General features: G+C 41.4%; 1 protein-coding gene, 1 long non-coding RNA gene and 1 pseudogene across 4 annotated transcripts; 1 reads left to right on the plus strand and 2 right to left on the minus strand.

Annotated features, from left to right (window-relative positions):
• Positions 1–600: 600 nt before the first annotated feature.
• On the minus strand, positions 601–57,011 carry LOC132491298 (uncharacterized). The gene is made up of 5 exons (XR_009532652.1): positions 56,833–57,011; positions 49,868–50,007; positions 30,268–30,362; positions 28,418–28,487; positions 601–1,074 (listed from the first exon to the last, which is right to left on the minus strand). It is a non-coding gene; the product is annotated as an uncharacterized LOC132491298 (long non-coding RNA).
• A 46,089-nt stretch (positions 57,012–103,100) lies between these two features.
• Positions 103,101–453,890, plus strand: LOC132490817 (ubiquitin-conjugating enzyme E2 E2). 3 transcript variants are annotated; one of them, XM_060099484.1, is made up of 6 exons: positions 103,101–103,184; positions 109,247–109,430; positions 117,247–117,297; positions 369,770–369,902; positions 402,447–402,594; positions 453,112–453,890. In XM_060099484.1, exons 2-6 carry the CDS (start codon positions 109,255–109,257, stop codon positions 453,207–453,209), a joined length of 606 nt encoding a protein of 201 aa, XP_059955467.1. In that variant the 5' UTR covers positions 103,101–103,184; positions 109,247–109,254; the 3' UTR covers positions 453,210–453,890. The 3 variants fall into 3 exon arrangements, with proteins under 3 accessions (XP_059955467.1, XP_059955468.1, XP_059955469.1); XM_060099485.1 differs by lacking the exon at positions 453,112–453,890 and adding an exon at positions 316,850–316,977 and having other exon boundaries at positions 402,447–402,588; XM_060099486.1 differs by lacking the exons at positions 103,101–103,184; positions 109,247–109,430; positions 117,247–117,297 and adding an exon at positions 316,850–316,977.
• On the minus strand, positions 223,625–224,891 carry LOC132491299 (elongation factor 1-alpha 1-like; annotated as a pseudogene).
• Positions 453,891–576,716: the final 122,826 nt, after the last annotated feature.

The raw sequence follows: 576,716 nt of genomic DNA on the forward strand, positions 1-576,716 counted from the left end.
GGCTGGCTTCCAAAGCTCCCTGGTGAAAGTACGTTAAATCCGGAAGCAGCTGGTGACACTACATCAAAGGTTCCAAAAATAAAAAATAAAAACCTCTGAGGATCAAAACACTAAGGCTCTTTTAGTCTGCCAAACAATCTGATTGATTCTGCAGATCAGCCCCGACACTAAGTGATTTTCTTTAAGTTTTATTTTTTATAGTTTTTTGTGTTTTGTTTTGAGAGGGTAGAATCATGATTTTTTTTTTTTTTTTTTTTTTTTTTTTTGCGGTATGCGGGCCTCTCACTGTTGTGGCCTCCCCCGTTGCGGAGCACAGGCTCCGGACGCGCAGGCTCAGCGGCCATGGCTCACGGGCCCAGCCGCTCCGCGGCATATGGGATCCTCCCAGACCGGGGCACGAACCCGTATCCCCTGCATCGGCAGGCGGACTCTCAACCACTGCGCCACCAGGGAGGCCCGAATCATGATTCTTTAGGCCAGCACTAATACGAAAATATATTTAGCATTAAAAACTAGCAGAGTTGAATATTATCCTTAGTCTAAAGACAGGTGATGATTTTAAGTAAACTGCAAATGCTCTGTTTTCTGAATTACCTTTATTTTTTTTTACTTGAAGTATTGACCTACCATACTATGTTAGTTACAGGTGCACAGCATAGTGATTTGATGTTTCTAAACATTCCAAGTGATCACCGCAAGCCTAGTTAGCTTCTGTCACCACACAAAGTTATTACAATATTACTGACTACATTCCCCGTGCTGTTCCGTTCACCCTTGTGACTCATTTATTCTGTAACTGGAAGTGTGTTGCTCTTAATCTCTCTCACCTCTCATCCCTCAACCCCCTGCCCTCCTACAACGACCTGTTTGTTTTCTGTAACTACAAGTCTGTTTCATTTTTGTTATGTTTGTTCATTTGTTATATATTTTATATTCCAAATACAAGGCTGCAAGTTTTCCGGGTTTTCTCATCAGTAGTTTCTCTGTAAACAGTTGTAATGTTGGTGCCTGTGAGAGACAAGTTCTTCATACTCTGTCATCTTGGCCACACCTCTCCTCCTCGAGCTTGGATGCCTGAATGGACAAAGAAGAGCTTGAGCATAACAGCCTACAAGTACTCTGCATGTACCTCTTCCATAAAACATTGAAAAGTGTATATTATCTACCGTGCCTCCTCTAAGCATAATTTAGAGATGAATAAGGAAATTATGGGAGACTTATATAGTTAGTAATGGAATTTACATGGCTTGAAGGGACAAGTTCTGTCAGGAAGAAAAAAAAGTTTGCAGTGGAAGTCTCATCTTCACAAATAAAACACATAAGGTTGGACGGGCTTCCCCGATGGCGCAGTGGTTGAGAGTCCGCCTGCCGATGCAGGGGACATGGGTTCGTGCCCCAGTCCGGGAAGATCCCACATGCTGAGGAGCGGATGGGCCCGTGAGCCATGGCCGCTGAGCCTGCGCGTCCGGAACCTGCGCTCCGCAATGGGAGAGGCCACAACAGTGAGAGGCCCGTGTACCGCAAAAAAAAAAAAAAAAAAAAAAAACACATAAGGTTGAAATGGGTGATTTATTGGGAGTTTGAGATTGACATGTACACACTACTATATATAAAATAGATAACCAACAAGGCCCTACTGTAGAGCACAGGGAACTCTGCTCAATATTCTGTAATAACCTAAATGGGAAAAGAATTTCTAAATGAATAGATATATGTATATGTATTACTGAACCACTTGCTGTACCCCTGAAACTCATACAACATTGGAAATCAACTATAATATAAAATAAAAATTAAAAAAAAAATTTTTTAAAGACACATTTGGCATGGCTTTCTGGCATGTCGTATAAAATTATCAATCAAAACAAAAGCTGCAGTGACTGTTTAGAACAACTATTGCTGAAAAGCGCAAGAGGAAGGAGAAAAAGCAGGAGAAGAGGAATCAGCTTCACCCTTAGGAAAATAGTCCCTATATGTGGCGCAGGGACAATGTTGATTGACAATTCTAAAATGAATGTTGAGCAGAAAAAATGGAAGGAAAGCTGTCAGTGAATCATTCCAGAGAAGAGAGCACTGAGCTGGGTTTTGAGCAATCTGAGTTGTAGCTTCATTTCCATCATTGATTGACTGATTGGCTTTGGGTAGATCAAGAGCCACTTGCTTTCACTGGAGCTCTACTGTTCACTAAGTGCTGTTACCAGAATCACTGTGATGAACTGCATTCTTCTTCAAACTACTTACTGTCCCTCCCTGCAGGCAAGCCCTTCCCTGGAGAGAAATCCTACTTTCTGCTCCTCTGAGGTTAGACTAAGTCTATGACTTCCAAGCAGATGTTTTAAGAGCCAGTATTTACTTCCTCATGATCTCTTTACCCATCTGTCAACCAGCAATGTCTCACATAGAGGCTGCTCTGTGAGCCTGGTCCCAGAATGACAAGCATCACCAAGGGAAGCCACACCTGACCTAGCTTGGACCTGTAGCATCAGCAAGAAATAAGCCTTGGTCACTGAATTTGGGGGTGATTTGTTACTAGGGCATAACAGCTTAAGCTGATTGATAAAATCAGACTGACATATTTAAGATTTAACTGAAACCCGTAGAACTTATGTTTTCCAGGCTTAAGAGGACCTAGCTGAATAAGGCAGTATTCTTTCCCCTTCCTGAACTCCCTGTGATTATAAATTTGGGGCCTTCAGTTCTTCAGCCACATATTGAAAAAGTTAGAATAAATAATCTCTAAAGTTCCTCCCCTTCTAACCTTCTATATTCTTCTGACTCCCTCCTTTCATAGACTTTTTTGAGTCTATGTGTTTCGTAAGGGTTGCTTAGGTGATATTTGCTGCTATGAGTAATTATCTTAGATATATTCACTTAGATGAGATCTAAAATATTTGCATATTATAAAAATCCCACAACTATTATGGCAGAGTTCTAGGGCATATTGATTTACACTCCTTGATACTTTACTGTGTAAATATGTTACTCAGGTTTTTGTATATTTGCCTACAACCTTTCTGATTAAATTGCAAACTTCTTTGTAAGAAAAGTTTTTCTTTCTCTTTTACTTTGCTCCTTATCATGTCTCACCATGTTTTAATAGGTGCTAATGAACGTGCCTTTTTTTTTTTCTTGCCACACCACGAGGCTTGTGGGATTTTAGTTCCCTGACCAGGGATCAAACCCAGGCCCTTGGCAGTGAGAGTGCTGAGTCCTCACCACTGGACTGCCAGGGAATTCCCTTAACCAATAAATCCTTCTTTTTTTAATTCAAAATGATGGAAACCAGATCTGACAATTAGATAAAGCATTCATAGTAAAGATTTTAAAGATGGCAACAAGTTCTTTGATACTCCTCCCATCAAGAGATAAGAGTCTAACTTCCCTCCCACTGAATCTGGGCTAGCTTTAGTGGCTCACTTGTAACCACGACAATGCAGCAGAAGTAACACGTGTGACTTCTGAGGCTAAGTCAGAGAAAGTCATGCAGCGTCCATCTTGTTCCCTGGAGCATTTATTCATGGAGCCCTGGAGAGTAAGAAGTGCAAGTACTCTAGACCACCAGGCTATGAGGAAGCCCAAGCCACATGAAGAGGCCACATGGCACACACTCCAGGAGACAGACCCAGCAGAATCTGGTTTTCAGGTCATCTTAGCCCATGAGCTAGACATGTGATGGAAGAAGCCTCTGGATAATTTCAGCACCCAGCTATTAATGTCACCCCCAGTCATTTGAGTCTTCCTAGCAGAAGCCCCACACTTCATGGAGCAGAGACAAGCAATTTTTGCTCTGCCCTATGTAAGTCCCTGAAACACCTTTAAAAATCCACACACATAATAAAATGGCTGTGGTTTTATGTTACTAAAATGCTGGCTGGTTTGTTACGCAGCAAGAGAGAACTGGAACATAGAGGGCCTGCAAAAGTCAGCCCGAGCCACCGTGTCAGCCCAGACAAGTGTCACACAAAGAAATGTGTGCAACCACACACTTTCCTGCTTTGTTTGTTTTTATTAAGGTGTAGCAACACACTGGGGTAAGCACCTCTCCAGTAAGAGCAATCTGGAAGACAGGAGTATTAAAACATCAGGCAGAGATACAATCGACTTATTACCAAGCAATTGCAACCTGAAAAGAGTAGGCACTGACAGCGTCTCAGAACCTATTACTTTACTGTGCAATTGCAACACAACAACAGCACCAGTCAGAGATGTCATCACAAAGACAAGTGAAATCAATACTGACTCCAAAATACATTACAGCCCACTTTTAAATAAATATGTAAAAATCTGCTCATGTTGATTCTAGCTCAGCAGGAGCTAACTGCTGTAACGATTTTTACATACAAAGCCCAGAGAAAAGAACATGGAGGAAGCACCCGACACATGCACAGCTTGGGGAGGAGAGATGGAAGATCCACTTAAATTCATTCCGCAACACATCCTCCTTTACAGGCAACAGCAGATTTCACCTTACGGATCTCGAAGGCTCTACTCTGGGAGAGAAAAACCCACATGTTCAAACTATAACAGCTAGAAAGTTATTTTAAAAAAAAAAAGCCAGTGTTCTTTAATGTCCGTTCAGTTGCCTAAGAAGTCTGCTGTTAGGGAGCAATAAAAAGTGTTAAGTTCTTTTGGGTTGTTTTGTTTGGGTTTGTTTGTGTGTTTGGTTGGTTGGTTGGTTTTAGAGCCAGGTACCATATAAGTTTATATGCACTTAACATAGGCTTCATGACATTTCTGTACAGGGTACTATTCTAAGCACTGAAAGATATGAAAGGCATAATCCTTGCCCTCCAAGGGCTTACATGTCAGTAAGGAAGTTATAGGTGTACCTAAAAGTTAACTATTGTGCAATAGCCAAGACATGGAAACAATCTAAATGTCCATGGACAGATGAATGGATAAAGAAGATATGGTACATATATATAGTGTAAAACTACTAAGCCATAAAAAAGAATATATGCCATTTGCAGCAACATGGATGCAACTAGATATTATCATATTAAGTGAAGTAAGTCAGAAAGAGAAAGATAAATACCATATGATATCATTTATATATGCAATCTGAAATATAACACAAATGAACCTACCTACAAAGCAGAAACAGACTCACAGACATAGAGAAGAGACTGGTGGTTGCCAAGGGGGAGGGGGTGGGGGAGGGCTGGAGTGGGAGTCTGGGATTAGCAGATGCAAACTATTATATACAGGATGGATACACAACAAGGGCCTACTGTATAGCACAGGGAACTGTATTCAATATCCTATGATAAACAACAATGGAAAAAATATTTTTTTAAAGTATATATATATATATATATATATATATATATATATGAAACTGAATCACTTTGCTGTATAGCAGAATTAACACAACATTGTAAATCAATTGTGCTTCAAAAAAATATTACAACTGAAAAAAAAGCTAACTATTGTGCAAAGTAGAAGGTTCTAAGAACAGCAAACAAAAACAGTTTGGTACAGGCCTGTATCAGAAAGTTATAATTTAATTTGGACATTAAATAGTCCAAATCATATTTTAAATCCATGAATATAAATTCAACCCCACCTCCAATCCTTCTTTCCAAGATGGCAGACTCCTAGAAAAAGTAACCTTATATTACACGTTTTTAAAATCCCTCACCAAGTCCCTTCAGGTATGCTGCTACACAGCAGTGCTCAGCAAATATGTATGGATTTAGTGAGTGCAGTGGATTAGGTGTAAGACCTACCACTGCAGGACAACCGGCTTAGTGTTCCGGGCTCTCTTTACCTCCTTCTGTGGTGTCCATGGCTCTCGTTCTCATCTTCCCACTTTTAAAAGCTGTCAGTGTGATTTTAATAAGACTTGAAGTGTTACCTTCAGAATTTTGTATTTTGAGCTTATCGTGAATTGTGCAATAAAAGATTTGGTTCCCTGGACAAGAAAATAGCCCTGCTCCATGTACTTGAAATGGATAGGTGAGCATGTATTTCACCTATGAATGACACAAGTCCTGGCTTCTTTATCCAACTTCCAGCTATAAAGTGGTCCCACAGTCATGCAGTCCACAGTCTACCAGCTCTGCAAGGGCCTCTAAAATGTTTGAGACCTGATGAAAGATTTATTGACTCTAAAATATGAAAAGAAGCCTGCAAAATTGAAGTGGAAACTGCTTAATTAAATACCTTCAAAGCGTAAAGTTATATTACCTAGATGATTGCACCTCAGCTTTTACATAATTGTACAGAACTTATATTTAGAGTGGGCTATGGGCACATTTTTACATATATTAGGAAAGGAGTGAACTGTCAGGATACAGAGGTGACTGTTCTTGGTCTCTAGCCTTCATTCCGCCCACCCCCTGCTATTTTTCCTACAAGGCTCTGGTTTTGTTCAGATACCGAGTCTTTCCGCAAGCAGCTGTGTGCCTCGGGGAAAACTGACCCCAGTTCTAGAAATAAACCTTATGGTCTGATGGTGATATCACTCCCTTTGGCAGTGGTTGGTTCAGAAACTGGCATAGAGCTCAATTCTGACCAGTGAGATATGAAAAGAATTCTACTGAGGGAGGAGCGTTCTGGAGAAAGTTTCTTCTCTTCTAGAAGAAAGGCAGTCCCTTATGCCTGAAATTTCTCTGTCTGAACATGATGTCTGGAACTCCTCCAGCCATTCTGCTCAAACTTGAGGAAAAACCAACGCTGAGGAGGGCAGGATGAAGAGATAGAAAGGCCCTGGTCCTTGACAACAGGGTCAAGCTGTTGAATTCACTTATCCTACTAGACCTTCCTACCATGTGAGATAAAAATGCCTCCTCTGTTTAATCGAGCTTCACTCAGTGTTTCCTCACTGACTTCTAGGTACCCTGTCAGCCTAAGAGCCAATAGAAGACATCCCACCTCCCGCTTCTCTGTTATCATCTGCTTCAGGCATATTCAGAGGATGACAAAACACCTTTCTATCACTGGCAGTAAGTCACCCAGCACAAGGGTCACACTGCACCAGTTCCAAGTCAGTTAGTTTGAATAGAAGATATCCTTTCTCATATCAATGCAACACATTCACTCCTTTTTTTTTTTTTGGCTTAAGTACACTATCTTTTTTTTTTAGTTTCATTATATTCTTTTTTTATTGAAGTATAGATGGTTTACAATGTTGTGTTAGTTTCAGGTGTACAGCAAAGTGATTCAGTTATACATATATGTATGTATATATATATATATCACAGTTACATATATCTAGATAGATAGGTAGATAGATAGATAGGTTCATTTTCAGAATCTTTTCCCTTATAGATTATTACAAGACATTGAGTATAGTTCCCTGAGCTATAAATTAGGTCTTTGTTGGTTACCTGTTTTATATTTAGTAGTGTGTATCTGTTAATTCCAACCTCCTAATTTATCCCTCCCCCACCGCTTTCCCCTTCGGTAACCAGAAGTTTGTTTTCTCTGTCTGGCCACACATTCACTCTTGACAATGGCTAAATTCAGCCTTGTGTCTGGATTCAGTAAACTGTTGCCCAATGGCTATAATCTGGGACCTTTGGCAAGTCCCATGGACAAAAATCTCTCTACTAGATTTCCACCATTAAAACCAAGACAGTGGAAAAAACTAACCAAGCTATCGATTGCTCCTACTTAAGTAATCATTTGTGAGCCTACCTGGAATTGACCTACAGAACTATGTGATAGTAAATTGGGTGTTCTTGTAAGCCATTAAGTTTGTGATCATTTGTTACACAGCATTAGAAAAGAAATAGGGTGTCATATAAACCACGCAAAAATTTTTTAAAACACACAAAACGTATAATATATGCTAGGGGTCAGCAAACCACAGCGCATGGACTCAGTCAAGCCCGTGATCTATTTTTATACAGCCCACAAGTTAAGGATGGTTTTTTATATTTTTACAGCTTTGTAAAAATTAAAAAAGAAGAATATAGGACATAGACTATACGTGGACCACAAAATCGAAAATGTTTACTGTCTGGCCCTTTACAGAGAAAAAGGGCTCCTGCAATACACTATTTATTATACCTTTCTGTATAGGGACAAGTAGAGGTAATAGTTCAGGATCCACCCTGTGCTGTGTCTTTGCTGCATTCACCCTCTCTGATCCATTTCCCAATAGCCTCTTTGCCCTGGGAGGCTGGTCTGTATGGACCACAAGGTGCCTCTGGTTCCCGGCTGGGTGTGCAGACAAGCAGTTTGAGGGCAGGAGGAAGGTGAAACTGGGGTGTCCATTCACTCCTTCATCCAGAGCACTGTCTCAGGCAGGTACATCCTTCAACCAAAGGGCACAGTTCCTTTCAAGGCTGCTGCCCTGCACAGGTCTTTCCTCCAGAGTCCAAGACCTGCTCCCCCTTCTCCCCTTAGGTCTAGGGTGTCAGCACCCTAATATCCACGGTGATTTCCTACATTCTGCCCACACCTGTGTAAGCGTCTTTTCACTGCCTGCTCCACACCTCACCCACCTCGAGTGTGGCCCCTGACTGGTACACCCACTAACTTCAATGTCGTGGTTACCTCTGGGGTGAGCAAGGGAAAGGAATGAGAGATAAGAAGCAGAAGCCTTCCATGTGATCTGTAGTGCTAGCTCTTTCATTCATAAAAGGACTTGAAGCAAATATAACAAACTCTTCATCATGCTGATTCTGGGTGCAAAACAGACACAAATGTGTTTTTTTTTTCTGGTATTTACTTATCTTTTAATATCTTTACAGACATGGAAAACAAACTCATGGTTACCAAAGGGGAAAGTGGGGGGAGGGATAAATTAGGAGTTTGGGATTAACAGATACACATTACTATATATAAAATAGATAAACAAGGTCCTACTGTATAGCACAGGGAACTATATTCAATATCTTATAATAACCTACAATGGAAAAGAATCAAAAAAAGAATATATATATTGTATATCACTTTGCTGTACACTTGAAACTAACACAATATTGTAAATCAACTATACTTCAATAAAAAAAAATTAAGCCACTTTACCAGCCACACTACTATTTTGGATTAAGACTATCAAAATCACCTATCTGAATTCAAATCACAGAGACTCCCTGATGGGCCCCAGTCTTGCCTGATGGACGGGTGTATCTCTTAACTAGTAACTTCTTCCTGACTCACTGCACCAAGATGCCCACTGCTCATGCTGCTCATCACCACCCAAGGCATGAAGCCATAGAGGCACCTCAGCCTGGGACTGACTCAGCACCACGACCATCAGCACTTCTCCCAGAAGAGCAGTTCCAGCGGCTCTCCTCCCCGGACCTCCCCAGCAGCTCTCTGTGCTGTCTGGGGAATGAAGTAATAAACCTTCCCTGCCAGTACTTATAAAATGTTCTGGCTTTATGGGACAGCATCTCCTGCTGCTTTGGGCACAAGTCCAGTTTAATCAAAGAATCTGGAAGGACAGCAAAGAGATAATTCGATAACCATCACACTAAGAACAGTGGAAAAGAAAAATTAGGTTTGTGGTGAAAAAAGATCATACTAAGTGAAGTCAGACAGAGAAAGACAAATATCATATGATATCACTTATATGTGGAATCTAATAAAAAATTATACAAATGAACTTACTTACAAAACAGAAACAGACTCACAGACCTAGAAAACAAACTTATGGTTACCAAAGGGGAAAGGGGAGGGGAAGTGATAAATCGGGATACCGGGATTAACATACACACACTACTATATATAAAATAGATAATCAACAAGGACCTACTGTATAGCACAGAGAACTGGACTCAATACTCTGTAATGACCCATATGGGAAAAGATTCTGAAAAAGAATGGATATGTGTATATGTATTACTGATTCACTTTGCTGTACACCTGAAACTAACACAACATTGCAGTTAGTTCAATAAATTATCAACTATAGTTCAATAAAAAAATTTTTTTAAAAAGAAAATTCAAAAAAAAAAAAGAAAAAAGCTCATCTTCAGAGCAAATGCAAAAAATAGGACTACTAGCTTGGATCTATCTAGATGAGGTTATAAACGTGAAATTCTTGAGTTACTCATAAAAGAAAGCTTTAAGCATATTAGAAGACACTCCCCTCCACACAAACACCCACAGAAGGATTTCCCATCCCTCCCCCAGTGCTATGAAATAGGTGATCATCACTACCAAGTCATATCTTACCTTGGATAATCTATCCCCCTCATCGGGATTCTGACTTTTAGGGAAGTGCCTTTTGTGAGTTGTGTATGCTCGGTGGTTCTACGTGTGCTTCGTTTTTTACCAGCTGTGGCAAGATTTTTTAATCTTTATACAAGAGAAAGCAAACCTGTGTAGGAACAATCTGTCAGGAATACTTACAGCCTGGCAGTTAACACTTCGCTCTCTCTCTCTCTCTGTCTCTCTCTCTGTCTCTCTCTCTCTCTCTCTCTCTCTGTCTGTCTCTGTCTCTCTCGCACGCGATTTAATCAGCAAGGTGCTGCTGACAATGTGTAATAGAACACTGTAAAAGCTACATGGTTTAACACCTCTGAGGGTGACAAATGAGACTCCGTAAAGGAAAGGGTACGGCAGTGAAATGAAAAACGATTATTATTTAGCATTTATTAATCCTAAGCAGAATGCTAGGCTCTAAAGAACACAGCACTGACAGAAGAGGATTGCCTCTAAAGTTCCATGCTTTCCTAAAACAAACATGGAGGGGACTTTTACAACACTATCCCTATATAAGAATATGAAATAGAAATACCTTGACTCCATGGACAAAGGCAGAAAAGTACCAAAATAAAAGCCATAAGGACTTTTGAGACTTGTGTCCTTCGTCTATAATCTGCTTCTGTTTACAGCACAATCTTGGGCAGCTGGATCAGGGTCAGCCAGCTACAGCCTGTCGGGGTGCCACCTGTTTCTGTAAATAGAGTTTCGCTGGAACGCAGCCATACCCATTTGTTTACATATTGTCTGTGGCTGCTTTTGCACAACAGAGATGAGTACTTGTGACAGAGACCATATGGCCAGCAGAGCCAGAAATATTTACTATCTGGTCCTTTCCAGAAAAGGTTTCCTCACCCCTGATCTAGAGTGACCTGGAGAAAACCTGAACCAAATTTGTGATGGTCTCAATAGGTTTACTTACTAATGTACTTATTCATAGTTACTTATGCAAGGTAAAATTCAGTTTAAGTTATTGGTTTGTTAAGCATGGGGGAAATGTCTATGATTTGCATTGAAGAGGAATATACATACCATGGTGAAAGCTAACACATCACCCCTTGGGAGCAAAGGCACCCTGCCCTGATGGAACTATGGGAGATTCCCACAGGGAAAGCTACTTTCCCTCACTACGTGTTTTGAAAAGGCCAAAGATCCAGACGCTGAATGGAGTTGAAGATGAATGGATAATTAATAAAAGGAAGATTACACAAGAGTTCATTCTATGTAGGATAATAGTTCATGGCTTAATTTCTAGAACTGTTTTAGATAAGATTTGAAAACTATTTGCAGCATTAAGGTATTTATTGGTTTTATTTCAAAGCCTATGAGCTGTTGAAAAAAATCACTTGCAATCCTCTTCCTAATTCTGTGGTTATAGTGCATTGAACCACACACTCAACAGTGTGATAAAATCAAATGGCATTTGTTTATTCAGAGACCACAAATGGCTTTCTTGATATGAAAGTAAACATTGCTTGACAAGTTCTAGCCTGAAGGATTGATTTTTTATGTCTTCTTGGAAGAACCACTTTTAGGGCTGCAAAAAAATGTGGACATTGGCAAACGACTCTTTCATCTGAATAGACCAATAAACGTGTCTAAATTTCCCAGATGCATGGAAAGAATGGAAATAACAGTATTCCAGCACATAGATGATGCTTCACATGGATGTTATATTTTGTTCAACAAGAATTGAATGCTCTGACTTAATCTTACCTGCTTAACACCCAAGATCTGTTTTAGATTTTTGGCAACTAACATGCTCTCCCATGGCAACTGCATAAAGACATCATACAGTTTGAAGAAGGAAAAAAATTCAAAACCTTTCAGACCCAATTACTTTATGAAACTCTTTTACAAGTGTCTTTTTATTTTACAACAGTTTTAAAGAATCTATTTGAACAATTTATATCTTTCACCACCTGTACCTCTAAACAAAAACACTTTTTTTCACAAAGAACTATGAAGAAAACAACCAGGCTTATTCAGAGAACTGATAATGGATCTTCTTAAGCAGAATCAAAACTAGCACTGAGCAGATGAGTCAGGATTTGAGTTTTACCCTTGGCTGGGTTAACTAAGGAAATGAATGACCTTGACAAGTTACTTTCTGCTCTGGGTTTTGCTTTCCTCATCTGTAAAATCAGGTGATTTAAATCAACCTTCCAGAGTACTTTCAGCCCTAAATACAATGATGACTAAAGCTTGGCACTGATTATAATTCTAAATAGTATTACTTCTAACCTTCTTCCAGCCTCATTCCTATGCATGAATGCCAGAGGGAAAAAATCACAGTAAAACCGAACATGAATTTGATTCTTCCCTTCTACCCTAGAAGGAGTCATCAACACATTGCTGGGCCACAGAGAAAGTACAATTCTTTGCTCCTCTTCCAACACATCATACACGATTAGACACAAGTTCCTTCTCAGGTTATTGTAACTGTATTATTTAAAAGAGTGGACTTGAAGAATGATTTTTAAAAAGAAGAATTTAGGACCACTTAGAGTCTTATGCGTCAACACACTGGCATAATGTAGAAATAATCTTTCCGAAAGCTTGCTGCCCAGACAGCTCTATAACCTGTCCTAGAAATAGGGTGTGGTGTCACTAGAACTTTCAGATTTTGCTGATGGAAGGAAAATATGGTCCTGCTTTGGAGAGCTGTTTGGCTGTTCCTTTTAAACAAACACATAACCATCCTATGACTCAGAGAGAATATGGCTATTAGAATCATGATATTTTACAAAAACGTAGTACAGTAGTAAGCCCTTCAAGTAAAAAGCCTATCATAAGGGTTCTGAAATTTTGGGGGAATTAATATGAAGTATCAAATGATGATGGCATCACAAACTTAAATATGTTCTTTGAAAAAGAATGCAGTAAGCAGACAATCTTTTAGAACAATAATTAGAAAGAATTAAGAGTGTGAGAAAATGGACTTATAGACTACAGTTTTTGAATGACCAGGTTGGGAAGTTTAGTGAGGGTGGCTTAAAACATTCAACATTTCCTCATATCAGTGAGGACTAGCCAAGCAAAGAGAAAACAATTAAGCAGACTATCTTTTATATTATGAAAGACCCTCCAGGAGGTAAGGGGTCCCAGAGAGGAGCTGATGGTATAAGAAATAATTAAAAGCAACCAAGCACAAACTGCATAATTGCTAGTTTCTAGGAGTTTTTTTTTTTTTTACTTTACCTCAAAGCATTAAAGGAAACAAAGAAAATAGTGATATCCCCAAGGAATAATTCCCTACTTTTCAGTCATCTTATGCACAATAATAAATCCAGAGAGAGAGAAGCTTCAGTAAAGAATAGGGTGTTGTTTGACAATTTCTCAGACCCACCAACGACAGCAATAGCACGTGAAAAAATCAGATGACATTCAAATATTCCAAGCCCAAGGTCACAATGTTACATGAAACAAACTCCAAACTCTTTACCCAGCCTACAAAGCCCATCACAACCTGGCTTCACTTCTTGGCCTCACCCTTGTGCTAGGGTGAGACCAAGAAGTGGCCTCCTCACCCACTGTGTTCCACCATGTCCCTAGGACTCCTTCCCCTTGGTGCAGCCTCCAGCTGGTTGCGCCAGCCTTGCCCTATGCCTTGCAGTGCCCTTTCGCCCATCCGGCGCGATGGTTTTGTCTTCCAGCTCTCAGCTGAAAGGTTTTCTCCTTGGATTGTTCCTCTGTGATCACCCAGCCTAAGGAAGCCCTCGATCCACATAAGGGGAAGTCTTAACATATTTGTTATTTTTTAAATTGTTTGTTTGTTTTTATGCTGTTTTTCTGAGTTTGGAGTTTTTTGCATATTTTTTCTCTATAACAACTAGAATTTAAGCTCCATGAAAACTAGGAACTTATCTGTTTTGTGCCTGACACTGTTAAAGAAAACCTTATTCTGACATTTGTTAGAACAGTAAGGAAGACTTGTTTTTCGAGACTACCGCAATATGGGTCTTGCAATAGAGAGAGACGGAGCTCAAATCCAAATATAGCAAAGACTGCTGGGGATTTACAGCCAGTGAGCATGTAGAAGGTCAGGGATAGAAGATGAAAAATTACCAAGAGGAGACATCAAGGTTGGGGGATCTTGCTAAACTGACTTAATAGGATTCTTACTGAAGGCAGGCCAGGGTGGTCAGCTATCAAGGGTATGGGGGTTGACTTGGCAGGAGTCTTTGCTAAGATTTGGTCGAGCAGACCACAGACAGAATGGGGACCAAGGTTGAGGCCTAGTCAAGGAGAGGGTTGGAAGAGACTAATTAAAGTTTGGTCAAGGAGAGAGTTGTTGCCAACACATAGTAGGCTCTCAAAAATTATCAGCTGGTGACAAAGCAAGAGAGTGGCATGGACATATATACACTACCAAACGTAAAATAGATAGCTAGTGGGAAGCAGCCACATAGCACAGGGAGATCAGCTCAGTGCTTTGTGACCACCTAGAGGGGTGGGATAGGGAGGGTGGGAGGGAGGGAGATGCAAGAGGGAGGAGATATGGAGACATATGTATATGTATAACTGATTCACTTTGTTATACAGCAGAAACTAAGACACCATTGTAAAGCAATTATACTCCAATAAAGATGTAAAAAAAAAAATTATCAGCTGAAGGAATGAACAAATTCTCTTCCTCAAAAAGATTTAATGGCTTTACTTTTCCATTTCACCTTACTACCCTAAACACTGGTAATAATAGGGGAAAAAAGGAAAGAAAACCAAAGAAGAAACTCTCTTCTCCCTTGCAAAGTGAAAAGAATAAATCTTCACAATTAAGGGTACATTTTGTTCATTTATTTGTCCCTCAGATATTTATTGAGAGCTCACTGTAATGCACTGGTTACTCTTCCAGACCTGGACAGACGAATCCAAAGGACACATCCTGACTTCGAGTTCATTTTCACTGTCTGCTGAGTGATAAATACATGAATAGAGTCAGGTAAAGGAGTAGCTGAGATGGGTGAAGGACAGCAAGGACCCCTCTTGGCAATGAGGCTGACAGAAGATAGAGTCCGGAGGAGAAAAGTGTGATGAGAACTTCACAAATGAAATACCTTGTAATATGCCTTCTGCCAGAAACCCTGCCTATCTTCCACAAAATTCCAAACCCCAGGATAGGCCTGGCATGATTCTATTTCCTGTGGAAGTCAGCAAAAAGGCCAGGTGGGGCCAAAAGTTTGTGCAGGGCTTAGACTCAGCCAGGCAGACGAAAGGACAGCTGTCCTTCCAGGTTATGTTAATAAACTGGAAATGCATGACTCTAAGAAAAGCATCTAGTTCATCTGCACCAGGACTGATGTCAAAGGGAAAAAAATGGCATAGATGCTCAAGAGGACGTCATTATTATTTCCCTGAACTCAGAGGGGTAAGGAAGGAATGTGGCCCCATATGAGCTCGCTGCTGCTCCCAAAGGTGGATGTGCATTTCAATCTCAGTGGCTCTCACGAAAGGACAGGCCAACAGAGGAGAGAGCAGCTGATATGCGGCTCTTCTGAGCATGCTCCCAGCATCACCTGCACCCTCAGCGGTATGGAAGGTTAACTACCAAGCTGAAAATAATGTCTGATAATACCTGGGTATTTTAAATTTTTAATCTAACCAAGATCTGAGGCTATAATTATATTTCCCAATGAATAGGAAAAATTGATTTTCCCATCTTAAAATTTTAATCTCAGGAGTATCATAAGCTAAAGCTAACTAGGTGATCCCAAACAGTAAAAGCAAATATGTTGGTAAAGAGAAGACTAGACCAATGTAAGAGACATGATATATGGTGGCAATGATTTCCAACACGTTTATTAAAAAATTGTGCTAATTGGAAGCTTTGCTTCTTCCATGTGAAAGCAACTAATAAAAAGCTGATGACAACAGAATCAGGCACCAGAACCCCACAAGGAAATTACAGATGGAATAGATAGCTCTGGGTGCATGCAAGACTTTTAAATCTAAATTGAATCTTTATTTTAGAAATCAATTTATGTGGGTAGACTCTTTGCCCAAGGGTATTTGTTTGTTATTTTATGAATGTTTCAAGCTAGCAGATTTTTCCTAGGGTTATAAATGCCTCTGACTAAATAAAATATGAGGATAGATTTTTGTAATAAATATGTCTCTGACATTATCTATTTATTTGTCCATGGAAGTGTGTAGAGTTTATCTAAAACAATTATTTAACTATCATACTCTTTATTTTATGAAATAAAGTTGTCTCTAAATGACCTATTTCCCCCTATGCCCTCCAAAGGAGCTAAAATAGTAAGACTTTATCCCAGACACTATGAGGTCAGTCTGACCACCCCCCTTTCCAAATAAGATAAAGGCTACTCAGATTTATTTAATCTCTATTACTCATAGCAAAATATTACATAATTTATTTTAAAGAGCAAGATAGACATTTCTCTCTAAAGCTTTACCAATTGCTCCTTTTTAAACCACACTTCCATATCCTGGAGGGAAAATGGGGCCATAATTCAGGCAGAATCAGCTCTAGATAAAGGCTGATGGGAGTGGGGTGGGGGGCAGTTATGGGGGAGTGAGGACTGGGGAACGAGGAAGTTGCTCCCGGAGTCAGACAGAACCAGAGCAGGGGAACGGCCCAGCCTGGCTTGGGCACTGAAGCTGATGGTCAGCAGTCCACACTGAGGATTGCTTAAGAAGAGTGTGAATTTTTTTTAACAACTTTATTGGAGTATAACTGCTTTACAATGTTGTGTTAGTTTCTGCTTTATAACAAAGTGAATCAGCTATACATATACATATATCCCCGTATCCCCCTCCCTCTTGCGTCTCCCTCCCTCCCACCCTCCCTATCCCACTCCTCTAGGGGGTCACAAAGCACGAAGCTGATCTCCCTGTGCTATGCGGCTGCTTCCCACTAGCTTTCTATTTTACGTTTGGTAGTGTATATATGTCCATGCCACTCTCTCACTTCGTCCAAAGAGCGTGAATTTGATGCAGTTGATGTGGATACCCAAAGAGCCTACTTAACACTTTCACATCTCAGTGGCTCAGGAATGTCAACAGATGACAGTCTTATGAAACTCTGTGGTCCATCTTGTTTGGAAACAGATTCCAGCTAACAGCAGGGAGTATGGAGGTCCACCACTCAGCAAAAATAGATTTGTCAATGAGATTTAGGGCAAGATTAAGTCCCAATAAGTTTCTGTTAGGAACCAAGGAAGAAGCACATTCCTATTGGCTAGACAAGGTTAAAGTAGAGAAACTTGGGAATATGGGAATTTGAGCGAACATAAGCTACACAACCTTTCAACTGTATGTAGCCACTAGTGAGGACGGGTTCCTAACTCTAGTCCTGCCTTTGATCAAATTAACCCCCCCAAATTGTACAGGATTATTCAATTGTGCTGCCTTTTGGATTCCCTGAGATGGTGCAACAGGTAGACTTCGCAAGATAACATGAGACAAACTCAAGTATCTGAAGGACAAATAATATGGAAATCTCCAGTGCAATAGCTACACTAAACAATAAGGTAATGATAAGAAGATGATTTTTTTTTAATGTACAGATTTTTTTACTATACAAATCAGAGATTGGGAGTGATGCAGTGTATTAGTCCCTCTCCTCTCATATGTCAAGGATTAGAAATAGCCTTCAAGGCCCTGTTTCTCTTGATCATTGAGTTTCATATTGAAGGTTCTCTTTTCCAGTAAAAACTTCTGCTGTGCTTGAGAATTTCTTAATTACCTTTTTAAGTTTTCTGCTATCATGGCAGAATAATCCAGAAACTAATTATGGAGCTAATAAAAAGAATGGAATACTTTGTTTTCACAAAAACATGCAAAATGCAAAGTTGTAAACACAGATGTAAATGATTTGCTCCACATTTGTCTCAACAAATTAAAATGCCATCTTCCCTCTATGAAGAAAATGTAGGACTTTCCTGGTGGTGCAGTAGTTAAGAATCCTCCGGCAAATGCAGGGGACATAGGTTCGATCCCTTGTCTGGGAAGATCCCACATGCCACGGGGCAACGAAGCCCGTGTGCCACAACTACTGAGCCTGCGCTCTAGAGCCCTCGAGCCACAACTACTGAGCCCGCATGCCACAACTACTGAAGCCCACAAGCCTAGAGCCCATGCTCCACAACAAGAGAAGCCACCACAATGAGAAGCCCACGCACCACAGCCAAAAGCAGCCCCGGCTCGCCACAACTAGAGAAAGCCCGTGCACAGCAACAAAAACCCAACGCAGCCAAAAATAAATAAATAAATAAATAAATAAATAAAATTTAAAAAGGAAAGGAAATGTAGATAGTAAAAATAGAGCACAACAAAGTAAAGAAATAAGACCAGAGATGGAATTTCAATCCAAAATCACTATGGGATTAATTAGATGCTAAAATCTGACAAATCTAAGTAATTGCCAAAAATTGTTTTATGATTAACACTATAGCAAATGTTTCTGGTAGAAATTCTGGAAAACATAGAAAATCCCAAAAAGAATAAAAAGAAACACCCCAAACCTCAACATTCAAAATTAGACAAAATTAACATCTGAGTAGACATTCTTTCAATCTTTTTTCAAGTCACATGTAAGTATTTTTTAAATTGGGAAATCTTAGTATACTTTTATAAACTGCTTTTTCCCTAAACACAGGTTGTATATTTTGCATGTGATTAAATAGTTTTTTACAGCACTATTTTTACTGATTATGCAGTATTTCATTATAAGAATATATTATGATATGTTTTACTAATCCTCTACTATTGGCTGTATAGTTTGTTTCCAATTTTTCCTTATTGTGCACAATACTTCAATAGATTTCCTTTCACATATATCTATGTACACAACCACGACTATTTCCTTAAGTTATAGTCTTGAAAGTAACATTGCTATATTAAAGGATATACAAATTTAAAACTTTTGCTACATGTTGACAGATTGCTTTCCAAAATATTTGCACCACCTTATACTTGCCCTTCCTCCTTTAACATAAATGAGAGTTTATTTCCTTTAACATAATATAAATGTCACTGATAACACTGGTTTTATTACTTCTAATAATTGCTAAATTGATAAAACAAAAATAGTACCCATTGGTATTCATTTTTCCAACTACCAGTCATGCTATTTCTTCATAGTTATCAGTCTTATGAATCTCTTGTTTTGCAAATAACCTGTCCATTTTTTTTAGTGGGCTGTTCAATTTTTCCTTACACAAGGATATTCTATCTAGATTATTAATCCTTTTAAAGTAATATAAGTGTTCTTATCCAGTTTATAACTTGAGTTTTAATTATCTTTCTGATACTTTTTGACTTACAGATTTTTTTTCATTTTTAAATAGTTAAACCTATGAACATTTTCTAATCTTTTACTTTGTTTATATGCTTAGAATAGCTTTTCCCACCCCCAAGATCCTATAAATACTTACTTGCGTTATCTTCTTTCATTCTTTAGTGAGTTTAATTTTTTACATTTAGTCCATAATCCACCGGGAATTTATGCTGGCAATATAAGTTTTAAATTTAATCCTTCCCATATAACTAACACTTGACCAAGTATCTTATATAATTGTGATTTTTTTATAGTTTTTTTTTTTAGATGTTGGGGGTAGGAGTTTATTAATTAATTTATTTATTTTTGCTGTGTTGGGTCTTCGTTTCTGTGTGAGGGCTTTCTCTAGTTGTGGTAAGCAGGGGCCACTCTTCATCGTGGTGCGCGGGCCTCTCACTATCGCGGCCTCTCTTGTTGCGGAGCACAGGCTCCAGACACGCAGGCTCAGTAGTTGTGGCTCACGGGCCTAGTTGTTCCACGGCATATGGGATCTTCCCAGACCAGGGCTCGAACCCGTGTCCCCTGCATTAGCAGGCAGATTCTCAACCACTGCGCCACCAGGGAAGCCCTAACTGTGATTTTTAAAATTCCTTTTTGAAACAGTGGAATGCTTTCTCCAAACAAAATCTTACATGAAAAGCTACTGTGTGTATTACAGATAAAAAGTGGTGCTGTGTCCATTGAACCAGAGGTGGGGAGAAAGGAACAGCCTTCAGGACCTCACAGGGCACTATCTGCGAATCATTTTTCCCCCACAGATTTGAAATGTCACTATTATGTTATACGATCCACCTGAATTGGGTCTGTTGGAATCTTTCCATTTTATTCTCGTCATCTGTCCCTCTATGCTTCATCAGTGTCCTGTTATTTTAAGTATTGCAACTCTGAAAGATACTTACATATCCACACTTAGCTACTCTCTCTCTCCCAATCACACACACACACACACACACACACACACACACACACACAAACATTCTTTCTCAATAATTTCTTGGATACTTGTATCCATTTATTTTTCCATGTAAACTTTCTAATTAATTCATTTTCCCCCAAAGTTACCAATAATATTTCAGGAGGATTACATCAAATTTGTAAATTAATTTAGGGCTAATTAACATTCTAATATTGAGTCTTTTGATCAAAACCCATAATATACTTTTTCATATTTCAACTCAACTTTTCCTGTAACAAAGTTACATGAATTTTATACACTCATTATGTTTTAAACTAAGCATTATATATCTGTTTTATTACTGTGATTGGAATTATTACATTTTCTATCTGGTTATTATCTATTTATAGAAAACTATTGATTTTTTTGTGAATCTCTTTCTGATTTTTAAAATGTTTTGTTGATTCTTTGGGTTCAATAATCAACTCACCATCAAAGAATAATCTGGCCTATGCTTCTTGTTTCTTTTTCAAATCTAATGGCATTGGCTGAATATTCCAGAAGAATGTTGAATAGGAGACATGCCAGTGAGTATCCTTCTTTTGACTCTGACTTTGACAGGGGTTCCTTGGGTGGTAGCCATTGAATATCATACACACTGTGTGTTTGAAATAGGCATTCCAAGATGTTGATAAAAATGTAGCTCTTATCCCAAGTTTAGTAGGAGTCTTCAAAAAAATAGATGTTGATTTTCATCAAATCCTTTGCAGCATCTGATTTTTTTCTCCTTTCAACTATTAATGTGATTAATTACATTGATATGCTTTCTCCTATCAGGTCCTCTCTGAATTTCTGGAAGTTATTGATTAATTATATATGGCTATTTTAATATGATGCTGTATTTTATTTGCTAGAATTTTATTTAATAATTCTGCATTTGTTTCTATAAAAGAAATTAATTGATGGTGTTTGAGTTTTGATTCTTTGTTAGGTTTTGGTATTAATGTTCAATTAGCTTCATAAAATGATTTAGGAAGTTAAATCTAACTTCATGATTTTAATAAATTGTGTGCTTCTAGGGTAAAAAACACACTGTTCATTATCAGTAAATGATGAAATATTCCATTTATATCAATGAAACAGAGTTTCCCCAGCATGGTTAGACAAAAAGTTGTCTTAGAGTCAATGGTAAAGACTTTGAGTAAAGCCAACATAGAAACCTACAGGTGAAGTCTACCATAAAAAATGAGCATTAAATCTCAATGCTCAGTGCTCATGTTGATACAATTTGCAGGGCTAGCATGCTTGAAAGGGTCACGGTGGTATAAGGTTCATTGAAAATATGAAAGCACACGTCATTTGTAAAGCAAAGTTAGCATGATGGAAATAAGCAAATTAAATTCCATTCAGCAAAGATTTATTGAGGACAGTTGTTTTGCCAGACACTGTCCTAAATGCTATAAGACAGTCTCAAAATTCCACTTGGGATAAGTGTTAGAAGCAAGATTCCTGAGCCCTGCCCGCAGACTTCCTGAACCCAAATTATGGGAGAGGCATCAAACTTGATTGTTTTTTATTAGGGATCCAGATCATTCTTATCATCAGGAAAGTTTAGGAAATGCTTGCTGTAGAAGACTCAGAAATCAGCGGGATGTTTCCAGCAGCTCATCAATTGTATTGCAGAGCCTTGGTCCCTACAACGTGCACCGGCCATCCGAGATCTAGAGACTGGAATGTCCATATGGGCCTGAGGGGATAGGTCAATAGCAGTTCCCTAGAAGGGCTTAGGGATGCAATCCTGTTATAGGTAACGGCAATGGAATTTGTCTTACAGCGTTATTGCATAGCAAACTCACTCTTTGTACTTAATTGTCTAAGTGGAGTGGCTTTGGAGGCTGAGGGAAATTACAGAGAGGCTAAAGCCATCCTAAGCCATCATTTGGCATCCTCACTGCTGGAGGAGTTAGGCCTGTCTCCCAAAAATAGATTTCAGCAAAAACAGCCAGATTCTTTGCTCTCCTGAAAAAAAAAAAAAAGAAAAGAAATGGTTCTGAAGAACCTAGGGGCAGGACAGGAATAAAGACGCAGACGTAGAGAACTGAGGACACGGGGAGGGGGAAGGGTAAACTGGGATGAAGTGAGAGAGTGGCATGGACTTATATACACTACCAAATGTAAAATAGATAGCTAGTGGGAAGCAGCCCCATAGCACAGGGAGATCAGCTCGGTGCTTTGTGTCTACCTAGAGGGGTGGGATAGGGAGGGTGGGAGGGAGACATAAGAGGGAGGGGATACGGGGATATATGTATACACATAACTGATTCACTTTGTTATACAGCAGAAACTAACACACCATTTTAAAGCAATTATACTCCAATAAAGATGTTAAAATTTTTTTTTAATGAAATAATAATTTAAAAAAATAGATTTAAGCCAAAACAGCCAGATTGTCTGCTCTCCTGGGAAAAAAAAAAAAAAAAAAGGAAAATGGCAAGCCTTCCCCATGGGACAATTCTGAATGGAAACAGGAAGAGGCGAGTGAAAGCAGTAGCTTGAGAAGTTCACGGGGAATTTGAGTGTTTGGGATGGGAGAACCAAACAGCGGATGCGCGGAGGAATAGGGCCAGGGAGAACAAAAGTGTGAAGCTGTGAAAGTTAGAGCAGGAATATAGGGTCGAGTAGAGGAACCAGGGAAAGAATCTAGAGGTAGCTGTGTCGGGGGACAGGGGAGGACCAGCAAAAGAGAGGAAAGTTGAGGTCTGGGTGTGGTCCAGCTGCTCTGAACATTCTCAGCAGGGGAGGCTGGCTCACTATTTTCTGTGCACCACTTGAGTTAATTCAGCTAAGAGAGGATGAGTATTAGCAACCTTACACCCAAAGAGAGATGCCCCGGGCTATCCTCTGGGCATAGGCCTGCTCTGCAGTGTGCCCAGGGGGAATCCTAAGATATCCAAATGACCACCAAGCTGTAACCCTCCCCTAACCAGACCGAGTAACCCCTCTCATACTCATACCAGCTCCTCCAAATGAGTAAGCAGCTGTCTATATTTTCTCTGCCTCTGCTAGGAAACAATAGATCTAGCCAGGCAAGGGGCTAGAGCTGCAGCTCCCTTAGAGTAAGGCTGGCTATAGCTTTCAGGTGCTCTGCCCTTGAGGGCCGTGAACTTGATTGGGGGAAGAGATCATCAGCCACCTCTTCTGGAGGTTTCAGCTGCCCCTATCATAGGGCAGCCTTCTTAAGAACACCCTTAGGGCTGAGCCACGATTCCGGGAAGTTTCTAATGGGATCGGAAGCATCAACATCAACATCACCTGCAGAGTTGTTAGAAACACACATTCTTGACCCTAGCCCAGACCCACTGAATTGAGAATTCTGCAGATAGGGCCTAGCAACGTGGAATTAACAAGGGCACCAGGCGATTCTGATGAGGGCTGAAGTCTGAGAATCAGTGTCCTATAGGAAGGCTAGATTGATGCTGAGTCCTCCTCTCTCTGGCCCTTCTGGGTATCATCTTGAGGTAATCATCCCTGTGTCCCACTGCTCACCCGTCCATTCTCACTGACGCTGTTCCCACCTCTGAAGGAGAGAGTGGTCTAGCCCCACAAACTTGAGTAAGAGTGTCCTCCACTGGCCCCTTCCTTTCATCAGCAGGGTCAGATGGGAGCTTCTGAACCCTAGGTATTCCTGGCAAGCCTCCCCCTCCATATCCCCCCTCTAAATTCACAGCCTGAAATTACAGTATTATCTTCACTGTGACTATCGATGCTAATTTTATCACACCATTATTCCTTCATCCTTGGACTCTAGTCCCCATACAGACCTGTGCACCCCATTTTCTGATGCTGTCTTCCCCCACTCCCTAAGTTCTAACAACAGGTCTACAAGGCCCTCTAGAATTCGAGATTCAGCAGCAGCAAAATTCTAAAACCTGTCTCCTCTCTCAGTGTTTGATTGACCAGGTTGTCACCACCAAAGTCTCTAGCTTCAGGAGGATTAGGGGGCGACCCTCATGCCACTGACCTGAGGTCGGAGCAGGTGTCCTCACTGCCACTCCCAGCCCATCCTCCCCGCTTCCTCTTGAGAACTCCAAGTCTTAGGTCTCATCACACTGTAATAGCCATTTCCCCTCCCTATAATAGTCACCTACACCTCTCCAAGGGACTCCACCCGCTCCTTGAAGATCTTAGCTCTGTTTCACAGCACTGCAGTTACGATGCTTCAGGAGTTCCATACACATGTCATCTTTTCAATACCCTCATCTCTCAGTTCCTTCAATGATCTTACTGTGCTTGATCACTCACTTCCATGGTCCTATGCTAGATCTTACAAGATTGCCAATAACTCATCTCCAACGTGATCCCGGTTCCACACCCCACGCTGGTCACCTCTTCCTATCTTTCCAGCTCACTTTTAGTCCAGTTTCAGTGGTACATTGACCTCACCAGGACCTCATCTACCTCATGGAATCCCTTCCCTTGTTAACGAGCCTAAGATTCCTGGTCTGTCCTCTTAGTCACTTGCACACACCCTCAACTCTCTTGTCCTTCCCTCAACTCGGGCTCTCAGTGGGGGAAACCACCACACCGTTTGCATCCAGCTCGGCAGCCATGGCAACTCATCTTCCGGGAAACACATGGGCTCTTCATACTGCCCATAGATTGTATTGTATTTCCCCCATCCATTCCACCTTGCACCCTCCCAAGCAACTATTTCCTGCTTTATTGTCACTCTTAAAATCTCTGACGTTTCTCCGTCATCCTCCCTCTCAGTCGATGACTTGGCTTCCTATTTCATAGAGAAACGGAACATTCAGAAGAGAACTTCTAAAGCCCCGCACCCACCACCGTATCTGGTTGCCCTCCTGCATCTGTGCCTCCATGTTCCACGTTCTCTCCCATTATTGTAGAGGAACTACTGGTGCTCTGGCGAAGGTGAGCCGCCATATGCTTCTCACCTCCTCAAGTTCACCGCTCCAACATGTTATTCTCTCTATCTTCTGGATTTCCCGCAGCACTCCAGACACTCCCATTTTTTAAAACCATGTCTTAAGTCTACTTATCCTTCTAGCCACTGCTCTATTTCTTTCCTTCTCTTTACAGCTCGGCTCCTTACAGGGTGATCCATACACACTCTGTCCAATTCTTCTCCTTCCATTCTCTCTTTAACCTGCTTCAGCCAAGCTTTTACCCTAACCTGTCTACTAAAACTGCTCTGCTCAAGGTCCACAGCGATCTAGCCTCAATCCCCACCTTACCTGCACCCAGTGGATTAGTCTTTCCTCATCACAACACTTTCTTCACTTGGCTCTAGAACATGCTCCCTCTTGGTTTTCATTCTTCTTCACTGGTCACTTCATTTTTTGTCTCTGTTACTAGTTGCACCCAGGACTCAATCCGTTGTCTAGTCTACAGATTTATCCCTAGCCATGCATCAAATTCAAATGCCTCGCCGAGGCAGGTCTCCACTTCCCACACCAATTGTTTCCCTTGATTATTCGAGTGAAAGCAACTCACATAGGTAGGTTCTGCATCCAGATGATTCCTACAGACTCAGTTCTGCCTGACAGGTTAGTCTTCCCCTGGTTGTCTACTGGCCTAACCTGCTGAGGTCCCAGAATGCCTGGGGGCTCCCTTACCCACCGTATGACTGGATGAGAGAAGAAATAACTGAGAAGTCTAAAGTGAGGATGGTAGCTAACTGTCAAAATGTCCAGGAAGAGAAGAAATGGCTGCTGACTTTGGCTTTAGTAATTCTACTGATAAGCTGGCATGGTTTTGGTTCTCCCCACACCTAGAGGTGAGGCAAAGCCACCCTCAAGCAGTATGCCTAGCTCTACCTATCAGGGCCCCAGGGGTGAGACTCTGCCAGAACACACTTGTTCCTCTTCCTCACATCCAGTCACATACCCTAGAAGAGTTTTTCTGCCATCTGCTTACTCCCCACCAGATTTGACGATCGTTTCCCTCTCTGTGACGCCACCTTTGCTCCAGACCTCGGGTTTGGGTTCCCTGCTCCCCGCCCTGTAGAAATGAGCCTGATCCCTTCTGTCCCCCAGACCCGGGTCCTGAACCACATGGTCAGAATGTATGTGGTATGTCATCTTGAGGAAAAACACCTTGCAAGATATTTGAAAGAGGAAGTGCATAAGAAGGTGAGCAAATATAGAAGTCAGCTCAAGGTCAAGGAGACACAAAAGAATTTTTAAGCTAGGATTGGTGGTGCTTGTTTAAAGCTGGAAGATAACCAACAAGGACCTACTGTATAGAACCGGGGACTCTACTCAATACTCTGTAATACCTATATGGGAAAAGAATCTAAAAAAGAGTGGATATATGTGTATGTATAACTGAATCACTTTTCTGTACACCTGAAACCAACACAATATTGTAAATCAACTATACTCCAATATAAAATAAAAATTAAATTAAAAAAATAAAGCTGGAAGAGGAGAAAGAGAGAGAAAATGAAGACGGTAGAAGGGAACATAAATATGACACTCAAATCCCCTATGAGGTGGAGGGTGAAAGGCTGTCTTCCTCTGAAACTTTGAGGAAGAATAAAGTAGCTGATGTCAATTCAGTATTTTCTTTGAGCCACACACAGTCCCAAGTGCTTCATACATTGACTCAATTTATCTTCATACTAATCATATGAAGTACTTCCTGTTAATACTCTACTTAACAGATGAGGAAACTGAGGCACAGAAAGATATAGTAACTCACCCTAAATCAGACAGTTAACAAGCGACAGAGCCAGAGTTTGAGGCCGAGCAATCTGGTTCCACACTGTGCTCTTAACCGCTACACAATGCTGTCTACGAAAGGACAGAGATAGACTGATGGCAGGTCCCCATCAGACAAGGGGAAGCCATCTGGAAACTCACTCTGGACAGTGCCAATTTTTTTCATAAAGGAAGAGGTAAGAAGTCCTAAAGAAGTGCTGTTTAGTAGAACTATAATGTGAGCCATAAATGCAAGCCACATATATGACTTTCAACTGTCTAGTTGCCACAGTTAAAAAATAAAAAGGATAAACAGCAAGGTCCTACTGGATAGCATGGGGAACTATATTCAATATCTTATGATAAACCATAATGGAAAAGAATATGAAAAAGAATATATACATATGTATATGTATAACTGAATCACTTTATGGTACAGTAGAAATTAACACAACACTGTAAATCGACTATACTTCAATAAACTTTTAAAAGATAAAAAAGAAAAATAGGTAAAACTGTTTTAATTAAACTCAGTTTATCCAAGATATTATAATTTCAATACTATAATCAATGTTACTGTATGTTTTTAACAATATTATATCAATTGCTGAGATATTTTACATTCCTTTTTTTAATAAATTTATTTACTTTTGGCTGCATTGGGTCTTTATTGCTGTGCACGGGCTTTCTCTGGTTGCGGCCAGCCGGGACCACTCTTTGTTGTGGTGCACGGGCTTCTCATTGCAGTGGCTTCTCTTCGTTGCAGAGCATGGGCTCTAGGCGTGCCGGCTTCAGTAGTTGCAGCATGTGGGCTCAGTAGTTGTGGCTCGCAGGCTCTAGAGTGCAGGCTCAGTAGTTGTGGCACACGGGCTTAATTGCTTGGCGGTACGTGGGATCTTCCTGGACCAGGGCTCAAACCCGTGTCCCCTTTATTGGCAGACGAGTTCTCAACCACTGAGCTACCAGGGAAGCCCCACATTCCTTTTTGCATACTAAGTCTTTGAGATTTTTTTTTAATTTAGCCAAGCCAAGTGGTTTGCTGGATCTTAGTTCCCTGACCGGGGGTTGAACCTGCGCCCTCGGCAGTGAAAGCATGGAGTCCCAACCACTGGACTGCCAGGGGATTCCCAAGTCTTTGAAATTTACCATGTATTTTAAACTCATAGCACATGTTAATTTGGACCAGCCACATTTCAAGTGCTCAATAGCCACACATGGCTAGTAGCCACCAACCTGGACAGTGCAGGACTAAAAAGCCATTGGTAGGAGGAGTGACAAAGAATTGAGGATACGGATGGAGCTAAGTATTTAAGAAGAGGGAAAAATCTAGAATACCTGTGGTATGGGATCTATCTTGAGTAGTTGTTGAGAAACACATCATAGAAGTGACCATCAGAAGCCAGGTCTATATGGAAATAAGACAACAAAAACCTATAAGAGTGTATACCTTTGTGTGTGTGTACACACACTGCGTACAAACAGAGTCAGCATTCATGATCAGTTGACTGGCAACCAATACAATCTGACATCAACAAGGACTTCACGTCTCCTCTGCAAAATGCTTTAGTCTGGCTATGATAGAGTATAGACTTTGCTCTAATTAATCGAATTAATTAAGTTCAATTTTTGGACCTAATTTTGAATTCACCCCAGGTTGTCTCCCTTCTGTCCACCTTTTGCCTAATTTCCAGTCATGCTGTCCCCAGTTCTCAGTTAGGTGCCATCTCCTCTCCAGCCTACCGCCTATGGCCCCTTTCTCCTCATTCCGGACACCCCTGGCAAACTCACTGACCTTGGACACTGGGGAACTGCCTTTGCCCTTTCCACTCCTACACCCCTCCCTCAGCTAGTTTTATTGAAAACATGAAACCATGTCCTGTGGAATGACACCAGAAATCATTCCACTCAATATGCACTGTTCAATGTGGCATCCTTCTTGCTAGTTAATGCCTTTCCTTTATCTAAAGTTTGCCATCTCTTTAGTAGTGAATGAATGTTCACCAAGGACCAAGGAAGGACCCAGAGAATTGTTTCAATGTCATGTAGATAAGAATCACAGGGCAGTTTGCCTAGAGGCCAGATTGAAAGATAGGAGCTGGGAAAAGAAAGCAAAATGACTGAGGAAATGTATCTCTATAAATATATTTTAAAACTATAGAGCAATATAATAGCTATGATATTGAATCTTCTTCCCTGGGGTAAGTAGGTAACACAGTATCAGAGGCCTTGGCAGGCAGAATAGTCCCCTTTTCCAAGTTGGAAGATATCATCCTTTGATCAAAAATCGTAAGATCCTTTCATTTTCCCCACTACAGTCAGTGTTTCAATTTCAAAGGCCACTTGCTGTTTCTGGTCTGTTATCAGTCAGGCAGACTCAACACACAGAGAGAAAGCCACTTTAGTATAAGCTGCGGTCTCCTTTATCACAAATGCAGACTTAAGGATCCGATCCTGCTAAAACTGCACAGCTCAAGACCAAAAGGTGGAAATGAGGGCAGGGGAAAGCCAGCCTCACGAGGGGAAGTTGCAAATCTATTGAGAAGTAGTGATGTCAAATGCAGGTGAAATATGGCAAGTTGTCTATGTGACTCAAACATCCCTTTGTTCTGAGCTACATTCACTCCTAAGATCAGAATTGCCAAAAGAAAAATATCAGGATGTTGCTGGGCATGGATAAATATGACATCATGACTAGAAAGGAAATTCATGAATATGCTCAAGAACCTAATACATGCCAGGCTTTGTGCTGTTTTTTTAAATACAACAAACCTCACAATCCTCTCTGATGAGGAAAGGGAAGCTCAGAGAAGTTACATCCATGCCCATAGTTTCGCTCTTAAGTGGAGAAGCCATTATTCAAACCCCTGGCTCTCCAGCCCTAAAGCCTGAGCTTTTTCTTATCCTTTTCTTTTTAATTCTCTTTCTCCTATAGCACATTGCCTCCAGAGAAACAGAGAGAGGCTTGGGTGTGATGGCCTGTGGACTGGTTTAGCCAGAAGGGCAAGCCTGACCACAAGCAAATTTGTTTTCATTTTGTCCATTCTGTGTACATGCTAATTGTGCCTCCCTCAGAAAAAAAGGTTTGGTCAAATAAATACAAGACACATGAAAACATCTCTGATTCACTTCCACAACAGAAATCATATTTGCCAAAAGTTCTCACATTTGCTAAATTGGTGGCTCACCAGTATTAAGCTGCTGATTCATCCATGTGCTTTGCTTCCATGGGACCACAATGTAATGTTCTCCATCTGTTTTTTTTTCAGCAGCTCTTGATATCCTTTATTCATATTATTCATACAACAGTGTTAGTCAACAAAAGACAATTAGACAAAGGACAAAAAAGGCAAAGGACAGCTGGGATGGAATGACCATTGGAATTGAACCAAATATGAACTAAGTCTTCAGTCCAATAATAACTGTAATTTCCCAACTAGTTCTGTTTCAGATTTATTTACTTGTTTCCTTGCTAGAATGTTTGTCACTGAATCATTTTAGTGTTTTTTCAAATTATAGCAGTAAAACAAGCGGTAGAAATATGTACTCACTAGATTCTCTGTGTTAAGTTTGGTGTGGATTCTTTCACACCTCTATCCATATGCTATACAAACATTTATAATTATAAGAAACAATTTCCCTACTTTTTATAAAAATAATATTTACACACTCTGTTCGACAATTTGTATTTAGTCACTTAAAAAATATCTCATGCACATCCCTCCAGATCAATACCTTAGACTGGACTTTATTCTTTTAAGTAGTTACATCATCTTCTATGATACATCTATCAAAATATCTTTAACTAATTCTCTAGAGATGAACATTTAGGATGTTTCCAAGCTTGGTGTTCTTTTTGCTGTTTTACTGTAGTAAATACTATTACGACAAACTTCCCTGTGTGCATATCCTTATGTACAGGAACATTTTTCACAATAAGATATAGCCCCCAAAACAGAGCAGTTAGCTCCAGGCCTATGCATATTTCCTTCTTATTAATGATATTATTAAGACATAGGCCTTAAGTGTACAGTTCAATCCGTTTTGACATGATCATTTACCACCCATGGAACTAACCTCCCAACCAAGATACAGAACATGTCCTTGTGCCCCTTCCTAGTCAAACCTTTCTTAATCCAACCCCATCCCGATCAACCATCGGTCTGCATTTGCCTGTTTCACAATTTCCTACCAACAAGGCAGAAAGTTTGACCCTTTTCGCGTTTGGCTCCTTTGGTTCAGAATAATTGCTCTGCCTTCATTCCATTTTATTATACGGATGTGCCACAATATTCATTTCTTTTTAATGATATGAATATTCCATTGTGCATTCAACTATTCTTCCACTGATGAACATTTCAACTGTTTCCGGTATTATTTTCATGACAATAGATGACACTTCAATAAACTTCCTTGAACTCATGTCTTTTTGTCCTGGGACTTCTTTCATCCCAGGATGTACCCCCAAAAACCAGATGAAGAACGTTAAAGTTCTTTAAATTTTTAATTGTGTTAGATACTGCCAGATTACCTTCCCAGTTGGTGAAAGCAATACACACTCTTACCAGACCATTTCCTCACACCTGTATCATCTGAGAAGCTCTTTGGCTCTCAGGGGTACTGACCCTAAATGTTAAAAACTCATTCATGGAGTAGCACCTACTAAAATATTAAAAATACACATACAGAGCACAAACTTTGTGTTGAATACTTTGCTGGGTACTGGTGATAAAAAGGGAAACAAAGCCTGATCCTCACCCTTTAGTGGCTTACAAATCAAATAAGAAAAGCCGTATGATTCATGCAAGAAGGAAAGTTTTTACATGGCACAGCAGGAGAGGCGATTTGGGAACATCAGATTGGGAAGTTTGATTAAAATGTGTGTGGCCAAATGCTTGTAAGCGCTAGTTCTGAAGAAGTCAGAATTAGTTGGATGAAGTAGAGGGAAAGAATATTCTAGGCAGATAGAAGAGAGTAGGAGAAGCCACGATGGCATAAAAAACTGACCGTCCACATTAGAGATCCAGGCACATGGCAATTACATGCAAGGAGGGATCACAGAGAACAACAAATATGTGCTATAAAAATTGGCGAAATTTGAATAAGCGCTGTAGATTAGGTAACACTATTTTTTTAATTTTTAAAATTTTTATTTATTTATTTTTGGCTGTGCTGGGTCTTCATTGCTGCATGCGGGCTTTCTCTAGTTGTGGTGAGCGGGGGCTACTCTTTGTTGAGGTGTGCAGGCTTCTCACTGTGGTGGCTTCTCTTGTTGCAGAGAACAGGCTCTAGGCACGCGGGCTTCAGTAGTTGTGGCACACGGGTTCGGTAGTTGTGGCTCACGGGCTCTAGAGCACAGGTTTAGTAGTTGTGGCACACAGGTTTTGTTACTTCGTGGCATGTAGGATCTTCCTGGACCAAGGCTCAAATCCGTGTCCCCTGCATTGGCAGACGGATTCTTAATCATTGCACCACAAGGGAAGCCCGGGTAATACTATTTTATTGATGTTAAATTTTTTGAGTTTGATAACTGCCCTGTGTTTGTGTAAGTGAATGCCTTTGTTCTTAGGAAATACATACTTGATAAAAAGGGCATAATGTCTATGATTTACTCTCACATGGTTCAGAAAACACATAACACTATGTAGATAGGTAGATAAGATAAATTGTTAAAACTGAAAATATAGAACAAAAAAGATACTGAGTCAGAGATCTTTTTTCTTCAATTAAATAAAGTCTTTTATGATAACCTGTATATAATATTTTTAATCATACTACCTGGGGGTTTATGAACCATTTGATCTTTCTTATTAATGATATTAGTGCAAGAAATACATGTCTATGTGGGCTTAATGATAGTTTAGGGTGGAGGTTTGAGTTGTTTTTTTTTTTTTTTTGTCTTATGAAAATTCCACAGATACATTACTTGGAATAACCTGTGTATCTGTGTATCACTTCATTTATTTTGTCCCGGAAAGATGTTGATTTATAAGTGGTGGCTTACAAATACATTGACTGAAATTCATAAGAGAAACAAACTCAATAGTATTTTATTCAATAATGGTATCCTGATTGAAGCATTAAAAAAAAGATAGGGGCTTCCCTGGTGGCACAATGGTTGAGAGTCCGCCTGCCGATGCAGGGGACATGGGTTCGTGCCCCGGTCCGGGAAGATCCTACATGCCGCGGAGCGGCTGGGCCCGTGGGCCGTGGCCGCTGAGCCTGCGCGTCCGGAGCCTGTGCTCCACAACGGGAGAGGCTGCGACAGTGAGAGGCCCGCGTACAGCAAAAACAAACAAACAAACAAACAACAACAACAAAAAAAACAAAAAAGATAGATAGATAGGTAGATGATAGGTAGATAGATAGATGATGGATGATAGGAAGAATGATGAAACAAATGTTAAAAATGTTAACAAATGGGAAATCTTGGTGAGGAATATATAGGATTTTTTTGTACTGGTTTTGCAATTTTTCTCTAAGTTTGAAATTATTTCAAAATAAAAGTTTTTTGTATTAAGATTCAAAATACAAGAATGCCTTCACTGACCATCAGTTGGTTCTCTATGACAAGCATAAATGACATGAAATGGAAAGCAGTGAGCTCCAAGGGAGAGAGTCAAACCAAGGCAAATTCTTGAAGGGCCTGTTCCTGCTGAGAAATTTTAATTTCATCCTGAAAGCCATGTGGAGGAAAGGAGTGCTGAAATCCAATGGGATTTTTAAGAATCCTTTAACACCTTTGTGGAGATGAACTTACCCTGGGATGAAACAAGGGGCAGGAGACCAGATGGGAGGTCACCATGATGCATCAGACAAGTGAAGGCCTGGCAGAGGCAACAGCTGAGAGATGGAAAAAAGAAACAGCAACCAAATGTGTTAAGATTCTGCATGACCTAGAAAGTGGAGGATGTGGGAGGATTCTGGCTTGGTAAGCTGGTTAGATGGTGATGTAAGTCACCAAAATAGAAAGTAGAGGTAGAGCAGGAAGCTTGGGAAGAGAGAGGGTGAGTTCTGGGCAGACCATGATGAGTTTGAAGCGCATGTGGAAAATTCAAAGGGAAACCTGTAGAACTCAGAGCAATCTGGGCATGAGATTCCGACCTTAACGTCGTCTGCATGTAAATGGTTTGGCCTCTAATAAAGGACTGGTCCTTAAAGTTTTTGCCTATTTCACCACTGTCAAATTAACGTCTGCTGAGGGCATTTTATTTTCAAAAGGAGGCTAAAAGTGGTAAGTTGTTACCCTACAGTACCTGGAATGTCTTCTTCCAAGTACCTGTGGAAACAGGCCCATCCAAAAAAATGTATTAACAACTGCTTTAGATTGAAAGAAGATGATGATGTGTCACACGCTAGAGACATTGCCATTAAATGCAGCTGTGGTGAGCTCTCATGCAAAATACAGTCATGGCTCTTTGCACCATTGAAGCCAGAAAAGCATGGTAGTTCTGAACAAGGGGACAGATCTGACTCATCTCCACTGTTCCCCCTTAGCTCAGTCAGGGGCTTCACAGACACAAGAACCATTCAGACGTGCTCCCAACACGCTTCACCATCACCACCCAGCAACACAGTTTCCGGAAGCTGCCTGTGTTGTGCCATATTGTCTGATGACAGTTGAGGGGGAAAGTGGGAACCTGGGAACTTGCTAGAAATGCAAATGCTTGGGCCCCACACCAGACCTACTGAAACAGAAATTGGAGGTGGGCCCAGTAATCTGTGTTTTAACAAGCCCTCCAGGTAATTTCTGATGTACAGCAAAGGCTAAGAATCACTGTCAGACTTAAGTGAGAAATTATAATCTCTATCCAAGGAGTGGCCCCATCCCAAAATTTGAAAATGATGAGCTTCTCAAGATGCAAGCCCTATCTTTTAATTTTTTAAGTTCCTGTAAACCCAAAGTTGAATGTCTTAATTCAACAAACGTTTACTGAGTCCTAAATGAGTCTGGTTCTTAATTAATGTGAACGAAGAAAGGAAGGAAGGAAGGGAGGGAGGGAGGGAGGGAGGGAGAGGAGTTTGGTTACACAAAATCTGTGATTTCAAAGCTATCCCAGACTTTTAAAGTCCATATTTTTCTCTCATCCTCCCAACAATGGCCAAGAAGCAATAAGCACATGGGGGTGCATAAAAATGAGCCGAGATCCTGTGGGTGGTAAAGGAAACGAGAGAGCTGGGGAACAAAAAATATCTCTCCCATTGCCAATACAGCCTGGCTCTAGGTATGCTATAGGCCAGATAAAATCTCATGATTTATTCTCTAATTTGGGATACACTCCCCTTCCTTCAAAAATCAGCATTTCAAGGAGAAACCAGATAGTCAGAGAGAACATAATAGCTGACATTTATGAGCACTAACTATGAGCATGCCTATGTGTTAAGTGCTTTAATAATTTATCATATATTTTCTTTACAAAAACTCTATGAAGTAATTGTGCCCATCAGCTCTATGAAGTTATGTGCCACATACCTGTGCCTATTTCATAGATAAGGAAATTACAGATTAAAGAGATTGAGTAATTTACCTAAGATCCAACTATTGTAAGGGAAAAGCAGCTAATTCCAGAGTTTGTGCTCTTAACTACTACAGAACAAGAAATCTTGGCCATTGAATAAAGCTTGTGCCGTTCCAGTCTAAGCATCAGTTTTGTTATTGGCTGTGTGAATCCAATCGGAAAAAAAAAAAAACCTCCCTGGCCAAGACAAGGGGTCTCAGGCTGGGCTAGGACCCCAGCTCAGGTCCAGTCAACCAATTGGTAACAATACCCTGGACCAATTAAATAATCATCTCTGGGGGGACGACCCAGATATCTGTATTTTTGAAGCTTCATGATGATTCCAGTGGATAGAAAAGGTTGAGATCCACTGATTCAAGTCCAGTTCTCATATTTTGTTGGTAAGACAGCTAGTGACAATAGAAACAGAAATAAAAGTGACAGGGGAAGTGCCTGCTACCCACCAACCCACAATGGGCAAAGGAAGGCTTCCACCCACCGTGGGGCAAATGTGGAGTGCTATTGCTATTCTACCTCAAAGAATTTATGTGTAAATCTTCCATGTCTAAGGTTGGTAGGAAGAGGTATCATTGGTTTGCTTTGAATTTTTAGGCTGGGTGTGGTATCCTAGAAAGAACAAGGTTAGTGGTCATACACTCTAGAATCAACTCTGACACTTACTAACCATAATCTAGAGACACTTAACCTCCTTCGAACCTCAATTTCTTTATCTGCACAATTACTGGAATAATAGTCCAAGCCTTACTGATTTCACAGGTACTTCAAAAATCAAATAAGACAATGTATACAATGTATACCTTGATGCAATAATCATGATGCAATGCTGGTTTTTAACAGGTAGAGAACTTAAGGTAATATGCATTGATGGCACACAGAATAGGATCTGAGTCTCACGCTTGCTATTCATTAACTCTTCTTAGGGAAGTAAGACAAGATCTTTGAAAGAGTACTCCCCACAACCCCAATGGGTAGAAAGCAAAATCAATAACGTCATGATTGTATTGAGAATTAAATAACACTTTGCACAGCATTGTGGCACCTCGAAGTTATTCAAAAGTATTATTTTCCCTTTCCCACCGTCATTTATATGTCTTCTTCAGTCCCTCATATATTTTAAATTGAAGTATACCAGAAAAAAATTAAAGGGTACTTAACAGCCTTATTCACTTTGAATAAGAATGGGCTGTCCAACCCTCAGAATGGGAGAAAATATTTGCAAATGAAGCAACTGACAAAGGATTAATCTCCAAAATTTACAAGCAGCTCAATATCAAAAAAATAAGCAACCCAATCCAAAAATGGGCAGAAGACCTAAATAGACATTTCTCCAAAGAAGACATACAGATTGCCAACAAACACATGAAATGATGCTCAACATCACTAATCATTAGAGAAATGCAAATCAAAACTACAATGAGGTATCACCTCACACCAGTCAGAATGGCCATCATCAGAAAATCTACAAACAACAAATGCTGGAGAGGGTGTGGAGAAAAGGGAACCCTCTTGCACTGTTGGTGGGAATGTAAATTGATACAGCCACTATGGAGAACAGTATGGAGGTTCCTTAAAACTCTAAAAATAGAACTACAATATGACCCAGCAATCCCGCTACTGGGCATATACCTTGAGAAAACCATAATTCAAAAAGAGTCATGTACCACAATGTTCATTACAGCTCTATTTACAGTAGCCAGGACATGGAAGCAACCTAAGTGTCCATCGACAGATGAATGGATAAAGAAGATGTGGCACATATATACAATGGAATATTACTCAGCCATAAAAAGAAACAAAATTGAGTTATTTGTAGTGAGGTGGATGGACCTAGAGTCTGTCATACAGAGTGAAGTAAGTCAGAAAGGGAAAACAAATACCATATGCTAACACATATATATGGAATCCAAAAAAAAATGGTTCTGAAGAAACTAGGGGCAGGGAAGGAATAAAGACGCAGACGTAGAGAATGGACTTGAGGACACGGGGCAGGGGAAGGGTAAAATGAGACGAAGTGAGAGAGTGGCCTGGACATATATACACTACCAAATGTGAAATAGATAGCTAGTGGGCAGCAGCCACATAGCACAGGGAGATCAGCTGGGTACTTTGTGACCACCTAGAGGGGTGGGAATGGGAGGGTGGGAGGGAGATGGGAGAGGGACGAGATATGGGGATATATATATACACATAGCTGATTCACTTTGATATAAAGCAGAAACTAACACACCATTGTAAAGCAATTATACTTCAATAAAGATGTTAAAAAAAAAAAAAAAGAATCGGCTGTCCAAAAGGAGACTTGAGCAAATACAAAAACATCCCTTGTTCTTGGTTAGGACATTTCAACATCATCAATATACCAGTTGAAAGTTAATTTATCAGTGTAATGGGGTCCCAATAAAAATATCAACAAGGTCTCACATATTTCAGAAACAAACTTATGGTGACCAAAGGGGAAACATGGGGGCAGGGGAGGGATAAATTAGGAACTTGGGATTAACATACACACACTGTTATATATAAGATAGATAACCAACAAGGACCTATTGTATACCACAGGGAGCTCCAGGGAAGTCCAGAAATATGCCCAACAAAATGCAGAAATCTGGATATGATCAAAGTGACATCTCAGGTCACTGGGGCAAAGTTAGGGGTTTTAAAAATATATTTATTTATTTAATTTATTTATTTTCCTTATTTTTTTGGCTGCATCAGGTCTTAGTTGCTGCACATGGGACCTTTGCTGAGGCATGCAGGATCTTTCGTTACTGCATGTGGTCTCTTTGTTGCAGCATTCGGGCTTCTCTCCAGTTGTGGCCTGGGGGTTTTCTCTCTCTAGTTGTGGCGCGCACGGGTTTAGTTGCCCAGCGGCATGTTGGATCTTAGTTCCCCGACCAGGGATCGAACCCTCAAACCAAAAACAAACATATACTCCAAATGAATCTGAGATCTTAATATAAAAAAGTAAAAATATACAAATACTAAACAAAAACAAGTGAATTCCTCTGTAAGCTGAGTGTAGGGAAAGGCTTCTATGACTAAAAATCTAGACGCAGTAAAAGAGAAGCTTGATAAATCTGACTATAAAAATAAAGAATGTTTGCATGGCCAATTTAAAATAAAGTCAAAAGGTAAATGGTAAACTGGGAAAAAACAACTGCAAAATATTACCAGATAAGGAGTTAATAAACCTACTACACAAATAATGCTTTAAAATTGAGAGGGAAAAGGCCAAAAATCCTAAATAAAAATAAAGGCATAAACAGACAAAAGTTTTTAGGATATAAAAATAACCCTTATACATATGAAAGATGTACATGACTACTCACAGTAAAGGAAATGCAAATTAAAACTAGGCGAGATACCATTTCTCATCTATTAGACTGGTAAACATTAAAAACCTTGACAACACATTCTGTTGGTTGGTGACGCTTTGGGGATACAGGCATGTTCCTACATTGCTGGTGGGAATGCAAAATGAAGGGAAATTCCCTTATAGAGGCAACTTCGACAATAGTTAACAAAACTACATAGGCAATTCCACTTGTAGGACTCTACCCTGAAGATTAAACTTTCAATAATATGAAAAGAACCTGCACATGGTTAATCATTGCAACAGTATTTGCAGTTGCAAAATATCAGAAGCTATATAAATGCCCAAGCACAGAAGATGGGTTTATTATCACAATTGAGTACTATGAAGCTGTGAAAAGGAGAATGATCTCTGTCAGCTGATACAAATTTATCTCCAGGAGATATTGTTAAGCAAAAAAAAAAAAAAAAGATTTAAAAAGTAAAATGCAACAAAGTAGATAGGGAGAAAGAGAGAAAGAATGTTCCCTTTAAGGAAAGAAGAAGGAGAATTAAAATAACATACGTTTATCTGTTACCTTTACCAAAAGAAACGCAGGAAGAATAAGAGAACAAAACAAGGGTAGGGGGCTTCCCTGGTGGCGCAGTGGTTGAGAGTCCGCCAGCTGATGCAGGGGACACGGGTTCATGCCCCGGTCCGGGAAGATCCTACACGCCGCGGAGCGGCTGGGCCCGTGAGCCATGGCCGCTGAGCCTGTGCGTCTGGAGCCTGTGCTCCACAACGGGAGAGGCTACAGCGGTGAGAGGCCCGCATACCGCAAAAAAAAAAAAAAAAAAAACAAGGGTAGGAGGGGGCAAGGTGGGTAGAAAGGATACAGGAGAGAGTGATGCTTCTGAATATATCTTTCTGTATAGTTTTGAATTTTGGAACCATGTTAGTCTTCTAGATATTCAAAAATTAAACCAACGAAGATGGGAAGGGTAAATAATTTTAAAACCTAAAATTGAAAGCATACCAACATAATGAATCCAATTATATTCCAGGTAAATACCATGTTCATAGTGACGAGGGCATAAAAAAGGAAAAACCTAATCTGAGAAACATATAAGCAGAGTATTTGACTACAAATATATACCTTCAGTCTTGGGCAAGGTAATGGAGTGGGGGGAAACTCCACACAAAAACTCAACTCTTTTTTTGTTCACTGTAATGGTATGGGCGAAGTAATTCTGAAAGCATCTTGGATAAATTATAGCACTAAAGGAATAAGCGTGTCGCCATTGTTGGGACCCAGGATTCTCACTATGAAAGAAACAACATCCAAATTACAAAATGGCAGAGGGTGAGAAAGAAACCTTTGGAGATGGATTGGGTTTCAAGACACTGGTGAACCCATAATTTTAAAACTATGCATGTGTCTATGCCTACTTATGCCCATATGTATACACATGCATGTGTGTATGTATATCTGTAAGTATGTGTTTGTATATGTGTACATACATGCATAAATTTATTAGCTTTGTCTGCTGAGGGGTCTTTTTTTTTTTTTTTTTTTTTTTTTTTTTTTTTTGCGGTACGCGGGCCTCTCACTGTCGTGGTCCCTCCCGCTGCGGAGCACAGGCTCCAGACACACAGGCCCAGCGGCCATGGCTCACAGGCCCAGCCGCTCCGCGGCATGTGGGATCCTCCTGGACCGGGGCACGAACCCGTGTCCCCTGCATCGGCAGGCGGACTCTCAACCACTGCGCCACCAGGGAAGCCCTGCTGAGGGGTCTTGAAACAAAGATACCTCAGTAGCAATGAACACACCTGGCACACAGATCTTCGTTTTTAATACCATTCTTCACTAAAAGGAAACAGGGCTCCTGAGAAAATGGCCAGTTCTGCGGCTGGGGAAGGATAGATTCAAGGTGAACTTGGAATATCTTATAAGGAAGTGCTCACAAAAATGGTGAAGCCGGGGGCTTCCCTGGTGGCGCAGTGGTTGGGAGTCTGCCTGCCAATGCAGGGGACACGGGTTCGGGCCCTGGTCTGGGAGGATCCCACATGCCGCGGAGCGACTAAGCCCGTGCGCCACAACTACTGAGCCTGTGCATGAGAGGCCCGCGCACCGCGATGAGGAGTGGCCCCCGCTCGCCGCAACTAGAGAAAGCCCTCGCGCGGAAACGAAGACCCAACACAGCCATAAATAAATAAATAAATAAATAAATAATTTATTTTTTTAAAAAAAATGGTGAAACCAAGTCATAAAGACATGGGAGTCAGCTTGAAGAGTTTCCACTGGGCAAATCGGGGATAATTGAGCACCAAATGTTTAAAGACAGTAATAAATTATAAACTATTGAGAGAAAAAAGGAATCGATAAGTTATTCCTGTTAATAAATACATAAAGAAATGAGGGAGAAAGGGGAGATACTATTTACAGCAGAATGTCAAGTGCCAACTGGTAATTGTGGAATACTAGAGTCCTGCATGTTTTGCAACGATCGTAGAGAAAATTAGTTCAAGCAGGAATCATCAACAGATGCTCAGTCTAGGAGACAGTTTGATGAGGAACAGAACACTTGCATGATCTTAAAGTGTTTCCCACAGATTGCTTATTAGTTGTAAGGAAAAAAATAGTAACTCTACAGTGGACACATAGGACAACACTTGACTGAGTGATGAAAATTAACACCACTAACGTGAGCAGATCAACACCATGAGCCTGCGAGGACCCCTACGGTATCCAAAGTCATTTCTGTGATATTCCAGCCAGGAATGCATCACCTGAATCTAATCACTAGAAAACACTAGGCAAACCCCAAATGAGACACGTTTGTCATAAAAGGCCAAAAAAAAGGCTAGGAAAATGTCCCAGATGAAAGGAGATTAAAGACACATGACAACAAGATGCAAAACCCTCTCCTAGACAGGATTCCGGACTGGGAGCCCAGCTGAGAAATGACAAGGGGTCAAAACTGAGTCCATAGACAAGATGGGAATACAGATGAAATACACACTCACTGTGTATTGGGGCTTTACCCAGTAAAGGGGCCATGGCATATGCAACTGACTCTCAAATGAATCACAAAATATATGTACTTGTGTCTATACATACATGCACACACACATTATACACATACACACAGAGAGAAAGGGTGCACAAGTAACAAAGCAAATGGGGTAAAATGTTAACAATAGGTGAACCTGGGTAAAGGAAAGCTCTTCTTTGTACTATTCTTATTCTTGAAACTTTTCAGTGCACTTAAAATTATTTCCAAATGAAAGTTATTTTTTAAAAAAAGGAGTAGAATGAACTTATGGTTACCAGGGTTGGGGGGAGGGTGGAGCGGAGGGATAGTTAGGGAGTTTGGGATTGACATGTACACACTCCTATATTTAAAACAGTTACCCACCAAGGACCTACTGTATAGCACAGGGAACTCTGCTCAATATTATGTGGCAGCCTGGATGGGAGTGGAGTTTGGGGGAGAATGGATACATGGATATGTTTGGCTGAGTCGCTTTGCTGTGCACTTGAAGCTACCACAACATTGTTAATTGGCTATACTCCAATATAGAATTAAAAGGTTTTTTTTTAAAAAGGAGTATGCTATAAACTTGATTTAGGAAAGACAAAAAATAAATGGTGCCTTTCCGGGTAAGATGGCGGAAGAGTAACACGCGGAGATCACCTTCCTCCCCACAGATACACCAGAAATACAGCTACACGTGCAACAACTCCTACAGAACAACTACTGAACGCTGGCAGAAGACCCCAGACCTCCCAAAAGGCTCGCCCCGCACTCCGTGCCCCTCCCTCCCGCCCGGCCTGAGTGAGCCAGAGTCCCCGAAGAGGCTGCTCCTTTAACCCTGTCCTGTCTGAGCGAAGAACAGACGCCCTCCGGCGACCTACACGCAGAGGCGGGGCCAAATCCAAAGCTGAGACCCAGGAGCTGTGAGAACAAAGAAGAGAAAGGGAAACCTCTCCCAGCAGCCTCAGAAGCAGCGGATTAAAGCTCCACAATCAACTTCATGTACCCTGCATCTGTGGAATACATGAATAGACAACAAATCATCCCAAATTGAGGAGCCAGGAGTCAGTGCTGTGCCTCTGAGGTGGGAGAGCGAACTTCAGGACACTGGTCCACAAGAGACCTCCCAGCTCCACATAATATCAAACAGCGAAAATCTTCCAGAGATCTCCATCTCAACACCAGCACCCAGCTTCACTCAACGACCAGCAAGCTACAGTGCTGGACACCCTATGCCAAACAACTAGCAAGACAGGAACACAACACCACCCATTAGCAGAGAGGCTGCCTCAAATCATAAAAAGTCCGCAAACACCCCAAAACACACCACCAGACGTGGACCTGCCCACCAGAAAGACAAGATCCAGCCTCATCCACCAGAACACAGGCAGTAGTCCCCTCCACCAAGAAGCCTACACAACCCACTAAACCAACCTTAGCCACTGGGGACAGACACCAAAAACAACGGGAACTACGAACCTGCAGCCTGCAAAGAGGAGACCCCAAACACAGTAACATAAGCAAAATGAGAAGACAGAAAAACACACAGCAGGAGAAGGAGCAAGATAAAAACCCACCAGACCTAACAAATGAAGAGGTAATAGGCAGTCTATCTGAAAAAGAATTCAGAATAATGATGGTAAAGATGATCCAAAATCTTGGAAATAGAATAGACAAAATGCAAGAAACAGTTAACAAGGACCTAGAAGAACTAAAGACGAATCAAGCATCGATTAAAAACACAATAAATGAAATAAAAAATACTCTAGATGGGATCAATAGCAGAATAACTGAGGCAGAAGAACGGATAAGTGAGGTGGAAGATAAAATAGTGGAAATAACTGCTGCACAGCAAAATAAAGAAAAAAGAATGAAAAGAACAGAGGACAGTCTCAGAGACCTCTGGGACAACATTAAACGCACCAACATTCGAATTATAGGGGTTCCAGAAGAAGAAGAGAAAAAGAAAGGGACTGAGAAAATATTTGAAGAGATTATAGTTGAAAACTTCCCTAATATGGGAAAGGAAATAGTTAATCAAGTCCAGGAGGCACAGAGAGTCCCATACAGAATAAATCCAAGGAGAAATACACCAAGACACATATTAATCAAACTGTCAAAAATTAAACACAAAGAAATCATATTAAAAGCAGCAAGGCAAAAACAACAAATAACACACAAGGGAATCCCCATCAGGATAACAGCTGATCTCTCAGCAGAAACTCTACAAGCCAGAAGGGAGTGGCAGGACATACTTAAAGTGATGAAGGAGAAAAACCTGCAACCAAGATTACTCTACCCAGCAAGGATCTCATTCAGATTTGATGGAGAAATTAAAACCTTTACAGACAAGCAAAAGCTGAGAGAGTTCAGCACCACCAAACCAGCTTTACAACAAATGCTAAAGGAACTTCTCTAGGCAAGAAACACAACAGAAGGAAAAGAACTACAATAACGAACCCAAAACAATTAAGAAAATGGGAATAGGAACATACATATCAATAATTACCTTAAATGTAAATGGACTAAATGCTCCCACCAAAAGACACAGACTGGCTGAATGGATACAAAAACAAGACCCATATATATGCTGTCTACAAGAGACCCACTTCAGACCTAGAGATACATACAGACTGAAAGTAAGGGGATGGAAAAAGATATTCCATGCAAATGGAAACCAAAAGAAAGCTGGAGTAGCAATTCTCATATCAGACAAAATAGACTTTAAAATAAAGACTACTAGAAGAGACAAAGAAGGACACTACATAATGATCAAGGGATCAATCCAAGAAGAAGATATAACAATTGTAAATATTTATGCACCCAACATAGGAGCACCTCAATACATAAGGGAAATATTAACAGCCATAAAAGGAGAAATCGACAGTAACACAATCATAGTAGGGGACTTTAACACCCCACTTTCACCAATGGACAGGTCATCCAAAATGAAAATAAATAAGGAAACACAAGCTTTAAATGATACATTAAACAAGATGGACTTAATTGATATTTATAGGACATTCCATCCAAAAACAACAGAATACACATTTTTCTCAAGTGCTCATGGAACATTCTCCAGGATAGATCATATCTTGGGTCACAAATCAAGCCTTGGTAAATTTAAGAAAATTGAAATTGTATCAAGTATCTTTTCCGACCACAATGCTATGAGACTAGATATCAATTACAGGAAAAAAGCTGTAAAACATACAAACACATGGAGGCTAAACAATACACTACTTAATAACGAAGTGATCACTGAAGAAATCAAAGAGGAAATTAAAAAATACCTAGAAACAAATGACAATGGAGACACGACGACCCAAAACCTATGGGATGCAGCAAAAGCAGTTCTAAGAGGGAAGTTTATGGCAATACAATCCCACCTTAAGAAACAGGAAATATCTCGAATAAACAACCTAACCTTGCACCTAAAGCAATTAGAGAAAGAAGAACAAAAACATCCCAAAGTTAGCAGAAGGAAAGAAATCATAAAAATCAGATCAGAAATAAATGAAAAAGAAATGAAGGAAAGGATAGCAAAGATCAATAAAACTAAAAGCTGGTTCTTTGAGAAGATAAACAAAATTGATAAACCATTAGCCAGACTCATCAAGAAAAAAAGGGAGAAGACTCAAATCAATAGAATTAGAAATGAAAAAGGAGAAGTAACAACTGACACTGCAGAAATACAAAAGATCATGAGAGATTACTATAAGCAACTCTATGCCAATAAAATGGACAACCTGGAAGAAATGGACAAATTCTTAGAAATGCACAACCTGCCAAGACTGACTCAGGAAGAAATAGAAAATATGAATAGACCAATCACAAGCACTGAAATTGAAACTGTGATTAAAAATCTTCCAACAAACAAAAGCCCAGGACCAGATGGCTTCACAGGCGAATTCTATCAAGCATTTAGAGAAGAGCTAACACCTATCCTTCTCAAACTCTTCCAAAATATAGCAGAGGGAGGAACACTCCCAAACTCATTCTACGAGGCCACCATCACCTTGATACCAAAACCAGACAAGGATGTCACAAAGAAAGAAAACTACAGGCCAATATCACTGATGAACATAGATGCAAAAATCCTCAACAAAATACTAGCAAACAGAATCCAACAGCACATTAAAAGGATCATACACCATGATCAAGTGGGGTTTATTCCAGGAATGCAAGGATTCTTCAATATACGCAAATCAATCAATGTGATACACCATATTAACAAGTTGAAGGAGAAAAACCATATGATCATCTCAATAGATGCAGAGAAAGCTTTTGACAAAATTCAACACCCATTTATGATAAAAACCCTGCAGAAAGTAGGCATAGAGGGAACTTTCCTCAACATAATAAAGGCCATATATGACAAACCCACAGCCAGCATCGTCCTCAATGGTGAAAAACTGAAACCATTTCCACTAAGATCAGGAACAAGACAAGGTTGCCCACTCTCACCACTCTTATTCAACATAGTTTTGGAAGTTTTAGCCACAGCAATCAGAGAAGAAAAGGAAATAAAAGGAATCCAAATGGGAAAAGAAGAAGTAAAGCTGTCACTGTTTGCAGATGACATGATACTATACATAGAGAATCCTAAAGATGCTACCAGAAAACTACTAGAGCTAATCAATGAATTTGGTAAAGTTGCAGGATACAAAATTAATGCACAGAAATCTCTGGCATTCCTATATACTAATGATGAAAAATCTGAAAGTGAAATCAAGGAAACACTCCCATTTACCATTGCAACAAAAAGAATAAAATATCTAGGAATAAACCTACCTAAGGAGACAAAAGACCTGTATGCAGAAAATTATAAGACACTGATGAAAGAAATTAAAGATGATACAAATAGATGGAGAGATGTACCATGTTCTTGGATTGGAAGAATCAACATTGTGAAAATGACTCTACTACCCAAAGCAATCTACAGATTCAATGCAATCCCTATCAAACTACCAATGGCATTTTTCACAGAACTAGAACAAAAAATTTCACAATTTGTATGGAAACACAAAAGACCCCGAATAGCCAAAGCAATCTTGAGAACGAAAAATGGAGCTGGAGGAATCAGGCTCCCTGACTTCAGACTATACTACAAAGCTACAGTAATCAAGACAGTATGGTACTGGCACAAAAACAGAAAGATAGATCAATGGAACAGGATAGAAAGCCCAGAGATAAACCCACGGACATATGGTCACCTTATCTTTGATAAAGGAGGCAGGAATGTACAGTGGAGAAAGGACAGTCTCTTCAATAAGTGGTGCTGGGAAAACTGGACAGGGACATGTAAAAGTATGAGATTAGATCATTCCCTAACACCATACACAAAAATTAGCTCAAAATGGATTAAAGACCTAAATGTAAGGCCAGACACTATCAAACTCCTAGAGGAAAACATAGGCAGAACACTCTATGACATAAATCACAGCAAGATCCTTTCTGACCCATCTCCTAGAGAAATGGAAATAAAGACAAAAATAAACACATGGGACCTAATGAAACTTCAAAGCTTTTGCACAGCAAAGGAAACCATAAACAAGACCAAAAGACAACCCTCAGAATGGGAGAAAATATTTGCAAATGAAGCAACTGACAAAGGATTAATCTCCAAAATTTATAAGCAGCTCATGCAGCTCAATAGCAAAAAAACAAACAACCCAATCCAAAAATGGGCAGAAGACCTAAATAGACATTTCTCCACAGAAGATATACAGACAGCCAACAAACACATGAAAGGATGCTCAACATCTTTACTCATTAGAGAAATGCAAATCAAAACTACAATGAGATATCATCTCACACCAGTCAGAATGGCCATCATCAAAAAATCTAGAAACAATAAATGCTGGAGAGGGTGTGGAAAAAAGGGAACACTCTTGCACTGCTGGTGGGAATGTGAATTGGTACAGCCACTATGGAGAACAGTATGGAGGTTCCTTAAAAAACTACAAATAGAACTACCATATGACCCAGCAATCCCACTACTGGGCATATACCCTGAGAAAACCATAATTCAAAAAGAGACATGTACCAAAATGTTCATAGCAGCCCTATTTACAATAGCCCGGAGATGGAAACAACCTAAGTGTCCATCATCGGATGAATGGATAAAGAAGATGTGCCACATATATACAATGGAATATTACTCAGCCATAAAAAGAAATGAAATTGAGCTATTTGTAATGAGGTGGATGGACCTAGAGTCTGTCATACAGAGTGAAGTAAGTCAGAAAGAGAAAGACAAATACTGTATGCTGACACATATATATGGAATTTAAGAAAAAAATGTCATCAAGAACATAGGGGTAAGACAGGAATAAAGACACAGACCTACTAGAGCATGGACTTGAGGATATGGGGAGGGGGAAGGGTAAGCTGTGACAAAGTGAAAGAGCGGCATGGACATATATACACTACCAAATGTAAGGTAGAGAGCTAGTGGGAAGCAGCCGCATAGCACAGGGAGATCAGCTCGGTTCTTTGTGACCGCCTGGAGGGGTGGGATAGGGAGGGTGGGAGGGAGACGCAAAAGGGAGGGGATATGGGAACATATGTATATGTATAACTGATTAAATTTGTAAAATAAAAAAAATAAAAAAATGTAGTGAAAATAAATAAATAAATAAATAAATGGTTTAGGTTAGCCCCAAATAGTGTAGGTTAACATCAAAATAAGCCAGAAATTCATTTTAATCTAGGTCTAAAACATGTTTGCAAGCTAATCTTAATTAAACAACTTCACTATTTAATATTTATGAGGCTACTTGCTGAAGTACTTTTAATACAATGGCTTACAAATTATAGTACAGCAAATAGCGTATATTTAATAAATAGCGATGACTTAGCAATGTGCCACTGATAGGCTGGTCTGTTGCTGAGAGCCTTGACAGGAAGATCTGCTTAGTGATCCAAAAAATATTAGGGTGTCTAATCAGCAGGCTTCATAGGTTTGAAATAAATGTTTCAGTTACATTAGTCTTAAAATTATATCACATTTCTTTTTCATATTTTAAAATGATGTCTTGAGACCTAACAGGAGTATCTTTTTTTTTTTTTTTTTGTGGTACGCGGGCCTCTCACTGCTGTGGCGTCTCCCGCTGCAGAGCACAGGCTCTGGACAGGCAGGCTTAGAGGCCATGGCTCACGGGCCTAGCCGCTCCGTGGCGTGTGGGATCTTCCCGAACCGGGGCGCGAACCCGTGTCCCCTGCATTGGCAGGTGGACTCTCAACCACTGCGCCACCAGGGAAGCCCAGGAGTATCTTTTTAATTTCACATTTTTAGTGCTTACATTTATCTAGATATTAATGTTGATATTCTTATGGCAAAGAAGACAGAATTAAATATTTCATGACTTGTAAAAACTTAGATGCCTTTAATTCACAGGGAGATAGAGAGGTTGACATCAGAACATCTTCATTTCAATATTTGCTTCCTAAGGACAAATGTAAACAGAATATAACCTATTGCTTTCTCTGTATTCAGACAGCTTACGTCCACCAGCCAGCTATGACTCTTCTCAAGGAGATGAGGTTGGATCCCAACTGGATGGCAGGGGTTGACTTGCATAACATGACTCCAGGCCTTGTTTTTCTGCATTTGTTTTATTTTAAAGGAACCAAATTTGTTCTAGATCTGAGATATTGTAACTTCAAAAGCTTCCTGTTACTATACCAGAACAAGAAAGTATGATTTCCTTATTCATGAATTACCTACTACTTACAGTTGAATCAGATGAGCTAATTCTTTGTTTGTTTACTTAATGGACTAAGTCTAAATAGTCATTAGTGGCTATTAGTGAATGAAATAGTATTTGTTTAAAAAATGTTTTTTAAGTCCACTCTGCATTTCATGTGTATTGATGTTATATAAGTACACTTCTGATTAAAGCATGACTTTAAAAAGTCAATATTTAGGGCTTACCTGGTGGCACAGTGGTTGAAAGTCCACCTGCCGATGCAGGGGACAGGGGTTCGTGCCCCGTCTGGGAAGATCCCACATGCTGCGGAGCGGCTGGGCCCGTGAGCCATGGCTGCTGAGCCTGCACGTCTGGAGCCTGTGCTCTGCAACGGGAGAGGCCACAGCAGTGAGAGGCCCACGTACCGTAAAAATAATAATAATAATAATAATAAATAAAAAGTCAACATTTAGTTTCTCATAATTGCCTGTAGAAACAAAAGGAAAGTTCATAATTCATAGTTCTGTGGTAGACATCAAATTACGTCTTACAGTTGCATTGTACTTGTACTAATAAGCCTATAGTGATTTCAAAACTGGAAGGGAGACATGAAGCAGAATTGAAAGTATAGAGGTAAGAAGTAAATGCAAGGAGGGAGGAAAAGAATAAAGAGGAAAAAAGAGAAGAGGAAACAGCAGAGGAAGGAGAAATAGAATGCCAGTGGGAAAGAAGACAGAACAGATGTTAAGAAAAGGGAAGAAGACAAAACTAATTCAAAAAGGTACATGCACTCCAATGTTCACAGCAGCACTATTCACAATAGCCAAGACATGGAAACAACCTAATTGTCCATGGACAGATGAACAGATAAAGAAGATGTAATACATATATACAATGGAATATTACTCAGCCATAAAAAAAGAATGAAATAATGCCATTTACAGCAACATGGATGGACCTAGAGATTATCATACTAAATGAAGTAAATCAGAAAGATGACTACCATATGAGATCATTTATATGTGGAATCTAAAATATGACACAAATGAACATATCTGTGAAGCAAAAACAGACTCACAGACATCGAGGACAGACTTGTGGTTGCCAGGGGTGCCAGGAAAGAAGGATGGGGAGTTTGGGATTAGCAGATGCAAACTATTATGCATAGAATGGATAAACAGCAAAGTCCTATTGTATAGCACAGGGAACTATATTCAATATCCTGTGATAAACCATAATGGAAAAGAATATGAAAAAGAATATATATATGTGTAACTGAATCACTTTGCTGTATAGCAGAAATTAACACAACCTTGTAATCAAGTATACTTCAGTAAAATTTTTAAAAGAAAAAGAAAAAGGAAGAAAGAGAAAATGAGAATGCGGCAGAGAAGGAAAAGTGGGAGATGAAAAGTTCTCTCTCAGCCAGAGGGTTATTGAAAAGACCCCAAACTGGAGCCACCTTATTTACATTTTGGTAAAAGGGAGTACGAGATCTATAAGAAGAGAGGGTGATTTCCTATATGGCCCATTGCTTCTGTTTGTTTAATACATATTTATTTTATGCAAGCTAGAACTTAGCTTGCATGAAAGTATTCCCTTGGACTTGTTCAAAATGTAAGCAGTTGTTTTAAAGGTGGATGTTAATGAGAATAGGTGACTAGGCTGAACAGAGACAATGCAACATGCTTGGAATTGGTAAGAATTGCCAACTATTAATAAAGCAGCTTTCTTCCAGTTGTCACTGTGTGCCATTCTTTGAAGCATCTCCTGTGGGATGTTTTTAAACAAGCTTAGACAGACTTGTCATGATAGCATATAACTGCTGTTGAACTGTTCTGAGCTTTAAATCAGCCATGTATCCTTTGTATGAAAAAGAAAAACAATCTGTCATAGAAGTGCATGAAAGTTGACAAGACCTTCTCTAATAGCTATATCCTGGGAATACATATTTATGAAGGTTTTTTTGTTTTTTTGTTTTTTTTTTTCTTTTTGCGGTATGCGGGCCTCTCACTGTTGTGGCCTCTCCCGTTGCGGAGCACAGGCTCCGGACGCGCAGGCCCAGCGGCCATGGCTCACGGGCCCAGCCGCTCCGCGGCATATGGGATCCTCCCAGACCGGGGCACGAACCCGTATCCCCTGCATCGGCAGGCGGACTCTTAACCACTGCGCCACCAGGGAGGCCCCTATGAAGGTTTTTAAACACTAGCTTGGAAAACACATACAACCATTCTCAGATTGTTTAAAATATGAACCACTGACCTTCACACAACTTACTTTGCAGCTAAACCTGTGGTTTTTCTGACCGTCAAGCAGCCTATAGTGTCCTACATTAAAGAAAGAGCCTATGTTTGTATTTTCTTTCAATGTTTTAAGTCATGATTAAGTATAGACATTATTCAAAATAACTGTCTCAACTTTTCTTAATGTTTATATAATTTCCTTTCAGTATATTAATTTATGGGTAGATATAGACATTAGTCAAAATAACTGTCTCAATGTGTCTTCATGTTTATAAAAATTTCCGAACTATATCAATTATTCTCTAATATTCTATCATTATACAAGGAAATCAATGGGGTTATTTAAAGGCAATAATAGAGCAAAATGTCAAGTGAAGAGATCATTTTCCCTCTCATCTAAAAATTTGTTTTTCTCTTTCAAATCTTACAATTAACCCATATAATTTTTAAAATGGAAATCTTCTCTAGTTTTAAAAGTATTGAAGCTGCCACAGAGTGATCTATGAATATTCTGAGGACACATAAAAAATTTTACATGAGAACAAGTGATGACTATAGCTGGGTTTACAGAAGCCCCTAGAATAAATGATGTCTTTACTTTTAAGTTATGTCGGAGTTTATTTCAGGATTCCCAGTATGAGCACACACAGACTTCTAGAAAAACACCTCACTATATTAAACCATTAACAAGAGGCAATACAATTCCAAGAGTGGTTTTCACATAATAGTCAACCATAAATGTTACAACTGTCCTTGCTAATTTGCATAGCATTCAAAGTTCCATCTCCCAGTCTTCTTTCTTTGACCTCCAAATACTATTATCTGCCTTTTAAACAGATAGACAAAATGATCTAAAGGTAACTTTGCCACCAATTAATTTAAGGTTCATTGTAATTCATGAGCTTCTAGTTCTTGTACTTAAGACACCAAGATACTATTTCCTCCCATCTCTGCTTGTGACATTTATGTCAAATGAGACCTAAATACCAAGATTAGCTTACAAATTAAGACCAGAGTGAAATGCACTAGCATATAAAAGCATAGATAAGGAACTAGAAAATGTTTGAGCTGATGAAGATGTTAAAGATAATGCACCCAACATTTTAAAAGAAACTGACGTCCAAGGATGTGAAAAGGCTTTCCAAATCTTGCATAGCTAGTTGGGGGCGTGAAGCTGATGTGAGAATAAGTAGAAAGGAGGCTAAGTACATTTGATAAGTACATGAGAAAGGGTAAGAGAATAAACAAAGTCGTGGCAGGTAACAAGACAGCATTCCATAGTATTCCCAGGGGGGTCACATGGTCCATGGAACACTGCCCAGGAGAGACCCTCTAACACGCTTGTGAGTTGTAACGCCAATTCATCTGCCACGTGGTCATCCTTCACCACAAACCAGAGCTGACAGGCTTTTCACTATCACTTTGAACATATGATCTGTTCATATGATGAACAGATTATATGAATATATGATCTGTCCCCAAACTCCATAAGCAGCATCTACACTGAACTACTAGTGTTCTAAATTTTTTATCAACAGAAAATACCAGGCTTTCATCAAATGCATGAAGGAAATGTTTTAAATCATGAAGTCCATCCTCTAGTGTTTTTTTAATGAGTCAGGAAGCAGAATGGGGAGGAAGGGTGTGTCAATGACAGCACAACCTCTATGACTAAGAAGAAGGAAAAACCTCCTGGCCTTTAAAGTGAAAATCCCCTTCTATTTTAAGGAACACTCTCTCACTTGAACCAATCTCTCAAATGAGTAATTAGGGTTGGATCATATCCTCCTGGGACAGCTACTTTCCAAAGAATAAGCCTTTAATGCATTGATTTAAAAAAGGGAAAATATACTCTGATGCCTGAGAAGAAGAACCATCCTTTTCCAAATGCCCTGTGGGTTCTGTTCGCAACAGTGTAGAGTCCAGATGACATTCGGGCAGCCAACTCTCAACGTGGTGGAAGGAAAAAGTCTCCAACATAAGTTCTCAGGTCCCAGGGCTTTCCATGGCTGCTTTTCTGGTGCTATTGGCTTCCCAAAGCCTCTACTTGGCCTTGACATGATGTGTCCCAGGGGCAGAGAAGCACATCTGTTGGTGCTTTGAAACCTTTGTCAGCTTTCAGGGTGAAATCATAACGGTGTATTTTAAGTCAGACTGGATAGAGACATTTATGAGTAGCTGTTATTTTATTGCTCACACATTTAAAATGCAAATGATAATACCCCAAATTACCAAAGTCTACATTGCAGATGTTCTTATTATTCACTAAGCTGCTTTTTTTTTTTTTTGGCTACACTTATTCTCTCCTACATGTCTCTGAATTTAATCTACCACATAACCCTCCTTATGAAAACTCCTACTTGTTTCTCGAATAATTTTGTTGTATATACTTAAGGAGTTGGACTAAAAAATAAACTCATTTTCTCAAGGAATGAAGAAAACAGATCTTCATTTCCATATCCCAAAAGTCAGTTATAGAGAAACAAACTAACAATAACATAAAGTGACAGACAACCTATTTAGGAAGCTCCACTGATCACTCCGTGGTAAGAAAGTGGCCCAGCTTTTGTCAAGAGCAAGTGAGATATCACTTATATGTGGAATCTAAAAAAAGGATACAACTGAACTTCTTTACAAAACCGACTCATAGACTTAGAAAACAAATTTATGGTTACCAAAGGGGAAACGTGGGGTGAGGGATAAATTAGGGGCTTTGGATTAACATATACACACTACTATATATAAAATAGGTAATCAACAAGGACCTATTGTATAGCTCAGGGAACTCTACCCAATACACTGTAATAACCTATATGGGAAAAGAATCTGAAAAAGAATTTATATATATGTATAACTGAATCACTTTGCTCTACACCTGAAACTAACACAACATTGTAAATCAACTGTATTCCAATATTAAATAAAAATTATATGTAAAAGAAATTAAATTTAAAAAGAATGAAGTAATGCCATTTGCAGCTTCATGGATGGACCTAGAGATTATCATACTAAGTGAAGTAAGTCAGACAGAGAAAGACAAATATCATATGATATCACTTACATGTGGAGTCTAATAAAATATGACACAAACGAACTTATCTACAAAATAGAAACAGACTCAGACATTGAGAACAGACTTGTGGTTACCAAGGGGGAGGGGGTTGGGGAGGGATGGACTGGGAGTTTGGGATTAGCAGATGCAAACTATAATATATAGAATGGATACACAACAAGATCCTACTGTATAGCACAGGGAACTATATTCAATATCCCGTGACAAACCATAATTGAAAAGAATATGAAAAAAATACATATATAAGTATGTATAACTGATTCACTTTGCCATACAGAAGAAATTAACACAACACTGTAAATCAATTATACTTCAATAAAATAAATTTTTAAAAAAACAGAGCAAGTGAGGGGAGGTCGAGAGGAGGACCTTAAAGAGAGGAATTAAAGTTCCTTGATTAGCTCCCAACTCCCCACCATGAGATTGCTTAATTCAGTCTTCTTGCATCTGGAGGAACACTCACATACACACACACACACACACACACACACACACACACACACAAGCCCCCCTATTTCTGCATGAAGGGAGAACCCTGTTGCTGGCCATAAACTCCAAGCAGAATGAGAGAGAGCAGGTCCCTTCCTCCCCCTCCAGCGGAGGTCTCCCTCTGGTGCCCTTGACCAGCACAACCTGTGTCCCCATGAGTTACCTGTTTAATTTTCTTAATCCTCAATTTCCTTATCTGTTACGTGGGTGCCCACATTAGTCCTACCTTCTGGACTTACAGGGAGAAGGAAAAAGCAACAAGACATGCCATGTGCACATGTAGTGAATGTTCAGCAAATAACTTTCTCTATTATTAAAATACTGAACCTGGGAGGAGAGGGGGAAGTCAGCATTGTTTGTCTTACAGTCAGTTTTTATTTTTTGAAGAGCATGGGGGACAGGGAAGAGTGGGTTGTTGTAACCCTGTTGAGTTTGAGCATCTTCTAGAACAGTTTTATTTCACATGGAGAGAACTGGAAGTGTAAGTCTGGACTCCACTGAGAGGTCAGGGCTAAAGGATAAATAGAATGAATCTGGAGTAAAACCATATACTTGGGGAATATAAATTTTTCTGGCAACTGCCAGCTATATGCTGAGAAAGACAGGTGTGCTCAGGGATCAGGTGGGAGCTTATGAATAAAAGCTTATGAAGCTTCTGAACTAAAGCTGAGGTTCTCAAATTCTAGTGTCTATCAGAATCATCTGGAGGGATAGTTCAAACAGGTTGCTGGGTCCCACCCTGGAATTTCTGAAGTAGGTCCTGGATGGTAAGGCTTGAGAATTTGCATTTTCTAACAAGCTCCCAGGTGATGTTGATGCTACAAATTCAAGGAGCACACTCTGAGCAGCACTGGTCCAGAGACTCAACAACGGAGCTGCTATTCTTGGTAAGCATCCAGAGTAGCTTTAAAAGGGTGAAGGGAAGATATGGAACCAAGATGGCAGAGTAGAAGGACGTGGTCTCACTCCCTCTTGCAAGAGCACCAGAACCACAACTAACTGCTGAACAATCATTGACAGGAAGACACTGGAACTCACCAAAAAAGATACCCCACATCCAAAGACAAAGGAGAAACCACAATCAGATGGTAGAGGGGAGTCATCACAATAAAATCAAATCCAATAACTGCTGGGTAGGTAATTCACAAACTGGAGAACACTTAATACCACATAAGTCCACCCACTGGAGTGAAGGTTCTGAGCCTCACGTCAGGCTTCCCAACCCCGGGGGTCCGGCAACAGGAGGAGGAATTCCGAGAGAATCAGACTTTGAAGGCTAGCGGGATTTGATTGCAGGACTCTGACAGGACTGGGGGAAACAGAGACTCCACTCTTGGAGGGCACACACAAAGTCGGGGCCCAGGGGAAGGAGCAGTGACCCCAGGGGAGACTGAACCAGACCTACCTGCTAGTGCTGGAGGGTCTCCTGCAGAGGTGGGGGGTGGCTGTGGCTCACCGTGAGTACCAGGACATCGGAAGCAGAAGTTCTGGGAAGGACTCCTTGGCGTGAGCCCTCCCAGAGTCCGCCATTAGCCCCAGCAAAGAGCTCAGGTAGGCTCCAGTGTTGGGTTGCCTCCGGCCAACCCTGAGGGAGGGAACCAACAGGGAGGAAACCCAGCCCCACCCATCAGCAGACAAGCAGATTAAAGTTTTACTGAGCTCTGACCAACAGAGCAACACCCAGATCTACCCACCACCAGTCCCTCCCATCAGGAAACTTGCTCAAGCCTCTTAGATAGCATCATCCACCAGAGGGCAGACAGCAGAAGCAAGAAGAACTACAATCCTGAAGCCTGTGGAACAAAAACCACATTCACAGAAAGATAGACAAGATAAAAAGGCAGAGGGCTATGTACCAGATGAAGGAACAAGATAAAACCCCAGAAAAAAGACTAAATGAAGTAGAGATAGGCAACTTTCCAGTAAAAGAATTCAGAAGAATGATAGTGCAGATGATCCAGGACCTCAGAAATAGAATGGAGGCAAAGATCGAGAAGATGCAAAAAGTGTTTAACAAACACCTAGAAGAATTAAAGAACAGGGCCTCCCTGGTGGCGCAAGTGGTTGAGAGTCCGCCTGCCGATGCAGGGGATACGGGTTCGTGCCCCGGTCTGGGAGGATCCCATATGCCGCGGAGCGGCTGGGCCCGTGAGCCATGGCCGCTGAGCCTGCGCGTCCGGAGCCTGTGCTCCGCGACGGGGGAGGCCACAACAGTGAGAGGCCTGCATACCGCAAAAGGAAAAAAAAAAAAAAAAAAAAAAAAGAATTAAAGAACAAACAAACAGAGATGAACAATACAATAACTGAAATGAAAACTACACTAGAAGGAATCAATAGCAGAATAACTGAGGCAGAAAAAGGGATAAGTCACCTGGAAGACAGAATGGTGGAATTCGCTGCTGCAGAACAGAATAAAGAAAACAGAATGAAAAGAAATGAAGACAGCCTAAGAGACCTCTGGGACAACATTAAATGCAACAACATTCATATTATAGGGGTCCCAGAGGAAAAGAGAGAGGGAAAGGACCAGAGAAAATATTTGAAGACATTATAGTCAAAAATTTCCCTAACATGGGAAAGGAAACAGACACCCAAGTCCAGGAAGCACAGAGAGTCCCATACAAGATAAACCCAAGGAGAAACACGCCAAGACACATAGTAATAAAATTGGTAAAAATTAAAGACAAAGAAAAATAATTGAAAGCAGCAAGGGAAAAATGACAAATAACATACAAGGGAACTCCCATAAGGTTAATGCTGATTTCTCATCAGAAACTCTACAAGCCAGAAGGGAGTGGCATGATATACTTAAAGTGATGAAAGGGAAGAACCTACAACCAAGATTACTCTACCCAGCAAGGATCTCATTCAGATTCAATGGAGAAATCAAAAGCTTTACAGACAAGCAAAAGCTAAGAGAATTCAGCACCACCAAAGCAGCTCTACAACAAATGCTAAAGGAACTTAGCTAAGTGGAAAACACAAGAGAATAAAAGGACCTATAAAAACAAACCCCAAACAATTCAGAAAATGGTAATAGGAATGTACATATCAATAATTACCTTAAACGTGAGGGGAATAAATGCTCCCACCAAAAGACACAGGCTTGCTGAATGGATACACAAACAAGACCCATATATATGCTGTCTACAAGAGACCTACTTCAGACATAAGGACACATACAGACTCAAAGTGAGGGGATGGAAAAAGAAATTTCATGCAAATGGAAATCATAAGAAAGCTGGAGGGCTTCCCTGGTGGCGCAGTGGTTGAGAGTCCGCCTGCCGATGCAGGGGACGCAGGTTTGTGCCCCGGTCCGGGAGGATCTCACATGCCGTGGAGCGGCTGGGCCCGTGAGCCATGGCCGCTGAGCCTGCACATCCGGAGCCTGTGCTCCACAGCGGGAGAGGCCACAACAGTGAGAGGCCCACGTACTGCAAAAAAATAAAATAAAAGAAAAAGAAAGCTGAAGTAGCAATACTCATATCTGATAAAATAGACTTTAAAATAAAGAATGTTACAAGAGACAAGAAAGGACACTACATAATGATCAAGGGATCAATACAACAAGAAGATTTAACAATTATAAATATATATGTACCCAACATAGGAGCACCTCAATACATAAGGCAACTGCTAATAGCTATAAAAGAGAAAATTGACAGTAACACAATAATAATAGGGGACAATAATAGTGGGAACAACACAATCAAAAAAAATAAGCAAAAGACCTAAATAGACATTTCTCCAAAGAAGACATACAGATGGCCAAGAAGCACATGAAAAGCTGCTCAACATCACTAATTATTAGAGAAATGCAAATCAAAACTACGATGAGGCATCAACTCACACCAGTTAGAATGGGTATCATCAGAAAATCTACAAAGAACAAATGCTGGAGAGGGTGTGGAGAAAAGGGAACCCTCTTGCACTGTTGGTGGGAATGTAAATTGATGCAGCCACTATGGAGAACAGTATGGAGTTTCCTTAAAAAACTAAAAATAGAATTACTATATGATCCAGGAATCCCACTACTTGCCATATACCCAGAGAAAACCATAATTCAAAGAGACACATGCACCCCAGTGTTCATTGCAGCACTATTTACAATAGCCAGGTCATGGAAGCAACATAAATGCCCATCGACAGATGAATGGATAAAGAAGATGTGGTACATATATACAATGACATGTTACTCAGACATAAAAAGGAACGAAATTGGATCATTTGTTGAGACGTAGTTGGATCTAGAGACTGTCATACAGAGTGAAGTAAGTCAGAAAAAGAAAAACAAATACCATATATTAATGCATATATGTGGAACCTAGAAAAATGGTACTGATGAACTGGTTTGTAGGGCAGAAATTGAGACATAGATGTAGAGAACAAACGTATGCACACCAAGGGGGGGAAAGCAGCAGCGGGGTGGGCATGGTGGTGTGATGAATTGGGCGATTAGGATTGACATGTATACACTGATGTGTATAAAATGGATGACTAATAAGAACCTGCTGTATAAAAAATAATAAGCATGATTATAAAAAACAGAAGGGTGAAGGAAATTAATTGTTGTGTACTTACTATGTGCCAGAAGGTTCACAGGCATTATTTAATTTCATGAGTTGAACACCCCTAAAAAGCAGGTGTTATCATCCAATTTGTCACACAAGGAAATTGCAACTCAGAGAGGTAAGGAACTTGCCCAAAGCCTCACAAGCAGGAAAGCAGTAGCACTGATGGTCTGATTCAGATCTGCCCTGCTCCAAAGCCCATTTCTTTTCCAAATGTGTTGTGCTCTCAGCTTCTCTTTGCAAGTTAAGTCAGAAGGGTCATAGGAGGCTTGTTTGATAAGGAAGACCTTACCAAACGTAAGGAAGTTTCCAGCGAGTTTGTAAATACCATCTAGATGATAACTGCAGAATTTACCTTCCAGGCCAGCATTCAGCTCCCCACCCATCCTCTCCAATTTCCTCCTCAGCTTGTCCTAAACTGAACTGTTACTATTCCCCTCAAAGATGCGTTCCCCCCAGTTTTCCCTTCTCAAGCTGACAGCAACTCTATCCTTGCAAACGCTCAACCGTACATCTTTCTCGCCTCCTTCTCACACACTCCACATCTAATCTGTCAGCAAACCCTGACGGTTCAGTCTTTTTAAAAAAAAAATTTTTTTTTTTACTTTGCTTTATTGCACTTCACAGGCATTGTGTTTTTTTACAAATTGAAGGTTTCTGGCAACCCTGCGTCAGGCAAGTCTATTGGCACCATTTTCCAATAGCATTTGTCTCTGTGTCACATTTTGTTAATTCCGGCAATATTTCTTTTTTTTAATCTAATTCTTATTTTATAGTAGAGGATCATTGATTTACAATGTTGTGTTAGTTTCAGGTGTACAGCAAAGTGATTCAGTTATACATATACATATAGCCATCTTTTCCAGATTCTTTTCTCATATAGGTTATTAGGGAGTATTGAGTAGAGTTCCCTGTGCTGTACAGTAGGTCCTTGTTGGTTATCTATTTTATGCATAGTAGTGTGTGTATGTTTATACCAAACGCAGCCACTTTTCCCCACCTCTACTGCCCCCACCCTGGTCTGGGCCACCAGCATCTCTGTACCCACCCTTGCTTCCCTGGACCTTATTTTCAGCTCTGCAGCCAGACTAATCGTTTTCAAATCTGAGTCAGATCACATCCCTTTCTGCTTGAAATTCTTCCATAATTCCTCAATGACCCACAGTAAAACCCCATTTTGACATGATGCGCATCCCATTATCTCTCCCCTCTGCTGCATCTTCAACTCTCTCCCCGCTCCCCTCTGCTTTCCTCTCTTCCTCCTGCTCAATGCTCTCTTCTTCAGGCACGTTGTTTCCCTGGGGACTTTGCACTGGCCCTTCCCTCTCCTGGGAAACTCTTCCCCAGATCTCCTGGCTGATTCCTCCCTCCCTCAAGCCTTTGGTCAAATTTCACTTTCTCAGTATGCCCATTTCATTGCAACCACTCTTACTCCCAAGAATCCTAATCCCTCTTACTCTATTTTTTCCCCGTTCTTTTTTTTTTTTTTTTTTTTTTTTTTTGCTGTACGCGGGCCTCTCACTGTTGTGGCCTCTCCCGTTGCGGAGCACAGGCTCCGGACACACAGGCTCCGCGGCCATGGCTCGCGGGCCCAGCCGCTCCGCGGCATGTGGGATCCTCCGGGATCGGGGCACGAACCCGTGTCCCCTGCATCGGCAGGCGGACTCTCAACCACTGCGCCACCAGGGAGGCCCCCGTTCTTTTTTTTTTTTTTTTTACTTTTTTCCTTATAACCCTTCTAAAATACTAATTTACCTATGTTCTATATTTATTATTTTTTCTGTGTTTATCCCCTCACACACTAGAATTCTAGGAGAATAGGAATCTTTGAGTTTTGTTCACTGATGTATCTGACGTGGCTGACACTGGGCTGGTCACATAGTAGGTGCTCAGTAAATATCTGTGGAATGAATGAGGCCAGAGCTGAGTTCAAGGGAAATAAGAAAGTGGAAAAGATGCAAAGTTAGAACAATGATGTCAGCAAGAACTGTCTCGGAATTGGAGCTCTCAGTGATGGTGTGGATCCTGGTGATGAGGCCACCATGTGAGGTCTGTGCAAGGGGGAGGGAGAGGGCAGATGGGCCGGGAGGGAGGGCAGATAGTGAGAAATCTCAAGAACTGAAGTAGAAGAGCTTTTCTTACCACCCTCCCCAGGAAAGAAATAAAGGGAAAATTAGAAAATCATTTTCTTTTTTGAAATTGTTCAAAGTTTCATAGTAAGCTTAACAACATTTATCACTTTTCAAGTCAATGTTTCATTACCTTAAAGAAGGATAAATAGACCCAGGTTCTCTCCTAAGAACTACTGTCATTTTCCATAATTGGGCTCCTGCACTGTTTCTGTTTGAACCAGAAGGGCATCAATGAGAAGTACTTCCCAGGCAGAAACAGAAGAAAAGGCTCCATCTACTCTAAGCAGAATTCCAGGGTCTGGGAGTACAGAATTCTTTGGGTAGGCAGTAATAGAAGAACCAACTAAGATTGCCTTAAACAAGGGAAGGAAAGGAAATGTATTGCCTTTTGGAACACAAAAGCCCAGAGTTGTCCTGGTTTCAGGTCTGGTTTGATCTAGGGCCACACACTATGTGATTAGGAATCTGATGTTCTCTAGCAATAGGCTCTGCTTTCCTCTGACTTGGCATGATTTCCAGGCAGGCTTTGCTAAGATAGGGCCTGCAGCATTTCTACATTTACACTTTCTCATATTGGCCACCTCATCAGAAAGAGCCTCTTTGGCAATCATTCCAAGACATGTTCCAAGCTTGTCTCTCTTTGGCCTAACTTGTGTTCTCCCCTAAACAAAAGACCATGCCCAGGGGATGCAGTCCTCTTATTGTCTAGTCCCAGGTCTTACAGATGTCCACTCATGGAGCCAAAAGATGGATCAGACCCCACATGAATTGATTGCAGAGAAGAATGATTCTCCAAAAGAAAAATTGGGGCTCTTTTATCAGAAAATGGGAAAAGGATGCTGAGTAGACTGCAAAAGTCTATTGGTATCTCTTTGGGCTTTTACAGGAGAGAATCTTACTGCTTATATAACAGTGATCTCGGGAATGTGCACGAAGCAAAGGCCAAAAACCATTTCTCTTAATTTAGAAAGTCCATATTTTTATAAGAGTAAGTTATTTTCAGTGACTGCCATGGTTGAGGACAAGTTTCTTTCTTTCTTTTTCTTTCTTTCTTTCTTTCTTTCTTTCTTTCTTTCTTTCTTTCTTTCTTTCTTTCTTTCTTTCTTTCTTTCTTTCTTTTTCTCTCTTTCTTTTTTAATAATCCTAGGCACTGCTGAGACCTGTGTCACCCTCTCCCTAGCTGATGTCTGATATTTCCCAGATTCAATGCTAGACGCCAGGTAAATACAGACAGAGCCAAAATGGGCTGTCAGGGACACCATGTTCCTACCTTTCTCCCCCTCCCTGAGCCTTCTCTTTTGATCCCATGAAATGGCATCATCTTGAACCACCTATCCTTGTCCCAGGCACTCATGACTGCCTGTTGTCCTGCCCAGCCCTACTTTCCAGTAACCTCATTCCTTTCTATTGGCAACTGCAGTCATGAAAATCTGTGAAAATGCTTTGGAAGAATTGGGACCTTAAAACCTCAGAAATCTAGAAATCTCAGAAATGCCACTCCCAAGGCTTACCCTGCCCACATGTCTGGAATCCAACAAGAAAATCCACAAGCACCAGCTCAGTATTTTTTTTTTCCTAGAATTGGGCAAACCATCCTGATCCCCCGGGCAAGGAATCTTAGTGCTACAAGGACAAGTGGTGCTCGTCTACTCTGGCATTGTATGTTGTTAAGTAGGAAGAAAAGAGTTGCAGACAAGTGGGGAGAGCACAGATGGCTCCCCCAGCGCCGCTGAGGAAGTCCACTTAGGGGTGACTCAGAAGAGCAGCAGGAAGTGTGGAGGAACGAGAAGGGAAGAAATCACCTCTCCCAACCTGGTCTCCTGCCTTCTGTTATCCTAAAGCCTCATCTTATTCTTTCATTTCTCCATTATTTTTTTCAGCAAGTATTTCTTTAGTGCTTATCATGTGCCAGGCACAAGGCAGGTATCAAAGGAAAAAGACTCTGACTTCCTCCCAAACACTCAGTCAACAGTAGACACATGCCTTTTGGGTGTGCACAGTACGTGCAATGATGGATCTGACAGTGATCCAGAGGCTAACGGGGGATGGAGAGGGACCCTTACCCCAGCTCAAGGCAGTGGGAGGCCAGTGGGGGTGAGGTCACAGGGAAAACTCCCGGAAGGAGATTAAAGTGGTCTGAGTTTTGGGCTTCTCTGGTGGCGCAGTGGTTGAGAGTCTGCTTGCCAATGCAAGCAGGTTTATGCCCCGGTCCGGGAAGATCCCACATGCCGCGGAGCGGCTGGGCCCGTGAGCCATGGCCGCTGAGCCTGTGCGTCCGGAGCCTGTGCTCTGCAACGGGAGAGGCCACAACAGTGAGAGGCCCGCGTACCGCAAAAAAAAAAAAAAAAAAAAAAGTGGTCTGAGTTTTAATGAATGAGTCAGTTGGGAGGAGGACAGCATGGTGGGTAGAAAACATATCCAACAGAAGAAGGACAGCAACGATCAAGGCTGCCAGGATATAGCTCGGCAGGTACAAGTGATAACTGGAGAGACAAACAGGAGCCAGATCAAGTCAAAGTTTTTAAGCCAAGTTAAGAAACTTGGAATTTATCCTGTAGGCAATGCCCCTGAAGAGCTAACAGTGCATTTTATTCAGGCTAGTAATGTGATCCAGTTTCCATTTTGGATCAAATATTCTGGCAGCTGTATAGAGGGTAGTTTTGTTTTGCTTTTAACATCTTTATTGGAGTATAATTGCTTTACAATGTTCTGTTAATTTCTGCTGTATAACAAAGTAAATCAGCTATATGTACACATATGTCTCCATATCCCCTCCCTCTTGCGTCTCCCTCCCACTCTCCCTATCCCACCCCTCTAGGTGGTCACAAAGCACAAAGCTGATCTCCCTGTGCTATGTGGCTGCTTCCCACTAGCTATCTATTTTACATTTGGTAGTGTATATATGTTCATGCCACTCTCTCACTTTGTCCCAGCTTACCCTTCCCCCTCCCTATGTCCTCAAGTCCATTCTCTACGTCTGCGTCTTTATTCCTGTCCTGCCCTAAGTTCATCAGAACCATTTTTTTTTCTTTTCAGACTCCATATATATGTGTTAGCATACAGTATTTGTTTTTCTCTTTCTGACTTACTTCACTCTTTATGACAGACTCTAGGTCCATCTACCTCACTACAAAAAACTCAATATCATTTCTTTTTAAGGCTGAGTAATATTCCATCGTATATATGGACCACATCTTCTTTATCCATTCACCTGTTGATGGACACCTAGGTTGTTTCCAGGTCCTGGTTATTGTAAATAGTGCTGCAATGAACATTATGGTACATGATTCTTTTTGAATTATGGTTTTCTCAAGGTATATGCCCAGTAGTGGGATTGCTGGGTCATATGGTAGTTCTATTTTTAGATTTTTAAGGAACCTCCATACTGTTCTCCATAGTGGCTGTATCAATTTACATTCCCACCAACAGTGCAAGAGTGTTTCCTTTCTCCACACCCTCTCCAGAATTTATTGTTTGTCGATTTTCTGATGATGGGCATTCTGACCAGTGTGAGGTGATACCTCATTTTAGTTTTGATTTGCATTTCTCTAATGATTAGTGATGTTGGGCATCATTTCATGTGTTTGTTGGAAAACTGTATATCTCCTTTGCAGAAATGTCTATTTAGGTCTTCTGCCCATTTTTGGATGGGGTTCTTTGTTTTTGATATTGAGCTTCATGGGCTGCTTGTACAATTTGGAAATTAATCCTCTGTCAGTTGCTTCATTTGTAAATATTTTCTCCCATTCTGAGGGTGGACTTTCCGTCTGCTTTATGATTTCTTTTGCCGTACAAAAGCTTTTAAGTTTCATTAGGTTCCATTTGTTTATTTCTGTTTTTATTTCCATTTCTCTAGGAGATGGATCAAAAAGGATCTTGCTGTGGTTTATGTCAAAGAGTGTTCTTCCTATGTTTTCCTCTAAGAGTTTTATAGTGTCTGGCCTTGCATTTAGTTCTTTAGTCCATTTTAAGTTTATTTTTGTGTACAGTGATAGGGAGTGATCTAATTTCTTTCTTTCACATGTAGCTGTCCAGTTTTCCCAGCACCACTTATTGAAGAGGCTGTCTTTTCTCCATTGTATATTCTTGCCTCCTTTATCAAAGATAAAGTGACCATATGTGCGTGGGTTTATCTCTGTGCTTTCTATCCTGTTCCATTGAGGTATATTTCTGTTTTTGTGCCAGTACATACTGCCTTGATTACTGCAGCTTTGTAGTATAGTCTGAAGTCAGGGAGCCTGATTCCTCCAGCTCCGTTTTTCTTTCTCAAGGTTGCTTTGGCTATTCGGGGTCTTTTGTGTTTCCATACAAATTGTGAAATTTTTTGTTCTAATTCTGTGACAAATGCCATTGGTAGTTTGATGGGGATTGCACTGAATCTGTAGATTGCTTTGGGTAGTAGAGTCATTTTCACATTGTTGCTTCTTCCAATGCAAGAACATGGTATATCTCTCCATTTGTTTGTATCATATTTAATTTCATCAGTGTCTTATAGTTTTCTTCATACAGGTCTTTTGTCTCCTTAGTTAGGTTTATTCTTGGTATTTTATTCTTTTTGTTGCAATGGTAAATGGGAGTGTTTCCTTAATTTCTCTTTCAGATTTTTCATCATAAGTGTATAGGAATGCAAGAGATTTCTGTGCATTAATTTTGTATCCTGCTACTTTACCAAATTCATTGATTAGCTCTAGTAGTTTTCTGGTAGCATCTTTAGGAGTCTGTATGTATAGTATCATGTCATCTGCAAACAGTGACAGTTTTACTTCTTCTTTTCCAATTTGGATTACTTTTATTTCTTTTTCTTCTCTGATTGCTGTGGCTAAAACTTCCAAAACTATGTTGAATAATGTGGTGAGAGTGGGCAACCTTGTCTTGTCCCTGATCTTAGTGGAAATGGTTTCAGTATTTCACCATTGAGAATGGTTTTTTCAGGGGGTTTCTCATATCTGGCCTTTATTATGTTGAGGAAAGTTCCCTCTATGCCTACTTTCTGGAGGGTTTTTATCATAGATGGGTGTTGGATTTTGTCAAAAGCTTTTTCTGCATCTATTGAGATGATCATATGGTTTTTCTCCTTCAGTTTGTTAATATGGTGTATCACATTGATTTATTTGCGTATATTGAAGAATTATTGCATTCTTGGCATAAACCCCTCTTGATCATGGTGTATGATCCTTTTAATGTGCTGTTGGATTCTGTTTGCTAGTATTTTCTTGAGGGTTTTTGTATCTATGTTCATCAGTGATATTGACCTGTAGTTTTCTTTTTTTGTGACATCTTTGTCTGGTTTTGGTATCAGGGTGATGGTGGCCTCATAGAATGAGTTTGGGAGTGTTCCTCCCTCTGCTATATTTTGGAAGAATTTTAGAAGGATAGGTGTTAGCTCTTCCCTAAATGTTTGATAGAATTTGCCTGTGAGGCCTTCTGATCCTGGGCTGTTTTTTGTTGGAAGATGTTTAATCACAGTTTCAATTTCAATGCTTGTAATTGGTCTGTTTATATTTTCTATTTCTTCCTGGTTCAGTCTCAGAAACTTATGCTCTTCTAAGATTTTGTTCATTTCTCCCAGGTTGTCCATTTTATTGGCATAGAGTTGCTTGTAGTAATCTCTCATGATTCTTTGCATTTCTGCAGTGTCAGTTGTTACTTCTTATTTTTTACTTCTAATTCTGTGGATTTGAGTCTTCTCCCTTTTTTTTTTTTGACCCTCGCTAATGGTATATCAATTTTGTTTATCTTCTCAAAGAACCAGCTTTTAGTTTTATTGATCTTTGCTATTGTTTCCTTCATTTCTTTTTCATTTATTTCTGATCTGATCTTTATGATTTCTTTCCTTCTGCTAACTTTAGGAGGTATTTTGTTCTTTTTTAAATAATTACTTTAGGTGTAAGGTTGGGTTTTTTATTTGAGATTTTTCTTGTTTCTTGAGGTAGGAGTGTATTGTTATAATCTTCCCTCTTAGAACGGCTTTTGCTGCATCCCATAGGTTTTGGGTTGTCATGTTTTCATTGTCATTTGTTTCCAGGTGTTTTTTGATTTCCTCTTTGATTTAATTATTTAGTAGTGTATTGTTATTTCTTGGTTATTTAAGAGTGTATTGTTTAACCTCCATTTGTTTATATTTTTACAGGTTTTTTCCTGCAGTTGATATCTAGTCTCATTGCGTTGTGGTCGGAAAAGATACTTGATACGATTTCAATTTTCTTAAACTTACCAAGGCTTGATTTGTGACCCAGGATATGATCTATTCTGGAGAACGTTTCATGAGCACTCGAGAAGAAAGTGTATTCTGTTGGTTTTGGATGGAATGTCTTACAAATATCAATTAAATCCATCTTGTTTAATGTGTCACTTAAAGCTTGTGTTTCCTTATTTATTTTCGTTTTGGATGATCTGTCCATTAGTGAAAGTGGGGTGTTAAAGTCCCCTACTACGATTGTGTTACTGTCGATTTCCCCTTATATGGCTGTTAGCATTTGCCTTATATGAAGTCCTCCTATGTTGGGTACATAAATATTTACAATTGTTATATCTTCTTCTTGGATTGATCCCTTGATCATTACGTAGTGTCCTTCTTTGTCTCTTGTAATAGTCTTTACTTTAAAGTCTATTTTGTGTGATATGAGTATTGCTACTCCAAGTTTCTTTTGATTCCCATTTGCATGGTATATCTTTTTCCATCCCCTCACTTTCAGTCTGTGTGTGTTCCTAGGTCTGAAGTGGGTCTCTTGTAGACAGCGTATATACAGGTCTTGTTTTAATATCAACTCAGCCAGTCTATGTCTTTTGGTTGGAATATTTAATCCATTTGCATTTAAGGTAATTATCAATATGTATGTTCCTATTACCATTTTCATAATTGTTTGGGGTTTGTTATTGTAGGTCTTTTCCTTCTCTTGTGTTTCCTGTCTAGAAAAGTTCCTTTAGCATTTGTTGTAAAGCTGGTTTGGTGGTGCTGAATTCTCCTAGCTTTTGCTTATCTGTAAAGATTTTAATTTCTCCATCAAATCTGAATGAGATCCTTGCTGGGTAGAGTAATCTTGGTTCCAGGGTTTTCCCTTTCATGACTTTAAATATTTCCTGCCACTCCCTTCTAGCTTGCAGAGTTTCTGCTGAAAAATCAGCTGTTAACCTTATGGGTATTCCCTTGTATGTTATTTGTTGCTTTTCCCTTGCTGCTCTTAATATATTTTCTTTGTATTTAATTTTTGATAGTTTGCTTAATATGTGTCTTGGTGTGTTTCTCCTTGGATTTATCCTGTATGGGACTCTCTGTGCTTCCTGGGTTTGATTGACTATTTCTTTTCCCATATTATGGAAGTTTTAAGTATAATCTCTTCAAATATTTTCTCAGGCCCTTTTTCTTTCTCTTCTTCATCTGTGACCTCTATAATTCAAACGTTGGTGAGCTTAATGTTGTCCCAGAGGTCTCTGAGACTGTCCTCAATTCTTTTCATTCTTTTTTCTTTATTCTGCACTGTGGTAGTTATTTCCACTATTTTATCTTCCAGCTCACTTATCTGTTCTTCAGCCTCCATTATTCTGCTATTGATTCCTTTTAGAGAATTTTTAATTTCATTTATTGTGTAGTTCATCATTGTTTGTTTGCCCTTTAGTTCTTCTAGGTCCTTGTTAAACATTTCTTGTATTTTCTCCATATTATTTCCAAGAATTTGGTTATCTTTACTATCATTACTCTGAATTCGTTTTCAGGTAGACTGCCTATTTCCTCTTCATTTGTTTGGTCTGGTGCATTTTTACCTTGCTCCTTTATGTGCTGCATATTTCTCTGTCTTCCCATTTTGCTTAATGTACTGTGTTTGGGGTCTCCCTTTTGCAGGTTGCAGGTTTGTAGTTCCCGTTGTTTTTGGTGACTGCCCACAGTGGGTAATGTTGGTTCAGTGGCTTGTGTAGGCTTCCTGGTGGAGGGGATTGGTGCCTGTGCTCTGGTGGGTGGGGCTGTATCTTGTCTTTCTGGTGGGCAGGGCTGCATCTGGTGGAGTGTTTTGGGGTGTCTGTGAACTTAGTATGATATTAGGCAGCCTCTCTGCTAATGGATGGGTTTGTATTCCTGTCTTGCTAGTTGTTTGGCATGGGGTGTCCAGCACTGTAGCTTGCTGGCCATTGGGTGGAGCTCATTCTTAGCATTGAGGTGGAGATCTGTGGGAGAGCTTTCACTGATTGATATTATGTGGGGCCGGGAGGTCTCTGGTGGACCAATGTCCTGAACTCTGCTCTCTCACCTCAGAGGGTCAGGTCTGACATCAGGCCAGAGCACCAAGACCCTGTCAGCCACACAGCTCAGAAGAAAAGGGGGAGAAAAAGAAAAAAATATTTAAAAAATAAAGTAAAATAATTTTAAAAATTAAAAAACTATTAAAATTAAAAAAAAATTAAAAAGTAATAAAAAAAGAAGAGAGCAACCAAACCAATAAATAAATTCACCAATGATAACAAGCACTAAAAACTATACTAAGATAAACATAAACATCAGAAACAAATCAGTTGCAGACACCAAACCCCAAGTCTACAGTTGCTCCCAGAGTCCACTGCTTCAATTTTAGGATGATTTGTTGTCTATTCAGGTACTCCACAGATGCAGGGTACATCAAGTTGATTGTGGAGATTTAATGCACTGCTCTTGAGGCTGCTGGGAGAGATTTCCCTTTCTCTTCTTTATTCTCACAGCTCCTGGGGTTCAGCTTTGGTTTTGGCCCTGCCTCTGAGTGTAGGTCACCCTCAGGCTTTTGTTCCCGCCCAGAGAGGATGGGATTAAATGAGCAGCTGATTAGGAGGCTCTGGCTCACTCAGGCCGGGGGGGAGGGAGGGGCACGGAGTGAGGGGTGAGCCTGCGGCAGCAGAGGCCAGCATGAAATTTCAACAGCCTGAGGCGTGCCGTGTGTTCTCCCGGGGAAGTTGTCCCTGGGTCATGGGACCCTGGCAGTGGCGGGCTGCACAGGCTCCCGGGAGGGGAGGTGTGGATAGTGACCTGTGCTTGCACACAGGCTTCTTGGTGGTGGCAGCAGCAGCCTTAGTGTTTCATGTCCATCTCTTGTGTCTACACTGATAGCCGTAGCTTGCGTCCGTCTCTGGAGCTCGTTTAGGCAGTGCTCCGAATCCCCTCTCCTCCTGCACCCCGAAACAATTGTCCCTTGACTCTTAGGCAGGTCCAGATCTTCTCGCAGACTCCCTCCCAGCTAGCTGTGGTGCACTAGCCCCCTTCAGGCTGTGTTCACACAGCCAACCCCAATCCTCTCCCGGGGGTCTGACCTCCGAAGCCCGAGCCTCAGCTCCCAATCCCTGCCCGCCCCGGGCAGACAAGCTTCTCGGGCTGGTAAGTGCTGGTCGGCACTGATCCTCTGTGCGGGAATCTCTCCGCTTTGCCCTCGGCACCCCTGCTGCTGTGCTCTCCTCTGTGGCTCCGAAGCTTCCCCCTCACCACCCCCCATCTCCGCCAGTGAAGGGACTTCCTAGTGTGTGGAAACTTTTCCCCCTTCACAGCTCCCTCCCCGAGGTCCCATCCCTATTCTTTTGTCTCTGTTTTTTCTTTTGCCCTACACAGGTACATGGGGATTTTCTTGCTTTTTGGGAAGTCTGAGGTCTTCTTCCAGCGTTCAGTAGGTGTTCTGTAGGAGTTGTTCCACATGTAGATGTATTTTTGATGTATTTGTGGGGAGGAAGGTGATCTCCACGTGTTACCCCTCCTCCATCTTGAAGGTCTCCTAGAGGGTAGTTTTTAAGAGGACAAGATAAGTCAGAGGGAAATTAGGTGAAAGGTTGAACTAGAAGGATTGAGAATGGTGGCAAGGAAAGGAAGGAATAAATACATTTGAGAAATGTTTAGGAGGTAAGTCAGAATAACTTGGGGATTAATTGGATGTACAGGATGAGGGAAAGGGTGAACACAGAGACTAGAATCTGCTTACCAGCTGGTGACTACAGGAAGTGGGAGGCTAGGGGTGCCATTTGCCATGGAAGGCAAGGAGAGAGCAGATTTGGAGCAATCTACACTCTGTGGTTGGCTAAAACTCAAGTGCTTTCCACAGACTCATGGATGCAATGAAAGTAAGCATGTTCAAGCCATCTTGACAGGACCTGTGGTCCATGGGGAAAGGGAACCTCGGGCGTTGGAGACTATGGCATAGGCTAGTGGCAAGAGCAGAGGGGGCTGGACACACAGGTCAGTAGTGAAAGGCATCACCCACATTGCTCCCTACAGGAGTGAATTCCAAAGAACACACGCAGGTCCCATGGAAGAGCCAGGCAGTGTTAACTGAGATAGGACAATAGCACCAGTGACAAAAAACTTTTGCTCTTCTGAGAAAGGCTGAGAAAGATGGAGAGACCCTTCTGACACTATAAGTTCCCTGAAAGTAAGGTTGTTGTTTGGCTATTAGGTTGAACTGAATCTTCTAACACCCCAACATGAGTTATAATTACCTAAATGAGTTGTTTTACATAGCTGAAAGTGACTAGATCTTGTCCAACAATGAGAGGGTAGTGGTGTGTCCCTGTTGTGGTCTGACGTTTGTGTCTCTCCCAGATTCCTCTATTGCAATCCGAATGCTCAATGTGATGGTATGAGGAGGTGGGGCCTTTGGGAGGGGCTTAGGTCATGAGGGTGGAGCCCTCATAAAAGAGACCACACAGAGCTCCCTAGCCCCTTCCACAAGGGAGAACTCAGCGAGAAGTCACCAGCTGTGAATCAGGAAGACAGCCCTCACCAAAAAACACAGCCATGCTGGCACTATGATCTTGGACTTCCCAGCCAACTGTAAGGAAAACATGTTTGTTGTTTCTAAGCCACCCATCGTGGTATTTTGTTATAGTTGCTCAAATGGACTAAGACAGTCATCGTTGAGAATAATGTTTAGAAAAACATAAAACCAATTCTTCATAGTCCTGTTCCACCTGAGTTTGTTCCACCAAGTTCATCCCATTCTTTTTTTTTTTTTTTTTTTTTTTTTTTTTTTGCTGTACGCGGGCCTCTCACTGCTGTGGCCTCTCCCGTTGCGGAGCACAGGCTCCGGACACACAGGCCCCGCGGCCATGGCTCGCGGGCCCAGCCGCTCCGCGGCATGTGGGATCCTCCGGGATCGGGGCACGAACCCGTGTCCCCTGCATCGGCAGGCGGACTCTCAACCACTGCGCCACCAGGGAGGCCCCATCCCATTCTTAAAAACAGTTGCACTAATATCTCAGGGCTCCGTATTCACACAAGGTAAGGACCATCATTAATGTTAACAGATGTTTATCTATGTTGTATAGTCATCTCAAGGACACAGTTTATTTGGCTGACCTTGTCAGTTCTAGTTAGGTCAACATTGTTTGTTTGTACCTCCTAAGTTTGTCTGGGGGCAGGAGAAGTGGATTGAGCTCTGTTCCTTTGTGGTTGCTTGCTTGTGCTTACACTGAGTTTAGTCCTCAGTTTCTTGGTAGGACTCTGCCTGATCCACTCGTTCATCTTATAAAGATACAATAATTTATAAATACAATTGACAGGGCAAAATTAGCTACAACACATCAATCACAATGCTCTGAAACATTCAAATAAGAGGCCAAGGCCAACCCTTCCCCCCAAAACATACATAGTGGAGCCGCTGCTCTTGCCTTAAGACCCCCCCACAAAGACTATAGGTAACACGTAACCATGGATATGCACTAAAGGCACAGGTGTCACTGTGTAGTCATCAGTAGTAAAGCTTAATTGTAGGTGAAAGAAAATGGGAAGCTCTAACATTTTCTACCCACCTCCTGGGAAGCCATCTCTCCCTCTGCCCTGGGGGTGTGCCCGCAGCTGGAGACCCCTGGTGTTGCATGCCCTCCGCTCTGCAGACCTGTCCTGGCGTCAGCCAGGCTACTGGCTGCTTTCTCTTCTCTCCCCTCTGCCCCTCCCAGGTCCCGCTGCCCCTCCTTCATCTTCAGAAACCTCTGGATGTTCTCAAGAAGCCCACGCTGCATGGCGATTCTCCCTTTCTCACCTCAAAACACCAAATTCTGATGACTTTTTCCAGGCAGTGGGAGTGAAGAGCAGGAGAGGAAAGACTGTGACTCAACTGTGAGTCATCCTTTCCAAGGGTCTCTCAACAAAGGCACAACTGGAGAGCAAGGATCTCCTGGGAGGGGACGTCCCTGACAGCAGAAGCAGAGCCTTGCAGGACTGAGCCTGGTGAGGCCAGGAGAGGAGCTGAGTCCCGCTCCACTTCTAGGAAGGGATGATTATTTCTTTTCTATTTTTTTTTACTAAGCAAGCATCAAGGATTTGGGTTAGGTTGTAAACTACAGGAGGTTGTGCAATGGCCGCAGGACCTTCTCTCAACCTGACTTCAACTCTGTTCCCTTAAAAGTTTCTGGACTCTTTTCTACCTCCTGGGGTTCCTTGATGCCCTCAGCCCTCATCTTCCTTACTGATAGTCTCCCTTCTGATCCTGGCACTTTGCCAATTCCCTGAGGTTATCTCCCGTAATTCTGCTTACCTTTGGAAAAAACCCATCATCTTTCTAATTATTTCTAAGCTACCTTTATGCTGGGACTCTTGGTCATCTTTTGTGTACTCCAGCTTGCCGTCAAGGGCCACAAACTCTCCTCACCCTCCCTGTCTTTGAGGATATTTTTGTAGTTCTCATGAGGAAATGTATCTTTTATTCTGGGTCCAGATATATGCCTGCCTGTCTTTTTCCATGGATATGCAGTATTTTGGATTGTATTATACATACTTAAGATTTTTTGTTTGTTTGTTTCATAGTGCTTTCATACCTTTGTGTGCACTCATGTAAAAAAGAAGAACTATGGAATAATAAAAAAAATCAGTGGAAGAATAAAAAATAAAAATCCAAGAAATAACACCTTCAGAGATGGAATAAATTATTGAGTTATTTTTACAAGTTAAAAAGGGGTAAGAAGAGAAGACATAATGTGTCATTTTGGCAAATTTTATCACATGCAAAATGTTGCATGAATCCTAATCTATTTTTCCCTTAACCAAATTTAGGTAACAAATGCTATTTCCAAATGCTAGTACCAAAATGGATATGAAATGACACTGCATGAAGATATATATATGTATATATTCTCTATTTAGCTATACATTTAATATATATATTCTCTATTTAGCTGTGCATTTACTATATATATATAGAGAGAATTTATATAGAGTAAGTATACAGAGAGACTATATAGTCTATATTTAACTGTGTAGAAAATATATATATTCTCTATTTAGCTGTAGAAAAATCTACCAATCTACCCCATCATTCTTACAACCCTATCCCATGCTTGCCAACATGCCTCTCCACACACACATACTGAAATAATTGTTACCAACTGTATTCAAGTAATGTTTCATACAACATTCAGTTCACTCAGGATGGTAGAATTTCCTAGTGAGACACTTATAATATTTGTGCTATTGATGTTCATAAAAATTTTCTCTATATGCGTCTGCTGAGCTGCTATTTAACTGTCATCCTTTATGTAACAACTAAACCATGAATTATTTTTAAATGTGAAAATTTGTCTTTTAATGTCAAATAAAAAATTGAATATGTAAACTCAAGTTGCCAGGTCAATCTATGCATCATGATTTCTTTGCAGAATAGTAATTTAAGCACTATTGTTTACTGTAGTCAATTCTCCACATTCATCCATTTCTTTTTTTAAAAACAATTTAAAGAATGAGAGGTTAAAAATACTATTTCTGTGCAAATGAAAACTACAGTGGGGTACCACCTCACACCGGTCAGAATGGCCATCATTAAAAAGTCTACAAACAATAAATGCTGGAGAGGGTGTAGCGAATGGGGAACCCTCCTTCACTATTGGTGAGAATGTAAATTGGTGCAGCCACTATGAAAACAGTGTGGAGGTGACTCAAAAAATGAAAAATAGAGTTGCCATATGATCCAGCAATCCCACTTCTGGGCATATATCTAGACAAAACTATAATTCGAAAAGCTACATGCACCCCAACGTTCATAGCAGCACTATTTACAATAGCCAAGGACATGGAAGCAACATAAATGTCCATTGACAAATGGATGGTTAAAGAAGATGTGGTGTATATATATATATACATATATATATATACACACACACACACACACACACACACACACAACGGGATATTACTCAGCCATAAAAAAGAATGAAATAATGCCATTTACAGCAACATGGATGCAGCTAGAGATTATCATACTAAGTGAAGTGAGTCAGAAAGAAAAAGGCAAATACCACACAATATCACTTATATATGGAATCTAAAACATGGCACAAATGAACGTATCTACAAAACAGAAACAGACTCGGGACTTACTTGGTGGCGCAGTGGTTAAGAATCCGTCTACCAATGCAGGGGACATGGGTTTGAGCCCTGGTCCAGGAAGATTCCATAAGTCGTGGAGCAACTAAGCCCGTGTGCCACATCTACTGAGCCTGCGTGCCTAGAGCCCATGCTCTGCAACAAGAGAAACCACCGTAATGAGAAGCCCAAGCACCACAACGAACAGTAGCCCCAACTTGCCACAACTAGAGAAAGCCCACGCACAGCAGTGGAGACCCAACGCAGCCAAATAAATAAATAAAAGAAAAGAAAAGAAATTTATTAAAAAAAAAAAAACGAGACAGACTCAAAGACATAGAGAGCAGACTTGTGATTGCTAAGGGGGAGGGGGTTGGAGGAGGGATGAATTGGGAGATTGGGATTAGCAGATGCAAACTATTATATACAGGATGGATAAACAACAAGGTCTTATTGTATAGTACAGGGAACTATATTCAATATCCTGTGATAAACCATAATGGAAAAGAAAAATAATACATTATTTCTAGACTATTTTAACCAAAGAAAATGCATGAAGAACAAAAACTCTTCCAGAGTCAGGAATCGCTATATTACCTGAGCTTCCAGATTTCTTTTCTTCTTCATGTGATTTTTCATCAGTCAAGTAAAATGACTGCAAAACTCACTGAGCTTTTTTTTTTTTTTTTTTTTTTGCGGTACTTGGGCCTCTCGCTGTTGTGGCCTCTCCCGTTGCGGAGCACAGGCTCCAGACACGCAGGCTCAGTGGCCATGGCTCACGGGCCCAGCTGCTCTGCGGCATGTGGGATCTTCCCGGACCGGGGCACGAACCCGTGTCCCCTGCATCGGCAGGCGGACTCTCAACCACTGCGCCACCAGGGAAGCCCTCACTGAGCTTTTAAACTCCTTGTACCATTTAAAAGGAGCCATGTAGTGTGTGCTGTTGGTGCCCCACGAGGTCAGCCTGAAACCAGTCTCCAGCTGAGACCACATCCCTGTTACCTCCTTTCCTTACCCCATCCTGTTTACGTACTCCCATTCTTCTGGAAACACTCCTCCAATAAGCCATCCAAACCAGAATCCCATCCCAGGCTCTACTGATTTAAGACAAGTCCTAAGCAAGAAATTTCTCAAAAAGAACCGTTACTGCCTGGGTGACCTGTGTTAAACCTCAGAAACGGATGCTATCCTACTCATTATCTTTTTTTGCATATTTAATTTACAACCCTGTCAAATCATTTTTTTCTAATCAAAACATAATTGACATATAACATTATATGAGCTTCAGGTGCAAACATAATGATTGATATTTGTGTATTTTGTGAAATGATCACCACAATAAGTCTAGCTGATATCATCACCATACATAGTTACACGATTTTTTTTCTTGTGTTGAAAACTTTTATGATCTACTCTTTTAGCAACTTTCGAATATGCGACATGGTATTATTAACTATAGTCACCATTACATCCCCATAACTTGCTCAGTATTTTATATATAACATATAAAATTTACTCAGTAGCTATAATATTATTTAACATCTATGGTATTTAATATCTAAGACCTCAGAGAATCTTAATGCAGCAGCGACCTTCTGGAGAAACCTATTACTGCCATTAACTACCATTTGAAGCAATGTGGGTGGACCTAGAGAATATTATGCTAACTGAATTAAGTCAGACAGAGAAAGACAAATACTGTATGTCACTTATATGTGGAATCTGAAAAATAAAGGAATGTATACAACAAAACAGAAACAGACTCACAGATATAGAGAACAAACTAGTGGTTACCAGTGGGCAGAGGGATAGGGGAGGGGCAAGTTAAGGGCATGGGATTAAGAGATACAAACTACTATGTAGGAAATAGATGAGCAACAAGGGTATATTGTACAGCACAGGGAATTATAGCTATTACCTTGTAATAACTTTTAATGGAGTATAATCTGTAAAAATACTGAATCACTATGCTGTACACCTGAAACGAATATAATATTGTAAATCAACTCTACTTCAATAAAAAAGACAAAGTAGCAAAGCTTTCACTCATATATTCAGAAGTGGGCAAGGTAGAAAGAATGGGCCAATTAAAAATATTTTGCTTTGAGTAGCAATTAGATTGTATACAAGAGCAAGAATTCAGCTGCCAGAGAGGATCAAAAACACATCTTTGCAAAATTTTTAGACAACAGTCAGTTATGGTTTTCTAGGCTGTTCTTTCAGTCTGTCAGTAGCTTCTAGCTGTATGCTAGCTGTACAGAACATTGAAAGTAGTTATGGTGTCTGGCCAAGCCAGAGAAAACAGGATGATAATTAATCACCTCAACCTGGACTGAATTCTCCATGTTGTTTTAATGGCACAGCCTTCTTCTGAGGTACAAATCCTTTTCCAGAAGGAAAGAAATATGTGTAGCCAACTCTCAGTTTTCAGCTTTAATGGAGGCACTATTCATTCCCTAAATATTTATTGAATTCTTGCTATGCTGTGTTCACAGCGCTTTTTTAGGCGCCAGGTACAACCCGGAGGAGTAAACAGGCCGGGAGGACCCCAACCCACCTGCAAACACATCTGCCTTCTCTGAATCCCCCCCTCCTCCCTTCTCAGTTCTATTTTCTCTCACACATTACATTTATGTTTTTTGGTTCCCCCTCTCTCTGCCAAATTATAGAGAAATATTGCTTCTTAAAAGGGCAGCCTGAGCTCCTGCTTTCCTTCTATAATTCCTCTCCCTGAAATCTCATCCAGTTCCCTTCTTTTTATGCTTCCTGGGGACAAGAGGATAAACAGGAAGTAAGCTATTCAGTCGAAAAAGACATCATGAATTGTCTAGACAGGGTAAAATGTGCTGCAGCCTAGATTCAGTGAAAATCACCCATCTTCAAGAAAGCCAAATGCTTCTTTTTTTAAATTTTATTTTATTAAAGTATAGTTGATTTACAATGTTGTGTTCATTTCTGCTCTACAGCAAAGTGATTCAGTTAGACATATATGTATATATATGTATATATATATATATACATTCTTTTTCATATTCTTTTCCATTATGGTTTATCACAGGATATTGAATATAGTTCCCTGTGCTATACAGTAGGATAGCAACAAGGATATATTGTACAGCCCAGGGAATTATAGCCATTACCTTGTAATAACTTTTAATGGAGTATAATCTGTAAAAATACTGAATCACTATGCTGTACACCTGAAACTAATATAATATTGTAAATCAACTCTATTTCAATGAAAAAGACAAAGTAGCAAAGCTTTCACTCATATATTCAGAAGTGGACAATTCTAATTCTAATATTCCTTCTAATAGTATTCAAAAAACTGAAAAATTTTAAAACACACACATAAAAGCAGTATGTATGATAAGAACCAAACACAAAGAAATTAGGATGTAATTCTTTTTACAATTTACAACTTCATCTAAGCAAAGGGTGGCAAAACATTTTCTGTGAAGAGCCAGATGGCAAATGTTTTAAGCTTTACAGGCCACACAGCAGTCTCTGTTGCAACTACTCAACAGTTCCATTGTAGCATGAAAGCAGCCACAGACAATACGTAAGTGAATAGGTGTCGTTTAGTGTGTTCTAAAAAAATTGTATTCACAAAAACAAGCAGCAAGCTGGCTTTCACCTGAAGGCCACAGTTTGCTGACCCCTGAGATAAGCCAAAGCCTTTGCATTTTTGGACACAATTTTTCATTTTTGACTTTTTCTAATGGGCAATTTCAATCATATGCAAAAGTTAAAGAATTAGTATGGTGACTTGCTGGTAACCATCACTTAGCTTCCTCAGTTATCAACTTTGGACCAATCTTGTTTCATCTAACTCCTTACCCACCTCCTTTTCTCTGAATTATTATTTTTTCTTGGTTGTGCCACGCAGTTTACAAGATCTTAGTTCCCCAACCAGAGATCGAACCCATGCCCCTGCAGTGAAAGCACAGGGTCCTAACCACTGGACCACCAGGGAATTACCTCTCTGAATTATTTTAAAGCAAATCTTTCTATCTTATTCAGAAATATTTATATTCATTTCATCCATGAATATTTCAGTAAGCAGCTCTTAAAACATATCTGTAACATAATTGTCACACCTAAGAAAATTTATTTTTAAATGTCTGTAACCGAATCAGAAACCTAACAAGATCCATCTTCAATTGACTGATTTGTTTCTTAAGTCTCTTTTACTCTATGGGTTCTCCCTCCATCTTTTTTTCCCTCATTCAATGTATATAATGAAGAAACTGGATTATCTGACCTATAGGTGTTCTCACAGTCTGGATTTTGATGATCGAATCCTCATGGTGTTATTTAGCATGTTTCTCTGTCTTCCATACCTCCTATGAATTGAAAATGAGCTATAGAGACTTGATGAGATTCTAGTTTAAGTTTTTGGTAAGAACACTTTACATATGGCATCGTGTACTTCCATCAGGAAGTCCCTTTTGGGTTGGTCACAACCATTGATTCATTAGGAGTGACAGAATGTGGTATTCTAACATTCTTCCTTTACTTACTACAGGCAATACTTCTGTAAACAAAAACTCTTCCTAAATAGCGATTTAACTTTCCTGATAATGTTGGCAAATGAAAAGCAGGATGAATACGTGATTTCCCCCTTTATTTGGATGATTTTAAAATAATGATTTGTTTCTCTAACATCCTCCAAAGGTGGCCAATGAATTTTTTTTTTTAATGGGCATCTCTTTAAATGCAGGATTTACAGTCAGTAAAATATTCTGTCTTGCAACATCATTACCTGCCAAGTGGAGAGAGAAAAGAAGGTCGTTAATGTCATTACTGCCCCAGTTTGGGCGGTTCATATATTATCCATCTAATTTCTGTAACACTAGGTCTCCTCCCACAGACCTATTGAGCCAGAGTCTCCAGGGGTAGGACCTGGCCTCCGCATGCTTAAAACTCTTCCTGAATGATTCTGAAACGTGGTCTAGAGCCCAACCATTGAGAATGTCTGCCCCAGGTGACCACTGAAGTTCATCCCAGCACTACAATTCTACAAGTTTATAATGTACAATTAATTATAGATTCCTCATATTGCTACTCCTTGTTCTCATCTGGTGCCAACCAGATGTTCAGAGAACATCCAGATACTCTCAGTAGCTTGGCAGCCAGTTCTTTTAGAAGCTGCACAGTTGGTCAGGGATACTTCTATTTTCCACCCAAAGGGTAGAGGTTGTACCTTCAGAGTTACAAAAAGTTCAGGATGTCACTGAAGTTCTTCAGTTCTGCAATTCCACTCCCAGAGGTCACAGGCACATGGATTAATATCTTAAAGTCACCCCCAGAGCTGGCTCTTCTTGCCATGAAGTACCCATAAAGATAACACATAGCGTGAGATTCAGGGGCCAAGACAACAAAGCAGAAGGCACTCTGGTTATCTGCCTATTGAAACATGCGAAAGACCCTTATTGGCATCTACGGACAGATTTATTCAAATCCTGCCTATCTTACTTAATATGTGACTCATGGCAAGTTACCTTGCCTAATCTCTTGTGCCTTAGGTCATTGCATCTAAAATGGGGATAACAGTAACTATCTCACTGAGTTTATCTGAGAATTCAATAAATTTAATACATATAAGATGCTTGAAACAGTGTTTTGCCCTTAGATTGCTAACCACCATTACTCTTTTGAGCCAGGAATATCACCTGTGTCGTGACTTAAAATCAATAATGGGATGGATAGATACAAACTGACCACAAATTGTGGCTTTCAGAAAAACTCAACTAATGTTTTAAAGACTCCAAGATTAAGAACAGAGTAGAATGTAATTCTCTTCTTCACACTATGTGTGATCATATGAATACTGTCAGCTGAAGGAAGGAAGGCCACAGTATCCACAAATCTTAGTAAAAGTTGGTTCAAACCACCAGCACTCTCCTAACTCCACAGTTCATGGGAGTTCAAGCCCCCTTCTCACCCCAACAATACTTTTTGCAACTTTACGTCACCATCTTAGACTCCAACCTCTTACTTTTGAAATACAACCCATATACCATGTCATATAGATCTAGGCAAGAAATGTAGCCCTTCCCTAATTTACACTTACTCCTACAGAGCATTCATGAAATCAATAGTCTTTGCTGGTAATTTGGGGAAAGATGAAAGAGATGTTTCTCTTACATCAGTGTTTTCACCACCTCCATGGTCAGGAGATACTGCCATGCTGAACTGTCCTTTGACTCAGTTCTGTCCAATAGAACATTCTATGGTGATAGAGATGCCCACTTCTTCACTGTCTAATACAGTCATCACTACCACGGGTGGATTTTGAGCACTTGCAATGTGGCCACTGTGACTGAGAAACTGATTTTGACATTGATTTAATGTTAATGTATTTAAACTTAAATAGCCACATGGGGCTAGTGGCTTCCATGTTTATAGCACAGCTCTAGTCCCTTCCCTGTGGCACCATAGGTGTTCTACCCAAGTCCCAGACTCTCTCCATCTTCCTACTCTGCTTACGTCTTTTCGGACCTTTCCTTAATTCATGCCGAGCACTTTGTCCATCTACCATGACACTTCAGCACCTGCCAAAGGCCATATCTTTGGATCTCTACTTATTATGTGACTCGACAAATTCCTCAATCTCTATGTTCCTCAGACTTCTTGCCTCTAACATGGGGTTAATAATAGTAACTATCTCATTGAGTGAAACTGGGAATTAAATAAGCTAATACATATAAAGTGGAAAACATATCCCAATGGGCTTAGCATAGGTCATCCCAAAGAAAGACATTTTCATACCTAAAAGGAATTCTGACCATAAATGTTAAGAAACAAAAATTTCACTTGTCACTTAATTGTAGGCTGCACTGTCCAGGGCATAGTCACTGGCCACATGTAGCTATTTAAATTAAATTTAAATTAATTAAAATAAACGTTTAGTTCATCAGTAACTAAACTAGCGTTTAGCTCGCTAGTAATATTTCAAGTGCTCAATTGCCACATGTGGCTAGAGACATTGGATATGGCAGATGTAGGAAAGTTCTACTGGACAATGGCCGACCTTTGTCATCTCTATGTCCATAAACTCAAGATAGAAGAATTGCCACAGTAGGTCAGAAAATCAATTAAATTGGTGAAAACCAATCAACATCATGTATGTCGCCTTGGTCAGTCTCACTCTCTCATTCTTGCTATCCAATCTGTATTCCCTCATTTCATTTTTCCCTTTTACTACTTCCTCTCCCATCTCGACAGTACTAATGAAATACATTTAATACACATCAATAAAACATTGTAGACCTAATTTTCAATGTTATCAAGAACACTTTCTTTGGAATTTATTTTCTTCTAAGGCTTCACAGCAGAGGAGATTATGTTTTTCTTTTTATTAATACTATGTCATATCTGGCAAAACACCAGGCATAATCCTATTTATTTTCTGCAGCCATAGCACAGCTAGTCACAATAGATAACTTAATGAACATTTTTTATTTAGTCCTATTTGTTCCTAGGTTGACAGAGCCCAACATGAGGTGGTGAAGGGAAGAGAGGATCCATTGTGTGAGTGTGTGTGAGTGTGTGTGTGTGTTCACTCACAGTGTTCAGCTCCATGTATATCTTCTGTCATTAATTGTAGTTGACCGGAACTTGACTGGCCAGCTAATAAGCATTCTCCCGTTAAGCTGCTATTCTCTTGGTGTCGTTCCCTTGGGCATTTGTTCCCAAGGGAAGGGAAATGTTATCATTAGTACGTGATGGAAACTTTCTTCCAACTTATAGAAGCTTATCCTAAGAGCACACTGTATTGCTCTGCATGTTGTTCTGAGTCTTGACCACCAGAAGACGCCTGTTTTAATCTTGGTGAGAGCACAAGTAAAGAGAAGTGTACTTGGTAGAGAAGAGGTTCATGTGCTCCATCATCCTGAAGAGTATTTAGTTAGTACTGGGTTTCATTAGAAGAAAATAAAAACAAGTAAATAAAGTATTTTAACATACTATTAAATAATGAAAATAAAAACAAATCATGACTGATCTTCGAAACAACAATTTAGCCACATATTCTGGGTGTTTTATGTGCAAATGGAAAAGGGTCCAGATTCAAACCCAGATGGTTTGAGTCAGGCTCTGTCACTCCTTACCAGCTCCGTGACCTTGGGCAAGCCACTTCTCTGAGCCTCTGCTTTCAGACATCTCTAAACCTTGGAGTTCAGGACTTTCTTCCCTCTCTGGGTTGAAGAATGTCTTAGGTCAGTTTCCCCAAGAAACAAACTCTGAGATAGAGATTTACTAGCAAAAGTTTTATGGAAGAATGCCGTTGAGAAGAAAAGCAGGGTGGGGCAGAGGGAGAAATTGGGTTACAATGAATCGCAACAGGGTCATCAGCCGATTTCCCAGGAGCTCTGAAATTGGGATGGCTCTTCAAAGTGGTTCCACCTAGAGACAAGGGGGCCTGGTCTTTGAACTGCCACATCTAACAGCCGTGCCGTGAGGGTGGTCCTTTGGCTAATGGCAATTCACAGAGAAAGATGTGAGCTGCTGAGTTTCCCAATAGCTGGGGAAATGAGTGTGTAGGTCCTGAAGGAGAGAGCTGGGCAGCATCCACTATAAAAGGAAAGCTCATCTCATTTCCTGCTCCAGGGGTGGTACCCATTTTATTCAGATGTGTGGGCTGACCTCCAATGACCCAGACAAGGCAATCACAACGGTCTGCCATGAACCACTTGTCTTAGGAAGGGTTCCCTAGAAACAGACCCTGACATGAAGATTTGTGTTAAAGTGATTTATTAGGAAATGTTCCCAGAACAAGCCAGTAGAGAACAGAGATCAGGAAAGGAGCGAGGGCAATAAGGCTATCGAACAACGTCCTACCGCTGGTCACTTTGGCTCAATTCTACAGGGGAGCTTTGGTGACAGCATAGGTAGTTCGTCAAAGTTGTCCCCATCAGGGGGCAAGGAAGCTGCCATATTTATACTGCCGTACCCATCAGGGAGAACTCAATTCCCAGGCATCCCGACTCCCCAAGTGTAGACAAATTGGATTCCAGTCACTGGGGCAACCCTTCAACAAAGACATGGATGCTGGTTTTACTGGGGATGAAAGCACGTGGGCAGCCTGTGTGCATTAACACAGTAAAGGGACGGGGGAGGCTGTGGGTGGAGAACTCACAGCCCAAAGTCCAGGCTCATCAGGCTTTAATAACCTCACAGGTGGAATTACTCAGGCAGCAGCTGAGCCCGACTGCTCCACTTCCTTGTCCCAGTCTGTACTCCAAAGTAAGAGGAGTAGGTAATCAAATTGGCCAGTCACTCCTTTCTCAGCCTGATGATACATTCTCCCACAAGCCAATGCTTACAAAAAACACACATATCCCCCCTTCTCCCCAGGAAAAGCAATGATTTTTAGATCAGGACAATCCTAATGTAGATGAACAAAACACAGCATCATTGCTGTGACTAGAAGCAATCTTGGATTCATCCAACGGTTTTTTAGAGGACATCATCTTCGCATCCAAGTCAGTTTTTGAAATACAGCCCTTTTACAATCCATGTATGATGCTATTAGAGAACTTATCCTAAATCCCATACTCTTATTGGCATAACATTAGAAAGTTGAGTTCATCTTGTAAGTGTATGCACTATAAGTGCATCTCCTCAACGCAATAACTTTCTGAATTGCTTTTCAAAGTAATTTTAAAGAGCTTTTTACGCTGTCCAATGCAAGTATTGGTGGAGTCATACTCCCAGTAAGAGTCATTTTACCCGTGTTAAAATTCTTTGCCTCCTTTTAAAATTTTTAACTTAGTTCATCAGGGGACTTCTATCAGCATCTAAGACTCACGTGAAGGAGAGTCTTTTCATGCTAGCAGCTCATTCCCAAACAGTACTTTTTTGTTCAAAATTTAAAAATTGGGAGAGACCCTCCTAGTACGAGAAACACCTTAAGGACTTGGGTATTAGGCAATTCCTTCTTCTATGGGTACAACCCTTACTTTATAATGATAAACAAAATGAAAGGAAGCCAAGATTTACCACCCTTCAGTGTTGGTACCCATGTGCAGGTATGAAAAAGGAGCTATTAGGCAGACTAACAGCTTTATTAGACCCACCGTAAAGAGGCATTCTTCACCTTTTTTCTTAGGGTCTCCTATAACTTTATTGATCCTATCTACAAGTACAAGACTGAACACATTTCTATACAAAGGCTAAGGAAAAGGGTTTATTCTCTTTTGCCATGTGATCATTTTGAAGAAAGGACTTCGGTATGATACCAAGTAGCAACTTTGATGTCATACTGAAAATGAAATGCTCTGTTGATTATTTTGCTTAATCCTTATTATAATTTACTTGGAAAAGTGTGGTATCTATGTAATAAGCGTGCAATTTTCTTTTTAAAAATTTATTTATTTATTTATTTATTTATTTTATTAGGCTGTACCAGGTCTTAGTTGCGGGATGTGGGATCTTTTAGTTATGGCATGTGGGATCTAGTTCCCTGACCAGGGACCAAACCCAGACCCCCTGCATTGGGAGCATTAGCCGCTGCACCACGAGGGAAGTCCCAAGTGTGCAATTTTCTAAATGTCTAGATAAGAGATATATATACTTTTTAAAAATATGATTTATTAAAAAATCATAGACCATTTAAAGTAAAGGCAATTTATAAAACATTTTGCAAACACTGTTTTATGAGGCCATCAGGTTACAAATTACTGATGAACTAACTTTTTGTTTATGTTGCCCAATAGGAAACATAAATATATTGATATTTGGTCAGGTACTTACAGTTTAACAGTATTCAGGTATTTTAAAAGAAAGTTACAATCTAAATTGGAAAGTATGTAGGATTACCTGTAATCTGTAGATAACTTTTTTTTTTTTTTTTTTGCTTAATTTGCTAACATTCTACCGTTGGAATATTTGCTGTGTTTCTGAATAGCTTATAATTAAGTTTATAAATTGCTATGAAGCACAAAAAGCCTCTAATCGCTAAAAAACTTCACTGGGCTCAGACACTTTGGCCCTGTTATAACTCAAATTTCTTATCTGCAGAAAGGAGAGACATGGTGTCTTATCGCCTGTGTTTTATCTGATTTTGATTGGGAATTCGAGCTCTGTTTTTTATTCTGTTGAAGACATCCTAAAAACAGACAAAGGATCTCAAGGTAAAGAACAGGAAACAGGTATTGATTTCCTTTATCCACCCAGTCTTTTTGCATCTCTTTGTATTGTACTATGATGGATTAGGGGGACAGGCCAGCAAATGCTTCACATTTGCTACCGATTGGATGGGCTTTGGGGAAAAGGATTTGAGGCATATGCTAGTAAAGAGAAGAAACCTTAAAACCAGGTCTGGATCAGTGTGATAAGTAACGAGGCATATGTTCCCTACATCAGAAGGCCCCCAACCTCCTAATATTTCTCTTAGCCACCCCCCCGCCCCAGCTCTCTCTTAAAGCACACGCTCAAACACACACCCTACTGAAATAGATAACTGATGCTTTTCTGAAAGTTCCTTTTGGTCATTTCTGTCTTCCCTTTCTCAGGAGTGAATAGAGTCATCAAAATGACGCTTTCTCACAAACTTATGGTTACCAGGGGGAAGGGTTGGGGGGAGGGATAAAACCAGAGTTTGGAATTGACATATACACACTACTATATATAAAATTGATAACCAACAGAGACCTACCGTATAGCACAGGGAACTCTGCTCAATATTCTGTAATAACCTAAATGGGAAAAGAATTTGAAAAAGAATAGATACATGTATATGTATAACTGAATCACTTTGCTGTACACCTGAAACTAACACAACATTGTAAACCAGCTATAGTCAACAAAAAAATAAAAGTTAAAAAAAAAAACTTGCAGATCACTAAAAAAAAAAAAGTGATGCTTTCTCATTCTCACCTATAATCTGCCAGATCAGTATTTTTCAAAGTGTAATTTGCGGAGAAAGTGTACCCAAACCATACAGGGTAGAATGCAGATCCTAAACTCATGGAAGCAGAGTCTTAGGGAGAGGGCCCAGGAATCTGTATTTCATCATACGAGTCTTGTGCACATTTAAGTTCGAAAGCCGTTGCTATGATTTGTTATATAGGATATAAATGGTAAATTAAATAAACCGAGGTACAGCCCTTCCAAGAGCTATCTGACACTCGGAAAAATAAAAATACAAAGATTAAGTCAAGGTGGCACACCAGGTCTCCTGGCCTCTGAAGCATCCCAGCCCCCTCTTCCCTACTGCTTGCAGTGCTTTGCCATTCTTCTTTCTCAGCAGTAAATTATTTACAACATAATTAAACAGTCATTGCCTGAATGTTTCTGGGCCTCTCACCCTATCCCACTCTGCCTTTCTAGTTTTTCCTGACCTTCTCTTTCTCACTCCTTTCAAGAGAGTAAGTTCAACAAATCGAAAAATGAAAGACAAAATAATTACTGTAGAAACGTAACACTAGAATGAATGGCTCTCCCCCAGATACCAGCAGGGGCAACTGTACAGCAGGCAGTCTGTTTTATTTACTTATTTTTTTGGCTGCGCTACTTGGGGGACTTGAGGGATCTTAGTTCCCAGACCAGGGATCAAACCCGGGCCCCCTGCAGTGGAAGCGTGGAGTCCTTTCCACTGGACTGCCAGGGAAGTCTGGGCAGTCTGAGTTAGCCCCCCCTCCATCTCTGTCTCCCCGTGTCAACCTTGATCCTCCCTCCAGCCACCTGGTAACCCGAATGATGTCCCCAAGAGAGCAGGTCTCCCAAACCCATCCTGCTGGAGCGATGCATCTCAGGAACCCTATCTCGAGGTTTTCCCTTCTTCCTATAAAACCTTTTCTGTTCTGCCTTCTGGGTGAGCAAAACAAACAACAAGTTAATCAAGAAAAATGTCTATTTTGGTATTTTTCATTGTGCATATAGTTTTGCTTTTTTTTAATATTGTTTTTTTCTTTTTTTAATTGATGTAGTTTTTTGATTGAAGTAGAGTTGATTTACAACGTTTCAGGAGTAGTGATTCAGTTTGGCATTATGGCTTTTACAAAAATGCTAATGTATAGTCCTGGCATTCAAAGGAATTTTTTTAAAATTAAAGTATAGTTGATTTACAATGTTGTGTTAGTTTCTGGTGTACTAAGCAAAGTGATTCAGTTCCATAAATATATATACATATATAATATATATATTCTTTTTCAGATTCTTTTCCATTATAGGTTATTACAAGATGTTGAATATAGTTCCCTGTGTTATACAGTAGGTCCTTGTTGTTTATCTCTTTTATATATAGTAGTGTGTATCTGCTAATCCCAAATTCCTCTTTTATCCCTCCCCCTTCCTTTCGTCTTTGGTAACCATAAGTCTGTTGTCTATATCTGCAAGTCTCTTTCTGTTTAGTTTTTCTTTTTAAATCAACTTTTTTGAACTATACTTTGATAGAATAAAATTCATCCATCTTGAGTGTGCAGTGAAAAGGGTTTTGACAATATACACCTCTGCAAATATCTCCACAATCAAGATACATAACATTACTCATCACCCCCCAAATTTTCTTCCTGCCCATTTGCAGTTAATCTTACCCACACAGGACCTCCCAGCCCCAGGCAACCACTGATCTGCTTTTGGTCATTATAAATAAATTTTACCTGCCTTAGAGTTTCATAGAAATGGACTCATACCATGGATACGTTTTGTGTCTGATTCTTTTCTCTCAACAGAATGCTTTTGATATTCATTCATGTTATTGCGTGTAAGGATATAACACAGTTTTTTAATCCATTCTCCTATGGGGGGACAGTTGGGTTGTTTTCACTTTGGAACTATTAGGAACAAAGCTGTTATCATTATTGTGCATGATTCTTTCTTGGGCATATAGTTTCATTTTTCTTGGATAAAAACCTTGGAGTGGAGTTACTGTGTTATATGGTAAATTTGTATTTAACTTTACAAGGAGCTGCTGAACAGTTGTCCTACGTGATTGTATCACTGACATTCCCATCAGCAATGGTTGAGAGTTCCAGTTGTTCCACATCCTTGTAAACACTTACTATTGTCAACCTTTTTAATTTTAGCCATTTGGATAGGTGTGTAGTGGTATCTCACGGTGATTTTATTTTGCATTTCTCAGATGACTAATGATAATGAGCATTTTTCATGTGCTTTTTATTCCCATTCATATAGTTTCTTTTCTGAAGTACCTGCTAAAACCTTTTGCCCATTTTAAATAGGTTATTTGTCTTATTACACATACACACACACAGTACTTTTGATACTGAACTCAAGGGATCAATTCTGATGGTAAGCATCAGACTGTGTGGTAAAGGATGGAGTCTTTTTGTATATGGGAGATGGAATTTTACCCCATATAAGCTGCCAAGTACTGGAACCTAGTATTAACCTTGCCCTTGCTATGTTTTGGAATAACACAGAGATCAGGAGGACAGGCTTAAGTCAAGCAGCCTGGATTCACACATGGGCTCCACCACTTACTAAATGCATAACATTGGAAAAAGTGCCCAGTTAAATCGTGGCTCAGTTTTCTCTGCTGTAAAATGGGGCAATGCTCACCTCATAGTGTGCTGTGATATTTAAGTGAGGTCATTTAAAGCACTTTGAACTGTCCCAATACAGAGTGACCCCTCAATAAATGTTGGCTGTTATCAGGATGAAGAATCTGAGTTTCATTCATTAAAGTGCTCACCCAACCACATTCTTTCCAGAATCTTTATCTATACAGCATCATAGCTGTCCTCCAGTCCTCAACTCTATTTCTACATCTGTTTTCTAGACAAGCAGTCTCTGAAACCTTATTTTCCTTTTGCCTGCAGGTGATTTGCAAAAGCATCCGTAGAGACGGAAGTGGTGTGAAGGTAGCTTTTACATGACTGGGTTTAAATTTTATATTAATTTATACCCATTTGTTCCTTGGAAGTCTGATTTTTTTTTTTTTAGAATATTTCAACAAAGACCTAACATAACTTAAAGTTCAAGAGAGGGAAGAGAAACTAGACTTATTCCAGCAGGAGGCTGGCAGTCACATTTGATAATTACATTCTTTTATTTCAGGGCAGAAAGTTAGTGGCCTTCAAGACAAACAGAGGAAGTGAAACTTTAACAGCTTTTGGCTTTGAACTTCAGGAAGCCCTAAACATTCCTGAAGGCACATATTAAATGAAAAAAAGAAAGAAAGAGAGAATTAAAATGTATTAGATTAAGAGAATAAAAGATAAAAACCACACGATCACCTCAACAGACACAGAAAAGTCATTTGAAAAACGAAAAACATCCAACATTCATTCATAATAAAAACTCTGAAACTAAGAATAGAAGAGAACTTCCTCAACCTGATAAGGGCATCTATAAAAAACCCACAGTTAACATCACACTTAATGCTAAAATACTGAATGTTTTCCTTCTCAGACCACAAACAAGGCAAGAATTTCTGCTTTGGGCAATTGTATTTAACCTTGTGCTGAAGTTTCTCTAGCTCATGCAATAAAAAAATAAATAAATAAATTCTTTTAAAATTAGGGGCATCCAGATTGGGAAAAAGAGAAGTAAAATTATCTTTATTCACAGATGGTATGATCCTATATGAGAATCCAAAGGAATACACCCAAAGTTTACCAGAACTCATAAAGGACTTTAACAACATTACAAGAGCAGTAAACAAAAGTTAATATCTCTATACGCTAGCAATGAACAATCAGAAACTGAAATTAAGAAAATAATTCCGGGGCTTCCCTGGTGGCGCAGTGGTTGAGAATCTGCCTGCCAATGCAGGGGACACGGGTTCAAGCCCTGGTCTGGGAAGATCCCACATGCCGCGGAGCAACCGGGCCCGTGAGCCACAACTACTGAGCCTGCGTGTCTGGAACCTGTGCTCTGCAACAAGAGAGGCCGCGACAGTGAGAGGCCCGCGCACCGCGATGAAGAGTGGCCCCCGCTCGCCACAACTAGAGAAAGCCCTGGCACAGAAACGAAGACCCAACAAAGCCAAAAATAAATTAATTAATTAATAAACTCCTACCCCCAACATCTTAAAAATAATAATAATAATAATAAAAAAAAAGAAAATAATTCCTTCACAGTCAGAACAAAAAGAGGTAAATATTTAGGAACAAATTTAATAGAAGAAATGCAAGACTTGGACACTGAAAACTATAAAAAAATCACTGAAAGAAATTAAAGAAGGACTAAATAAATAGAAAGACAGTTCATGTTCATGGATTGGAAGGCTAAATACTGTCTAGTCTAGATAACTCTTCTCCTCACACTGATCTGTAAATTCAGCATAATCCCTGTCAAAATTCCACCAGAGAGGTTGGAAAATTGAGTATCCCTATTAGCTTGGACAAGGGTACAGATGGAAGTCCACAGCCTGCTCTCTTCTCCTTCCATGAACTGGCTCTGTCTTACACCATGAGGGGCTTTGCACGTGCACACGTGTGTGTGTGTGTGTGCATGTCCCAGCCCATGGGTATAACTTCCAACTTCTTCTCCCCTCACCCCGTCACAACTAGCTTCCCTTTGGCCACACCTTCAACCTCATGCTGTGCACACAAAAAACAACGTCCTCGGGCTTCCCTGGTGGCGCAGTGGTTGAGAGTCCGCCTGCCGATGCAGGGGACACGGATTCGTGCCCCAGTCCGGGAAGATCCCACATGCCGCGGAGAGGCTGGGCCCGTGAGCCATGGCCACTTAGCCTGGGCGTCCGGAGCCTGTGCTCCGCAACAGGAGAGGCCAGAACAGTGAGAGGCCCGCGTACCGCAAACAGCAGCAACAACAACAAAAAACAAAAAAAACAACGTCCTCTTTTAGGAGCACAGACCCAGGGCAGAGGACCAAAGAGTTGCTGGGAAAAAGCTCTCTCTGAGCCATTTGGATGGGGAATCGCACAGCTCTTGTTTCCTAGAGACACGGTCTAGAAGCAGAAACGTGGGCTCCAAATGGGCACATCCCTTTGGCCTCACTGACGACTCTGAAGGGAGCCCAAAGTGTCCTCTAAAACAATGCTTCTCAAACTTTAATATGCACACAAATCACCGTGGATCTTGTTAAAATGTAGATTTAGTAGGTCTAAGCATGATGGTCTGCCTTTCTCATGAGCTTCCAGGTGATGGATGCTCTGCTGCTGGTCTGTGGACCACACTTTGAGTAGCAAGGCTGTGTGTGCAGCAGTGGCCCAGATAGGAGCCCACTGAGCTGACTCTAAGGGCAGAACTCATCGTGTAATAGTAGTGACAGCTAGAGGAGTGAGAGGTTGTCTAGACCCCTCAAGCTTTCATCACCTGCAGCTGGGCATGCTGTTGATGGCTGACCGGACAGTGCTTGCCGTACTGGTGCTTGAGAAGTTGATCGTCTACCAGGCAAGTCAGATACAAATAAATAATTGTATAATGGGGAACAGTAGACGAATCTATGAGGCACATCGGTGACACAGTATACGTGAGCAATGTCTGAGCAGAGCCGTGAGGGATGCACTGGGCTTCACAGAGAACAAAGAGGGAAAGGTCATTCAACACAAAGGGAATGATGTATCTGAGGTAGGTTGTGTGTTCCAAAGAAGGCTGCAGTAATATCTCTAGTCTCATAAAACCTTCTAGAAATTTCCACTCCCCTATCAAGAGGTGATGTTTAGTTCCCTTCTCCTTGAACGTGGGTGGATTTATGATGGCTTCTTCGAATGCAATGTGGAGAAATGACACTCTGTGACTTACAAGGTTAGATTAGAAACGAGTGTGTAGTTTTTGTCAGGTTTTCTTGGGTTGCTTGGTTTTGGAACCAAGCCACCATGCTGTGAGGGAGCCAAGAAGCCCATGCAGTCTCGGTCGGGAGGAACTGAGGTCCCCACCCAGGAGTCTTGTTGAGCTCCAAGCCAACAGCCAACAGCAACTTGCCAGCTATGTGAACGAACCATCAGGAAAGCAGGTCTTCTAGCCTTTAGTCAAACTGCTCCAGGTGACACTGCATGGAGCAGAGATAAGCCATCCCACCAAGCTCTGGCCAAATTTCAGATCCGCGAGCAAAAGAAATGATTGTTGTTGCTTACCAACTTTTGGAGTGGTTTATTTCACAGCAATACATTTCAGGAACATGTAAAGGTAAAGAAGTGTGTTTTAAAACATGATCCAAATAAGGGCATGTTTATATATAACTCAGCTATTAGAAATAAAAACATAAAAATATAGGAGATGTTGGGAATGTTGAATTTGTGATGTGGAGGGAAAAAAGTTTCATCATCAAAGTGCTAGTAGTGTGAGTGTAATGCAGTTGTTCTAGATGTAAATATAAATGCATTTATCCAACAAATTTTTCTTTCTGGAAGAAAAACAAATTGTTATTGAAAATAATAATGATCTGCAATTGTGTGTGCTCTGGAGATGAAGCCCAGGTTGACAATTTCAAAAGAAATCAATTTATAGTTTTTACTACCAAAATGGAAACATGATATAATTTCAAAAACAAATAAAAAACCCCACCTGAAATCTTCTATGAGGGATACGTCCCCACATTCTTGGAATAGAAGTACACAACTCTGACCTGCCAACAGTCCCTTTATTTTTCCTCCTAAATACACATTTCTTTTTTTAAAAAATATTTTATTTATTTAAAAATTTTTTTATTGGAGTATAGTTGATTTACAATGTTGTGTTAGTTTCTGCTGTACAGTGAAGTGAATCAGTTATGCATATACATCGATCCACTCTTTTTTCGATTCTTTTCCCATATAGGTTATTACAGAGTATTGAGTAGAGTTCTCTGTGCTATACAGTAGGTCCTTATTAGTTATCTATTTTATATATAGTAGTGTGTATATGTCAATCCCAATCTCTTAATTTACTCCTCCCCTAAATACACATTTCTAAGAGAACCAACCAAGAGTTTCTGAAAGAGGTAAAATTTATCACTATTCTTTAAGGCTGACAACCTTATTTTCTATAGGCCTGAGGAGTGGTGGGTGCATGCTGATTGGAGAGAGAAAGATTTAGAATGTACTGAACTGATATGTCAACATTGGGTCTCCCAAAAATTTTTTAAAAATTCTTTTGACCCTACTCTAGTGTTTAGTTGAAAAAGCAATATCCTCAAACATCATAAGAATTTACGTTACATGTAGGAGTTTGGAATCAGAGATTCCTGGGATGGAAATAGCAGATGACAAATATCTTCCTTCTGCTCTCAGCTAAGCTGACTACTCCTCCTGGAATACTGGGCTCAGTTCCTGACCACATGTTTTTATAGAAACATAGGCAATTTAGAGTGTGTTCGGAAGAGAGTGACTTAAATGGTCCAGGAACACAAACCTGTGTCACATGATGAACAAATGGAGAAAAGGTGGATGTTTCCTTGAGGAGAAGACAACTCATGGGGCACGTTAGCCAGTTTTAAATAATGAAAGAGCTTTCTTGCAGAAGAGCCGTTAACATAACTCTGTAGTCCCAACGGCATAATGAGAAAGGGATTGGGAAGCAACTGAGGGGTGAAGAGAGTCAAAACTGTCCAAGGATGGGATTGGCTATCAGGGGAGGTAGGAGGTCCCATCCTTGAAGGCATTCAAGCAAATTATTTTGAAGGAATTCTACATAAGGTAGTGGTTGGATTAGACATCCTGCAAAATCCTTTCCACCACTGAAACCAAGCAGGACCCTGTGGGGCTCCTGGGTACAAGAGCCTCTCTGTTCCCCATTTCTTGTTTTTAGGGAACAGACTCTAGCCTCCATGACATTCCCTGAGTCCCAAAGGGCAAATTCAAACAGTTGGTAATCAGGGAAGGGAGGGGATGCAGAGACAATGGAGGAGCAGTCAAGAGGGACAGAGAGGACCAAGATGGAAGCCCTAATGTCTTTTATAATCTTAGAGTATGTTTGATTTACAACGTTGTGTTAGTTTCGGGTGTACAGCAAAGTGAATCGGTTACACATATACATGTATCTATTCTTTTTCAGATTCTTTTCCCATATAGGTTATTACAGAGTACTGAGTAGAATTCCCTGTGTTATACAGTAGGTCCTTGTTGATTATCTATTTGATATATAGTAGTGTGTGTATGTTAATCCCAAACTCCTAATTTATCCCTTCCCCTCACCTTTTTAAGTGGACTTAAAATTTTTCAGTATGATATTTATACTACGAAATAGTGGGACTTAAAGAAGTACTCATGTAATCTAGCAGTTTCAATGTGATTGGTCATCCTCCATAAGATTTCACTGCTGAAATTCTAGTCTATATATCAGGAAAAAGATATATTCAGTGGCTTGCTGATAGTATTTGCAAAGCAATTTTTATTACTCATTCAATGCTAATTATAAATTTTGAGAGTCCAATTAAGAATAAATTGTATATGTACTTTACATATAAAGGTATTTATGCACACACCTGTTTGAACTTGTGGGTTAAGATGCAGCATGTTTTGAGCTTCCCTGGAAAAGCTATAGATGGTGGAGAGAGTGGATGTCTGCCCTTCCCTTTGAAAAAAGCAGAGAGAACTCTATTTATCTCTTCCAACTGAACCTTCCTTACAAGTGCATAACTCCTTAGTGTTGGAATATGTCAGAGGGGGAAAAGAAGCCAACTTTTAAAATTCTTATATAGTCTTCAGAGTGTCCTTCATTGGGCCCCTTTCTCTTACCTTTAAAAGGGAGAGAAATGAAAGGAATTAATGAGAAAGCTAATACTCTATTCGCTCTGTCTTTAGACCACCAAAGAACTTGGGCATTTGTTCTGATTTGCTGAGGCCAGTCTAAGGAAAGTTGAGCACAGCATGGGATTGAACAAATCAACTATTAAGCAAATGCAAATGGAAGAATTGGGGGTAAGATATCAGCTATGATCAAAGGAACAGAGTTTATAACCTAGGTGGAGATGGTGAGCAATAGCATGAGTGAAGGAGGCCATGCAAGTTAGCAAGTCCAAGGCAGATGGACACATAGAAGTCTAGTGTCAAATGATACTCACGAATGTGGAGTTCTCATGACCAAGAGGCAAGGGGAGTACACATCTATGGAGATGCATGGTTTGGGTCACTCTTCAAGCAAGAACTTGCTTATCTGATGCGGGGAGTTCAGTTAGCTGACAGCTTACAGCTGTGCCTTCAGGACCCATCTTACCTTTTGAACTGAGGACATGCTCTTCCTGGGCAGTCTCTGCAAAGGACTAAGTGTGATGGAAGCACTAGGACCTGGTAATTTCTGCCAAAGGTGGGACCGCTTTATGGACGATCTTTGCACTGGAGCTTTTTGTTAGGCTAGGTGAGACTTCCTCAGAGTCAGTCCAAGGCTCTTCCTACCCCAAACCTCCTTCCTTCCCCTCTCCTTTCGCAGGTGTCAACCCTGCATTGTAGCCTGAAGGATTTCCCTGCCTATTTCTGCTCCCTTTTCCCTTTTTTTTCCCATAGGTAAATAAATAAATTACTTGCACTTCTAACTTCATCCGGAGGTCTGCTTCCTTGAAAACTCAACTGATACAGGGGATTGGATGGGTGGTGGTGCCATTGTTCTAGGACACAGCCTGAACAGAGCCAGGCTGGTAAGATAAATCATCAACTGGGGGCTTTGGCTTTTCTGATGATGGTAACTTTTTGTTTGACCCTGGTTTGAATGTTAATCCCAGAGAGTCCAAAGACATAGTTTACCTATGGGGTCCTCATAGTAAGCCCTGGTCAATAGAAAACTAGAATAGACAACAAGTGAAAGAGAGCAGGAGAATCTTTATTCTTCTCCATTCATAAAACTTGTGCCCTCCTGTGAATATACTGAAAACCATGGAATTATGCATTTTAAATTGGTGACTTGTGTACTCGGTGAATTATACCTTGATAAAGCTGTTATTAAAAAATTGTGCACTTCCAAACATAGAAGTAGTACTAAGGTGACTGTACAGGGAAAAAAGCAATAAGATAAAGAGAGCAAATAGCATCTTCTTCATTTTGGTCACATATAAGGATATTTCATAATTTTTCTTAATGGAATCTGCAGAGAGGGCCAGAAAGTTCATAAAGCTCTGGAAAATATTCGTTAATATACTTCTGAACTTCTAAGACATAGTAAAGAGCTCGTGTATTCTTTGAAATGATTGTTGAAATGAAAGACATAGCACACTAAGAAACCTACCTCCCAAAGTTCCATAATTTGAGGAAATGGCAATTGAATAGCAGGTATATTCCTTGATTTGACCAGCCCCTATGGGGTGCCTACTCTATCCTAAAGTGTAGACACAGAGATAAATAAGTCTGATCTCTGCCCTTGAGTTGCTCACAGCAAAGTAGGGGCTTTTAAACAGTGTAGGATATTGGGAGGCACACTGCTGTGACTGACAGGGAGAATGTTTGCAAGAAAAAGTAGCAGACTCAAGTGAGTCTCAACTACCTATTGATGTACAGCAAATTAGCCTCAAAACTTAGTGCCTGAAACCGTTGATTATCTCAAGGTTCAAGAGTGGCTTAGCTGGGTGTTTCCAGCTCAGGGTCTTTCATGAGGTTGCACTGCAGGTGTCCAGTGGGGTGGAATCATCTGAAGGCTCAGCTAAGGTGGAAGGACTCGAGGTCACTCATGTGGGTATCAGGGGGAGACCTCCGTTTGTAGTCAGATGGGTGTCTCCATAGGGCCACTCACCACATGGCAGCCAGCTTCTCCCAAAGTGAGTGACGAGAGAGAGAGAGACAGAGGGACAGAGAGGACCAAGATGGAAGTCCTAATGTCTTTTATAATCTCAGTAGTGACGTGCTATCCCATCTCAGTGTAATACCAACCAACCCTAGTAGGATGTGGGAAGTGACTACACCAGGGTGTGAATACCGGGAGGCAGGCATCATTGGGGCCGTCTTTGAGATTGACTACCATTCTTGGTCAGGGGCTGGGGTGGGAGGAACAGCCAGACTTCTGTGTGTGCGTCTTCATTTATGTGAATGGTGCCATCTGATGTTTTGCAGTGTGCAACATACACAACGGTACATGGTGGCCCAAGTGGGAAAGTCAGGGGGATCTGTCCTCAACCCCTTCCATTCTCCATTAAGAATTAATTCACTTATTCATTTGTGCAACAAGCATTTGTTAAACACCTGGTGCATGCCTCTGTGTTGGTGCTATACTAGGTAGTGGGGTCTTCGGGTTTCAGCTCTAATGGGGCTTCAATTTTCCCACAGGGTTCTTAAATATCTAAGACATTCAGAGGGACCACAGGGTGCCTATAGCCCCTTTCAAACGAGGCTGTAAGCAAAAGATTATTGTCTTTTATCCCATTCTCTCAGGGTCCATTATTAGTTTGGTAAACAGACTAATAATGATATTTTGATATTTCCTCTGAGGGGTACAATCCAAATGTTTAACAACCCCTGATCATTGGGTGCCTAATGAGAATAGAAGTTGCGTAAACAAGCAGCAGCTCTACCAGGATGACGCGTTTTGCTGAACTCCAGCCCAGTTATCCCCAGAGAGGTCTTCTTCATCACCCCTCTAGTCAAACTAGGAAACTAATGCTACTCACAAAGCTGGCAGTAACAAAAGTTATAAGAAGAGACCTACAAAAACATTCCCATTTGCCAATTCTAGGGGGTAAAATGTAGGCTCTATATTAAAGCCTAGAAATAAGAAGTGTAGGAGAGGAGGGAGTGAGTTCACGTTGATGCATGGATGGACCAGAGCAGGAAATCGAAGGAAGGTGAGCTATTTGTTTTGGAGACCAAGTTTAAGTCTCAGGGGAGAGGAACTGAGAAAATCAAGTAAAATCTTTTTTTTTTTTTTTTTTAACACTGGACTCATGCTGAAGTGTCCTGACGTTCACAGACTCTAGAGCCAAACTGCTGATCCCAAATCCCAGATGTGCTGTGTGATTGTGGGCAAGTGATTTCATTCCCCTGCTCTTCAGTGTTCTCATCTGTCCAGTGGGAGTGACTGTATGAAACCAACCTTATGGGGTGTTTGTGAGCTAGTATATGCAAAGTGCTAGCATTTTGCCTGTACAATTTAAGAACACGCGAAATGCTAATGTTATTATTGAAGAAATTAGAATAATGTCTACCATGCCAGCAACTGAAAGAGGGCAATTTCATTCACTCAACTAATATTTATTGAATATATATCTAGCAATGAACCCCAGCCGACGAACTCCTTCTTTCCAAAGTACTTATATGTAGAGGGGAGAGGGACAGAGGAGAAGGGGAGGACTAAAATAAATAAGTAAAAAGTGTGTTATTTCCGATTTCTTATGATGCTCATGAGGAAAAATAAAGCAGAGAAGGGAGATAGAAGGCGCTGGGGGAGGGAAGCACGTTACAGAGATAGGAAACCGTTGGTTGAGAAATGTTTGGTGCGTTCCATACTAGCAAGGAGACCAGTGCAGCTGGAGGGAGAAAAGAGGGGGAAGTCATACAACGTGAGGTCAGAGGGGTCCTGCCTGGGGTGGCAGTCAAATCGTGTAGTGGCATGTAGCCATTGTAAGGTCTCTGGCTGTGGGTCTAGAATAAGAAGCCACCTGAGGTTTTGAAAAGAGGAGAGACCTATTCTAACCTATGTTGTAAAGGATCACATATTCAACCTATGCTGTGTGTAGGATGGGGGCTGGGGTGTGTGGGGAAGTGGATAGGGGAATTAGAAAGATCAGGTAAGAGGCTGCTACTGAGAGATGATGGTGGCTTGGACCAGGGAATTAGCTGTGGGGAGGGAGATGGGAAGAAATGGATACTTTCAGGATATATTTTCGAAGGCAGGGTTAACAGAATTTGCTGAGGAATTGGATGTAGTGTGTAAAACAGAGTCAACGATAGAAAGGCTCTGAGAGGAGATGTCATATCCCAACCACCTAGACAGTGCCTGGTACTTGACAAATATTCCTTGAATCAGTGAAAAGCGTAACTGTGATTTGTATTATGATGCCCTTCTTAAACTCAGTGAATAGTATATAGCAGTTAAAACATCTACAGATAAATGAAGTCCTGTAGCAACTACAGTTTCAGCATTTGAACAGTGAAGCCTTTTCCAATCCTTTCATAAAGTTAGAAGTTGCCATTTCTGCATCCCTGGCCCCCAGCTGCCAATGACCAGGACTGAAAAAGTCAACCTGGGTAACTTTCTGTAATAGAAGAGTACTTTATTACAAAATAGTCATTGTGAACAATCAGAAACCAACAAGATATACACCTAAGAGTATACAAAAGAGTAGTTTATTTGGAGAAAAGCACAGAGACCTAGGAAATGGGGATTCTGTCATCTATTCTCACCAGACAGTTGCAAAACATACTGAAACACAGTCAATACAATGAGAATATTAATACACATGGATTTCATGAGGTAAAATAAGTTATGTAGACATTTAAGGCAGTCTATGAAATATTTTAATTTGGTAATATTCTAAGTATTAAAAAAATACAATGCATTTTATGTCATCTTTACCTACTAATATATTGCACCATGTGTGAGAGAGAGGTGGCTATATAATCAACGATAAGCCCAGGATATGGTAATTTCTAATCCTCCAGTACATATTTTAGAGCTTAAGGGTAACAGGGCTTGTTGATGTCCTTGACTGATACATAGAACACACCCACGTTTTGCTCAGTGGTGATTCATGGAGCCTAGAAGCAATTTTCAGGGATGTTATAAAGTAATAGTCAATTCTTGAAGAAGGCATTTGATAAAAGATGTTCAGTTCTAGACATATGTACAGATCTCGACTTTCTCCTGTCCTCTGGGGTCGCATGGCTGCTTGAGTTGTGGAGGTGGGGGAAATTTTGTGGAAGCCGAGTTTGCATAGCAGAAATAGGTTTTTCTTTTTTAATGGTTATCTGGGGTGAAGATGATAGGGGGACCTAATGTTTCCTCGGGTCGCCCACAGCACTGCTGCTGTTCTCATACCCTTCAAGTGGACCTTAGGGCAGCATCCCACTCGCTCTGGGAGTGCTGCTCCCCCCCGCCCACGCCCCCCCCCCCGCACTCTCTCCCCAGTATCCCAGGGATGAATGGCTGGAAGCTCTTGGCTCCCACATTTTGGGCCCCGAAGGCAGAAGGACCCTCGTGCTGCAATGCCGGGTTTAGAGGCTGGTTTAGCCTGGGCGAACTTTCCAGGCCATCGCGAAGTTTTCCATCCTGGGTGCACGTGGACACCACGCGTCCGAGTTGCGGTTAGTGTGTCAACAGGGTCAGTCCAGTAGCCACTTCGAGAAAGCTTCGAGGCCAGTGTGAAGCCAGGGCCGCGGTGGCCGGGGGTAACACGCCGCCCCTGCTTCGCCTTAGGGCAACTCCCCTCTCCCCCCCCACCCCCGGCCAGTGTTTGCCTTTAACGCGCGTGCCCGTCAAGGTCCCCACGTCCCCTCCCTCCGGCCCGCCCGGCAGCCTCTGTTTTCCACCCCCGCCCCCTCCCGCTCCCTGTCCCGGACGCTCCTTCTCCATGGGACGCCCCTCGCCCACCCCCGCCGCTGCCCGCTGCCGGGACCCGGCTGTCACTTCACTTTTCCGCGCCGCCTTCAGCCTTCTCGCCCGGCCGCGGGGCCCCGCCGTGCGCGCGGCCGCCGCCGCCCCCTCGCGGCCGCGCGCCCGCGGAGGAGGGGCGGAGCGGGGAGGGGGCAGGGAGGCGCGCGGCGCGGCGGGCCGACGTGGGACTCGCGCTCTCGCGGTCTCTCCCGGGCGGGCACGCGGGCACGCGCAGTCGCGGGCGCGCGCGCGGACGGCCGGGCGGCGGCGGCGGCTCACGGAGGCGGTGGCTCTACTTTCCAGGACTCAGGGGCGGCCACAGCGACAGCCGCGGGCAGCAGCCTCGGGAGCCGGAGCTGGAACGGCCGGGGGCGGCGGCGGCGGCGCCGGGGGTGAGTCCGGGCGGGCGCGGGCGCGGCGGGGACACAGGCGTGGCCGGGCGGTCCGGTGCGCGGTGCGCAGGTCCGGGTTCGGTGACCGGACGGTCCGCGGGGACATCCCGTCACCGGGGCCTCCTCTGCGCCCCTTTCCCCCGCGCCTCCGCAGACTCCTCTCCCCGGGCTGGGGCTCGAGCCCGCGACCTGCGCGGACGCCCCTCCCTCAGGTACCCGCTGGGCCCCCGCCCCGATCCCCCGCTCCCCTCGGTGCCGCTCGGGCCCCGGTTCCCTCCCCGCGCCCCGCGTGCCCCCGTCCCCGCGCCCCCTCCCGCGAGCCTCCTGCCCCGGTTTCTCGCCCTTTCCACCCCTCCCCCTCCTCCCCATCCACCCCTCCTCCTGCCTCTTCCCTCCCTGCCCATCCTCTACCCCCTTCCGTTCTCGGTTCCCCATCCCTCTCCAGCCGCATCATGGAACTAAGTCTTTGCAAAAGTACAGGATAAATGTCACGGTGGAAAGTGCCCGGCTCGGTCTTCTGCTATTTTCACTAATTGCATAATTGCAGCACATGGTGTCTCTCCGGGCGAGTGCAGGGTCTGGCCCCCCCGGGGCCCGCCTGGAGACCCGGTGGGGTGTGTTTGTGTTTGCCCTGGTGTGGAGTGTGTGTTGTCCTGATCTTTTGTGAAGCCCAGCGCTTGTCACAGTTTGGAGCCCAAGCCCATTTTTCTCCAACCTCTTCTCCGCAGCTCCCACTGGCCTGGTTCGAAACTGGATTCTCCCCCCGCCCTCCCCCTCTTCTCCCCCCTCCCTCTCTCTTCTCTCTTAGTGTTTTGATCCTTTTGCCCTTTACCATTTCTAATGAAGATAAAGCGTAGCTTCTTGTGGTTTTTTTCCCACGACCGACCAGAAATGTCCAATCCATCTTCCCTTAAGGAAATTAAGGCCGCTTTAGAAAGACCTCATCCTGTGCTCGGTGGCTGTTAGACCTATTTGCATGTCTTCAAGATTCATCGTCTTGCCTTGTGTATTCTTGAGCGTCTACTCAAATATTTCTATTTAAGAGTAAAAAAGGAAATGCTAGGGTTTACCTTAAGAGTATCTCGCCGTTCAGAAAGATTTTAAGTTCTTCTTAGGTTTTTGTTGTTGTTTTTTTTAAAATCCCTGATTCCTAAAAATGTATGTTTCTGAATAGGTGATAATTCAGTCTGGACCTTGGGAATCTAAATATTTGTGTTTACTCAGTTTGGATGCTCCTTGGCTGTTTAGAGTTTTGTATGTGGGCTGATGCCAATGACGGAGGGTTTCATATAATGTCGTACCCCATTATAGAAAGGTGCTCCCCTCCAGGACATAGCACCTTTTCCTCAAAACTTGGGTGTTCCACGATTATTTCGTGCATAAATATCTCTGCAGGTAAGTGCAAAGCTGGCTATTGCTAGATATTCTGCATTTAATATAAATTATTTTACATTTTAGAAAAGTTTGGAAACGTGAGTGGGAAGACAAATAGCAAGAAATCAGATGACAGAATTATGCGTTTTCCTGTTGTAAAAGCTCAAAGGCACACTTGCTTTTGCAGTTTTATACCGTGAGGTACACTTATAAGGCTTATCTGGACAGTAATCCGGATTTATGGAGTGACTATGGTTGTTTTTATGTTATCAGTAATATTTATAACCAAATCATTTCATTTTTATGGAACATGTGAGTTTCATTTTGGATGTTGCTAATTTCCAAGACTGTAATTTACAATATTGAGTACATAGCTAATACAGGTTTAGGTAATTTGTGTGTTGAAGAAAGAACGATATCTAAACTCTTAATATAACTCGTATTTGAGGAAAGTTCTACTTTACTATTTTATATTTAGAAGCCAGGTTTTACTTTGAGTACAAAGCAAAAATATAAATTTAAGTATCTTAATATCTTTGAAACTATCATGGAAGAGTAGCTCTATGTTTATAATGGTGGGATTCAAGTTTACCTTCACTCTAGATAATTGGATCAAATTAGCTATTTAGGAATTAATGTTAAAAGATGATTTTAAAGCACTGATTTAGAAGATAACATTTAGAGAGTTTTAATTCAGGAAGTTACATTCATTTGTACTTCAGAGAGACAAAACACCAGTCTTGTAACTAATTAAAATGCTTATAGACAGTTTTTTCTCAATAAAGATTAGTTGTCACTTAATTTTTCCCCGTACTTTTTCTGTAAGCAGGCATTCAAAAACCAACAGCCACAGAATTTCCCCTTACTCTTGATATTTGAAAAAGATATGAAAACTTTGTTTCTACAAGTTTCTATAGTGGTTATTCGTGGCCTTGAGCGAATTTATCATCTGTAGGTTAAGATTTGGACAAAATAAGGTATCTTAGGTCAAAAGTGGAAATAATCTTTTTTCCTTATTGTGAAACTGTAGAAATTATACATCTATTTGGGTATTTTAGTAGTTCTCTAGTGAGACTAATTTTAGTCTTCTGATATTCTGGAGCAGTTTCTGAAATTTGGGTTTCAGATTATGGCTCAGATTATATCATGAAGTAGTCTTTTAACTAATTATATATACTTGTGGCATTATTAGATATTATGTAGTTACACATAAATAAAAATATTAAGACGAACGTGTAGCTTGATAACTAATGTAATATACAACTGAATTTCTAGGCATAGTTTATTAAACTGAAGCTGGAGGTTCAATAAAAAGAATTTTATTTAGGTTTCCAAATGTTTGTCATATAATGGATTGCTTCTGGTTTAAGACGTATAAAATAATTTCTCACTCATTTCACATATCTCAAAATATTGCCAGCAGCATTTTGCTGTATCTGAGGGCCTTTCTCTGAGAATTATTCTCTTTCTTACTCCCATGCACATCTGCTCTATCTAACATGCTCTTATATACATACTTATAAGGTTTTAAACTTCTGATATATTTCTTTTACTGAAAGAAGTAAGCTGAAAAAAAAGTCAGTGTTAAATCCAAGGGTGAGAATTTAAGTGAAATAGCAATGAAAGGAAAAAAAAAGCAAGAAATACGTTAGGACTGTTAGAGCTAGATGTGAAACATACTGATATAAAATTTCAGGATTCTATTAAGTGACTTTAGTGCTCATAAAAGATGTCACGGCAGTGGAGACTCATGCTCTCCATTTACAGGGTAGAGAGAAAAGCAGTCAGGGTTCCCTGTGTGTTTCAGGATTCTATTAAGTGACTTTAGTGCTCATAAAAGATGTCACGGCTGTGGAGACTCATGCTCTCCATTTACAGGGTAGAGAGAAAAGCGGTCAGGGTTCCCTGTGTGTTTCAGAGCTGCATGGAGGAGGGGGCCGTTGAGGGTGAGAGGGTGGTGGTGCAGTGTTTGCATGTTGTCTTATTGAAGACGTTCAGGAATTTCTGTTGACTCTTCACCCCCTGTACTTCCTGATTCCTCCTTTCTCTTGCAGTGCTTTTTGGTTTGTGTTACCATACAAATTTCAACCACTAAAGGTCTGTATTAGGAAATCACTTTGATTTAGAGCAAGCTACAAGTTAAATCTTTGGTGATGATGAATTTTAATCATTGTCAGCTAGCTATACATTTGGACCGATTATAGTAATAAAAAACAGTGCTTTATTTGAGATGTTTCTCTTTTACGTATTGATTCTTAATTCTCAATCTGTCAAACACAGTTTTATTTCAAGTCCTGATTTGACTGAGAGTAACATAGTATCTTTTTCAAAAGGAATTTGTCCCATTTATCTGTGATTCTTAAAGGTATATTTTGTGTTGTTAATGTCACTTCTTTTGTTTTTAATTAAATTAATTAATTAATTAATTAATTTGGCTGTGTTGGGTCTTTGTTTCTGTGCCAGGGCTTTCTCTAGTTGCGGCGAGTGGGGGCCACTCTTCATCGCGGTGCGCGGGGCTCTCACTGTCGCGGCCTCTCTTGTTGTGGAGCACAAGCTCCAGACACACAGGCTCAGTAGTTGTGGCTCACGGGCTCTAGAGCGCAGGCTCAGTAGTTGTGGTGCATGGGCTTAGTTGCTCCGCGGCATGTGGGATCTTCCCGGACCGGGGCTCGAACCCGTGTCCCCTGCATCGGCAGGCGGACTCTCAACCACTGCGCCACCAGCGAAGCCCCTAATGTCACTTCTTAAAGGTAGTTTTGTTTATTAAAGAAGAGGTACGGGCTTCCCTGGTGGTGCAGTGGTTGAGAGTCCGCCTGCCGATGCAGGGGACACGGGTTCGAGCCCCGGTCCGGGAAGATCCCACATGCCGCGGAGTGGCCGGGCCTGTGAGCCATGGCCGCTGAGCCTGCGCGTCCGGAGCCTGTGCTCCGCAACGGGAGAGGCCACAGCAGTGAGAGGCCCGCGTACCGCAAAAAAAAAAAAAAGAAGAAGAAGAAGAAGAGGTACCTCAGAAGGTAGCTGCACCATCTCAAGTGGTTATGAGGTGACAGTAACATCGTGAGAGTCTGGGTGTGGGTTTTGTCAGTTTGGGTTTGATTTGTCAGTAAACTCTAAGCTAGCCGGGCCACAAGGGATGTACTCATGGCACTCAAACTCAGAAACTGATTATGATAGAACGACAGTTGCGAAGAGAGGACTGGCACTTTTTTTGTGTTATCTAGGTTATAACAACTTACAATACCTGTGTACCAAGGTATTGAGGAAATTGAGTTGGTAATCAGAGTTGCTTGTGGAGCATTGAGCTCAGGGCACAGGGAATTTGAAAGCCTTGAGGGATATTTCATCAGACTGGGGGGGAAGAAAAAAAGAACCCTTAAGTGTTTCCATAAAGCCTTCATCTCCTGTGAAACATGGTTGCTTGGTATATTGTTGGATCGGCGCTGGCACTGTGATACAGCTCAGTTTTTATCTAGAGTCATGGAGGCCTCTGTGTTCTTCTGTTATCACAAAGGTTACTTTAGACAATTGACTGGTTTAGAGGATTTTGACCTTAGCCCAGCCCGGAGGATGTATTCATGTGATATTGGTGTGAAAGTGTGCCCCATTCCTCTGTTCTTGTGGCTGTTTTTACTAACCTCTGTTACAGCACTTAGCAAGTTGGCTTACCCACTGGGTCAGATTTGTCATGCTTGTGGGACCAAAGGGCCTAGCACAGTGCCTGGTGGGCAGTGGGCCCTCAGGTTTTTTTGCTAACAGATTTATTGCCGTGTAATTCACGTACTGTAAAATTCACTCTTTGAAAATGTGTAACTCTGTGGTTTTTAGAATATTTAGAGTTGTACAACATCAGCATTATCTAATTTAAGAACATTTCATCACCCCAAAGGGAAACTTTGTACCTATTAGCAGCCCTTTCCCATTCTTTCCTCACTCCCAGCCCCTGGCAGTTGCTTATTGACTTTTCTGTCTTTGTGGATTTACCTATTCTGGATGTTTCATATAAATGGAATCATGCAGTTTGTGGTCCTTTGTGACTGGCTTCTTTCACTTAGCATAATGTTTTCAAAGTTCATCCATGTTGTAGCATGTAGATACTATACTTCATTCCTTTATGTGGCTGAGTAATAGTCCATCGTTTGGATATACCAAACTTGGTTTATCCGTTCATCAGTTAGTGGACATTTGAGTTGTTTCCTCTTTTTGGTTCTATGAATAATGTTGCTATGAGCATTTTGTGTACATATTTTGTATCTTTTCATTTCTCTCCTCAGTACACTTTGAATGGATGAAAGAAAAGTTTTGGCAGCTCCCAAAACTGTTTTGTAAAGTGACCAAGTCATTCATTTTATAGTGAGCTTTCCTTGGTTTGTCTAAGATTCATTGTCTCTCTCTTCCTTTTTTTTTTTTTTTTTTTTTTTTTTGCGGTACGCGGGCCTCTCACTGCTGTGGCCTCTCCCATTGTGGAGCACAGTCTCTGGATGCGCAGGCTTAGCGGCCATGGCTCACGGGCCCAGCAGCTCCGCGGCACGTGGGATCTTCCTGGACCGGGGCACGAACCCGTGTCCTCTGCATCGGCAGGCAGACTCTCTACCACTGCGCCACCAGGGAAGCCCTGTCGCTGTCTTCTTGAGGTGCCTTACTGCAGTCCTCCCACAACTGAATAAATGATTTTTAACTCTCTGATCCAGGATCTAACATGTCCACTGAGGCCCAAAGAGTGGATGACAGTCCGAGCACTAGTGGAGGAAGTTCTGATGGAGACCAGCGTGAAAGTGTCCAGCAAGAGCCAGAGAGAGAACAAGTTCAGCCCAAGAAAAAGGAGGGGAAAATATCCAGCAAAACAGCTGCTAAGTTGTCCACTAGTGCTAAAAGGTACCGCAACTATTGTGACCTCTTCGGTTTCAGTATCAATTTATCATCTTAAGTTTTGTCTTTCTCTTGCATTTAGTCATTTATCTGGGATGTGGACCATGAAGTTCATGGACTTTTCTTTCTTCTTCAAGATTACTTCTTTTTCATGGTTTTAACTGTATTCAATATGAACTTTTTGGTATTTAAAGTCAGTTAAACAGCGTGGCAAATTTATAAAGTACATATCCATAGCATGTGTGTGTGCGGGTGTGTGCGTGTGTGTGCGCGTGTGTGTGTGTTTATGTATTGTTAGGTGAGTATGTATAGGAAAATGCATGTAAAAGTGTGATGGTTTGATTTATGGTTCCTTGACCATTAATATTGTATTCTGTTCAGTAGCAGAGAATAAAGAGTGTGAGTCCATTGAAATAGTTACTGGATGGATGGTACTGTATTTCCTACTACTCCTGTTAGTAAAGTGAGAAATGCAGGAGTTTAGTAACAAATGCATCTTGGTTTCAGCATATTAGGCAGTGGTTCAGTCTTGATACAGATTTTCTTTTTCTGCAGAGAATAGCTAGATCTGGAAGGAAGATATTTGAGTGATTCCCTATTGCCACATCAGTTGCTTATGATGATTGGCATGTCATTGGACTCAGCAGACAAATCTGCTCTAATATTGTTACATTACAGAATATCTCTTGGTAAATAATTTAAAGGTGAATTGAATTTAGTAGAATCTTGCCTGGTCCTGTGATGGACTGTTCTTGTTTTAATACCTTTTTTATATCAAATAGGAAGTATAAAGAAAAGCAGTCTAAATTTTAGGCATAGTGGAATGTCTGAATGTTGAATGATAGCTTTATACTTTACTCGGTAGTGTGAATTAGGGGGAACCCATCCCAAAGATTATAAACCATGTGGGCTAGTGGACCTTGTTTCTCTCTGGCCTAGTCAGTCCACAGGATTGGGAAGAAGCTTCTCAGGCCCCTGGCAGGACGTGACTTTCTAGGGAGAGGTGTTAGGGTGACGGTGCGCGGTGAGCAGCCCGCTCCAAGGGACTAGGGTTCTCAGTTTCCCTTTTCCAGACGTGTGCTGCTGACCCCTGACCTCTGTTGAAAGAGCTGTGGGACAGTCAGGTAGCCTTGAACTTTAAACCTTCGAGCCTCTGTACGCGAATATGCCAGCGTGGGGAAAGGGTTCAGTTTGTTTCTGCTGTCACACCGCAAATCCAGGAGGCCTCAGCTGGTGGACCTGGTGGCAACACAAAATGCCCTGCTGCGGGGAAGTGGGGGTGGAGTTAGAGCGGATAAGGAAGGTGGGGTGGAGAAAATAGGGCATTTAGATGAAGGAAAGGAGGTGGGTGTGGGTGGGTAGGAGGTACTCAAGTACAGATTGTGGCCCATGTAAATGGAGAAACTCTAATCAGTCAGTGTCTGATTGGCTCATAATAGCAACTGGTATTACTGCACTGCTGAGAGTAAGAAGGGTCTTTTGAGTTGCTTCCTGGCTGAAAAAAATCCCTCCACTGACAGATATATTCCTGTGAATCTGTGGTTTTCAAACTGTGATTGATGACCTTCCTCTAGATGGTCTCTGGGTGGTTTACGGGACAGTGTCTGAAGTGACTTAGTCACTTACTATTTGTTTTAAATATAAAAATGCTGCTTCACTGCTAATTTTTTAAGTAAAAAACCGCCCCCCCCCAAAACCCAATACAAAAAACTTAATTCTTCCCTTTTCCTTTTCCCCAATTTAGTTGATAGTGAAGGTTAATTTTGTTTCCCCCACCGTCTCTGCTTAAGTTCTAACAACTGAGGAGAACATTGGGACTCACGAGCGAGCGCAGGGACTTAACATCTTTTTAATTCACCACAGTGCCTAACATAATAGGGTCACGATAGTTTTTTACTGGCTGCCTTAGATCTTGAGTGTGTTGTAGGAGTTGGATCTTCTGTGGAGATTAGAGTCCCAGTACTAACGTGTTCAGAAGATCCAAGTTAGAGGCAGTTTCAAAATAAAATTCTAACTTGTTACTATTGATAAATGATTTCTATTCAGATGAGACGTCTTTTCCAAATAGTGTCATTTTGTGAGCCAGAGTTAATCGTCTGGATCCGGGTTTGATTCTAGGTTCTGGCATTTAGTCTCTCTGTGATATTAGATGCATAATTTAACATTTCTACGCCTCAGCTTTATCTTCTGTAAAATGGGGATAATAACGGTCCCGTCCTCACAGCCAGTTAAAGTCTACAGTGATATTTCTCCAAGTCCATTTGATAAACTTTAGGAAAATGAGGTATATGTTAAACTCTGAGGACTTAACGCTATTTGTTAAACTAGAAAAACTCAGATTTTTATAGTAACTCAAGAAAAGTACTTTGCACATAGATGTTCAATTGCATAAAATGTGCTATAATTGTAGAATTAATAATTAGGTGTAGAAACATGTTTTCTTGAAAAAAAATTTCAGTTTTCATGTATTACAGAGAAGTAATGTTGGATACAGAAAATATTAAATGGGAAATTTATTTATTTACTTATCTGGCCGTGCTCCACGGCTTGTGGGATCTTAGTTCCCTGACCAGCGATAGAACCTGGGCCCCAGCAGTGAAAGTGCAGAATCCTAACCACTGGACTGCCAGGGAATTCCTGGGAATTTTATTTAAACTATGGTAAAAATTAATTTCTGTCTTCTTCAGAGTTAAGAGGGAGATTTTAGTTATTTCTTTGATGCATTTTTGCTCTTCTTTGGCTTGAATTTGTTTCTTAAAAAATTGGCATGCTCTTATCACGTTCTGTTCTCTCGATAATGTCTGTATCACTCTTGGTATATTTGCTATACCTCTAGTTATATTTGTTTTGTATATATATATTTGTCTTATTTGTAGTTGGACTATGCCTGAAGTAACAAATTTTGATGATTTCATTAAATGGACTAGTCAATTCAATAAAACATCTATTTTGAGCTCTTCATTGAATTGACTGTACTGTCTGTCAATATGAATTTTTAAAAATATTTATTTAATTTATTTATCTACTTACTTATTTGGTGGCACCAGGTCTTAGTTTCGGCAGGTAGGCTCCTTGGTTGCGGCTCACGGGCTCCTTAGTTGTGGCATGCGAACTCTTAGTTGCGGTATGCATGTGGGATCTAGTTCCCTGACCAGGGATGGAACCCGGGCCCCCTGCATTGGGAGCTCCGAATCTTAACCACTGTGCCACCAGGGAAGTCCCTGTAAATGTGAATTTTAAATCACATTTATTGCATACTACCTTTGTTCAGAGTGGACATTGTGATTTTACTGGATAAAATATAATACTGTCCTAGGGATGATACTTGGCTTTAGACTCTAAATTTTTGTTAGGTTGAAAGGTTGATTTCAGTGTACATGTATTCCAGTGTGAACTTTTATTATATAGGCTCATCTAAGTTTGTTTTCCACATAAGAATGAAGTAATACTCTTTATAGATAATCTTTCATAATTATTGTATTTTCTTGATTCTGAATGTGCATTTAAAAACTTTTTAATGTTCCTGAAATCAGGATGCATCTTACAGTTGATGCGCACAATCATTAATTTAGGGTGTCTTAAAAATCAGTGGTCTTTTAGATTCACAGGTACGTGGTACGTATCACCATTCAGAATTAAACTCTAGGTTTATTACTTGCAATGGCTCTGTGTTTTCTGGGTTAATTCAGAGACTACTTTGAGATTTAAAAAATTTTAGTAATTAGTTGCATGATGTTTTCTTCTTGAGAATGAATTCATTTTGGAAGGTTTTGAGGAATGCGGACGGTAGGAGAATACAGAAAGTCATCTAAGTGGATGAAGGTTTTTCAAAATAATAACTGTTAAGCAAACACCTTTGTGAATTCCCATGTCATATGTTCATGTCCTGTTTGGCCCTGAGTAAGTTACTGAATTTTCTTTAGCCTAAAATAGGTTTGTGTTTTAAACATGTCAATACCTATACACCGCTTCATTTTTCTGAACCATAAGTCCAATATGTTGGTGTTAAAATGAATGTTTCATATTGCCTCCATTTTTGTGTCATTTTGGTGCCGTTTTCTTCAGTCAAAGCTGAATGAATCATGATTGTGGCCCCCGTCCTCCACTCCCCTTTCTTTTTAGCAGATGACAGTCAACGTGCTATACTCTTACCATTCCTGGAACATTTAAGGTATTGGGTGAAGTCTTACAAAGTGAAATTTAGTCTGTATTTTGCTTCTGACTTGACTCCGTAACCATGTGCAGTCACTGACTTCTGTATCATAACGACTAAGGAAGTGGTACTGCTGGACAGAAATTCGAGTTAGGCTATTGTCTAGTTGATTTATGTCTCAAGAAAGAATTTCGTCTTAAAAGTTCTGATGAGAGAGAGGAGAGGTCTTTTTGTTTATTTGACTTAGCAAGATAATTGCTTGTCTTTTCACCTTAGCAGTGTACAGTTACTAACCTTGGTTTCCTAAACGGGGACTGATAAAACGGTAATACTTAGAAAATTCTGTGAGATTCATTTAATTCACTTTTAGTAGCCTAAGATCATCATGTAAAAGGTACACAGTAAGTGTGAATTATTGATACTTTTTCATTTTTCGTCACCCCAAGGGACAGTGCCTGAAATAGCTGCCTTCCTTACCCGTGTGTCAAGACTGAGAAACTTAATACATACCATGATTACAACTTTCGAGATAGAATTGAATTGCTGTTATTGAAAACAGCAGGACATCTTGCAACCGTTTAAATAGCAATTCTTAGTATAATCTTTTCTGTCAAGAGAAATACAGCCATTCTTCGGTAGCAGTGGCTCAAAATATATTATAGTATATTGACTCACTGCTCAGAATTGTCAAGTTTATCAATTGCAAGTTTATAGATTGCTTTTTGTATTGAATAATTAGATTTAGAATTATAGATATCTGGAGGGGTTTCAAGTTCCATTATAGAATTATGTGACAAAATTATGACATCAATTTTTTAAACCAAACGGGACAGTGTAAGTATAAAGCAAGATGAGTTATTTGAAGATCCCAAAGAAGTTCTTTTATGTTAAAAATAGTTTTCTTTGACAGTTTAAGCGTGCTCTTTTGAATGCCTGTTCTTTTGGTCCTCTTATTTTAAAAACACAAGTATATATATGTGTATACACACACACTTATATAGGTATGTGTGTATATATATATATGTATATATCAGAATCACTTTACTGTACACTTGAAACTAACACAATATTGTAAATCAACTGTACTTAAATAGAAAAATTTTACGAAAGTTATTCATGTTTCTGGTAACAGATTAAACAGCACAGAGACATTTTTAATGAAAAGCAACAGTTTTCTGTTGACACACTCTCCCTGTCCCAGTTGCATTCCTTTGGCTGTCTCTGGTTTGTCCTGCTGCTGGTTTTCTGCACAACCCTAAATCATATGCACATACCTACTTGTTGAATTGTTAACTTAAATAATATCTTTTGTCTCCTTGCTATGACATTTGAGGATGTAGCTTGTTCACCTGCTTTCTTTTTTTTCCCTCCTCCCAGTTAATGATAGTTATATTTAAAAGAAAGAGTATTGGTTGTCTTTCTAAACTAAATAATATAGTTAAGCCACTATTTCTTATTCCCTCACATTTCAGCAGTATTCCTTGGTTCCCTCGTTTGTAAAATGGGGATATTAGTACCTTTGTTCTTCTTTCCATCTGCTCACACCACCCCATCCACTTTTTGTTGGCTTCTATTAGCTACACCCAATTTCACATCTTCAAAGTTAGTAACGTTTTCATTGTGTAGTGCAACTACAACCTGTCTTCTGCGCTTTATCTGTAAGTAAAAGGCCAATAAACTGTACGTTTACGTAAATATTTAGTGCCAGACCAAACACGGTGTTAGGATTAGATTTCCTCTAAGTCCAGTGTTATGATCTCAGGGCTCCCCAGTGAGTCATAGCATTTAGGTGAAATAGGTCAAATCTTTCTGTTTTATCCCTTAATATCTGTTACATGATTAAAATTATTTTACGTATTAGTTTCCTTCCTGTTCGATCTATGATTTTCTTAGGCAGAAAATGTAATCTCGTCTGGGATTTCTGACTGTCTTTCTCCCCACTCCCCAAATAGTAGGTCTTTTTTAATCTTTATGTACTCCGCAATCCCCTCTTGACCATCTCAACCTGTTTGATCTACACCCATCTGCTTTGTCTTCCAGAAATACACTGAAATTTCTCCTCCTTTGGTGACCACCCCCTTCTCTTTGCAGTTTATTCCTTTTTGCACTTTCGGTATCTCCACCTGCTCCCCCCGCCCCCCATTACCATGGGGTCCTGAAGGAGTGGGAGGTGAATGTGTGTGTTCTCAGTTTGCCGTCTTTAACCTGGACTTACCCATTTTGTTTTCAAGTGCCTGTTTTATTTATATTTTTGTGTGAAATCCACAAAGGGTGGTCTCCTATATCAGATCTTTGATATTTCTCTTATTTAATTCTGGGCCATATGTACTTTAAATGCATATAAACACATCACAGAGTCCATATTAAAAGGAAATCATATGTTCTAATGATAAGAGGTCATGGAATTTGTCCTAGTTAGAACCTCTTCATTTTATAGGAGAGAAAATTGAGGCCTAAAGAGAGGGAGCAGGTGTGAGCAGTCTTTTTGCCCAAGAATCCTCAGTTAATGGGATAGCAGAATTAATAGGTTTTTGGGCTTTAAATTTGTTAGTCTTACTCTACTTCATAATGCCTCCCCAACCCTGAGTCACATTGCTTAGAGAAGTGACCATTATATCTGGACCATGCGCTTCATTTGGGAGGTTGGTGGCAGTCCTTCTGGGGGATTTGCACCAGTTCTGAGCTTCCGTTTGTTGTCTTGAAAAAGGCATAGAATGAAACTGTTTGAGAATAAATGTCTTTGTTAAAATTCTTATTTTTCTATGGTACTTTTAGTCACCTGTCATTGCCAAAAGAACAGGCATCCAGCAGTTAGTGAATCTCATATTTTAAAACCCAGGCAGAGGAGAAGAAATGGTTTTGAGAATTTAAAAAAATTAGGCTTAACAAAGCCTGCTTTTAATAATACATGGATGATAGAAGGTTGCTAAGTATACTCTTACAAAACAGTGTAGCACTGTTAGCCTTTGTATATGTATAGGGGGTTAGGTGCAGTTAAAAATAAAAGATGAAAATAACTCATGAGGGCAAAAACACGTTTTTAAAATAAAAGTTCTTTTTTCCCCCCCCTTTGCACAAAGCTCATGCAGTTACTTTAAAATGAAGGAATTCTAGTAAGCCTTATTGAAACTTGAAAGCCTCAACTCGCTCCAACCTAGAGGCTTCAGGGAATAATGCCATTTATACTTTGATAGCGGTTTTGGGTTTTAGAATGAGATCCTGATAATCCTTTCTTCACCAGTTGATTGGCTCAGTCTGGATGCTTGGATTCAACTTAATATGATCATTTTTCCATCCTATATGGAATGTTCTAGTACAGATCAGAAGTTGGAATGATCCATAAATAGTGTGGCAAACATTTCCAATTTAAACTAGAAATTTTGGTTAGTGTTAGCAGTGGCTTAACGAAGTTTTCATTGAAGTCATAATGTTGCTAACACAGGCTGCAAGCACCGATGGTGGCCAGTCTCGTTACTCTTTGTAGGCGCATTGTCAAAACTGTGGCAGAAATGACTACTTTGTTGGTATTGTATATGATGATTTATACAGTATTAGTATTTCAAATTAAAAGCATACAAACAGGAAATACTAGTGTAAAAGTATAATTTTAATGAAATATTAAAAGAGTGAAGACATTTTAATGTAACTTTCTTTGTCTTTATTTTGAAGAATTCAGAAGGAACTTGCAGAAATTACATTGGACCCGCCTCCCAACTGTAGGTAAGTACTTACGGATTTTTATTTATTTGTATCTTTTGAAGAAGAGGTAACTGAACTGTTGGTCTGATGCGCAACTATTGTTGTTGTAGCCTGATTAGTTAGTAAAAACATCATTGTGGTTTGGACTTTAATGACTGTGGAAGACAGTGGTGGTGGTTGTCTCTGCAGAAATGGGATATTCCGCAAGTATGTTTGCAGTGGTAGAGTGGCGTCACCAAAAAAACAGTAACGCAATAACAGTAAGGTAGTGAAATTATAGGGTAACAAATACAGTCACCTTTTAGTGGAAGAGGCGTGAGGGTTTTAAATGATTTCTTCAATGGTGCAGTAACAGCGTGGCTAAAATATTTGCTATTTGATAATTATTCAATTGTTATCCTGTTGGAAATTGATTTTTAAAAGTGCTGGAACATTAAACAGTGTTCTTCATGGTTTACATTACTTCTTGTCGTCATGGCTTGTGACTAAGTCAGAACGGGTGATTGGAGGCAGGTTGAATTTAAAACGCTCTCTCCTTTATGACCACACACCCTCAACTTTCTGGTCTGAGTTTACTTGTAGGAAGTTAAAGTGCTTGCCCAGAAATGATTAATGATGTGCAGGTACATAGTGGAAAGAGGAGAGAAACTATCTCCCACCTTAAACAGTATCTTGCATCTGGTGCAGTAGTTGCAAGATGGCTGTTTGGCTGTTTTAAGACATTTCTTTCTGTTTTGATGTGAGCTCAGTGTTGAAACCAGGCCAGCGTGGAGTTTTTGTCGTTTAAATTGGTGGTGGTGTGCATCAGAGGTGAGAGGGCAGGTTTCCAATATTGAGTGCATTGTTGGGTGTGATTTCTGATTCCACTGATTTTGTTTTTATATGAAAGCAAAGATAGCAACTATGGTTGTTAGTGAAAGTGAAAGTTTTGCAGATGGATCTGTGGCTAGTTGACAGCTATTTTGTGTAGGAAAAATTCTAATAAGACTTAATGTTTGTGGTGAATTTAATTTGGTTCTTTACATGAGAGTCATACATAGTATATAAACTTGCAATAATAACATTCGAAGAAAGTTTCACTCAGCTAGAACAAATGATTCTTTGTTAGGAAAAACTGTTTAATAGTAAGACTTTTTTTGTCACACTTAAGACTATGTTACATCAAAGCTGTTTCAGATGACAGATCATTGTTTAGGCTTTGGTGGCCAATTTGTGTAAGTGGATTGATTTGTGGAAAAACTTCAGTTTGAATTAAACTAAAATCCCTTGTTTCTTAGGATAATATTTGTTTTATTGGTTTGAATCTTTTTTTTTTAATAAACTGTGTTTTACCTCATATATTATTTTTGTTACCTTTTTACAAACAACTGAACTGGTAAATATGTGAACTTAGTTTATACACTTCCTTGCTTAAATTTTGACAACAGATTCTTTGCAAAATAAACTAATTGCTTTGTTTTGATGAGCTTGTTTAAGGCTCACTTTTGATAAATGAAATCCACATATAATATCATGTGATGATTAGACTGCAACTTTACTATCATATTATTTTCTAATGCATTAGTCTAATTTAGCCTTGACTTACTACAAATAATAATTTAACTTAGATTAAACCAATATATTGTAAACATGCATGGAAACTGAAGAGTCTGTGAAAGGAATTACATAATGGTTATTATTTAAATAAATAATTGAACCATAGTTCTATTTAATGTAAAAAAGAAAAGCTTAACTATGGTATCATCTGAAATTTGGGGATTTACTTTTTCATTGAGCCTTAGTTAAAGTATCATTACTGGTTATGTAAGCAAAATATATGTAATAGTTTTACATTTAAAAATGTAGATGTCACACATAATAAGCCCGTCCCTCAGACAATTTCAGGAAAGACACCTACTTAGTTTTATTTCCCCCCCATTTTTATTGAGATATTGACATAGAACACTGTAGGAAAGATACCTTGTTTGGTTGATTTGCTGGCTTTCGGAAATTTGCAATGAAATCCTTTTAACCGTGTGAAGATTGGGTAACTAAGTTTGCTTTAGAAGCAAGGACTATTGCTAAAGTGTCTTTAGATCCTTTTATTGATCCCCAAATAGTTGATTGGACTGATCACGCAGACGTGAAGATCATGCCCACCTTCATGTTTGTGGTGCTCCCCCGTGGCAAAGGATCCGCTGTGCTGGGGCTGGCTGGGAAGTGGTGATCACCCCCAGGTTCCCTGCGTGCTTGCCTACTTCACTTAGACGTTCATGTGCTTGTATTAAGTGGATTGCTGTGGCCTTTGGAGTTTGGGTGTCAAATATTTGATTGTGGTTTATAGTAAATCTGCCCATCTATATTTCAATGAGAATGTGGTCACTATCTTCAGAAAGAGAAGGTAGAACAATTTTGGTTGGACATGTTTTTGGCACAAGGTTAACAGTGCTTTTGTGGTTGATTTTCTAAAAGTGCTGTGCCGTCTTCATGTGTGTCCTACTGACTGTAATGAATTAGTTTATAGAAGTGTAGTAATTAGAGCCATCTGCCTGATAGAGTCAGAATCCCCGGTCGCCTAAGTATTCCCTTTGTGTGTTACACTTCCTGGGACACGTGCCTCTCACAGCCCTGCTTTTTGGTGGCTTGGGTACTTGTTAACTCACTGTCGCAGGTAAAGATCATGTGTGGGGAAGCATCGGTGCTTTCAGGCAATCCGAGTGGAGAAGGATTTTATCTGTTAGCTGTCTCGGTGAGGGTGGGTGTGTGTCACCTTCCACTTGGAGTGTGGTTTATTCTTATTTTCTGTAACTTAAGAGGCTAGTACAGCCCAGTTCTGTGTGTATGTCAGGTTAGAGATGGGACTTGTGGGTCTCAGTGCATCTCTTATGTGATGTCCGGGTAAGCAGTTCTTGGATTTGTATTGCGGGAACTAGCATGTGTTTATCCTCTACTGCAGTATTGTTTAAGTTTTTTTTTTCTTTCTGGTTTTGAACAAACTTAATCTTTTAAAAGAGCATGCACAAAACACTTTGACAATAAGTTACATTATTTCTTCTTATAGGAAACACCTGTCTATACATTTTTTGGTTTTCTTTTCACTTTTTTTTAATCATCTTTGAGGTAAAAATGCAATAATACTGTCTTTTTTTTGGCTGCGTAAAATTAATTCTTTTTTTATATTATAACATTAGAATTAATGTTTAAAAACAAAACTTTATGATATATCTAAGAAAACAGTTTGTGTTCATAAAATTTTAAGATCTGTAGGGCTGTGGGCATAGAAAATTGTACATAATTTGTGTGAAATTCGGTTATATACTTCGAGTAGTCTCTGTAAATAGAATGTATTTTGCTTAGTCTTATTTTTTTTTTAAATAAATTTATTTATTTTTTGGCTGCGTTGGGTCTTTGTTCCTGCACGTGGGCTTTCTCTAGCTGCGGCGAGCGGGGGCTACTCTTCATTGCGGTGCGCAGGCTTCTCATTAAGGTGGCTTCTCTTGTTGCGGAGCATGGGCTCTAGGCGCACAGGCTTCAGTAGTTGTGGCACGCAGGCTCAGTAGTTGTGGCGCATGGCCTTAGTTACTCTGTGGTATGTGGGATCTTTCCAGACCAGGGCTTGAACCTGTGTCTCCTGCATTGGCAGGCGGATTCTTAACCACTGCACCACCAGGGAAGTCCTTAGTCTCAGTTATCATGATTGATATCATAATTGACCCATGACATTTGCAGGGGCTCTCTCCTGAGACCGCTGCAGATCCATGAATGTTTTGGTACCGCCAGCTGAGTTGGAGGTGCTGGGCTGTTGGCTAGAGTTGCTCACGACCTCAGTGCCCTGCACACCAGCTTAGCTTGTAGATGACTAAGTTGTGACTTTCAGGACTCTTCACAGTTGTCAAAAACACAGATTTTAAATCTGTAAATGTGTTAGTGTTTTCACTTATATTTCCCTGAAGTTAGTGGAAAACTGGCAGCTAGCTAGAAAAATTTCTGCATTAAAATAAAAATTTCTGTCATCCTAAGGATAACCTGTTTCTCTATATTACAGAGAAAAGCTAAGTTAAAATTCTGTTATGATCTGATACTGCCCAAGTTTATATTAGCTTTATGAGCATGGAGCTGACAGAGATCCTTATTACTTCTTGGAAGTAGAGACTGTGGTAAAATGATCCATTTGGATTTGACTTTTGATGTACTAATTGAGCAAATAAAAGGAGGAGATACTAAAAAAGAGGATGTAATTCAGTTATATTAGCAGTTTTTACTCTTATTGTTATGTTTCAATTATCTACTCACTGAACACAGGCTCTGCTTTATTTTTTAATTGTAACAGCTTTATTGAGATGTGTAATTTACAGTATAAAATTCAGTGGCTCTTAGTGTCTTCACAGTCTTACATCCATCACAATCGGCTTCACATTTTGGCCGCCCCAGAAAGATAACACCACATCTTTTAGCAATCACCCCTTTCCCATTCCCTCTCAATTTTGCCACCGCCCAGCCCTAGGCAACCATCAGTCTACTCTCTGTCACCATAGATTTGCTGTCTGGACATTTCATATAAACGGAATCATACAGTACGTGGCCTTTTGTGACTGGCGTCTTTCACGAAGCATCATGTTTTCAAGGTTCATCCATGCTGTAGTGCCATCAGTACTTTATTTATTTTTGTCTCTGAATAATATTCCATTGTGAGGAGGTACTACATTTTATCTGTCTGTTCATCAGTTGATGGATGTTTGGATTGTTTCCACTCTTTGGTTATTGTGACTAATGCTGCTCTGAACATTTGTGTACAGGGTTTTGTGTGGACATTTGTTTTCATTTCTCTTGGATATATACCCAGGAATAGAATTGCTGGGTCATATAGTGACTGTGTTTAACCCTTTGGGGAACTGCCAGACTGTATTCCAGAGTGGCTGCACCATTTTACCTTCCTCCCAGCAGTGTATCAAAGTTCCAGTTTCTCCATAGCCTCAGCAATTGTTATTTTCTGTCTTTGAATGATAGCCATCCTGGCAGGTGTGAAGTAGTATGTCATTGTGGTTTTGATTTGCATTACCCTGTTGAATAATGATGATGATGACCATATTTTCATATGCTTAAAGGACATTTTTATATCTTCTTTGGAGAAATGTCTATTCAAATTCTTTGACCATTTTTAAGTTGAGTTTTGTCTTTTTGTTGTTGAGTTGTGTTATTTATTTTGAATACAAGTCTCGTATCAGATGTATGGTTTACAAATATTTTCTTTCATTCTGTGGCTAGTGTTTTCACTTCCTTGATAGTTACTTTTGAAGCATAAAAGTTTTAAGTTTTGGGCCTCCCTGGTGGCGCAGTGGTTGAGAGTCCGCCCGCCGATGCAGGGGATACGGGTTCGTGCCCCGGTCTGGGAGGATCCCATATGCCGCGGAGCGGCTGGGCCCGTGAGCCATGGCCGCTGGGCCTGCGCATCCGGAGCCTGTGCTCCGCAACGGGAGAGGCCACAGCAGTGAGAGGCCCGCATACCGCAAAAAGAAAAAAAAAAAAAAAAGTTTTAAGTTTTGATGAAGTCCAGTTTATCTACTTCTTCTTTTGTTACTTTGCGCGTTTGGCGTTATTTCTATGAAATCATTGCCTAATCCAAGACTAAGAAGATTTACGCCTACAGTTTTCTAGTAAGAATTTTTTTAGTTTTAGCTTTTATATTTTGATCTCTGATCTGTTTCGTATATGGTGTGAGGTAGAGGTCCAGCGTCCTTGTTTTCCTTGTGGATACCCAGTTATCCCCGCACCATTGCTACAAAGACCCTTTTCCCCATTGAATTGGCTTCATATCCTTGTTGAAACATCAATGGATCGTGTATGTGAACATTTATTTCTGAACTCTCAGTTTTATTCCATTGATCTATGTCTATCCTTCTGCCAGTACCACAGTCTTGATGACTGTATCTCTGTAGTAGTTTTGAATCAGAAACTGTAAGTCGTCTCATTTACGTTTCATTGTTTTAACTCATTAGTTAAGGCATTGCTAGAATAGAGGAGGCCATGACTGGACATACACCTTACTAATGTCTCACCTTCCTGTTGATGAGAGCCACTTAACAGAGGAAAATATATTTTCCAGATCCTAGTAACTGAAGCAGTATGTAGGAAAACTGTGTGTGGGGGTTAACATTTTCCAAAACTATATTACAGAACGGGAAAGCATTGAGGTAGAAATTGGGGTTAGTGTCTGTATAGGTGTGATCTCTACAAAGAGCCAGCAATGTGAAAATCTAATTATTGTCACTAATTATTTTTCTCTTTTTGGTTACTATAGTAATATTTATGTAGCATTTTGTAGCTTTTAAAGGATTTTCCTATATGATGCAGTTTAGTCTTTCCTGTGAGGCTCCTGGGATTAAATAATTTGCCCAACTAGAAATGATTGATTTGGATTTGAACCCAGGTTTTCTGATCTTTCATCCTTTATATTCCAACATGTGTGAGTAGATAGAGAAATACATTAAAAATTAAATTTGTGGCTAGCTATTTGTGCTTTAGTTAAGGGGAAAAAAAAGAAAAAAATCAACATGCGAGGCAATCCAAAGTATCATTTGTACTGTGCTTGATTTATATTTCTGAATTCCATGAAACAACATTTAATTGGAACATTTTGAAAAGTAATTCTGTGAGTGTAGTGATTTCTATAACATTCCCTTGTGTGTGTGTTTGTATGGGTGTATATGTTCGTGTTATGTTATTATTACCGGCACTGGTCCAGGTAAAGGATTTCTTTACATTTGACAGTTCCTAATTCGGGGTCTGCACTTTTAATGCCAAATTGTTTTTCCCTGTTACTCAGGCTGATTCTAGGTCATGTTCCCCTACGCTTCAGTATTTACTGAGGGCTTAATATTAGATCTGTGGTAGGACAAGTATAGCCTGCAAGAAGATATGCAGATGCAGTTCCTAATCCTACAGAGCTGGTTACAACTAATTGAGAGATAAGACATAAAATGCTTAAAGAACCAAGACCAGGAAAATGATGGTACTGTTGGCAGGAACTGCCAATATCTATGGGCTCTGCAAATCTTAAAATTGATCATGCTTCCCCTCTTTACTTTGGTAGCCCTGAAACTGTGAGCCTTATTTATTCTTCGATTTTAGTATTTAACTGCATTTTGTGTAGAAACCTCAACTCTGGTTGTATTTTATTTTCTTACTCTTTTTTTCCACCTTATATCTTCTCTTCATTTTGTCCTTTTCTACCACATACATTTTTTTAAAGCCATCTCAGACTCTTTCTGGAGCAAGGAAAATTATTAGTAAATAAATAGTACGAATAACTGAAAAGTGATGTAAATGTGTATTGGTTAGCAGAATGCTGTAGTGCGTCTTTTTTTTTTTTTTTTGCGGTACACGGGCCTCTCACTGCTGTGGCCTCTCCCGTTGCGGAGCACAGGCTCCGGATGCGCAGGCTCAGCAGCCATGGCTCACGGGCCCAGCCGCTCCGCAGCATGTGGGATCTTCCCAGACCGGGTCATGAACCCGTGTCCCCTGCATCGGCAGGCGGACTCTCAACCACTGCGCCATCAGGGAAGCCCCAAAATGTTATTTTTTAACCTATGCCTTTAACTGTAGATTTTTAAAATGTTTACTTCATAATAAAAGAAAATGTTGAGTGGTAAAGTGAGTGTTGTGCCCGTTACTTGTGGTCTCTTATTTTTTTTATTTTTTCTAATCTTTCTTGCCTTAAAAATGGTATAAGAATGTGTCTGAAGAATCATGCATTAAATGATTACACAGGGATTATATTTTATAATAGCAACAGAACATTTTGTCACTTATTTTAGGTTGCCCAGTTTTATAACTGGTTATTATTTCAGATTTATTACTTAAGCACTTTAGATAGAAAGTGTTATATTACTCTCTAGCATGTAATATTTTAATTCCCATAGCTGTTGTACCTTTTAAGATGTCCTGAAAACTATTCTTTAGTGCACCCAAAGCATTTCTTTACAGTGATTATTACATTCATTGGCTTAAATATCTTTTATCAGCTAAGCATTATTGCAAATAACAAGTAAAACTTTATTAGTATTTTTTATATTAAGAACAATGTAAATTTTGATTTTTAAACTTAACGTTACCAAAGTTTGCTTTCTGACTGTGCTTTTTGTAAATGTTCATTTAGAACTGTTTATTTAGAATGTCTGTATACTTTAGGTTAGGGACTTAATGGGATGCCTTTAAAGGTATAACAAATTCCATATTTGTGTGGAAGCAGCATATTATTCTAAAATGTGTCATGCAGTCAGGTAAAGCCAGAGCTAAAATTGACTTTCTAGTCAAGTACATAACAGGTAGACTCTCTCCCTCCACTCTTCCCCTTTAGAATAGGAAGCCTAGCAATAATTTCAGACCACTGAAAGGAGAGGTAGCGCCCTCCTGCCATAGCCGAGGTTTCTGCTTTGATTCCTGCTATTCCAGCCACGTGGGATCCACCACTTCCCGCTCTTGTACCCCGTTGCTGTCAGGCCTCCTGATACTACGGCTCTTTTACCTAACTTACCCACTTGGGTGAGAGCTCTTTCTTTAATCTCTATATTTCAAATCTTAGCATTCATTTGAGGTTCAGTGTACCTATGAGTGAATAAATACAGTTGCTTATACTAGAAAGCTGACGTCTGTTGAACGCTGCCAGTGTTTGAGGCCCTGTACTGCCTGTTGTAATTAACCAGCATTATCTCACTTAATTGTCATAACTCTCCATGAGGTAGATACTAGTTTTAGACAGTATTTTATAGGTGGGAAGATGGGCTGAGACAGGTTAAATGACCTGTTCAAGGTCACACAGCAAGTAAGTGGCACAACTAGGATTTCAGCCTTGGTGTTTCTGACGTTAGAGACCAAGGGTTTTGGGTCTTTGCTGTGCTGTCTTCTGTTTGCAAAATAGATATAGGTGAAACAATCTAGAACAGCACTGCCCCATAGAACTTTCTCTTATGATGGAAGTATTCTGTATCTGTCATCCAGTGCAGTGGCTATTTAGCACTTGAAAGGTGGCTAATCCAACTGAGTAAATTAATTTCTGATTTTACTTAATTTTACTTAATTTAAATTTAGGTAATCATATATGACCAGTGACTACTGTTGTCACATAGTTACAGTCCTAGAAAAATAAACACTTCTCAAGCTTAAATTTATGCTTAACTTTAATTTCAGGTAATATTAAACTAGAAGGTCGTTTTGACCTTTTTAAGGTGCTTATAGCTATGTATTCATTTGTCTTCCCCCTCCCTTCCTACCGACCACCATTATAGTCTAACAGCCAGGGACCCCTAACTAACTTATTTTTTAGAGCATTACACGTGGTGCCCTTAATTAAGTAAAAGACCCTTGTAAATATTAATATTATAGAGTATTGGTTAAATATTTAATTTTTACTTTTTAACAAAATGAAAGCGGTATTGAAAGCATTGTTTTTATTTATTTTTAGTAAGTATTTATTTATTTATGGCTGCGCTGGGTCTTAGTTGTGGCATGCAGCCTTCTTAGTTGCGGCATGCAGCCTTCTTAGTTGCGGCATGCACGTGGTATCTAGTTCCCCGACCAGGGATTGAACCTGGGCCCCATGTATTGGGAGCACAGAGTCTTACCCACTGGACCACCAGGGAAGTTCCTGAAAGTATTTCATTTAGATAAACTCATAGGATATTCAAGCAGGAAAGCTTATGGTCTGGCACTTTCTCCAGCCCAGAGAGAAAACAGCACTTCTCCAAGGAAGTACAGTTTCATGACAAAGCCGGGTCCAGCATTCAGCTCTGATAGGTCAGTATGTTGCTTATTGCATTGACAGAATGGGTATGTTTTATACACTTAGAAAATCTAGATACAATTAACTTTGTGTCCACCTAGAGGGGTGGGATAGGGAGGGTGGGAGGGAGACGCAAGAGGGAGGAGATATGGGGATATATGTATACGTATAGCTGATTCACTTTGTTATACAGCAGAAACTAACATACCATTGTAAAGCAATTATACTCCAATAAAGATGTTAAAAAAATATGAACCTCAAAAAACAAAACAAAACATAAACAAGGAGACTTGGGAATTCCTATCCATGATCACAGAGTACATTTGAAAGGAGTTGGAGTTACCTTGTCTAGTGGAGTGGGAAGTCAGTCGTCATAGCTGTGTTTAACTGTTTTCAGAGCCATCAAATGGAAGAGAGATTCATCTGATTCTGTGTGGTTTCAGGGTGTAGAACTAGCAGTGTTGTGTTAAATTAGAAGGAAACTATTTTCTTCTTGATAAAAAGGCTTCGTCTTCATTCAGAGCTGTCCAGAGAAATAATGGACCGCTTCAGGAGGTAGTTAGTGTGTGCCCCATCTCTGGAGGGATTGAAAATGACCCTGTTTGCTCATTTCAGAGGGATTTTCAGGTGTCACATGCAAGGTAGTACTAGGATGGTATTTCCCAGCTGCTGGACTCCAGACAGATGAAGTATAATTTATGAGCTTTGTCTTCCTCATCATGGATTGTGACTCATTTTTTCTCTCTCCTTTGCCTTCTTGGAGCCTGTGGCATGTAATCTGTATAGTTTATTGGCCTGGCTATTTTATTTAAAACAGCCAGTTTATTTGTTATCAGTTCCATATATGAATTAGTAAGTGAGGCTTTTATTTCCTTTTCTATTTATAACTTTCAAATTTATAAGAAAAGGATGATACATGAAGAACATGTGGAAATAAGAGCCTGGTGTGGAGTTTAGAGACATTAACGAATATGCAGTAATTTCATCGGCCCCAGATTATGACATGTTATTTCATAAACTCCACTTATATGACATAGTGAAGAAATAAAAATTTTAGTGTTAGTCAAATACCAGTATAAATTGACAATCATCTAATGCAAATCTTTTGAATATTCATTTGGCCAGTAAACATACCTTCAAGTCTATCAAACTATGTGACACACTGTTTGAATTCTCATGGTTTCCCCCTCCTCCCTTTGGTCCTGGAAAAAATATTTGCCTCCTTAGAAATTGAATAAACGTTAATGAAGAAAATTTATATTTTGTTTGGTATGTGTTTTTTCTGACATAATTTTTCCATGAGCTAAGCATCTTAGAATTAAAAGAAAATTCAGGCTTTCAAAGATTTCAAATGACAGACTATACTAAAGAAACGACCGCTGCTCTTTATACGTTCATGTGGACTGCTGTTTTATTTATGATCTTATTAAGTGATATTTATTTTAAAACTTTTGTCCAATCTTGTGGAAAGATGGCTGTCATGTCTGTAGGCTGGGGTCAAATTCTGTGGCCTAATGTGTCGGAGCAGAGTGACCTGAGACCTGCATACAAGTGATGAACTGGAAGAAGGTGGCAGATTCAGCGCGGGTGCTGGAGGGAAACCCTTTGCCGCCGCCAGGGCAGAGCTTCTGAAGAGTGGCAGCACTGCTTATTGCTTTAGGCAGTGGACATTCTGGTGTTGGGCTCAAGTTAGCAGGCAGTGCAGCCCAACACGTGCAGTCTTTGGATTCCAGGTGTCCGGTGGGTGAGGAAGGGGGTCTGCAGGAGGGGGACTAGGGCTAGCCTGACCCTGCTGGGGCAGGGACCGTGGTCTAGAATCTGAGAAAGTAGAATAAGGGTTTGGGAGTCAGGCCTTCTTAACTAAGGTAGGGTGGGATTGGCTAGGAGGACTCTCTCAGTTCTTTCTGTGTTGCCCGTCATATTCTCCAGTGTAAGAGAAAGGATTTGTCTTCTTAGCCAAGCCCTCGTGTATCACAGCTTGGTTCATAAATGATATGGAACAGTGTTATGATACTCCTTTCAAACAACTGGGATTTGAGGTGGGGGAAAGGAAGGACACATTTTAAGAGGGGGCAAAGAAATTAAATTTACAGTCCTGTTGCACTGGTATCAAATCCTTTAGAAATTTTCAGAGTTCATAGAATAGATACATTGAAACAAAACCTTGTGCATTTTGCTTTAAATTTGAGTTAGGTATAAGGCACTTTTTGCACTACTTAAATGGCCTGGACTATCTCTAAGTGGCTTTAGTTATTGCAGTACCAAAAGAACCTCATTATAAGATAGCTTTGCCTAAAAGGTAAAGTGGACCCCAAAGATAACATTAGAAGACGTCTCCAGTATTTGTGTAGCAGACCTAGTGCGTTCTTAATTATATGCATTAATGGGAAATTAATAACTTCCTATGTTATATAAGGTGAAACGTATTTAAAAACCACGGAATATGAATTATAGATAGTATTCTGAATAATATAACGGACAAAGTGTTTTAAGTAATACATGTAGGGTAGTCTCCCCAAATATGTAAATGTAGGTGATAAAACGTTTAGTAGGTATTTATCAAGATGATCCTATGGTAGCTATCTAAAATTGATTCTTTCTCCGTCTCCAAATTATGTATGGGCCAGATGTGTCCAACTTTCAAGCAGGGAAAAACTGTTAACAGTTCTTCCAGTTTTTGAGCTCAGCAGAGGTGTGAGGTAGTGGGTTGGCTGCTGACAGAGAAATAGAGTTGTGCATGGTTTCTGACGTCCTCATTCTCCATACTTGAAACATTTGGTTATTCCCCTGCTTGCCATCATTTTAGGAAGTTAGGGGTTTGGACTGGGACATGACCAAATTGAGTGTAGCTTTGTAATCAGCCAGCAGGGGACTCCTGACTGTGGATTTTGGAGCTGGTAAATTTTGGTTGAGCAGATTTTCCCTCTTCTGTGTGGAAGGTAGTCAGAGATGGATGTTCAGTTGGACACATAGATGTGAATGCACCCAGTGACCTTCAGCTCCTCCGTGGTCAGGCCCATCAGCTAAGGATCCAGCTGGGGAGTTTTGACTGATCTACGAAGTGGAGAGTATATTTGAGTAAGCACATGTGTCTAGGTAGGAGATCGGGCAGGCTTACATGGATATTTATGTGCTTACAACATTACATTTATAACACAGGCGCAGTCAAGGACTGTTGGGATTGATGCCTTGTGGTCTGCTGGAGGCTTGGGAAGGAGGGGCCTACCGACATACTGATCCCTGCGGCTTAGGATAAGTGTCTCAGTTTCTAAGTGCTTATTGGAATCTGGGTAGGAGAGAGCAGAAATGCATTTTGCCACATTGTTAAGGAGTAAGAATTTGTCAGAGGGATAAGAATAACCATCATGTTTGATAAAGCAGCTGGTCAGAGATTACTAGGGAAGCCTTTGAATAGGCTCAGGATGGTAATTGGGGTCTGAGAAACAGCAAAATAAAATTACATTTTTGAGTAAGAATGTGTAAGGTGCTGTTGTATTCAGAAAATAACTATTACTAGGCTAAGTGAATAATAAGCTGAGTAGGGTGTATTTTGAGATTAATATTGGTAGTCGTTTAACACTAAACAAATGTTTTCTAGGAGCCTGTTGTGTGGCCAGCACTGCGCTGGGTCTCCGGATGCAATTACAAAGGAGACAGTGGGTCTCTAACCCCTGCGGCGCTTATGCTTCAGCTGTGAGGTCAGACTGGGACTTAGATTTAAGAATCCGAAACTACCTCACGGGGAGGGGGCAGTGAGCAGATAAAACAATTGCAATGAAGACGACAAACGGGATGAATTTTAGAGTGGGGACCTACTTGTACTTTGGGTTTGGAAGGCTTTTCTAAGGAGGTGACCTCGAAACTGAGCGCCCAGTGGAGCAGAGGCGGGGAGGCCCCCCGGCTGTCGAAAGTCACCTGTGCCGAGAGTCTAAAGCGCGTGGAGGCTTGGTGTTTGAGCTGGGAGGGGTCCGGTGTGGCTGGGTTCAGGGGACTGTGGAGCTTGCTTGGGGCTGCTGTGCCACAAGGTCAAGTGCAGAGTGAGGCCGGGCCAGGTCGAGCAGGGTTCGGCTTTCATGCAGATTGATCTGGCTGCGGGCTGGAGGGGCGTGTAGGCTGCGAGAGGATGGTATTCTGGATGAGGGTGGCGGCAGCGGAGAGGGAAGGAGGGTAAAGTGAGGTGTGTATCTTGAAGGAGAATTGACAGGGCTGGCTGCTGCATCGATGGCAGAGCTGGGGGGATGTTACAGGAAAGGGAGCAGTCAGGTTGGGTTTGGGTCTGTTGGGGAAAGGGTGCTGCTTATTCTTGGATGGGGAAGATTTACGGAGGGAAGCGGATCAGGAGTCCTGTTGGGCTGTGTTAACTGGGAAATGTCTGCGAGACATCCAAACGGAGATTTGAGACAGGCAGCTGAACATGAGTTGGAGTCATGGAGAGCTGGAAATATCAAGAGAGGTGTCGTAATAAAGATATTTAAGCCTACAGGAATTGATGCATTTATGTATGCAAAGGGTATGGGAAAGGAAGCGGACCCAAGACTAGGCCCTCTGAAAGCATAGCATCTGGAGATGGGTAAAGGAGAAGGGGCCGTGAAGGAGGCCTCAGGAGCTGGCCCTCCAGGGGGCAGGAGGAAAGCCAGCAGAGAGGGTTCTCCGAAGCCAAGAAGGAAGGGGAGAGTACTCAGTTCTCGGTGAGCGGGTCTGAAATTGATCATGAATGAAATGTTTAAGTGAATGAAAAGTGGAGTAAGGTCATAATTCCTCTCCCCACCAGGAAAGTAATAAGTAAATAAAGACTATCAAGTTACACTGAGATTTCAAGAGTAATTTAGTTTGTAATTTTTCAAGATTATTCATATTACCTATTCAACCAGACTCCATAGCTGGGCTCAAGAGGGAAGGCTTTCCCCATGGGAAGCACAATACTGCCCATGTGAATGTTGGCCGGTCAGGCTCAGGGGCCAGCTGAATTAGGAACACTTTTGAGAACTCGCAGCCCAACTGTGACCATGGACTGACCACAGCCGGTTGTGCGTGTGTCGTTACTTATTGCCTTTCTCTTAATCTAGTCATTGCTGACTGCATGTCAGTTTGTGTACGTCTGCTTCCCGTTGTCTTGGAACACGCAGCCAAGCGCTCTTCACTTTTGTCACTGAGAAAGAGCTGTCAGGGATGGAGTATTTGGAGAACAGCAAAGGCTGCTTTTAGAGCCGGGGTTGGCTTAGGTGTACTTGCGGACATTTCCTGCGGGTGTGTGGCTTGCCTGTCTCTCTGTCACCGTTCCTGCCTGTGTCCGTGTGTGAAGAGGCCAGATAGCAATAGCAGAGCCCAAAAGCCTTTCCCTACACGGTGCACAAGCATAGCCTTCTCTCCATGTCTTCCATCTAGGCTTCAAGGCCTCGCTCAGGTGTCTCCTTTGTTCTGTGATTTTCTCTGCTCTCAGCGTGCCCACAGCACATGTTCCTTTGGGTTAGAGAGGTGGTATTGCACAGTTGTTTTCTTGCACAGAGACTGCCTAGGTTTTCTATATTTAACCTCTTGGTCTAGTTATACAACTTCTCTGTGCCTCAGTTCCCTTACCTGTAAAGTCCCATGAGTTTGTGTGACGATTATGTGACTTAGTGTATGTGAAGGACTGAAGGGTAGTGCCTGCCACATAGGGCTCAATAACTGTTAGTCGTTGGTGCAGTTAGTGTTATTTATAAGGGTTACATGCATTTACTGTCTTCCTTTGTTTTGAGGATGGTGAAGGCATATGATGTATGTAATTCACTAACTTCTCAGTATGGTATAAGAGGCACGCAGCTATTTTTGGCATTATTAAGTTATTAAGGCAGAGAACTTATGAATGTTTTATTTTTCTCTAAAAAGCTAAGCGTACTGCTTGGTGGTCAATATCTCTTGATAACGATTTTCCATTTTCGTTTGTATGTGGACATCTCAGCTGGGCTGAGGTCAGTAAAAAGAAGATGATTAGAAAATTCATTAGGAGGTTGTAGCGAACATTTTATCACTAGATAAATTAACTCATTACTTTTTCATGTTTACAGAGCTCATTAATTGGGGTTGTATTTACTGTCAGCTAAAATGTCTTTTTTCCTTAAATTGTAATCTTTAGTTCTTTATGTCAGTTACTCTCCATGAGGGGTACTTTGCTTCATTCTCACAGTTATGTAAGTTGTCTTAGTTCTTGTGTCTTGTAGCAGGGCCTACCACCATCAGTAGTTTTGGAGAGTAATAGTTGTTGAAAGGTATAAGCTCCTACTTAAGCTAAAAAATATTCTGTATAATGCAATTAATAAATAGAATCTTAGTGTATTTGTCAAATATTTCTTCATAACACGAGCTGAAGTTTGGTTTTAAGCTCTCATACAAGTTTCTGGGAGGGGAGGGGAAATCTTTTTTTAAGATAAAAATGTTTTTCAGTGTTTTCCAGTTTGAAAAACTTTTCTGATGATACAGTTCAACAGCCATGAGTGTATTCAGTGTACGTGGGTAGTAGCTCTTGGCATTTTTAATCAGCTTACCTCCAAGTCCTTAGTGCTTTAGGGATGTAGGATAACTGTAAGATATGGCTTCTTGACTTTAGGAGCTTATAATCATAATTGTTGTAATAAGGCTGACTCACTCGAAATAGAGAAAATTATCAGACGGTATACAAAGGAAGTGTGGTGTATTGAAGTAGTAAGATAGTTCATCTAGCAGTCTTGTTCATTTATTCACCAAAACCCTTTTGAGCACCTCTTTCTCATTGGAGTCAGAACCTCTGAATTTTAGTCCAGGATCTGCCACTGAGAAGTGGACCAAGCCCCTTGTCTTTCCTTACTCTGCCTACCTCGTAGAGTGAAAGAAAGAGCAGACACAGCAACGTGTATGGAAGCTCCCACGACACCAAAGCACCCTGCAAATATAGAGGGTTGTATAATGCTAAGCCATCAGAGGCAGGCCACACGTCTGGTAGCAGTTAAAAGAAACAAACCAGTGGCAGCTGGGACAGCCAGGGGTCCCAGAGTGAACCTTGAAGGCTGGGTGGGATTGTCCCCTGGAAGACAGTGGGGGAGAGGCTGTTTTTAAAAGCCAGTGCACAGGATTGATGCAATAGTTGGAGAAAGAAGAGTAAGATGGAAAAATTGTCAAACTGTGTGTTTTTGGAAGATGAAGCGTTCTGCATGACTGAATTCGTTGAACAACTGAAATGTATCCTTTCAAGTTTATAAATTTCTATATTTCTAAAATGAGTTTTGCATTTCCCTCCCCTCTAAAACAGAGTATAGTGAGTTTTAACATTTTCTTGTTCATTTAGGACCTTACTCTGTAATGCAGTGATAGATCATGGAACTGCTGAGTTATTGAGGTGTGTAAGGATTTTACCTAATGCCCTATAAAGGATCTTGGGGTACTCTCTTTTTTTAAATTGAGATATAATTTATATATCATAAAATGCACCCTTTAAGAGTGTGTCATCCAGTGGTTTTAATGTATTCATGAAGTTGTGCAGCCTCACCACTACTATTTCCAGGACACTTTCATCACCGCACAAGAAACCCCAAACCTAAGAGCAGTCATTTCCCATCCTCGCCTGCTGCCAGTCCTGGGCAGCCACTGGTTGACCCTCTCTATCTCTGTGGACTTGTCTGTTCCGGACATTTCACATAAATGGAGTCATACAAGGTGTGGCCTTTTGTGTCTAGCTTCTTTCACTTAGCATAATGAAAACATTCAGTTTTATAATAAAAAATGCTAGTCAAATAAATTGAATGGGGGTGGGAGGTTTAAGAGAGCCCATGAAAGGAGGAAGGTGAAATAGAGGGAAAAGGATGAGATCAGAATAAATTCAGATTTAGGGAACATTGAGTATCTGTAAGCTTGGTGCTGTGTAAATTATTGGGTGATAAAGCAGAGGAGGTTCTAAAGGGTATACTGGTATTTCATCCTTGAGTTGATGATAATTGGACTTTGAGTAGAAAGAAGTTATGCCCTCTTAATATAAGGAATTGCAAAATGAGCCCTTTGGAAAGGAGTTGGAATGATTTCAACATTTATTCCTCTTTTGAAGTATAATTCCCACTTCTTCCCAGTTTCCATTATTTGAGATATATAGGGTCTTGCTCCATGGCGCCAGCCTTGTCCTTGTTTTTTTAATATATATATACGCATACATACATACATACACACACACACATATATATGTATATATATATATGTGTGTGTGTGTGTATATATATATATACATATATATATATATACATATATATATATATTTTTAAATTGCAGAGCAGCCAGTTGAATTTTGGAAATACTGACTGGGAGAGTAGGCGTCTCAGTAATTTCCCTTTATTCCTTATTGCTTAATATTTAAGGTTCGGATAATTGGCTAAACATTCACATTTTATTAACTGGTAATTCCCTTTTTTCATTTATTTCATTGACAATCTTGCCTCCCCCCATTTCACTTAAATTATGATTCTTTAGCTTCATAATTCTTACAGGGTTAATTAATTTTTGTTTTGTTTTAAAGTGCTAATGCGCTAACCTTTAAAATTAAGAAAAATCTTATTAGGTAAACAGCTAACTTGGGTAACGCTTGAAATACGGCAGTGTGTGTAGCTGCAGAGCAGTGTTCTTATATTAACCATCAATACTCAATTCTGGTTGTACCATGTTGTCATTAGTAAGCAGTCATGATCCAGTTATTTTGTTTAGGGAGAAAAGCTGTCACGAAATAGTTTTGTTTCTTTGGTGCACAGTAGTACCATTTATGATGCCATTATGCTCCTGCAGGGCTTACTGTGTCTGCAGTGAAAGATACAGATGAAATCTGACAGAGTCTTTGGGCATTTTCACCTCTAAGCATTATACATCTACTATAGGGGCAAATCAAGCCTTCTGTATTGTTGCGCTGTGATTATTTAAGCTGACTGGATAGCCTAAGTATTTTCTCTGTTTGCCCATATTCACTTTTTTTGTGACCTTTAATGATAGAGCATTACATAGATGTACTAAATAAAGATAAATAATATTGAAAAAATTTATTATATTGATTAGCTAGTCAAGTTGATGTTAACAGTTAAGATTTAATCTTACTGTTTAAAATTTATTTTTGTTTAGCTGTCTATAAAATAAACCCTATCATTTAATATTTAACCTCTATGTCTAGCTTCCTACTCAACACTCCATTTGAATATTTAATAGACACCTCAAAAGTAACAAGTCCAAAACTGAACTCCTGTTTTCCCTTCCAAGTCGGCTTCATCCAGTCTTTGCATCTCAGTTAATAGCAACTCATCTTTCCAGTTAGCAAAACACCCTGGAGCTATTCTTGATCTCTCTCTCTGTCTCTGTCTGCATCCATCCTGTCACCACATCTTTTTAGCCTGACCTTCAGAACATACCTTGAGTCCAACCACTGCTGCCTTCCTTGTTGTTACTGTTTTGGTCCAAGCCATCTTCATTTCTTGCTTGAATTCCTACCAGGTCATCCCACTCCTATCTTTCCTTCTCTGTAGTCTGTTCTTAACATGAGAGAATGGTCCTTTAAAAATGGAAGTCAGATCGCTTTACTCCTTGGATTCCCGTTACAGTGACCTGTGAAATGGTAAGTGATCAGGTCCCTGTCCGCCTCCCTGTCCTCACCGCGCATTCTCCTGATTCCTCTGCGCCTGCTGCATCAGCCTCTTTGCTGTTCTTCAGACGTGCCAGACGTGCTTCCCCTTCGTGGTCTCTGCCCTGGCTCGGTCCTCTGCCTGGATGGCTCTTCTCTTAAAAGCTGCGGGACTTGCTCCCTGACCTTCATTCTTTCCTCAGACGCCACCTCGGTGAGCCTGCTCTGAGCGCCCTGCCTCAGCACGCCCAGTCTTCTTTATTCTGCTCTGTGAATTCTTTGCATGGGACTAGACAGCCGACACTTCCTCTGCGACTTACTTGTGATCGTGTGTATTCTCTTCTCGCCCGTTAGCCCGTGAGTATGCTGAAGGCACTGATAATTTACTTGTTCAGTGAAGCCCACTTTGTTGGCACAAGGACGTGTCTAGCACCTGAGAAGCCTCCCTTGTTTTCCTTTCCATCACACTTCTCCCTAGTCCGATGGTTTTTAACATTGTTTTTAATATATTGGATATCATTCTCACACAAATAAAGGTCTGTTGCCAAGTGAGTGGTCTGCGCATAGAGCTTTGTTCTTCAGGTGAGGTTATAGAGTAACAGCATCCTTTTACCCTGTATTTTCCGGCACAGTCATGAGCAGTCCACAAAGCTGGAATGCACTTTGGAGCAGAAAGACTGTTTTTTTGAGTGTATGGGAGTATGTTTTAAATTGTTTTTACAATCTTCTTTGCTTCTTAGGAATACAGTGTCGCAGGGACGACAGCCTTCACCATTTTTACTAAATCTTTATGATTTAGACGATGATAATTTTATTCTGTTGAGAGTGTGGAGTACTTTGCAGGTGGATGTTAAGGTTAATTATCATATTGAAAAGTGAAGCAGTACATTCTACTAAATCACAAGTCTTTCTGCTGATAAAAATGGAATGATTACCATTTAAGCGGTATTAGGTTAATAAATTGATTAATAAAAGCAATTAAAACCCCTGATTTTCTTATAACTTGCCATAACTGCTTTGCTTGAAAATAGTTATCATTGAATAGATCTATAAAAAGATCAAATAACTATTGAAGTTTAAAAAAAGGGGACTGCAAAGAAAACCTTCAACACTATTCTGGTTTGGGTTTTTGGTGAACAAAATTATTCTTCATGTGCTGCACAAGATCCAGTAATATGAACAAACAGGTTTCATAACAAATAATAATATTTGCATTTGTTGAGCACTTATTGTGTATCAGTTCTCATGCTTTATCTTTTATGCTCCCAACAGTTTTATAATGGCAGATACTACAGTTTCACTTTTCTAAATATGTTTTATTCAATTCACAAGCCTCAGTTTTCCTATCAGACCTCAAATATTGGGCTCTTTACCCTATATCCTGTCTCCTCTCCCCCACCTTGTACCTGATTTTTTATTTTGTATTTGATATTCTGAATTTCCTTGAAAGAGCGGCATATACTCATTTTGAAGTTAATGGCTTTATTTAAGGAAATAGTTTATTTAATGTTTAAAATAATTCCGTACTCTGGCTTAGCAAAAAAATTATTCTGCCATTAGTTCAGGCATAATTATTTTGGCAAGTTTACAGCCTTTTTTCAAGCATTGGTTAGGCTAATTGAATGTCTGAATACCTTTATGGTATTAAAAATTTTTTTAATCAGTTGTCTGTAACTAGTATTTCTTTTTCTTGGCCTTAAGGCTTTCTTACCAAATAGTGTTCTTCAGAATACTTAAATATAATAAGATGTAGCAGATTTTGTTCCCCCTAATAACAATTTAGAGAATGTTTACCTTTTTGTGAGAATTATGATGCTTCAGGATTTTTCTTTAGACTGCATACTTATTCATTTTCACTTGATATTTTAGCTGCCACTGTGTATCAGTGGTGCAGCCTTGATGATGTTTCCCTCCTCCAGCCACAGAGATTTTTTTCTTTCAAACCTGTACAACTTTATCTCATCATTATTATACTTATTAAGGGTGATTTTATAGAAAAACAGATACCCTGAGTTTTATATGGAAAAAAAGAGTAAATTGTTAAGTGGGAAAAATTTTAAATATGCTTAAGTTTTTGTTTTTTGATTTTTTCTTTTAAACATACTTAGGAGAAACTTTTAAGATGAATATACCTTGTGCAGAAATCTTAACCAAGAAAGACTAAATGATCTTTAGTAATATATTCTCACTGTAGGTTGACAGATTCATATTTGCATACATTATTTATATCCAAAGATAGTGCCTAGCTTTGTGGGAATTTTATTTTCTAAAATACATTCTACCTTTTAACAAGTCACATGACTGTGCAGTCTGCTTTTCAAAATTAGTGTTCATTAGCCTCCTTAATGAAGATTTTTACAGTCAAAGTGGAAGAGGGCCAACTTTTTATTGTTAGTGCAGCAGCATAATTAACTATACAAGGCAACATAATTAACTATACAAGGTTTGTTTATTGTAGCTGAGTACTAGAACAGTGCTTCAAAGAGGAAAACATAGAGAAGATTACTGAATAACAGCAGTGTGTGAGGCTGGCCAATTGTAATAATGCCTTCGTTGGGTGGTTCGTGAATTTGTAAGCACATGCTTACATTTTTCAGTTAATAGGAACTAAAATGTCTAATTTTAATTGCCATTTCTATTGCACTGCTATAAGGAAATAATGGGAACTTTGCTTGGAGAAATGATTGTATTGGGGATTGTATTCACTACTTGTTAAGTGAATAGTCTCCACCACAGTGGAGACTTCCTAGACTTTTTATTCTTTTTTTCCGTTTTTCAAAAAGCCCCTTCTCCAATACAATCGTTTATGTATACTTTGGTTCTGAAAGACTGAGCTCTTTTATACAAATGGATAATGTTAGAAAGTTAATGAAAATTCACTCTAAGGCACATTATTTTTTGGTTTCTGATTTTGTTGAATTAGAGCTAAAGAAAAATGATGCATTCCAATAACGAATTTAGTAATAATAAATTTGCAGTGGTGTGCAGGGAATTTAGGGCTTTGCTCATCCTACATTTTCTGGGAGACTCCTGATTTCTGATACTCCTCCATGTTTTCTTTTTATTAAATACATTTATAAATGGAAATACCCTTTGGGCCTACTTATATATTATGGCGTAGTAAATGTGCTTAGCCAGTGTTTTAGGCACTGTGGGGATATACAAGAAAAAAAAAGAGAAGATGAGATAGTGAAAGATACTGAGATTACAGTTCCATTTACATAAGAGTACAGGGTCATAAATGAAAAAAACCTGCAAAGATTTTATTGTCTGGTAAGAGGGTCTGTAACTGATAATGATAAATAGGGTATACGTTGTTCTAAGGAAAGTAAAAGGGAAACATTGAGTTCTCTTACGTGAGAGACATTATGCTGAGTATTGTCAGGTCCTCATTTATTTAATCTTCATGACATCTGTCTCAGGTAGGTGTCTTCGTCCTCCTGGTGCAGTTGTGGAGACCGAATCCCAGAGAGGTTACACTGTTGAAGGTCACACAAAGCCAAGATTCAAATCCTAACTTTATTTTTATTTTATTTTTGTGGTACGCGGGCCTCTCACCGTTGTGGCCCCCCCCTTTGCGGAGCACAGGCTCCAGACGCGCAGGCTCAGCGGCCATGGCTCACGGGCCCAGCCACTCCGCGGCACGTGGGATCTTCCCGGACCGGGGCACGAACCTGCGTCCCCTGAATCAGCAGGCAGACTCCCAACCACTGCGCCACCAGGGAAGCCCTCTTTCAGTTCTTGATTGTGTTTCATAGTGCGAACAGCTCCCTCTCCTGAGTGTGCCTTCAGTCTCTCTGGAACATGTCAGCCCCTTCATCTGGTATTCAGCTGAATGGCCAGTGATCAGAGCAGCGCTAGAGGAAAACTGGCTGTGCTGGCCTAACTGAGGGATGGCACTTTACTGGCTGGTTTAAGGAGGTGTTCAAAGGAGATTTGACTGTGCAGTTTTTGCCATTTACGATGACTTCAGAATCTAATTCTGGAGTAAGGTGTGACTTTGCTGTAATTTTACATGAATTAAAGATTAACTAGACCAACAGAGCTGAAGCCAAATGGAGGCATTCAAGAACAAATGGCTGAAAAATCCTGAACATTCAATAAGATGTGCTTAGAGAAATAACTCTTTAATCAATCAATTTTCTTTAAGGCCACTTAGTATATTTTCCAACTTCTTAAAACTTTGGGCAAAGAGAAAAAGTGGGAAGCAAGGGATTGAGTCAGGATAGATGTAGTTAAATTAGCCAAGATTAGGGCTTCTAGTGACCTTGATAGTAAATGTCTATATTAAGTAAAAATCAGGTCATTTAAGTTAAATCTGATAGTTAAAAAGGCTTCTATATTAACCTAAAGTTTTAAATATATATATTCTTGAAGGATTGCATAATAGTTGATAAGGTACATATGTCAGACCCTGTCCAACCCTGTTTAATCTTCACAGTTCTAGGTGGGTCAGTAGACCCTGTCTGGGAGCTTATCTGTATCAATATTAACTTACTTAATTCTCAACAACTCTACTGAGAGTGGAGACTGTTGTTATTACAACCTTGCAGATCAGAAACTGCAATATAGGATTCACATTGAGACTGGCTCTGTTTTCTGTACTCTTAACACGTCTTCTGTGCTGATTCCTGTTTCTCTATTACCTTACTGTGTCCTGTGTAAAGATTTCAAATGCCCACTCCAGTGTACAGAGAGTGACTGCTTTGAGGATTCTGAGACTAGGTCTGCACTCAGGGAAAATTTTCTCATTTTGTTATCAGAGGCTGTAATGAGCATGAGACTGGAGATGGTGGCATAACCTCATTTCTAACCTTATATCAAACTAGATCATCAGAAAGATGGCTAGTCCTATATTTTAATATCATTCCCTCGTATTTTATCACGTTGTAAGATGAAGTTATATGGTAAATGTTTCTGCATCTCCTATGAAGCTGTCTCTTAAAATGTTCACTGTTCCTTTTATAAGCATTCACATGACAAATTCTTCAAGGATTTAGTTTCAGAGAAAAGTTCTCTTATGATCTGGCACGCTTCCTTCTATCAGGCACTGAGAATTATTTAGCCCATTGTGTTTTCTATTTGCTTTGGCTGCAAGGAAGCTTGGAGTTATATTTCATTTTAATTACAGTAACTTTATTAGCCTAGGCTTTTGATAGGGATAATTTCTCCTCTAGTTCTCTCTGGCAGGAGTTTTTAAGCCATCCTCTTTGTATCAGCTTCAGGGAGTTTGTGAGCCCCTCTGAAATGGTAGGTAAAATTGTGTGCACGTGGGAATCTAGGGGAGTGTCCTTGGCGTTTATCAAAATTTCAGTGACTTCCACCTCGCCCCCCCAGAGATAAGGAACCATTGTTCTCTGGGTTTGCTGTTCATTTTATATTTTAATGGTCTAACGGTATAAACTCTCTTGTTATAATCTGCTTATAACCTTTTTGGCAGTAGGTGGGCTATAAATGATACCTTCACATTGAAATCATTATCCTGTTTCTCAATTTTGTAAGAAAGTTATCAAGCAGTTCTCTGTAATGTTAAAAACCACTCAGTCTTAGAAACTTAAAGAATAGTTGATGTGCTTCAGTAGCATTAGAAATGTTCACAACCTTTAATTTAGTAGTTTAGCATAAGGGGCTCTAGCTTATGGAGAACAATTAAAAATAAAGACTATTACTTGTAACAGTGAAATGTGAAAATAAACAATGTTATGTGAAGAGAAATGGCTAAAGTTAATTCTTAGTTTGGATGGTTATATATCCAATAAAAACAAATGGGCAAAATATATAACAATATGAAAAGATGCATATAACAGGAGTAGGCCATGTTATATGCCATATATGATTATAGGTTTATAAAGTATATTTTAAAAACTTGAAAAGTAAAGAAGAACATTTAGTTTATAATACCTTGTGTTAGGTTACAGATGATCTCCTTTCCTCTCTTCTGGCCTATCTGGAATAGTGTTATACTAATTTTAATATTTAAATGTAGATTTATATTTTTAAAAAGATCTAGCTCTTGTTCTCAAGGAACTGCTAGTCTAGTGGGATAGAACTACAATAAAAAGAAATATGTTATTGGCATGAGAGAGACATAAATGCTCTGGGAAGACTCTTGAAAATCAGTTTTGTACATACTGGGTTCTTATAAAGTCAGGTGAACCTTAAAAAGTTAACATTTCTTTTTTTAAAAAAATAAATTTGTTGGGCTTCCCTGGTGGCGCAATGGTTGAGAGTCCGCCTGCCGATGCAGGGGACACGGGTTTGTGCCCTGGTCCGGGAAGATCCCACGTGCCGCGGAGCAGCTGGGCCCGTGAGCCATGGCCGCTGAGCCTGTGTGTCCAGAGCCTGTGCTCCGCAATGGGAGAGGCCACAACAGTGAGAGTCCCTCATACTGCAAAATAAATAAATAAATAAATAAATAAAACAAAATATATTTGTTTATTTATTTATTTTTGGCTGCATTAGGTCTTCGTTGCTGTGTGCAGGCTTTCTCTGGTTGTGGCGAGCGGGGCTGCTCTTCGTTGCAGTGCTCGGGCTTCTCATTGCGGTGGCTTTTCTTGTTGTGGAGCACAGGTTCTAGGCACGCGGGCTTCAGTAGTTGTGGCACGTGGGCTCAGTAGTTGTGGTGCGCGGGCTCTAGAGCGCAGGCTCAGTAGTTGTGGTGCACGGGCTTAGTTGCTCCGCGGCGTGTGGGATCTTCCCGGATCAGGACTCGAACCCGTGTCCCCTGCATTGGCGGGTGGATTCTTAACCACTGCACCACCAGGGAAGTCTGAAAAGTTAATATTTTTTAATGAAATACATAAACTAGATTCTTAAAGGCACTGAAAGTGTCTCAGAATTTAAAACTGTCATGAGATGCTGTTTCTTATTCATATTTTGATGGTAGAACCATTAATTTACATTCTATATATACTATTGTGTCACAGAATGGTCAGCTAGGTATTTATTTAAATAGATTTGAGGAATGCTTGTAAAATCTCCTAGGCATGTGTCTGGGGGTGAGAATGAATGAAGAACTTGGCCCCAGCTCCATGGGAGCCTCGCTTTGCTGAGGAGAATTGTCTCTGCATCCGATTAGATCCTGCTCTCAGTCGCACTTTATTAAATACTTCCACCACTGTTTATATCAAGAATGACTCGAAACTGTGGGGAAGAGGGAATTTTGACAGAGGGATGCAGAGAAGACTTTACAGGGGTTGTGACGGGCTGCTGAACCTTGAAGGATGATAAAAGGTCAAGAAATAAGCAGTGTTTTTTTCATGGATCCTCTGAAGGCAGCAAAGGATCCATGAAGTAAATGAAAGGAAGATACTGGGAATAGCATGAGTGAAGGCACAGACGTCCCCCTGGGTTAGGGGACGTTCTGGTTGCCGTGTGTTTCTGGAGTTGTAAATAAGAAGGTGTTTGTGCGGCAGCGAGAAGAGAGTTGCTAGCCGGTATTTGAGAAGCTGGTCCCTGCTCGTCTGTGCACGTTACTAGGTGTACAGAGGTGAAGGAAGTTCTGTTCTCAAGGAACATGTAGTCCAGTGTGGGGACTGAGAATTAACTAAGATCCAGTATATTGGCTTAAATTTGTATGTTAAGGGCTTTTTGGCCGTATTAAAATTCCTTTTCACGAAATTCTGATTTCAGACATTGTGCTGTTCTAAAGGAAACCATGAGATGTTACGGGATTACATGGGAGTAGGGGGGCTCTTTGATTCTGGCTGGGAAGGAGTGACCAAAGAGGACTCGCTGTAGGAGGCTGTGTGTGAGCTGAGCTTTGAAGGATAAATGGAAGTCAGGGGAGAGGGGGAGGGTGAAGAGAAGAGCAGCCCGGAAAGGCAGGTGCAGCCAGATGGTTCTCCAGGTCGCTAGACAGTCTTAAAGGGATCTGGGGGTTCTGTTAGTTTCTTTAAGGCATTTTTTCTTGTGCCTCATGATATGTCAGGAAACATATGACCACGTTTAAAAGAAATTTGCTAATGAGAAGGATAAGCCAGTGCTGCCTAGGTGGTTTATGATTTCACACAACCTGGCCATTTTCAACACCTCTTTTTTAAGAACACTTTGTCGGGCAATAGTGAACGGCAGTTTAAGCAGTAGCTTTCATTTGATTTTAAAACAGCACAGTTTAAAAGAGGTAAAAGGTATAGGTTTATTTATTAATGATATACTATATGAACAGAAAGCAAAAATTCAGGAATTTAGTGAGGCAGCTAAAGGGAACTGAGAAATACAGATATAGAAAGACTTAAAATAGGGAGAAAGGACATTCTCAAATAATGGATACTGGTCTAGGTGGGAAGTGGTTGATAGGTCTGGGTGCTCTCCTGTTTTCTGCTTTACAGAAGTGTGAGCTTCTCAACCCTTCGCTTTTTATCACATGCAGGTCTTTATCTTGATTTTTCAGCAGATTTAACTTCTTTTATTAATCGAAACTGATTTACTGTTGGGTACATTTCCTGGTAGCTGGGGATGAAGTACTCCATCATAGCAACGTTTGAGAGTACTTAACTAGCAAACTTACTTTCCCAAACCAGCCTTTGACGTTAATTCAGGAAAAGCCAGTGACGCTGCCCGTCTTAATCCCATGAGGCAGCTGTGGGGGTCATTCCGTTGACCTGCTCTTAGAAATAAAACTGGCATGAGTCATGGCCGCCTAGTTTTTCTCTTGTTCTTAGAAGTTTTGGATTACGAAGTTTTTAGCATGTACATACTTCCAGTGTATATGGGAAGGACTTCACTGAAATTCATAGGATTGTACTTACAATCATGATATTTCTAATTAAAGTGACAATTGTTTATGTTAGCTATTTGAACACCTTGTCATATTGAATGCTTGGCGATTTAGATTACTGTTCTTATTAGTCTTTTATTTTAAAGGATGTTGCATAACAAGATGTACCTGTGCCTGTGTGCATTTTTATTAGTAATATGAACTAAAGTAACTTCTTTGACAAAAAAAAGTTAGTTCAAACTGTATTCCTGAAGGATATGTTATTTAATCAAGAGCATTTTAGTTCTTAGTTATAAACTTAAGAAAGTGAGAAAAGTGTTGATTTGTTGAGGTTAATGTCAATTTCTTTGAAAGCAATTAATAAAGTCCTTTTGAAATTAGTGGGATATGTAAATTCTTTATAATAATACTCAATTAGGTCAGTGCACGGCTGCGTGTTTTGGTCTGAGTTCTTTCTACATTTTAATGCAGTGCGTTAGATATTGTTTTGATATTTAGTTGTTTACTTAGAAGCTTTACTGGGTTCTAAGGCTCACACGTGTACACACACACACACACACGCACACGCTCTCACGCCACACACAAAATCACTTTCTCATCATTGTCCATTTTCATTTTATTCCCCCAGAGGTTGCTAGCATGGCATCTCATCTAGCTTGAGTAATATGCAGTTTATTTCAATTCTTCCTAACCCACCTGCATGTTTTGACAGAACATCAGGCACTTAAAAAAGAATAGAACTCTATTTATTTGGGTGTTGTGAACCAAGAAGGATGTGACACCAACTTAGTTGTCTCTCCATTTCCCCACCTCGGGTCTTGGGGATAGGTGTTTTTGTGGACCTTTCCTCTAGGTGGATGGGGCTTAGGGGAGAAACTGTTAGTAACTCCTGAGCCTCGGCTCTTCTGTGTGGGTCTCTGCCTTTCAGGAGAGGCCAAGCCAGAACTCTCCTAGCCTCAGCTTGTTGTCTCAGTGGGATGGATGCAGTGACAGCCACAGCACATGGCACAGGCCAAGACCTTCCTTGGGGATCTTTTCCCATCCAGCGGGACGCCCTTCACGGCTCCCACGCCCCAAGCTTGTTAAATCAGACCATGAGCTGAGCTTTCATTCTTCCGTCGCTGTCTAAGGGCCAGGCTGTGAGGGAAGGTCTGCAACAACACAGCTCTCTCCTGGTTAGCTCACGGCCTTACCCTGCTGAAGGGAAGAAAAGTATAATATATTAGGACTTCCTTCTGGCTTCTTACTTTTTTAGATTCATGGTACATTTGAATCCAAAAAATACTCAATATCTAGTACTAAACATGTCAGTATCACTTTCATCTCTTTTTTTAATTTGCAGAAAATATTAGTATTTATGGAAAATTTATAGTATACAGGTTGTCATTCACTTCCTCTTTCTTCATCCTCCAGGATTGTAAAATTAATAATCAGAAAGAAATCTACCCTTGATATAATTCCTTATGTTCTGTATTTTTGCTTTTCTTCATTTAGATCTGTGTCTTTCATCTGTTCAGCCACTGCCATTAAAAAAATAAATTCTCTTCCTAGGAGAAATGAGTGTTAGAAATGAATTTAAAAAGAAAAGGTTAATGCGAAGAGATGACAGTACATATATAACCATGTGATGGCTCTGTAAAGTCTGAGTTAATTATGCTGATAAAGGAGGCTAAGCCTAGCACAGGGATGGGATCCGAGTGCTAGCAGGACGGAATGGCAACTGCATGTGCAAGATTAGAACATGTAATTGAACACACTGAAGATAAGACTAAGAACTTATATTTGATTAGGAAGGCAAGAGGCAGAACAGGAGATGCCTCATAAGGGGAGCAAAGATGATGAATAGTAGATGTTTCTAGTAGGACAAAAAGGGAGAGATGTCACCAACAGTTTAGAGTAGAATATGAGAGAGGTGAGTCATAGCATTGGAAATGATCTTGATGTAAGTGGGGTTAGTAGTGATTGTAAACAGTAGAAAAACCACCTAAGCTGATTCATGGCCTGTTGAAAAAAGTCACCTTAATATACTGCTTTTGAACGGCTATTTTTAAGTACTTTGCCTTTCTATCCTAGTTTTATTAATAACAACAGTAAAAGGATGTACCAAAATATATGTTATAATTATGTTGATTATAACAAACACATTTCTTTTGGTGGTGATCTTCTAGAAGTGGATCTAACCTCAAGAAGGGAAAGGAATTGGTCATAATGTTTTGACTTGTATACAGTAAAAGTTTTATTCTGAAACACAGAAAGTCTTTGGCAGCTTTCAGGTGACCATTTTTATCCAAGTAAAATCTCGGGCGTTTTTTTGTATCTGTAAATTTTTTTAAATACACCTTATTTTCTAGAGCAGTTTTAGGTTCCCAGAAAAACTGAGATTTCCGTGTGCGTGCTGCCCTCACACGTGCCTGCTCTCCCACATTATTGGCACCCCGCCTAGTGGCACATTTGTCTTGGGTGATGAACTTGCACCGACACACCGTTCCACCCAGAGTCCATAGCCATGGTTTTCTACCAGATGGTCACGCCATCCGAAATCTTTGTTTTTGAGGGAGCAAGTGAGTTTTATCGAGGACGGCATTGGGGAGGCATGGGAAGGCCGTCGCACATTCCATGACAGTCCGTGCGGCGTCATCTCTTCCCAGGAGCGTGGCCCTGTCCCCTGCCCTGTCCCCTACAAAGTGTCTTGGGCCCACAGATGACCCGGAGCCGCCCTGCTCACTGTCCACCTGTGCAGGACCCAGGCTCCCGGTGCCACTTCTCCTTTGTCTGCGATCTTCCCATCACACGTACCTGTACTTTAAAACTCCCCTCTCCCTCCCCACCATTCATTTATTTATATTCAGGTATAATTGACCTACAGCGTTATATTAGTTTCAGGTGTACCACATAATGATTCGGTAATGAAATCTGTTTTTCGTCGTTTTTTAGTTTCATTAGAAAATGAATGTATTAAATGTAATGCCAGAGGTTGAAGCCGCAGATGGATAAATACGCAGCATCCCTGTGGGGAAAGGGCTTCTTTACTGCAAAGACCGCTGCCACCACTGGTGCTCAGAACCGGATGCCAGAAATTCCATCGCTGCCCCTCCGAGGAGTGCGGGGATGGGGGTGGGCGTGCGGGGAGGAAAGAGCTCTCTCTGCAGGCTCTGCTGAGGAGGGTGCGTTTGAGAAGCGAGCAGGCGAGGAGGTCCAGGTCCTTCAGAAGCGGCCACAGCCCAGCCCTGTGTGGGGCCTCCCAGGACTCGGGCCTCTCGGGGGCACAGCTGCCGGCTCCCCCGGGCCCTGCGGCCGCCCCCCCTTCCGGAGGGTGCTTTGCTCCCTCTGCGCCCGCCGCAAGCAGCGGCCTCGCGGAGCCCGGAGCTGGCACCCTGGACGCGCCTGATGAGCAGGGCCCTGTGCAGGCCTGCGTTGGGAGGCTCCGGGCAGAGGGCAGTGCCCGGGAGGACGAGAAGGGCTGCAGAGAGGCCGGGACGGCTCGTCTTCATGGCCTTGCAGGAGGGTTTCTGAAATCTCTTTCTTGAGATGAACATTGCAGTGGGAAAAAAGTCACAAAAAGTCACTTCAGATTATGGAAAATGGATGCAACAGGAACACGAATGTTACCGACCGGTACCTCTGTAGGATTTCCTGAGTGACGGCCCACTGAAGGGCCCTCTCCACTCGGCCAGAACACACAGATCGGCTCCCCTAAATCACTGTCTGTGTCCGCAGTGATCTTCGTGAGAATGTGCGTGTGTGTAGGCGTGCACGCATGTCTGCTTCCTTGATGATCCTTGTAAATGCGTGTGTGTATACACATGCATGTGATCACAGATGATCCCAAGGGTAGCTCTGTTCATTTGTGTACAGTAATATTTAAGTTATTTGGGGTGCATGGTTTTATAAGATATTAGGTTGTTCTCCTTTTCTCTAAATATTTAATGAAAATGTTGCATTGTTACTATATTATTTCTTCTCATGAAAAAACAGTATTGTAAAAAAAAAAACCACCCAAATGCTGCAGTTTTTCTTAGAGTAGAATTTAGTGACCAAAGCTTACTGCATGTGTATGTTTACATGTAGAAAAATTACCTTACGTCATATCTACCCTGTGGAAATTGTCTGGATGATTTAGCATATTTGAAGAGATTTATAGTGATCCAGTTCCTTAAAGGAAAGAGATTCCTGTGGAAGATTTCAGGGTAAAAAAGGCCTAGAGAACTTTCCCAATTCAGAAATAAAAGTAAAATTCACCAATTTTGTTTACCTTTTTCTGCTTTATAATGTCAGCAAGAGTTATGGGTAGAAAATGTATGGAACTAGAGGGACAGACTGCAAAACCCAACTTAAGTTCATTAAAGATAATGCTTGCTTGGAATTCTCCTTTCTTACAAAAGCACTCTGTGTAGAAGACATTTTGTAGAAGCAAGATGTCAAAGCAGGAGAGAACCAGGACCTAGAGGACTCAGGGTCGAAGGAGGATTTCAATTTCTTTATCAAAAGCAATTTACTTTCTCACCAAAGTAAATATCTTTTTTAAAACATTAAAATGTTACCCTTTCCTTGTTGTCGTTTAAAAGAGTATCTTAGTATCACAGTGGAGTCCCAGATATGGGTATAACATTGCTGGGTTAAAAATTACTGATCTTTGTGTCTTTGAAAGCATCTGATTTACGAAGGAGATTTCTGGGATGTTAGTCCTGTTTTGTTTAATGAGTCATTATACATACGGTAAACACAGTGGGTATATTATAAAATTTATGGTAAAGACAGTGGGTATATTATAAAATTTAAAGACTCTATTATCTAATCCATATATTACATATGTTTAAGAATTGAAAAACAGTTGTAAATTATCCTGTACCAAATTATTTTCAGTGCCAGGAATATTTCATAGTGTAGTTTTAATTTGAAAAACAGTATCCCCAGGACTTCCCTGGTGGTCCAGTGGTAAAGAATCCACCTTCCAATGCAGGGGACACAGGTTCGATCCCTGGTTGGGGAACTAGGATGCCGCATGCCCGCAGGGCAACTAAGCCCACGCGCCACAACTAGAGAGCCCGCCTGCCGCAAACCAGGGAACCTACGCGCCCTGGAGCCTGCACGCCACAGCTAGAGAGAAGCCCGCACACCGCAGCTAAGAGCCCACGTGCCGCAACTAAGACCCAACACAACCAAAAATATAAATAAAGAAAGAAAGAAGATAAAGTAAAATAAAATAAAAAACAATATACCCATCTCAGTGGTTAGCCTTCTGCGTAGACAGAAGCCTTTTCTAGCACCAGTGTGTTCCAAACAATCTCTAACACAGAATATCATACTTTAAAAGGGACTTGCAAATAATTTCTAAGGTTTTAAAGGATTCTACCATACCCTTACACTGCTTACGAGATACCAGGTATTGAGTTCCATTAAGTTTAGGAATTTATCCCATATGAGATACCATCTTTTTTTAAAAAAGTAAATTTCTATACATAATTGGATGCAAGAACTCTATCATTTTCACATCCTTATTATAAAACCGCCAGGATGGGCATACTGTTGAAACCTTAGCATAGTCTTAACTTGCAGTTGACAAAGTCTTTAGCTTCGGAAGAAACGCAACTCTTCGAATTGTGCTAGCTTGTTTTCTAAGTGTAGAAAAGACCTCCCTTCTGATGAAGAAAAGCAGGTGGGGCATTGGTGTTGTGACAGAGAGCTGTACCTCTTGGATCAGGGTCTCCCCTCCTGTGATGAGGATGAGGGGAGGGACAGTGGGCGTGCAGGTGAGAGAGCACGTGTGGTTGGGATACAGCCGTCTGTTAGCTCCACACGTACTGAGCCATTTGGGACAGCGGGGTGGAGGGGCGCGTTTTGACGTCCAGTTGAGTTAGGTGAGCAAACAACCATGGCTTTCTATCTTTTATTTATTTAAAGATTTTCCTCAGGTATTAATTTGTAAAGTCTGATGTTTATGAGAGCCATATAGAAAGATACCATTTACACAAAGATCTTTTGCATGTTTAGGTTGAGCTTCTTAAGTAGGTAAATGAGTTAAGTTGAATAGAATTTCTGAGGAGCGTCTGCCAGTAACAGTGGTTTCGGCTTTGGCATAATTGATATTTAGCTGTTCTGACAGTAATAGGCTAACAGATTCAGCTGCTCCTTGAGTCCCTTTTTGGAACGTGCTAATAGGATCATGTCAGCATAGTGGAGGATGCCTATCTTTTAAAAAAATTATAGTTGGGGAGGGGTCTTTTTTTTTTTTTTTTTTTTTTTTGCGGTACGCGGGCCTCTCACTCTTGTGGCCTCTCTCGTTGCGGAGCACAGGCTCCGGACCTGCAGTCTCAGCGGCCATGGCTCACGGGCCCAGCCGCTTCGTGGCATGTGGGATCTTCCTGGACCGGGGCACGAACCTGCGTCCCCTGCATCGGCAGGCGGACTCTCAACCACTGCGCCACCAGGGAAGCCCGGGCAGGGGTCTTTTATTTAAGAGCTGTAATGATTTGTGAGGTACGTGTTTTAAAAAAAAGGTGCTTGGAACACAGCCTTGTTAAATTTTTAGGAGTCTAATTGCTTTAGCAAAAGATCATTTTCAGTCATTTTGATTTTTATAGTATTTTGGTAAAGACTGAAAAGGAACACTATAAAAGACTTGACTTTATACTAATCATAAAGCTTCGTCCATAGATAGGTTTAGGACTCACGGTAAGATTTTAAAAGATAGATATATCTCAAAATAATACCAAAGTCGTAGTGTTTTTAACCCTTTTTATTAAAGTTTTGGCGAAACAGCATAAGTTGGTGCTACTTCCGAATAGATAGGCCTAGGCTTCCCTGTCGTCGTCGTTGTTGTTTTTAATAACAAGCTTCAAGACTGGGGGAGCCAGACTGCAGTTTATTTGTACATTTGTATTCCCATCTCTCCCCAGAGGATTTGCGGGGAATAATCACAATGGTAATAATGACAGCAGTAGTTAACATTTGTTGAGTGCTTGCTATGAGCTCGGTGCATGATCCTTACACCGACCGTATGATGTAGGGGCCGCTATCATTTGTGTTTTGCAGTTGAGAAAGTAATGCTTAGAGGAGTTGAGTAACTTGCCAGAGTTCAGCGTTCTGGGAGACGGAGGCAGGGTGCAGACCTGGGAAGCCTAACCTTTGCTCCTAGTCTGTACAGAGGGGAGATGCAAATCAGAAGCAGTGGCCAAACCAGGAAGAAAAAGGAAAGGAAACCTTCATGTCTTTAGGTCCCACAGCTGTTACGACTGAACCATGAATTTGACTCTGAATTTCCTATAGCAAAAGAAAAAAGGTGGGGCAGGTGAATGGGGTATGGGAGAACACCATATAAAACCCTTGTCTTAGGACTTAATCCTCAAATAGAGCCCCGCTGTGGGAGCCTCCAGAGGAGACTCACTGGGAGATGTTGGAAATGATTTCTTCAGTAACATTTCCTATGTTATATGTGGTGATGGGTTTAATAGGACTGCTTTTTTTTTGATCCCACAACAAAAGTTGAGGCCAGAATGCCCAAGCATGATTTGGTAAGAAGAGTTCAGTGAGATACCATGTTGACGGACCATGCAAGTAGCTCGGAGTAGCTTGATCCACGTATAAACTCCAGAATACTCCCTCAGAATGGGAGAAAATATTTGCAAATGAAGCAGCTGACAAGGGATTAATCTCCAGAATACACAGACAGCTCATGCAGCTCAATACCAAAAAAACCACCCAATCAAAAACTGGGCAGAAGATCTAAATAGACATTTCTCCAGAGAAGACATGCACATGGCCAAAAAACACATGAAAAGATGCTCCATATCACTAATCATTAGAGAAATGCAAATCAAAAGTATAATGAGGTATCACCTCACACCGGTCAGAATGGCCATCATCAAAAAATCTACAAACAATAAATGCTGGAGAGGGTGTGGAGAAAAGGGAACCCTCCTACACTGTTGGTGGGAATGTAAATTGATACAGCCACTATGGAGAACAGTGTGGAGGTTCCTTAAAAAACTAAAAATAGAGCTACCATATGACCCAGCAATCCCACTACTGGGCATATACCCTGAGAAAACCATAATTCAAAAAGAGTCATGTACCAAAATGTTCATTACAGCTCTATTTACAATAGCCAGGACATGGAAGCAACCTAAGTGTCCATCGACAGATGAATGGATAAAGAAGACGTGGCACATATATACAGTGGAATATTAATCAGCCATAAAAAGGAACAAAATAATGCCATTTGCAGCAACATGGATGGACCTAGAGATTGTCATACTAAGTGAAGTAAGTCAGAAGGAGAAAAACAAATATCGTGTAATATCGCATATATGTGGAATCTAGACAAATGGTACAGATGAACTTATTTGCAAAGCAGAAATAGAGTCACAGACTTAGAAAACAAACTTACGGTTACAAAGGGGGGAAGCGGGGGATGGGATGAATTGGGAGATTGGGATTGACATATACACACTACTATGTATGAAATAGGTAACTGATAAGGACCTACTGTATAGCACAGGGAACTCTACTCAGTGCTCTGTGGTGACCTAGATGGGAAGGGAATCTAAAAAAGAGTGGATACATGTACATGTATAACTGATTCACTTTGCTGTACAGCAGAAACTAACAACATTGTAAATCAGCTATACTCCAATAAAATTTTTTTTTTAAAATCCAGAATACTCAGAGGAATGGAATAGATGCTGCACATTTGCCAGTTAATCCTGGACTTGGTGTATACTTTGGAAGTCAAATGAGGAGATAGAAGTTAACATCTCTGTTTTGAAAATTGCGACATATAAACAAGGCACATAGTGACAGTTGTTCATTTTTTTAAGCTTACAATTGAGTGTGTAATTATCCCAGGCTAGGGGACTACCATGGAAGCCAAGAAGGTAAATTTCCAGTAAGAAGGAGTTTTTCAGTCCTGTGAAATGCAGCAGAGAGATGACATGTCAGATAAGGACTGAAATGTCCACTGTGTTCAAAGACAGGTCTTGTGTGTCTTAGCAGGAACAGCATCAGTGGAGTGTTGCACAGTAGAAACCTCAATGTATTGGGTTCCGGAGGGAGCGCAAGGTGAGGAATTGGCCCCGTGTGTAGACTGCTCTTGTAGCTGCACGTTGTGTTGGGTGGGAGAGAACCGGGAGCTGGAGACCCCAGGGTTGAAGGAAGATTTTTGTAGAAGGCCTTGAAGAGGCTTGAGACTGTTGGTATGCTAAGGAGAAGGAAAAAGTGACGATAAAAAGCAGAGTGATGATGGGTGTTGCAGGGCCCCCATGACGGGGCCTGGAGGGGTTGGAGCTCAGATCGCAGGGGGCAGCGAATGGATCAGGTCTCCTGAGACGTGCGAGTGGCCCCCACGCCACCGCCCCACCCTCCCCAGCTCACACAGAGGGGGGCAGACGCGGATAAGGGGTCGAGCCTAGAGAAGGTGGATGAAGTCCAGAGGTGAGTCACGCGCGTGACCCAGCTGGAGAGGTGGCTGCGCGCAGGGCCGCTCTCTCCTAGCCCTGCAAATGGGGCTGCTGTGGGAGTTGGAAATGAGGGACCTGGCGTGGAAGACGGTATAGGCTGGAGAGTGACAGAGAGGCCGAGAATCCTGGTGGAAGTACAGGTGTCTTCCTCTCTGCCGCTTCTTCCAGTGGCCGAGGGCGCCTTTGTACCTAGCAGCTCCCTCTGCCCCGGGGCTTCCTGGTTCGGGAGTGCGTGTGTGCAGGTGGCAGGGAGCTGCTGCGGACGAAGCTGGATTTGCCCCCGTCTCTTATAGGAGGTTTGTGTTGAGTGGGCTGTGCATTTGAAACCTGATTAGAGTTGGCACGTGGAGTTACAAGTGAAAGACCAGAGGCCTTAGGTGTCCGTGTTGCTCTTGGGGACGCATGGAAATAAAGACATGTCGATGATGCTCAGAGACCGAACTGGAGAGAGGCCCAGCCCAGATCAGGGGCTCACCCTCCAAAGGGAAGGACTTCAGGGTGTGTCGGGGGCGGAGGAGAGAGGGGAAGACGCCTCGTCAGCGTGCAAAAGGCTGATCAGGAGAGTGTCGTCTGTTCTGGGCACCAGAGAACAGCTTTCAGCCGTTATTCACGCAGGAGCAGCGGCGGCTGAGGTATGTTGTTCCGGGCGCTGGTGTTGTCCGTGGGCAGAAAGCAGGGAGCCCGTGTCAGCGGCGGCGGCTGTAGGGAGGCGTCAGAGAGGAAGCAGAGTGGCGTGTAGCTTATGTGGCAACGGCTGAGTAGAAAAGGGGGGGCGGAATTTTTTCAGCCAGTTTTTAAATGAACAGCATGTTTTCTCAGGCCCTGGTAGCCTGATGGAGCCAAGAATCACGCCACAGGGGCCACAGTGAACGCCAGGAACCGGGAATTCCTTGCAAGTCTTGGTTTGGAGTCCCTTCTGTGTAACTGGGGGCTCCAGAAACGCCTTGTCCAGGTGCAGGCCCTGCACTCCTCTGGTTACTCCCCCGGCAGCAGCAGGGGGCCACAGCGCTGTGTCTAGTGGGCTCCCTCTGCCGCGAGGTCTTCCTCATCCAGGGTGAGGGCCAGAAGTCTCCGTCTCCTGACGCCACCCCCAGTCCGCTGTGGAGGACCCCTCTGCGTGCAAGGTGTGCGCTGGGATGGTGGATTTGTGCAGCCGACGTGGCCCGGCTTGTGCGCGGCTCTCCCTGCCCTCCTCTCTATGAGACCCCTGCCCAGGTTATGCTGCGCCTCGGGGAGGGGGCTGGAACCAGGCCTTGGGGGCCGTGGGACCCTCAGTCTGACTGGCAAACGCTGGGGCTGAGGCTTAGCCCACATCTCTGCAGGTATGCTCCCACTCTTCTCTCAGCCAAGATCTTGTGGGGTTCAGGTGTTCTAGCCCTCTGCAGTGGTAGGGCACACACAGAGAGGTGGGCAGAGAGGCTGGGCTGAGACAAAAACCCGGTATTTGTCTCTGAGTTTTCTGTCTCCATGACTGGGCAAAAGAAATAAGGAGGAGCTGGTTTGAGTGAAGGAATCATTACTGGCTTCTGGTATTTCCAGCTCCCTGTCCACCCTCATTTTGTGGATATTTGCTTCTAGTTATAATGCTTAATAACAGTTTCAGGAATTCATTTAATCATTTCTCCTAGGTATGCAATTGTTTTTCTTTTTCTTTTTTTTGGGGGGGCCGTGCTGCATGGCTTGTGGGATCTTAGTTCCCTGACCAGGGATCAAACCCCGGCCCTCAACAGTGAAAGTGCTGAGTCCTAACCACTGGAACGCCAGGGAATTCCCTGCAATTGTTTTTCTCAAGCAAATTTGGTTTTCAGTCACAAGTCCTGGATTAAGAACTGTTAGGAAAACCACAGGCCCCAAAATGGCACCACTTGTGCTAAAGCCCACGATACCAAACCTTGACGTAATACCTGACTTAATTGCAGTTTTGACCTTCCTCAGAAGTGTAACTTAATCAGCCAGTCTGGAATTTTCTGGTCAGCAGCAGTGAGGTAATCTGTCATGTGGGCCCCCTCCATTCCCCCCAAGGGAAAGGAAGAAGCAGTCTACCTGATAAAACTCCTGTCTTCCCTCCCTGCCCGAAAAGGTGTCCTGGACTGAGAATAAATTTTTATTTTCTTTTGCTAATAGCTCCCTTGCCCAACCCTTCTTCCCACAAAAACCTTCCATTTCCTATAAAAACCTCCCACCTCCCACCCCCGGAGTCCTCTACTTTCTAGATGGGCTGCTGCCCGATTCATGAATCACCTCATAAATCCAATTAGATCTTCAGATTACTTGGTTAACTTCTGTTTTGTTGGGTTTTTTTTAACAGAGCGATAATTGTCTAACATTTATGAAATCATCCTGACACCTGAACCTTATACCCCGTTTGTTAACAGCCTGTCCCTGATTGGATCCACTTGCATCTTCTCTAACCTGTGGGCAGCTGGAGGGAACAGATTTTATCTTATCCATTCCTCTATTACCTATGCTTAGCGCGCAGTAGCACCCAAAAATGAGATGAGAGCAGGGATGCCGAGAACCGTGGACCTTGAGTTTCTGTACTTGTATTCTGATGGGCCTTCAGAGGTTGCTGAGTGTAAGTGTGTGAGAGGGGAGAGCTTCAAAGTGGGTGGCGATGTGCGATATATGGTGTATTTGTCAGGGTTCTCCAGAGAAACAGAACCGGCAGGATGCGTATATATATATATAGAGAGAAGGATTTATCATAAGGAATTGGCTCACCTGATAACAGAGGCTGAGAAGTCCCAGATGTGCAGTCGGCAGGCTGGAGTCCCAGGAGAGCCCAGTGGTGCAGTTCCAGCCTGAGTCTGAAGAACCAGGAGAGCTGAGGGCATGAGTTTTAGTCCAAAAAGCTGGCAGGCTCCAGAACCAAAAAGAGCTGATGTTTCAGTTGGAGTTGAAGGCAGGAAAAGACTAATGTCTTAGCTCATGCAGTCAGGCAGGAGGGGTTCCCTTTTACTCCAGGAAGGGTCAGCCTTTTTGTTCTACTCAGGTCAAACAGATTGAATGAGGGCCACCCACATTAGGGAGGGCCATCTGCTTTACTCAGCTGATGCTGCAAACGTTAATCTCATCCAAAAACACCCTTACAGGCACACTCAGAATAGCACTTGACCAAATGTCTGCCCCCAACCCCAGTGAAGGTGACATATAAGATTGACGTCAGTGATGGTTTGCACTGCTAGAACAATTATAAAGTATAAAATGCAATATGATAATTCTAAAGCATCATGAAATCGGTGAATGAACTTCTACAGTTGCTGAATTAAAGATCATTCTCCCACTTTGCAGGATTATTTTCATCTGAAGTTGACATAGTACATGCTGTTAAAAATGATTCAGATATTCACAAACTTGACAGCCCTTAGTGATTGAATCATTCTTGTGTAGAAACCCTTTGATATAATGGGGAAAAAAGTGCTGTTGATAAAAGAAGGGAGGTCAAATATTATAGGACAGGGGTTTTGATTTAAAAACTATTTTTTTTAAAGCACAGCAGCAGTGAACTGCTAGGCTGCTGTATTTTGTCTCCCTGTGTGCGATGCTGATTTCTGATCTTGGATCATATTTAAAATCAATGGTAGTTTGTGAATGTGAAAAATTTGTATATTGTGATAGCCTTTTAAGTTATGAAAAATCATATTGTTGAGGAAATGCCTGGATTCATTAAGAAAATGCTTTTCAGTGTCTAGATATTCCTTTATTGGTATATTTCATAATTTATCCTTTATCACTGGAATTCTTAAAAAAATGCTGCATTGTTAAAACAAATGAAATAATGACATTTGCAGCAATGTGGATGGACCTGGAGATTATCATACTAAGTGAACTAAGTGAGACAGAGAAAGACAAATATTGTATGATGTTCGCTTATATGCAGAATCTAAAAAAAGTGATACAAACTTATTTACAAAACAGAAACAGACTCATAGACTTAGCGAACGAACTTATGGTTACCAGCAGGAGAGGGTGCGGGAGGGATAGATTGGGAGTATGGGACTGACATATACACACTCCTATATTTAAAATGGATAACCAACAAGGACCTACTGTATAGCACAGGGAACTCTGCTCAATACTCTGTAATAACCTAAACAGGAAAAGAATTTGAAAAAGAATAGATACGTGCGTGTGCGTGTGTGTGTGTGTATGTATATGTATATATATAACTGAATCACTCTGCTGTACACCTGAAACTAACACATTCTTAATCAACTGTACTCCAATATGAAATTTAAAAAGATGCATCGAATATTCTTGTTTATAAGTATTCCGCATAGCTCTCATAATTCTTTACAGTAAGTGCTGTGGAGTTAGTAAATAAATAAATGGAGTGGAGGTGCATCAGTGTCCACTTTTTGAACAGTTTTAATAAGTATTCCTAATTGCCTTTATTTACTCACTCTCATAAAAAGTAAATATTGATGATAACAGCTAACTCGGATTGAGTGCTGGTCTGAACCGGGCTTTCTATGGCTTGTTTAATTTCACCCTCGCGGTAGCCTAGGAGGCGGGCATTAATGCTGCCAGTCAGGAGGCGGACCTGAGTGCCTCCTGTGTGCTGGACGGGGGAGTGTAGTAACGAACAAAACAACCATCGCTGGTGCCACACCCAGAGAAAAGACCGAGGGTCAGCAGCTGCTCTCCATTTGTTAATGACCACTGTGAGAAGGCTCTGGAAGAGACATCTGGGCTGCCTTGACACAGGGCATGGGAAGGGGTGTCAAGGAAGAAATTAGCTTTGAAAAAACACCTTTGCAGCCTAAGCTGAGTAGGCAGAGGGGAAGCAGGAGTGTTTTAGGCTGAGGAGGCGGCATGTGGACGGCAGGTGGGCAAGTTCTAGGAGCAGAAATAGACCAAGTGTGGTTGGAGTTCCGAGGTGCCTGGAGTGGGGTGGCTCAAGTTGAGGCTGGGGCTAGATCACACCAGGTCTTTCTGGCTGTGCTAAAGATTTTGTTCTTTTTCCTAAGAGTAGTGGGCAGCCTTTGAAGTGTTTAATGTGGAGGAGTCCCAAGAGGATTTACTGTTTAAAAAGAACACTTTGGCTGCTATGATATGGACAGTGGGTTTGTGATGTATGACATTTTCTATTGCCATATAATTTTTATCAACCGTATTATCATCGGTTTGATAGAGGTGCTTAAATTTCTTAAACAGAAACCAAAAACTTAAAGAAATCCAGTCATAGGATTGGGGACGGGCGTTGAAAGGGTGGCTTTGGGGAGAAGGAAGGGATGATTCAAGGCTTAGAAGTCAGAGCTAACTCCCACTTCCTTTTTGTCACAGTGTCCAGAAGACTGAGTTTGCATTTGAAGCAGTATATGTTGACCAGCTGACCCAGATTCATTAAAAATCTGAATCTGAGCTTCTTTCAATTCATAATAATGCTTGCCTCCATCCCCTCTGACCCCCGCGGACCACATAAGACAGGATGTCACGTAAGGGACTTACTGAAAGATACTGAAGGCTTGGTAGATGGATAAGACGTGGTATGGGGAAGACAAGTAGAGATAAGCCTATTTTTATTTTATTTTACAATTTCTTTCCCTTTTATCTACCTCATGATGCCAGTGAAAGTAAGACAGCTACCTGGCATGTGCGTAGGTTGGTTCTTATAGCTACTCCATTATTTTCAGTTATTCATTTCTTTCTGACAATCCTTCAATAGGTTACCTACCTCCTACATTTTTACCCTAAAATACAGAATTTTACACCCCATGTGTAGAATTGTAGTTCTATAAAAGGTACACTTTTCCTAATTTTTTCTTTTAAATTTGTTTTAGTTTCAAGAAACAAACCTTTAAAACCAAATACTCGAAAACCGTTCTGCTCTTGCATAAGTTAAAAATAATTAACTGAAAAATTTTAATATAAAGTTAAGGAGAGGTTGATTTCCATTAGCACAGAACTTCCTTTCATTTAACCTTCTTTGAATCTTTTCATGACCTCAGAAGGAAAAAGAAAGGTAGGACGTTTATAAAAACATTAATATATTTCATAATGCTTTCTGTCTTCTAAAGTGTATAAAAATTCTCTTACAGTGGGATCGTGACCCAGACTTGTGTGTTCAAATGATCATGCCCCTTTTTCCTTTGCTTAGTTAATCCTGAGTGCAGCAAAGCTATAAAAATCACAAGCAGAGAAAAGTGGGTTGTGTTTTGAAGTCTTTAATCATTATGAACAAAAATAAAATAGAAAAATTTCTCGTGATTTATCATGGGATACTATTTTACATTGTGAGCATTTATACTTTTGTTTTTATTTCTAATCATGATTGTGATTTTGAGATTATTTCTTTATATAAACATTGATAAAGAAAAAGTTAATCATAGTAGTAATATTTTAACAGAATAATTTTTTTTGTATTTGCCTAAGGAAGAAATAAATAATTTTTAAAAAAATTCTTTTTCAAACAAAGCAAAATAAAGCTGAGCTACTTTAAGCAGTTGCAGCGTCGTGGGAAAACAAAAGCTCGGGCACGCATGCTTTTGATAGTAGACATTGTGACGTGTATGCTTTCTTAATAAAGTCTGACATTATCAAATTGATTAACTTAACATGGGGCCTAATCAGATTTAACTATGGTTGGCAGCTGTACACTAGAAGAATAGTAATACAGAGGGGGAATGAAATTAGCTTTTTAATCAGCTGTATTAAATACAGAACTAAAAAATATATCAAAAGTGTTCATTATTTCACAGCAACATGTAAAATTGTTGTATTTCACATAGTAGCCTTCCCAAATCTATGCTGACTTATATTTTCAAAGATTGACTACTGCCAAAAGCTAGGCGTGCTAATTAGACTTTCATCTGATAATTGATGGTATGGGTTTCAAGCATTTATGATTTCCTGCAGGCTTCAAAAGTCAACATTTGTATCCATATATTGTATTTACTGTGTAAACCTCAGACTATCCCAACCCATCTAAGAACTAGAACCCAAACCACTGATGACTTTTCCTAGGATCAGCATAAATATTTCTCTAAGAAATTTGTCATTGCAAAAATAATTGTTTTCCTTTTTGCTTTTAAAAAATATAATCATGAAAAGTTAATAAATGATACATAAGAAAGAGTCCCAAATTAAGGGGTTGTAATTGAGTCTGATTCTGCTAGGAACTGTAGCTTGAGCCTTAGAGGTTATTTAGACAGTAAGTGCCTGCTGTGTGCAGGCCATTCAGGGCTCTACAGTTTTGACCAAAACAGCAAAGATGCCAACTCCTTTCAAAACACTATTTTGATGTGCTGAGAATCCCTGTTGAGGATAGCAGGCATTAATTAACCTGTGAGGACTAATTTTCACCCATTGAGAAATAGGCATGACAAAAATAGTCTGAATTTCTAAATTGTGTTGCATAAAGTGTATGCACAGAATTTTCTACTCCACTAGGTGTAGCATCCAGCTTTTAGTCAGTGTTCTAAAGCTATTGAGCTAATAAAACTTTGAGTATTCAAATATTACCCAGTCAAATGTTATCATTTGGAATTAAGGTAACAAAACAACTGATAAGTGAGTGGAAAGGTACGCAAATTATGTGGAGCAATTTTCACCCTCTGGGAAAAGAATAACTGCATTTCAGAGAGCAATTTTCAAATAAATGTGCATTAAAGTGTACTTAGATGCCATGTATGTTAACACATAATCATGTTAAATGCATGTATGAGAAAGTGTATATTACATTTCTCATGTTGCTTAAGATTTCTAACTTAATTAGTACAGTGTCATGACTAGTTTTAATTCAGAAAGTTAAATATATTTAATTTAGGAAAAAGAAGCCATAGCTGTCGTTTTAAGAAGGTACAGTAGTCCCCAACAGGTTCTCATTGTAAGATAGTATAATTTTTAAAGGTTTGGTAAGTCCCTGAATACATTCAATTAGATAACTTACTCAAACTTAACCTTAAGTATGATTTTGCAGACGAGAATGAGAGTAAAAATATTCCGGGTCCAAGAGGGATTATCTTGAGGAGTTTTAAGTGCCTGTAAACAGCAGCTTATAATAAACGTGTATTTAGCTGTCACTATAGCCTTGTTTTAACGTATAGTATGTCTGGGACATGTTGTAGGTACGCAGAAGCATTTGTTGAATTATATGTATGCTTCCTAGGTGTAGCTTCCAGAAGATATTGAGCAGTTTAACTGCACTAAATTATAAATAGTAATCAAATGATCAATAATTTATGAAATCTGAAACTAATTTGGAATAAATGGAATTGATTTGTGGTAGAATTCAGCAATAAATTTTGCATAAATATTCTATTATAACCGGAATTGCCAAAATCCTAGCAGTATAAATCCAGGCATAGCAATATTAGATGTGATTTATGACTTTTGATAGTTTAAACAGATATTCACCCATTCATTTTGTGATTTTTTTTTTTGGATCATGTAGTGATAAATCATTCAGTGTACTAAATTGTTACTTTTTAACATTATTGGAATTTACATACACTCTACTGATCAAATCTTGAGTCACCGGGTAAGTTTTTAAAGGTAGGAGGTTGGGAAGAAACAAATTCACCGTTTAATTTATTCTCTATTATAAACGTGGTTTTAAAACAACTGTCATTTTAAAAAATTGTATTATTCTTTACAGGTAATAAATCAACACATTCTGTTCAGTAGTTGAAGTGTCATCTCGGGAAATGCTTACCCTTCTCTCTTCAGTACCTCTGTCACCACTCGCTCACTGATGCTTAAAATGTATTAGTAATCAGCAGTGCCTTTCATTCACCTATTAGGAGGCCATAAATGCAGATAAGCCTGGGAGAGAACACATGTTCGACTTACCGCCATATTAAGATTCAAATCATTGATACCAAATTCCTTTTCGTAGGAGGCTTTGGTAGAGAAGAGAACACAGTGGGACAGGGTGGAGCTTGTAGCAAAGGTAGGCCAGGGGTACCAAAGATAAATAACTTGCCACAGCGTATTCTAAAACCTTGCCAAGGGCAATCCCTGTGATTAAGTTCCTTTATAAAACAGTTTTGGGAGGTTTTTTTTTCTGTTTTTTTTTCTTTTTTTTTTTTTAACTTTCATCTGCAACTCTTTCTGGTATTCAGTATTGCACCCCTAAGTGTAGTTTGTTAACGGTGGGAATTTTGTTGGTGCTTATTTTCTTTGGGAAATGTAAATGTTGTGCATATACTGTAGTCCCCCGTAACTGTTACAGGGAAGAGCTGATATGGATCAGGATCCCTTTGGTGCCACTTGAACTGGGGAGCTTTGAGGAATCATGAGTGAGACTAGACATGGGCGCCCAGTCTCTTTGGCCCTGCTTTGTTTCATATTTTGCACTCTTTTTTTCCATCTGTAGTTGGCAGCTGACAAGTGTTGAGGCTGCCGTTTTCTTGAGAAACCTCTTGGCCTGACAGCAGCCCCGATGGCCCAGTTGTCTTATGTGCTCAGAAGTGCTGCCTTCTTTTAGTGGCGCTGGCCACAGTTGTCCTAACACGCTGCTTGGCATATAACTCTGCTTGGGTTCAGTTCGTATCTGTTGCATAAAGGAGTTAATACCGGAGACCCAGCTTCTTTGTTTCTGCTTCGTAGTCTCCTTTTCCATTTTTACTGATTATGTTTTTCTTCGTTCATGTTACCGTCTCTCTTATTTTACGTTCAGAATTCCCATAGAGGGTCAGATGGGTCAGTTACCATCAAACCTGGGGTGACCAGAGTTCTCACACCAGCTATCCCCAAGCGCTCTGGTTTCTATTCTGTTCAACCCTTGGTGGGTTGCTTTTGACTAGGGTGTGGAGTCCTATTCTAATTGGCTGTGTTTTGGGTGAATGGCTGGCCTGACCCAGAGCTTACGCAGTCAGTCGCTCGTGTGTGGGCAGGGATTACTGTGGTTGGCTGTTAGTAGAGTTTGAATGGAAAAATGTATTTTATCTCCTAAACGTGCTATTTATTTATACATTAACTAAGAAATGTTAGTCTTTATGGGAGATATATTACATGGAGAACATGTATTCTTGTATTATGAAGGTTAAAAGTAAAACTTTTAATGAAAAAGTTGTATTTTTGTCTAGAGGAAGAATTTTTGAAGATTTCATTTTTATTTTAGGTATACCTACTTATATCCACTTATAGCTGCTTACATCCACTTATATTGTAGGTATATCTATATATACACTTTTAGGTATATCTATTTATATACATTATGAGATGTCTTCATGATACTTAAAAATACAGTTGTAGTCTAACATTAATAAAGCTAAATGCTTTACAAACAATTTTCTATAATTTATTTTTATTTTTTAAAATTAATTTTATTTTTGGCTGCGTTGGGTCTTCATTGCTGCACACGGGCTTTTTCTAGTTGCGGCGAGCGGGGGCTACTCTTTGTTGTGGTGCGCGGGCTTCTCATTGCGGTGGCTTCTCTTGTTGCAGAGCACGGGCTCTAGGTGCGTGGGCTTCAGTAGTTGTGTCACGTGGGCTTCAGTAGTTGTGGCACGTGGGCTTAGTTGCTCCGTGGCATGTGGGATCTTCCCCGACCAGTGCTCGAACCCGTGTCCCCTGCATTGGCAGGCAGATTCTTAACTGCTGAGCCACCAGCGAAGTCCCTAATTTGTTTGTTGTTGTTTTTTTTGCGGTTCACAGGCCTCTCACTGTTGTGGCCTCTCCCGTTGCGGGGCACAGGCTCCGGACGCGCAGGCTCAGCAGCCATGGCTCACGGGCCCGGCTGCTCCGCGGCATGTGGGATCTTCCCAGACCGGGGCATGAACCCGAGTCACCTGTATCGACAGGTGGACTCTTAACCACTGCGCCACCAGGGAAGCCCCCCTAATTTGTTTTTAATGTTAAGAATAAATAACCAGAAAATCTTGTGAATAGAAAACTTTTTTTCAACTATACTTCAATAAAATAAATAAATTTATAGAAACTTCCTGAAAATTTCATTAACAGTGTCATAATCTGTTAAATCCCTTAGAAATCTAAGAAATACAGAATAATTTGAATTATTTTTATTGAAGAAGTAGATACAGGCCAGATTTTCAAAAGTAGGTTTATTGTTTATTAATAAAGTACTCAATTTATTGAGTACCTCCTTTGTGTCACAGATACTTTGGATGTAGCTTTAATTCAGTCTTCAAAATGATCCTGGAAGCTTGAGGGAATTATCTAAATTTTGCAGATGAAACTCAGATTTTGAGATGTGATCGCTTGCTCTCAAAGCTTTGTAACCAGCAAGGAAGAAACAGCAGATCTCCATCTTTTTCCAAAGCCCAGCCCTCTCCTCCATGCTGTGTGTAATTTCTACTGTCCTGTGCAAATGACTACTTTGCAATGAATAAATTTTTAAAATTGTATCACTGTTGGAGACTCTGAGAAATTTCTCATTACATTGTGTTTTACAAGCTTTCATCTAGGTCCTCCTGTCATCCCGGTATAGTTGGCGGTGGATCAGTGTTCATTGTAATGAATTAAGTATAACCATTGCTCTAATGACACAGCCTTAACTTTTAATGTAATTATGTATCAGCTTCTATCCTATTGTAAACAGTTTTCTCTGCTCTTCTCCCACCAGACTGATGAACAAGCAAAAGCACACACATATAAAATTCTCTTGTTGATAGCTGATAAATTTATAGGGGTTTTTATAGGAGATGATACCCCACCAAGTTTGAGTTCACTTTATCTGAGTTGTGAATAAAATTTGCTTTGTATTCTTAACAGTAATACTGTATTTGATTAACCCAAGCATTGTATTCTACAGTGTGAAATTTAGAGTTTTATCCTCTTTCAGGATAAAAATTCTGGTTTTATATGCCAACAAAAAAAACTAAAGTGAACTTAAAAAGTAGAGTCTGTGTATTGTCAAAGCAGTGAATATGAAAATAACTGTGTCAGCTTGTTATTCTAAACATATATTACATAATCATTTATAGAAGCCTTGATAAAAAAAAATGCAACAGTGAATCAGTTTAGTAATGAACTAGGTTAGTTTGTAGGCAAAAGGTTCTGGTCAGGATGAGATTCAGAGCTGTAAGATATACATTAGTATATCAGAATTGGCAGAAACTTAGGGCTAAAGTTCATGTTTTGTCAGATTGAATGGTAGCCAAATGATTCCAGAGGTGGGTCTAAATTGTCAGGATAGTTTAAAAAGGCTGATTTTTTTGTTGGTAAAATTCTTATCTAAAGAGAAGTTAATAATGCCACCCTCCTATGTCCACTCTTGAGAATGCAGATTAATAGGTGATGGATCCACAGTGCCTCTGAGGCAACTAGTACAAATTTTTTTCTTTCTAGGAAGTTGAAACTTAGTTGTTTCACAGATAAAACTCAGGCTTTAAAAAGTGGTCACTTGCTCCCCAAATTTGTAACTAGCAAGGGGTGGGGGGGAGCTGAGACTTGAACCCACCTTCATCTTATTCCAAAACACATGCTCTTTCCTCTGTATTGTGTGGGGCTTAAAGCAAGTGCCAAATCTGCCAATTTGCAAGATTTCAGACCCGAGATCAGTGGTCCTCGCAGTGTGATCTCCAGGCCAACAGCTTGAAATGTCACGTGGAAACTTGTCAGCAGCACAGATGATCAGGCTCCACCCCACACCACTGAAACAGAAACTCTGGGGGTGGGGCCAGCAGTCTATTTTAACTGGCCCTCCTGGTATTTCTGATGCACACCAGAAGTTCGGGAATCACTGCCCTAGGTATCTTTGCGACTTGAAACCTTAAGAATGCAGATAAGAGGGGTTCTGTACAATGTAGGGCTGTTCCTACTTAGAGTGGTGTTAGGAATAAACCCATTTTGTGACTAGTTGATTATAATTCAGGTACAGTCTGAATTAATAACACTCCAACTCCAATTCTCTGTAGGGAAAATTTAAAAAAAATAATCCAAATAGTAAATAAGATCAAAATTTGGTTTATCTGGTTTCCTATTTTTTTTAATAGCCATCAGTCATAATGTTTCTATTTTAGACTTAGCCATGTTGAGGGAATTAGAATTTGGGTAAGAACTATATAATATTTATGTGTTATGAAACATAAATATAAAAAACAAACAACTTTTTTTTTTACACTGAAGAGAAGTTACAATATTTAATTTTAATGAAGTGTATGTGATTTTAAAATAACCTCTTATTGGCCTTACCTGTGCTAATAAAATATTTGGACATTTTATCAAGAGATTTTGTTAAAATAGTGTAAGATCATTTTATTCTTTCCCAATGCTTCAGTGAAGAATATTTGTTTGAACTGACTGGATATTTGCTGATATTAAGAAATTATTATTTGTGTAAGTATGTGTAAGAGAGGGGGTGATACTTTGCCTATGTTTAACAGGGGGAGTATTTGTCTTTTAAAGTTAAGGCATAATTTCATCTGTAAATATTTCAATATGTATCAGGGATTTGCTTTAAAATAATTGGAGTGGAGGTAATGAGAATTAATACATGGGGGTAGAATGGAGACGTGGTCAATCATGAATTGATACTTGTTGAAGCTGAATAAAGGGGGCTGTGGTCTGAATGTTTGTGTGTGTCCCCCCACTTATTCCCCCTTCCCCCCAGTATGTTGAAATCCTAGTGCCTGACGTGAGGAATTAGGAGATGGGACCTTTGGGAGGTGCTTAGGTCCTGAGCGTGGAGCCCACATGAATGGGGTTAATGGTCATAAAAGAGACCCCACAGAGCTCCCTAGGCCCTTCCACCCTGTAGGATGCAGCCGCTACCCTGTGAGGCGCTGGCTCTCACCAGAATGCCACCATCCTGGTGCCTTGATCTTGGACGTCCCAGCATCCAGAACTGGAAAGAATTAACTTCTGTTGTTCATAAGCCACCCCGTCTTCCCAGTCTAGGTACTTGTTACAGCAGCCTAAAGGGACTAAGATAGTAGTGTATCAGGGCATACTCTTCTCTCTGAAAGTATGCTGGTACTCTTTTATTTTTATATTTTATTTATATTTAAAATAAAATATCTTTAAAGTTAGAGAGAAAAAACCCAACGTTGATAACTAGCTCAGCAGCCGCTTCACACAATGAAAGTTTGTTACTTGACTTTCCTGGATTGTAACTCATCTCTTAAACAATTTCCAAGCTCTCTAAGTGTCTAGATGGGAAGCAATAATGAAAAATAAAAAAAGAAATAATCAGGCAAACATACCATCAGGATAACTCTGTAATTTATCGCTGACGTGGGGAGATGCTGGCATTTACTTGTGTGTAAAACAAGTGTTCAAGAAATATCTTAAATATTGATAGATGCATTCTCATCTCCATGAAAATTAATGTGTTGTCAAAGCTACAATAAGCAGAAAAGAAATAAATATTGGAAAGAATGTAGGTCAGCTTTTTTGTTATGATATTCTTAGTGTTGTAAAAGTCTACTTATTAAAAAGTAAAAGAAGCCCTATTTCTCAAGAAAAAAAATAATGTTAACCGAAAACTTTTCTGAGCAAGAAGCAGTTTGACACATTGCCACTACCTGGTATAATTTTTCAGATGTGACGTATGAATAGAAATTAACAAACAAAAGCAATCAGGAGGAAAAACTGTTAAAACCATCACTTTAAAATACCATATGATGCTGCCATAACCGTAAAACATAGGGTCCATTTCCAGACTCTGTGTTTAAAACATCTTTTTGATTGTGTTTACAGTTCTCTCTTTTATGTTTAAATATACACATTAGCTGAAGACTGTGGTAGTTTAAATGCTTCTTATTTAGTTTTAAAATGTCCAGGTATTTCTTAATATATAGTTAAACTTAAGTTATGAAACTGTAAAGAAATGGCAGGTGCCAATGACATTACAATAAAGCCTTTTATGATCAAATTGTAATAAATTGTTTTATTTAAAATTTCTACTTTAGGAACATAATAGTTCTGTAAAAGTGATTTTCCTTACTGTGATAAAAATTTTTTCTTTAAAATACAATTACACTTTTGCATAAAGATGATTGATAGACTCTCTAATTTCTCTTGTGATGTGTGTGTGTATGTGTGTATTCAAAATTGACTAAAGAGGACTCGTTGAAATATTTCGAAAGGAAAATCTGAGCTCACAAAAAGGTGGACATAAAAGACATTTCAAGTCAAACCACCCAATGAAAGGTGGTTTTAGAAAATATGCATAAGAATTATTTGCCAGAACAAAATCCAAATATGTGTTTACTCTGCTGAGCAACTACAAGGTACTAGCTGCTGTATCTAGTTAGGTCAGTACAATAAATGAGGGAGCACTTAATCTAGATTGTGGGATGGTTCTTGAAGCTGTTCAGGCCACATAGCGCCCAAGGTTTGCGGTCTCTACTGGTCTAGATCACTGTTCCTCAAACTTGAATGTAAGTGAGAATCATCAGGAGATCTTGATAAAAATGAAGATTTTGTTTTTAGGAGGTCTGGAATGGAACCTAAGATAATGCATTCCCAGGTGATTCCAGTGTAGGTCTGAAGACCACTCTTTGAATAGGAAAGGATAGGATTATCATAGTTGTGATTTAGTATTGAAAATCTCAGGTAACATATGATTATAGATAATATATTTCCACCGACTTTAAAATATGTACTTAAAAATGATTTATTATTTATATAGCAGGTTCTTATTTGTTATCTATTTTATACACATCAGTGTATACATGTCAATCCCAATCTCCCTATTCATCCCACCCCCGCCCCCCCACTCCGCTTTCCCCCCTTGGTGTCCATACGTTTGTTCTCTACATCTGTGTCTCTATTTCTGCAATTGCAAACCAGTTCATCCGTACCATTTTTCTAGGTTCCACATATATGCTTTAATATACGATATTTGTTTTTCTCTTTCTGACTTCACTCTGTATGACAGTCTCTAGGTCCATCCTCGTCTCTAGGAATGACCTGGTTTTGTTCCTTTTTATGGCTGAGTAATATTCCATTGTATATATGTACCACATCTTCTTTATCCATTTGTCTGTTGATGGGCATTTAGGTTGCTTCCATGACCTTGCTATTGTAAATAGTGCTGCAATGAACATTGGGGTGCATGTGTCTTTTTTGAATTATGGTTTTCTCTGGGTATATACCCAGTAGTGGGATTGCTGAGTCATATGGTAATTTCTATTTTTAGTTTTAAAGGAACCTGCATACTGTTCTCCATATGGCTGTATCAATTTACATTCCCACCAACAGTGCAAGAGGGTTCCCTTTTCTCCACACCCTCTCCAGCATTTGTTGTTTGTAGATTTTCTGATGATGCCCATTCTAACTGGTGTGAGATGACACCTCATTGTAGTTTTGACTTGCATTTCTCTAATAATTAGTGATGTTGATCAGCTTTACATGTACTTCTTGGCCATCTGTATGTCTTCTTTGGAGAAATGTCTATTTAGGTCTTCTGCCCATTTTTTAATTGGATTGTTTGTTTTTTAAATATTGAGCTGCATGAGCTGTTTATATATTTTGGAGATTAATCCTTTGTTGACTTGTTTGCAAATATTTTCTCCCATTCTGAGGGTTGTCTTTTTGTCTTGTTTATGGTTTCCTTTGCTGTGCAAAAGCTTTTAAGTTTCATTAGGTTCCATTTGTTTATTTTTGTTTTTATTTCCATTTCTCTAGGAGGTGTGTCAAAAAGGGTCTTGCTGTGATTTATGTCATAGAGTGTTCTGCCTATGTTTTCCTCTAAGAGTTTTATAGTGTCCAGTCTTACATTTAGGTCTTTAATCCATTTTGATTTTATTTTTGTGTATGGTGTTAGGGAGTTTTCTAATTTCATTGTTTTACATGTAGCTGTCCAGTTTTCCAAGCAGCACTTATTGAAAAGATTGTCTTTTCTCCATTGTTTATCCTTGCCTCCTTTGTCATAGATTAGTTGACCATAGGTGTGTGGGTTTATCTCTGGGCTTTCTATCCTGTTCCATTGATCTGTATTTCTGTTTTTGTGCCAGTACCATATTGTCTTGATTACTGTAGCTTTGTAGTATAGTCTGAAGTCAGGAAGTCTCATTCCTCCAGCTCTTTTTTTCCCTCAAGATTGCTTTGGCTATTCGGGGTCTTTTGTGTCTCCATACCGATTTTAAGATTTTTTGTTCTAGTTCTGTAAAAAAAAAATGCCATTGATAATTTGATAGGGATTGCATTGAATCTGTAGATTGCTTTGGGTAGTATAGTCCTTTTCACAATATTGATTCTTCCAATCCAAGAACATGGTATATCTCTCCATCTGTTTGTGTCATCTTTGATTTCTTTCATCAGTGTTGTATAGTTTTCTGAGTACAGGTCTTTTACCTCCTTAGGTAGGTTTATGCCTAAGTATTTTATTCTTTTTGTTGCAATGGTGAGTGGGATTGTTTCCTTAATTTCTTTTTCTGATCTTTCATTGTTAGTGTATAGAAATGCAAGAGATTTCTGTTTATTTATTTTGTTAAAATATGTACATTAAAAAAAATGTTTTCTTGGGCTTACAAAGTACGTTGGCTTACGGCTGCTGCTAGCCTCTGCAGTATCTTTGCTGATTGGGTACATATGCTCCTTGAGGTAGATACATAGCTTGGCTGGCTGCGAGGCCTTCATGAGTTAGAAAAAGATGCCTGCACTCAGTATATGGAACCCTGTACAGTCAGGCTTGAACCTAAGCCCTCACTCACTCCCTGGGCCAAGAGGCTTTGTGCAGTATACAGACTTGCAAGTTACTAGACGATTATGCCTTGTTTGACCTCTGAGTACAAAGTTACAAAACAGTGTGAAAAGACATTTCAAATAATCATAATACTATGTAATAATTAATATGTATAATTACATATTATATATGTGATAACAAAATCAACTGCTCAAAAAGTGTATAAGCTAAGCAAGAAATCTTACCTTTTCATGTGTTGTAATAGTATGATTTTCCTCTACCATTTTAATATACTTGCTATAAAAATGAATACTGTTGCTACCCAGGCTAACTAAATTGCAGAGCACATATACATATATAAGCAACATACTGTTGACCTTGGTAACTTAGACAATAGCCACATCCACAGATTTGTAATCTAGGGAAGTGGTTCTCAAATTTATGGTATCAGGCAAAATGAGAAAAATAAGGTAATGTTGTGAGGTTTTCATATTTATAAATTTATTTAAGGGACTTTTCATTATTTATTACTATTTTTTGGTGTTAATGTGTCTTCTTTGTGAAACAATGTTGGGAATATATTAGAGGTATATTTTTGTGTGTGTGCGCTTGTGTGAAGGCATGCATACCCATGCTACTTCTTTTCCTGGCTTTATTTTTTCCCAAAGTGAGAAACAGCTTCTCTTCCTGGCCTTTAAGAAAGAAGAGGAATACCAAGGCTGAGCCTAGTAAAATTTGGAAGTAGATAAAATGATAGCATTCTTTTACCTTTCTTACCTCTCAGAGATCCTCTCACCTGTCTCCTAGGTGCCTCATAAATAGTTGCCAACTCTCTTTGTTGCAGTATGTCATGAAAATTCACCTAGTCCTGGGAGTGGTCCAGGGCTTCAGAATAACCTCCTGCTACCTGGAAGTAGCATGGTAGCTAAGTTCCTGCCTTGCCACTTAATAGCTGTGTAGCCATTACGTAACCTTGACAAAGCTATGTGACCTATTTGTGCGTCTTTTTATTCATATTTAAAATCAGGATAATACTACATCCCTCCTGTGGTGCTTGTGATTATTAAACGCCTGGCACAGTGCCAGTCACATAATAAGCACTCAGCTGCTTTATTGTCCTCACCCTAATTTCAGCTGTTGCGTGGAAAGCAACAGAACAGATTAAATAAAAATTCACATCCTTCCCCCAATTCTGTTTCAGTCCCTCTCTGTGTGATCCACTTTCCAGGTAATTCTTATATTTAAGACATTACCCTGTGTTATACTTAAGACATTATTCTAAAGATCCTCTCAGAGTAAACTTCATCTTGGACCTGGCTTAGCCACTAAGGATTGATTATATGTTCTCGTACACATGAGCAGGCAGAGATATTGACTTGTTCACTTTGTTTAACACTGTATCTACAATGCCTAACAGTGCCTTCAATGTGTGGTCAAACCTCATGTTTTATGAGATAACATAGTCTTTAAAAAAAATTGAGAGCAAACATTGGTTCTAGGTATGTTACAGAGACCTTAATGGTGAATTCACCAAAGTGTAAGAAATTAATCATCTGTGAGTATTCTTCCCATAGCTTGTTAAAAAAGATCAAATGAGCTACATCTAAATCATAATCTTATTCTCTGGTATAAAATTTTTTGATTCAACTTTAGCAGTCATATAATAATGTTTCTTTTGAACTAAGAAACATAGTTCTTAGGCAGCAAGGATGCTCATAAGTATAATCTATAAAGTAGAAACATGTTTTATTTACCTTGAATAATTTACTAGGGCACTGAATAAAAATGCTAAGAAACTAATAGTTCCACAGTAATTGTGCAGTGATCTTATTTTTGAGTGAGGCATTTTCAACTACATGTTAGTAGAAGAAAAAACTTAAATGTCCTTGGTAAAACATTATTCACAGCATCACGATAGGTATAAAGCGGTTCTTACTGAGTCGTAATGATAAATCAGTGTCTGGTTAAACTAGGAAAAACACTGGTGTTTAGCATATGCTTTTTCCTGATGTAAGTTGTATATGTGGTCAACAGATTTTGTAATAGTAGATTATTTGACATGGATTTATTGATGAGAAACCTTGATTTTCCAGTTGGTGTGATGTTATCCTCTACCTTCCTTGATTATGATCTTAGATTACTCTACCAGAAAAGAAAAGATAATCCAGAAATGACTTATCTGATTTCCATTGCTCTTTATCATCTGTGTTCAGTTCAGAGTATAGGGGGTTTGGTGTATCTTTCAATTTCATCATTATTTGCTCTAAAGATATTCTGTTCAAATATGTTATGACCATAACTATAGCCAGGAAGGTAATTATTGTCTCAGTCTACAAAATTACTCTCTAAAGCCAGTCACTCTACTGAACACAGAAACTTCATTGTTTCCATCTGCCTGAGACTGAGTCTAAAACCACTTCTCACAACTGCCCCCCTCACTCTTCCGTTCAAATGTATATAAATATCTGCAGTTAAAAATAATCATCTTATAAACCTGTTTCCATGTAATATCCGTCTCTCTTTTGTTGTTATTGCCATCTTCCCTTTCTCTAGCCCTTTTAAAATTTGTCCACTGCGGGATGGATTCTGCAGATCAGCCGAGTCTCCTCTCAGAGGCTGTCAGTAACCTCCTCCTCGCTAAATTCTAGTGTCTACTTTTGCTCACTGAAGTCATGTCCTGCCTTGCTTTCTGCAGTACTGTGCTTATCTCTGATACTTCTTTCTTGGTCCCTCTGCTGGTTTCCTTTCATGCCTCCAAGTCTTTTCTAAGGCAGAGGTCCTAATCCTCTGCTTCTGTCTGTTTTAGGGTTGCACAGTCCACCAAAGAGGTCTTTGTCGGTGATGTGAAGGAATGAATGGGCCAAGGTAGGGACACAAGTAGTAAGAAAGCAGATCCCTGTCCAGAAGGAACACCACTATTTGGCTTACTTTCCTGTGGGAAAGGAAGGTTTACTGTAATCAGATCTTCTAATTAAGAAAAGTATGAGAAGTCTAAATATTTATATGAAATATTCCAGATTTTGAATGTTGGCAGTCAGTTGAAGTTTGGGAATACCCAGATGAGAGGGTATTGTTGGCAGAGTACGCTGATTGGAAAGGGGTTATGTCGCCGGTACACTGCACAGCCAGGTAGTCTACGTTATAATATGCACCACTTGTACTACCATAAGAAGTGGTCTTAGAGAGTGCCTTGAGGCTGTATTTTCACAGCAAGTGCATATTTTGGAATTTGAATATATGTATATTGTTTGGGGGTGACAGAGAGGAAAGGTTGATGGAGACGGTAGGGGTAGATGTCCCCCAAGCCACTCTTCCTGCCACAACTATTAGAAGCTGATTTTTTTTTCTTTTTTTAAACCACAGTCCAAGCAATATGACTATGGACCTCTAAGTTGTAACCTCAGCTCTGAATCTTGGAGAGCTCATATATTCTCCTAGCTTCCAACATTTAAATAGAAGGTAGAAAACTGAAATTCTGGTTCCTGTTCCAGAAAGTTTTAGCTGGTGACCTGGGAGTCACAGTTCTTTGGCCGTTGGTTGGCTCCACTTTGAATTGGAGGCAAGTACTTACCTCAGAATGATAGGGCAGCTCAGCTCAAGGACCTTTCCAGTTCGAGAATTTATGATTCTCGTATTCTCAGTCTCTTTCTTGTCTGACCTCTCACACTAGGTCTCATGTTATGTTTCTGACCACTTTTGGAACATTTTGCTACTTCAGTGTTTCTTTTCTTAGCCAGTTTAAAATTAGCATGTCTCAAACTGAGCTCAGTTTTTTTTCCCAGTCTAGTTCCTTTCTGTTTCTTTGTCTTAATCATTTTCCTGATAAATCAGATTGTGAGAAGTTGCTGATTCAAGTCCCTCCATACTCCTGTCCTTTGCCCCAGGACTTCCCGAGACCTGGCAGCCGCAAGTTGCTCTGTAGCTTATCTCCATGACTCTGGTCTCTCTGTGTCCATGATGCCCTTTCCAGCCATGTCCAGTCTACTGTCAACAAAGCTCTGACCGTTCTACTTCTCTTTTCAAAAACGCCAGTGGTTCTGATTAGGTAGGAACCTACTAGATATATTTCTCTTTCAGATTTTCAGAGACCCTGTAATCTTATCCTTACCCTATCCAACTGTATTTCCCACTATGAAATAGTTATTACTCCGAGTTAGGAAGATGCTTTATTACCGGTTATGTCTCCTGTTTCATGTCATTGTTTGCTACTCTTCTAGCAAAATCCCCCTCATCCTTAACAGCCTAATTTCATGCTTTCTGGGAATCTCCTCTGGTGACCCTAGCTCATACTGACTTCCTTCTTTGAATTTCTGTTACATCTAATGAGTGCTATATGGCTTATCACTTAAAATCTTAGATACTTTTGGAGCTGGTATCTTAAAGATCAGCTCATCTGTGCATTTTATAAATGTTAGAAAATTTGCAACTTACCCTCACTCATATTAGTTAATAGCAAAGCGCAAACTTCCTATGTGGTTTGGCCAAGGTAGTATGAAAGCGGCTGTAGACAATACTTAAAACTAATAAATGTGGTTGTATTCCAATAAAACTTTACCAGAATTATGGCTTATGGGCTGTAGTTTGCTAACCTGTTCTAGAATATTACTAACAACTGTCCTAGCAAATTTTTTTCCTTTTATGTTGGTTTTAGAACCAACACATTGAACACACAGACACACACACACACGTTTTTAAAAACTCTTAACTTTTCTTTGAATTGTCATCAGATAAAGAAGGAAGGGCAATTTACTTTCTATTATCAGGTACAAATTGTCATGTTTAATTCAACTTCAGAAGTCATACAGTAATGTTTCTCTTCAGTTGAGAAACATCGCCCTTAGGTAATAAGGAAGCTTTTAAGTATACTCTGTATAATCCATGATCTGCATAAATGTGGGGTGATGCCATTCCAGTGACTAGTGTAGGATTTTAAATCACAGAATTATTGTTTTTCCTCATCCTCCAGATACTTGGAATAAAACAAAAGTAAGTTACTGAGCCAGGGGTCACAACAGCTTATTACTTGAGCTGGAAGCAGAACTGTGTAACTCAGCCTATCTTCTAAAGCCTGTTGAGGTACAGAAGTCAGATTCTGACCACTCTTGGCCATGAAGATCCCATGGCTCTCCTGACGGGAGTGAGACTGCTAACCCGTTCATTCTTGCCGCGGCCCAGCCACCAGGGGGTTATGCTTTCGGTCTTGCCTGAACTCCCGCTGTAGAATGCAGTCGTCTGAGCCGGATTCTAGCCAGGGCACTGACTGGGCTTACTAGCACCCCTACTCGAAAGGGGTCTCCTCATCTTGATTCCTTGACTGTTGAGCAATTTCATTTCTGCTGTTCAGCAGCTAAGTACTGTCCTCCATGGAAGAATTGGCACTTTATGTTCAGTGTAGCGTATGTTTGGTCTCACTGTTTACTTTGTGTAAGAACAAAACTGACCTTGGGCATGTCAAAGATGTAAACATGATGACATTGTAGCAAAAGGGTTAAATATTTTCAAATAAAGACATTGGAATCAACGTTAGAAACATAGAGATCTTTTAAATTTTTGACAGTCAAAACCCACTGTTTTATGCCACATTATTTTTTTAATAGTGATAATGTAATCTTTTTTAAATTAATTAATTAATTATTTTTATTTTTGGCTGCGTTGGGTCTTCGTTGCTGCGCACGGGCTTTCTCTAGTTGCGGCGAGCAGGGGCTACTCCTCATTTTAGTGTGTGGGCTTCTCATTGCGGTGCCTTCTCTTGTTGCGGAGCACGGGCTCCAGGTGCGCGGGCTTCAGTAGCTGGGGCTCGCGGGCTCTAGAGCGCAGGCTCAATAGTTGTGGCGCACGGGCTTAGTTGCTCCGCGGCATGTGGGATCTTCCCAGACCAGGGCTTGAACCCGTGTCCCCTGCATTGACAGGCGGATTCTTAACCACTGCGCCACCAGGGAAGTTACTATGTCACATTATTAAATCAGCAGTTCTCAAGCTTTTTTGTCTCAGGACTTTACACTCTTAAAAATTATTGGATTATATCTATCAATATTTGCCGTATTAGGAATTAAAGCACAGTTAAAATACACTTACTTTTAAATACACTTATTTTTTAATTTTTTAGAAATAGCAACAGTAAACCCACTCTGTGTTAGCATAGATTTTATGAAAAATATACATTAGTTTAAATATATTCTGAAAAATCTCTGGAAGAGTGGCATTGTTTTACATTTTTGCACGTCTCTTTAATGTCTGATTTACTAGACCACAGCTGAATTGTACTTTTGTAGAATGTTGTTATATGTTTTTTTTTTTTTTTTTTTTTTTTTGCGGTACGCGGGCCTCTCACTGTTGTGGCCTCTCCCATTGTGGAACACAGGCTCCGGACGCGCAGGCTCAGTGGCCATGGCTCACGGGCCTAGCCGCTCCATGGCATGTGGGATCTTCCCGGACCAGGGCACGAACCCATGTCCCCTGCATCAGCAGGCGGACTCTCAACCACTGCGCCACCAGGGAAGCCCTATATGTTGTTTACTTAAAGTATATGAAGAAAATCCTCACACACACATATATAGTAGGAAAGAGGAAGAACGTTTTAACAACGTTTTTAGATGATTGTGGATTTTTTTTGATAATACACCAAAAGTTGACAAACAGTAATTTTTATACATTAATTGCCATGTGGAATCTAAAACTGTATCAGTGAACTTTTCCTGCTATGTTACATTAAAATCCACTGGTCTGTCTTAAACTTTCCACACATGCATTCATTCACTTCTTCACTGGGTATGTGTTTGTGTGTATGTGCACGTGCATTTACATGCGTGTTTAATTTCTATTTTTTTCTTGTATTTTCAATGAATCCTTTACCCATGCATGATTTTGTAACTTCAACTATTGGTCACTTGGGAATTATTGACTCTCTGAGTTTCGCTAACCTTCCAACTGTTGATACATTTCATTATACAATATCAAAAAATATCAATTCTCTAATATCAACACTGATTGCATCAAAATCTTTTAAGTATTGACAGCAGATGTGTTTTCCAAAATTCTGATTTTTTGCTCTAAAGGTCAAATTTTATCACTGGCAACAAATAACTTTAAGTTGATTTTCTTGATATGACAAGCTCATTTAGTTATTATTTTTAGAAAGTACCTGCTATATGCCCAAGTCTGGATTAGCATACTTTATCTGTCATTCTTTCAAGGAAAAATGGTGTTCCATGAAAAAAACAGCTAATTCACCTTGCAGTTCTAACAGATACACAAGTGCTTTGCTTCAACACAGCCATCACATTTAGGTATGCAGTAGAAATGCTTTATGCATGCTCAAGGGTCAATATTTAATGCTTGTAATAGTTTTTACTGCTTTTATCAAGAGCAAAGGAAGCCGATTTTTCTTTTTTAACTGCATGTAGTACAGTTTGGTACCATTGTATTGATTTTGAGATAAGACACCAGCAGTTTACCTACTGTTGTGTTTGCATAGTCATGGCAAATGTCAACACATTGAAAAAGGCAATGAGGTTTAGTATTATTATGAGGTAGTTTTGACTTCATTGACTCTCTGAAAGTGTCTCTGGGATGTTCAGAAGTCTGTGGGCCACACTTTGAGAACTGTATTTATATCCCTTGTAGGAGACAGTATTTAATGTTTCCTTTTCTTTTTTTTTTTTTTGCGTTACACGGGCCTCTCACTGTTGTGGCCTCTCCCGTTGCGGAGCACAGGCTCCGGACGCGCAGGCCCAGCGGCCATGGCTCACGGGCCCAGCCGCTCCGCGGCATGTGGGATCCTCCCAGACCGGGGCACGAACCCGCGTCCCCTGCATCGGCAGGCGGACTCTCAACCACTGCGCCACCAGGGAGGCCCCTCCTTTTCTTTTGACAGTATAAAATACAACCATTCTTTTCTCTTGCTCATTTCATTTACTTCGCTGTTCTCTAAAAACATTACTATGAAAGCTTTGTTCATTTTCTAACACTAGGCCTTTATTTGTTTTATTATTTGGTTCAAGCAGTGATACTGTCACATTAATAATTATGCTTGGATGAACCCTCAGAAATTAATGGTAGATAAAAAAGGAAGCGACTGAAAACAGTGTTCAGAAGAACTTGTGCTAGAAACCTACGTAGTCACTGAAGGAGTTAAAAAAAAAAACTAAGGTTTGAAGTATTTTTTCACTTTATAATAATGATTGAGCATTAGCTGCTTTGTGTGCCCAAATCTAATTCCAAAGCTGTCTGTTCTGTTATCCTGAGCAAGTCATTTGACCTGTCTGTACCTCTGTTCCCTTAACAGCTATAATTCTGGGCTGTATGTCCAGGAACTGAAGTAGACCTCCATGGAAGGAAACACAGTCCTTTACGTAAACCCACTAACAATATTTTAGCTGTGGATTGGATCTAAAGAGCAGTACTGTATTAGCTCCCCCGGCCCAGGACATGTATTCATTGTATTTTCAGAAATGAATGGTGTATGTCTGAATGCTAAACAACTATCAAAGAAGATAAAAATGTTCTGGTTCAGATTATAGATATCAGTAAGATTCCAATCAAAACACATCAAAGAGGTGAATAAATCATCTAGTTAACAGTCCTTTCTTTTTTACTGCAAATGTCACTGTGGCTTAGTGGCACTGATTTGTGATTTACAGCCAGACACGTACACACTTTCTCCACTTCGCTGCTCTTGGTTGGCTTTCTTACAGCACCGCCGTTCCATCTGGAATGACAAGCAAATGAGCCGGTGGGTACCTGCAGGGCAGGGAGCACCACTGAACCATGGACCCTGAGTTCAGAACCCAGCTCAACTGATAAGGGCACAACGTAGAAGAGTTTTATTTTGACTATTTTCCCACCAATCCAGACAGATATTCTTTAGATATTAGTTATTAAACTTCAGATATTGGATTTTAGATATTCTTTAAACTAGATTCTATGATTAAACATGAATTCTTCAGGAAAATTAAGCAAGTCTTAACGGTTTGACTTAACTAAGGAAAATTGACACACTCTTCCAGTATGTTTGTAGGAATCCTTTTGTTTAATAAAGACATGATAGGCTTTGGAATGCAGGAAAAGCAGCAGAGAAGCTGACCTTTAGAATACCATTTTCTTTATAATTCAGAGAAATTTAAAGGGAGTACACTAATTAGGAGATATTTTGGGTAGAAGTGGTGCTCATATTTGATTAAAATTTGTTCTGTAGGTAAGACATATAACTTTCTATGCCCTTTCCATTTTGTGAATTTAAAAAAATAGCATACTTACAGTTTTATGCTGTGAATATCTTCTCTGAGTAAATTAGTAATAGATTTTTCTCTGTATAGGCTTTCTCCAAGTTGCTCTGTTTTTTTGACTCTTTTATGTCCAGTAGTCCTTGGTCACTTGTGTGTATTATGGGCCAGGTTTCTCAAGTCTGCTAAATCATTATTACTTGTTTATGTGCTTTCCAGCTTCCAAAATTTATTGCTTTTACCTCTTTTCCCCTTACCTCTAGACCGATGTATTTATGCTTTTTTACAAGTTTTACTCTGTCATTTTAATAGGGCTTTGAAGGGGAACAAAGGTGTTTGTTCTGTTTCCATCTTTACTTTGATGGAAATTTGCTTATTTAAGTTTGCTTATTTAAATGAAAGCATCTATACTGTTTTTATTTCAAACCAGAAGTTGAATTCAGCAAACAAGTACTAAAGCAACACAGTGGTTTAAAAAATTGTTTTAGCAATCATGTTTTTATATTTTATAGATCCTGTAAAATAATCTTATGGCTTCAGTAATGTTGCTTATGAGCTATCATCAATTGTTTTTGTTAGAAGATTACAGAATTTTAAAATTAAGTTATGAATTATTTTTTAAAATGACATTTTTATTTACTTAATGAATTAAGTCATTCTCAGTAGGTGAATTAAATAGAAATGGACATCTTAATGCTCCACACCTTAAGCAGTAATTCACAATTGGGAAAGATTTGCAGGAGCACAGAAATAGTTTGGTTTTGAATATGCTTAATTTTGCATTTGTGTACACTTCTCCTGACCTACTAATCAAGTGGCTCCTTCTAGGAAGGTGAGTTTCAAGAATATTAGCCGTGAGAGTTTTACAAATCCCCCCAAATAATTTAACAGATGGCCTTGGGATGAATAGTGGAATGGCCACAGATGTTGGAATCAGAACCTGGAATCGGAACTGGATTTAGATCCTAGCTCCATTACCTGTTAGCTGTGTCTGCTTAAGGAGGATAAAACAGAAAATGGTGATAATATGTTTGCTTCAGATTTGCCCTCAGAATTAAATGCGGTGAAATGTGTATAGTAGTACCTAGAGCAATGCAGGCATTCAGATATTCGTTTCTTTCCCTTGTAAGCCTGCTTTCCAATTTTTCTTTCTTCAGGATGACAGATGTCAATTCTCCCATCATTTTCCCATTGCGCATGGTTTATTCATATCGCTGTGATCATCCCTCAGTGTGAAGAATCCATCACACACTATATTGTATTCAGTTAAACTAACAATAACATTAGAAGATGACTGTACACAAAGTGGCTATTGTTTTTACACCAATAAACGTTAAGGTAATGACAGTGGTTTTGATGTCACTGACAGTCATTATAAAAAATGTTTATCATGCCTTGTATTAAAAAAAAGTTGAATTTTTTTCACTTGAAGATGGTTATTCCTGTTAGACCCATGACATCAATTGGTCTCTCAGAATTTACTGTGATTTGGATAGATCATGGGAGTATCTCAGAAAAGGGAACACAGTTATAATAGCTTAGGTACTAGGTGTTATTTCAGATACCTCATTCATTCCTTCTCTGGCAACTGTGTCTTCAGTACGAGGTGCTAGTGCTATAATGGAGAAGAAATTTATCAGTTATTTATTGCTGCATAACAAATTACCCCCAAATGTAGCGAGTTAAGCATTTATTATCTCACAGTTTCTGGGTGCTAGGTCTGGCTTGGGGGTCTCTCATGGGGTTGCTGAATAGCAGTCATCTGAAGGCTTGACTGGGCTCGAGGGTCTACTTTCAAGGTGGCTCAGCCACATGCCTGCCAAGGTGGTACTGGTTGTTGACAAGAGGCCTCACTTTTCCACATGTGGGTGCCTCCACGGGTTGCTTGAGTTTTGAGCGCCCCTAAGACATGGTGGTTGGCTTCCCCCAGAGCAGGCTTTCAGGAGGGAGGGGAGGGCAGGGAGAGAGGAAGAGGTAAGGAAAGGGGAAGGGGAGGTGGGGAAGCAATCCAAAAAGAACCCTTCACAAGTCACATAGCATCAATTCTATCGCATCCTTTTCATCGGAAGCAAATCACCAAGTCTGTTCCACATTCAACAGGAGGGGAAGTATTACCTTTTGCAGGGAGAGGTATGAAAGAATTCATGGACATACTTTAAAATCATTGCAGTAGAACATCTTTCTCTTCCAGATATTCAATTTCATAGATAACTTGAGACAGTTGTTACATGGGTAACCATAATTTAGTGTCATCTCACACCGAAGTACAGTGACACATTGCTGTAAGAGCAATATGGACCAACGGCATGCCCTTTGATAACTGTTAACTTGGCGTTTCTGACTTGGGTTTCCTACCATTTTCTCAAATTCAAAAGATCTATAATCTGACTCACCAATGATATCCCCAAACCAGCTCTCTTCACTTCCTGTTGTCATTGTTAACAGGTTTTCTCCCTGTCACTTTGATTTGAGGTTGAGCCACCTTTTAAACACCACACGACAAGCAGCCCCCTAGAACGGCTCCTCCTCACCTTTTCAGTTTGCGCGTCTTGTGTCCTAATCACATCCCTCCTCCTCACTGCCCTGTTACTCAAAGAATGCACTCTTAGTTCCTCAACTATTGAAGGTTCTGAGATCTCCCAGCTTCTCCTTCTGGTTATTTTTTCTTTTCTTTTTTTTTTTTTTTTTAAAAAAGACCTACTTCGTTAGTCCTTCCCACCAAAATTGGAGAGATTCCACCACAGGGAGACATTAGTAAATGTTCTCAATATGTTTCTAAAGTTGTTTTCTATGGGATAAAAATGCAATACTACAGCTAAAGAATCCTCTTAAACTTAAATGTCGAGAGGGAAAAGATGTTACCAAGTTGACTCCATTGTGGAGAAGCTTTTGGAGGGAAGGTAAGGGATGGAGAGGAACGAGACAGGATCTCTTCAGGTGTTGGAGAGGGGCTAAGTAGAAGGATTCGGACGGAAAGGGAATCTCGACTGACAGGAGTGCAGAAGCACTTACCACAGTCTGGGGAAGAGAATGGTGAGGTCATTACTCACTAGCCTGGGTAGCATGCTTCTCGGGAGGAGAGGGAAGAGCTGTCCACTGCGCATGGATAGGACAGGGAGCGATGGTGGACCACGAGTATCCAGAGGCTGGCTGTGCTGCCGCAGTCAAATTGCTTACGTTCCCTGGACTATAGTTTCTTAATCTGGGAAAATAAATGGGTTGGACGAGATCATTTCCAGTGCTAACATATTATGCCTTTGGAAAGGAACTTAGACATACTTGAAACAATTGAATTTCTCTATTTTTTTAAACAAGTTTCCCCCACTTATTTTTTTAATTCCATAAAAACAACTTCAGAAACATATTTAGAACATTTACTAACATCTCCCTTTGACTGAATCTCTCTAATTTCCATTTATTAAATGGCAACCCATATGAAATCAGATTATGCTATTATAACTGAAGTTGCTATTTAATTAATATATATTGATATTTAAAAATACATTCTCAATGGGTTATAATTTGAAAATGTTTATTAGAGAACCACTTTCCAAACTTACAGGCAAGAAAGAGTTAAAATGGCCAATATATCTGTGTAAACAACAATCTGCTTATACATTGTCTTATAAATGAATATTTCCTTATATAGTTTTGAGTATTATTTTAAGATTGCATTCTTCCCAGTGTTCCAGCTGTTAAAAATATTTTCATAACAAAAAGGAGTGTGTTAATTCTAAGAAGTCAGTGAACATTAAATGGAGAGAAATGGATAGTCTGTTACTTTATAGAGAATAAAGGATTTTCAGACCATGACTTCTTATTTTAAACTGTAAACCAGATTTATGTTATAATTAATCTATGTTGACCATGTTAACCAAAATTGATTAAAGCCTGGTTTTATGAACTTGTTAATCTTCCAAAGTAAACAGGAAGGGGTTGGGTCTATTGGGTTTTGCTCTTTCCCTGCCTTAGCCCTGATGATCTCTTCGGCCAGAAATGGGCCTGGCTGTTCTGCCAGAACTTAAGCTCTTGGTGAGAAGAGTTACAGGTGAGCACGACCTCCTTAAATGCTGTGCTCTTCACCCTCCTTGAAATGCCTGTGTGTTGACCTTGGTAATACACTGTACTTCTCTTCATTTTATAGCTAACACCTATATAGTGCTGACCATGTGACAGACACATCCTGAGCTCTTTTATGTTTTAACACATTTGATTCTCAGAACAACCCTATGACAAAAAGCTGTCCTTCCCTTTTTTACAGATTGTCCTTCTCCTTTGGTGTCAGGGTAGCTGGGTCATAGACATAGCTGAGATCCCCACGTCTGGCCAGCATTCATGGTTTGTACCCAGTGGTGGGCTCAGAGAAAGCACCCTTCTAGGGGAAAACCAAGAGTTACTCGGATTGTCACAGTGTCTAATACACAGACACCCAGAGCTGAGATCTGAGAATTGTCCCAGCCATCCTTCTCCCCTTATCTCCTCCCGTCCAATCTGAAGGACTGTTAGTTCTTCCAGCACGTTTCCCCTGATTGGTCCCCTCTTTCTTCTCTGTGCCCACTGGCTGAGTTAATCATTGTCTCCCTTCGGACCTGTTTTAAGTGATAGCCCCACACTGCTTCATGCCTCTGTAGGTATTACTTTTCTCTAATTCTTCGCAAGTTGTAGGCTGTAATAGCTTTTCTTTTCTGGTAACAGTTTTTATGAAGCTGTTCACCCATTGAACGTGTACCGATCAGTCAGTAGTATATTTTGGTTGCTCCAGAAAGAAACCCTGTACTCACTAGCACTCACTCCCATCTCCCCATACCTCACTCATCTACTTCCCAACTCTGGAGATTTGTCTGTTCAGGACATTTCGTGACTGACGTCTTTTATTTAACATAATGTCCTCAAGGTTCACTGCTCAGAGAGGTTACGTATTTACTCTGCGTTCAGCCAGAGACTCAGAACACGGAACTTGGGCTTCCCTGGGTGGCGTAGTGGTTAAGAATCCGCCTGCCAATGCAAGGGACACAGGTTCGAGCCCTGGTCCGGGAAGATCCCACATGCCGTTAATGGCGTTATTTCATTCTTTTTTATGGCTGAGTAATATTCCATTGTATAATGTAGTACATCTTCTTTATCCATTCCTCTGTCAATGGACACTTAGGTTTACTTAGCATTGCTTTTAACTATAAGAGTAGATACCATTTCCTGAGCATTTAGAATGTTCCAGATATTGGGCTTCCCTGGTGGCACAGTGGTTAAGAATCCACCTGCCAATGCAGGGAACACACTGAGCCCTGATCCAGGAAGATCCCACATGCCACGGAGCAACTAAGCCCGTGCGCCACAACTACTGAGCCTGCGCTCTAGAGCCTGGGAGCCACAACTACTGAGCCCATGTTCCACAACTACTGAGCCCGTGTGCCACAACTACTGAGCCTGTGCTCTTGAGCCTGCGTGCCACAGCTACTGAAGCCCGTGCGCCCAGAGCCCGTGCTCTGCAACAAGAGAAACCACCGTAATGAGAAGCCCACGCGCAGCAAAGAAGAGCAGCCCCCACTCACTACAACTAGAGAAAGCCCGCGCGCAGCAACGAAGACCCAACACAGCCAAAAATAAATAAATAATAAACTAAAAGAAAATTTAAAACAAAAAAACAAAAACACAGAATGTCCTCCAGTTTCTTTTCAGAAATCACGGCTGTGATCATGTGTATGGTATTCAGGACCACCGGGGATTATTGCGGGTTAGTGGGTTCTCTTTGACTGCCCTCTTTATCCCCTAGTCTCCTGCCTATTCTGTATCTGTCATCATCACACTCAGCTGTTAGCTTCTTAATTCCTAGCTGTATTAGTTTTCTAGGGCTGCTGTAACCAGTTACCACAAACTGGGTGACTTAACAGAAATATATTGTCTCACAGTTCTGAAGTCCAGAAGTCCAAAATCAGGGTGTCCCCAGGACCATCACGCCTCTGAAACCTGTAGGGGAGAATCCTTCCTTGCCTCTTCTAGCTTCTGGTGTTTGCCAGCCATCCTTGGCATTCATTTGTCTTGCGGTTGGGTCACACTGGTCTCTGCCTCTGTCTTCACATGGTGTCCTGTCTTCACATGGTCTTCTCCTCTGTGTGTGTATATGTGTCCAAATTTCTCTTCTTATGAGGACACCAGTCATATTGGATTAGGGTCCACTCCAGTGACCTTATCTTTAACTTGATTACATTCTGTAAAGACGCTGTTCCCAAATGAGGTCACATTCACAGATGGTTAGGACCTCAGCCTTTTGGAGGAAGAGGCCATTCAACCCGTAACAGTAGCTGGTTGCTCTTTTGTTCTCAGTGATGCTGTGGGTCATAGGTTGCTGCGCGTTCTGACCCAGTGTCTGGCTCCTTGGCCAGGATTCGGGTGTTGCCAGTCTTTGAGGCTTGCCTGGACGCTCCCCTAGGCTTAGAACTGTGGATCTGTAGCTAGCTGGTGATGAGGGCTCTGCTCTTTACCATCTTTCCACCTGGATCTTCCCTGTGAAGCAGGAGCTGTGGATATGTTGGTGTGTGAAGGGGGTAGAAACTGAGCCTGCCGTCCAGCATGGATCGTCCACAGCCTGGATCTAGTAGTGGGAATCCAGAGTGGCAAAGTGGGTGCTGCCTGGGCGCTGCCACCTCCTCGGTGGGGGTCTTCTTCACGTAGAGCCAAGGGACATGATGTCTGTAGATGTTCACTAGCCGTCAGACCCACCAGGCAGAGCTCTGCCACTCCAGGGGTCTGTGGGGGACAAGCCTACTAGGTCAGGTCCTTATAGCACAGAGTTGGGGGCCGGGGGTTGGGGGCAGACTCTGGCTGGAAAGCCATTGCACTCTTGTTACTGAGCGTTGGTGGATTTTATTAAATAAATGCTTTGCAGTTTGTGGCAAGCCCTTTGATTGATCTCCAGGGACTCTGAATCACTGTCTTTGTTAATTTTTGCCAGATTAATAAATAGTGCGTAGGGGGAGGGGGAGGTTCTCCCAGCTCTTCATACAGCCATTCTAGAAAATCTTGCCCCTTTGAAGAGTTTTAAAGCAGCATCTTTGAGGGTGGGGTAGTGAGACAGACATAGGGTTGGAGTGGCACATAGCTCCTCAGGGAATTCAGGCCATAGAAGAATCATTTCCATTAGTGTTGATGTTATTTTTCAACATATTCAACATTTTCAACATTTTACAAAAGTTGTAAAACTTTTACAACCCTTTGTTAACATGACTGAAATCATCTCTTACTTGATTTAAATAGCCTTTTTTTCCTACCTACACAGAAAACATTTAAAAATAAATGGTTAGAGAAGAATGTTCTTAATAAAGTTTCATTTTAGCAAGTAAAGGTTTGCTTAGAATATTTAACAGGCTAATTATATAAGCTAAGTCTTCATTTCATTGAAAGCTGGAATTTTTCATGATGAACTTATAGCACATCTCTTTCGTGGGTGTTTATTTGATGTAAATGTCACCATCTGGGCTGCATTTTTTTTTTTATCTTATTCAGTTAGTTGAAAGGGCCAGCAAGACATCGTGAAAGCTTTTTAAGAGACTCTGAATGTATTTATGTTGGGTTAGCATTCTTGTAGTGATTAGTTTTAACTAAGCTGAGTTCTACACTTAGAGATTTCTGAAACTAGAAGCTGTTATAAATCTCTGTTATTTCTCCCAGACCGAAGTCCTGGGGAGTCACTCTGACACTGCAATAATGAGGAATTATCACAAGGTATTTTTTTAACGTTTTCTGTAAAGCTTTGTAGGCTTTTTGTATATTATTTTATAGGACTATAAATGCTGCCTCTGTGTGTGTGTTCATTTATTACCAACGCTTTTCATTAGAATTTTAGAAGCTTGAAACTTAGATTTTGCTTAGTCCCACCCCATCGTTTTGATGAAGTAATTGAAGTACTTAGAGATTATGTAACTTTGTAAGCTTTAGCATTTAAGATTGCATATATAACTGTAAGGGCTAGAACAAAACGGTAATACTTCCCAGAAGGCATGAAGCAACGTGTAGTCTTCTTTTTTCAGAAAGCTTTAGGAAATACCATGTATTTTTCCTTATAATATAGTACTTTACTCATTATTTTGTCAAGCATTAATTTGGCATCTATATACCAAATAATTTGATTTTAGGCTTACCTAAGCCACAGAGACCTGAAAATTTTGTATTTTCTTTCCTAGTAGAAAGCATTTCCTTGTCGCCTTTCTCAACATTTACGTTTCAGTAAATCATAAATAGCTGTCAATAGTTAGTATTAACATAAACATAAAATCTGATATGTGCACCTCACTTAAAATTTTTTGGAATTCATGAATCAGGAATTAGCATCAAAATTTCTTAGGTCTTAACAAATTATGATTTGCTGTGTTTATCGCTGTATATTGATAAAGAGACTGTCTGTATATTATTATATTTGATCCTCACAGCCACCTGATGAAGACAGGCTGGACAACCTTTATTATTTCCATTTTATAGATGGAGAAACTGAGGTTTGGAGTTTACATAACTTGCCTAAATCTTATGACCTTAATAATTTACTCCTGTAGTTACCCATTTCTTTGCATGTCACTGGTCAGTCATGGTAGCATTATCTTATTTCTTCCAACGACTGCAAAAGTCTTTGTTGACTTTTACTTTAGAGAATTTAAGAGGAATAATTTGTGTTACTCAGGTTGACCCCACAGCTGGCCCAGGAGGGAGGGGTTATAAGTTAAACTCCTCTGAAAGCCAGGATTCCTTTCCTCTTCCTTTCAGCAAACTCCTGTCCTCTCAGTTTTAACTCAAATGCCACCTTCTCTGTGAAGCCTGCCTTTTTTTTCAAAGGAGGCAAACATTTTTTATTCGTCTCTGCTCTCTCTAGCACTTGGTACCTGCATCGCTTGGTACAAGTATTATTTGTCGATACCATGATTGAGCTCCTTGAAGGCAAAAGCTGTGATGAGCTTCTTCACTTCTCCAGGGCCTTGCATGAACCATAGTGGAGCTCAGTCCATGTTTTCCAAATAAATGGATGAATAAATATGGCCCATAAGCTGTGCAAGCTCAACAAGGTGGACTCTCTGCTTTTGGATTAACTGTGCAGTGTTAAATGTTTGACTGCTTTTACTGCATGATGTTTCGCTGTGGTTTGCTGCATCAGTGCTCTGGAGTCCCCCGTTGGCGCTGGGCCAGTTTATTCCTGCTCCGCTTCATCACTTAGGGTTATTTGGGACCTGAATCCGTTTCATTGTAACATTGCATTAGTTGAGCCTGTGATTTTATTAAAAACAGAAAGTACTGTTCAGGACATTTAATTTCTTACGCAAGTGAAGTTTTGTTGCTTGAGGTCTGTCGTATTTGTCTAACTGTGTGTAAAAATGAAAACCTTAGCTAAAGGCTGACTACCACACAAGTGAACTTAAGAAAGAGCAGAGTTCCTTGTGAATTATGAAGGGAGTTTAAAGGTGGGTATGTGCAGAAAGGCCTGGTTAGGGTCTGATTTCCTGTGTTTTCTGTGCTTTTCTCCTCTGCCTTCTGGCAGCCACCTTCTGACCAATTCTGCTGTTTAGGAGCTGCAGTACCAGACGGTGGTATAGGAAATGGAGTTCCCATCCTTCAGTCTAGTTACTTCTTAGCAGATTCTGTAAATTTTAGGTGTGAAGAAGAGTGAAAATAGTTAGGTTATTTGTGCCTCTTCCCTATTATCCCTACCTCCCATGATCACAGGTAATAATGACTTACCTGTAATTGGCTAAAATTGTAAGAAAAAAAAGTAGTCAAGAAATGCTTCCTCAAGATTTTTTTCACAGTTTTGTTTGGGGAAAAAAATTAAAAAGAAAAAAAGATCTGAGTGGATTCTGATTATTTTCTTCATGGTATTTTGTTTTGTTAAATTGTGTTTTATATCATGAATAGTAGAATTGGCTCCGTTGTGAATTACAGGAAGTGACACACATGATAAACTGCGGTTTTATGTCTGTTCAGCATTTCAAGGTGGAACTGAAATGAAACTATAAATATTTTAACAACACCAATTGCTTCTGCCACCAACCAGGGCTAGTCCTGATGAAAACTGGATCTGCTGATACAAAGTTAATGGGCAGCAGGGTCCTCATTTAATATCAGGCCAACTTTAGCAACTTTGAGTCTGCTAGGCACACATTCATTTTGTTCACTAAAAATACAAATATTAGAATATGGAAATGTTTACATTTAATAATAAAATGTGTTTTATATTTCGTAAATGTGCATGAAACAGTAATATATTGAAAAGCAAATAAAAACATTCAGTTTGTGTAATCTTTCCACAATTTACATACCAATCTGATACTGGGCTGGAGGAGGGAGACAGATTCTTCAGATTATTAGGCTGCCAGGAGTGTACCATACTTTGCAGAAGCTTTTTCTTGAATAGTGGTAGCTATTAAGATTTTACTGTTAGGATCTGAACACATTTAGGTCCTTTAGGTAGCCTATAGAGAACACTAAAATATATTTAATAGGATAGCCTAAATAATTTCCACTTTCATTCTTTTCTTGGATTTTTAAATCCGGAGCAATAGGTTTACAAATTTAGACTTTGTCCAGAGGAGTCAGAATGTTACACTTGTGCTTTCCTGAGCAGCTGTGAAAGTCCTCTTGAGTTTATTTGTTCATTTTCTAGCTTAGTTCATGCAAGATAGTGTACTGCTGTAGGAAATACAATAATGAATTTACAACTCCCCTGTACCATTGCTCTTCAAATCTAGTAGAGGAAGGAGAAGGGATGAGGATAACCAGGGAGCCCAAGTGTCCTGCTTTACGTCTCTTGTCCTGGTGTAATTTTTTTTTAAATATTTTTTTGATGTGGACCGTTTTTAAAGTCTTTATTGACTTTGTTTACATTATTGCTTCTGTTTTTATGTTTTTGGTTTTTTGGCCACGAAGCATGTATGATCTTAGCTCCCCGACCAGGGATTGAACCCATACTCCCTGCCTGCATTGGAAGGCGAAGTCTTAACCACTGGACCGCCAGGGAAGTGCCTGGTATAATTGTTAATCGTACCGCCTTTTACTTTCAGATGTCCTGGTTTGGATGACAAGTTATATGGTCATACTCTGAATAACTATGTAAACGTCAGGCTGAGTTCAAACCTGCTTCAAATAAAGCATTATGAAAATTTAGAAGGGGGGAGATAGCACGGGATTGCCCTTTGGTTCTTGGAAACTTCCCAATGTAAAACTAAGAATTTCCTCTCTCATCTTCACTTCTTATAGATGTATGTCTTGTAAACTGTAATCTAAAAAAAGAAGAGAAGGGCACCAACTTCTGTGTTTTTTACGTTTTTATTTTTGATACTGTTTTTTTTAAGCAGCTGCTGAGATTTTTATGTTTTTAACTCAGATAAAAGAGAAACATTTAAGATGTTTCCATCACTTGGTTTTTCTAAATCACTTAATCTTACTAGAAATATTGATTATTAAGTGAGAGAAAGGTTATAATTAATGTCAGGTATCCTTTAAAAAATTTGAGATTGTGTTCAATTTTGGCTTCAGAAATTTTCTAGAAGTCTTATAATGACACAAAGTTTAATCTGCAATACAGAATAAGCTACTGCTACTGTATTCCTTTCCTCCCACCATTGTTCACATCGTTTCACTAATGAGAAACTCTTTAGCCTTATAACCAGGAGAAATGCTTGTGTAAGCCAATACAGATAAGACTGCTTATTGTACTTACAGCGTCAGAAGGTAATTCTGGAATTGCTTTTTCTGTTCTTTCAGACAATGAAGGTATATGACTTCATTCTCTATCTTTTCTTCCTGTTGGCAAGGCAAACACATATATTTAGTAAAATGCTCATTGTCTCTTCTCGGCCATATGTACCAGAAAAACAATACTGAATACTTGGGCAAGCAAGGTTTTATAGAATGGTTAGGCAGGCATCAGGTTGGGGACAGTGCTGCAAATACAGTCAGTCTTGCTGAAATGAAAAACGAACGATGACCCAAAATAGGAGGATGTGTTCTGGTGAAATAAGCCAAAACTCTAGCTTTATTTCATCTCATCAACCCTGGGAATGCTGGACAAAATTTCATAGACTAGTGAAACCATGTACAGGTCTGAAAAATGCATTGTAAGGTTCAGATAAAACTTTTGTGTGCAGATTAGGAGTTGGTGTGGTTTGGCAGCTTGTGAAGATGAAGTTTTCCAGGATCTGATTTCATGAAATGTCATTTCATATTTCTTTTCATCTTAGTTGTATGATGATAGGAATATGCTGATTTCTTGTTGAACAGTGATTATTGTGTGTAATAATTAACTCATCTCATATTTATTATTGTAAACATAGAATGGTGGTCATAGTATAAATATTGAGGATGTCAGGTATTTTCTTTTTTTGTGATCTAATGTGAAAAGTAACGCAACATTTCAGAGTAATTTGGTACAGTGAAAAAGAAAGGAAAAATGAAGCATGCCAGTAATCTTGACAGGCAAGTTTCCTGATTTGCAAAACGAAAGATCAGATTAGATAATCTCTAGAAGTGCCTTCTACCTTTCTCAGTGTCTTTGAGTCTATAAAGCAGACTCCTGTTTATTTTGGCTAAAATATCTTGGTCTCAGTGATGTTTTTGCACGTGTGCTATTTAAATTGAATCAGACGTTCATACTTAGGCTCCTGCCCTCTCACCCCAGGATTTTAGATGTTGGTTTCTCTTGAGACTGTAACAAAATAATAATTTTGATAAATAATTTTTGATAAACATTTTAGTGTTTAATGATATGAAAATTAAGGTAGGAATACATAGATGTAAGATTTTTTTTTTTTTTTTTTTTTTTTTTTTTTTGCGGTACGCGGGCCTCTCACTGCTGTGGCCTCTCCCGTTGCGGAGCACAGGCTCCGGACGCGCAGGCTCAGCGGCCACGGCTCATGGGCCCAGCCGCTCTGCGGCATGTGGGATCTTCCCGGACGGGGGCACGAACCCGTGTCCCCTGCATCGGCAGGCGGACTCCCAACCACTGCGCCACCAGGGAAGCCCCAAGAATTTTTATATTAGATAATAGGGCATTCTAGTTATAGCTAGAAGTCAAAATTTCAGTATTATATTGAGAAGTCAAATCAAGTTGACAGAATACCTGTGGAGCTTCTGAAAGTGAGCATGACTCCTCTCAGAATGGGCATCAAAAATTTTGCTTTGAATAAACAGTGGATGCATTTTTTACTAGGTACTTCGGGGGATGAAATTGCATATTTTCTCTTTGTGTTGCCTTGAATTTGACAGTTAAAGGCAAATGCAGTGCTTATATTTTGCCAAAGTACAAGGCAGAATAGTAATAAAAAATTGTTATGTAGGCGGGCAAAAGGGCAGATTCTCTGCCAAATGGCTCTAAATGAGTTGATACAAGGAATTTAAATATTAGGTTTTGATGAGAGATTGTTGAATTTAGTCAGTGTTGGTGTTTCCTTTGGTATGCAAGCTAATTAGACAACAACAGCTAATTGGGGCCAGTGGCTCCGACAGCTTGCCTCTGTTAGCACAAATGCCAGAGGGTGGCACGGTTGGCTTTTTATGCTGGCTAGGAAGACTTCCATCAAGGCTTAGCTGTTAATGTTTTCAGACCCCTCCTGGCCCTCTCTTGGAGAGCCTTGCCTTCAATAACCATTGGTAACTAGGGGTGTCCCAGGTGATCCCTACTACTTTCACCTTCTGTAATATTGATGCAATTTGTACTCACCCCCTTAATGTGTATCAGCAATTGCAAAGTTCTACCACTGTAGGAAAATAGAGAGAGCCCCTATTTGGGAAGGATAAAATTATTACAAAGCATCCTGCTTCGTATTGAATGGTAACTTGCAACAGAACAGATGATCTTAATTGTGCATGAAAACACCCAGGAACCTTGTTAAAAATTTAGATTCCTGTGGCACTACACCATAAATTCTAATGCAGTGAGTGTGGGATAAAACTCTGTAGAAGCCAGCCTTTCCCCAGCTTACCCAGAATGGAGACTGCCTCCTGAAATATTCAGAAGTCAGAAATGATTTTAAAACCAAAGTGTTTATAAACAATTTAAAGCAAATTTGGTTTGTACATACGTACTTCAGAGCCGAACCCAGTACTCTCCTGTCACAGCTCTAAGTATACTTTCAGTGGCATGACATGAGGTCAGGTCTCTATAACACTTCCAGACTTTAGCAATGGGACTTTGAAAGCACTCTTATTTTATTGTGTAGAAGTACATATTGGAAATAATGTATCCTCAAAAGTAAATTTACTGTACATTGCTGGCTAGGATACATTATCCTGTAGAGGTAAATGATTATAACTGTCTTTAAAACTTTGACACATAGTAAGTACAAGAGAGGTTATTTAGATAGAGTTCTGTATTCCACATTATATGTTGAATAGGTGCAGATTACCAGGAATTGGGATTTGGGTGTCTCCTGATTGAGCTGTTTGAATTTGGATAAGACAGGGTGCCTTCCCTGAGGTGCAGGGAGAGAATCCAGATGACCCTTTCATTGTCCAGCAGCTTCATGCATCAGGGTTGGACTTGATAAAGTCTCGGGTAAATGATTCAGGATTCTAAAATGCTCTGAAATGTTTAGCTGTGCTTATTTACATAGTTACTTCTGAGATCAAACCAAATTAGTATCCTAGGCTCAGAAAACAGATGAGAGGTTACGTCTTTGGTCTAAAGAGCTTATTTATTATTCCTCAAGAAGAATGCATAAGATTTACCATTACCGAAAAAGGTTAGGACATTGTTATACCACTTGATTATTTCTAATTATCCTTTTGCGATGCTATAACACTCAGTTAGTTTATTCATATAATTGATATGTTAGTTGGCCACCATGTAATGGAGTTGTGATTTTCAAAGTAGAACGTGTTGACTTAAGGAAATGTTTGGCAAATATGTTTAGACAGTTAGTGACTTCTTTTAGATTTTCCAAGTCCAATCTATCCTTCGATGCTTTGGTATCATACACAAGCTTAAATATCTTAATGTTTTGTTTAAAAAAAACCCAATGCAATTAAAAAATTTCAAAACCTGTTTAAATGATGCTTGTTTAAAGGAGAACTGTTATCCTTTAGTCCTTTTCAAATAATAGTGATAGGACTTGCCAACATTTGATGACTTTGTGCCAGTCACTCTCTTAAACTCTCATTTAATCCTTAACGTTGATTTATTGTGAAAGAAGTTAATGATCCCTTCAATATGTACCTTTCCATTTTCATTACGTTGGCTTTTGAAGTTAAACTTTTTAGGTTCAGATGACTGTAGACTCAAACACAGCCATAAGACAAAAGACATAGATTCCTTGAACTCTTTCCTGGTCTTTTTATCCTCTTGACAAGGTCTTTCACAGAGCAAAAGTTTTAATTTTTGACGAGGATCAGCTTATCACATTTTACTTTAATGGACGATGCTTTTGGTGTCACGTCTAAGAATTCCTTGCCTGGCCTGAGGTCACCAGGATGTGGTGGGGCAGAAGATGAGTGAAATTTTAAATTTAATTTCTGATTTTACTATGATACATGTGTCACAACCAGTAAACAAGTATTGCTGCATTATTAGGAAGTAGGGTTCATATTTTATTCATATTTTCTTAGTTTTTAATCTAATGTTCTTTTTCTGTCCCAGGAGCCCATCCTGGATATCATATATTACATTCACTCATCATGTGTCCTTAGGCTCTTCTAGACAGTGACAGTTTTTCAGGCTTTCTTTGTTTAGATGACCTTGACAGTTTTCAGGAATGCTCTTCAGATATTTTGTTGAATGTCCCACAGTTGGAATTTGTCTGATGTTTTACTCTCACGATTAGACTGGGGTTTATGGGTTCTTGGCAGGAAGAACACAGAGGTAAGGTGCCATTTCTCATCGTATCGAGGGCACACGTGATCAACGTGACTTGTCACTGATGGTGTTCAGTTGGATCACATGGCATAGGTCGTGTTTGCCAGGTTTCTCCACTGTAAAGTTAGCCTCTCCTTCTTCCTGTCCTGTAATCGTTGGAAGGAAGTCACCGTGCAGCTCACATGTAAGGGGTGGGGAGTTATGCCCCACTCACGCATTTTGGTATGGTATGTTTTCATTTGCGTTCAGTTCTATGTATTTGTCTTTATTTTCTTCAAGACTTCCTGTTTGGCACACGGATCATTCTATACGTATGTTTGTTATCTAAATGTTTGGGGATTTTCCTGTTGTCTGTCTGTTGTTCATTTCTAGTTTAACTCCATTATAGTGAAAATAGACTCTGATTTCAGTTCTTTTAAATAAATTTGTTTTATGTAATCTACTGTTGTTGGGTGGAGTGTTCTGTGTATGTTAGTTGTATCCTGATGGTTGATTATTTGTTCTATTTTTCAGTACCCTTCCTGATTTTCTCTCTAGTACTATCACTTGTTGACAGTGGGGTATTGAAGTTCCCAACTATAGTTGTGGCTTTGTCTTTTTCTCCTCTCAGTCTTTACTTGATGTATTTTAAGATTTCCTGTTCGGTGCAGACACATTTAGGATTATGCTTCCTGACGGAGTGATCCTTTTATTGTTATGTAGTGTCTCTGCTTACCTCTAGTAACTTTTTGATTTGAAGTCCCCTTTATCTGATGTTAATATAAGTATCCTTGCTTTTGAAAAAATTATTTCAAAGTCAAGCTGGGAAGGGGGTACCACTAGTGGGTGGTGGCGGGGTGTGGTTCAGTTCCCATAGGTTGATCGGAGAAGACCTCTCTGATAAGTTGACATTTGAGCAAGGACCTTAAGATGATGAGGGAACAAGCTGTGTTAATTTAATTTCTCTGGGAGGAAAGTACCTCAGGCAGAAAAGGGAATGCTGGCACATTACAGGAGCCCAAGGGAGGCTTTTGTGACTGGAGCAGAGTGAGCCCTGCGGGGAGGGCGGGTCAGAGAGGGAGCAGGGAGGTCAAGTTGAACCCTGAAGGCATCCTAAGGACATTAGCTGTGCAAGATGGGAAGTCACTGGAGGGTTTTGAACAGGGTGGTGGCATGATTTAGCTTTCATTTCAAAAGGAGCATTTGATAAATTGTGTATACTTACCTGATCTGTTTAATAAAAGACAGTAGGGATGTGGGCCTTAAATGCTTTTGATTTAAAACATTGTTTTTTAAAAAGAGGAAGGCAGGCTAGATAATTTCAGAGTTTTTTCACTTCCCAGACCCCTTCTTTGCCTTTCATGGATCTAAAGTAATCGATTTTTAATTCAAAAAGTATGAGGGGTGCTGTGGAATACTTCTAAATGTGACCCCAGTAGTAGCTTTAGGAAAAAACCTCTCATTCCTGTTGAGCTTTTTGACAGGACATTTTAGAGGTCTGAAGGAATTCACCAGAGGCACAGATGGTATCACGTCAAGAATAGCAAAGACTGGAACCTCGGCCACAACTGTAATCTATCTTGGTTTATTTTCAGTGGACTGTCAGGCACTTCATACCCACTACAGCAGCCAAGTGCTTACAACAATTACCCGCAGCAAGAGCAAACACAGTAATTGCAGACGGTAAAGAAAGAAGAAACATAAGCCGCTGATAACAGAGACTAACTTTACACACTTTTCAAATTGCCAGGGCCTTGTCACATTTCTTTTTCTGATAGGTCATTTCACTTAAAAAATTTCAGTGAAGGTGAGGACAAGAAAAGACAAACATGAGAAAATCGTGTCTTATGGATAAAGAAGGAAATCACGGTCACAGTGTTTAAAGGATACAGGAAATGCACAAAGATCTTTTTTTTACAGACACCATAAAAAGTAGATTTTGCGGAGGTTGAAAGCAGAGGGTTTATCTGAGATATGATCAAAATCCAATCCAGTTCACCTTTTGAAAGGAATTAAAGGATAAGTACAAAAAAAGAAATAGTACCTTGGACCTTATGTGAAGATGCTCTCACAGCCTCTGTTACAATTTCTAACCTGTACCCAGGGTAATCTATAACTACAGTCTCCTTAAACCATCATGAATACTATGTCTGAATATCTCCAGAATTAAAAATCCTTCTAGGGGCATCTGCATATGCGTGTCTTAAACTTTGCTTCAGTTTGAACCCTGCCTCTACTCCTAAACCAAAAAGTCTTTGTAGGGGCTTCCCTGGTAGTGCAGTCGTTAAGAATCCGCCTGCCAGTGGAGGGGGCATGGGTTTGAGCCCTGGTCCGGGAAGATCCACATGCCACGGAGCAGCTAAGCCCGTGAGCCACAACTGCTGAAGCCCACGCGCCTAGAGCCCGTGCTCTGTAACAAGAGAAGCCACCGCAGTGAGAAGCCCGCGCACCGCGACAAAGAGCAGCCCCTGCTTGCCACAACTAGAGAAAGCCCGCGTGCAGCAACAAAGACCCAACACAGCCAAAAATAAATAAGTTTAAAAAAAAGAAAAAAAAGTCTTTGTAGGGCTTCCCTGGTGGCGCAGTGGTTGAGAGTCCGCCTGCCGATGCAGGGGACACGGGTTCGTGCCCCAGTCCGGGAGGATCCCACATGCCGCGGGGCGGCTGGGCCTGTGAGCCATGGCCGCTGAGCCTGCGCGTCCGGAGCCTGTGCTCCGCGACGGGAGAGGCCACAACAGTGAGAGGCCCGCGTACCGCAAAAAAAAAAAAGTCTTTGTAGGTAGTAGTCTCAAATATTACCTTCTCATAATCCTCCATAGATGCTTTTCATATAGCAAGGACTCTACAAATGCTTTCTGATTCAACAACTTAGGTAAGTTGTAACTGATCAGAAGGTCAGGCAGCAGGACCATTAATAATAGGAATTATAATTATATTTTCTGATCCAAGTATCAAAATAATGGGGTCTGACAGCATGTCAGAATCTATGAAAACTTGGTGACCAGAAAATTCAAGGTATAAGCTCTTTGTATCTACAGAGGAGAGGACTTTTGTCTCAAATTTGAAGTCCTGTTTCCTAATTTAGTGTATAAAATACTTGACCAAAATGCACTGATTAGCCAGAAGTAATGTCTGTATCAAAACTACATTTGACAGTGGCTCTTAATGTGTGAAAACTCACTTACATATGCCTGACTCATATTAAAAATTTATGACACATTTAAATAAATCTATGAAAATAAATGCAGTAGCTGAATAGATCTGGTCTGTTAATTCCAATTAGACAAAATTTTTTTTACTATTTATCTATAGAATAAACTCATGCTTTTAAAGAATCAGTCTATGTATAATCATTTTTATTTCTTTGTGGCTACTCTACAATTAATATTAAAGACAATGCCAAGCAATAACAGAGAGGAAGTAGCCCAGACATTCAGCCCTGACCCAGAGAAGTAAGTGTGTTAGTAATTCTGTGTGATTCCAGTGACCTAGCTTTGCACCAAACAAGTTGAGAAGATTTCAGTTTATTTTAAAAAGTCATATTGCAACACACAAACTGACTTCCCAATTTCTCCAGTTCTGACAGTCATACTAATAAAAATAAAGTAATGATAACGACGCTATGGATAGACGTACCACTTTGTTGGGCCAGGTTGAACGCTGTTACTTGGAATACCTGCCCTTTTGTCAGAACACTTCCTCTTCCTGCATGCAGGTATTAGCGTGCTGAAGCGCCATCATCTTCAGGAGGCCCCTTTGACAACATAAGCCCACGCTGATGATTTCTCTGAATTACAATGGTCAATTTGTCTCTACCACACTATCTAGCATTTCATGATGCAGGACTCGTGAAGTTCTCTGACTGTTTTTCTGAATGTACTGTAATTCTATTTGCCCCTAAAAATAAGCTCTGGTGGGTCAGTGCCATCTTCTCTTTCCCATGCCTTCACTCATATAGCCTAGTTCTGGAAATACATACACTTAAAAAGACCCCTCCATTTTGCTTTTAATGTTAATTAGGATTCTTGTTACTTTAATTTGCACAAAAATTACTAAATGATTATCCTCCTGTTCTTGACCCCAACGCTTTATCAGTAGGTTCCCCGCAAAAAGGCCTAGTTCACAGACACAAAGTTGCGGCTGACCTTGAAGAAAGAACAGAATATCTTTAAGTGCTAATAATGCACAGGAATAAAATTCCCGACCCAGTTCAACCAGGTTTTTTGAGTATAATTGTAACAAACTTATGTGACTTTTTAGGTAGTGAGCTCTCCTATTAGCTCCAGTATCACCATTATTTTGAAGGTCATGCTGACCAGAGTAACACTTCTCTGAATTCAGCCAGAGCTCCCAAGATATTTTAAGAAATCGTCCTTTTACAATCAGGAAAGGTCTGGAGGGAGGGGGTCATTTAATCCATTTTACAAATATGGGATCTAAAGTGCAGAAAGGTTAAGTGGCACATAATAGACTCTCAGCACATGTTCACCAAAGTGAAACTGCTAGGTAAATTGATGAAAAGAGTGAAGATTAAAGGTGGATCATCCTGAACCTTAGTTTAGAAGCACCCTCGTTTAAGGAAGGCTCAAATCAAACTACGAGGCGTACATCTCCACAACAAATCAAGGAAAGATGTGCTGTCTTGCAAACTTTGGCACAAAAGATAATCTTTTCCTTTTAAAATTGTTTGGCTCCCCATTCAGGCCATCTCTTCCACCGCAAAATTGAAATGTTTTGTGACTTCAGTAAATGAAAATATTGATACATACTAAAACCTCATTAATATAAAACCTAAACTTTTGGGGAAAGTTGGTTTGAATTATCTGCTGTTTATTAAAGAATCTCTGGAGAGGCAGAAGTTTGTTTTGTTTTTCTTAAAGTAACAATTTTAGCTTGTGATCCTTAATCCAAATTTCTGTGAGTAATTAATGAAACAACTGTGGCAGCATCCTTTAAAGGACTCTTCTCATGTGTTAGAAAGTTACTGACAAGAAACACTTAGAAACTGAATGGACCACTTCGCAGCAGTGGTGCTATTGACCTAAAGGTGGGAATCATTTAAGCATAGAGTCTCGACTATTCAGAGCCAGCAGCTTCAGTTTGTAGGTTGTCCGTTCCCTTGGTTTTCTTCTTCCTTGCTGATACCTTGTGCTAGAAAATAATTTATTCTGTCTCAACAAACTACAGATAAGATGTAATAAAATTCAAATTGGATGATTTTGCTTTAGGTAAGGAGCACTTTCAAAAAGTATTTTGGATTTCATTAAATAAAACAGAAGGCAAGACTTTTTCTTGTTCAACTGTTTATAATGCTATCCCTAATATTATGGACAAGTACTGGCTAAGTAGTAACCAAAATCAAGCCACACTTCTACAACCATTAAAACTATGATTGTGGCATCTTAGCTGGGTTGTAGTTTGTAGATTGAAGAAATGTATTGATTGACCTAATTTCTTTCTTTTTAATTCTTTGAGATGTTTGTACTGGTTCCCTGTAAGCAGGTCTTAATTAGCAAAGATTTTAAAGTCCCTGTTCCTATCAAGACAGGCAGAAACCAGTCTTGGCAGATAAACTGACTCTAATCTTGGGAACAATTTAAAAAAAAGCTTTAGAAGGTCAGATCTATACATTTTGATATATAATGACAGTATATGCTGTTGGAGCAGAGTTTGTGGGTTAAGTCACCTACCAGTTAAATTCAGTTTGTTTTGAGGGTACAGCTATCACCCCAAATACAGATCAGTAAATATATCTCAGGAATCAAAAGTATGGGGCTTCCCTAGTGGCACAGTGGTTAAGAATCCACCTGCCAATGCAGGGGACACGGGTTCGAGCCCTGGTCCGGGACGATCCCACATGCCTTGGAGCAACTAAGCCCGTGTGCCACAACTACTGAACCTGCGCTCTAGAGTCCACGTGCTACAACTACTGAGCCCGCATGCCTGGAGCCCGTGCTCCGCAACAAGAGAAGCCACCGCAATGAGAAGCCCGTGCACCGCAACGAAGAGTAGCCCCCACCCTCAGCAACTAGAGAAAGCCCGCGCGCAGCAATGAAGACCCAACGCAGCCAAAAATAAAATAAATTAATAAAAAAAAAAACTAAAAAAAAAGTATGAGAGAATGGACTGTTGAATGGAAAAGATGTTAGGCATTTAAAAAATGATGCAGCTTTCTGAAATAGTGTTAGTATTTGCCCTGAAGTTGATCAAAACAGAACTTAACCCTGCATATGAAAGTGAGGTTTGGCTCTGCTGAAGATCCTATCTGATTTCTTAAGCAGTTTCATCAGTGTAAGCTGTGAGATACACTTAACATTAAGTGACAAGGCAGGATTACAGTGCAAGCCCTGGAGTCCAGCCAATTTATCATCCTTGAAGCTATGTGGAATGCTGTGTAACACGATTGAAAATAGATGACAGAAGGCTGTCCAAACAGCTGCTGCATGGTGATATAAAATGGGGGATCGCAGACCAGGCTGACAGAAGAAATGCTTTAAGGGCACACTGAATCACAGCATGAAATGCTGAAACACAGCTCAGGGCAGCCAGGAAAGAATTGTTTCTGTGAATGCCATAATCAGAAATGAAGTGATTTCTTTATAGCAAAGCCACTGAAAAGAACATGGTCCTAAAGCAGTTGCTTGCAAACAGGGACAGAATGTACAAGTAATAGTTGCAATTCAAATCAAAGGACAAGTTAATACAGACATAAGGAAAAGAATTAATTAGATCCTTTCCTTAAAGCAGTTCACAAATCATTAGAAATATCTTTCATTATCAAGGCATCAACAACCTTAACCACTTACCTAAGACAGAATTTTAAATTATGTTAGTTTGGTTTAAAAAATAATAAATGTGCAAAGGGCTAATTTTCCAGTGTAGAGATGTTCCTCCCTCCTCTAGTGTAAGACGTCATTTTGAACATGTTCAGGTCTTAGATAAATTGTGGACTGACTTTATTAATAGTTTTTTATGACATGAAACTGAAATCTTTTTTTTCATTAGAAATAATGCATTTCACTGATGGGGATATAGACTGTTTGCCTGTTCATGTGCCTATGAGTAAATCTTATCGGTATAATAATATAGAATAATTTAGTTTAAAAGTTCTATAGCATAAGAGTATATCATCATACTTAAAGAAATGAGGTAAAACTGAGCCAAATAAGGATCCAGCAGAAAGCGTATTTTCAGATGTAGCCAGGCTTCTAACTTAAAGCCAGTTATATCCCCAAATTTCTTCAAAATAAGTAACAGAAACTCAGAATGCACCTTTCCGAAGAATAATAACGTTAGGTTCACAGACTGGCCCACAGATGCCAATTTAACACATAAGGTACCTAAAATACACATTTGCATTTAAAAATGAAGATAACCACTGCAAATACATACCAGTAATTAAACAAAATGAAAAAAAAATGGAAGAAATAAGTGGATAAAATAGTCAAATATAAAATGATCCCTTTGCAGCAAAGCTGTTGAAAGGAAAGTGATTCTAAAACAGTAGCTTGCGAAAAGGGACAGAGGGTACAAATAATGGCTGCGACTCAAATCAAAGGACACGTGATATAAACGGCAAGAAGAAGATCAGTTCTAATTAGAGCACATGCGGCGTTATTTGAAAACTTTGGAGTCTCTTTTGAAATCTGTATTGGAACAGGGCAGGTATTTTTGAAGTTACGATTCAGGGAAAATTAGAAGCTGACTTCTTCCTCTGCTCAATTCTTAAAAGCCAGTTGACTTCTTTCTCATTCTATATACTTGTTGGTGATTTCATCTACTTCCCCTTATTTCATGACCATCTATTGGCTGGACTTCCAAATCTATACTCCTAATTTAGCGCTTTTTTCTTAAGTTTGCTACTGTATGTTCAACTGCCTACTGAACATTTCCACATGGATGTTCCACAGATACCTTAAATTCACTATGTCCAAACCCCAAAATGTTACTGTACTTAAAACTCTTCAATTGCTCTTTTTTGCCTTCAGGTAAAATATAAACTCTTTCAGTTGAATTACAACACCCTTTATAATTTACACCTGTTTATCCCAGTTACCTTTTACCTCCTGGCAGGATGAAGGGCTGACCTAGCAATTCAGTGAAAAAACACATGCCATTCTTTCTCCTGTCTGGTCCTTTGCACATGCTTTTAAATGCATAAAGAAACTGTAGAAAAACGACACAATAAACTTATAACAGTTACTTGTTTTGAGGGGTATAATTTCCTTGTATTCATAAACCTAAATGCTGCTCAGAGCATGGATTTTAATTATCTACATACAGTGAAGCCCAGGTTGACCTGAGACACGCTGACTGCCAGATACTTTTCCAAAAAAGATGAGTTCACTTGGGATTAGCAGAGAATTGCAATTCACAGTCTGCAACCATAGCAAGCCACGAGCCACGTGCAAAAGTTCCTGTCAAGGAAAGGAAAATACTTTTATAGAGAGGAAAAGGAAGTTGGGAGGGCTGTAATAAACAAAGGATCTGTGGCTTTTCATTGGCTGAGTCCTTCTCCTTCCTGTTGGGCTTTGCTATACTTGCAGGGTGTGAGAGCTCCCCCTTCTGGTCTCCTAACTCTAGTTAAGTGGGCTTTCTGTTTGTTTATTTTTTAATTTGTTTATTGTTTAATTAATTAATTTCTGCATTGGGTCTTCGCTGCTGCGTGCGGGCTTTCTTTAGTTGCGGCGAGCAGGGGCTACTCTTTGTTGAGATGCATGGGCTTCTCATTGCGCTGGCTTCCCTTGTTGTGGAGCATGGGATCTAGGCTTGCGGGTTCAGTAGTTGTGGTGCACGGGCTTAGATGCTCCACAGCATATGGGATCTTCCGGATCAGGGCTCGAACCCGTGTGCCCTGCATTGACAGGTGGATTCTTAACCACTGCACCACCAGGGAAGTCCTGTTTATTTATTTTTTATACCCGCAAGCAATGCTGTGATTTAAAAAAAAAATTATTTTTTAGGTGCTTAATTTGGGTAGGAGTAGTAAATGTAAAATAATGAATTATGTGTAGTGAATACTGTTTCTTCCAAAAGAAAAATTTGGGTTCATTTAAAAATATGAGTATAGGGCCTCCCTGGTGGCGCAGTGGTTGAGAGTCCGCCTGCCGATGCAGGGGATACGGGTTCGTGCCCCGGTCTGGGAGGATCCCATGTGCCGCGGAGCGGCTGGGCCCGTGAGCCATGGCCGCTGAGCCTGCGCATCCGGAGCCTGTGCTCCGCAACGGGAGAGGCCACAACAGTGAGAGGCCCGCATACCGCAAAAAAAAAAAAAAAAAAAAATATGAGTATAAACTTTCCCCAAAATGCCATTGATATGCTCACAGTAAAATCAGTTGTTTAGTTTTTTTTTATCAGTACTTATAAAGAGTAATGTAATTTAAATTATCTTATTTTGTTACATTTTGTAAACTACAGATAATAAAATTGTTAATGCTGGTGTATTATCAATGATAGGTAAAGTTAAAAATCTCTCAAGTTACAGCAACTGTTTTAAAAAATGGGTTATGGAGGGCTTCTCTGGTGGTGCAGCGATTGAGACTCCGCCTGCCGGTGCAGGGGACACGGGTTCGTGCCCCAGTCCGGGAAGATCCCACATGCCGCGGAGCGGCTGGGCTCGTGAGCCATGGCTGCTGAGCCTTTGCATCCGGAGCCTGTGCTCCGCAACGGGAGAGGCCACAACAGTGAGAGGCCTGCGTACCACAAAAATAATAATAATAATAAATGGGTTATGGGGCTTCCCTGGTGACACAGTGGTTAAGAATCCTCCTGCCAATGCAGGGGATACGGGTTCAAGCCCTGGTCTGGGAAGATCCCACATGCCGCAGAGCAGCCAAGCCCGTGCGCCAGAGCTACTGAACCTGTGCCCTAGAGCCTGTGAGCCACAACTACTGAGCCCATGTGCCACAACTACTGAAGCCCACGCACCTAGAGCCCATGCTCCGCAACAAGAGAAGCCACTGCAATGAGAAGCCTGCACACTGCAACGAAGAGTAGCCCCCACTCGCTGCAACTAGAGAAAGCCCATGCACAGCAACAAAGACCCAATGCAGCCATAAATAAATAAATAAATAAATTTGCTAAAAGAAAAAAAATGTGTTATGTTACCTCCTACACTGTAGGTGGGAATGTAAATTGATGCAGCCACTGTGGAAAACAGTGTGGAGATTCCTCAGAAAACTAAAAATATGATCCAGCAATCCCACTCCTAGGCATATATCCAGAAAAAATTATAATTCAAAAAGAATACATGCACCCCTATGTTCATAGCAGCACTATTCACAATACCCAAGACATGGGAACAACTTAAATGTCCATCAGCAGAGGAACGGATAAAGGAGATGTGGTACATGTATACAATGTAATATTACTCAGCCATAAAAAAGAATGAAATAATGCCATTTGCAACAACATGGATGGACCTAGAGATTAACATACTAAGTGAAGTAAGCCAGACAGAGAAAGACAAATACCATATGATATCTATGTAGAATCTAAAATATGACACAAATGAACTTAGCAGAAACAGACTCACAGACATAAAGAACAGACTTGTGGTTGCCAAGGGGGAGGGGGGGTGGGGAGGGATGGAGTGGGAGTTTGGGGTGAGCAGATGCAAACTATCATATATATAGAATGGATACACAACAAGGTCCTACTGTATAGCACAGGGAACTGTATTCAGTATACTGTGATAAAAGCATAATGGAAAAGAATATGAAAAGGAATGTATATATATGTGTAACTGAATCACTTTGCTGTACAGCAGAAATTAACACAACCTTGTAAATCAACTATACTTAAGTAAAATAATTTTTTTAATGGGTCACATTAGAGTAAATTATCCCCAGGATGGGAAAGGAGTCAGTAGGAGAAGGACTGTGGAGACCTGCCAGCGTAACCATATGAGAGAGTCCCTTGTGGTCAGCAGCTGCCCACCTTCACCTTCTCAGTCTGCATCTTCACTCTCCAGGTCATAGTGGCCTTGAAACACTGGGTAACTGGCATCCAAAAGAAGTGTTACCATAACCAGCAAAGTACCAAAGAAAGCTCCTTTATTTTCATCTAAAAGTAAATCACGTACCTGAAACGGGACTTTCTGAATCATGCTCCCAAGGAGAATAAATCGACTGTGAACTGAATTCTCATTGGTAGCAGAAAGTATTAGCAGGCATACTTGTAAGATGTTGTCTTTTACAAGTAATCTGTCCCTTTCCCTTCCTGACTGATACTCTGTAATTCAGAAGGGCAAGAGATGCTCTATGTACCAGCATTTCAGCCAGCAGGATGCTGGCAGGAGGGTCCTGAGGAGCAGTGCAGAGCTTTGCAAGAATGACTAACACACACACACAGACACACACACACACACAATCACCTTAGAGATTTTTTTAAAAAACAAACCTGATCCTATACTTGAAAAAATACCCCTAACCTACCTTCTTCTGAGACATTTGCAAAAACTAACGGTTTATGATCATTTGCCATTTTCTGTTCATGGACAATGAGGTTTATAGATTTACTGAGATATTGGATAGCTTTTCTCATTTTGCTAATGGGATATCTTTCTACACATTTCTTTACACACCTAGAAAGAGACCATATCTGATCATCTGATCTGAATCCAGTGTTCGTCTACACTGTAATCTTACCGTGAACCTATAAAAGTATGCTGCTAATACAATCTTCAGATTGTTTGAAATGTGGGAAAATAAAAACAAAAGAGATCAACAGGGAGATTATCTCAAGTTCTTCATTAGAAAAGAAGCATTAAATAAAATGCCCTTTCCAGTGAAGAGAGCAGGAAGCATCAAGGCTCCATTCACAGACACCACCAAAAATCAGAATCCTGTGGATTCTTGCAATGGGTCACAAAACAAGATGATTGAAAATGAAAATACAGTTGAGCTTAAGCAATTCCCGACTTGTACACTAGTTATATTTCAAAATTTGGTTTATCCACCTTAGTACTTAGACCCTGGAATTCACTTACCCAATTTAATTATTTTGTATACTGTTCTTAAGAGCCCATGACTGTTCATTTAAAAAAAAAAAAGTAAGCCACAATGTACCTGAAATACAGAACATCATTAGCCAATCCAATTCTGAATCAAAGGAAAGCATACTCAAAGGTGTAATAAAAGAACGGTATCTACACTGTTTACATGGACTGAGAAACCCCTCAGACCAAAGTCATTGACAGCAGGCATGTAAGCACTTCAACAGAATTGCGCACATGGGGCCTGGAGGGTGAAGGTCAGGGAGGCCAGTGCTCAGGAAGATGTTTGCCTGACTGTGAAGCCTGTGCCTTAAGTATGAGGAGAAGGCATAGGGGCGGGAGCCGTGTTACCGAGGCGAGGCGAAGGGACTATCCTCACAGACCGCCCCCTCTTTGTCCTGTCATTATCGTGGGTCCTGTTACCACAGACCCAGTTCTGTATCTCCTTCCTAGATTCAGGGGAAGCATGGCAGGGTGTACGCCACGGCACAGCTGGTGGCTGGTGAACAGGCAAGAAGAGGGCAATTCAAATGCAGTGTTAAATCCTGAAGGGGGTTCCTGTGGCCCTTCCCACGTCCATTTGCCTGTAGTGACTGAGGTGACTTGAGCCATCAGAGACCGTGTTTACAGAAATTTTAACAAAAGGATGTCTTGGTGGGTTTTTTATAGAATAAAGAGAGAAGTTTAGCAATTTTATGGAGTTTTTTTATTCGTGGTACTCAAATTCTCTTAATAGTTCTCCCTTTGCAATCAAGGTAAAATAATAGCGTTAGCTCTGCTGTGGTGTTTTTGTTTTTGTTTTTTTAACATCTTTATTGGAGGATAATAGCTTTACAATGGTGTGTTAGTTTCTGCTTTATAACAAAGTGAATCAGTTATACATATACATATATCTCTTCCCTCTTGCACCTCCCTCTCTCCCACCCTCCCTATCCCACCCCTCTATGTGGTCACAAAGCACCAAGCTGATCTCCCTGTGCTATGCGGCTGCTTCCCACTAGCTATCTATTTTACATTTGGTAGTGTATATATGTCCATGACACTCTCTCACTTTGTCCCAGCTTACCCTTCCCCCTCCCCATATCCTCAAATCCATTCTCAAGTAGGTCTGTGTCTTTATTTCCATCTTAGCCCTAGGTTCTTCATGACCTTTTTCTTTTTTTTTTAGATTCCATATATATGTGTTAGCATACGGTATTTGTTTTTCTCTTTCTGACTTACTTCACTCTGTATGACAGACTCTAGGTCCATCCACCCCACTACAAATAACTCAATTTCGTTTCTTTTTATGACTGAGTAATATTCCATTGTATATATGTGCCACATCTTCTTTATCCATTCATCTGTCGATGGACACTTAGGTTGCTTCCATGTCCTGGCTATTGTAAATAGAGCTGCAATGAACATTGTGGTACATGACTCTTTTTGAATTATGGTTTTCTCAGGGTATATGCCTGAGATGCTGGGATTGCTGGGTCATATGGTAGTTCTATTTTTAGTTTCTTAAAGAACCTCCATGCTGTTCTCCATAGTGGCTATATCAATTTACATTCCCACCAACAGTGCAAGAGGGTTCCCTTTTCTCCACACCCTTTCCAGCATTTATTGTTTGTAGATTTTTTGATGATGGCCATTCTGACCGGTGTGAGATGATATCTCATTGTAGTTTTGATTTGCATTTCTCTAATGATTAATGATGTTGAGCATTCTTTCATGTGTTTGTTGACAATCTGTATATCTTCTTTGGAGAAATGTCTATTTAGGTCTTCTGCCCATTTTTGGATTGGGTAGTTTTTTTTTTTTTGATATTGAGCTACATGAGCTGCTTGTATATTTTGGAGATTAATCCTTTGTCAGTTGCTTCATTTGCAAATAATTTCTCCCATTCTGAGGGTTGTCTTTTCATCTTGTTTATGATTTCCTTGGCTGTGCAAAAGCTTCTAAGTTTCATTAAGTCCCATTTGTTTATTTTTGTTTTTATTTCCATTTCTCTAGGAGGTGGGTCAAAAGGATCTTGCTGTGATTTATGTCATAGAGTGTTCTGCCTATGTTTTCCTCTAAGAGTTTGATAGTGTCTGGCCTTACATTTAGGTCTTTAATCCATTTTGAGTTTATTTCTGTGTATGGTGTTAGAGAGTGTTCTAATTTCATTCTTTTACATGTAGCTGTCCAGTTTTCCCAGCACCACTTATTGAAGAGGCTGTCTTTTCTCCATTGTATATTCTTGCCTCCTTTATCAAAGATAAGGTGACCATATATGTGTGGGTTTATTTCTTGGCTTTCTATCCTGTTGCATTGATCTATATTTCTGTTTTTGTGCCAGTACCATGCTGTCTTGATTATTGTAGCTTTGTAGTATAGTCTGAAGTCAGGGAGCGTGATTACTCCACCTCTGTTTTTCTATCTCAAGATTGCTTTCACTATTCGGGGTCTTTTGTTTTTCCATAGAAATTGTGAAATTTTTTGTTCTAGTTCTGTGAAAAATGCCAGTGGTAGTTTGATAGCGATTGCACTGAATCTGTAGATTGCTTTGGGTAGTATAGTCATTTTTACAATGTTGATTCTTCCAATCCAGGAACATGATATATCTCTCCATCTATTTGTATCATCTTTAATTTCTTTCATCTGTGTCTTATAATTTTCTGCATACAGGTCTTTTGTCTCCTTAGGTAGGTTTATTCCTAGGTATTTTATCCTTTTTGTTGCAATCGTAAATGGGAGAGTTTTCTTAATTTCACTTTCAGATTTTTCACCATTAGTGTATAGGAATGCAAGAGATTTCTGTGCATTAATTTTGTATCCTGCTACTTTACCAAATTCATTGATTAGCTCTAGTAGTTTTCTGGTAGCTTCTTTAGGATTCTCTATGTATAGTATCATATCATCTGCAAACAGTGACAGCTTTACTTCTTCTCTTCCGATTTGGATTCCTTTTAGTTCTTTTTCTTCTCTGATTGCTGTGGCTAAAACTTCCAAAACTATGTTGAATAATAGTGGTGAGAGTGGGCAGCCTTGTCTTGTTCCTGATCTTAGTGGAAATGGTTTGTTTTCCACCATTGATGACGATGTTGGCTGTGGGTTTGTCATATATGGCCTTTTATTATGTTGAGATAAGTTCCCTCTATGCCTACTTTCTGGAGGGTTTTTATCATAAATGGTTGTTGAATTTTGTTGAGAGCTTTCTCTGCATCTATCAAGATGATCATATGGTTTTTATTCTTCAATTTGTTACTATGGTGTATCACATTGATTGATTTGCGTATATTGAAGAATCCTTGCATTCCTGGAATAAACCCCACTTGATCATGGTGTATGATCCTTTTAATGTGTTGTTGGATTCTGTTTGCTAGTGTTTTGTTGAGGATTTTTGCATCTATGTTCATCAGTGATATTGGCCTGTAGTTTTCTTTCTTTGTGGCATCTTTGTCTGGTTTTGGTATCAGGGTGATGGTGGCCTCGTAGAATGAGTTTGGGAGCGTTCCTCTCTCTGTTATATTTTGGAAGAGTTTGAGAAGGATAGGTGTTAGCTCTTCTCTAAATGTTTGATAGAATTCGTCTGTGAAGCCATCTGGTCCTGGGCTTTTGTTTGTTGGAAGATGTTTAATCACATTTTCAATTTCAGTGCTTGTGATTGGTCAGTTCATATTTTCTATTTCTTCTGGTTCAGTCTTGGAAGGTTGTGCATTTTGAAGAATGTGTCCATTTCTTCCAGGTTGTCCATTTTTGCTGGGAATTAATTTATTGTCAAGCGACACTTCCTGGCGGGGATTCCTGCTCATCCCCTCCCTCAGCAGGCCCCCCTGCGTGCGGTTACTTTGAGTTTATGTAACAGACCATATTCCCTTCGGCCCCTGGTCTCTGCACATTTTCCTTCTACTTGCACCTAACCTGCCCTTACCCCTCTCAGATTTTCAACGGAAATGTCACCTCCTCAGAGAGGTGTATTTAGTTGTCTCCTGTCTCTCCCATTAGCTGAGTGAGTCAGGAGGGTAGGAACCATGTCCATTTGTTTACCCCTCTGTACCCAGGGTTTAGCACCATGCCTGAGATGTAGTTAGAACTCAATCGGTACACAGTCTTGAAGAAACAAAGGGGAATCTCTGTGGAGTGTTTCTTCAGGTGTGAAGAGCTACTTTATAATTTACATTTAAAAATCTCCAGTGCTTGCTGATTCCCCAGACATTCAATCTCTTGATGAAACAGTATCAATATACTTTTTAGAAAAACTTAATTCTATATTGGAATATAGTTGATTAACAATATTGTGTTAGTTTCAGGTGTACAGCAAAGGGATTTTGAAAGGGCGCCCTTCTCCTGAAGATATAAATACAAATATAGCAGCACTAATTTTAAAGAAACACTTCAGTATCTGACACGTCTATAGACCACAGCAGAGTTTGCACAAATATTAGCAAATGACTGCTTCTAAAAATGTAATAACGGGAGTCAGAGATTTGTCAAACAAGATTAGTATTAATGTTATTCTTCTCTTAAGTAAAATATAAGTCCGTCAAGACAAATAATATTTTAAGTTAAAATATCATCACATATCCACCTTTGTTTTGTGCAGTTTCCACAACTTTAGCCGGTTGTCTATACTAATTTTCTTACTGAATTTTTTAATCAACACACTGTAAAAAATCTTAAGTAAATACATTTATTACATATGCATAAAAAAATTGAGAGCTGCCTGAAAACATTTTGCTGCTGACAGCTGACGTATTTTGAGAAACATGAGCTTGACTTGCTGGTCCCTGCAGAAGATAGGGTTTGGTTACATAGCATACATTCTATTAAGGTTGCGAAGGACAGAACACACCTCATATTCAGCTTTAGTCATAGAGTATAATCAATACCACAGTAGAATTAGAATTATTCAGGTGGGGGACACATAGCTTTGAAATTTATTTATTTTTATTTATTATTTTTTTTTTTTTTGCGGTACGCAGGCCTCTCACTGTTGTGGCCTCTCTCCCATTGCGGAGCACAGGCTCCAGACGCGCAGGCTCAGCGGCCATGGCTCACAGGCCCAGCCGCTCCGCGGCATGTGAGATCTTCCCGGACTGGGGCACGAACCCGTGTCCCCTGCATCGGCAGGCGGACTCTCAACCACTGCGCCACCAGGGAAGCCCCTAGCTTTGAAATTTAAAGAAAAATAATTTTTTTACAAAATTCCTGTATACACTAATGAAAGTAAGATGTGTATAATTTTAAAGTAAACTGTGGTACTCTTTTACTCCTCATTTGTGGTTAGCTTTGAGTATATTCTGCTTACTGACTAAATTTCCTTTTTAGATAGGTATATAAACATCATGTGCCTGAGCTCACTTTGTGTTCTTATTTTAAGAAACTTGTGCGGTTCCTGTTCTGCTTTTAAATATTTCTCAGCTGTAGCCATAAATCTCACATTATAGCAGATTAAGAAAATATGGGAGGAATAACTAACTTTAAGACACTAAAAATAGGTGTTGGGAGTTGGTAATGACTATTGTGTCCTCATTAGCATAAATGTAGTTATATACATGTAGTTGTTTCTAGGGAAAAAAATGAAATTAACTACAGGTTTTCATCTGATACAGGTACACGTACAAGAGATAGGTTAAAGTTGTTGAAAACTTGAAATTTCAAATATCGCTATTAAGATGAAAAAAACAAGTAATATTTATTAAGCTATTTATTAAGCTCTAATTATATACCAGGCACTATGCTAAACACTTTATCTGTTATTTCATTTAATTGTCTCAAAAACCAGAAGGGAGATAAGGAACTGAGATAAGGAACTGCCAGTAAGTTGGGCAGGTGAAATTGACACACACCTGTTGTATTCCAGAGCCCGAGCTCTGCACACTTTCAATTTCAGATTCTAAAAACCATCTTTCACCAAGTCCTCCCAGTATTCCACATAATGGCGAGGGTCTAATAGGTAAACTGACCACTGACTGATCTAGTAGATGTGGAAACCGTCCTCCTGGTTTCTTTCACATCAAGGCTTTTGCACATCCTTCAAACTCTGGTCTCCTAAAGGTAGAAATAATATTGATCTCACTGTGAAAATAATCAGGCAACAGTTAGTACCATAAACTATCACTAATGATTACCTAAAATTACACGATAGCGAGCAAAGTCACGTACTAACATACTTTGGATGCCAGCTGAAGCATACATACACAGCTACTGGTGCTTCTGGTGTGCTTGCTAAGTGAAACGATGTTGTCATTCCAGGCACATGGGCACCAAGGCCTAGCTGATGGAGTGCAGTGCAAATCACATCAAGGTCAGGGGTTTAATTTCCTTGTAGGCTAGTTAGCTGCTCACCGTCAGAGACAGGGCATGGGCTCAGTGCCAGCCGGTTGCATGGTATGTTTGGGTGGATATAGTAATTAGAGAAAAGCATGACTAACATCCACATCTAGGAGAGATGCCTGAGACTGAAGCTAATAAGAATCCACATAAAATGTCTAAAATAGACTGGCTACAGGAAAGTTTTTCAGAAGCATCCCAATCTGTCTTGTGATGTAAAAGACAAGTATCTCAATACATATTGTTAGGTAGCGGCCCACCTGAAATTTATCCAATGGAAGAAATCTACAAATGTGGGTGTTATGACAGAGGACATGCACAATACATACCTTTAATTTATATAAGTTCTTTTATATTAAATACTTTATATTAAAATACTGCAAGTAAATTACTTTTGGATTATGTATTCCTTATTATATCATGTTTTACTAAACATTATATATATTTTACTGAATATTTTAAGAAACCCACTTATACTCTAACTTATAGGCTGTTTATGGAATTTTTAAGAGTACTCTGACTACATATAATTTTTGCCTTATGCACTAACTTTAGAATCAACCTACAAGTTAGTGGTGACTCTAGAGCACAAAAGTAGAGAGATAGATGTTGTAATAACAACCAGAGTAAGAAGGGGCTTTTCGTGGATCTGGATATGTTATAGTTTAAAAACATTTGCAGAGTGTCTGAAACATATCCAAGAGCAAAGATGCCGTAATTATAGACATATGGTCACGGTTCTTTATACACAAACATGCAGAGAAAAGGGAAAGGTAATTTATTAACCAATAATGGCTTGAGAGACATGTGTTACTTTAAAATGCATCCACCAAAAATCCATTTGCAGTATAATTTGGCTTCCTAACTTTCAGAGTCTACGTAGCAGAAAGAAGGAGGCTTCCTCTCTACATTGAACCACTGCAGGTCACTCACGCAGTTCCTGTCATCTGACTTGTGTGTGTCGTTGTCCAAGACCTCTCACCAGGTTATGAACCTGTTCAAAGACCAAGTGCTTTTCACCTCTGTATTCACTGTAGTGCCTCATCTGAGAGTAGCGGGAACTCAGAAACATCAGATGAGTTTTTCTGGTTCTTGGATCAGATCGCTTTCTCATGGCAAATTAAAAAGTGATTTACTCGTCTGTAAATCAATCTCTTGTGAGTTTGGTTAGCACAAATTAATTTCCCAGAGTTTGATTCCCTTGGGTGAAGTGATAAAATTAGATTTCAGTGGAATGTACATAGATCAGGAGGGTACAGGGGACAAAGTTTCTAATAAATTCCTGTAAATGAATGGTATGTTTCTCCAGTGCATATCAATGGGTTTTCATAATAAGGTAACCCTCTTTCTGTGCCACATCCTATGATGTTTTTTCACATCTCATGATGTCCAAATAGGAATAAGGGTGTAGATTTCTTTTTATTTTTGCCCTTTATTATTATAGAAAGACATAACTCTCCACGTCTTGAATGGTTTTAAAGGTATATAAATATATTAAAGGAAGAAAATAGAGTCTCTTTATAGAATCTAGAGATTTAAACAATTAGAACAACAAACGGACAAACATAATAATTTTATTTAGCAATCCCTAAAGGCAAGAGGCAGCAAATTCCATCTTGAAAGTCCCAGCAAATCTGTGATCAGTATCCTGTGGGTGTAGTTAGCAGTCTGGTGTTTTGAGAAGGAAAATAATGGTTTTTAACTGGCTCATTTCTGAGTTACATCCTGAAAGGAGAGGAATGAACTTAGAGCCAATATTAACAGGTGGTAATTAAATTATGGGTTCTGCATGCTTAATGTCCTAGACTAAGGCAAGATGAGACAACTGAGGCCATTAACTTTATTAATTGGAATCGGTATCTCTCTTAAGTAGTATTTTATAGCACATTAACAATGGTTGATTAGTATTAAATCAGAAAACAAACTGTTTTCTTACTAAAGCATGTTTTACTAATCCAGATTCATACCTATACATTTAAATATGCAGTATAATTTATAGGAGGCAATGTCTTTTACAAAGGTAAAAAGAAAGATAAATGTAAAACATTTGTCAAATTTTAAAGTCAGTACTCTTGACGGTCCATGATTGGCTACCTTTAATTATAAAGAACTGGCAACAAGAAAAATTTAAACATTTAATTTTATTATTAAAGCTGAAAAGTTCCCAATTGAAATGTTTATTCTTTTATGAAGATTTTATGCCATCTGACTTAATGTTTTAAATACTAGGTGATTATTCTACATTAATTATATAGCAGTGCTGTAGGCATCATGTACAAATTACATCATAGTAATGACAGTCCTCTTTCCAAAGAGTTTTTTGTTTTGTTTTGAAGAACATTTAATGAACATTTGCATTTGTAATACTTTCAAACATAACTATTACCACATTGACTTTGAAATACTTAATGTCATTTGCTTATATTTTGGGTTTTTGTTAAACAATCCCAAATTCCCCTGAGAGGTCCATTTTGTTATGACTCGAGTGAACATATAATTTATCTGCCAAACTTTTGGGGAGTGAAAGGGGATGCTGTTACTAAAAATAAATATGCCAGGACAACAGGTATAAACCAGAATATATATCACACAGTGCAGTAGTAGACTATTACAATATTATAGTAGAATAGTCCCTGAATTATTATACTCCCAAATTACCAAAGCAATGCATCTGTGGAGAAGTGCTTTCAGGATCACTGCTTGGGATAACTGGAATGCATGTTGCCCTGAGATCTGGGTCTCCCTCACCTCCAAGTCACTGGACGTGTTTTTGTTGTTGTTTTCACTTTGGTGCCTGGCGCCCAGCACATGAAGATGAAACGAGTGGAAGCTCAGTCCCCAGACTAGGAGAGGAATGTGCTGGAATTGTCCAAAGGGTGGGGGGGTCGGAAATGAAGGGAATTGCGGGCTGAGGACAGGGAAGCTGGGCTCTCCTTCCTGTTTAAACTCCAAGGGAGAGTCTCTTATGGGATTGCCAGAATTTGAGCCATTTCCGCCAATCTGGTGTTTTACTCAGTACACACTCAGAGAAAAACAACAGCCATTCATAAGATACTACCGATAAGGGATTAATATCTAACACATACAAACAGCTCACACAGCTCAACATCAGAAAAACAAACAACCTGATTAACAAATAGGCAGAAGAACTTAATAGACATTTTTCCAAAGAAGAAATGCAGGTGGTCAACAGGCCATATGAAAAGATGCTCTACATCCTTAATCACCAGGGAGATGCAAATCAAAGCCACAAGGAGATATCACCTCACAGCTGTCAGAATGACTATTATCAAAAAGAACACAAATAAATGTTGGTGAGATTGTGGAGAAAAAAGAACCCTTGTGCACTGTTGGTGGGAATGTAAATTGGTGCAGCCACTGTGGAAAACAGTAGGGAGGTTCCTCAAAAAACTAAAAATAGAACTACCATATGACCCAGTAATTCCACTCCTGGGTATATATCCAAAACAAACCAAAAACAAAAACAGTAATTCAGAAAGAGACATGCACCCACAGTGTTCATAGCAGCACTATTTACAATAGGCAAGATATAGAAGCAACCTAAATGTTCATCAATAGATAAATGGAAGAAGAAGATGTGGTATATATGTACAGTGGAATTATTACTCAGTCATAGAAAAGAATGAAATAATGCCATTTGCAGCAACACGGATGGACCTAGAGATTATCATACTAAGTGAAGTAAGTCAGACAAAGACAAAAACTGTGTGATATCACTTATACGTGGAATCTAAAAAATACCACAAACTAGTGAATACAATAAAAAAGAAGCAGACTCACAGATAACAGAGAACAAACTAGGGATTACCAGCAGGGGGAGAGAGAAGTGGGAAGGGGTAATAGAGCAATGGGGAGTAAGAGGTACAAATTATTAGATATAAAATAAGCTACAAGGATATATACAACACAGGGAATATAACCAATATTTTATAATAACTGTAAATGGAGCATAACCTTTAAAAACTGTGAATCACTATATTGTACACCAGTAACTTATATCATATTGTACATCAACTATACTTCAGTAAAAATAAATAAATAAAGTTAAAAGAAAAAAGACCATTCATAAGAGTGGTGAATGTTTAAGTTCACCAGGATTCTGGAGGGGGAAAGGACAGATCTGGGGTTTCAGCACCGCCCTCTTCAGTTCTCCTGTTCTCCCCCATTCTGCTGCTGGAGGCTGTGTTTTGAATCAGAAGGGGTCAACATTGATAGGATTGAAGGGACAAGGAAGGGGGGCAGGTCAGGCAAGAGGGGAAGGAGAGGGAATTGGGAGAACAGTAGTGGATTTGGCCCCAGGCACAACAGGTTCTAGAATTTTAAAGTGGGGGGAAGAGAGGAAGTGCTTCGGCTGAGAAGCCTGTGTGCATGGCGAGCTGCAGGTAGGACAGTCACAGAGATGCCCCTCTGTCTGGACATATAACCTATAATTAATCTATACCTGTCTGAGTCATGCGTATTTTAGACAGGTCTGTAATCTTCTCAGAAAAATAACAGCATGAGTAGACTTGCTCAATTTTTCTCCTGTTCCAGTGATTTCACAGCAATACCTCTTTGCTCCCAGAAAAAAAGAAAGGTCTTGTAGCTCCACATTACCTTTAAATGTGCTTTTATTGTGTGCTTATCTGCACTACGGTCGTTCAGTGTACAGACCCCATGGTGCATGCACGATCTTTAAAATGGGGGAAACTATGTAAGGAAGTTAAATTAGGAAAAAAAGAAAAAAATCAAAACAGAGTACAAATAGCAAGGTTAAATTGAGTGCTGTTAACCCCCTGCTGACACCAACTAATAGTGCAGAAGCAACAGTGGGAATCTGAAACAGAGGTTAGTGTTGGGAAATTTCAGCTCATGACAGTTATAAATGAAATATATTGGCTAGTTTTTCTTCCTAGGGTATCCCTTTAAAGAAGAGTTCAAAGATGATACTCAGTGTATATCCGGTAGAAATAATAAAAACTAAAATAATATCTTAGTCTGAAGTACCCATTAGAATTCAGGTGAGCTTTCCCCCCACCTTTAGAAAAGTAAGATGTAACTTACATAGAGCAAAATGTGTAAACGTTAAGTTTTATTTATACATCATACAGCTCAGTGACTGTTAAGATAGGAATAAACCCATGTGATCATCAATCAGACCAAAGTTCTGGACATTATCACCATGCCAGAAAGTTCCCTCATGCCTCTCAAAACCATGTCTGTTATTATTCAGAAGTTTGATTCTCTACTTGTTCTCAATTCGCCTCCAGTTCTATGTGAACGACCATATCAGTGTTACAGTCACAGGCTTGTTGCATGTAGTTGCAACAAGCAATTGCCTCCTCTCCCCAGTGTGTTTCCAGAGCACTTCTCTTCTGCTGTTGGCCTCATTCTCTCATACCCAGTTAAATGGAAAACAGCTCTTATTTTATGGATAAGTAGGTAATTAAATAACAGTGACATAGTTGCCTTAGCAGAAAACTTGCTACTTTGAGAATATGGGTAATTGAGAAAATCTGACAACAAATCAGTGACATTGAATGAAAAATATAAAATATCCATAATACTGTATGTAAGGTATAGGTATTTAACATCTTAAAACACCATTCATTAAAGATATGTTCATAACTGGTTGTAGATTTCATCACATAGAAAAAGTGCTAGTGACACTCTCATTTAATAACTAGTACATCTTTTGAAAACTTAAAATTTTATAAGCAATAGCCACATTGATTCTTTTTTTTTTTTTTTTTTTTTGCTGTACGCGGGCCTCTCACTGTTGTGGCCCCTCCCGTTGCAGAGCACAGGCTCCGCAGCCATGGCTCACGGGCCCAGCTGCTCCGCGGCATGTGGGATCTTCCCGGACCGGGGCACGAACCCGTTTCCCCTGCCTCGGCAGGCGGACTCTCAACCACTGCGCCACCAGGGAAGCCCGCCACATTGATTCTTCTTTTCTGCTTTCACTTCTCCTCTCTTCCCTTTTATGAGAAAGTTACGCTCAGGAAGTTTTTGTTTGCCTGTTCATCTTCCTCCTGGCATCTTCCACTGGAGGCGTTCTCTGGTTGTCTTCACCTCTTTTTCTTCCCATTTCCAGAACTCAACAACATCTTTTCTCTCTATATTCAAATGAATCCAGTAGCTCCACCTCCACCACTGGTGGAGCTTAGGATTTCCTCATTCCACAACCCGGTCCTTAAATATCAAAATGCCGTCCTCACAGCTCCTTGTTTTCTCACCATATCACAGAGCACACCTATCCATTCTTCCTTTCACACCCTTCCTATGAAAATATAGTAAACATTTATTTAGAAAGCTTTTAACTATCATGAATTTGATTCTGTCCTATTTCCTGGAATACTTTATATAGAAAGGCTGCATATAAAAAACCAGGGCATTCTGTTCCTAGATTCCCGTGTGGGGTTTACTTTGTTTTAAATTTAGTCCGTTTCTTTAATCATCTAAGTGAACACTATTGTCTATAGCCAATCCATTTCCACATTTTGGGGGTTGATGATTAGCTGCTGGGTAGTAGGGCCAGGTGCCCACTGCCCTCAGGGTGAGCACAGCCTCACTGGAGTGAGTGCCACAGGAAAGGCCTTGACAGCGATTCAGGACAGGGACAAACTTAGGACAAAGACAGGAAAGGAAATCTGGCAGGAAAGTAATGTAGAGCTGTGAAAAGACAAAAAGTTGTACAAAGAATGTAGACAGGTTAAGAGAAAAAATTAACGATGCAGGGTCATTAGGTTCACTGAAACAAAGCAAAAGCAAAACAAAACAAACCCTGCTTTTTGAAAACTAAAAATAGAGTTACCATATGATCCAGCAATCCCATTCCTGGGCATATATCCAGAAAAAACTATAATTCAAGAAGATACATGCACCCCTATGTTCATAGCAGCACCATTCACAATAGGCAAGACATGGAAACGACTGAAATGTCCATCAATAGATGAATGGATAAAGAAGATGTGGTACATATATACAATGGAATATTACCTAGCCATAAAAAAGAATGAAATAATGCCATTTGCAGCAACATGGATGGACCTAGAGATTATCATACTAAGTGAAGTAAGTCAGACAAATACTATATGATATCACTTATATGTGGAATCTAAAATATGACACAAATGAACCTATCTATGAAACTGAAACTGAATCATGAACATAGAGAACAGACTTGTGGTTGCCAGGGGTGGGGGTTGGGGGAGGGATGGACTGGGAGTTTGGGGTTAGTAGATGCAAACTATTATATACAGGATGGAAAAACAACAAGGTCCTACTGTACAGCACAGGGAACTATATTCAATATCCTGTGATAAACCATAGTGAAAAGAATATGAAAAAGAATGTATATATATATATATGTATAATTGAATCACTTTGCTGTAGAGCAGAAATTAACACAACATTGTAAATCAACTATACTTCAATAAAAAAATTTAAAAAGTAAAAGTAAAAAAAACCCTGCTTTTGGTTAAAAAAAAAAAAGATGAGGAAACAAAACATGGAAGAGAGCAGAAACGTGTTCTGGGGGCTGAGTTGATAGAGCTTTTGAGAAATTTTCACAGGTCTAAAATGGTAATTAACAATGGAAAGAGCTTGTATTTTCCACTTCCTACATGATGCTATTAGTATCTAAAGAGGCAACAGATATAAAATATCTAAGAGATTTGGGAGGATTGTTTTCCTCATTAAACTTTTTGTTTTAATGGGTCTCAAAATTCTATGACAGATTTTTGGTCAGGTTGTTTCCATTAAAAAGTACTGATTTAAAAAAGTAACAACTTAAAACGGCCACATTCACAAACAAATGGTCCACAAAACACTCTCCTTTTCTTCTGAAAGCTTAATGGTGAACTATAATCATTAACCACTCTTTTACTGTTAAACTTAAATGGCCAGTTGAGAGAAACAGCTCTGAGACCGTTCTTCCACCACTGATTAAGACTAGGGTGGCAAGTATTAGGGGTAATATTCACTTAGCCTTCTGAGCTTTCTGGGCAGACTTGGTGACCTTGCCAGCTCCAGCTGCCTTCTTGTCCACTGCTTTGATGACACCCACAGCAACTGTTTGTCACATGTTACAAACAGCAAAATGACCCAGAGGAGGGTATTTAGAGAAGCTGTCAACACACATGGGCTTGCCAGGAACCATATCAACCATAGCAGCATCACCAGATTTCCAGGATTTAGGGCCATCTTCCAGCTTCTTCCCTGAATGGCGATCAAGCTTCTCCTTCAGCTCAGTGAACTTGCAAGCGGGGTGAGCTGTGTGACAGTTGTGCACAGATGCATGGCCAGCACTGATTGGCCCTGCATGGCTCAGGATAATTCCCTGAGCCATGAAGCCACCTGCTTCCATTTGTGGGTTCTTTTGCTGTTAACAGCCATGTTGCTGTTGCCGTGATGAACATCTTTGCCAGACAAGTTCTTGACATTGAAGCCCACGTTGTCCCCAGGAAGAGCTTCACTCAAAGCTTCATGGTGCATTTCAGCAGACTTTGTTTCAGTTGCAAAGTTGGCTGGAGCAAAAGTGGCCACCACACTGGATTTGAAAGCACAAGCCTCCATGGGGACAGTACCACCTTTGCCACCAATTTTGTAGACGTCCTGGAGGGGCAGATGCAGGGCATGTCAGTTGGATGTGTTGTTGGCAGGATGCAGTCCAGAGCTTCAAGGAGTGTGGTCCCACTGGCATTCCTGTCTTTACCAGTGTGTTCCCATCCCTTGAACCAAGGCATGTTAGCAGTTGGCTCTAGCATGTTGTCACCATTCCAATCAGAATGTGGCACAAATGCTGCTGTGTCAGGGTTGGAGCCTGTTTTCTTAATGTAGGTGCTGACTTCCTTAATGATTTCCTTGTTTTTCTTCTGGCTGCAGGCTGGCTCAGTGGAATCCATTTTGTTAACACTAACAACTAGTTGTTTCATACCCAGTGTGTAAGCCAGAGGAGCATGCTCACAGGTCTGCCCATTCACCTGCTTCAGATTCACCAGTGCCTGCATCAGCAATCAGAACAGCACAGTCAGCCTGAGATGTGCCTGCCATCATGTTTTCGATAGTCTCTGTGTCCTGAGGCATCAGTGATGGTCACATCACACTTGCTGGTCTTGAATTTCCACAGGGAGATATCGGTGGTCATGCTACACTCGTATTCAGCTCTCAGTTTATCCAAGACCCAAACATACTTGAAAGAGACCTTTCCCATCTCCAACAGCCTGGTTCTCAAAATTTTCAATAGTTCTTTCGTCAGTCCCATCACATTTGTAGATCAGATGGCCAGTGGTGGTAGATTTGCCCAAATCTGTGTGTCCAGTGAAGATGGAGTTTTTTTCTTTCCCATTTTGGCTTAGATTTGTAGTGGTTTCTTATGACACCTGTTGTGGCAGTAAACCTCTTGCAAAAAAATGAAAGGATTTTCTTTAAGGTGATATAACGTTAACCTAAAATTAATCTGAAATTCCCAGTGTAGAAGGTTGATTTAGGGATTGGGAGCCTAAATAAATACGACTATAGCTGCAATTACACTAACTAGGCTAGAATTGAAAAAGATCGGTCCTCATGCTTTGTAAAAAGATCACTGGATGCAATGAAAGTGGAATTTCTCCCTTCTGTACATTGCTACCCAAGTAGGCAACTCAAGGGACCTTAATGCCTGCCTCTAATGCAAGACAGACTGCATTCAGAGCAGAAAACCAGACCTGATGGCTGGATGGCTGGCTTCAGCATGGAAGTTCCCCCATTTCTAAGACCATATGCCAGAAGGATGCTCAACGCCTCAGCAGGTCTGGTAGCTCATGGCGCTGGAGAAACAACCATAGCGCCAGTCTCTGGGGACATGTTACACCAAAACTAAGATGGTATGTACATGAACCGATAATTCACAGGAATCGGACAGCTTTCAAGGGCGTAATCCCATTATTTTTCTTAGGAGAGAGTGTAAGAAACCAAAAGATCTAAGCCTGAAAGCTCAGTGACACCTTATGGCTCTATCTGTGAAATGTATCATTATTTGGTTATTCATGCTAGAGGACAACAGTTTTTTAAAAAACCAAGGCAATAAAGCAATAACTTCTGAAGTTTTACTCATCTTAAGAGGCATTTTTCTAGGAATGCCGTTATTCCTGGGACCACAGAGTTCTATGTGCCTGACCTAACAGGCTAATTTTAGACTGCTTCCTCCTCTACTGTTTGATGTTGAAGAGTCTTTTTTTTTTTAAACAATAAAAACAGCATCTTTGACCAAAGGCCATGATCAAAGCTGCTCTTTGAATGAGAAATAAAACTTTCAAACAACTGAAAATTTACCATCTGAAATTCCAGATTCTGCAGTTATAAAAGAGTAAAATATCTGTATTTCCTCCTTCAACTCATGAATATATCAAAGCTGAATCTTGTAATTCTAGAGTAATGGGTTATAGAAAAATACACATTGTAAAATAACTGCAATTCCAGTGGCAATCACAAGTTCCATTAAATAGACACTTTTATAATAATAAGCTGTTAGTATTAGATTTACTTCATGAGGTCAGTTAGTTTTTTAAAACACTACTATATTTTATGAGGTTTGTTTTAGAAAGCTAATTTCATTAATTCCACATCTTTCCTTCCCTTTTGAATCTTGAATCGGCTGAGACAGGAGTATGTATTTGTGGAATCTCTCTCAATAACAAACAGGAGCAAGAAACATTTTTACCAGTTTCTTAATAGACAAAGTATATAAAAATCTAGAAATGTATTCCTACAACTGTGGACTGATCAAGTTTTTATGAATTTCATATTATATGCACCAAAAACTGTATTTAAACTCTGAAGTGGATGCTTCTTTACACCAAGGAAAGACATTGTATTGCAGAGCACAAACGTGAGAACTAGAATGGCTTGTCTTAAACTGTTAAGACACTCCCCACCTGTGTGAATTTCCTCAGTTCCCTTCTCCATGAAGTCAGGATGATTGACACTAACCTTGCTGGGTTGTGGGAAGGATTACTCTATATACTGCCATGTAGAGCGCCTGCGCAGAGTAGGAGCTTCACAAATGTCAGCTGTCACCACCATCATCATCTTTTTTCATAATCTAGCTGGTTTCTGTGTTAGGATTATAATTTTTATAAAGTGAGTTCCATACATAATGATAAAAATAATTAAAAGAGATTAAATGAAATGTTCTGTTAGGTGTTAAGAAATATACCATACCAGTTCCTACAATTAAAAAATACGAAAAAATACATAGGGAAACAAAAGCCATAACAAAATGAAAATCCTAATGAAGTGACCACTGACAAAATTAGTCCTAACACAAACATTATTTCTGTTTAATACCAGTGTCTATCTGTATGCTCATCCTGTCAAAGACTGGTTTCTCAACAAATACAAGGCAAGTTCAATTAGACTATAAAGTGAAACTGGAAATTATTTAGATTTCATGAAATGAATTAAAATGATGAAGAACTGCTGAGATCACATTCCAAACCACCAATAAACGGGAAAGCCAACAAGGATGACAACAGAATAGTTCTGACGAGTGACTTGACTGTCAGAGGACTGAGAGAGGCCCTTGGAAAAACTGATGAAGCACCTTAATATTTTTTGTAAAAATGATGTGTTTATTATACTGTAAAAACCAAATATGCAGTAAAAAAGTTAATAATGTGTTGTCAGGCATACAAAAAATCATGCCAATAAAACACTCAATTTTCAGTATCCTTCTAATTAGAACACTGTTTCAGTTGTAGTAGAGATTTTCTTAACTGAGTTAAAATCAGGTTATTTTTCTATTCTTTGGTTTATTTTTTCACAATTTACTCTGTTTTATCCTAGTTTTCAGTGATTGCACTTTAAGGAGCCTTTTCATGGAATTATCCTCAGAGAATAAGTATCTACTATATATGAAATAAAAGTTTGTATAAAAATTATTAAAAATTTTAAATTACATAAAGTGATACAGATGGTTCTCTGTATTACCCTTGCTTAATGCTCAAATAGATGATTTTATATAAAGTGGTTCTATGGTTATAGTATAAAGAATATCCAACAATATCTTCAATTTATAAAAAGGAATTTCTTCTGAGGAATTCAAGTTGCTTCCTACAAAATTTACAAATTGACCCATCTAGAGCCTGAAATAACTCTTAATTTTATTTTTCTTCTCTAGCAAAGACTAACAGACTAAAATCCCAGAGGAATGACCATGGTAAATCCCAAGCTAGTAATCTTTCCAAATATAGTTACACCTCATTTATCCGACACCACTGGAGAATGAAGTATTAGCTGGAAAATCCACCATGATTCTGAAGCTGGTCTTGACCACTTCCTCAGGAAAACTTCATCATTCTTTCTTCTGGCCTCCTTAGTAGTATCTAGAACACACCCGATAACAGTAATATTGTATTTGAATTATTTGCTTATGTGTTTATTGAACCATTACATAGCAGACTCTTTGAGGACGAAGAACGTGGTTTTTAGTCATCTTTGTGTCCACAGCACTCAGTACAGCTCTGGCACACAGTAGAAAAGCAATTAATCTCTGTCCCATAAGGAAGAGGGGAGGTAGGGAGGAGGAAGGACTCAGACTTTTTTTTTTTAACAGAAATCTTTCTAAATTACAGCACTCTCTCCTTTTTCCTAACAGAGTGAACTAAACACGCTTGTTCAACTTTTTTGGATGGCAGAGGGCCGTGGTCGGGAACACTATCCCTCTGTGCTATAATAAAGATGCTTTTCAGTGCTCTTCAGACTTCTAGGTTGATCTTTCCAGGAATTCATAACTGTGGCGGGATGAAGTGGGGATTCCCCTTGTAATTGGCAGGAGGAAAAACCAGGTACCTAAGCATGTGAAACCTGCCACCTTAACCCGGAAGACAGTCCTGGACCCAAGTAAGGTCCTGGCTCCATGGCAGCTCAGAGGTCTTTCTTTGTATTCCCACGTTCAGAGTTTAGAAAGTTAGTTCACATTTAATTCCGTTATCTGTGTTTCATAAAACTTCCCTTTCTAAATACGTTGGAATTCCAAATTTTCCAAGTGTTCTCAAGAGGCAAGTGTAATTTTTGAATCAATTAAAATGCTTAATTATGTAAAAACCAAAACCATCTTAGTGCTCACTGAGAATTACACAAAGATAAAAGCGTGTCATTTTGCAGTGTCCGGAGAAGGGCAAAAATGAAAAGTTCGGTTTCTTAAATAGTAGTTGTTAACAGCTACAAATGTTTATTTTGTAGATCAAGGTCCATTTCAAATATGCTACCATTAAAGCAGTTTCCAAAGTCCACAGATAACCGTTACAAAGGTCAAGAGAAGTTATTTAGACATTACTTGTCATTTAGTTCCAAAAGGAGGGAATGACTAGATAGTGCTTTGTTCTCTCAGAGAAGGAACTTGCACAGTGGGCTACCACCAGCCCATTCATGCCTGACTTAGGCCCGAGGAACCGGAACCGAGGTGATCTCTCCAGGGTGCACGGCCGGGTTACGAGCCTACCTGTGTCCGTCCACACCCCCCAAGCCTGCCAGGATTGTGTCTCTCAAAGCAAGTACTACACTTGAGCTGGCAGGACCAGTGCTCCGCCACTACGTGTAGCAACACCACGATCCTGAAACAGTGCAAGAAACATGAGCAGAGACACAAAAGTCGTAACTTGTCCAGAGTCTGTGAAAAGCAGCAAAGCGTGAGCTCTGAAAGAAATGTGAGACTGACCATGCTGAATAGTTGAAAGAAGCTGAAGGCAGAGCGGGATCAGGTACGGCTCCTTCACCATCAGTTCCTTTGTCCCTGGCACTTCCACCCCCTCCCAAAGCACAGAAACAGCAAAGCAAAAGGAAAAGAACAAGCACGAGGGTTCAGATTTTGCTTCTAAAATTTAGTGTCCTTGGGCAGTTTATTGACTATATCTGAGTCTCAGTTCTCACAGGGTTACAATGGGATTAAATGAGATACTGTGTGTAACAGGCAGGGTATTGTGCCCAACATAGGCAAGCACTCGATCCAGGATGGTTTGTGGCACATTAACTTAGAGTATGATGTGCTTTTTTGCTTTTCTTAGAGACAAATGATTAGGTATTTAAAGACCTGTTTTCAGTTCCCTTGTGATATTCTGACAGCTACTTTGAAATAAAAGAGATAGATATAAACAAAATGAAAGTGATCTTGTAAGCAAGACATTGTCTTTAACCATATAATTTAATAAATCACTTTGTAATTTATAGTTATAGAACAAGTGTATCAATTTGATTCTGACAGACTCATGTCCTTAAAAAAATCCTAAAATACAAGTGTCAATTATTCAGTTTTTTACAAAGGTACTTACTGATACTGTCCATGGAGCTATTCAAAACTCATTTTCACCCCTTCTTTTATTTATTTTATTTTTATTTTATTTTTTTTCTTTTTGCGGTATGCGGGCCTCTCACTGTTGTGGCCTCTCCCGTTGCGGAGCACAGGCTCCGGATGCGCAGGCCCAGCGGCCATGGCTCACGGGCCCAGCCGCTCCGCGGCATATGGGATCCTCCCAGACCGGGGCACGAACCCGTATCCCCTGCATCGGCAGGCGGACTCTTAACCACTGCGCCACCAGGGAGGCCCTCACCCCTTCTTTTAAAGAGGTTTGTTATATAAAATATTTTATCACGACAAACGTATTACATGTTTCTACACTAATTTCATTGGCAGAGCTTAGTGAATTTTATGACCCATGGTACACAAAACTTGTTAAAAAAAACTTACTGTTTATATTTTGCTCTAAGACGTTGATTCAGCAAGGCAGAATAACTACACTGTTGTATACCATATGGGCATTTTAACAGAGCTTTCTGTAAAAAACAGCTCGTAGCTAATTCAGAACCCCACAGAACAACAAAAACCTACCGGGAGTATATAAATATTTTTCCAAGTGGTCCTGCCATCAGTTTTGTGTCTCTTCTTAAAACAGATTTGCTTCTGTCTTTGAAGATGCAACAGTTTCAGAGGAGGACTTTCTACCTAAGTATAGGTGACATATGTTTAGGAATCAAGAGTCAGGCAGTGTTGCTAGAGTCATATCACCCCCCAGAGATAGAAACCTTCGGTGTCTCTAGTTCTTGTTCGTTCTCTCTCCATTCAGTATATTTATTTTCTGAAAATCGTCCCTGGTGATTGAGAGCACTCATGTAGAATTAATGGCTTTAGTGGAAAGGCTATGCTCCCAGACTCCTCAAATCTCTTTGGAATGTAATTTCACATATACAACTAAAACAGATTAAAAAAATCCTAAATCTCCCTGTTATAATGGGTACTATTGGGAATTGAGAAGGAATCAAATACTTAAATATTTTCTGTGGATATGCTTGCAGTCTCATTTGTGTGTGTGTATATACATATATACACACACATGTACACACTTCTCCGGGTACTGGCATTCTCAGGACTCAGTAAATGAAAGCTGGCCCTTTAGAGGAAGGAATTAAGTAAGTGATCAGCCAACAGGTAAGAAAAAAAGCACTTAGGGTAACAAACACTGTTACAGTTTCTTGCTTCTCAGAAGTCAGTATCAGCACATCAACTTTTCATTGCCCAAGCAAGGTGTGCTGATGACTTAGTATTTATCCATTCTGGTTCCCTATTCCTTCTGGTCCATGGAAGGATTATGCTTTTCCCCTCCTTGCAGTTGAGTAAGACCGAGAGACAACTTCTGGCCAATGGGATTTGGGCCAGATGAAAGCCTTTAATTGCTAATTCGAGACTCTCCCCTCTCTCCTTCCCTGCCATGGCAGTCATGGTAATAAGTTCAAAGCAGCCTGGATTACTAAGCTACTGACATAGGAGTCATAGCCCAGGAGAATCACACTGGTACACAGTCTCTATGTGCAGTGAGAAAAACCCTTGCTCTGTTCATTACTGAAGTTTTGATGTTTGTTATGCCGCACAACTTAGCCTGTACTGATTGATAACAGAGATTTAGTGTTTGTTTTTCCTCGGAGGCCTAGTTCTGCAAGCTCCTTGGAGTTTGTGTGAGGTTTACTGAAAAGGGGAGATGAGTCTCAGGCAAACATTTTACAGGGTAAAGGTCCTCTACTCTTGATGAGGAGTCGAGGAAAACTTTTAGGGGATATTCAAGACAAAGATGAGGAGGTGAAGTCAAGGAATATACTTGGGTATAGGAAGAAATGACATAATCCACAAGAGTAAATTCTGGAGAAGAGTTTTCAGGGAACATATGAAAGTGAAGAATTTGTCTACAGTCAGTGTCAGTCTGACATGAGGATAAAGTCTTGGTTCTAACCTCACATCCCTCTTTGACTTACCTAACAGCACTTAACCGCAGGCACAGTCTCTGCAACTCTTGGGATTCATTTTTGAGCAAGCATGCAGTATTTGTCTACTTCACAGCCAAGATTTCTTTGTTAACAGTGACTCTTGCTCTGTAGGTGGCTGTCTAGCTCAAGCCCTTGATCATCTGACTACACTGGGTATATTCCATCCTGTTTCTTTACCGTCTTCCTGGGTTCTGACGCACTGCTTTCGCCTGGTGCTAAGGACAGTCCAGAGACGACTTCTGCTGCTCAGAACTGGCAGCTTCACACGTGAAACAAAAACTTTAAGAGATGGCAGAATATCTAACAATAAAATTCAGAAAGTCGTAGATCATTTACATGAGAGCTAAAAAAATTTTCAGGTAGTTGTAGAGGGTGTGTGTATATTGCTTACACTGCTTTATATGGTTAGTAAACAGAGAGACATGAATGATAGCATGATATTTTTTATCCTTTAAAGGTAATGCTGTAGAAAAAGGAGGAGTCATAGCATTAATCATTCAGTACAGGTTTTATAGATCAGGAACTTTAATTTCTGTGGGGATTGTGACAGTATTATAGTTTGACGTTTTCTAGCATCAGAGGTCTAAATTGGCCAGTCCCAATCTAGGGTGTGCAAAAAAAGTAACTTTACTTTCTGAAGTGATCTCTTTCTAGTTCTCAGCTTCCATTCCCAATCATGGTATAAAACACACAACCTCACCTTTTAAAAAGGTATCTCAGTATCTTCTCACTGGAAACACTTTTCTTTTTTTATTTTATTTTTTTTGCGGTACACGGGCCTCTCACTGTTGTGGCCTCTCCCGTTGCGGAGCACAGGCTCTGGACACGCAGGCTCAGTGGCCATGGCTCACGGGCCCAGCCGCTCCGCAGCATGTGGGATCTTCCCAGACTGGGGCACGAACCCATGTCCCCTGCATTGGCAGGTGGACTCTCAACAACTGTGCCACCAGGGAAGCCCGGAACACTTTCTTTTGACCAATTATTCAGTCTATACAAATTTCTGCTCCTCTCTAGGGTTCTCCTCTCCGTCTCAATCAAGATGGCATTTGAGTACAGGCGAGGCATCCCCCCTCTTGCTGTGCTTCCAGTAATATCTTACATGGGCTTGACCTCTGGGCCTCCGGCCTGTCCTCACTGCATCCACGGGGTCAGTAGGAAAGCTGTGGCAGGGGCTGCAGAGGTGTGCCGTTCTGTCTGTGTGTAGGAAATCTGCACTCAGCTGCCTTCCCCTCGCTCTGGAAACCAAGTCAGTTTTAACCCTGCAGTTCCCTCAGCACCTCCCAACTCTTTATCAGGACCTTGAAATTCTTGGTTGCTTTCTCTGCACTACCTGGGAGTTTGTAGAATCCTGTAAAAACTACCCCCTGGTCCATCAGCTGGGAAAACCTTCCTCAGACTTCATTCGTCTGTCTATTACTTCTGTGCCACGATGGACACAACACTTTGTCCCCATCAGAACTTTCTGAAAGGCTTGCAGTTTTTGCAGGCTCTTCCCCCAGAGAAGCCAAGCGACAGCCTGAAAATTTCGGGCTTCCCCTTTAGCTTTTCTGAGCATCCTGTCTTGTTCCACCTCTTAGTGTGGAAGTCAGGGAGGATGAAGGGAACTTGGTCCCTCCTCAGGACTGCCCCACGCCAGGCTCATCCACTCAGTGTCTGTGTCCCCCAACACTTCTGGACCTGAAAGGTATGGAATTTTCTTTGCAAGGTATTTGGAATTATTCTTCTCACTATGATTATAATACAGTTAATCCTCCAAATTTGTTTTTTCTTATGTAAAAACTCAGCTTTGGAAGTTCTTAGAAAACCTTTTAACCACTTGAAAGCCTGGCTTACAAAGCTTTGAACTTAAAAAACATGTATTTTCAAACTCAAAGTTAAGCTCCCCTGTTGGTAGGTGGCAATCCCGAGCAATAAGTTTCAGCCTTATATGTTACTTAAGAATAGTCCTAATGGCAGGAGGGGGAGAGGGGCCGCGGTGGGAGGTGGAGTAAAGAGAGGGGAATAGCATGGCTGAAAAAGAAAAGGTCGCTGGATAAGGTTTAAGAAGCTACTCTATTATCCTCAGTACTAATTGGCCATCAGAGAATGGTACCACTTCAGGGGAGCGGAGCCTCTGATTACAATTCTTTAGTACCCACAGTATCCAACTGTGGTCTCATATGTAACTTAGTTTTCTCCTTCAGAAAGCAGGTTGAGCCAGAAGTTTTCACGAATGAACCAAGGTTTTCCAGAATATAATAAGGAAGTAATAGTGCTTTCTCCATAACTGTCCATGACTCTATGATGAGTAAAAAAGTAAAAGAAACTTACAGAAAACATGGATAAATTTTGTATTTTTCTAGTATTGTGAATAAAATTCTATTGGTGCTAAAGAACACCACTAAATACAGTTTAGGGGTAGTATTTATATTAGAGAATATCTTATTAGTTAATATGTAGTACATTACAGTCTTTAGTGAACAGTGAATGCCTTTATAAGTGTATATACTTTTGTAGCTAAAACTTCACCAGCAGTCCGTCAAAGCAAGTATCATGTCTCCACCAGTGGACTGCTTGCAGATCTTTGATAGCTAAATACATTTCACTGAAAGTTATGCCTTGATAGTTGGGTAAATGGCATTTTCAACCTATGTGTGATGATAGTATCTGAAAGCAAAATCTGGACCCAGTAGGTTAATTATAAGTGAAGGGTACTAATCTTTTATTATTCTAGGATATTAACAACTCAACTACAGGCATTTGGCAAATGTGGGACTAATGTTCACATAGCTGACTTTTATTTTAGTCAAAGAATATTTGTTTTGTCTAACACAAGACTTAACGTTTGTTGCAACTCAACAGGCTGTCAGTTTTCTTTCACTATCAATTATTAGCTTTAAAATAAACACATAGTTAGAAACTACCTTTTAAGGAAGGGGGAAACCTGGAGTTAGCTAGGCTTAAAAATTATAAGGGAGTAGAATGCATCCCAACAGAACAATATATGTATCACACAAAACTGCTTTCTGTTACAGCACCTTGATCAGTTACATCAGCAACAGCCGAAAACCATTAGTTACTGCTGGCTGCTCTTCATGAGATGCTTTTCTTCCTCTTCAGTATCCTGACATCAGCCTATCACTTTCCTACCCAAACAATGCTTGGGGCTCTGCTAACTTTAAATAATTGAAAAGAATGAAAGAAAATATTTTAGTGATCAAAATGAGAACATTGGTATCTTGTTTATATATTAATCAAATGTGCAGCAGTGGCTGCTCAAAAAAGGATTTTAAAGAAAGTTTTATAAAGGTAATTTAAATGCTTAACATGACAATACAAAAAACCAATTTATCAGTTTAGCAGTCTCTACTTTTTGATGTCCGTAACCTTAACTTTTATATTTATTTTATTTTCCATGCTACGTGGCTTGCAGGATCTTAGTTCCCTGACTGGGGATTGAACCCGGGGCCATGGCAGTGAAAGCACTGAGTCCTAACCACTGGACCACTACGGAACTCCCTGTAACTTTAATTTTTAAAATTTCAGTGACTTGTATTATTCTTCTACCCATTTTCTCGCATGACTATTAATTTTGTGAGTAGTCAGTGCTATTAAGATGGAATTCAAGCTCATTTTCAGTTACATTTTAAAAAGTATTGGTTTAGAAATGTGACAGATTTCAGTATATTAATTTTGTATTCTGCAACTTTGCCAAATTCATTGTTGAGCTCTAGTAGTTTTCTGGTGACATCTTTAGGATTTTCTATCTATAGTATCAAGTCATCAGCAAACAGTGACAGTTTTACTTCTTCCTTTCTAATTTGGATTTCTTTTATTTCTCTTTCTTCTCTGATTGCTGTGGCTAGGACTTCCAAAACCATGTTGAATAAAAGAGTGGGCATCCTTGTCTTGTTCCTGATCTTAGAGGAAATGCTTTCAGTTTTTCACCATTGAGAACGATGTTGGCTGTGGGTTTGTCATATATGGCCTTTATTATGTTGAGGTATGTTCCCTTTTTGCCCACCTTCTGAAGAGTTGTTATCATAAATTGGTGTTGAATTTTATCAGAAGCTTTTTCTGCATCTGTTGAGATCATATAGTTTTTATTCTTCAATTTATTAATGTGGTGTATCACATTGATTGATTTGCAGATGTTGAAAAATCCTTGCATCCCTGGGATAAATCCTTCTTGATCATGGTGTATGATCCTTCTAATGTATTGTTGGATTTGGTTTCCCTAGTATTTTGTTGAGGATTTTTGCATCTATGTGCATCAGTGATATTGGCCTGTGAAGTATCAGTAAGAGAAATTAAGGAAACAATCCCATTTACCGCTGCATCTAAAAGAATAAAATACTTAGGAATAAACCTACCTAAGGAGGCAAAAGATTTGTACTCTGAAAACTATGACACTGATGAAAGAAACTGGACATGACACAAACAGATGGAAAGCTATACTGTGTTCCTGGATTGGAAGAATCAATATTGTTACAGTGACCATACTACCCAAGACAGTATACGGATTCAGTGCAATCCCTATCAAAACACCAATGGCATTTTTCATAGAACTAGAACAAAAAATTTTAAAATTTGTATGAAAGCACAAAAGACCCTGAATAGCCAAAACAATCTTGAGAAAGAAGAATGGAGCTGGAGAAATCATGCTTCCTGACTTCAAACTATACTGCAAAGCTACAGTAATCAAAACAGCATGGTACTGGCACAAAAACAGACACATAGAGCAATGGAACAGGATAGAGAGCCCAGAAATAAACCCATGCACTTATGGTCAATTAATCTACGACAGAGGAGGCCAGAATATACAATGGAGAAAAGACAAGACTCTTCAATAAATGGTGCTGGGAAAACTGGACAGCTACATGTGAAAGAATGAAATTAGAACATTCTCTAACACCATATACAAAAATAAACTCAAAATGGATTAGAGACCTAAATGTAAGACTGAATACTGTAAGACTCCTAGAGGAAAACATAAATCGCAGCTATATTTTTTTGGATCTGTCTCCTAAAGGAAGGGAAATAAAAGCAAAAATAAACAAATGGGACCTAACTAAACTTAAAAGCTTTTGCACAGCAAAGAAAACCATCAACAAAACGAAAAGACAACCTACTGAATGGGAGAAAATATTTGCAAGTGATATGACCAATAAGGGATTAATACCCAACATATATAAACAGCTCATACAACTCAACATCAAAAACACAAACAACCTGATTGAAAATGGGCAGAAAAACTGAACATTTTTCCAAAGAGGAAATGCAGATGGCCAACAGGCACATGAAAAGATGCTCAACATTGCTAATTGTCAGGGAAATGCAAATCAAAACCGCAATGATATATCACATCACACTTGTCAAAATGGCTATCATGGAACAAAAAACCCACAAATAACAAATGTTGGTTAGGATGTGGAGAAAAGAGAACCCTGGTACACTATTAATGGGAATGCAAATTGATGCAGCCACTGTGGAAAACAGTATGGAGGTTTCTCAGAAAACTAAAAATAGAACTACCATATGACCCAGTAGTGCCACTCCTGGATATATATCCCTCCAAAACACAAAAACACTCATCAGAAAAGATACATGCATCCCAGTGTTCATAGCAGCATTATTTACAGTTGCCAAGGCATGGAAGCAACCTAAATGTCCATTCACAGAGGAATGGATAAAGATGATGTGGTACATATATACAGCGGAATATTACTCAGCCATAGAATAAGATTGAAATAATGCCATTGCAACAACAGGGATGGACCTAGAGATTGTCACACTAAGTGAAGTCAGACAGGAAAAGACAAATATCATATGGCATTGCTTACATTTGGAATCTAAAAGAAAAATGATACAGATGAACTTATTTACAAAACAGAAACAGACTCACAGACTTAGAGGACACACTTATGGTTACCAGGGGGGACAAGGGTGGGGGTGGATAGACTGGGAATTTGGGATTGACATACACACTACTATATATAAAATAGATAACTAAAAGGGACCTATTGTATAGCACAGGGAACTCTGCTCAGTATTCTGTAATAACCTAAATGGGAAAAGAATTTCCAAAAGAATAAATACATGTACATGTATACCTGAATCACTGTGCTATACACCCGAAAGTAACACAACATTGTTAGTCAACTATACTCCAATATTAAATAACAATTTTAAAAAATAAAAGAAGTATTGGTTTTTGTAATAGTTACTGTGGTCAAAATTCTGAAGAACATTTTACAATGATATTTCTTAAGCCACATAAAGTAAATGATACATAACAAAATGATAAAGACAAAAAGCTGTGTTGGATCTACTGTGCCGAGAGCTGCTAAACTCTCTACAGCATTGTCTTCATTAATCTGTGTTAAATTTTAATAGGCAATAGTTTAGTATGGGGCGTCCAGAAGATGGACACCTCTCAGCCATCAAGATCTCACTGACCTAGTCCTCCCCGCCGTGTAGCTGGAGTGTCGTTCAGCCTTCTGTTTGCCACAGCCAGAGCTCCACTCAGTTTCCAAAGGTCAGTTGCAACTTAGTGCAGTTTTAGGCAGGTGGCCTCCACATTCAAGTGGATCTCAGTCAGTTAATCTCTAGTCAGAGGCAGAACTAGACCTGTGCGAGCAAGGGCAGCCATGCTGACAGACACCTTGTGCTTAAGGGCAAACTTCCCTCCCCTGCTTCCAGGATCTCATGAGGATGTTGTTTCTACACTCCAGGGTTGCAGACCTGGTGGAGCGTCTGTAGCTGAGTTCAGAACAAGAAGACCTCACGTAGGCAATGTTTTTTACTCTCCCCACCAACTTTTCTTTTTCAAAAAATTATCTCCTCATTTAATTAATGCATCCTCTCATGCATGAAACATTTATGCGTCACTTAAGTGCTAGATGCTGTGGTATATGAAATTTAATATTACAGCATCCACACTCAGAGGAGCACAGTCTAGAGGAAGAGATAGACATGTGAACAAACAATTGCAGGACTTCCCTGGTGGCACAGTGGTTAAGAATCCGCCTGCCAATTCAGGAGACACCGGTTCGAGCCCTGGGCTGGGAAGATCCCACATGCCGCGGAGCAACTAAGCCCGTGCGCCACAACTACTGAGCCTGTGCTCTAGAGCCTGCAAGCTACAACTACTGAGCCCATGTGCCACAACTACTGAAGTCCACGTGCCTAGAGCCCGTGCTCCGCAACAAGAGAAGCCACTGCAATGAGAAGACTGCACACCGCAGTGAAGAGTAGCCCCCGTTCACCACAGCTAGAGAAAGCCTGCATGCAGCAACAAAGACCCAATGCGGCAATCAATCAATCAATCAATCAATCAATATATATATATATTTTTAATTGCAGAACAGTGTGATAAGACTAGAAGATTCTGGCATAAAGATCAAAGAGAATTCTTGTTTTCTTTAAAGAGATGTCTTTGAGCAGTATTTTTTTAATATGCATAAATCACATTTAAATAACTTGCTGAGGATCCTACTGTGAAGACTGTCTCCAGTAAAGGGTGCATAGGCCGTCCTTACTCTGCATTTCTTTGCACTTTGTCACTTGAACTTGGCTCACACCATGCTATCTCATTAACATCCATACTTTCATTCTCAGTTTTTCATCCTTTCACTTATTTCATGCAGTGGGATCCTGCAGGAGCAACTCAGAGACAGTGGGAAGTGATGGTAGGAGTGGAGGTGATTATACTCACTTACGTTAAGACCAACAAAAAAAGTTCTAGGGCATTAGATTGCTTCATAACGTCTGCCCGAAATTACATGAATGACTAAGCGCAAAGAGTTTTGTGGCTCTGAGGCTTTTTTATATGTATGAGCTTTTGGTTTCTTTACTACAGGCAGCAGGAGCTGGCCAACACGTGACCTCTGGGAAAGTTTTTCCAAAATGTTTTTTGACAGGTTTTTAAGTGTCTCTGAGGTTGAAAAGGGAGAGTGAGCTGGTGCCTCTGTTGTGAAATGTCAACAACTATTGAGAGGGAATGAAACTCTCTGAACCAAATAAATCAAAGCACTTATGTTTGAAGAAAAACAGGTTGAGCAACATCAATAACATGGTTAGACACCCCTAAATCGGCAGAGTTCTGATAAATCAGAACTGGAAAGAAAACTTGTGGAATAATTAGTGTAGTAAATCATTTGCCAATTTAAAGATTGTTCATTTGAAAACTAGTTTTGGTTGGTGTTTCTGGTTTTTAGATCTGTTTTTAAGTATAAAAATAAAACAATGTCATAAGCCCAAACTGGAAACTACTCAAGTGCAACGAAGGTAGAGTGGATGGTTTATGATAGATTCACATGTTGGATTACTACACAGCAATAAGAATGCATAAACTACAAGCACGCAAACGTGGATGAATCCCACAAACAACATCTAGCAACAGAAGTCGGACGCAAGAGAGTGCATGCTGTGTAATTGCATTCGCGTATGGTCCCGAGCAGTCCAGGTTCATCCGCGGTGTTGGACGTGCTTTCTGTTTAGAGGGGGCAGGAGGCAGCAACTGAAAGGGAGCCTAAGGCGCTGGCGGTGTTGCTTTGCTGGTCTGGGCACTGGTTAGACAGGTGTGTTCACTGCAGAAGCATTCTTCCAGCTGCATACTTCCACTCACGCACTCTTCTGTATTCATGCTGTGCTTGGCAAAGGGTTACCTACAAAGTAATATGCTTGTTCACTTCAGAAGAGTTTTGGAAAAGCAGAATATATTACCTGTTTAATCTTGCCTCTTGCTTTTATTTTCATTTAATGCTAAGCTAATGCATATTTGCATGTCATTTAATATGTTTCATTGAAGGAACTTTAATACCTTCATTATTTTAAGATATTTTTGAAAGTAAGGAAATATTCATTGTATATGTATTCACTCACACATATACAAGTAGTAGGTAGGGTTGTAGCATAAAAACCACAGTTAAAAATCTGAGAGAGAATAACTTTTTTCTCCTTTTTCCTGTTGGACCAGAAGGCTTATGCTGCTAAATGCAAAAGCACCATTCCCCCTATGCAGCAACAACAATGAGAGAAAAATTCTCCAAAGGAAATGCTTCCCTTTATAATTTGTCCTGAAATATCTGTTCTTTTAACTGTAAGACCTTGGTTGTTATAGTTTTCCACAGTTAAGAAGTAGGGAAAATAACATAAAAATGTATTCTTGGCCTTAAAGTTTATTAAGGGAAGTTTCCTCTTCCCTTTTCTGTTAAATTCACCTCATCAACTCAGGCTGATGCTAAATACTAATCTACCTTCCATAATATTTGCAATGAAAAAATATAAATATGTGTTTTTGGTGTCAGGAACAAGTCAGAAATCTAAAAATAAATACATAGGAATAAATAATAAAGTTGAATATAAATAAATACACTGGTACACTACAGAATTCACTGCGTTCTGCAGCCAGAGGCCTGGTTTATATAATGTTAAAATTCAGTTTATGACCATAGGCTGGTTCTCAAAATCTCACAGAGATTAAAATACATGTTTATAAAACAATGGAGAATATTATATGTAATCTAATCAGCTAAAACAAATTCTCTGTAATGCCTAGATTCCCCTTTCAATCTAAAGAGACGTAAATAGTGTTACCATCAACACTTTTTCTCCCTTACTAATCTAACCAAATTTGGCATTTCAAACCAAATTTGTCTCTATTGTAAACAATAAATTTAAAAAATCATCTTAGGCAGGAAGTCAACAAATGTTTATTCCTTTTCACTTCCCTTACTATCAATTATTGTGTTTGTTTTATGGAACTGTATACACAGTTTTTTAGTCTTTTGGTTTTTTCATACTTTTTACATCATCTAATTGATCCCTTTTGAGAATTAAGGTAAAATGATATACAGCAATGTTGTTTAGTTTTCATAAGGAGGAAATTTTGGCCAGATGTGTTTCCAGATAAATAGTGTGATCAATGATTACACTATTAAAATTATTGAGGCATTTTTAGAAAAGAAAAAATAGGGGAAAGAAAGGAAGGAAAAGGGCAAAGGTCATGAATTAGAATGTAGCTTATGCAGATAAGAGTGGCTGTGCAGGGCATAGTTTTATAATGCTGCCTTTCGTTTCTGTTCGCAGCTGTCAGCTGGTTTAGATGCTAGTAAAATGTAGGCTTATACCTAAGCTTACCTATGCTTAAATGTTTAGCTTGTGGTCTCTTACATTGAAGGTAAAGGGCACAAGTAGAAAAATATGTATATTATACATAAACTACCAGAGTTCCTAAGTCCAAAATAAGACCTACGATGCCCTGCAGGTAGAATCTCAACAGTATAGCTTTGAATAATTATACTTCAGTTTCCTTATCCATAAAATGGGGATATGGCTATTACCTAAAATTCTAAAGATTAAATGAGTTCATACATAGCAATCACTTAAAGTAGTGCCTGGCACACCGGAAGTGCTCTGTAGAAGTTCACCGTTATTACTACAGTTGACCTCATGACCAATAAGACAGTTTGTGGCTTCTAGCGTGCCTGGAGTCCTGCTGCCAATATTTAGTGCCGCAATCTGTTGGAAAATCCACAGTGCAAGGACTCTGTGAGCATGTTACTCTTGGAACCATGGTCCGTATTTCACAAGAAACACTCATCATCGTTGTGATAAAGTTAATTTGACTTACTCATTTGTATAGTCAGAAGGGTCTACAAATAAGCTAAATAAAAGTGTCCCCCTGGCATTGCTGGCAGAGAGGAGCTGCCGTGAAAGGTAAGGGCACACAGGACAGAAGTGTAGGAAGTGAGGATGTGGAGTAGGATGGGGAGCTGCCCCGCTGGTTAAAGGTAAACACGTGCTGGACGTGTCTGCCCTAAAGATCCCATGAACCTAAGCATCCTTTTCTCAGGTTCCCACTCTCAGTTATTCACAGGGTTAACACGCACACCCACCATTCCCAGCACTCAGTCTTCCCTGTTCTGACCTATGTACAGGCTACACGAGGACATTTATTTCCCATACAGGCCAGGAAGGGTTTTCAGGACGAGAGATTTTATGTCGTTTTGAAAATTCTCACCGTGTACCCCTCTAGGATGGTTCCTCAGAAAAACGGTACCTTTCATGTGTCTTGTTTCTCTAACATTTTGAAACATGTATTGTAGTCTAGATATGTACGTTTCTATTAAGGAGGGCTAGGTGTGATTATGTACTTAATAATGACAACCTGTAATTATTTTTATGATCATCAGCTGTTCAGATTTCATATTTGTTTTTCAAGAGCATGACAGGTGCTCGCATTTGCTTTCCACATGCGCCGCAACTACTGAGCCCATGCACCACAGCTACGGAGCCTGTGCACCACAACTACGGAGCCTGTGCACCACAACTAGGGGGAGAAGCCCACACACCGTAGCGAAAGATCCTGTGTGCCGCAACTAAGACCTGACACAGCCAAAACTAAAATAAATAAATAAATATTTTAAAAAAAGATTATGGTGGGGCTTCCCTGGTGGCGCAGTGGTTGAGAGTCCGCCTGCCGATGCAGGGGACGTGGGTTTGTGCCCCGGTCTGGGAAGATCCCACATGCCATGGAGAGGCTGGGCCCGTGAGCCATGGCCACTGAGCCTGCGCGTCCGGAGCCTGTGCTCTGCAGCGGGAGAGGCCACAACAGTGAGAGGCCCGCGTACCGCAAAAAAAATAAAAATAAAATAAATAAAAGTGGTCAGAGTGGACATCCTTGTCTTGTTCCTAACCTTAGAGGAAATGCTTTCAGCTTTTGACTGTTGAGTATGGTGTTAGCTGTGGGTTTGTCCTATATGGCCTTTATTATGTTGAGGCATGTTCTCTCTACACCCACTATGTGGAGAGTTTTTATTATGAAAGGATTTTGAATTTTGTAAAAAGCTTTCTGCATCCATTGAGATGATCATATGATTTTTATTCTTCAGTTTCTTAGTGTGGTGTATCACATTGAATGATTTGCAGATATTGAACCATACTTGTATCCCTGGAATAAATCCCGCTTGATCATATGTGTGATCCTTTTACTATATTGTGGAATTCAGTTTCCTCATATTTTGTTGAGGATTTTTGCATCTATGTTCATCAGTGATATTGGTTTGTAATTTTTGTGTGTGTGTGATAACTTTGTCTGGCTTTTGTACCAGGGTAATGCTGGCTTTGTAAAATGAGTTTGGAAGCATTTCTTCCTCTGCAATTTTTTTGGAATAGTTTGAGAAGTCATAGCTCTTCTCTAAATGTTTGGTAGAATTCACTTGTGAAGCCATTTGGTCCTGGACTTTTGTTTGTTGGGAGTTTTCAAATCACGGATTCAGTTTTATTATTGGTAGTATGTCTGTGCATATTTTCTATTTCTTCCTAGTTCAGTCTTCGGAGATTGTACATTTCTAGCAGTTTGTCCATATCTTCCACATTGTCTATTTTATTGCTGTATGATTGTTCATAGTAATCTCATGTGATTCTTTGTATTTCTCTGGTGTCAGTTGTTACTTCACATTTCTCATGTCTGATTATATTGATTTGGGCCCTTTCTCTTCTTTCCTTGATGAGTCTGGCTAAAGTTTTATCAGTGTTGATTACCTTTTCCAAGAGCCACCTCTTAGTTTCATTGATCTTTTCTATTGTGATTTTAGTCTCTATTTCATTTATTTCTGCTTTGATCTTTATGACTTTTTTCCTTCTACTAACTTTGGGTTTGTTTTTTCTTCTTTTTCTAGTTCTTTTAGGTGTAAGGTTAGGTAGTTTATTTGAGATTTTTTTGTTTCCTGAGGTCAGCATGTATCACTGTAACCTTTCCTCTTAGAACTGCTTTTGCTGTGCTCTGTAGGTTTTGGATTGTCGTATTTTCGTTTTCACTTGTCTCTAGGTATTTTTTAATTTCCTGTTTGATTTCTTCAATGGTCCATTGGTTGTTTACTAGCATCTTGTTTAGTCTTCATGTCTTTGTGTTTTTTGTAGTTTATTTCTTGTAGTTGATTTCTAGTCTCGTGTTGAGGTTGGAAAAGATGCTTGATGTGATTTCAGTTTTCTTAATTTTACTGAGACTTGTTTTGTGACCAAGTATGTGATCTGTCCTGGATAACGTTCCATGTGCACTTGAAAAGAATGTGTATTCTGCTGCTTTTGGATGGAGTGTTCTATATATATATCTGTTAAGTCCGTTTGGTCTAATGTGTCATTTAAGGCCAGTGTTTCCTTATTGATGTTCTGTTTGGTGATTTCTGCATTGATCTAAGTGGGGTGTTAAAGTCCCCTACTATTATATGTTACTGCTAATTTCTCACTTTGTATCTGTTAATATTTGCTTTATGTATTTAGGTGCTCCTATGTTTGGGGCATATATATATTTACAATTGTTATATCATCTTCTTGGATTGATCCCCTGATTGTTATGTATTGTCATTCTTTGTCTCTTGTAATGGTGTTTGTTTCAGAATCTGTTTTGTCCGATATATGTATTGCTACCCTGGTTTTCTTTTCGTTTCCATTTGCATGGAATACCTTTTTCCATCTCCTCACCTGCAGTCTGTTTGTGTCTTTAGATCTGAAGTGAGGTTCCTATAGGCAGCATTTATATGGGTCTTTGTTCTGCATGGTTTCTTCTGTTGTGGTGGGTTGACTGCTTTGGGTGGTCTGGTAGGTGTGGCTGGCCCCTTGTCTGGTTGCTTGCCAGGCCTTGTCTTTTGCAGAGTCTGTTGACCACTGGTGGGAGGGGCAGGTTCACAAGGCAGCCGATTACAGGTCCCCAGGGATCCTGGGGGTAGTGCTAACCCATGGGTGGACAGAGCCAGGTTCTGGGGTTGGTGGTTGTGGGGCTGGGGTTCCCAGATCTGGTGTTGTCCTGCTGGTGGGGGGGTCCAGTTCCTGACATGGGTGGCTTCAGGGTCCAGGGTGTCCCAAAGCTGGTGACAGCCCACTCATGAGTTGAACTGAATCTGGGGCTGTTGGCTGAGGGCTCCAAGGTGTCCCAGGGCTGGTGTCGGCCTGCTGGTAGGCAGGGTCAGGCTCAGAGTGGGCTTCCTGGATTGGTGCTGGCCCACTGGTGAGTGAATCGGATGATGACTTGGCAGGTTATAGAGCTACAGTGGTCCTGCAGCTGGTGTCTGCCTTGTGGTGGGTGGGGCTGATCCCAGGGGGTCCTGAGACGGGTGCCTGCGTACTGGTGGGTGAGGTTGGTCCCTGGGCTAGTGCTGGCCCACTGGCAGCTGGAACCAGGTCCCAGGGTATCTGACTGCAGGGCCCTGGGGATCCTGGGGCTAGTGCTGGCACAGTGGTGTTTGGGACTGGGTCTTTGGCCCTCTGTGGGACAGGGTGGTGTACTGTGGAACCTGTGGGCTTAGAGGGTCTGCAGGCAGCAGGCCTGATGGTGGGTGGGTCTGTGTCCCTACCCACCCAGGAGGCGTCCCAGTACCGGTGCTGGCAGGTTGGTGATCACGGCGTGGTCCCAGTGTTAATAAGCTGGAAGGAGGATTCCACAATGGCACCTGCCAGCACCAGTGTCCACTTGGTGGAACAAGCTCCACAAATGCCTGCCGCCTGTGTCTGTGCCCCCAGGGTGAGCTCCTGTTGCCTCCTGCCTCTCTGGGAGTCTAAGATCAGCAGGTGGTCTGACCCAGGCTCCTTTCAATTTCCTGCTTCTGCCCTGGGTTCTGGAGTGTGTGAGATTTTGTGTGTTCCCTTTAAGAGTGGAGTCTCTGTTTCCCACAGACCTCTGGGTCTCCCAGAAGTAAGCCCTGCTGGCCTTCAAAGCCAAATATTCTGGGGGCTTGTCTTCCCCGTGCAGAGCCGCCATGGGCTGTGGAGTCCAGTGTGGGGCTCAGACCCCTTGCTTCTTGACGAGAACCTCTCAAATTGTGATTATCCTTCCTTTGTGGGTCACGCATCCAGGGGTGTGGGTCTTGACTATACAGCATCTCCACTTCTCTTATCCATCTTATTGTGGTTCCTTCTTTATACCTTAATTTCGGGAAGACCTTTTCTGCCAGTTGGTCTTTCTCATCAGTAGTTGCTCTGTAAATAGTTGTAATGTTTGTGTACCTGTGAGAGACAGTGAGCTCAGGGTTTTCTTACTCCACCATCTTGACCACCAAGTCCACTATTGCCAGTCTTATCCATCTTGGTCATTTATGGCACCTCCCAGAAGAAATCTGCAGTCATCTTTTCTCACACTTAGCAAGTTTTGTTCATAGTATCTCCCAGGAGCTTTCAGGCTGCTTACTTCTTTTCTCCCCACCCTACTGCGTCTCTCAGCTGAACCACCGGCGTACCCTTCTGGTAAATCTCCCCACATCCAATTTTGCTCCTCTCCAGTTCAGAGACTGAGCCAGTGATCTTTTAAATATACAAATCTAGTCATTTACCTTTTGCTTTTTGATGGCTTTCTCTGTGTTTCAGGTGAAGTCTGAAATCCTCAGCATAGCCTAAAACACGCTGCATGATCTACCTTCTCCCCACCTTCCTAGCCTCAAGGCACGCAGTATTCCCCCCCTTATTCTCTCTGTTCCATCTTTATTAACCCTCTTTGAGCTCCGCTTTCACATTCCAGGTGTTGCATATGCTGTTCCCACTACCCTAACAGTGTTCCTTCTCTCTGTGTCCCCCTTAGTCCTGCTAGCTTCTAAATGCCATTCAAGTCTCAAATATCATTTTCTTAGTAAAGTTGTCCCTGAATTCCCAGTCTAGGTTAGACTACCGTGCCAAACCATCCCAAAGCACTTGGCATTTCTCAGTGGCAGTTTATACCAAACACATTTGTAATTACGTCTTCTAAGTGGGCTTTCCGGGCTAGATTATATACTTCTTGAAGGAATGGATTTTGACTGTATTGCACAGTGTTATGTTCTCTGTGCCTGAAACAGTGTACATATAGCACGAAAACAGGGCTCATATGGAATGCATGCCTAAATTGATGTATTTATGAAAAAGGTTAGGTAGATACTGAAACCATATCATGATTAATAACTACCAGCAATACATTAAAAAGTAACCTTTGTACAATTTTTAGGGATACAGAGACTTCTGGATCCTTCCTGCTGCATTATAGTACCTTACTATGTTGGAACTACCAATATAAGGTAGTAATCCAGCAAATGGAGAAAGGTTAAAATTGGTTTATACAATGAGTCTAGAACCATAAAAAATAATTTTTTTAAAAGCCTAAAATCCTAACACATAATTTAAAAATTCTCATCAATTCTTCCTCTCTCAAAAGTTCATTATTAGATTTTGCTAGCCATCACTCATTTTAAATCTAGCTGCTTTGAGATATCCAGTATCTAGGTTAGCCTGCTTTGTGTCCTTGGTGCAGTTTTACATTTGAGATAAATTTATGTTAGCTTAAACATTAATACAAAAACCAATCTGTTTAAATGAGATGGTGATTGGAAATTTTGAGGTGTTTTGTTACTGGCATTGATTTAGTATTTCCAGTTCAGTTGACTCTGACAGAAGTTTTCCTATCATGTGATTGAAGAAAACTGTGACCAAGTATAAATGGGTCTTTAAATGTATTTTCATATCGAAATAATTTAATTTGTCTTTAGGAATTTGAGAAAGGTTGTGACTTTTAATCTTGTAGATACTTATAAAATCAGAATCCTGTTTTATTTCTCAGGAAGTGACATAGGAGAAGGACTATAGTTTATTACAACTGTTCGGGGTTTTTTTCTCCCTCCTTTTCTTCTCCTTTCTTTTTGGTACAGTTATTTCCCTGCACCGTGGGTTGCTTAAACCAACATATTAGCAAGCTAGTGATTTCAAAACTAGAATATAAAAAGTAAACAATCTTGGGCTTCCCTGGTGGCGCAGTGGTTGAAAGTCCGCCTGCCGATGCAGGGGACACGGGTTCGTGCCCCTGTCTGGGAAGATCCCACATGCCGCGGAGCTGCCGGGCCTGTGAGCCATGGCCGCTGAGCCTGTGCGTCCGGAGCCTGTGCTCTGCAACGGGAGAGGCCACAACAGTGAGAGGCCTGTGTACCACCAAAAAAAAAAAAAATCTTAATTCTTATAGAAGTAAAAAAAACAGTATTCCTCTCTCATTTTTACTAATAAGTGAAAATGAGACAGTCTTGCTCAAGAGTACAACATCTGTCAAAAAAGGATGAACCAATCTTGCTTTAATCACCGATGGCTGAGAATGATGAAGTATACTGAGGCATCAATGAGGCTTACACTACCTACTATGTCACCAAATTTTTGAGCAAAGAATAGCTAACTCAAAAACTGTACCTTTTACCCTGTTCATAATTATTGACTTCTGAATAAAACCATTAGTTATAAAATTTAATTTCACTACAGTGCATAAAATTTTAAATGCATTAATATATACTTTGCTTTGTTAGAAATAAGCAGACTACACATTCACTTTTATTTCACCCAAATGTAAAACAAGTAAAGATAATGAGCTTCAAGGGACAACGTTTTACTATAGTTGATATTATTACTCTAGATATTTACTGTGGATTAAAGCTAAGTGTCAGGTATAAGGTGAAAGAAAGCCTAATGAGCTCTATTTTTTAAAACCTTGCAAGATTATTTTAAATGTATAAAACATATGTATAATTATTAAAACAAGTTCAATTAAAACTGGAAGTCTAGTATATCAAATGGTTTACATTTTGAGTTTTTCACTATATCTATCTTGAGTTTTTCACTATGTTCTAAATCTTCTATAATGAAAATTTACTTTTATAATCAGATACTTCTTAATTCAATTTCTAAATTGTGGTAAAATATACATTAGATAAAATTTACCATCTTAATCATTCCTAAGTGTACAGCTCAGTGACACTAAGTACATCCACACTGTTGTGCAGCCACCACTAACATCCATCTCCAGATTCAGATAATTTTTAAATGAACATTACTTTCTTTCTAACTCATCTAAAAAAGTTTTATTCAGTAATAATCCTGTTTCCTATATTGCCACAGGATAGTTAGGACAAAGCTGATTTGCCTATTAATGAAATAAAACATCAAATTACAACAGTGTTAAAGATAAAAATACTTAAAAGAGTCCACAAACAAAATCTAGTTTTAGTGTTTTATGAAGAAACTTTATTTCAAATCTTTGTGGCTACTACATATGTGGGCATTTGTTTAAAATAAAATCAAATATTCATTTCATTTAAAAGAATTTGCCTTCCAAGCCAATGTTTTGAGTAAAATTATTAGCAAATTTACCTGGTTTAAATAAAAAATACTTCAAATACATTCAAAATAAAATGATTTGTTAAATTTGTAAAAGTTTCTTATTTTTTCCCTTACTTACAGTATATAATTCATTTGCACCACGTGTGCGTGCGCACACACACACACACGCACACACACAGAGTATACTGTGGGGGTGTTTTTCATTTTGTGAGTTTCGGTTAATTTTATTGATTATAAGTCATGGACAAATGAACTAATGCATTTTAAATAAACGCACTGCTTTCCACAAAGCATTGTGTGAAATGCATACATACACGTTCACCTTGTATTTTAAACCTCATTTGTAACTTTTACATAAAACTTTTTCTTAATGTTTAGGTACATTCTGTCAATGAGCTGACCTGCAGGTTGGCATGTATAAACTATTTTTTAATATAATCTTCCAATACAAAGTTTACAAATTTGAGATTGTTTCAATCAGTGATTTATATTTCAAACAAATAGGGTTTTATAGCATGGCTGGTTTTTAAATTTGGTGTAAAACTCAGTGTTTTCCTAACCTGTGAGAAGTTAGTAGGTACTCCATACAAAGGGATTCTATGGTGAAGTGAATTTTCAAAAACTGCTTTATCCCATATCCCTTTCTATGAACGTTATTAGCATGTGTGTTTCTAACACATCCAGTAGTAAAGACATCTATTTCAATTTAACTTCCTGTATCTCAACTTTCTGAAGATGGAACCATATTTGTATATGACATCTGCTAACACTCCCATGAAATGATAGTCTGTTATTAATCTGCTGATTCAAGAAATAATACTATCATCTATATTACTTCAGAAATCACCCCCCACCCACCCCCACAGAAAAGGCTAACATTTCTATGATTTGGTCAAAATAAGTCAACAGAAAGAAAGGACAAAAACAGAGTAGACCACTGAAAGCCAGAGTCAGTCTTCCCCCATTTTTTTTCCCTTCGTAATTGATGGCGCATAATTTTTCTCTCTTCAAACTCCAGATTCACCAAACCCTTTGGGAAATATATCTTGAGGTCCACAAAATGACCATTGATTCAAAGCACAGCGGAGGGAAAAAGATGCCTGGATAATCCACACAACTGGAAAACCAATTTTTAAATTAGGAATGGTACTCACTTATGTGCTTATTTGCTGGAACTTTTAAGGCCCTAAAGCCTTGTTTCTCTCAAATTTGCACACAATAAAAAGTCCTGACTGCACCATAAGTGTAAAGATCTATATAGAAAGTCAATGAAAAATCTGACAAATTAGCTAAATTTTAAACAGAAGAGACAGCTCATCTGGATAATCCATGTCTCAATAGCAGGTCTCCTGGCTTAATTGTACAGCTAATTGCCTCACTCCAGAACCTGTGGCTGAATGTGCTCTCGTCCAGAAAAAGACAGTTGAAGGGCCGCTCCTGGAGACGTCACAAATAGCACAGCAGCAGAGAGAAAAATATAATGTACTTGGCTTTTCACTAGCACAAAAGTATGCTAATATAGTTTATTGAGCGTTTATCATTAATTTCTCATTTGCCTTCCTGTTTAAAATGTATCCCTATTGTTCAGAATCCATTCTAGATGATCTGAAAGACACTCAAGTTATAATTTCTTCGGTTTTGTTTTGTTTTGAAGGTTTTGGTCATTAAAAAAGGATGCAATGAATATTTTGGTCTGTTTTTGTACACTGAAATCTTTTCCTGTAAGTAGATGCCACTGATGCCTAGGATATTTACATACCAGGGGTTATGCCCCCATCATTCGTGAGGGAGGAAGGGGTCTTGAGAGCTCAGAAGACACAGCAGGATAGAGATTTCTCAAAAGCCTTTCTTATAACCCCAAAATACAAAAACAATAAAAATAATCACTCTAAAAATACTAATAAGTTTTACTAGGGTAAAGGAGACGAAGAAACTTTTTAAACCTATTTTTAAAGGGAAATCGTATACTGTTTTATTACTAAAATGGCTTGTTACTAATGATAGTGCATATTTTAATTTAAGCCTTGGGTAGGGCTAGTACCTGTTTCTTTTTCAAATAATATGAAAAATCAAGTTAATGTTGCTCTTTCTGAGTGGACAAAATGCACCAGCAGCTGAAACTTTTAATTTAACAAATGATGCAGTTGAAAGACTGTGAGCTTTGGAAAGTCGTATATGATCAGAATTTGAGTCTCAGATTTTAGTTTGTAAGTTATCGTAAGCTAGTTACTTAACCTCTGTGCCTTGATTTATTCATCTGTTAAACCGAGTGATGACAAATATGTCCATATTTCTCAGAATTATTGAGTATTAAGTGACACTATATGTGATGCACACACACAGGGGAAAGTGTAAACCCTTTGTAAACTGCAAACTATCTACTTACCAGATGCTACTGCTCCTACCATTACTCACTACTATTGCTAGCAATAATAATACACAGAGTTCTAAATACTTCCAGGTAATTTTAGTAGTCAGTCAGCACTCTGACTGCTCTAACCAAAACGAATGAATGCTAGGGAAGCTTTATATAGGGTCTTCTTAATTTTTTCTCTCGCAGGTGGAAAAAACAGTCCAAGTAAGCAGGTGCTGTGATTTTGTGCCAGAAAACCTATCCTAAGGTTCTTCCTCTCCATCACAGATCTGAAACATCAGAATCTCTTTTTAAGCCCTAAGAACTCTCACAGTTCTCCAAGAAAAGTAAATATGCAAGGCTGGACACTCACATGTCAGTAACTTATTCCCTCAGGGTAGCCTTCCAAAGGGACAGAGGTAAGTATTTGATGAGCACGTTATCTACAAGACGTTTTAGGTGGGGGAGTTTAAAAATATTTAAACTGAAAAAGAACTTTTTCTTTAAAAACTCTGGAAGCTCAGGACCCTGTGCATTTGGTATCCCTCCAAGACCCCCTGGACCAGTTTGAAAACCACTAAACTCAGAGAGCCTTCCAGGGCTGTTACTACTTCAGATTAAGACTGAAACTATGATCTGTTCAGTCTTCAAGAGCAGCACCAGCACAGAGGTAAGGCTGGGACCTGCAGGTGGCGGTGGGGAAGAGATAGGATTAAGTCGCCAGCATCACACTTTTCCCAGTCATTTTCACAAATCTCTGCTTCGGTAAGTGCTTTTATCACCTGTATAAGGAAACGCATAGCTGTATTTTCCAGCACTAACAGCACGTGCACCTGTCACCACCTTTTAAAAAGTGCCAAAGGACTCTGTTGGTTTTCTCTAAAATTTGCAAAGTGATTTCGAGCTTTAGCGAAAAACATTTGGTGGGCACCTAGAAATGGTTTCCTGGGTACCTAAATACCACCCCTTTCTGCAGATAAAAACATCACCGGATAAAGTTCCCAGACAGAAATACGCATATCTGCAAACAGCACTGGCTGCCAGGAAGCTCAAAGCTGAGTTCTGTGTCCAAATGCAACCATTTTCCTTAGCCCAGTTTGCTGTCACGACTGTTGTTCCTCCTTTTGTTACATAGGTCCCTTTACTTTCCTTTCTTTTTTTTTTTTTTGTGCGGTACGTGGGCCTCTCACTGTTGTGGCCTCTCCCGTTGTGAAGCACAGGCTCCGGACGCACAGGCTCAGCGGCCATGGCTCACGGGCCCAGCCGCTCCGCGGCATGTGGGATCTTCCCAGACCGGGGCACGAACCCGTGTCCCCTGCATCGGCAGGCGGACTCTCAACCACTGCGCCACCAGGGAAGCCCTACTTTCCTTTCTTGAAATGGTCTTGTTACATACAGTTTTTAGATTGTAATGACCACATGATTTTTAATGGGTTTTTCAGTGATTTATTTTAATGACTGTCGTGTATGCATTTCCTTTTCAGAAGTAACAAGATAGAAATAACAAATAAATAACACAAAACAGACATTTGGACAAAAACTACCATATAATTTCCTTTATAATGACTGCTATTGGGAAGAATAGTTAATAAAGAGGACAAAGAATGAGTTCCTGAAAAACTGAAACTGAGCTTCAAATGAATGGAATGTGACCTTATACATACTTATTCCAAACTGCCTGGTAATCTTCAGCTACCTAAGAAAAATTACCAGACGTTTTTCAAAGAAATTAAGGCCGCACAAGCCTGCACTTCATTGCCATTCTTTGCAGTCTTGATTCACAGTCATTTGTGGAGTACTGTAAAGCTATTGTTAAATAAGGACTGCTTACACTGTTTAAACAGTATTTCTCAATATTTACCTGCTTCTGTAATTACATTGTAATTATTTTTTATTATTGACGGTAAAAGATGTGGCATATTTCCCAGGTGGAATTCTCACTGTTGGTCTGTTTTAAAATACTGTTGTTTGGGGAATATTCTGTATGCTAACTAACATTGTTCTCGTATACCTCTGGTCATAGAGAGCCCTGTTAATTTTAGGACATTAAAGGAGAAAAGATACTTCACTAAAAATGCCTCACTTTATGACATTATGATGGTCTCTATTTACAAATGAATTTTTACTGAAATGCAAGCTACTCTTAAAGAAAATGTCTGAAGAATTTTAAAGCTTTTAATAATACCTTTAAAATACGTGTAATATTTCTTCATTTATTGAAAAGCTACATGTTAATACTCTAAAATTAATAAAATATTTTATATTATTTTATATATTAGAAAACATAATACTTTGACATTGTCCACTCCCATTCTGTTTATTTAAATACCGAGCTAGTATTTTTGAAAGAACGTGGAAACATTCTAAGAGGGCAGACATCAGAGGTAGTAGATTATTTTCATAATTGGTTTTGATGTCTGTGTTTATTTTACTGTCCAGTATTAAACTGACTCATTTTAAAACTTTTTTAAAGAATTGTGACATCCCCTTGTACACTCATTTTATTAGTTTCTTTATGCCATTTTGTAACACTAAAAAAAGCTATCTTTATTAATCCCCCCCAAATAAGTCACTTCTTTCAGGAAAGTTATTCAAGGGATATGTATTGAATTTCTCTCCATGTTTGTCAATGTAGGTATTCTTTGCAGTAGCTTACTTGGAAAGCTCTTTGTATTTTAAACTGTGCTCCAGGATAAACAAAAGCAAATTCTGCTCCTTCGGAAAACTTAAATAGTTCTACCTAAACTTTGATTAAAAAAAAAATTGAAAACAATACACAAATTTTTAGTTTACAGAAGTGAAATGTTGGTATAAACTCCCTAGAATACCACTTGTAATTGCATTAGATGACTAATTCCTGCTTTTCAGCTTCAAGTCTTCTCAGAACATTAAGATTTTTTTCCTTTTGCAACTTTACACCAAAACTTGAAAGTTTTAGGCGTGTTCCTTTGCCAGAGTATGAACTGGAAAATGATTGAATGAACAACTGAAAGAAAGAAAAGAAACCCTTAGAGGCTTTTCTGTCCACAAATATGCCTGCTTTCCCCACATTCAGCTAACTAGAGATTCATTTATCACATATCTATTAAAATTCAATTATTCCTAGACAGAAGGAAGAATGGATCAGAATAGAACAGAATATGAAATCTTAGAACATCCCGAGAACATATGGCAGTTTGAAAAAGTTGCGAAGTCTTTAGTGAGTTACATTTTAAGGACATAAAACTGCCCAGAAATCTTGCACTTTCTTCAGTAGGTTCATTGTTACTAACAATACTAGTATTGTGACTTGAAAAAATTTTTAACTTTTATGTGTAAAAACATATAAGCATGTTATTAGAATCCAAGATATTCAGTGTAACAAAGTTACAAATATAAAATGAAAGAAGTTAAGGAAAAAACCTGTTATGTCCAATTTGAATTGCTACTATCAATACGAACTCATGATATTGCAGAAATGTAGTTCCTGTTCTGTCCATAGGAAAGAGCCAGAAGAAGTGGCATCCCAGTAGCAGTGAGTATATCTAGTGCCTAGATCTTGCTATTACCATTCCCCAATAAAAGAAATGAAAATTCCCCGGAGAAATAGCTGATTCCAGATGTGGGGAGGGAAAGTGTAAAATGAGCCTGAGATCACATGAAGAGATGCTCAACATCACTAATCATCAGGGAAGTGCAAATCAAAACCACAAGGAGATAGCACCTCACACCTGTCAGGATGGCTGTCATCAAAAAGAATACACATAACAAATGTTGGAGAGGATGTGGACAAAAGGGGGCCCTCGTACACTGTAGGTGGGAATGTAAATTGGTGCAGCCACTGTGGAGAACAGTATGGAGGTGTCTCAAAAAACTAAAAATAGAGCAGCCATACAACCCAGCAGTTCCACTCCTAGGTATATATCAAAAAAAAAAAAAAAACCCACTAATTCGAAAAGATACACGCACCCCAATGTTCATAGCAGTAGTATTTACAATAATAGCCAAGATATGGAAGCAACCTAAATGTCCATTAATAGATGAATGGATAAAGAAGAGGTGGTATATACATGCATATGGTGGAATACTACTCAGCCATAAAAGAGAATGAAATTTTGCCATTTGCAGCAATGTGGATGGACTTGGAGGGTATTATGCTTAGTGAAATAAGTCAGACAGAGAAAGACAAATACTGTATGATATCACTTATATGTGGAATCTGAAATATACCACAAACTAATGAATATAACGAAAAAGAAGCAGACTCACAGATATAGAGAACAAACTAGGGGTTACCAGTGGGGGGCAGATAATATAGGGGTGGGGGGAGGGGAGGTACAAACTGTTGGGGGTAAAATAGGCTCCAAGGATGTATTGTACAACACGGGGAACATAGACAATATTTTGTAATGTTGTCTATGTTCCCCGTGTTGGAAATGGAAAGTAACCTTTAAAAATTGTATTAAAAATTGTTTTAAAGAAAAGACAGTCTGTGAGCCAGATATGCGAAATTTTTAGTTTTTTATAAACCAAATTCCTGGCATAGGATCTGAAATACAGTAAGACCTTGATAAATATTGAAAGAATTCATTGTGTTTTATTATGTTTTTCACTTCTTTACAAACTTTTTAAAAAGATTAATTCTGATATTAACTACCCTTTCTAGCTTTGTAACATATGTAAATTTATTGTTTTTGTTCCTTCATGAAAATTACCTGATAAGTGTTGAAGGGGACTGGACAAGGTTCAAGGCGTGTGATACTTTACAAGTTGTAAGTCAATCTCAAACCATTGATTTGCACTGTTTGGGTTTGGTCCTTCAACTAACTAAAAATCCACCTGTTTCTCTATCTTGGATATCATATGATAGCTTAGCAAATGTCTTGCAAATCCTGGTATACCATGTTCTTAGAATTCCTTCAGTCCTGAAACCCTATTAAAAGAAGAAAATTCGGATCTCTTAGCAAGAGTTTAAAAATATATCTGAATTCTAATAATCATCACTCCTTTTTCTAAATGGTAGGCAAAACCCATCCTTTTGAAAACTGAAGCATTTTGCTTTATTTGCTATCTATTGGCACCCTGATTTTTTTCTACAATTCTTTAAATAATACACTGGTTCCCATATAAATTTTTTTTCGGTCTTAACGGGAATCTTTTTTTTTTTTTTTTTTTTTTTTTGTGGTACGTGGGCCTCTCACTGTTGTGGCCTCTCCCGTTGTGGAGCACAGGCTCCAGACGCGCAGGCTCAGCGGCCATGGCTCACGGGCCCAGCCGCTCCATGGCATGTGGGGTCTTCCCAGACCGGGGCACGAACCCATGTCCCCTGCATCGGCAGGCGGACTCTCAACCACTGCACCACGAGGGAAGCCCAACAGGAATCATTTTAATGCTTCTTTCAATTACCATGCCAGAGTCAACTAGCTGAGAGGTGAAAATCTGTTATCATAAAAAAAGTAGTTCTCAAGCCAGAGGCCATTCAGTGGGGGTAACTTGCTTAGGCATTGAAAGGACTCCATGAGCTGTGTAGGTATCACGGGCTCACCATGAGAGAGAGTTGAATAACAGGACAGGGAGTACAGAGTTCACTTATTTCTAATTCTGATAGGATGGCCTGGCGTATGTGGAAGTGTTTTGCTAGTTTCAATGTTAGGCATTCAGGCATTCTGCCCTGTCCCTTTACGTAGAGTTGGGTTGGGCTGGACAGAGCTGAAGGAAGGCACCAGTAGGCAAAGGTGAGCAGTTTGTCAAAAGCATCGTGGAGCGTGTGTGATGCCTCAGAAATTACCCTGTCTTGAATTATACCAAATGCTATATATCTGTCATAACAGTTTATCGAAGCCTGCTAGGTTTTTGGCTGTGGGTGAATGGGTGTTATGGTTGGAATAATCTAATAGTCATCTATTTGTATCCAGTGATAAAATCAGGGAAGATCCGTATGAGTTGTCAGTGCTCACTTTAAGAATAAGTAGAACGTAAACAGCCTTAGGAGTAACTAAAAAGGACTAGTATTGTATGATTCCACTTATGAGGCACTTGGAATAGGCGGATTCATAGGGGCAGTATAATAGAGGTTACTTGGGATGGGGTGGCTGGGAGCAGATGGGGAGTTACTGTTTAATGGGTACAGACTTCCTGTTTGGGATGATGAAAACGTTTTGGAAATGGATAGTAGGGGTGGTTGTACAATGCTGTGAATATACTTATGACACCAAATTGTACGCTTAAAAATGGTTAAAATGGGGGCTTCCCTGGTGGCGCAGTGGTTGAGAGTCCGCCTGCCGATGCAGGGGACACGGGTTCGTGCCCCGGTCTGGGAAGATCCCACGTGCCGCGGAGCGGCTGGGCCCGTGGGCCATGGCCGCTGGGCCTGCGCATCCGGAGCCTGTGCTCCGCAACGGGAGAGGCCACAACAGTGAGAGGCCCGTGTAACGCAAAAAAAAAAAACAAAAGATTCAGTACTGCTTACTTTGTACAGGGTAATGTTTCCTAAGAATATGGAGATTATATTCACAAAAAATATTCATATTTATTCATATTTTTTTCACAAAAATATGGAGATTATATTCACAAAAAATATTCATATTTTTTCTTTAGTTTGCTAGGTTTTTGTTTTTTGGGTTTTTTTGGAGCGTATGTTTTAGCAGACTCCCAACAAGATTATTTATTTTAAGTCATGTCTTTTAAAAAACACTTTCTAATTTATCTTTGTAGATGTTTTCTCCCTTGAACAGGCTATCCATTGAAAGGGTATGTAAAACTCACATTTACTGTTACTGCGGTTTTCCACTTGTTATATATTGACAGAATATCATTATATCTTTGCTTTTGGCATTCGCACTTATTTATATCTAAATGACAGTAGTCATCATCACATTTTAGTAAAGTAATAAGTAGTGTAAATACACAAGTTTATGTTTGTATATGTAACAGTAGTTATATAGCAGCTAATACTTACTGGATGCTTATTTACTGTTTATTTGTGGAATGCTGTTTGCTTTACATACATTGGAAGCGTTTAATCCTTAGAATAACTCTGTGTGGTAGATATGTTATCCCCATTTTTCGTACAAGAAGTCTGAAGTGTTAGGGTGGTTGGTTACTAACCCAAAGTCATACAGCTAGCACATTCCACAGGCAGGTTCTCAACTACCCAACTGAAGGTTAATGAGTAGCGGAGTCCCAGAAATCAACCTGAGTTGCCAGTTACCTTAACTGATAGTTAAGCTATATATTTTTAAGTACTAGTTTCATAATAATAGTAAGTTTGAAATAAATTTATAATGTACCCGTAAACCATACTTTAGGAATGAGAACACTATATTGCCTGTGTATTAACACATTAAGCGCTCATCAGAATTTTTATTGGACGTCGATCATGCACTATGTCCAGGGATGATGGAAAGATTTAGAAATATGATCACGGTCCTCAGTGATCCTCATTGTCCTTTTTTTTTTTCAGCCTGTGCCTCTCTTGGACAAACAACCAAAGCAAAGGGCATGCCCTCCTTAATTTTAAATCTCAAAATAAATTAAACTCAGGTATTCTCTACTATCTGAGTCTGTTTGGTTCCCGACTTTGTATACTGAAAGAGACCTCATTATTTAAATATATTTGGTCCCTGAGTTTCGGATACTGAGTAGTAATGAAAGCTTGAATAGCAGAGGAAAACAACTCCATCTTAAAAAGTTTGTTCAGTTTCCTGAGTTTGGAAGAATTTGGATTGTGAGGGATATATGTATCACGTCTTAAAATAATAAAACAATAATAAATGGAATGCAGTGGTGATGTAAGACAGTATTTCTATCCCTCTGTCACTGCTCTACTGTGTACCCTTTGAATATAAAGATACTCCACCAGGGCTTCCCTGGTGGTGCAGTGGTTGAGAGTCCTCCTGCCGATGCAGGGGACACGGGTTCGTGCCCCGGTCCGGGAAGATCCCACGTGCCACGGAGCGGCTGGGCCCATGAGCCATGGCCGCTGAGCCTGCGCGTCCGGAGCCTGTGCTCCGCAACGGGAGAGGCCACAACAGTGAGAGGCCCGCTTACCGCAAAAAAAAGAAAAAAAAAAGATACTCCACCAGAATACCTATTCCTCTCTAAAAATAATTTTCACAGAAATTTAGTAACTGGATTTTGGTAATATGTTAATGTTCTATTTATGTTGGCTTACATTTATATATATAAGTAGGTGAAATGGCTTAGCACGTCGATAAAAATTATTGGGTATGAAAAGAATTAAAGCACTTGATCCACATAATGATGGTACTACAGTTGTTTAAAGATAAAGTCTGTAATGGATTATGCTGAGACCAATGGCAGGGTGGAGAGCCCTTTTTTGAAATAAGCCTTAATAATGTGGACTAGTGAATGATATATAATATTCTGCTAAACTATAATCAATTAATTCATTCAGCAAGTCATGTACCTAATATATTCCAGGCTCTGTGTGAACTGTCTGCATGGTGTCTGACCACATGAAAATTAAAATCTAGTCAAGTTGTCTGCTCTTGAGAGGCAGTATTTATGGTCTGGAGACAGATGGCTTGAATTTGCACTTGGCTCTTCCACTCACTAGCTGGTTGAACTTGGGTGAACTGTTTAACTCTTTGTGCCTCCGTTCCCTCGTGTGGCTTATTTAATAAAGGAGAGGAGGGGGAGAAGAGAGAATTCTAATAGCAACTACCTTGTGGGGTTTTGTGAAGGTTAAATAGAGAAGTGTATGAAGGGCTTGGAACAGTGCCTAGTATAAGAAATGTTACTTATTTTTATTATTTTAACGTGGAGACAGATGGTTAGAAAAAACTACACATTGTGGGGATCTTGGCCTGGTCTGGAAGGGTCAAGAATGACTTTCCTGGGGATGTGACTTGGGCCTGAGAAGTGAAAGATGAATAGTGTTGACTGACTGAATAAGGAAAGAATCCTGGGCTGAGAACAGCAAGTATGGAGGCCGGGAAGGAGCCTGGTCAGAGCAGCGTGAGGACCAGTCCAGGCCAGAAGAGGTGATAGGGGCCGCGTCTGGTACAGCCTTGGAAAGCCTTCGGCAGGGTGGTTTTAAGCAAGGAAGAGTTTCATCTTAAAGGGATCATCCTGCACGCATTCTGCGAAGTATTTGGAAGGCGGCAGAGCACATGTGGGGAGCCCAGTGGAAGGCTGTGGAGGAGTCAGGTGGTGGTCTGCAGTAAGGTGGAAGATGGATAGAAGTGGGGAGAGTCAGAGAATCGTGGCCTCACGTTTAATGGAGGTGAAGGGTGAGGGAGAAAAGCTGCCAGTGAGGACTCCCAAGATACCAGATAGAAGATACACACGTTGCAGGTGAGTCCAGAGCGTAGAGGGAAGGTTCTAAAGAGACTGAGGATGTACTGTACTTTGCTGATAATACTGAGGAAGTTGAGGGCAGTGGTTCTCAAGGTGTGGTCCCTGGACCAGCAGCCTCAGCATCACCTGGGCACTTGTTAGAAATATGAATTATCAAGTCCTGCCTTAGACTTACTGAGTCAGAAACCCTGGATATGAGGCCCTCCGGTCTGTGGTTTTTGTTTGTTTGTTTGTTTTTGCGGTACGAGGGCTTCTCACTGTTGTGGCCTCTCCCGTTGTGGAGCACAGGCTTCGGACGCGCAGGCTCAGCGGCCATGGCTTACGGGCCCAGCCGCTCTGCGGCATGTGGGATCTTCCCGGACTGGAGCACGAACCCGTGTCCCCTGCATCAGCAGGTGGACTCTCAACCACTGCGCCACCAGGGAAGCCCCGGTCTGTGTTTTAACAAGCCCTCAGGTGATTTAAAATTTGAGAACACCGTTCTTAGAGGCACAATGGAACGGTTTAGGAAGAGGGACAAGTGAATGATAGAGCTAAGGACTTGATTGCTTTTGCGCAATGACAGAACTTTTGAGCAGGGGTCAGCAAACGATAGCCAGTAGGCCAAATCTGGTCCACTGCCTGTTTTGGTATAGTCCAGAACCTAAGAATGGCCTTGTTGGTTTCCGTTGTTCAAACGAGCACCGAGGAAACTTGGGAAGTAGGATTCCTCAATACCGTCTTTTTTTTTCCAAAACAGTTGTGACGTTTTGGAATGTCTGATCTCACTCTCTTGGTCTTTCTGCTCTGTCCAGCTTTAGAGATGGATGGCATATCACCAGGAACCTCAGAATTCAGGTCTTAGGAGAGACAGGATAGTGACAACTTCAGATTGGAAAAGTTTAGAAGACAAATTTTACTTTTTCCCTGTACATTCTTGGAGAACTTGGTATAGTGATATATATTAAAGGGATATATGCTGAAGTGAACATTTTCAGCTCACCTCTGTATTGTCAAAGTGGCATTTTACTAGGTTTATTTTTTATTTCTTTGTCAGTAGAGTAAGTCTGCTGAAAACTATTAGAAATGCCGTCTTTCTGCGAAGAGATTTCAAGAAATTCTGGAGGCAAAGTGTTTTATAGCCAATGCCTTAACGTTGATGATGCATCTTATTTCTTTAAAATGGTCTGGATTTAAACCTTGAAATCAAGTCTCAGAAACACAAACTTCATATTAAATACTTTATTAAGTATTAGTGTAATTATGAGAAAACTAGTAGAATACACACTTTTTCTTCTTAGATAAAAATTAAAACTGTATATGATGAACTTGGAAGTAAAATGAAAATTAAAAATTTAATGTGTAAAAACCAATGCAAATTACTTACAAAACCATGTGCACAACTCAGTTTTCTTCTCCTGCTAAGCAGTACCTTTCCATTATAATTTACGGTTCACTATTTGCATTATGCAATATATTTATTTACGTTAACGTGTTGCTAGTGTGAAAGTGGAAAAAAAATACTGTACAGACGATTTCTGGACCCTTTCTCACTTTGCTGAAGTACTTGCATCCTTCTTTGGCACTTGAGTTGAGAATTACACTCCTTCCTCTACTGCAGGGCAGGTCGCTTTTAATTACCCCCTTCCCTTGAATATTCTCGTACTTCGGAGCATGAAAAAGGCAACACATTTCTGTCTGAACTATTGCCATTCCATTGATAAAACAAAATGCTGCTGATAGGGTTTTATGAAGCCCCGCTAATGTAGTTTTGCAGAGATTCTGAGCTTATATTTTGCAAAATAGATTTGCCAGAATACCAAAGTCAGGAAATCATGCTTCTATTAGAAGAAAACATAAACATTCCTACAGATCAGAATTCTTGACTAATCTCTTTGCCTAATAAACTACATGTAGTCATAACAGAAAACAGACAAAAAGGAATGAAGCGGGCCGTTTATTAGAGTTCATCCTGAGATGTGCAAGTGGACATACGTATCCATGTGAATGTGGGTGTGTGTATGTATGTGTATATCTGAAACCCTGCTTTCATGATGCCATGCCTTTCAGTACTGCAGTTAGGTACGAGAATTCACTTACTGGCCACTTATATAGAAAACCAGGTTTCCTATCAAACTGTAGTAACCTTTAAAGCATCAAATTCATTTTTTCCAGCCTCAGCTTTCTTTCCCTCTCCCCCTCCCTCCTTTCATCCACTCCTCCTTCTCTCCCTCCTTCCTTCCTGCTTCTGCTAGTGCTTAGGACTAGTTCTGGGTTCAGGAGATACAGCTGTGAACAAGTCTGTGTTCTCATTCAGTTTGCAGTCTAGTGTGGCGAGACAGATAGTAATCAAACACAAAGTGAATAAGAAGATATCAGAAGTGAATACATGCTCTGCAGACAAGTAAAACCTGGGGTTCTGCTGGAGAATGAGTGGTGTTCCCTTAGAGTGGATGGTTAGGGAGGTCCTCTCTCAAGAGGGGATAGTTAAGCTGAGCCCTGGTTGTCATAGAAGGAATCATCATGTTAATATCTTTGGGAAGGACATTCTAGGTGGAGAGACCAGTGCAGAGACCCTAGGGCAAGAATCAGGTAACAGAAGGAAGACTGGGTGTCTGGAGTATGGTGAAAAGGTGGTGAAAAGATGAGCCCGGGGCAGCAAGCAAACACTTTGTAGGCTAGGGAAGAAGTATGGATGAAATAACCAAAACAATAATAATAGTAGCGGCCACTGTTTATTGATTCTCTTTACTCTGTGCCAAGTACTCTGCTTGGCATATTACCATCTACGATCCAATTTAATTCTCGAAATTCTATGAGATAAATATTGTCACCCCCATTTTTCAGATGAGGAAACTGAGGCTGCAGAGTCCATTTGCTTAAGATCACATATCTATGAAGTGGAAACAAAGTGGGATTTTATTTGCACCCTGGTCAAGTGTGATGCAAAGCTGGTGCTCTCAACTACCATGCTGTAGGGAATCTGTACAGTTCTTAATTTTCACCTCCTGTCCCCTTTATCCCTCAAAAATTTTCTTATTCAGTTATGCAGGTGCTGGGGCATAGCCAGAGAAGCCCATTATATTCCATTGAAACTGGTTTCCAGTCTTCTTTGTATTTTATTTCTCCCATTTGTCACTCTAGGCCCCTTCCTTGGTAACTCACACTGTCTTTATTGGCAAAGAATATAAACTTAGAATAAGACGAGGGCGTTATGCCGCTGCTTCCAAGCAATATCAGCCCCAGGACAGAGTTCCTGCTTGGTAATCATTGGTACTTCCAAATGAAGTACGCCAACAATTGGCCAGAACGATTTTCAGATTTTCTAGTTTCACTAAAAATTAGTGGGTACTCCTTAAAAAATGAGTACTAGATAAGGGTCAGGATTGATAATGTTTAGAAAATGTTTTAAGAATGTTAATCCAGGAGCTGATATTTTGTATTTCAGAAATACATTAGTTATTTTAGGTACAATGTCCTGAAGATTTTCAACCATCTTTAGTTTGGATATTCCTTGCAGGGCGGGGGGGAAATATATATATATATATCTATATATATCTATATAGATATCCTCCTTTTATTAAATACAGAATAGAAAAAATAATTTTATCTGACATTTGTCTCTAGGCATATAGCTGAGATGTCATTAGAATTACAATATATGAAATAAAGTTAATATTCTAGTCATGTGCTTTTAAATGGGCATATATTAGCAGTAGCACGAAGGCTCGTTTTGATTTCAGTAACTTCCGAGAATATCTGCCGTCTGATCCAGCACGAGACCCTTAGTGGTTGTGACACTCAGTTGAAGGCTCAGAGTGAGCCTGTGGCCTTAATCTGATGCCTGTTTGGACACTAACCCTGGGTGTGGTTGAGGCCCCGCCAGAGTACAACCACAGCCCAGCCATCCTTGACCTGCCTCAAGCTTGACAGGCTAAAGGCGCCTGAGGGAAAGGGTCCGTGGTGGCCACAGGTGCAAACTGCATGTGTCTTTCAGAAAGTGAGCGGCAGTGGCAGGCTGGTTTGCTGGGAGGGAGGTATTGGAGCTTGCTTTGTAAATGGTTTATACTCACTCAGAATTAAATTAACAAAAGTTCTTTCATAAAATTGGGCAAAGATTACCAAAAAAAAAAAACTTCATGAAACTGAAATGAATGTACCTTCTTGAATAGATGTAATTATTTTTGTATAGTTATGTCTTAACTTGCCCTTTGCAGTGCTTGATCTGAGCATTCAGAGAAATACCCATAGGCAGGACTTACGGACGTTGCAGTGACTGTCAAAAGCAGATAAACACTGCACAGCTTTCAAACACCTCCAGTTTTGCTCTTCTGGAATCTAGTAAAATGAGTCTTGTGCCATTAATTGCCAAGGCCTAATTTTAAAATCCAACCTTGTGTTTTGTTCAGTTGTTTGTAGATTGTGGATGTCAGGTGATACAACAGTGTATTGAGAAGTTCTTTGTTCACTCGGAACACACATATTCAGCTTTCCATGGAGTAGCATTGCAACCACGTAACAGGGCTCTGTCATCAGCCTGTTAAATCCTCAGAGTAATTATGTGCGATGAATGCCATAGTAGGATAGTAGTGACTTTAAAGATAAGCCAAGAGAACAGACAAAAAGCACTCTCTGCTTACACCAAGGGGAGAATCAACCGTGTCAGTGGCCAGAAAGCGGACCATTGGTGGTCTCTCATGATTGCTTCTCTGTGTATCTCTTTCTTCCTGCCTCTCTCCCTGCTGTCCCATTTTCTCTGCAGTCCTGTTCAGGGACTGGATGCAAAGGACTACTGATTGTATTTCAGAATCAGAACCTCTGCCCCTAATCTCTCGATTCCCCTCCTTTGACATTACTTTCTAAGAGAATGGTGTTGGATTACAGAAACACACACACACGTGCGTGCAAGCACACACACATACATTTATTTCTAAACTCAGTAGTAATGAAATTCTGCATGTCGGAATATCATATGAGGAATATCTGTATTGGTATTTCTCGAACATTGGCTTTTTATGTGAGTGCAATAAGATTCGATGCCAATATTTAATCTATTCTTCCCACCCCTCCCTCCCCACGTAACTCTGCATTTATCAAAAATAAATGCCCAAATCAGTGGAGTGTTTCTGTAATGGGTAGGAATTACCTTAGACTTACTACCCATAACCCACAGGCTTATCATCATTTTTTAGCACATAAACCGATTGTTCCTACATTGAGCTGTGGTTTTCCTTGTTATTTGATGAATAGATCACTTGAACAACTATTAGAAATATTGCATTTGGAATTGAACAAGCAAAGGGTTAAAACTGTCTACTGGTTTTCTTATTTTTAATTCTGTTTCATGAGTGTGTTCATAGCAGTCCCACGTACCTTGTTTTGCAAAGATTTTTTTTTAAGTCAGCATTTTTGGCAGTTTAAGAAGCATGGTTTTTATGCTCTGTGTTTAAGATAATTGCCAACTTCAGCTTTCAAATATTTGTCAGGCCTAATATGTCTGTGCTCCTCACTCCTTTGGCAACAGGCAGCGAGACTTTGCCTATAAATTTTCTTCGGTTTTCTGCACTGTCAAATTATATTTTATTGTGTCTGTATTGAGTCCAAGGGAATTGGAGATACGAGTAGTTTACCACAGTCTGTGTCCCACTCTTCTGTTTAGTTCAGCCACCTTGTTTGTATTAGGAAAGTTGGCTTGTATACTTTGACTCAGGTATTTAGGTGTTTCTCTGATGTGAAATAAAGTGTGGACAAAGTTGATGCTGCTTATAATCAGTGCATTTTTGAGAAATACAGCAACAGATTTCTCTACAATAGCCTTGGGTTTGTTTTCCTTTAAAAATGTTATAGATGGGAAGTCATATGGTATAGTATAATGTGGTACACAGATTCAGGTTTGAATTCCAAATCTTTTTGCTTCATAAACTTGGGCAGGGCATCTAACTCTCTGAGCCTTTGCATCCTTTTTTTAAAGCATGAATGATACACCTCCCTCACTGAGCTGTAAGAATGAAAAACAGGGTTATGTCAAACCTCCAACACTGTGTCTGGTGCATTTCTTTAGCCCTGAAGTCCCAGCTCTCCTCAGTGGCGGGTATCAGTCAAAAGTCTGGTCCTCTGACACACAGAAATGGTTTTTCAGTCACAGCACATTGTTAATTTTTACCAGCTAGTAGGAAGTCTGGGTCCTGGCAGATGGTTATGCAGAGTTACGACTTTTTCAGCTAGTTTTCCCCTGTAAAATTCTGTTTAGGACTTTCCTCAAGAATTCTAAACGTCAGTAATAGTTGAAAGGCAGCAGAGGCGGAGGGCCGTCGAGGCTCTCGGCTGGCTGGCTGGCGGTCGATAACGGGCCATTCTCTGAGGTGGGGAGCAGGGGAGGAACGTGAAGCAGATCTGAGTGAGACTGAGGTGGCTTTTAACTTCACTTAGAAACATTTCTAGTTCCCAGTATTACTCATTTTAGGTATTTGTAAATTTGCATGATCTGTCATTTGGAGACACCCTTTTATCCCTAACTCAAATATAGATCACAATAACAGAAATTCATGGCAGTGCTGATGTCACTCAGAAGAATTGACTGTTTATTGAGTTTTCCATAACTGGTGCCATGTTAAAATCTCAGCATCTTTTGTGTGTGTGTGTGTGGTACGCGGGCCTCTCACTGTTGTGGCCTCTCCCGTTGTGGAGCACAGGCTCCGGACGCGCAGGCTTAGCGGCCATGGCTCACGGGCCCAGCCGCTCCGCGGCATGTGGGATCTTCCCGGACCGGGGCACGAACCTGTGTCCCCTGCATCGGCAGGCAGACTCTCAACCACTGCGCCACCAGGGAAGCCCGCAGCGTCTTTAATGACACTTTTCTCCATGAAGATCATCTTAGTAAGGATCTAAATGTATGTTTGTTTTAAAAAATGAATAAAGACAGTAACTTGAGTATAAAACAGGATCACTTAGAAGTTTTGTATCGGCTGCCTGAAGGTGGTACCAAAAAGTAAAAGCCAGTGTTAGTCTGTCCAAGGTCATGCCGTTCATAAAGATTTGGCAATGTAGAGAACAGTATAGAGATTCCTTAAGAAACTAAAAGTAGGGCTACCATGTGATCCAGCAATCCCACTCCTGAGCATATATCTAGCGAAAACCATGGTTCGAAAGGATACGTGCACCCCAATGTTCACAGCAGTACAGTTTACAATAGCCAAGACATGGAAGCAACCTAAACGTCCATCTACAGAGGAATGGATAAAGAAGATGTGGCACATATATACAATGGAGTACTACTCAGCCATAAAAAAGAACAAAATAATGCCATTTGCAGCAGCATGGATGGACCTGGAGATCATACTAAGTGAAGTAAGTCAGACAGAGAAAGAAAAATATCACATGATATCGCTATATGCAGAATCTAAAAGAAAAAAAAAGATACAAATGAACTTATTTACAAAACAGAAACAGACTCACAGACTTACAGAACCAATTTAGGATTACCGGGGGGAAGGGCAGGGGGGAGGGATAGTTAGGGAGTTTGGGATTGACATGTACACACTGCTATATTTAAAATAGATAACCAACAAGGACCTGCTGTATAGCACAGGGAACACTGCTTAATATTCTGTAATAACCTAAATAGGAAAAGAATTTGGAAAAGAATGAATATATGTATATGTATAATGAATCACCTTGCTATACACCTGAAACTAACACAATATTGTTAATCAACTATGCTCCAATATAAAAATAAAAATTAAAAAAAAAAGATTTGCCCATGTATTTTCCAGTTTTCTTCTTCCTTCTTTTGCTGCCTGCCTTTTTTGATTCCCTCTTTTGTTTCTTCCTTTTTTTGTAGAAACGATGCAGCACACTGCAAAGGGAAGGTCAGGCCCTAGGTTCAGATCCTGGCTCTGTCACTTACTACTGGTCTGATCTCAGACTGATCTGTTTAACTCTCTGAGCAAGCTTGCATTTCCATATATCTGTTAGAATGGAGAGAACAATGCCTAATTTATGAGGTTACTGGGAAAACTGAGAAAATAGATTTCAAGGGCACATTTAGTAAGCAGGAGTTTTTTATATTGTTATCATTAGGCATCCAGTTGAAACTACAGAGTAACAAATTTGATGATTTGTAAAAAAGCTCAAACAAATTTGATGATTTATGGGTTGCTAAATAAAAGATTTTGGTTAAAGAGGAGATTGAAACTAACAGTTAAAATGAGTTTCCTAAAAATTATCCCTGAGGTTATCCGTGCTAACCCTGTCTTCCGAGACCATGATAATTGAGTTGACTGTAAGAAAGAGGGGATGACGAAGCAGTGCTCCTGCTAACTTAAAGAAAACGCGTGTGCCCAGAGGCAGGCATGTCCAGCCTAGTTAGAGAAAGTACTTTAAAATCCAGCCAGCAGTACTTGAGACTTCCCTGGTGATGAATTGCCTGCCAAACTCTGCCACTGAGCATTCAATTTAATTCACTTATCTGTCTTGGCATATAGCTTCCTTATAAAGCTAGGGCCCTCACAGGGGGAGAAAGGCCAGCAGGAAAGCCCATTCCAAATCTTAAAGCGACCATACTTAGTGATAGTTTGAATTCATGGGCTGTTTTCTTCCCAAACTCCCCAATTGTTTTGGAGACATATATTTCTTCAGTTTCACGTGCTAAAGATATTCTCCAAAGGATGTCGTCAGGATGGCATATTCTTTCTTTTTCTCAGAAGAGCCCTGACTTTCAGAACAGCCCAAAAAAGAGGACTTGCCACTATGCAAGTGGATGTCAAGCCCCTTCATACCCTCCTTCTCTCCCTCCCCGCCGGAGCCTGCATCCAAAACTAACCTGTCATGTTTCTTCTCTTTTTGTTTGGGAAAGAAGATAAAGCCCCGGGTGAGATCTGAGACAACCTGCCATCATGGTATCAGCCCTAGTTGTCTACATGTCTGTTCCTTGGTTCTGTGACCATAGCTAGGATCTCAGTGTCCACAGATGTCAAATTATGTCTTAACATTTTGATGTCTTGATTAGCTAGAGGGTTCTTTTTGAAAAATTTTAAACTTGTAATTGTGAAAATGTCCAAACATACACAAAAGTAGGGAGTGAAACCCCAGGTGCCTAGCACCTTCCGCTACCATCAGCATTTGCTGGACTATTTCATCTCTCTCTCCTGCACTTCTCCTCCCACTTTATATGGTTTGGGGGTTTTTTGTGTGTGGAGTATCTTGAAGAAAATGCCAGTCCTCGTTTGATTACACTCCTACATTTCATTTTACATCCCACGGAAAACCGAAAACATTCAAGTCTTTTACCTATGCCTCCCTTCCCTCCCCGCACCCAACCCCAGGAAAGAATTACCAATAGTACAGAAATGTAAACATTTCTGTTTTCCAAAGATTTCTGATTTTATAATCTTGCTTCAGCAGTTCTTTCTTTCGTTCGTTCTTTCATCCACCCTTCCTCCCTCCCTTCCTTCCTTCCTTCCTTCCTTCCCTCCTCCCTCCCTTCCTTCTCTTATGCATGCGGGATCTAGTTCCCTGACCAGGGATCGAACCTGGGCCCCCTGCCTTGGGAACGCAGAGTCTTAACCACTGGACCACCAGGGAACTCCCAGCAATTTTTAATGTGAAGTTTATAGAACCCTGGGTGGGTATGGGAACCTTTGGAAATTAAAACAGCTATTTGTATGTTTGTGTATTTGTAGTTTGGTTTGGTTTGGTTTGGTTTGGTTTGGTGGGGGAGATCAAGTGATGTCTTTTTTTAAAGTTTTGAAGGAGTCCCTGGCTGGGAGGTTTTGAGCCTGGGTAGAGAATGTATAGGTAAGGTCTCACCTGATCCTGAGGCCTTGCGTACGTGGAAGCACTCTTTGTACAGTCGAACCTTGAGAAAGGATCTATTAAAATACACCAGCACAGCATGATGGTGTCTTTGTAGCATGACACTGAGCTAATTCTGCTTACAATTCCGTATGTAGTGGGGCAGAACCATTTAGGAAAAGACTATAAATCAATGCCGTCTACCCATTTTTGGGAAAGGGTTATCTAAAGCTAGATAGGATATCTATTTGTGGCCTCAAGATCGAGTGATCAGTCTCCTCCAGTGTCTATAAAGAAATACAGCTTTTCTCTTTCTTTGTGCTAAGAAAATGTTTTCAAGAGAAGGCCATTTAGTCTTGATTTGGGTTAGATACCTTATTTGTCAAAAAATGGATACAATTTATTTGGAAACATCATCCCATCTGAGTCACACTGGACATCTGAATCTTTAAATAATACACATGCTGCTCCTTTGGTCCTGCAGCCCTCTCTCCCAGCCAGGATAGATGTGAGTTTAAAGCTGGTAAGTGTGCCAGCCCTGGGTAAGGCATTAGCTCTGTCAAATTGTATCACTCTGTTGGCCTCTTCCAGGTCCTAAGTCTTTATGGGAAGATATACAGAACCTGACTTAGAAATGAACTTTTCCCAGTTGAACACCAGAGTTGGAAATTGGGAGTGGAGTTTTGATGACAGTGAAAGCTGCTCACCGAAGCAGGACCCAGCTGGGCCTCACGACCTATATCTAAGAGTCACAGTTCACAAAAACTCCCCAAGTTTCTTTTCCTTCAGGAATACACTTGTTACTTGGAATATGCTTGTCAGTTTTTGTGGTTTTGCTTTACTTAGATGTAATATCAAGCGTGAGCAAATGCGTAGGGTTATCCTAGCTCATGATGGATTTCCCTCAGGGATTATAAATTATGCTATCAGAAATCAGTAATAGTTTTTGCATGACTCAAAGAACAGGCTGCTGTATATGGGGCAGTGCTTTGTTTCTACTTTTGCAGGAAATTATTAGATCTGAGTAGCCACAGTACCCAAAGCAGATGGTTGCTTATTACACCATCATGAGTTTGGTTCTCATCATACTTCATTATTAAAGAAGATAATTCTGATGGTATTGTCTGTTCGGCTACCATTCCAACCATTGGCTTTACTTTCTCAAGAGTAATGGAAAGTGGCTTGTGCTGTGTCCTTGCTTCTGTTTCAGCCACAATCCTGAGGATGAGTGTAGTTAGATGACTGTGAAAGGGGCAGGGTACCACGTGTCTACTGCACCTTTAGATATTCAACACAACATCAGTAGTGCAGGAAAAGCACCGAAGGGAGAGTTACACAGGTTGACTGTTAGAAAACAAGTATTGGATCACAGAATGAGAGGTTTCTGGGGCTGTGATAGAATGCCAAACCAAGATCAATGTGTGTACAAAACAATCAAGTATTAGTAAGATGTACATAGAATAGAAGAACCCTTGGGTAGAATTTTCTAGAAGTAGCCTTATGGCTGTTCCCTGATTAACATGCTCTTACATGGGTAGGAGGTGAAAAGACAATACAGTTCACCCATGAACAGCACAGCGTCCACTTAAATGCGGATTTTTTTTTCGATAGTAAATACCACAGTACAGTGTGATCTGCTCTTAGCTGAATCTGTAGATGTGGAACCGTGTATATGGAAGGCCAGCTGGAAGTTATACATGGATTTTTGACTGTGAAGCGGGCCATCACCCCTAACCCCTGTGTTGTTCAGGGGTCATTTGTATGTTGTCATTCCTTCTCATGAAATCTTATCGTCCAAATACTTTCCCCTCTAACTTTGTGAGGCAACTGGGAAAAATGGATGCCGTAAAACTATTTCTTTATTTTGAACTCTTTCTGCTATAACTGATGTATGTTCCTCTTTTTTAGGCTCTATTAATTTCTTAGGGAGGCTGTAACAAATCACCACAAATTCAGTGGCTTAAAAACAAAAGGAATTTATTCTCTCACAGTTTCAGAGGCTAGAAGTCTGAAATCAAGGTGTCAGCAGGGCCGTGCTTCCTCTGAAAGGTCTAGAGAAGAATCCTTTCCTGCCTCTTCCTAGCCTCTGGAGGCCCCCAGCAGTCCTTGGAGTTCCATGGCCCTCCTTGGCTTTGTAGCTGCATGCATCACTCCAGTCTCTGCTTCCACTGTCACATGGCCTTCTTGCCAGCGTGTGTCTCCTCTGTCTCTGAACCCAAGTCTCCCTCCCGTTTCTCTTATAAAGATACCACTCATGGGATTCAGGACCCACTCTAATTACCTGATCTTAACTTAATTACATCTACAAAGACCCTATTTTAAAATAAGATCACATTCACAAGTTCCAGGGCTTAGAACTTGAACATCTCATTCTCAGGGAGACAAGTTAACTCAATAGAGGGGCCATAATCAGCGATAAGCAGAAGGGCTGGTTTTCAGTGTTAGATTCAGAGTTACGGTTTTATTTCGTCTTGGTTTTATTATAAAATTGTTAATCACAGAGTTAAAAAGTGGAGATCAGTCTTCTGACATAATGGGAACTTGTGTTAAGTGAGAGATGATTTTACTTTGTACAGAATGTTTTGTTTGGTTAAAATTTTCTGTTTTTATTTTCTCTCGATAGTGTTTAAACAACAGTTTTAACCTTTGGGATATGATTTCTTGATTTTTCCCTTTACTTTTTGTTGCTCACATACTTGACACAAATTTCCAGAAATAGATGTCAAGAGAGTAAATACAGGGTGGGAAATAACTGGCTGTGAACTCTGTTGTTTAGCACACACATAAAGGAATGAGGCATCTGTGTTATGAATGCTTTAATAAACCCTCTAGTTTATTATGGAGATTAAGGTTGAGGAATACTATTAATTATGAAGTGTATAGTACTTTCAGTTTTTCTTTCTTACTAATTTTACCCTTACAATAGCCCTGTGAAGTTAGAATATGTATTATATCCACTTAAACGATGGGAGAACTGAAGTGTATAGAGTTAATATGAATCCTGTCCAGGGCCCCAAGTGGCGGTATGTGTAGATAATATAAAAGAACAGATCACCTGTCCCCTACTCTCAAGGCATTTAGATCTAGTGTGGGTGCAAACAAGCAACAAGCAATTATATTTAATGTAATGTCAGTGCTAGAGGTATCTATAGGCTGCTTTGGTAGCAAATGGGTGAGCTGTGACAGAAAAGGAATGACAGTTCTTAAGGAAAAACATAGAATGAACACAGACCATTCCTTCCTTCCATTTTCCCTTTTTTTTCCTCCTTCTCTTCCTTCTTCCCACCCCCCTGGAACTGGCATACAGTTTCTAAGTTTAAAAAAGTTTGGTGAACAAATTAAAGAGAATGATCATTGTAGAGTAATGTGCTCTGAAGGATCAAGTGCAGATATTTCACATCACAGAGCAGAAACTCAGGGCAAACTGTGTCTGCTCTAGTCCAGGGAAATCCAGGAATCAGGCAGCAAACTATCTCCTGCAGTTGAAGCCCTGGGAGAAGCCATCTCAGCTTCTAAACTACACGTGGCAGTTAAGGTCATCATGGCCCAAAGCATCACCTGAGGTTGGGAGAATGGGACCCTATGAGGGTCCAGCAGCTGCTGTTCTAAATGCACGTAACCTGCTGGTCTCTGACCGTGTCTCCTGGGGGAGAGGCAAGCCTTCCCTTCTAGCCCTGGTCTTTCGGTCTTTCGGAGAGTGAAGCTCCACTCCTGCTTTCTCCCTTGGAGATTGAGGATAATTCTGGGCTTCACCTGCATGTCTGTTGGTTATTGAGGGCGTCCTAAGAAGAGTCAGGAGGAAAAAGGGATTGAGGTCAAATTTATATATGCTAAATTAAATTTTTCAATATTACAACTTAGAAGTACTCCAGTAGTTTCTTCTATAATAGTGTCTCAAAAGAATGTCAGAAATGTCCCAGCTGTCTATTTAACAGTTGTATCATTTTTGGCAAGTTACTTAAGTTCTCTGGGTTACATTTCCTTGCACCAGAAGACTGAGATACAGAGTGTGAAAATTAAGTACTTAGTGCAGTGCATGCAGCCTTCCAAGGAGGCAGTGAACTAATGTTGTTGTTATAATTATATGCATAATTTTGTTTTCAGCAGTTTATGAAAATCTTTAATGCATCATTGCTAACTATGCATTATTAAAATTAATAATTCTAATTGGAACGAAAGTGGAATCACGGTTGCTTGTCTGTGTGTATATTGATCATTAAAATTATGCCAACAGCACGTTTATATGAGAGTATGGACCTCATATGTAGCTAACTTGTGTTCACCGAAGTGTCAAGCCCCCCAGAGATGATGCAGAATTACCAATGATTATAATCACATATTTAATTCAATAGAATAACTTAATGTGTTAAGTTAACAATGTAAATGTTGGGCTTTGTTAATAAAATGCATTGCAGTTGTTTATAATCTCCATTTTCACTATCTTAAAATTTATTTGCTGTGTTTTTAAAGAAAAGATTGTTGTTCATGTTAAAAATCCTTTGACTTATAAAGGACCTTATTTGTACACTAGATCATTTTGGAAGGATATAATTTCACTTAGTAGTAGTAGTGCAGCCAGACTAAAGTGGTTTCAGAGAGCTTTCAAAGGCACAATGCTCTTAGCTGATGGTTCTTGCTAGACATTATTGACAAGCTTAAAGCATTTAACTGCTCCCTGTGAAATTAGAGGTAGACTATTAGTAGAATTCCTACCGGTTGAACTGTAAATTCAGACAGGAAGATTAGAATGTTAGTTCCTCAAGATGTTTGGAAAATGCAATTCAGCTAAGTTAAATTTGGACACCTGACTGTTTCTACCATAGGTAAGAGTCCAGAGACAATCCTTTTTCCCTCATACCTTTACTCAGGTACGCTTACAACGTGATGCAGTGATTCTCAAGGTGTGGTTCAGGACCACAGCATCAGCATCACCTGGGAACTTGTTAGAAATATACAACTTCCAACCCCTCCCCATACTTACAGAATCAGAAACTCTGGCCTGGGAGCTCAGAAACCTGTGGGGGTTTTTTTGTTTTGGTTTTTTGTTTTTTGTTTTTTTGCGGTACGCGGGCCTCTCACTGTTGTGGCCTCTCCCGTTGTGGAGCACAGGCTCCAGACGCGCAGTCTCAGCGGCCATGGCTCACGGGCCCAGCCGCTCCGTGGCATGTGGGATCTTCCCGGACCGGGGCACGAACCCATGTCCCCTGCATCACCAGGTGGACTCTCAACCACTGCGCCACCAGGGAAGCCCGAAACCTGTGTATTAACAAGCCTTCCAGGTAATTCTGATGCAGCTGAAACTTGAGTATCATTGCTTTTTAATCACATCGGCTCTTGGCAATTTGATGGAAATTTTAAGAAAGAACTGACCAACTAGAGAAAGTATTGCATCGTAGATAGGGAATCAAGATGCTTATTGCAAAGATAATTTAAACTTCAGCCCATCATGGGGTTAACATTAGGCAAACATTTCCCTTTAGCTTTGCAATAGAAACAAATGATAAGTGTTTCAAGCCATTAATAAGAAATTCATATCGTATTGATTTCTGCAGTAGTATGGCTAATATCCCTTTGATTTTAACTTTTCCTAATGATGTTTTAACTATACACCCTCAGGGAAGAGATTGGAAGTATTAAATTTCAAGTTCCAACTGTAGTCGGTAAGATCAGTCCATCCTTAATCGTTTGGTACCTCCCCTTGCCCCGCCTCCCAAAGACTCAGTCTAAACGACTTTATTTCCCTCAACTTCTAACGCTCCTTCTTCACCTTTTGGTGAAAGAGATTCCATTACCTCTGTCCGGAAGTGTCCTTTCCCCCACCCCACTCTTTGCCTTGACCTACTCATTCTTTAGATTTGAGCTTAGACATTTCTTGAAGTAAACTTCCCTTAGCTTCTCTGTGTTGCCACAGATCCTGTGCCTAGCACTAGAAAGTGCTTGCTTGTGTGTTGCTCTGTAGCCCCTCATGCACTATACAGACACACCTCGGAGGTAATTCGGGTTGGGTTCCAGACCACCTCAGTAAAGCCAATATCACAATCAAGGGAGCCGCGTGAATTTTTTTTGTTTCCCAGTGTGTATAAAAGTTATGTTTACACTATACTGGAGTCTGCTAGGTACGCCGTAGTGTTATATCTTTAAAAACAATGTACACGCCTAATTTTAAAGTGCCGTAAAGTTTTTTATTGCTAAAAAACGCTAACCATCATCTGAGCCTTCAGGGAGTCGTAATCTTTTTGCTGCTGGAGGGTCTCGCCTTGGCGTTGATGCCTGCTGACCGACGAGGGTCGTGGTTGCTGAGGGCTGGGGGGCCGTGACAATTACTTAAAATAAGACAGCAGTGAAGTTTGCTGCATCAACTGACGCTTCCCTTTATGAACGATGCCTCTGCAGCGTGCAGTGCTGTTTGACAGTATTTTGCCCACATTAGAACTTCTTTCAAAATTGGAGTCAGTCCTCTCAAACCCTGCCACTGCTTTATCAATTAAGTTTATGTAATACTCTAAATCCTTTGTCATTTCAACAACCTTCACAGCATCTTCACCCAGAGTTAGACTCCATCTCAAGAAACCGCTTTCTCTGCTCATCCATAAGAAGCAGCAGCTGCTTATCCATACAGGTTTTCTCGTGAGATTGCAGCAATTCAGTCGCATCTTCAGGCTCCACTTCTAATTCTAGTTCTCTTGCTGTTTCCACCACATCTGCAGTTAACTGCCTCCACTGAGGTCTTGAACCCCTTCAAGTCATCCATGAGGGTTAGAATCAGCTGCTTCCAAGCTCCTCTGAATGTTGATATTTTGACCTCTTCCCATGAATCACGAATGTTCTTAATGGCATCTAGAATCATGAATCCTTTCCAGAAGGTTTCAGTTGACTTTGCCCAGATGCATCAGAGGAATCACTGTCTATGGCAGCTATAGCCTTAGGAAATGTATTTCTTTAATAATAAGACTTGAAAGTCACAACTACTCCTTGATCCATGGGCTCCAGAATGGAAGTTGTATTAAGCAGGCATGAACACAGCATGAGTCTATTTATTTATTTGTTTGTTTGTTTATTTATTTATTTTGGCTGCATTGGATCTTCGTTGCTGTGTACGGGCTTTCTCTAGTTGCAGCGAGTGGGGCTACTCTTCGTTGCGATGCGCGGGCTTCTCATTGCGGTGGCTTCCCTTGTTGCACGGCACGGACTCTAGGCACGTGGGCTTCAGTAGTTGTGGCACGTGGGCCCAGTAGTTGTGGCTCACGGGCTCCAGAGCGCAGGCTCAGTAGTTGTGGCGCACGGGCTTAGTTGCTCCACGGCATGTGGGATTTTCCCGGACCAGGGCTCGAACCTGTGTCCCCTGCATTGGCAGGTGGATTCTTAACCACTGCACCACCAGGGAAGTCCCACAACGGGAGTCTTGTACATCTCCGTCAGAGCTCTTGGGTGACCAGGTGCATTGCCAATGAGTTGTATTTTGAAAGGGATCTTTTTTTCTGAGCAGTAAGTCTCAACAGTGGGCTTAAGATATTCAGGAAACCATGTTGTGAACAGATACATGTGCTGTCATCCAGGCTTTGTTGTTCCATTTCTAGGGCACAGGCAGAGTAGATTTAGCATCATTCTTAAGGGCTCTAGAATGGTAAATGAGAATTGGCTTCCACTTAAAGTTACCAGCTGCTTTAGCCCCTAACAAGAGAATCAGCCTGTCCTTTGAAGATTTGAAGCCAGGCACTGACTTCTCCTCTCTAGCTATGAAAGTCCTAGGTGGCATTTTGTTTAAATGTAAGGCTGTCTCATCTACATTGAAATATCTGTTGCTTAGTGTAACCACCTTCATGAATTATCTTTAGGTAGGTCTTCTGGATAACTTGCTACAGCATCTCCATCAACATATGCTGCTTCACTTTGCACTTCTTTGTTACGGAGACAGCTTCTTTCCTTCAACCTCATGAACCAACCTCTGCTAGCCTCAAACTTTTCTTATGCAGCTTCCTCCCCTCCCACCGATTACAGATCACTATAACAAATAAAATAATAATGAGAAAGTTTGGAATGTCATGAGAATTACCAAAATGTGACAGAGAGACATGAAGTGAGCAAATGCTGTTTGAAAAATGGTGCCGATAGACTGGCTCAATACAGGGGGATCAGTATATTAACTGTCAAGGAAGGTACTCAAGTACAGCCTTGTCTCAGCTTCTAAAGGCTATTAGCTATATGTTATCATGTATTTTCCAAGTTCAGTTTCATAGTGCGGATTTCTTTTTATCATTTTTGGCAAAAGATAGGCGTTCAATGAATCAGTGTCAGTAGCTCAAGAAGTAGTATATTAGCCTTAAAAAAAAAAGCTGCATCCAGGTAGACTTCCCAAATTGACAGGTGAATTCAATCATCACCTTATTATGTTATGATTAAAGCTGATCTAAAGGTACCTGTTCTTACAAGTTATGGTTATTTGATATATTTTTAAAAAATAGTCCTATAGGAATTTGGCGTTTAGTCTTGGAAGGAAAATAATTAACCTCTGCTGCTGTTATATCATAAATTTGGTTTCATTTGTGTTTTAAACCTGAAATATTTTAAATTAACCATAGTGACTACTAAGCAGAACCAGAAAACCCAAATATCCATACTTGGTCAGTCAGATTGGCAAAGATTAAAAAGATGTAACTCGGCTTGTCAAGGATGTCGGGATACAGGCAGCATTGTATGCTGTTGGTGACGCTGTAAATTGGCACAGTCTTTCCAGCTGGCAGTTCAGCAGTGTGTGTCCTGTGACTGTGAAATTACAAAGGCAGTAACTGGACAGGTGCTCCGAGGTATTTGTCCATGGCCCGTCATGTAGCATTTTGTGTAATAGTACCCTAAATTTCTAGCAGTGAGAGCTTTATGAGGTAAGTTGTGGTATATCTATTCAACAGAATGAATAGGCAGCCATTAAAATGTTGATTGATATATATTATACATATTTATGTATATATATAAATATGGGAAGACTTGCTTATGTTAAGTAAAAGGAGGGAAGTGATTACATAGCTGTAGTTACTTAAGCAAAGGAAAACTTTCAGAAGGAAATACACCAAAATAACAGACGTTTCTGGGGAAGTAATTGTGTGGAATAGTGTAAAACTCAAATATTTTGAATTCGTGTGTGTTTTCCACACAGACTTCTAGTATAGTGGTTCTCAAACTGTAGTAACTCAGTAACTTCTCAGAAGTCTTGTTAAATATGTAAATTGCCTCAACCCCAGAGAATCTAATTTAGTGTGAGTCTGAAAACCACACTTTCAGCAATACTGCTGAATTTATTTTTTATAGTTTCTATTCCTTCTCCCTAACATCTATACGTAGTACTACTAGAAAATTATTTTAATAGCACTAGTATTACATATGGTTGTGTGTATAACTTTAAAAAATGCTCATGTACATAAGACCTAGCCTCAGAGAATGCTAGGGCTCCCTGGATGCTTTAGGAACACCACAACGCATGAAATGTTTTCTGCCAAACAGATTTAAGCTGCTAGGAACTCCATTATGGCGTTTAGGTTCCTTTGAATAAAGAGGGTTTTTTAATCCAAGAAAAGGGGTGGTGGTGTTGAAAACAAAAGAGTAAAAAACAACTGATAAAGTGGAATATACATTGTTTAATTCCACGAGAAGATAAAACTGATTTTCAAAGTAATATCTCATTTTAATAGTCCACATTTTAATGTTAAAAAGGATGCATCTGTTTCATGTTGTAAAACAAGTATTAAACTCTGACTTGACAAATTGGAAGCTATTTAGGACTCAAACTTATTACATTTCCCATTGAGATTAGGTTTTCTTTTTTCCTTCATAGAATAAAGCTTTTCCTGACTCTTAATAGGATATTTCCTTCCATTCTCTTTTTTTGTCTTTGCTATGCCAATTTTTAGTTTACTACAGCATCTGACCTCTGTGGTTTGAAAAACAGAATTTATATAAAATTGTATTAGAATATGGTAAAATCATTCACTGAAGAGAAACTGAGATAATTTTAGGACCTACGAAATTATTTGATAAAGATCTTTTTCTGTAATTTAAAACATGTCACAAAGAAGTTAAATGTTTGATGAAATAATACTGATTTGTATATTATATGAGAATTATATGGACCTTAATGTTGCAAACCTATCCAAGCCAATTTGATTATTCATATTTTTTCAGGTTCTTTTGGTAATTGTCACAGCCTTGCTTCAGGTGAACGGAGATCTCAGACCAAATTTTGACGCACATACAAACCTTTGTTATCTCTCAGACACAAAAAAGATCATAGAACCCTTTCTCATAGGCAAGTAAATTCCCTGCTTTGTCCTTCTAAACATGCTCAGACAAGCACTAAGGCAAGAAAATATTCTGATTAGCTAACTTTCTAGTCTGATTAGGCATCAGAACCTTCTACTAATTTGGGAAGGGTGTTTGGTGCAGGAACAAGGCCTGAAGGTGGTCATGACCTTGCATGCAACTCAAAAGGAATTAGACTAGGGGACTTGCCCGAGAACCCACTCCATTCACACAGGGGTGGAGGAGCCTGGATGCTACTTCTGGCCAGTCACTTATTCTGAACGCTGTTTATTTCCCCAATAAAATCTATTGCTGACCTCTTTGGTGCTCACAGATGCAGCCTCCATTGGAGGTGCAGGTAAACACATTGCATCCATCTGCCTCTGGATTGAAAATCTTGAAGAGAGTCTTTGGCCAAGCTAACTAACCACTCTCAGAGTGGTAATTCTTGACTTGGCCCCTTGCATGTTAACTTGCATATGTAGAGATACATCATATGATCTATACTGATATTTTTTCAAGTCTCAACGATGATCAATTAGTGGTTTGTGAAAAATCAGTGGGACCAACATCTTGTGCTTTAGTGTAATTTGGAGTGGGATGGGATAGATGTACATTGCTTGTACTAAGTATTATTTTGTGAACGTTTTCTTTCTGTTATATATGTATATATCATTGAGTAGTGATATAAGATGTATATCCCGCTGTCACAGACACAGATAAAAATGTTTGAAATCAGCAGTTAGTATTTTAAAGTAAATTACAGATGAGGTACAACCATAACTTTAGTCAATCCTAGATTTGTAACAGAATAGAATTTACTGGCTTCTTGAGGGTTATCTTAGTAACTAAAACATCTAAGCCTTTCCCATATTTCCAAAATTCCATTACTCTTATGTGGAACTGGCAGCCAAGATAGTAACTGAAAAAGAAAAAAGTGTTGTTTGTTGAAAAGCAGGTTTTACGCTAGGCATTCTATCAACCACCGAATGTTTTCTGGAGGTGTTAAAAATCACTGTTACGATAGACCTTTCATGTTAGCATATAGACAGACTCCCTGAATCTTCAGAACAACAGTAGAAGGAGATGTGATGCGACGTGATGATTACAGAGGTAATGAGTCTCAGTGCCAGATTTAGCAGTATTTAAATCATGCTGTTACTTTGCAAATGATACTTTAATACGGTTAAAATTCCCTTGACGGTAAGGATGTTAGATTAAAGACCTTAGCACCTGTTCTAGTCTTCCTGATTTTGTCTTTCACAAACGTTACTTTTCAAATGTGCCCATCATAACCCTTGAGCTGTACCGTCTCTGGCTATGCAGATGCTGCAAATGGAAAGAAGAGCTACCCCTCCTTCACCCTCAGAATGAGCTCTTCTCGTTGTTCTATCTGTACAGTGATGGGTTTCTCTTACCAGATCTCCCTGAGAGCCAGCTTGGCAACGACAGGAGTGGAAGCCACTCAGGACTTGAAATAGCACAGGGAGGTGCCTTCTCAGAATCACCACAGCAGCTTTAGGTGTTGCTTGAGGATTTGTGTTTCGTTTTGTAGGGGCTTTGCAGAGAGTATTCCCGCTCACCTGCTCTGCAGGGTCTTGAGAGAGACCTGAACTAGACCGTGAGCTGTTTCCTTCACACTGCAGTCTTTGTGCCAGCAGATAGAAGGAGCCGAGTAAATATTTGCCAAGTGAATGAATGGGTCATTAATTTCATTGATGTCGTCTTCTCTGGAGGCCTGGTCAGCCGATTTGAATTGCAGGGCACCTAGCACGTGCAGTGGGGACGTTCTCCCGCAGCCCACTCTTGCTCAGGGCTGCCGGGTCCTGAAGATTCTGCCTCACTCCTCAGCTAAACGGTTTCAAAACCAGCAGTCAGACTCGCATGGATGCTGACAAAAGGCCAGCTGGTAGGCTGCTAAGTCTCGGCTTGTAGACACAAGAACGAATAAACAAAATACTTTTTATTTTAACATCTTTATACTCCATACTTTATTGGAGTATAATTGCTTTACAATGTTGTGTTAGTTTCTGCTTTATAACAAAGTGAATCAGCTACACATATACATATGTTCCCATATCTCATCCCTCTTGCGTCTCCCTCCCTATCCCACCCCTCTAGGGGGTCACAAAGCACCGAGCTGATCTCCCTGTGCTATGCGGCTGCTTCCCACTAGCTATCTGTTTTACATTGGGTAGTGTATATATGTCCATGCCACTCTCACTTCATCCCAGCTTACCCTTCCCCCTCCCCGTGTCCTCAAGTCCATTTTCTACGTCTGCATCTTTACTCCTGTCCTGCCCCTAGGTTCATAGTCAGAAAGAGAAAAACAAATACCGTGCGCTAACACATATATATGGAATCTAAAAAAAAAAAAAAGTGGTTCTGATGAACAAAATACTTTGGAGGCATTTGGGATGTGACAGTTGCTTGAAGGAAGGAGTCCATGATGAAACATTAGAACAAGTGGCCCTCATTTACTGTAGAATTTAAGATTTCCTAACAGAAATTATTATTTATGTTAGTTTCAGTTGTCCACTGAACGTGAGGTCGTTGACTGCGTGAGATATGACTGTTCACACATATTTTTAATCATTCATTAATTTGATACTTACTAATGAGATATAACTCTGTAGTAAGAATGCCAATGACATTCTAAATACAATCCTTCCTTTCATGGTAAAAGAAAATGAGTCTCCTTATAGAGAATTTGGACATAAAGGCGCAAACAGATGATGAAAACCACCTGTGATCTCACCATCCAGAGATGATGAAGATCAACATGTTGATATCTTTTCAGGTTTTTAATTCTGTTTGTGCCTGTAATTTTTATAAAAATTAGATAAAATTTACTCTAGTTTGCTTTTTTCACTGAGCAAGTTCCGCATATCATTCAAAAAGTCTTCAAATATATAATTTATAATGACTTCATATTCTACTGTTTGAATATATTATAAGTTATTTAACCATTTTTCTATTTTTTAGGTATTTACATTGTTTCCATTTAAAGTACGTAAATATCAGTATTCCTATGGTAACCTCTGTAGCCTCCCACATGGTGCATTGTACATAACAGGAGCCCAGTAAATGCTTAGTGAAGGTATGAACTGGTTAGATTTCCCAGAAGGAACTGTGTAACTGCTTACTGAGTCACCTCTTGAATAAAATGAAGGAATTGGATTAGAAAGCTTATAAAAGAGGTTTTTCTTTCTGTCAAGTTTTATGATTATGTGATTTGGAAAAATAGTTGTAATTGACAGCCCCATAGTCAGTCACATCATGTTAAGATGTATGTATAAAGGTCATACAAGGCTCTTTTATGTGGTGTTGGAAGTGAAGCTTAAAGTAATCGGAAGCGCTAGAGAGTAACGTAGGAGATAGACAGTTCTAAGAAGCAAGGCCACACACAGACAGTTCTAAGAAGCAAGGCCGCACCATCTCTCGGTAACCGTTCCTCGTTATCTGTAGTCTGGGGACAAGTCATGTTCATAATTCTCACTCCCATGACAGGTCTTTACAGTTCTCTTCACCATTTACACCAGAACCACTTGTAAAGGGGCAAGAATAGTCACTAAGTGTTGAATCGTGATATGTTTGTTGATATGTATATCTGAAATTTAGTTTAAATCCTGCTTCTTCTATGAAGTCTTCCCCCCAGACTCCCCTTCTTTCCAGGACAGGAATGGTCTTTACATGTATATTTTTCTGCCTTTGTAATTGGAACCACACATGTTCCAGACGAAGAGTTGCCTAGTCAGGAACAGAGTAGCCTTGAGGAAGAGGATGAGAACTGTTTTCAGATGGGTAAAAAGAAGGTCGTGGGTCATGTACGAGAAGTAGCATCCGTATTCCTTTTGCTTTCAATTGAGGAAGCAAGATTTTAGTTTAGTCTTAGGGAGAAGTATTCTGAAAGTTAAAACTCTTCCAAAGGGCATGGTCTGCCTGATCATGTGTGAACTAGTAGTCTTTAAGCATCTGTAGGATTGTTGTATGGGGTGTTCCTCTGTTAGCTTGAAGAATAATTCTCAGATCATTTAGGCAGAAATGCAACAGAAGATATTTTATACATGTTTGTGGTAGGCACAGACTCTTATGAAATTAGGTAGTGATGTATTCTATTGCAGTCTATTATTACCTGGCCTAGGAGATGGGCTTATGCTTATTCAAAAGGTGAAACGTAACAGGAATAAATGCAATACACAAAATTTGGCTTTCCCAAATGATGGCAGTTATTGAATGAGAGAAATGTGGCATAATGGTAGATTTGTTTACCAGTGTTGACTAAAGACCAGGAGATTTGTTGGTCAGTGAGTCAGAATATTAATGGCATAGTATTTGCATATAATCTATGCACATCCTCCTGTATCCTTTAAATCATCTCTAGATTACATATAATACCTAATACAATGTAAGTGCTATGTAAATAGTTGTTTAAAAAAATGCTACATAAATAGTTGCTGGGCACAGCAAATTCAAGTTTTGCTATTTGGAACTTTCTGGAATTTTTTATTCTGAAGATTTTCGATCCATGGTAGGTTGAATCCACGATGCAGAACCCGTGGATATGGAGGGCTGACTATATAGGCTGTTTGTTTGGAAAAGATTCTGTTTCTAGAAGGTGTGGCATTCGAGCCGGTGGTGGATGATCAGTTGTCAGGAAGATACAGTGAAGGCTTTAGACAGGATGACATTTCAAGTTCTTTCCTATCCTGAGATTTTTGAATCACCAAGTTCTAGGTCCCTCTTGAGCTGTCCTGCAAGTGAACAGCCTCCCAATACTGGGCAAGCGAATCCATTGCTCTTAAAGACTTGGTTTTCTCTCCTTGTCTACTTACAATATATGATGAAGAGTTTGCAGTTCTTGTTTAAAAGATCCCTTCTAGGTTAAGGAATCACAACATTCAGTGAAAGCTTTAGGATCTCTGAAGCTGTGCCTCTTTCATTCTCCTGAGTACATATAAAACAGTTTATAGCTAGTGCTTTAACTAAAGCCAGTTTACCCCAGTCCTAACACGCCAGATGTCTTGAGAGTATAGTACATCAGCCATGCAATGTGATGTGAGCTAAAGATAACTTTTTTTTTTTTTTTTTTTTTGCGGTATGCGGTATGTTGTGGCCTCTCCCGTTGCGGAGCACAGGCTCCGGACGCGCAGGCCCAGCGGCCATGGCTCATGGGCCCAGCCGCTCCGTGGCATATGGGATCCTCCCGGACCGGGGCACAAACCCGTATCCCCTGCATCGGCAGGTGGACTCTCAACCACTGCGCCACCAGGGAGGCCCTAAAGATAACTTTTAAAAAAAAACTCTTAACTGGAATTATCTTATATTTTCATTATTTATCTTAATAGTAAGGATACGAAAAGAAAACCCTGCTAGTTCATTTTTCATTTCTTAGTATATATAATCTTTTCTGAAGATTTAATATAGGAGTGTATGTCTAGTTCTGGTCATAGCTCTTGTTTTAATGTTTAACAATTATTTCTCTCTTATCAGGATGGCAGTTAATACATTGTCAGCCTAGATAAGAGCTCTTGGTCTTTTTTCACTTATAACTGCTTTTAATTACTTGATGACAAACTAACACTATAATCTGTATAATGTTTGCATGACCAGTGTGTTTTTTCATTTCTAAACAGTTATTGTAGAGGTACCAGGTACTTTAAACATATATCTTAAACTGGAATATGAGCCATTGCACTTTTGCAAAATGTATGACGTCTTTATGAGGATACTAACGAATATTATCAGTGAGAATAGAGCATAAATCCCATATCCTTTTTTTTAAAGATTTTTTTGATGTGGACTTTTTTAAAAGTCTTTATTGCATTTGTTACAATATTGCTTCTGTTTTATGTTTTGGTTTTTTGGCCGTGAGACATGTGGGATCTTAGCTCCCCTACCAGGGATTGAACCCCCCACCCCCATGCACTGGAAGGCAAAGTCTCAACCACTGGACCGCCAGGGAAGTCCCACATGCGGGGTCTTTAGTTGTGGTATGAGAACTCCTAGTTGTGGCATGCGGGATCTAGTTCCCTGAGCAGGGATCGAACCCAGGCCCCTGCATTGGGAGCATGGAGTCCCAGCCACTGGACCACCAGGGGAGTCCCCGACATCCTTTCTTGAATCCTAAGGTCAGAAGTACATAGGTCCTGGTGCTGCCTATCTATATGCGTAAGGACCATGCCTTAGCTCTGGAATGCTGAAAACAGAATCCCACGCCCTCCTTCATTCAACTCATGATGCTCAGTTGCCCAGCTTAGTTCCTGAGTCTGGGGGTTGACCTCTTGAATAGCGGGAAGGAACACTCCTGAGAATTTTGAGAGTGAGTGGATATTTTAAGAGTTTCCCTTCAAGCTTTTCTTCCCTGACTCATTTGGACAGATAAGTACTGTTCGATAATTCTGTTTAATTCAGTATTTACTGTGCCAAGCTCTACAGAAAATACCAAATTAAATAAGACAAATCTTTAAGGAGCTTCTTTTCTATAGTCAACCAGATAAGTCTAAGAAATAGAGCAAAAACTACATAATTTGTAGTACAATGTTAATGAAAAGAGAGCAAATACTTGCAGTTATCATATTAAGGTATGAATGATTTCCTCACTGTATTCATTTATCTACAATCAGTCACAAAAGAAGCAGTCAGTGGACAGATCTCCTCTAATAGAGGATTGGCTAGCCTTTCTGCATGGAGAGCAAATATTAATGGACTTGAATCCCTTTGCTTTTTCTGTGTTTGCCTTAATTAATACTGAATTTGATGGCTCTTTCTTCTGGTTTCTAAGGGTAAATATAGAAAATTTAATCCTATTGTTTGGATTAATGAGCAGTCTTTTTACAGTCTTGTGCACATTGTACCATTAATGAAAGTTCTTCTGCTGCAGGAAAAATATTTTATTTGAGAATGAAAAAGCAAATTGAATTACTATTATTGTGTAAGAGGTTCGTAGTTAAGTATTGCGTCCGCTTGATCTTGGGGCTAAGGTACCCTGATAGCTGTGAGATGGTAAAATAATGGAGACGTTTAGAGATGTAGGGTTGTGATTTTTCTATAAATCAATTTGATTTATAATTGGTAGAGTTTATTTACCACTATGATTTGGTAGATGTACTAAGCCCAGTAAGTTGGTATCAGCTTTCAATTCATGTTTACTTACAAGCCTTCTGTAATAATAATAGCATGAATTCTTTTAGTAGTATGAATGATGAAGTCAAAATCAACACTTGTTTCATTCTTTTTCTGTTTTGCCATGTTTTTACCATTTGACTATGGGAAATTCCAGTCGTATACCAAGTAGGAGATTAGTATAATGAAGTCTGTTTTCCCATCACATTGATCAACATGTGGCCAAACTATACCCATCCACCCCCATCTCACTTCAGATTTGAAAGCAGATCCCAGGCATCACCTCATTTCCTTGTACATATTTCAGTATGTGGCTCTATTAGTTAAGAACCTTGTTATCTTTAAACATGACTACAATACTATTGAAGAAACAGAGCTGCTTTCTCGTTGCAGGTAGGAAGTAAGAAATGCTGGAGTCCAGCCAGGTTCTGATGCCTTTAAGTAGCTCTAGGTACTTGGACAAGCCATTTAACTTTCCCCTGCCTGTGCTTTCTTGTCTTTAAAAAGAGAAGATTCAAGAAGATGGTCTCTCAAATCCCATCTGTCCCCGAAATTCATAATTTAAAAAATGAGGAGACCTCCCAGTTTCTGGCCCAGCTCGTAAGGGGCTTGCAAGTCATCACTCTGTGCTAACAAGTAAAAAGCTGAAGAAACTGAAAAATCAACAACTCTCCTTAGATCTGTCAGAGAAGTGGTGTCACAAGGCAAACCCTTGCCCCAGAATTGGAGAGACAGTCAGGCAAATACAGAGGATCACAGCTTACTTACTGGGGCAGAACTATCTGTGGAAACCAGTACAGGGGTAAGAAACCCTGAACTGGAATTGACAAATTGCTGGGGGTGAAGAGTGGACAAGCCTGAGAGTTCAAAACTCCGGGGAGACCCAGCCTTAGTGACCACACAGTTGTGTAGTTTTACAGTGAATCCCTCATGCTTCTGGCAGGGGGACGGGAAAGGAGCCCTGTTGAAATACGCCAGAGCATTCTGTTCTTCATAACAGAGGCTGTCCTCAAGAGAAACTGTGTATTGGAGCCTAAACTACTGGGGATTTATCAGAGCCTAATGGACCCAGGGAAGGGAAATACCCAACTCCAGCCCAGTCTAGTCATGCTGTCCCACCTAAGTGTGTGTGTGGGGGGGGGGGGTGGATACTGAGAAGCACTGAAGCTCACAGTTCAGAGGCAAAGGCTCACTAAAAGAATGATCTGATCATAGGAGTACAGAATGCTGCACCTCATCACTGCATTACCAAAGGCCTATTTGAAGCAGTTCCCTTGACCCAGCACATCACATCCAGCTGTCAAGGAAAAATCACAAGGCATACTATAAGACAAAAAAACACAGGTGGAAGAGACAGGGCAGTAACAGAACCAGACTCCGATATGGCAGGGATGTTGGAATTATCAGACTGGGAATTTAAAACAGATTGTGATTAAGATGCTAAGGGCTCCAATGGCTAGAATAGATAGGATTCAAGAACAGATGGGCATATGAGCAGAGAGATGGAAATTCTAGGAGAGAATCAAAAAGGAGTACTAGAGATCAGAAATACTGTAACAGAAATGAGGAATGCTTTTAGTGTGCTTAATAGGAGACTAGACATGGCTGAGGAAAGAATCTCTGAGCTGGAGGATATGTCAGTAAAACTTCCGAAAAGGAAAAGCAAAGAGAACAAAGCCTGAAAAAACAGAAAAGAGGGGACCTCCCTGGCGTTCCAGTAGTTAAGACTCTGTGCTTTTCCCCTGCAGGTGGTGCGGGTTTGATCCCTGGACAGGGAAGTAAGATCCCTCAAGCCACATGGTGCAGCCATAAAACCAAAACAAACAAACAAAAAAACCAGAACAGAACATCCAAGAACTGTGGAATCACTACAGGAACATTCATAAATTCATGTAATGCAAATACCAATAAGGAGAAGAAAGAGAAAAAAGAACAAAATAAATATTTGAAGCAATAAAAACTGAGAATTTCCTCCAATTCATGGCAGACACCAAACTACAGATCCAGGAAGTTGAGAGAACACCAGGCAGGATAAATGCCCCCCCAGGACTGCATCTAGGCATGTCATATTCACACTGCACACCACGATTGTCATGGTATAACCTCTTACACTAATGACTTCCAAGTATGCATATACATGTATTGTGTATGTACGTCCAACTCCGTTCTCTCCCCAGAGCTCCACACCCACCTGTACCACTGTCTACTTGACATTTTCACTTGGATGCTTACAAACATCTCAGATTTTACATGTTAAAGGGAGCAATCGATTTTACTCTCCAAACTGATTTGCAATTCTCTCCCTGCCCCACCTCTTCCCAACTTACAGTGGCACACCATTCTCCCAGTAACTCAAGCCAGACCTCTAGAAATCAGTTTTTACCTGTCACTTGTCCCCCTGTGCTGTTCACCCCTGGGTCCTGTCCATCGTCCCTACAAAATACATCACCAGTTTGTCTCCTCTTCATAGCATCCTCTTCTTGTGCTTGCATTCTTGCCCCATCCAGTCTCTACAGAGGAGCCTAAGCAATCTTCATAAAATGTAGGTGGGATTTTCTCTCTCCATGGACGTCCCACAATGCTTGAAATAAATCTAACTCTAAGCTCCTTATGGGGCCCTGAAGACCCCACGTGACCTGGCCTTTCAGCCCTCGTGCTGCCACTCTCCCCCTTGTCCCATCTGAGGACCTCTCTCAGGTCTTTCCCATCTTAGGGACCTTCCACACTCTGATTCCCTCCCACCTCTTGCTCAGCTCCTTCCTATCCTGTAGGTCTCGGCTTCCATATCCCTGTCATGGGAGGCTTTTCTTTACCACCACATAACTAAAGTAGCTCCCTCTCCCCCTATTTGTTGCCTTTATAATAACTCTCGCTTGGTCTGCTTTTGTGATTTTTGCCTGCTGCTGTGCTAGAACATGAGTTCCGTGAGGGCAGGGACTGTGTCTGTCTACCTTGCCGTTATAGCTCCAGGGCTCCAAGAGCGTCTGCCCCATACCCGGTTCTCCAAACGTATTTGGTGGATGGAGGGCTGAAGGGAGGGAGGGAAGGAGGGAGGGAGGGAGGCAGGGCAGACATGGGGTGAGCAGTGAGGTTTGGAAAATATGGCTAAGTTTAGACAAGTGGAGACCATGGAAGAAAGAAATGGAGAAGGGGAAATATTCTAGACAGGAAGGCAGTATGTACAAATGTAGAAGAATGAGCGTAGTGGTCATAACGGTTGACCCTGACATCCGTTCCACCCCAGTAATTCGTCCAGGCCACTCACGATCATCATATTTCCCTTGTGTGGATTGGCCTGAGCAGTGAGACATGAGGGGAAGTGGGCTGGGTGAAGTCTGGAGATGTTTTCCTCACGTCTGTGGAGGAGAGCACAGACAGTTACGCTCTCTCTCCCTGCTTGGAAGTGGTCCTGGCTAGATGAGGGGATTGGAACTCCTGGAACTGCCTTGCTACCAGATGGAAGATGAAGCCGTCACAAACAAGGAAGGCAGCCGTGGAGCCAGAGCCCTCATGTTCTGCACTCGTGGGTTTGCTTTCCCGGATGTACAATAAGTAACGTAGTGGATGCCCTCTTTACTTACCTCGGTTTCACTTAGAGGATCTGACGACCTCACTGAAACAGTGAGAATCTGCCTAGATGAAGGAGCACATGCATACAGGATAGTAGTAGGAATTCATTCTAGAAAAGTTCAGTGTGGAGAGTCAGGGTCCTTGAACGAGAGACGGACGTGGTCTCTGCAGGGCTGAAGAACAAAGCCTCCGGATGCTGACTGCCTGCACTTAATCTGCTTGCACCGCTTTCTGGCTGCATGGCCCAGGGCAGGGCACTGACCCTTTCTCTGCCTGGCACCTTCTGTGTCCAGCGCCTCGCAGGGCTGTCACGAGGATTAAGCGAGCTCATCTGTACAAACTAGGCCATGTTGAGCGTCGGATACGTTGGCTATTACTCCTAGTGGTGGCGAAATGTATTTATTTTACAGTTAGTAGTTCACAAGCCTCTGTGTACATAAGAACCAACTGGGAAGTTTGTGAAACGCTGGATCCCATTGCCAGAGCATTTTACCGGGTCAGCAGGGATTTGGCCAGTGCATCTTGGCAACTGTCTGGGTGAGGTCTGCGTCAGGTCGCCCCCAGACCTCATGTAGAGAAGCTGCACAAAATCATAGAGTCTGTGGAGGCTTTACAGCCGTGACGTTAGGTCTGTTAGGAAATTAATCTCTTGGGTATCTTTATGGGGAATTGTAGGTTGGAGTTTCGAAATGAAAAGGTTTTGACATGGCTGCTCGAGATGTGACAAAGGTAGTTTTGTCAGGCTTTGGTATAAAAACCCACTTTGACATGTTGAGCCTATGTCACTCAAAGAATGATGGTGCCCCGGAAAGGACGAGAAACTGGTGGAAAGGGGGTGGGGGACGTATGTTTGCTGAGAATCGTGTTGTTTAATATGATGGAGGCCCACTCTGGCCACGCCCAGGAGGCTGTTCAAAGATGCTGACCTGAACGTGTCTCTGGAGGGTGAGTCAGACAAGCAGCAGGCTGCCTCGGAGAACGGGTACCACCAGCCAGTCTTCATGTCGCTCAGCTAGACGCACTCATCAAGACTCCTCAGTTTACAGTTTCTGAGATACCAACATTGGGATTGCATCGCTTGAGATTCTGTATCACTGTAATTCTTTCTTATGTTTACTGAAGTTTTGATAACCTTTCCATAGTTTGCAATTCTCTTGTTTTTCCTCCTTTTATTTTTTGAAGATTCAGTTAACTAAAGACTTTGAATTTTGTTACCTATGCTAAGAACCTCCTACACACCTCTCTACTGGATACTTTATACACGTTATTTATAATCCTCACAACAGCTTTGCAAGGTAAGCACACTTCTTTTGTAGGTGAGAAAAGTCAGGCTCAAAGAGGTTAAGCTACTCGCCGCAAGTCATGGCTAAGTTAGAATTCAAACTGAGGTCTGTCCAGGAAGTCCTTACTCTTGCAAGGTTTCCATTAATGTATTCAGTCGTGTATCTAACAGAACGCTTAACTATGCTTATCCTTTTTTTGAAATCTGTGAAGGGACTTTTTATCAAGATGCTATCATTCTGCTGTTTTCGTGATGCGTATAGCAGGTCGGTGTTGTTAATGAGTAGTGACGAAGAAATAGATCCTGAGGTGACTTTTTTTATCCTTTAAGGAAGCAAAGTTATCATGATTTGGATATTTTAACTTTCACATCCATGTATCATGTTCTCACATGAGACATTAAATCCATTTATTCCATCTTAGTAAACTATGTACTTTTTTTTTTTTTTTTTTTTTGCGGTACGCGGGCCTCTCACTGCTGTGGCCTCTCCCGTTGCGGAGCACAGGCTCCGGACACACAGGCTCAGCGGCCATGGCTCATGGGCCAAGCCGCTCCGCGGCATGTAGGATCTTCCCGGACTGGGGCACGAACCCGTGTCCCCTGCATCAGCAGGTGGACTCTCAACCACTGCGCCACCAGGGAAGCCCTCTAAACTATGTACTTTTTTTCTCCGGATTATTGCTCCTATTTCTCCTTCTTCTGTCTCTGTCCTCACAAATAAATTACCATAAGAATAAACCGATTCTTCGTCTGAGGATAGGAAAGCAAAATTTGGTTATTAAAACTAAAAAAAAAAAAATTACCTTCATGTCTAAAAAGAAAAGTCTAATTTCTTTGGGGATGGGAAGAAAAACCCCTGAATACTCTACAGTTTAAGAATCATCCAGAAAATGTCTAGCTGAATTCCAAATATTCAAAACATGTTTTAATATAGTAGCCAACTTTTTTTTGTATCATTATAGGCATTAAATATATTGTCCGAACACTGTGGGAAGATGTTCAGTAGAGCCTTGTGAATTAATTGGAGAATTTTATGAGCTAATAGAGCATTGATATATTTCCAGGCACTTGTGAGGCATTGAAAAGCCAATTTGAGGACTGTGTCTACTCTCTTCACTGCATTAATAGAATTAAATTTTCTTTAAAATTTTTTGAAAGAAAATAATCTGTAGTGATACGACTTTTTTGTTACTCTTATCAGCAACAGTGGCTCTGGGAACAAAGATAATATAACGACAGTACCCTGCCTGGCTTTCCAGAAGCACTTGTCACTGTCCTCACTGTCACTCACTGTCACTGTCGCCACTCTCGCTAAGCAGATCAAAGAGCACACGTGTTGGCAGAGCCCACAAGTACTGGCGTGACGCTGATATGTATATGCGGCTCCTGATGGCATGTTAATGTCAAGTCCTAGCTCTGAACCTGCTCAGGTACTCAAGGGTCAGCGCACACTCGTCTTCAGCGGGATGCTCGCATGAGTTTCACAGCAGCGCCATCTCTTCCTTTTCTTTCTCCAACCCTTTCTCACCTCTTACTCTAAGTTTTTCACTTCCTCTGTATCTGAAGGGTCGGAAATGTGAGTATGTAAGGAACAATGGGTCAGGGGAAAACAGGAGAAAGGAGAAAGAAATCTGCTTGTTTACAGTGTTTTTTTGGTTTGGGTTTTTGTTGGTTTTATTTGTTGTTGTTAAGTTATGGAATTCTGTTTAAACAGAACTTGATCCCAGACTCCAGAACATGTAAAAGCTGGGCTGCTCCGTTATGGGTTGCCATACAAAGCTGAATCCTCATTCACATACCCTCTCCTCCTTTGAGAAAAGGTAGGGGACAAAGGGGAGTCTTTTATGTAAGTTACAAGAGCATGATTTGGAAATCACTTCTCTGCACCACACATTCATGCTTTTGGAAGTATATTGAGTCGAGTCCAGCGTGGAGGAAGATGGATTTTACTGTTTAAGAGGAAATCAACAAATTTTGTTTGTGAGCTCAATATGTGAGAGGTATTACATAGCATAACTTGATAGATTTTAAAATGTGAAAAATCAGGCTATTAGTCTTTTTGTAATTTTCCTATTAAAATTGTCCCTTTTCTTAACAAGACATGTGGTCTCCAATTTAGGTTACTCTTTGGAAATGGCTTGAGTACAGTATAGGATGCGTACTACAGGTAGATTGTAACCATTAAACATTTCTCTGATTTCTCTTGAGCTATTAATTTTTTTTAATGAATTTATTTATTTATTTTTGGCTGTGTTGGGTCTTCGTTGCTGTGCACGGGCTTCGTTGTGGTGTGCGGGCTTCTCATTGTCATGGCTTCTTTTGTTGTGGAGCACGGTCTCTAGGCATGCATGCTTCAGTAGTTGTGGCACATGGGCTCAATAGTTGTGGCGCACGGGCCTAGTTGCTCTGCGGCATGTGGGATCCTCCTGGACCAGGGCTTGAACCTGTGTCCCTTGCATTGGCAGGCAGATTCTTAACCACTGCGCCACCAGGGGAACCCTGAGCTATTAATCTTATTATCCTTTTCTTAGCTAACGTATTACATTCAATAGAGCTATCTTATGAGTTGCATAAGGAGTTTATAGATTTACCACCATTCCTGATGTATCTGTGGATCACCTCTTAAATACAAAATAGAGCTTTGCAGTGACAATAAAATAGTATAAACAGAGTTTTACTCTCTGAAAACCACTTTCTTTGCAATAACCACTGTATATAGAAAAACCTTCCTGGTCTCAGGTAGTATCCATTTATTTGAATTACTAAGCCCTGCAAACTAGAGGTTAAGGACCTGAGTTTGGTTGTTTTGTTATCATAAATGATGACATTACAGAAATGCAGTTATGTGATGCTTAGTGAAAATAAAGCCGTAATATTTTAGGGAGTAAAATTAATTCAAAATATTTTCAATAAGAATGTGGCCAAGTTGGCCCACATACTGTAGTGCAAGCTGATAAATAATCAGAAGACTGCGATGTACAATTACTAAATAAGCTCATGCAAACAGTTCATGTAAAACCACCTTTAAATCGAATACCTTAACTGAAAACCCTACTAATCTCGATCACATGGTGTAATATACAACTTTCAGTCCAGAAGATTTGGATAAATGTTCTGCAGCTATACCCAGAAATCAGCTTTTCAGTAATTTCGGTAAAATATTCTCGATGTTTTATCAAATACAGTTATTATATCACAAGCAGTTTCAAATTCCAAAATGGTGTGTATCGAGAAAAAAAAGCAGGAGTCTTTGCCTTTCTTAACTCTGATTACCCTAATTTAGGATAAATAGTACCTTAATTAATTAATGCCTTAAGATCATGGACTGAAAGATGCCGTAAAGGGCAAATTACTGTTTATTTGAATGAACACTGTTCATATTTAATAATTAAAAGGCAGAATAAAAGGAAGAGCCAAACATCGTAACAAATAGTACCAGCATTTAAACACAAATTTCCAAAAATGATTATCACGTTAGACTTGAAACAGACTTTTTTACATCTGGTGAGAGGACTTTAATTTTTTAAGTATTTAGAAGGCTTTTTATTACACAACTGCACATCTCGGTGTACCATTATACTGTTTTGTGGGTAAATTGCTGCCGTAAATCTCTACACAACTCTGTTATGTTCTCCTTTTCTCTTTATTTCCTTTTCCCAACAAATGTAGTATTTGAGATACCGCTTCCTATTATTCCATCCAGTTTAATAGTAGTTTTCTCATTTTTGAATGTATCATATTCAATTAAAGATGACTTAAATACTTTAAAAAGTTCCCCCACCCCGGCCCTCCCTATGGAGATACGTCTGCTTCTGGACTCACTTCGAGGTAACAATAATATACAGACTTCTGCTACTTTTTTCTCACAGCTCTGAATGAAATTGATAAACCTTCTCTGTGGTCCTATAAGAATAGACATTGTTTGCTTTCATGATAAGATTCTTGATTACACTGCAAGTGAGAATACTAAACACTGAATTTTCAGCTTTTGGTGCCTTGAACAGATACTCTGTTCATGTATGTGATAAGATGTTAATGGAAGCAAAAAATAAAATTTTCTGGTAGAAGACTTGTACCCACGTGTTTATTCCTTCCACAGATAATTAATGAGTGTCACTTTCTGTATGGCAGGCACACTATGCCAGGCACCTGGGATACTGCAGCATACCAAAGAAAATCTTGTTCTCATGACTGTATGTCTTCCACCAACTGAATTGCTGTACTATTGATTTACCCCCCTGTGAAGAACTAGACTAGTTTCATGACAGTAAACAAAAACATCCTGAGTTTATACCTTAAAAAAAGAAAAACACTGTGAATGTCAGCTGATTAAATCCTATCCTACATGAAGTTGGAGTCCTCTTTGATGTGCGGTTTTAGATAAATGGTGATAAGAGTTCTTGACGTGTTTTAATGAAATTTGATGCAGATGATGTTCTGGATTAATCTCAACAATAAATGTATATGATTTTGAGCATTTTTTTGCACTATAAATTGGTTTAAAAAAATAAATAAATAAATAAATAAAATAAAATATTTTAGAAAACAGATTGATGCAGACTTATATAGGCTGATGACACGTTATTGGCTGTAATTAACCAGAATATGTGATATCTGTATGTTGAACATACCATGCAATATTAAGGAATCAAGAAAATGACTTCTCTTTATGGCTTTTTTAAAAGAATTTTTTTAGCACTGAACTAACTTATATGTTTGTTTAATACTCGCAAACTGTTCAACCCAAGTGGGAATATAGACTTAACATAATGAGAGTGAATGAACAATCTGACCCATCAGTGGTCTTCTTTTATAAATTTATAACCCTTAAGGAAAGTTAATTAAGGGGAATTCCCTGGCAGTCCAGTGGTTAGGATCCGGTGCTTTCACTGCCATGGCCTGGGTTTAATCCCCGGTCGGGGAACTGAGATCCCGCAAGCCACACAGCGTGGCCAAGATAAATAATTTTTTTTACAAAAAAGAAAACTTAATTATGGAAACACATCAGGTCTTGCTTTTTTCCAAGGTGTAAAATATGGGAATACATATAGATCAGCAATGGTAAATTTTTTAAGCTACCTTGTTTGTAAGGATGAAAGAGAGATTTCCTTCCTTTTCTTATTTGCATCTGAGATAAATCCTCAATGTTATATATACTTATTTATAATATGTGAAAAACGTTTCCTTTGAACATATAAACGTAAAGATTTCCAATAATCTGCAACTAAGGTGCATCGGCTGAAGCTAGTAGATTGGACGGAATACTGCTGCAGTTTGGGTAAAAGTTAATGGGTTTTTTTTTGCGGTACGTGGGCCTCTCACTGCTGTGGCTTCTCCCATTGCGGAGCACAGGCTCCGGACGCGCAGGCTCAGCAGCCATGGCTCACGGGCCCAGCTGCCCCGCAGCATGCGGGATCTTCCCGGACTGGGGTACGAACCCGTGTCCCCCGCATCGGCAGGTGAACTCTCAACCACTGCGCCACCAGGGAAGCCCTGTCCTGCTTATTTTTATTGCAAGCTCTGTCACTGAAGTTGACTCACAACATGCTGACAGTAATCTACCGTAAGCCCTGCTGAAATATATATTGAATGTGGTAGCCAAGGAGCTGTATTTAAAAGGTGCATTTAAAAAATATCTCAAACTGGCATTCAGTTGCTTACTAACATAACCTGGATTATGGTTTATCTCAAACTTTATAATAATAAGTAATATTTCACTGTTCAACTAGAATTCTGAAGAGAATAAAGTTTGTATCCCCTAAAGGAGACAATTACACATCAGTTCTACTGCACTAGCCAAAATCTAAAGTCAAGAACTTCTTAGTACAAAAAAGACACCTCAAAGTGATCACACACTGTGTGTCCAAAAGGATCTTCACTATTTTGTAAAAGTCTCTCGCACCCCCTCTTTTTTATAGCTCTAAAATGTCATTTTAATATGAGTGTATATGATATATATTTTCTAATTCTCCTTCTTTCCAAATACATAAGTACACAAACTTGTATAAATTATGTAATTACATAACAATTGAAAGACAGGAAACACGGATGCATTGGGATATGTGTTTAAACAAGTCGAGATGTGATAGACAAGAAAAAATCTGAAGAGAAGGAAATTCCACCAGAGTGAAGCTTTATTAGCTCCATTTTCCCCCATTTCATATCTGAAGCAACCAGATTTTTCATTTGTTTAAAAATAAAGCATTTGCACACACAATGATAGCTTATCACGAAGTCTTGTACCACTATAAATCGCTACATTATTTGCATATCAAGATTCACGCCAAGTACGGTTGAATCTACTGTTTAGTAAGTATCTTGAAAGCAGTCTTGGTTTCATGTCTACTTTATTATTTGCCCAATACTCTTGTAAATTCTCCTTGTGGTGGTAGCTGGAACTGAAACGGTATTTTTTTCTAACCAGCCAGATTGTGTTTTAACCAAATCTGGCCAATCTGTCATGTCTGTCCGCACCTGTGGTTTCCAACTCAGCTAGTATTAATTTTGACTTTGACTGGCTCGAAGTCAGTCGTGGTGCTTCAGAGGAGGTGACACAGGGTGGGCTGGCCTCAGTCCTACCCACAAGCCTGGCACTGACTGCTGGACCCAGCACTCCAGCAGTGCCCTGGGTGAGCGTCATTAATCCTCTTCCACAGAAGGCAAAGCTTGGAGGTGAAAGTTAAGTGACTTGGCCTGAGGCCCGAGTCACACATCCAGCAAGTGGCTGGGTTTTTTATTTGTTCATTTGTTTGTTATTGAAGTACAGTGGATTTACAATGTTGTGTTCGTTTCAGGTGTACAGCACAGTGATTCAGTTATACAGTCAGGGACTCTGGAGCCACTTAGCGTCAGTGTGACCTTGACCAAGTTACTGAACCTCTCTGGGCCTCAGTTTCCTTGTCTGTAAAACTGGGATGGTGTGTAGTAGTACCCCATCCTGACTGGGTGCATATAACAGTGCCTGGTATATAGGAGACAGTACAATAAATTATTCTTATTGCAAATTGATGGCTAAGGCTGTCTACAGGGGAGATACCGTATACACACCTAGAAGGGGCTCAATAAATGTTGCATTTACCAAATGTTCCATTCCTGAAGGACCTGCCTTTTCTTTTTTTTTTTTTAATTGAAGCACAGTTGATTTACAGTGTTACAGGTGTATAGCAAAGTGATTGTTTTATATATGTATATACACATATATGTCTGTATATCTATATATTCTTTTTCAGATTCTTTTCTATTATAGGTTATTACGAGATACTGAATATAGTTCCCTGTGCTATACAGTAGGACTTTGTTGTTTATCTATTTTATATTTAATTGTGTATATCTATTAATCCCAAACTCCTAATTTATCCCTCCCCAGCTTCCCCCTTTGGTAACCATACGTTTGTTTTCTGTGTCAGTAAGTGGCTGTTGTGATCGCCTCTTCATCTCTTTCATGAGAAAAGTATTGCTGCCATAGGGTTGTGGGCAAGACTGAACACACTACGCCCAACCCTTTGAAAGCTGAGATCAATGCTCCAGGGAGAGAGAGATTGCAGGCCAGCAGGGTCAGAGGGGAGCTGCACATGTCTATAGAGTGAGCAGCCAGAGGCTGCCGGGGGCAGGCTTTGTGGTACAAAGCGGGTGGGGTATCCCCTGGTCCCCACAGAAGGATGTGATGGACTTGTTCAAATGGTTCTGCAGGCAGGCAGGGGACTGAGCCCTGCTCCTGGGGGACAGGCAGGAAGGCCCCTGAGCCCTTTGATAAGGAGGGATAGGGGGCCGTGTGCACAGGGCAAGCTGGGAGGGCAGCCCACGGTTAGGTATTCATCTGATTTTACCAGATGTCAAGACATCATATGACACTGAACCTTGACTTTAGGTCTTTACATCACAGTGGCTAAACCAGGATTCTAATGTGGACTTTCTCATTCCATGCCCATGTTTATTCCGCTGTCGCATGGCACTTCTTCCCCTTGCTAAGACCACATGTCAACATTTTATTAGTAACTAAGTACTTTCCTTTCTCTGGGCATTTCTTAGTCTTGTCTTATGAATTTATATACCATAGTGTCTATTGTATTCTCACAAAATACTGGGGCATTCTCATTTGGGAAAGAATTTGAGAACTTGTTTTTCCTTTTAAAGGAAATTGGAGTTAAGTCCTAATAGTATCTTTTTTTAAATTTTTATTGGAGTATAGTTCATTTACCATGTTGTTAGTTTCTGCTGTATAGCAAAGTGAATCAGTTATACATATACATCTATCTTTTTTTTTTAGATTCTTTTCCCATATAGGCTATTACAGTGTATTGAGTAGAGTTCCCTGTGCTATACAATAGGTCCTTGTTGATTATCTATTTTATTTATAGTAGTGTGTGTATATCAATCCCAATCTCCTAATTTATCCCTCCCCCCATCCCCTGGTAACCACAAGTTTGTTTTCTACATCTGTGACTCGACTTCGGCTTTGTAAATAAGTTCATTTGTTTAGATTCTACTTATGTGATATCATATGATATTTGTCTTTCTCTGTGTGACTTACTTCACTTAGTATGATCATCTCTAGGCCCATCCACGTTGCTGCAAATGGCATTATTTCATTCTTTTTTATGGCTGAGTAATATTCCACTGTATATATATGTACCATTTATCCTAATTGTATCTTGATTTCGAGTCTTCTTCTTCCCCGAGAAAACTTTTTTCCTTTCAAGAATTCTACCTTCCCTTCTCAAAACAAAACCTCGTTTCCTCATAGTCCATCACTGTTGTTAGAACTTTTTCACTTTGCCTTCACAGCCATGCAGCTGGCATCCCCCAGGTCTGGAATGGCCTCTTTCTCCAATTGCATCTCCTACATTAGACCTTTCCAGCTACTCCTGCTCATGGTGACACCCACCCCGTCTTACACTGTGGGCTAAATGCTGCAAGGAATACTTTAAAACGTAAGAGATGGTTTCTGCCATTGGGACTCTCAGTGTGGAGGACAAGAAATAAGGATTGCACAATGTAGAGGCAAATCAGTACACACCAAACTCCTCACTCAGGCCCCCAAGGCCAACCACGAGCTGGGCTCTGCCTGCCAGGGCAGCCCCCTCCGCTGCCGTGTTCCCTCCCCTTCACTTGGCTCTGGCCACACTGGCCGTCTTTCTGCCGCTCCATGTTGTTACTCGGCCTGGAGTACTCTTCCTTCCACATCTAGCTCTTTCTCTTCTTTCGAGCCCTTTCCAAGCATCATCTATAAAGACACATCCCTTGACCGTGCTATACCCAAAGCTGACCCTGCTGACTGTTCCATGCCCAGTGGTTCCCAGGTCAACCTCTTACTACCTTTGAGATTTCTTCCCCAAGACATTTCATTTCTCTGGGCCACAGTCTGCTTATCTGTAAAATGGCAACATGTTAATAGGTTAGATTGTTGTGGAAGTCCAGTGCATCAGTACATGTAAAGTGCTGATTGAGAGTCCCTGGTGTATAGTGAGCGCTCAGTAAACACAGTCAGTTTCTAATCATCATCATCATTAAGGGTAAAGAAGTACCGTAACCCATTAATGCTGTAGAAAGGGGAGAAGTCCTTGAGGCCCTGAGTCACCACAAGAACCTTCCTTGCGAGGGCAGACTTGAGCATTATTGTGTCTCTGTGGAGTCTGGATTGTTGCCCGCAGACAGGTGCCCCATCCTCCTCCTTTGGATTTCCATGGCTCTTTTGGTTCTTCTCCCACAATACTGACCTTGATCTTCCTTGTATCATCACTGAGTGTATGTCCTCATAGAAGGGCAGGTCCTGCATCTCTGCGTCCTAGCACCCTTGTTCTCTACACACTGGACAGGTGACCACTTACTTGATCAGTATAAGAAACACTCAGAGAGAGGCGTGGACTTATAAATACTACCAAATGTAAAATAGGTAGGTAGTGGGAAGCAGCTGCATTGCACAGGGAGATCAGCTCGGTGCTTTGTGACCACCTAGAGGGGTGGGATAGGGAGGGTGGGAGGGAGACGCAAGAGGGAAGAGATATGGTGATATATGTATATGTATAGCTGATTCACTTTGTTATACAGCAGAAAACTAACACACCATTGTAAAGCAATTATACTCCAATAAAGATGTTAAAAAAAAAAAAAAGAAACAGAGATGTTATGAAATCAACAAGTTTAAGAACTCTCGACGTGGGCCCGTGGATGCGGGATGAGCACAGTGACTCCAAAGATCAGTTACTGGAAATGGTCCAGCTGGTGCTGTGGGGAGCTTACTGTTCATGGGATCTTAAGTTGGTTGTAGAGTCTGTTTAATTCAACAGACGTTTGAAGAGCATCATTTCATGCTGGCCTCTGAGCTAAGATTGTGGGACCACAAACAGAACCAATATAGGTTCCCTTAAAGCACTTAAAATGGATTCAGATGGGACTTGAGTGGAGAGAAACAGGAAAGCTGTACCAGGAATGCTTTAGAAAGAGCACAGGTAGAGGCATAGAGTGGGCAAGGTCCAGGATTTCGGGTTGTCTAGAAGAAAGATTTCCTCATTCTAGAGCAAGAGGAAGGAAGATTGCAGCGAGGGACCCCAAATTATGGAGGATTTAGGGTACCAGAACTAGAACATGGGCTTTCTTATATAGACATTTAGGAGCCTGTGGAAGCTGTGAACAAAAGATTGGCAGAAGCAGTACTCAAAATTAGATAATACATTTGTCTTTTCTCTGGTATCACAAATTCCTTGTTTGCAAAGGTTTGAATTAAAAAGGACAAATCTCAACTGTATGTGTCAGGCACTTTAAGTAATTGTACAGTTTTGGATACTAAGTAAATTTTACAGCATAGTGACAGGTGTCGGGAAGCCATTCAGCTCTTTACTTGAGTAATATTTAAAGTATTAAAATTGTCCTTTTCACTGTAGTTTATGTGTCATGCGCTTGATATATTCTTGAAATACTTAAGAAATTAGTTATTGTGGAAGTGACCTATCCCACGTGTAAATGGAAAAGAAAAACTTTACATCGTTCATAAATTGAAATACTTGGTTTCAGTTGTACTCAGATTGAAACCGTCAAAGAATCAGAATGAATGTAGTTTTATGATTGTCAGATTTACCACCAGAGCCCCAGATTTTCTCAATACCACATCTCAGTATTCTTGTAAGGTTTGTAGCTTCTTTGCACCCATGTTTGAACACTCACCACACCACACTGTTAACTCTTCTTGCCTTCATTTTAAGGAAAACATGAATATTATTAGATTTGTCCCCAAATAATTGAGTGTCAAATTATTTTCATCAACAAGGAGATCTGGTAAGAGTACAAAGTTTGGGGAGAGAACTCAGCAACACTTATAAACAGGTTGATCAAAAGGAATATTTTCTATTTCTTGACAATGAGTTTGTGATGTTTTGCTTTTTATGTGTGATTTTTAAACAACCCGTTGCTTTTATAGGCTACTTCTGTGGCTAAGAAACTCTGTTCCCTAATGTACATTCCAGAAGGAAGCCATGTGACTGAATTCCTTATCACATATTGTGACTTGCCAGATGCAGGAATCCAGGGACTAAAGGGATGCAGAATGTTCTCATAACAACTGTGCCAGGAGATACAGCCAAACTCAGGGGCACCCCTCCCCAGGGTCCGAACCCTGGAATTACGTTAGGGATTCTCATGAGTCAGTGTTCGGAAAATGAAATGAGAATTTTAAGTGAGCCCTCGTGCTGGCCAGCTGCCCAAAGCCTCTAACACACCAGAAATTATGAGAGGGAACCTTGGGGATCTGGAATGAATGCTACACCCTCTTACAATGAATATTCTCCAGGCTGTTCTCTTAGCAGCTGTCTTCACCCCTCCCCTCAAGCAGCTTGCAATCCCTGTCCCATGACGCCAGCTTTTGAAAATGGAAAGATAGACCTTTATTTTAACATGTTTAGTAGATTAACATCTTCAGCCAAAATGACTTGTATATCCCAGCCCCATCCCACAAGCCAGATGTATGACTCCAGTACCACGGCTCTCTCAGTGACCTGCCCAGTCGCAGCTTCGGTAGCCTTCAAGCCTGCCTGATCTCAACAGTGTATGCAGATGAGCCACTCATGGAGCCAGAAAAACTCTATTTATTAATCCTAGACGTTCTTATCTTTTTTAATAAACACCTAATAAGATGTAAAATAATGACCCGCATGATCTCCATGTTAACATTTGTACCCCAGAGTCTAAACAGACCAAAGGGTTCGTACTGTGTGAACAGAAATAGTTTAGCATCAAAAGGAGAAAACTGTATTTCTTGACAGAAAGGAAGTGGTCACAGATCATGCCAGTCAAACAAATCTGTCAGGGCTTTGAAATATAGAGCTGTTAGGTGAGATACTGAGGTAAAGGGTAAAAATAAGATCAGACCAAATGTTGCAGTCTATGTTGATTTCTGTTAGACTGGTAAATTTCACTTTTAGGAGAATAGTTTTCAGATATTAAATAACTATAAAGCGTTGAGTTATTGTTTGACTTGGATTTGTGGGGGGGGAGGCATTTCCTACCATTTTGTCCCCCCCAATTCCTCTCCTGCCCTCCCTAGAACTGGTCCTTGTTGACCCCTGCAGGGGTACAACTGGGTATTTAAGTCCTGAGATTTTTAAAAAATTGTACAAATGATCTTTTTTTACAGAACAGAAACAGGCTCACAGACATAGAAAACAAATTTATGGCTACCAAAGGGGGGAAGTGGGGAGGGGGGTTAAATTGGGAGATTGGGATTAACACACACACACCACTATATATAAAATAGATAACTAATAAGGACCTACCGTATAGCACGGGGAACTCTACTCAATACTCTGTAATAATCTATATAGGAAAAGAATCTTAAAAAGAGTGGATAGATGTATAACTGAATCACTTTGCTGGACACCTGAAACTAACACAGCATTGTAAATCAACTACACTCCAAAAAAAAAAAAAAAAAAAAAAAATTCCTGAGACTTGTTTATGGTTAGACAGGCCGATAGTCTGCTGAACCAAGCACAGGAAATTTGAAACACCTAGAGGCCTTTTTTCAAAACCCTTTGCTGCTCACATTTTAGTTAGAATTCTAAAGATAGAATGGACTGTTTGGAGACTGAAGTCTAGTGTAAAAATGCTGGGGTTTTTAGGCCAGCTCTTAAACCTCTGAAGTCACCTGACCTGGAGGTGTGTCAGTTGGGTATTCTGAAGCATCAAATGAAAACAAAATCCACCCTGGTGTTGGCAGGCAGCCGTTGTGCCTGTCAGTGAATTAGAGTTGTTAGAATACCATCCATCCACTTAAGCCTGAATCAGAATCAGCCTGTTTTTAAAAACTTCCTCCACCACACTTTTATTTGCATATTATTTCATTTTCTTTGGTAATACATCATATCAAGTAGCCACAGCAGTCAGCATCTAACATAATTAAAAAGCAACAGCTCCTTAGATATAGAATTTTTTTTCTTTCTTTTTTTCTTTTTTTTTTTTTTTTTTGGCCATGGGGCTTGTGGGATCTTAGTTCCCCAACCAGGGATCGAACCCGGACCGTCGGCAGTGAAAGCACAGAGTCCTAACCACTGACTGTCCAGGAATTCCCAGATGATAGATTTTCTCCATGCCCTAGTAAACTCCCTCGTGGTAATATCAGTACTTGCCAGTTTTTCACCCACCTCTCTGGCCAGTGCCCATCTTCTGTGGGGACGGAGAGCTTAATGTGGAGGATATGTCACCATCTCTCAGGAGGCAGGCAAAGGGTTGTGTTATTGCAGAAAAGCCCACTGACCTGGTTCTCATGTTCACGTGCCCAGAGTAGCCCCCAACATTGTGGATCAGGAACACTGATTCTGCCTTTTTTTTTTTTTTTTTGCGGTACGCGGGCCTCTCACTGTTGTGGCCTCTCCCGTTGTGGAGCACAGGCTCCGGACATGCAGGCTCAGCGGCCATGGCTCACGGGCCCAGCCTCTCCGCGGCATGTGGGATCTTCCCGGACCGGGGCACGAACCCGTGTCCCCTGCATCGGCAGGCGGACTTTCAACCACTGCGCCACCAGGGAAGTCCTGATTCTGCCTTATTTTTAAGTTAGAGTGTGTTCGAGATGGCTTTGTGCCGTGGTTTTTGAAAGACAGCTGTGTAACTGTACAACACTTGAGGCAATATGATGAGGTAGAGATTTTAAATATGTTTTCTGATTTCCAAAAGCAGTGGCAGCGAATAAAACTCTCCACTTGGGTCCTTTGAAACCCTTGTATGTATTTACCGCTGCTGTGACACTCGGGTTCAAGAGCATTTCATGTTTATTTAAATTGAAGTTCCCCAGTGTTCATATTGTTAGTTACAATTTAGAATTTAGTTCCTTGCCTTTTATGTTGTTAACTCTAACTTTAGATTTAAATGTGGTCTGTGTAATACATGCTGTGAAAATAAAACCTGTCTGGAGAAAGACAAATATCATATAATATCACTCATACGTGGAATCTAATTTTAAAAAAAATGATACAAATGAGCTTATGTACAAAACAGAAACAGACTCACAGATATTGAAATTATAGTGAAAATCAGGCAGAGCTGATTGCAATACATTAAATTAAATAAATAGAAGTTTTAATGAGCTAAAGAAGAGTACTGCAACATCTCTGAATTTTAAAAAATTAAATTCTGTGACTGATACGTATATAGAATTAATTTAAAAAATTTTAACAACTGTGTGGCTTCTTGTAACAGAAGTTGACGTTATTCCATACCTGTAGGCTTTGTGATAAATTCTAAGTATTAAGGAAGATTTGTTTTCTGATCCGCAGTGTTCATAAAGACATATAAAGCATTTTTATGAACTCCCATGTCCTCCTGTGTGTAAGGAAGAAAATTTTGCTGTGAAATATAGTTTTAAGTCTCCCAAAGTGCCTTATTCAGGAAGTTGAGCTTTCTGTGTTTCTTCTATAGTACCTCCTTACAAAAGTTTGTGTTACAAGCCTTTTTTCTTTTATTTTTAGACATTTAAGCTTTTTATCAAAAAAAAGAGAAAACTTTAAAAGACAGAATTTTGTAAATTGATAACCACCAGATCATCCTCTCCTCAGCCTGGATCCCCACCAGATTGCCCTCCAGAGAGGCAGAGAAGGAGGTCTGCTTCCTGGTTCCTGATTCCTCCACTCTTACACAGTTTACCTGGAGTCTTCCCCCCCACCCCGAGAGGAATGTGGTTTGAAAAAACTTCCTCCACCACACTTTTATTTGCATATTATTTCATTTTCTTTGGTAATACATCATATCAAGTAGCCACAGCAGTCAGCATCTAACATAATTAAAAAGCAACAGCTCCTTAGATACAGAATATTTTTTCTTTCTTTTTTTCTTTTTTGGCCATGGGGCTTGTGGGATCTTAGTTCCCCAACCAGGGATCGAACCCAGACCGTCGGCAGTGAAAGCACAGAGTCTTAACCACTGACCGCCCGGGAATTCCCAGATGATAGATTTTTCTCCATGTCCTAGTAAACTCCCTCGTGGAAATATCGGTACTTGCCAGTTTTTCACCCACCTCTCTGGCCAGTGCCCATCTTCTGTTCTAGCCATTATCCTTAAGGCCATTGATGGGCCACGTGTTAGGCCCTCTTTTCTTCTCACTCTGTCTCCCTCTCTGCGTGATCTAAGCTCTGCCTGTGGCTTCACTTACCACCTCTGAGCACCAGAGGAATGAATGACCTAGTGGACAGATCATAACTCCTATGCAGTTCATCTTAGCTTAGGTTCCCCAGAAAGACAGCCTGAAGCAGCAAGCTGTGTGCCGTTCCTTCATCGGGGGATAGCATCCCAGGAGGGAGAGGGACCAAGAGAGTGTAGTTTGGTGGGAGGGAGAGCGCATATGTGTGTAAGCTACTGGGACTGCCCAATCCTATAAGATCATAGGCCAAGGCATTCTCTGAACTGTGTCCTAAGATTATGCGTTGTGAGAGGAGAAGGGAAGAAGAGTTTTTCCCTTGCTGCCTGTCCCCCACTGGTCAAAGGTTTCCCTCCAATGTATTACCTCCTCCACACCCCCAGGTAGTTCATGGGTGGTGTGAAAGTGTGGATCCAAAGCCATGTCAACTCAGAAGCCATGGAGTGAGAGGCAAGAACTGCCCCCAGGCATGAGCAGGGACTGTCAGACTATACCCAGGGACACCAGTACTGATGAAGCAGCTGAAACAAGACAGGAGAGGGTGCGAGAACCTCAAGTGGTACAACCAGGGCTCCAGGATGATCTGCCCCTTTACCGCTCAGACCCACCCATGCCAGTCACCATCGCTTCCATACTACGACATGGGGCCTCTGCTTTTGCGAGAGTGAGATGCCCTTACTTCCTCCCAGTGACCAGAGATCCAAGTGCAGGCAGTACCTGAGTCCCCTTTAAGGGGAAGCCCTGCTGAAATCACATACCAGAGCCTGGAGGCAAGAGGAGAAACAAACTACAGTTTCCACTGCTGCAGCTCACCTGGAGACTCAGCATCACGATCCATCACCCGGTCCAGGTTTCCTTCACCGGTAGCAAATTGGCCTGATTTGAATTGCTGGTCTGCTGAGATGACCCAGACCTTCTTCCCTCAGTTGTCTGAGCCCTTGGTTGCGTTGTTGCTGTTGAGCCATAAGTGCTGAAATTTCCCATTTATGGTTACCACTGGCTGTGGAAGCACCTAGACATACCCTGATGAATCCCTCAAGTTCTGGAGACATCCTCTCCTCCCTCACTGTGTAGCCGTAGTCTTGGCTGCTCGTGATATCAGGATGGAACATCCCCAGCAGTCACCTGACTGCCTGTTTTCTGCTGGTGTATTGACACGAGGAGTCCAGAATGACCAGGAGATGGTCAGAGCTTCAAGTTTATTGGAACTTTTGCATGTCCCCTGGAGGAAACAATCGTCCCCCACTCCTGCCTAGGAATCAGGACTTTTAACTTGGCAAATACGAGCGTTGCATGGATGGGAAACAAATTTTGCAAGTGGGTCCCTGGGATTGATGATGACAAAGGCCAATCCTGTTTTCATCCTTTGGTTACCAGACCTGAGTATTGTCGCTCTCGGTAATACAGAGCAGATACTGAAGCCATTGCTTCAATACCTATACCACATCCTGGAGGGCAGGGCTCCAACTCCGCAGGAAGTTATCCTAAGATGTCTCTTGGGTTACTTTTTAGTAGACCACTCTCCCTGCCTGTTGGGCCAGCTTTGAGGATGAGTCATTGTCAGACCGGTGGATTCTAAGGTTATGGACCCATTGTCACATTTCCTTTGTTATAAAATGGGTGCCTTGGCCTAAGGTGTTGTTTTGTGGAATATCCTATCGAGAAATCAGTTATTTTATAAGCCCAGGGACAGTGGTGGCAACAAAAGTATTGGGAGCTGGAAGCCAAACACTGTGGTAAAGACAAATCATTGCCCCTTCCCACGGAACTAACCTTACACCAAGTCAGTGATGGGTCTTCTTGAGTAATGATGCCGTATCCAGGGCTTGGTATCAGTGTCTGTGGCTGGCAGGTGAGACGTGTAGCGGTTGCAGTAACTTTTCCAGCATCGGTGAGAGGAAGAGCCTCTGCCACTCTCTTCACAGGCCCATGGTATCAACTCTTTGCTGGCCTGAGCGGGAGGCTGGCTGACGGCCCTAGAATGACTCGTCCTGTCCACCTTTTGTTGACGTTTGACAGCACACATGTTGACATTTTGGGGGATGCTTCCTGGTGGGCATTAGCCTGAAGCACAGAAAGCACCTGACCTGTGCCACCTGCATCCATCCTTCCCAGACCTCCTCAGCACATCATCTGTCCCTGTTGTTCCCTAGGCCCCTGACCAGCTGTCCGTTCGCTGCTGCCCTGGAGTCAGGGTGTGCCTGTAGCCCAGGCCTTCCCTCCGCCCACGTGGCGTGAGTGCCCAGGGCTGCTCTGTGTCCTCACCCGCCACACTTCCTTCCCACGGCCCCTCGGGTCCACTGCTGAATGGCACTGCGGTGTAGCACCAGGTCACTTGGGGCTCTGTCTGAATTCCTGTTTTCTCTGTCTATTGATCATGAAACAGAGACACCCATCGTATGGGGGTCTGGGTCACCTATAAATGTAATTTCCTTGTGCCCTCTGAATGTACTTGGGCCTGATCCCAGATAAGCCATTTCCATCCTAGAGTGGGTTTTTTCTTTGCCCATCTAACTTTATGTCAGGGCCATTTGTTGACCATGGTTGGGTATGTCAAGGCCCTGGGCCCCATAATGTACTAGGGGCTGGGTTTTAAACGGAACGTTGTTCTCTGCCCCAGGACCCCAGGGGTCTGCAGTGTGACTTCTCTCTTGGCACTCCATAGCCATCGAGGATAGGTCTGCACCCCCAGATCCATCATTGTCTAGATGTGCCGCAAAAGTCTTCTCGATCGCTCGGGTCACTCTTGAAACTGGCAGCCGCCAAGTCTCTGATAAATGGGTCCAAACAGTATTATAAAGTATGGAATGTGCATACTCCAGAATCCAAAGAGGCCCACCTTTTTCTTCGCAGTAGATGTCGAAAGAAGCAACCTGTTCTTTACCTTAGAGAGGAGGTTCTCAGCCCGTCCTGGAGCCCTAGGCTTCTTAAACACGTACGCAGTGGGCCCTCTTAATGTTTGTGCTGTGTGGTGTTTGTGTCTCGCTAGGCCCACTAGGGTGCTTTCCATTTCTTGCTCCAGTTAACATGTGGTCCTCTGTATAGTGGACTAGAGTCACGTACTGTGGAAAGTCAAGATGGTCCGGGTCCCTGCAGACTAAGTTTTGAGGGAGATCGGGAGAGTTCACATCACCAGCAGACAAGGGAGTAAGTAGCCTGTCTCTACCCATGGATGGTAATTGCCATATTCACATAAATAGCTGGGTACCCAGTGCCAGAAGCTGTATAATATCACATCTAGCATAACAAGTACTATTCGGGATTTCCAGCACTTTTAGCTTACAGTGGCACATCGTTTTTTTTCCTGCAGGGTCATTAGAAGTACAGAAAAGGCGGTGTAAGGAGGGACCACTGCTCCTCCTCTCTGAGGCTTTGGTTGTGTTCCCATCTCTGCAGTTCTTCCCAGCATACACGGCATTGCCGTTGAGTTACCATCTTGAGTGAGGAATACACTTGCGCCGGAAAGTTTCAGAGGCTTCTACTCAGTCCTTCACACCCAAATGACACTTACTCCCCATATCAGAGACCCATCTGAGGGTCTCCCAGTTACACACTTGAAGTCAAGAAATCACTCCAGTCGCTCCCTCGCCCCCATAAGGCCCCATTCGAACCGGGACATAATGGCGTTTAAGATTCCTCAGTATTGGTATGGTTTGGAGCCCTGATGTAATAGTCCTCAAAAAGTCTGGAGTCCTTTCCGCAAGGCACGGTTATCCGTGCAGAAAAGTTCTTTGCTCTCTTCCGTGTTACACACGCTCTTTTCTCTGCCTGATGTATTTCTCCCTCCCCTCTTTCCTTAGGTATTCCCTGACCTTCCTGACGAGGGTACATCAGTCATATGTTACTATGGTGCCATGTGCCTCTTCTCTGCATGACTTAAAATAATTGTAGCTTTGTATTAATCTTCTGTGTTTTTCAATTAATGGCAGTCTCTTCCTAAGGTCCTTGAGGGGAGTGTCCTTCCCTGCTTTGCACTCTGCTCTCTCCCTAACTTGGTACCTGCGTCACATACTAGGAGCTTAATAACTATTTGAGGAATGAGTGAATTGTTCGGTGGACGGGACAAAGCAGTGGAGAACCCTGGCCTCAGGAGCCCCATTACTCTAGCTTAGCGATTCTCAGAAGCCCTCCCCAACCATGTTTTAACATTTCTAATATCAATTGCTTTGGGCCGGGTAGCTGTTGTGAGTTTAGTTGTTATTGCCTGTGCATGCAAAAAAAAAAAAAAAAAAAAAAAAAAAAACCAAAAAACCAAAAAGCAAGCAAACAAAAACTTGTGAGACGGGTGTCAGCAGCTCAGAAGAAAATTCCAAGGACAGTGCTAGAGCAACAGTCAAGATACACTGCATCAGCAAGGCTGTTGATGACACAAAGGGCCATGTTTTGTGGTCAAACAGTCATCTTGGAGCTGAAAAGTGAGGCAGAAGATTTGAAATCTGAACGTGAAGAAGTTCTAATAATCCATTTTTTGGGCTTCCATAATATCACTCTTGAGCACAAATAAAAAGATTAACATATATCATGTTCTCCTTATCATGAGAGCCCATGCAATAAGTATGATTCTTCTGTGATAAGAAATAGTTATAGTTTAATTTGGCAATTTTTAAGTTTCTTAGTGGTTCCGAGTAAGAACTCATCATCATTTTAGAGTCAGTGAAATGTGATATTATTTACAGTGGTCTTCAGGGGCCTCTGTTAACATATATGGCCTCTAGTGTGAATTAGAAAGAGGCATTTCTTTCTCCAGGGCAGCCTTGCAGCTGGATGTAGGGGTCAGGGTGTCAGGCCCTCTCCACCAGCTGTCTTTGGGAAAGGGAACCAGCAGTACCGTGTGTGGCCTCTTCAGCTAGCCTCAGCTTTATGAAGAATAATTTTCTTTCACAATTCAGAACAGAACATTCTCTGTAGTTTTAGGCACTGCTGTCCTGTTTTAGCATGGTGTGACTTGGAAGAAAGGTTACAGGAAAACTTGGACTATATAGCAAAGTGAGTATCATTTGGAAGAATAGGTTTCTATTTTTTTAATTTAATTTTTATTTTATATTGGAGTACAGTTGATTCACAATGTTGTGTTCGTTTCAGGTGTACAGCAAAGTGATTCAGTTATACATATACATATATCCATTCTTTTTCAGATTCTTTTCCCATATAGGTCATTACAGAACACTGAGTAGAGTTCCCTGTGATAAGTTTCTGTTCTTAAAAAGCATTCTCTTTAAGACAGTTTTTTTTTTCTAATGGATAAGCCTATTGTGAAGAAGTTTTGATCTGAGACTATCAGGGTGTTTCTGGGTAGACAGGAAATCTAGCAGAATTTCATTTTGATTGAGACTGTCCGGGTCAGTGACCTCATAATCTTTTTAGAATGAAGCTCTGGCAGTGAAGCATTCCAATCCCACTCCTGGGAACTTTGGTCAGCTCCTGAAAGGCAGGCGTGCCTTTGATGTTTGATGTAGACTTTGATATTTATGTCAGTGTTTTTGTTTGACCATATACTCTGGAACTGCTTTTCATACTGCTTGTGTCTAAATTTAAATTTCTACAACTGTACTTTGCCGCAGCAGCTAAACCTAATTTACTCACTACAGTTAAGATGTTGAATACAATTAGGAAATGTTCTACTAAATTAATACTTTTATGCAGGGCCTGCCATAAGGATACAGATAAGAAACTAATCAAGAAGGATGTTAGTTCCTGTTATGGGAAAGATTCAAACTTACATTAAGTACTTAGATTCTAGATACCTTCCAACTATCTGAAAGGCATTTCTGTTATGAATTAGAAGGTTTATAATTTCTCTTTTAGGTCTATAATTTATATTCAAATATATCATCTAATTTTATGTAAAGTAACTTTTCCTGCTTACGATTCCCTTCTCCATTCCCCATTCTCACTGTAGGACAGACAGAGAAGTGTACTTTGTAGTAACCTGACCTCTGATTGCTGTCTGGGAGCACAGGTAATTATAAGAGATTAGAGGGGAAAGCTGCAACTCAAGAGATTAGGAGAAGCAAATCTGGCAGAACCACCATCTGTGGTACCTGGTAGGAAAAATCGTGTGTTTCAGTGCACAAGTCCTGTTTGCATCTCAGAGTTCACCACAAACTGAAATTTTCTCATCTTTTTGTTACTGACCAGAGATCTTGGCTTCCTTAATCAAAAGAAATGGATCAGAGGCCAGACAAGAAGTTCAAGCAAGGCTTTATTGGGGCCCCTGCTGCAGCAGAGGGGATCAGAAACAAGTAAAACGTTCCCTTGCTTGCTCGCTCCCCAAGGGGGGCGAGCTGGTTCCTTATGTGGGGTGAGGGTAGGGATGTGTCTGGGGGTGGGGCCAGAGGTGTGGCTTAGGTGGTCTGCCCACCCCTTTGGTGATGGTGAGTGCAGGGGGCATGTGCAGTGCCCTGCTTTTGCTCCCCGCTCTTCAGAAGTGGCAGTTGGGATTTTTTCTGGTCTTTTTGTATCTTCTTGTCCATAATTTGCCCCAACTGTGCATGCACGCAGCTATATTTAGTCCCTTATAGTTACTTTGTATTTTGTTGCTGGAGGAAACGTTTTTCCAGGTGCAAGCACTGCAGCAAAGGGTCCCAGGTCCCAGGTCCCAGCCTGTCTCATTTTCAGTGCTTTTTAGAAGTGTGATGTTATCCATTATCCAGAGGAATCCATAGTATTTTATTAATATGGGCCTCTGACCTTACTGCCCTAAAGTATGCCATTGTAAAATATACAGACAGAAGGAGTTTGAACTGGAGAAATTTAGGGTAATTCTTCCCGTTTCAGAATGTCAGTAGAAATATTCCACCTTAAGTGTGCGTGTTACAGCTAAAACCATGAAAATGCTCATCTCGCACCAGTAGAAAACATTTTGTGCATGAAAGCGTTCACGGGGGATTTTTATTGTTAGCCACATATTAGGCATCAACAAACTGCTTACATGGATTTCTTAAAATTTGTTTGAAAAAACAGCAACAGATCCTTGTTTTGACCATTTGATCACCATTAATCACTCCCAATCACAAAACGGTCAGGAGAAGTAAGTGCATGGAATTCAAGCATTTGCTTCTCATTTTAAACTCTCATTTTAGACGTTTGCATGGGGTGAGAATAAGGAGCCGTGGAATTTTGTGAGGTTTTTATTACATCTGATTCCATTTTCTCTTTCCACCACTGCCCATCACTGATAATTAAAAAGCAATTATCCTTATCTTTTATCTTGATTGGGAAAGCTGTTGTCTGGTTCAATCTAATCTTTTTGGTATGTGACTAGATCTAAGATTTGAACAGTTGCAGTCCCGCTGCTGGTTATTTTTCCTGGGAGACTGAGGGGCAGGGAGAATCATCACAGGTCGTGGTTAATCAGTTCTGAGAATTTATCTCATATAACCCTGTTTTGAATTAACTGGATAATCCAGTAAGCAGCATTTTTAATATCTCACATAGGGAAAGACTCAAAGCTGGCTAACAGTGAAATTTCCCATTTTTCACTGGCAGGAACCCCAGCCCCATAATGGGGAAGGTCCCACCAGTGCGAAGGCCCCATATGGGGGCCCCTCCCCTAGTGAGGACATGTACCCCCGAAGAGGAGTCCCCTTGGCCGCTGGCCCCTGCCACCCCACCACGTGAGTACAGCCCACGGCTCTGAGGACCTCAGCACGTTTTCCATTTCTTGGTGGCCGTTTGTCTGATGTGAGAATTCGCCAGACCCTCTTCCCTTTCATCCCCTTAAACATTTCAGAAAACGAGATGTGAGCCTCCTTTGGGTCCCTTTGCTTCATTTTGGCAAGTTTAATAGAAATTGTTTGGTTAGGAGGTGAGAGCTCTTGGTTGAGACTCAGCTTACGCGTGATTAGTGAAACAGTCTGTGGCTATCTGAGCAGTTCTGTTCCATGGAACTTTCTGCGGTGGTGGAAATGTTCCACAGCTGCACTTTCCAATACAGTAACCACTAACCACACGCGGCTACTGAGTGCTTGAAACGTAGTGCAACCGAGGAATTTAATTTTTAACTTAATTTAATTTTAATTAATTTAAATTTAATTCTCCATGTATGACTAGTGGCTGCTAAATTGGACAGTGAACGTGCCTACACTTAACGCCATGGGCCTGAGCTGTCTTTGAACATTCTACAGGTGGACCTCTCTACCTCTATTCCCTTAATAACCCAGAAAATTTTTCCTTGTATTATATGCATTATTGTAGATGTGATTCTCTGATAGTCAGAAAATACTTAAGTTAAAAATTCTCATCTCAAAATGTATTCACCCATATTGCCCTTATGTAGCTTTAATTACTTTATGATCTTGAGAAATTCAATCTTAAAATTATGAAGTAATCTGCTTAAATATCCCAGCTTTATTTTCTTCTTCACACGTTTTAATTTGCAACTTCAATATATATATAGAAGTAATCACACACAGTAAAATAACTTTCCCATTTTATTATTCCTTTTTAAATGAGACTATAAAATATCCTACATTAGTACAGTAAATGCAGTGCTATTACCAAAACATTAAATTCAGCATGTACTCATTATATAATACAGTACTTAGAAGTTTCAAAGTTTGGTTCTGATAGGTGGGTTATTGAGATTACAGGTTAATTAAATTTGTAGTTTTAACTACTGTAGTAAATGTCCTTCCATTATTGGGCTGTCATTAAAAATTGCTTACACTGTAAGATGTGAATAAGGGAAATTATGTGCGGGGTATATGGGAACTCTCTGTACTATCTGTGCAGTTTTTCTATAGCTCTAAAACTATTCTAAAATTTCTTAAAGTTTATTTTTAAAAATTGCTTACATCATATTTTCTCATGCCATCTATTTATGTTTGTTAACATAGCTGTGTATGCATCCAAAATAAGAATCATCAGATCAGCAGTGGGTAGCACTTACATAAGTTTCACAACATGGCAACTTCAGAATATCCCTGAGAGATAATATTATCACAGTTTTACAGGTGAGGAAGCTGAGGCAGGGAATACACAGTAATTCAGCCAAGGTTACTTAGCTGGGCAGTGGCAGAACCAGAATTTGAACCTAGCAAGTCAGTCTTTTAACCACTAAACTGTGTTACCTCTTAAGGAATCTTGATTATGCAGTATAAGTTGTGTTCTCTCTGCTATCAATGTAGCAAGCAACCTTTCCACTATAAGAAATCTAAAATAAAGTAATACGGTAATAAATTACTTATACAACTTGAAAAACATAGAAGTATTGCTTTGTGTTACAGTGATTTAGATTTTATTGTTTATACAGTGGTTCATTATTTTTATGAGGAATATGTTCATATTCTCTTGACAAGAAATGTCTGTGTTAGTGGGGTTTCAAAAAATTGATGTATGTTTCATTAAGACAGTGGCTAGGAATGAAAAAAAAAAAGAGAGAGCAATATCTAAAGGGCAGGGGGGAGTGGATGTGGTTGGTTTTCTCATAAAGACAAAGTTGTTATAAGACTAAATTTTTAAGAAACCTAGAGTAATTTGTGGCATAGTATTTTATTATCACAGTGTTATTTTACCATTTTCCTATCACAGTGCTTTGTTTTGTCATATGCCTGTTAATGCTGTTTTTCCTGTACATTAAATTCTAGATCTTTGATTGTTACTTTTCATTGTGAGCAAAAGTGAAAACACTTTATATCTTTAACCCATTTTTAAAGAGAGGGTTGGTGTGAATATGGTTTAAAGGAAGTTCAGCAGAATAAATACCCAAAGTATTAACGACAACAAAAGAAACCCAAGATTAAAGTTTTAGCATACTTTCTCTTTCTTCGTGTTCACTTCTCATTTATAAACAGTACAAATACATTATATATGAAAGTTGTTAAGAGACTAAATCCTAAGAGTTCTCATCACAAGGAAAAACATTTTTTTCTATTTCTTTAATTTTGTAGTGTAAGAGAGGATGGATGTTCATTAAACTTATTGTGATCATCATTCCATGGTGTATGTAAGTCAAGTCATTATGCTGCCCACCTTAAACTTACACAGTGCAGTATGTCAATTATATCTCAATTAAACTGGAAGAAAAAAGAAATTTTTAAAAAATGGTACAAATTTTAGATGACTAGAACTGGTAGTTTGGGGATTTAAAAAATCCATTTATAAGCCTTTCTGAGTCTGGAAGGGAAATCACTGAAGATCCTAATAGAGTATAAATCAAGATATTGCACGTAAGCCACTTTACAAAGCAAATAATAATTAAAATTTTAATTATGGGTTTTCCTGATTGTCGGCAACTGACAGAGCTTTCTTCTAGGGGCACAGTGTCACAGCTTTCTTTCCAGGGTGTGTTTGCACACTGGCCCAGGAAGCACCTCTTAAGTTTTAAGATGTTAATAATACCTTGAGGACCCTCTTCCTGAGCTTCTCCAGAGTTGCTCTCACAGAAGATAAATGACGGAAAGCAAATAACTCAGACGCCTGCCGTAAAATAACCTGAAAGAAACAGTTTTCTGTACTCTGGAGTTTCACAGTAGGGAAGCAGCATTTCTGAGATATTTGCAGATTGTGTAAAATTCTGACGCTAAGTTCAGGTACCTGTTAGAATCATAGGCTAACGCAACTTAATGGGAAGACTAAGCGACAGTGTTTTACTTTCCTCAGTTTTGTACTATTTGGATTTTTAATAAGCAAATGAGCTTTTTCGATGCTAATTAGCTGCTCTTAAATTTGATTGATTTTAATACTTTGTAACTGATTTTTTAAAACTTTGTAGTACTTACATGTAATAATTTACTTCTTTCGTATGGTATGTTTATTAGTTATTTATAGCAGATTATTAGAAAGAGTTTGTTATATTAGAAGAACGAAAAGCCTTGAAAAAGAATGGTTTATTTGAAATGGTGCTACCCATGAAAGGAGTCCCTGTTTTAAAAGCTGAGAGCTGGGTTAGACCTTTAAGGGCATCTCCTATCTGAGCGCTTTCCATCTGCCCTCTGAAATCTGATTTAAGCCTCATGTTCTACCTCGTGTCTTCTTTAGTCTCAGAGAACTTTAAAACAGAAACTATGGAATAAATCCTCAGAAAGCCTAAGACAACAGAGTCATAAGCTAGAGGAAGCTAGCAAGCAGATGTGCTAGGAGGAACGCTAGCGCCTTCGCCTACATAAGGACAAGGAGAATTGTCACCTCGTAAACCAGAGAGCATAGCCCATGCCCCCGCCTGCTGCCAGGGTCATCTGACAGCTGCCTTTCACTTCCGAGTGATGTGCGGGTATGCTTACATGAGAAATAATGCCGTGTAAACACACCTAGAATAACAGTGCTTTTCAAGCTGTATTTGAACTATGTGAAAGTCTTAAGGTGCCAAGCTTCTTAAACTGCATAAAATGCAAACACTAAAAGAAAAGCCTACCTCCCTTTAAGCCGTACAGTGTATTTACTCATCTCGCTGCAGTTGATCTCAGATTCTTCACATTGCACAGGAGATGTTAGGAACATTTTTGGTCTGCTTGGGTTCCATGTGGCAGTGTGCTTTGCTCCTTGATGGATGTGTCAGAGATTCCCTCAAGTCAAGGGTGGGGACTTGTTTCCAAAGAAGTCTAAGAGCTCACTAGGCTTGTCCTAGCTTTCTGCCATAGTCAGGCCTATCCCTGCCAAGAAACAGCTGACTGCAGGTTTTGCTCTCTCCTCTTTCTGGGAGACCTGAAACGTTGGCTTTCCAAAAGGCTTCCCGGCGTGCAGAGTACGTCGAGGGACAGAACTGTCAACAGAGCTGAAATTAAGCAATTCGGCTACCTAGCTGAACTCAGTGCCAACTTAAACGCCAATAGGAGGTGCCTTTTTTTTTTTTTTTTTTTTTTTTTTTTGCTTACGCCGGGTCTCAGTTGCGGCTGGCGTGCTCCTTAGTTGTGGCACGCGAACTCCTAGTTGCAGCATGCATGTGGGATCTAGTTCCCTGACCAGGGATCGAACCCGGGCCCCCTGCATTGGGGCGCAGAGTCTTAACCACTGGACCACCAGGGATGTCCCGGAAGTGCCTTTTGCGTCTGCCAAACAAGTCAAGTCAATAGGAGTAAATCAAAAAGTAAGGTAATCATGAGTCGCCTGTGTTTTATGTACAGGCTGGTTTAATAACTCAGATTCCAGCTCATCTTTCGCAAGCGGTGGCATGAACTAGATCTCTCCTGCCTTCATTGTGGTGCCACAGACATTGAAACTAAGCACAGATTGTGTGTGTGCTCACAAGTTATTGACCCCTGTTATGTTTTCAAAGCCTGCCAGCACTTTTTTGTTTTTTTAATAAACACATCTAACCATGGGAAGTTCCATAAAGGCCAGCCTGGGCTCCTGGGACTCTTGTTCTTGAAATTTATTTTTCATCCTTCAGTTATCTAGAACCAAGTGAATTGTTTTCTTTCATAAGCACTCTGCTCAGACGTGGCTACGAAAGATGAGAGACGCTAAGAGCAAACCTTGTCACCAAGGCATGTAGCTGAGTTACACTCAGAATTAGTTCAGCTGCCATTAAAGTTTGCTTAACTGATACATTTTAGTTCTGCTCAGGCTTCTGAGCGTGAGAAAATAAGTGAGTGCTAAAAGAACCGTAACGTGTTTACAGATGCACGCACGATTATGAAGCAACATATACATGAACCGAAAGATGAGGAGGAAAAAAGAAAAGCAGATGCTGTTTTACAGTAGGGGAGCTACATAAACACCCCCAGGGCCTCTGTACGAACCCTTCTATTGCTCTGAGGGCTGCTGCGCAAACTCAGCACGTGAGCCAGTTATCATGCCTCAGCCATTGTAGGTTGTAAGGGAAGTTTCTGAAGAAGGTCTGCTAGCAAAGAGCTACTTTGCCTATCTTAATTCTGTATTCCTCAGAACTTCTGTGATCTGGGAAAACCACAGACCAGAATGAAGCCCCCTTCTCTGAGCATCTTTTCTGTATAACGAATCAAATAATTTTGTTAGTTTTAAATGGTCACAAGGAAAAGAAGAAAATATAAAGTTTACTTTGTGCTAAATAATTTCATTCTGAATAGCTAAAAGCAGGGGTCCCTAACCCCCAGGCCATGGACCGGTATTGTTCCATGGCGTGATAGGAACCAGGCCACACAGAAGGAGGGGAGCGGCGGGCGAGCGAGCGAAGCTTCATCTGTATTTACAGCCGCTCCCCATCTCTCGCATTACCGCCTGAGCTCCGCCTCCTGTCAGCATTATGATGAGTTGTATAATTATTTCATTATATTTTACAATGTAATAATAATAGAAATAAAGTGCACAATAAATGTAATGTGCTTGAATCATCCCCATACCATCTCCTCCCCACTCCCCGGTCCGTGGAAAAACTGTCTTCCATGAAACTAGGCCGTGGTGCCAAAAAGATTGGGGACTGCTGGCTAAAAGGTTTTTATCCCCCTTGGTTTCAAATCCTGTGAGTTTGGGTGGGGGTCAGGTGTGTATCTCCAACTTCCTGGCAGGGAGGTTAGTGACTAAGCTGGCTGTCACCTTCATGGCAGTGCTGGGTGCAGCACTGTGGGTGACACTTCCCGAGTTATTTTATGATTTGGACCAGCTGTGACTGGTGGGCACTTTGAGCTGCTGAGCTGCCTCTCGGAGGTCCTTTGGCACACAGTTGGAGTCAGTGTAAAAGCCAGAGATACGGGTAAAGCGCTTCAGAAAACGCTGGAGTTGAAGTCAGAAGACCTGGGTTCGGGTCTCTGCCAAATCACAACCACCTAGATGACCTGATGGTCAATATGCCTTCTTGGCCTGCCGCGCAGGATGCGGGTGGTTTAGCTTAGTGTTCAGGCTGGACCCCTGGCCCTACCATCTCTGTCTCCTGTTTCCTCATCTATAAAGTGGTAGTGGTACCTACCTCGTAGGTTATATAAAACGCTCTCAAACTCTACAGTAAGCCCCCTACATACAAACCTTCAAGTTGCGAGCTTTCAAAGATGCAAGTGTGGGGCTTACTAATGAAGACCTGATGGAATTGGAGGCCCAGAGAAAGGACGAAGAGAGGCAAGAGGAAGAAGAAGTAACTGAAGAAACGAAGAGATTCACGACGCAGGAAATGGCAGGGGATTTTCTTTATTTGAGGAGGCGCTGTTAGTTTTTGAGGCACAGGATGCGAACGTAGAACGGTACACGAAGGTTGCAGCAGCTGCTCAGAATACAACCCAGTGCCACCGTGTCATCTATGATGAGAAAAAAAGAGCTACTACCCAGACATCACTGGATCGTTTTTTCAAGAGAGTAGATAGAATTGAGTCCAGCAAGGAACCAGATCCTGTGCCATCAGCGTCAGGCGTGAGTGACATTGCAGCTTGCCCTCCGTCCCCTATTGCTGTCGATCCTTCAGCTCTGCCATCTCCCACCTCCTCTCCCTCCTCCGGTCAGTAACTCTTCCTGCTGTTCCCTCGATGCCAGCCCCTGGATACCAGCTGCTGTACTGCACTACTGTTCTTTTCAAGCTTCTGCACTGTAAGATTAAAAATGTTTTCTTTATTTTTTGTTTCTTTGCTTTTTACATATTAGTTGTGTGAAAAGTATTATAAAACTATTACAGTACAGTACGATATAGCTGATTGTGTTAGTTGGGTACCTAGGCTAATTTTGTTGGACTTAAGAACAAATTGGCCTTATGAGCGTGCTCTTGGAACGTAACTTGTTCATATGTAGGGGACTTACTGTATATGATTTTTGGTGTATAATAAGCCCTCTAGAGCTTCTTCTTATTATTACTATTATTAGGATTAATGAGATGTTTGACAGCATGCTATAATCTTTATTGATATATAATCAGAGGAGATTAAATATATAGAAAAATAATATAAGGAGGATGAGGATAATACAAAGCTCTTTGGTAATTACAGGAAGGAGAGATTTCTTTCCATCAAGGTTATCATTGGAGTGATTTTGGAAGAGGTGGTTTTTGAGCTTGGCCTTAAAGGATCATAAAAATTTGGACATGCCTAGGCTGAAGGAAGTGAAAGCGGTGAAGGACATTCCAAGGGGAAGCAAATACCTGAACAAAACAACATGCTTAATTACTAAGTTACTATATCAAGGAATCATTACATTCATCCATCTTTTGACCATGTACTGTGTCCACATGAACATAGCCTATTGTTTTAGGTGCTGAAAGTTCTTACAATATTATGTAATTCACAAAATACTTTAATTTCCACAGAAAACTACTGATGGGTTTTACTATTTTCATGAAACTGAGGCTCTCACAGCAGTGATTGGTAGAAGGGGAAAACCAGTTGTACAAGCACTAGATTTCATGTCTGTCCACAGCCGTACACTGCCTCTGTTAGTCTAAGTTGAAACAGTTTCAAGGCTATCAACTGTAGAGTTGGCCCAAGGTTGGCCATTTTCTTAAAATGTGTGCCATATTCAGGAGGGCTGGAGAAACAATTTAGATGACCCCCTGTAAATCCAGCACCACCACTGTAAATGGAACTCCAAACCCACAAGTTGCTGGTGACAGACCTAGAAGGTAACCACAAAGCAAGTGTGGTGATTAACACTGTATGTGATCTTTGCTCCATTTTGCCATAATTAGCTGAAGTTCGCTAGGTAGTTTTGATTCGGATGTTGTTGTCTTTAGTTTATTAAATTGAAACTAACCGGTAAATGAATATCAGGTCTTAAGCTGTGCTGTGGTGTGCTCTTGATTCTTGACTCAAAGATATTTATAAAAATAAGAAATAAGAATTTTTATATATTCATGTTAGGAAATTATAAATTCATACTAGTCAAGTAAAGTAGGCATCTATTCATAGACCATAGTATTCTGAACAATTTTCTAGTTACCGTTAGTATCATTTCCCTTTAAAAGGATTTTTCATATGGATAAAATATCAAGACTTGCATTTCTTACTTATTTTAGTTGATATAATAAGCCACAACTTGTGTTCTTTCCATCTTATCTGCAAGACAGATACTTCTAGCATTAGAAGAATTCATCATATTCCCATGATTATGCTATTGCATATTTGTTACATTTTAAATGCGAAGTGAATTTATTTCTACTTGAAATGTCTTGATTACATTGCATATTCTGAAAGCTCACAGTACTCCAATAAAACTGTTACTTCAAGAATAAAATGACTATATGATGTGACATTTAAATTAAACATGATTTTCATCTACTATATAGGGTTTTCTGAAATTATAACAAACTATAGTTCCATCCAGTTCTGGTTGCAGTGTAAACTTGGGAGTGAACTGATTCGTCATAAATACCCTACTCTGGGATTTACTTGGAATACAGTGTAACATATTTTTCATTTCTACTAATACAAGATTAGCATAATTTAGTCTGAAATATTATATTGATACACAGCATAATTCAAAAATGTCTCCCTGTTGCTGTCACTGTATGGTCTTGATTCCAACTGGATGTCTTCATTGTCTAATGTTTTCTCTACTTTATATGCTGCTTATGCTTCATATTGCTAAGAATTGTGTGTGACTGTATGCCTTTGTTACCAAATGTGTATCAAGAACGTCTGTTAGAATTTTGGAGGAGGAGGAGTCCTTTCAAGCTGCTCATCTAAAGTAGGACACAAGCTTAAAATGCTGATTCTCTTTATGTGGTAACAAATGCCAGAGATTATTAAGTTTACTTTGAAAGACCAATGAACCTCCCCCTTGGTCTCCATTGATAGTTTTTGACTATCTACACAGGCGTGTGATAATGTGTGATGAAAAACTACAGCTTCTCACGCTCCTGTTAGCTCTGCATGACCCAGGCTGAGTCCTCAGGTTTCTGCACCCCAGCTCAGGAAACTAACGGTCTTGCCCCACTCCTGGGTGCTAGGTCCACACCAGTCTCAGCAGACAGGAGGGGAATGTGTGGAGTTAGAGACAAGACAAGAGTTCGGTGATACCTGGGCACTTCTAGGGCATGGAAAGAACGAGACCGATTCTCGACCAAATATCAACATGGAAGAAGATTGCTTTTGACGCCCACCCACCTCATCTTTTGCATCCCTCACTGTCTCTTACACGCTTCTGTCTGCATATCTGATAGAAGAGTTCTTTTACAGCGATCAGGTAACTTATCGTTCAAGGACTCTGGAGCCACTTAGCGTCAGTGTGACTTGAGCAAGTTACTGAACCTCTCTGGACCTCAATTTCCTTGTCTGTAAAACCAGGATGGTGTATAATAGCACCCCATCCTGATTGGGACGTAAAGTGCATATAACAGTGCCTGGCATATAGAAGACAGTATAATAAATTATCCTTATTGCAAATTAGATGGTTAAGGCTGTCTACAGGGGAGATGCCGTATACACACCTAGAGGGGTCAACAAATGTTGCAGTTATTAAATGTTCCATACCTGAAGGACTTGCCTTTTCTTTCTTCTTTTATTGAAATATAGTTCATTTACAATGTTACAGGTGTGCAGCAAAGTGATTGTTTTATATATGTATATACACACACATATATATGTATGTATATGTATATTCTTTTTCAGAGTCTTTTCTATTATAGGTTATTACAAGATATTGAATATAGTTCCCTGTGCTGTACAGTAGGTCCTTGTTGTTTATCTGTTTTATATATAATAGTGTGTATCTGTTAATCCCGAATTTCTAATTTATCCCTCCCCCCTTCCCCCTTTGGTAACCATAAGTTTGTTTTCTATGTCTGTGAATCTGTTTCTGTTTTGTAAATAAATTCATTTGAATCATCTTTTTAGATTCTACATGTAAGTGATATCACATGGTATTTGTCTTTCTCTGTCTGAGTTATTTCCCTTAGTATGATAATCTCTAGGTCCATCGATGTTACTGCAAATGGCAAATTTTCATTCTTTTTTATGGCTGAGTAGTATTCCTTTGTGTGTGTGTGTGTGTGTGTGTGTGTGTGTGTGTGTGTGTGTGTGTGTGTGTGTGTACCACATCTTTATCCATTCATCTCTTGATGGACATTTAGGTTGTTTCCGTGTCTTGGCTATTGTGAATAGGGCTGCTATGAACACTGGGGTGCATGCGTCGTTTTCGAATTAAGAGTTTTTGTATTTTCCCGATATATGCCCAGGAGTTGAATTGCCGGATCATATGAACACCGTGAATTTTTAGAGAAATGCAAATAAAAACTACAATGAGGTACCACCTCACACAGGTCAGAATGGCCGTCATCAAAAAGTCTACAAACAATAAATGTTGGAGAGGGTGTGGAGGAAAGGGAACCCTCCTGCACTGTTGGTGGGAATGTAAATTGGTGCAGCCACTGTGGAGGTTCCTTAAAAGACCTGCCTTTTCTTATAAGTGCCTCTTACTCAGAATTACCGCTCAGTCTTTTTCCCCCCTAAAACACTCACATAAGGGTGCTGAGAGAGAAAAGTTGATAATCCACTAAACTAAACCACTTTTAAGGCAGGTTGTCTAGTGGCCACACCCTATAGCAACCTTTCCTATTTAAATCATATTAATTGGGAGAATTCTAGTCAACCTGGAATTAGGAAGGAGAATCTGAGCCTGTAACCTAGATGTCCAAGTCAGTTTAACTTCTCACATCAGAGAAGATATGGCATCACTGTAAGACAGGGAGAGACCCAAGACTTGGTGTCTGCCGTACAGGGACTCCTAGTAACCAGGAGTAGCCATGACCCTCAGTCCAAGTCTCATGGAACGTTTGGGCCATGAGACCCTCTTGCCAGTGACTTGAGATGGCCTGAGCTCCTGGGTCCCAGGATGCCAGACGTCTGCACAGAGTGGCTTCTGCATCTGATGAGCTGCTCTCTTTCCTCCCCATTGTTTTTTTTTTAATTTTTGGCTGGCATTTAAAAACCGGTACCTAAGTTACTTATTATTTCTCCTTAATTACTACCCAGCATAATATAGTAACCATTGGCCACCTCATTACGTTTCAGACTAAACCCATTTTAAGTTTATTCCAGTACAGTTATAAACTCCTTCATGCTGAGTGACTATCATTTATTGTAACATCACCTGGTCCTGTTTTCAACTCAAAAGAATCAGAGGGATTAATGCTAGCCATTTACATTAAGCCAATTTTAATAAATATGTTAAAGATCATAATATTCTTGATAAATTAAAATGTACAGAACATATGAACATTGACCTTCATGGAAAGATTGCATATTTGCATATCACACATCACTGTTGTGGGCATGTGATACCTTGAAGGGTCGTAAAGCCCTAGCTTACATTTAGCAGAAAATCGACAACTCTGGCAGAGGAGCTTAGCCTGGCCATAGCACAAGAGAACAGTCCTCTGTAACAGTAACAGGGGTGGTCTTTGAAGGGTAAGCCAGAACCTGACCTGTGCAGTCAACAATATTATATTGTCCACGTATTTTGTGTAAATGGTAGATTGACTGTTTAATCCACTATTTAAATGTTCTTGCTACTTTTTTCCAAGGAGACAAAATAAAGCCAGTATCCTACCTTGCATGAAAAACAGCTTAGTTGCACTACCGTGTGATTGCAGTGTTCTAGAATAACTTGGCTCTGGAGCAGTAAGCCCATCTAGGAAGGATGTCTATTTAGCATCTGAATAACATCAACTATTGATATACATGTTTGCATTTCTTTCTAGGGCCTTCCAAACAGGATACTATTCTAGAACCTAATAAGGATAGAGAGAGAACTATATATACATCCATTAGAATTAATTTAGAAATTTTATTGTGCTGAAAAATACTTCATAAATTCTACTTACATCCAAAGCAAAACAAATTAACAATCATCTTAAATCAACATTTAATTATGTAACACTCATCGTAGCAGCTATTAATAGTAGCAGCTATTAAAGGCAAAGGTGATGTAGTGAGAAGTGCTTCTCCAGTTACTGTAATTGTGGGACAATTAAAGCACCTTTCTGAACTTCAGTTTCCTCATCTGCAGAATGTGAATAATACTTGTACTGCTTACTTAGGGTTTGTGGTGGGAATCCAATGAGATAATATATGAGAAAATGCCCCATTAATTAGCAGATGTTTTTTGCACATATATATGTGAAATCCCCAATACAAATGATCCAATTAGCAATATAGACTCAAAGACTACAGCTACACATCTTTATCTTAGAAAATTATTTACCTAACATCTTCTGAAAGGCAAGTGTGTTGTAACCCGAGCTTTTACTGATACTCGAATTGTCATCTTAGTTTTTGTCTCATACAAAGGAATGCTGCTTCTTGTAATGCTAGCTAACACATAGTGACTTCTTATTATTATCCACATATTATTTTTATTCTTTGAGCACTATTTCTACATGACCTATGATTGAATCCTCACAGCAGTCCTATGATGTAGGTACTGTTCTTATCCCCATTGAAAGAACTGAAACAGAATTTCTTTTTTTTTTAAAGACAGTGAATTTATTATTTAACTATTTATTAATTTTTTTTTTTTTTTTTTTTTGCTGTGTTGGGTCTTCATTTCTGTGCGAGGGCTTTCACTAGTTGTGGCGAGCGGGGGCCACTCTTCATCGCGGTGCGCGGGCCTCTCACTGTCGCGGCCTCTCCCGATGCAGAGCACAGGCTCCAGACGTGCAGGCTCAGTAGTTGTGGCTCACGGGCCTAGTTGCTCCGCGGCATGTGGGATCCTCCCAGACCAGGGCTCAAACCCGTGTCCTCTGCATTAGCAGGCAGATTCTCAACCGCTGTGCCACCAGGGAAGCCCCTGAAACAGAATTTCTTAAAGAATTTCCCAAGGTCACACAGCTAATGAGTGGCCAGAACTATGACGGAACTGAGATCTGTGTGATCCCAGAACCCAGGCAGCTCAGCTATCCCCTGCAATAGGGAATTTAAATCACACCAGATATAGTATAGTTCATCTCATATTAAACCCCTTCCCCCCAAAGTCAGAAATGTCTAAAACTTCAGAACTGGTGATACCATAACTTTTCCCCACAAGGACCCATTAGATTTTGCTGGTTAAGGGTACCTGACAAATTCATTACCGGACTGTAAGATGAGAGTGTATGACTGGCTCTTGAGAGACCACTGGTGGTGATGCCGTGCTGAATTGGAAATCCTTTAGAGAACAAGAGAAGCGGGCTTCACTTCTGCTGCTCCCCAGGCCAGGCCTGTGGAATTCTCCCTGTCCTTTACATCCCCAAATCTGACCCACCCTTCAGCTTCCTGGCTCTAGTACAGCTGGCTTTCTTCCTTAACTAATGACAAGTATCGTGGCATATTTAAAGAGTTCCTTAAACCGTTTTAATTGAACACCTACAAAAGCTCTCTTGAACAATAGCTATCAATGGAAAAATGTATTTGTTTAACCGTAACTGAGAGTTTTGTAGCATGCCTCAAATTTTACAGAACTTTCTAGTTTGACCAAGTTTCTCGTCTCAAAGCACTAGTGTGCATTTATGAGTATGAGCTCACACTCTTTAGAGCTGTATAACAATTTACACAGTGATAGAGGAATACTTTTTAACTGTCCCCTTATTAGGAAAACACCTATAAAGTTATCTCTTAAAGTATGGTGCTTTACTACCGGAGGTGAGCACAGTGATTACTGGTAGTACAGAATAAACATTAAGAATGTATAATTACCTATATTAATTTTAATGTATATTGGGAAAAGTATATAACTAGTATATCAAAGCCGTGATTTCATGATTTTTAAATTGAGGCGAAACTAGATATTTTATTTTTTTAAAAGGGCTTACATAGGTATTTTGCTCTTTAAAAAAAAAATTAAGGAAAATTTTAAATGCAGTATACTAGAGTTCGTACCTGAATAGACAGGTACACATATAAACGCTGTGTGGAGAGCATTGGCCCATGATGTACACAATTTAGCCCACAGCTAGTTTTCTACAGTGTTGTGTCCTGTGTAACGAAGTCTTGGTGATTCTTGCTTTTGTGACAGTCTCTCATGAAAGCTTTGCATTGTTTCTTCTTTGCATTATAGTAAACTCTTGACAGGATTTTTGGTCTTGTTTCAAAATAACAGTTAACCTCTGAGTCTTCTTTCCTTATTTCTCTTACAATATATTTATTATTTGCCAGCTCTTGCAAAATCGCAGAGGCTCCATAGAGTTCACTGTGATGTGTTTGCAAAATGAATGCAAAACAGCAGTTCTTTTTCTTGGTAATTTAAATGAGATGTTACTATGGAAAAGTCTGAGATAAAACTTCAAAGCACTGTTTCCCTGAAAAAAGTAGTCAGTTAAGGTGGCCACAAGGAATGTAAGTGCTCTGTTAAACGTGAAATGTATGCTCTGTTGGGATTTCACAGTAACTATTGGTCATATAATATACTTCATTACATGTGCTTATAGTTTTTGAATCTGGCTGCAAGAGAAACCTCAGGCTTGTAAGGTTTTCTTTCCTTGGCTTTTGATCTTTTAAGTGTGCTTTTCACTTTGTGGTGTTATGGTTGAAAATAATGTAAGTTGAAAGCCTAAGATTTGTGCTTTGGTGAAGTTTTTGGTTGTTTAATCTGTTGGTTTTCATGGAGAAATAACTGCCAGAAATAGTGTGGGGTTTGGCCTCCAGCAGACATGGTTTGGAATACTGAGCCCCCACTTACTTTTCCTGTGGCCTTGGGCAAGATGCCTGAGCGAGCCTCAGTTCCACCAACTGAAGATGGGCCTGACAATCCTTATTTAATGGAGCTGCAATCCAGGTTGATGTGGAGGACGATAAAGGGAGTAATAGATGGTAACTATTTGTTTTATTTTCAGTCGTCGACAAGGAACCCTGATGTTCCAAGCCTCACTGAACTTCCAGGCAGCCTTCTTTCCAGGAACTTCTGCAGAGTGTCCTTCCCTGGCTCCACACAGACCATTCTGAACTGTGCCGCTCACCTGCTGTTCCTTCTCAAGCCCTGTCTCCTGCCTTCCCCCATCCCAGGCCTTCTTGTCGCTCCTGCGTGCCATCTACCCTTTGTATGTCAGTCTTTGCTCTGTTTTATCTGGACTTCTAGTTGACACAATTTAACAGTTGTTTTTTCTTCTAATTCCTCACTCATTTTTTATTTTATGTATTTATTTATTTGGTTGCGCCGATGTGCTCCTTAGTCGTGGCTCGCCGGCTCCTTAGTTGCGGCATGCATGTGGGATCTAGTTCCCTGACCAGGGATCGAACCCGGGCCAGGGAACACGAAATCCACTGCGCCACCCGAGGGAAGTCCCTCTAACTCCTTTATTCAGATCTTAGTTTCTCCAACCAAATTTTAAGTACTCGAAGGCAAAGAACTCTGTATCCTAACTTTTTCCATATTACCCACAATTATCTGGCTTAATGCCCAAATAGTAATAATAACGATAATAATGATGGTGATGATGAAAGAGGACATTAAATCAGACCCACTGAGAAAATGGAAAAGTGGTGGTCATAAAGTGAAATAAGAGCATGGCACATTCTGATCCATTTACTCTGGGGATGGTTATGCTACATTGAACATCTACCATAGTACTTTACTCATAGGAGTCACTAAGAAATAGTATTAAACTCTACCTCATTGAGGGAGGTACCTAACTACCCAATAATGAAAATGAAATGGAGAAGGGAAAATACACTAAATCCCTGATGTCAGAAGACCTGGATTCAAATATTACTCCAGTTGCATGACCTTGGGAGGGTCACTTAACATTAGGTGTGAAATTGAGGGGATCCAGGGGAGTGGGGAACCAAACCACACAACTGCTAAAACATTACAGATTTAACTCTTGGGTCTGGAACTGGCTCACTGCATGTGTGTTCTCGGTAGAGTCATCCGTCTCCTGAACTCTTCGTCTCTAAACTGAGCATGATGAAATCCTTCAGAGCTGCTAGGGTTACTTCAGAATGTGTGTGTTGGCGCCTGGTGTTGTGGGCACACGCTAAGTGGTGCGTTTATTTAATTTTTTTAACTTTTTATTTTATATTGGAGCATAGTTGATTAACAACGTTGTGTTAGCTTCAGGTGGACAGCAAAGGGATTCGGTGGTGCATAAATGTTGTGTTTATTTTTAAATAAACCTCTGTGGATCAATGTTGCTTCAGTTGTAAAGTGACGCACTTCAGTTAGAGAATCACCAAAATCCCTTTGAGCTCTAACCTTCTATGTCATTTACCTCAGAGAGAAGATAGGAGGTAAAGGATATTGTTTTATTTATTTATTTTATTATCACTATTTTGGGCGTGCCACACAACATGTGGGATCTTAGTTCCCCAACCAGGAATGGAACCCGTGTCCCCTGCAGTGGAAGAACGGAGCCCTAACCACTGGACCACCAGGGAATTCTTAGTACTGTTTTTTAAAGCTCATTAGGGATCTTTAATTTACCTAAAAGAAACTGTTGCAGCAAAAAGTAGATACATCTAAATTGCATTAGTCATTAGTAAAATATTTTTCTCACTGACGGTATGGCTTCCCCTTTGTCATCATACTGGTGGACCTCTGTGGCATCTTCCCCTTGAGTTTTGCAGTTCCATTCTGCCCACTAAGAACTTATGTATTTGCACCCTTAGGATGGTCAAATACCTCAGTAATAACTTAAAACAGAGTTGAGCCTGTCAAGTTGACGAGCAATTAATTCACTGGCAGAAGAAGAGCTATATTTTATAATACACACGTCAAGTTTGACTTCTCCGTAGTATTATACATGATTAAACAAGTTTCGAGAGAACGTAACATTGATTCACTCCATTTTTCAGTGAAGGATTCTGCCTATAGAAGAGACAAGTGTAATCGACTGCCAATTTGTATGTTTTTCCTTAAAGTCCTGTGGTTTCTAAAATAAACACAAAATCACAGTTTTCTTTTTATTTTCACAACTTTTCTGTGCACACAGTCCTTCAATATTGTCCCTTCCTGGCAAGTTTCTGGATAAGGGTTTACAATGCCTAGGGTTACAGAGCTGGCATGTTGCTCTGCAGACATGTTACAAGGCCCAAGTAGTACTAATCTGAGTCTTCAGGTTAAAGAAGCTGGTATGTATCAGGCAGGTTGGAAAACGTAAGAACATTACAGTAATTAGAGGCTTCCTGGGAAGGTCATGTTTACCAGTGGTCAAATACGGAGATTCCAACTAATGGATTGGAATCCACCAATAGATCTTGACGTTGGACCTTGTAGGTCTCTGGAAGAATTATTGCCCTGCAGCCTACCCTTTTCTTTCCTGGTTTGCCAGAACTGCAGTGTGGCACTATGATAACTGCCCTCCTTGCTTCCTGGGGGTCTTACCATCTAGGGACATGAAAATCTCTCTGCTTACAAAAGGGTTACAAATCCTGGTCTCTTTGATCCAGGGGGTGAGAGGCAGGTCCATGGGGTCCAATTCCATGGTCGTGTGGTACCCTAGAGTGCACACCGGGATCTCTGGCTTACCCAGGAGGAGTCCCGTCTTCCTGCACGAACACTGACAATTAGGGTTTGGGTTTTATTTTTTCTAAAGTTGGTCTTTTCAACATTTCGTTCGTAACATCTACAAGGGAAATTGCAATTTTAAATAGATAATACAAAGTAGAAAAAAATCAAATTTGGTTGATGATTTCTGAGATTACTTTAAGCATGTGTCGCTTTAAATTTTCACATTTGTTCTAAGTAAGTAGTTGGACAACTTAAGAACCACATTCTATACCATAGTTGATATGCAGGCAACAGATAGTCAATTGGAGAAAAGTAAGACCAATAAAAACTGTTAACAGAAACGTAAAGGAATGTAATAAATGTATGTCTTCTCCTCAAGCCTTTGAAAAACGGGAGGGATTATTAAGAGATACGTTTTTTGCTTCAACTTTGATTGTGGTTCTTGGTTCACTTTATCTCTGCAAATACTAAATCTGTTTTAGGAGTCAGTTCACTTCACTTATGTTTTAAATACTGATTTTAAAAGATGATTCCTGAGCAGTGATGTTCAGACAGTTCTAACCACGTAATCTTTTCTTCAGACAAAATATTTCATCTATACTGGGTCCCTCTGTTTAAAGTGGGGTGAGGAAAGGAAAACAGAGGTGCCTGGACACACACAGACATGCGTACACACATGCATCGCCCACGCTTCCCAGAACTACAGTCTAAAGATCACTGGTATTTTACTACCTTTTTGTTAGAATGACTAATAGCCCCAGGTCATCATATTCTGAAGTAGACCTTGAGCAATAATTAGCTTAAATTAAAAAATACAGGCTTCAGGAAAGAGATTCCTAGAAGACGGTAGCAGCAGTCGCATTGTTCATTCATCTCTCCATAAAAACAGAGCAACTGGGGTATCAAAATCGCAACCCACAGAGAGCAACTACAGCAAGCCAGGTTCCTCCACAAACCCCCTACACCAGCAGATAAGGACAGACTGCCAACAACTATGAGATTCTTGTAGGGTTAGCAACCATGTGTGAGGAAGCAGAGGAAAGGAAACAGCACAGCTGATGGCTTGAGAAGAGGAAATCCCTCAACTTGCTGGAAAGTCCACCAAGCCGGTCAGGGTAGCCATGAGATTGGGTGGGTGTTCTTCGCAGGATCTGGTTCATAGGTGAATATAAGGGGACTGGAAACGATTCCGTAGGATGATGCTAAAGCAGTCTGGGCCTTCTAAACTCTTGAAGCGAGCAAACCAAATCTCTGTTCCAAAACAGATCTTCACACTGAGGAAAGCTGCTGGAAGCAGCTTCAAATTGAACAGGATGGGACAATAGGGGAGAAGAAAGAAAGTGTCCAGGTAAAAAGCGACTGATGACAACTTAGACAGTCTTACGGACTGGAAGGCTAGTTTTTAAAAATCACGCTGTGGGGCTTCCCTGGTGGCGCAGTGGTTGAGAGTCCGCCTGCCGATGCAGGGGACACAGGTTCGTGCCCCAGTCCGGGAAGATCCCACATGCCGCGGAGTGTCTGGGCCCGTGAGCCCTGGCCGCTGAGCCTGCGCATCCGGAGCCTGTGCTCCGCAACGGGAGAGGCCACAAAAGTGAGAGGCCCGCATACCGCAAAAAAAAAAAAAAAAAAAAAAAAAAAAAAAAAAAAATCACGCTGTGAAAACAACAGAAGGGAGAGTTCGAGAATCATGAAGTTGGAAAAACTATCCTGGGCTCTCCCTTTCAAAGTACAGGAGAACTTATTTCATTAAAAACAAAAACAGAACAAGAAACCAAGCAAAATAAAATTCAGCAAAGTTTTCCTAAGGGAAAAACAAGGAACAGAATAATGTCCCTGCGATGAAAACATGCCCCCCAAAGCCTACAAAAATAGAGGAAAACTCTAAACCATTATTTCAAAACAAGGTTAAAAAAATGGTTTAAATGATAGAGGATAGGAAAGAAAACATAAATCAGAATTAGATCAGAAATTAGGTGATTGAAGAAAATTCATGGAGTAGCATATTTAAGGAACTCAAGGATGGAAAGCATAAGCCACAAATTTTCTACCCAAACTTAGCTTCAAGTATAACAACCACAGACGAAGAGTTATGAATAGTATAAGAACTGAACTACTGCTCTCAGGAGCCCTTGCTGAGGAATCTGCTATAGAATGAGCTTCAGACAATCCCCCTCCAAAACAAAACAACCAGGAGACATCACAGGAAAGGAAGTGGTTTCCCAGCGCTTAGGTAGTAGCCATGTGACTGAGTTCTGGCCCTGACATGGAGAGACAGAAATGCAGGGTACCTCCAGGCCCCATCCTCCACATGCTCTTCACTGATTGGCCAGCCGGGTGCAAAGGGTCCAGCAAAATATTCTTTGACACCAATAGAAATCACGTTACTGTTATTCCAGATAGCTCAAAGTAGCGTCTGTGCTTCACTACTTCAAGATTACAATAATTATGAGATTTACCAGATTAGATTAAATGTTGTCATTTAATCTAATAAGGAAGCACACCTGCAACACCAAATTTTTTAATAACTTTGATAACTATATCTCAGTATAATCCATTTCCTTGATAATACCCTGCACGTTATGTAATGCATTTAAAAACATTATTCTGAGAAGGGATCTGTATGCTTCACCAAACTGCTGAATGAGTCATAGAGCAAAAGAGTGGAGGAAAAGAAAGGTTCAGAACTCCTGAATTAAATGGAAAGAGACAGGTCTCTAAATTAATAGGAGCCTTCTCTCCACTCTGCCAGCACACACTGAAAATGACTTGAGCAAGAAATAAACTTCTGTTGTGTTTAAACGAAAATGATAAAAAGGAAAAAAAAACTTAGTATGGGAGAAAGTCCTTACATGATTTTATTCAAATGCTTTTATAGAAAGAACATTAGTTTTTCTGAGTGTTTTAGTAGCTTTCGGCTATTCAAAATCAATTTACATGGTCTTTACTGGTTATCCACAGGGGGCAAAAGAAGCACCAGCGTTTCTTCAGTTTTTGTGGCTGGACTGACTAGGCCAGACAGAACATTCTGTTACCTGACTGAAACACACAGCGATTCTAGTTCTTACTTTAAAATGCAAATCAGGAGTTTGGGATTAGCAACTACTGTATATAAAACAGATAAACTATTATGTATAAATAGATAAACAACAAGGTCCTACTGTAGAGCACAGGGAACTGTCTTCAATATCTTGTAATAAACTATAGTGAATCCAAAAAAGAATGTCTGTGTGTGTGTGTCTATAACTGAATCACTGTGCTGAACACCAGAAACTTAACACAACATTGTAAATCAACTCTACATCAATTAAAAAAAAAAAAAAAAAAGGCAAATTTGATTCAAAGCACACTTCTCCAGGGGGCCTGTGCAGATATCAGACACAAGTAAGGACATTTTAGTATACTTTTGGTAATCTTCTATCACAAGAAATCCTCATGAGATTAGGCCAGACGTGATTGCTGAAGGGGACTTTGTCCACCATCCTCACCTTTGTAAGTGTGACCTGAGGGCCAGACAGGTGTGGTCAGCTGTACTGTGGTCACAGCCAAGGCGGCCGCCTAGGCCCCAGCTGTGCCGTCTACACATGTGACATTCACGTGGCGCTCTGCCTGTCACCATCCCCCCATCCCCAGCTTCCCTCCTTCCCTCACGTCACAGTAGAATTGCCCCCAGTCATTCTGCATGGATTCCTGGGAAAATTTTACCAGTTCTCTAGCTTTTTTGCTTTTAGAGCTCAGGAAAAGGTTTTCTTTTCCCTCCTTTCTTAAGGCTATTTATGTATTTCTTTTCTTTACCCTCATACATTTGGTTACAGTGACTTTGACTTAATTAAAATGAATAAATGAGAGATAAAAAAACAAATGATCTTTATTATACAAATAAGTTTGTACTTAAATGTTGCCTAAGAACAGGTGGTTAAACCTCAGAAGACCCACAAATTTATCTGGTGGGCAAATTGTGAATACAAAACATTTCTAGATGTAATGCCTAAAATTCCAATTAACATCATTGTTAGCTATCCTACCACTGATCCAGATAGCTTTCAAATCTACCTTTGTTACTTAGATGTGGAGAAACAGAGAATATTTTTTCTTATGTTTTTAATTTAATTTTTATTTTATATTGGGGTATAGTTGATTTACAGTGTTGTGTTAGTTTCAGGTGTACAGCTAAGTGATTCAGTTATACATATACATGTATCTATTCTTTTCAGAAGCTTTTCCCTTTTAGGTCATTATAGAATGTTGAGTAGAGTTCTCTGTGCTATACAGTAGGTCTTTGTTGATTATCTATTTTATATACAGCAGTGTGTATGAAACACAGAATTTCAATGTTCACGAATGCTGACAACAGTTTGAGAGAAGGAAAGTAATGCACTTAAAACCTCTCTGATGCCCCAGGGTGTGTATTCTTTGGATAGTCTCTTGCAGCTTCTTGTGACCAACCACTTTGTAGAGTGAACCTGGGTGCCCTGCGCAGTGTCTTTTCCTCTGTTTGGCCCGTTTCTGGTCCATGTCAGCATCTGGTCTTTCCTTCCCGTGAGGTTCCTTCTTAGGAATAACCCCGCGAGAATTATCTTTGTTTCCCTGCCTTTACTATATCATTGGGGTGGGTGTGTGTTTAGCCTACTCGTCACTGCTTCGCTCAGAGAACTGATGCTTTGCAAGCCCTCCTGACCTTTCTGTGACAGAGTCAGAAAGCTGATTCAGACCTAACAGGATCTCAAGTAGGTTTTTCTGTACTTGGTGTGCTTCTTTCTAGCCTCACCATTCCTACTCTCTGGGAGAAAGCGTATCTCAGAGCTTTTGTCTCTGAAACCATTTTTCAGATTGGAGTTCTTAGCAACACCCTTAGGAAGAGGGTTCCGTTCTCTTTTCAGTTCTTGATGTCTTTCTCTTGGTCTGTATGTGTAACTTTATTATGGGTCGGCAGCAGAGTTAAATTGAATAAAATGCAGTGCTTAAAATTCTAATCAATAAATCAAAGTGTAAATTAGTTAGGGTTTATGGAGAAGCAGAAAGCTGCCAAGAGATGAGTTTGAGCTTTTCTAAGGGCTTATTTTTTAAGCGCGATTAACAATGAAAGGGAAGCAGGTCTCAATTGTTTTGGGTTGGATTTCTCAGTGAGACACGCAGCTCTCTTTGAAATCCACATATTAGCAGGTCTTTAATTTCTTCCTGGCATTGGACTGTTCCAGTAAAAGTAAGAATATATTTATATCTGTTTACCCTAAGAGAAATACACTAACGTGTGACGATATCATAACTATCCAAACATAGACCCTTCGCCTGCACTGAAATTAGCTTAACCACCATACGAGGCCACTGAGTTGACAAGCCGAGCATTATAGGGGAACCTGTGAACACTCATAATGTGTCTACAAGTTGAGCCTTTTTAAACAGAAGAGTTAAAAGCATGAATTGATCTGTCAGCCGCCATCTGAATAAGGCTCTAAATTTTTAAAACAGAGGAGTTACTTAGTCTGTGGTGACTTATTGGGCTTTGGAAATAGACTACTACCAACCCAAGCAAAAGCATGGGACTCCCAAGGATTCCCATTCACTGTGAGTTATAATCTACTCTATCGTGTGCGGAGCACACCTTCCCTTTCCACGTTGTTTTCTGTATTGTCTAAATGACCCAGCAAACAAATATGCTTTGTTAGACTTCTCTTCCTTTATCCAACATACTTCTCTCAATATTGGTTTGCCTTTCTCTGGTTCTTCTTGTTGCTGTTGTTTTTGAAACTTAGAAAATAGTATTGGTGTTTTGATAGCTTAGGTATTTTTTAATTTAATTTTTATTTTATATTATAGTTGATTTACAATGTTGTGTTAGTTTCAGGTGTACAGCAATGTGATTCAGTTATACATACACATATATCCATTCTTTTTCAGGTTCTTTTCCCATATAGGCTATTACAAAATATTCAGTAGACGTTCCTGTGCTATACAGGAAGTCCTTGTTGATTATCTATTTTATATATAGTAGTGTGTATATGTTAATCCATACTCCTATTTTATCCCTCCCCTTCCCCCTCCCTCTTTCCCCTTTGGTAACCATAAGTTTGTTTTCTATCTCTGTGAGTCTGCTTCTGCTTTGAAAATAAGTTCATTTGTATTAATTTTTAGATTCCACATAAAAATGATATCACATGATATTTGTTATTCTCTGTCTGACTTACTTCACTTAGTATGATATTTTCTTAACCCTGATAGTGGGTATAGGCATTAAATATAATTATTATGCTAGGTACCTTAAGATTTATGAAATTGGCAGTAGAACACCACTAAAAAGTATTGAACCACAGTTTAAATGTAATGACTCTAAATGGTTTTCTTTTCCATTCTACTGTGTCCAATGGTTAATACACTATTCTTTGTTGCTTCCATCCTGTGTATTACAAAACTGTTATATGAATTGCTGCCCTTAAAGTTACAGGAGTAATCAAACTGGAATGTTATGACAATAGCTACTGAGTCCCAGGGTTTAGTCTTTCCAATTGGAGCATTGATTTAGCTCTGGAAGTTTGAATTAAATTTCCTGTTGTTTCTTTTACTAAAAACATTCTGTGTCTTTATTTTAACATTATTCTGCTGAACTAAAGAGATATAATCATTTTTTACAATTACAGTTTTAAAAATTACACTGTGAATATTTAGCATGCCCTGGTCATAAATTGTGTTTGCAGTGAATAAATTGTTAGCCTAAAATAGAAAGAATTCTTACACGAATTAGGACAGAGTTTCTCTCGATATTTTGCAAATCCTCAGCCAGCTGTGAACATGGAACTACATCGCATTACCTTTCACAGAGAAAGCAATTTATTATGTGCTAGTAAATATTTTAGGAGCTTTTTAATGATTGTTTTTGGAATAGGAAAAATGCAATTTATAGAGGTAGATAAATGTCACAAGTAATACCTAAATGTTCCACATATGTATTTTAGGTTTTGTTTTGTTTTTAATAATTGGGAATCACTGCCTTTACCAACTCTGTTTTGTTCACCATTATTTCTCACTATCAGACAAATGATATATTTACTTATTTGCTTACTCTTATCTTCCCCTCACTACAATATAGATTTCATGAAATTGAGGACTTTGGATTTGTTCACTGCTAAGTGTATTACCTAGAACAGTACCAGACACAAAGAAGGAGTTTAGAATATATTTGTTGAATAAATGAACAAATAAATGAATTTTGTTTTACATCATTTTTCTTTTTATTTAACATATTTTGAGCATTTCTTTGTTATTAAAGAGTAAAATATCTTTTTAAAAAAGAAATCATAGTCCATTAAAGCAATTAAATATAAATCAAATCTGTTGGAGATGTTTTAGTAACTCCATGTTGGTTAAACTGTGATTGTCAACAACAGTTTGTGGAGTCTATATTCTGATCCACCACACCCTTTTTGGAAAAAAATAAAAAGGCAGAAGCTTTACAGTATACTTTATTCTTAAAGAATGAAATAATGCCATTTGCAGCAACATGGATGGACCTAGAGATTGTCATACCAAGTGAAATAAGTCAGACAACTATCATATGATATCACTATCTAAAAAAATGATACGAATGAACTAATGTACAAAACAGACTCACAGACTTCAAAAAGAAACTTATGGTTACCAAAGGGGAAAGGTAGCGGGAGGGTTAAAATAGGAGTTTGGAATTAATATACACACACTACTATATATAAAATAGGTAATCAACAAGGACCTACTGTATAGCACAGTGAACTCTACTCAGTAATCTGTAATGACCTAAATGGGAAAAGAATCTGAAAAAGAACGGATATATGTATATGTATAACTGAATCATTTTGCTGTATACCTGAAACTCACACAACATTGTAAATCAACTCTACTCATATAAAATAAAAATTAAATTTAAAAAAATTTTTAAATTAAAACGAACAAACAAAATTCATGAATATACAAGTACTCAGTTAAAAGAACAACCCTCTTGAAACTGAAAAATATTCATCATTCCATGTAAAGAAGAAAACTGTCGGGATCATGGGTACCCATGAGTGATGCGGTTGGACATGGTACAGTATCACCACTCCCTGTGGAACAGGATGTGCCCCCGGCAGGGCTTGGACTCAGAAGCAAGAGTGAGTGAGAGCAGCTGAAGGAAATCAAGCGTGCCTGTAAAACAGCACAGGAAGGGTCCTCTTATTTTTTAGCTAGCAGTTTGCCAGTTGTATGTATTAACTTTGAGGAGCCTCTGGAGCTGATGTTCTCTTAGTCCATTCAGTAAAATAAGAATCCCACAACTGAGTAATTTTCAATCATTTTTTGCCTCTACCCTGCAATCCTACCCAACTCTTTGAGATGGTTGTTGAATAGTTGCTCTCCTTTTATATATATTACATAATACATTTTATCTCGACAAAATTAGATTTTTTATGCATCGGGGCTGGAACTGGGGTAGGACAAGAAAGTTCAATTCTGCCAGCTTTTAAAATATCATAGTAGATTGTAAGTCTGTCCAGTCACATTTTACTAGTCCCAAGCAGCTGTTGTTCACTCCTGCTTTCTTTCCTGTATCTTTTCTTACCTTTCTTTGATCTCCCACTGCCTTCTCTCTCCCTTGCTTTCTCTTCTCCTTTCTCACGTGCACAAGCTTGAGAGCACGTGTGGGCTGAGTGGTTGGATGCGCAGGCGTGCTGTGGGGGCCCGTGCCCAGCCAGCTCCATTCTTTCTCAGGTTCCTCCCCAACTTTATCATTCTTACCAGTTTCCTTTCTGTACGGATTTCCTTCATATCTTCACAGACAGACATCTGACAGGCAAGTGTACCAAGGAAAGAAGATACTTGGGGACTGCAAAACTAAAAAGTGCTTTTAATAACCATCCGTAGTTACATTGGAACCATTCATTCTCCCCTGCTTCTTCCAGAAAGTTACAGGAATGGACATCTGGACAGTTTGGAGTGTGACGTGCCCTATGGAATTGTTAAGTGACCATTGACCAAATCTTAACTAGTTCTAGAATTTTCATATCATTTCTCTTGAGTATTCAATTGACAATTTGTTTTAAGCAAATTCTTGAATGATAGTCTTTGGGTAAGGGGGAGATGGGTTTGGGAAGGTATTTTGAGTTCCTAAAATATCATGATCTAAAACACTGGAAAGTAGCCATTGCTATGCCAGCTAACTTTTCTTTTACTATATATTGGTTTTCACTAAGCTTAGTAAAATTATAAATGATATAGCACAGAGGAGTTGAGGGTCTAGGGAGCAAAGGACCAAGCAAACTGAATTTGGACACTTTAACTTGAGTGTGTATCAGGACAGATCCAGTTGAAATATCCCCACCTTCACGTCTCCCCACTCCTCCCCTCCCTCCAAACCAAGTAATTTTAAATTTTGACATTTTAAAAATAATATTGGTGAGCAACATCATATTACCAGTATCACTAATAAAACCAGGATGTAGCTAATGTAATGCATTTGACAGTATTTGGGGAGAACCTCCACGTAGAGAGATGAGTAATCATACACTGTCACTGTACAAGCTAAACATTTGTACACAGAGGAATTATCTTTAAAAGAAACCCAAGAAAGACATTGTCTTTGTCATAACAACTTTTTTTTTTTTTTTTTTTTTTTTTTTCTTTTTGCGGTATGCGGGCCTCTCACTGTTGTGGCCTCTCCCGTTGCGGAGCACAGGCTCCGGATGCGCAGGCTCAGCGGCCATGGCTCACGGGCCCAGCCGCTCCGCGGCATATGGGATCCTCCCAGACCGGGGCACGAACCCGTATCCCCTGCATCGGCAGGCGGACTCTTAACCACTGTGCCACCAGGGAGGCCCAACTTTTTAAATTAACTTTTTATTTTGGAATAACCCTAGATTTACAGGAAAGTTGCAAAGATAGCACAGAGTAGTTCAATATACACTCCACTGAGTTTCTCAACTTAAGTTTTTATTGTATTATTTTTTAAAACAAATGCAGCCTAAGTAGACATGACTGCTAAATAATATGGTGTCCTGGATGGAATCCTGGAACAGAAAAAGGACATTGGGTTAAAACTAAGGAAATCTCAGTTCAGTGTGGACTTTAGTTAATAACAATAATAATATATCAGCAGTGGCTTATTAATTGTGACAAATGTACTGTACTAATGTAAGACGTTAATAATGGGCTAAACTGGCCATAGAGTATATGAGAACTCTGAACTATCTTTGCAATGTTTCTATAAATCTAAAACTTTTAAAATAAAAAGTTTATTTTTAAAAGTATCATCCCCCCCCCCAGAAAAAGTTAATCATATATTCATTCAGTATCTACTCTGCCCTCAGCACTTTTGGTTGGTGTTACAAGTGTCAGTTCTTTGTGAATTCACACAGTGAATCAAAAAACATTCTGTGAGTATCCGTTGTGTTCCTGACACTGTTGCAGCTACATAGGATGCAAAGATGAATAGGACACAGTGCCTGCCCTCAAGGGACTCTGATCTACTCAAGGCAGGAGACAGCGTAACGGGGGATTAGGGCTATAGTGGAGACAGAGGTTGTGGGCTTGGGAAACCAGGGGCCGGAGTCACTTATTTCACTGGGGTTGGAGTGAAACCAAGTGGTACAAAATGGCTAACTCTGAGACAAAAGCAGTGGACTGGAAACCAAAGGAACTTTAAACAAATATCTAACAATTAGAAGGTGATAGCAAAGGTATAGTGATGTTCATAGGAAACAAGAATCATAAGAACAACTGTATCCAGTGGTGACTCGTTACAAGTAGGGCTACAAGTTACAAGATTTCTAGTCCCAGTAGAAAGCAAGTTCAATACAAGCCAGCAGTTTTCTTACATCAAAAAACTGACATGAGGGGCTTGCCTGGTGGCGCAGTGGTTGAGAGTCCGGACACCATCGAGAAAATGAAAAGACAACCTACTGAATGGGAGAAAATATTTGCAAGTGATATGACTGATAAGGGGTTAATATCCAACATATATAAACAGCTCATACAACTCAACATCAAAAAACAACCTGATTAAAAAATAGGCAGAAGAACTGAATAGAAATTTTTTCAAAGAAGAAATTCACATGAAAAGATGCTCAACATCACTAATTGTCCAGGAAATGCAAATCAAAACCACAGTGAGATATCACCTCACACCTGTCAGAATGGCCATAATCAAAAACACAAATAACAAATGCTGGCGAGGATGTGAAGAAAAGGGGACCCTTGTACGCTGTTGGTGGGAATGTAAATTGGTGCAGCCACTGTGGAGAACAGTATGGAGATTCCTTAAAAAATTAAAAGTAGACCTATGATATGACCTGGCAATTCCACTCCTGGGTATATACCTGAGAAAAACACAAAACACTAATTTGAAAAGATACATGCATCCCAATATTCATAGCAGTATTGTTTACGATAGCCAAAATATGGAAGCAGGCTAAATGTCCATCAACCAATGAATGGATAAAGAAAATGTGGTACATATATACAATGGAATACTACTCATCCATAAAAAGGGATGAAATAATGCCATTTGCAGCAACATGGATGGACTTGGAGGGTATTATGCTAAGTGAAATAAGTCAGATAGAGAAAGACAAATACTGTATGATACCACTAATGTGTGGAATCTGAAAAAATTCCACAAACTAGTGAATATAACAAAAAAGAAGCAGACTCACAGATATAGAGAACAAACTAGTGGTTACCAGTGGGGAGGAGGGGAGGGACAATACAGAGGAGAGGGAGGTACAAACTATTGGGTGTAAGATAGGCTATAAGGATGTATTATACAACACAGGGAACATAGCCAATGTTTTGTAATAACTGTAAATGGACTATAACCTTTAAAATTGTTTTAAAAAATTAAAAACAAGGGAAAAAAGAATATAACTCGCAAGAACAAAAACATAGTATTTCTGTCCTCCTGGATGAGAAGCTGATCTTTACTAAAGTAGCAAGTCCAATTCTGATCTCATTTGATCATCCTTTTATCTATTATGTGCAGAGAATCATCTTTAAGTTAGATATACAAAAAATTAGAGAAGATTCAGAGAAGCAAAAGAAGCATAAAAATGGAAACTAAAGGCCATTTTAAAAGCCATAAAATTGCTTAGTATGGAAAAAAAGAATTCTATCTTCCTAACTTTCCAGTAATGGAAAGGTTATTATCAGAAGGGCACTGATACGGTCTTTTGAACAGAAGTAGATGGAAAAAGCCTTAAATTTAGCAAAATAAAATAAAATTAAGCATAAGCAAGTAATTTCCTAGTTTAAGAAAAATTAAACATAACTACTTTAAAGTCAGTAATAGAAGGAAACTGCCCTCTTTGACTTAGGGGGATGTCCTGCCCTTTGTTGGAGGTCTAGAAACGGATCATTGTTTCCAACTATTCAGATAAATAGGGTACTTGTTGGTTTGAATACAATATTAGATACTAACAACATTTTAGCAAGACTATAAAATATCAGTGACTGTTTTGTGATCCTAACACATAAATATGACAGTACCTTTGGATTTGGGTTCCCAAAGGAAAATTAAATCCATCAAAAGCAAAGAAGAATCCCAGCTGGCAGAAGCACTTGACAGATTCAGAGAAGATAGGGTTTGCCTGTAATATATTCGATCCTCAACCTTTGTTTCAGCTTTAACATTTCTATTTTTTAAGTGCTATTCCAGCCAATCCACCTGCATCAAATGAATAATGGCTTTCTATAAGAAGTAGCAATTTTTTTTTCTGTTCCTGGATAATGAGAGCGCCCATCTTTAGAAGTATTTTTTTTTCTTTAGACTCAGACTCCTCTTGCTTTTTTTTCATTGGAACTAATTATCAGGAGCTTTCAGAGCGTTGCTTTTCATGTACTATATATATTGTAGGCACACTATGTCCTTAGCGTTTGTTTCCGTTTATAAAGAATACAATTAGCCTTTTTAATGTTAGTTCAGTCACAATTAAAACTCTCCTAATGGTTAGGGATTGGTCTTTCCAAGGCTGAGAAGGTGTTTTAAATTATTCATTCCTTGGTTTGTGTCTTACAGCAGCCTCAGCTGTGCTTTATTATTCAAAGGTTAATGCAAACTGAGAAGTAGGTAAATTAAATCTGCTTGGCAGTCGGCAACCCTTCATATTAGCAGACGCTGAAAGATGGGGGTGGACAGCGTTAAGTTATTTCCACCGTTGCGGCACTGCCAAAAGCAAAAACCACGAAATCCCTCAAAGATAGCCTACTTCGACAGGCATTATTAAGGGATACTATAAATTGGTGGTTCTTAAGTAGCAGATCTTCAGTAAAATCTGTGTTTCACTTACAAAGAGAGAAAGAAGGCAGTGGCTGAACTCAGAAAGGTAATCATAGCTTCTGTAGTAAATGGATGTAGATGCCATGACTAATGAACTTCGTATAAGGTTAAATCACCAAGTTGAGTGTTAGAAGTCCCTTCCATAAATGTTTTACAAGGGCAGACTGCAGAATCTCATATGAAAGTGAGGGCATGATGGATGTCCATAGACAACTGAGCAGTATGGAAGTGCAGTCCTAACCCGACCCCGGGAGCCAAGTGGGGAGCAGTATGTTTCCAGAGCTTTTCGTGGGCTTCCCTTGTAAGAATGGATGTTCTTCTCCCCTTAGTATTCTGTAGTGACCTGTGTGGAGGCGGAGTCTGGGATGGAATGGATAGATATATATGGTGGGGGGGTGCTGATTTGCTTTGCTGGACACCTGCAACTAACACAACATTGTAAGTTAGCTGTGCACCAATAAAATTTTTAAAAAAGAATGTGTGTTCTTTACAGCTATGGAATCAGGAATTTTGTAGGCTCTTAAGGATGCCTGATAGACATAATGCCACAAATGATGTGGAGGGTAAAGGGCATAACTCCATAGATTTTGTGAACACACCAAACGTCAAAAAGTAACTTCTTAGTCTTCTGCTTGGTTCCCCATTCTCTCTTCTCCATCAGGGTATCTTGTGTGGCTGGTCTCTTAAAAATTCACTAGAGATGATCATACTAAGTGAAGTAAGGCAGACAGAGAAAGACAAATATCGTGTGATATCATTTATATGTGGAATCTAATTTTTTTAAAATGATACAAATGAACTTTTGTAGAAAGAAAGCAGAAATAGACTCACAGACTTGCAAACCAAACTTATAGTTACCAAAGTGGGGGAAGTGAGGGGAGGGATAAATTAGGAGATTGGGATGCACATATACACACGACTATATATAAAATAGGTAACTAATAAGGACCTACGGTATAGCACAGGGAACCCTACTCAATACTCTGTAATAATCTATATGAGAAAGGAATCTGAAAAAGAATAGATAGATAGATAGTAGACAGATATCTGATTCACTTTGCTGTACACCTGAAACTAACACAACATTGTAAGTCAACAATACTCCAATAAAAATTAAATTTAAAAAAGTCACCTCCAGCTGGGCAGCACTTGTGCCAAGAGCCCCCAGAGTTCAGTCACGTCCCCCTTCCAGCCCCTCTCTACGGAGCAGGTAAGACAGACGGACCCACACTCCCTCCCTGTTCTTACTCCCTGGGACCGAAAACCTCATCTGTCTTCTCATCTTTGCTGATGGGCTGAAGGGAAGAAAGAATGACAGACGACGAAATCTGTGCATGTCACTGAAAATCCAGAGCTTTTTTAAACACAAAGCCCGATGCTTTCATGAAAGCCACTGTAGGGTATTAGGACATCTTGGTGTGTGAGATTCAGTGGGGGGTTAAGGAGGAGAAAAGTAACTGACGTTGTCTCATTTGAGAATAATAATCCGATCTCACATAGTTGTGGTGAAGGTTAAAAGAGATGATGCATGTGAAGTGCTTTGTGCATGCTCTAAACCTGTCCAATGATGAAAGATTGTTAAATCCTAAGTAAATATTACTAGAAGGATTGTTAACTAAGTTGCTAAATATTTACAGGGTGTTAGCACTTTACATGTTTTCTTCAGACCGTAATGACTCTAATCTGCTTTTTATTGGTACTTGTTTGTCATTTTAGCCGATTCTCGTCTCTTCGACAGAAATGTAGGGATCTGTGCTGACACCGTTTAGTTTATTATCAGGGCTACGGCGTCTTCTGTTTCTCCTGCTCTCTCGTTCCACGCTGAGCCCTGCTGTCAGAGCACTGGGTGGAAAGGAGAAGAGGTTTTGAATGAGACAATCCAGGGTTTGAAACTCAGTACTGTGTAACCTTTGTCAAGCCACCGACCTTCTTTGAGCCTGAGTTTCAGAAAACAATAAGTTTGCAGAGTGGCAGTAATTTGAAGGAATATATGTTAAGGGTAATAGCTACCGTCTTTAAAACACCCACCCTTTGCCAGGAGCTATACTTGACACTACATGTATTTACTTCCTCTGACAGCCCTCACGAGGTAAACAACGTTCCCTTTTACAGCGAGCAGCGTGGAAAAGGCCTTGCCACCATGTCAGGGTCTCAGCACATCACGAGGATTTCATTGTGTGATCCCTACTTAGAAACGTCCATCAGCGTCAACCTTTAATGTCCATACTGGTCACCTGCCGCTCTTTTTTAATTTATTTTTTTTAATTAATTTTCATTTGAATAAGGTTGATTTACAATGTTGTGTTAGTTTCAGGTGTACAGCAAAGTGAATCAGCTATACCTATACATACACCCACTCTTTTTTACATTCTTTTCCCATATAGGTCATTACAGAGTATTTAATAAATAGAGTTCCCAGTGCGATACAGTAGGTCCTTCTTAGTTATCTATTTTATATGTAGTAGTGTGTATATATTGATCCCAATCTCCCAATTTATCCCTCCCCCACTGTAGCTCTTTTTTTTTTTTTTTTTTTTTTGCAGTACGTAGGCCTCTCACTGTTGTGGCCTCTCCCGTTGCGGAGCACAGGCTCCGGATGTGCAGGCTTAGCGGCCATGGCTCATGGGCCCAGCTGCTCCGCAGCATGTGGGATCTTCCCGGACCAGGGCACGAACCCGTGTCCCCTGTAGCTCTTTCTTTAAAAGTAGGTTCTGTTGAGTAGGTCTGCGTGATGCTCTCTGGACCCTACTTCAAGACCCTCAGTGACTCCATAATCTGTGATAGTGGTTCTCAACCGTAGATGCTCTTTAATTCTGATTCAGCTGGTCTTGGGTGGGACCCAGGCTTTTTTTTTTTAAGTTCTAGTTCAAAGTCTTTTTTAAAGCACTAGACTCCTTTTATTCACATGCTCTCTTTATTCACTAAATGTGTGTGTGTGTGTGTGTGTGTGTGTGTGTGTGTGTAATATATATATATACACACAGTGGAGTCTCTGGTTGAATCTCAGGTGGGAGGGAGCAGAGAGATGAGTGATTCCCAAAAGACCTCGGTGGAGCCCTGCAGCTCCTGGAACCAACAAATTTGAAAACCACAGGTCTCCAGAATCCAATTCCTATCATATCATTTAAGGCCTTACACTGCCTCACCTCAGTCACCTGCATATTTGCTGTTCTCCCAGCAGGGAACCCACTTCCCCATCCCTGCTTTTTTTTCCATGCAGTGCATTTCACCTGTTAGGCCCAAGCTTCCTGTACCTGTTGGAATCGACTTTATCTTTCACACAGTAAGTGGCAGAGCCGGAATTCAGACGCTGAGCCTCTCCATGTGAAGCCCACTTCCTTTACCACTCCGCTGTACTAGTAGACTAGACTTCTGCCCCAGATGTTTGTTATTTTTCAACAAGCATTTATTAAGTAGCATGCATGCAGTTTCCTTTTGCCATCAGTCTTTTGGTTGACTTGTTTCCTCTCTCTCCTCTGGGCTGACCTTGGCCTCCAGGCAGCCAGGTGGAAGAAAACGGTGATGGTGAATCTTGGGGCCACAGAGCAGCGTCGGGGATACAGAGAAAACCACGCAGGTTGTAGGATATCACAGCTGACCTCTTCTGGAATAAATTAGGCAGCTCTGTGAGGAAATTGTTGCTTACCACTTTCCTATGAAAGAAAGATTCTCAGCCAGTGAGAAGTGTATCGAGTATATTGGAGGTATCTAACCTACTTGAGAAATAAAACTGCCTTGATAGTAACTCTGTATACAAACAAACAAATCAGTCTTATCTCTCCTAAGAATAGTTAGCTGTCCTCAAGCTCCACCCTGCTCTAACATTCGAATAGAATTTTTACTTTGGTATAGTGTAAATGTCAGAAAGTCGTAAAGCTGTGGTTGAAATGATACCAGGGGATCTTACATTCTGTCCCCAGTGCCTGGTAACATTTTGGAGAATTGAAACATTTTGAGAAGGAGTTGGCTTCCTGAAAACTGAGCAGGGGCAGTAGTGGCTTGTCTGCTTGTCAAAGCCTTGTTCAACCTGCAGATCAGATCAGGAGACACATTACAGCTCTACAACCTTCCTGTCTAACACTTGGGGGTGGAGTGGGGATTTTAAATAATAAAGACACATGACCTGCCACATGGGCTAGCTCCAAAATTGTTCTTACCGTGCAGATAAGAGAGGGCTAATTCTGCAGGCCTGGGGACCTTGAGCGCTTCCATTTCTCACACAAACTAGAGAAAACGCACAGGCATTGAGGTGGGAGGTGAGCAACAAAAGCAGGGTGGCAAGAAATGGTAGATTTCCTGAAGAAATGAAGAAAGTTGCTATTTCTACTTCGAAAAGTTAAAAAAAAAAGAACTTGGGAGCTGAAATAAAAATGGCTGTTCACCAAACCTCTGAAGCTACCCTGTAACGTGCCCAGGATGTGAAGGCCGAAGACAGTCCAGATGTTGGTCTTGCTCTCTGGTCTCCTGTCTGGAGCACAGCAGTTCATGGTCGTGGTCACCACACGGCTGTTCCAGTTGAGTCTTGCTGTCTGATTAGAAGCAGTGGTGACGCAGGAAGAGCTCTTCTTGGGGTCAGAGGGCACAGGTGTGTCCAGGTGTGGTCTTGGGCAAAGCACTTCACTTTTCTGACCCTTAATCTTATTGCCTTTGAAATGAAGGCTTTGAACTAGCAGGGATTCCCAGTGGGAAAAGAGCTTTTTCATTTTTTCACATTATTCCCTCCCCTGCCTTACCCCCATATACATGCTGAGCGTCACTGCTGAAGTGGGTTGCTTTTTCCGCAAGGCGAAGGTGCATTGAAAAAGATTTTTTAAAGACTGAGAATAACTCCATCACCTTATTGCTGGAGGCCTTTCAGCTCACTAATGGATTAAAAATTCTATAATTCAGTGTTTTAAGTAACGCTGATTGATGTTATGCCTGATGGGCTAACTCAGTGGAATTCCAGTCCAGTTCTAATGCTTGCTTCCATGTGATGAAAAAGTTGAACTAGATGGTTTCCAAAGTCTTTATGATTATAACCTTATTTCTGACAACCCACATATATAAAATAGGATGTGGTTCCTTTTGACCCTGTGACTTATCTTTGTGCTTACAAGTGAATGCGTCTTACGGAAATGTAGCTTAGAAGGGAAAGGGAGAATATACCATTTTTTCCCTGAGGTCTTCCTGCTTCCCAGTTTCTCTGCTTTTCCCTCCTCGCTATTTCATAGTTATGTCTCTTAAAATGATGTCTGTTGCAAAGTTGTTCACTCAGTGCAATGTATCACCTATTGGGAAAATTAAACACATACACACACACTCCTGTATTATGTAATGTAGAAAGAAGCAAGGATGTCTAAGCTGTCATGAATATAACTGAAAGAGACTGCCTTCCTCGGTAACTTCTAGAAGGTTAGTTTATGACTTAGCATACTATCTTTTCAGCTACTGCCTGCCCTGGGAAAAGGAAGTGCTATGATTCTTAAGCAGTACTTATTTTGTGTTTAAAATTTTTTTTTCCTCCTGTTTCTTCCTCTCAGCCCAGTCACTGACACTGTTAACAAAGCATCCAAAGTAGATGACAGTAACAACTTTTAAGATTTGGTAAGAGATAACTATAGTCAAATGAATTTTTTTTCATCTTTGCATCTCATATCTGAAAAGGGTGATTGAGGACAAAGGTCCTTCCCATTTATTAAAGCACTCACTCACAAAAAGCATAAAATAATTATTTTTCTTGGCCTACCTTGAGATAAGCACCAGATCCTTGTGAGCTGGAAGGAAGCTGTATGAAACGGTACTTAGAGGAAATAGTAACAGTCCAATTCTGCTTGGAGCTTAGTGTACACAAGGGATCTTGTCTTTTTCTTTTTAATTGTCCTTTCTTTTAGGATTTCACCCTTTTGCCTGATTCTTTTTTTAATTTTTTTCTTTTATATTGGAGTATATAGTTGATTCACAATGTTGTGTTAGTTTCAGGTGTATAGCAAAGTGATTCAGTTATTCCATACTCAGCACTGTTATATCCTAACTTCCTAAGATGTTATGGTGGACTTCAGTGGTCTTGGTTCTTTAGAAAAAAATCACTGAATACAAACACAGAGACCCCCAGGAGTTTGTGAGGCACCATTCTCTATTTGTCCTCTCGAGAGCTGCAGACCTGGCTTGTTTTCTCAACGCCCTCTTGGTGGTCAGGGATGCCCTTTCACCATCAGAGTGAGTTCTTCTTTCCTGTGATCCAGACAATGTTGTTCCTTAACATTTCTTCTTTCCCCAGTATTAAAGGCCCCATTCGTAACCGTTTTTATAATGTCATGTTTGCATAGAATGTTACCCCCCTGCCTTTGGGGGTAAGGAAGATGTCCTGGAGGAGAATGCAGCTAAGTTAAGACCTCAAGGACAAGTAGAATGGTCAGACCTGCAGAGCATCTTATCCAAAAGCCCAGAAAGAGCCCAGTCCCTGTGGAGGTTCTACAGGTGATTCCAGTATGATTGGAGGATGGAGTGAGAGGGGGCTGCAAAGGATGAGGCCAGAGATGCAAGCTGGAGCCAGATCTTTCTGGAAGACTTTGTGTGCTCCAGAGGAATCGGGGCTTGATCTTGAAGGTATTAAGAAGTCAGAGGAAACAGGGAAACAAGATCCCATTTAAAAGATTTCCTGGAGATTGGATTGGAGGAAAGCAGAACTGGAAGCAGGGAGACCACAGAGGATGCTGGTGCCATCATGAAAGTGACAGAGGATGCAGCCAGCAGACGGATTAGGAAGACACTCTGGAGTAGGATTCAACAGGTTTTGGGGAACTTAGAGGAGAAGGAGGAAGCATGGTCCCCGTCGACAGTCAGGTTTCCAACCAGGTTAGAGATTCCATCAGCGTTTCATAGGGTTTCGTAGGTTGGTTGTCGAAGGTGGATGATGAGATCCCGAGATGGAAGGTGAGAAAACAAGGTGGCCAAGGGTAGAGCCCCCAGGGAGGCAGACGCTGAAGAGGTGTCACTGAAGAGGACACAGGCGTCGGACCGGTGCCCTATCGGAGGAGGCTCTTAGATACCTGGGGAAGAGAGCTTCTCAGGAATCGGGGCGGGGGCAGAGCTACGGAGAATTTTAGTAAAATGAAGACAAAAAGCAAGCAACAAATAGGTCCGCGTATGACCTTGAGAGTCTGAAAACATTTTCCACCTTAAACCTCCCCACGCCCACATGTTTTTCCTCATTTTATTCAGACAGTTGTGTGGCTTTTCCCCTCTTTAGCTGCCTTTCCTACTATCCTTATCAGCAACTGATCTGCGCCTTGCCTTTATATTTTCTTTCAACACATGGGAACTAGAAACTACCCTTTCCTTCCAGTCTGACACTAGAGAAACACACGTTATTTATTATGTTGTAACCCCAGAAGCTCAAAATGCCTGCAGCTGTTTACTCGCAAAGGGACTTTGGACATGGGTTCAGTATATCATTTGTGTGTGAATGACGTGCCTCCCAGTGGGAAGGGGTGAATTCAGCTCCATGGAGTCTGATGTATAAGCAGAGATTGCCAGAGCTCCTGAGAGGTCCCCTTGTACCGTCTTCTCCTTGCTACCCTGTCTCCATCGATTTCAGATGAGTGTTAGCACATCAGAGAATCTCTCCAAAGGCAGGTTCCTTGTCGTGGGGAGCCTGGGCATCCTTCCCCTTTACCTGGCTTGGAGTCAGCATTAAAGAAAAGGCAGCAGGCACAGCCAAAAACTCTCGGTCTTAGAGTCACAACTGTGGCACAGCACATTCAAAGTATTCAGATATATTTAAAGCATCTTATGATCTTAAATACAGTGAGCACTTAGTCCTTCCTTTTCATCAGTTTTATTGTAAATGTGTAACATTTCATATATACATAAGGGCTCTTCCACTGTAGAGAATGGCATTTAAAGCCAAACAGTTTATAACACTTATTCTCTAAAGGATTTCTCCAAGCAGCAACTTTGGCCCTTCAACCAATTAGTAATTTGTGAACTGATATTTGCATTTTAATAGATTTGTCTTTTATTTTCAATTTAACTCCGTTAACTGTGTTTATTTTTCTTCTTTAAAAAATAAAATCTGGGAGTTCCCTGGTGATCTAATGGTTAGGATTCAGCGCTTTCATTTCAGTGGCCTGGGTTCAATCCCTGGTCAGGGAACCGAGATCCCGCAAGCCAAGTGGTGCCGTGCCCCCCCCCCAAAAATCTGATTGGTGCAGCCACTATGGAAAACTGTAGGGAGGTTCCTCAAAGAACTGAAAATAGAGTTGCCATATGATCCAGCAATCCCACTCCTGGGCATATACCCAGACAAAACTCTAATTCAAAAAGTTACATGCACCCCTATGTTCACAGCAGCACTATTTACAATAGCCAAGACATGGAAACAACCTAAACGTCCATCAACAGATGAATGGATAAAGAAGATGTGGCACATATATACAATGGAATACTGCTCAGCCATAAAAAAGAGTGAAGCGATGCCATTTGTAGCAACATGGATAGACCTAGAGATTCTCATACTAAGCAAAGTAAGTCAGAAAGAGAAAAACAAACACCCTATGATATCACTTACATGTGGAATCTAAAATATGACACAAATGAACTTATCTACAAAACAGAAACAGACTCACAGGCATAGAGAACAGACTTGTGGTTGCCAGAGCTCGGGGGATGGTTGGGAAGGATTGGGAGTTTGGGATTAGCAGATGCAAACTGTTACACAGAGAATGGATAAACAACAAGGGCCTACTCTGTATATAGCACAGGGAACTACGTTCAGTATCCTGTGATAAACCATAATGGAAAAGAATACGAAACAGAATGTATATATATGTATAACTCAATCACTTTGCTGTACAGCAGAAAATAATACAACATTGTATATCAACTATACTTCAGTAATAAATTTTTTAAAATAAATAAATAAAATCTGAAAATTAAAGAAAATTAAGGGTATTGAACATTAAGAATACTGCAAGTGGGAAAACATTGCTCAATATAATAACTTCATACCTAAAAATCCTGATTCTAAACAAACATTCCATTTAATGCAAAATTTGGTTTCCTGGGAGCGGCAGCTATGAATTCTAATGGTTTCCAAAGTTTCGCCCTAAATACACATCATAAGATTAGATGGCAGGGTGATGATGAAGAGGAAGATGATTGCCACTATTTGTGCACAGGTCTTGGTAGCCTGCTTTCTAGTCCTGGTATCTTGAAACCTTTTTTAGAAAACCACCAGGCAGTAACCTCTTGGGTGCATTGGTGAACTTTTGTGCCAGCCACAGGCATAACTGCGACAACAATAGCAGCTGACCTTTGGAGGCTTAATTACCATTTGGACTGTCACCCATTTTCCAAGCTCTGTGAGTGCAATTCCACTAAAATTTCAGTTGGTCCTCCGGGTTGGTGCTGTAACGGCCCCATTTTGCAGCTGAGAAAACTAAAACATAGAGAGATGACTTATTTACCCAGGGTCATACAGGTGCTCAGCGGGAGGGCTGGGATTCAGACAAGCAACTCTGTCCACGGGCTTCCCCACTGGACTGCAAGTGTCCTCTGGCACCAACCTCTATTTGACCAATTTAAGAAAGAAGGGATAGTTTAAAGGATAAAACAGTCTGCAGCATCTGCTTCTCACTTTTTTGGTCCAGTCAGAGTGTATAAAAGCCCATTCTTCCATTTTGTACAGATGTAAATAATTCTTTTTTTTATACATTTATTTATTTATTTATTTTTGGCTGTGTTGGGTCTTCATTGCTGCATGCAGGCTTTCTCTAGTTGAAGCGAGCATGGGCTACTCTTCGTTGTGGTGTGCAGGCTTCTCATTGAGGTAGCTTCTCTTGTAGCAGAGCATGGGCTCTAGGTGCGTGGGCTTCAGTAATTGTGGCACATGGGCTCAGTAGTTGTGGCTCGCGGGTTCTAGAACGCAGGCTCAGTAGTTGTGACGCACAGGCTTAGTTGCTCTGCAGCATGTGAGATCTTCCCAGACCAGGGATCGAACCCGTGTCCCCTGCATTGGCAGGCGGATTCTCAACCACTGTGCCACCAGGCAAGTCCCTAGGCCCAAATAATTCTGACATATTAAAAAAAATTCTGGGGGGACCTTCAAGATGGCAGAGGAGTAAGACATGGAGATCACCTTCCTCCCCACAAATACATCAAAACTGCATCTACATGTAGAATAACTCCTACAGAACACCTAATGAATGCTGGCAGAAGACCTCAGACTTCCCAAAAAGGCAAGAAACTCCCCACGTACCTGGGTAGGGCAAAAGAAAAAACAGAGACAAAAGAATAGGGATGGGACCTGACCCTTTGGGAGGGAGCTTTGAAGGAGGAAAAGTTTCCACACACCAGGAAGCCCCTTCACTGGTGGAGACGGGGTGGGCAGGGGGAAACTTTGGAGCCACGGAGGAGAGCGCAGCCACAGAGGTGCGGAGGGCAAAGCGGAGAGATTCCCGCACAGAGGATCAGTGCCGACCAGCACTTACCAGCCCGATAGGCTTGTCTACTCACCCGCCGGGGCGGGCGGGGCTGAGAGCTGAGGCTCAGGCTTCGGAGGTCAGACCCCCAGGGAGAGGACTGGGGTTGGTGGCGTGAACACAGCCTGAAGGGGGCTAGTGCACCACAGCTAGCCAGGAGAGAGTCAGGGAAAAAGTCTGGACCTGCCGAAGAGGCAAGAGACCATTGTTTCGGGGTGCGCAAGGAGGGGGGATTCAGAGCACCACCTAAATGAGCTCCAGAGACAGGCGTGAGCCGCAGCTATCAGTGCGGACCACAGAGACGGGCTTGAGTCTCTAAGGCTGCTTCTGCCACCACCAAGAAGCCTGTGTGTGAGCACAGATCACTATCCACACTTCCCCTCCTGGGAGCCTGTGCAGCCCACCACTGCCAGGGTCCCGTGATCCAGGGACAACTTCCCCGGGAGAACACAAGGCGTGCCTCAGGCTGATGCAATGTCACGCCGGCCTCTGCCGCCGCAGGCTTGCCCCACATCCGTACCCCTCCCTCCGCCCAGCCTGAGTGAGCCAGAGCCCCTGAATCAGCGGCTCCTTTAACCCCATCCTGTCTGAGCGAAGAACAGACACCCTCAGGCAACCTACACACAGAGGCGGATCCAAATCCAAAGCTGAACCCCAGGAGCTGTGCAAACAAAGAAAAGAAGGAAATCTCTCCCAGCAGCCTCAGGAGCAGTGGATTAAATCTCCACAATCAACTTGATGTACCCTGCATCTGTGGAATACCTGAATACACAACGAATCATCCCAAATTGAGGCTGTGGACTTTGGAAGCAACTGTAGACTTGGGGTTTGCTTTCTGCATGTAATTTGTTTCTGGTCTTATGTTTATTTTAGTTTAGAGCTTATTGTCATTGGTAGATTTGTTTATTGATTTAGTTGCTCTCTTCCTTTTTTTTTTTAAATATATTTTTTTCCTTTTTCTCTTTGTTGAGTGTGTATGTGTATGCTTCTTTGTGTGATTTTATCTGTATAGGTTTGCTTTTACCATTTGTCCTAGGGTTCTGTCTATCCGGTTTTTTTTTAGGATAGTTTTTAATGCTTGTTATCATTGGTGGATTTGTTTATTGGTTTGGTTGCTCTCTTCTTTCTTTTCTTTTTATTACTTTTTTATTCTTTTAATTTAAGGATATTTTTATTTTTTATTTTAATAACTATATATTTTTCTATCTTTTGCCCTCTCTTTTTTTCTGAGCCGTATGACTGGCAGGGTCTTGATGTCCCAGCCTGTGTCAGGCCTGAGACTCTGAGGTGGGAGAGCCGAGCTCAGGACATTGGTCCACCAAAGACCTCCTGGCCTCACATGATATCAATCAGTGAGAACTCTCCCAGAGATCTCTGTCTCAATGCTAAGACCCAGCTCCACTCAGTGACCAGCAAGCTTCAGGTCTGGATGCCCCATTCCAGTCAACCAGCAACACAGGAATGCAACCCCACCCATTAACAGAGAGGCTGCCTGAAATCATAACAGTTCACAGGCACCCCAAAACACACCACTGGACACGGTCCTGCCCACCAGAAAGACAAGATCCAGCCTCATCCACCAGAACACAGGCACCAGTCCCCTCCACCAGGAAGCCTACACAACCCACTGAACCAACCTGAGCCACTGGGAGCAGACACCAAAAACAATGGGAATTACGAACCTGCAGCCTGCGAAAAGGAGACCCCAAACACAGTAAGTTAAGCAAAATGAGAAGACAGAGAAACACACAGCAGATGAAGGAGCAAGGTAAAAACCCACCAGACCAAACAAATGAAGAGGAAATAGGCAGTCTACCTGAAAAAGGCATTCAGAGTAATGATAGTAAAGATGATCCAAAACCTTGGAAATAGAATGGAGAAAATACAAGAAACGCTTAACAAGGAACTAGAAGAACTAAAGAGCAAACAAACAATGATGAACAACACAACAAATGAAATTTAAAATTCTCTAGAAGGAATCAACAGCAGAATAACTGAAGCAGAAGAACGAATAACTGACCTGGAAGATAAAATAGTGGAAATAACTACTGCAGAGCGGAATAAAGAAAAAAGAATGAAAGGAATTGAGGACAGTCTCAGAGACCTCTGGGACAACATTAAACGCACCAACATTCGAATTATAGGGGTCCCAGAAGAAGAAGAGAAAAAGAAAGGGACTGAGAAAATATTTGAAGAGATTATAGTTGAAAACTTCCCTAATATGGGAAAGGAAATAGTCAGTCACTTTCACGAAGCACAGAGAGTCCCATACAAGATAAATCCAAAGAGAACCATGCCAAGACACATATTAATTAAACTATCAAAACTTAAATACAAAGAAAATATATTAAAAGCAGCAAGGGAAAAGCAACAAATAACATACAAGGGAATCCCCTTAAGGTTAACAGCTGATCTTTCAGCAGAAACTCTGCAAGCCAGAAGGGAGTGGCAGGACATATTTAAAGGGATGAAGGGGAAAAACCTACAACCAAGATTACTCTACCCAGCAAGGATCTCATTCAGATTCGAAGGAGGAATTAAAACCTTTACAGACAAGCAAAAGCTAAGAGAGTTCAGCACCACCAAACCAGCTTTACAGCAAATGCTAAAGGAATGTCTCTAAGCAGGAAACACAAGAGAAGAAAAAGACCTACAAAAACAAACCCAAAACAATTAAGAAAATGGTAATAGGAACAAACATGTCAATGATTACCTTCAATGTAAATGGTTGAAATGCTCCAACCAAAAGACACAGACTGGCTGAATGGATACAAAAACAAGATCCATATATATGCTATCTACAAGAGACACACTTCAGACTTAGGGACACATACAGACTGAAAGTGAGGGGATGGAAAAAGATATTCCATGCAAATGGAAATCAAAAGAAAGCTGGAGTAGCAATTCTCATATCAGACAAAATAGACTTTAAAATAAAGATTATTGCAAGAGACAAAGAAGGACACTACATAATGATCAAGGGATCAATCCAGGAAAAACATATAACAATTGTAAATATTTATGCACCCAGCATAGGAACACCTCAATACATAAGGCAAATGCTAACAGCCATAAAAGGGGAAATCAACAGTAACACAATAATACTAGGGGACTTTAACACCCACCTTCGGCAATGGACAGATCATCCAAAATGAAAATAAATAAGGAAATACAAGCTTTAAATGATAAATTAAACAAGATGGACTTAATTGATATTTATAGGACATTCCATCCAAAACAACAGAATACACTTTCTTCTCAACTGCTCATGGAAGATTCTCCAGGATAGATCATATCTTGGGTCACAAATCAAGCCCTGGTAAATTTAAGAAAATTGAAAACATATCAACTATCTTTTCTGACCACAATGCTCTGAGACTAGATATCAATTACAGGAAAAAATCAGTAAAAACTAAAAACACGTGGAGGCTAAACAATACACTACTAAATAACCAAGAGATCACTGAAGAAATCAAAGAGGAAATCAAAAAATACCTAGAAACAAATGACAATGAAAACACTACTACCCAAAACCTGTGGGATGCAGCAAAAGCAGTTCTAAGAGGGAAGTTTATAGCAATAAAATCCCGCCTCAAGAAACAAGAAAAATCTCAAATAAACAACCTAACCTTACACCTAAAGCAATTAGAGAAAGAAGAACAAAAAAACCCCCCAAAGTTAGCCAAAGGAAAGAAATCATAAAGATCAGATCAGAAATAAGTGAAAAAGAAATGAAGGAAATGATAGCAAAGATCAATAAAATGAAAAGCTGGTTCTTTGAGAAGATAAAATTGATAATCCATTAGCCAGACTCATCAAGAAAAAAAGGGAGAAGACTCAAATCAATAGAATTAGAAATGAAAAAGAAGTAACAACTGACACTGCAGAAATACAAAGGATCATGAGAGATTACTAAAAGCAACTCTATGCCAATAAAATGGACAACCTGGAAGAAATGGGCAAATTCTTAGAAAAGCACAACCTCTGAAACTGAACCAGGAAGAAATAGAAAATATAAACAGACCAATCACAAGCACTGAAATTGAAACTGTGATTAAACATCTTGCAACAAACAAAAGCCCAGGACCAGATGGCTTCACAGGCGAATTCTATCAAACATTTACAAAAGAGCTAACACCTATCCTTCTCAAACTCTTCCAAAATATAGCAGAGGGAGGAACACTCCCAAACTCATTCTAAGAGGCCCTGATACCAAAACCAGAGAAAGATGTCACAAAAAAAGATGACTACAGGCCAATATCACTGATGAACGTAGATACAAAAATCCTCAACAGAATACTAGCACCAGAATCCAGCAGCACATTAAAAGGATCATACACCATGATCAAGTGGGGTTTATCCCAGGAATACAGGGATTCTTCAATATACGCAAATCAATCAACATGATACACCATCTTAACAAATTGAAGGAGAAAAGCCATATGATCATCTCAATAGATGCAGAAAAAGCTTTCAACAAAATTCAACACCCATTTATGATAAAAACCCTCCAGAAAGTAGGCACAGAGGGAACTTACCTCAACATAATAAAGGCCATATATGACAAACCCACAGCCAACATTGTTCTCAATGGTGAAAAACTGAAATTATTTACTCTAAGATCAGGAACAAGAGAAGGATGTCCACTCTCACCACTATTATTGAACATAGTTTTGGAGGTTTTAGCCCCAGCAACCAGAGAAGCAAAAGAAATAAAAGGAATCCAAATCAGAAAAGAAGAAGTAAAGCTGTCACTGTTTGCAGATGTCATGATACTATACATAGAGAATCCTAAAGATGGAACCAGAAAACTACTAGAGCTCATCAATGAATTTGGTAAAGTAGCAGGATACAAAATTAACGCACAGAAATCTCTGGCATTGCTATACACTAATGATGAAAAATCTGAAGGAGAAATTAAGGAAACACTCCCATTTACAATTGCAACAAAAAGAATAAAGTACCTAGGAATAAACCTACATAAGGAGGCAAAAGACCTGTATGCAGAAAACTGTAATACACTGATGAAAGAAATTAAAGATGATACAAACCGATGGAGAGATATACCATGTTCTTGGATTGGAAGAATCAACATTATAAAAAGGACTATACTACCCAAAGCAATCTACAATGATTTAATGCAATCCCTATCAAACTACCAATGGCATTTTTCACAGAACTAGAACAAAAAATTTCACAATTTGTATGTGAAACAAAATTGAGTTATTTTAGTGAGGTGGATGGACCTAGAGTCTGTCATACAGAGTGAAGTAAGTCAGAAACAGAAAAACAAATACCATATGCTAACACATATATATGGAATCTTAAAAGAAAAGTGGTTCTGAAAACCTAGGGGCAGGACAGGAATAAAGACACAGATGTAGAGAATGGACTTGAGGACACGGGGAGGGGGTAGGGTAAGCCTGGACGATGTGAGAGAGTGGCATGGACATATATACACTACCAAATGTAAAATAGATAGCTAGTGGGAAGCAGCTGCACAGCACAGGGAGATCAGCTCTGTGCTTTGTGACCACCTAGAGGGGTGGGATAGGGAGGGTGGGAGGGAGTCGCAAGAGGGAGGGGATATGGGGATATATGTATACGTATAGCTGATTCACTTTGTTATACAGCAGAAACGAACACACCATTGTAAAGCAATTATACTCCAATAAAGATGTTAAAAAGAAAACAAACACAGCACTGTAAATCAACTATACTCCGGTAAAAATTTTTTTAATTAAAAAGTAAAAATAAAACACCCATCTGTTTTTCAGATAGGTTGTCACTACTAGTAATTTCTCAAAAAGACACATTTTGGCAGCATGACCAACTCAGAGTGATACTGTTAACTGAGTCATTTAATCCACTGTTAATAAGTACATGGACAGCATACTGACTTAAAAGAAGCAATAAAATTTGGAGTTCTGACTGAGAGCCAGATAACACTTGGAATGGGCACAAATGGAATATACATTATGTGCAGACATGGCCCAGTTTGTGAAGTATCTCCTGCCCTGTGCTTTCGAGGTCCTTTGGTGGCACTATAGGCGACTCCTTAATGAGCCGACATTATATAACTAACTGTGGTGACCATTCTTGGAAAATCATCTTAAAATTCCTCAAAGTGACTCACAAATTCTATCTTCAGATTTGGGAAATGTGTCTCTGCACACTGTTTCATAGCTGTACGCTCTCCTGTGTGTATTTTTTAAACTAAATTTCATCTACCTTGAAGTAATGTTGTAAGTACAAACCTATAATTTACTTTTAAGCCCTTCCTTCTAATAAACTTATCTATGTGTATTGCGTCTAATTATAGCTCCGGGCGTAACCATGTGTATTATTCATCTAAATGAGTGAGCTTGTCTGGCAACCAGGGCTGTTGGCAAGGTTTGGCTGTCATCTGGCCTGAATATTCCGTGTGCCTCACTGTCTGCTTCAGGAGAGGGAGGTCAGTGGTCAGATGGGGCAGGGAGGCTACACCCCGGTCCCTTGCACCATGTTTCAGTACTTGGCCATAAACTTGGCTAACTGTGATTTTCTTATATTTTATTTTACTACATCTTATTTTAAATAAGAGAAATCAAACTGTAGAAATAAAATTGAACTCTCCTTCATTCTCTATGTTCAGATTTCCTCCCCTCACCCCCTCCAATTCTCCCCTGTTCCTTGCACAGCTACCATCTTGAATTTAGGTGTATTTTTCCAGTTCATTTCCTGAAAGACATTGACACAGATATGTATCCATAAATGATATAAAATGTTGTTTTATTAATATGTTTCTAGTTTCTATAGTAGGATCACAATGTACCTGTGCTACAACTTGCTGTTGGCATAGTTTATCTTAATATGAAAATGTGATACAGATCTAAGAATATATCTAACTCCTAAGTAAGTTATGAAACCTAGTAATAAAACAAATACTCCTGAATCCACCACACATCCTGAGAAGTAGAACATCCCCAGAACCATTGAAGCTCCTGTGTGCTACTTCTCCACCCTCTGGTTCTACCCAGGAGACTCCTCTCTGGAACTTTTTGTGTATGTCCCTCCATAATTTGTTTTCCTATTTACTTTTAAACTTTGTAGAAATAGTGTCATACCGTATATATTCCTTTTAGACTTGCTTTTTTATCCAATATGCTATTTCTAAGATTTATCAATGTTAGTCTATATATTTTTACTGCTGTGTAGTATTCCTTTGGGTGAATGGATCCATTTTTCTGTCAGTGAACATCTGTGTTGTTTCTAATTTTGCTATTACAAATAGTGCATCCATGAACATTCTTGTACATGTCTTCTGGTGCATGTGTAAAAGTTTTTCTGGGGTATGTACCTAGGAATGCAATTCCTGTGTTGTAATATAGAACTGTCTATATTCAGCTGAACTAGGGAAGTCCACGTCCTCATTCAGAGTGATTGGCATGCTCATCAACAATGGATAGTTCTTGTTTTTCCACATCTTCATCAACACTAGGTTTTGTCAGGCATTTATTTTTGCCTATATATTTTGTGAAATAATACTAAATTGTAATTTTAAGTTTCCTTTCTCTTATTTTAATGAGATTGAGCATTTTCATATGATGATGGCCATTCGTGTTTCCTCTTCTTTCCTTTCTAATGGATCGTTAGTCTTTTCCTTATTGATTGATAGGAATTTGTATATTATGGACACTAGAATTTTGTCAGTTTTATATGATCCAAATATCTTTTCTCTGTTTATGGCTTGCCTTGTCACTCTCTTTAGTCAAACTCCAAAACTTTTGATTTTTGCACTTAAGTGTTTAATCCATCTGCAACAGAGTTTTACATATTTATTGAGGTAGAAGTCAAATTTCTCTCTTGTCCAAAGACAGAACTGTTTTCTTAGCCCCATCAGTTCTGACATATATCAGATTTTCATATGTGTGTAGAAAAGTTTCAGGAGCTTCTTGGAGCTCCCAAACGCATTCTAGAATCAACGTGTCAAGTTTAGTTTTTTAAAAAACTGTTGGACTGTGGATTAGAATTGCATTGGATCAGGGAGAAATTGACATACCCAGGATCCTGGGTCTTCCTACCTATAAACTTGGTGTCTTCATCTATTGATATTTAATTTTCTTGAGTGTATTTCAGTATGTTTTATAAATTTCTCCATAAAAATCTTACATATTTTTTATGAAATTTATTCATAAGTTTCTTATATTTTTAATACTATTATAAAAGATATCTTAAAATACATTTTCTAATTTTGCTGATGTGTTGAATGCAGTTGATTTTGCCTATTGATCTTACATCCAGCTACTTTGCTAAACTTTTACTAAATTTAATAAATTGTGTATCGATTTGGGGAGGTTTTTTCTGTATACATAAATACTGCAAATGCCAACAGCTTTATTTCTTCCATCCTGATCCATAAATCTTTTGGGTTTTTTCCTATGTCTTTCATACCTTGATGAACATGAGCTCTAGTACAGTAATGATTAGAAATGGATATAGTGGGCATCCTTGTCATGTTCCTCAGTTTTTAAAGGGTGTGCTTTAATATTTTACCATTGAATATATAGTTGCTATGAGGTTTTTGGTATATGCCTTTTATCAGGTTAAAGATGTTTCTTACTATTCTAATTTTGGTAGGAGTTTTTATCTTAAATAGCTATCATTTTTAATTAAAAAAAGCACCTATGGAGTGCTTTTTCTGCACCTATAGAGATTATCATTTTCTTCTACTTTAATGTATTATAAGGTAAATTACAATAATAATTTTCTATTATTAAACTGTCCTTGCATTCCCAGAATAATCCGAACTTGGTTAAGATGCATGCTTTTTTGGATTTTGGGGGTTTTTTTGGTGTCACCATACAAAAATGTCCCATAATTATTGACTGTATACTTCATACCTGTAACTCATTTATTTTGTAACTGCAAGTTTGTACCTCTTGATCTCCATCACCTGTTTCTCTCATCCACCAACCTCTCCTCCCCTCTGGCAACCACCTGTTTGTTCTCTGTATCTGTGAGTCTGTTCTGTTTTCTTACATGTATTCTTTTGTTTTGTTTTTTAGATTCCACATGTAAGTGAAATGATGTGGTTTTTGTTTTTCTCTGTCTGACTTATTTCACTTAGCATAATACACTCAAGGTCCATCCACCTTGTCCCAAATGGCAAGATTTCATACTTTTTGTGGCTCAGTAATATTCCATTGTGTGTATATATATGTACCACATCTTCTTCATCCATTCATCTATCGATGGTACTTAGGTTGCTTTTTGTATCTTGGCTAGTGTAACTAATGCTGCAATGAACACTGGGATGCATATATCTTTTCAGTTACTTTTCAAATTACTGTTTTAATTTCTTCGGATAAATACCCAGAAGCGGAATTACTGGATTGTATGGTAGTTCTATTTTTACTTTTCTGAGGAATCTCCATACTGTTTTCCATTGGCTATACCAATTTACATTCTCACCAACAGTACACAAGGGTTCCTCTTTTGTTCACATCCTCGTCAACACTTGTTAATTGTTGTCTTTTCGATGATAGCCATTCTGACAGGTGTGAGGTGATATCTCATTGTGGTTTTGATTTGCATTTCATGATTAGTGATGTTGGGCATCTTTTCATGTGCTTGTTAGCTATCTGTATGTCTTCTTTGGAAAAATATCTATTCAGGTCCTCTGCCCATTTTTTAATAGGTTGTATGTTTTTTGATGTTGAGTTGTATGGGTTCTTTGTATACCTTGGATATTAACCCCTTATTGAATGTATCATTTACAAATATCTTCTCCCATTCAGTAGGCTGCCTTTTCATTTTGATGATAGTTTCCTTCACTGTGCAAAGGCTTTTTAGTTTGATGTAGTCCCATTTGTTCATTTTTGCTTTTGTTTCCCTAGCCTGAGGAGACTTATACAAAAAAATATTGCTAAGATGTCAATCTTAGATGTCAAAGAGTGTACTGCCTTTGTTTTCTTCTAGGATTTTTATGGTTTTAGATCTTACAGTTAAGTCTTTAATCCACTGTGAGTTTAATCATGTATATGGTGTAAGAAAGTAGTCCAGTTTGATTCTTTTGAATATAGCTGTCCAGTTTTCCCAGCACCATTTATTGAAGAGGCTGTCTTTTCCCTATTGTATATTTTTCCTCCTTTGTCATAGATAAGATCCATGCTTTTTTGATATACTGCTCAACAATGAATTTTTTGTAGATATGAACTAATTTCAAAATAAGAAAGAAGACAAATCTTTGTTGGCAATAAAATCTTCCCAAGCACTTTAACAGGGTTTCCCACTTTGCTACAGGGTGTAAGGGGAATTTCTGGTTGTTAGATGTACATATTAGCTCGATGGGGCAAGAGGAACACTGGAGCTAAACTATAATCTCACTTTGCCTTCTGTTACCCTAAGAGAATTAACACAGTTAAGTTGACTTGTGTGGGCCTTATTTTCCTCAGTGAGTTTCTCTGCAACTGGGGGACGTATGTTTGCTGCTAGTAGCCATGGGGCTTCCCTTGCTTCACTGTTTAACCCAGCATCATCATCCAATAAACGTTTACTTACTAGGCACTGAGGACAAGGCAAAATGTGTTCCTCAAAGAACTTCCAGGGAGGGATGGAGAAAGCAAACAGTTACACAACACAGGTATAAAACAAAAGGATGCATCTTATCTTCTACAGACCACACTAGTTGGAGGGTGTGGGTGTTGGCCAGGAATCTTTGGGTGGAGAGAGAAAGGAAGATTCAGATGGAAATGATACTCGAACTGAGTCTTGTGAATGATGAACATTTACTGATCTCCATGAACCTCTTTTGTGTTCTTAGTTAACAAAGGATTGGAGTATTTTTTTCCTCTAGTGTCCCTTGTAGCTTTGAAAAAAAATTTTTTTTTTTCGATACGCGGGCCTCTCACTGTTGTGGCCTCTCCCGTTGCAGAGCACAGGCTCCGGATGCGCAGGCTCAGCAGCCATGGCTCACGGGCCCAGCCGCTCCGCGGCACGTGGGATCTTCCCAGACCGGGGCACGAACCCGTGTCCCCTGCGTCGGCAGGCGGACTCTCAACCACTGCACCACCAGGGAAGCCCTGAAAATTTATCTTTTTGACACTATATCACCCTTTTCAGGATCTCAGAAATAATTTTATGCTTTATCAAACATTTGTGCTCCTACCTCTGGTCTACAGTCCTTGGAATCTTTAGTTTCATAAGTTTAGGGTTATGAATGGCAAAACAGAATCTTCTTGGTTCTGTTTTATTTCGTAATACCAACATATTCCATTTATAGAATACTGATGATGTTGACAAGGGACTCCTTATGTAGAGTTAATCTGTTAACTTCGGTGTGTTTTTATGGAATGGCTCAATCTATTGTTACAATAAATAGATATTTTTTAAATTCCAAGCTTTATATAATCTCTAAGCACATTTCATTTGTATGTCTTATTTCAGTGCTGGACCCAAAGGAGACAACATTTATGAATGGAGGTCAACTATATTGGGACCCCCAGGATCTGTCTATGAAGGAGGGGTGTTCTTTCTTGACATTACCTTTTCACCAGACTATCCGTTTAAACCCCCCAAGGTCAGTATGAAGTATTCATCCATTTTTAGCAATATGTATTGTTGCATATATATATATGTGTGTGTGTGTGTATAAATATATATATATATATATATATATATATACATATATATATATATACATATTCTTCAGTGTACATACCTAGGAATGCATGTCTGTTCTCTTAGCATAGGCAACTTCCCAGGGCTGATTGTATGTAAATGGAAACAGAATGTGAAAAATTGTTTATTCCCTCATCCCAGCCCTTTACACATACTTCGTTGCTTTTTTTCATCCTTCCTCATGTCGCCTTTCTGTGGTACATGTTTGAGTGTAACATCAGACAGCATGTTATGGGTGGAAGTAGGGGCAGAGGGTGGGCTGGTGCCAGCCCTAGAGCCAGGAGAACGAGACCTGACCTGGGGGTGAGGGAGCCCACCACGGCCAGGCTTCAGGCGCCAGCTGCGAGCTTTGAGTTTGATGCCTCCAGGGCTCAGCTGCCCATGTGAATTCCACATGCACTAGAGTGGAGAGTGTGACCCACAGAGACTGAGAAATCATGTCAGGAAAATGCAATAAAGAAGAATTTATAATAGTCCATTAATAAAAACGATGGATTAATGAAAAGCCATACATAAATGACTGGAGAAAGTATAAGAGCAGTGTCATTAGAACATGGGTGAATTTTCACCTACTTAAGATTATATCCTTTAAGAATTCTTCACATAACTTTCTACTGCCTGTAAGTCAGTCAATGATGACTTTAAATTCATTCTTTTTTTAATTTTTAATTTATATTGGAGCATCTTTGATTAACAATGTTGTGTTAGTTTCAGGTGTACAGCAAAGTGATTCAATTATACATATGCATGTATCTATTCTTCTTCAAATTCTTTTCCCATTTAGGTTATTAGAGAATATTGAGCAGAGTTCCCTGTATAAAGTAGGTCCTTGTTGGTTATCTGTTCTAAATATAGCAGTCATTCTCCGCTTTGGAAAGGAAAAGACCCAGAGGACATTGACTCTGTCTGTTGGCCACCAAGCAGAATTCTTATTTCATCTGGCTTAACTTCTCAACGTAGAGGGAAGTAAAACCTATTTGAGTTGTCGGTTGGAGTGAACAATTTAAAAAGCAAGACTCAGACTAGACCTTCACCTTCCTGTGATCCCCCTCCCTGGCTCCTACCTCCCCTCTTTTATTTTCCTCTCTCTTCCTTTCTTCCTTCCTTTCCATTGAGGTTTGGATCTTGTTTTGGTATCAAAGCAAAAAGTAATAACTATCATTTTACCAAATAGGAAACCCATGCACAGAGAAACTAAGTAACTACCCAGCATAATCCAAATGATATCAGGATTGAACCCAGGAAGTCTGGCTCCAAAGCCTGTGTTCCTTACTACATTACACAGTACATTTTATCCAAGATGACAGAGCTGGTGGCACTGGGACCACCCAGGGCTGTATTTGGTCGGTTTTTAGTGATGAAGCCCCAGTATAACTAATCTTTATTTTCTCCTTTTACTGGGTGGGAACCTTACATCTTCCCTTCTACTTTGGACCAGCCCATAAGTCATCTGGTTTTACCTGTTGCACTGCCAGTGACGTGAGGACCTTTCTCTGCAGCCCCATCAGTAACGGAAGCACAGGTGGTGAGGAGGGAAAACTCAGATCAGGCAGTTGAGCTGCTTATAAGCCTGGTATGGTCTGTTCTATGAAACATACATCTCACAAAATGCGTGGGCTTCTCCAGCTTCTGCATGACAGAACTGTGTAGATTAAACAAACCCAGGAGGGAAAACGGATTAATAGGTTAGATAAAATAATTCCGTTTCTGAAAAGGCCTCCTTGATGGACTCGAAGGATCGGCCAAAACTAACAAGATGGAATGTAAACGGCTCAAGGTATAGTATTTCATTGAAAATTCAGAAAGAAATCATGATACAAGATAGGAAAGAGAGACTTGCTTTATTTTCATATAAATAAAATGTGTGGCCTTCTGACTGAGTACAATTCTGTGGGAACTTGAAGTTCTTGAAGCCCTAAGGAGATATTTTTAGGAGCACAATCTCTGGAACTCTGAACCCATCGGCTGGTATCAGGGGTGCCTCATTCCCTTCTGAGCTCTTCATTTTCAGAAGGACAAACAGGAATAAGCTGGGGAGGGAAAGAGCTATTAGCATTCTTGAGTTTCTTCACTGGAGTGGGCGTCCGCTGTGTGAACCATCTCTCCTCCAAAACACCCTAGTAAGGTTGGGATGTTCCCTTTCACAGAGAAGTGGACTTAGATGAGGTTTGGAGAGGTTTTTCTAATAACATACAGCCAGGAATCTACTGAACTTGGCCTCCAGGGACCATGTACTTTCTGCTGAATTATACATAGTTACCCTGGAGATGTTTACTAGGAAAAATAGGACCTAGGAGGAACGTGATAGCTGTTCTCTGATGTTTCAGAAACTGTGTGGGGTTAGACTTGCTCCTGGATGGCTGGATGGGACAAAAATAGAAGCAGAAGGTGTCAGTTACAGGGAAGCAGATTTCGATTCCACGTGAGGAAAATCTGACCCATCGAGGGACAGTCTGCGTTTGAATAGCTTTGCCTCTGAGACCAGGCTTCCCTTTCCTGGGAGTGTTCAAAGAAACAAGCTGAATTAGAACCTGTCAAGAATACTGCCAGAAGAAAACCCAAATCCCTCGAGTGGATAAATTTGATTAGACAATCTATTAGGACAAAGAAAAATCAAACTTTCGTAATCAAATTATCATTTAAATGCACATTTATTAGAAACCCGTGGGAAGTTTTCAAAGCACATTATCACCACCTAATTTATCAGTTTTGGAAATCGGATCTTGTAAACAGAGGTGTTACTCCAAAGGGGTAAGTTTGCGAGTGTCTTGAAAGCGGTTCACTAAAACGAAGACTTACTAATAATTTGGAAGTACCACACCCATCCTTTCTAGTCTCCTGTTACTCTAAATAGTCCATATTTGTGATTAAGTTTTGTTTATTTCTCCATTGGCTTCATCCTTTGCTCTTCTTTCAGTAATCTTAGGCACACACTTTGATTCATGCAGCATTTTCCAGTGCTCTGAAGAATGAACCAGGGTAGCTGTAGGTGTCAGAGAGAATCGTTGATGAGAGCAGAGGTTCACAAATCAACCTGACTGGCCATCTAATCGTTATCAAATATCTACCATAAAATGAGTCTGTTGTGCCATTGAATCCATGAGATCCCTTTTCCCAAACTCTCAGACTGGGAATCCTTACTAAGAACTTTTAACTACTATCGTGCTCAAACCTGTCACTTAAAGGGCAGTGGAGTGGCTTGGATACCTCTTCTTGCCACAGGGACTTTTTGAATATCCCACACTCCAGCACCTAATTTTTCACACTTTCAGAGGAACCATTCCAATAATTACTTCCAGAAGTCACCTAACTTCTAACAAGGCAAGCAAAACACATTTTTCATGCAGTATGTAATGTTCATTACACTTAGTATACTAGTTTTAAATCAGTCAAGTACTAGTTGTACTTTCAAATGCTGTATCTCAGTACATTTTTTAGTCCACTGACTTTTTTATCTAATCAATATGTTTATTGCCTCTTTTACTAAATGCACGGCATGTCTGTTTGTATGATACTGGTAGTTGTCTCTGATGCCAAGTCTTTAGTTGAATACTTAACCACCAGTGATGTCATTTCTCTGAGAAAATATCTGTTTAGTGAAACTTTATCCAGGAATAATATATATATGGCCAGAAAGAAAAGCATGATACTCCCATAACATTGTCTGTGGAGCCTTTAACCATACTCAAATATTTAAAATATTTTTGATCAAAAAAAGAAAGAAAAGCATAATAAATCACTGGTATGTCCCAAAGTCTTTTAATACTGTATTTCTTTTTCAGTGTAGACATACATTTTAATGTTATAATTCAGATGTCTATTTATTTGTAAAGTAGGAGTTGTTTTATATCTTATTGGGGATTACATTTGCACACTCATATCATAGGTAATTACTCCTGTGCTCAAAACCAGCACTTTTTAAGTAGTCTAATGTGTAAATATTTTCATGTGTACTTGAAAAATTAGGAAGCAAAATAATGGAATATGTTGTATTCCTATAGTATTTTTTTTTTCTGCTAAAAACCCTTTGAAAAGATTGTGACATACTGTGTCTGGTATTTTGTATCTTAGAGATTCTGATGACATACATCCTAAGGATAAGGGGTCTTGTTAGGTAACAGGTCAGAGCTGTGTTTTTGTGGTAGAAATACATAGACATAGCCTATTCATAATTGGCTTTTTCTGTCTCCCCGTGGATCTGGATATTTTATAAAATAAATAAATAAGTGGGTCTTCTACGTAGATCTAAGAGTGGGTCGGTAGAAGGATCAAACGTGCTTGTTGTTTATTTTTAGTATCTCGGGCCACCTACGCCCCAGTGAGATGCACTATATTGATGCTCATATCTGTTACTGGAAAGCATTGTTTTCGTGGTAATGGCAGGAGAGTATCTGCCAGTGGGTATTTTCCAAAAAGGAATGATAAAATTTGTGCCTAGGATGTTTAAAAAAATAAACAGAAAAACTACAGGCATACATATTTGTTTGAGAAAAAAGCTTGTTAGTATTAGCAGTCTCTAAAAGCTTTTTAATATAGCGTGTTCCTCCATTATAAATTGCATCAAATATATTTTAAAATAAATCTTAACTCAGAGATCATTTCAGAGTGTATTGTATGTTTTATGGTTTGGTTTTGTTTTTTATGAAATTAACTGTGGTTTGCTTACTAATGAAAAGTCAGTTAATAGGAAAGGTATTAATTGCTTTCACACAATGAAATAGATAATTTAGGTCCATTAGATTTTCAAAATTTTCATTCTTAAATTGATAAGTCGAGGCTAATTGTGAATAAAGTAGCTAACTAGTTATACAAGAAGCAACAATACCCAGCATTTGAAAGCCAAGAGATCTGAAACTAAAGTTCATCAGGGATTTCCATAATTTTATTCTAACTAGGTTATTATTATTCACTTGCTTTGGTTGTTGTTGCTGCTTCTGCTACTCAGAGAAGAAAGCTGACAGTGTCCCCCAGCATTTTCAGAGAGAGCAGTGGTTTACGTGTGTAACCCAGCTGCCTGCTCATTCACTCTGGTCTTGGAGAGAGAGCACACAGCTGTCATGAAGTGACATGAATTTACTTGTTTTTAACCTGCGTTCATACATTCATATAAAGCCTGGCCATGGATCAGGTGCTTTCACACGGATTGGCTTGCCTATTTGACATGTCCAGCTGAACACCCAGCGGTCAGGTCCCAAACCAAACGGTTGATGACACAACCCACCCGACTCCTGCCGATCCAGGTCCTCCAGTGCTCCCCACCTCAATGTATGGGAACTCCATTTCTCTAGTTGCTAAAGCTTAAAATCTTGACTCTTCTCACACAGCCTAGCCAGATCCCGTCTCACCACCTCAAAATAAATATTCAGAATAAACCCAGATCTAACCATTTAGTAATACTCTTTCTAGTAGTAACACTCTGGCCCCAGCCTCCATCAGCTGCTTCCCTCCCCTGGATTATTGTGGAGTCTCCTATCTGATCTCCCTGCTTCTGCCTTATCCCTCCTGCAGTGTATACCCCTGCATCAAATGATCCATTTAGAGTGTGAATCAGAGTACGTCCATTCTTGGCCTAAAAGTAAAAGCACGCAAGACCTTACAGCATCACGCTGAAACCGCCAGCTGTCACTCTTGGTTCAAATACTCTAAGCAGGCTCCTTCCGTGGAGCCTTGACATTTGCTCTTCCTTCTGCCTGCATTGTCTTCCCCCAGAAATCCACATGGCACACTCCCTTCCTCCCTGCAGGTATCTGCTCAGTGTCACCTTCCAGGGAAGGTCTCATGCGACAACCCCCAACCACCTTATGCTCCTGAACTCCCCCTACCCCACCTGCAAACGTGGCTTTTCTCCATAGCATTTCTCCCTCCTGGAATCCTGTGTTTCTCTGTTTATGAGTTGGTGATGCTTCCCTTTCTCTAGTTAGCATGTAAGCTCCAGGAGCACAGGCACTTGTCTATGTTTATGTCACTTCTGAATTCCCAGCACCTAGAACAATGCCTGGCGATCCAGTAGGCCTACAATAAAAATGTGTTGAATTAATTTAATCCATACAACTTTGCCATGGAGATAGCATTTACCCTCCCACGCACACTTCATAGATCAGAAAACTGAGGCCCGTGGAGGTCACATGGCACACAGGTCACATAAGAAGTAGGTAGCAGAACTGGAGTTCAAACCCAGTTCTCAACTGAACCTTTCATTCCCCAGGTATAGAGAAAATTTAAATTACTTAAATCCTGGAAGAAGGCACACTTGTTCTTGGATTTTACACTCTAGTATAAATTCACTATATTAGATCATTCTCTAAAACAGGATTTTGGGAGGGAGATGAAAGAGGTGATCCAGGGAGGGAAGAACGCTACAAAGAGATTCTGAGTCCCTTGCAGTTTTGCCAAAGGCACCTGGGGCTCTTCACCAATGAGTTCCTAATTAGCAGACTCTGCAGTATTAAATCTGTGTGGAATAGTAAATACTGATTTCTGGATTTTGATAGCCCTAAGCTAAAGGAGAAGTCATTTCCTAGGTATAAAAGGAACATACCTCAACATAATAAAGGCCATATACAGCAGACCCACAGCTAACATTATACTCATTGGAGAGAAATTGAAAGTGTTTCCTCTAAAATCATGAACAAGGCAAGGATGCCCACTCTCACCGCTCTTATTCAATATAGTCCAAGAAGTTCTAGCCAGAGCAGTTAGGCAACACAAAGGAATAAAAGGCATCCAGATCAGAATGGAAGAAGTAAAATTGTTATTATGTGCTGATGATGTGATCCTGTATAGAGAAAATCCCAGAGAATTAGTCAAAAAATTGTTGCAGTTAATCAATGATTTCAGTAAAGTGGCAGGATACAAAATCAACATACAGATATCAATTGCATTCCTTTACACTAATGATGAAGCATCTGAAAAAGAAATAAAGAAAACCATCCCATTCACAATAGCATCAAAAACAATGAAATACTTGGGAATGAATTTATCCAAGGAAGTGAAAGATCAGTACAATGAAAACTATAAAATTTTGCTGAAAGAAACTTTGGACACAGACAAATGGAAAGACATCTCATGTTCGTGGATCAGAATTAATATTGATAAAAATGGCCATACTACCCAAAGCCATCTACAGATTCAATGCAGCCCCCCTCAAAATGTCAAAGGCATTCTTCACAGAAATAGAAGAAACAATCCTAAAATTTGGGCAGAACCATGAAAGATCTTGAATAGCCAAAAAAGAACAAAACTGGAGATATTGTGCTCCTGGATTTCAAACTATACTACAAAGCCATAGTAATAAAAACAGGTACTGGTACAAAAATAAGCACATCTACCAGTGGAACAGAATAGACATCCCAGAACTATATGGTCAGCTAATATTTAAACAAGGGATCCAAGAATGCTCAATGGGGAAAGGATAGCCTCTTCAACTAATGGTGCTGGGAAAACTAGAAACACACACAGAACAATGAAATTAGATCCCTGTCTCACACCACTCAGAAAAATCAACTCAAAATGGATCAAAGACTTAAACATAAGACCTGATACCCTAAAACTTGTAGAAGAAAACATAGGGAAGAAGCTCGTCCTTATTGGTCTTGGCAGTAATTTGGGAGGCCCAACACCAAAAGCACAAACAACAACAAAAATCAACAAATAGGGCCACATCAAACCCACAAGCTTCAGCACAGCAAAACAGACAAGTAACAAAATGAAAAGACAGCCTACCAAATGAAAGAATATTTCTGCAAAGCACATATTGATAAGAGGTTAATGTCCAAAATATATAAAGAACTCAGTCAATTCAATAACAACAACAACAACAAAAAAACGATTGACAAATGGGCAGAAGAACTAAATAGACATTTCTCCAAAGAAGATGCAGAGACGGCCAACAGGCATGTGAAAAGATGCTCAACATCACCCATCGTCAGGGAGATGCAAGTCAAAACCACAATGAACTATCACCTCACACCTGTCAGAAAGGATGTAATCAAAAAAGACAAGAGACAACAGGTGCTGGTGAGGATGTGGTGAAAAGGGATCCCTATCTGGTGGGAATGCAGATAGGTCCACCCACTATGGAGGTTCCTCAAAAAAATTAAAAATGGATTTATTTACCATATAATCCAGCAATTCCACTTCTAACTATACACCCAAAAGAAATGAAAACAGGAATTCAACGCAATATATGCACCCTCATTTTTATCACAGCATTATTGACAGTAGCCAGGGTACAGAAACAACCCAAATGCCCATCAATGGATGAATGGATAAAAAAGATGTGATACATATACACAACAGAATATTATTCATCTGTGAGAAAAGAAAATATCCTCCCATTTGTGACAACATGGGTGGACCTTGAGAACATTATGCTAAGTAAGACAGAGAAAGACAAGTACTGAACGATAGCACTTATATGTGGAATCTAAAAAAAATTAAACGTGTAAAAAACAGTAAAACGGGGCTTCCCTGGTGGCGCAGTGGTTGGGAGTCCGCCTGCTGATGCAGGGGACACGGGTTCGTGCCCCGGTCCGGGAAGATCCCACATGCCATGGAGCAGCTGGGCCCGTGAGCCATGGCCGCTGAGCCTGCACGTCCGGAGCCTGTGCTCCGCAACGGGAGAGGCCGCAACAGTGAGAGGCCCGTGTACCGCAAAAAAAAAAAAAAAAACATAAAACAGTGGTTACCAGAGAGGATGGGGCTGGGCAGCAGGGTAAGAGTAATGGTGTTTAAAGGTACAAACTTGTAATGAGTAGTAAGTAAGCCATAGAGATGCACAGTATAATGAATATAGACGAAATATTGTATTATAATTATACAATTGATAAATATAGCTACATCGGCAATTATGTTACAGTATACAAATTTATCAAAGTAACACATTTTACACCTTAAACTTATACAATGTTGTGTATCAAATTTATTCAAATAGTTAGGGAGATCTAGAGAGAGAGAGATGGATAGATGGATAGATACATACATAAATGGATGGATGGATGGATAGATAGATGCATAGATGATAGATGATGGATGGATAGATAGATAGATGATGGATGGATAGATAGATGAATGAACTGACTAACTACTTTTCTACGTGGAGACCCTGACCCTGGCCTGGCTGGTCTTTAGCGTTGCCCAGTTGAGCTGGCAGGAAACTGGGCTCTGCTCTGGCTCTGGAACTCCTCCATCTCCATCCTCAACCTGCCAGGGACCAACTTCCTCTTCCTCTGCTGCCAAATTATCCATTCCCTGGAGGGACTCCTTTACTCCTTCCCTTCTCCCTTATCTCTATCCTCAGCCTTTTCACCACGGTGTCGCCACAGGCCTGAGCATCCTCAGGACCATTAGCGCCAAGCACTGCCTTTCGGTCTTGTGGCCCGTCTGGTACCACTGCCACTGCCCAAGACACATGCCAGATGTCGTGTGTGCCCTGCTCTGGGCCCCGTCCCTGCTGAATGTTCTGAGGGGAACTGCTGGGGCTTCCTATTTTGGGGTTCTGACCAGGTTTGGTGTCCGGTGCGTGATTTCATCACTGCCACGTGGCTGATTGTTGTACTGGTGCTTCTCTCCAGGTCCAGCCTGGCCCTGCTGTCGGGGTCCTCTGAGCCCCCAGCACATGTGGTGACCAGGCTCCACGTGGTCCTTCCACACACAAGGCTGATCTTTCTTCTCTTCGGCCTGCCCTTTGGCTGTGCTGGATTCCGAATGATTCCAATCTGCTCTTAGATTATCTCAGAAGGACCAGATGATCCTGTCTCTTAACAGCAGCACCAACCCCTTCATTGACTGTTTCTTTGGCTCCTTTAGGCACCCGAGGCATCAGAGACTCTCGGGTTGGTTCTCCAGGGGACTTTGGAGGACATAACTGGGGTGAGGAACAGTGGAGGAAGCCTTCCTCAGGAAACCGTGGAGATTTCAGGAAACAGGTTCGTGCAGTGATTCTGTATCAAGCAGGTTCAGTCAGAGCAGTGGTACAGCTGGTCCTCCACATCCACGGAAATACTCCAGGATCTGCAGTCAGTTGAATCCACAGATGCAGAACCCAGGGATAGGGAGGGCCAGCTAGGAGGGGCTTGAGCATCCTCGGATTGTCATGTCCTCCGGGAGTTACTGGAACCCATGCCCTGTGGCTACCGAGGGAAGACTGTTTACTCGTAGGAGAGTCTACATACAATTGTGTAAGGAGATATATATGTATCTGTAGGACCCCACACAGCGGTAGGTTCTGGTTAAATTGTCTCTGGGAGGCTGTTGTCTGATGCTAGAGCTTGAAGTCTCCAGGGCAAGCTAGAACCCGGGAACATGAGCTAAAACCCACGAGAACTGTCGGGAACTCATGTCTCTCATCGCCTGCGGTTGTGATGATACAGGAGTTCTGCAGAAGAAGGTGGCTCCCGGTGCCATCGAGGTAAATAAATACACCCCCAGGCCAGGGGTCAGAGGAGCTGAAGGGGAGGGTGGAGCCCTGCGCCAGTGAGATGAGCCTACAGAGAAGCAGCAACACCTATGAGCACCCTGATGCCCTGGCACCAGCCTTCCACGCATGGAAACCATCTCTCTGCTCCCTTCTTTCCAACCACCAACTCTTGCACACAATGCCTCTTGGTGCCCACCTAACCAGACACATGTATGGAAGGGAATTCTGCGCAACGCAGTTCAGCCTAACCAGGTTGGCACTTTTCAGACCCATCACCGTTTACCATTGTCAACTCGGCATCCATAAACACCTCATTAAACCCCACTTAAGCCAAACAAGATAATAAAGCAAAGTCAAGCTTCTCCCTAACCCTGACACCTACACCACATACACCTGAAACATAGCATTCATTTTCCTAAAAGAGGACACATCTTTTCATGTGCTATACACCATTTATATATCTTTTTTGAAATGTCTGTTCAAGCTTGCTATCCCATTTTTATTGTTGTTTGTCTCTTTACATTGATTTGTTGGCACTCTTCATATATGTTAAATAAAAATCCTTTGTCAGATTTATGTAGTACAAATATTTTTTCCCAGTCTGGGACTTCCGTCTTCATTTTTGAAATATCTTTTGGTGGGCAGAGGTGTTTTTTTTTTATGTACTCTATCAGATTTTTTATTTTATGGTTAGTGCTTTATACATTCTGAGAAACCTTTGACTACTCCCAAGGAAGCAAAGGTATTCCCCAATATTTTTTCTTTTTTTTCTTCTATTTTTCAATTTAAAGGGCTGCCTTTTATTCTGACATTACAGCTTTTTGCCATTTTATTGTTAAAATGTCTTTTCTTTTATGAAATTACAGTCCTTGTAGATAGTAGATCCCCCTCCCACTCATCTGTTTATTTTCCAATTTTTTTACAGTATCATAATTTTTGCTTTTACATTTAAATGTATGAGACATTTCAAATAAATTTGTGTGCAAAATTTGAGGTAGGGGTCAAGGTTCCTTTTGTCCCATACAGTTATCCAGTTGTTCCAGCACTGCTTGTTGAAAAAACATTCTTTCCCCCCATCACCCCCATTGAATTATTTAGTCCCTTTGTCAAAAACTAGCCTTATAAGTATGGGACTGTTTCTGGATGTTCTGATCTGTTCTCTTAGTCTATTCCAGAAGTCAGAAAACTATAGCCTATGGGCCAAAGCCAGCTCACTGCCTGCTTTTGTAAATAAAGCTTCACTGGAACATAGCCATGCCTGTTCATTTACATGTTGTCTGGGGCTGCTTTCCTGCTCCAGCACCAGGGTTGAGGAGTTGTAAATGAGACTATATGGCCTCAAAGACTAAAATATTTATTATCTATCCCTTTATAAAGCAAGTTGGCTGATCTCTTCTATTCTTAAACCAACACCCACTGTTCTGATGACTGTCGCTTTGCACTAAGTCTTCAAATCAGGTAGTATATGTCCTCTAACTTTGTATTTTTCAGGATTATTTTAGCTACCCAAGTCTTCTGCATTTGCCTTGAAATTTTGGAATAAACTTCTCAATTGCCACAAAAAATCCTGATGGGATTTTGTTGAATCTATTAATTAATCGGGGGATAATTGACATATTAGAATAGTCTTTGAATTAAAAAAGTAAAAGAAATCATTTCACAGGTCAATTTCATACTTAGTGCCGAAACAGCCTTATATCCTCCGTATCATGACTGGGCTATTGCTTACATTTCATGAGTCAGTAATTTGTCTTTTTAGTTCGTTCTCCTTTTTCATAAACCTTTAAAAAATGCTATGCTATACTTTAATGTTGTGAGAAATTTCAGAATCAATGTGGTGAATAAAAATAGAGCAAAACAGTGGTCATTGTCTTCCTGCTTTTAAAATAAGGTACATTGTATCCATCTGTGTGCGCAGCAACTGCCCCAGCTACCAGCAATATAAGAGTTACTGAAAGTAGGATTGGATTTTGTTTGTTCTGAGGGCAAGGAATACCAATTTTATTTGTTCTAAACCAAATATGCCCATAAACTAATAGGAAATCAGCCATTAGGCTGACAGGAAGTTCAATTTAGTCACATTTTGGGTGGATTCCTTTCTCCCTAGCTTTCCAGAATCTAATGAAGTTACAAACTTTGGAGAAAGACTTTTGGTTTTCCACTGTCTCCTCTGAAATGCTTATTGCCCAAGCCAACTTAATCTCTTCAGATTGGATCAACTCAACCACTGACACCTTTGCCCAACTCTGATGGAGCTGGTGTGTGACCAGCCCTTCTGATATCTACCATCCTCCCCCATCAGAGCCTGGCCATAGATATGGGGGCTTCGAACAAGGGTTTTGCTATGTCCCTCCATGCTCTGGAATTCCTTCTCTGTGGAGTGTGCCCTCCTTCCAGATTGGAGTCGGTGTTTGTGGATATTACTGTCAGCATATCTGGGAGAAATGGGCAGGTGTACATCTCTTCACAAAGGTTGTTCTTCTACAGAGAGGTTAAATGAACAAAGGAAACTGGAGTGAGACATTCGGATGTTTGGAAAACAAGGAGTTCTCTTGCCGTCATGGCCAGGGAAAGATGGCAACTCGTTTATCAGAGAGATTTTTCCAAAGAAAAATTCACAGATCTAGACAAGTGACACCCTCTCCTCATGGGTTTTCTGAAAAGAAAAGTGTGGAGCTGCTTCAGGATGAAGTTTTCAGGATCCCAAACATCAAAGGATAGGGACCCACTAGTCCCAGAAAACAGCACTGGGAACTCTGAAACACCATGACCCATGGAAAGTTCAAGGCCAGAAGGATGATGTTGAAGGAATAGTGTGGTGAAGAGGGATGCCTTCTGCGTGACTGCGCCAGAAGCAACTTCGAATTTGACATTTTTCCAACCTTGTAGGAAAGAGCCCCTGATGGGACCAGATCAAGACATGGAACAGACACCCTGGGTTGATTAAATGTCTGTCAATTTTTTTTTTTTTTTTTTTTTTTTTTTTTTTTTTTTTTTTTGCTGTACGCGGGCCTCTCACTGCTGTGGCCTCTCCCGTTGCGGAGCACAGGCTCCGGACACACAGGCCCCGCGGCCATGGCTCGCGGGCCCAGCCGCTCCGCGGCATGTGGGATCCTCCGGGATCGGGGCACGAACCCGTGTCCCCTGCATCGGCAGGCGGACTCTCAACCACTGCGCCACCAGGGAGGCCCTATGTCTGTCAATTTTTAAACAAATCACATCCACTTGAGAAATGGGATGGGGAAATGGTATTCCACGTGTAAGAAAAAAATTGTAATATTCTCTACTTTATGTAAATGTGCTACTTTTGTTTGGATCGCTATAGATAATGTTATTTTGTTCAAGTTTGGGTAGAGTGGGGAGGTCTGAGTTAATTTTTAGGACTTCCAGCCAAATATCACCCCATTATAGCAAATGATCACGTTTCCTTGATTTTTTTTTTTTCCTTAGAGTTGAAACCGGATCTCTTGATGAGATAGCAGCCACTCAGAGATTTGCTCAAGCAGGTCCAAGGAAAATTAGGGAGAAAAGAATGTTCTCAGTTCCCAGTTGGTCAAGATCAAAAAGTCAGTATGTAATTATGACTTGTCACTGAGTTAGGGGAAAGATATGGTCAGCTGGCCCTTGGAGGTGTTATGCAGGTCTCACTCACCCTGCAGAGCATAAGAAGAAACAGAGTCAGAAGTTAAAGCTTGTAAGTGAAATAGATTGAGAATCAGACAGTGACAGTGATTTATTCATACGGGTGTAGCTATTCTAAGCAATCAGATATATTCTTCTGATGGTATCAGTATATCGGGAGAAACTTGCCAAAAATTCTTAGAAGTTGGTTGCTTTTTAAAACGTCTACTTTAAGACTAATTTATAAAGCAGAGATTCATTGAGCCCTTACTGCTTTCCAGGCCCTCCATATACAGACATGAGTAAGAGGCACCCCAGGAAGCACGGAGACAAGGAAGGAGAACAGTTAGGGGCTTTGTTTCCAATTCTGTTGACATCATGGTGGTCGTGGAGCATGGGGTACTAGACATCACGCTGTATTTTATACTAATGTTATACTGTACTTTTGCATTCATTATCCCACTTGGTCCTCTCACTTTGAGAGGCAGGTTTCATTATCCCAGGAAGCTAAAATTTAGATTAAATAATGTGATTAGGATCACATAGCTAATAAGTGCCAGGGCCAGGATTCAAACTCCTGGCTTCCTGATTTCCAGTCCAACACTTTTCACACCTAAAGTAGCTGAGCTGTGCTGAGCTGTGATCTTGCTCAACACACAGTAATTCAGTTTATTGACAACAGCCATACTTTCCATCACCCCATTGCATTCTTTTATGTAGTTAATGGAGAACATCCTTTTTATAACACATTTCCCTTTATCAACTTTACACATCTGTCAGGTGATACCCGCCCTAATACAAGGCTCTGTAAACCTAACTGTTGACATATCAGAAGTTCTCACTCAGTTGTCATTTTTAATTATGGTATGTATGGCCTTTTAAAATGTAAATATTCTATATTTTCAATTCATTTACTTACTGAATAAATACATGTTGACATCCTACACGCCCCTGTATAGGATAAAAATCAGTATCAGATAAAATCCTTGTCCTTAAGGACCTTATATAAATTTGTTCCCTTTGTAGATAAACATGCACTGTTAGCCCGTCTACCAAAATTCATTTCTAAAAGCTTTATTTAGCTATAAGTACAGCTATCAGTTTTGTTAAATGAAGTTGGCACTGTTTATAAGAAAGCCACGTATATGCGGTGCCGTTGTTTGCTTTTAAAAGGTAATATTTGTTATGTCACAGAAGCCAATTTTCTACAGTACAGAGTTGAATGTTGCAAATTATAGGGAAAGGGCCTCGAGGTTTTTTGGGGGTTTTTTAAAATATTTATTTATTTAAATATTTATTTGGCTGTGCCGGGTCTTAGTTGCACCATGCAGACTTCTCAGTTGTGGCATGAATGTGGGATCTAGTTCCCTGACCAGGGATCGAACCCGGGCCCTCTGCATTGGGAGCACAGAGTCTTAACTGCTGGACCACCAGGGAAGTCCCTCAAGTTTTTATTTAAGATACTACTTCAGAATTTTTTCCACGGATAGGAGATTCAGGCAGCTGGGATAGAACATTAAAAAATGGGAGGGTATTTTTCCCATACAATTCTGAATCATTGCTATTAGACTTCCTTTTTGTTGCTGTTATGTCTTCCAGCAGATAGATCTCCACACAGCCTTAGGGAAAATTAACCTGTTGGGTGTTTTTAAATTAAGATACAATTTATTTTTTTATTGAAGTATAGTTGATTTACAATGTTGTGTTAATTACTGCTGTGCAGCAAAGTGATTCAGTTTTACATATATATATATATATATATATATATATTCTTTTTTTGTCTTCTTTTCCATTATGGTTTATCATAGGATATTGAATATAGTTCCCTGTGCTATACAGTAGGACCTTGTTGTTTATCCATTCTATATATAATAGTTTGCATCTGCTAATCCCAAACTCCCACTTCACCCCTCCCCCAATCCCCTCCCCCTTGGCAACCACCAGTCTGTTCTCTATGTCTGTGAAAACTAAAAATAGAATTACCATATGATCCAGCAATCCCACTCCTGGGCATATATCCAGACAAAACTATAATTCAAAAAGATACATACACTCCTGTGTTCATAGCAGCACTGTTCACAGTAGCCAAAACATGGAAACAACATAAATGTCCATCAACAGATGAATGGATAAAGAAGATGTGGTACATATATACAACGGAATATTACTCAGCTATAAAAAAAGGATGAAATAATGCCATTTGCAGCAACATGGATGGACCTAGAGATTATCATGCTGAATGAAATAAATCAGAGAAAGTCAAATACATATGATACCGCTTATATGTGGAATCTAAAATGTGACACAAATGAACCTATCTGTGAAACGTGTTGGCTTTGTTAGGGAAGTCATCTTACAGAGAATACCAGAGGGAAAAAGACAAACCCAGAGCAACAGGCTTCAGAAGCCCCGAGGTGTGAAGCTAGAAGATAACCCAGGAGGTAGAACTAAAGAGTGAAGGAACAGTGTCAGGAATCACAGATTGTAGCAAAGACTAGACTGTAGACGGGGAAGAACAGGAGTGGGACAGAGGAGGAGGAGGGGAGAGATTGCCTGCATCAAAGAAAAATAGGGGGGCTTCCCTGGTGGCGCAGTGGTTGAGAGTCCGCCTGCCGATGCAGGGGACACGGGTTCGTGCCCCAGTCCAGGAGGATCCCACGTGCCGCAGAGCAGCTGGGCCCGTGAGCCATGGCCGCTGAGCCTGCGCATCTGGAGCCTGTGCTCCTCAACGGGAGAGGCCACAACAGTGAGAGGCCCGCGTATCGCAAATAAATAAATAAATAAATAAATAAATATTAAAAAAAGAAAAATAGGCATGAAAGTTTTAAAAGGAAACCAACCCGTGTAATTTTCCTTAGATAAAAATAAAATGTAAGGAATCCCTCATAATACAAAACATTCCTTCAGTAAAACTTACAAGTAGTTCTTGAATGCTTGCCAGGAAGGCCAGAAGAGCTTTGTTGCTGGTAGCCCTGCAGTTCTTGATATTCTTTTTTTTTTTTTAGGGGGGAGGGGGGTGAGGAGGGAAAAAAATATCCATCCTTCTGAGGATGCCTCAACCCAGGGGTCACTCAGAGTAAGAATTGTTGGCGCAGGAAGTTGGGGTTAGCAGATGCAAACTATTATATATAGAACGGATAAACAACAAGGTCCTACTGTGTAGCACAGGGAACTGTATTCAGTATCCTGTGATAAACCGTAATGGAAAAGAATTTAAAAAAAGAATGTATGTGTATGTATAACTGAATCACTTTGCTGTACAACAGAAATTAACACAACATTGTAAATCAAGTATAGTTCAATTTTTAAAAATTTTTAAATTAAAAAAAAAGAATGGTTAACCTTGAGCTATGAGATATGTACCATCTTTCTTTTCCTGTCTCTGTCTCAGCAGGAGGCCTCCAGGGGGTGATGAAGGCCATGATCAGAAATGGTTTTTCAGCCATTTCTGGTGGTTCTTTGCCTGCAGTGCTTGGTCCCTCCTTTCCTAAGGACCTGCTTCAGATTGTGGCCTGAGCTGCCCCCCTTTCCTCCCTTCCCACCTCTTCTCTTTTGTCAGCTATATCTATTTCTCTCTTGATTTGGTCAGCTGTTCAGACAGTATACCAAAAACAGCTTCCACACTGTTGATCATAGAAAAGCCATTTTATGAACTTAGGAATAAGTCAGTGTCATCAACTGTAAAGGATTCGTTCCACACGGGGCTAGTTTAAGAAGAAATGCTGTTGTAACAACCCTATTACAAATGCTCCAGTCCCCTCTCATCATGGCGCTCCTCTGATCAAAACCTACAGAAGCGACCCGCTCCCTATTTTATCTCTGAACACCCAGACCCCCCGTCCTTCCAAACAGACCTCAGTCATATTTTACTTTTCAGGTAAGTTACCTGGTACAGTATCACAAGTATCAGTCCCCTTCGTTACATCTGTTCCCTGCAGATGTTTGAAGAATACTCACTAGGATATTCTAAGTGGTGAGATTTAAATTATTCAAAAATTAGATAAATCTAAGTGACAATTTTCAAGTCATATTAAAACATTTGTTTATCTTTTTTTGACCGTCTTGGTTTTTCTTGCCTTCAGTAATCTCACAGAGATGACAGGTCAGTTTGCAGAATAAGAGCAGTCACAATAATAGTGAACATGGCTTTTCTTCTCTTTGCTGAAAGCACTTTACATGAATTCTCATTTTACCAGAACTTGATCCGAAAAAGCTATTGAAACCGTGTATCATTAGCTTTTCCATCTAAAGTCAGACTGTTGAGATTTAGAATTCATGTAAATTTCTTTATCCTCTTCCTGTTTTCTTCTGTTATTTTCCAAAAACTCTTAGGGGTGTGGGTTGTTTTCTTGTGTGTGGTTGTTTTGGTTTGTTTTCATCTGTTTCCTATTTCCTTCCTCCTTGTAACTTCTTTACTTTCTCTTGGAATTGCCTCAACTTGAATTCCTCCGAAGCTGTGTCTCAGTTTCTTTATCTGTAAAATGAGAATAATAGTAATACCTACCTCACAGGTTGATTATGTAATCAACACACATCAGTTAGAACAGTACCTGGCACATTGTTAGCTGTTTCTAATTTATTAGTAGTAGTAGTTGGAGTTACCATTTTCTGTGATATACATGACATACTTTTTAATTTCATGGTACAAACATAGGGAACCAGTTACCCCCCCAGTACACACACAAAGTTCGGAAACTTCTGTTGTATTTATGAACACTCTGCCACTTTCAAAGGACGTCTCTTGTGTGTCATGTAGCACTCACTGAGATTGTGGGCATTCAGCCAACTCTATAATTGCTGTTAATTTACTGTATCATTAACAGAATTAGTCATTGTTTCATTTTAGACTGTTAAAATATAGTTTACTTCTAGACTGTTGTGGGCTATATGAAAAAACAAATTGCCACTTCCAGCTAGCGATGATGAATACTTTGTACTGTGTTGTATGTATGTTGAATTATTAATCTCTTAAAATAAATAACTGCCACTTCATATGTCTACAAACATGAAATTTATTACTTCTTTTCCAGAGGATAAAGGAAGTCTGTATATTACTTCCATTTTACCCTTAGCAAATCTGTAAATAGGCTACATCTCATAGAATTGCCTCAGGTAATGTGAGTCCTGTAAAAAATGTAAACAAAATACAAAAGAGGGCATTCTTCTCATGTTTATGTTCATGTCACTGTCTTTAATTTAACAGCAGCTGTCATATGGTTGGTCATCTGTTATACACTTTACATGGACCCCATTAAGTATCTCAGCTGTTAACGCTTCGTAATGAATTGTCGTTATGTAGAGACACTTCTGCAGTTTTAAAGCAGAAATGAATCATGTTGTCTTCCAAGTGTAGGTTCAGGTCAGCATCGCCCCACATGACGGTTTGAGGTTCAGTGTCCCCAGGAACAGCAGCTTGTGGGATTTAGGCTAGACAGCAGGAGGACTTCCCACCAGCAGGCTGCTGGAAAGCCCGCGGGGACTGTCTTTGAGAAGACACCGGCACAGCCCTCAGCATGGTGCCTGGCACACTCAGTGCCCCAACGGGACACAGTTTTTCCCCGAAGAGGATCTCCTTAGGCTTGGCCACGTTCTCCCCATCAAAGAGTTGGGGACTACCAGTGGACAGCAACACATGCTTTAATTGACATTAAAAAGCATACGGTAGCACATCGAGGAAAAAAAGAGGAGGGAGGTGATGCCTCTTAAGGGAGTATTCAACTCAGAGAGCTTTGGGGTCTGCTTTTGATGGACCCTCAGGCATTGGTCGAGTATCTACTGTGTGTATGTGCTCAGTGAATAAAAACAGTGGGAATGTTTAAGTGATACTTTGGGCATACGTTTCTGTTTAGATACCAGATCATCTTCATTTTCCCCTCATCTGTTCGGGATTCAGCAGTTTTGGAATCCATATATGACTATATGACTGGAAAATTTGTCCAAGCCATGAAAACCCATTTGTAGAAAACTCAAAACAGCCAGATTTTTAAGAAATTTCTTAATTGTTTGAAAGTACTGTATTTCTCTTTTCAGTGATCTTTAAAAGGCTGTTAAAATCCGAGTCTTCAAATGGTAAAGTCGTACTCCTAGGAATGTCCTACTCCTAGAGCATTGTTAAATTTCTGTATTTTCCTTTTTTTTTAACTGATTTGAGGGAGGAAACTTCTATATGCATGCCAAACAAGAATTGACCGAGCTGATTTCAGGCTACTGTGTCTTTAGCAGATAGTATCCTATTCAAAATAAAATAATTGAGACACTAAATATAAGAGATGTTTCCTTTAGACTTTTTTAAAAAAAAAATGTTACAGTAGTAAAATTCACATAATATAAAACATACTGTTTTAACCATATTTAACTGTACAGTTCAGTGGCACTAAGTACATTCACATTGTACATTCACAACTCTCACCATCATCCATCTCCCGAATTTTTTACCTTCCTAAACTGAAACTCCATCCCCATTAAATAAAGAGTAATAAAGACTGTAAGTCAATTCGTCCTAAGCAGTGACTTTATTGCTTTACATTTTGGCATGTATAATACAATCTGCACTCAGACTAGTGTTGTCCTTGAAACCCATGAAGAAGCAAATGCAAAACACTCCACCATCCAAGGCACATGGGATTTCTACAGGAAAATAAATAATGTACACGGAGGATGAACTCACACTCAACAGTTACAATCCACACTTGGATACAATCCTGCCATCGAGGAGAATCTGCTGGAGACCATTACTGAAACCTGAGACAGTGGAACGAGTCAAAAGAGACAAGATAATTGTTTAAGGAGTACAAGATGGAAAAGCACAGTGAAAGAACGAGTCACTGACAAAAAAGAACACACAGGGCTTCCCTGGTGGCGCAGTGGTTGAGAATCCGCCTGCCAATGCAGGGGACACGGGTTCGTGCCCCGGTCCGGGAAGATCCCACATGCCGCGGAGCAGCTGGGCCCGTGAGCCATGGCCGCTGAGCCTGTGCGTCTGGAGCCTGTGCTCCGCAACGGGAGAGGCCCCAACAGTGAGAGTCCCGCGTACCGCAAAAACAAAACAAAACAAAACAAAAAACACACAAATGTGAAAAACCAAATTGCGCCTTACTCACTATAGGTATGTTCCTGAAACATTCTACACAAATTGAATTTTTATAAGAAGGAGTCTAATGATTGGTCCCTTATCAAGTCATTGCAAGCATCATGCCTTGCAGGAGGTAGGAGTAATCCATTGCTGTGTGGTTAGAAATTGAATTGGGAATTGAATATGGTGTCCCAACTCCCAATAGATTTGCTGCTCAGGATGGGGGAAAGTTTCTAGTTGCATCTTTTTCTACATCTATACTTCCAAGGAACTGAGAAAGACCTTTTTAAACTTCAATGTCTATGGTATAAAGTGTTTTTATTTTTAATCATTTAAATTGTGCTTGAAGCTTTTACAGCGTAGCTCTGGCCCACAGCCAAATGGAGCAGTGCTCTGGTCTCAGTCACAGCAGGGCGGGGATCGTGTTCACACATCGTGGTTTCTAGGTGATGTTTCATTTTCATTCCCGTACTGCCAGTTATTCAAGGTGAAATCTACTTCCAGTTTTTTTTTTTTTTTTTTTTTTTTTAGTTCAGGGAGGTTTTTTGTTTTGTTTTGCTGATGTGTATTTCTTAGTGTGTCTTTACGATTTGTGATTCCCCTCCCTTAAAATGGATTTTTCCAGTTTTTATTTTGCCGCTAAGACTTTAAAAATAATCTTAGGATGTGTTCATTGTTGGGACAGTGCTCTTAAGTCGGTTTTAGGAAAAGAGCACTTGAGGTCTCTAGGAGGGTGGTAGGACTAACATTTTTAAGTGTGCACTAAAAACTGTTCAGATAAAGAGTTTCATAGTGAGTCTGTGGCCAAGATCCACTTGAATGATGGTAACCCTGCTATTTTGGGACCTTTGTTACATGATTCACTGATTTATGGCACAGGGGCTCCAAATATTTCCTCTCTGGGTCTCCATGGAAAGTCTTTTTAAGAGGAATGTATTTCTCACTGATCTCATACTTCCTCAGTAAAATCAGAGTGGCATTTATCTCCTGATCAAAACATTTTTTTGAAAAATGGAAGCTGTGTTAAAAATAGAGGTTATTACTGAAATCTTATTTGAATTGATTATTTTTACTGTCATTATCAGCTTTCCGGCTTTGAGGTAGTTATTTGCTTTACAACATTTTTCTAAATTATGTGTAGACTCCGTTGGACAGAAATACTTTCTTAAAATATTTTCTTCTCTATCTCTATTCGTACCCTACATGACCTCTCTCCCCGTTCAGAACAGCTTTCTGTCTGTGGATGGCATGTAATCTCCGCTCTAGAGCAGGGGCATGGGAGAAAGAAAGCATGTTTAAAGTTCAGGTGACGGGGAATTATTGCATGAACACGTGCATCCTGCAATGACCTTGTAGAACTAGGAGAGGTGAAGGAGGGAGAGGGGATTCACCCTGCTCCAGCTCCTGCTGGGGGCCAGGCCTGGTGTTAGGAGTTACCTTGTACTACAGTCATCACAGCCTCTGTGGGGATAGCTGTTGTTTCCCCATTTTTGCACATGAGGAACCTGAATCCCAGAGATGCTACGTTGATCTGTCCAAAGTCAGGATTCCAGCCCAAGTCCAGCTACTCCCAAAACCATATATTCTTTTTACAGTACAGCTCCTGGATCTTGGTACTAGAATGGGCCTTAGAAATCATCTAGTTTAAGTCTCTCACTTTGTCAGGAAATAGAGGCTCAGAGTAGCAAGCAACTTACCCGAGATCATTCACTACCTAGTAGCATTTTTTTGTGCTGTAGTCAACACAAAGAATCTTATTAACTCTTTCTAAAATTATTTTTGTAATAAGCGCCAGTCTCCTCATCTTTATTTTTTTGTTGACTTCAGTTCCTTTTTTTTTTTTTTTTGCGGTACGCGGACCTCTCACTGTTGTGGCCTCTCCCGTTGTGAAGAACAGGCTCCAGACATGCAGGCCCAGTGGCCATGGCTCACGGGCCCAGCCGCTCCGCGGCATGTGGGGTCCTCCTGGACCGGGGCACGAACCCATGTCCCCTGCATCGGCAGGCAGACTCTCAACCACTGTGCCACCAGGGAAGCCCATGACAGAGCTTTTAAGGTACCCTTTTTAGATAAAGAAAGGAGGCAACTGGAAACTATATATACAAACATGTTTGTTTCCTGTAGCTGCTGTACCAAATTAACTCAAACTTTGTGGCTTAAAACAATTGCAGTTTCTTTCTTACAGTTCTGGAGGTCAGACTAAAATTAGGGTGTCAGCAGGGCTGCATTCCCTCTGGAGGTTTCAGGGGGAATCTGTTTCCTTGCATTTTCCAGCTTCTAGAGACCAGCAGCATCCCTTAGCTCATCCCTTAGGCCTCTTCCCTCACATCACTCCGACGCCTTCTTTCTGTCATCACATCCCCTACTGATCTTCCTGCCTCCCTCTTATAAAGCTGTTTTGATTATATCAAGCCCACCAGACAATCCAGGGTAATCCCCCCCCTTCTCAAGGTAACTTAATCACACCGGCAAAGCCCCTTGTAAAGTAGCATATTCACAGGTTCCAGGGGTTAGTACAGGGACATCTTTGGCGGGATAGGGCTTTATTCTGTCCAACACACACACTCACACACACACATACACACACATACACGCGTGCACACACACACACATATGCCTGTGTGGGTATTTATGTATCACACATAAATTAAGACCCCTCTCATCCAGAATTATCTGGGAATTAGCCATTCTGGATAAATTAGTTTTCTGTATCACTATATGCAAATCACGTTTTAAAACTTTCTTAGTATATGGAAAATGTGCTGTCTTCCTGTCTTTGAAAACGGGATCCTCAGTATAATTTTCCCTCTCCTTGAGGAATTGAGTGCGCCATTGTAAAACATCAGTATTGAGTTGAGCTTCAAATACAGCGGTAAATGCAAGGGCAGGAACAACCCTGTGATAATTCTGGAAGGCCTATAAGATCTGCAAGGCCATAAAAAACATTGACTTTGCTTGGCGTGAGGTTACGGCTGTCACCATGAAGGGGCTGGAAGAACCTTTGCCCACAGTAAGTTCACGATTTTCGTGGATTTGAGGAGGTGGATGACGAGTCCGAAGAGGTCTTCAGCAACCTAGTGACCCTCAGCGAGAAGCTGGAGCCAGATCTGCAAGAAGACAACTTCATTGAACTCCCTTCTGTGCAACACCAGGAGCTTACTAAGGAAGACATGATGGATTTGGAGGCTTAGAGAAAGGACGAAGAGGGGCAAGAGGAAGAAGAAGTAACTGAAGAACCGAAGGGATTCACGATGCAGGAAATGGCAGGGGATTTTCTTTATTTGAGGCGGCACTGTAAGTTTTTGAGGTACGGGACCTGAACGTAGAACAGTACACGAAGGTTGCAGCAGCTGCTCAGAATGCAACCCAGTGCTACTGTGTCACCTATGATGAGAAAAAAAGAGCTACTACCCAGACATCACTGGATCGTTTTTTCAAGAGGGTGGATAGAATTGGATCCAGCCAGGAAGCAGATCCTGTGCCATCAGCGTCAGGCGTGAGTGACATTGCAGCTTGCCCTCCGTCCCCTATTGCTGTCGATCCTTCAGCTCTGCCATCTCCCACCTCCCCTCCCTCCTCCGGTCAGTAACTCTTCCTGCTGTTCCCTCGATGACAGCCCCTGACTGCCAGCTGTTGTACTGTACTACTGTGCTTTTCAAGGGACTGTACTGTAAGATTAAAAATGTTTTCTTTATTTTTTGTGTTTGTGTTATATGTATTATTTGTTTGAAAAGTATTACAGGGCTTCCCTGGTGGTGCAGTGGTTGAGAGTCCGCCTGCCGATGCAGGGGACAGGGGTTCGTGCCCCGGTTGGGGAAGATCCCACATTCCGCGGAGCGGTTGGGCCCGTGAGCCATGGCCGCTGAGCCTGCACGTCTGGAGCCTGTGCTCTGCAACGGGAGAGACCACAACAGTGAGAGGCCCGCGTACCACAAAAAAAAAAAAAAGAGAGAAAAGTATTACAGCCTATTACAGTACAGTACTATGTAGCCAGTTGTGTTAGTGGGATACCTAGGCTAACTTTATTGGATCTCCCAACACATTCCATTTGTATGTAAGGGACTTACTGTAATTAGAAATTGGCAAAAAAACATACACATCCTCTCTCATGGAAGAGAGTATCCAGATAACAAATAATCACATGAAAAAGTGTTCAACATCATTAGAAGCTAAGGAAATGCAAATTAAAGCCTCAATGAGGTATCACTAAACCCTATCGGAATGGCTAAAATAAAGCATGTTGATAGCACTAAATGCCAGCGAGGATGCAGAGAAACTGGATCACTCTGCTGGCGTTCATGTAAAATGGTACGTCTGCTCTGGAAAGAAGTCTGGCAGTTTCTTATAAAGCTAAATATGAGTTTACCATACATCCCAACAATTGCACTCTTGGACATTTGTCCCAGAGAAATAAAAACTTATGTTCACACAAACACAGAGAAATCTTCATACCAGCTTTATTTGTAATAACTAAAAATGGGAAGCAATCCATTGTCCTTCAGTGGGTAAATGGTTAAACAAACTGGTACATCCATATTGTGGATTACTACTCAACAGTAAAACAACAAAGTCTTGATACATGCAACAACTTAGATGGATCACAAGAGTATTATGCAGAGTGAAAAACATCCAATTTCAAAAAGTTACATCCTGTATGATTTCATTTATATAGCATTCTTGAAATGACAGAATTATAGAGAGAGGAATAGTGTTGTGTTTGTTGGGAATTCAGAAGTGGGGGGAGGACTGTGGCTAGTGAAGGGTCTCACAAAGGATGTTTGTGATGGACTGTTCTGTGTCTTGACAGTGGTGGTGGGCACACAAATCTACCCGTGATACAATTGCATAGGAACACATATATCCATCAGTGCATGTAAAACTGGTGATGTATGGGAAGGTCAGTGGACTGTGTCGGTATCACTCTCCTGTGATGTTGGGGGAAAGTGGGGGAAGGATGTAGGTGATCTGTCTGTATTCTTTCCTACAACCGCATGTGAATCTGTACTTAGCTCAAAATTAAAAGTTTTTTAAAAAAATAAAAGAACAGGCATTGAGGCTGAACAGGAGAGCATGGACTTTTGGATCAACAAGGTTGTGTTCAAATTCCGGCTCCACCACTTACCAGCTGTGGGACCATGAGCCAGTTCTTAACCTCTCTGTGCCTCAGTTTCTTCATTTTTTTTTACCACAATAAGTTTAGTGAACATTCATCATCTCATATAGATCCAAAATTAAAGAAATAGGGAAAAAATTTTTATTAAAAATATGTATTTTTATTTTCATAAACCCTTAGGATTTGCTCTCTGAACCACTTTCATACATAACAAACAGCAGTGTTAATTATATTTACCATGTTGTACATTATGTCCCTAGTGCTTATGTATCTTACTGGGAGTGTGTGTCTTTTTTTTTTAATTTTTTGTGGCTGCCTTGGGTCTTCATTGCTGCGCGCTGGCTTTCTCTAGTTGTGGCGAGCGGGGGCTACTCTTCGTTGCGGTGCGCGGGCTTCTCATTGCAGTGGCTTCTCTTGTGGTGGAGCACGGGCTCTAGGCACGTGGGCTTCAGTAGTTGTGGCACGCGGGCTCAGTAGTTGTGGCTTGCGGGCTCTAGAGCGCAGGCTCAGTAGTTGTGGCGCATGGGCTTAGTTGCTCCGTGGCATGTGGGATCTTCCCGGACCAGGGCTCGCACCTGTGTTCCCTGCATTGGAGGCGGATTCTTAACCACTGAGCCACCAGGGAAGTCCCTGGAAGTGTGTATCTTTTGACTGCCTTCATTCAGTTCCCCCTCTGCCCACAAATCTGATCCGTTTTCTGTGAGTTTGTTTTTGAAGTATAGTTGACCTACAACACTGTCTTAGTTCCTAATACACAATATAGTGATTCAGTATTTCTATACATTTCAAAATGATCACCACAATCAGTCTAGTTACAGTATGTCACCATGCAAAGGATATTACATTATTATTGACTATATTCCCCACACTCTACATTTCATACCTGTGACTCATTTATCTTGTAATTGCTAGTTTGTCATGTACCTTTAATCTCCTTCACCAGTTTCTCTCCTCTCCCCACCAACCTCCCTTCTGGCAACCACCTGTTTGTTCTCTGTATCTGTGACTGCTTCTGCTTAGTTACGTTTGTTCATTTGTTTTGTTTTTTAGATTCCACATATAAGTGAAATCATACAGTATTTATCTTTCTCTGTCTGATTTATTTCACTTAGCATTATACCTTCTAGGTCCATCCATATTGCTGCAAATGGCAAGATTTCATTCCTTTTTATGGCTGAGTAGTATTCCAGTGTTTGTGTGTGTGTGTGTGTGTACACTACAACTTTATGCATTCATTTATTGATGAACACTTATGTTGCTTCCATATCTTCTATTGTAAATAATACTGCCATGAGCATAGGAGTGCGTATATCTTTTCAAATTAGTGTTTTCGTCTTCTTCGGATAAATGCCCAGGAGTGGAATTGCTGGATCATATCATAGGAATATAAATTGGTGCAGCAAAAATGGAAAACAGCATGGAGATTCCCCAGTTTCTTTATTTAAAAAAAATTTTTTTTTGTTTTATTGAGATATAATTGACATATAACATTGTACTAATTTTAGGTGTACAACACACTCATTTGATATATGTATATATTTTGAAATAAGTACCACAGTAAGTTTAGTTAGCATCTACCAACCTCACATACTTTCAGCTTCTTTTTAAAGTGAGTACATCTCCAAAGAAGATATACAGACTGCCAACAAACACATGAAACAATGCTCAACATCATTAATCATTAGAGAAATGCAAATCAAAACTACAATGAGGTATCATCTCACACCAGTCAGAATGGCCATCATCAAAAAATCTAGAAACAATAAATGCTGAAGAGGGTGTGGAGAAAAGGGAATGCTCTTGCACTGCTGGTGGGAATGTGAATTGGTACAGTCACTATGGAGAACAGTATGGAGGTTCCTTAAAAACTATAAATAGAACTACCATATGACCCAGCAATCCCACTACTGGGCATATACCCTGAGAAAACCATAATTCAAAAAGAGTCATGTTCATTGCAGCTCTGTTTACAATAGCCAGGAGATGGAAACAACCTAAGTGTCCATCATTGGACGAATGGATAAAGAAGATGTGGCACATATATACAATGGAATATTACTCAGCCATAAAAAGAAATGAAATTGAGCTATTTGTAATGAGGTGGATGGACCTAGAATCTGTCATACAGAGTGAAGTAAGTCAGAAAGAGAAAGACAAATACCTTATGCTGACACATATATCTGGAATTTAAGGGGAAAAAATGTCATGAAGAACATAGGGGTAAAACAGGAATAAAGACACAGACCTACTAGAGAATGGACTTGAGGATATGGGGAGGGGGAAGGGTAAGCTGTGACAAAGTGAGAGAGTGGCATGGACATATATACACTACCAAACGTAAAATAGGTAGCTAGTGGGAAGCAGCTGCATAGCACAGGGAGATCAGCTCGGTGCTTTGTGACCACCTAGAGGGGTGGGATAGGGAGGGTGGGAGGGAGGGAGATGCAAGAGGGAAGAGATATGGGAACATATGTATATGTATAACTGATTCACTTTGTTATAAAGCAGAAACTAACACACCATTGTAAAGCAATTATACTCCAATAAAGATGTAAAAAATAATAAAAATCATAAAAAAAGATAAAGTGAGTACAATAATAATACTTCCCTCCTTTACTCATTTTGATGATTAACTGGCTCAGAGTAGTCTGAGCTAGGTTTTTCTCTTTTTTTACATTTTATTGGAGTATAGTTGATTTACAATGTTGTGTTAGTTTCAGGTGTACAGCAAAGTGATTCAGTTATACGTATATATACATATATCCATTCTTTTTCAGATTCTTTTCCCATATAGGTTATTACAGAGTATTGAGTAGAGTTCCCTGTGCTATACAGTAGGAGTTTGAGATTAACATACACACATTACTATATATAAAATAGGTAACCAGCAAGGATCTACTGTATAGCACAGGAAACTCTACTCAGATAGGTTTTTAAAATATGGTATTATAGACAAAAGCCACTCACCACGTACACTGGATCATAAAAGTATTTTGTCTTTTCATCTAGCACTTAAACAGCTAGGTACTCTCACTTCTCTGAAGAATTTTAATATCACAGTTATTATCTATTTTATTAACTTCGGCCCATTCTTCTCTACTTTCACGGGATTTACTCTATCCTTTTTTCTTCCTTTGGACACATCTCAGGAAACTTCTTCCTCTTTAATATATGCATTTGAAACTGTAGATTTCTCTTTCATTAACTGTTTTAGGCAAATCACAGATTTTGGTATTGGCAACCCAACATTTTCATTGTCACTCTGTTATAAACATAGCTGATTTTTTTTCTTTGATCCAAGAATTATTTGAAAATGTATTTTTCAGTTTGCAAACGTATGAAGGGGGACCTTAATAGTCTTAATAATTTTTGGAAATATGTTAAGCTTTCTTTGTGGCTTAGCATGTGATCAGTTTTTATAAATGTTTCTTATGTGCTTGGAAAAGAATAAGTATCCTTTAGTTGTTGAGCATGGAATTTCATCTTCATTCAGTACCTTGATTTTGTTAATTTGGCTTTTCATATTTTCAGTATCCTTGCTATGTTTTGGTCTGGTTGACCAAATCTACTGCAGTGACAATGTCCCTCTTTGACTGTAGATGTGTCATTTTCTCCTTACAATTCCTCCAACTTTTGCTTTTTATATTTTTGGCTATGTTGTTAGGTGTAATACATTCAGAATTGTTATGTTTTCCTTGTGAATTATTAATTTCGTCATAATGCAGTTATTCTCTTTATTCATTTTTGCCTTAAATCTATTTATATGTTTTGCCTTAAGCATGTATTTGATCTGATAGTAAAAAAAAAAGCTCTTTTTAGCTCTTTTTTAGTTAGTGTTTGCATAGTCTATGTGCCCAGGATTTAGAATTCTCAGGGGAAACACTTTTCTCCCAATTCCAGTGCCCAAGTTCTCTCTGGCTAGTGTCTTAGCTCTCTCTCCCATGAGGCATTATCTTTTCAGGTTCAGTCATTTACTGAAAGACTAGTTGCTCCGGTGGCCTAATTTATGTAAGGGCTCTCAATTCCAAACCCTCACCACCTACAGACCTAAGGTTTCATCTTCTTTCTCCATGAGGGCATCAAAACCCAAGCCCCACCCCCGGCAGCTACACTGTTAGCTCATGTGCTAGCTGTAATTTTTGGTTTTCAGTTCTGGCCTCTGGGGATGCCCCTTGCCCATTCAGCTATGCATTTTAAAGACTGTTAGTTATATTTTCTTCAACGTTTCTGGGTGTTTGGGATGTGTGGGGTTGGCAGGGATATCTCGAGGTTATCTGGTCTGGCGTGTTGCTAACAGGGCTAGTGCTCATCTAGCCTGAGAATGGTACCATGTGTTGAACAGTAATATTGATAGAAGGCCCTTTCTGACCTTGACATCATAAAAACTCAGCAAATCTGATGTTTGAGTAGATACTGGATGCTCTGGTGGGGTGGCAGCACCTACAAAGATCTGCCATGTGTGTGTTTCTTGGTTCAGAGTCATTTAGAACTTAGAGTACCAGAAGGACTGGTCTTGAGAGCACCAAGATTTTTTAAATATTCCAGCTTATAAATTTGAGGACACTTATAAACATGATATTAGTAAATAGCATTAAAATCTTGTTGCTTACATAAGACTTTTGTATTGATAAGACAGAATTTTATCAGAGTTACAAAACTGATTTGGACTTAACTTTTTCAATCAAAGTTCTTGAAAAATTTTTATAAGCATGTTTCAGAATTATGCCTAAGCAAAGTACAGTGGCAATCTAGCTATTATAGGTAGGCTGCACTGATATTACATTCAAAATACAGAATTTAAGGAGGAAAATTATAACTAATACAGTTTTTCCATGAACTAAGTGTCTTATTTACATACGTTCCCTAGTTCATGTTTTTAAACTGTAACATAGAATAATGTTTATTTCCTTTTTGTAGTATTGCCATGTGTTTTTTTAAATTTAATAATGTGCAAAATCCTTCAAATAACTGGAATCTAAGAAAAGTTTCCTTTGCCATTTTTATTTTTGAAAATGTCTTTCTGTGAACTTTTTTTCGAGCCTTGAGTTAGTTTTCCCCTACGAGCATTCCTGCCGTTTCACCAAGAGCAAATTCAGCCCCCGGAATGTTCGTTAAGTGATTAGACTCTTCATCAAAAGCAGAATGTCATGATTTTGCCGCCGGGGTTTAGTCCTCTGTGCCCAGAATGAGAAGTTCTAAAATAATGATTTTGTTTATTGATTCTTCTCATGTGCCGAAGGAACAATTAAGTATAGGGTCAACCAGTGACCATTGGATTATTTTGTCTAATAAATGGTGTGTCTACCAGTCAGAATGGCCATCACCAAAAAGTCTATAAACAATAAATGCTGGAGAGGGTATGGAGAAAAGGGAACCCTCCTACACTGTTGGTGAGAGTGTAAATTGGTGTAGGCACTATGGAGAACAGTATGGAGGTTCCTTAAAAAATTAAAAATAGAGCTACCATATGGTCTAGCAATCCCATTCCTGGGCATATATCCAGAGAAAACCATAATTTGAAAAGATACATGCACCCCAATGTTCATTGCAACACTGTTTGCAATAGCCAAGATATGGGAGCAATCTAAATGTCCATTGACAGAGCAATAGGTAAAGAAGATGTGGTATATATATATATATATATATATGTGTGTGTGTGTGTATACACACACACACACACACACACACACATACAATGGAATATTACTCAGCCACAAAAAAGAATGAAATAATGCTATTTGCAGGCACATGGATGGACCTAGAGATTATCGTACTAAGTGAAGTAAGTCAGACAGAGAAAGACAAATATCATATGATATCACTCATATGTGGAATCTAATTTTAAAAATTGATACAAATGAACTTATTTACAAAACAGAAACAGACTCACAGATTTCAAAAACAAACCTATAGTTACCAAAGGGGAAATGTAGGCAGGGAGGGATAAATCAGAAGCTTGGGATTAACATACACACACTACTATATTTAAAATCAATAACCAACAAGGACCTCTACTGTATAGCACAGGGAACTCTACTCAATATTCTGTGATAACCTATATGGGTAAAGACTCTGAAAAAGAGTGAATATATGTTTATGTATAACTGAATCACTTAGCTGTACACCTGAAACTAACACAACACTGTAAATCAACTATAATAAAATTTTATGAATAAATAAACAGTGTGTCTATTTATATCAACTTTACATTTTCTTCTAGGTTACCTTCCGAACCAGAATTTATCACTGTAATATTAACAGCCAAGGCGTGATCTGTCTGGACATCCTGAAAGACAACTGGAGTCCGGCGCTCACCATTTCTAAAGTTCTCCTGTCTATCTGCTCTCTTCTTACAGACTGCAATCCTGGTAAGAGATTTGTAATCCAGTGTAGAATTGGAGCTACTCAAAGCTTGAATGTCAGTCCTTAGTAAATTGTTTACCACTGCCAATACTACCACTAGCACTATTATTTTTATTCTTATTGATCTTAAATTTTCATAGTTTGTAACTGCTTTCTTTTCCAATTCAGTCTGGTCATTGGTCTTTCAAAAACTTATTATTTGCCAAGAAGGAAAAAGCATAGTGTGATAAGCATGAATGAAAAATCATTTTAGATGGGGAAGTGCATTTAAAGAATGTGTTACCTTCTGCTTTCAAATAATAATAAAAATTCAAATTGAATAGCTAGATATTTAATTAGGTGCCTACCAGAAGATGTTCATTTGGGAAACGTGGGCTATTAAAATCCGACAGCCACCAGGCAGCACCACACACACGTCACCATTTTTACATCTCAATAATCATGCATCCTTACAAGCTATTAGGGCCAAAAAACTCCTGAACTAGGAAATACCCAAAAAGTCAACGAGGAGATACAGCTTCCCAGGAAACCTGAAAAGAGCCTATGGCCAAGCCCTTGAGGCTTGCTGGTATGCTTAATGCTGAAAATTCTTACTTCCTGTTTTCCTAGATGCGCGATTACATGTCTTTGACCAGCTTCTTTTAACTAAAAGACTAACCAACTGCCAATTTTTTTACATATTTGGGTGTATTTTGGAAAATACAAAAATCCAAAGGTTTTTCACTGGGGTTTTCATTGATGTTCTCAATGAGAAATTCTTCATTGAGTAGTTAATTAATAGTCTTAATGTTTTCTGAGATTCCATCTACTATGTTCAGGAATGAACTCACTAGATAAGTGAAGTTTTAGATGAGAGAAATGGCAAATGGGAATCGAGGTCTCTCTTAGGTCCCTGGCTGGTTAATAAAACATGAAGAAATTATCATCTTTTCCATTTTTGTATGTTTGTTGTTTTTCAGTAATAAAAATTTTTTTAAGGCATTTAAAAACAGAATCTAATTAAATTGTGATATTGTAGACTATATATAACAAATTAATGGTTTTAACACCAAAAAGAAAATATAGTTGTGCAAGATCATTATAAAATTTTTTTTAATTAATTCATACTTCATGCCAGATAGTGAAGTTCAATCATGATGTACTAATTTAAAACTAAATGACAAATACTTTGTTTTTTCAGTCTCACTATTCCTATTTCAATCCTATTTGTCTCTGTGACACCGTATAACCTCATTTGGAGGTCTTGTCTTAAAAAGGCTTTTTGTGTGTGTGATATTTCCTTTTGGAAATGTTGCAACGTGGGACTACATCTGCCTCCCTACTCTCCAAAAAGTACTTCTTATGGGGTTTGCTGAAATTTGGAGAGGAGGGGTTTTTTTTGTTTTTTAGAGAAAAAATTTATTTTGAGAGGTAAGTCACTTATTCAGGAAACTTTTGGTGTCAAGTACACCTTAAATTCACAGTGTTATATGTTGGTTATAGCTCCATAAAACTGGGGGAAAAAGAAAGAAAGCAAAAAACACTTCTGAGACTCTACTATTTATGAGGCACTTCTGAGCCTCACACAAGATGAATAAGAAGTCTTCACTTCTTATACATGGAATAAGGTGTCACTTCACACTTAGAGAAAACTTGGTGCCGAGAGGCAGTCCTTACCCCAGAGGGAACCACGTGAGCTAAAATGGACCCATCACCTCATTCTCTTCTCTATGGAGGTGACCCTGTGCTCCACCAGAGCCTTCTCTCAGCAGTCAAGAAAGGTTTCCGTTCCGTAAGTTAGAGTTTTTTCTGTGTCTCAGAAAATTAGAGACACATTCTGCAAAAAAAAATAAAAAATCACCCCTGGCTAAAGCAAAATCACATAAATAGGATAAATAGGTTTTGAAAATTATGCTATGAATAGTAAGAAAAAACCTAAAGCTAGTAATGTTCCTTGAGTGTCACCAACTAGAGATAGCCTATCTGGTATAAGAATAGAATACTCTCTGTAAAATACATGGTAACAAACTAAGTGTTCATACTTTAACACACATAAAAAAGGTTTCTCATCGGCACATCATTGACAGGTATGTTCACACTTCTAGGGTTTTAAACAAAGTTATCAAAAACAAGTCCAAAAAGTCCATTGTTTTGTTCAGTGGATTTATTACACACTTTTCTGGTACACTTCCTTCCAGTCTCTGTTGATTTTTCTCCCTAGATTTATGCTAAACTTCAATCTAACCTATTTTCAAACAGTCACAAATGTAAGTGTGATGGACTATGAATAAAGATCTCCCCACACTGAGTCTGCAGACCTATTGTAACACCAGAAATGCTGTCGGCTCAGAAGTAGGCTTTGCATGAAGACACAGATTTAACCAGCTTTATAAGGGCTCCCACTCTTGTTCCTACATGAAATGGGTTTTTTTCATCTTTTTTCATATTTTTCTCATAATTTACATTTGTCTCTTTCAAGAATTTTTGGTCCATTCAGAAACAGATGTTTTGTGTTTCAGTGTGGGGCTACACACCCTTTCTTGCGTGGTATTGATAGTCAACAGATGTTGATTTAAAAACCAGCTCCACTGTTTATTACTTGTGTGACCTTGTACCAGCCATTTAACTTTCCTCACCCTCCGTTCATTATATCAAATGGACCTTATCCTCAGCTGTACCTAAATCACAGGATTCCTGTGAGTTTAAAATGAGATGGTGTATGTGAAAGCCCTTTGTAAGCATAATGGATTGTTCTTGATGTTATCTCTCAGAATTTCTATTTAGGACTCCAAATGGGCATCCATTTGATGTGATAAGTACCCTCTCAGCTGCATTTAACTGAGAGAAGATAGTATTAAATAATCTCTAACCAACACCACCTCCTCAGCATGGACCCTCTTGGATTTTTTAATCTGAAAAAAAGCCTAGTCCTGAATTAGTGGTGCCAAGACTATATTATCTCTTGGGAAAGATTATCTGTCAGGTGGCAGATGTCCAACCGTTACCAGCCAGGTGACGGGTGCACCAGGGGTAACTATTCTGTTCCCAGCAGGTCTGTTCTAGGCAGGTTTCCCTGTTCACACTTCACAGGGGTGTTTATTGGGCCTGCTGTGACACTCTGCTTTGTCAGGCATGGCTGGCTGCCAGAGTATGGCTGTGACACACTGCTGGGAGCAAAGGGACAGCCAGGGGAGTGGAGGTTGATGGGCTCAAAAGGTCAGCACCAGCCTCCCAGATCCTCTGACTGTGGTCCTGCTTGGTGAACATGATTTAATCCATGAATTGCTGAAGTTTACAGTAGTAAACACATTTCCATCTTTCATGGCAGAGCCCCTGTTTGCAAACACTCTATTCTCAAGCGTATATAAAATTTAAGCTCTGTTCTATTTAATGTCATCTTTCAAAGTTTGTTTTTGCTGTTTTGTGGTTGCCTTTTCAAACTCTTAGCTGTTTTAGCGTATCCTTTATATGAAATCTGTTGATTTATTATTTAAAATCTGCCTATATAATGGTCTTCAGGCCTATTAATAATGGGTATTTTCCCTCATACAAAATGAACTATCCTGAGAACACTGACAGTTATGAGATAAAATAAGGTCAACAGTTTTCCTGTCCCAAATGCTTTATTCACAGAGTAATGTCCAGAAATATTACTAATTTTTTTTCATCAATCTGCGTAACATCTGGCATCATTAATCTCAGTTCTTTCTGCTCTACTACTGTTGCTTTCTAAAGTTTTATGAACTTGTTTGATTCTTTTGTTGTGGTGGTGGTTCCCTAAGTGCTGAAATGGAAGATGTTGGCATTTCATAATATGGGGAAATTCTGAAAAGACAACTTGGTGGTTATAAACTTTTTTGTTCCACACTCTCAGTTCCTTTGTACCTAAGCCTCTATTTCTGTGGTGTGTTCTTAATAGAACCATCCAGGCCTTTTTTTTTTTTTTTTTTTTTTTTGCTGAAAATCTCTACTGAGCTGCTAAGCTTTCCCCTTCATTCTGACTGTGGCCATCAGGCTACTAACTCCTCTCTGCCTCGGCCTTCTGGTCTGTAAAATAGGCATAATGATAGTGCCTACCTCAGGACACATCATGAGATTCTTATGCTCTTGTGAACTGGTTTGATTCTAAATGCGATTCTGACACTGTATCATGCAAAAATTCTGCCCCCCAAAACATATACCACTTAGGAGATAATCGGAAATTGGAAAACCAAGTATTGGATATTGAGGAATGATTGCCAGAAATTTTTAGGCATAATAAAACAGAATTGTGATGCTGAATTATTTATGTGTCCTCTCCTTTTAGAGATCCATACTGAGTGCTTTGCAAATACACTCTGTGTATTTCATTCCCTGATAATCTGCTTCACACTCCAGGCTGCCTGCGGTGAGCCTGGCCAGCAGGGTCCCGCGTCCATAAACAGCCGAGAGGTCTTCGTCCACCACTTTTCAAGCAGGCAGAATGCCCCAGGCCAGGTCACTTGAAGATGCTCTGAGCACACCCACAGTCGTCACACTCCTCCCCTCCCCCCATCATCTGCCAAATGAAATCAAGGATCGGTTACTCCCAGTCTCAGATTTATGCAGATCTTTATTAGAACAACAAGTGGAGCTAAGAATGGCAGCTAATTAACCCTCTGCCTTACACAGCGATTAAGCCAAGGGTGCACGCAGCTGCAGCTTCCCTGGTGAGAGTTCTGTTCTTCCCAGACGCAGCAAACAGAGGGAGGAATCTGCTCTCCGGGACCCTTTGATAGGGTTCAAATGCCCTCCTCCTTCCCCAGCATCACAGCCCTTAGCTCCAGACCTCTTATGGCCTGTTTTTAACCAACTAATACAATCCTTATCCACCAGTTGTCTCAGATACATTAACTTTGATTGTTACCAATTGCTTGTCTTTGCCCTAGTTATGATTCCGTAGTAAATTGTGTTACTATTAAATATTGAACTTTTTGATAGTGACTGCTGAGGGGTGGGGACCATAAAATAGGATTAATTATTTCAACACAGATGTATTTGTGTGGATTATTTACACTACGTTTGTGAGCTCTTAGGCTGATGCAAGGTACACAAATGGAATTTAAGAGAATTCCGTTGCTTACAACAGCAGCGCAAACCTTGCTTCCGCATACCCCATTCTACTCCTACACTTGAGAACTGGCAGAGAACAATTTATTTAACTGAAATTTAGGGAAAGCTGTAAAAGTGATAAGCCTACCTGTTTTCAAAGCAGGCTATCTTAACAGGAATGCAAAAAAAAAAAAGTTGATTTTTCTAGAACAGACATTACAGATGGCTACGTAGACATCAGATATCTTCTGATACCTATGACTTTTTTTTTAAGTGAGAAACTTATAGTGTAGAAATACACGGTACCACATACAGCTAACTTCAGGCTGTTTTCCTTGTTTGTGAAGAATTGGCTTCTCTTCTAGAACATTACATGTTGAATTCCAAAAGCCATTCCAATCAGTACTTCCAAATATAGATGTAAATAAACTATAATTTGTAGTCATTTGTCTTCCCTGACTCCTTGTACAAGAAAGAGAAAGCTGTAGTTATATGTAGTTAATTAAACTACCTGGTATTTTAAATACCAGGAGTTAAATGGGGACCAAAAAAATGTATAAAGGGCCTTGGGTTCTGGCTCAGTGTTCACTGTAGACTCCTGGGGTCACTGCCCCCTCTTGCCCCATCAGTGCCCATAAGCTTACTCAGATCAATTTGGAAATATGCTGTCTAGGGTGTGGAGGTTCTAGAAGAACTGAGGCTTCATTGAGAAGGATGAATAAAGCCAGGGAATGTGCATCATTAAAAAAATGACGTTTCAGTTTTGCGAATGAAAGAAGTTTCACAGAAATTATTCTATACCATCATAAATTAGGTTAAAAAAAAACAGAAAATAGAAATTCTGAGATATTCACCTTGACCTATATATTTATAATTGTGACTCTTGAACGCTATTAAAAGGATTGTTTCCCTACCTTGTCACTCTGTAAAAAGAAACCCTTTATAGTTATCTTACAAGGTATACTGGTATATAATAATGAAACTGAAAGATCCAGTTGTAACATTTTGTCAAAGGATGATTTTCTAGGAAATATAGAATGATAAAGGAAACTTAAAATTACCTGATCATGGGTTCAGACTTTGGATTGCCATGTAGTGAAATAAGGGAAAAGGATTCCTCTTTGAGACAAAGAGTTGCCAGGTAAGGGTTGGGGGCTTTAGTGTGTAGGTGAAAGACAGAGGTGCAAGTGTCCTAATCAGCCTTTGGTGTTTCTATTGATAATTCATGTAGGCAAGTCTTTTTTTGTTCTTTCCTGGCTGTAGACATAAAATAAACTTTATTTTTAGAGCAGTTTTAGTTTTACAGCAAAATCGAGCAGCAAGTACAAAGTGTTTTCATATACACACACCCACAGCCTCCTCCACTGTCAGCATCCTGCACCAGAGTGTACATTTGTTACAGTCAATGGACCTGCATATAAGGTTATCCCTCAGTGTGCATAGATTACGTTAGAGCTCACTTCTGGTGTTGTACACTCTACGGGTTATGTCAAATGCATGATGGTATGTACTATTACAGCACCACATAGAATAGCTTCACCACCCTAAAGTCCTCCATGTGCCACCTGGTCATCCCTTTCTCATCCCTAACCCCCAGAAGCCACTGATCTTTTTCCTGTGTCCATAGTTTTACCTTTTCCAGAAGGTCATATGTTGGAATCATACAGTATTTACCTTTTCAGATTGGCTTCTTTCAATTAGTAATATGCATTTAAGGTTGCTCCATGTCTTCTCATGGCTTGATGGCACGTTTCTTTTTAGCTCTGAAAAATATTCCATTGTGCAGTTGTAGCACACTTTATCCATTCACCTACTAAAGGACACCTGGGCTCTCTGTTATTTTCCATGGATCTATTTATCTATTCTTTCACAGCGCCACACTGTTTTGATTATTGTAGCTTTATAGTAAATTTTGAAGTTGGAAAGTGTCCGTCCTGTGACTTTGCTCTTTTTCTTTAATATTGTGTTGGCTATTCTGGGTCTTTTGACTCTCCATATACTTTAGATTCAGTTTGTCAATATCCACAAAGTATTGATAACTTGCTGGGATTTTGATTGGGATTGTGTTGAATCTATAGGTCAAGTTGTGAAGACCTAGCATCTTGATACATTGAGTCTTTCTATCCATAACACAGAATAGCTCCATTTATTTAGTTCCTTTTTGATATCTTTAATCAGAGTTTTGTAGTTTTCCTCGTATAGATCTTGTACACATTTTGTTAGATTCATACCTAAGTATTTCCTTTTATCGGGTGCTAATGTAAATGATACTGTGTTTTTAATTAAAAATTCCACTTGTTCATTACTGGAATATAGGAAAGTAATTGACTTTTGTACATCAACTTTGTGTCCAGTAGCATTGTTATAATTACTTATTATTTCTAGGAGAATTTTTTTGTCTCTCAGATTTTCTACCTAGACAGTCAATGTCATCTGTGAAAAAATACAGTTTTATTTCTTCCTCCCTAATCTGCATACTATTTTTTTCATTTTCTTCTTTCCTTCTTCTTAGTTAGGACTCCCAGTGTAATGTTGAAAAGGAAAAATGAGGGGGACATTTTTGCCTCTTTCCTGACCTTGGTGAGAAAATGAAAACTTCCTCACCATTAAGTATGATGATTGCTGTAGGTTTTTTTGTAGATTCTTAAAATCAAGTTGAGGAAGTTTCCCTCTATTTCTAGTTTGCTGAGGGTTTTTTTCATGAATGGGTGTTGGATTTTGTCAGATGTTATTTCTGCATCTATTGATATAATCACGTGATTTTTCTTCATTAGCCTGTTGATGTGATGGTTTTACATTAATTCATTTTGTAATATTGAACCAGTCTTACACACCTGGGATAAATCCCACTTGGTGGTGATGTACATTTCTTCTTATATATTGTTGCTAATATTTTGTTGAGGATTTTTGCATCAATGTTTATGAGAGATATTGGTCTGTAGTTTCCTTTTCTTTTAATGTCCTTGTCTAGTTTTAGTATTAGGGTAATGCTGGCCTCAGAATGAGTTAGTAAGTATTCCCTCTGCTTCTATTTTCTGGAAGAGATTGTAGAGAATCGTTATAATTTCTTCCTTAAATATTTGGTAAAATTCATCAGTAAACCCATATGGGCCTGGTGCTTTGTGTTTTGGAAGGTCATTAATTACTGGTTCAATTTCTTTAACAGGTATAGGCTGTAGACAAGTCTTTATCTAACATAACCATCATTTTGCTATCTTTCCTGAACAGCCAATGTGTCTAGGTTAAAAAGAACATTAGCTACTTATTATTCTTTTGATAGATCATTGTCCAGAAATGCTGACCTCCAAAACCTTTGTTGCTTTCATAGTTAAATATATCTCCTTCATAGGTTTGGTTCTTTTAAAGATGGTAAAAACTAAACTTTACCCTATTTGTTGATATATGGGATGAGATGCACTTAAAATGTGCCCATAAAGTTTCACCTTCATAACTTAAGAAAAGGGCCATTGGGGAAGTTGCTCCCAGTGGTAAATATGAAAATACAGCCTTGGATTTATCATCCTCCTGTTTTTTTCCTGGCTTCCATTTCCTTACCTCTGACCTAGGGAATAGCTGTGACCAGGGGAGAGCTGTGCTTTGGTCTTCCTAAAGCAGGAAGATGAATCCCGGGGTCGCAACTGCAATTCCGCTCTCTTTTTTTTTTTTTTCTTTTTGCGGTATGTGGGCCTCTCACTGTTGTGGCCTCTCCCGTTGCGGAGCACAGGCTCCGGATGCGCAGGCCCAGCGGCCATGGCTCACGGGCCCAGCCGCTCCGCGGCATATGGGATCCTCCCAGACCGGGGCACGAACCCGTATCCCCTGCATCGGCAGGCGGACCCTTAACCACTGCGCCACCAGGGAGGCCCCCGCTCTCTTTTTAACCATTATGGAGTTGTCCACTCATCCTTTGTAAGGATTCTGATTGGTTGTCCCAGGACAGCGTGTACAGTAAAAATCTCACCATTTCAGTATAATTAAGAAAAGGTCAGCCTGATTAGTTATTTTTTAATGAATTGTAGGAAATTTTAAATGAGTGAAGACCGAATACTTTTAAGCACATATAGGGAACATTAGTAAAATGTTGAGACTGGATGCCCTGTAGACTCTGCTTTACCAAGGAAAGAGGTGAAAGTGGGTTTTTCATGTTCAGAAAAATAGAGAAAATGGTTATAATTAACCCTAATATATCCCTCACCTAATACATATTCAAAACTTACCTTTATTTAGGGTTGAGGTATTATTACAGGTTAGCAAGTACTCTTTTAGACAGGCTGACTAGTCTCAGATAATATTGCTTTCCACCATTCATTTTCACGGCAACCCTTTTTAAAAGGGACGAAACAGTCAACTTCAGAGCGGGTTGTTGCCTCACAATTATTATTAATATTCGTTACTGAAGGGTGCAGTGTGTGTTGCTGTGGACAGTAGGCCACTGAGTGAAGTCTTGTTTTTTTAAGGAGAAATGACGATAAACTATTTAAGTAACACATGTTTGAAATCATTACCATACACTGTAGTGTTTTAATATGGAAACTTTAGAATTCTGAAACATAATAAAACACCTCTAATTGTCCAGAAATGTACTTGTGTGGACAAAACATCAGATGATTAACAGTTTGCCTTTTTAATTTGGATATTTGAGATCATATTGTCTGGGGAGAAATATCATAATTATGGGAATTTGAAGAGTTAATGTAACCCTACCAATGTCTGGCACCCTTAACAGATCAGCAGTCATCTTTACTTTTCCTTATTTTCTAACTCAGCCTTCAATTCAAAATTGGGCCTGGGGGCTTCCCTGGTGGCACAGTGGTTGAGAGTCTGCCTGCCGATGCAGGGGACACGGGTTCGTGCCCCGGTCCAGGAAGATCCCACATGCCGCGGAGTGGCTAGGCCTGTGAGCCATGGCCGCTGAGCCTGCGCGTCCAGAGCCTGTGCTCCACATCGAGAGAGGCCCCAACAGTGAGAGGCCCGCGTACCGCAAAAAAAAAGCAAAATTGGGCCTGGGAAGGGGCTATCAGTAACAGCATGTGCAATAATTCTTATATTAAAAAGAAGATGCTTCTAAAATGTCAGACTAATTATTCCTACCCAACAGCAATAACTTCTTTCTCTTTTTCTTCTCTTTCTGTTTGTCCTTTAAGAGATCCTGGGAGCCTCATGCTTATTATGGGTGTTGAATTTCTGGTTGTGTCATGTTGGTGAAGAATCCTGTACTAAGCAGTACAGGACTTCCTTTAAACCACAGGCATATGTCTTTCCACGATGGGTGTGTTCCTAGGAAAAATTATAAATCAAAATATTTTTGGTGTATTTGAAGAACTTTTCTGCTGCAGCGTAGCCTATGGAGGAGCGAAATGAAGCACTTTTAAACTTGAGTAATGAACGCCCCCATTTGTTTTTTCTTAAAAATGCAAGAGTTTTTTCCGCCTAATTCAGCACTGCCTTTCCTTTGAGGGCATTTCCCCAAATTAGTCATATTGTTTGTGATATTCAGGTGCCTAGGCCAGCTGACAGAAGCCTGCCAGCCGTGTGCCCAGTGGGCAAGCATGTAGGTAGGACCTTTTGGGGGGACTTAACATCAGTGAAGAGCTTCGTGGCCACACCTTACCCTGGTGACTGACTCTTGTGCAGACTGGCTCCTGTGATGGAAACGTGTTCATCCACAGTCTAATTCAAATACATAAGGGAAATTAGGATAAATGGAGACATAGAGGACCTGTCTTTACAGTATATTGAGCTGTGGATGCCAGCGTTAGGTTTTTAGAAGAAAAACTCTAGAAAAGAGCACTCAGCTACAGTGCATGAATAAATACCCCTGCTTCACTCGGGCAATGACACACAAGAGTACCAGCCACCCCTGGTCCTCTGTAGAAGGGTGCATTTACCTGAGGAATGTGTACGGTTTTTATCTAGGCAAGGGTCACCTAGGGCCGGTGTATAGTAACTTCAGCCTTATCCGGAATAGTTTTGAGCCTGCAGAGAACGCATGCTTTCAGTGGAGTTACATTCCAAATACTGTGAAGAGGGAATTCCCTGGCAGTCTGCGGTTAGGACGCTGAGCTTCCGCCGCAGGGGGCCCGGGGTCAGTCCCTGGTTGGGGCACTAAAATTCCTCAAGCCACGTGGCGTGGCCAAAAACAAAACAAAAACAAACCAACACAAATACTGTGGGTAGCTTAGAGCTGGGATTCATCACATCTGAGTTCAAAACAGCCTGTGTCTAGTTCGGTAAGTTTTTAAGTGAAAGATTACTGTTTGTGGGAGGGTTTTGTTTGCTTGTTTGTTTAATTCTCTGGAAAAGTGATTTAAAGTCGCAGTTATTCTAACCAGGCAAAGAAGCCTTTGATTTACATGCGAGAGTTGCGTTTGGGGAACTCAGTTCTAGCCATGGGTATATTCATAGTGTTCATCATGGAGGAGGGTATCTAAGGTGAAAAAAAAGGGGGTTCTAGATGCATGTACTCCTTGATTATGTATCTGTAGTGGCTCTTTCTTTTTTCAAGTGGAAATATCTTTAGTGTATTTTCTTGTAAAAATAATGCATGCTTTTTAATTTTTTCTTAAATCAACTGTCCTTTAAATGTAAGTATTTAATTTTCCTTTGAGGCTCTTTGCACTGCAAACTCCAATTCAATGGGACTCAGCAAAGTATATTTGTCAGTTAAATTTGTCTCATTATAATATGGTGTAGATTTAGACTCACTGACCTCAACGTTTTAGCCCTGGCTTTGACCCACTTCTGCTTAGCATTCCCTGTGCATATTTTCTTATCCCTTAATTAATATAAATCTAGACATGGATTAGCTGTTGCTACACATTTTGTTACAAAGTCATCTATTGCTATCCCTGCAATAATAACCTGTAATTTATTGGTTTGGAAGTTGATCTCATTAAAAAGTTGCTGTATATATTAACTCGTGATGGAAATTCTCTTCGATCTACTTTTTAGAAAATGTCACTTGAGGGTTTTCCTTTTTAGAAATCAGCAGTGATCTATTTTTTCTTTAGAGAAACACGGAGGAAATGATGGGGTGGTCTGAATCAGTATTTATCCATTTCTACACTCTCCCCAAACTGAAGTCTTTCTCCACTAAAATCAATTAACGAATGTTTTTCTTAGTGTCAGAATTTAGTAAATTGTCTGTTTTTGAGGTGTTTTTCTCCCCATAAATAGTCTTCAAATCTTTAACATCTGATGGTCTTTTGGGAATTGGGTAAAGCTGTTGAAATATCTGTTCTGACCTTGTCAGTGAAAGGCTCTGAAAACACAAATAAGAAATTGAAAAGCGAAGCAGACCCTCAGTATAAACAAGCACCATCTTTACTCGCATGGAAATGTGTCTTTTACTCTTTAGCCAAAGAATGATTTAAAGACTATATTTCCTTTACTTGAGGAATTTCTGAAGAGTCAAGAACATTTAGGGTAGATCTTAATTAACTTTTTCTTTATTATTTCTTAAATGAAGGTCATTTAAAGATAAAGATGACAGTGATGGAAAAAGGGCTCATTAATTCTGCTGAATCTAGAGTAAAGCAAGATTCGTTTTAAATGATAAGGAAGGAATTATGCAAGACTTATATATTTTAGGTCAAAGGTCTTTCCTATCCCCCTAGATAACCTCTCCCAGTGGGTTTTTGTTTTGTTTTGTTTTTTACAGTTTAGGACCAGTAATAAGTTTCTCACTCTTTAAAATGAGCCTTCTTTCCTTCTGTGCTCCCATCTTTTTTTACTTTGGTCATGATGTAGCACAGCACTGATTTAATGCTTAGTCACCATCACTCCGTTAACCCTTATAATGAATATGCATACTAATTATACGTGCTGCTTTTCTGTACCTTTGTCCATATTCTTTATTATGACTTACTCTGTTTCTGTTGTAATCATTTTATTGAGCATAAATATTGATATTTTATTGCAAATCATTTGACTCTTTTTGGGCAGAGTAAGGCATATATAAGAGATTAAAGTTCTGCTGTGGGGGCTTCCCTGGTGGCGCAGTGGTTGAGAGTCTGCCTGCCAATGCAGGGGACACGGGTTCGAGCCCTGGTCTGAGAAGATCCCACATGCCACGGAGCAACTAGGCCCGTGAGCCACAACTACGGAGCCTGCGCGTCTGGAGCTTGTGCTCCGCAACGAGAGAGGCCGCGACAGTGAGAGGCCCGCGCACCGCGATGAAGAGTGGCCCCCGCTTGCCACAACTAGAGAAAGCCCTCGCACAGAAACGAAGACCCAACACAGCCAAAAATAAATAAATAAATAAATGAAATTAAAAAAAAAAAAGTTCTGCTGTGGTAGGTTCAAGGGGAACATTTCATAACGACCCAGCACTCGCTGTTTGGCTTTATTTACAGCTTCAGTCAGGAGAAACATAACTGTGTCAGGCTCTGCAAAGTGGTTTCGTTCCAACAACGAGAGGTATTTTTTTCTGTTTGTTGTCCAGCTGTCCTGTGGTCTGTAGGTCTCCACACACACGGAAAGGTACCTGCTCTTAATTCCAGGCAAGGATTTGCCCCGGGTGTCTTTTCTGTCACTTAGAATATGTAGAAATGATAAGATGATTACGAAGCTGGGAATAGTCTGTGTCATTCTCTTAGATCTTCACTGTATGCCACTTTTTTCTTTTTTGGCTGCTCCACCTTGCAGCCTATGGGGTCTTGGTTCCCTGACCAGGGATTAAGCCCGCGCCCCCTGCATTGGAAGGTGAAGTCTTAACCACTGGACCACCGGGGAAGTCCCTGAGTTACGGGGTGTTGTCGTTGTTGTTTTTCTCTATATGCCACTTTTGAAACTCCAAGTGCTATTTCTTGGTTGGTTAATTTCTTTTGCAATTCAGACTTCTCTCCCCATTCAGTCCTTATCTGTAATGTCGTGGTTTGTTAATACTTGTTGTTGGTCGATGGGATCATTCTAACATTTCCTGTCAGAAACACCTATACCTGGTTTACGAATGACATAGCATGGATTTTACCTACGGTAAATTTTAAAAGCGGATACACTTTTAAAATGTGGTAACAGCATGAAACACCCTCCAGGATGTTGACCGTCCCCCCACCCCGGCCTCCCCCACTCGGAAGGACCCCTCAGCCCAGCGGCCATGGGCCCCGATAGCTTTTCTCTCAGCCCAAGTCCCCGCGTGGCTGTCACATTCCCCCTTCAGGTGACCCTTCCAGGAGGACCACCTCTGAGATCACTGACACCACCCCGGAACACCGGGAAGGCCCCTCTGTGATCACACTGGCTGTTAAAGCGTCTTTATGCACAGAGGACTTGTTGACGAAGCAGCTCTGTGAGAAAGCTGGAGGGAAGAGTGATGCTCTTGAGGGAGAGCCCTAGACTCTCTCCTCCTGCAAATAGAAGCAGCCAGTGTCCGGTGAGCCACACTCCCACAGCGGCCTGTTCATCACCGCCTTCGGAAGAGCGCCCCTTTCAGGGATCCTAGCAGAAAAAGCAGTCGAGGAAGAGAACGGACCACGTCAGAGGTCATCCAAAAAGCAGTATAACCCAGATCATCTTTTGAAAGAGACAGATGCTGGAGCTTCACAAATGCTTTCTTACTCACCTTTGACCCACCCTCATTAGCCCAGGGACTCTGCTGCGCTTTACTTCCTGGGCTTCATGATATAAAAACAGAGCATCTCTGCACAAACCCCACCTGGGCCCCAGGCTCTGATTTGACTCCTCACTCAAGCGTGAAGGGCCCCCCTATCCTCCAAAGTAATCACTGAGCTGGATGCAGGGCAAAGTGAAGGGGACCAGCACATACTTATCTCTTTAGGACAGAGCTTTGTGGTGGTGTCTCCTTGGTTATTCCTTCTCCTTTCTGCCTTTCCCTACTAGGCGGTCTCTTCTCTCTTATACGTATTTCCAGCCTCTTGGTTTTTCTGCTGATTCTTCTCTTTTTCTTTTCTTTTTTTATCCCTGTTGGTCACCTGCTCTCCCCTCTTTTTTTTTTTTTTTCTTTACGGTACGCGGGCCTCTCACTGCTGTGGCCTCACCCATTGCGGAGCACAGGCTCCGGACACGCAGGCTCAGTGGCCATGGCTCACGGGCCCAGCTGCTCCACGGCATGTGGAATCCTCCCGGACCGGGGCACGAACCCGTGTCCCCTGCACCGGCAGGCGGACTTTTAACCACTGCACCACCAGGGAAGCCCGTCCCTCTTTTTTTTTAATTGAAGTAGGGTACATTTACAATGTTAGTTTCAGGTGTACAACATAATGATTCAATATTTTTATAAATTATACTTCATTTAAAATTATTACAAAATATTGGCTATATTCCCCATGCCGGATAGTATATCCTTGTAGCTTGTCTATTTTATACATAGTCATTTGTATCTCTTAACCCCTTCTCTTTTCTTGCCCCTCCCTCATCCCTCTCCCCACTGGTAACCACTAGTTTGTTCTCCATATCTGTGAGTCTGTTTCTGTTCTATTATATTTGTTTATTTTTTCTTTTTTAGATTCCAGATGTAAGTGAAAACATACAGTATTTGTCTTTCTCTGTCTGACTGACTTCACTAACTATAGTATTCTCTAGGTCCATACATGTTGCTGCAAATGGCAGAATTTCACTCCTTTTTATGGCTGGGTAAGGCTTCATCGTATACATATACCACATCTTCTTTGTCCATTCATCTGTTGATGGACACTTAGGTTGCTTCAATATCTAGGCTATTATGAATACGCCGTTATAAACATTGGGGTGCATGTATCTTTTTGAATTAGTGTTTTCATTTGCTTTGGATATATACCCAGGAGTGGAATTGTTGGGTCACATGGTAGTTCTGTTTTTAATTTTTTTAGAAACATCCATACTGTTTTCAGTAGTGGCTGCACCAATTTACATTCCCCTAGGGTTCCCCTTTCTCCACATCCTCACCAACATTTGTTATTTGGTATCTTTCTGATGATGGACATTCTGATAGGTGTGAGGTGATATCTCATTGTGGTTTGGATTTGCATTTCCCTGATGATTAGTGATGTTGAGCATCTTTTCATGTGCCTCTTAGCCATCTGTATGTCTTCTTTGGAAAAATGTCTACTCAGGTCTTCTGCCCATTTTTTAATCAGGTTGTTTGGTTTTTGATATTGAATTATATGAGCTCTTTACATATTTTTCATATTAACCCCTTATGAGATGTATCATTTGCAAATACTTTCTCCCATTCGGTGGGTTGTCTTTTCGTTTTGTTGATGGTTTCCTTCACTGTGTGAAAGCTTTTAAGTTTAATTAGGTCCCATTTGTTTATTTTTGCTTTTATTTCCCTTCTCTGAGGAGGCAGGTCCAAAAAAATATTGCTTAGACTTATGTCAAAGAGTGCATTGCCTATGTTTTCTTCTAGGAGTTTTATGGTTTCCTGTCTTACATTTAGGCCTTTAGTCCATTTTGAGCTTATTTTGTATATGGTGTGAGAAAATGTTCTAGTTTCATTCTTTTCCATGTAGCTGTCCAGTTTTCCAAGCACCACTTATTGAAGAGACTGTCTTTTCCCCGTGCTGCTCCTCCCCTTAACTTTTTTAACCTTTCTTTCACCCAGCAAAATGTTAATTTTAAAAAAAGAAGAAATGAAATGAAAAAAGAAGGAAATCCAAACTATCCTTTTGATTTATTTTTGTTTTGAAAGAGCTTTATTTATTAGTATCTCTATAACCAGATGACTTAGCTTGTAGTGTCTGTTGGCCTAGGGTAACCTTGGAATATTCCATTTCACTTCATGTGCCAAGTGGTGACTCTTGTTCTTCTGGTATGCCAGGGCAGGAGTGGCCCGACAGCTCTCAAAAGGGCTATCGTGTCAAGTCTGAAACTGTGGCTGAACACTGTGAGTGGTGTCAGAGCGGGTGCCATTCGCAGCCAGTACATACCTTCTTAATACCATGGCCTCTTTCTCCAGCTAACCAGCTTCTTTTTATAATCTAGTCTGGAAAATATATTAAATACAAAGTCCTATGCTCTGTAAGTACCACTGCCAAAGCAGTATCATGCACATAGCACGATGATCTCATTTTGATGTTCTTAACATCTTTGTCCTGTGTGTGGATGGCATTTTTGAACACAATAAAGGTTATACTTTGCCATGTTAAAGAAAATATTAAGTCAAAGGAACCAGATTATACCGAGTTTTGAAGGTGTCAGGAAAACAAGAGTGTTGCCCACCTCTTTCTCTCACTAGATAAGTCGGTGTACTCATTTACGAATTGAAGACAGTGCTTCTGACCCTGACTGTCTTGCAGTGTTATTGTAAAGACACAAGGGGCTATGTATCTGTAAACACTTTGAAGGCTGAGTATCGTCGTACAGAATGTATTGAACTGAAGGCCCATGTTAACTCTGCAAGGTGTGATGACCTTTGAGATGTCTAAAAAAACAATTTTGTTTCTTGAATAAAATCTTTAAATTGCTCCTTCATAGTTCTATGAATTTGGAGTTTCACGTGTGACAGAATTTACTTTCTAGAAGGAAAATAATAAGAGGAATGAATTATAAATCAAGCTTGACTTAATGATTTCAATTTGCTTTAGTCTCCCATCTTTATAATCCAGGTAATTTAAATATTCAGTGCTATCCTCTGTCATGTATTAAATGAAGTATAAATCTGCTTCTTTATTCCCGGCACCCATAATGCACAAACTGTATGTCCTCATGCAACCCCATCCGACCAAAAAACTCACCAGGGAACTTTGTCTTATTTCAACCCAAACCTTTATTAATCTTTACTGCCACCCATCATGTTCCTTTGCTCTTACCTTGTAGAAAATATAAGTCTCAGATCTAAAGACAGCTTAAAACATATCAGAACATTATATAGGATGGCAAAGTGCACAGAGAGAAAGTTCCAGAGATTGAAAAGGGATTTGAGTCTGCGCATATATCAGAAGAAGCCACCTGGGACCAGCGAAAGAGCCTCCACAGAGCAGAAGACACAGTGATTCCTGGAGCTCACACAAGACTCTCTGTGAATGGAAACACCTCACAATAAACAGGAAGTCCCCAGAAGATATTGCCGTAATAGTAAGGGTAAATTAGCTTTGCACCAAAGACTATTCTGGACCTGTCCTAACAAAGTTGAAAAACAAGCGTGAAAGAATCAAACTTTACCTAAATAAATACATGCTAGAACAAAGTACAACATTCTTTAAGGGAACAGAACAAATTCCACCACCCAACAGTGTAAAATTCACAGTGTTGTACATCCAAGAAAATAAGACTGGGCATTTTAAAAGCAGGAAAATGGAACCCATAACCAGCAGAAAAACTAATTCATAGAACCAGACCCAGAAATGATAGAGGTGATGGAATTAAGTAGGCAAGAATGCTACAATGGCTATTATAAATAAATTCTGTGTGCTTAAGAAGGTAGGGGAAAATTCAAACATGATGAGAAAAACAAAATGTTAAAAAGATGCAAATGAAACTTCTAGAGATAAAAAAAATACAGTATCTGACGTAAGTACATTGGATGGGAGGAACAGCAGGTTAGATGCAATAGAAGAAAAGATCAGTGAAATTGAATGTAGTAATAGAAACTGTTCATAATAAAGCAAGAGAAATAAAAGCCTAAAAGAAATAAAATGAACAAAGCTTCAGTGAGCTATGGGACAACAGGAAGATATCTAACATACTTGTAATTGGAGTCCCAGAAAAGAGAGTCAGGAAAGAAAAAATATTTGAAGAAATAATGGAACTTCCACTTCCAATAACAGGGACTGCATTTGCTCTCCCACCTAAAACAACCAAACAGATTTGACTGCATAAAAATTTTTAAATTCTATATGGCAAAAACGCCACAAATTGTTGACAGATACCAATCTTGCAACATATACTATGGGCAGAGAGTAGTTACTGTCCCTAATATAGGAAGAACTACAAATCAACAAGTAAAACACCAGTGACTCAGTAGGAAAAAATGGCCTAAGCAAGCAATTCATAGACCAACGAAATGTGACAAAGAAACATTGGAAAAGATGTTCAGACTCTAGTAAATACTGACTAAAATGAGATTTCCCTTTTTAATCACTGGATTGAGGAAAGTAAAAAGATTAATGACATCCTATATGGGGAGTGTATAAGGAAAGACACAATTATACATTGTTTGTAGGACTGTAGATTGGGACACCATTTTTCAAGGACAATTTGGAGGTACCTGTCAAAATGTAAAATGCACATAACCCCTGGCCAGCAGTCTCACTTTGGTGAAGTCACCCTGTAGTCACATGTGCTCATGGATGTACATACAAGGAATATTCCACAGCATTGTTATAGCACAGCATTTGCCATTGTGAGCAAAATACTGGAAACGTTCTTTTTTTTTCTTTTTTTTTTTTGCGGTACGCGGGCCTCTCACTGCTGTGGCCTCTCCCGTTGCAGAGCACAGGCTCCAGACGCGCAGGCTCAGCAGCCATGGCCCACGGGCCCAGCCACTCCACGACATGTGGGATCTTCCCGCACTGGGGCGCAAACCCACGTCCCCTGCATCGGCAGGCGGACCCTCAGCCACTGCGCCACCAGGGAAGCCCTGGAAACGTTCTTAATGTGCATCATTACAGTATGGTTAAATAGATGCTTAAGGTAGTCATAAAAAAGGAAAATGCACAATATGATGTACTTCGATCTTTTTTTGTGTGTGTGTGGTATGCGGGCCTCTCACTGTTGTGGCCCCTCCCGCTGCAGAGCACAGGCCCCAGACATGCAGGCCCAGTGGCCATGGCTTACGGGCCCAGCCGCTCCGCGGCATGTGGGATCCTCCCAGACCGGGGCACGAACCCGCGTCCCCTACATCGGCAGGCGGACTCTCAACCACTGCGCCACCAAGGAAGCCCCTTTGATCTATTTTTAAAAACTGACCTTGCACGTACACATAAACACCTTCAGACATATGTATTTGACTATAAATGCATAGAAAAAGTGTGGAAATACACATATCAAACTGTTAAAAAGCAGATACTCTTGGGACTTCCCTGGTGGCGCAGTGGTTAAGAATCAGCCTGCCAAAGCAGGGGACACGGGTCCGGGTCTGATCCCTGGTCCGGGAAGATCCCACATGCCACAGAGCAGCTAAGCCTGTGCGCCACAACTACTGAGCCTGCATGCCTAGAGCCCATGCTCTGCAACAAGAGAAGCCACCGCAGTGAGAATCCCGCACACCACAACGAAGAGTAGGCCCTGCTCGCCGCAACTAGAGAAAGCCCATGTGCAGCAACGAAGACCCAACGCAGCCAAAAATAAAACTAAATAAATTAATTTTTTTTAAAAAAGCTGATACTCTTTGGGGAGTTAGAATTTGACGGTTTAAGGTAGGAGAGAAGGATTTTCATGATTTACTCTTACATTTGTTTTACGGTTTGAATTTTTAAGTAAATAATTTAAAAATAAGTGTTGGTAAATTAAAATGAGAAAAGCTGAAGTTAAATTTTAGTTAATAATGGTTAAAATAGTATATTTTATATTATGTGACTTTACCAAAATAAAAAAACATTTAAAAAAATTTTAGTTGATAGAAAGGCAGCCTTTTAAGTTAGTTTATGAAGCATTATTGTAGTTTTTAATTAATATTTTCAAATTTATTCAGCTCTTTTCTTCTTGATATGTAAATGCTTAAGAATTGATTAGCATGGCTTTTGCTTAATTAGAACCAAAATATTACCTGTTAAACTGGTCAGAAATTTATGTTGGCTGTAGTAGAAATGTGCAAATATTCAGACTTGCAGTAAGTTTTGCTTACTTTGTAAATATTCCCGGTACCCTTTATAATTTTAAAGCATCAGTCCCTTTCCGTTCACTCCAGTCACTGATGATTCATTCCTAAAATTATGAAGTTTCCGTCTTTGTTTTGAGGAATTAACTTCTTTTTTATAAATAATTAGTAATGTGTATATTTACTGCTCACTTGTACTATGTTCAATTTACAGAGAATTAGAAACTCATTAGGAAATAAACATAATAACACATTTCAGAATTACAGGAGAATTTATTTCCACTTGCTTCAAGGGGTTTTAGTAACGAAGTGTCGCCTCAGCTCCTCTTGACCGTCAGCAAGGTGACTCCTCGGGACGGCCCCTTGAGAACAGGAAGCATAGGGACAGGCATCACCCTCCATCTGCTGGGCATCAGGAAGAAATGTAACCTCCTGTTCCTGTTGTGGTCTTCCTAATAGAGAATTAGAATGCTTTAGCAGAATTTTTCATTTTTACTTCCAAAATGTATGTTATATATTTATTTTAATATAGCACCCCAGTGACATACATTGCCATCATAGTAATCAACCACAAGATAGGATGGAAAATTTTTTCACACCAAGAAGGAAATCCATAAATGGCTATGAGGTTTTCTTCTTAAATGTTCTCTCATCTAACATTCTTTACATAGTTATAGAGATGGTAGTTGTCATGCAGTTTAAGTCACCAAATAAGTGACGGTATTATGATCCTTATGCTCTCATCTCTCCCCCTGAAAATCTGTTTACAGTGTAGATTTTCTATTTGTGGCCCAAGAGATAAAATTTAGGTCTGACTTCATGCCTTAATTATGCATGACCAGTTGGGCTTTCACCAGCCACTGTTTGATTGATTTCACTCTTGGTGAAAATAAATGTTTTTATGGCAGGAAGAAGCTTAGGCCAGGGTCTCAGTAAATCCTGCTTAGTACCAAGGTGTGAAGGCTGCACATAGTACAGTGTCTGAACCGAAGGTGCTCCTTAGGCATCTCTCAGGGACATCACTGGACTCAAGGGGAAAAAGAAATGTCCTCCAGATTGTCCCTGGGGAGGCCCGGAAACATTGCCTGTCAAGAATCACCATCCAACAACGATTTGAATGTACTTAATGCCACTGAATTGCACACTTGAAAATGGCTTAAAATGGTCAATTTTATGTTATGTGTATTTTACCACAATAAGAACACTTTTTTAAAGAATCGCCATCCACTTTCTAAAAGCAGCTCCGTAGAGACACCAAACAACTTATGCTAATGGTTAACCTGTCGAGTGACAGTCGGACCCAGGTTGCGAAAGACAGGAGAGGGATGTTGAGAAGCCCTTTCTGCCGCTGCAGCTGGAAGGGAATCAACCCTGCAGCATGAACACCAGGCGGCAGTGAGGCGACTAGTGGCCGTTGACTTCTTCCCTTCTTTTGCTGGGTTTGGTGATGCGAATGGTGAAAATGGTAATAACACAGCAGCAGCAGCAGCTGGCCAATTTTGAACCTACTGAGTCCTGAGCACTGTAGTCGGTGCTTCTCATTTTGTTTAACATATTTTTATACAATTTTTAAAGGTTACTTTCCATTTACAGTTATTACAAAATATTGGCTATGTTCCCCGTGTTGTACAATACATCCTTGAGCTTATCTTACACCCAGTAGTTTGTACCTCCCCCTCCCCCTCCCCTATGTTGCCCCTCCCCCTCCCCACTGGTAACCACTAGTTTGTTCTCTATATCTGTGAGTCTGCTTCTTTTTTATTGATACAACTGGTTGTAATTTTTTGATTCCACATATAAGTGATATCATACAGTATTTGTCTTTCTCTGTCTCACTTATTTCACTAAGCATAATACCCTCCAAGTCCATCCACGTTGCTGCAAATGGCAAAACTTCATTGGGTTTTTTTTTTATGGCTGAGTAGTATTCCATTGTGTATATATATATACACCACATCTTCTTTACCCATTCATCTGTCAGTGGACACTAGAACATTCTCTAACACCATATTCAAAAATAAACTCAAGGGCCTCCCTGGTGGCGCAGTGGTTAAGAGTCCGCCTGCCGATGCAGGGGATACGGGTTCGTGCCCCGGTCTGGGAGGATCCCATATGCCGCGGAGCGGCTGGGCCCGTGAGCCATGGCCGCTGGGCCTGCGCATCCGGAGCCTGTGCTCCGCAACGGGAGAGGCCACAACAGTGAGAGGCCCACATACCACAAAAAGAAAATAAATAAATAAATAAATAAATAAACTCAAAATGGATTAAAGGCCTAAATGTAAGACTGGATACTATAAAACTCCTAGAGGGAAACATAGGCAGAACACTTTTTTTTTTTTTCTTTTTTTTTGCAGTACGTGGGTCTCTCACTGCTGTGGCCTCTCCCGTTGCGGAGCACAGGCTCCGGACGCGCAGGCTCAGCGGCCATGGCTCACGGGCCCAGCCACTCCGTGGCATGTGGGATCTTCTCAGACCGGGGCACGAACCCGTGTCCCCCTGCATCAGCAGGCAGACTCTCAACCACTGCGCCGCCAGGGAAGCCCAGCAGAACACTCTTTGACATATATTGTGGCAATATTTTTTTGCTTCCGTCCTCTAAAGTAAAAAAAATAAAGGCAAAAATAAACAAATGGGACCTAATTAAACTTAAAAGCTTTTGCACAGCAAAGGAACCATTGACAAAACAAAAAGACAACCTACTGAAGGGGAGAAAATATTTACAAATTATATGAGCAATAAGGTATTAATATCCAACATATATAAACAGCTCATACAGCTCAACATCAGAAAAACGAACAACCCGATTTAAAAATGGGCTGAGCTTGAATAGACATTTTTTCCAAAGAGGAAATGCAGATGGTCAACAGGCACATGAAAAGGTGCTCAACATCACTAATCATCAGGGAAATGCAAATCAAAACACAAATAGCAAATGTTGGCGAGGATGTGGAGAAAAGGGAACCTTCATAAACTGTTGGTGAGAATGTAAATGGGTGCAGCCACTGTCGAAAACAGTATGGAGGTTTCTCAAAAAACTAAAAATAGAGCTACCATAAGATCCAGCAATTCCACTCCTGGGTATGTACCTGCGAAAAACAAAACCACTAATTTGAAAAGATACATGCACCACAATGTTCATAGCAGCATTGTTTACAATCGCCAAGACATGGAAGCAACCTAAGTGTCTTTTTTTCATTTAATCCTCGTAACTACCTTATGGGGTGGGCACTAATGTTATCTACTTTTTGCAGGTGAAGAAACAGGCCCAGAGAGGCTAGGTGATTTGTCCAGGTAAGGGTCAGAACTGGGGCTTCCATTCAAGGAATTTGACTCCAGAGCCTGTGCCCCTAATAGCTGGTCATACTGCCGCAACCATGGCCTCTGTGTGACACAGCTGAGATGTAGCTTCTCTACACGGACAGCACATTGATGCCTTAAGCTCAGTCACTTGGATGTCCAACAAACATTTACCAAGCTCTGGTTCAGGCCCAAGGCCAGAGCAGGAAGGAGGGAGTAGTTAAAATACTTAGGTTAAAGTCCCTGCTCTTGAGGACATTCAAGTACAAGAGTCTGACAGTGAGTGAGAATCATCACAGAAATCCAGAAGTTGGGAGCAGCAGTGTTGTTCGCCACAAGGCCCACAGTGACCAAGGATGGAAGAAGGCCCCTGCCGCAGGATGCCTGCTCTGCCAAGATGTCCTGCAGGTGGAAGCCACTCCCCGCCATCACAGCCCTGTGGCTGGAATACAAGGTGCTCCTCTCAGGGAGCCCAGAATGCCTTTATCAGCATTTCTACAGTGTCCACCCCTTAGGCTGGGAAGGAGACTCACAACACAGCTGATTCAGGGGGTGGAGACTTGGGGGGCGGGGTATGAGGGAGCAGTGACTCAGCTCTTTCTCAGTCATCAGCTTCCCTGAGCAGGGTGGGTCCTTGACACCCAAACACATTAGACCCAAGAGGTGGACTTCCACAGTTCATTCCCCACCCCTCCATCTGCCCCAGACAAAGGGGCCTTGTCTCCTTGAGGCCCCCGGTTCAGAGGCCCCTAGTGACCTGTACAAAGAAAGCATGAGGAGGAAGAAGAGAGCTCTGTGTGGGCAAGATCCCAGAAGCTGGGTTAAGACCAGTCACCCTCACACGTGGCCTTGTTATTAACTGATTCATTCATCACAAGAACCCACTGCAGCAAACTCACATGCGAGTTATAAAAGGAGCACATCACACTCAGAATCTCCAGGAACACGATTTTCATGGCAGGCTCAGGATTGGCCAGCTCGGAGGGAGGCAGAGGAAGCGCCCTTTGTATTGATAGTTCTGAAGTACGTCGGCACCTTCATACAACAGGAGTGATATATAAATGCTCCCCGCATATATTCCGTGCAGGGTCCATTTTTTCCTCAGCAGAACATCTGCCAGTTTTGACATCGGTTGAGTCCAGGGTTCCAGTGTCTTTTCCAAGGTCCCTCCAGCTACAGGGCATCTTGCTCTCGGCATTGTACCAACTCTGCAAGGCTCCCTGTGAACAAATGTCCAGGGCTTAGCAGTCTTTTCAAATTATTCTTCATCTACCCCAATCTTTTAACAGTATTCCTCGACACACTCCCCTTCATACAAACTAGTCTCACAGATTTCTGAATGTAAAATAATGTTCCTGTTCACTTTTAGTCATTTAAAATTAGCCTATTAATAGCCTTTGCAATTATTATTAATTACTGTAATTTTAGAGAATCCTCAGTCACTCGAGTCAACAGGTATTTATTTTTAGTGTCAAAAGTTGGGAAGCACTGAACTAGGCACTGCAGGGGGTTCTACAGGGGCTACAATCACAATGGCAGGACTATTCTTCCAGCCACTTAGAATATAAGGGAGGCTGGGTCAGAAATTCGGGAAGTACAGAAATAACGTGCTTCCTCGTTGGACTTGGAGAGGGTACGATTGAAGAGGATGAGGCGCCTGGGGGAGGGTTATCCTGAGGGCATAGGACAAGGAAAAGAGGGGATGCGGATGTGAGGACGACAGACTGGGGGGCTCGTGTGTCAGGAAGGGATGCTGGAGATGGGAAACATGGCTACTGTCACCGGCCCCCTGGCACAGGAGCAACAGCCTCTAAGAGTGTGCTGTGGATGGAGCTGTGTCCTCCCCAAAGCTCATATGTAGGAGCCCTAACCCCTAATGTGACTGTATTTGGAGATGGGGCCTATAAGGAGGCAATTAAGGCTAACTGAGGTCATAAGGGTGGAGCCCTAATCCAATAGGATTAGCGTCCTTATAAGAAGAGAACTCAGAGAGCTCGCTCTTTCTCTCGCTGCCCTGTAAGGACATGGGGAGAAGGTGACTGTCCACAAGCCAGGAGGAGAACCCTCGCTAGAAACTGGCTTGGGCGTCTAGCCTCCAAGACTGTGAGAAGTAAATTTCTATCGTGTAAACCACCCTGTCTGTGGTACTTTGTTATGACAGCCCGAGCTGACTAGTACAGGGCGTAATCAAAGCTCCCGTCAGAATGTTGGTAAAAATACTCTGCATCGTTTACCAGTTCCCAGGGGACTGTGGATGTTGATGAGACCGAGATTCCCTCAATTTACTGGGGACGCAACAGTGTCTACTGGCCTCAAAGAAGGATCTGGTGTTTGTTTTCTTTCAAATTTTAGCCATAAGGGCAGGAATCGATCTTCCTCCTCCTGTTCTTTCTTACTCCTAACAGGATACCCAGCATTAGGAAAGGGTCATGGCGACCATCTGTTTAACTGAGTTAAGATGTCACTATTATCGAGCACGAGGTCAAGACGGTCTAAACAAGGAAGGTCACCCAGGAGAGGTTTGGGGTCTGGACACTTCTGCATTTCCAAGAGCTCGGCAGTCAGGACAGCACGTGCCTCCGTGTGGACGTTTCCAGTCTGCAGCTCAGTGTCTGCACAACCAGGAACTTGGGTTCTCTTCCTTATGAATAGAGTCTGGATCATTATTTCTTCTTTACAATAACTTCTTTATAAATTATACTTTTGCACTTTTAAGAATATAAGGTTCTGTGCTGTCTCCATTAGCTGACTTCACCTCTCCATCCATTTTCACCACATGAATGCGAGCACAGTCTGAAATGCTCTCCAGCCATCATCCAAGGCCTTGAGCAAGCAGCTATGGCCATCAATCATCCAGAAAAACATTGACCTCTAGTTGACTAAAATTCTAGAAGCCCGCTTTCCTCCATTTCCTGCTACTTCCAGCCAGTCTTTTAACTACCAACACATTTAATGGTTCCAGAAGAGTCAGTCATCTTACAGCAAAATGAATTTTCCAAAATGTATTAATGGTATTTTCCACTGATATAAAATTTTAATTTTTTAATATAAAGAAAAAAGTTATTTATTTTCTGAATTTTAATAGACATCTTCTTGTTGATTCATAACCACCTTGGTTATATCTACCCTAGGGTCTTACAGATCAAAGTTGAAGATGATTTCAGGGGAAGAAAATGTTCTCTTTTGTTTCAATCATAAAGTTAGCATGTGGAGGAATATAACACATTCAGTAAATAACTTGACATGTTTCCATTGTTAACATAGCTCACAATGCACTCTGTATTTCCTCTTTATGCAATGATAGAAGCCTTTGGTCACATTTTAGTAAAATAAACTGCTAGGTCAGGAAGCAATGATATTCATTCTGGTCCTTGCTTTCCTCTTAGGGATGCTGGATGGAAAAGAAAGGGAATAAATGGTGCCTGACAGTTGAGGAAAAAGAAGAAGCAATGCTATTATAAATGTTGTATTTATAACCCTTTTAGAAAAAAAAAGGATAACTGCACAGAATCACAACTTGGGGGCATGGAGTGAAGCAGTTTCCCATAACAGATCAGTGTCTAAGTGTTTTCAGTTTCTTGGCAAAATACTTCAGTATGCTGGTAGTCATAACCATGGGGCCTTTGTTTTGGTCAATGATTTTAATCTCCCGTTTACATGTATAAGCTGACATAGCTCTTAAAGTGGATCAGACAGTCACCATTCAGAATTCAACATTCATTTCTCAAGGAAATGGTTTGGTTTTCTAAATGCCTCTGTCCTTTTTTTTTAATTCCAGTCATTGACACTAGTTCTTTGGATTCTTTTAGCCATGAGAAGGCTTTCTCAAAGCTGTACCAGACAAGACAAGGCTACCTCAAAAGTAAACATGGAAAGAAAGCAGATTAGAATTGTTGATACTGTGTCAAAAACCAGCTGATCCTAGATTTAAGATGAAACCAGTATTACATACTTGCATTGTTTATATGAAGTTAAAGATTTACCCTTAATATATGTAATGCACACGTATCATTTAGAATTTGACCCTTTATGCCACTCAGACGCCTTAACCATGTATATCTCAGGAATCCAGCATTTTTTCCTCTGTACCATCAAAATTTATACCTTAAATTAACTCGTAAGAACCCTACACAATTTTAAGACAAATGCTACCATTCTGTGATTCTAAAATAGCACAAACAGAATTGGTATGTTCTGTAAAACTGTTCCTTTCTCTACCTATCAGTTATGTAGTCCATACGATTGTTGAGATTCAACTTCCTAATCCTTCACTCAGTTATCCAAAGATAGAGAGCATAGCAAGCCCCACCCATAAATGTTTTCAGAGGTAAGTTCTCGGTTCTTTATCAGCAAGTTACTCTGTCCCTGTATTTCTCTACCCTCTTGTCTACAAATGAGGCTCTTAAGCAGTCTTCCTTGGAGTTTATAGGGATCTGACAAATTCCATTAGAAAGTCAATCTAGCTTTTTGTTTCTCTTGACACCAACATAGTAGGTCAGCCTGTGTCTGAAAGGAGCCTGTCAAAATGGCAGTCTGACTGCCTTTCTCATTGTTAGTCTCTGGAGTGATACCCCTTGAAGGTCATATTATAGATGGTCCTATCAAAGACATGTCAACTATAGTGACCGGCCAAGAGCTGGTTCCGCCCTAATGAGATATGTCCTCCAAAGCCACTAACAGCTTGATGCCCTAACAAAACCTGGTTGCCTAAATACTCCACCGTGACTTCAGGCTAATCTCAAAACAAACCATGTCTGATCTGCACACTGATTCTCAGACCTCAAAAACACATTGCTTAATAGCTTTTATTCTCTAAGTCTAGGATGAAAGCCCAGATAAAGGCAAGTATGCAAACAGTATTTTGCTTTATTATTGCCACTCCTCTGCCTCACACTTTTATACCCCTAAGCAGACACACACACAGGCGTATCTATAAATGTATACATATATGTTTTCAGTTTGATGCCTGAGTCTCAGACTTATTTAAAAACAAGTCTGGTAAATGAGTTCAGACTGTGAGGTTTGGACCATTCTGAAATCAGTCTCCAAGAAAAGGCGGTTCAGGGTACCAGCTCATCAGCAGATTTTCCCTAAGGTGGACTCACTTGTGTTTAGTTTATAGATTGTCATCCTTAATCTAACTTGTAGGATAGTGTAGGTGGATGAGAGACGTGGCATGTACCAACTTCTGGAATATGCCTTCCTTTCCTCGCATCCATCAGCTGGATATTGCCCGTCCAGGATGAGCGTATTATTTTGCCTGTTTCAGCACTTCTGGTCACTAAAATCTGGTCATCTACATGTTATTTATTGACCAGTTCAAGCACTAATACCAAACTTTTATAGACACCCTCTTTCCCATGATAAGTTAAGTACCACTTCCTGAGAAATTCTAACGCGATCAGTCAAATAAACCAGAAATCGGAAGTCTCAACACAAGCGTAACGTGATGACTTGCTACAGGTATGGACTGAACCTCTTACAGCTTCACAGACTTTAGTTCTGACAGAGTAAAAATAACTAGCTAATGAAATTAAGCACTAACGTTTCATTATCTTGTCCCTAGAGATACAATTATTCATTTTTAGTTTGGTTTATAACCTGATTATAGATTGAGGGTTGGCTTCTTAGTACAGCCCTGCACCTTCTAAGGACTCCAAGTGCGTTTCATTAAGCATTTAACATCACTCCCAGGGCAGGCGGTCCCAAAGAGCCACTGGTCATGGAAGGCAGGAAACATCTGTTCTTCTGCCCTGTAATCAGCCTTAACCATGACCTGTCACCCCACACTAGATTACCTGGGGGCCTTTCTGTGTCAGGTATCATGTACTAGAGAGTTGAACTTAGTACAAACGAGAATTAGATTTAAATTACTGAGCTAACTTTCATTTCCTATTTTAAACAAAATTGAAATAAGAGATAGTCACGTGTAAGCAATACCAGCGGCCCGGTCTGTCCTGCCATGAAGAGTTTATACATCCTTCCCTTTTTTTTTTTTTTTTTTTTGGTACAATGTCGAATTAAGGACACAAACATCTACTTGTCACTCCAGTAAGAATTTTAAAGCCTGTTAAAATATTTCACATGAGTTGACACCAAAGTGGTTTGGTGCCACGTACCTTAGAAATAACCTCTCATTCAGTTAAAAGCCGATGATGCTTAATTCTTTTGTTATCTTTCAGGGAATAGTTCTCCAGGATTATTTTTATTTATTACTGATTTTTATGATTATCCTAGACTGAGTAATTTAAATATGTAAAGCCCTATAGGTACCTGCTGGACCTAATTTGCAAGGGAGAATACAGTCATTGTTCACGCAGGTAGCAGTTGAGTTCTCACTTAAGAGGCCGGGAGGCTGTTCAGTCTCAGATACACCCCCCCTCCCCCTCCCCACCCCATACCTCTTAATATGGAGCTGGATGTCTCTCCTGGTGTGCCGAGCACTTCGTATTATTTTCTCTAATGATTTTCTCTTTGAAGCTCTTAACTTTCTGTTTTATCTGGAAGAATTTTTTTAAAAAATTTGAAGAATTCAATAAATTTCAAATTGATAATTTAGGGATATAAACAAGAATCCTCACTAGATATATTCTATGAGGGAAATGTTGGTACGTAGATAAAATTAAAAGGAACATCCATTCTATTAATTTTATTTACCACAAATAGTCATTGAGGTGTATTTCCCAGAGAGCTGTGTATTTTGTTTGGTTTTTCTAAACCTAAGTAAGACAACATGGTATATGTTAATGCCCAAAATTTGCTTACTGGCCTCTGACAAAATGGGGTAAAACTTAACTGGTCTAGAGAGTTGATTGAACCTTTTTAAAAATGTATATATTTTTATAATCATTCTTAAAAACAATCACAGTGTGTGTATATAAAGAATAGTTTTTTAAGAAAGGAAAACATTACAGGTACAAAGCGTACCTAATTTGCAAGTGAAAATATAATTGTTCATGCAGATGTGGGTACATTCTCATCTAGGGGCAGTGGGTCTGTTCATTGCCTCCCCCCTCCCCTCCCCCCAAAAAAACAGCTCTAGACATATAATCACTATGCAAGTCTAGTCAGCATATTTACACTGGAAACAAATATATCCAATTCTAGAAAAATAGGTGGAGCTGTTTGAAGCATTCATTAAATCTTTCAGGGCAAGGGGGTAAATTAAACTTTATAAAGCTGCTGTAAAAATAACTATTTTAGAATTTAAATACAGTTGTGTAATTTACTGCTTGTTACCAGATTCCATTTTAACACCAAAATTTAGCTTCCAAAAAAATACTCCAAATGAGGCACTGCATCTGAGAACCTGTGACTGTGTCTCCAACACGAGCATTTAAAGATTAGGGCCTTGGTGTGGCCCATTTCATGCCGCATCAAGAGTGGCCTTTCTATTTCCAAAAAGAATCCCATGGTTTAAGCAGTCGTGAATAAATGTGGTGGGTTAAAGCCCTTGGGGATGATGGGGGGGAGGTCCTGTCAGCATCCTCCACAGGGTAGAAAGCATCGTCTCTTCCACCCATTAAAGGTCTGCAGAGCCAGAGCCAAGAAGCCAGCTTTCTGCAACCAGTTTCCTCACTTTTCATGATGTATCTTGGAGAAAGAATTAAAGTAGTATCATGAGTGTTACAGTGCCATTTGCAAAGCTAAAGTGTCAGTGCGGGTCAAATTTTCACGAAAAATGATGCACTCATCCAGCTACATGAGGAGTAGTCGTGAAAACCAGGCTTATGAGAAGGGGAGGGCAAAGACATGGTTGTGTGTCACACCCTGCTCTGTGTCCCTTCAGAGGCAGAGTCTCGGGGGTGGCTTTCAGCTCTGTGATGTGAAGAGCCCCAAACCCCTCCGAGTCAAAACACAGAGCTAAATTATACACGTATTCCTTTGTTCCAACCGTTTTGTGTTAGTGTCATTTCTTTGTGCTAAATGGGGTCTCCGGAGTTCTCTTTGAAAATGTACACGCCCTTGGGAAAGATGACCCATTCGGGGACAGTCACACCGAAGTCAGATATATGGTCATCTCCTCTCAGAGAGAAAGATCTGGGAGTGTCAGGAAGGGGAAATAAATACGCCAGGGAGTTAGCCAAACGGGGAGGGAGGCAACCAAATACAAGCCGGATTTCCCCTGCTTCACCAAGGGGTCCTGCAGTCGCTTAGAGAGAGGCTCGATTCTGTGCGGGTTTTTCACTTTTTTTTTTTTATTGAAGTATGGTTGCTTTACAGTGTTGTGTTAATTTCAGGTGTACAGCAAAGTGATTCAGTTTTATATATATATATAAACATTCTTTTTCATATTATTTTCCATTATGGTTTATCACAGAGTACTGAATATAGTTCCCTGTGCTGTACAGTAGGGCCTCGTTGTTTATCCATTCTATATACAATAGTTTGCATCTGCTAATCCCAAACTCCCAGTCCATCCTCCCCCACACCCCTCCCCCTTGGCAACCACCAGTCCGTTCTCTATGTCCATGATTCTGTTTCTATTTTATAGATAGGTTCATTTGTGTCATATTTTAGATTCCACATAGAAGTGATATTACAGGATGTTTGTCTTTCTCTTTCTGACTTACTTCACTTAGTATGATAATCTCTAGTTACATCCATGTTGCTGCAAATGGCATTATTTCGTTCTTTTTTATGGCTTAGTAGTTTTACACTACATATATAGACCACATCTTCTTTATCCATTCCTCTGTCGATGGACATTTAGGTTGTTTCCATGTCTTGGTTATTGTGAACAATGTGCTGTGAACATAGGGGTGCATGAATCTTTTTGGATTCGAGTTTTGTCTGGATATATGCCCAGGAGTGGATCATATGGTAGCTCTATTTTCAGTTTTCTGAGGACCCTCCATACTGTTCTCCACAGTGGCTGCACCAGTTTACATTCCCACCACCAGTGTAGGAGGGTCCCCTTTTCTCCACATCCGAGAGAGGCCCAATTCTGAATTACTGCACTCTCCTGAAGAGTGAGAAAGTTGGAGAGTTCTGGTGTATGTCCTTGTCCCAACATAGGCCTGGCATTTTTTTAAGGTGACAGAGGCTTGCAGCCATGCTGAGAAGTATTAAGGTAAGAATGGTCAGCAGGTTACAGAAGCCAGTGCAACAGGTCTTGTTAGGGGTAACCCATAACCTACTTAGGGGAGCAGTGACCAGCAGAGGGCTGGGATTTCCACGCTGCATGGGTTATAGGGGCCATGTGGCTCCAGAGAAGTTGGCTTAACTCTGAGAGGGTTTAAAATGCGGATTAGAAACATCCCACAATGAGCAATTTGCTCTTTTCTCCCCTCCCACAGATGGGACAAGACGATTCTCCTAAATAATTCATTATTTTGGAGGAGTGAATGTGTATGCAGTTACTTTGGTTAAGTGCTCCTGCCCCCTCCTTTCTTCCCTCCTTTCTGTGTTTTCAGAGCCCCCCTCATGAGATCAGTGGTTCCTATTGTCTTCATCCTCAGAGATTAGTCTGCCAGGGAAGACTAGCGCAACAGTGTAGACTCACCCAGTTGTTATCAGGAGTTAACTGCTCACAAGGCTGTTAATGTGGAAACCACTTCATACTGATGAGTTGTTTTAATACATAGGACAGCACTTTACACTTCATGAGCATAAAGTTTTGAATCAAAAATCTGTGAATAATAATTTCACACTATTCTATGTTATAGTGTTCTCTCACCTTGTTTGCCTCTTTTGAAAACTTCTATTTCCTCCAGAAACAGTAAGAACTAAAGAAGAGGGCAAAACATTGGAGCATCCCCTATTGAAGATACAAGTATGATTAAGATACAGAAAAAATAATTTAATGGGTAAAAAACATTTGTGACATCAAGCAGGTTATTGGCAAAAAAGCATCTTTATGCATAGTTGGCCTTGCCCCTTCAGATCTCATGGCAGGGGAGAGGGGACAGTGGGAAATAGAAGGTTTTAAAAGAGGGACCTTGTATGACCAGGTTTGTGTCTTTAAAAACTAAAGTTTAGTTTATTGGGGAGTGGAAAGACTGAAGACAGGGAGATGTTCAAGAAGGTACTTTGATGGTCCAGGTAGGAGATGACAGAGGCCATAAGGAGGTAGAAGAGGGGAAGGGCCAAAAGGTATTTGGGAATCAGAATCCCCAGCACTTGGTTTCCTAACCGCTATGACAGCGTCACTGGTGACGGTGTGAACTTGACTGGGCCTGGCCTCCCACAAATTCCCAGGCCAAGCCTGGTGTGCAAGAAGGATGCATTCCAAGATCAGTGAATATTATTTAGTCAGTTCATGGTACCCAGGGTATCAATCCTCCTGTCACCCATCCCCCATTTCCTGCTAGCAGAAAAATGGAAAACAATGTTCACAATTTACTACCTATGACATACTAGAATTTGTTTGACATGGTTCTTTACCTATATCAGAAGGATACAGTAGGAGTTTGAATCCTAGAAATAAACCTTCCCACTTGGCTGAAGCAGAAGTATGGAAGAAGCAGTATATAGAGAGAAAGTTTGGTCTAGTGGTAGAACATGTTGCCCAAGGGGTTAAAACAAAGGCGGTTCAAGTTTAGGCAAGATGCCAATAAAACAGGGAACAACTGAATGCAGACTAAATATAAAAATCTTTTAAGAATTCAGACTATATTACAAAGCGACAGTAATCAAAACAGTATGATACTGTCACAAAGACAGACATGTAGATCAATGGGACAAAGTAGAGAGCCCAGAAATACACCAATGCACTTATGGTCAATTAATCTACAACAAAGGAGGCAAGAACTTACAATGGAGAAAAGACAGTCTCTTCAATAAGTGGTGCTGGGAAACTGGACAGCTACATGTAGAAGAATGAAATTAGAACATTCTTTAACACCATATACAAAAATAAACTCAAAATTGATTAAAGACCTAAATGTAAGATTGGAAACCATGAAACTCCTAGAAGAAAACATAGGCAGTACACTCTGACATAAATCGCAGCAATATTTCTTTGGATCTTTCTCCTAAATCAAAGGAAATAAATGCAAAATTAAATGATTGGACCTAATTAAACTTAAAAGCCTTTGCACAGTGAAGGAAACCATCAATAAAACAAAAAGACAACCTACTGAATGGGAGAAAATATCTACAAATAATATGACCTATAAGGAGTTAATATCCAAAATATATAAACAGTACATACAACTCACTATCAAAAAACAATTAACCCAGTTAAAAGTGGGCAGAAGACCTAAATAGACATTTCTCCAAAGAAGACATACAGATGGTCAACAGACACATGAAAAGATGCTCAATATTGCCAACCATCAGGGAAATGCAAATCAAAACCACAGTTAGAATCACCTTACACCTGTCAGAATGGCTATCATCAAAAACACCACAAATAACAAATATTGGCAAGGATGTAGAGAAAAGGGAACCCTTGTACACTATTAGTAGGAATGTAAACTGGTTCAGCCACTATGGAAAACAGTATGGAGGTTCCTCAAAAAATTAAAAATAGAACTATCATATGATCCAGCAATTCCATTCCTGTGTATATATCTAAAGAAAATGAAAACACTAATTCAAAAAGATATATGCACCCCAGTGTTCATAGCAGCATTCTTTACAGTTGTCAAGATATGGAAGCAATTCAAATGTCCATCAACAGATGAATGGGTAAAGATGTGAGGTAGATATACATGTACATATAGATATAGGTATAGATATAGATAAAGATACACACACACACACACACACACACACAATGGAACACTACTCAGCCATAAAAAAGAATGAAATTTTGCCATTTCCAACAGCATGGATAGACCTGAAGGGTATTATGCTGAGTGAAATGTCAGACAAATACAGATAGTGTATGATATACTTATATGTGGAACCTAAAAAATACAACAGACTAGTGAATATAGCAAAAAAGAAACAGGCTCACAGATATAGAGAATAAACTAGTGGTTACCAGTGAAGGGAGGGGCAAAGTAGGGGATTAAGAGGTGCCCACTACTATGTATAAAATAAATAAGCTACAAGGATATATTATACAACACAGGGGATATAGCCAATACTTTATAATAACTATAAATGGAATATGACCTTTAAAAATTGTGAATCACTATGTTGTACACCTAAAACATATATATTATACATCAACTATACCTCAATTTAAAAAAATAAGAATTGAAGCCTTCAGGGACCAAAAGGAGATAGCAGGGAAGCTTGAAGACAAAGTAAGAGGTCAGTTATAGGAAGTAGCTCATATTGTATGCTTTAGACTCGAAGCAGAGATAGCTAAATATTAATTTAAATCACAAAAAAAATTTACACCAGGGCTGCCCAAATGCTTACTATCTCACATTAGTGACTTGGGGAGCTGCCGATCCCATAGGGATAAATGTCATTTAGGCTCAAGCATGGGAAGGAAGAAGGATGTCTAGCCAGAAACCTGATACCTCCAACCAACTAAGTTCCATCCTGACCAGTGGAATTACTCGTTAATTCATTTATTACACAAATACTTATTGAACTGTCATCTCCAGTGCCCCAGACACTCTGCTGTTTTTGTGATATAAGACTGCAAAAGAGAAATAGAGACACAGACATAGAGAACAGATGTATGGTTACCAAGGGGGGAAGGGAAGGTGGGATGGACTGGGAGATTGGGATTGACATATATACACTACTATGTGTAAAATAGATAACTAATGAGAACCTACCGTACAGCACAGGGAACTCTACTCAATACTCTGTGGTGACCTAAGTGGGAAGGAAATCCAAAAAAGAAGTGATGTATGTATACATATAGCTGATTCATTTGCTGTATAGTAGAAACTAACACAACATTGTAAAGCAACTATACTCCCAAAAAAATTAATTAAAAAAAAAAAAAAAGACTGCAAAAGAGGCCTTGCCTACCCTGAAGGAAAGGGAGGAGTTGGGAGGAGGATTAGAGCAAGGCCTCAGCCCAAGTCAAAGCCCACACTCTGAGGGAACGTCATTCCTCAGCGCGGCAGTGTCCGTGTGACTCACCAGGCTGCCTCGGCTACACACTGCCAGCCCTCAACGGCAGACAGAAGGATCCAGTCAACTGACATCACCGACACTCTGGTCCAGCTGTGGCCCTGAGCTGGGTTACTTATCCCTCTGGACCCGAGTCCAGATTCCCCGATGCAGTGGAGACTGTGGACATGTGCAATGCGTCTGGAGCACGACTGCTGTGTTCACACCCGCTGTCACACCATCTCCTGTCCTCCTCTCCGCGCCGAATAGCAGTGTGAACCGAAGAGATGGTGTGAGGGGAAAATTGATACATTAGAATACTAGTTTTTAGTGGGCGGACTACAACTGAGGACTGTGGGATTAAAAAGTATTTTTTTATATTGAAGAAAAGGTGTGCATTACAAACAAGTCTCATTAGATTATTGTTGTCATTTTTACTTCCATCAGGGCTAGAAGTAGAGGGAAGACAGAATCAGGATAATCTTTGGTCTCTCGTAGACACAGACCGTGAGAAAAATACTCCAACTTCAGAGAGTTTATTTTCCAAGGTTGGCAGGAACAAATGTTTGCAGGGAATATGGTATATATTTTTTTAACTGGACACTTGGTAGGTAGAGGCCAATGGGTGTAAGCTCTTCTGTCTTTATAATCTGGCATCCTCAGATACTAACACGTGTTGGTGAGGACGTGGAGAATTGGACCCCTCACACGTTGCTGGGGAGGGATGTGAAATTCTCTTTGGACAGCATTTTGGCAGTTCATCTAATGGTTAAGCATAGAGTTCCCATATGACCAAGCAATTCCACTGCTGGGTATAGACCCAGGAGAAATGAAAACAGATCTATGCAAAACTTGTACACAAATGTTCACAGCAGCATTTGGATATTCACAATATCCAAAAAGTGAAAGCAACCCACATGTCCATCACCTAAGGAATGGATAAATATAGTGTGGTATATTCATACAATAGAATATTATTTGGCAATAAAAGAGAATGAAGTCCTGTTACATGCTACAACATGGATGAACCTTGAAAACATGATGGTTTGTGAAAGAAGCCAATCACAAAAGACCACATGTTGAATGGTTCCATTTATACGAAATGCCCAGCATAGGTAAATAGACAGAGACAGAAAGATTAGTGGATACCTAGGGCTCGAGGATTTAGAGGAATAGGATACAAGGTATCTTTTGGGGGTGGTGAAAATATTCTAAAGTGGATTGTGACTGTATAACTCTGTGGATGTACTAAAAACGACTGAAGTGTGCACAATAAATGGGTGGATTATATGGTATGTGAATTAGACCTCAATAAAGCTGCTTTTTTAAAAAATCTAGCTTTGATATCTCAGCATCTTTGACTCTTTCCTACTTGCTGCAGCCCTAGCTTTTTGCAGAGGTATTGGGTTGCCCAAAAGGTTGTTTGGTTAGCAAATACGTTGTTCAGTAAAGTTCTTGGTGAAAATGAAAAGTGCCTTTTATTTTTACTTAAAACAGAATGAACTTTTCAGCAGAAAGCAATGCGAATCTCTGGTGTCTTAAGTCCAGTACTGTAAGGATATTTTCTGAGAGTTCATTAGGAATTATTGTTTAACTAAGCCTGGAATTGCAATCCAGTAGCTTCTCAGTAGGGAAGCACCATCTGTGCTGCTCTGTGGACGAGTCTAGTCTAACAGACGCTTTCTATTTCAAAAAACACACATTGATTTAGGGTACATAGCACTGCTGTGTAGGCTGATAGGACAAGTTTTGACGTTTGGAAAAATATTTTATCAACAGTATAGTTTAGGTTGTAGCCAGTGTATTCGTATTGTTTGTTGAGCCATCTCAACTCAGGGGGCATTCATATGGACTGGGCTTCATTTTCTCCAGTCACTGCTTTAGGCCACATTTAGTTGAATTTTGCTTTTCTACCCCTTAACAATATTTAGCAGCATTCGGGTTACTTTCAGTTAATAGAAAAGTCAGTCTTGTCGGTTTTTAAACTCTCCTCTCATACTGATTTAAATCTAATTTCCTGTTTCCACTCCTTCAGGGTGGAGCAAGCAGGTCTGGTTCTCAGACACCTCTTCTCTCCCTTTCCAAGGCCTGACTCCTGGGCTGTGGGGTCAGATAAAGGATGAGGGCGGCATCCCTGTAACTGATTTCCTGCTTCTTTGGCAAGCAGCATCTTGCCATCCATGCCTTCTGGGTGACAGGCGTCAAAATGCTGCTTCACGTGCCGTAATCCGAGGTCTCACTTCCCAGTCCCCTGATGTAGAAGACCCAGCCCCGGCTCAGCTTCCTTGGCTAAGCCCTTGCCCATGGATGTTGGTAACTTTGAAATGGGCAGTGGCTAGAAGGGGTGGTTGTATGCACATATGTACGTACATACATTTATTATACATTTTACTGATGTAAAAATGTACACAGTTTACAGATAATAAAATATACAGTACTCTTTACTGCAAATTCCATGTAGCTGATTCATTCTCAGCAGACTTACAGTGACTTTTGCAGCTGTAACTAACAAATGAGTGTGGTTCTAACAGGAATGTTGGGTGATATTTTCATACATAGTTAAGAACTAAGACCAAAGTAAAACAAAGAAAAGAATGTCAGAACTTCACTGGTTAGTGTCATGAGCAACTTCTTTCTGAATCAGATAATGGTTTCATGTGCTGGAAGAATATATCCTCCAATTTTTATGCTCTTCACTGTGTAAGGATCTAGACATGATACACTTTTAAGTTTGATCTGCACTATTAGCATTTTCTCCATCACTTTCTTAACCACAGACAATCAACAAAACAGTAAATCAAGTCCTAATTTGTAGCATTTGCTGATTTCAAGCTACTTATGTGACCTTCCTGAGTGTGTAATCAGGACAAGATGCACAGTAGCACATGGTGTTTTTCCACCATACGGATAGAAAAGACCTTGAAAAAAACTATGACGATAAATAATAATAGCAGTAAAATAATTAAGGAATGATGAGTTTTAAGTATTGATTACCTTTATAAATTACTTAATTGTAACTTTATGTAATTTTATATTTGAGAATGGCTGTGTTTCTTTTTTCTTTTTTGGCTGTGTTGGGTCTTTGTTGCTATGCACGGGCTTTCTCTAGTTGCGACGAGCAGGGGCTACTCTTCATTGCAGTGCACAGGCTTCTTATTGCGGTGGCTTCTCCTGTTGCAGAGCACGGGCTCTAGACGTGCGGGCTTCAGTAGTTGTGGCACATGGGCTTAGTTGCCCTGAGGCATATGGGATCTCCCCGGACCAGGGCTCGAACCCGTGTCCCCTGCATTGGCAGGCGGATTCTTAACCACTGCACCACCAGGGAAGCCCCCCAGCTCCTCTTCTCTTAGCAAGTCCTGAGGAAGGTATTAATGTCTCTTTAGAAGTTGGGGTACTTGATTCCTCTTAGCATCGCGAGTTATGAGATAATAGCGTATCTTGCTAGACTGGTATGCAGTTTTGTTTAGCATTTTCAAAATTAAATCTAGTTGGATAACATCCACCACTTGGTTTAAATCATAGACATGGTAACGTTCTCCCTAAATCGCTTTATGAGCCATGAGCACCACACGCATGCACACACACACTCTATGTATATATGATATATTTTTTTTTTCAGGGTACTTAACAACCTTTCTGGTCTGGGTTAGGCCTATAATTAATGGTCTGGTTTTCCCACATTCCAAACTACAAAAAACCTTAACTTTGTCCTACTCACTTGATTTTTAATTAGTAGACCCTGAGGAATTCAGTCATTCCTAAATCTTGATAACATTCTTCAAAGAGACATGAATTCCTATACCCTGGGGTGAACTAGCTTTAATTGCTCCAAGTCTTAGCCTCAAGATTACAGTTCTCCAAGTAAAACTTTAGTGAAGGAAAGAAATGGGGACGCGTGAGAACTTATCCTACCAGATATCAAACATACTGTAAAACAGTAGCAAGAAAATAGGAGTAAACAAAGCAAAAGACAAATTAATCGAATGAAAGAATATCAAGTACAGAATCAGGTCCAGATACATACGGGAATCGTCTGTGTGATAAAGCTAGCATTGCACAGATGGTTACTGTATGTAAATATAGGAGAATACTTCTAAAATACTGGAGTGGAGAAGGCCTTTGTCAAATCCACATGACATCACACTAAAAAATATTACGGAAAGATTGACTTATTTAAGTACTGAAAAACTTTAAACTTGTAATAGCAAGAGACATTATAAACTAGGTTAAAGGACAAAAGACTGGGAGAAAATATTTCCTCCACATATAATAGATAAATAGTATTTTCCTTAGAGGTGCACTGAATTTATTTTTGGCTGAATACTGAACAGCCAGCATTAAAATCAGTGAACAACCTAAGGCAATGCTGAATGTTCCCACCATAAAGTGATCTTCTGAGATACAAAAATAAATATGGAATTTATTTTAAGAATTTAAGTGATACTATAGTATTATTATTAAAAATTAGAGGGAATTCCCTGGTGGCCCAGTGGTTAGGACTCTACGCTTTCACAGCCGTGGCCCAGATTCAATCCCTCGTTGGAGAACTAAGGTCCCACAGGCTGAGTGGCCAAAAAAAATTTTTTTTTAATTTCATGAAAAATTAGATATGTTTTTAAAGTTTGTCATGATGACGTCGCAGTATAACTTCTTAGCACTGCCAGCTGCTAGGAGACTCCTCTGCACGCTTGCAAGACTTAGACAGATGTTTTCGCCTGATGAAAAGCATGTTTTTCTTTGGCTGTCTATCCCAGCGTGGGTTACTCTTAGTGGAGATTTTGCTATCAGATCAGTAAGCTTTCTTTTTTCTCTAATGGTAACAGAAAGGTGAAGACTTACCTCCTCAACCCCTACACTTAAAAGATTTGGCTGACGGTGATCACGGTGCAGCGTCCTTGCAGTCCTCCCACAAACCGGAGCTGTGTGCAAAATGCTTAAAGACGATGTCTTCTGGATATTTCAAAAGCCAGCAGAAGACTTTTGCCCTCCCAGTTTTATCTCTAATATGTTTGCGTTCATTTCCTGACTCACACAATCATTGGATGCACTACTTTCTCTGCCAGCAGCCACTGGTTGTTACAAGTGCTTTACTCTCAGTATTAGTATCTGCAGTGGACAATCTAAGGCCTGTTTTGTGGCAGAAGCCTTCGCCCTTATGATAGCTGCGCTTCCATTCTCACTTTGAGCGTTTGTATGAATACGTGTGAAGGCAGTTCCAAATCTTTTCCTTGTATGTCATAGTTTGTCTTCAACTGAAAGAGATTTACAGTCCCAAGTTAACATTCATCATGCTTACCAATATTTTAAAAACCAGTATTCAGATATTAGCAATAAGTCCAAAAGATGATCTATATTTATTAAATATGATGGTAACCTGATCTTTGATCTCCACAAGTTCAGCAAAGCTCAAAATAACATCAAAGGAGGCATTTGTCTGTTCAGTCTTCCAAAGACTAAAGCAATTTTGGCTGAATACTGAGGCCAAAGCTGAACTTACAGTGCATGCTTAATATTTATAATATATAAAATACTCCTTCATGATAGTAAGGAAAAAATAGACAAAAGGCATGAACAAGCACATCACAGGAGAAGAAATACAAATGGTGAACAAACACAAGAATATGTTAAACCTCAGTAGACATCAAGTTAGATCCAGATACAACAATGACAGAGATTTTTTATTTTTTTTGGTTATCTTGACAAAAACAATTTTTAAAGATTGGTAATGCAGTGTTAGGGAGAATGTCCAGAAATAGGATAAATTGTACATCCTTTTATTGAAGGGCCATTTGGCAGTATTTGGCAAAAATGTTAAATGTGTACTGTACTCTCTGGCCCAACACTGTCACCTAGAAGAATCTACCCTCCAGAATGACACAAACCTATGCTCAAAGATGTATACAGGATGGTAATACTAGTCCTGATAGCAAAAAATCAAATCTAATGTATCAATAAATGTGCATCAGTAGGGGATGGGAAAATGAATGCTGAATAACTGTGCAAAGGAATGCCCTGTAATTATTAAAAATAATAAGCTAGGTCTATTTCTAGTATCTTAGAAACACAACTACTGTATATTGTCCCAGAGGAAAATGCAAGTTGCAGAATCATGTGATTCCCATTGGGTTTAAATATAAATAAAGAGGGCTTCCCTGGTGGCGCAGTGGTTGAGAGTCTGCCTGCCGATGCAGGGGACACAGGTTCGTGCCCCGGTCCGGGAAGATCCCACATGCCGCGGAGCGGCTGGGCATGTGAGCCATGGCCGCTGAGCGTGCACGTCTGGAGCCTGTGCTCTGCAACAGGAGAGGCCACAACAGTAAGAGGCCCACGTACCGCAAAAAACAAACAAACAAACAAAAATATATATATATATAAAAGAAAAAAGTCTGGAGGAGTGAGCATCCAACCATTAACAGCAGTTACCTTGAGATGGTGGGAAACTGAAGGGAAGAAGATTGTATTCTTTACATCATACATGCTTCTTTATTATTTAAATTTATTATAATGAGCATCAATTACTTTTTAATTTTATAAAAGATTTAAATAAAACTAGGCTAAACCAAACCATGGAAGGAAGGTTCCATGAAAGACACAAAAAAGAGCTATTCCTCATTGCAAGGCAGACCCACAGAAAGCCTCCAGTGACTTGGTGAGTAAGTGCTCATCATGGGGATACTGGGACAGCTGGAGAAGCGGTGGTTTATAGCCTCAACAAATCCAAGAAATGGCAAAGTGCAAACCACAAAGCTCAATAAGAAAATAAGTTAGGACCTCCCTGGTGGCGCAGTGGTTAAAAATCCGCCTGCCAGTGCAGGGGACACGGGTTCGAGCCCTGGTCTGGGAAGACCCCACATGCCGCGGAGCAACTAAGCCCATATGCCACAACTACTGAGCCTGCGCTCTAGAGCCTGCGAGCCGCAACTACTGAGCCTGCATGCCACGACTACTGAAGCCTGTGAGCCTAGAGCCCCTGCTCCGCTACAAGAAAAGCCACCGCAATGAGAAGCCCACGCACCACAACAAAGAGTAGCCCCCACTCGCTGCAACTAGAGAAAGCCCGTGCACAGCAACAAAGACCCAACGCAGCCAGAAAGGGAGGGAGGGAGGGGGGGGGTGGGGGGGGAGGGAGGAAGGATTCCTGCTTATATACAAAAAAAATTTTTAAATAAGTTTAAAAAAAAAGAGAAAAGTGACAAGAAAGCTGTCACACTCTCCATCAGGTCCCCTTTACTGACTTGCTAGTCGTGTGTAGAGAAGAAACTTCTATGATGAGCCAGCATATAATGCTACAGAGGGACACCTGCCTTATGGAGTAACTGCTCTGGCTGTTATTTTGTGTGTTCCTTACTTACTTGTCTTATGTTCTTCTATCCATTCATACACCGCAGTAAACATGGGGTTAACTAGACGGAAACGGAGACAGAGGGACCCAGGCAGAGTCCCATGAGGGCAGGAGTTTGCTTATTTAGCACTAGTTCTGTAGGACCTGGAACATAGTAGGGACTCAGTGATAGTTGATGAATGACTGAACGCATGGGCTCCAGTCCCATGGGAAATGTAGATATACAGCAGACAGACAACTAAAAGGCAGCGTTCTCAGAATGGTGATAGAGGTGCAAACAGACAAAACAGAAATGGGGCACATAAGCCTGCTACAAAACCCCTAGAAGCATCCCCAAGGAGGCTATGCCTGAGCTAAATGTTGAGAAATTCGTAGAAGCCCATCAGGCAAAGGACGTCGCAGAAGCAAAGGTGCAGAGAGCTTACTGGAGGGCTTATTGGAGAAGCTGTGAGTTGTTGATTCTGGTTTAAAGCATGGGTGGAGAAGGCTGGAAAGATTAGGTCTAGATCATGATGCTCGTGGGAGCCATGCTAAGGACTTTGTTGGTTTTGTTTTTTTTGTTTGTTTTGTTTTGTTTTGTTTTGTTTTGTGGTACGCGGGCCTGTCACTGTTGTGGCCTCTCCCATTGTGGAGCACAGGCTCCGGACGCGCAGGCTCAGCAGCCATGGCTCACGGAACCAGCCACTCTGCGGCATGTGGGATCTTCCCGGACCGGGACACAAGCCCATGTCCCCTGCATTGGCAGGCAGACTCTCAACCACTGCGCCACCAGGGAAGCCCGGTTTTGTTTTTGTTTAATTTATTTTATTGAAGTATAGTTGCATTACAGTGTTGTGTTAATTTCAGATGTACAGCAAAGTGATTCAGTTACATATATACACACACATTCTTTTTCATATTCTTTTCCATTACGGTTTATCACAGGATATTGAATATAGTTCCCTGTGCTCTACAGCAGGACCTTGTTGTTTATCTATTTTATGTATAATAATTTGCCTCTGCTAATCCCAAACTCCCAATTCATCCCTCCCCTATCATCCTCCCCCTTGGCAACCACAAGTCTTTTCTCTGTGTCTGTGAGTCTGTTTCTCTTTCATAGATAAGTTCATTTGTGTCACATTTTAGATTCCACATAGAAATGACATCATATGATATTTGTCTTTCTCTGTCTGACTTACTTCATTTAGTATGATAATCTCTAGGTCCATCCATGTGGCCACACATGGCATTATTTCATTTTTTTATGGCTGAGTAGTATTCCATTGTATATATGTACCACATCTTCTTTATCCATTCATCTGTCAATGGATGTTTAGGTTGGTTCCACATCTTGGCTATTGTGAATAGTGCTGCTGTGAACAGTGGGGTGCATGTATTCTTTTGAACCATGGTTTTCTCCAGATATATGCCCAGTAGTGGGATTGCTGGATCATATGGTAGCTCTAGTTATGGATTTTTGAGGAACCTCCATACTGTTCTCCAGAGTGACTGTATCAATTCACATTCCCACCAACAGTGCAAGAAGGTTCCCTTTTCTCCACACCCTCTCCAGCATTTATTGTTTGTTGATTTTTTGATGATGGTCATTCTGACCGGTGTGAGGAGATACCTCATTGTAGTTTTGATTTGCATTTCTCTAATAGTTACATGCTAAAGACTTTGGATTTTATCTGAAGAGAATGTCTTCAAGAGGACAATCAGATTTATATTTTTTAAGGTGCACATGAATATTCATTTTCCTGTCTTCCTTTTGAAAGTGATAGCAGAAGTTTTGTATGTGCCTGACAATAATCAGTTCATTTCATTCTTATAACAACTATAGATCAGTTCATTTCATTCTTATAACAACAACTATAGCAACTTCATTTTGCAGTTGAGGAAACCGAGGCACAGAGAAGTTAAGTCCTTTGCCTGACATGACGCAGTTATTGGTGGGACCGAGGTACAAAGGCAGGCAGTCTGGACCCGGAGCGCACCCCGTTTTCCATCATACTGGACGGGTTTTGTTTGTGTTTCTTTGAGAATATATGCATTGTCTTAAGAAAAGGGAGTCAACATTCCTTTGCCATATGATTTCTCCCATACCACCTACCAACCAAGAGAGAACGTTCTTTGGCCTTGCAAATGGAATCACTGGGCAGCTCAGCCATCTGCCTGTCGTTCTCCGCTCCCTCTAACCACGTAGCTGCTTCTTACCCCCTTTAGTCTTGATCCCTGTCTCCCTCCTTTCCTGGACGGGCTGTGAACCCTTCTGGTTTCCAGTGTTTCCAGTGTAGCCCCCGTCACGGAGAGGTGAGCCTTCAGATGGGGTTGCAGGAGTCGCCTGAGCCTTTCTCTTCTGGAATCAAAGGTGCACGAAACACGAGTCTCCAAAAGGGGGAGGGGCAGAGCATTGAGATCACCTCTCACTCACTTGCAAATAACCGTGCATGCCGTTCAGGCGCCTGGCGCTGCGTAGGGAAGCAGAGGTCAGCCGGGAAAGTCGAGGAGAAGGAGGAAGAAGACGTGTCACCCGTCGTCAGTGATCGTTCCGTCTTACACTTCCACCCAGGCTACTATTTCCCAGCCCGTCTTGTGCCAGCAAAAATGATGGCATGATTTTTATACACAGATGAGGCGATGTGGTTTAGAGGTCTCTTGATGGAGGGCATTGTGTTCTCAGCTCCCAGCCCCGGGAATTTCCACTGACCACACCGTGAATCCTGTACCTCTGCCCCAGGGACCCTCTCATACGTACCACACTACTAATTAGGAGAATCAGTAATAATAACCATCTAATAATCAGTAATAATAACCATCTGCTGTGAGAGGAGCCAGGTGTGAACATGCTTCTCTTCTCAGAAATTCAAATAATTACAGACCAAAAGCAGGCAGTGTAGACTTGAATTTCAGTTTACTTATTTGCGGGTGAACTTTGTGGTTTTTCTTTAGTAAAGAGGAGGAAGACTGATAGATGATCATCTCAGACTGACAAAGACTTAGGAGAGTAGTAACAATCTAGAATCCAAAATGATGGGGAAAGTTTCCTTCTATTGTAGAAAGAAATTGTTAGAGAAATAAGGTCGAGTAATTTATGTTTGGAGACTGTTATTTCATCCTTGACGTATCTGTATCCAGGAAATGTAAAACCCAATAACAAGATTCAATCTTACTTCAAGTCATAGTTATAAATATACTACAAAAGGAGTATCTCTATCCACTAAATTCACTGCAGTGGTCATTGGATATACATTTATTGCATAGTTTCTATTCAGTTACTTGTAGTCTTAATTTTTTTCTATTCAACAAAACATTTTAGCATTTAAGAACTATTTGATTGATAACACATGATTTTTAAATTCCTTCATTTTATACCTTTATTCCTTCGTTAATACTTTAAGATTTGCATAAATTTACAAAGATGTGCACACAATAATGTTCTTCACAGCATTGTTTATAAAGCAGAAAAAAAAAGAACCCAAAGGTCTCTAAACAGAAGACTGGTTATTAATTCAGATTAATATTTAAAATGATGTGCAGGAAATATAGTCAGTGTTTTATAAGAACTTTGTATGGAGTATAATCTATAAAATTATCGAATTACTGTGTTGTACACCTGAAACTAATATAGTAATATAAGTCAGTTATACTTCAATTAAAAAATCAAATCAAATAAAAATGATCGGGTAGGATATAATTATTGATACAAAAAGTTCTTCACCATACAGTGAGTTTTTTAAAAGTTTCCAAAAGCAGACTATGATCTTTTTTTAAAATTGTATGTTTAGAAAAAAAGTCTGGGAAGATGGAAGTCAAAATGTTAACAGTACTTCTCTCAGTGAATATGCAAACGGTTTTCACTTACAACTTTCTGTCCTGTGTACTGTGTGAGGTAATTTTTTTAAATTGTTCATTATTGTTTTTATATTTAGCATGTATAATTTTGCAGATGGAAAAATATTTCTCTTTTCAAAATCGAATTTGAAAAGGTATTATAAAAGGAACTCAAAGGAATTTACTGCTAGTATTTAAGCGTACCCAACAATGTCTGCACAACGCGTGTGAGTTTTATCGATAACACCCTGCCGTGTTTCTGAGGTTTTCCCCTCTGCCCCTGTTGAAATACTGTGGATGCTTCTCCCACCCCACTGTCTCCTTCTCCCTCTCCCTCCTTTGAGCTGAAACAGCAGACTCTTGTTCCCAGTATGCCCACTCTCAGTGAGGGTAGATTTGCACTAGAACATTAACGTCACTGGTCATTCTTCTGACATTAAACCTGTCCTTTACCTCGACCAGTTAAGTCAGGAAGTAGAGATGGCTCTTGAGCGCACATCACTAATGTAGAGTGTGTTTAACCAAACAGCTGTCTTGAGCGATGTAGATGTAAGCTCTGTTGAAGGTGCCCGAGTTCCGCCCTAAGGCTTTGCATTCCAGAAATTGAAACAAGATGATTTGTTTCAAAGGTAGAGAAATGTGACTCAGACCTCTCTTTGGCCCTTTTTAGACTCTATAGTCTGAACTGAAAGACAACGTTTTTTTTTTAATATCTTGCCAACCCCGGGTGTTTTGTGTCTACATCTGGTACTGCTGATTTCAGTCATCTTGAACCCTGGCTCGGTTGGTTGAAGTGATAGAGTTTCACCATTTGGGCAAGTGAAGGACAAGAATCACAGAGTAGGCAGAGAGGCAGACATTCTGAACACACCCATTGACTATCACTGTTTGTGATGTAAGTGAATATAAGAAACTGGCCTCTCCCTAGAATATTATAACAAACTTAGCACAAGTCCAAGAAAACTTAAGTGAGGTTTGTTAAAACTTAAGCAAGTCTTCGGGACTTCCCTGGCAGTCCAGTGGTTAGGATTTGGTGCTTCCCCTGCAGGGCCCAGGTTTGATCCCTGGTCAGGGAACTAAGTTCCCACAAGCCTCTTAGCACGGCCAGAAAACAAAAAAGAAAAAAACAAACAAATAAAAATAAATGGTGTAATATAATGTTAGAACTGTAACAAAATTTAAAAAATAAAAGCAAAGTCTTGTTGGGAGGACTTTCAAAAGCTTTGTTATCATCAGCATCAGCAGGTCATTCAAAGGTGGTATTCCTGTTATACCTTGGTTATTGCGAAGGTGTGACCTTGAATGTCTTACTGGGTCTCAGCAGACTCTCAGAATCTTCCCGAGTTATGAGGTGGTATTAGACCACAAACCCACTTCCATATTCTTTACCTATTTTCTTTTTTTCATATTTAACGTTAGCTTTTGCTAATATTTTTCCTTTTCCCTTTTGGTTCTTTCTTATCCACGTGCTCTGATACACTCAAATTCTCAACACCAAGAACACAGGAAATAAAACTCAGGGAAGAAGTGAGATTAGAGAATGGAGGGAAACGGGTGGATTCTGGGATCTCCAGAAACCTAAATTACATTTTTTTTTAGTTGCTTTGAATTGAATTTTCGTTAACCGTTGATCCCGTCTGGGTGGAGTAGTGTCCCAGGAGACCTGCAGTCAGGGCCCGGCTCCAGCCCTGAAAACCCCCATCCTTAGGCTGCAGTTTCATCCTGTGCCAGCCCCCACCCCCGTGTTAAAGTTTTAGGACGTGGTAAGTCAGTGAGCGTTAGCTGTGACTAACATCTATCGCTGTTTATGTAGTAGAGAGCTCTGTGGCTTTGATATTCCCAAATATAGAGGCAGAAGCAGCCTGTCGCCCTGTGTCAGTGGGTCACTAACCTGCTGCTGGACCCCTGCCTGGGCAATAACCCAGGTCAGGGAGTTGGCCAGGCTTCCCCCGCCCCCTTCCCCCAGGGGATCGTATCCAGGACCCTGCAGGCCCCGCCCACAGCCCACCTGCATCTTCTCTGTGAAATAAACATCTACCTGAAAACCAGGGGAGGAGGAGGGGGAGAAGCATATGTATGGTGGGGACGGAGAGAGTCACGCTTGTCCGGAGACGTGACAAGAGGCGGCAGTCAAAGCACAGGTAGGTGCTCCTCGGGCGGCGGCAGTGAGCTGCGGTCTCCGGGGCAGGTCACTTGCAGGTCATGGCGAAGGTGACCTTGTTCCAGAGCGCAGCATCTCACTTCTCTGCCCACGCCTTGAGCCAGGGCCAGCTTTCCAGACACTCCTCTCTTCCCCAGCTTTGAAGAGGCCAAGCTGCTGGTGTGGACTGACTTCTGACTCTGCTTCCTTTCCAGCTGACCCGCTGGTGGGTAGCATCGCCACACAGTACATGACCAACAGGGCGGAGCACGACCGGATGGCCAGGCAGTGGACCAAGCGGTACGCCACATAGGGCCCTGGCCCGCGGCACACTCACCAAGTGCATCGGGGCCCCGCACCTCGGCTCTGCTTGTCTTATTTTTATCACCTTTTGAACCGTTTTGTGATGGAATGTCATCCATCCCCCCACCTCCCTTTCCTTTGCTCCCCACCCCTTCCCGTTTTATTCCCTGTTTAATTTTGTTAACTTGAAAGATCTGGGTTTTTTTTTTTTTTAATCTCACCTCCACGGGGATGGGAACTTTTGTTTTCAGTGCAAACAATGTCAGATCTGTAATAATATGAGCTTTCTTTCAAAGCTTCGTATTCCTGTGTGGTTTTGTTTTTTTGTTGTTCGTTTTCTTTGGATCCTTTTTCCCTTCCTGTGATCTTCGGGAAAACACGAATTCAGAATTCTATCTCGTTTCTACTTCAATGTAATGCTTAGGGTTAATTTTTTTGTACTGAAGTCTTTATCGGTGGGTGCATGCTACTGGGAACCAGATTTTTGTACAAAAGCTTCAATCAGAATCACTGTGCATTACTGAGACTCTGTTTATCACTAGGCTTCTGTCCCCACGCAGAAGACTGCTGGATTGAACAAAATAATATGTATTTTGATTTACTTAAAGTGCTTGTAAATTTCTTAGGGACCTGCCACTTTTGACTGTGGATCAGTTGATGTACACTTGTATTATTAAAGCACTCAATAAATCACTGTGGCTGATAAATGCGCTTCTGGTAACCCAGCGTTTGCCTTGCATCCTGGTGACCGGCAGAGTTCTCCATGCAGCGAGGCTTGTCTAATTCAACTACAGATTCAGGTGTATTTTTTTCATCTCAAGCCTCTAATATTTCCTTGCAGTTGATTTGCTTGGCACGTGGAATTTCCCCAGCTGTCAATAGCCTGATGATTTTATGGTCGTTTCCGATCACTCTCGTTTTTGCATATTGGCTTCCCATTACTTTCTCATGGACATTTTTTCTGTTACAGCCTTCTTGATGCAATAATTCAAATGTGTGACTCCAAAAATAGACTCTTAGTGAAAATGAGGTCTGAGCTGATCGCTGTGTTAGACCACTTTTGGACTTATTTCTCTCTTCTTTTTCCTCTTGTTATAGTGATTGCCCTTGAGTTTGGAGTTTATTTTTCCACCATAATTTTAGTGGAGGAAGTAAACTCAACTCATATCAGTCATGGTCAGCACATTCAGTGACAAGAGTATGTCTGTCTGGCTTTGACCTTCAGGCTATTTTAGGTTTGCAGCTACAGTAGGCTGAGGAAACTTGTGTGTGGTGCAGCTTGAAAACCACACTGACATGCTGATTAATATTCAGGGTTCTTTGTGTTACAAGGCCCGTTGGAAACTCCTGCTTCTACTAATTATAGTTACAAGCCCACCATACAGCTTGGTCTCATTTAAGGGAACACCTTTCCTGCTAAATAGTAGGATTTCCAAATGTAAGTCATTTACCTCTAAATATTTCTGACTTCAATTTTAATATCCTTATCAGAAACATTTTAAATATCTGATTCAGAAGATGCAGTTTTTATTGGGTTTTAGCGGTTCAAAAGAAATCCTACAGAAAATATGTTTAAATGTTGAAAGTGGGACTTTTAAACCAAAGTACCTAAGGATTTTTTTAATAACGGTTTTACCATTCATTTTATTTGAAAACAGGTTCCAGCTTACAGAACACCATATGGCCTCGGTTACAGCTACTCAAATCTGTAGTTGTAACTAGAGTAACCACAGACAGTATGTATGAATGGGCACAGCTGTGTTCCAATAAAACTTTATTTACCAAAGCAGTCAGTAGCCAGATTTGGCCCGTGAGTTGTAGTCTGCCACTGCCTGTTACAGACCACCATAGACTGGGGGGAAAGAGTCAGATAACTATGTGTTTAACATTTCTTTCCTTAAAATGTTATAAATTTAATTAATATAATACAAGACTGATTTTTAGAAAATTACCCAGACTATTTTACTGCCTACAGACTCTCTCACCACCAAGGTTTATATGTTTAGTTTAATACTTTAGATTAAAATATTCAACCCTAAAAGCATTGAATCGTTTTAATATGAAATTTTATTAAACTGATTTTTTTTTACTTTTGACTGATTAAACCAGACTCATGATATTAATACTGACTTTTATAGAGAGTATTTAAATTCCGTTTGCCTTTCTTCTTTTAAAATGTCAGCACCATTGGACACACATTTTAAATGATGTTTCTAATATATTACATCTACATCCCCAATCTGGTTGTACTTTAGATCATTTTAAAATATGTGTTATTTAGGAGACAGAGATTATAACACCTCTAGTAGGAAATCCTATCAGAAATCCATGTGTGCTATTCCATGATCAGGTTTTCTACCAATTTGATATGAAGAGTCTATACAATTTCTTTCCCCATGTTATGAACTCCAAGGACTTAATGACAAACAAATGTACCTTCCCTTCAAACTGTGAAAGCTGGAAAAACTCCAGAGAGACCAAGAAACTCTTAGTTGAGCCTGTTAAGTCTAGATTCCAGATTAACATGGTAATTCTATTTGACATCAGAGCAGGCAATACAATTCTAATAAGTTTTCGATAACGCTTGTGAAATAAGATTTGAGAGTAGCTTAGCTCTCAGAAAGCTAAATAGTTTTGCTAATAATTATGGGGATAGCATTGACTTTGTACCCTAATATTATTTAACTTTCCAAACATACTATTGCTAGTTGTGGTATTTTGTAGCTTTGTTAAATAAAAAGTTGGCAGATCCTTGACTGAGGCAGGACCACTGGTAATTGAGAAAGTAGTTTAAAATGGTACTTATTGGGCTTCCCTGGTGGCGCAGTGGTTGAGAATCCGCCTGCCGATGCAGGGGACGCGGGTTCGTGCCACGGTCTGGGAGGATCCCACATGCCGTGGGGCGGCTGGGCCCATGAGCCATGGCCGCTGAGCCTGCGCGTCCGGAGCCTGTGCTCCGCAACGGGAGAGGCCACAGCAGTTAGAGGCCTGCGTACCGCAAATAAATAAATAAATAAATAAAATGAAATAAAATAAAATGGTATTTATTGATCTTAAATAATTCAGAATGTTGTGGCCTTAATTTGTCGTAAAACTGCAAATAAATAGAACAGTCCTCATTTGTTCTTCTATAGGAATCCATTGAAGATAGTAAATGCAGGAGTAGTCGATCTTTCCTTCTTATTCCAATATTAGATAGTAAATCTAAAAGTTTATCCTGAAATACTGGTTTGGGAATTAGGGAGAAAGGAAATAGTTATTCAGAAGGTACTATACACCAGGCCATACGTTACCTAATAAAAACCTTCGCCCAGCCCTGTAGGGTGTAGGTGGGTGTCACAGTCTGAATGTTTGTATCCCACAAAATTCATGAGTTGAAATCCTAATCCCCAAGGTGATGGTATGAGGAGGTGGGGCCTTTGGGAGGGGATTAGGTCATGAGGGTGGAGCCCTCGTGATTGGGGTTAGTGCTCCTATGAAGGAGACCCCAGAGAGCTCCCGAACCCCCTTCCATCACGTGAGGACACAGTGAGAAGCTGCAGCCTGCAGCCAGGAAGAGGGCCTTCACCAAAACCCAACCATGTCGGCACCTAGCCTTGGACTTCAGCCTCCAGAACTGTGAGCAATATATTTCTGTAGTTGATAAGCCTCCTAGTCTGTGGCTTACATAGCAGCCTGAAAAGACAGAGACAGGTGGCCCTGGGTCCTGCACAGCTAACAAAGTACTGAAGCGAGAGTTCCACCCAAGCACGTGACAGCGGAGCCCTTGCTGTCAACTACGAAACCACACACACCTTTCTCGTAATGACGAGATCATACTGTCAAGATAAGCTGGCCTAATTCAGTCTTAGAGTCCAGGGTCTGTACAGCTTTAGGTGCTGGGCGTCTTGCCATCTTCAGTAAATGGGAAATAAGGTTGTAGGAAGTGTGGCCCTGGTGTTCGATGGGAAACCAGGCAGTACTTCAGTCTTAGAGCTGCTGCCTTAACAACTGCCCAGCCCTGGGGAGACGTCACTTGGAAGAGCCCTGAACTTCTCTGCATCTCAGTGCTGTGATGAAAGCGCTGTTAACTATTACCAGGCATGGCAGTTTTTTGAATGTCTCCATAATAATTTGTGCTTTAGAAAAAGATACGTTTGTAGAGAACAGACTGGTGGCTGTCAAGGGGGAGGGATGGAGTGGGAGGTTGGGATTAGCAGATGCAAACTAGTATATATAGAATGGATAAACAGCAAGGTCCTACTGTATAGCACAGGGAGCTATATTCAATATCCTGTGATAAACCATAATGGAAAAGAATATTTAAAAAAGAATGTAATATATATATATATATATATATATATATATATATATATATATATGTATGTATGTATAACTGAACCACTTTGCTGTACAGCAGAAATTAACACAACATTGTAAATCAACTATACTTCAATTTAAAAAATTGATTAAAAAAATTAATGAACCAGCAGCGATAGTCCATACTTTATGCAGATTGAAAAAAGAAAAACGAGGTATGTTTGTAATTACTATGGAAAACAGTTGAAATTGTACAAAATAGCCCTACCAGAGGATCCTGACTTACCCATGTATTTTATTTCAAGGTGGCTTTATAACTTATTAACATGTCCCCTCTGTACAGGGCTCTCAGGTCTGTGGCATGGTCTTCAAGCCACACAGGCACGTTCCGTACCCTAAACTGGGCCTGTAATTGTCCACAGAGGAAAACTGGAGCCCTCCGAGTTGTCTGCTGAGCATAGCACTTCCAGCTACATCAGATCTGGTAGCTCCTGGAGTTAAGGCTGGCCTCTGAGGACCTCCCATGATAGCCATGCATCTCCCACATCCAGGCTCCCCATGGAAAGCTGGCTGGTCCCTTGGGCCTGGAACACTAGGCCCCTTTCACACTCGAATTCCACCAGGAGCACTGGTGATGTGCATTAGGGTGACCCGCTTACCCCAGTTTGGCTGGGACTTTCCCTCTTTTAAAACAGAAAGTCCCATGTCTCAGGAACGCCCTCAGTCTGGGACCCCCCAGGACTGTTGGTCACGGGAGCTTTCACACCAGGACTGAATTTCAACCTAAGGTCTCACGCATTACTCAGGGCTGGTTGCACTCACAGAAATGCTTTACTTGAGAAAGAGTATTTTACTCAATGGACAGAGATCCTGTTAGAAAAGATGTGCCCTCCACAGCTTGACGAATTGCTATATATTCCACCCTCTCTGGCTTTCACACCCAGCCACTTGCACTCATTCCCTCTGCTTCTGGAGGCAAATGAGTGAGTGGAACCAACTGCAGCCTTTCTTTGCATCTTCAAACATGACTTCAGATATGTATGCCTTTCTATGAGGAGTGTTACTCACTACCAATGAGTGGTCTGAAGCATAACATGCCTTTCTAGAGGATGTTTTTTAAGGGAAATTCCTGAATTTTAAAAATCTCTCATGTATGGGGCCCACACAGGAGATAATGTGATCACCTGTCTTTTTTTCTTTTTTTTCTTGAGTGGAATTTTTTGAAATTTTCACTGGAGTATAGTTGATTTACCATGTTGTGTTAGTTTCATGTGTACAGCACAGTGACTCAGTTATACATACACATCTATCCACTCTTTTTTAGATTCTATTCCCATACAGGCCATTACAAAGTATTGAGTAGAGTCCCCTGTGCTGTACAGTAGGTCCTTATTAGTTATCTGTTTTATATATAGTAGTGTCTATATGTCAATCCCATTCTCCCAATCTATCCCCCCCCACCTTCCCCCGCCATAACCATAAATTTGTTTTCTACGGCTGTGACTCTATTTCTGTTTTGTAGATAAGTTCATTTGTATCATTTATTTAGATTCCATATATAAGTGATACCATATGATGTTTGTCTTTCTCTGTCTGCACCTGTCTGTCTTATTACCTGCTTATATGTCCGCATAGTCCAAGTGGGGGTAACCCCAACTGCCCCAGAATTCCCAGTTCCCAGTTTTTTAAGAAAAACCTTACCCAATAACCTTGGTATCTTTTGGGGCTGATGTGACCCCTGATCCCTGCTCTATCATCCCCTCCTCCCACTCACCCCTCTTAATTAGATGGGAGGTCAGAGCTCAGGATGACAGTCACATCCTGGTTGATAGGAAATTTTAGGAACTTTCTGAGAAATTCTGTCAAGCTATCCAACAGAAAAGTAACAGGTGCTTTACAACTGGTGCTCCTGGACACATTGAGAAACACCAAGCGAGATTCTCCTGCTTAATCTATAGCTCAAGGACAGCACAGAGGGCCAGAGGGGCCACACTCGCCTGCTCCCGCCTGCCTCTGCTGAGGTTGCCTGGAAGTAAGATGATAACATTCTTCAAGGCCTGTTCAGCCTCCAGCTTGGAGCTACTGGCAAACATGTAAATGACGATGCCCCACCATGAACTTTGACAGTGTCAGTTTGCATCCTTTGGACGGACAGCTGGCTGTTATGTTCCTCAGCAAACAGCGCCCGAGTACTAGGATTTAAAAATCAAAGCATGAGTCACGTCACCAAGATGGTGACATAGGTCGTTCCTGGCTTCCCTCCCCCTCACAAGAACATCTCACAACTCTTCAAGAACAAGACAGCACTGAGAGAATCCCAGAACACAGGGTGAGGCTGAAGCACTCCTGCAGCTCAGAGACCAAGAAGGTAAGAGAAGCGGCCACATGCTGCCTGCATGCCCCTCCCAGGCCAGCACAGCTCCACGAGGAGGGGTCACCCCCGAGCCTGGGTTCCTCAAGTGGGAAGAGAGAGCCCGGGATGGACAAACAGCCTCCGCAGCATGGTGGGTCCTTTAGTAGGGTCCCTACTCTGCTCTCGGCCCACAGGGACTGCAGGGGGATCTGGGGGCTCAACCACGAGGAATCTGGCTATGATGCAGATGGGGGAGGGGCTTGCAAGAACCAGCTCCCGGATCTGGGGGACCACGTTCCGACCTGCAGGGCCCAAGCCCTCATCCCAGGCGGCGGCTTTGCTCACCGCAGAACCAGGTCAGGGGTGCGCTCTGACCGGGGAAGTCGGCAGGGTGCAGATCTGCCTGATTCGGATCCTCTTTGCCCACGCCCAGGCAAGGGGCTGAGTTCCAGCCCCACCAGAGGCTGTGGACAATGCCTCCCAGCCCCATCTGAGCAGAAGGGCTGGTGGCAACCCCTGGAAGCTGTGCGGCCCAGTGGTGCTCAGGCCAAGAGGCAGGCAGGCAGAACGGAGCTCCCCCAGGGCAAAGCCAGTACCGGGCCTGCTACACTCAGGCAGGGGAATCCATTCATAGCGAAAACTCCTGGCCCCTCCTCACTAGAAAGCCTGTTGTGGAAATTGACAAGTAGCCTGGGGAGGCCCCGCCCCCTCCTGCTCAGGCAAAGGAGCTGAGACATAGCCCCACCCACTGTGGAAAGTGTCTTCCGGCCCCATCTAACCAGTAGGGCCCACAAAAACCCCTGAAAGCCGTGAGGCCCAGTGGCGCTCAAGCCGAGAGAAGGGCAGACAGAGCCGATGGTTTGCAGAGCAAAGCCTGTGGTCCTGTTCCGCCAGGGGACTTGGGGCGGGGGCGGCTGCAGTGAAGACACCAAACAAAGAGCTTTATCAATTTTAGAGCTGCGGCTCTCACTGCACCCAGGCAGAGAATCTAATGTGTAGCCCTGTGTATTGCTGAATACAGCCTTCAGCCTGTCCGACCAGGGCGCCTAACCAGGGCACGTGGAAAGCTGCAGAGCCCATTCACCCGCCCTGTGCAGACAGGCCCTTACACAGAGAGCACAGCCCGTGGCTTCCCCCGTCTGCAGAGCAAAATCAGTGGCCTCACCTGACCAGGGGATTCAGTGCACACTCAGGCCCGATTCAGGCCGCCACACAACCAGCTGTGCAGGCCCTGGCCTGCTGCCCTTTCAGTGCCGGGAGGCTAACTCATTGCCCTATCTACTCTTTGGTTTTGGTTTTGGGGGAATATAATTGATTCACAATGTTGTGTTAGTTTCAGGTGTACAGCAAAGTGAATCCGTTATACATAGACATATATCTACCTTTTTTAGATTCTTTTCCCATATAGGTTTTTACACAATATTGAGTAGAGTTCCTTGTGCTATACAGTAGGTCCTTATTAGTTATTTTTTATATAGTAGTGTGTATATGTCAATCCCAATCTCCCAGTTTATCCCTCCCTGCCTCTTCCCCCTGTGTAGGTTTGTTTTCTACATCTGTGAGACTATTTCTGTTTTGTAAATAAGTTCATTTGTACCCGTTTTTTAGATTCCACATATAAGCGATATTATATGGTATTTGTCTGACTTACTTCACTTAGTATGACAATCTCTAGGTCCAACTGCGTTGCTGCAAATGGCATTATGTCATTCCTTGTTATGGCGACTACTGAATATAGAGCCAGTCCTGAGCATCTAGTGAGCCTGACCAGAGAATTCAGACAACTGCGGAGCCCACCCTGCCGACTCACTTGCTGAAGGTGAGGGTTCTCAAGCATATAGTAGCATTTCTTATCTGTAGATTTTTTTAAATTTTGGTCTTCTGACTGGAGATGAAATTCTTTTAGAAGTACTATTGTGAAAGGCTTGAGATTCTAGAAAGCTGTGAAAATTGTGTGCCTTTGGGCAACAAAAGTAGATTTCTGTAGCAGAACATTTAGGGCTTCTGTTTCTCCTTCATCAGCTCATTTTAATTTTGTGTTTGATGAATAAAAAGAGTGATCAATGAGTACAAGATTCTGTATCATCATCATCATCGTTGTCATTATCTTCACCACAATGGCGACCCCTCCTTCAGCACAGGCATGGAACACACTGTGTAAATATATGTATGTGTATGTATAATCTCATTTAATCCTTGCTATTATCCCCCGAGATGTATATTATCCTCATCATGCAGATGTGGAAACTGACCAGGGATTTTAATAGATCCAAACTCCTGGACTTCCCTGGTGGCGCGGTGGTTCAGAATCCTCCTGCCAATGCAGGGGACACGGGTTTGAGCCCTGGTCCGGGAAGACCCCACATGCCACAGAGCAACTAAGCCCGTGCGCCACAACTACTGAGCCTGCACTCTAGAGTCCACGAGACACAACTACTGAGCCCGCGTGCCACAACTACTGAAGCCCACATGCCTAGAGCCTGTGCTCCGCAACAAGAGAAGCCACCGCAGTGAGAAGCCCGTGCACCGCAACAAAGAGTAGCCCCCGCTCGCCGCAACTAGAGATAGCCCGCATGCAGCAACGAAGACCCAACGTAGCCAAAAATTAATTAATTAATTAATTAATTAAATTTTTAAAAAATCGATCCAAACTCCTGTAACTACTAAGTGGCAGAGCTGGGTCTCAAACCCACGTCTGTGTGTCTGTGAAAACCAGGCGCAGAAGCAGCACCTCCCAGCCTGAGGAAACGTAATACACATCGCTGTGGATTTGCCAGTTAGAGAAGGAAGAGATTATTGGGTTTATACAACCAGAATCCTTGAACCTTGTGTTCAGTGGACCTCAGGTAAAGCAAAATATTGTGTGTAGCTCCACCGGGTCCGAGAGCCCCTCAAAAGGAAAACGAGGAGAACAAAGCAGGAAGAAGTGAGAGGGATCCTCAAGTCAGTCTGGAGAGCACAGAACCAGCCACTCAGCCAGCCACCCAGCCAGCCACCGAACCAGCCACCCAGCCAAGCCACAGAACCAGCCACCAATCTAGCCACCCAGCCAGCCACAGAACCAGCCACTAAGCCAGCCACCAAACCAGCCAGCCACAGAACTTGCCACCCACTCAGCCACAGAACCAGCTACTGCCAGCTTCGCAGCCCTTCTTTTCTTCCTTCTGGCAACAGGTTTCTGCTTTTTTCTTTCTTTCTTATTTTTTTTTCAATCTGCATGGGAAGATTTCTAGTCATTTTGTAGCTGAATTCAATAGAAAAATAATGTTTATTCACTTCACAGCCAATTTGGCCAGAACGCGTCTCTATTCTGTGAAATAACGCACTGATACATTTACGATTCAGAATTGCAAGCACATTCCTTTTGTCCTGTGGTGTGTCAGGCTGGATGAAATTAAATATTACTTTCCTTTTTCTTTGCTGTGGATTCACTCGAGTTGCCCTCATTAGGTGGCCCTGGTACTCTTGGGAGAAATGCCAGCCTTCAGAGTAAAGACCTGGCCAACCCAACCTCATAAAGCTGCAGCAGACCCAAACCGAGATGGGGGGTGCAGGAACAGTAGGTGGACCCCTCTCACACACACGCACGTGCACACACACACACACAATCTGGCTTCCTTTCTGTCACCTTCCTGAATCCACTCACTCAAACCCGCTCACTAATCATCAAAGCCAACAGCATCTCCTAGCGGCCCATCTTCAGGCCTCCAGAGCCTTCCATGCTCTAACCCTCCTTCCGGAACTTACCTTCCCTCTCAGCTCAGGTTTGATCCCCACCCCAAAGGCAGCCTTTCACCCTCTGAATGTCTCCGAGCCCCAGTTTTCTTGCCTTCTCTCTCATGTGACAGTCTCATCTCGTCTGCTTTCTGATGACCGCGACATCACTCACCTCTCTTCTCTCAACAAACATCAGCTCTCAATTTCCAGCTTCCCTCAGAAAATGGTTTCCTGGATATCCCACAGCACAGCAAACTGTATTTTTTTAAGTTGAACTCATGCACTCAGTATGCCTGTGTTGCATCCGTAAACCGTGTCCAGCTGCAAGAGAACTACAGAGATAAAAGACAAAGTGCATCCTGCCAGGAACCAAATCGGCCTGACACCATGTACGTTTGTCCCCTAAAGGGAAACAGTCGTGTGACTGCCCTGCCACGTTCTACTCCAGAAGGAAGCATGGGCAGAGAGCATGGACTTGGAACCAGGTGAGCTGGGACCTGGGCAGGTCACGTAGCCTCCCTCCCCACACATGCCTGTCTACATGCTGGAAATAAAAACACCCGCCTTGTTCCTCTCCTGCGTTCTTAACCCAGAAATAGGAAAGGGTTAAAATTGAATTAAAAGAGGAAGAGAAGGGGCTTCCCTGGTGGCGCAGTAATTGAGAGTCCACCTGCTGATGCAGGGGACACGGGTTCGTGTCCCGGTCCGGGAAGATCCCACATGCCGCGGAGCGGCTGGGCCCGTGAGCCATGGCCGCTAAGCCTGCGCGTCCGGAGCCTGTGCTGCGCAACGGGAGAGGCCACAACAGTGAGAGGCCCGCGTACCGCAAAAAAAAAAAAGAGGAAGAGAAAAGTATACCTGAAACTAACACAACATTGTAAATCAACTATACTCCAATAAAAAAAAATTTTTTTGATGTAAAAAATTAAAGAGGAAGAGAAAAGAAAATGAGTTAAATAGAGGGCAGGGTAGAAACACTGTATCAGTGGAGATTGAGGGGGTTTTCCCAAAGTTATTAATCCTGGTGAAATTTATTTCAGATATTTCACAGGTGCTTCTGTTTAAGCGACCACCCCCACCTTCCTATCTCTAGCAGGACACAGGAGAAACTGTAACAGCGGCTGCTTTCCAGGGAGGTGGTCCGGGTATTATAAGTTAGAACTGGGAAGAAAACTTCTTACCATCCACTTATAGCCCTGTGTGAATCTTAACCATATGCAATTACTATATTTTCAAAAAATAAAAGCTACCAACCAAATAACACAAAATTCTCTCCAGCGAACAGTTGCAGGGGGGTGGGGGAGTTAGGCTAACCATCTTCACCCAAAGTACACGTTGTCTTTGGATAAATAAACCCAAATGAGCTCATACGGATGCATGGAAACACCTGGTACATCCTCATCACCCACAAGACGGAGCCCAGATGCCGTGCAAACCTCATTTTTTTGTTGTTAATTTTTATTTAATATTGGAGTATAGTTGATTTACCATGTTGTGTTAGTTTCAGGTGGTTTGGGGTTTTTTGTTTGTTTGGTGGGGTTTTTTTTTTGCAAACCTCATTTCTGACCGACTGTAGGATGCCAAGAAGTGGGCGCTGGCTCGGGCCCTGGAGGCTCCAGGCCACCGAGGGGTTAACTGAAGTCAGGTGAGAGGATCAGTTTCCAGCCTTGGCCCTGGCACTGACTGGCCTTCACCTCTCTGCAGCTCATTTTTCTCTTCTATGCAACATGACTTGTAAGGTTGCTCGGATGCTCTGATCTGTGGTCCTATGTGGGCAGAGTAATTAGACTCACACTCCCCTGCTTGCCCCGGCAGATACAGCCTCTGCCCTCACCACCCCCCACCCCAGTGCCTGAAATGCTCACGAGGAGGGTACCTTCCTTCTTGGCTTTTGGGGTTATTTCTTGAAATGCCTGCCAGCCCCCATCCAGATTAGATGATGTGTTTTCCAAAGGGTGTTTACAGCCAGAGGGCCTAGACAGGAAAATGTTCAGGGTAGTTCATCAACAAACACTTATTGTAACAGGTATGTGTTTTGGTTTATTATGTTATTTGTGTTTATATTTGTGTATTTTATGTATTCTGTTTACCATTATCATCCTCATGCCATGTAATACTGGCTTTCCATTTATGGTATAGGGTATTATGGTCTTGGTAAAAAAAAAAAGAAATGAGAGCTAATAGCAAATAAATAATAGTATATGTGGCATATTATCCAGGAGAGCCATCACAGAGGTGGTTTAAAAAATGACTGGAATTTGGGCTTCCCTGGTGGCGCAGTGGTTGAGAATCTGCCTGCTAATGCAGGGGACACGGGTTCGAGCCCTGGTCCGGGAAGATCCCACATGCCGCGGAGCAACTAAGCCCGTGCGCCACAACTACTGAGCCTGCGCTCTAGAGCCCATGAGCCACAACTACTGAGCCTGCCCGTCTGGAGCCTGTGCTCCGCAACAAGAGAGGCCACGATAGTGAGAGGCCCGTGCACCGCGATGAAGAGTGGTCCCCACTCGCCGCAACTGGAGAAAGCCCTCGCACAGAAACCAAGACCCAACACAGCAAAAATAAATATAAAATAAATTTTTAAAAAATGACTGGAATTTGAGGAACACTATGGGCTGAATCGTGTCCTCCCAAAATTCATGTGTTAAAGTCCTAACCCCGATGGGACCTCATTTGGAAGTGGGGTTCTTGCAGATGGGATTTCATAAAATAAGGTCATGCTGGAGCAGGGTGGGCCCCTACTCACTCCAGTGTGACTGGTATCCCCATAAAAAGGGGAAATGTGGGCACAGACCCACACAGGGAGAGCCCCGTGTGAAGGCTGGAGCAAGGGACCAAGGAGCGGCTGGAAGCCAGGCCTGGGGCACATCCTTTCTCACCGCCTTCCGAGGGACCCCGGCCCTGCCAACACCTCCCCTCCAGAACGTGTGAAGCAGTGCACTTCTGTTTAAGCCACCGTCTGTGGTGCTCTGTTAGGGCAGCCCTGGGAGAAGAGCCCAGGGGATGGGGCAGGAGGGTGTGAGGTCAGGATAACTCAGGGAAGCAGGGCCGTTGTCTACAGGTGCGGGGTCTCCCCGGACTGCTGGGCCCGCTGCCAGCCTTCGGCAGCGTGGCCCCTGGCAGGGCATCTGTGTCCAGGACCAGAGGAGGCAGCTGGCTCACAGGTCTGACAAGTGATGCTCGCTCCCTGGGTTCGTTTGCTCTCTGGCCTGGGCACCTCCAGGGGGACTCCTTGCCACTGAAGAAGCTTTCTCAGGCTCTCCTTCCTGGTAGCTGGTGTGGGAGACCTGAACTGTGGTGCTTTAGACTCTTCTCTTGTATCTCTTTTTTTTTTTTTTTTAGATTCCACATATAAGAGTTATAATACGATATTTGTCTTTCTCCGTCTGGCTCACTTCACTTAGTAAGATAATCTCTTACAAATGAACTTACGTACAAAACAGAAATAGACCCACAGACATAGAAAACAAGTTTATGGTTACCAAAGGGGAAGGGTGGAGGGATAAGTTAGGAGTTTGGGATTAACAGCTACACACAACTGTATATACAATAGATGACCAACAAGGATCTACTGCATAGCACAGGGAAGTTTACTCAACATTTTGTAATAACCTATAAGGGAAAAGAATTTGAAAAAGAATAGATATACATATATATGTATAACTGAATCACTTTGCTGTACCCCTGAAACTAACACAACATTGTAAATCAACTACAATTTAAAAAAATTGTTTAAATAATAGAATGTACATCAGATCTTTATACTTTTGCAAAAATTGTTAGTTTTAAAGAAAATATTTTATACATGTTAATTTTTTGTCAAAAATGTGATAAAATAGTATGACCATTATTACTGCACACATATTCTTGAAAATGATGAATGCACAATTTCAAGGACCTTGGTAATGTATCTGGACTCCACAAACGTAGCTTGATTGTAGATCAGCAAATGAAGGGAATAAGCCTCTAAAAATAAAGATGGCACTGTTGAAAGGAAGGAAGGAAGGGAGGGAGGGAGGAGGGAAGGAAGGAAGAAAAAATGAATCTTCTCTTGCCTCCCTGCTAACCCTACCGGGACCTCACATCAAGAACTATTAACTATTTGGGGCATTCCCTGGCGGTACAGTGGTTAGGATTCCTGCGATTTCACCACCAGGGCCCAGGTTCAATCTCTGATCAGGGAACTAAGATCCTGCAAGCTGTGCAGCAAAAGAAAAAAAAAAAAGCCCACCAACTTTCTTTGCTGTACACCTGAGACTAACACAACATTATGAATCAACTATACTCCAATTTTAAAAAAGTTTTTAAGCGTTTTAGCAGGCAAACCGCAATCCTCAGGGGACGTGGGTTTCGGTAACCTCTTTTTCCCAGAGGTCATTTTACATGCCAGGAATGCCAGTGCTCCCTTCTCCACTCTGAGATTCCGTCGACCTCCAGGGCAGGGCCTGGAGGCTCCCCTGTGCCAGGTGATGGAGAGAAGATCAAAGGCAGAAGCTGGACCAGGGCCCACAGTGGCTGGGACTGTACAGCCATCTCTCTCTCTCTCTCTGCCTCAGTTTCTGCACCTGACATGAGCAGATGAGGTGCCTTTAGGCCTCACACTGTTGCTGTGAGGATCCATGGAGATTGTCCATGTGGAAGGGCTTTGAAATTTGAAAAGCAGAAAGAGACCTTCACCAAATATTTGTTGAGGACTTCCTAGGTGGATGACAGGGCAATACAGGAGCACTCGAAACCCTTTCCTTCTTGGAGCATTTACTTTTATACATGTGTATACATAGAGCAACCACCAAATGACAATGCTGAGCAAAGTTAACTTGAATTAAATAAAAAACCGGAGTGCTCAGACAAGGGAGGAGTTGCTGCCGGCTAGAGGGTCAGGGAAGGCTTCCTGGCCCTTGAGACATGGAAGGAATGGAAAAGAGTCTGTTCCATGGAGAGAGACAGCCATGATGGGTGAGGCCAGCAGGAGCCAGAACCCCAAGCATCCCAGGTTCACAGGAATGGGGAACCAGCAGGAGGGTTCTGTCCACAACAGACTGGGAGGTGGTTGAAGTGTAGGCAACATGACCTGCAGGCGGTGGAACCCACTGGAAACCACCAGAGACGTCAGTCCAGAGATGGCAGGGCCTGAGCTCAGCGATGCTGAGATGCAGGGGACCACAGGGGCCCAGGAGAGCCTCTGGAGGATGACAGGACTGGCTGCGGGTGAAATCCCAGAACAGTGTGCATGGTGACGACATGAACTGGATAGAGGGCTGCCATGATGGTCCTCAGAACGCTCAGGGAAGCAGAGGAACGTAATACTTGTTCATCAGTGACGGAGAGCTTTGCGGGCTTTAGTCTATCCAGTGTTCACAAACCTTTATGCGCTGAGGGCTGTTTTCGCCCCTGGTTTATAAGTGAGAAAAAGGAGGCTCAAAAAGGTTCATTAACTTGCCCAGCATCCTACAGCTGGGAGTTGTGGAACTGGAATTCAAACCCAGGCCTTCCAACCCCAAAGCCTATAAAGTTTATTCAAAGATGTATTTAATAACAATTTAATGTAAAGTACTCTTGAATTCTTTTTTTTTTTTCATTTACAGTATTTCAAACTTTTTAAACCTACCATAAAAATGCACGGATCGTGGACGTTGATTGTGATGAAATTTGACGATTGCATCCATCTGTGTAAGCACCACCCAAAACAAGATGTAAAACATTTCCTTGATCCCAGAACATTCCTTTAAGGCTTTTTCCTGTCAGCTCCTCTCCCGACCCCCAGGGAACACATTCTGATTTCTATCTCTGCGGTTTGCCTGCTGTCAATTCCCTACGATCAGAGTGTGTCATCTGCTGTGTCTGGCTTCTCTCACTCAGCACGTTTTGCGAGATTCATCCACGTTATTGAGAGTATTAATAATTCAAAGCACTTTTTAACTCTGATCCCCTGAGGGGCAGGTGAGTACTGTGTTGGTAAGACTGTTTTAGAGTATCAGTGGGCTGTCCCTCTTGGCTTTCTGAGAAGCTAACCTTCATCCTAGTCTACGTGCCCGGGAGGAAATTAGCATCGGCTGCAGAAGGAAATCCAGGAGAAAGCCCCAGGTAACCACCACCTTTTCTCGGTCATGATGGTTGAATTAACTTTAACAACATAGTGGCTCTCAAACCACATTTTGGACGATCGCTTGTTGTCATTGTTGTTTTTTCCAGTGCAATAACTTTTATCCAACAGCACGCTAAATAAATATGTTGAAATCGGTGATATTTTGACCTCCAGGCAGGCAAAAACACATCAGCCATTTAACCAACATGACAGTGTCTCATCAAAGAAGACCGTATGGCACAGATCTGAATTGTTCACCACGTTTGCACGAACCCCGTGTACCGGGCGAGTAAACCCGGCCAGGAAGATGCGGAGCAACACGTCCTGTGACTCTCGGCTCTTGTCACCACTGCACGATTCCCACATCTCCAAGAACCCGTGTGCTCAGCCTTTATTTCTCCCTAATGATGTTTATCTGTATATTCCTTGAAGTGCACCTTGAGAGCAAAGTAATTGTGAGCCCAAAGGTTGAAAACTTAGTGAAGAAAACCTGAAGCAGGAAGGACGAACTCGTAAGGCATGATTCCCTCCCAGCCGTCTTCCCTCGACCCCTCTTGGTCCTTTGGTGAGTTCAGAAAAGACCTTTGTTACCTTACATTCTATGTCCAAACTAGATTTATATACCTGCATGCGTTGTTTATTACTTGTATGTACTTATTTTCATTGTACAATTGACAGAGTTTTCTACCTGTGAAAACGGTTGAAGTATCTCGCATTAGGAGAAAATACATCATGATTTTTTTTCCCACTAAAATTGATGAGAAAAAATTTCTCATGAATGACTTTTCCCTTAGTAGCAAAATTTCAGGAGTAGATTAGATGGTTCAGCAGGGACGGGTAGGTGTAGATTTCTGAATTTCCAAACTGGGATTCTGCAGCATGATGATGACCTTGAATTGTCTAAATCCCTTTACACTCCTGGGGTCTGTCTGTGGGTGGAGACTTTCATAAAAGCAATGCAGGCGGAAAGGACAGATAGAAGAACAGCGGCTCCTTGGCCCGCCCGGAGGTGGGAAAGAAAGGAGGAGAGAAAAAAGAGATAAAATTCGCAAAAATGTCAACCGTTACCGACCAGTAATCTGGGCCTCCTTAATCAATAGAAATTGACAAGCGGCCATACAAGAAATTCAGGCAAGGCTTTGTTAGGGCCCCTGCTGCAGCAGGCGGGGGAGTGAGAACAAACAACAGGTTCCCTTGCTCACTTGCTCCCCTAGTTGGATGGGGTGATGAGCTGGTGAGGGGAGGGGTAGGTCTGGGGGTGGGGCCGGAGGTGTGGCTTAGGTGGTCTGCCCGCCCCTTTGGTGGTGTTGAGTGCAGGGGGCATGCGCAGTACCCTGCTTTTGCTCCCGGCTCTTCAGAAGTGGCAGTTGGGTTTTTGGTCTTTTTGTATCTTCTTGTCCATAATTTGCCCCAACTGTGCATGCACGCAGCTATTTTTAGTCCTTTATGGTTTCTTTGTATTTTGTTGCTGGAGGAGACATTTGTCCAGGTGCAAGCACTGCAGCAGAGGGTCCCAGGTCCCAGGTCCCAGCCTGTCTCAAAACCGGGCATTGGCTCCATCGAAGAAGACCAGGCCAGGCCCAAAGGAGGGAGGCCCTGGCGGCTAGCTCCCCGGAAGCGTCCTCAGATGCCACTGCTGGGGCCCATGGCCTGGCGAGAGCCAGTCTTGCAGGACCAGAGATGCTGCCCCAGGCTCAAGATCCTTGGCCATAGCAGCACAGACCTCAGAGGACATTCCCCTGGGACCTGGAGAGGAAGACCTCACCCTAAGGACCCCACCTGCAGGGCAAGCTCCCAACACCCTAGGCGGGCACTCACGATGTGCCCTTTCTCAGCTCCTAATCCACAATCAATGCCCCAGGACAGCGCCCCTGCAGGTAACCACAGACTCTCAGCACACAATTGCAGGGCAGAGGGGGTGTCCAAGGAGAGTGCGAGGTGTGAGCTGCAAAGCCCAGCTCCAGGAGGCTGCAGGAAGAGTGACCCAGGTCCTAAGCAACGGAGACATCAGGGAACGGGGTGTGTGTGTGTGTGTGCGCGCGTGTGCATGTTCCCGGGGAGGGTAAATGAAAAGTGACCTAGGAGGGCCTCCCTGGTGGCGCAGTGGTTAAGAGTCCGCCTGCCGATGCAGGGGATACGGGTTCGTGCCCCGGTCTGGGAGGATCCCATATGCAGCGGAGCGGCTGGGCCCGTGAGCCATGGCCGCTGGGCCTGCGCATCCGGAGCCTGTGCTCCGCAACGGGAGAGGCCACAACAGTGAGAGGCCCGCATACCACAAAAAGAAAAAAAAAAAAAAAAAGTGACCTAGGAAACATCCACCATTTGCAGTGTGTAGACCTTACTTGGGTCTTCATTTTAAACAATCTGTTAAAAAAAAAAAATCCTTAGACAGTAAGGGAGATGTACTGATTTTAAGGAATTGCTCATTGTCTGTAGTGTGATAATAGTATGATGGTTATGTTTTTCTAAAAGAATCCTTAGAGATACATCCTGAAACATTTGTGGATGAAATGATATAGTATCTGGGATTTGCTTCAAAGCGATGGCTTGGCAAGGAGTCGAAAGGAGAACAGATAAAACACCAGGGCTGTGTGTTCACACTGTTACACCCAGGCAATGGGAACATAAGAGTTCTGATACTGTCTGGTCCACTTTTGAATGTGTTTGAGGTTTCCCATAATATGACGTAAGGAAAGGTGGGAAAGAGGGTGGTGGAAGGGAATGGGACCCAGAAGTGGAAGAGATTTCATGAGGGCTGGGGAAGAGAGGGAAGACCACAGACACACACACACACACACACATACACACCACACATACACACACACACACCCAGAAGGAAGAAAGGACAGGCTCTTAGGAAGGCGGGCACACTCGGGGCCCAGGCGCCAGGCAGAGGGTGCAGGATCCCGGGGTGTGAGCTCTGGTGGTGGCCATGGGATTGGTCCCCTGAACCAGCAGAGCAGGGGGATGGAACAGCCACCAGGGATGGGCCTGGGCGGGAGTTCTGCTGTCCCACTTCTGCCCCTGAATCCAGAGGGCAGCTTGGTCTGCATTGTCCGCATTATGACCTGTACCAGCTGGCGCCACCGGGGCAAAACAGGTGCTGCCAAAGAAATAGAACAGACAGAAAGGTTTACAAGCCCTGAGAAAATTAGGTACAACTACAAAGGATTCCTGAAGAGACTTGGGGGGCAGGGCAGGAAGTGGGGAGAGGAGCTGGGAGGAAGGGGGGTTAATTTTACTCCCCGACTGAAAAAGTGCAGCCGAGGGGAGGTCCACTCACCTCACGCAGAGCCTGGAGGGCGTGTGGAAATCTCACGTCTGGAGTGGGTTTAAAATAAACGCCAATGGGGGCTTTCCTGGTGGCGCAGTCGTTGAGAGTCCACCTGCCGATGCAGGGGACACGGGTTCGTGCCCCGGTCCGGGAGGATCCCACATGCCGCAGAGCGGCTGGGCCCGTGAGCCATGGCCGCTGAGCCTGCGCGTCCGGAGCCTGTGCTCCGCAACGGGAGAGGCCACAACACTGAGAGGCCCGCGTACCGCAAAAAAAATAAATAAATAAAAAATAAACGCCAATGAGGGGTTGTCCTGTTTTGGTTTCTACTATTTATATATTTAGGATTCATTCACTACCAGTTTCTAAGAAGGAATTTAAAGACTCTACTAATAATAATCTGCATAGTTTCTTGGGAAATGTTTCGGTTTTGAAACCTCAGTCAATGTTGCAGCCCTGGAACAACTTACTGCTAATTCTGGTTAACACGAGGATGTGTTCACCACAGCTCAATCACTCAGGCTCCAAAGGGTGCTTTCTTTTTTTTTTTAATTTTATTGAAGTAGAGTTGATTTACAATGTTGTCTTAATTTCTGCTGTCCAGCAAAGTGACTCAGTTATACATATATATATTCTTTTTCATATTCTTTTCCATAATGGTTTATCATAGGGTATTGAATATAGTTCCCTGTGCTATACAGTAGGACCTTGTTGTTTTTCCATTCCGTATGTAAAAGCTTCCATCTGCTCACCCCAGCCTCCCACTCCATCCCTCTACCAACCCTCACCCCCTTGGCAACCACAAGTTTGTTCTCTCTGTCTGTGAGTCTGTTTTTCTTACATAGACATGTTGATTTGTATCATATTTTAGATTCCACATATAAGCAATATCACATGATTTTTGTCTTTCTCTGTCTGACTTCACTTAGTATGATAACCTCTAGGTCCTCCACCCATGTTGCTGCAAATAACATTATTTCATTCTTTTTTAGGGCTGATATTCTTGTGTAGGTGTGTGTATTATATGTATATACATCAATCACATCCTCTTTATCCATTCCTCTGTCGATGGACATTTAGGTTGCTTCCGTGTCTTGGCTCTTGTGAATAGTGCTGCGATGAACATTGGGGTGCATGTCTCTTTTTGAATTATAGTCTTGTCTAGGTATATGCCCAGGAGTGGGATTGCAGGATCATATGGTAGCTCTGTTTTTAGGTTTTTGAGGACCCTCCATTTCATAGTGGCTGCACCAGTTTACATTCCCAGCAACACTGTAAGAGGGTTCTCCAAAGCGTGTTTTAAATATCAAGATGAGAGAGAAGAAGAAACTAAGGGAGAAATTGTTTTTCCATCTGCATTTTATACGGCCTGAAAATCTAGGGCTCAAGAACTTGAGACAGACAGTCAGAGAAAATGAGCTTGGGAAACACCTCCCCTACAGAGACATCAAGTGGTCCACTAAGCCCAAAAGGCGAGTTCTAGCAAGAAGGGGTTCAAGTTCACAGAATAATGTTGAGTGTCCACCAGACAAAGACAGACTTTGCTTTCCTCTGATACAGATTTACCAGTTGCATGGTTTTCTTTCTCATTTTTCAGAGAGCATGACCTTTCCCTTAACCTTTTTTTTTCAGTATTCATTTTTTTAACATCTTTATTGGAGTATAATTGCTTTACAATGGTGTGTTAGTTTCTGCTTTATAACAAAGTGAATCAGTTATACATATACATATGTCCCCATATCTCTTCCCTCTTGCATCTCCTTCCCTCCCACCCTCCCTATCCCACCCCTCTAGGTGGTCACAAAGCACCAAGCTGATCTCCCTGTGTTATGCGGCTGTTTCCCACTAGCTATCTGTTTTACATTTGGGAGTGTATATATGTCCATGCCACTCTCTCACTTTGTCCCAGCTTACCCTTCCCCCTCCCCATGTCCTCAAGTCCATTCTCTAGTAGGTCTGCATCTTTATTCCCATCTTGCCCGTAGGTTCTTCATGACCATTTTTTAAATTTAGATTCCATATATATGTGTTAGCATACGATATTTGTTTTTCTCTTTCTGACTTACTTCACTCTGTATGACAGTCTCTAGGTCCATCCACCTCACTACAAAAAACTCAGTTTCGTTCCTTTTTATGGCTGAGTAATATTCCATTGTATATATGTGCCACATCTTCTTTATCCATTCATCTGTCGATGGACACTTAGGTTGCTTTCATGTCCTGTCTATTGTAAATAGAGCTGCATTGAACTTTCTGGTACATGACTCTTTTTGAATTACGGTTTTGTCAGGGTATATGCCCAGTAGTGGGATGGCTGGGTCATATGGTAGTTCTATTTTTAGTTTTTTAAGGAGCCTCCATACTATTCTCCATAGTGCTGTACCAATTCACATTCCCACCAGCAGTGCAAGAGGGTTCCCTTTTCTCCACACCCTCTCCAACTCCCTAACACCATACACAAAAATAAACTCAAAATGGATTAAAGACCTAAGGCCAGACACCATCAAACTCTTAGAGGAAAACATAGGCAGAACACTCTATGACATAAATCACAGCAAGACCCTTTTTGACCCACGTCCTAGAAAAATGGAAATAAAAACAAATATAAACAAATGGGACCTAATGAAACTTAAAAGCTTTTGCACAGCAAAGGAAACCATAAACAAGATGAAAAGACAACCTTCAGAATGGGGGAAAATATTTGCAAATGAAGCAACTGACAAAGGATTAATCTCCAAAATTTACCAGCAGCTCATGCAGCTCAATAACAAAAAAACAAACAAACAATCCAAATGGGCAGAAGACCTAAATAGACATTTCTGCAAAGAAGATATACAGATTGCCAACAGGCACATGAAAGAATGCTCAACATCATTAATCATTAGAGAAATGCAAATCAAAACTACAATGAGATATCATCTCACACCAATCAGAATGGCCATCATCAAAAAATCTACAAACAAGAAATGCTGGAGAGGGTGTGGAGAAAAGGGATCCCTTATCCTTTGACATGAAGAGACAGGCACATGGCTTTGCCATCCATCTGTGGTAGGACCTCACCAACAATGACAGCCCCCAGGGACCACAACCTCCAGGGGTGTGACAGCCTGTATGGGTTCAGCCCTCTGGGGATTTGAAATGCAGCCTGATTCTTAGGGCCTAGGCTGTGCACAGAAGAGAGAGTCGTCAGTGTGTTTGAGATGCAGACAAAGCATCCTGGCTGGCATGGGTTTAGGCTGCTTATTTACCCCTATGAGTTTATGAAGATTAAATGAGAATATTTAGCTTAAACATTTAGCCCAGCATTGGGCACCTGTTAAGTGCTGAGCAAATGAGGTCTACTGTTGTTGTTATTATTCATTGCTATTATTGCTGGCATTATTATTTCATGGACATAACGAATGAGCTGGCAATACTACCACGGATTCCAGCCAGAATTTGACGTGGCCACAATAAAACCAGACTCGCAGCTCAGTGAAGGAGGCTGAGCCCAACAGGACCTAAGAGCTGGCTCTCCAGCTGCGGCCAGCTCTGATGAGAAAGGGCTTCTAGACAAAGCTCCTTGAAGCTGGTGCTTGCTGTGTTCCTAAGCATAGGGACAGCCCCCAAAGGTTGTGTTTTCTAAGTTGTGGATGACCAGTCTGCAATATCCGTATTAGGTGTTTTTTCCTCTGGGGCCCCCCAAGGCAGGCCTGCTTCAGTCCTGATAAGGAATTCCAGATGAGTCAGTGGTCTTCATTCGAGAAAGGGGGAGCTTGTTTCGAGGCCAGGCAAGTGAGTGTGAAACTTCCTGCCAGTGCACGGGGGTGGGGTAGGGCGGAAGGTGCCAATTTCTGTAGGTTGGTCACCTGCTGCCGTTCTGTAACATATCAAGGAGTCAGAATCTGGTGATTTTATTCACTGAAGAAGGCAAATCAGAGCAGATGCATTGGCGGGGGGAGGAGCAGCTGGGTCAAGAGGGAAAAACCCTGCCCCTCCTCAAATCTCAGGGTGGGCTCAAAGCCAGTGTGGACAGGGATGCCCGGGGGCCTGCTGTAGAGCACAGGGAACTCTGCTCGTATTCTGTAATAACCTACCTGGGAAAAGAATTTGAAAAAGAATAGATGCATGTGTATGTATAACTGAATCACTTTGCTGTACACCTGAAACTAACACAACATTGAAAATCAACTATACACCAATATAAAATGAAAATTACATTTAAAAAAATCCCTGTGAAGTAAGATCTATCACGTGCTCTCGTTCTTATAAAACAAAATCTACATTTTCAATGTTTCTGCCTTTCTCTTTAGTCCAAGATATGTTGGAGCCCTGTAAGAAATTCTTTTATTCACAAAAGAATGCCCTTACAACTGTTAGAAACACTTTAATTTTATTAGTGATAACTGCTTTAAAACATCTATATGGCTTCATGAATTCCGGCCTTGAAGCTGCAATTTCTGAAATCTTACTTTCTCTATTTAAACATCAGTTTCAAAAATAATCTTTTTCAACATTTAAAAGATCAGAGGACCTGTTTAAACCCCTCTTTAAGACAGGAACATGATTCAGTGTCCATCCCCGTCTTCCACAGATGCCCCAAACTATAAAAGAAACTTCTTGCCTTTGCATTTTGAAGAAGAATTTATTGGAAGAAGTGACTATTCCAGTCATTCCAGGGAGCCATTTAGAAAGTTGTAGCGTTTTTCCCTATTTGGGGTTTTGCCAGAAGAGGGGAAAAAAGTATTGTTAATAGAAGTTGCAGCTGTCACAACCATCAAAGACTATGAGGGAGGGGTGCAAGTTTGAGTGCAAATGTGTTCTTTTTTTTTTCTTTTTTTGAATTTTATTTTATTTTTTTTATACAGCAGGTTCTTATTAGTTATCTGTTTTATACATGTTAGTGTATATATGTCAATCCCAATCTCCCAATTCATCCCACCCCACCCTCACTTTCCCCCCTTGGTGTCCATACATTTGTTCTCTACATCCGTGTCTCTGTTTCTGCCTTGCAAACTGGTTCATCTGTACCATTTTTCTAGATTCCACATGTATGCGTTAATATGCGATATTTGTTTTCTCTTTCTGACTAACTTCACTCAGTATGACACTCTCTAGGTACATCCACAACTCTACAAATGACCCAGTTTTGTTCCCTTCTATGGCTGAGTACTATTCCATTGTATATATGTACCACATCCTCTATATCCATTCATCTGCCGATGGGCATTTAGGTTGCTTCCATGACCTGGCTATTGTAAATAGTGCTGCAATGAACATTGGGGTGCATGTGTCTTTTTGAATTATGGTTTTCTCAGGGTATTTGCCCAGTAGTGGGATTGCTGGGTCATATGGTAATTCTACTTTTAGTTTTTTAAGGAACCTCCATACTGTTCTCCATAGTGGCTGTATCAATTTACATTCCCACCAACAGTGCAAGAGGGTTCCCTTTTCTCCACACCCTCTCCAGCATTTGCTGTTTGTAGATTTTCTGGTGATGCCCATTCTAACCAATGATACCTCACTGTAGTTTTGATTCTCATTTCTCTAATAATTAGTGATGTTGAGCAGCTTTTCACGTGCTTCTTGGCCATCTCCTTTCTGGAGATGGGCTAGTCTTCCTCAGCCCCGAGCAGGGCCATCTGCATTCATTTCCAGCAGGTTGAAGGTTGACCAACCCAGAGTCAGCAGTTCAAGGGCTCAAAGATAGAACTGTCTCTATTTGTCGTCTCCTACTAAAATGAACTCGCCTCTTGAGCCCTTGTCTCTGCTGAAGGCAGAAAACCTACTCTTGCCAATTCAAAACTGGTTTATGCTGGTTGCTTCCAGCATAAAAACCCTGCCCTATTGGGTACTTGCTCCTCAGGTGACCTAAGTGATGGAAAGCTGCCCCAGAGTGTGCCTTCTGTCCTACCATCCTCTGTGGCCACCAGGACTGTCCCTGGACGGGGGCCCAGGATCGCTCAGAGCTCCCCAGCAGGATTCTCTGGGAGGGCTGGCATCCCGGGCCACAGCCTGGAGAGGCAGATGGTCATAGCTTTGCTCTCAAGTCCCCTGACCTGTCTGAGGTGTCCCCGCCCCCACCTGTCTTTGGGGGCTCACTCTGAGGCAGAATCCCAGAACACTGCACCTTCTCGGGGACCCCACCTCGAAGCTCAGGTCCTGTCACCTGCGAGTCGTCCTCCTCTCCCGAGGTGGCAAAGCCGTGTTTCCATCCCCACTCCTCCTTGGTGCTAGACCTAGCCAGGTGTTTCTGGACGCACACTCTCTGGACCAGTCCCAGCAGCACCCTGACTGCCAAGGCAGGCGCCCTGGAGGGGACCTGAGTCTGGGGTGGACCAGCCCCCAGTGCTCCCAGCCAGTGTCTGGGGGTGGCTCTGGTCCCAGTGTCCTAGGCCCACCACATCCAGCTCCTGACAGTTTGAACCAGGTCTGGGGACTTCCCTGGCGGTCTAGTGGTTAGGGCTCCATGCTTTCACCGCCAATTGCCCGGGTTCAGTCCCTGGTCGGGAAACCAAGATCCCACAAGCTGTGCAGCCAGAAAAACAACAGCAACATCATCTAAAACAAAAACAATGAAACAGGTCTGGGATTCAAATGTGCTTTTCTTTCTTAAGAACTAGGCTTTCAAAACTTATTTCCACTTTACATATTCAGTGCTGAGAGCCAGCTCAAAACCACACTTTATTTTTCAACCGCCTTTATGAGAGGTAATTGACCACAATCAACTACATGTATGCAAGTGTACCATTTGATAAGTTTTGACTTGCGTAAACATCCGGGAAACCATCTCCACAATAGAGATAATAAACCTACCCCGTCACCCCGAGAAGTTTCATGTTGTCAGGATTTTTGCTTCTAGTATTGATGGGTTTCTCTTTCCACACAGGACAAGCCCCAACCCATCTCCGTGGTTTTCCTGGTAAGGGGCCGCTTGGGCAGGGAGATAGAGGGGCTTCCAGGAGAGAAAATCCACTGGGTGATAATGCAAACGGTGTCTCAGGACAGAGTCCCTCTGCACTGGTATTTTGGACAGAGGACTAGATTCTGAACGCCCCAAAGAACAGGACAGATACCACCCTGACCCTGAGCTCAGGTCCAGTGAGGAATCCATCATTTATGATGACCGGGAGGGGTCTCAGCAGAGGGTATGCTGAGGAGAGAATAGCAGGGGAGCCAACCTACTTGGGGCTGGGAATGGGTGCAAGAGTTGGGCATTCAAGCCAAGATTCGGAGGGCAGGCTCGAAGGGACTGGGTGAGCCCCAGGCAGGGCAGCAGCCGTGCTCCTGGCCTGGGAGGTCAGAGAAGGCCTCAGGGTCCAGGAACTCCCCTTCCAGTACTTCCTCACTGTGTCATTCATTGTGGACAGCTTTGCATCTTCTCTTGTATCATTATTTAATTCTCACAGTGCTGGTGAGGTTTTTAATATTTATCTCTGTTCAGGCTGTGGGCTTGCGAGCACAAACTCCTCAATTTGGTGCATAACGTGTGTCGCAGTTATGTGTTTCACTACATTAAATTTACTCAGCTCAGAGTCCACCCCCACTTTCCACAGAGTGGAGACATTCAGTCTCAGACTCAAGGGAAACTGTGCCTTAACCCCCTGCTCCCCACAGTCCTGTGAAGGAACTGAGGATCTTATACAATCCAGAACACTCAGCAAGGACACTCTAGTTTGGAGGCCTAATTGAGTGTTAGGGGATCGAGTCTCGCCCCCCTCGATTCGTGTTGAAATCCTAACCCAATGCGATGGTGTTGGGGGTGATTAGGACATGAGGGTGGAGCCCTCGTGGTGGGATTAGTGCCCTTGTAAAAGGGACCCAGAGAGCTCTCCCACTCAGCCTCCTCCTGCCATGTGAGGAGGTCAGCTGTCTACCCAGGGGGGAGCCCCCAACCAGGCACTGGATCTGCTGGCACCCTGACCTGCCTTCCAGCCTCCAGAAGTGCGAGGAATAAGTGTTTGTTGTCTGAGCCTCCCAGTCTATGCCAGTTTGTTAAAACAGCTCCAACTGGCCAAGACACACAACGACTCATGAACCCACTGTCAGAGCCAAGGTGATCTTGCATATGGGAGGGTGTTCTGCCAATCCTGGGCCAAGCTTGCACACGGGGTCTTTGCTGAGACTGGGAGTCCCACTGCCTTGGATCCAGCCTCCCTGGCTGCACCCCAGAGCCTCTCCCTGGGGCCCCCGTGCGGAACAGGTGTTACTCGTGACTTCCTCTAAAGCAGCACCCACTTCCCAGTCTCTCCAGCTCTCTCTCCAGGCTGGCCCCTTCCCCTTTTCTCCATGCCCTTGCCCTCTGAGCAGACCGTTCAGAACTTTCCCTGTAGGGACCTCTCCTCCTCGGCTGGGGTGAGGATGGGAGGCTGATGGGGGCCAGGGCTTCCTGAGGAACTCATTCTAGCATCCTTCCCTCAGCCAGGGCATTATTCTCCATCCTCGTGGAGTTGGCTTTTCGCCCAGTTCCCTGGGTTCTGTCCTGGGTTGCTTCCTTAGGACGGTAACTCCCACAGGACAGGAGATAAGCTGGGGAAGGAATGGCAGCTTCCTTGGAGGGTCTCCTTCCTGCCTGCCCTGCCCTGTGTCCTCCGGAGGCAACAATAGCCAGGGGAGGAGTGACTGTTTTCAGCTGAAAAGCCCTTGGATGAGGATTCAGTAGGGCCACTGAGGGCTGACTCTGAGGCTGGCCCCCAGCCCAGCACCTCCCCGCCGAGACCAGCCAGTGTGCTGGCCCCACGTGGGGTGCAGACCAGAAAAGCTCTCATCATGCATTTGCATCAGAGGATATCTGTTGAACTGAAGCCCGTTCCTGACTTTTATTCAGGGCCCGTCTCCGTGTTCTTCCAAATCCACACACTCTTGAGAGTAAAGCACTACTGTGCAGTTCGGGAGGGACTCTTGCTGGCTTTACAGGTGAGCAGTAACAGCGGGGGGTGGGGGGAGGGTGTCCGTGGAGGGCCCCTCTGGGCGGGGCTCCAGGGCACGCAGGACCTCTACCTGCTCTCGCCGTCACCTGATCGCTTCCCTCTTGTTGATTCAGAGCCTCCACTTTTTTGTGTGTGTGCGGTACGCGGGCCTCTCACTGTTGCGGCCTCTCCCGTTGCGGAGCACAGGCTCCGGACGCGCAGACTCAGCAGCCATGGCTCACGGGCCCAGCCGCTCCGCGGCATGTGGGATCCTCCCGGACCGGGGCACGAACCCGCGTCCCCTGCATCGGCAGGCGGACTCTCAACCCCTGCGCCACCAGGGAGGCCCTCCACTTCTTGGTTTTGGTTTTTGCTCTCTTTCACAGACATCTCTTTTCTCTAACTCATCACCTTCCTGTCACCACAGCCACCACTCACCTTCTAAGTGTTATTTCCAAGCATCCCTCACGCATCCCAAGTTGATGTTTGCAGAACCAGCCACCTTCACATCAGGCAGCTCTGAGGAAACCCCACCTAGACTCAGAGTCCTTAAATGGGACCTTTCTGACGACCTGGTTTCCACCCCGACCCCCCAGCCCCACTTCACCTAGAGAGAAAGAGTGCCCAGGAGGATGAAATGGCGGGTCCATCCTGCCCAGCAAGCTTCCTCTCCCCGCAGCTCCTGCCACAGGCTGGGCCAGGGCCCTGCCCACAGATGTGGATTAATCGAGGATTAATGGACAGAAGTGCTTTGAACGCCATCAGAGGTGGGGACCCAGGAGCAGTGAGATGCTCGCCACACAGGTGCTCCCCGGAGGTGCCTGGAAGGGATGGGGACAGGGGCACCGGGAGCGGGCAGCCGTGCAGGGGCCACCTCCGCGGACCTCGGCCTGACCCGAGGGAGCTGCGGAGTGCAAGTCACCTTGCGCGTCCTCAGCCCAGAGCAGGGGAGCCAGCCCCCAACCCGCACACCGTCAGTCCCGGGACAGAAACGCCCGTGAAACGTACATGTGGGCCATAAACCAGTCCATCCCTCTTCTCTGTTGCGCATCTGCTGCTCTCTGTGTATTTGGGGAGGGGCTCCAGTGGCCTCAGGGCAGCTCGCTGAAGATCACAGACGTCCGGGGTGGGGGTGGGGGGGCCCCTTGGGGGGCCGCGGTGGGGCAGCTGCGCTCATCCCCGGGGACCAGCCCTGCCCCCGCCTCCCCCCCACCGCGTTCCAGGCCTTGGCCGTTTATGCCACGCAGCGCCCCGTGAGGTTGGGACTGGTAATGCAGTTCCCATTCTACAATAGAGGAGGCCGTCAGGGCGCACGGAAGTTAAAACACTTGCTCCAAATTGCTTAGCTAGTTAGTGTCAGGGGAGGGTTTCCAACCAGATCCTCCAGTCTGTCAGTTCCTAGCCACCCAGCAAGCCTCAGGACAGCGTGTAGAGCATGACCCCTAGGGAAAATAAAACAAGCCTGGTTATGTGTGGGTATGTGTGAGTGGGTCGGGGAGGAGATAGCCAGTGCTAGCTTACACAAAAGACTGCTGAGTGTGTGCGTGCGTGTGTGTGTGTGTGTGTGTGTGTGTAAAATTCCATTTAAATGAAGCTCTAGAACAGGCAAAAATCATCTGTGGTGGAAAAATATCAGGTTGGAAAGGGAGCTAGGCTCTTTCCGGAGTGATGTTTGTGTTCTATTTCTTGTATTCTTGATGATGTCTGCAATTGACTCTGAAATACTCCCTCCAGAAAAAAAAAAAAAAAAAAAAAAAAAAAAGAGTTGATGTGGCCCTTTGAGGGAAACCCTGAAAGCTTTGACTTTTGTCTCATTGGAGAACTTTGTGCCATGCTGATTTCCTTCTGTGTCATTTAGTGACCAACCTTATTTGATTTATCCAAGTATTTTCTGGGTCTAATTCTTTGTTGGAGGCTAGAACTGACATTTGTTAATGTGATGGTTAAGTGGAATTAAATGACATAATGCAAGGCTGGTATCTTAAGTGCTCACTTAATATTGTTATTATTTCCTAACAAGTAAAAATAGTTGGATAAGATGACCCCTGAATTCTCTTCTGTTTTTTAGTATTTCATGATTTCAACTTAAAAGGCACTAACATAACTCACTGAAAACTATGCAAACAGTCTTTTACCTACAGTTACAAAATACAAAGTGCTCTTAATTCATCTGTCTGCAAACTTGGCCTGAATGGCTGGGAAGCTATTTATAGTCTTACGTATTTCACAGCAGAAATATTCATGCATTAAAAAAAATGAATTGATGGCTGAATAGAGACATAGGTAGATAGATGCACAGATATGTGATAAAGCAAGTAAAGTAAAATACTCATTTGAGAATCTACATGGATATACAGGTGCTCACTGCAAAGGTAGTATTTCTGTGTATTTGAATTTTTTCATAATAACATGTTGGGGGGAAATGTAGTTATCTCTGGAGGGTCCAGGGAGGAGATGCTGGTGGATGAAAGGGCATCTTCTTTTACTCTATGTGCTTCTTAATCGTTTCATTCATTTTTACAGGCACATACTATTTTTGTGATTATTTTAAGAACATAATAAAAAGTGACGTAAGATAGGATATTTCCCTTGTGGAGTTTCATGTGATGGGATATCTAAGACACACACACACCTTTCAGTATATTGTTGTCACCAGTAGAAAGGGATTGTCTAACAACATACATGAATTGGTGACTCACGTGGATTAGAAGCCAAATGCACTTTGTCCCTGCTCAGTCACCAACAGGCATTGGGACCTGGGCCTCAGTTCCCCAGACTGTGAAACAAGGAGATTGATTTGGGGATCCTGGGGTCCCCTCCAGCACTGCCACCAGACATGCCTGGATATTTGTGTGGATGGTGGCAGTAATGTTTGAGAAGACGGAAAGAGGAAAAACCCTGAATACAGGAGACTGAGAGACTTACACTTTAAAATAAATAGAATTGCTAGCAAGCCAGATCCGAGGGAGGAATATGCTTCAGGATGGCTGTGGTGAGGGATTCTTCGTCTTCGGCCAGCAGAGGACGCCTTACATCACTCTTGCTCCCATGAGTGTCCCTGTCCCAGTGCGACTCTCTGACAGGTGGGCAAACCCGCAATCTGTTTTGTAAATAAAGTTTTACTGGAACCCAGCTGTGTGCCTCTACTCCAGGAGACAGTGGGGGCAGAATTGAGTATTTGTCACAGAAGCCCCATGGTCTGTAAAGCCTAAAAGACTGACACTCTGGACTTTTACAGAGAAAGCTTGCCAACTGCTGCTCTAAACATTCCCTTCTCTTCTGGTGTGATCAGCACTGAATTTATTCTGGTGTGATCAGCAGTGTATTTTGCCAAACTTTCTTGCAGTTGACAGAGCCCATCTCAGGATGGAGGGGTGGTGGGAGCAGGACCAGATGAGCAGCCCGGGGCCTGGGTCCTTGGTCTCCCTGGCACATCACATACAGCCCCTTAGATCTCCCAGCAGAGCCCCAAAGTCCCCTCTAGGCAGCCCCGTAGACGGCCTGTCACTGAACCCACAGCCCCATGTGTACTTGGCCGTGGCCAAGCCATGACTTCCCCGGCTGAGCGAGTTCTCAGTACTACAGACCCCCCAGCTGCCGGTGGTCCAGACAGCAGGATGTCCTCAGAGAGTGGGCATCAAAGGTGACCTATGGGGCTTCCCTGGTGGCGCAGTGGTTGAGAGTCCGCCTGCCGGGGCAGGGGACATGGGTTCGTGCCCCGGTCCGGGAGGATCCCACATGCCGCGGAGCGGCTGGGCCCGTGAGCCATGGCCGCTGAGCCTGTGCTCCACAACGGGAGAAGCCACAGCAGTGAGAGGCCCGCGTACTGCAAAAAAAAAAAAAAAAAGGTGACCTATGACCCAACTCCCAAATCACCCCTTTGACATAGAAAGAAAGCACTGTGTCCTGAGCACTGTGAGGGGAAACGACCTCATTTCTGCCAGGTGGTCCTCATTCTGTTTCCATCTCTACTGTCCTATTTCCTTGATGGCTTTTTCAGAATTGACAGTTCAGTCCCCATAGCTGTAAGGAGGTATTTGTGTGAAGGTACAGCTTGTGACAGAAGAGGCGCCCACAGGAGAGGGGCTGTCCTCAGGCCTCAGTCCCTGGAGTGTTTCCAAGGTGTCGTTACAACCTTCTAGTGAAGGTAATAAACAAAGGAGGTCATCGACTGGAGAAAACACAAACTCAGCTACAGAAACAACGCTCTTTTGGGGCTGCTTTTTGTTATTTTTCTTTACACTAGTGACATCCAGCAACAATTTCTTATCAGAGCCTGCCAAGGCAGAATTGTGAAATGGACTACATTTGACTTCAGATCCACAAGATTGATAGAGAGTACAAGGCAGTAGACACCACGGGACACAGAGAGGACAAAGACGCAGTGCCTGTCCTCAAGCAGGATACGGCCAAACACGGGTGTGGGGCGGACACAAGAGGGGTCTGATGAGAGCTGTAAGGCGGTGCCCGGTGCTGAGTGGCTCAACGGAGGGAGGAGGTCACCATCAAGTCCAGTGATGGTCTGGGGGAGAGCAGAAGGGCCTGGGGTGATGGGCTTTACGGGAAGGTTGGTTGGTTGGCTACTGTCACAATAATGCTGCATCACACCCCCCAAAACTCCTCCACATGTCTGCAGGTCAGCCTGAGGTTGACTGATCCAGGCTGGCTTGGCCGGGCAGCTCTGCTCACACTGAGGCTCTGCTGGGCTTGGCTCCCCTCTGCGGGGGCTTAGTGTACCCCACATCCGTGCAGTCTGGACAGTTCCCATGGTGACACATAGACACAAGAGGGCAAACCCAACTGCCCCAGCACATCTCAAGTCTCTGCTGTGTCACTTCCCCTAACATCTGTTTTCCAAAGCAAGTCAGATGGTCAAGGCCAAAGTCAGGGATGGGGAAACAGACTCCACCTCTGGTGGGGAATTGCCAAGTCATATGGCAAAGCAAAGAGAGGGGAGGGACCAGGGCCAGGACTTCAATCTGCCATGAAAGCGCCTTCCAGGCATAGGGAGCCATGCACCCAATGGCACAGAAGCTGGAAAAGGTGAGTCCTGTCAGAAGGATGACAAGCAGCAGGGTCTGACCACAGCACTACAGGAGTGCTGAGAGAAAGAGTCCCACAAGATGCTCTGCACATAAAACAAGGCGTTTATAGGTTTTTTTTAATGTGGGGAAATCTGTGCATTTGAGTCTTCCTTTGGAGTTTCCCAGTGTGCATCAGCATAGTCAAGACTCTGACAAGTCCTTCAGGAAATAAACCAATTCCACTTGGTTTAAGCTCAGGGGGCCTCAGATGCTGTTCTCTCAAGAACAAAGGAAACGGCACAGGACTCTTTCTGAGAAATGCTGCGTCGGCCGGTAATATGCACATATGTAGCAAGGGCTGGAAAGTTCAAGTGGACCATATCACGCGGTTCTTGTGTAACAAATGAAGAGATTGTACTTAATTTCTTAGGTGGTGGGAAGCCTTGAGAGCTTTAAGAAGGACTCATTGGAAGTACATCCTACCTAACTCCAACCCTTGTCTCACAACATTTTTTATAAACACAAACTTTTATTATTAATAAGCCTTCCTTAGGACTAAAATCAATAAATAAACCATGGCCTAAAGTTGTGTTTCCAAACTTTGGTCATTTGTGTATTGTGGTCTTGATTCTATGTACCACCTGTATTACTGTTAATTTTCTAAACCTAACTTAGTTTTAACTTAAATATGCTTTAAAGGGGAATTTTGGTTTAAAACCACTACCTGTCTGTAGATGGCTTGAGTGTGGGCTGGACTTGGTAGTGGCTCGCTTCTGGGGATCAGAAGGAAGCAGAAGTGATGGTCTGAGACCTCAGAAACCAGATCATAAAAGGCAGTGGGACTTCCTGTCTCTCACTCTCTTGAATCACTTGCTCTGAGGGAAGCCAGCTGCCACGCTGTGAGAAGCCCCATAGAGGGACCCGGTGAGAACTGAGGCCTCTTGCCAATAGTCAGTGAGGAACTGAGGCCCCCAGCCAACAGCCATGTGAGAGAGCCATCTTAGAAGACGCTCCTCCAACCCCAGTCAAGCCTTCCAAGGACTGCAGCTCTTGCTGACATCTTAACTGAAACTCCAAGCCAGAACCTTCCAGCTCAGTCACTCTCAGATGTCCGACCCTCAGAAACTGAAGGAGATAAGAAATGTTTACTATTTTAAGCTGCTAAGTTTGGGGGTTATTGTTATGCAGCAATAGATAACTAATACACAACTCTAAATGGAAAACCAGGACCACTTGCTATAAATAGAAAGTATCCTGAAAATAAACAAAATAAAGCCAAAACAATGTCATTGAATTTCATTAGATACTCTGGACTGCCCAAGTCTCTGAACCTGAACCAACCTTCTCTTTCTTAAAAACAGAGATTAGCATGTGTTAAAAAAAACCCTAGCTTCATATAATGAAAGACTATGCCGCGGAGCAACTAAGCCCGTGCGCCAGAACTACCGAGCCTGCACTCTAGAGTCTGCGAGCCACAACTACTGAAGCCCATGTGCCACAACTTCTGAGGCTGCATGTCACAACTACTGAAGCCCGTGCACCTAAGAGTGCGTGCTCCGCAACAAGAGAAACCACCGCAATGAGAAGCCCGCGCACCGCAATGAAGAGTAGCCCCCGCTCACCACAACTAGAGAAAGCCCGCATGTGGCAATGAAGACCCAATGCAGCCAAAAATAAATAAAAGAAAAAGAAAAAGAACTTGCGGGACCTGAGATTTTACCATCCTTGCCTGCCAGTTTTTTGCATGCTGACAGAAGACACAAAGACACTGAACTGCACTGTGTTCTGGTGCGGGTTTTAATGCATATTTTTATATATAAATCTTTCTAAAAGGCCAAATTTGGTGCCAGGTTTCATATGCAGGTCACTATAATTTGTATTACATCCCCTGATTCAATGACGGTTTTCTTTAGACTTGTTAATTAAAAAGAAAAAAATTGTTAATTAAAAAAAGGAAAACATTTTTGAAAAAGTGATCCAGGGTCTGGGTCAGAGACAAAGGACAGTTTATCACTTACAGTAATAGCAGTAGCCAGAGTATCGGCATTTATCCTCAGGACAATTTTACATCTTAGAGCAGCAGGTTCACTGGCTTCTCTCCAAATTCACTGCTATCGCCCTCTGGAAGCTTCCTGCTTCTTGGTCCCTACACCCCAGTTTCCACAACACGGCCAATTGGATCAAGTCACACCCAGTTTTCCCCTCTCCCTACACCTCCCCACCACACCCCGCCCCCCACCCCCCACCTACTCTCATTCCTAGAGCACACCAAGGGCAGGTTCTTCTTCTCTTTCCCTGGCTTTTCTTTCTTCTTTCAGATGAAATGTCTCTTTCTGGGCAATGCCATTCCCAGCCAGTGTAGTTAATGTAGATCGCTCACACAACACATGCTCTAATTGTTTATTCCTGGGCTTGTTGACTCCCATACCCCTACTGGAAAGTAAATTCCCTGAGGGTAGAGGCCTTGTCAGTGTGGTTCATCTAATTCTTAGACAAGCACCTGGCACATGGCAGTTTCTCAATAACTATTTGTGGGATCCAAAGTCGTGTTTTCCAAAGAGCAGCTTGTGTTCTAAAGACCCATACTAGCTGGCATTTTGGTAGGATAAATTCTACCAATTACAAATTCCTTGAAAAAGATACATTTTTATAATTTCCTGTGATCTTAGTATTTTTTTTTTTTTTTTTTTTTTTTTTTTTTTTTTTTCTTTTTGCGGTATGCGGGCCTCTCACTGTTGTGGCCTCTCCCGTTGCGGAGCACAGGCTCCGGACGCGCAGGCCCAGCGGCCATGGCTCACGGGCCCAGCCGCTCCGCGGCATATGGGATCCTCCCAGACCGGGGCACGAACCCGTATCCCCTGCATCGGCAGGCGGACTCTTAACCACTGCGCCACCAGGGAGGCCCTGTGATCTTAGTATTTTTGAAGACGTTCCAGAAAGCATCATATTAGTTCAGATGGCTTTTCAATGGCTTTTTGGGCCTTTTATACTAAATGATAAATGTTCTAAGGAAGCTTTAAAAGCTGCAAAATTAAATGCAGGGATCTTTTCCAGGAAATACACAGTTGCTTTTCAATTTCTTTGGCCCGCAGGGCCAATAACTATATGGTAAAGGCTTTACTAGGGTCGTTAGTGTTGGGAAATCTTCTGGGGTGTGAGTGCTCATAAAAACATTGCATTGTTTTTGACAGTACTGAATAGCCCCCCAAATTACACACTATCTGGCAGAATGCTTACACACTGCTGGCACTTAATAATGAATAAATAAAGACATGAGACATTGGATTAGGGCTAACAATACTCCTTTTTAAAAAAAATGATTTATTTTTAAATTTATTTTTAGCTGCATTGGGTCTTCATTGCTGCACACAGGCTTTCTCTAGTTGTGGCGAGCAAGGGCCACTACTCTTCCTTGCGGTGCATGTGCTTCTCACTGCAGTGGCTTCTCTTGTTGCAGAGCACAGGTTCTAGGAGCACGGGCTTCAGTAGTTGTGGTGCACGGGCTTAGTTGCTCCGCGGCATGTGGGATCTTCCCGGACCCGGGATCGAACCCATGCCCCCTGCATTGGCAGGCGGATTCTTAACCACTGCACCACCAGGGAAGTCCAAGGACTAACAATACTCTTTTCAAGAGAGGTTCTTTCAGTGTGTAAAGTGCTCCCAGAACTCTTACATGCATTGAACTTTTTCTTTGATGCTTCATATTACAGTTAAGATGTCCTAGAAAACCTACCCTAATTGACTTCACTGGGTGTGAGGATATGCGTTTGTGGAAGTTCCTAAGGAAACTTTTACTTTCCTGATAAAAGCATTGCATGCAAGAGTCCAGCCCTTCTTTTTCACTCCTTCTTCTAGCCTTGGTTGAAGATGAGATGGCAGGAGCTCTGGCCACCTTTTTGCAACCATGGGGGAAAGCCCAAAGAAATCTGAGACTTACCAATTGTGTTAGTCTAGGTCCACCAAGAAACAGATGCCTAAATGGGATTAAATGTGCAAGGATTTTATGAGGGGAAATGCCTGCGTGAGGGAAAGTAGGAAGGGATCTGAGGAAGACAGGGAGAACCATCAGATTATGATCAAGTCTGACCCCAAGTGAGGAAGAGAGGGACAGAAGGTTCTACAGTCTGAAGAAAGTCCAGCAAAGCCATCAGGGAGTCATCAAACCCAAGTTGGCTGTCAGCGGAGTCCCAGGTCTCCCAGGAGCTGGTCTGTGTTGATACCTGGGATGCACCATCATTGTTTGGGAGCTGCCCATGGAAGGTGGCTTAGGCACAAACATTGCAATGGATTTCAAAGTGCAAGAGCTGGAGCCCTTGGTCGGTTATGTTCCCTGTAGCTGGAGGTCCAGGAGGCGTATTCCCGTGGCCACAACACCAATCTTTGCATTACTGAACCATTGCCCAAAACTAATTTCCTCTGGAATACTGTCTATCAGAGAAAAATAAGCTCCTACACATCTGTGGATGCCGTGTGCCAGTTTCTATAACTTGGTGCTGAATGAGTTCCTAACAGACATGCCCTTCACCCCTGGTAAAGCCCAGCCTCCACTACTTCAGGGCTCCCCTCTTTCTTCCTTCCTTTCCCCCTCTCTTATCTCTTCTCTCTCCTTTCTTCCCTTCATTGTCTCCTGCAGAGCAGCTTAATTCTGTCTCTTTCATGCTTGAACTCCTGCCAGCACCCAGCCCTCAAGGTCCCACCCTCAACCCCAAGTTGAAGCGCCTTGTCAAGTTGTTTTTCCAAAACAAACACCGTTCTCCCCCAAAAGGAATTCTGGAGCCAGGTGGTAAGATAGAGATTCAGCTTATTGCACACACAGGTGTGCATGTGTGCGCACACACACACACACACAAACACACACTACAACTCTTCTCTAGGACAGGTTACTCATCTTCCTCCCTAAGATGTAACCTACTCGAGAACTGAGACTGTATATTTTTATGTATAATTTAATTTTATTATAAAGCATTGAAAAATATAGAAAATTACCAAGAATAATATATAACACTTGCAAAAAAGAGCACACGGATTTAACAAGTGGTAACACTTTACTATATTTGCTTGAGTCTTATTTTAAGAAACAAATTATTACGGATGATAATAATTACAATAATTCTAACACTTATAGTGTTGAATATGTGCCAGCCTCTGTTCTAAGTACTTTATATGTATCAACCCCTTTAAATCTCATAACGTCTGTGAAGTAGATATTAATATTGTCCCTGGTTACAGACAAAGAACCTGGGCACAGAGATGGTAAGTAACTAGCTAATAAATATCAGAGCCAAAATTTAAGCCCAGGCAGACTAGACTAGATGCAGCTTTGGAGTCATATTTGATGTATTCTTATGCTTAGAATATAATAATTACCCAACAGATATTTGTTGAAAGAATGAATAAAAACTCATTAAATTAGTGAGTCAATAAATACATAACTGACTTGTGGTGCTGGGAGAATCAAGCTTGAGGAGGTGACCAAATCCTTTTTATGAAACAAGCCAAGCCATAAAATTATACATTTTCTCTTGAGATACAACTTATCCCAACACTAGGTGGCTTAAAACAATGGTCCCTTGTTCTCTCTTACGGTTGCCATGCTTCAGGTGGGGATGGCTTGTCCCTGCTCCACACCATGGGGGCCTTGGATGGATAACGAGGGGACTAGGAGCTGGGGTCAGGGGAGGTTCCCTCACTCGCACATCTGGCTGTTGCCTGGGGCACCGTCAGCCTGCGCTTCCTTACAACATGGTGGCTTGGCTCCAAGGCAAGTGACTCAGAGAGCCAGGCAGAGCCGTCTCGCCTTTGATGACCTCGGCAGTCACGCAGTGTCACTTCCTCCTCATCCTATCGGGCAAGGCAGTTCCAAAGGTCAGCCTGGGTTCAAGGGGAGGGAACACAGGTCTCCCCTCTCAGGGGATGCAGGTCACTATCACAGTGTGAGGAGAGCAGGCAGGATGCGTGCAATGGACCACAGGTCCTGAGAAACAGATAATGTATGGGTATTCTTTCCATTAGGAAAGGAGACCTGATTGTTACTCTCAACTGGATCCCATTAAAATATATGAGAGGGCTTCCCTGGTGGTGCAGTGGTTGAGAGTCCGCCTGCCGATGCAGGGGACACGGGTTCGTGCCCCGGTCTGGGAAGATCCCACATGCTGCGGAGCGGCTGGGCCCGTGAGCCATGGCCGCTGAGCCTGTGCATCCGGAGCCTGTGCTCCGCAACGGGAGAGGCCACAACAGTGAGAGGCCCGCGTACTGCAAAAAAAAAAAAAAAAAAAAAGTATGAGAATGGACTTTATCAGTGTGTCCACCATTAAAGCAGAACAGGAGCAAAACCTACTGTACATTTCAACTATTATACAACTAGTACCATGTTTTTTTCTTTACCTGTTCAAATGCTGTCAGCCCTTAAGTCACTGAATATGCATGCAGTTTAAATCCTAGCCAATCTCATTTTCTGTCATTCCAGAGTGGGTTTTTGGGGGGGTTTTTTGTTTGTTTGTTTGTTTGTTTTTGCGGTACGTGGGCCTCTCACTGCTGTGGCCTCTCCCGTTGAGGAGCACAGGCTCGGGACGCGCAGGCTCAGCGGCCATGGCTCACGGGCCCAGCCGCTCCGCGGCACGTGGGATCTTCCCGGACCATGTGGGATCCTCCCGGACCGGGGCACGAACCCATGTCCCCTGCATCGGCAGGCGGACTCTCAACCACTGCGCCACCAGGGAAGCCCCAGAGTGTTTTTCTCTCCAATGATGTGGGTCAACTCCTCCCTCTGCTTCACTTTGTCTCATGAACCCACAATCCACAGGTCGTAAGGGCTGCAGGCCTGTCACGCCAGTTCCATCCACAGTTTCATCCGTAAACTCCTGTAGCTCAGAGCAGATTTGACAAAGCTCAGGGGGTGCTGCACTCTTTCTTCATCCATGTACAAAGTACGACTGCCTGGCTGGTTTACATTCCAGGGATGAAGCAGATGGAATCCATACCTCAAAGAAATAAAGGCAACAGCCTATTTGACAGTTCAAAGCACTTATTCTCTTTGTCCTGATAGAAAATATCTACTTCCCAGAAGGGAGCAAGAAAGCATCATAAAGTGGAAAAGCCTCTTGAAGAAGGGGTTGCGACACTTTTGCTCAAAAAGAGAATGGCAGGTCAGTTTTCACGGTCACATCACACACCTGGTGTTCTTCTGAGTGTGGCAATACATACAGTGAACCTTTCATGTTTTCTTCAGTTGCAACCAGAGAAAGTGCCAAGTGTGCTGAGTTGAAGATCATCTCCTGCTAAGATTTTCAATCCCCTGAGCGTATGAAACACCCAGGCTCAGGGCAATTCCTGCCTTATCTGGAACTGTTCCTAGATTGAAAGGGAGAGATGACAGTATCTAGAGAGCATCGCTGCTTCTTCTTGTTATTAAAGAAAATCAGCCTTTTCCCTGTCCTATGACCACTCAATTTCCACTGTCACTGCTTAAATAGCTTTGTGACTTTGGCCATATTTTTTCTAAGGAATGAGTTATTTAAGTGTTCTAATTTAATCGTCCCAAGATGATCTTCCTACATGGATTTAATAAAGAAAATTAAAATGTGTTTTCTTTTTGTTAGCATCCTCAACTGCCATCTGCTTAAAAATGTGGATCTAATCAGCCACCGGAACGTATGAGAAACAGATCATGTTTACAAAGGAGTTTCTCTCTTTTAAAAAAAGGTGTGTGAATAAAATTTTGAAATCCCCACGAGGAAAAAAAATCTGCCAGAGTTTTTAGTTGAAAGGGATTTCATTTCATAGCAAGAGCTGGTCATGTAAAATGATTCCTCCAAATATAAACCCACAGCTTCCTGGTAACTGTGTTATTTTTAAGACAAATAAGGTATTTTCTTCTAATTTATTGTTTTCCAGAAACTGTTTGCAGTCTGTCTGGTAGCACTCAGTGAGACTAAAATTCAGGCCACCTATGCCCATTGGTTTTCAGTCTTAGGTATCTGGAAAATCACTCTAGTCATCTTTCCCCATTAAGGAGGATTCTGGAGCAATAAGTACCGTTTTTAACATTAGTATGAATGTTTTTTGAGTAAGGGGCATTAATATGAAGATTTTTTTTTTTTTTTTTTTTTTTTTGGCGTTACGCGGGCCTCTCACCGCTGCGGCCCCTCCCGCTGCGGAGCACAGGCTCCGGACGCGCAGGCCCAGTGGCCATGGCTCACGGGCTCAGCCGCTCCGCGGCATGTGGGATCCTCCCGGACCGGGGCACGAACCCGTGTTCCCTGCCTTGGCAGGCGGACTCTCAACCACTGCGCCACCAGGGAAGCCCAATATGAAGATTTTTTAACTAGGAAGATTGACAATCAGTACCTTTTCTTCATAAAGGAAAACATACATTGATTTTTTTTTTTTTTTTTTTTTTTTTGGTCTTTGGCTGCGTCACATGGCATATGGGATCTTAGTTCCCTAACCAGGAATCAAACCCGCGTCCCCTGCAGTGGAAGCTCGGAATTTTCACCACTGGACCACAAGGGAAGTCCCTACATTGATTTTTTAATACTTTTATTGAGATATAATTATTGTGTAATTATAGTATCGTGTAATTCACTCATTTAATGTGTACAATTCAGTTTTTTTAGTATATTCACAGGGCTGTGTAACCTTCACCACAATCTACATTTAGAACATCTTTGTCCCTCAAAAAAGAAACAAAACACAAAAAATCCTGTTCCCTAAGCAGTTATTCACATTCTTAACCCCCCAGTCCTAAGTACCATTAATCTTTCTTTCTACACTGATTTGCCTTCTCTGGACATTTCATATAAAAGGGCCCATATAACATGTAGTCTTTTCTGACTAGCTTCTTTTACTTAGCATAATGTTTTCAAGGTTCATCTAAGTTGTAGTATGTATCAGTGTTATATTCCTTTTAATTGCCAAATTATAGTCAATTGTTCAGATGTACCACATTTTTTTTTAATCCATCTATCAGTTGATAGATGGATTGTTGTTGTTTCAACAAGGTTGAACAACAAGGTTATTTCAACTTTTTAGTTATTATTAATAACGCTGCTATGAGTAGTCACATACGAGTTGACGTGTGAATGTATGTTTTCAATTCTCTTGGGTATATACCTAGGAGTGGAATTGCTGGGTCTTATGGTAATTCTATACTTAACTTTTTGAGGAACTGCCCAACTGTTTTCCACAGTGGCTGCACCATTTTACACTTCCACTAGCAATATATGAAGGTTGCAGTTCTTCTATATACTCACTAACACTTGTTATTGCCTGCATTTTTACTATAGCCATCCTAGTATGTATAAAATGGTATCTCATTGTGGTTTTCATTTGCATTTACCTAATGATTAATGATATTGATCACATTTTCATGGTCTTTTTGGCCACTCATCTATCTTCTTTGAAAAAATGTATACTCAAATACTTTGCTCAAATTTATTTAAATTAGGTTATCTGTCTTTTAACTACTGAGTTGCCAGAGTTTTTTATATATTCTAGAAATGAGTCCCATACCAGATATATGATTTGCAAATATTTTCTCCCATTCTGTACGGTTGTCTTCTCACTTTCATGATAATGTCATTTCATGCACAAAAGTTTTTAATTTTGGTGTAGTTGAATCTATCTACTTTTTCTTTTGTTGCTTGTGCTTTTGATGTCATATCTAAGAAACCATTACCTAACCCAATGTCACAAAAATTACCTCTACATTTTCCTACAGGAGTTTTATAGTTTCAGCTCTCCAATCCATTTTGAGTTAATTTTTGTGTATGGTGTGCTGCCGGGGTCCAAATTTTCTTTCACATAAGATATCCAGGTATCTCAGCACCATTTGCTGAAAAGATTCTTCTTTCCTTTTTAAATTATACTGGCACCCTGGTTAAAACCAACTAATGATAATCGTAAGGGTTTATTTATGGATTCTCATGCTACTCCATTGATCTGTGTGACTACTTATATTAGTACCACACTGTATTTATTACTGTAGCTTTGAAGCAAGTTTTTAAACTTAGAAATGTGAGTCCTTCAATTTTGATCTTCTTTTACAAGATTGTTTTGCTATCCTGGGTCCCTTGCATTTCCATATGAATTTTAGAATCAGCTTATCAGCTTCTGCAAACAGCAGCTGGGATTTTGATAGGAACTGCATTGCGTCTGTATATCAATTTGGGGAATCTTGCCATCTTAATGATAATCATCTTCCAATCCATGATTTAGATCATCCTTATCTATTAATTTACATATTCTTCACTTTCTTTCAACAGTGTTTTGTAGTTTTCAGTGTACAATTAGTGTGTTTCTTCTGTTAAATTTATGCCTAAATATTTTATTCTTTTTGATGCTATTGTAAACAAAATTGTTTTCTTAATTTCAGTTTGGGGATGTTCATTTTTAGAGTATAGAAATAACATTGACATTTGTATATCTATCTTGTACTCTGTAACTTTGCTGAACTTGTTTATCGGTTCTAATAATTTTTTTAGTGATTTTCTTAAGATTTTCTATGTACAAGATTGTCATCTGCAAGTAGAGATAGTTTTAATTCTTCCTTTCTAATATGGATGTTTTGTTAAATTAATAGTGTGTATTACCTTAATATATATAAACCAATCTCGTATTGCTGATATAAATCCCACTTGCTCACGGCATATAATCCTCTTTAGGTATTGATGTATTATGCTTCCTAGTATTTTGTTGAGAATATTTGTGTCTATATTCATAAGGGATATTGTTCTTTAATTTTTTTTCCTTGTGTATCTTTGTCTGGTTTTAGTATCAGAGTAATACTGGCTTCAGAGTTGGTAAGTGTTCCTACCTCTTCTATTTTTTGGAAGAGTTTGTGAAGAATTAGTATTATTTGTTCTTTGAATTCTTGGTAGAATCCATCAGTGAAGCCAACTGGAGTTGGATTTTTCTTTTCGGGAAGTTTTCAAACTACCAGTTTGATCTCTTTGCCCGATACAGATCTATTCAGATTGTCTGCTTCTTTAATCAGTTTTGGTACTTTGTGTCTTCCTAGGAATTTGTCCATTTCATCTATGTTATCTAATTTTGGCATACAATTTTCAAGGTATTCTCATAATTTTTTATGATCAATAATAATATTCCCTCTTCCATTCCTAATTCTAATAATTTGAGTCTTTTTTTTTCCTGTTGGTCAACTTAGCTAAGAGTTTGTCAATTTTGTTAATCTTTTCAAATAACCAGCTTTTGGTTTTATTTCTTTTCTCTATTGTTTTTCTCTTCTCTACATTATTAATTTTCACCCTCATCTTATTTTCTTCCTTCTGCTTGCTTTAGATTTAGTTTGCTTTTCTTTTTCCAGTGTCTTAAGGTAGAGGGTTAGTTTATTGATTTGAGATCTTTCTTCTTTCTTTTTTTTTTTTTTTTTTCTCACGTTATGCGGGCCTCTCACTGTTGTGGCCTCTCCCCCCGTGGAGTGCAGGCTCCGGACGCACAGGCTCAGCGGCCATGGCTCACGGGCCCAGCCACTCCGCGGCATGTGGGATCCTCCCGGACCGGGGCACGAACCCGCGTCCCCTGCATCGGCAGGCGGACTCTCAACCACTGCGCCACCAGGGAAGCCCCTCTTCTTTCTTAATATAGGGATTTACCGCTATAAAATTCCCTCTAAGCATTGCTTTAGCTGCACCTCGTAAGTTTTGGTATGCTGCATCTTCCTTTTCATGCATCTCAAAGTATTTTCTGATTTTCCTTTTGATTTCTTTGCCTGGTCAAATTTACTGTTGAACCCTTGTGTGAAATTTACATTTTAGTTTGTACTTTTTAGCCCAGGTTTTCTATTTGGTTCTTTTTATTTAAGAGTTTTTATCTCTTTATTGATACAGCAGTCCCACCTTATTCATGGAGAATATGTTCTGAGACCCCCAGCAGATGCCTGAAACTGAGGAGAGAACTGAACCCTGTATATACCATGTCTTCTCCTATATTAAGGGGAGGGCAACATATACAGCGTAGATACATGGCGCAAAGGGAAAAGTCACATCCTGGGGGGGAAGGAGCAGGACGGTGCGAGATTTCATCAAGCTACTCAAAATGGCACACCATTTAAAACTTATGAATTGTTTATTTCTGGAATTTTCCATTTACTATTTTTGAACCCCAGTTGACTGTAGGTAACAAACCGCAAAAAGCGAAACCACAGATGGGGAGGAGATACTGTATTTTCTTTGATGAGACATTGTCATCATACCTTACTTCAGTGCTCTAAGCATGGTTTTCTTTACTTCTTTGAACATCATATTTATAATAGTTCTTTTGACGTCTTTGTCGGCTAGGTCCACTCTCTGGACCCTTGCAGAGGCAATCTCTATCGTATGCTTTTTTTCTCTTGTGTGTGGGTCACACGTTCTGATTCTTTGCATGTCTTGTAATTTATTGTTGTGGAAAACTGAACATTTCAGATCATATTTTGGGGTGACTCTGGATATGGACACACAGACCCCCACCCCACCCCTGTAGCTGCTGTTGCTGTTGTTTGCTGGGTGGTTGGTTGGTTTAGTGACTGGACTGAAATAATCCTGCAAAGTCCAGCTCCCCATGGTGTCAGCCTCTCAGGTCCTTGCTCAGTCTTCCACCACCTTGCTCCTGCCTTTTGGCCTGGTCCCCAAGGAATCACTTCTGCTGTGCCTAAGCCAGTTAGTTGTCAACGCTGTGCTCGAGCCCCCAGAGCTGGTCAGGTTTTGACACTGTACGGTGATTCGTGGGTGGCTGGGAGTTTCTGTCAGTTTGGGGGTACCTTAGAGTCATCTGACTGCTCCTCTCTGACTGCCCCCTGGGGGCCGTGGGGGGCAACCTTGGACATCACACGGTCTTCCAGCCTGCCAGGGGGCAACTGAGATCGTGTTTCTAAGCCTGGTTCCCTAGAAGTTGACCTTGCGTCAGATTGTTCTCAGAGGGACAGCAGTCTTGAAGCGGGATCTTATTTCCCTGCTCAGGGATTGAACCTAGCCACCAGTCGACCAGGGGCTAGAGACTAGAAGCAAAGTCCCTTGGCTCTTGCCCCGTTTGAAAGCAAGAATGTTCCAAGGAGGCAAAAACTGCAAAAACAGGTACAGAGTTTATTAAAATAGACATAGCACAATGTATGGGAGAGACAGAGAGAAACAGTTTATTTATTTAAGTCTGAAGCAAGGCAGAAATACACACCCGGAAAGGAGTAGGGACATCTTGAATGAGGAGGCAGTAAAGAAGTGATTCAAATCACTCATATAGGACAGTCCTTCCGGGTCTTTGTTTACCTTTGGCCAGTTATCTTGTTTCTTTCTTCACACCTGACCTGCCCTGGGACCCTCCCCGACATGTGCGTTTTGCTCAGATGGATTCCACTGCAGAGGTCTGTGGAGGTCTTGGCATCACCTATTATGGGGTGGCGTCCCCTCCCTTTTGACCCCCAAGGAGTCTTTCTGCTCCTGTGCAGTTGGGGAAGTTTCTTTGACCTCAGGAGTGGTCCTCTTATCTCTCTATTCCAGCAGAGCGCGGGTTCTGCCACTAGCTTTGTCCTTGGAGTGTCTGGGTGAGAACAAAGCTTCAGTGTTTCTCCACTTGACAAACCCCAGCTGTCCAGCCCAGGGTCCCAGCTATCTCCTACCTCAGGATGACTTCGTTTTCAGTCAGGGTTTGGTCAGAGGTTGTGTTTAAGCCCCTTGAGTAAGTGAGGTCTCCATGTGTCGCTGGGTCTGTTTGAGACTTGGGGGACGCTCAGCTCCACATCCGACTCTGATTGCACCCTCCCCCCCGAGCAACCTGGGCCTAGAGCATGTGCACAGCATTGGTTGTGATCCCAGGAAGGCTCTCCTGCACGGCTTCTTCCTGCTCCTGTTACACTTCTGGCTGCTCTGCTGCTTTCCTTGTATCAAAGTTACCAGCCTCTTAGTTTCCTCCAAGACCTCCATTGCTGTTGGCAGCACCCCTAGGCGTGGAGTCCTCCATTCTGCTCCAGATGAGGTCAGTCCTCTCAGTACAGCTCTGAGCTCTTTGTCCTTAAGCCTGCCTTCCCCAGTCCCTCCACCCACCTCCACCCCCAAGCTCATCCCCTGCACCACTGAACAACACTGGGGTCAGGGGCCCACTTTTCCCAGAGGGATAAATGCCCCATCTTTACAACTGTATGGGGGACCTCGGCAGCCCTGGTCTTCTTGGCTTATTCCTTGCAGCATGGAACCTCCACCTTTTTCATCCATGAGCTGGGCTGCAGTGGGTGGCAGGGACCCCAGTATTCTCATCTGGAGGAGAGCTTCTATCCCAGGAGCAAGTGGGGCAGGTGGGGAAGGGGAGACTGGTGCTCTTGGCTGTACTTCCAGAGAAGAGCTTCTGCAACATGGGAGTGGGGGGCTTGAGCCTGCCGCTCCAAGTGAGACCACAGCCTCAGGCTGGGAGCTGGGGCCCACCCAGAGCAGAGGGTTCCCTGGAGCACCTCCCTACTACAGAGCTGCGGGTGCAGGTAAGGAACCTGGGGGCGCTTCAAATGCCACAGATGTTTGCTGTGCTTTCTAAGGTTTAGTAGATTTTCCTTTTTAAAAAAAAAATAAATTTATTTATTTTATTTATTTATTTTTGGCTGCGTCAGGTCTTCGTTGCTGCACGAGGGCTTTCTCTAGTTGCGGCGAGCGGGGGCTACTGTTCGTTGCAGTGCATGGGCTTCTCATTGCAGTGGCTTCTCTTGTTGTGGAGCACCGGCTCTAGGTGCCTGGGCTTCAGTAGTTGTGGCACGTGAGCTCAGTAGTTGTGGCGCACGGGCTTGGTTGCTCCGCGGCATGCGGGATCTTCCCGGACCAGGGCTCGAACCCATGACCCCTACATTGGCAGGCGGATTCTTAACCACTGTGCCACCAGGGAAACCCTTATTAGATTTTCTTGAATGACTTTTTCTTCATTTTCTCTATGCCCTTTGAGCAATTTCTAGAGACTTGATTGCTTTTTTGTAATTTTCGCCAGTTTAGTTGTTTTGCTGGAGAGAGGGTCTGCTGAGTGCCTAACTTCACCATCCTGGGAGTCCTGCCCTACACTGATTCTTTATTTCTGCATTTCATTGGATTGATGAGCCCTTGACCACTCCATTTGGGAGGGTTGAGAGCTGAGAAAAGATGGGAAATAATGACCTGTGGACAGTACCTGAAAACAGCAGCGCTCATTGCAAACGCTGGTTGCTTCTTAAGATTTCAAATGATGTCATATATTTTTTCTTCCTCCCCCTCAAAGTTATCAAACAGAATGTTGGTAGCTCACTTTCATTTTATACCATGAATATGTGACACACAGCATTTTCAAATTGGAAGGAGACATCAAACAAATGAGGGTATAAGTCCCAGGAGAACAGAGCTTGCTATTCTAGTTTTCCAATTTTTGTATGAAATAGAAAACAGTGGTCAAACAACAAATGATGTCTTTAAATTGGTGTTTTTAAATTGAGTACTGTTTCTGGATAGCACAAATTATTCATAACTCAGCAGGGTCATAGCAAGCTTCATATTCTCAAAGGAATGTATTTTCTTTCCCAATACAAAGGCCCCAACAGACAAAGAGCTGAATTAAGACATTTCCTCGTATCGGCAACAATTTTGAAGTTTTAGTTTGAGGAAGAATACAATTTGAAATCTAAAGGCACTCAAATGTAACATTTTAAAATAGATAACTTTCTATGTAAACAGTTACCATGTTAAAAAACTAGTCATATGTAGTTTTCTCTGAGGAAAATAAAACCACCATATTTAATAACCTATGCCATACTAGTTCCACTGGGATAGGAGTGCTTGAGTCTGCTAAGTTGTGAATTAATTTTTACAAATATCAATATAACTCTAATGGTGTACTTTAATATATTTCCAGAGCTTCTGATCTTTTTTTTATACCTATAGAGGAGTGTGGTATGTAGCTGTGACTACAGTTTATTGAAGACAATTTTAATAATTTCGTCCATTTCCATGGCCATATGCATCTCAGCCACCAGTGATCGGGAGGCTGTTCCTTAATGCCTAGTGGCATTCCATAAAACTTTCAGAAACAATGGCCTTGTAGAAAACCATAGAATGCTAAGATTGTAACCCCTGGGGAAACTGAGATGCAGGAAAATTAAGAGATTTTCCCCAAGGCCCAGGGTCAATAACTAGTAGAGATAGAACTAAAACCCAAGTCTCCCAATTTCCTGTGGAGGCCTCTCCCCTGCATTACGTCAGACACATTATGTCCTGAAATTATAAAAAGAATGCAAGAGAGGAAGCAGGACATCCCATAATAGTAACATCAGGGGTTTTTTTGTTTTTATTTATTTATCTATTTATTTATTTATTTTTGGCTGTGTTGGGTCTTCGTTGCTGCACACGGGCTTTCTCTAGTTGCAGAGAGTGGGGGCTACTCTCTGTTGCAGTGCACGGGTTTCTCATCGCGGTGGCTTCTCTTGTTGTGGAGCACGGGCTCTAGGCACACGGGCTCAGTAGTTGTGGCATGTGGGCTCAGTAGTTGTGGCTCATGGGCTCAGTAGTTGTGACACATGGGCTCAGTAGTTGTGGCTTGTGGGCTCTAGAGTGCAGGCTCAGTAGTTGTGGCGCACGGGCTTAGTTGCTCCGCGGCATGTGGGATCTTCCCAGACCAGGGATTGAACCTGTGTTCCCTGCATTGGCAGGCAGGTTCTTAACCTTTGCACCACCGGTGAAGTCCCTAACATCCGTTTTTGACTTTTCAGTTGATAGGGTTTTCACATTCCTTTTCTAAATTTTATCTTAGCACAATGCTTTGAAGTACTGGTAGTTGTTGCAGTAAGAGTGTTAATAGTCTCATTGTGAAGATGAGGAAACTGAGGCTTCATTTACTGATCTGCACAGCATCACACAGCCAGGGGGTGGGAGACCCAGAGCATGAACCCAGGTCTCTCCACCCACATGAGTGTTTCACACACAGAGTGAGAGTCAGTGGGACTTAATGCACACTGAGGACCAAGGTGTTGGAGGAGCTACAAGGATGCACAAGATAAGGCCTGGCCCTCAGGGCATTGCACACCCACCAGGCCCCTCAGACTCCTTCCCATCACACTGTGTCAACACCAAGAAGGCCTGACTCGATATTGCCACCAAGACCCTCCCAGGTTCACTCAAGTCTACCAACATCTTGCCTTGGAGTAAATTATTCACTCTCTCTGTGCCTTGGTTTTCACTTCAAAAAACAAAACACTCCCAACATATGATCCAGCAATCCCACTCCTGGACATATATCTGGAAAAAAACATAATTTGAAAAGATTCATGCACCCCTCTGTTCACAGCAGCACTATTCACAATAGCCAAGACATGGAAACAACCTAAATGTCCACCAACAGTTAAATGGATAAAGAAGATGTGGTATATATACAATGGAATATTAGCCATTAAAAAAGAATGCAATAATGCAATTTATAGCAACATGGATGGACTTGGAGATTATCATACTAAGTGAAGTAAGTCAGAAAGAGAAAGACAAATATCATATGATATCACTTATATGCAGAATCTTAAAAAAATGATACAAATGAATTTATTTACAAAACAGAAACAGACTCACAGACTTGGAAAACAAACTTATGGTTACCCAAGGGGAAAGGTGGTGGGGAAGGATAAATTAGGAGTTTGGGATTAACACATACACACTACTATATATAAAATAGATAACCAACAAGGACCTACTGTGTAACACAGGGAACTCTGCTCGATATTCTATAATGACCTAAATGGGAAAAGAATTTGAAAAACATTAGATACATGTATATGTATAACTGAATCACTCTGCTGTATACCTGAAACTAAGACAACATTGTAAATCAACTGTACTCCAATATAAAGTAAACATTTTTTTAATTTAAAAAACAAAAGAACAAAACACTCCCAACTGCAATATGGTGCAGCGAAGACCAGCTGACTACAACATAAACATGAAACTTCAAAGGGCAAGAGTTGTATGTGGTACTTCGAGGGACACTCTCCCCAGTATCTCTGTGCAACAGTGGTTTCCTTGTTCTTAGTTGGACTAAGTCTATAGTGAGTCTAGTCTCATCAAAAATGCCTAGTCTCAAAGCGAGAGAGTGGCATGGACATATATACACTACCAAACGTAAGGTAGATAGTTAGTGGGAAGCAGCCGCATAGCACAGGGAGATCAGCTCGGTGCTTTGTGACCACCTAGAGGGGTGGGACAGGGAGGGTGGAAGGGAGGCACAGGAGGGAGGGTATATGGAGATACATGTATACGTATAGCTGATTCACTTTGTTATACAGCAGAAACTAACACAACACTGAAAAGCAATTATACTCCAATAAAGTTGTAAAAAAAAAATTGAATGACATGCCACTTCACTCAAGACTTTAGTAAAAGTTTTATACAGAAAAAAAAAGCCTAGTCTCTGTCTATGTAGCTTGCATCTTCTATATGAAAAATAACCCTTATATAGTATCTACACATAACACCATATATAACAAAGGCTTGGAGAGCAACAGAAGACATAACTGTAAGAAATTTCCACAATTCAGTTCACCTCTCTTTTATATGAAGGAAATCATTTTATTCTCTAACATTGAACTGAGCACAGTAATTGGAATATCGTTAAACTAACAGAAAGAACAGGGGAGGGTTGTCTCTGAGAAGGGGTGTTTCAGTAATGCTACATAAAAAACTACCCCTAAAACTTAATGGCTTAAAACAACCATGCTTTATTATTTCTCACTAGCTTGGTGTCTCACTGGGGTCACATGCATGACTGTAATCTGCTGTTGGCTAGGCTGGAGCTGTTGGATGGGGCATCTTTGTTCTCCTCCACCAGGCTAGCTTGGGCTTTGGCACAGCATGGTGGCCTCAGGGTTCTAACAGGGCAAAAGTGGAAGCTGCAGGCTTCTTAGGTGATAAATTGGCAGGGCATCATTCCCACTACATGCTGTTGGTCAAAGCAAGTCACCAGAGTCAACTTGGATTCAAGAGGAGGGCACGTAGTCTCCACCTCTTGATGGGAGAAGTGATGTGCTCAGTCAGAAATGGAAGAAGTTACGGGTGGCTGTCTTTGGAGGCTACCTACCACAGTGTGTTATGAAATAGGAACCTATGACTTCTATTTATAAACCCCAGACTGGCAGAGAAGGTGGGAGGGGGGAAGAGGCTGTGGAGTTGTCTGAGGGTTCAAGACAGTTCTGAAGACATCAGTTCAGTGCTTGCAAGTTTAGTGAGGGAGTGATCTGGTCTTAGGTCTTCTGGAAATTCAACAGTATGGTATGTACATATACCATATACCAGTGGGAGTACATATTCCCACTCCCCTCACCTTTGGGTAGGAATTGAGGCACGGCTAAGTGCAGTAGAGAGTATTATGGACTGAATTATGTCCCTCTCAAAATTCACATGTTGGGGCTTCCCTGGTGGCGCAGTGGTTGAGAATCTGCCTGCTAATGCAGGGGACACGGGTTCGAGCCCTGGTCTGGGAGGATCCCACATGCTGCAGAGCAACTAGGGCCGTGAGCCACAACTACTGAGCCTGCGCCTCTGGAGCCTGTGCTCCGCAACAAGAGAGGCCACGATAGTGAGAGGCCTGTGCACCGCGATGAAGAGTGGCCCCCGCTTGCCACAACTAAAGAAAGCTCTTGCACAGAAACGAAGATGCAACACAGCAAAAATAAATAAATTAATTAATAAACTCCTACCCCCAACATCTTCTTTAAAAAAAAAAAAAAATTCACATGTTGGGGCTTCCCTGGCGGTCCAGTGGTTGGAACTTCGCCTCCCAATGCAGGGAATGTGAGTTCGATCCCTGGTTTGATCCCATGCCTTGCAGCCAAAAAAACCAAAACATAAAACAAAAGCAATATTGTAACGAATTCAATAAAGACTTTTAAAAAGAAAATTCACATGTTAAAGTCCTAATTCCCAATACCTCAGAATGTGCCAGAATGGCTAACATCAAAAGGTCTACAAAGAAAAAATGTTGGTGAGGATGGGGTGAAAAGGGAACCCTTGTACCCTGTTGGGAAGAATGTAAATTGGTGCAGCCACTGTGGAAAACAGTATGAAGGTTCCTCAAAAAGCTAAAAATAGAGCTACCATATGATCCAGCAATTCCACTCCAGAGAAAATGGAAACACTATCAAAAAGATACATGCACCCTAGTGTTCACAGCAGCATTATTTACAATAGCCAAGACATGGAAGCAACCTAAGTGCCCATCAACAGGTGAATGGATAAAGAAGATATGGTGTGTATATATATATATATATATATATATATATATATATATATATGTATATATATATATATATTTATATTTATATATTTATATATATACATATATATATATATGCAATGGAATATTACTCAGCCATAAAAAGAATGACATTTTGCCATTTTCAGCAACATGGGTGGACTTGGACTGTATTATGCTTAGTGAAATATGTCAGACAGAGGAAGACAAACACTAAATGATATCATTGATATATGGAATCTAAAAAAGTCAACAAGCTAGTGACTATAACAAAAAAGAAACAGACTCAGATATAGAGAACAAACTAGTGGTTACCAGTGGGGAGAGGGAAGGGGGAGGGGCAAGATAGGGGTAGGGGATTAAGAGGTACAAACTATTATGTATAAAATAGATAAACTTGGAGACTTCCCTGGTGGTCCAGTGGTTAAGAATCCACCTTCCAATGCAGGGGACGAGGGTGGTCGGGGAACTAGGATCCCACATACCATGGGCAACTAAGCCCATGCGCATAACTACTGAGCCTGCACACCTCAACTAGAGAGAAACTGTAGAGAAGCCCGTACACTGCAACAGAGAGCCCGTGTGCCACAACTAAGATACAATGCAGCCAAATAAAAAAAAAAGAAAGAAAAAAAGATAAGCTATAAGGATATATTGTATAGCACAGGGAATATAGCCATTATTTTGTAATAACTTTAAAGGGACTAAAATCTATACAAATATTGAATGCTGTATATCTGAAACTATATATTATAAATCAACTATATTTCAATATAAAAATAGAAGATCCTAGTCCAGGTGGAGAGAGAAATGTAAATAATAATAAGGAAGTCATTAAGTTAAAAATGAGGCCGTTCAGGTGGGTCCTAGTCCACTCACTGGTGTCCTTCTAAGAAGAGGATGAGGACACACAGAAGGACACCAGAGGCCCCTGCACAGAGAGATGACCACATGGAGAGGCAGCAAGAAGGTGGCCACCTGCAAGCTAAGGAGAAAGGCCTCATGGACTTCCAGCCTCCAAAATGCGGAGATAATACATTTCTGTTGTTTAAGCCACAAGGTGTGTGGTATTTTATCAGGGCAGCCTGAGCAAAGGAATACAAAGGAGAAAGCCTGAGCCGGAGGGAACCAGTGGAACCAGAACTTGCAGAGTCACGTGAAGCCCTCCCACCAGGAGCTCGGCTGGAGACACCAGGGCAGGTGTGGTCTTGCCGATTTGTCCAGGGTTCTGAGAACCAGAGAGGGGTCACTCATGGGGGACTTGATCCAGCCTTGTGGAACCCACTCTCTTCTTATAGAAATTGTACTTAATTGCCAACATTGAAAAACAGGAGATTTTACTCTGTAATCACCTATATGGGAAAAGAATCTGAAAAAGAATAGGTATACGAATATGTATCACTGAATCACTTTGCTGTACACCTGAAACTAACACAACATTGTAAATCAACTATGCTCCAATATAAAAATTTTTTTTCACTGTATATGAAGAGTTTACTCTCCAGTGTTCAGAAGATCAAAGAATCTGTTCCTTATTCAGGGCTTTTCCACCCTGTATATTGTCCACTGGCAACTGCTTCCAAACCTGAGAGACCCAGCTCTGTGGTAGCTTCTTCAAGAAAAGTTCGCTAATTCCTGCAAGATTGTAACACCCACCTCACTTGCTCTCAGAACTTCTCTAGCTTTTAGCTAGAAATAAAAGAATCTCCTAATAAAGGGGCTTAAATAATGGCAGTACTGTTGCACAAACATTCTGCAAAGAGGCAGCTCCATATTTGGTTCAGCAGATCCCTGCTGTTATTGAGGCCCATTCTCTTCACCCTGTTATCCTCAGAGTTCCAAAAGAAAATTTAAAAAAAAAATTTTTTTAAGCTTATCAACCTCTGCCCCCACCCCCCACCAAAAAAAGGATTTCCAGCTTCTCTTGGAAAATTAGTAAAGCTGGCCGTCGTGGCCTCACGTGCCTCCCGGTTAGAGGGCAGGGCCTTAGTTTCCATCTGAATCCCAATTGTAGAAGCTGAGTTCTGTGAATAACAGGTGGAAAAAGAAACGAGCACATTCTATCAGATGAGAGCGCTTTGGAATTTGGGGATTGGACGTCTTTACGGTAATTTATGTCTTGTCTTGTCATTACGGTAATTTATGTCTTGTCTGTAAAAAAAGAGTGTGATTCACCTGCTCAACTCTGTTCCTTATGATTTACAGTGGAGGAAGTTATATAATTGCCATATCCAGAAGAGGGGGAAGCTTCCAATATCCCGAGTAGAGCTTTTAAAGAGCTTTCGTGATCTTAAACTGAGATTGTAGAGGTGTTTCTATTTCCGGAAGACATTGAAAATAGCTTTAAGTGTACGCTTGTGTTCAAATTGCTTCTCACTTGAGATACGCATTGGCAGCTTGTAAATTCCTGCTTTGGTGTGATGAACACTCTTGTTATAATTTGCACATCAAACAGGAGGGCCCAGTTCCTCTAGCTGGGGGAGATGATTGAATTTGTAGCCTTTTGAGAAATTCACAACACTCCTGGTGGTTAAGGTTCTTTCTACATAATGTCTGGGACAGAATTAGCAACAGTTACTGCTCAGATAGGAGTTGCTTTTCTTTCTTTCACGACACTGTGTGTGTTTGAAAGAGGATTGCCCCTGTGCCCGGGTTAGAGTAGGTGCTCAGACAGGCTGCAGTGGCTCTTTCCTGGGCACTGGGTGCTTGATCTCCACTTGGGGCAGCCGATTCTTGGAAACGGGGGTTGCTTGGCTGTTCACACCTGAATCTCACCTGCATGGAGGCACAGCCTCCTGACTGCAGTGCTTGGGAGAACTCCCCAGGGTCTCTGTCCCCGCCTCGCCCCCAGTCCTTCTCCTTCAGTGACTCCCACTGCACCCACACCACCTCCACAGATGCCCCACTCTACTGCTCCTCGGCTGTTCCTGAGGGCACACTGTCGCGCCTCCCTGGATTCAAGCTTTCCTGTAGGAACCCTCGGTCTGCCGTGCAGGTCCAAGCCGGGCTCAGTGAGGGTGATGGGGGAGTCTCCGATCCAGCGTTGCCTGTGGGAAACTGGACACATCTCACGGGGATGAGTGTCTCCAACCCACCAGCCAGGCCCAAAGCGTAGCCTCCCATTGTTACTGACCAGGGTTCTTGGTCTCCTTAATCAGTAGAAATTGATCAGAGGCCAGATACGAAATTTAAGCAAGGCTTTATTGGGGCCCCTGCTGCAGCATGGGGGAGTTAGAACAAGTAACACTTTCCCTTGCTCATTTGTTCCCGTGGGGGGTGGCGGGGCCGAAGGGATGCTGCGAGCTGGTTCCTTATATGGGGTGAGGGGAGGGGTGGGTCCAGGGGGTGGGGCCAGAGGTGTGGCTTAGGTGGTCTGCCCACCCCTTTGGTGGTGGTGTGTGCAGGGGGCATGCACAGTGCCCTGCTTTTGCTCCCCGCTCTTCAGAAGTGGCAGTTGGGCTTTTTGATCTTTTTGTATCTTGTTGTCCATAATTTGCCCCAACTGTGCATGCACGCAGCTATATTTAGTCCCTTATAGTTTCTTTGTATTTTGTTGCTCAAGGAGATGTTTGTCCAGGTGCAAGCCCTGCAGCAAAGGGGCCCAGGTCCCAGGCCTGTCTCACCATGAATGGGGTGATGGACTCAGAAGGGAAACAGCAGAGCCTCCCATGACGCCCACTGCAGCAGGAGATTGCATGGTGGGTTTTGAAGGCCGCCACTATGGCTCAACCCAAATAGGGTTTGAATGAGGTGGGCATCTGTTGGCATCAGGGCTGATGTCACTGCTATACTGGGGGTACACCTTCGTGGTCTAGAGATGTTATAGCTGCTGCAGCCACCGCATCTTCAGTCAGCAGGGCGAGGGTGGGGTGCAACATCTCCATGGAGAATGCACAGACTTTCCCAGCAGCCTGGCAGCCACCTTCTGTTGCATCTCACTGAGCAGAGCTGGGTCATGTGGCCACCACTGCAGGGGGACTTAGAGAGAAAGGAGTCGGCTCAGCCCCTGCCGCTGGCACTTCAGCTCCGTGCAGACCGTGTGGGGCAGTTCAGCCTGGACGCTGCTGTGCCTCCAGGCACTCACCTCTCAGGGACTAAGGTGGCCTGGAAGGCTTTCTAATAGCTCAGCCTGGTGAGCCATTCCATACAGTTGACATAGTTCATTCACTCCCTCCCAGAAAAGCGTTTAAATTTTCTTTGGAGGCTGAACTATAATTGGAAAGGAAGTGACTTTGGTTGTTTGACCCCCTACCAGAAGCTCTCACAGTGTCCTGTTGTTCACCCCTCCCAGCGACCTTGTAGGTGAAGGAGATGTTATTACATGCACTAGGGCTTTTCTCCACCCACCGCCTGTTGTGTGGTAGCCGTAGGGTTAGGGTGTGGATGCCAGATCCACTGGGGGCTCCCGATTGATCCAAGCAAATCAAAGTAATTCCACGCCCTTGGCAGTGATGGGTTCAGAAATGGGCTTCTGACCAACTTGGCTCAATGGGATTCAGCGGAAGTTTGCTGGGGCTTCTAGAATTTTTGTTTTCCTTGAGCTAGAGAGAAAGCCCCGGGAAAAGCTAGTTTCTATCTTCAGCTAAATGTGAACAAGAAAATCAGGAGGTCTGATTGCTCTGGCTGCCATCCTGGGACCCTGAGGGGAGCCCCACTGGAATGAAATCAGCACTGTGGACAGCAATGTAGAGTGAGAAAGACCCTGGTCATTGAGGACATCACTGAGGTATCCCCAGCTGCCCTGAAGCCCTTGCAATCTACAGACTCCCAGGTGTGTGAGCCCATCAAATGTCCTATGCTTAAAGCCAATGTGGTTGGATTTTCTGTTACGCTGAAAGCACCTAACTGCTCCAGATGTGATGCCCATTTTAGAGACCAGGAAGCCAGTATCCAAAGGGATTAAGTAACTTGCCCGAGGTTGCGTAGCCTGTGAGGCAGTGCTGGGCTCAGAACCAAGGTGTGACTCTTGGCTCCACACCCTGCAATTAACCTGTCTTTTCACTGGGATCGCTGATTCACATATTTCAAATGTTATAAGGACAGCTCAGACATGCCGAACTAACTCAGAAACTTGTCTTTGACTTTTCATGCTTCCTCCCTGAGTTCAGAGCTGGGCCATTTCCTGTGTAACCAGGTTCTCTAGAACATCAGTAGGCTTTCACAAATCACACTCAAGCCCAATCAGGCAGATTTATTACTTGTTTTCAGGCTGACATCGGTGCTTTCCCCCGTTGTTTTAAAATAGGCAGTAATGATGACTGCATAAAACAAATATATGCTGGGTAATGGCTTCCAATGTTATCTTATCACAGTACAAATGTCCCCTACCTGTGGGAAGGGTGTGGGTGGATGCTGAACATCCCTGAATTCTCATACTGTGGATAAAAGGATGTGAGTGCAGCAGTATAATCAACAAAAGTCTAAGACCTTTTCTCAGAAAACTTAAGATCTGAGACCTGGATGGAATTGGGAGGCCAGCTGTCCTAGCCTCCCACCTGCGGTGAAAGGAACCCTTCCAGAGACCTATGTCTGGTCCCTGTGGAAACACTCCAGGTGAGGATGGCCTTCTCCATCCTCCTGGTCCGGAAGCTCCTGATATTGTACTGACTCCACACATACATTTTGTTATAAGCGATGTCGCTGTTCTTCAGAGCATAATGGATACCAGCTCGTTAAAAGATAAAGGGTAACAAGTTCTTTGTCAGTTCTACTCCGGAGAAGATGGTATAATGAATGAGCCACTAGGAGATGTGCCTCCAAGTTGACCAAACCTGTTACCCCTTCACTCCCAACTAACTTGAGATAAAAATGGATACACAGGGCTTCCCTGGTGGCGCAGTGGTTGAGAGTCCGCGTGCCGATGCAGGGGACACGGGTTCATGCCCCGGTCCAGGAGGATCCCACATGCCGCGGAGCGGCTGGACCCGTGAGCCGTGGCCGCTGGGCCTGCGCGTCCGGAACCTGTGAGACCCCTGCATACCGCAAAAAAAAAAAAAAAAAGGATACACAACCTGTCTATGAATCAGACGTAGGCAAGGGGTCATGTCAAGGTTTTGTTTGGCTCAGAGGTGACCTTTGAGAGGGAAGGATGGCTTTGTTTTTCATTTACATTCATTGCTTTCCAAACCACAGATGTGTTTGGTGTCAAGAGTTCAATTATGGACCAGCAATCTCCCACCATACTCTCCTTGTCTCTAAAGATACTCTCCAGAGGCAATCACTTTCAAACCTTCTAGCCATTTCTTCTGGTGCTTATACTTCCATTTCTCATCATGTGTTGATATTGTTGTCTATTGATTTGTCCTTTATTTTTTTTCACCAAAGAAAACTGAGTAATTTAATTGCATACCAGAAGGAAGTTAAGGATACCTATAGGAATACAAAAAGTATCCAGCAGCCCACAAGGTAAAATTTACGATGTCTAGAACCACATCAACAATTATCAAGCTTGCAAAAAAGCAAGGATGTACAACCCATAATAAAGAGAAAAATCATTGATTTTTCCATTTTAGATATCATCTTTTTCTCCCAGTGCAGGATTTAGCATGCTCACGCCTCCCCTCCCTGCACCCTGCCCCTCCCCACCTCCACTCACACTCAGCCACTCCCTCTCCTGGCTTCCTGACTTAGTGACATCACAAGTTTTGGTTGAGTCAACACTTAGTATTTTCATTTTTTAAATAATACATTTATTTATTCATTTATTTATTTATTTATAGCTGCGTTGGGTCTTCGTTGCTGCACGCGGGCTTTCTCTAGTTGCAGCAAACGGGGGCTACTCTTCTTTGTGGTGCACGGCCTTCTCACTGCGGTGGCTTCTCTTGTTGCAGAGCGTGGGCTCTAGGCCCACAGGCTCAGTAGTTATGGCTGGTGGGCTCTAGAACGCAGGGTCAGTAGTTGTGACCCACGGGCTTAATTGCTCTGCGGCATGTGGGATCTTTGCAGACCAGGGATCAAACCTGTGTCCCCTGCATTGGCAGGTGGATTCTTAACCTCTGCACCACCAGGGAAATCCCTAGCGTTTACATTTTGATGACGACTTAAATCTTCTTCACAGCTGAGCCATACAACAAAATCCAGAAGGAATAAAGAGGTATACTTGACCTCACGGGCAGAGAGAACTTAAGTGCAATCTAGGTGCCACAGTGCTCTCTGGAGTGTTCCAGACAGTAACCCAGACTGTGGGAAAGGGCTGTCCTGTGTTTGCACAGATCCAGACCAGACCAGCTCCTGAGGTGGCAGGTGGGGTTTCCTTCCTGAGGAGGGTGGGAGTGTGGACAGTTTGTGCAGAGGCTGAGTATAGAGAAGAAACGAAGGATGAACCTAAGGCAGTAGAACAATACCATCAACTCCCCTCCACCCATGCGGAACCTTGCTGAAGAGTTTGAGTTTTTCCCTTTTCCCTTGGGCTGTGGGAACAGTCATACGAAGTATCCTGCTTAAATGCTTTTCCCCTTTGAGGCAATTATCTCCAGTTATTCATGACCCTTCAGTGACTCACTGACCACCTTGGGTTTGTTCTGCATTGATCTTGCCAGGGCCATGCAGTGAGGAGCCCCCTGTAACAGCCTCCTCCGGAGTGTTCTCTGGGAGTCTCCCCCAGTCCCATCACCACTCCACAGTGGTCCCTTTTTGCCCGCTGCTCCTGCCCTGAGGAGGGGGGCCCCAGTGGGAGTTGGGGTCCCAGGAGCACTGGGGGGCGTCACTCCCTGCAGGGTAGAGGAGGCTTATGCTTGTCTGCCTCCACTTGGATAAAAAACAGTCAAGGGGATTTTGTTTTTAAAATAAATGTTAAATGAACTTATTTACAAAACAGAAACAGACTCACAGACAAAGAAAACAAACATATGGTTACCAAAGGGGAAAGGGGGAGGGATAAATTAGGAGCTTGGGATGAACAGATACACACTACTATATATAAAATAGGTAATCAACAAGGACCCACTGTATAGCACAGGGAACTATATTCAATATCTTGTAATAAACTACAATGGAAAAGGATCTGAAAAAGAATATATATATGTGAAACTAACACAACACTGTAGAGCAACTATACTTCAATTTAAAAAAATTAAAATACCATATGAGGGCTTCCCTGGTGGCGCAGTGGTTGAGAATCTGCCTGCCAATGCAGGGGACAGGGGTTCGAGCCCTGGTCTGGGAAGATCCCACATGCCGCGGAGCAACTAGCCCCGTGAGCCACAAATACTGAGCCTGCGCGTCTGGAGCCTGTGCTCCGCAACGAGAGGCCGCAATAGTGAGAGGCCCGTGCACCGCGATGAGGAGTGGCCCCCACTTGCCGCAACTAGAGAAAGCCCTCACACAGAAACGAAGAGCCAACACAGCCATAAATAAATAAATAAAAAAAATTAATAAAAATTAAAAAAAGAAAAAAAAAATAAAATAAAATACCATATGATATCACTTGTACGTGGAGTCTAAAATATGACACGAACATGTCTATGAAACAGAAACAGACTCACAGATAGAGAACGGACTGGTGGTTGCCAAGGGGATGGGGGAAGGATGGAGAAGGAGGTTGGGGTTAGTAGCTGCAAATTATTATACATAGGATGGATAAACAACAAGGTCCTACCATATAGCACAGGGAACTAAATTCAATGCCCTGGGGTAAACCATAATGGAAAAGAATATAAAAAAGAATATAGATATATATATATAACTGAGTCACTTTGCTGTACAGCAGAAATTAACACAACATTGTAAATAAACTATATTTCAGTAAAAAAAATTTAAACTAAACTTTGCTACTCTCCCAAGGAATCAGGAATTCAAATTCAAACTTAAGTTTCTCTAATGTCTACCAAATAGGGTGGAATCAATCTTTAAGTCCTCACTTACTAAATTTCCCCATATGTGTTTGTATAATGGATGCAGTCTCTGTTTTATTTCTGCCCTAAGAAATTCTCCTATTGTGCCTGAGTTTTCAGTTTGCAGCCCCTTGATGGGGAAATAGAAATCTATAGGGATTTAATTATAAGTTCTAGTCCAAGAGTTATTTTTCAAGATCTATAGAGAAGAGTTGGACCCAGGAAAACCTCACTGCCTTTTATTTTTTCCTTTCTATTAATGGAAATGTTCAAATTACCTAAAAAACAAAACCCCCAAAACCAAGCAGCTGAGCGTCCTTTTACATCTTCAAATGCTCAGCTTCAGTTTCTAATTAACAAAAGTCCTCCACCTCTGAAACTCACAGTTACTTTTCTAAGCAGCTTCCTTGGAGCAGTTCCCTTTTAGCTGCTTTCTTTTATGGGTCTGTAAACCTGTGAAGATTCAGTTATGCAAAGGAGGTTACATGTGCTGTCTTCAAAGGAGGGGAAAGCCAGAAGTGGATGTGAAAAAAGCCATTTGGGCCGTTGGGGGTGTTTTCTTGAGAAAGTTGACCTTCCTCTTGTCTTCACGAGAGATGAATGTACCTCTGTTCAGACTTAGAGCTTACCCTGTGCAATTAATTGGGTTCCAGCAAAACTCAGCCAGCAGCAGAGGTGACCAAAGAATCGATCTTAGATGCAATTTTAGGCCCTGCAATAACAATAACTAACAATAGGATTTAGTGGCCTGCAAAGGGGCCCTTACAAATATTGACATTTTGGATGCTTAGAGCAACTGCATGGTGACAAGAATAGTGGAGAATATTTACTGACTGTGGAGAATATTTACAGAGCGCTGACTCTGTATCACATCCCACCTACACATCTTCCAGGTTAACCCCTTCGATCCACACAATTGGTCCTCCTAGAACTGGCACCGGCTCTGATCACCTCAGAGAAGAAGACTGAGGTCACACGACTGGTAAGTGGCCGAGCCGGGATTTGAACCCAGGCTCCAGGCTCCAGGGTCTGCACTCTTAACCACTATGGGGTAATCCTCCTCCCTTCCCATGCTAGGGGGTTGGCATCCTGCTCATTTTACAATTCGGGAAACGGAGACCCACAGCCTAGCTTATAGAAGTCCACACAGCTTGCAAGGAGGGAGAAAAAAAGAGTTAAAACTCACGGGTCTATTTCCAAGTCTTGTGTACCCCACACAGCAGACCACCTTCCTCTGCGACCTTGCTTACCAGGCAAACCTGGAATGGACCAGTTTGTCTTTCTGGCAGACAGGAACTAGGGCACACTCACCTCAGGCATAGAAATGAAGGAATCTCCATCAAAATAAATAGTAGCTATGAAATATTTTTTTAAATCAAAATTAATACAAAAATCCGTGATGATCAAGACCTCAAACATTTAAATAAAGACCATCTCAGTCCTGTCCCAAATTCTTTTTAAGGACTTTCCCTCAATTCTGGCAATTCTTATTTATTCCAATTGCTTCATGCCTTGCTCTTGAAGAAATACCTGAAAATCTTGAGATGTAAATCATTTATTCCAGGGGTATTTACATTTAATACCTTGGGTGTGAAGCAATTAGTTTCAGTGAGAATTGCCAGCATTGGGGAAAGGGCTTGAAAAGGAATTGGGACAGGACTGAGCCTTATCTTTTATTTAAATGTTTGACTTAGTGTTCATCATGGATTTCTATATTAATGTTGATTTTTTAAAATATTATTTGAGGGACTTCTCTGGCAGTCCAGTGATTAAGACTTTGCCTTCCAATGCAGGGAGTGCAGGTTTGATCCCTGGTCAAGGAGCTAAGATCCCACATGCCTGGAGGCCAAGAAACCAAAACATAAAACAGAAGCAATAGTGTAACAAATTCAATAAAAACTTTAAAAATGGTCCACATCCAAAAAAAAAAAATCTTAAAAAAAAATATGTATTATTTGATGACTGCGTTTTTGGTAACCCCTTCAATTTTGTTTGCATTTAGTACAGGGCCTGGAAACAAGTGAAGATGAGCCCATTTTCAAAACCAGAGGAATAACCCTAATATGAAGTTTCAAATGGTGTGGCTAGAAGGTAGCGGGGCCCCTGGGGCAGGTGTCCAAGGTTTGGTGTCCTCTCTGACTGGCTTTTGACTTCACAAACTTGCACGCCAACTCTGTGGGCGAATATGGGAGCTACTCAGAGAAGCTCATTAAGCTGCTTGAGGCCAAACAGGAAGCAAGTGGTGAGTCAGGATCTGAATCTGATTCTTCTCTTCATCACAAAGCCCCAGGCAATGGTCTCTCCCAGGTGAATCAGGCGTAAACAGGAGAGAGCATGGTGGTGGTGAACAGACTATTCAATATGTCATGAGATTCCATTTTATAGGAAGAAAACCCCAAAGAGACAACTGCTTCAGGAGTAAATAGCACATAAAATAATTCTGAAGCAGTTTCTTAAGATCTATTTTTCAACTTCATTGAGGTACATAAACTGCACATCTTCAAGTGTAAAGTTTGGTCAGTTTGGGCGTAAGTAGACACCTGTGAAATCACTCCCACACCAAGATAACATTTTCATCACCCTCCAAAAGTTTCCTTGTGCCCTTTTGTAATCTATCCCTCCGTCCACCCATGACTCCCGGCAAGATCTGCTTTCTGACTCTGTGGATTTGTTGGCCTTTTCTAGTATTTTATATAAATAAATTCATACAGTATTGGGAATTCCATGGTGGCCTCGTGGTTAGGATTCCAGGCTTTCACTGTTGTGGCCCAGGTTCAATCCCTGGTCTGGGAACTGAGATCCCACAAGCCGCGTGGCCCAGAAGTAAATAAATACGTTTATACGGTCTGACTGACTTTTTCTTTGGCTTTTTTTCCCACAGCATAATTGCTTTGTGATTTATCCACGCTGTTGCGAGGATCAACAGTTCACGCCTTTTTATTGCTGACTGGTATTCTGTTGTATGGATGTACAATTGTTTATCCAGTCACCTGCTGATGTTTGTTTTCCACATCTTAAATTTTTTATGTACATAAGTAATACATTTTTAGATACTTGAACCTGCAATTATGTGTTCTTCCTGAACTCCTAATCACTCTGATCCGGCAGGGTAATGCTATGTGTCTCCAGGAATACAGAAAATGCACTTCCTGGCCCCTTTGCACACAGCCCCTATGGCTAGATTTGGCCAAGGCGGTGTGAGCAGAGGAGATGAGAATTGTTTCTCAGTGGAGGTGGCAAGCTGCCTCTGTGCAAGTGCCAGTGTCTTTCTCCCCCTTCGGCAGGGAGAGTGGAGGCTGTGATTAGCTGGTAGGACCACTGGATAGAACAGGTGAGGCCACAGCCTCACCAGATGGATGCAGTAGCCTTGGAGAGCCTCTAGCCCTGCTGTGGACTTTATGTCCCGGAGAGATAACCTCTCCTGTGAGTCAGGGCTGTTTGTTACTGCAGCACAAGCCTAGCCTTTCCTGACAAACACACTTTAGCTTGGCAAACCCTCTCTTCTCAGACACCACAGGGAGACTGTCCCAGCGAAATTTCTACCAAGGCTGAATGGAGTCCAATTTTATGAGGTTTTTACTATTTAGAACTGTCTAAGAAATCTACTAATATGGTACCATTACAGACCACCTTTCTCTTCGGTGGGTGGGAAAGAAATGTAAGTATTCAGAAGAGGAGCATGGGGAGAGGCAACAGAGAAAGGAAAGGAAAAAAGGTGTGACTCTTGGGCCTCCCTGGTGGCGCAAGTGGTTGAGAGTCCGCCTGCCGATGCAGGGGATACGGGTTCGTGCCCCGGTCTGGGAGGATCCCATATGCCGCGGAGCGGCTGGGCCCGTGAGCCATGGCCGCTGAGCCTGCGCGTCCGGAGCCTGCGCGTCCGGAGCCTGTGCTCCGCAACGGGGGAGGCCGCAACAGTGAGAGGCCCGCATACCGCAAAAAAAAAAAAAAAAAAAAAAAGGTGTGACTCTTTATCTTGTACCTGCAACTCCCCTACATTAACTTAGTTAATTGTCACAACTCTGAGGAGATATTTATAGTCTCATTTGTACAAAGGAAAAACTGAGACACGAGAGTTTCCTAGGATACACAGCTGCTAGGTAGCTGTTTCGGAATTAAAGTCTACGTCTGCCTAACTCCCAGCTGCTCACTGTTTGTCCTGTTGGATTGGGAAATGCAGGAAGACGTGAGATGAAGCTCCTCCCAGCATCCACCACCCCCTGCTACGTGCTAAGGCCAGTTAGCAGTAGTCCAAGGTGGACGCACAGGCAGAAGGCTCTGGACAGTTGGCCACGGCAGCCAAAGCCTACCCAGCCCGGGCCAAGTAGACACAGTGAGGGGGTGTAAACAGAGCAGGGCCGGGAGTCAGAACTCCCCGTCCAGGTCTGCCTCTGTCCTGGGGGTTCTGTGGCCTCAGGCAGAGTCAGTTAACGTGTCGGAGCCTTGATTTCCAGTTTCAAGCAGGCACGACCTATAGAAAGCAGACAGGAAACCCAGAAGTTCTGGGCAAGGGCAGGCTTGTCCCAGGCTCTCTGGACACAGCTCCGGTGACATTTACAGGCAGGCATGATGTTATCACCACAGGAGGCCCTGCTTTCTGTGCCCTTCCCTTTCTAAGTACACCTTGTGCAGACCTCAGGACCCCAACTGTTCTCAGTAAGAAAGCACTTGGGAGAAACCCACCAGCTCAGGACCCTCTGAGACCAAGAACCACTTCATCCTAAGACTTGTCCTCTGAAGAATTTTGTCTCCTGGTGAAACTTCCCTCCCAAAGAGTATGGGCCTGGTGGAGGGAGCAGATCAGGGGCAGGGAGGCCCTCACAGACCCTGAGGGTTTGCTCATTTCTGCAGATGGGGTACCCTCAGAGGTGGGGAAGGAAGGGAACATTCCTTTTACTCAGCCACAAAAAGACCCCACCTCCTATGCTCCAAGGGCAGCGAGGGGGCGTGTCCCCAGCCCAGGGTAGAGGAGTTGAACTAAATATATCACAGTTAGCAATCGAACATCTTGCGTTTACGGGCATCAAGCCACAGCTAGATTATATAATATTAAGTAGATGAAATTGCTGCCTTAGTAGGTTAGAACAGTCGCACCTACTATATTTTATCACTTGGCAGATTCCAGGAAGGAGGGTGTGCTCGTGGTAACTTTTAACATTTCTTTCCCCATTCTTCCTTGCTTTTTTTCTTTAAAAGCATTGGGTATGATCAGAAAGATAGATGCAATAAACATGCACCCGTTAGTCAAGTTTCATCTTAATAAAAAAAAAGTAATTTTTTGCATGTTAGGTAATCGAACTCTGCTAAGAGCTGGGAGTGGGGAAAGGCATTCGCCCTTAGCAGTTATGCTTTTCTCAGGGAGAAAAGTCATTAAAAGAAGATTGTTAGGGGGAATTCCCTGGCGGTCCAGTGGTTAGGACTCTGAGCTTTCACTGCCAAGGATGCAGGTTCAATCTCTGGTTGGGGAACTAAGATCCCACAAGCCATGTGGCACGGCCAAAAAAAAGAAGACTGCTAGGTTACTCATGTGACACAATCTGAAAAAATTATGAGAAACTAAAATTAAGCATCACCCTCTACTCAATATTCTGTAACAACCTATACAGGAAAAGAATCTGAAAAAGAATGAATATATAAATATATATATAACTGAATCACTATGCTGTACACCTGAAACTAACACAACACTGTAAATCAACTGTACTCCAATATAATTAAAACATAAAAAATAAATAAATAAAATTAAGCATCACCTCCTCTAAACAAACCCCACTCTGAACTATGTGTAAAATAGAACTAAAAATATTTAATTACGTGATAAAGGTCCTAGTCTCTGGATTTTATTCTTGGGTATTATACTCCATAGAAACAAATCAATGACAAATGTATTGAAGCATAAAATACTTGATTAAGGCTGCGATTATTCACATGTGGTTTCTGAACCACACTGCCTGCACCCGGATGGGCTCATATTCCCTGCCTTTCACCCCATCCTCCATGGTGCTTCTAAGCTCTGCAAGTACGTAGTTAGTATATCCACATCCTTCGTACTGAATAACAAGTTATTGGATCTGTTATATACCTGAATCCTTGGCTATGACCAATTGGATCCCTGGGTCCTTTAAAGGAAAGGTGCTTCATATAAATAGAGCTATAGCAATGACAGTGTATCCATTGGCTCCCTGTGTGTTACTCACAGCACCCAACCCTGGCAGCCAGTGGCACTTGAGGATGCTGGCGTGGATGGTGGAGCGTTATTGGATTCACCCAGCCTCGCTGAAAGTCAGCATACAAGGATCGTCAGTATAAACTCATGACATTTTAGGAAGCTCTGAGGTCAAATAAATAACAAATACGAGCTGTTGTAAAAACCCTGGTCATAAACTCCCAGGGGTAAGGAAATGTGAGTTTAAGCCTAGATTAAATTACTATTTGGAAAAGAAGGGAGAAAGAGAAACCACGTGGAACCATTTGCTGACCACAGACTATAGGAAGCAAAGCTCTCGGTTCCTGGATTAAATAACCGTTCATTAATATGTGAGCTTGTGATGATCACACATCTGTTTGGCACAGATGCAGAGAAGGGCCTTTGGGTGCTGGGTCCCCACTTTCTTTTCTCCTCTCCCATCAAGTTTTTAAATATTGGTTTGGCCAAAAAGTTCGTTCGGGTTTCTGCATAAGATGTTATGCAGAAACTGGAACGAACTTTTTGGCCAACCCAGTAATTTAACATCCTGTAGCTATGCTAAATCCTGCCCGGCAAGCCGCACATTTGATCTTCGTTGCTCCTTTTCCAAGTTCCATTGTTCTGCATAATACTTTCTAGCACAATTTTTTTTACAATAAACAGTAACAACACTAGCATGCCCACCACCTGGAAGGTACAAACAAATGCTGACACTTATTAAATAATTAAAAGCCACAGAACAAACATTACAGATAAAATGAAACCCTCCGCCCCGGTCCCCGGTCCCCTCCCCAGGGCGCGCATGTTCACAGACTTGGCGTGTGAGCTTCTGGCTCTGGTTCTATCCTCTCCCTGCATGGACGTGCATTATAACCGGGGCGCCCTGTCACTGTGTCATCCCTTACAGGGATCCCACCTCCTGCTGGGAGTTGCTGTTTTCACTCATCACAGAGCCTCAACCACGTGAGCACAAGCAGATCCTTTCATTCCTGGAACCTCCGTGTGTGTCCCCCACCCCCTCCCCTCATGTCCCTCTCCCCTTACCCCGGGATGTTCCCGCTGTCACTGTCGTTATTCCCAACGTGATGGCCGCTCAGGTGGTTTCCAATTTATCGATATTTCAAACGATGCTGCTATTTCCCAGACTTCCGTTGGATTCAGCTTTCCTGGGTATGACCCAATGGCTCGGCCAAATCCTGCATAGACTTACACTCCCTCCAGCCCTGCCTGAAATGCTTGCCTTCCCCCACCTGCTCTCACTTGGTTTTGTCAGACTTTCTGATTTCCCCTAACCCAGTGGGAAGTCTTTGGGGTTTTAACTTTCATTTCCCTGCTGATGAGAGCTTGGACACACACTCACCTGGGGATGTTGTCCATCCTGATGTCCTCTTATGAGCACTGTTTGTCCCTGTCCTTTGCTATGTTTCTACTGCAAAGTTTGTCTTTTTCTTATGAATTTATAGTTCTTTGCATATTCTGAATATAATCCTTCAATCTGTTTTTATTTGTTGCAAATATCTCCTAGCCTGCCATCAGCCTTTTAACACTTCTATGATGTCTGCTCTAATACAGATGTTTTTCATTTCGATGAACTCAGATGTATCCACTTTTTCATTTGAGCTCAAGTTTTGTTTTTCACATATAGGTTTTCAGTCCCATCAGGATCGGTGAGATAGAGATCTAACTTTATTTTTTCCATTTCCATTTTTCCCATTGGGATGAAGAACTGTCCCAATACCCTTGATTTGTAGGGCCACTGCTATTACATCTGAAGCCCCTAACATATTTAGGATGGTTTCTGGGCTCTTTATTCAGTACCATTTTTTGTATCTTCTTCCTACGTTTTCTACCCAATTAATCTACACAGCTGCCAGGATATAGTAAGCATATGAAGTGGTTATTTGATGCATTTAGAATTTACATGGAGGGAGTTCTCTGATGGTCCAGTAGTTAGGACTCCACACTCTCATAGCTGAGGGCCTGGGTTCAATCCTTGCGTGAGGAACTAAGATCCTGCACGCCTCGAGGTGTGGCCAAAAAAAAAAAAAAAAAACCCTGTATGTGGAAAAGCCATAGGTAATTTTTTTTGGCTTAAGGAAAGAGCCCTGTTGAAGGGGGGGGTGGGGCGACACCACCTCTCTTTGGGTGGAGTTTGATAAATGTGGAATAAAACAGAGAATTAGAGTGGGAGGGGTTGGGGTAGGAGGAAAGAACTCAAGTTTGTCTAGCACCTAAAATGTGCCAGATGTGCTGATTACTTCATTTCCTCTTTTCAACAGCCCTTTGAAATAAGCTTTATTTGTACTCATTTTCTAAATGAGGAAACAGGTGACCAAGAGGAGTACCATGACTTCTCCGAGTCACACTGTGAGTGAGAAACAGAACTGGGGCTGATACTTCAGCCTATGTCCAGAGACTTTTACCCCTCTGTTTTGTCACAGAGATGAAATAAGATGCAGCTGGACCAGGCCATCTCAGCCAGAAGTCACTTTGCCCCAGTCACATGACGATCTGAGCTCTGGGCTGGGACCAGACCATGACTGTATACCACACACATGATCTGGTTACTCTATACCACCCCAGCCAAAGAGGAACGATGACTCTACAGTTGCAGGCGAGAAGCAAGATTTCTCCTAAAGTCACTCTGCTACTGAGATGTATCAATACTATAGGGCGGCCAGTGGCCTGTATGCCTTCACGTGCACTAGAGGAAAAAGACAGCGCCGGCACTTCCCCACCCTAGGTAGACACGGCCTGATGGATGGGGCTTGGCCAGCAGAGTGCACGCTGGACTCAGCTGTGAGCCCTTCCCCAGGTGCCCTGTGCAGCCAGAGGTGGAAACACGAAGTGGTCTGACTCCAGGACTTGTTCTGTTTCTCCTCCATCCCATTGTCTTCGACGAGTGCCTCACCACCTTTTCCAGTTCCAGACCGTTTGGTTGAGACCAAAGACTCCAAAGGCCAAGCATTTCAACCTTCCAGCAGCAACTAGGTAACAGCAAGGTGTTGTTACTCACCTGTCAATGTGTCTGTCTTATTTAGCTGTGCTTAATTCATACTGGAACATAATGCATACTAGGTCATAAAATCTCTTTGTTAGGAAAAACATAAGTCAAAGTAGTGATGCCAAATGTTGTCACAGCCAGACCTCTTAGGATGAAGAGAGTTCTCTGCTCAAGCATAAATTACTAGTAAGTGGGTCTGAGTGGTACATCACCATAAAAGCCAGTGAAAGGAGTTGAATTTTTGCATTAGCTCACAGCCACTAGAGATCTGACTTTGAGAACGATTTTGCCCCCTGAAAACAGTTTTTTTTAATTGAGGTATAATTGATATATAACATTATGTTAGAACTGAATCACTTCGCTGGACACCTGAAACTCACACAACAGTGTTAATCAACTGTACTCCAATAGAAAATAAAAAATTTTTTGAAAGACCAAAAAAAAAAAAAACACCCCACAAGGGAACACTCTTGCACTGCTGGTGGGAATGTGAATTGGTACAGCCACTATGGAGAACGGTATGGAGGTTCCTTAAAAAACTACAAATAGAACTACCATATGACCCAGCAATCCCACTACTGGGCATATACCCTGAGAAAACCATAATTCAAAAAGAGACATGTACCAAAATGTTCATAGCAGCCCTATTTACAATAGCCAGTACATGGAAGCAACCTAAGTGTCCATCATCGGATGAATGGATAAAGAAGATGTGGCACATATATACAATGGAATATTACTCAGCCATAAAAAGAAACGAAATTGAGCTATTTGTAATGAGGTGGATGGACCTAGAATCTGTCATACAGAGTGAAGTAAGTCAGAAAGCGAAAGACAAATACTGTATGCTGACACATATATATGGAATTTAAGAAAAAAAAATGTCATGAAGAACATAGGGGTAAGACAGGAATAAAGACACAGACCTACTAGAGAATGGACTTGAGGATATGGGGAGGGGGAAGGGTAAGCTGTGACAAAGTGAAAGAGCGGCATGGACATATATACACTACCAAACGTAAGGTAGATAGCTAGTGGGAAGCAGCCACATAGCACAGGGAGATCAGCTCGGTGCTTTGTGACCTCCTGGAGGGGTGGGATAGGGAGGGTGGGAGGGAGACGCAAAAGGGAGGGGATATGGGAACATATGTATATGTATAACTGATTAAATTTGTTATAAAGCAAAAAAAATAAAAAATAAAGATGACAAAAAAACAAACAAAAAAAATTTTTTTGAAAGACCAAAAAAAAACCACCCCACTTCATATTCGTTTCGGGTGTACAACATAAACATTCAATATTTGTAAATACTGTGAAACAATCACCCCAGTGTTTAGTTACCATCCGTCGGCATACAAAGTTACAAATCTGTGTGTGTGTGTGTGTGTGTGTGTGTGTGTGTGTGTGTGTGATGAGAACTTATAGGGTTTACTCCTTGGCAACAAGAACCACTTCCTTGAAAGAAAAGTCAGACTACATTGGATTTCTCAAGTCCCAGTAGAATTCCTACTTTGGTAATACACAGGAGCTTTTGTTACCAACTGCATCCCTGAGTGATTCCCCTCTCTTTCTAGAGGTGGACAAGTCTCCAAAGTGCGTCCACATGAGAGTCACTTGTCTAGGATCACAAACTGCAGACACAAGTCCAAAATGATGGCAGCCCCTCACATCTGTAGAAGATCATCTGAACACAGAACTGCAGAGGACGGTGAGCACCGGAATCTAATTATCCAAAAGACACGGTAAAACAGTTGTAACTGTGCCAGAAATATGATAAGCTAGGAGAAGTGGAAACAAATGACTTTATTGAGTTTAAGGGGGGGAAAATGGATTCCACGTGTCCCCAGTCCAGATATTATTCTCAAAAGACCATGTTCGGGCTTCCCTGGTGGTGCAGTGGTTGAGAATCCACATGCCAATGCAGGGGACACGGGTTCGATCCCTGGTCCAGGAAGATCCCACATGACATGGAGCAACTAAGCCCATGCGCCACAACCACTGAGCCCACATGCTGCAACTACTGAAGCCCATGTGCCTAGAGCCTGTGCTCCACAACAAGAGAAGCCACCGCAATGAGAAGCCCGTGCACTGCAACAAAGAGTAGCCCCCGCTCGCCACAACTAGAGAAGGCCCGCACACAGCAGCGAAGACCCAACGCAGCCAAAAATTAATTAATTAAAAAAAAAAAAAAAAAGAGAGAGACCGTGTTCAATAGCTGAATGAAGCAAAGAACAAACGAACACCCTTCAGGGAGAAATGGAGAAGCGGAAATCAATCACTGGCTGCTCTGCATTCATGCCTCTTCCTGACCGAGCAGCCATTGGCTTAGACTTGATCGAGTTAAGACATTTGCTACTCTGTGTTCACTTTTTACCTGGACTCTTGTCAGCCTCCTTGTTAATTTCTTCAGTTCAGTACCTGTCCTCCAGGCAATCCTTTAATGAAAAAGACAGTAAAATGATGAACTTTGCTTTAGCCTTCTGGGTAAAGAAACAACCATTTCATTTGCTCTTTGGAAAGGGGACCCTCCTCTGCCTTTGCTGCGGTCCTCAGAGTGACCAGGAGGACAGCCTGCAGCCCCAGGGGTTGGTGGTGCAGACATTCTGCAACACCAGATTCGGTCCCCAGCCATGCCTTCTGTTCGAGCTGAGTGCCACGGATTTCTCTCAGCAACACATGGCCCCTTTTCTGGTTCTCCATTTGCTGCTGCTGTTTTTCCTCCTGTTGCATTTTCCAACTGGGTCTGTGTCCCAGCTGTGTTTCCAACAATACCTCCAAATTTGAAGGGACTTGGCACTCGTTGCTTTTGGTCACTGGTGTGCTACGAATCAAGCTTGTGAAAGCCGCTTCCCGGGAGATGAACACGGTCTCATCCCACAGGCAAAGCTCTGCGCCTTTGCTGTCCTCATCTGCCGCAAAGCCAACCAAAGTTCCAGGTAGGCTTTGACAGAAGAGCCTGGAATTGGTTCCCAGGATTGAGTGCTGACATTTGGCATTTCTATTAGCCAGAAGAGAGGAGAAAAGGTTTCCTTTTACCTTGCCCCTTCCCCTGAACCCCTGACTGACCAAAAATAAAAAAGAAGTAATATCTAGTTCATCTTGATTCATTTGAGCAACTAACAGTTTGACTGTTTTAGCTAAAGAAATTCTCCTGTTACATAGTAAACAGGCCAGATAAGGAAATGATCCACCTTGACAAGTTCACTCACCCTAATTTTGCGGGCACGCCTTATCTGACATGTAACAATAGAATTTCAACATTGGAAGAGATTTGAAAAGCCTCAGAGTCCAACCATCCGATGACATTCCAATATCCTCTGTGCATGAGGCCCCAGTACTGGCTGCACATCAGAGTAACTAAAGGCACTTGTTCAAAATGACCATCACTTGGCCTCACCCCCGTGAGACTCTGATCCTATAGAAATCAGAGGTGGACCTATTTATTTTGATTAACACCCAGGTGATTTTTGGGGCAGCAGCTCCACAGGACAGGGTTCCAGAACCGCCCCAGCGTGCGGCAGTGTTGGGGGACTTGGCCAAGAGTCAAAAGCCTTCCTGAGTCTCCTCCAGCACCTGACCCTCACTGCTTTCCAAAGTAGCCGACTGTTGAACGTTCTTCCTCCATCTCAGGGAAACACTTCTTCTTCCAGCTTCTTCCTGCTGACGCTACTCCTGTTACAGAATCCAAACTCATTCTGCTTGCCCCACGATAGGCCAATAAATTGGGAGATGAGATTTTGGGGCAAGAAATAGCAACTTTATTCAGAAAGCTGGGAATCCGAGAAGATGGTGGACTAGTGTCCCAAAGAACTATCTTACCCAAGTCAGAATACAGGCTTCTTTTCTACTAAAAGGGGAGGGGGTGTGGTTGGTTGTCACAAACTTCTTGGTGTGGGAATCCTTTGTTCTTGCAGCTGTCCACGTAAGTCAGGTCACGATGTTCCTGTAAACCTCCAATAAGACAAATGTCATTCTCTGTTCTGCAACTTTTTATCTCTATATGAATAGAAAGTATCATACCCTTAAAGGTCAGAGCCTTGCAAATGGGCTATCCTGTATATTTCAGGCACTAGGCAGCATTTTTAACAGGAAGCAAAAGCAATAGATTACAAAGATGAAAGGGAAAGAAACAGGTCCAATATGGAGTCAGATTCATTCTTCTCAATCACACTACTACCCCATGGAGCTGCACAGACCCATCTGATCACTGGTGAGCCTTTGGCTACTTGAAGATGGAGTTCATAGTCTGTCCTGGGGTCTTGTCTCCAAACTTCTGTCACGGTTCCTGTGCAGCTTGCATCTGACCTTCTTCCCGGGGGTCTCCCCTCTTGAGGGTGGACCTACCTTTGGGCTTTCTAATTCAATAAACCTAAATTCTAACATGGTGCTTCCTCTCCTAGCTGGTGGTTGGGGCATGGTCTTTAGCCCTTGTGAGCCTCCATTCAGTCCTCCATGGGGTGAGGATGAGACAACCGGTCACACAGCTGAGTGTGGGGGACAGTGCAGAGCTAGCCACATGGTGGGTCTCCACAGCAGTCCCCTTCCACCTCCTGGTCAGTGCATCTTTCTCTCGAGTGCAGTGGTTTAAGCAGCACCATTAAAATAGAAATGTCATGTGAGCCACAAATGTCATTTTTCACACATGTAATTTTAAGCTTTCTAGTAATCACATTAAAAGAGTAAACATATGGGCTTCCCCAGTGGTGCAGTGGTTGAGAGTCCGCCTGTCGATGCAGGGGACACGGGTTCGTGCCCTGGTCTGGGAGGATCCCACATGCCGTGGCGCGGCTGGGCCCGTATGGCCACTGAACCTGCGCGTCCGGAGCCTGTGCTCCACAACGGGAGAGGCCACGACGGTGAGAGGCCCGTGTACCGCAAAAAAAAAAAAAAAAAAAAAAAAGGCAGAATTATTATGTACATAAAAACATAACTATATTGAGGAGAGGTTTCATTGTCTTACTGCTGACCGTAGAATCCCTCTTGGAGTTGTTGTCACCGCTGCTGTGTAAACCCCTCCCTTGCTTTACCCACCCTCACAGATGTCGGATGTGGATTGCTCTTTTTCTTTGGCTCCATGGGGCTTGGGGGTATTCAAAGAAGTGGTTGGGCTGATGCAGTGCCCACAGAGCCATGAGGGAGGACCCCGGAGAAGAGGTGATGTGGGGAATGTGCCCACGTCCTATACCCACAGCCCTGCCCAGGGCAGGTGCAGAGCACGAATCCCACAGACGGCTTTAGAACTTCGGGGGAGAGGAGACAAGAACTGAGCTGGTCAGACCTAGGCCAGTGGTTCTCAAGCTCTGCTGTCATTACAGTCATCTGGAAAGTTGCTAGTAGTCCCAAATTAATGAAATTGGAATCTCCAGCGGTAAGATCCAGGCTTCAGGATGTTTTTTTTTTTCCTTCCAGTTTTATTGAGAGTTAAGTGACATACAGCACTGTATAAGTTTACGGTGTACCACATCATGATTTGGCACACATACATCATGCCATGATGATCTCAATAAGTTTAGCAAACATCCATCCTCTTGTATAAATACAGCAGTAAAGAAATAGAAAAAAATCGTTTTCCTTGTGATGAGAACTCTTAGGTTTTATTCTCTTAACAGCTTTCATTTCTACCCTAAAGCAGGCTTAATTATATTTATCGCACTGTATATTACATCCTAGTACATATTCACCTTATAATGGAGTTTGTGCATTTTGATGGCCTTCATCCAATTTCCCCTCCTCCTACCCCCCCACCTCTGATAACCACACATCTGATCTCTTTCTATGAGTTTGTCTGTTTTTGAAGTGTAATTGACCTATAACACTATGTTAGTTTCGGTTACACGACATAGTGATTCAATATTTTTATGCATTTTTAAATGATCACCATGATAAGTCTAGTTATATGTCATCATGTAAAGATATTACGTAGTTAGTGACTATATTCTCCATGCTGTACATTTCATCCCTGTGACTCACTTATTTTGCAACTGGGAGCTTATACCTCCTAATCTCCCTCACCCACTTCTTTCGTCTCCCATCCCTCTCCCCTCTGGCAACCACCTGTTTGTTCTCTGTATCCATAACTCTGTTTCTGTTTTGTGATGTGTGTTCATTTACCTTGTTTTTCAGATTCCGCATATATGTGAAATTATACAGTATTTTTCTTCCTCTGTTTGACTTATTTCATTTAGCATAATACCCTCTAGGTCCATCCATGGTGCCGCAGATGGCAAGATTTTATTATTTTTATGACTGAATAATATTAGGCTTCAGGATATTTTTAAACACCCCAAAGGATTCCAATGCAGCAGAAGTTGAGGACCAGTGATCTTAGGAAGGGCTTCTCAAACTTTAACACGTATACAAAGAATCTGGAAATCTTAACATGCAGATCCTGATTCCACGGGTCTATGGTGGGACTAAGATTCTGCATTGCTATGTGATACCTAATCTGGTCTAGAAAGGAGCAAGGTCGAGATTTTAAGGAGCCGGGAGACCCTTCTTATCATGGAGCTCTATGATGCTCTCTAAGGCTTCAGAGGCTAGGAAATTTGCTTCCAGCTGGGAGGACAGGTCTCAGGCAGAGGAAACAGTAAAGCTGGAGCATGAAGACAGGTAGGAAGGGTAGGAGTGCATTTCAACAGGAAAATAACCATTTCTTGTGGCCCCAGAGAGTCACCACACCCCACACCCCCAAAAAGGTGTATGTTTGGGAAAAGTGGTTCCCTGTGAAGGTCAGAAGCTGGAAAGACAACCAGAAGCAAGTTCCGAGCTGAGAGAAGGGCTGGAATTCAGGCTTAAGCTACCCTGGAAAGCCTACCAGGTTTTGACGTAAAGTGCAGCTTTCTGGAAACTTCGAGTGATTTATCTGTGCAACTAAATAGCTAAAGATAGAAATACATCCAGGCAGTTATCCACGGAGGTATTTGCAAACAAAGGGCATTGGGATGTGAAAATAGATTGAATAAGGACAGCCAGATGGGTTTTGAAAAATCCCGAAGTTCTGACTCCAGCGGGTGCTCCTGAGGTGGGGCAGGGGAGAAACTGACAAACCCAACGTAGCCAAAATACCCAACACCTACTTTTGGGAGGAAAGAAACTGTAAGTTTCCCTCTCTTATCTCCTGTTACACTATCACTATATGCCAGATCCAAACTCCTCAGCTAATGTGTCCAAGCAGTTGGGCAGGTTCCCCAATTAAAGCCAAATACCTCGTTTTATTGTCCCCTAATTCCCCTGCATATCAGCACCTCTGCCTCCAAGCCCTTGAGCACTTTAGGATTAGAACATGTCGTCTGGTTCCTGATCCCTTCTGCCACCTGCCCTCCACACTGGCTGCACTCTCATTCCATCACACCCTGAGCACACAGACCACAGCCCGGGTCCCCCCTCCCAGCCCTCCTGGCATTATAAGGCAGGTGCTGGCTTTCCATAAACCTGCTGTGGGTAACCTTGACCCACAGAGCTTGCTTCCCACTCTCTGTCCCATAGCTGTTTATGCCTGATTTACGTACAGCGTCATCTTCATCTTTGACTTTGCAGTTGTTTTGGATGGCAATCATCTGAAGCCCATTCCCAAGTCTGGGGCAGTCCCCCCGCCCCGAATGTGTCCACCTCCCATCACAGCCAAAAAAGGCAGATTCTAACTGCCTTCCTAACCCAACCACGTGTTTGTTGACACGTGGATCAGTTTAGCAAATAGGATGCTCCCCACCAGGGCTTTGAATCTGGAGACGGGAGACTGAGAAGCAGAGAGAGGGAAATACCCTTTCAAAAAGTTCCTGTACTGCCTAAGTCAGTCAGGTCCAGTTCCCACAGTCTACAGGGCCAAGATGTTCAAGGTGGTACCCAAAAGGCAGGCAGGGACACAATCCCAGAGTCTGTGTGGTTGGGAAACCTACACCATTCTACACGTCCTCACACCATGGTCACACACCATCCAGGTTTTCCTGGGATTTAGGGGGTTCCCGGGATGTGGGACTTTCTGAGCTAAATCTGGGATGTGCTGGGCAAAGCTGGATGGTTGGTCAGCCTAGAGTTAAGCCAGTGGACATACAAGAGTTTTGGTGTCCACTTAGCTGCAAGTAACAGGACTCATGAGTAGGTCCTGGAGAAAAGCAGGATCCCAGGAACGCCCTCCGCAGAGACAGCCTGCTGACACCAAAGGAAACGCTCAGTGATTTTATGAGAGTGACTCATTCAAAGTATTTTGATGTGAGCAGAGGCAGATTTACCAGGAAGCAGGCTTCTGGGGAGGCTACATCCGTCCCTGGGAGGCCCTGGAAGGGGCACAGTGAATATTCACAGGATTGTATTTTTTTTTAATTCTACAAAAGTAAGATTTCCTTTTTTTACAACAATAGGTTAAGATGCCTATCTCTTCCCTTTCTGACTTCCCCTCCTGTCTAGCGGTGAGTATTAGAGGCACCAAGGGCATTCTGGGAAATTCTGCTAAGGGGACATGAAGCTTAGAATAAGTTCATTTGGGTACAGTGGGATGTATTTGTGTAGTCACTGCCACTTCCTCGGATGATTAAGCTGTTTCTGGCTGAGCTGGTGTGAGAAATGCACAAACCTAACCTTGAATGTTTTATCCAATGTCCACAAAAAGTGCTTTTTCAACACACAAGGATGCAGTGTTGAATTATCCATAACTTCAAAGCCTGAGAGTGGGTTAATAGAAAACTCTGAAAAGGATGGGAACTGCTTTGAAAAGACAAGTGTGGTCTCTCAAGAAAGAGATAACTGGAGCCCTAAAATACTTCTCTCCACACAAAGAGGAGCTCTGGGGAGCAGACACATTCCTGTCCCAGATGCTTTCTTTTGGACTGGAATTGGTCAAACTTGAAACTGCCTTTAGTTAGGAGAGATAGCAGGTTTGGGAGCTTGAGGGTCTAATAGGGGCTATTTAAGCGTGTGATAAAAGTTTAAGGAGGGGGACTTCCCTGGTGGTCCAGTGGTAAGGAATCCACCTTACAATGCAGTGGATGTGGGTTCAATGCCTCGTCAGGGAACTAAGATCCCATGTGCCACGGGGCAGCTAAGCCTGCACGCCACAACTACTGAGCTCGAGTGCGTCAACTAGAGCCCTCGTGCTGCAAACTACAGACCTCACGCACCCTGGAGCCTGCACGCCACAACTAGAGAGGAGCCCACACGCCACAATGAAAGATCCCACATGCCTCAACAAAGATCCCACATGCCACAACTAAGACCCGAAGCAGCCAAAAGTAAATAAATAAAATAAATATTTTTTTAAAGTTTACATCAATACAGAAATAGACTCACAGACATAGAAAACTAACTTGTGGTTATCAAAGGGGAAAGGTGGGGGGAGGGATAAATTAGTAGCGTGGGATTAACAGACACACACGACTGTATGTAAAATAGGTAAACAACAAGGCTCTACTGTATAGCACAGGGAACTATACTCAGTATCTTTTAATAACCTATAATGGGAAAGAACCTGAAAAAGAATATACAGTAAATCCCCTACCTACAAATGAGTTCCATTCTGAGAGCGCGTTTGTAAGTCCAATTTGTTTGTAAGTCCAACAAAGTTAGCCTAGGTACCCAACTAACACAATCAGCTATATAGTACTATACTGTAATAGATTTATAATGCTTTTCACGCAAATAATACATTAAAAGAGACAAAAATAAATAAAACATTTTTAATCTTACAGTGCAGAACCTTGAAAAGAACAGTAGTGCAGTACAGCAGCTGGCATCCAGGGGCTGGCATCGAGGGAACAGGCAGGAAGAGTTACTGACTGGAGGAGGGAGGGGAGGTGGGAGATGGCAGAGCTGAAGGATCGTCAGCAATAGGGGACGGAGGGCAAGCTGCAATGTCACTCACACCTGACGCCCATGGAATGCACGCTCGTGTCTTTGAAAGCTCGCAGCGTGAAGGTTCGTATGTAGGGGACTTATGTATATGGCTGAATCACTTTGCTGTACACTTGAAGCTAGCGCAGCATTGTAAATTAACTATACTTCAATTTTTATTTTATTTTATTTTATTTTTTTGCGGTATGCAGGCCTCTCACTGCTGTGGCCTCCCCCGTTGCGGAGCACAGGCTCCAGACGCGCAGGCTCCGGACGCGCAGGCTCAGCGGCCATGGCTCACGGGCCCAGCCGCTCCGCGGCACATGGGATCCTCCCAGACCGGGGCACGAACCCGCATCCCCTGCATCGGCAGGCGGACTCTCAACCACTTGCGCCACCAGGGAGGCCCATACTTCAATTTTTAAAAGGTGCTAGATTATGATGTCAGAAATTGTATTAGGAGGGAGAGGATGGAGCGGTGAAGAAGGGGGTGTGCCCCCCACCAGGTGAGATCAGGCTTCTCCCCAGGCCCTGGCATTGCTAAGAAAAACAGCACTGAGCATGTTTTTGGGTTTCACGCCTGGGAACTCCTTAAAGGCAAGGTCTTCCTGATGCTGTCTGTATCAGCAGCACCCAGCAGAGGGTCTGGACCCCAAAGTAGGCTCTCCAGAAATGTTTGCTGAATTTCACTCAAACGTCATGCAGGATCCATGACGGCCCTGACACCCAGTGCCCTGACACTGACCAAAGGGTAATAACAAGGAAGTGCTCTCCTAAGAAAAGGTGGACATAGACAACCAGTGGAGGGGATTCTGGGACCACAGATCATTTCCCTTCCACTGCCAGTGCTCAGCTGAGCCTGGGGACTCTGTGGTCGCAGGAGAGGTGAGGGAACAGAGGACCTCCTGGTCTCCTGTGTAGAAACCAAAAGAAGAGCAAAAAGTGCTCCAGGGAGAACAAACAAAAGAGGGGAAGGAAAACAATCGCACTGATTTGAATCCCTGTATGTCATCACATGTGTGTATTTAAGTGCGATTGTACATAAGGAGGGAATCTTCCCTGGGGGTCCAGTGGTAAAGAATCTGCCTTGCAATGCAGGGGCTGCGGGTTCGATCCCTGGCCAGGGAACAAAGATCCCACATGCCGTGGGGCAACTAAGCCCATGTGCCACAACTACTAAGCTCGTGCGCCTCAACTAGAACCCACATGCCGCAAACTACAGAGCCCACGCACCCTGGAGCTTGTGCGTCACAGCTAGAGAAGAGAAATCCTGTCAGTCATGACAAATGGGTAGTGTCATGTATTCACCACTACAGTATTATACAGAATGGGTCCACTTCCTTAAAAATCCCCTGGGCTCCACCCATTTAATCCTCCTCCCCTCCCCCTGACCTCTGGCAACCACTGATCTTTTTACTGTATTTTTGTCTTTTCTAGAATTTCATATGATTGGAACCATTACATACCTTTTGCAGTCTGGCTTCTTTCACTTAGCAATATTTATTTAAGATTCATCCATGCCGTTCTGTGGTTTGATAGCTCATTTCTTTTTATCACTGAATAATATTCCATTGCATGGATGTACCACAGTTCATGCATCCATTTACCTATTGAAGGACATCTTGGTTGTTTCCACTTCTTGGAAGTTATGAATAACGTGTCTACACACATTCACATGCAGGTGGTTCTGTGGAAATAACTTTTTAAATCAGTGGAGTGAATAACTAGAAGCATGACTGCTGGTCGTACAGTAAGCCTGTATTTAGCTTTGTAAGAAGCTGTCGCTGTCTTCCGAAGTGACTGGACCATTTTGCATTCCCACCAGTAGTGAATGAGCATTCCTGTTGTGCCACTTCCATCCTAGCAATTGGTATTGTCAGTTTTTTTGGATCTCAGTCATTCTAATAGGTGTGTAGTGGTAACTCATTGTTTTAATTGGAATAATTTTTTGAATGTGGCATTCTATGCTCCAAAAAAATGAGATGGCTTATGATATTAAATGACATGGTAATAGGATATAAAAAGAATCAGAAAACAAATTAAGTGACGTGAACAGAAAATGGGTATTGCCAGATAACTGGAGTGGTTTATTACTGCACTTGACTACATTCAGCTTTATGTTGCAATCAGTTTCCTTTATACTTGAAAAGAAAGCATACAAGGTTACCGGGAGAGACAAAATTTTTTGCTGCTCCAAACTTAAGTGGAAATTTATCTTGTGAACTTTGAACTAATAGACTTTGGTTGTCATAAAAGGCGGTGTTGTCAACCTGTTTTACAACCATAGCAACATGTTTCCAGCTGCAGTTCCTTATATCCACCTTCCAGGGAAGCTGCCCTCCTTCCGCCGCCTCTTCTTTCTAAGAGTCATGGTTTGCTGAAACGTATGACTCAGAACATCAGTGTGTCTTTCTCTAAAGAATTTTAGAACAACAGACGTGATGACCTGGATGTACTAAACCCTGATAAATACCTACCTGTGAGTTGAATTGAATGAAGATGGTATAGACACCATCGTACATGGCGATGCGGAGTTGATCTGGCGGGTTTCTGCCAGTGGTTCCCAAATCTGTGGTGATTTTCTCTAGAGGGCAGATGAGAATAAAAGCCGGGTCCACTGTGACCCCAGCAGGCTTCTCTCCCTTCCAGCTCTAACTTGGGATTTCTTAGTTTTAGTTTTGCTATTCTTTGGAGAAGAGTCTGATTTTTAATGCATTTTCTTTTTTAAAAAAATTTATTGAAGTATAGTTGATTTACAATGTTGTGTTAATTTCTGCTGTATAGCAAAGTGACTCAGTTATACATATATATACATTCTTTTTTATATTCTTTTCGATTGTGTTTTATCACAGGATATTGAATATAGTTCCCTATGCTACACAGTAGGACCTTGTTGTTTATCCATCCTATATATAATAGTTTGCATCTGCTAATCACAAACTCCCAATCCATTCCTCTCCCACCCCCATCCCCCTTGGCAACCACAAGTCTGTTTTCTGTATCTGTGAGTCTGTTTCTGTTTTGTAGACATGTTCATTTGTGTCGTATTTTAGATTCCACATATAAGTGATATCATATGATATTTGTCTTTCTCTGTCTGACTTACTTCACTTAGTATGATAATCTCTAGGTCCATCCATGTTGCTGCAAATGGCTTTATTTCATTCATTTTATGGCTGAGTAGTATTCCATTGTATATATGTACCACATCTTCTTTACCCATTCATCCGTCGATGGACATTTAGTTTGCTTCCATGTCGTGGTTATTGTGAATAGTGCTGCTATGAACATAGGGGTGCATGAATCGTTTTGAATTATAGTTTTCTCCTGATATACACACAGGAGTGGGATTGCTGGATCATATGACAACTCTATTTTCAGATTTTTGAGGAGCCTCCATATTGTTCTCCACAGCGGCTGCACCAACTTACATTCCCACCAGCAGTGTAGGAGGGTTCCCTTTTCTCCACACCCTCTCCATTTAATGCACATTCTTAAAGTGTAGTGGTGCCCCTCCACTGGAGGAGATGCCTAGATTTGTAGGAAGCTCTGAAGTGGAGATCTCCTCACTCTGGTTTTCCTTTGGGATGGCTGTGTGGGCAAGAGTGATTGCTGAGCGATTCGTGTTCACCTGACACGTGTGGAGAGAAGCCAAGGGTTTGGGATGAATAAGTACAAGGAAGCTTAACTCCTTTACCTGGAGTTAAAGGAGCAAAAAGGTTCTTGACAATATTTCAAGTTAATTTTCCACAGTCCCGCTAAAGACAGAGCAGTGGAAGGAAATGCAGTTGTCTGACAGCTTGTGTGTCTATCTCAGCCGTGAGATGGAGAGAAACAGGTGAACTAATGATGCTACATCCCCTCTTTTCATAAATCCGCTATGCAGAGTGCACTGTCCAAAAAAAGAAAAGAAAAAAAGCACAATGATTGTCAGTAGCTATTTAGACAGAATGACAATAATGCTTTTTCTAGAGTGTCCATTTATGCCAATTGCTGTGAAATTTTCCAAAGCTAATGAGATATTAAACGTATTTTGTTGAGGGAAGAAGCTGATTAGTCCTTGGTTTGGTTTTTTAACGTAATTGGCAAGGAAAAGTACACGGCTTACATTTTGGAAGTAACTTTCATTCAGAGCCCTGTGGAAACATGATTGGATTTGTGAAGGACGTGAAGACCTTGCTGGCTTGGCTGGGAACTTGACAGCAGTTGTGAAGTGTAACTTCTCCTCTGGATTGAGTTCATCCAATGACCTTTCCTGGTGTTTGCAGGGAGCCCCCCGCCTCTCGTTTAGATGCCCGAACATTTTATTTTCCAACAGGACTCTCATGGCTTCAAAGGCAGTTCTTATTCTGGTAAGGGTTTCAAACAAATAAACCACTATACAAGATTTAAGCCAGTAATCAATAATTAACCTATATCAAACCCATAGTTAGCCAGTATGGAACTATATGTTATATAGCACATAGATAATGGGCTGTGTGATGTAGGACATTTGGTCTTCTGGAACCAGGGGAATCTTTGAAACTGATATAAGTTATTTTTTTTTTTTTTTTTTTTTTTTTTTTTTTTTTTTTTTTTTTTTTGCGGTACGCGGGCCTCTCACTGCTGTGGCCTCCCCCGTTGCGGAGCACAGGCTCCGGACGCGCAGGCCCAGCGGCCACGGCTCACGGGCCCAGCCGCTCCGCGGCACATGGGATCCTCCCAGACCGGGGCACGAACCCGTATCCCCTGCATCGGCAGGCGGACTCCCAACCACTTGCGCCACCAGGGAGGCCCTGAAACTGATATAAGTTATTGATAAATGGCACCAAATCAAATTCTTTTGTTCCCCTTTAGGGTGGGTGGGAGGACAGTTTGAAGCATCCAAGGTTAGTTCAACCTGGGTGGGCTTGAAAAGACAATTCTATCGGCTTAAAAAGTAGTTTCACACCAGTTTCCCAATATTCTCAAGCCATATATGGAAGATTATTATTTTAGCTGATATATTTTTGTGTGTAAAATCCCCACTTGTGTGGGATCCTAGCTACCTAATCCAAACATTGGGAGGCCAGATATTCCCCAACTTCCAGTTATGTCCTTTAAAATATACCTAGATATGTAGATTGTTATATGACCAGGTAAAAATAAGAATAAACAACGCTTCTGAAAACACAACTGAAAATCCCTTCTATTTAGTCAACCAGAAGGCGTGATTGTAACTATAGTGATGCCAGTCATCACAAATGATAAAGTTCAAGTGGAAACATAGTGCTTCACATTCAACAAAGTCTTGAAATCGTTGAACAAATGAGAGAAAAATGGGAAAAAATGGTAAACCCTTGCATTAGCATGTAGGGGTAGATAGAGGCAAAATCGAATGTGACAGGATTCAGACCCAGATCTTCAGATGCCAAGTCAGGTATACTGCTCCCTGCACCTGTGGCTTCAAGTTTCAAGGCAGAACCCAAGCCTCTCATTCTGAGCTGGCTGACTTATTCTGCCTTACTAAGAAAGTCAGAGGGCCTCTGACCTTCAGTCTCCAAATTTGCAAATGAAATCCATGTGAACGGGGAGCTTCTCTTCACTAGCTAATATGCAGGGACCAGTGGGTTAAATAAAGGTGGATACCAAGAGCCACATGCCTCCATACCCGCCTGCTTCCCCCTCCCTGCCTTTCAGTTTTGTGAGGAACTCTTAAGAATAGACAATAACAAAGGTAAGGATGTATTAAAAGCTTACATGTGCCAGACCCTGTTCTATATGCTCTGAGTAAATCTTCTCATTTGAATTTCACCTACTCTGTGCTGGTTTTAGCCTCACTGTAGACATGGGGAAACTGAACCATGGAGAGTTTACATAACTGGGCCAAGTCTTACAGCCGGATGATGGCAGGTCTAGGATTTCAGCCTGAACAGTCAGGATCCAGCCATGTTCCTGATCACTCTCCCTTAGGAGAGATGAGACTTGAACGGAGGTAAAGCAGTGCTGTCCAGTGAAACAAAATGTGAGCCACAAAAAAGTGAGCCACGTATGTAATTGTAACTTTTCTAGTAGTGACATTTTCAAAATATTCATTTTATATTGGAGTATAGTTGATTTACAATGTTGTGTTAGTTTCAGTTGTACAGCAAAGTGATTCAGTTACACGTATACGTATAGCTATTCTTTTTCAAATTATTTTTCCATGTAGGTTATTATGGAATATTGAGTAGAGTTCCCTGTGCTATAAAGTAGGTCCTTGTTGGTTATCTATTTTATATAGAGTAGTGTGTATATGTTATTCCCAAACTCCTAATTTATCCCTTTTCCTCACCTTCCCTCTTTGGTGACCATAAGTTTGTTTTCTATGTCTGTGAGTCTGTTTCTGTTTTGTAAATAAGTTTACTTGTATCATTTTTTTAGATTCCACATACAAGTGATATCATATGACACAGTCTTTCTTTCTCTAACTTATTTCACGTAGTATGATAATCTCTAGGTCCATCCATGTTAGTAGTGACCTTTTAAAAAGGAAAGAAAAATAAAATGATTCATAATAATTATCTTATTTAACCCAGTATATCCAAAAATTTATCTTTTCAGCACATATCAGCATAAATAATTATGAGAGAGTTTACATGTTTTTTCACACCAAGTCTTTGAAATCTGGTGAGTATTTTATACGACTCAGTTTAGATTATCCATATTTCAAGTGTTCGATAGTACTTGTGTCTGGGGGCTACCGCCAGATCAGGAACATGGCTGGATCCTGACTGTTCAGGCTGAAATCCTAGACCTGCCATCATCTGGCTGTAAGACTTGGTCCAGTTACATAAACTCTCCATGGTTCATAAACTGTCTCACCGTCACCCTTAGTCACCCAAAGAGCCAGGCTGCTCTTGTTTTCTACCCATAATAGACCCCCACAGTCCAATCTTGAGCATTCTTTAGGATGCCAGTCTGTTACTGGAATGCCTGAGTTTCCCCCTCTATTCAGCCTCGAGGGCAAGGGGAGGGTTATCACCAGCCTCATGAATTGCAGACATCTTCTGCCCTGTGGACAAAAACCCAGATTCCACAGTCTTGTCGTCTAGATCGGGATTTCAGTTTGCCCGAGGCTGGGCGGCCAGTTCTGTGGGTTCACCCTGGCTGGAGTGAGTCCAGCTTGGTGAGTCAGGGCATGAGTTATGAGTAACCCAGGAGGCTCTGGAACAATTGTCTTCCTGACTAGCTTTTGAATCACCCGATCCTCTCTGGGATCAGATCAAGTTGGGGAAATTGGTTCTGCCCAACCAACCAGGGCTCCCTGCCAGGATGTCTCATCTGGTCCCTTTTTCCTTCTTGGCTCGAAGACAGCCAGGCACTTGGCAGCGGGAGCTTGAATTTTCTGGAATCGCTTTTGCAGGGAATTTGGCAGAAACTAATCAGCCCCTTCACGTGGCTTCCATTCTCTCAAGGTTTAGTTCATTGGGTCATTGTTTTCTCCCCACTCTCTTTCATTTAAAAAAAGCCCTAACCATGAAAACATAGGATAACTCCGGAAGCTAGAGAGTACTTTAAACAGAATGAAAAATCAAAAGAAGATTCTGGTTATGGTGTGTTGTCAACTTCTCCCGTAACTGAAACCAGTCTCTCTCCACCTGAATCCTGGCCCAGAAAATTCTACCGGTTCAGCTTCCAGACCCCTCTGCCCAAGGTATTGGCAGAGACTTTGATACACTGGTGCAAGATGTAAAATTCTTGCAACAGAAAGTGCTCCAATACTAGAGGGACTCTAATGCCGAAAACAAAATATAACAATGGAGTTAATTAGCATTGCGTGGGTCACAAATCCCCCTCCAGGGGCTCCTACTCGATTCAAATCAGAGAGGGAACAGCTCCCACTGAGAGACCCCTTCCATCGACTACCCCTGTTTCCCGGCTTTTCCCTTGGTCCTGGGAGGAGGGACAGCTGAGCCCAGGATGGGGAGGTGGGGGCAGCCTTTACCAGCTGCCTGTTTATAGGACCGGTCACCTCCCAGCCTGCCCTCCCCTCCCCGCTTGCTGCTCTATCCAGACTTTCTTAACCCGGGCATTTTCCCCAGCAGCCTTTTGGTGAGCCTGGACTTTTTTAACTTTTTTGAAATTTTATTTTTATTTTTTATTTTTTTAATTGGAGTGTAGTTGATTTACAATGTTGTGTTAGTTTCAGGTGTCCAGCAAAATGATTCAGTTATACATATACATGTATCCACTCTTTTTAGACTCTTTTCTCACATGGGTTATTACAGAGTATTGAGTAGAGTTCCCTGTGCTCTACAGTAGGTCCTTATTAGTTATCTATTTTATATACAGTAATGTGTATATGTCAATCCCAATCTCCAAATTTATCCTTCCTCCCACCTTGTGCCCGGTAACCATAAGTTTGTTTTCTACATCAGTGACTCTATTTCTGTTTTACCAATAAGTTCATCTGTACCATTTTTTTAGATTCTTCACATAAGTGATAGCATATGATACTTGCCTTTCTCTGTCTGACTTACTTCGCATAGTATGATAATCTCTGGGTCCATCCATGTTGCTGCAAATGGCATTATTCCATTCTTTCTTATGGCTGGGTAATATTCCATTGTATGTATGTACCACATCTTCTTTATCCATTTGTCTGTTGATGGACATTTAGGTTGTTTCCACGTCTTGGCTATTGTGAATAGTGCTGCAATGAACATTGGGGTGCATGTATCTAAATATAGAACTACCATATGATCCAGCAATCCCTCTCCTGGGCATGTATCTAGAGAAAACCACAATTGGAAAAGTACATGAGCCTGGACTTTTTGGCCCAAGCTCTCCTCCCAGCCTGGCCCTAGGAAGGGCATTTCCTACCCGACCCTGCCATTATTTCCCTCCGGCTGTGCACTGGAGGCTTCCCAGATGCCCTGCTGGCTTACACCCACCCCACCCGGCAGGCATAAGAATCCCCTCTTTACAAATGAAGAAACTGAGACTCCGAGAGGTTAAGTGATATTTCTAAGGCTGAACCTGTGTAAGAGGTTGTCCTGAGACTCCAAAGCAAACCTCCCTTGTTCCAGAGCCCTGTGTCAGGCATCCTGTACCTCATCCTTCTCTGGCCCCAAAAGATAGAGATGCTGTTGCTACCGATAGTATGGATGACAGGGGCAGCTAATACTTTGTGACTGTTGCATTTTGCAAAGATGGGTAACTATAGTAAGTCCCCTACATACGAACGACTTCCATTCTGAGAGCACGCTCGTAAGTCCAGTTTGTTCCTAAGTCCAACAAAGTTATCCTGGGTACCCAACTAGCACAATCAGCTATATCATACTGTACTGCAATAGGTTTATAATGCTTTTCACACAATAATACATAGAAAACAAACAAACACAAAAAATAAAGAAAACATTTTTAATCTTACAGTGCAGTACCTTGCAAAGAACAGTAGTGCAGTACAACAGCTGGCACACAGGGGCTGGCATCGAGGGAACAGCAGGAAGAGTTACTGACTGGAGGAGGGAGAGGAGGCGGGAGATGGCAGAGCTGAAGGACCGTCAGCAATAGGGGACGGAGGGCAAGCTGCAATGTCACTCACGCCTGACGTTGGTGGGACGCACATCTGCATCTCTGAAAGTTCGCAAGGTGAAGGTTCGTATGTAGGGGACTCAGTGTATATAAATATAACACAGATGTTAAGGTTGGCAGAAGGGGTCCTCTCTGCAGGAGCTGTTCCATCCTGCACACAAAGCCTGATTTAAACTGAGGAGCCCCTTGAGGGGCTTTTATGAGCCATGTAATGTTACATATATATCTGATCATCTCCCATCCCCAACACTCTGACAGCGCGGCTGAAGCCCCTCCCACTGGGAGGTGGAGTCTGTTTCTCCTGTGTGGTTTGAGGTGAGATCACGAAGGATTCTCTCCCAAGGCTGCAGCATCTCACAGCCTGACTGGGTGCATCCCATCCCAGCTCACTCACGTGCCTCAGGACCTTACCGTGGGCCTCTGTCACCGCTGGCAGGACTACTCGCGCGGCATGGGAGCTTGCTTTCCTCCCAAAAAGGACTCCAAGCAATGGAGGAGGGGGTGGGGAGGGAGCTGGAAATCTTGTTGTGACCTCATCTCAGAAGTGACGTCCTGAGACTTCCCTGGCCGTTCAGTGGTTAAGAATCCACCTTCCAATGCGGGGGACATGGGTTCGATCCCTGGTCGGGGAACTAAGATCCAGCATGATGTGCAGTGCAGCAAAAGAATTTTAAAAAAAAGAAAAAGTGATGTCCTGTCACTTTACCATGTTCTGTTTCTTAGAAAGCAGGTCCAGCCAACACACAAGAGCAGGAAATGACACAAGGGTCCGAACAGCAGTAGCTCTGTTGTTGCTCTCTGTTGATGTTCTGTTGATGCTCTGGACCCGGCAGTGCTGTACCCATTGCTCAGATGCGCACACTCAGGCGGCGGACCTGAGATGGGCTTATCCTTGGCAAGCAGCTAGTGGAACATATTTCAACGTGAACATCCTGGCTGCTTTGCCTCCTTTTAGAATTTCGATTCCAAGAATGATTTGCTGCAGACGACACAGATTCCATTCAAGGATTTTTACAGTCTTAATAACTTTTCCAAATCAACTCTGCACTTAGTTATTTTAGGGTTGCATGATCCTAAGCCCCACCCTCCACTCTTCGTTTTTGAGGCCGCTGGGCCGTGGAGAACACTGATGGAACTTCTGAGCTGTAACCCCCTTCTCCACTCTGGCCACACTTGACAGTCACCTGCGGCGGCTGGTGTGAGGGGCGGTGTTAAAAAGTCCAGTTGCCCAGGTCACACCCACACTCATCACATCAAACTTTCTGGAGGGGGTACCCGGGTGCCGGGATGGTTTTATGGAAAGCTTCCCAAGGGACTCCAGTGTGCAGTCCATCTGGTGGCAATCACCAAGGGATCCGGGAGAGATGCAGATTCTGAGTCAGCGGGTCTGGGGTGGGGCCTGAGAATCTGCGTTTCCAACAGGCTCCAGGTGAGGCAGACGCCGTGGGTCTGCTGCCCACACTCTGAGGGGCACCAGTTTGGGGCTGTGGTTCTCAGTCTTGGCTGCGCAGCGGAATCCTTGTGGAAGCTTGAAAATTACAGATGCGTGGGCCCCGTCCTAGGCATTTCTTTTTTTTTTTTTTTTTTGAAAATTTATTTATCTTTATTTTTGGCTGCGTTGGGTCTTCGTTGCTGCTCACAGGCTTTCTCTAGTTGGGGCGAGCGGGGGCTACTCTTCGTTGCGGTGCTCAGGCTTCTCATTGCGGTGGCTTCTCTTGTTGCGGAGCACGGGCTCTAGGCATGCGGGCTTCAGTAGTTGTGGCACGTGGGCTCAGTAGCTATGGCTCGCGAGCTCTAGAGCTCAGGCTCAGTAGTTGTGGTGCACGGGCTTAGTTGCTCCGTGGCATGTGGGATTTTCCCGGACCAGGGCTCGAACCCGTGTCCCCTACATCGGCAGGCGGACTCTCAACCACTGCGCCACCAGGGAAGCTCTGGAGTCCTTTTTAAAATACAGGATTCCTGGGTTAAGACTCTGCGCTTCCAATGCGGGGCGCACAAATTCGATCCATGGTCGGGGAACTAAGATCCCGCATGCCTCGCGGTGTGCACCCCCCCCAAAAAAGGTAGAGTATTCCTGAGATTGGTAAAACAGTAAATCTCTAACAAATCTCTAAAAGACTCTCCTGGCCTCCCTACATGCAAATGCCCTCCCTCTGTCCTCCAAATCGCAACCAGAAGGCTCTTCCTAAAATGCAAAATCAAATGATACCCTTGCTTAAACCCTCCCATTCCACCCCCCCACCCCACTTTCTCCAGGAGGCTGTGGCCCATCTCTCCCCTCTGCTGGTCGCGCCTTGACTGGCCACATTTCAGCAGCTGCGCTCTGTGCAGACCGAACCTGCCCAGCCTCCCTTGGCCTCGGGCCAGCTCCTCCTGGAGGACTCGGCGCAGCTGGAGAAAGAGGAACACCCAAGGTCAGGGTCTGGGTCCCCCGCTAGCCTGACCCGCTGTCTGACCACAGCACCTGCCACCGTAACTGCTCACAAAGGGCTTGGAAGGAAAGAAGAAGGAAATAAACAGGCACGTCAAGGGCCAGGGGTAAATTTACTAAAGGAAAGAGAAGGGGGGCGGGGAGCAAGCTTTATCCAGCCATTCCATTCTGGGTCTTCACGGTGGCAATTCTTTCTTCGCAAAATACCCTACAGTAGACAGTGGCTCTGGCCTGGGCCCCAGGTTTTCTTGAAGGGTCACTAGAAAATGAAAGGATGAATCGACAAACCTTCTTAACCAAACACATCTTTTCTGTCTGGTAACTCTCAAAAGACCCCAATGCTAATTCAAAAATAATGACTCAGCTTCCTAACGTAAAGATGGAAGCGTTTCTCATTGAAAATGAAAGTGCACGAACCCCACTGTGATGGGAAGACTACGGAAGCCCGACCTCCGGGGGCTGTATCTCTAGAAGGATCCTTTCTGCCAGTGTGGAGTTGAATCCCGAAGGAAGATGAAGCAAATGTTGTTTCCACTCTGACCTTTCCTTTCTCCCCCTCCTCCTGTCCACTCTCCCTTTTCTCTCCTCCTCTGGCCCCCCTTCCCTCTCCCTTCTGCTGGCTGCTTTGCCGTGTTTCTTGGCGAAAGTAGACTAACAGCGAGCCTCAGCCCTGCTTTTATACCTGACCCCAAGTCTGGCGTGGAGAGCCCCCGCCTATGACATGCCCTGGTCCCAGCTGGGTCAGCTGCCCTTGGCCTGTGTTTCTGCCCCGAACGCCCGTGATGAAAACGACTCATCCTTGCCCTCCCACACGTGTACTCGGGGCTACGGGCTGCTCTCAGAGAGCCTGTCGTCACGATGCAAGGAAATGACAGTGCCGTGGAATCTCCTCGAGTATATTTAAAAAACAGCCAATCGTTTGACAACTGTGATGTTTTAACTGCCATTAGTAATAAGCAACTTATTACTTTTCTTTGAAGAATCAAAGTGCATCTATGTACTGTAAACCAGAGGCCTCTTCAACTTGCAAGTGCATCTGAAACACCTTTGAAAATGTACTTTCATTCATGCTTTGGGGAAGATGTTTAGGGATTGGCTGGGGAGAGACATACCTTTAAAAACACAACATTTTTTGAGATGTTAGTACAAGTTGAGTAGATGGTATGCTTCCTTATTGCAGAGCACAGTGTAGAACAGGGCACTCAGTATGATTTATTTAAGACAATTCATGAATTGAGAGTAGGTGGGGTGGAGGGTTGGGGTCAGCAACCACACGTCACTGTCATCTGCGTGTTCCCTTCGACTGCAGGATAGCCCCTGACACACAGTAGGCGCTCAATGAATGTGTATCGAACAGAATTGCTTGTCCGATGGCTGAGTCCGTGAAGCAGACGTATAAAGAAATTGCCCCACTCTGAAAACTCCCTTTGGATTTTGGCCCAAACTCTATTTCAGCAAATACTATTAGGATTAGAGATACACTTACTCACAGGAAAAAATAAAATGGAAAGGCACTCTTTTTTTCTCCATCGTGGTAGAAAAAACATCTTCTGAAATCCTCCTCTGCCATGTCTTATCCATCAGTCTTACATTAACATGATATGTTGCTGTGAAAATGCTTCCCTTAAACACATCAAATGGATTAATGCTGGCACTTTATCAGGTACAATTTCTGTTTCCATAAAACATCTTTAGACACATAAAAACTACTTCAATGAGAAGTTAGAAAATCCCTCTCTTCTCCTGACATCCAGTCGGCTCTGTGGAGAAAGCTGACATTTCTGGAGGCTCTGGCTTTGTTCCCTCCTGCGGGAGCTGTTGCTTTGTGAAGGGTGTGGGGCTCCTTCCTGGGAACCTACGAAGCGGCTTCAGCCCACACGGACCAGGTGGAGGACAGGAGAGAGGCAGCAAGGGAAGGCAGGAGCTGAGCCGGTTCACCTCATGGCAAAAGGGCTTGGAAAAACCTTCCTCGCTCTGACCTTGGGGTCCGTGGAGATATAGGGCAAAAGCTACCTTGGGGTCATCACACCCCAGAAAAGCAGGCCAGCGCCCCTGTGCGAGCCATTATTTCCGGGGACACTCTCTCCTTCTGCGACCCATTCTTCTTCACTCTTAGCCTCTGATGCGCAAGGAATACACCAGGCTCGTGGCTCTCATTGTGTGGTCCGTGGACAAGCAGCAGCATCTGGGAACAGGTTGGAAATGCCCATCCTCCATCCTCGGGTCTAAGGCCAATGGACAAGCGACCTGCAGGCCCTGCAGGGGATTTGGATGCAAGTTCAAGCTTGAGAACCACTGCATCTGGCAAGCGCTGGGGAGGGAGCTTGCTCCTTCCTCCCTTCAGCTGGCAAGGATCAGCCATCAGTTCTCCAGATTCCCTCCTCATGGCCCTCAGCAGCTGAGGGCTAAGCTCGTGTGTTACAACTCCGAAGGGCTTTCGAGATGACAGAACAAAACCAGCATTTATAGAGTGCCTGCCAGGGACACTGTCACAAACCTGCCATGCGCCTTGTTTCTGTAATCTGCAAAGCAATCCTTTCGAGGTGAGTTTCCACCACTGTTATGGGCCCAACTGTGTGCCCCCAAATTCATATGTGGAAGCCGTCACCCCCAGCACTTCAGAATGTGACTGTATTTGGAGATGGGCCTTTAAAGAGGTTAAAGGAGGCCTTTAGGGCGGGCCCTAATCCAATCTGATCGGTATCCTTTTTAGACAAGGAAATGAGGACACACAGAGGCACCAGGGTGTACGCACACAGTGTGGGGCCATGTGAGGGGAAGGCAGCCCTCTGCAGCCCAGGGACAAGAGCCCTAGCAGAAACCAAACCCGCGACGCCCTGAGCTGGGACGTCCGGCCCTAGGCCAGTGAGAAATTAATTTCTGTTGTTTTAAGCTGCCCTGTCTGTGGTGTTTTGTTATGGCAGCCCTAGCAGACCAATACAACGGGCAGTAAAGTGTTTCTCTGGAGAACCCTGACGAACACAACCATTAAAAATATAAATCCAGGGCTTCCCTGGTGGCGCAGTGGTTAAGAATCCGCCTGCCAATGCAGGGGACATGGGTTCGAGCCCTGGTCTGGGAAGATCCCACATGCTGCAGAGCAACTAAGCCCGTGCGCCACAACTACTAAGCCCACGAGTCACAACGACTGAAGCCCGCGCACCTAGAGCCCGTGCTCCGCAACAAGAGAAGCCACCTTAATGAGAGGCCTGCACACCCCAACGAAGAGTAGCTCCCGCTCGCCACAACTAAAAAGAAAGCCCGTGCACACAGCAACGAAGACCCAATGCAGCCAAAAATAGATAAATAAATAATAAATAAATTTGAAAAAAATATGTGTGTATATATAAATCCAGGGATTTCCCTGGTGGTTTAGTGGTTAGGATTTGGCGCTTTCACTGCAGAGACTCGGGTTCCATCCCTGGTCGGGGAACTGAGGTCCTGCAAGCCAAGCAGCGTGGCTAAAATTAAAAAAAAAAAAAAAAAAAAAGTCCAGACCACAAAGACAGCTGTGCCCAACCCTGTTCCGGTGCTCCGCGTCGGGTACGTTGCAGGTGTGTCCCAGTTAAATATTGTACGTATGCCGCCACGTAGGGCCCATCAAAAGCCTCATTTTACAGATGAGGCACGGAGGCTTGGAGCAAAGTGACTTGCCCAACTTGGTACAGCTGGTAATGGTGGAGGTGGGTTTTGAAACCAAGCAGGTAGACCCCAGAGTTGATAAGTTCACCACCACTGTCAAGGCCTTCCCTGCTGCAGGCCCTGAGCTTCAAGTTCATGATTTCATGTTCACAGCAATTCAGGAGGCATCCGTGGCACTCTTCCTACCCCACCTTTTCAGGTGAGAAAACGGAGGCTTAATGAAGATGAAAACAGTCGCTCGAGGACCCACAGCTAGCAGGACACTTGAGCCCTGAATCGAGCCCAGGGCCCTTCTCTTTCCTGACCCCTTTCCAACCAAGGAGCGTTTCTTTTTCCGCAGGCTTGTTTGTGTCTTCATAGGAGATTCCTGAAAGCCTTCAGGATGCAAGAGAACACATCTTTGCTGGAAGAATTTAACAAGAAGCAGGAGAATGTGAATATCAGAAATAATGTAAGAACAGTCCTTCCAATGTATCTCGTGTTCTCTGTGTGCCCAGCGCTGTGCAGGGGCCTGGATCCTCTTATGTGACGTTGCTTAGACACCAAACACCCTCTCCTGCAGGCGCTACAGCAGCAGAGAGAAGCAGTCAGCAAAACTAGCCGGAAGAACTTGTACGAGTCTTGGATCCTCTGTGGGCCTGTTTCCTCCTCTGTAAAATGGGGGGCTTGTCATGAAGAGCAACTGAGTTAATACATGCAAAGTGCTCAGAGCTGTGTCTGATGCGTCGTAAAGGCTATTGTAAGTATTTCCTGCTGTTATTATAAGACAGGCTGAAAAGTGCCTCTGGTCCCTTGTCAGACGAGCTCTCAGGAGGCTTCATTTCAGCCGCGGGTTGTCTAGGAGGGCCGCGGTCCGGGATGTGCTCCATGGGAGCCAGTGTTAGCTCATTTCCAAGGGCAGCACAGAAGGGAGGTTGAGGGAAATTGACTCTACAGCCTGCACGATGTGTCCACGATTATCTCTTGCTAATCCCAGCCTTGACAATGAGTAAATAGTGTTCCATCGAAATTCAACCACAGATATCCCCGAAATTTTCACCAATGCTTTCCTGCCATAAGGCCCCTGTCATAAAGCTGTCCCATTAATAACAGTTATAACAGTAATTAATAATGCTAATGCATGGGCTACCCAGTATAGGTTAAAACCATAAGCCAAAAACCCCAACAGAACAATGTAGAGGTATGTTTTGCAAGCATCATGTGCATGTTGGTTTGTTAGAGATGTCATTTTTGATAACTGAGGAGAGGACCCATACTTCCAGGAAAGGGATTGGGACGGGGGGAAAAAAACCCTCAGAGAAATGCTTAGACCTAGGCCAAGACTACGGCCAAGGATATTCATTACCGTTGCAGCACCGGCAGCAACCTAGATGTCTAGCAGTAGAGAGCTGAGTAAACAAAATCATGGTACATACATACAGTGGAACGAGATGCAGCCGTAGAAAAGAATAAGAGAGATGGAATCATGCTGCTGTGGAACTATCGAGAAAAACGATACATAAAAAAGCAAGCCACACTTTAAATGGGAGAATTGTATAGGGTGTGAATATCTCAATAAACCTGTTACACCTTTTTGAAAAAGGTGTAGTAGTGTGTTGTGTGCTACCATTTGTCTTTTTAAAGTGCACATGTACAAACGCAAATGTGGGTCTCATTGAGCATCTGGATGAATGCCAAGAAACTGATGACACCCCGGGGGCGGGGAGGGCCGGGGTGCTGATTAGGAGTGGGATGGAGTCTTTTCCCTGTAACCTGTGTGTGTTTCATTTTTTTAAAAAATTGCGTTCCTGTATTTCCTACTCAGTCAATCAAGATAGTCTTTTGCAAAGCCGAGGAAGGGAAAAGGGAGAAAGGACTATTTCTTGAATGATGTCACGTGCCAGGCACTGTTCTAAGTCATTCTGCCCTCATTACACACCCATGGGAACGTATTCCTATGATTCCTATTTCACAGAGGGGTGAAGTAGCTCCCCCCAGGGTCTCACAGGTGGGAGGTTTGGCCAGAGAAACTTGCCGAAATTCACCAGTACCCTCCCCCGGCTTCCTTGGATTTCTGAAATCTTAGAATGTGAGACTCCCCAATGGCGTCCTGCAGAAACTGTCTCAAGATAAAACAGGCTGAAGTATTTTAAAAGGTAAAAACATCTCAAGCAACCCTAAAACTCCTGGCTGAAAGGCAACCTGCTGCATCTCTGCTGTGTTTGCTCAGGAGACTGTGTTCCAGCCGGCCGGCAGGCTGTCGCAGCAGGGCAGGGACTTCAACTCCGCAGGCAGCATCGTCTACCCGGGTAACTAGGGTTGGGGGGCGCCTTAACAATCGGGGGCATCTTGCCAGGTCACAAAAGAAGTTAACTGGAAAACATACTGCCTGCTCCCCCGGCCTTCCCACGGGGCCATAAACGGGTGTTTAATTACAAAGCAGGTGGAAACACTTCAGAATGAGGAGTCAGGCATTCCATTGTGTGTTTAACTTCTCTGCATAAGAACCACTAGATTCTACTGCAGATGGTCTGCTCTCTGGGCAATTTACATCTCGCTGGACTGGGTGGCCCCGTGCTGATGGGAAAGAAGGGAATATTTCTCTTGAGAAAGAGGAAATGCCAGGGGCCAAAGCTGGCAGGAATTCTGAGAAAGTCCAGCTTATCATTCTGAAGGAAAAACGTATTGGGCTGGACTTGTGGAGTTTTAGCCTGATTTCTAGAATGGACATTCCTGTAGGAACTACTATGTGTCCCATCATGTGATTGAATCCTCACCCCTGTAAGGCACTGTTGGGGAAATTGCTTCTCTGTTCAAATAGACAACCCGGGGCTCACAGGTTGATTTGGGAAAGAGGGGGCCCCTCCACCAGGGTTCCTGACTCTTTAGCTATTGCTGTCACTGGAATCCTGGCACGTTTAGAGGCGGAGGTTCTTCTGACCCCCAGGCTTCCTCTTGTTACTGGGTGGCACTGCAGAATGTTCAACAAGAGTGACTACAGTCACGGGATGACAAAAGGAAAACAAAGAGAAGAACACAAACAGAGAAAATGTGGCTTAGAGGATGCTGTTTGCTGGAGCTCTTAAGTGACTTCCATCCATAGGAGGTTCCAGAAAAAGATGATCCACATTGTAGTCCCTTCTGTTTCCTCTTGGGTCCCCATTTATTCATTCAGGTGAGTGTTCATTTATTCAACAAGTATTTAGTAAGCACCTATGATGTGGCAGGCACTAAAAATACACCCTTGAACAAGTCGAAGTCCCTGCCCTCTTAGAACTTTCATTCTGGTGAGGGGACAGATAAACCAATGTATAAATACATATAATAATTTCTAATGGGAATAGGTTTATGCAGAAAATAACAGTGATACGGTGCACAGGAATCCCTGTCAGGCTTTATTAATCAGTCATTTAAAGCAATGTCCTCCATCTGCAGCAACATGGATGGACCTGGAGATTGTCCTACTAAGTGAAGTAAGTCAGACAGAGAAAGACAAATACCATATGCTATCACTTATATGTGGAATCTTAGAAAAATGATACAAATGAACTTATTTACAAAACAGAAACAGACTCACAGGCTTTGAAAACAAACTTATGGTTAAGTTTAGGGGAAAGGTAGGGGAGAGGGATAAATTAGCAGTTTGGGATTAACAAATACACACTACTATACATAAAATAGATAATCAACAAGGACCTACTGTGTAACACAGGGAACTCTACTCAATATTCTGTAATGACTTATATGGGAAAAGAATCTGAAAAATAATAGATATATGTATATGTATAACAATCACTTTGCGGTACACCTGAAACTAACACAACATTGTAAATCAACAATAGTATAAAATAAATTTTTTTTTTAAAAAGCAACGTCCTGGGCTTCCCTGGTGGCGCAGTGGTTGAGAGTCCGCCTGCCGATGCAGGGGACGCGGGTTCGTGCCCTGGTCCGGGAGGATCCCACGTGCCGCGGGGCGGCTGGGCCCGTGAGCCATGGCCGCTGAGCCTGTGCGTCCGGAGCCTGTGCTCCGCAGCGGGAGAGGCCACAACAGTGAGAGGCCCGCGTACCGCAAAAAAAAAAAAAAAAAAAAAAAAAAGCAACGTCCTCACAAACGTATATAGTTATACCCATTTTATGGATGAGGAAATCAAGGCACAGGCAGGCTGACTTGGCCACAGTCACAGTGATAATGCTGGATTCATACTCAAGATTCTCTCTGGAGCCACAGTTTGTCTCATCATATCCTGCTGTCCAGCCTATCTAGTCAAGGGTGCCTTTGGATGCCTCTGGCTCCAAACACACAGACTGGATTAGCTGTGGCAGCTGGTTTATCTACTGTCTTAGTCCATTTAGTGCCTTCATCTATAAAAAAAGAAAATACTATAGACTGCTATTCACAAATATGCTACAGCATTCTGCCCCTGACCCCCACATTCATGTTCTGTTTGCATGTGAAACACTTTCATTCCATCCCAATGGCTCCCAAAGTCTTAACTCTTTCCAGCAAAATCTCAAAAGTCAAAGTCCAAAATCTCATCTAAATATCATCTAAATGAGATCCAGGTGAGCCCTAAGGTACAACTGATGCAGAGGCAAGCTCCTCTCCGGCTGTGAATCTGTGAAATCAAAAAAGTTATGTGCTTTCAAAATTACAATTGTGGATCAGGTGTAGGGTGGACATTCCTGCCAGGCTGGGGTTGGGCCCCCAAGGCTCGAGGTGGTCTTGCCCGCCCCCCTGGCTTGGCCTGAGGGTTCTTCCCTGGCTCTGTGCCTGGGCTCCCCTCGGAACCCCAGCGGAGGCGGGCAACCATAGCCCCACGGCTCATGTGCTCTTCAGACAGCTCCGCAGACACTGCCACCTTTACCTGTTCCCTCTGGAGGGGAGGCCACCTCAGCCCGCACTGCCCAGGGGCTGTAGGCGCCCCCCCGAGGCAGCTGAGGCGCATGGCAGGTGTGGGCAGCAGAGCCTGGGTGGAAGGCAGCCCCGGCAGCGAGCGCAGAGGTCCTGCAGGTGCCAAGCCCTCCTTGGAAAGGGCTCGGAGTTACTCTGTGTTACCCTTGGGATCGTTCTTCCCCTGTGCTGCACACTGGCTCCCCGGCCTCTGGTGAGATGGCCGATCCACACTGACTTCTGTCTCAGACAATCATTTAGCCTGAGTGTTCTCACCACAACAATACTGACAGGCTGAGGATTTTCCAAATCTTTAAGTTCTGCTTCCCTGTGGATTAATGTTTTTAAGTCATATCTTACTAGAAGTGGTAAGGAGAAATCAGGCCACTCCTTCAGCACTCTGCTTAGATAGAACTTCAGCTAAGCATCCAATTTTCCCGACCTCCCCCAGGACACTAGGACAGGAAGGCAATTCAGCCAGACTCCTTGCCGCTTTATAACAAGCATGGCCCTTCTCCGTTGTCAATGACATGTTCCTCGTTTCCATCCGAGATTTCATCAGAATGGCCTTTACCATCCATATTTTGACCAACATTCTGCTCAGGATTACTTAGGTGTTCTCTAAGAAAAGGGGGGCTGTCTGTACAGCTCCCCTCTTTTCTTCCTGGGTTCCCTCTTTCTTCCTTATTTGTTATGGAAGAAGCACCCCACTTCTCCCTATCCATTTCTGTCTTAGTCCATTCAGGCTGCTATAACAAAATACCATAGACTGGGAAGCTTATAAACAGCAGACATTTATTTCTCACAGTTCTAGAGGCTGGGAAGTCCAAGATCAAGGTGTTGGCAGATTCAGTGTCTGGTGAGAGCCTGCTTCCTTGTTCATAGATGGCTGTCTTCTCACTATCTCCTCACATGGCAAAGGCAGTGAGGATGCTCTCCGGGGCCTCTTTTTTTTTTTTTGTGGTATGCGGGCCTCTCACCGCTGTGGCCTCTCCCATTGCGGAGCACAGGCTCCGGATGCACAGGCTCCGGATGCACAGACTCAGTGGCCGTGGCTCACGGGCCCAGCTACTCCGTGGCATGTGGGATCTTCCCGGACTGGGACATGAACCCTTGTCCCCTGCATCGGCAGGCGGACTCTCAACCACTGCGCCACCAGGGAAGCCCCCGGGGCCTCTTTTATAAGGACACTAATCCCACTCACGGGTTCTCTGCCCTCCTGCCCTAATCACCTCCCAAAGGCCTCACCTCCTAATACCATCACACTGGGGATTAGATTCCAACATATGAACCTGGGGGGTGTGGAGAGAGATATTCAGTCTGTAACACCTAGGCACAGTGACCTAAAGCTTCTTGATGATGGCAACACCTGCTGGAGACTTGTACCAACCAAAGACTGAAAAAGTCAGAGACCCACAGCTCTAGTAACATCACTCCATCCAGAGCCTTCTGCATAATCTATGTTCACCTCCCATGCTCACTGTCCAGAATCATCCAGTGTCAACCCCGCTTTCCTTCTGATAACAAACTAAAAGACTGTGCTTTCTCGACCTCACACTGGGTCCATCATAGGAGCTCACAGTGAAGTCCAAGGGTGGACACTCAACCCAGCCTGACCTATCAGTTTCTCTCTCCCAGGAATTTGAAATGTGAGTGGAGACACCCAGATTTCTAAAGTGGCTGGAACTGTGAGAGAAGGGCTGAAAAGTGCTACAGTAGTCATCATTCTTGTCCTTGCTGGGACTTTGGCGTGCAGCATTTTCTTTGATTCTTACCAGCTACCTTTCTTTCGTAGTTTAAGCAAGCCAGAGGGGATTTCTGTTGCTTGCAAACAAAAGACTACTGAATAATATATAAAGCTATACTCTTGTGGTCAAGCAAGCTGACAAAGAAGTCAATATATAATTACAAAATGTGATAAAGTGCCATGACAAAAAAGAACAGAAACTTGGAGAGACTGACATGAGAGACCAATTGTAGATTGGGTGGTCAGGGAAAAGAGCCTTTGGGGAGATTATATTTAAGCTGAAACCTTAAAGATGGAGTCAACCATTTGAAGAGTGGAAGTGCAGGCAGAAGAAAAGTGTGTGGAAGAGCCCTAGAGCAGGGAGGTGAGCCCCCGGGAGGGGTGAGGTGAGTGCAGAGAGATGAGGTTTATTCTCTGAGTTGGGGTCCAGAGCAGTTTTCTTCCTCTTGGTTAAAGTGGTGAATGGCTGTAGTTTTTCCCTCTTGAAAATGGGCATAATACATTTTAGCACTTAGCTGTACCATTGTGTGTGTGTGTGTGTGTATGTGTGTGTGTGTGTTGCACAATGATACAGACCCACTTGGGAATAGTCAAGTCTGTTCTCCATATCATATGATTTTAGCACCTGCCTGCAAAGAGCCTCTGCTGGACTGACAGCTTGATTTCTTCAGGATTCACTTGGAGAGATCAGATCACAGAAAATGTGTCCTGGGTTTTGGCAGATCCTTTGCAACCCGGGCATATCGTGGGTGTGCGTGTGATGGGTGATGGGGGGAGGTGTGAATGAGTAGAGCTGTGAATGAGTAGAGGTGTGATATGGGAGAGAACTCTGTCATACCTACAATCTCTCTGCCCACTCCACGTTAGTTCACTAACTGGAGATGTGTATTAGCTATCTACTGCTGCCTAACACAGCACCACAAACCTAGCAGCTTAAAACAATGCCCACTCATTAGCTTACAGGTCTGTAGGTCAGAAGTGGGGCACCATGTAGCTGGGTTTTGCTCAGGGTATCACGGTGTCAAATCAAGGTACTGGCTGAGGCTGTGGTTCTCATCTGGGCCTCATGGTCCTCTTCGAAGCTCACTAGTAGGTGGCAGAACCCATTCTCTTATGGCTGCAGGACTACGGGCCCCATTTTCCCCACCCGTCTCCATCAGCAGTTCACAGTAAGGGTGTTTGCTTTCTTCCAAGCCAGCACAGTGTGTCTCAATGACATCCCCTTCTGCTACATGTTGGAGAAGACTCTCTGCATTTAAAGAAGCTGGTTTGATTAGGTTAGGGCCACAGGGATAACCTCTCTATCTTAAAATCAACTGATTAGTAACCTTAATTACATCTACAAAATCCCTGGACCATGTAAAGTGATGTAAACACAGGAGAAACACTGGGGGGTGGAGATCGTGGCCATTTTACAGTGCTCTCTGCCACGGGATGCTGTTGCTGTTTGCCAGCTCCCGGAGTCTTTGCACAGTGACTTAATGGAAGTGTAACCAAAAGTGGGGTCCGGCTGCTCACCGCTCAAAAGCCAATAAAGAGGCAAGGTTGGTGGAAAGGAAAGTTTGCCTTATTTCGGAGGCCAGTAACTTGGGCGGGAGGGCAGACGCCTGTCCAAAGGCCAACTCTCCCAACTGACAATCAGGGGACAAGAGCTTTCATAGATGGAGGGAGCAGGCTACGTGCAGAAACAGCACAGGCAGCTCTGATGGTCAACTTGAAATTGGTCATCGGTGGTCTGATCAGTGTCATCTTGATTGTTTTAAGTACAGGTAGTCTTTAGTTCCAGAGTTGGTTTGTTCCCATTTCTTTGAGGCCAGCTCTCGGAATTGTGGCAGCTTATGTCATGCCTACAGCCTGGTCATCGTGTACTTAACTTCTTCCACCTGGTGGAGGTTTTAGTTTCTACAGGACAGCTCACACGATAGGGCTCAGAACATTACCTATAGCCCTTGAGGAGGAACTAGAGGTCCTTAACTATGCTCAATCACAAAACTATTATTATTTAGTCTTGTTGGACTCTTTTCCTTTGTTTCTGCATTTGCTCACTTCTCTGATTAAACTTATTCTTTGGCTAAAGTTTTTCTACACACAAAAGGCAGGCTGAGCACATGGGGAGGGGGAAGGACCATAGGGTCCTGCTCTGTTTGAAGGATCCAGCTTCCATGAGTATACAGCTAAAAAATAATAATCTCCTCTCCTTCTTATCTCTCCCCATATTTATTACCCATTGTATTAGTTTCCTGCAGCTGCTGTAAAAAGTGATCACAAACTTTGAGGCTTAAAACAACAGAAATTTATTCTCTCACAGTTCTAGAGGCCAGACGTCTGAAATCAAGGTGTCAGCAGGGCTGCACTTCCTACAGAGGCTCTGTGGCGCAGGTGTTTCTCCACTTGTGCCTGCATCACTCCAATCTCTGCCTCTATCTTCATATCACTTCATCTCTGTGTGGGTCTGGGTCAGAACTCCTTTGTTTTCTCCCCTTTGTTATAAAGACATATGATTTCATTTCGCACCCACCTGGATAATCCAGAGCAAGAGCCTCAAGTTTCTTCACTTAATCACCTCTTTTGCCATATAGTCAGCCCTCTGTACCCGTGGGTTCTGCATCCGTGGGGAGATTCAGAACCCAAAGACATGGAGCACAGACTGTACTACAACATTTTATATAAGGGACTTGAGCATCTGCGGATTTGGGTATCCACATTAGGGGCAGGGAGGATCCTGCAACCAGTGCCCCATAGATACCGAGGGAGAGCTACATAAGGTAATAGAAACTTTTTTGCCACATAAGGTAATATTTACAGGTTCTGGGGATTTGTACTTGGACATATCTTTGGGAGACCATTTTTTAAATGAATTTATTTTATTATTTTTGGCTGCATTGGGTCTTCGTTGCTGCGCGCGGGTGTTCTCTAGTTACGGAGAGCAGGGGCTACAGTGGTGCGCAGGCTTCTCACTGTGGTGGCTTCTCTTGTTGCGGAGCACGGGCTCTAGGCACGTGGGCTTCAGTAGTTGTGGCACGTGGGCTCAGCAGTTGTGGCACACAGGCTCTAGAGCTCAGGCTCAGTAGCTGTGGTGCTCAGGCTTAGTTGCTCCGCGGCATGTGGGATCTTCCCAGACCAGGGCTCGAACCCGTGTCCCCTGCATCGGCAGGTGGATTCTTAACCACTGCACCACCAGGGAAGTCCTGGGAGACTATTCTTCAATGAATTACACCCACTGCCCACATTCCTCATTCCCATGACCTGGGTACCAAGTATCCAGTTGTCAGATGGCAGGTATTTGTGACATTTTTACCGATTGCTCACTCTGAGATGCTGAAGGTGATTTCTTCTGGTAGTTTTTTTTGTTTTTTACGATACGCGGGCCTCTCACTGCTGCGGCCTCTCCCGTTGTGGAGCACAGGCTCCGGATGCGCAGGCTCAGTGGCCATGGCTCACTGGCCCAGCCACTCCGCAGCATGTGGGATCTTCCCGAACTGGGGCACGAACCCGCGTCCCCCAAATTGGCAGACGGACTCTCAACCACTGCGCCACCAGGGAAGCCCTCTTCTTGTCTTTGACATGAAAAAACTAAAACATTCGTTTAGTCTGTATTCATGCTCGAAACTGCCTGATCTTGTTGGCAAGTCCAAAGATACGTCACCTCAGCCTCCAAAACTCTCTCCCTCTGGAGGCTGCATTAGCCTCCATCACGTCCCTTGTGGACCAGATGTGAACCTGAGATCAAACATCTGCATGGACCATACAAGGTCTTCACCAGGATCCTACACACCACAGGGGGACTTGAGGGCTGGTCCCTTCTGCTTTTGAGGGTTCTTTTTGAAATGAAAAACCAGAGTTACCTACAGGTCTCTTCTACCATTTTTTTTTTCCTTTTGATACTTTTCTGTCTCAACGGTCTATTATGGTTTAATATAAAAGCTATTTCTTAAGAATAAAGGAATCCCTAAAATTCAAATGATGCATACAGATTACTTTTCAACTCATTTTACAATATGTGATTTGTAAGTACTCTTAAGATGTGATGATTTCTAGTTAAATGTGGGATCTGATTATCCTTATCTACCACCCGGAAAGTGTCTGTCTGAAGCAGAACTGTAAGAATAATGAGAGAAATGAGTCCACATTGATTAATCATCGTGTCCTACAAAAGCGACAAAGTCTCTTTAAAAGTAATCATTTGGGCTTCCCTGGTGGCGCAGTGGTTGAGAGTCCGCCTGCTGATGCAGGGGACACGGGTTCATGCCCCGGTCCAGGAAGATCCCACATGCCGCAGAGCGGCTGGGCCCGTGAGCCATGGCCGCTGAGCCTGCGCGTCCGGAGCCTGTGCTGCGCAACGGGAGAGGCCACAACAGTGAGAGGCCCGCGTACCGCAAAAAAAAAAAAAGTGATCATTTCAGGGAATTCTGAAAAGGATGGGGCATTACATGAAATAAGGGCAGGTGGTCTTAGAAAAAAATGTTCACCATCAGTAGCAACTGCCTGTTAGTTTGCCTGACACAGTATCATTTTCAATGCATATTTCAATGCAATCATTCTAAATGCCTATTTATTTTTATTCAGACTTTCAAATATTGTTTGAGAAACATACCATACAAAAAGAGTGTCTATAATGTATATGTACAGCTTAAGATTAATAATGAAATGAACATAAAACGGTTTTTTTTCAAAGCAGTCAGCTTAGAAAGGCTCAGCATCACTGGGGTATGAAATACTTGACATTCTATCGTGGAAATGCCAACACACAAATTATCCTTGTTCGTGTTTTGTTGCTGTAGCTCTGTGTTTCCCCATATAATGCTGTGCAAACATTTTATCAGAAATGGTAAAGGAAAGAAAACCCTATTGTTAACCACAGCTGATAAAGTAATTTTGTTGCCGGTATGACAGTCTCCGCAGTTGGATGGCTATGTTGTTTTCTATATTCAAGGAGGGGCAAAAATAACACATTGAGGGTGGTTATAAAGAAGCAGAGTGGAAGTTAAAAAGGCAATACGCCATCATCTTTTCGCCTCCTTGGTTTCTTCATTTGAAACCCATTGTGAAAACATTACAGAGGCACAGCTCACAGACAATCTGTGACTTTAACACAGCCCGGGAGGCCCTGGGGTGCGATGGGTCTGGACTGGGCAGGTCACACAGGGAGGCCCCAGGTGGGGTTTGGTCCAAAGGCCGGGTGGTAGTGGGGTGGGGGACGGACTCTTGAGCATCAGCCTGGGCTACGTCCTCACGCCTCCTGTACCTGGGTTTCTTCCTCCATCACGTGGGCAGGATAATGACATGAGCCTACCTTTGCTGTGAGGATAAAGCACGTCAACACAAGTAAAGCCCGTGAAGGTGGCCCCGGCCTCGGTAAATGCTGATTTGCTGGATTCGTGTTGTCACAGAAGCCCAGCTCCCTGATGCCACCTGCTTCCTCTCCATCCACTCCAGCCTCAAGCCTTCCTCTCGTGATTTCTGCCTTGCCAGCTCTGTCCTGGCTCCCTCGGCCTGCAACATTCCTCCCCGCCGTGCCCAGCTGTCAACAAAAGCTTCCTCCTAGCCTCCACTGGTAGCACGTCACCCGCCTTATTTCCTTGGCCTGTATCACTGCCTGAACTTACCATATTTATTTGTGTGCTTGCTGATGGCCTGTCCCCCACGTGGCGTGACCAACTGGTCCCCGTTTGCCCAGGATTTGCCCAGTTTTAGCTGCAGAGTCCCAGGTCCTGGGAAGCTCTGTGAGGGCAGGGACTCTGCTTCCCCACCTCTGTCTCCCGGGCCTAAACAGTGCCTGCAACGCAGCAGCCCCTTGGTGAGTAATTGCTGAATAAGCCAGTGAATCACTGGGTGAGAAGGAGGCCAGGCAGAGGCTTGATAAAGACAGGCCTGGAATCCTGCATCAGTCCCCGAAGCGGGAACCCTAAGCCCACCGCCGCCTGCTTCCTGGCATCCTCATAGATGGGAATGTTCCTGTCTCCATAGCCCCCCGAGACGCCTCCGAGGCCGGCAGCAGTTCAGCATCCGAGATCAACACACACAAGTGTCTGGAGACCCCAGGCGATCAAGGCCAGGTGGAAGTTTTGGAAGCTGACACGGTATCACATGTCACTTCCTCATGGACCGAATGCCTGGAGCCAGCGTGTCAGAGTCAAACTTTGCGAGTCGGGCTCTGAGCTCTCCCGCGGCCTGCAAGCTGTGACACAGAACACACAAAGAACAACCGTTGACCCTCGAAAAACGATTTGAACTGTGCAGGTCCACTGATGGGCGGGGTTTTTTTTTCACTAAATACGGTCTGCAGTGGGTTCAATTCGCGGATACAGAACCGCGAATACCCGAATACCCCGGCCAACTGTAAAGTTATACGTGGAATTTCAACTGTGTGTGGGTCGGCGTCCCTAACCCCTGCATTGTTCAGGGGTCGGCTGTATTCTAAACAAGAGCAAAAGAAGTTGTAAGGAAGTGTCGTAAGGGGAAGAAAACAGGCTACCAGATATTTAGGAAGGAGTGGAGGGAATTTTGCAAAACTGGGTTTCTCTCTCCCTCTGTGATAAGGAAGCCCTAGCATTTGGCTTTCTGGTCAGGAGAAACATACACACAGAGATGCAAAGGAAGCCTGGAATTCATCCTATACCTAAGGAAACTATGCTAGGATGATCTGGTGAACACATTATCGGGCTAGAAGTGGATATCTCTCTGGGGGACTGTGAAATTTGTACTTCATTTTCTCCATTCATCAAGCACCAATGGTCGTCTCTACCCTGACTTCCCCATGTAACGAAGAGGTTACCTTATCGTGTGATGATCAGCCTGATCCTATGGGTTCAATGAAGTAAACAGCTCCCTCTCAGGGGACATGTTAAGTGGGTCGGGTCATTCCAGTTGAGTGACTAAATCAATTTCAGTTGACAGGTTGGTTTCCTGCTGCTCCAAAAGTTTTTGCAACAGGGAGAATCTACTTTCTTTTTATCAACAGAGACAGCTGGAGCTCAGAGCTACTTGAGGTCTTCTCAAGAAACAGCCTAAAGAATCATGATGGCAACCTAACATAGGTACACATAAGAGTCATCCTTTAACCTATCAGGGTAAACTATTAATATTTTAGAATCTAGACTTTTAATACGAGGGGAAGGGGCGGGCGTTGGGCTGTGCACTGTGGGATAGAGACCCCACCAGCACCTGGGGTCCAGCTGGGGACACAAACCAAAGTCTGGATATTCCTCCGAGGAAGTGCTTCTGAGGCTCTGATTCCTTGTCTCGTACTAAAACCTGACTTCTCACTCCTCTCTCTGCAAACCCCATGCTTTAAGGTCACCTTCCCTCCTCACCTTTGCTTGTCTTGGTGCCTAGACTTTCCTGACCTTCCAGAAGCCATTACTGAAGCCCAGGTCAAAGGCTGTCTCCTCCACGAGAACCCCCTCCAGGCCTTCCCTGCCTGGAAGCATCTGTCCACGTCCCCTCCCTCAGGGGCCACCGCTACCATTCAGGGTCTGTGGGTCTCCTCTTACATTATAGATCCCCTTTCCTTCTAAACAGCAAACTTCCTGGAGCTCGACCTTGTGCATTTTAGTTGTTGGATTGCCTGGAGCCTAGTACAGTGTGCCGAGCCCCATAGGGGTACGATAATTATCCACTAGGTCGAATCCAAGCCGGAGAGCAGCTGTGAAATCTACAAGCCACATGGAAGCAGGAGCGTGAGTCTGGAGGAAGCAGGACCCTGGTGCTGACTGGGATCAGGGCAGGTTTCAGAGGTTAGGTCAGCCCTGGTCCTCAGATGAGCGGGCACTTGTTCATGTCAGAACGGTTCTGCCCTGATCACCACGTGACGGACATTGTCTGCGTGATGTCATTCATCTGGAGATGCAGAATCTTTGCTGGCCAGTGTTGCCTTCACAGGGATCCATCTTTGCTCCCCAAGGCCAGGCATAGGTGACCTTGGTGTCTGAGTCCTGCGGGGCACTCAGAAGCAGGGTCTGGGCCAGTTCCGTCCCAATGTCAGGAGAAAAGGGTGCCAGGAATGAAAGTCAACAGAGCACTGTAAGGATGTGTTTGATCATGAGAAACCACATAGAGGAAAAGCCTCCCATCTCCATGGAAAAACTGACAGCTTTTCCAGCCAGCTGTGTGAGTGGAGGAGAGATGGGGAAATTTGTAATAATTTGCAGGTTTGCCCAGAGGATGGAGTTGTGTCATTTTTCCTGCAACAATCTGTGCTGCTGGCTGACAGCGTGGAATTTCTTCCTGGACTGAGTTGGCAATTATTCACAGACTGTGCAAAACTGAAAACAGTGGCTTGTCCAAATCTGCTAAAGTGGAGGATGGATGGAGTTCCCCAGCTGCTGCTGCTCTGCTCTGTGACCACTGCAGGGGTCCCTTTCTTCTCTCTGATTCACCTGGCCCCCTGGCTTCACTGGCCACTTGCTGGCTGGCCTGACCTCTTGACAAATAGTCCTTAGGCAATTCCTTCCTGGGTCTGGGCTGCAGCCTTCTCTCCTACACCCACAGTGCCTCTCCTTGCAGGGACCTTGGAGACAGATGATGCAGTAACCCAGGAAGCATTTCCCAGGTCCAGCAAAAGGGATGCAGGTTTCTGATCACTGGGAGGGATGCTTTCTGTGTTACCAACAGGCTCTGAAACTAGGGAAGCCAAGGGCCTCCCCGTGCACTCCCAATTGTAGAGTAGGTGAAGTATAAAGCTGAAAGAGACGCCCCCCAACTACTAGCAAGCTGCCCTTTCTTAACATTTCAGACACCTTTTTCTCTGACTCGGTCCCTCCAGGTAAGGCTAACCTCAGAGTCTTAGCACCTGCCCTATGAATATTCTTACTGCCTGATGGAGGGGCCAGGAGTTGACTTCTGGGTCCATCTCTCTTAATCTTTAGCTCAGGCCCACTTTTACACACAGGTGCGTTCTGTGTAGTGTGACTCTTGCAAATCTGCCAGAATAGGGTTGCCAGATAAAATACACAAGGCCCAGTTAAATGTGTCATTTAAATGAACATCGAATATTTTTTTGTATAAGTCTTTCCCAAATATTGCCTGGGACATACCTATAGTAAAAATGACGTGATGTTTATCTGAAATTTAGAAGGATCTGAGTCTTGTGCTTTTCTTTGCTACATCTGGCTACCCTGGCCAGGCAGTCCCTGACCTTCTCCGTGACTCCTAACCATCTGTTATGTATCTCAGCAGCAGGCGTCTCTAAGGCCTGGTAGATCAGTTAGCTGATGCCACCGAAATGCTGCTCAGACAATGACCTCAGAATTCAGTGGCTTAAAATAGTAATTCTTTCTTCTTGTGGATCTGTGGGTCAGCAGGAGTCGGCCGATCTAGGCTGGCTCGGCTGGGGCATCTCTGCTCCAGATCTTTCGTCCTCTTCTTGAGACCTGTGAGCCCAGGCAGGTCCTCGTCAGTGACAGCACAGGAGCCAAAGAGCAAAGGCAAATGCACAAGAATTTCAAGCCTAGGGTCACATCACAAAAGCTAATGTTCCCTTAACCAACACAGGTCACATGGCCAAACACGCTATCAGGACATGGAAATGTAAATGGCGTGGATCCAGGGAAGGGGGAAGAGGTACCCAGACACTCTCCCCTATGAGAAGAGGCACAGTGGACAGCCAGGCAAGCCTAGGCTCTGACCCCACTTTGTCACTTTGCAGCCGTGAGACCTTGGAAAACTCTCTGAACCACTGGTTCCTTATCCCTGAAGTAGGGCTTTGGCAAAGGTTTAGAGTGACTTGACTAAGTGACCACTAAAGGGTCACCATATCATTATGGTCAAGAACAGGAGTAATATAAGTACCACGTGCTAACCGATTGCACCACTAGCCATTAAAATAGCATGAAATAATGCCATTTGCAGCAACATGGATGGACATGGAGATTATCATACTGAGTGAACTAAACCAGACAAAGACAAATATCATATGATATCACTTATATATGGTATATAAAAAAAGGATACAAAACAGAAACAGACTCACAGTCTTAGAAAACAAACTTATGTTTACCAAAAGGGAAGGGTTGGGGGGAAGGATAGACTGGGAGTTTGGGATTAACATATACACAATATATACACATATATATTTATTTCTATATAAATTAGATAATCAACAAGGACCTACTGTATAGCACAGGGAACTCTGCTTAATATTCTGTAATAACCTAGATGCGGAAAGAATTTGAAAAAGAGTGGATATATGTGTATGGATAACTGAGTCACTTTGCTGTGCAGCAGAAACGAACACAACATTGTAAATCAGCTCTACTCCGATATAAAATAAAAATTAAAAGAAAAGCAAAACAGGGGTCATTGGGGGAGGCCATGGGGTAGCCATGCCTGCCAGTGTCCACCTCTGAGCCCTAAACTTTTGATCCGGCCCCAGAGTTTCCATGAAGCCTATGACCCACGGGCTACACGGGGGACTGTGGGGTGTGGGTGCAGCAGTGTGCTGGGCCCTGTTTTGTGCCCGTGTCTCTGCCCCTCGGCCCTGCGGCCTCCCCGCAACAGACTCACCCCTACTGTGAGCTTTACCCTCCCTGCTGCAAAGGTAAGGCTGAGCTGCTGTGGGGCTTGATCCGCTTCTGAAGTCAGAGCTCCTGTCTTCTCTAGAAAGGGATCTGCTTACAGGGGCTGAAGCCCTTCTTAGAGCTCCAGCTTTGGGCTCAGCTGTACTTCCGGATGATGGGTTGGAGGATTAAGTGAGCTAATACAGGTACAGTCCGATTAAAAGAAGGCCTGGGGGGCTTCCCTGGTGGCGCAGTGGTTGAGAATCTGCCTGCCGACGCAGGGGACACGGGTTCGGGTCCTGGTCTGGGAAGATCCCACATGCCGCAGAGCAACTAGGCCCGTGAGCCACAACTACTGAGCCTGCGCCTCTGGAGCCTGTGCTCCGCAACAAGAGAGGCCGCGATAGTGAGAGGCTCGCGCACCGCGATGAAGAGTGGCCCCCGCTTGCCGCAATTAGAGAAAGCCCTCGCACAGAAACAAAAACCCAACACAGCCAAAAATAAAATAAATAAATAAATATTAAAAAAAAAAGAAGGCCTGGGGCTTCCCTGGGGGCACAGTGGTTAAGAATCCACCTGCCAAGGCAGGGGACATGGGTTCAAGCCCTGGTCCTGGAAGATCCCACATGCCGTGGAGCAACTAAGCCCGTGCGCCACAACTACTGAAGCCTGTGCACCTAGAGCCCATGCTCCGCAACAAGAGAAGCCACCACAATGAGAAGCCTGCACACCACAACAAAGAGTAGCCCCCGCTCACTGCAACTAGAGAAAGCCCGCACAGAGCAATGAAGACCCAACACAGCCAAAAATAAATAAATAAAATAAATAAGTGTATTTGAAAAATAAAAGAAGGCCTGTTACAATGTATGGACTACATGACTGTTGAGGGGGGAGACAATTGTGTGGTATTTGTTGTGATTTTCATTATTATTATTATTACATTCTGGTCTTGTTTCGTGGTTGTGATAGCTTCTATCTCTGAAGGTTTAGTTCCTTTTTTTTTCTTTTTTTAAAGTTTCCTTCTGCTTCCTGCATATTTTGGTTTCTCTGAATTCTTTTGTTTCTCTTTGTTTGGTCTCTTATTCATTTTTCTCAAATGTCTGGTGGTCTTTGTCTCTGTTTTCACATTGAAGAGAGACAGGAAGGAGGTGAGGGTGGCTTAGAAGCCAGCCTTCAAGATGGTACCCACTGATTCGCACCCCCTGCTAGCTGCACCTCCTATATAGGTGGCTCCTATAGTGACTCAAGCAGCCTGGGTCACCAACATGATATTGCAGAAATGATGGCGTGTGACTTCCATCCAGGGCTAGAACATAAAAGACATTGCGGCTTCCAGCTTGCTGTCTGGTACCACTTGCTCTGGGTGAAGCTGGCCACCATGCTGTGAGGAAACTCATGGGGCCCTGTGGGCAAGTCTGTGTGGTGAAGAACCAAGGGCTCTGGCCAACAAACACCAAAGTGCCAGGGAAGGAAGGGATCACCATCTTGGAGGTGGTGACTCCTGCTGCAGCCAGCATCCTGACCTCATGAGAAACCTTCAGCCAGAACACACAGCTAAGCCATTCCAGAATCCTTGACCTACAGGAACTGTGAGGTAATGAATGTTTATTTTTGTTTTAGGCCACTACATCATCTGGTAATTTATTATGCAACAATAGATTACTAATACAGGAAGGGTAGTTGGCTGACTAATACAGGGAGGGTAGTTGGCTGACTGGTTAGAGAGAGGAATCTGGGTATCTAAGTAGTCATCAATTAAACTTTCAATCAACCCTGGGTGTAGCTCCACCCTACACCCCAGTGTTTAGAGGTACTTGGTCCTCCAAATCCTGAGGCTTTCTAGAGTTCTACCAAGCAAATATGCCCCTGCTTTGTAAAAAGTAGGTTTCCGTTTCCCTCTTCTGTGAAGTCAGTTATCATTTTTGCATCTGCTTTCACTCTTCCAAAATTTTATTGCCATGGCTTGTCTGCTGCCAACTCCCCTCTTGCTCTCTTTGGCCTTGTGGGTTGTATCATTGTTTTTAATATACTGTCGTTTAGTAGGGTGTGGGAGAGGGCAGAGTTCACGTGTGTGTTCAATCTGCCACATTTGGTCAAAGTCGGAGGTGATCCTTCCGCGTTTGGAAAACCTCCCTGGCTTCTGGGGAGCACAGCTACGGCCACTCCATTTTTAGAAGGTTGCTTGTGTGAGAACACAGAGCTGAGAAGTGTTTGAAACACCCAGCAGACCCCTTGGTGCTGCAGTGTGTGTGTGGCTTAAGGAAGGGAGAGGAAGAGAAGGAGGAGGTCTACCCCAGCCCTTTGAGGAGGAGTCGTGTAAGATGAGAAAAGGAAAGGCCTCTAAGATGCTAAGAACAAAGACATGTAATCAGAAATGGGCATGTAGAATGAGGGTGTGCATGTGATAAAACTCATCAATTCCATCCTCGGGATACCTGACATTATAGACAGACCCATGGCTTCAGACAGCATCATCCTCTACTTTACAGAAGATGAGGAAGAAAAATCAACTATATATAATACTTTTCAGTATTGTTTTAAGGAATACATACTGCAAAGGAGTGATGAGAGCAAGTATCCTTGCCTTGTTCTTGATGTTAGCAGGAAAACATAGTTTCTCACCATCACGTGTGCTGTAGGTTTTTTTGTTCGTATTCTTTATCAAGTTGAGGAAATTCCCCCCTCTGTTCCTAGTTTATTGAGAGTTTTATCATGAATGAGTGTTGAATTTTGTCAAATGTTTTTTCTGTATCTATTGATAATATCATGTGGTTTATCTTCTTTAGCCTATTGATGTGATGGATACATTGATTTTCTATTGTTGAACCAGCTTTGCATACCTGGGGTAAATTCCACTTGGTCATGGCGTGTAATTCTTTCTATACATTGTTGGATGTGATTCACTAATGTCTTGCTGAGGATTTTTACACCTATGTTCATAAGAGATATTGGTCTGTAGTCTTCTTTTCTTGTAATGTCTTTGTCTGTTTTTAGTATTATGGTAATACTGGCCACCTAGAATGAGTTAGAAAGTATTACCTCTACTTTAATCTTCTGGAAGAAATTGTAGAGAATTGGTATAATTTCTCTTCCTTATATGTTTGGTGGAAATCATCAGAGAACCCAACTGAACCTGATGCTTTCTGTTTCGGAAGCAAACGGAATTGTTGATTCAATTTCTTAAATAGATTTAGGCCTATTGAGGTTGTCTATTTCTTCTTGTGTGAGTTTTGGCAAGTCGTGTCTTTTAAGGAATTGATCCATTTCATCCAAGTTATCTAATTTGCAGGCATAAAGTTGTTCATACTATTCTTTGATTATCTTTTTAATGTCCATGAGATCTGTACAGATGTCTCCTCTCTCATTTCTGATATTAGTAACTTTTGTCCTCTCTCTTTCTTTCTTAGTTAGCCTGACTAGAAGCTTATTGATTTCTTTGATCTTTTCAAAGAACCAGCATTTGGCTTCATTGATTTTTCTCTGTTGATTTCCTATTTTTAATTTAATTGATTTCTGCTCTAATTTTCATTATTTCTTTTCCTCTGCTTACTTTGGATTTAATTTGCTTTTCTTTTTCTAGTTTTCTAAGGTGGAAGCTTAGATAATTGATTTTAAATCTTTCTTCTTTTCTAATATATGCATTCAATGTTATAAATTTCCTTCAAAGCATTGCTTTTGCTGAATTTCACAAAATTTGATAAGTCGTATTTTCATTTTCATTGAGTTAAAAATATTTTTAAATTTCTCTTGAGATTTCTTCTTTGCCCTATGTGTTATTTAGAAGTATATCATTTAATCTCCAAGTATTTGGGGATTGTCCAGCTATCTTTCTGTTCTTGATCTCTAGTTTAATTCCATTGTGATCTGAGAGCAGACATTGTATGACTTCCATTCTTTTAAATTTGTCAAGTTGTGTTTTTATTCCAAAATGTGGTCCATATTGGTGTATGTTCCATGTGAGCTTTAGAAAAAAATGTGTATTCTGCTGCTGTTGGATGAAGTAGTCTATAGATGTCAATATATCCAGTTAATTGATGGTGCTGTTGAGTTCAGATGTTTTAATTTTTACAGGGAGAATGTATTCATGCCTTGCATGTATTATTCCTGTAACTTATCAATGCAATCAAACAAAAACAATGAATGAATTTTTTTTTTTTTTTTTTTTGTGGTACACGGGCCTCTCACTGTTGTGGCCTCTCCCGTTGCAGAGCACAGGCTCCAGGCGCGCAGGCTCAGCGGCCATGGCTCACGGGCCTAGCCGCTCCATGGCATGTGGGATCTTCCCGGACTGGGGCACGAACCCGTGTCCCCTGCATCGGCAGGTGGACTCTCAACCACTGCGCCAACAGGGAAGCCCAAAGACAATGAATGAAGTTTTTAAAAAGCAATAATGAGCCAGGGCAGAAGGCATTTGTGGGGAGTCACCTTGTGATCATTGCCACTCACTCAGCCAACCTTGCCAATCCAGGTGGGGATATGGCAGCCACAGCGATCCAAGATCTTGGACCCACTGCACTGAGCACAGTCAGTGGAGGGGAAGTGCCAAGGGATGGGCTTTGGCTTGAAAGAGGATGATGTGTCTATGAACTGCTCCCAAATGCAAGCACAAACTGCTGGTGATAGATGACTGAAGTCCAGCCAAGCCTGTTCAACCATGATTATAATAACAGGCATGATGTCTACGTTCATGCTCTAGGCTTGTTTATTGGATTAAGCAATCAAAGGTGTACATCATGTTTGCCCTGGTTTTTTTTTTGCTTTGTTTTGTTTTGTTTTTATGAACTCACCCTTTTGAACTTTTTTTTTTTTTAATTTTTTTTTGGCTGAGTCGGCTCTTTGTTGCGGTGCCCTGGCTTCTCTCTAGTTGTGGTGCGTGGGCTCAGTAGTTGCGGACATGCGGGTTTAATTGCCCCACAGCATGTGGCATCTTAGTTCCATGACCAGGGATTGAACCTGCGCCCCCTGCATCGGAAGGTGGATTCATAACCACTGGACCACCAGGGAGGTCCCATTGCCCTGTGTTTTTGGCTGGACACTAAGCATGCCAGCTCACAGAACCAAAGGTACCTACCTGAGAAAAGGAAGACAACACAGACGAAATTACATTTCCAGCCTTCTCTTAGGCAACTGTCATTGAATGTGTAACGCTTCTTTGCAGTATTTAACTTGTTACTGCTCCTCCTTTCCTAATGGACATGAACTATAAGAAATCTCAAGTTCAACAAGAAACCATATCAACCAAAAACTGTCCAGTAAATGAATATGGAGAGTTGAATTTAAATAACCTAATGTTGCTGCAAGAGGTTCTATCGAGCATTGCATCCGAGTTCTCTCCTCTGGGACTTCCCTGGTGGTGCAGTGGTTAAGAATCCGCCTGCCAATGCAGGGGACATGGGTTTCACCCCTGGTCCGGGAAGATCCTACATGCCGCGGAGCAACTAAGGCCGTGCGCCACAACTACTGAGCCTGCACTCTAGAGCCCGTGCTCCGCAACAAGAGAAGCCACCGCAATGAGAAGCCCACGCACTGCAATGAAGAGTAGCCCCCTCTCGCCGCAACTAGAGAAAGCCTGTGCACAGCAACGGAGACCCAAGGCAGCCAAAATAAATAAATTTTTTTTAAAGTTATCTCCTCTGTCCCTTTCTTTATGTAACTCTCATCCTTCAAATGGAAGGAGTGCACTTAAAAGGGAGGGCTCAGTGATCTATTAAATTAGAGAGTCAGGTGCTGGACAAGTCAGTGGCACCATTTTCCAATTATGGACTTGTTCATCTGGTTTATCAAAATTAGTTTCCAGATACCAACCACAGAGAAACTTGATTTTTATCAATATAGCAAGCGTGAGAGGTTAACTTAAAACAAACAGGTGGTGCAGAGGGCAAGGGTGTGGGCATACATGTTTGCATATGTATCTAAAGAATTGTGATAAAAGTTCCATGGTCTTACTCAGAGGTGGCAAGACGTACAGTGAAGTAGACAGGATTCCTTGATCATTAATTTTTTAAGTTTGAATCATCTAGACTTCTCTAAACCCTTTTTACCCCAACATGAGACTGACTGTGTGAGAGAAAGGGTAGGTGAATGCTGCATGTGTGTGTATGTGACTGTTTGGAAAATATGTTAGTTTACTACAGAGACAATGATGTCGTGGGTAAGGACAAAGCTATCAAAAAATTCAATTTACCTGCTTGTTTGTAATAAACTCATTGTTCATGGGGAAGAAAAAAGTTTCATAAATCAGCCTGTGTGTTGTATACAAATTACAGTATTTGGAGGAATAATGACTTTTATTATAGTTTTATGACACTTCCCAGTGAATAAATTTCTCTAATCACTTCTAAATCAAATAACTTTCAACTTCTGTATTCAAAAGCAATTTCCTTACTAATGCTGCCAACCATTCCATTGTTTTAAGAGAAGAGTTCAAACTTCTATGTAATTATGCTAGAGAAGACCACCATTCTTAGAAATGTTTGATATGAGGTGTAGTTTTTTGTGACCCTGCATATAAGTTAGAAAATATAATTTTCCTTTGAAACTGCTTTCCAAAGACTAGAGAAAATTAATGTGCACAATGTCTCCCTCCAACAAGTCATTAATTTATAGCCTTTCCAAACATATATTTGTCTGAATCTTAAACATAACTAGTTGGGGGGTGGGGAGAGATAAATTAGGAGTTGGGGATTAACAGATACACACTATTATATATAAAATAGATAACCAACAAGGCCCTACTGTATAGCACAGGGAACTCTACTCAATATTTTGTAATAACTTACAGGGGAAAAGAACCTAAAAAATATATATGTATATATTTATATATATGAATCACGTTGCTGTACACCTGAAGCGCTAACACAACATTGTAAATTAACTATGCTTCGATAAAAAAATTAAAACTAAAAAAATCAAGTCAGCTGAAAAACAAAGAAACATAACTAGTTAACTTTTATTTCTTATTAACTCTTATTACTGTGGCCAAGTGCTTCCATGGAGCTGTTGAAAAATCAGAGGATGCACTTCATACATTCCTGAGAGCCCCTACATGTATCTAGATCTATACAGAAAAGTTACAAAATTCCAAATTTTACTTCCAGTGGTGCCATAATACTTCTTCGGGGTGAAGCATTGCTTCTCCTGATGTCCTCTTACAAGTGCAAATATGCCTGAGAACTACCAGCTCACTGTCCTCAATGAATTCCAGGACGCAGGGTGGACAGGCCAAGGCTGCTTCATGGATGACTGTCAGTGAAAGAAGGAGAAAAGGGAAACCTTGTCTTATGGGTCAATGAGGATTCGATTTAGCTGCATGAAACAGAAATATAAAAAATAAGAATGTCTTAAACATGCTAGAAGCCTGTTTCTTCCTTCCATAAAGGAATTCCAGAGGCAGGCATCCAAGGATGGTGGGATCTTGACTCCACCTATATTTCTGAGGCTCCATGCTAGGGCCTGGCTTCCATCCTGAGGGTTTCCTCAGGGTCCAAGACAGGCTGCCAGGCTGCCAGATTTGCAAGCCAGAAGAAGAGAAGTAAATGCAAAAAGAGGCTCCACCCTGCTGAGTCAGCTCCCTTTAGCCAGCCTTCCAGGAAGTCCCACAGAATTTATCACCCTGGCCAGAAGAAAATCACACGGACACAACAAGCAACAAAGGAGGCAGGGAAATCAGTCTTTTACTCTCGGTCATGGTGTGCCCAGTTAAAAAATAGGGACAAATAAAGAGGAAGTAAGGAGTAAGTTGAGAAGGAATGCTGGGGGGTGGCAATTAGCCGTCTCTGCATTTGGCAAGACATGGAGGTCATGACTGGCCTTGCAACATCTGGGCTGAAGTTGTTCTGGGCTCTCGTAAGAATGCCTGCTTCGTCCAGGCTTTTCCTGGGTGGGGGACCAACCTAAGGGCTGGAATAGCCCAGTCCTGGCAAGTGTGTTTATTTGCCCAGAGGAATCAGGCTTCAAATGAATACAAATGCACAAAGATTCACTGAGCGTGTTCCATGCAGCCCACATGGACGCAGGAATAACCCAGGTGGGGGCCAGGTGGTGGGCCGCCCGTCCCTGAGTGGCTTGTAAGCTGGGAAGGCAGCTCAGAACAGCACTTACAGACACTGATTTTTTTCCCAACCCACAGCAGACTAGTATGTGCTCCTATCATGGTGACCCCGCGAGTTCAACACTCAACTTAGTTTATTCCTTGCTCGAGAAGACTAGTCCTCTGATCACACACTTGGATGTCACAATGTCAGCTTTCTATAAATGTGTTCTACATGTTTGTTCTCAGTTTGGGGGGAGGTAGGGGGTGGGGTGTGTGGAGAGATCATCCTGCTGATACAGCCAAACTCATCAAAACAAACTCCTTGCACTTTGGGAATTTTTCACTTTCATTTAAAATGATGTTTGAGATGAATGGATAAAGAAGAGGTGGTACATATATAAAATGGAATACTACTCAGCCATAAAAGAGAATGAAATTTTGCCATTTGCAGCCACATGGATGGACTTATGCTGAGTGAAATAAGTCAGATAGAGAAAGACAGATAGTGTATGATATTGCTTACATGTGGCATCTAAAAAGTACAATAAAATAGTGAATATAAGAAAAAAGAAGCAGACTCACAGGTATAAAGAACAAACTAGTGGTTACCAGCGGGGAGAGGGGGGGGGGGAGGGGCAACATAGGGGTAGGAGATTAAGAGGCACAAACTATTAGGTCTAAAATAAGCTACAGGGATATATTGTACAACATGGGGAGTATAGCCAATATTTTGTGATAACTACAGACGAAGTATAACCTGTAAAAATTGTGAATCACTATATTGTACACCTGTAACTTACCTAGTACTGTGCATCAACTACACTTCACTTAAAAAAAAAAAAAAGACTGGTTGAAGAACAAAAAATAAATAAAATAAAATGATGTTTGAAACATGTGGGGGTTGGATGGAGTCTGAAATAATTTGTTATACAGCTATGTTTTTAGTGTCATGATATTTGTGGCAGAGATATTTGACTGGGAAGACACCTTGCATCAACTGATGACAAGAAATAGATCACAATTGTAAAATGTTTTCACTGAGGTGTAATTTACATAGA

The sequence above is a fragment of the Mesoplodon densirostris genome, chromosome 5, assembly GCF_025265405.1.
Source record: "Mesoplodon densirostris isolate mMesDen1 chromosome 5, mMesDen1 primary haplotype, whole genome shotgun sequence".
In the NCBI taxonomy this organism is placed as follows: Eukaryota; Metazoa; Chordata; class Mammalia; order Artiodactyla; family Ziphiidae; genus Mesoplodon; species Mesoplodon densirostris.

Bases quoted from the DNA above. Each gene is read 5' to 3' on its own strand.
- LOC132490817 (XM_060099484.1), top strand. From the start codon at position 109,255: ATGTCCACTGAGGCCCAAAGAGTGGATGACAGTCCGAGCACTAGTGGA. The intron at 369,903-402,446 runs GTCAGTATGAAG...ATTTTCTTCTAG, and splicing joins ATCCGTTTAAACCCCCCAAG to GTTACCTTCCGAACCAGAAT. The intron at 402,595-453,111 runs GTAAGAGATTTG...CTTCCTTTCCAG, and splicing joins TCTTACAGACTGCAATCCTG to CTGACCCGCTGGTGGGTAGC.